A 557,311-nucleotide genomic window follows, 5' to 3' on the forward strand; every position below is an offset into this window, starting at 1 on the left:
CGGGTCACGATGATTTTTTCTTGTTTTCGTCTAAAAGTTTTGTAATTTTATTTTATACATTTACATTTATAATCCAGTTTATTTTACCACCAAATTCTATTACATCATCCAATAACTACACAATTTTATTTTTATTGAGTTTAAATTCACATAACATAAAGGTAACCATTTATTTATTTATTTATTTATTTGTTTGTTTGTTTATTTATTGAGACAGAGTTTCACTCCTGTTGTCCAGGCTGGAGTGCAATGGCATCATCTTGGCTCACTGCAACCTCTGCCTCCCAGGTTCAAGCGATTCTCCTGCCTCAGCCTCCCAAGTAGCTGGAATTACAGGCAGGCGCCACCACTTCCGGCTAATGTTTTGTATTTTTAGTAGAGACTGAGTTTCAGCATTTGACCAGGCTGATCTTGAACTTCGGGCCTCAGGTCATCCACCCACCTCAGCCTCTCAAAGTGCTGGGATAACAGGTGTGAACCAGCGCCCCTGGCCAAGTTAGCCATTTTAAAGTGAACAATTCAGTGGCATTTAGTGCATTTACAATGTTGAGCAACCACCCCCTCTATTTCTAAAACATTTTCATCACTCCAGAGAACCCTGTACCCACTCAGTGATTACTCTCCATTCTCTCTTCCCCACAACCCCTGACAACCACCAATCTGATTTGTTTCTATAGATTTACCTATTCTGGACATTGCATATAAATGGAATCATACAATATGTGACCCTCTGTTCTTTTACTTAGCATGTTCTCAAGGTTCATCCATGTGTACCATGTATCAGTACTTCATTCCTTTTTCCTGCTGAATACCCCAGGGCGTGTGTGTCCCTCAATTTGTTTCTCCATTCATCCACGGAGGGACATTTGGGTGGTTTTCACCTTTTCGTTGTTGTGAATAATACTACTGTGAACACATGCGTACAAATATTTGTTTGAATACCTGTTTTCAGTTCTTTCCGGTAAATGCCCAGGAATGGAATTGCTGGGTCAAATGATCATTCTATGTTTAACTTTTTGAGGAACTGCCAAACTGCTTTCCACAGTGGCTGCACCATTTTACATTAATGCCAGCAATATGGAGGGATTCCAATTTAGGTTTTTAAATCAGAAAAAGTTTATCATCAACACTTGCTATTTTCTGGTGTTCAAAAATTATCGCCATACTAGTAAATATGCAGTGGTATCTCACTGTGGTTTTTGGTTTGCATTTTCCTAATGACTAATGATGTTGAGCATCTTTCGATGTGCTTATTGGCCATTTGTATCACTTCTTTGGAGAAATGCCTATCCAAGTCGTTTTGCTCATTTTTGAATTGGTTGTTTGTCTTTTTGCTTTTGAGTTGTAAGAGTTCTTTGTGATTTGCAAACACTTTCTACCATTCTGCAAGTTGTCTTTTTACTTTCCTCATAATGTCTTTTGATGCACAGAAACTTACAGTTTTCATAGTTTAATTTATCTATTTTTTCTTGTGTTGCTCATGCTTTTGTTGTCACATTTGAAAATCCATTGGCAAATCCAAGGTCATGAGATTTCCCATATCTTTACTTCTGAGAGTTTTATAGTGTTATCCCTTATAGTCAGGTTGTTGATCCATTTTGAGTTAATTTTTAAATTAAAAAAAAAAATTTTATTTTATTTTTGTCTCTCTCCAGCTCCCAGGCTGACGTGCAGTGGCACAATCTCCATTCCTTCCAACCTCAGCCTCCCAAGTAGCTGGGACCACAGGCTTGTGCCACCATGCCTGGCTAATTTTTGTATTTTTTATAGAGATGGGGTTTCGCCATGTTGCCCAGGCTGATCTCAAACTCGGGAGCTCTAGCAATCTGCCCGCCTCAGCCTCCCAAAGTGCTGGGATTACAAGCATGAGCCACCACACCCAGCCCAATTTAAAAATTTTTAAATTTGCATGGGTACAATAGAAGGTATATATATTCATGGGGTACATGAGATGTTTTGATTCAGGCATGCAATGCATAATAATCACATCATGGACAATGGGGTATCTATCCCCTCAAGTATTTGAGTTAATTTTTGTATATTGTGTGAGATAAGAATGAAAAAACTCATTCTTTTGTATGTGGATTCGTTGAGCAACATTTGTTAAGGAGACAGTCTTTCCTCAGTTGAATGGTCTTGTTACCCATGTTAAAAATCAATTGACCCGGCCGGGCGCGGTGGCTCAAGCCTGTAATCCCAGCACTTTGGGAGGCCGAGACGGGCGGATCACGAGGTCAGGAGATCGAGACCATCCTGGCTAACACAATGAAACCCCGTCTCCACTAAAAATACAAAAAAATTAGCCAGGCGTGGTGGCGGCGCCTGTAGTCCCAGCTACTCGGGAGGCTGAGGCAGGAGAATGGCGGGAACCCGGGAGGCGGAGCTTGCAGTGAGCCGAGATCGCGCCACTGCACTCCAGCCTGGGCAACAGAGCGAGACTCCGCCTCAAAAAAAAAAAAAAAAAAAAAAATCAATTGACCCTAAGTGAATGGGTTTATTTCTGCACTCTCAATTTTATTCCATTTTTCTACATGTTTATCCCAGTGGCAGTACTACACTGTTTCGATTACTGTAGCTTTTTTTTTTTTTTTTTTTTTTTTTGAGACAGTCACGCTCTGTCACCCAGGCTGGAGTGCAGTGGCGTGATCTTGGCTCACTGTAACCTCCGCCTCCCGGCTTCAAGCGATTCTCCTGCCTCAGCCTCCTGAGTAGCTGGGATTACAGGTGTGCACCACCACGCCCGGCTAATTTTTATATTTTTAGCAGAGACGGGGTTCCACCATGTTGGTTAGGCTAGTCTCAAACTCCTGACCTCATGATCCCCCTGCCTCAGCCTCTCAAAGTGCTGGGATTACAGGTGTAAGCCACAGCGCCCAACCGATTACTGCAGCTTTATAGTTAGTCTTTAAATCAGAAAATGTGAGTCCTCCAACTTTGTTCTTCATTTTCAGTATTGTTCTGGCTACTCAATGTTTCTTAAAATTTCATATGAATTTGAGAATTGGCTTTCCCATTTCTGCCAAAAAAAAAAAAAGGCAGAATTTTAATAGAGATTGCAGTGAATCTCTAGATAGCTTTGGGTAGTACTGCCATCTTAAGGGTAAGTCTTCCAATTTACGAACGTGGGTTGTCTTTCCATTTATTCAGGTCTTCCTTAAGGTCTTTCAGCAACGTTTTATGGTTTGCAATATACAAGTCTTCACTTCCTTGGTTAAATTTATTCCTAGATATTTTATTCTTTTAGATGCTATTATAAATTGAATTGTCCATTAATAGTGTGTAGAAACACAATTCATTTTCATGTGTTGATTTTGCACCCTGCAAGTTGCTAAAATTGTTTATTAGCAATAGTAGTTTTTGTGACTTATTTAGGATTTTCCAAATATAGGATCATGTCATCTGCAAATACAGATAGTTTTACTTCTTCGTTTTTCAATGTGGACGGTTTTCATTACCTTTTCTTGCCCAATTGCCTGGCTAGAACTTCTAGCACAATGTTGAATAGTCGTGGTGAAAATGGACATCATGTCTTGTTCTTGATCTTAGGGGCAAGCTTTCAGTCTTTCACCATTGACTATGAGGTTAGCTGTGGGTTTCTCAGAAATGCCTTTCATTAGATTGAGAAATTCCCTTCTATCCCTATTTTTCTGAGTGTTCTTACCATGAAAGGCGCTTAGATTTTGTGAAATGCTTTTTTGCAACATTGATCATGATCTCATGATTTTCTTCTTTTGCTCTATTAATGTGGTATATTACACTGATTGATTTTTTTTTTTTTTTTTTTTTTTTTTTTTTTTTTTTTTAGGTTGAACCACCCATTCATTCCTGGGATAAATCTCTGACTTGGCCATGGTGCTTTAATATGCCCTTGGGTTCAGTCTGCTAGTATTTTGTTGAGGATCTCTGCACCTATGTTCATAAGGGCCACCCTCTATAGTGTTCTTTTCTTGTGGTGTCCTTGACTTGCTTTGGTATCAGGATAGCACTGACCTCATAAGATGACTTAAAAAGTGTTCCCTCTTTTACATTTTGGAAGAGTTTGAGAGGTACTGGCATTAGTTTTTCTGTATTTGCAGAATTCACCAGTGAAGTTATCTGGCCCTAGACTTTTCTTTGTTTGGAAGTTTTTTTTTTTTTTTTTTTTTTTGAGACAGAGTCTGGCTCTGCCGCCCAGGCTGGAGTGCAGTGGCCGGATCTCAGCTCACTGCAAGCTCCGCCTCCCGGGTTCACGCCATTCTCCTGCCTCAGCCTCCCGAGTAGTTGGGACTACAGGCGCCCGCCACCGCGCCCGGCTAGTTTTTTGTATTTTTTAGCAGAGACGGGGTTTCACCGTGTTAGCCAGGATGGTCTCGATCTCCTGACCTCGTGATCCGCCCGTCTCGGCCTCCCAAAGTGCTGGGATTACAGGCTTGAGCCACCGCGCCCGGCCGGAAGTTTTTCATTATTAATTCAATCCCTTTCATTGTTATAGGTCTGTTCAGATGTCTTATGTCTTCTGAGTAAGTGTGGTGGCTTGTGTTTTTCAAAGAATTTGCCCATTTTACCAAGGTTATCTAACTTATTGGTGTACAATTATTCATAGTATTCTCTTATAATCCTTTTTAGTTTTGTAAAGTCAGTAGTAATACCCACACTTTTGTTCCTGATTTTAGTTATTTGCATCCTCTATCTTTTTTCTTTGTTGGTATAGCTAAAGGTTTGCCAGTTTTGTTGATCTTTTAAAGAACCAGTCTTGGTTTTAGTGATTCTCTCTATTGTTTTTCCATTCTCCATTTCATTTATCTCCATTTTTTAAAATTATTTATTTCTTATGCTAGCATTAGGTTTAGTTTTCTCTTCTTTTTCTTAGTTCTGTGAAAAGTTGGGCTAGGTTATTAATTTGAGATCTTTCTTCTTTTTTAATGAGGTCATTCACTATTATAAATTTCCCTCAAAACACTGCATTTCATAAGTTTTGATGTGTTGTTTATATTTTTTTTATTTTTTTTTATTTTTTATTTTTTTTTTTTTTGGAGTCAGGGTCTCATTCTGTTACCCAGGCTGGAGTGTAGTGACAAGATCTTGACTCACTGCAAACTCCCCCTCCCAGGCTCAAGCAGTCCTCCTACCTCAGTCTCCTCAGTAGCTGGGTCTACAGGCACGTGCCACCATGCCTGGCTGATTTTTTGTATTTTTGGTAGAGACAGGGTTTCACTATGTTGCCCAGGCTGGTCTTGCACTCCTGAGCTCAAGCAATCCACCACCTCGGCCTCCCAAAGTGCTGGGATTACAGGTGTGAGCCACTGCACCCAGCCTGTTTTTATGTTTTTCATTCATCTCTAAGTATTTTTAAATTTCCTTTGTGATTTCTTCTTTTTTTTCTGGGCACACCCTGAACCAGAACAGGTTCAGAGCATCTCCCAAGTGATTTCTTCTTAAATAACCATTGGTTAAGAGTAAGATGCCGGGTGCGGTGACTCACGCCTGTAATCGCAGCACTTTGGGAGGCCGAGGCGGGCGGATCACCTGAGGTCGAGAGCTTGAGACCAGCCTGACCAACGTGGAGAAACCCCATCTCTACTGAAAATACAAAATTAGCTGGGCGTGGTGGTGCATGCTTGTAATCCCAGCTACTCAGGAGGCTGAGGCAGGAGAATTGCTTGAACCCAGGAGGCGGAGGTTGCCGTGAGCGGAGATCACGCCATTGCATTCCAACCTGGGCAACAAGAGGGCAACTCCATCTCAAAAAAAAAAAAAAAAAAAGAGTAAGTTTAATTTCCACATAGTTGTGACTTTTTCAGTTTTCTTTCTGTGATTCATTCTTTTATTCCATTGTATTCATAAAAGATACGTTGTATGATAATTCAGTCTTTTAAAATGTATTAAGACTTCTTTTGTGGCCTAACAGATGGTCTACCCTGGAGAATGATCTACATGCACTTGAGAAAAATGTGTATATGCATACACATATGTTTCTATACATAACATAAAATTGACCATTTTAACCATTTATTTATTTTTATTTTTTTTGAGACAGAGTTTCACTCTTGTTGCCCAGGCTGGAGTGCAGTGGTACAATCTCTGCTCACTGCAAGCTCTGTCTCCCGAGTTCAAGCTATTCTCCTATCTCAACCTCTCAAGTAGCGGGGATTATAGGGGTGCACCACCACACTCGGCTAATGTTCTGTATTTAGTAGAGACGGGGTTTCACCGTGTTGGTCAGGCTGGTCTTGAACTCCCAACCTCATGTGAGCCACCTGCCTTGGCCTCCCAAAGTGCTGAGATTACAGGTGTGAGCCACTGCGCCCGACAATTTTAACCATTTTTAAGTGTACAATTTAGTGGCATTACAATGTTATCCAACCATCACTATCCATTTCCAGAACTTTTTCATCATCTCAAACAGAAACTCTGTACCCATTAAAAAATAACTCCCTGTTATCCCCTCCCCTTAGTCCCTGGTAATCTGTATTATACTTTCTGTCTTTATGAATTTGCTTTTTAGTGGTACCCCAAGCTATGCCCTGGTGCCTCCTGGGGAGGGGGACAGGGCTGTTCCACACAGACAGAACAGCCCGCCACAGCACTGTTGTGAGCTCCAGGTATAAACCAGGCTTGTGGAACCTATTATCACTGCTCCCATCTCAGGCTTAGGGTTTCTTTAAGTTGTGATCAAAAAAGGGAGAACATAGAATTTGGGAGTAGAGAACTTCTTGGGGAATTAATGTCATGAGAAGATAGCTGCCATCATCGCCAGGCCCACCTCATGCCTCCTGTCACTTTGTGATCTGGCCTGCAATGCCTCACTCATAGTCAGTCTCTTATTCTAGGACCCACCTCCCAAGACAGACCTTGATAATAACCGTCAAGAAGGCTTTTCAGCATTTTTATTTATTTATTTGTTTGTTTATTACAGACAGGGTCTCACTATGTTGCCCAGGCTGGTCTCAAACTCCTGGTCTCAAGCAATTCTCCCACCTGTGCTCCCAAAATGCTGGGATTACAGGCGTGAGTCACCAAGTCCAGCCCCAGCATTCATGTTTAAGATTTATCATGCCAGGCAATGTACTAAACACTTTGCAGTCACCACAACAATATCTCATGGGATCTTCCTGACACGTCTTAGAGAAAGGCATTATCATCCCATCCTACACAAAAGGTCAGAGAGGTTGATCACTGCCCCACTTGTTAAGCAGATGCTCCTTTTGGAAACCATCTCTAGAACAGCCCTGATGCTCAGGCAGAAAGCATCACAAGGAAGTACTCTATCTAGCTAGCAGTCTTCTCTCTCTTGGCTGTCTTGTTGCCAAACTCTGGCCCTCACGTGACCCCAGCCCTGCCTCTTCTTCCATGAGGAAGACCCCTTACCATTACACATCCCCTTTTGCTGCCCCTGGCTCTGCCCGCAGTCCCCCTCCCTGGTCATACCAGAAAGCAGTCTTTGCACAGCCTGAGCCCAGCCTGATTCTTCACTAGTGACAACTGAATCCTCAAGTATCTTCAAGTTTGTCTCTGTCCCAAGAGAAGCAGGGCAGGGCTGAGAAAGGATGATGACAGAGTTTGGATCCTTGGGAGGGAACCGCAGACTTCACCGGCAGGGAGAGGACTTTGCACCCAGAGAGGGAAGCCTGGGACTTGGTCCTAGACCATGGCTCATGGCAAGGGGTCAGCACAGCTGGTGGAGCTACAGGCCTGCGTGGTGCTGTTGGAGGACCAGGTAGTCTGCAGTCAGGGTCCTAGGGCCTTAAGGTGGCCCAGGGAAGGATTCAGTAACACTGGGAAGTCAGATGGGAGGGCAGGTGGGGTGTGCATGGCCTGTCCACAGGCTCTGCTGGTCCTCAGGATGGAGCTTACAGGTAGAGGACACAGGTGACTGAAAGTGCACAGGACCTGCCAGGAGCCTTGGAGTTGGGCAGTGTCCTGGGCCAACAGCTTGGAGTAGAAACTGAAACCAGCACAAATTCTCACGTCTGGACCCTGAGGTCGGAAATATGGGTAGGAAGAGATGGAGGTAGGGGCTGAGATGGGAGCCGCTGGACCTTACGACTCACCGGCCTCCTTTCCCAGGCAGCTGAGTTTTAAATTTTATTTAACAAATATTTATTTAAGATTTACTCTGCATTGGCCAGGCATGGTGGCTCACGCCTATAATCCCAGCACTTTGGGAGGCCAAGGCGGGCAGATCACAAGGTCAGGAGACCAACCTGGCCAATATGGTGACACCCCGTCTCTACTAAAAATACAAAAATTAGCCGGGCATGGTGGTGCATGCCTGTAATCCCAGCTACTTGGGAGGCTGAGGCAGGAGAATCACTTGAACTCAGGAGATGGAGGTTGCAGTGAGCCAAGATCGTGCCACTGCACTCCAGCCTGGGCGACAAAGCAAGACTCCATCTCAAAAAAAAAAAAAAAAAGATGTGCTATGTATCAGTAAGCATTTTATACATACTACTTAATTCTCACAACCCTCTGAGGAAGGAATTGTTAACTCCATTTTACACATGGGAACGCTAAGGCCCAGAGAGGTTAAGTGACTTGCCCAAGGCCACCCAGGATAAGGATTCAAACACAATCAGCCTGGTTGCAGGGCCCTTGCTCTTTACCACCAGGAGGGGAAGTAACGGGCTTTTTCCCCTTCTAAAAGGAAATATCTCTTGTTTCTCCTGATTTCGAAAGGAACCAAAAAGACACAAAAATATTTAAACAAGATAAAAGGGTATAAACAGAAAAGCAGTCTCTCCAGTAGCCCTTATTAGACACAGACACGTTTGCTTCTGCTTTATAATGCTGCGTATTATAACTAGCTCTCGGGAGATTAAACTCGCAAATCAGAATGACAGGCAGGCCCAGTGTGTTGCAAGACTGGGAAATGATGGAAAGCAAGGACTTGGACAGCGGGGAGGAAGTGTTGGGAGTGGTGCATAGTAACTTGTGGTGTCTCTAGAACGAAAGGCCATGAAGGGCATGTTCCAGGGGTTCTAAGGAGGCCCACAGGCCCAGGGGTGGGAGGCTCTAGCACTTATGAATATTCCAGGCTGGCTGTTGGGCCTTCAGGAGCAGAGGCTGGCCCTCGGCAGTGGGCACAGCTGGGGCCTCAAGCTGGCAGGCTGCAGAGGACATCCAGCTTCGCTGCTCTGACACCTTCTCCTGCCCTCTCCCAGCTTATCTCCTGGGTCTGAGACTGGCAGGGGAAAGTGAGCTCCCCTAGGCCCCACCCAGTTTCACTTAATGAGCCCCTCTAGGAGCTCCAGCTGTCAATCACCCTGGCTCCTGGCACAGCCCAAATGTGCCTTCATCCTTCATATTAGGATGAGGCTGGTGAGAAAAGATGCTGGGCATAGCAGCAGCAGGTCTGGTCAGGAGGGCAGTGACTAAGGACTAGCATTTCCTAGCGGATGAGGGTCCCCAGCTCCAATGGGAAGTGGAGCTCCTAAATGATTGGATTGTTTTCCTTTCCTGGCACTTCCAAGAAGCCCAAGGCTACCTTTCTTTCCAGGGTCCCCACAGAGTGTGAGGTGTCTGGGGGAGAGAGTAGAGCTTGCAGGCTAAGCACAGATCAGGTCACGCCCTCACAGGATGAGTGGAGAGCCTGGAAGATGGCGAGCGGCCAAGAAGCCAAAATCAGAAAGCCTGGAGGGGAAACAGAGCAGAGCAGGTGCTCAGGAGCCACCTGGAGATGTCACGCTCTGCTCTGCCATCCGCCCTTCTCAGGTAACCTGCAGCTACAGGGCCATGCATTGAACCACAGGACTCAGGTCTGGAGGGCCTCCGGTCTGTGCCCTTGGTTTCAGAAAGGCTCATTAAGTCCAGCAGCTCAAGGAAAGGGAATTACATCACACTTATGAACACTCAGAGGTGGGGACATTGAGGGCCCTCTCAAAAGCTGCCTACCTACCACAGTCCACTCTCTCTGGCCCCCAAAGACTCAGAACCCCCTCACATGCAAAATGCATTAACTCCTTCCCAAAGTGCCCTAAATTCTCCTTCCATTTCAGCATCAGCTCAAAGTCTAGTTCCGCATCATCATCTCAATCAGGTCCAGGTGTGATGGAGGCTCCTGGGGTGTAGCTCCAACTTTCAAGTGTGTTTCCTCTCCATCTGTGGATTCATGAAACCAAAGACACCAGATGTGTGCCCTGCATCAATCCACCTGACATGCAGTGGTGGGACAGACATGGATCACTGTGGTAGAGATTCCTGATCAAAAATTGGGAAAATGAGAGGCAAGAAAACCACTGGTTCACAGAAATTCTCAAATCCAGCTGATTAAAATGTTGGGAGTTCCTTGATGAGGTTTCAAGACCTAGCAATAATTCTCCATGACTTTTGCCTGCATCTTTTAGGCTCTTGGCTGGGCCTCTGAGCCATCCCTCCTTTATCATGAAAGGTAAAAATCCTTTGCACCTGAATGGTTTTCTCAGCCTGTTTCCTCCCAGTAAAATGTTGGAGGTCCAAAAGACTTCTTTCATTTTGTACATCTTAGTCCCTTTCAGCCCAAGCTGGCAGTATTTCTGCTTATATAATTTTCTCAAAAACTTTGTGCATCTTCTGTGAATCTCACCAGAGTTCACTCTATTTGTCAAAAGTCTTGGGCTTCTGCTGGTGGCCGATGCTCTTAAACTTCCTGGAGGACCTATTGTTTTACTGGAAAGGAGCGGGGAGGGACACCCTAATTCTCCTGAAAGAGCCCCGTGTGTGACTAATACTCTGATTCTTTGGTCTTTCTGAAGTCTTAATGAAAGGTGGTAGGTCACACCTTTGCCTTTATTTTATTGCCAGACCATGTTTTCCTGACAGTGCTCAGAAGTAATATTTTTCTTCTTTTTAGACATGGGGTCTCACTCTGTTGCCTAGGCTGGAATGCAGTGGCACAATCTTGGCTCACTGCAGCCTCAACCTCTCAGGCTCAAGTGGTCCTCCCACCTTAGCCTCCGTAGTAGCTGGGACTACAGGTGTGCACCATCATATCCAGCTAATTTTTTAAAATTTTTGTAGAGATAGGGGTCTCACTATGTTGCCAAGGCTGGTCTTGAACCTCTGGACTCAATCAACCCTCGTGCCTCAGCCTCCCAAATTGTAGGGATTATAGGCGTGAGTCACTGCATGCAGCCAAGAAGCCATTTCTTAACTTTCATATAGTTTGCCATCTACAGAGACTGCAAACTTTCAAAATCATAAAGTCCTGGCTCCTTTTTTTGTTTAATAGTTTTAATAGTCCTTCCTTTGATTTATCTTTCTCCTCTTGCAATTTACTATAGGCAGCAAGAAGAAACCAGGAGGCATCTTCAATACCTCACTTGAAAATCTTCTTAACTAGATCACCTAGTTCATTAGCCACATATTCTGGCTTCCACGTGATTTCAAATTGACATGTCACTAAGCTTTCTATCACTATACAATAAGCACACACCCATCCTTCCTCTAGTTTCTAATAATATTTTCCTCATTTCCTTTTTAGCCCCCATTGGCAGCCTCCTCAAAGTCATGATGTTTACTAACAATGTGTTCAAGGCAATTTAGGCTTTTTCTAATATGCTTCTCAAAATCTTCCCAGCCTCTGCACACCAAGGATTCCAAAGCTGCTCCCACACTTTTAGGTGTTAGTTAGCAGCAGTTTCCAGTTACCAAATTCCAGTTACCAAAATCTGTATTTGTTATCAATGGAGGCACAACAAATTACCCCAAAACGTAGTAACTTATAACAACAATACTTATTACCTCATAGTTTCTGTAGTTTCATAGTTTCTGTGGCATGCAGATTGCATGGATTGCTACAATCAAGGTGTTGGCTGGGGCTGTGGTCTCATCTGAAAGCTTGACTAAGGAATGCTCCAGTTCCATGCTTACTTACATTAGTGTTGACAGGATTCAGTCCCTCAAGTGTTGTTGGATCAAAGACCTCAGTTCATTGCTTGTTGTAGGCTAGCAGCCACCCTCAGTTTATTGTCATGTGGGTCTCTCCATCAGACAACTCACAGCATGGCAGCTTGCTTCATCACAGCAAGCCAGTAAGATGAGCCAGAAAAAGAGAGTTTGGGCACCACAGAATTCACACTCTTTTGTAACCTAAGCTAGGAAAGGGCATCCCATCAATTTACCATATTCTATTTGTTAGAATCAAGTGATTGGGTCTATCCTATGTTCAATGGGAGGGGATTACATGAGAATGTGAATACCAGGAGGTGGAGATTGTTTGGAGCCAGTTCAGAAGCTGCCTACTACATAAGCCTTTTTGAAACTCTCCCCTCCTATGGATTTGAAAGCACCACACTTGCCAAGTCTTACCCCTTCTCAGCCTTCAGAGATATTGGTGGACCTCAGCTGTCTTCTCATACCACACCTTCTTCCTAGCTGAACTTAATTCCATCGCTACTAGTGACTCTGGGATTCACACCATTAGAAGTACTCAGAGGTATTAAGCTGGCTAGAAGACAAGGCAAGACCTCCTAAAAGGTACAAGGAGTAATATAGTGAATAACCATGTCCTCATCACCAGTTTAAGAAATAAAACAAACAATACCAGTTCAGTCCCTGCACCTGCCTTTCTATTTATATTTTATATTTTCAGCTTTCTCTTCAGAGGCAACTGCTGTCCTGAGTTTGGTGTTTCTTGCTATTATGCATTTCTTCATATTCTTACTACATGTATATGCATTCTTAAGTCATATTTATTATTGTTTTGCATGGTTTAAACTTTCTGCAAACATAGTCATATTATATGCATTTCTCTGCTTTGTGTTTACTCTTATTATGTATGTGAGACTTACCCATATTAATACTTGTGGGTCTGGTTTATTCCTTTCCATTGCTGCATAGTATTCCATTGCATAAACATACCACAATTATGCTCTTAATGAACATTTAGTCTGCTCTTATAAACAATGCACAATGAATATTCCATGTCTCTATTAGCCATATGTGGAAGAGTTTCTGTAGAGTATGGGCTAGAAATAAAATGTAGGATATGTGCATTTGCAAATTTTCTAGATAATAATAACTAGTGCTCCAAAGTTATTGTCTTGAATTTATTCTCCTACCAGCAATGTGTAAGGGTTCAATTTACTCCCTGTTCTTAACATTTGAAGTGTCAGGCATTGAAGTATTTGTTATATGGTGGATGTACAATAGAATGTCATTCCACTACCAGCAGTGTGGTAGACAAGATATTCTTAGGGCATCTCCTATGAAAATGAAAAGAAATAAGAAAGAGAGAGGAGGAAAGGAAGGAAAAAAGGAAGGAAGGAAGGAAGGAAGGAAGGAAGGAAGGAAGGAAGGAAGGAAGGAAGGAAGGAAGGAAGGAGGGAGGGAGGGAGGGAGGGAGGGAGGCAGGGAGGGAGGGAGGGAAGGAAATCCTAGATCTTGCCTAAACCATTATTTGTATTGCTTTGCTGGGTTTGTGAGAAATGGAGAGAAATTTTCAAGAGGGAAAAGTCTTGAGAGGCAGAGGTGCCCGGACAGTAAATGCTACCTGCAGTCTTGTAGTCAAGAGATTGATCCTTGGGCCAGTAGCAAAGGGCTGGAATGGGAACTTGGCCTGAGACCTGATGAGAGGAGATAGGAACAAAGAGGGTTAAAGTGACCCTAGGAGAGTGGCTCTCTGGCATGCAACAAAAGAAAATGCAAATTATATTTGGAGGAAACCATCCCCAAAGTAAGCTCTAGGGATTCCTCCCAGATTTAGATAAACCAAATATGAACTCACAATTCATTATCACCAAAGAAGCAAAGCTAGAAACACAAAAATATGAAAGCGACATGGGACTGTCAGTAGCAAGACAGATTTTAAAACAAACTAAGGGTTTAGAAATTAAAAATATAATTGTTGAAATAAAAACTCAATAGACCAATCTCCCTCATGAATATAGATGTGCAAAACCTTAACAAGTATTAGCAAATAAAATTTGGCAATATATAAAAAGAATTATACCTCATGACTAAGCAGGGTTCCAGGGATGGAAGGCCGGTTCAATATTTGAACATCAATCAATATAATTTACCATATTAATAGGCTAAAGAAAAATACCTACGAGATTATATCAATTGATGCAAAAATAAGTATTAGACAAAATTCAACACCTTAAATGATTCATGTTCATTATTAAACAAATGACTCCAGAAAAATAGGAGTAGAGGGGATGAATCTCCACAGAATGATGCTGAGGAAAAAAAGTCAATCCAAAAGGTTACATACTGTATGATTCCATTTATATAACATTCTTAAAATGACAGAATTATAGAAATGGGGAATGGCGAATAGATTAATGGTTGCCAGAAATGGGTGGGGTGGGAGAAAAGTAGGGGTGGGTATAAAAGGGCAGCATGAGGGATTCTTGGGTGAGCAAATGTTCCATGAGATTCCATAAGCGTGATGGAAATATTCTGTATCTGGGTAGCATAATTGTCAACGTCCTGGTTATGATACTGTTCTGTAGTTTTGCAAAATGTTACCATTGGCAGAAACTGGATAGAGTACGTGGGATTTTTCTATGTTATTTCTCAAAACCGCATGTGAATCTACAATTCTCTCAGAATTAAAAGTGAAAAAAAAAACTACTCCATGGAAGAGTTAAAGAGAAGAGTATATAAAGATGACGAGAGAATTTATCCAAAATGGAAAGAGAGAGACCAAGGAGATAGAAAATAAGAGTAAGAAAATAAGAGACCGGGCGCGGTGGCTCACGCCGGTAATCCCAGCACTTTGGGAGGCCGAGGCAGGCGGATCACGAGGTCAGGAGATAGAGACCATCCTGGCTAACACGATGAAACTCCGTCTCTACTAAAAATACAAAAAATTAGCCGGGCGCAGTGGTGGGCGCCTGTAGTCCCAGCTACTCGGGAGGCTGAGGCAGGAGAATGGCGTGAACCCGGGAGGCGGAGCTTGCAGTGAGCCGAGATCGCGCCATTGCACTCCAGCCTGGGCGACACAGCGAGACTCCGAGACTCCGTCTCAAAAAAAAAAAAAAAAAAAAGAAAAGAAAAAGAAAAGAAAAAAAAGAAAATCAGAAGAGTAGGATGGGAAGGTTCAACATATCCCGATCAGAACTTCACAAGGATGGAATACAGAAAATGGAAGAGAGGCATCTTTGAAGTGATAATGGCTGAGAAATGTCTAGTACTGAGGATAGACTAGAACCCATAGCTACAGGAAACAGGATAAATAAACATGAGTCAACACCTAAACACACTGCAGTGGAAATGCAGAACACTTAAGACAGAAATATTTTAAAAGACCACAGGACATCCTGGCTAACACGGTGAAACCCCATCTCTACTAGAAATACAAAAAATCAGCCGGTCGTGGTGGCGGGCGCCTGTAGTCCCAGCTACTCGGGAGGCTGAGGCAGGAGAATGGCGTGAATCCCGGAGGCAGAGCTTGCAGTGAGCAGAGATCGCGCCACAGCACTCCAGTCTGGGCGACAGAGCGAGACTCCGCCTCAAAAAAATAAATAAATAAATAAATAAAGACCACAGGAAAAACTCACATCACCTGTAAAGAAGCTACAATTAGATCTGCAGTCAATTTCTCATAGCAATTATACAAGCTAGATCACAGTGAAATTATATATGCATACACACCCACATAAAATAGGAAGATTGCTGCTATCTTTTTAAAATAGACTTTATTTTTCAGAAGAGTTTTAGCTTCACAGCAAAATTGAATGGCAAGTACAGAGACTTCTCATATAATCCCTGTCCCTGCCAACCTTCCCAAGTACGAATATCCTACACTGGAGTGCATTTATTAAAACTGATGAACCTATATGGATACACAGTTATCACTCAAAGTTTATAGTTGAGCCATTATAGTCATTAGGGTTCACCCGTGGTGTTGCACGTTCTATGAGTTTTGAAAAACGAATAATGAACTGTATCTGTCACTATAGGATCATGCAGAATAATTCTATTGCCCTACAAATCCTCGTGATCTACCCACTCATCCCTTTCTCCCCTCAACCCCTAGCAACCACTGATCTTTTTACTATCTTTTTTTCTTTGTTTTTTACTGTTTCACTTTTTCCAGAATATCATATAGTTTGAATCATACTGTATGCATCCTTTTCAAATTGGCTTCTTTCACTTAGTAATATGCATTTAAGTTTCTTCCATATCTTTTCATGACTTGATTTCTTTTTAGCTCTGAATAATAATCCATTGTCTGAATGTACCAGGGTTTGTTTATCCATTCACCTACTGAAGGGCATCTTGGTTGCTTCCAGGTTTTGTCACTCACTAATAATGTTGCTCTGTGCATCCATGTGCAGGTTTTCTGTGCACATAAGTTTTCCATTCATTTGGATAAATATCAAGAAGCATGATTGCTAGGTTGATATGTTTTTTAAATTGTTTTAAATATTTAATTTACATACCATGTGATTCTCCCATTTAGAGTGTACAGTTGAGTGTTTGTAATGTATTAACTATCACCATAATCAATTTTAGGACATTTTCATCCACCCTTAAAGGCACCCCGTATCCATTACTGTCACTCCCCTATTCTCCCGCTCCTCTCACCCCAGCCCCTGGCAACCACTAATCTGCTTTCTGTCTCTATAGATTTGCCTATTCTGAACATTTCATATAAATAGAATCATACAATACACAGTCTTTCCTGACTGTAATCCCGGCTACCCGAGAGGCTGAGGCAGGAAACTCACTTGAACCCAGGGGGCAGATGTTGCAGTGAGCCGAGATCGTGCCACTACAGTCCAGCCTGGGTAAAAGAGCGAAACTCTATCTCAGAAAAACAAAAAACACACATTGTCAGCTGGGTGCACAGGCATGTACCTGTAATCTCAGCTACTAGGGAGGCTGAGGCAGGAAGATTGAGTCCAGAAGTTTGAGGCCAGCCTGAGCAATATAGGGAGACCACATCTCAAAAAACAAAAATAAGTCTGGGCATGGTGGGCCATGCCTACAATCCCAACACTTTAGGAGGCTGAGGTGGGAGGATCTCTTCAGCTCAGGAGTTTGAGAACAGCCTGGGCAACATAGTGAGACCCCCATCTCTACAAAAAAAAAACAAAAAAAAAACAGCCAGATATGGTGGCACATACCTGGGGTCCCAGCTACTCAGGAGGCTGAGGTGGGAGGATTGCTTTTGCACAGGAGTTCAAGGCCACAGTAAGCCATGATCATGCCACTGCACTCCAGTCTGGGCAACAGAGCAAGACTGTCTCAAAAAAAACAAACCAAAACAAAAAATCCCCCCAAAATAAAAATAAGCATTGGCACTCAGAATTTTGTCAACGTATCTCCGTTGCCTTTTATTTTTCAGTGTCGCCATTTCTTTTAAAAATTAAATACCATCCTATGCTAGCTTAGTGAATATAGTATCTTATGTCTCTGAGAATATGAACTATAGTTTCTTTGAGATATTCTTTTTTTTTTTTTTTTTGAGACAGAGTCTTGCTCTGTTGCCCAGACTGGAGTACAGTGGCACAATCTCGGCTCACTGCAGGCTCTGCCTCCCGGGTTCACGTCATTCTCCTGCCTCAGCCTCCCGAGTAACTGGGACTACAGGCGCCCACCACCACACCCGGCTAATTTTTTTTTTTTTTTTTTAGTAGAGACGGGGTTTTACCATGTTAGCCAGGATGGTCTCGATTTCCTGACCTCGTGATCCACCTGCCTCGGCCTTCCAAAGTGCTGGAATTACAGGCATGAGCCACCGTGCCCGGCCTTCTTTGAGATTTTCTTCTGCTCAGCCTCCCATGAATAAAATTCAGTTAGAAATTGGAATATACTGTTGTTGTGTAGCCGCATGCCCCCACAGTGGAGGCACTTGAAATGATCTTCAAATTGTAGTGTCCACTATAGCCCCTTGAGGAGTTTCTAAAAACTACACATACACCTTCCCACACCCAGATGTGCTGGTGCAGCGGCTCTGGAAGAGGGCTCAAGAACGCACTTCTCAGCCAGCCCGCAAAGGCATTTCCACCTTAGTGGCTCCCTGGGAAGGGGCCCTGCCTCTGGATGTCTTGGGAATTAAGTCACATTGTCGTTCTGCTTCCATCTCGAACTTGCAATTCACGTCACCCTCCTGAGCCTCAGTTTTCTGACCCATGGAACAGAGAAAATATCCACCTGCCTTCCTCACCCCGTGTTATGTGGACTAATTGAGATGACTGGAAAAAAATCTCTGCAAACCACTCAGTCTTCTCACGTTGTAAGGGAGAACTATGATGATTTGTGCTGTTTTACCAGCTGAGGACTCCACTGGAGTCCTACCATGTGTCCTACCATGTGATGCTACGAGAGGTGCTCAGCTTCTCTGATTATGAAAGGAAAAATTTGGATGCAGTGGTTTTTTACCCTGTCTGCTCATTAGAATCACCTGCCAATACCTGGGCCCACCTCTGGAAATCCTGCTCCAAAAGGTCTGGAGTGGAACACAGGCATCGGCTTGTTTGAAGATGCTTCCTGAATGATTCTCACATGCAGCCGAGGCTGTACCACAGGCTAGGTGATCAGGAAGGCCTCTGTCAGCTCTAAAAATATTCCAAATCCTGCGGGGATTGCCAGGCCAGAGACACAGATGGTAGTACCGGATGGGCTGGGGCTATCACAGCAGTTCTCGGCTTCCCCAGCTCTGCTCAGCTCCAGCCAGATCCTCTTCCCAGCCAGCAGGGCCCCCAGTTCACTGTGGCATGAGCAGCTCAGACTGTAAGAGGTCACAGCTGTGCACCTGGCAGACGGCCCCAACACACTGATCCGTGCAGCCTTCTGAGACATCAGCTGCGGGTGGGCTGGGGGGTCAGCTGTCTGGGGGCCAGCTTAGTGCTGAAGCATTTGCAAGCATTGGGGAGTAGGGACTTCCAGCCAGGAGGTGCTGCATTTGAAAAAAAAAAATGTTTAAAAAAGTTTCCTGGCTTCATTAAAAAACACATGATAATTATTAAAAACTTCAACAACGGCCAGGTGCAGTGGCTCATGCCTGGAATCCCAAAACTTTGGGAGGCCGGGGCGGGTGGATCATGAGATCAGGAGATTGAGACCATCCTGGCCAACATGGTGAAACCCTGTCTCTACTAAAAATACAAAAATTAGCTAGGTGTGGTGGTGCGTGCCTCCAGATACTCAGGAGGCTGAGGAAGGAGAATCACTTGAACCCAGGAGGCGGAGGTTGCAGTGAGCTGAGATCACACCACCGCACTCCAGCCTCGCCGACAGAGGGAGACTCCATCTCAAAAAAAACAACCAAAAACACAGAGAAATCTTCAACAGCACAGAACAAGGTAAAAAAGGAACAACAAAAATATCACATGGTACACCACCATTTAGCAATAATCTCTGTTTACACTTGATAATACTTCCAAATGTCCGTGTATGTCATGGCCCTGACAGTTACCTTGTTGAGTGTTTACTCCAGGGCAGGAAAAAGCTAAGACCTGACTTCATGAAACTGCCGCAGGACGCAGGATGGCGGGGACTCCTATGACTCCCTTCCCACGGGTTGAAGAAATAGGGTGAGGAACCTGCCCAAGGTTACATCTGGAAGGTGCTGGACCTCAAGCCCAAATCTGTCCAGCTCCAGTGTTCTAATACTAATTCCTACCAAGTGCTAAAGTAGTGGCAGGTTATATTATAGAAATTGTCTTTCAAAAGAGTGAGTTCTGGGTCCTTTTTCACTTAAGGTCTCCTGACCTTTCACCAAAATCATCAAAATGCTTTTGTTTGTTTGTTTGTTTCACCAGTGATCAAAGAAAAGCAAATCAGCCAGCTGCAGTGGCCCATGCCTGTAATCCCAGCACTTTGGGAGGCTGAGGAGGGAGAATCGCTTGAGCGCAGGAGTTAGAGACCAGCCTAGGCAATACAGTGAGACCCCCATCTCTACAAAAAATAAAACATTAGCCAGGTATGGTGGTGTGTGCCTATAGTCCCCGCTACTTGGGAGGCTAAGGCGGGAGGACTGCTTGAGCCCAGGAGATCAACGCTGCAGTAAGCTATGATTGCATCACTGAATCCCAGCCTGGGTGACAGAGAAACCTGCTGTCTCAAAAAATAGGGAAAATATCATTTTTTTACATATCACATTGGCAACATTTTAACATAAAACAAGATACATATGAAGAGTTTTAAATGAATGTTCAAATACCTTGATTCAGTAATTTCATATCAAGGAACCTATTCTAAGAAGACAGAGAGGTAGGGGAAGATTTATTCATAAAAATATTCATCGTGACATTATTCAGAGCTGTGAAAATTGCTGTGGAAAATAATTTGAATGTATAACACGCAACTTCAGAAAATTATGCCAGCACAAAATATCATACTAGAAAGTATATTTAAGGCTGGACATGGTGGCTCACACCTGTAATCCCAGCACTTCGGGAGGCCAAGGCAGGCAGATCACCAGAGGTCAGGAGTCTGAGACCAGTCTGGCCAACATGGTGAAACCCCGTCTCTACTAAAAATACGAAAATCAGCCAGGTGTGGTGGCAGGCGCCTGTAATCCCAGCTATACACGGGAGGCTGAGGCAGGAGAATCACTTGAACCCTGGAGGCAGAGATTGCAGTGAGCTGAGGTCGTGCCATTGCACTCCAGCCTAGGTGACAAGAGCAAAACTCCATCTCAAAAAAAAAAAAGTATATTTAATAGCACACAAAAATATTTCCAGTATATGTAAAGTGGAAAAAGTAGGATATGGTTCTGATTTGCTGACATTTGTAAAATAAATCCATATAAATTAAACAACATTTCAGTCTTCTTATTACCTAGTAATGTGAAAAGGAAAGGGAAGCTTAGCGTATGGTCAGGACAGGTTGCATTCAAATATCGGCTTGCGGCATACTCACAATTCCTTCTGTAGGTGTGGGGGCCTGCCCAGAAATAGGCAGCTAAATAGATTTCAGAAGAGATCTCTATACGGGCCAGAAGGCATCTGCCTCCCAAAGTGTTAAGATCCTGAGTCAGGGCATAACAAAACAAACAAACAAACGAACAAAAAATCCACAAAACAAAAAATGGTTTCAGACATGGACCCCAAAGCAACAGTGCCAAGGCCATAGGATCCAAATTACAGATATCAATGTACAAGCAAGTTGCTTCTCCTACCAGTAACAATGAGGCATAGCTCCCTGGTGCGTAGCAGAAGGCTGTCTTTACTTAATGATTGCTATGGCTTGAATGTATGTGTTGGAAATGTAATCCCCAGTGTAGCAGTATTGGGAGATGGGGTTCAATGGGAGTGGTTTAGATCATAAGGGCTCCACCCTTATGAATAGATTAATGCCAATTTTAAAAGAGCTAGACATTGCAAATTCAAGCTCTTGCCTTGTCTCACCATGTGATGCCTTCAGTCATGTTATGATGCAGCAAGAAACCCTCACCAGATGCATCCCTCAATCTTGGACTTCTCAGCCTCCAGAATCATGAACCAAATAAATTTCTGTTTGTTACAATTTAGCCAGTGTGTGGTATTCTGTTATAGCAGCACAAAACAGACTAAGACAACAATGGCTAGTGACACTCTGAGCAAGGCTGGGAGGCCAGGGTTTGCAAATATGAATAGGAACAGCCTAGAAGGACAGTCCAATGTTACCAACACTTATCTCTGAGTGGTGGGATTAACCAATTATTTTTCACTTTTTACATTTCTGTTTTTTCTAAATTTTTTTTGTCCTAAATACATATTACTTTTTGAAAATTCTTATCAAGAAAAATGTTAAACATACCAAAAGTAAAGAGACTAAAAAAAATTAATCTTCCTCTGTCCATCACTAAGCTTTGGCTATTCTCAACATTCTGTCAAACCTGTTTTATCTCTCCACACCCCAATTTTGTTTTTTCCTCAGTATTTTGTTTTATTTTATTGGGACAGGGTCTCATTCTGCCACCCAGGCCAGCGTGCAGTGGCACAATCATGGCTCACTTGACGCCTCAACCCCTCTGGCTCAAGCAATCCTCCCACCTCAGCCTCCCAAGTAGCTGGGACTACAGGCACATGTCATCATGCTCGTTTAATTATTTATTTATTTTTAGAGACAAGGTCTCACTACGTTGCCCAGTTTGGTCTTGAACTCCTGGCTTCAAGTGATCATCCCTTGCCTCAGCCTCCCAAAGCTGTGGGATTATAGGCATGAGCCACTGTGCCTGGACTTTTCCTGGATTTAAAAACAAATCCTAATTTTTTCATGTGAGGCCAGCAAAGCCCCCTCAAGTTGTCTCCTATGTCCTTTTCAAATGACTTCATTGGTCTTTGACAGTTTCTGTGCTTCCTGGCACAACAAGATATTCCTGCTAGTGCTAGATATTTTTATTTTTATTTTTTTTTTTTGAGACGGAGTCTTGCTCTGTCACCCAGGCTGGAGTGCAGTGGCCGGATCTCAGCTCACTGCAAGCTCTGCCTCCCGGGTTTACGCCATTCTCCTGCCTCAGCCTCCCGAGTAGCTGGGACTACAGGCGCCCGCCACCTCGCCCGGCTATTTTTTTGTATTTTTTAGTAGAGACGGGGTTTCACGTGTTAGCCGGGATCGTCTCTCGATCTCCTGACCTCGTGATCCGCCCGTCTCGGCCTCCCGAAGTGCTGGGATTACAGGCTTGAGCCACCGCGCCTGTATTTAAATGGTCACAAATTCCTCTCATTCCTGTATGCAGGCTCCTTTTCAATATGACTTTGCAACTTAGAGTTGAATGGACTCTCGAACAATATGCAGCAGGAGAAATGGGAGGATTTTGCTCCCCCAAAGTACAACAAGGCCCTCTGTTAAAATGACATGTTACCTAATTCCTGTTAAAATGACATGTTACCTAATGCCAAAGAGGTTTTATGTAATACAGTAAAATTAACAACATCTTTATCCAGCCTCTCCCATCAAGACATATGGTTTATTTCTCCTACCTTTGAATCTGGACTTGGCCATGTACCTTGCTTTGGTCAATGGAACATTACTGATAGTGTAGAGTAGCACTGCGTTCATTTGGCTGAGGCCATTCTCAGTTTCGACACAAGACGGGGAGGCTGCTCATAGAGGATGAGCTCTGTATTGTGTGGAGGAGGATGGCAAGCTGATGATGTAAGCCCCAATCCGTATTAGTTATCTGTTGCTGAATAACAAAACACTCCAAAATTTACAACCAACAATTATCATCTCATAATATGGTTTCTGTGGGACAGGAATTTGGTAGTTTAGGTAGGTGACTCTAGCTCAGGCTCCCATGAGGTTGCAAGCAGGATGCCATCTGGGGATTCAGTCACCTGAAGGCTTGACAGGGTCTGGTGGGGGTCTACCTCCAAGATGGCTCCCTTACTGGACTATTGGCAGGAGGTTTCAGTTCCTCACCATGTGGGACTAGTGTCCCGACATCTTGGTTTCTGGTTTTTCCCCAGGAGAGTGATCCGAGAGAGCTCATGGAGAAAGCCACAATGCTTTTCTTTTCTTAGAGACAGGGTATTGCTCTGTTGCACAGACTGGAATGCAGTGGTGCAATCATTACTCACTGTAATCTCTAACTCCTGAGTTCCAGCGATTCTCCTGCCTCAGCCTCCCACCTCACTGGGACTACACGCACGTGCCACCATGCCTGGCTAATTTTTAAAGTTTTTTGTATAGACAGGGTCTTGCTATATTTTCCAGGCTAGTCTCAAACTCCTGTCCAAAAGCAACCCTCCCGCCTTGGCCTCCCAAAGTGCTGGGATTACAGGTGTGAGCCACCATGCACAGCTGCACATGCTCTGTATGTCCTGATCTTGAATATCACACACTGTCACTTCTGCCACATGCCATTTACTAAGCAAATGACTAGGGATAGCTCATGCTTAAGGAGATGGGAGAGGGGAAATAGGCTCCACATTTTTTTTTTTTTTTTGAGACAGAGTCTGGTTCTGTCACCCAGGCTGGAGTGCAGTGTCACGATCTCAGCTCACTGCAACCTCTGCATCCCGAATTCAAGTGATTCTCCTGCCTCAGCCTCCTGAATAGCTGGGATTACAGGTGTGCGCCACCATGCCTGGCTAATTTTTTTGCATTTTTAGTAGAAACGGGGTTTCACCATGGCCAGTCTGGTCTCGAACTCCTGGCCTCAGGTGATCCACTCACCTTGGCCTCCCAAAGTGCTGGGATTACAGGTGTGAGCCAGCTCCACCTTTTGAAAGGAAAAATATTCAAAACTTTGTGGACATATTTTAGAACACCAAACTCTCTCACTCAAATTTCCTTTCCCAACTTCCTTACACATTGCCATTTTATTCACAAGGCAAACACACCTTACCAGTTTAGTAGAAAATAAGAGGTAAAGTTTCATGCTAAAAACGGAGTTTTTAGTGCTGCAGCTTAACTGTCTATCCTTCTCATTTTGCAGTTACTGTAAACATTGCAAAATGTGAATTGCATGTATTAGAAGTGATGTGTATTGTGACACATTCATCATTTTTTCAATTTTCTCATGTAGATATTTACCATACTCTTCCAGTTATATCCTCTTAGAACTAGCATTTGTGTCTTACCAACATGTTTGATAGTCCAATATGCTGATTTTTGAAGATAGATGTAGTATAAAAAAGAAAAGGGGGATTCAAAGCCTAAGCTTACAGAACTTCCCTTTTTTCCTTTTTTTCTTCTTTTTCTTCTTTTTCTTTTTCTTTTTTGAGATGGAGTCTCACTCTGTCACCCAGGCTGGAGTGCAATGGCACGATCTCGGCTCACTGCAAACTCCACATCCCAGGTTCAAGTGATTCTCCCGCCTCAGCCTCCCAAACAGCCAGGATTACAGGCGTCTGCCACCATGCCTGGCTAATTTTTGTGTTTTTAGTAGAGACGGGGTTCCACCATGTTGGCCAGGCTCGTCTAGATCTCCTGACCTCAAGTGATCCACCCACCTTGGCCTCCCAAAATGCTGGGATTACAGGCATAAGTCACTGCACCAGCTTTTTATTTATTTATTTATTTTTAAGAGACAAGGTCTTGCTATGTTGACCCCAGGCTGGTCTCTGGTCTGGAACTCCTAAGCTTAAGGTGTCTCAGCTTCCCAAGTAGCTGGGATTATAGGCACTCATCCCTGTACCTGACTACAGACACTTATCAAATTAGCGATGAGAAATTTCAGTTTTCTGAGTCATTTCAATGCACTAGAGAACAAACGACACAAAAAAGTTCATCTACATAATTAAAGATATTTGTAAATGGACTTTACATGGGCTTTGTGTTTTCTATTCCTTTGTGTGTCATCTGTGGTGAACAACCTACTCATTCAGCAATGGCTCCCACAAAAGTAAAAAGATACTTGACTACAAATCACAGTCATTTGACAAGTAAAGGGGCTGATTATTGTAAGTAGTTACTAGAATCTTCAAACAGGCTAAAGTTTTTAAAAGTCACAAGTAGCAAAAAGAGTCAGGAAAAAAATTAGTAGCAGAATTATTGCCTAGGACAGGAAAAGTCATATAGTTAATGAGACACTAACAATACCAGATGGAAACTTAGAGTTGAGTGGACTGTAGAACAATAAGCAGCATGAGAAATGGGACGATTTTGCTCCCCCAAAGTGCAACAAGGCCCTCTGTTAATGACATGTTACCTAATGCCAAAGACATTTTTATGTAATACTGTAAAATTAACAACATCTTTATCCAGACTGAGTCAAGAGATGTCACCAATAAATGTAATACCTTAACATTTGTAATATTTGTAAATTGCAATAAAATTCAACGTCATTTTTCCGCTGTAAAGAGCTGCCACAAAATCCATCAAGAAAAATGTAGGAATTACACATATATATGCAGCTAACAACAGAAATGCAAAATATGTGAAGCCAAAAAATGAAAGAATTGAAGAGAGAAATAGACAATTCGACAATAATAGTTTAAGATTTATATGTTTCATTTTCAATAATGAGTAGAACAACTAGACAGAAGGTCGACAAGGAAATAGAAGACTTGAACAGCATTAGAAACCAACTAGACTTAACAGACATCTACAGAACACTCCACCCAGCAAAAGTGGAATCGAAATTTCTGTTAAGTGCACATGGAACATTCTAAAGATAGACCATATGATGCTCATAAAACAAACCTCAATAAATTTAAAAGGATAGAAATAATACAAATTATGTTCTCCAATTACAATTAAATGGAATTAGAAATCAACAGAGAGAAATTTGGTATATCCACAAATAGGTGGAATTTGTTTTTAAATTATTGACTTGAAGCTCATACAGGTGGAAGTTAAACAACATACTTCTAAATAGCAGAAAGAATTTTTTTATTTTTTATTTTTTTAGACAGAGTCTCACTTTGTTGCCCAAGGCTGGAGTGCAATGGTATGATTTCAGCTCACTGCAACCTCTGCCTCCCGGGTTCAAGCTATTCTCCTGTCTCAGCCTCCCAAGTAGCTGGGACTACAGGTGGCCACCACCATGCCCGGTTAATTTTTGTATTTTCAGTAGAGATGGGGTTTCACCATATTGGTCAGGCTGGTCTCAAACTTTTGACCTCAGGTGATCCACCTGCCTCGGTCTCCCAAAGTGCTGGGATTACAGGCATGAGCCACTGCGCCTGGCTAAGAAAGAAATTTTTAAGGCCGGGAGCAGTGGTTCATGCCTGTAATCCCAGCACTTTGGGAGGCCGAGACAGGTGAATCATGAAGTCAGGAGTTCGAGACCAGTCTGGCCAACATAGTGAAACCCCATCTCTACTGAAAATACAAAAAAATGAGAGGGGCATGGTGATGTGCACCTGTAATCCAGCTACTCAGGAGGCTGAGGCAGGAGAATCACTTGAACCCGGGAGGCAGAGGTTGCAGTGAGCCGAGATCGCACCACTGTACTCCAGCCTGGGCGAGAGAACGTGACTCCGTCTCAAATGAAAAAAAAGAAAGAAAGAAATGTTTAAAAATCAGAAAATACTTTGAGGCAAATGAAAATGAAGGCATACATACCAAAATTTATGGGATACAGCACTAGCAGTGCTTAGAGGGACATTTATAGCTGTAAATGCCTACATTAAAGAAGAAGAAAGGTCTCAAATAAATAACTTAATCTTCTACGTTAAAAAAATAGGAAAGGGTCGGGCATGGTGGCTCATACCAGTAATACCAGCGCTTTGGGAGGCTGAGGCAGGAGGATTGCTTGAGTCCAGGAGTTTGAAAGCAGTCTGGGCAACATGGCAAAACTCCATCTCTACAAAAAATACAAAAATTAGCTGAGTGAGGTGGCACAAACCTGTAGTCTCAGTTACTCAGGAGGCTGAGGTGAGAGGATCACCTGAGCCCAGGGAGGTTGAGGCTGCAGTGAGCCATGATTGCACTACTGCACTCTAGCCTGGGAGACAGAGTGAGACTCTGTCTCAAAAGAAAAAGAAAAAGAAATTAGAAAGAGAAGAGCAAACTAAATCCAAAGCAAATGGAAAAAAGAAATTAACAAAGATTAGAACAGAGATACATGTAATACAGAATAGAGAAACAACAGAGAAAATCAACAAAACCAAAAGTTGGTTTTTTGAAAAGATCAATGAAATTGACAATATTTAGCTAGAATAATCAAGGGGGAAAGAAAAGAGAGAAGACTCAAGTGACTGAAATCAGAAACTGAAATCAGTAAAGAGGAAATTTACTACCAACCTTACATAAATAAAAAGGATTATAAGAGGCCAGGTGCAGTGGCTCACACCTGTAATCCCAGCACTTTGGGAGGCTGAGGTTGGTGGATCACGAGGTCAAGAGATCGAGACCATCCTGGTCAACATGGTGAAACCCTGTCTCTACTAAAAATACAAAAATTAGCTGGGCGTGGTGGTGTGCGCCTGTAGTCCCAGCTACTTGGGAGGCTGAGGCAGGAGAATCTCTTGAACCTCGGAGGTGGAGCTGGCAGTGAGCCAAGATCATGCCACTGCACTCCAGCCTGGCAACAGAGCGAGACTCCATCTCAAAAAAAAAAAAGAAAAGAAAAAGGATTAATCTCAATGAATTGCTTGAGGCCAGGAGTTTGAGACCAACCTGAGCAACATATAGGGACTCCACCTTTTTAAAAAAAAAAAAGTTATTTAATTAGCTGGACATAGTAGGATGCCCATAGTCCTAGCTATTTGGGAGACTGAAGTGGGAGGATTGCTTGAGCCTAAGAGTTCAAGATTGCAGTGAGCTATGATCATGCCACTGCACTCCAGCTTGGGTGAGAGAGTGAGACCTTGTCTCTAAAAAAAAAAAAGAAAGAAAGAAAGAAAGAAAGGAAAGGAAAGGAAAGGAAGAAAAAAGTATGTCAACAAACTGGATAACTTAGATGAACAAATTCCTAGATAGACAAAAACTGCAAAAATTACCTGGAAAGAAATAGAAAATCTGAATATATTTATAACAAGCAAAGAAATTGAGTCATTAATCTAAAAGCATTCAGCAAAGAAAAGCTACCAGATGCTTTCATTGATGAATCCCCTCAAATGTTTGAAATGTTCGACCCTTCTCAAACTCTTCCAAAAAATAGAAGAGGATGGAATACTTCCTAACCCATTCTATGAAGTCAGTAGTACCCTGATACCGAAGCCAGACACAAAGACATCACGAGAAAAGAAAACTATGAACCAATATCCCTATGCATATAGACACAAAGATCCATAACAAAACACTAGTAAACAAAAGTTTGCAACGTATAAAAAGTTTTATACACCATGACCAGGTGATATTTATCTCAAGGATGCAAGGTAGGTTCAATATATGAAAATTGATTAATATACTACATCACATTAATAAAATAAAGGACAAAAACTATGCGATCATCTCAATACAATTAGGAAAAGCACTGGACAACATCTAACACCCTTTCATGACAAAACACACTTAACAAATTAGAAATGGAAAGAAATTCTCTTTTTTTTTTTTTTTTTTTTTTTTGAGACGGAGTCTCACCCTGTTGCCCAGGCTGGAGTGCAGTGGCGCGATCTCGGCTCACTGCAAGCTCCGCCTCCCGGGTTCCCGCCATTCTCCTGCCTCAGCCTCCTGAGTAGCTGGGACTACAGGCGCCCGCCACCGCGCCCAGCTAATTTTTTGTATTTTTAGTAGAGACGGGGTTTCACTGTGGTCTCGATCTCCTGACTTTGTGATCCGCCCGCCTCGGCCTCCCAAAGTGCTGGGATTACAGGCTTGAGCCACCGCGCCCGGCAGGAAAGAAATTCTCAACCTGATAAAGGGCATTCTGAAAAACCCATAGTTAATAGCATAATTAATGGTGAAAGACTAGATGCCTTCACCCTAAGATCAGGAGCAAGACAAGGGTGTTCACCAATTGTAATCCACATAGTACTGGAGGATCCAGCCAGGGCAATTAGGCTACAATATGTAATAAAAGCCATCAGGATGAAAAGGTAGAGGTAAAGCTATCTTGATTTGCAAATCTTATATATAGAAAATCCTAAGGAATCTAATAAAAAATTATTAGAACTAATAAATTTAGCAAGATTGCAAGATATAAGATCAATACATAAAAATTAATTATATTTCTACATATTTGCAATGAACAATCTGAAAATGAAATTAGGAAAACTGTTTCATCTACAATACCATCAAAAAGAATAAAATCCTGGGAATATATTTAACTAAAGAAGCATAAAATTTATACTCTGGAAACTATGAAAATATTCATGAAACAAATGCAAAAGTCCTAAATAAAAAGAAAAATATTACATGTTCATGGATCAAAAGACATAATTTTTTTATCTTGGTGGTCATATTTATTGGAAGAGCTTGAGAGAAATGAAAATACCGTTTAGCGTAGTTGTGAGTTATCTGCAAATCAACTAATTTCAGGAGTGGAAGAATCCCGAGAATTATTTCTTAATATCAGAATGTATGCAGGTTTCTCTTTTGAATGTCTTGTACATTTAGAGAGGCCACTGTGCAAAGTCTCCTGTTTTCCATACAGGACAAATTCTTTGTTTCAGCCAACTCTCAGTGGAGGGGCAACCAGGACAATGACATCTCCCTGGACAAAGAGCACTGGAATATTCTATTTCATTGATTTATATATCTCTTCATATGTTTCTTCATCAATGTCTACAGTAGTCACAGTTTCTTCCACATCTCCCAAGGTCATGTTTAAATGTTGATCATAAGCATGGTAATCTGCCTCAAAACTCTTGGTCATTTCTCATTTTCACATAAATTAGTTCATCTAGGCTGAGCCTGATAAAATCCAGGGGCTCCTCTACAGTGTTGGTAGTTTGTTGCTGGTCTACATCGTCCGCCATGTTTACAGAAGACGTAAATATTTTAAAATGTATGTATGTATTTATTTTATTTATTTATTTATTGAGATGAAGTTTCGCTCTTGTCACCCAGGCTGGACTGCAATGGCGCAATCTCAGCTCACTCCAACCTCTCTCTCCTGGATGCAAGCCATTCTCCTGCCTCAGCCTACGGAGTATCTGGGATTATAAGCATCCAGAACCACACTGGCCAATTTTTGTATTTTTAGTAGAGACGAGGTTTCACCATGTTGCCCAGGCCTGTCTTGAACTCCTGACCTTAAGTAATCCACCCACCTTGGCCTCCCAAAGTGCTGGGATTACAGGCATGAGCCACCACGTCCAGTCTATTTATTTATTTTTACCATAAGACTTTTTTGTGAATACTTAATATTGTTAAGATGGCAATACTCCCCAGATTGATTTACAGATTCCATGCAATTCCTATCAAAATCCTAGCTGACTTCTTTGAAGAAATTGACAGACTGATTCTAAAGTTTATTTGGAATTGAAAGGAACTCCGAATAGCCAAAATAATCTTGAAAACGAAGAACAAAGTTAGAGGACTCACGTTTCCTGATTTCAAAACTTAATACAAAGCAACAGTATTCAAGATAATGTGGTACTAGCATAAGGACAGATATATTGATCAATGAACTAGAATTGAGAGTCCAAAAATAAAACCATGTGTCTACAGTCAACTAATTTTTGACAAAGATGTCAAGATCATTCAATGGAGAAAAAATTGTCTTTTCAGCAAATGATGCTGAGACAACTGGTAGCCATATGCAAAAGAATGAAGTTGGCTTCTTACCATATACAAAAATTAATTAAAAATGAATCTAACACCTAAGTGTAAGAGCTAAAACTATAAAAGTCTTGGAAGAAAACATGAAAGTATTGCAAGAAAAATATTGATTACCTTATATTTGGCAATGGATATTTAGATATGATACCAGTAGCGCAAGCAATCGAAGAAAAAAAGATAAATTGGTCTTGATCAATATTAGAAACCTTTGTGCTTCAAAGGACATTATCAAGAAAGTGATAAGACAGTCCACAGAATGGGAGAAAATTTTATAAATCATATTGCTAATAAGGGATTTATAACTAAACATATAAAAGACATAAAAAACTCTTACAACTCACACTCAATAAAATACAAATAATTAAATTTTAACATGGGAAAACCACAACAAGGTGAAGGGACTTAGCACTATTGAACTGTATATGTAAAAGGACTAAGATGGTAAATTTTATGTTGTGTATGTTTTCACAATTTTTAAAAGTTTTTTAGGCCAGATGGGGTGGCTCACGCCCATAATTCCAGCATTTGGGGAGGCCAAGACCGAAGCCCAGGAGTTTGAGACCAGTCTGGGGAAAATAGCAGGACTTCATCTCTACAAAAAATTTAAAAATTAGCCAGGCATGGTGGTACATGACTGTAGTCCTAGCTATTCAGGAGGCTGAGGCAGGAGGACTGCTTGAGCCCAGGAGTTCGAGGCTGCAGCGAGCTACAATTGCACCACTGCACTCCAGCCTGGGTGACACAGCAAGACCTCATCTCTGAAACAACGACAACAACAACAACAACAAATTTTTTTAATGGGCAAAGGTTCTAAACAGACATTTCTCCAAAGAAGAAATAGAAATGGCTAATGAGCACATGAAAAGATACTCAACATTATGAGTTATCAGGGAAATGCAAATCAAAAGTGAGATACCACTTCACACCCACTAGTATGGTTATAATGAAAAAGATAGTAACAAGTGTTATTGAGAATGTGGAGAAATCAGAACCCTCATATACCACTGGTGGTAATGCAAAATGGTGCAGCTGCTTTGGAAAACAGTTTAGCACTTCCTCAAATGATTAATTATAAAGTTAACATATGACCTAGCCAATCTACTCCTAGGTGTACTCCCCGAAGAATTTAAAACGTATGTCCACATAATAACTTTTACACAAATGTTTATAGCTTCAGTATTTATAATAACCAAAAAGTAGAAACAACTCAAATGTCTGTCAACTCACAAATCTATAAAGAAAATGTAGAAAGATACATCCAAACAATGAAATGTTATTTGGCCATAAGAAGGAATGAAGTAACGGCACAGGCTACAACGTGAATGAACCTGAAAACATTATATTTTTCATAATGATATTATAATCATTTTATATGATTCTATTTAAGAGATTAGTGGTTTTCCTGGGCTGGGATGCATGGGGGAGAGAGGAGGTCACAGCTGAAGGGTATGGGGTTCATTTTTGAGGTGATGAAAATGTTCTAAAATTGACTCTGGTGGGCTGGGCGCAGTGGCTCACGCCTGTAATCCCAGCACTTTGGGAGGCCGAGGTAGGAGGATCACGAGGCCAAGGGTTCGAGACCATCCTGGCCAACATGGTGAAACCCCGTCTCTACTAAAAATACAAAAATTAGCCAGACGTGGTGGCATGTGCCTGTAGTCTCAGCTACTCGGGAGCTGAGGCAGGAGAATCGATTGAACCCACCAGGTGGAGTTTGTAGCGAGCCGAAATCAAGCCACTGCACTCCAGCCTGGTGGCAGAGCAAGACTCTATCTCAAAAAATAAAAATAAAAATAAAAATTGACACTGGTGATGGTTGCACATTTCTGTGAATATACTAAAAACCACTGAATTTTATACTTTCAATCAGTGGATTGTACAGTATGTGAATTATATACTGATAAAGCTGTTTAAAATTGTTATGAAAAGGAAAGAAATAGATTAATTACAATAAAGGTTGAACTAAGCTTAATATTTTTCAAGAAAGTTTGGTTAAAAAGTCATTTTTAGTTTTCAGTGGGGATGAAACATGCACTATATATCACAGTTGATCAGCATCTTGTGTAGTAACAAGGCTTTGGATTTTTCTGGATAAAGTAAAATAAGGAAGACATTTTTAAAATGAAAAGGTTTCTTTACCTATACTATGGATTTGCATGGGAGTTGACATCCTTTGTGGATTGGAGGGACCACACAAAAAGTGTGTGCTAATCAGTTCAGCAAAATGCACAACTCACAGGAAAAAAAAAAAAATATTGGCCGGGTGCAGTGGCTCATGCCTGTAATCCTAGCACTTTGGGAGGCCAAGGTGAGCGGATCACCTGAGGTCGGGAGTTCAAAACCAACCAGGAGAAATGCCGTCTTTACTAAAAATACAAAATTAGCTGTGCGTGGTGGCGCTTGGCTGTAATCTCAGCTACTTGGGAGGCTGAGGCAGGAGAAGCACTTGAATCAGGGAGGTGGAGGTTGGGGTGAGCCGAGATCGTGCCACTGCACTCCAGTCTGGGTGACAGAGCAAAAGTCTGTCTCAAAAAAAAAAAAAAAAATTCTCTACTCAAAATGGCATTACTGATTTATTACTGAATGATTATATCTACATCTTATTAATCACGCTAATGTACCATGAGCTATAGGTATAATTTTTATGCAGGGATTCTCTGAGACCTAAAAATCATTTCAAGAGTTGTTCTAAGCAGTATGGTGGCTCATACTTGTAATCCCAGCACTTTGGGGGGCCAAAGTGGGAGGACCACTTGAGCCCAAGCATTTGAGAGCAGCCTATGCAGTTTAGTGAGACCTCATCTCTACAAAAAATACAAAAATTAGCTGGGCATAGTGGTGCGTGCCAGCAGTCACATCTACTCAGGAGGCTGAGGTGGGAGGATTTCTGAAGTCCAGGAGGTCCAGGCTGCAGTGAGTTAAACTGCAGTGCCACATTGAACGCCAGCCCGGGTGGCAGTGAGTCCCTGTCTAAGAAAAAAAAAAAGGAGTTCCTCTGGAGTGAAAAGATTGGGAAAGACTGCTCTATAGGCAACGGTTTCTGCTTTCATTATTTATGAAAATATACTTTTAATATATAATTTATATATTCATATTTCCACACTTTTCTTACCCAAAGAATGGCACACCACGCACTGTTCTGTGTCTTGCTTTTTTCCATTTAGCCATATTTTCTGGGATCCCTGGAGGTAGATAGGGGGTCTTCTCATGGCTTTTTACATCTATATAGGACTTCACTGTATAGATGCAACATTCAACTAGTCCCCAAATACCATTTTTATTATTTCCAGTCTTTTATTGACACAAATAGTGTTGCAATGAATTGTCTTGTTTCTATGACATTTACTGGTTTTGCTAGTGCGTCTTGGGATAGATTCCTAGAAGTAGGATTGCTAAATCAAAGGGTAAATGCATATTCCTTTTCATTAGATATTGCCAAGTTGCCTTCCACAAAGATTATATCATCTTGCATTCCATGAGCAATGTATAAGACACCCTGACTCCCTACATCTCATCATCAGAGTATGTTGTCAAAGTTTTGGAGTTTTGCCAATCTGATAGGGGAGAAATGTTATCTGGGGGTGATTTTAATTTGCACTTCCGGTCAGGCGCAGTGGCTCGTGCCTGTAATCCCCGGACTTTGGGAGGCCGAGGCAGGCGGATCACTTGAGGTCGGGAGTTGGAGACCAGCCTGGCCAACATGGTGAAACTCTGTCTCTACTAAAAATACAAAAATAAAATAAAATAAAATAAAATAAGCCGGGCATGGTGGCACACGCCTGTAATCCAGCTACTTGGGTGGCTGAGGCAGGAGAATCGCTTGAACCTGGGAGGCGGAGGTTGCAGTGAGCTGAAATCACGCCACTTCTCTCCAGTCCGGGTGACAGAGCCAGACTCCCTCTCAAAAAAAAAAAAAAAAAAAAAAGAGAAAGAAAACAAATTGCACTTTCCTCATTATGTAAAAGGCTGAGCATCTTTGCTATTTGCCTTTCTTTTAGAGACAGGATCTCGCCCGTCACCTAGGCTGGAGTGCAGTGAAGTGATCCACTGCAGCCTGGACCTTCTGGGCTCAAGCAATCCTCCCATCTTAGCCGCCCGAGTAACTGGGACTACAGGCATGTGCCACTGCATCTGGCTAATTTTTTTATTTTTATTTTTGGTAGACAGTGGGTTTCGCTATGTTGCCCAGACTGATCTTAAACTCCTGTCCTCAAGCGATCCTCCCATCTCAGCCCTCTCAAAGGACTGAGATTACACGCATGAGCCACTGATCCCGGCCTCTTTTTTTTACTATCTATGTTCATATCTTTTGCCCTTTCTCCTTCATGATTCTAAAAATCATGAACTCTTTGTATGTTAGGAGTGTTAGTGTGTTATGACTTGTCAATACCTTTTGACAGTTTGTTAATGTCTTTTAAATATTTTAGTTCTTCCTCTCTCTCTCTCTCTCTCTCCTTCTCTCTCATGTTTGCAAATAATATTTACATTTATATAATAACAGTTATCAGTCTTTTCTTCTATAGCTTCTGATTTTAAAGTTATAAATGTTTTCCCACTCCCAGTTTAAAAAGACACACTCAGTTTTTCTTCTAGTACTTGTTTACATTTTTCATATTTAGATCTCTTACCCATTTGCCATATATTCTGGTATATGAGAAGAATGAAGCTGATGTTATATTTTTCCATATAGGTACACGGTTGCAGTTGTCTCAATACCGTTTGTTTAAAAGTTTGGCTCTTCCCCACTGCTCTGAGATGCATCCTTTCATTGATCTGTCTATTCATATACCGACACTATACTCTTTTAATTACAGAAACTTTATGACATTTTAATGTCCTGGAGGGCTAGCCTCCCTATGTATCTCTTTCTTAAAGAATTTTACTATCGTTGCTTGTTTATTATTACTATTATTATTATTATTTTGGACACAGGGTCTCGCTTTGTCACCCAGGCTGGAGTACAGTGGCATGAACTTGCCTTGCTGCAAACACTGCCTCCCAGGTTCAAACAGTCCTCCCACTTCAGCCTCTCAAGTAGCTGGGACTACAGTCTTGTGCCGCCCTGCCCAGCTAATTTTTGTATTTTTGTAGAGATGGGGTCTCACTGTGTTGCCCAGGCTAGTGTTTATTCTTTTTAAAAAAATCTTTATATAAAAAACTTGTAAGACTACAAAACTATCAAAATCTCATGGTAATTTCCACTGGGATTATGATTAATATATCATTTAATTTAGGGAGAACTGACATCTTTATGACAGAATCTTCCTATCCAAGATCACAGTATGTCTTTCCATTTGTTTAAGTCCATGTTTGTGTCTTCCATGTGTGTTTCATAGTTTTTACTTATATAGGTTTTGCACATTTCTTCTGGTCTACATCAAATATTTTACTTTATTGTTGCTATTTTAAGTGGATCTTCTCTCTCATCTCTCATTATATTTTCTGTTCTTTTAATTTTTTTTTATTTTGAGACACAGTTTCACTCTGTCGCCCAGGCTGGAGTACAGTGGTGTGATCTCGGCTCACTGCAACCTCCACATCCTGCATTCAAGCGATTCTTGTGCCTCAGCCTCCTGAGTAGCTGGGATTACAGGTGCCTGCCACCACAGCCAGCTAATTTTGTATTTTTAGTAGAGATAGGGTTTCACCATGTTGGCCAGGCTGGTCTCCAACTCCTGACCTCAAGTGATCCACCCATCTCGGCCTTCTCTCATTATATTTCCTAATTTACTTACTGTTTGTATATAGGCAGATGTTTTTTACGTGTTGATTTTTTTTTCTTTTTTCTTTTTAGATGAAGTTTTGCTCTTATTGCCAGACTGAAGTGCAGTGGCACAGTCTCGGCTCACTGCAAACTCCGCCTCCTGGGTTCAAGCAATTCTCCTCCCTCAGCCTCCCGAGTAGCTGGGATAATAGGCATGCACCACCATGCCTGGCTAATTTTGTATTTTAAGTAGAGAGAGGGTTTCTCCATATCGGTCAGGTTGGTCTCAAACTCCTGACCTCAGGTGATCTGCCTACCTCGGCCTCCCAAAGTGCTGGCCGAGCCCCCACGCCCATCCCATGTTGATTTTTTTTTTTGAGACTGAGTCTCGCTCTGTCGCCCAGGCTGGAGTGCAGTGGCCGGATCTCAGCTCACTGCAAGCTCCGCCTCCCGAGTTCACGCCATTCTCCTTTCTCAGCCTCCTGAGTAGCTGGGACTACAGGCGCCCGCCACCTTGCCCGGCTAGTTTTTTGTATTTTTTAGTAGAGGCGGGGTTTCACCGTGTTAGCCAGGATGGTCTCGATCTCCTGACCTCGTGATCCGCCCGTCTCGGCCTCCCAAAGTGCTGGGATTACAGGCTTAAGCCACCACGCCCGGCCTCCCATGTTGATTTTTATATCCAGTTACTTTACTTAGTTGGCTTATTGTTTGTGAGAGTTTTTCTTTCCATCCTTTTGGGTGTTCCAACTAAACAATTATGTTATCTATAAATAGAGATTGCTTTATCTCTTTCTTTTCAATTACTGTGTTTCTTGTCTGATATGATTTCCCTTGTATGATTTGTTTTAACTAATACTTCCAACATAATGTTCATAGAGGAGATAGTAGACATTATTCCTCACTTCAGCTTTTTATTTTTTGTTTTTTATTTTTTTGAGACAGAGTCTCACTCTATCACCAGGCTGGAGTGCAGTGGCACAATCTTGGCTCACTGCAGCCTCTGCCTCGTGCGTTCAAGCAATTCTCCTTCCTCAGCCTCCTGAGCAGCTGGGACTACAGGCACATGCCACCACGCCGAGCTTATTTTTATATTTTTATTAGAGACGGAGTTTCACCATGTTGGCCAGGCTGGTCTTGAACTCCTGACCTCAGGAGATCTGCCCACCTGAGCCTCCCAAAATGCTGGGATTACAGGTGTGAGCCACCGTGCCTAGCCAGCATTTTAAAATTAAGATAAGAGGCTAACCCTTGAGGAGTTTTATATAGATACAATCAGATTTGAATTGTGTCATGTGCCTTTTCACATTATTGTTGTGAGTTCCCCTGAAAACAGATGAAGAATTGTCTGCATATTGTTTATGTGGGAAGGTGAGCCCAGAGAACAAGCGTGAGAAATAAGGAGGAATGAAACAGGGAAAGCCAATGCAAGATGCACTGACCAGTTGGCTGGCATTATAGGTAACCAGTGCTTGATTCTGTGGAGCCATCTGAGGAGCCTTATGAAATGTGCTTCAGAACTGTTTGCCAAGTAATGAAAAGCTAGCTTTGATCAAGATACCTCACATATAAGGGTTGACCATATATGAATGCTGAGAGGGTTTCTGCCGGCATCTATGGCACTGTGTCAGAGAAGCCTTGGAGCAGGAAATAAGCATTATCTTACAGCTTCTGTCGGTCAGGAATGCAGGAATGTCTTAGCTTGATGGTTCTGGCTCAGGATTTCTAATGTGGTTGCAGTTAGGACATCTATAGGCCCTGCAGTTATCTGAAGGCTTAATTGGGGCTAGAGAATTCACTTCCAACTGACTCATTCATATGCTTGTTGGCAGGAAGCCTCAGTTCTTCATCAGGCGGACCTCCCCATTGGTTGCTGGAGTGTCCTCACAATATGGCAGCCAACTTTCCCCAGAGCCAGTGATCTACAAGGGGAGGGGAATTAGACTCCACCTCTTGAAGGGAGGAACATCAAAGAATTTGTGGACATATTTTAAATCCAGCAAACTGTCATAATATAATTCAAATAGATCCTGACTATCTGAACATCCTGAAGAATATCACATTGATCCATTTTGTCAATAACATGATGTTAATCAGACCACATGAGTAAGAAGTGGCAAGTTAGTTGAAGCCTTGGTAAGATACACATTTTCCAAAGAATGAGCGATAAATGATAAATCTTAGGAAGATTCTGGGTCTTACCACATCAGTGACATGTATAGGGATCCACTGAGATGGAAGTACAATACTTGTTAGCCTCTTTGGGTTCTGGAGATGATATGTTTTATACGGGGGAAAACTACTCTGACTCATTTACTGAATCACATGGAAGGCTGACAACTTTGGATGGGGTCCAGAGTAATGAAAGGCTCTACAGCTGGTTCATGCTGCATTACAAGCAACCCTGCCACTTAGGCCAGGTGACCCAGGAGACTTTGTGATATTAGAGCTTTCTGGGGTGTAAAAACACCTGTAGGAATGTGTGGAAAACCCCAGACAGCTATATGCCACTCAATAAATTGTTCCCGGCATACTCCTGGGTCATGGTAGAGATGAAACAGCTGCCTATGAGACATCAAGTGGCCTGTGGTTAGAGCTGCCCATCCTGAGCTGGTTTCTGTCAGACCCATCAAGTCATAATGTTGAGTGGGTCCAGCAGCAGTCCATTATAAAACTGCAGTAGCATATCAGAATTGGGTATCAAGTAGAGCCAGAGGCTAAAAGTAAGCCACTAGCCACTTGTCATCCTGTCAACCAGTACTGTTGCATGGATGTCTTTCCCCGTGTTCCATTTATGTCCACATAGAAGGTCTTATGACAAACTGATGGAGGAAGCAAAGGCCAAGCTTGATACTGGGACGCACTAGGTTGATTTGTGGGTATAAACCAAAAGCAGACTGGTGATACAGTGCTGTCTCACTCAGAGTGGCCCTGAAAGCATGTTGACATGAAATCCTCCCATGGTCGGAGCTTTAGGAAGTACGTCTGGTCTTCTACTTTATGTGGAAAGAGAATTGGCCCAAGATGAAAATATACCCAGACGTGAAGGCAGTGGCAAATGGCTTAATTGAACAGGGACCTGAAAGGAACAAGATTGGAATACTGGGGACAATATTGGAAAGAAGCATGTAAATCAAGAGTCTGCAAACTTTTTCTACAAAGGATCAGAGTAACTGTTTCAGACTCATGGGCCATGTGGTTTTTGTTGCAACTGCACAGCTCTGCTGTTGTAGTATAAAAGCAGCCATATTCAACACATAAATAAGTGGCATGGCTGTGTTCCCATAAAACAGGCAGTGGGTGAATTTGGCCTGAGCTTTAGTTGCCAACCCTTGGTATAGATGGACCCAAAGAAGTGGGCAAAAGAAAAATGTGAATATCTTTTTCTGCATTTCATTGACCACATGACAACATCCACCAACAGAAGACTGACTGGACAACCAAATAGACAGGATGACTCAACTAGTTGACATTAACTACCCTCTGTTATCACTCACCCCAGTTCTGGCCAGATCAGCTCACGAATGGGGTAGTCATATGGCAAGGTTGGAGGCTATGAATGGCACAAAAGTATGAGTTCCTACTTACTAAAGCTGGTATCGTTACTTTTGCAAAGCAATGCCCAACCTGCCAGCAGCAGAGGCCAATGCTGAGTCCCCAGCACGGTATCATTCTTCCAAGAGACCAACCACTCACTTTCTGCCAAGATGATTACTAGGCCCTTTCCACTCTAGAAGGAGCATTACTTCATCTTGACTGGAATTAACACATGTTCTAGATATAGTCTTACCTTTTCTGCCTGCAGGGCCTTGGACAACACTCTGAGAACTCACAGAGTGATATACCAGTATGGAATTCTGCATAGCATTGCCTCTGACCAAGAAACCTAACTTACAGCAAGAGAGTGTGGCAATGGCCACATGACAATGGGAGCCACCAGTCCCGTCATATACCACATCACTCAGAAGCTTCTGGACTCAATAAAGTGAGGGAATAGCCTTTGGAAGCCGTAGACAAAATACCAGGATAGAAATGATACTCAACCCGGCGCAGCAGCTCAGGCTGGGCACAGTGGCTCATGCCTGTAATCCCAACACATTGGAAGGCCAAAGCAGGCGGATCACAAGGTCAGGAGTTCGAGACCAGCCCGGTCAATATGGTGAAACCTTGTCTCTACTAAAAATACAAAAATTAGCCGGGCATGGTGGCAGGTGCCTGTAGTCCCAGCTACTCAGGAGGCTGAGGCAGGAGAATCATGTGAACCCAGGAGGTGGAGGTTGCAGTGAGCTGAGATCATGTCACTGTACTCCAACCTGGGTGACAGAGCGAGATTCCATCTCAAAAAAAAAAAAAAAGGAAAGGAAAGGAAAAAAGAATTGATACTCAATAAAAATAGGACATCATCTTCCAGGATGCAATATACACCCTAAATCAATGACTATTACATGATATTTTATCCCCAGGAGACATAGTACATGAGTTTGGAAACCAAAGAATGTCAATAGAAATGGCCCCACTTACCATCAATCCCACTGGCCCAGTTGGGAAGTTTGTGCTTCCCATCCCCTCAATTTTAAGGCCTAGAGATCCTGGTTCCCAGAGGGGAATGCTTCCACCAGGAGACATGGTAAGAATCTCCTGTAGCTATTGCCTAGTCACTTTAGGATCCTTGTGCCAAGAGACAACAAGAAAGGAAAGTAGTAACCATACTGTCATAGGTAATTGATCCTCATCATCAGAAGAAGATAGGGCTGCCATTACTCAATAGGGATAGGGAAGAATGTATTTTGCACCCAAGTGGTTTACTGAGAAATCTCTTGGTACTCCCTGCCCAATATTTATGGTAAATGGACAAGGACAGCAGCCACAGTCTAAGAAGAGCATGATGACCATGGCTTTAGGCCACTCAATAATGAGGGTCTGGGCCACCCATCAGATAAGCCATCTAGACCAGCAAAGGTGCTAGCTGAGGATGAAAGAAATCTAGACTCCTAGAGTGTATATTAAAGGAAGGAGACTGTGGCTCAAGACCAGCTGAAGCAGTGAGGGCGATAGTTTGTCCCAATAACCTTCTTCTCAAAATTTTTCCAGGAAAGAAACTTATTCAGAATCCTGGACCTGTTCCCAGAATTGAATGCACAAAGTAAGCAGATCCAAGTGGTGCAAGGGATAAGCTGTAGTGGATGCTGTGGTATACCACACAGAACTCCCCCTTTAGGATTGAGCTACTCATTTCCCCAGCTGCCGGGAGCATTGTCTGCAAATGGCTCACAGCCGAATCCTTCTCTAGAAATTTCTCTGGGCAAAAGAGAGCTGCCTTGCCCAAGGTTTTGCCCCTACTCTGGCGGCAGTCCATATCCAACAACTAATCAATATAGGAATACAAAGGTCTGGCCCCCTTGCCTCAATTTGGAGCAAATCTAAAGGAATATTCCAGCACTAAAGCTTCCTGTGAGATCCAGTAAGTCCTCTCTTGCAATTGTTGTGAATTCAACTTTTCCATCTGCCCAGCCCTGACACACACACACACACACACACACACCCCACACACACACACACCCCCGCCACAATGTTGAAGGTCTTCCCTATGAGCTCTTCTCCAGAAAGCAGGGCTGCTCACTGCTTGGTGGATATTGCTTCAGATTTCTTTTCTATATGGCCAATATATCTTTCATAATTTGGAGAAATAATAATAAATTAACAATATTTTAAGGACAAAAAGATGATAAGAAATGGGATTAGAAAATACCAGAATTTGTTAATCTTAGGGCTCTCAGCAGTAAAAGCTAACTCACTTTATTAAAATTGTGTGTGTGTGTGTGTGTGTAGAGTATGTCCAACTTTAAGATACTAAAAACTTTTTAAGCTATGATTAGAGAAAAGTGCTTGGGTGTCATCTCCTCTTTCAAATCAGAGAGAAAAATAACATAAAGCATGAGAACAATAAAAATAACACAAAATGGCTAGAGGCCACACTGTCCATAATAAACTGAGAAAGGAAAATTGACTTGTTGGAGGAAAATACTAAATAATAAGCCGTTTCTATAAATTGTCATCTTCTCTTTCTTTTTTTTGGAGATGAAGTCCTGCTCTGTCACCCAGGCTGGAGTGCATGTCGTGATCTCTGCTCACTGCAACCTCCGCCTCCTGGGTTCAAGTGATTCTCCTGCCTCAGCCTCCTGAGTAGCTGGGATTACAGGCGCACACCACTACGCTTGGCTAATTTTTGTATTTATAGTAGACACGGGGTTTCACCATGTTGGGCAGGCTGGTCTCGAACTCCTGACCTCATGATCCGCCCACCTCGGACTCCCAAAGTGCTGATATTACAGGTGTGAGCCACTGCACCTGGCCGTCATCTTCTCTTTCTATACATAGACCATGTTGAGATTTCCCCCGTTGGACCACAAGTGTCCTTAGCAGCTGATTTGTCTGTATAATCAGGACCAGACAAGACATTTCATGGTTCTGTTTTCCAGTTTCATAGATGAGAAAACCAAGGCTTCAGAATACTAAGCTGACTTGTTCAGAGTCACATAGTAACGATTAGAACCCAGATGCAAACTCAAATCCTCACGGCTTTCAGTTTGCCATGTTCTTTCTGGCGACAACAGGAAAGACAGGTTGATGGCACAATCTATTTTTTAAATTCAAAGAATACTTAATAATCATTTATTGAGGTGATTCAGTGCAATTTTTGGTAGATGGGAAAATCCTTCAACTCATGGAATAAGTAGGCTATGCACTCTTGTTCAAATCTTAACTTACCCATAAAATGATTTAATTCCATATCTGCAAAAAGACATAATGATGTAACTAAAAAAAATTCATTGTGACCACAGCAGATTTATCATGAACAGGCATGCAGTAATATGAAAACACTTCAAATATACACTTTATATTAAACTGGTGTTGCATGCCAGGAACATTTTGAGCCACCTGGAAGGAATATTTATTTCTTTAGAAATGATTACCCTCCCAAAAAAAACTGCAATTAGGAAACAATTTCTCCAGGTAATTAATGCTCTGTGAAAGAAATCTAGAACAAAAAAAGTAAATAGCTTTGGACTTTGCAGTCAAGATAAGAACAAAACAAATCCTCACCCCCTCTCCACCCCCTCAGCCTCCATTCCTGGTGTATCAGAACAACCACCAGTGATTGCTGCAAGAAATTATCCCAGATTAGAACAAAAACCATTTGTTATGCTTTATACTTTATTTGCCAGTTTGCAGATGATGCTAAAATATGTTGGTCAAATCGACAAAAAGAAATGCAGACTTCTACATATATTCTATTTACTAGAAAATAGCACTAGCTTTAAAATTAGCAGCACAAAATTGGACTTGGGAGCAGTTTACAAATTGGCATTCCTCTATGTTCATACTCTGTCAAATCTTTGTGTGACTTTTATGTATTGCTAGAGTAGCATGAAGAAAATAATGAAGGATGTTTGAAAAAAGGGGGAAAATCACCCACTTCATCCACCACATGAACACATTTTCATTTTCCTTAAAGACCTTGTCCATATGTGTAATGTAATGATCTGGTACCTATAGTTTTCCATTGTGCTATGTATTGTTTAGCATTGTCTGTGTTGCTACATAGTTCTCTTCAACCTCTATTCAATGTAAAGGAGATGACAGAATCTTAGAGTTTATGTGTATACACACACACACATATTTATCAATTTCTAATTTGATTACAGTTTACAAACTCAGAACAGGAATATTATTGCATTGACTTACTTCTCAAAGAGCATAGCAGCAAAAGTTCAGCTGTTGAAGAACTTGATGTTACTGACCATTTAATCAACCTTTCAAAAAACATGATTGCAGCAAGACTTTGAGGTGAAAAGTCCAGATTTTATAAACTTTTTTTTTTTTTTTGAGATGGAGTCTCGCTCTATTGCCCAGGCTGGAGTGCAGTGGCACGATCTCGGCTCACTGCAAGCTCCACCTGGGTTCACGCCATTCTCCTGCCTCAGCCTCCTGAGCAGCTGGGGCTACAGGCGCCCGCCACCACGCCCGGCTAATTTTTTTTTTTTTTTGTATTTTTAGTAGAGACAGGGTTTCACCGTGTTAGCCAGGATGGTCTCGATCTCCTGACTTCGTGATCTGCCCACCTCGGCCTCCCAAAGTGCTGGGATTACAGGCATGAGCCACTGCACCTGGCCAAACCTTTCCATTTTTGTGCTTTTGTCTTTTAAGCATTTTTGTCATCGCTTTACCTCAATTTCCTAACAAAAGATATTTTAAGGAAATTCCCATCTGGTCTCAACTGAAGAAAGAAGTACAGGAAGTTGCCCTCTTCCAGGCCATGAAAGTCAGTGAGATCCATGGGCCCAAGAGGTCAGGTGTAAAGGGTAGCTGGGCCAGCAGGGGTGGAGACAGTGAGATCTTCCTAGGTCTGCAGTTGCACAGATGGGAGCAGAGGAAGGTAAGAATGAGGGGCAGCTGGTGCTGTCCCAGGGCATTGCATGGCTCTCTCTGTTTTACCTCCCTGAGAGACTGCAAATTCCCCAGGGCACAAACCATATCCTGGGCAAACTTACCACTAGGTCAGTAGCTGCTGAATTCATGAACAGATGGGTTAATGAACTTACATCTTGGAGAAAGTTTTGAGGCATTATAGAAGAGTGGAAATCGGCCGGGCGCTATGGTACACGCCTATAATCCCAGCACTTTCGGAGGCCAAGGCGGGCAGACCACAAGGTCAAGAGTTCGAGACCAGCCTGACCAACATGGTAAAACCCTTCTCTACTAAAAATACAAGAATTAGCCGGGTGTGGTGGCATGTGCCTGTAATCCCAGCTCCTCAGGAGGCTGAGGCAGGAGAATCACTTGAACCCAGAAGGTGAAGGTTACAGTGAGCCGAGATCACACCACTGTACTCCAGCCCAGGTGACAAAGCAAGACTCCATCTCAAAGAAAAAAAAAAAAAGAAGAGGGGAAATAATACTAATGGCCACAAAGTTGTTAGTTTACTTATGCAACAAGTATTTATTGTGCATATACTATTTGTCAGGCATTAATTATGTTGACTACGTTTTCATATGCTTCTTGTTTATTTGGATATACTTTTTGATGAAGTATCCAGTCAAGTATCTTGTCTATTTTCTTCTTGGGTTGTCTGGATTTTTCCTTATGGGTTTATGTAAGTTCTTCATACATTCCAAATGAGTCTCTGGTCAGATATGCGTAAAGCAAATATTATCATCTTGTCTGTGGCTTGCCATTTTACTTTAATAATGATGTTATTTAAGAAATCAAAATTTTTTACTTTGGGAGGCTGAGGCGGGCAGATCGCAAGGTCAGTAGATCAAGACCTTCCTGGCTAACACTGTGAAACCCCATCTCTACTAAAAAAAAAAAAAAAAATTTAGCAGGACGTGGTGGCACACGCCTGTAATCCCAGCTACTCGGGAGGCCGAGGCAGGAGAATTGCTTGAACCCAGGAGGCAGAAGTTGCAGTGAGCTGACATCGCACCACTGCACTCCAGCCTTGGTGATAGAGCAAGATTCCATCTCAAAAAAAAAAAAAATCAAAATTCTTAACTTTTCTTTTTGAGGCAGGGTCTCAATCGCAGCTCACTGCACCCTCAACCTCCTGGGCTCAAGCGATCCTCTCACTTCAGCCTGCTAAGCAGCTGGGACTACAGGCAAGTGCCACCACACCCAGCTAATTTTGTATCTTTAGTAGAAATGGGGTCTTGCCATATTGGCCAGGCCCGTCTTGAATTCCTGGGCTCAAGTGATCTGACTGCTTCAGCCTTCCAGAGTGCTGGGATTACAGGCAGGTGTGTGCAACCACGCCTGGCTCAAAAGTCTTAAGTTTAATATAGACCAGTTTTCACTTTACATTTATAGTTAGTACTTGTGGGTCCTATTGAAGAAATCTTCGCTGACATCAAGGTTATGAAGATATTATCCATATTGTGTCCTAGGAGCTTTGTTGTTTTACTTTAAGTGTAGATCTACAATCCATCTGAAATGTATTTTTGGGTATGCCTTGAATTAGAGATCAAGGTTCTTCCCTCCATATGGATGGTTGCTAATGCCACCCTTTCTCTCTTTCACTGACATGACAACTTTATCATAAATCAAGTACCATATAAGTGTGCATCTGTGTCTAGATTCTTCCCTTAGTCTAATTGTCTAGACTAGCACCAAGAAGGGGTATTGCACATTTCTTTTTTTTCTTTTTTCTTTTTCTTTTTTTTTTTTTTGAGAACAAGTTTCGCTCTTGTTGCCCAGTCTGGAGTACGGTAGTGCAATCTCAACTCACCGAAACCTCCGCCTCCTAGGTTCAAGCAATTCTGCCTCAGCCTTCCTGAGTAGCTGGGATTACAGGCATGCACCACCATGCCTGGCTAATTTTGTTTTTTGTTTGTTTGTTTCTTTCTTTCTTTCTTTTTTATTCTTTTATTTTTATTTATTTATTTTTAATTATACTTTGAGTTCTAGGGTACATGTGCACAATGTGCAGGTTTGTTACATATGTATACATGTGCCATATTGGTGTGCTGCACCCATCAACTCATCATTTACGTTAGGTATATCTCCTAATGCTATCCCTCTCCCCTCCCCCCATTCCATGACAGGCCCCGGTGTGTAATGTTCCCCACCCTGTGTCCAAGTGTTCTCATTGTTCAATTCTCACCTATGATTGAGAACATGTGGTGTTTGGTTTTCTGTTCTTGCGATAGTTTGCTCAAAATGATGGTTTCCAGCTTCATCTATGTCCCTACAAAGGACATGAACTATCCTTTTTTATGGCTGCATAGTATGCCATGGTGTATATGTGCCACATTTTCTTAATCCAGTCTATCATTGATGGACATTTGGGTTGGTTCCAAGTCTTTGCTATTGTGAATAGTGCCACAATAAACATATGTGTGCATGTGTCTTTATAGCAGCATGATTTATAATCCTTTGGGTATATACCCAGTAATGGGATGGCTGGGTCAAATGGTATTTCTAGTTCTAGATCCTTGAGGAATCACCACACTGTCTTCCACAATGGCTGCGAATCTGTCTGGTCCTGGACTTTTGTTTGGTAGGCTATTAATTATTGCCTCAATTTCAGAGCCCGTTATTGGTCTATTCAGGGATTCAACTTCTTCCTGGTTTAGTCTTGGGAGGGAGTATATGTCCAGGAATTTATCCATTTCTTCTAGATTTTCTGATTTATTTGTGTAGAGGTGTTTACAATATTCTTTGACAGTAGTTTGTATTTCGGTGGGATTGGTGGTGATACCCCCTTTATCATTTTTTATTGCATCTATTTTATTCTTCTCTCCTTTCTTCTTTATTAGTCTTGCTAGTGGTCTATCAATTTTGTTGATCTTTTCAAAAAACCAACTCCTGGATTCATTGATTTTTTGAAGGTTTTTTTGTGTCTCGATCTCCTTCAGTTCTGCTCTGATCTTTGTTATTTCTTACCTTCTGCTAGCTTTTGAATGTGTTTGCTCTTGCTTCTCAGGTTCTTTTAATTGTGATGTCAGGGTGTCAATTTTAGATCTTTCCTGCTTTCTCTTGTGGGCATTTAGTGCTATAAATTTCCCTCTACACACTGCTTTAAATGTGTCCCAGAGATTCTGGTATGTTGTGTCTTTGTTCTCATTGGTTTCAAAGAACATCTTTATTTCTGCCTTCATTTTGTTATGTACCCAGTAGTCATCCAGGAACAGGTTGTTCAGTTTCCATGTAGTTGAGCAGTTTTGAGTGAGTTTCTTAAACTTGAGTTCTAGTTTGATTGCACTGTGGTCTGAGAGACAGTTTGTTAGCATTTCTCTTCTTTTACATTTGCTGAGGAGAGCTTTACTTCCAACTATGTGGTCAATTTTGAAATAAGTGCAATGTGGTGCTGAGAAGAATGTATATTCTGTTGATTTGGGGTGGAGAGTTCTGTAGATGTCTATTAGGTCCGCTTGGTACAGAGCTGAGTTCAATTCCTGGATATCCTTGTTAACTTTCTGTCTCGTTGATCTGTCTAATGTTGACAGTGGGGGTGTTAAAGTCTCCCATTATTGTGTGGGAGTCTAAGTCTCTTTGTAGGTCTCTAAGGACTTGTTTTATGAATCTGGGTGCTCCTGTATTGGGTGCATATATATTTAGGATAGTTAGCTCTTCTTGTTGAATTGATCCCTTTACCATTATGTAATGGCCTTGTCTCTTTTGATCTTTGTTGGTTGAAAGTCTGTTTTATCAGAGACTAGGATGGCAACCCCTGCTTTTTTTTGTTTTCCATTTGCTTGGTAGATCTTCCTCCATCCCTTTATTTTGAGCCTATGTGTGTCTCTGCATGTGAGATGGGTCTCCTGAATACAGCACACTGATGGGTCTTGACTCTATCCAATTTGCCAGTCTGTGTCTTTTAATTGGAGTATTTAGCCCATTTACATTTAAGGTTAATATTGTTATGTGTGAATTTGATCCTGTCATTATGATGTTAGCTGGTTATTTTGCTTGTTAGTTCATGCAGTTTCTTCCTATCATAGATGGTCTTTAAAATTTGGCATGTTATTGCAGTGGCTGGTACCAGTTTTTCCTTTCCATGTTTAATGCTTCCTTCAGGAGCTCTTGTAAGGCAGGCCTGGAGGTGACAAACTCTCTCAGCATTTGTTTGTCTGTAAAGGATTTTATTTCTCCTTCACTTATGAAGCTTAGTTTGGCTGGATATAAAATTCGGAGTTGAAAATTATTTTCTTTAAGAATGTTGAATATTGGCCCCCACTCTCTTCTGGCTTGTAGAGTTTCTGCTGAGAGATCCGCTGTTAGTCTGATGGGCTTCCCTTTGTGGGTAACCCAACCTTTCTCTCTGGCTGCCCTTAATACTTTTTCCTTCATTTCAACTTTGGTGAATCTGACAATTATGTGACTTGGAGTGACAATTATGTGTCTTGGAGTTGCTCTTCTCAAGGAGTATCTTTATGGCATTCTCTGTATTTCCTGAATTTGAATGTTGGCCTGCCTTGCTAGGTTGGGGAAGTTCTGCTGGATAATACCTGAAGAGTGTTTTCCAACTTGGTTCCATTCTCCTCATCACTTTCAGATACACCAATCAGACACAGATTTGGTCTCTTCACATAGTCCCACATTTTTGGAGGGCTTGTTCATTTCTTTTTACTCTTTTTTCTCTAAACTTCTCTTCTTGCTTCAGTTCATTCATTTGATCTTCAATCACTGATACCCTTTCTTCCACTTGATCGAATCAGCTGCTGAAGCTTGTGCATGCATCACGTAGTTCTCGTGCCATGGTTTTCAGCGCCATCAGGTCATTTAAGGTTTCTCTATGCTGCTTATTCTAGTTAGCCACTCATCTAATCCTTTTTCAAGGTTTTTAGCTTCTTTGCAATGGGTTTGAACATTGGAGACGTTTGTTATTATCGATCATCTGAAGCCTTCTCTCAACTCATCAAAGTCATTCTCCATCCAGCTTTGTTCCATTGCTGGTGAGGAGCTGCATTCCTTTGGAGGAGAAGAGGTGCTCTGATTTTTAGAATTTTCCGCTTTTCTGCTCTGGCTTCTCCCCATCTTTATGGTTTTATCTATCTTTGGTCTTCAATGATGTTAAGGTACAGATGGGGTTTTGGTGTGGATGTCCTTTGTTTATTAGCTTTCCTTCTAACAATCAGGACCCTCAGCTGCAGTTCTGTTGGAGTTTGCTGGAGGTCCACTCCAGACCCTGTTTGCCTGGGTATCACCAGCAGAGGCTGTAGAACAGCAAATATTGCAGAACGGCAAATGTTGCTGCCTGATCCTTCCTCTGGAAGCTTCGTCTCAGAGGGGCACCCAGCTGTATGAGGTGTCGGTCAGCCCCTACTGGGAGGTGTCTCCCGGTTAGGCTACTCGGGGGTCAGGGACTCACTTGAGTAGGCAGTCTGTCCGTTCTCAGATCTCAAACTCGGTGCTGGCAGAACCACTACTCTCTTCAAAGCTGTCAGACAGGGACGTTTAAGTCTGCAGAAGTTTCTGCTGCCTTTTGTTCAGTTATGCCCTGCCCCCAGAGGTGGAGTCTACAGAGGCAGGTAGGCCTCTTGAGCTGTGGTGGGCTCCACCCAGTTCGAGCTACCCAGCCACTTTGTAATTTTGTATTTTCAGTAGAGACGGGGTTTCTCCATGTTGGTCAGGATTGTCTCAAACTCCCAACCTCAGACGATCCACCCACTTTGGCCTCTGTGCCCAGCCAGGGCATTGCACATTTCTAACAAGTCTTAAAATCTTTTAGTGCAGGCTGGGTGTGGTGGCTCATGCTTATAATGCTAGCACTTTGGGAGACTGAGGTGGGTGGATCACTCAAGGTCAGGAGTTTGAGACCAGCCTGGCCAATATGGTGAAACCCTGTCTCTACTAAAACTACAAAAATTAGCCAGGTATGGTGGCAGACACCTGTAGTCCCAGCTACTTGGGAGGTTGAGGCAGGAGAATCAGTTGAACCCAGGAGGAGGTTGTGGTGAGCTGAGATGGCATCACTGCACTCCAGCCTGGGTGATGGATTAAGATGTCTCAAAAAAAAAAAAAAAAAAGAAAAGAAAAGAAAAAAAAAAAGAGAAGAAATAAATAAATAAATAAATAAATAAATAAATAAATAAATCTGTTAGTGTAAGTGTTTGGGTTTTGTTCTTCAAGGTCATCTATGCTATTTTTAGCCTTCTACATGCCATATTGTTTTAAAATGTAGGTTTTATTAGTATTCAGGTTTGGTGAGACTGACAGATTAGGTCACAACTGCCATTGAAAAGATAATTTGTTATTCATAGTACCCAAGAAGACAGGGCATGCAGCACCACACAGGGCCACGTGGGGAAGTACCATGGCCAGTTAGGAGGCAGAAGTGAGGAGAAAGCATGGGTAAGAGCCTTTTTTTGTGGTTTTCACAGGTACTATGGGAGAAGCGGTTACAGGCTAAGAAGGACTGGCATTGGCTAGTTTGAATAAATTCAGTAGGCTCCAGGGAGCAGGGGCGGTCCTGAGCTGTCTGGTACCTGGCCCTGGGGTGATTAGGGAAGGGGAATATTGAGGAGTAAGAGCCCTGTGAGAGTGCAACAAAGGAGGAGGTTGGAGGGTATGGGCTCTGGATTGGTTGTTTTGCATCTGAAAGGCTCCCTCACAGGAGAGCCATTTGCTATTTCTAGGAATTAGCTAGCTCTGAGAGGGGCAGTCTTTCCCAGGTCAGCAAGGCCTCCAGGATCTAAAAGATTAATAAAATACAGAAAATAAAAAACATGACTAATACACATATCTATTGTAGAATCAGCTTGTCAATTTATACACACACACACACACACACACACACACGGTTTTGTTATTGGGTTTATATTGAATATATTCATCAATTTGAGTAGAATTAACATTTTTATAATATTAAATATTCCAGTTGATGAAAACAGAATATTCCTACCTTTTCTTTCTGTTGAAGTCTTCTTTAATTCCCATGAGTAATATTTTTAGTTTTCTATGTAGATGATTTGCATATCTTTTGTTGAACTTATTTCTGGGATTTGGTGAATTTTGATGCTATCTAAATGATATCATTTATTTGATTTTCTCATTGTTGATTGCTAGTATGTAGAAATGGAATTGACATTTGTTATATTGATCTATAGAGAGATTTTGCTAAATTCACTTAATTCTAATAGTTGATGAATTCTTTTACATTTTCTTACATACAAATCACGTTGTCTGAAAATAATGAGTTTTATTTCTTCCCTTCCAACTAATATAATATACCTTTTCATTCTTTTGAGACAGAATTTCTTTCACTCTTGTCACCCAGGCTGGAGTGGAATGGTGAAATCTCCACTCCCTGCAACCTCATCCTCCCAGGTTCGAGCTATTCTCTCACCTCAGCCTCCTGAGTAGCTGGGATTACAGGCACATGTCACCATGCCCAGCTAATTTTTGTATTTTTAGTAGAGATGGAGTTTCATCATGTTAGCCAGGCTGGTCTCGAACTCCTGACCTCAGGTATTCTGTCCCCCTCGGCCTCCCAAAGTGCTGGGATTACAAGCGTGAGGCACCACACCCAGCCTTTTTTTTTTTTTTTTTTTTTGAGATTGAGTCACTCTGTTGCCCAGGCTGGAATGCAGTGGCACAATCTTAGTTAATTACAACCTCCAGCTCCCAGGTTCAAGCAATACTCCTGCCTCAGCCTTCCGAGTTGCTGGGATTACAGGTGTGCACCACCACACCCAGCTAATTTTAGTATTTTTAGTAGAAATGGAGTTTCACCATGTTGGTCAGGCTGGTCTCAGACTCCTGACTTCAAGTTATCAGCCCATCTCACCCTCCCAAAGTGCTAGGATCACAGGCATAAGCCACCGTGCTCGGCCCTTTTTCATTATTTCGCTTGCCTTATTATATTGTCTAAAATTTCCTATTGTAAATCTGAATAGAAGTGATGTTAGCAAGCATCCTTTCCTTATTCCCAATCTGAAAGGAAAAGTTTTAGATATTTCATCAAGCATGATATTTACTGTATTTTTTGATTGACAACCTTTACCATATTACAGAAGTTCCTGATATTTCTAGTTTGCCAAGAGCTTTTATTTTTAAAAAAACTATACATAGACACTGAATTATATAAAATAATAGTATCTATTGAAGTGATCATATGGTTTTTCTCCTTTATTCTGTAATTGTGGTAAATTACATTGATTAAATTTTTGAATGATAAATCAATTGTCAGTCTTGGAATAAATCCAATTTATCATGACTTACTATTCTTTTAATTTATATTTAAAATTTTTATTTAATTAGTTTATTTAGAGCTGGGATCTCCCTATGTCACCCAAGCTGGTCTTGAACACCTGGCCTCAAGTCTTGACCTTCTGAGTAACTGGGATGATAGGCCTGAGACACTGCACTCAGCTCTATTCGTTTTTTATATATAGCTGAATCCAGTATAATAATATATTATTTTGGCCAGGCACAGTGCCTCATATCTATGATCTTAGCACTTTGAGGGGCCGAGGCAATCAGATCACAACCTGGCCAACATGGTGAAAATCCATCTCTACTAAAAATACAAAAAAATTAGCTGAGTGTGGTGGCGAGTCTCTGTCTCGCAAAAAAATTTGTTTTTTATTTTGGATATTTGCATATATGGTAATGAGAAAGATTGGTTGTAATTTTCTTTTCTTATAATATCTTTGTTAGTTGTAGTATCAAGATTATGCTGAACTTATAAAATGAGTATTTCTGCTTTTTCTGTTCTCTGGAAGAGTTTATATAAAATTGTGTATTAGTATCCCTAGGCTGTTGTAACAAAGTACCTCAAATTGGACTGCTTAAAACAACAGAAATATATTCCCTCATAGCTGTGGAGGTTAGAAGTCCAAAATCAAGGAGCAGCAGCGTTGTTGGTTCCTTCTGAGTAGGCTCTGAGGGAGAATCTGCTCCATGCCTCTCTTGTGGCTTCCAGTGAAGCCGAACCTCAGTGTTTCTTGGCTCACAGATACATGGCCTCCATCTTCACCTGGCATTCTCTCTGCCTTCTTATAAGGACTCAAGTCATATTGGTTTAGGGGCTCCAGCATGACCTCATTTTAATGAACAGCATCTGCAATGCCTTATTTCCAAATATACTCACATTTGGAATTCCGAGATACTGGGGGTTAAGACTTCAACATATCCATTTTTGGAAGGGACACAATTCAACCCATAGCAGATTGTGTTATTTGTTTCTTTGAAAGTTTAGAATAATTAATCAATGAAAGCCATCTGGGTGTACAATTATATCGTAGGAACATTTTAAATTATGGATTTCTTTTTTTTTTTTCCCATACAGGGTCTCTCTGTTGCCTAGGCTGGAGTACGGTGGCACAATCACAGCTCACTGAAGCCTCAATCGCCTAGGCTCAAGTGATGCTCCCCCTCAGCCCCCAACAAGTAGCTGGGAGTTACAGGTGCTCACCAACGCATCTGGCTAATTTTTAAATTTTCTGTAGAGATGGGGTCTCCCAATCTGCACAGGCTGCTTTCAAACTTCTGACCTCAAGCAATCTTCCCACCTCAGCCTCTGAATCTTTTAGGATTACAGGTGCAAGCCACGGCACCTGGCCAGATTCCACTTATTTAACAGTAATAGACCTATTCAGATTTTTCAATTCTTCTTATGTGAGTTGAGGTCAAGTTTTTTTTTTTTTTTTTTTTTGAGACGGAGTCTCGCTGTGCCGCCCAGGCTGGAGTGCAGTGGCCGGAGCTCAGCTCACTGCAAGCTCCGCCTCCTGGGTTCACGCCATTCTCCTGCCTCAGCCTCCTGGGTTCACGCCATTCTCCTGCCTCAGCCTCCCGAGTAGCTGGGACTACAGGCGCCCGCCACCTCGCCCGGCTAGTTTTTTGTATTTTTTAGTAGAGACGGGGTTTCACCGTGTTAGCCAGGATGGTCTCGATCTCCTGACCTCGTGATCCGCCCGTCTCGGCCTCCCAAAGTGCTGGGATTACAGGCTTGAGCCACCGCGCCCGGCGAGGTCAAGTTTTTTAAGGAATTTGTTCATTCATATAAATTTTCAAATTTATTAGCACAGTTGTTCATAATATCCTTTTACTACTTAAGTATTGATACGTTTTGCGTTTTATGGTTCCCTTTCATTACTGTACTATACTTTTTCTCTTTAAAAATATATTTTATTTTTAAATAAATAAAATGGAATATATTTGCATAATTTCCAAAATTGTAGGGATATTCAAATTTCTTGTTTTCTTTTAAAATTGCTTTTTAGCTTATCTCCATTGTGGTCAAAAAACATACTCTGTATGGCAATTCTTTGAAATTTGCATGTGCACTTAATAAGCATATAGAGGTCACAGGTGGTGGCTCACACCTGTAATCCCAACACTTTGGGAGGCTGAAGTGGGCGGATCACTTGAGGCCAGGAGTTCCAGACCAGCCCGACCAACATGGCCAAACCCCATCTCTACTAAAAAAATATATATACAAAAATTAGCCAGGTGTGGTGGCACGTGCCTGTAATCCCAGCTACTCTGGAGGCTGAGGCAGGAGAATCGCTTTAACCCGGGAAGTGGAGGTTGTAGTGAGCCGAGATCGTGCCACTGCACTCCTGCCTGGGCAATAGACAGTCTGTCTCAAAAAATTAAATTAAATTAAATTAAAAAATAGGGCCGGGTGCGGTCGCTCATGCCTGTAATCCCAGCACTTTGGGAGGCCGAGTCTGGTGGATCATGAGGTCAGGAGACTGAGACCATCCTGGCCAACACGGTGAAACCCGTCTCTACTAAAAATACAAAAATTAGCCGGGCGTGGTGGCACACGCCTGTAGTCCTAGCTACTTGGGAGGCTGAGACAGGAGAATTGCTTGAACCCAGGAGGTGGAGGTTGCAATGTGCCAAGATTGTGCCACTGCACTCCAGCCTGGCGACAGAGCGAGATTCTGTCTCAAAAAATAAAAAAAATATATATTTTTAATTTTTAAATAAATAAAATGGAATATATTTGCATAATTTCCAAAATTTTCGGATATTCAAATTTCCTATTTTCTTTTAAAATTGCTTTTTTTTTTTTTTGAGACGGAGTCTTTTCTTCGTCACCCAGGCTGGAGTGCAGTGGCACGATCTCAGCTCACTGCACGCTCCGCCTCCCGGGTTCACACCATTCTCCTGCCTCAGCCTCCTGAGTAGCTGGGACTACAGGCGTCTGCCACCACGCCTGGCTAGTTTTTTGTATTTTTCAGAAGAGACAGGGTTTCACCATGTTAGGCCAGGATGGTCTTGATCTCCTGACCTCCTGATCTGCCCACCAGCAGCCTCCCAAAGCACGGGGATTACAGGCGTGAGCCACAGTGCCTGGCCTTAAAATTGCTTTTTAGCTTATCTCCACTGTGGTCAAAAAACATACTCTGCATGGCCATTCTTTGAAATGTGCACGTGCACTTAAAAAGCATATAGAGGTTGGGCGCAGTGGCTCACACCTGTAATCCCAGCACTTTGGGAGGCCTAGGCGAGCAGATCACTTGAGGGCAGGAGTTCGAGACCAGCCTGGCAAACATGGTGAAACCTTGTCTCTACTAAAAATACAAAAATTAGCTGGGCGTGGTGGCACACACCTGTAATCCCAGCTACTCAGGAGGCTAAGGAATTGCTTGAACCAGGGCAGCGGAGGTTGCAGTGAGCTGAGATCATACCACTGCACTCCAGCCTGGGTGACAGAGTGAGACCCCATCTCAATTAAAAAACCAAAACAAACAAACAAAAAAAACCCCCATATAGATTCTGCAGTTGTTGTTGCAATGTTTTCCATATATGTCAAGTTTATTAATTGCATTGTTCAAGTTTTCTATATTTTTGTTGATTTTCTGTGGTTTGTTCAGTCAGTTACAGAAAGAGGTATATTAAAATTGCCAGCTATGATTGTAGTTTTGTCTATTTCTCCTTTCCATTCTGCTTTTACGCATATTTTCGAAACTATGTTATTAGGTAAATGCAAATTTTGAGTTATTTTATCTTCCCCTTTTATCATTACAAAACGTCCCATTTATCTCTACTAATATTTTTGTTTTAAAGCCTACTTCATCTAATATTAGTATAGATAAATCAGCTTTCTTCCCCGCACCTCCCCCCCACCCCCCAGCCACTGGAGACAAGAGTCTTGCTCTGTGGCCCAGGCTGAAATCTGGAATTTAATGGCAGAATCTTGCTGCCTCCTGGTTTCAAGCAAGTCTCCTGCCTCAGCCTCCCAAGTAGCTGGGATTGCAGGCATGTACCACCATGCCCATCTAATTTTAATTTTTTAAGTTGAGATGAGGTTTCACCTCATCTTGGCTAGGCTGGTCTTGAACTCCTGGGATCAAGTGATCTGCCTGCCTCAGCCTCCTAAAATGCTGGGATTACAGGCATGAGCCAATGCACTTGGCCTAATCAGCGTTTTATTATTATTTATTTTTTTTGAGATGATGTCTCACTCTGTCGCCAGGCTGGAGCGCAGTGGCACAATCTTGGCTCACTGCAACCTCTGCCTCCTGAGTTCAAGTGATTCTCCTGCCTGAGCCTCCCAAGTAGCTGGGACTACAGGCGCATGCTAACACATCCAGCTAATTTTTGTATTTTTAGTAGAGACGGGGTTTCACCATGTTGGCCAGGATGGTCTCAATCTCTTCACCTCGTGATCCACCCGCCTCAGCCTCCCAAAGTGCTGGGATTACAGGCATGAGCCACCCCGCCCGGCTAATCAGCTTTCTTTAGGTTAGCATTTTTATGTTTATCCTTCTCCCTCTTTTTACTTTCAACCTACTTTGTCATCACCCCAAGGGTGTAGCTTTTGTAAGCAGCAGATAGTTGCTTTTTAAAAATATACTCTAAAAATCTTGTCTTTAAGTTTGGAGTGTTTAGATCATATACATTTAAAATAATTTCTGAAATTTTGACTTTATTATTTTAATATATTTTTATTTGTCCCATTTGTTAATTTTTGTCTCCTTTCTCCTTTCTTGCTCATTAGTTAGTAATATTCTTTTTTTTTTTTTTGAGATGAAGCCTCCCTCTGTCACCCAGGCTGGAGTGCAGTGGCACAATCTCGGCTCACTGCAACCTCTGCCTCCTGGGTTCGAGTGATTCTCCTACCTCAGCCTCCCGAATAGCTGGGACTATGGGCATGTGCCGCCATGCTCGGCTAATTTTTGTATTTTTAATAGAGAAGGGGTTTCACCGTGTTGATCAAGCTGGTCTCGAACTCCTGACCTCAGGTGATCCACCTGCCTAGGGCATCCAAAGTGCTGGGATTACACGTGTGAGCCATCACACCCAGCCAGTAATACATTCTTTTTTTTTTTTTTTTTTTTTTTTTTTTGAGGCGGAGTCTCGCTCTGTTGCCCAGGCTGGAGTGCAGTGGCCGGATCTCAGTTCACTGCAAGCTCCGCCTCCCAGGTTCCGGCCATTCTCCTGCCTCAGCCTCCCGCGTAGCTGGGACTACAGGCACCGCCACCACGCCCGGCTAATTTTTTGTATTTTTAGTAGAGATGGGGTTTCACTGTGTTAGCCAGGATGGTCTCGATCTCCTGACCTCGTGATCCGCCCGTCTCGGCCTCCCAAAGTGCTGGGATTACAGGCTTGAGCCACCGCGCCCGGCCCAGTAATACATTCTTTAATGATTCAGTGAGTGTTATTCTAGGGATGACCACATGCATTCTTGACTTACTAGAGTGTACCTTATTTATTTATTTATTTTTCCAGACAGAGTCTTGCTGTCTCTCCCAGGCTGGGGTACAGTGATGCAATCTCAGCTCACTGCAACCTCTGCCTTCCGGGTTCAAGCAATTATCCTGCCCCAGCCTTCCTAGTAGCTGAGATTACAGGTGTGCACTACCATGCCCAGTTAATTTTTGTATTTTTAGTAGATACAGGGTTTCGACATGTTGGCCAGGCTGGTCTCGAACTCCTGACCTCAAGTGACCCACCTCCCCTCAGCCTTCCAAAGCGCTGGGATTACAGGTATGGGCCACCAGGCCTGGCCTGCTAGAGCGTACTTTAAATTCCTACTTTCACCACTTCTCAGACAACCCTAGTTTGGTTCAATGCCATATCCCCCCTCTGCCTTTTGTGCTATTGTTGTCATGTGTTTTATTTTATTTTATTTTATTTTATTTTATTTTATTTGAGATGGAGTCTCACTCTGTCACCCAGGCTGCAGTGCAGTGTCACAATCTCAGCTCACTGCAACCTCCACCTCCCGGGTTCAAGCAATTATCCTGCCTCAGCCTCCTGAGTAGCTGGGATTGCAAGGGTGCGCCACCACATCCAGCTAATTTTTGTATTTTTAGTAGAGACAAAGTTTTGCCATGTTGGCCAGGCTGGTCTCAAACTCCTGACCTCAGGTGATCTGCCTGCCTCAGCCTCCCAAAGTGCTGGGATTACAGGTAAGCCACTGCTCCCAGTCCCCATTGACTACTGATGTTATTTTCAATGTCCTAAACTCTTTTGGCAATGGTGAAAGGCAAGTTTATTTTCTCTGGACATAATTCTTCTTCTTTTTTTTTTCTTTTTGAGATGGAGTCTTGCTCTGTCGCCCAGGCTGGAGTGCAGTGGCCGGATCTCAGCTCACTGCAAGCTCCGCCTCCCGGGTTTACGCCATTCTCCTGCCTCAGTCTCCCGAGTAGCTGGGACTACAGGCGCCCGCCACTGCGCCCGGCTAGTTTTTTGTATTTTTTAGTAGAGACGGGGTTTCACCATGTTAGCCAGGATGGTCTCGATCTCTTGACCTCGTGATCCGCCCGTCTCGGCCTCCCAAAGTGCCGGGATTACAGGCTTGAGCCGCCGCGACCGGCCTTCTCTGGACATATTTCTGTGGCAACCGCTCTTGAGTACAATTTAACTCACCATCAGTAAACGGCTCTCCTTGCTTTACTAACAAATAAGCCTCTAGGACACTTACTTTGTGAAGAAATTTTGCTGTGATGAGATATTCTGATTTCAATTTTTTTTTGAGATGTTGTTTCGCTCTTGTTGCCTAGGATGGAGTGCAATGGTGCGATCTCGGCTCACTGCAACCTCCGCCTCCCAGGTTACAGGCATCCACTACCACGCCGGCTAATTTTTGTATATTTAGTAGAGACGGGGTTTCGCCTTGTTGACCAGGCTGGTCTTGAATTTCTGACCTCAGGCGATCCACCCTCCTCGGCCTCCCCAAGTGCTGGGATTACAGGCGTGAGCCACCGTGCCTGGCCCTTATAATCTTTTCCAACCAGTTAAAAACGTAAAAAAAGTGGCCAGGCAACATGGCTCACACCTGAAAAACCAGCACTTTGGGAGGCCGAGGCGGGCAGATCACCTGAGGTCGGGAATTAGAGACCAGCCTGGCTAACACGGAGAAACCCCATCTCTACTAAAAATACAAATTAGCCGGGCGTGGTGGTGCTTGTCTGTAATCCCAGCTACTCAGGAGGCTGAGGTAGGAGAATTGCTTGAACCCACAACAAGAGTGAAACTCTATCTCAAAAAAAAAAAAAAAAAAAAAAAAAAGTCTTAGCTGAGACCATACAAAAACAGGCAGCAAGCTGTAGTGTGCATGCTCTAGATGGTTGTTTTTGGTTTGGTCTCTATGCCTGCTGCTGCAAATCACCACATTTTCTGAGGGGATGAAACAGCAGTAAATATAAACTCACTTGAATGAATTTCCCTTCTGGTGTTTTGACTCCTCACGTCCTGGCTGACTTGGTTGACAGTGATGCCTTCAACTCACCTGGGTTTTGTTTTATTTTGGTATTTTATCCAGAGTTTATAGTTGTTCTTGAAGAAAGTCAATCTGACATCAATACCCCATTAGAATGGGAAGTGGAAGTCTACATGTTAATTTTAATTTGCTACTTTTGCTTACCATTATGAGCTTCCTTCTACATTGACAAACATATTTCCACAATGTCATAACATTCCATTAGATAAATGCACATAACTTCATAATTCCCTATAGGAGACATTGAGATTGTTTCTAGATTTTTTTTACTGTGATGAACACACGTCTACAGGTTTATTTGTGTATCTGGTTGTTTCCTTCAGATAAAATCCTAGAAGTACGTGGGTAAGTCAAAGGTTCACATTTTTAAAGGTATTTCACAGGTATTGCTAAACTCCTCTTTAGAACTGTTACACAATGGTCCAGCATCTATGTGCTTCTTAGCACAGTGGCCAATGCTGGGCGTTACCATTCTTTTCTTCCTTTGCCAATCTGACAGATGAAAACTGGTGGTTATCTCAATGCTGTTTCCATTTGCATTTCTGGTTTATAGGTGTGGTAGGCTGATAATGGCTCACTCCCAAAGCTACATCTATAACCTAATCCCTGGAAACTGTGAATGTTTAAGGAAAAGAGGTCTTTGCAGATGTGAAGTTAAGGATTTTGACAAGGGCAGGTTATCCAGGTGGTCCTTAAATGCCATCACAAGTATCCTTTTTCTTTCTTTCTCTCTCTCTCTCTCTCTCGAGATGGAGTCTCACTCTGTCGCCAAGACTGGAGTGCAGAGGCGCGATCTCGGCTCACCACAAGCCCTGCCCTCCGAATTCAAGCGATTCTCCTGCCTCAGCCTCCTGAGTAGCTGGGATCAGAGGAGCCTGCCACTGTGCCTGGCCAATTTTTATTTTTAGTAGAGACGGGGTTTCACCATGTTGGCCAGGCTGGTCTTGAACTCCTGACCTCGTAATCCACCCGCCTCGGCCTCCCAAAGTGCTGGGATTACAGGCGTGAGCCACCGTGACCAGCCACAAGTATCGTTTCTTATAAGAAGGGGACAGAGGGAGATTTGTCACAGACAAAAAAAGGAGAAGGCAATGTGATTACAGAAGCAAGGGTGGGAATGATGTGGTCACAAGCCCCCAGAAGCTGCAAGAGACAAGGGTAGATTCTCTTCAGAGCCTCCAGAGGGAGCATGGCCCTGTCAACACCTCGATTTCTACTCAGTGAAACTGACAGTGGACTTCTGTCTTCCACAACTGTGAGAGGATAAATTTCTGTTGTTTTAAGTCACCAATTTTTCGTGATTTCTGACAGTAGCAGCAGGAAACTAATACAATAGGCTTTTCATATATTTATGGACCACAGACATGAAAAATCGTCTTTTCAATCTTATAAAAATAAAATAACACGCAATAATACAGAGCGTGTGATTCTATTTATGTAAATCAGAGTATCTGTAAAAATGTTTACATATGTTCATAACTGCCTAGGAAAGTGTCTGGAAGGATATATACCAAACTAGTAACAGTGGTTAACCAGAGGGAGTTAACTGAAAGTGGTTAACCAGAAGGGTACTCTATCCTGGGGGGAAAGAGGAACTTTTATTTGTTACTCCATACTGCTCAAGATACATCTGTTATTTGAAAACGTTTTATGAGACTTTGTAAATGGCTTCGGAGATCACTGGACAGGCAATTTTCCCTCGCAATGAACCAAATCCAAAAAGGCATATCTGCTTGTTGTAAAGTTCATAGAAAGCAGAAAACTATCTCTTTTCACTTATCCTTTCCCAGAAATAGTCACTGATAATAATTTGCATCTTCTCAGATTTCTTTCTACGCAGAAATAAATGTGTATAATTCTTTTAAAAACAAAAATAAAATAGTGAATGTCATATACAGTGCTTCATTTAAAGATGTTCCTCCAAAATCAATCCAGGTCCATGTGCCTGTGTGTGTGTATGGGTTGGGGGGGGGTGGGGACACTGCATAGAACTGGCCAGCTGCATGGACTGTGGCTGTAAAGAAAGATGAAGAATGCATGTCACCAAGCTCTCTGATGCTTTGAACCTAGCATATGTGGCTTTGTCCATATGGGTGGGCACCTCTGTAGAAACTCTTCTGCCAGTTGTGCTGAAAATAGTTTTACATAGTTCCATACTGTCTTCCAAACTGTTTTCAAAGTTTATGCTCTAATAGTTCCCCACGGTGGATAACACAAGATACTATTCATTTTCCTCAAACTTTCCCGCACAGGTTGGAGAGAAATGACACCTTAATGTCATTGAAACAGGCATTTCTTTACTAAAAGAAAAAAAATTTTTTTTTTTGGAGACGATGTCTCACTATGTTGCCCAGGCTGGTCTCAAACTCCCGGGCTCCAGAGATCCTCCTGCCTCGGCCTCGTGAGTAGAGGGAACTACAGGCACTGGCCGTGGTACTCGCACCACAGGCATTACTTAGGCATGAGGCTGGTTGAGCATTTTTCTCGTGTTCATTGGCTACTCACGCAGCTTTGTGAATGGCTTCGGAGATCACTGGACAGGCAATTTTCTCTCGTAATGAAACAAATCCAAATTCTTTTCGAACCCAAGATCGCGATTTTTCGATTTAGGACCTAGCCCCAAAACAATGAAGAAAAGGTGATTTTCAAAATTTCAGCGTGGGAATCTGTATACCTGGACAAGGTCGAAAACCTGGGCTGGGGGTCGCGTTGGAACTCCACAGTAAAGAGGCGCGGAAAGCCGCCGGGCATTTTGCGGGGTCCCATAAATGTCCCCAGTCTCCTGGTCTGTGCATCGAGCTCGCGCGCGCTCGGAGGGACTCCAGGCAGGGGGAGGGCCCTGCGGCCAGTCTGTGCGTCTGAGGCTTTCCCGCAGGGGGCAGTGCCGCCTGTCCGCCAGCGCCATACGGTGGGAGGGGGTGTGAACCTGCGCGGAGTTCTGGGGGTTCTTTGGGAGAAAGTTAGGGGATGCGGAGGGGTGGGGGCAAGACTTCCAGGACTCGAGGGAGGCCGTGGGGAGGGCCGCCGAGGGTGCAGGGTGGGGCGCAGGAAGGAGGTCCGGGCGAGTTTGGGGTTGGGGGCGGTGCACGCTGCAGGGACACGCAGCCCCCGGAAGGTGCGAGTGTGAACGTGAGTGTGAGTGCGTGTGTGTGTGTGTGCGCGCGCGCCGCAGCTCTCCGGGTTCCGCGAGGCGCGCGGGTGTCAGCTTGCAGCCGGGGCTCCTCCCTCCGGCCCCCCTGCCCAGCCCGGCGGTCCCTCCCTCCCTCCCCGCTCGCCCCTCCCCGGCGGGCCAGGGGCTGGGACGCCCCGGCGGAGCAGGCGGCGGCGGCGGCGGCGAGTTGGGGAGCCCTAGGCTCGGCGCTGCTGGAGGGGCCCGAGCCGAGCCGCCTGTGCCCCGGCCGGGCCGCGCCAGGCCCGCTTCCCGCGGGGCCACGCCCTGTCAAACTTTGTTGCGGCGGCGAGCGCAGCGGGCCGGCGAGCGGGCGGGAGGGGCGCCGGGCCGGGCCGGGCAGGGCGCGGGCGGCTAGGGGCTCCGAGAGCTGCGGCCCCGGCCCGCGGCCCCACCATGCCCCAGCTCGGCGGCGGGGGCGGCGGGGGCGGCGGCGGCGGCAGCGGGGGAGGCAGTGGCTCCAGCGCCGGGGCAGCAGGCGGAGGGGACGACCTCGGGGCGAACGACGAGCTGATCCCCTTCCAGGACGAGGGGGGCGAGGAGCAGGAGCCGAGCAGCGACAGCGCCTCGGCGCAGCGGGACCTAGACGAGGTCAAGTCGTCCCTGGTCAACGAGTCGGAGAACCAGAGCAGCAGCTCGGACTCGGAGGTAAGGAGGCTCCGCGGCCGGCCCCGGGGGATCCCGGCCCTGCGTCCGCTCACCCGCTCTCGCCTTTGTGTCTCCTCCGCAGGCTGAGAGGCGCCCGCAGCCCGCCCGGGACACTTTCCAGAAGCCGCGGGACTATTTCGCCGAAGGTACGTGCCCGCCGGGACAGCCCCCCACTCTCGATCCCCGCTGCGCTCCGCTGCTCAGCCCAGGCGGCCCACGGTCCCCCTTGCTCGGGTGTACGCACTCTTGCCCTCCGCCTCGGCAGCCCCCGTGGGGCGCGCGTTGGGGGCGCTCGGGTCCCCGGCTCCCGCCCCGAGCCCCCTGCTGCGGCGCTGTCCCGGGGGCCCGGGCCTCACCTCAACCTTGGTCTTGTTCGCAGTGAGAAGGCCCCAGGACAGCGCGTTCTTTAAAGGACCCCCATACCCTGGGTACCCCTTCCTGATGATCCCGGACCTGAGCAGCCCGTACCTCTCCAACGGACCCCTGTCTCCCGGAGGAGCGCGCACCGTGAGTGCGCGTCTAGCGCGCCCGGGAGGGTGGGAGGCCGCGGCCCGCAGGATGCGCCCCCGGGCTGGGCCATGGAGTGGGGGATGGGGCCTCCTGCGCCGATCCCAAGCAGAACTTGTTTGCGGAGTTGAACTACTCTCTGGCGGCCCAGCGCGAGGCGCGAGGCTGCGCTGGCCAGTGCCTGGATGAAAGTAAAGTTCCTTTAACTTCTCCCCTCTTGCGGGTTGAGGTTTTGGAGTCCACCTCTGGGATCTTTCTCGGTCTCCAGAATTCTTCGCCTGCACCGAAGGAAACTTGGATTTGTGCCCGCTTTGGGGGGGGTCTCGCTTTCCTTCTTGGAAATCGGTCAACTTTCTCTGGCAGTGGGGCAAGGGGCCTGGGGAGCTGGGTTGGCGACGTTGTCCTCCGACTGCGGGTTCACTGGGCTGCTGCAAGCTGGTTCCTAAGAAACCCAGTTTTCGTGGCGGGTTATTCACAGCCCCCGTTCCCACTCCCAACCCTCGCACCAGGGCCTCAGCTTTTCTGCGGAACTAGTTCTGAATTTTATACTCGCTTAGATGATTTCGAGGCGACCCGAGGCATTCTTCAAGTTGAGGAACTTGGCTTTTTCCCCCTTTTGTCGCCTGCTTTTCTCATTTAAAGCGAGCGCTGCGACACTTTAAACCTGTTAATGGGTGCGTATTGTGTGCTGCGCGCTGGCATTTAGAGCGGTGATTAAGCAAATTGACCGGGCCCCAGACGACGTGCAAATGAGGGCGGATTCCTTCGCCCCCTCTCTCTGGCTCTAAACTCCCGCCCCCCGCGTTGCGCGGGGCGCAGCTGGGGGCTGGCGAGGCCTTTGTGTCCCCCAAGCCGCCACTCCACCCCTAGGCTCCCTGCCCATGTACTGGGTCTGATGACAGATCTTGGGTGAACGCCTGTCTACTGTGTGCCAGGCCCCCTCGTGCTGCTGCTTGGGCGCGATGTGCATCGTAGTTCTTTGCTTCCCGCCTAGCTACCCAGTGCCCGCCACTTCGTTGTCGACGGTGGGTAAGGGGGCAGGCAGTGTTGGCCTCTTAGGAGCAGGGTCCCAGCAACCCACTTTATGCTAAGGCTGCCCTGAGGTAACGATGATAATTAAAGTGTGCTGGAGAAAGGCTAAGTGCCGAATGGCCATTCCTGCTGTCACTGTACAGCGGTCGGTGGAGAGCCAAGGCCTCCACATTTGGTTCAGCAGGGGCGCTACCATTACCAGATGGGTTGGAGGGGGGTTAACGGGGGCGGTGGGAGAGACTCTGACTGAGGGAGAGGGGAATGGGGAGTGGGACCACACAGACCTCACAGTTTTGCCCCGAGAGGTAGGGAGGCCTTGCTGCTTTGGCCCTGCTGGCCTGGAGCACCCCAGGAAGTCCTGAATGTAAGTGTCACTTTTGCAGTGAAAACTGAATGTGAGTCTGGCTGTTGCTTTTTCTCATTAGTGTTAAAAGAGGTGCGTGCCAATCAAAGGCGGGGGATCCACAACCTACTGTAGTCTTCTTTAGGTTTTCAATGATTCCCACCAGTGCCCACACATGTAGCTTAGTTCTGTAAGTTTTGGTGGGATTCCTGTAACTTTGCGTATGGGGGAGAGTTAATGCCTCTAAAGTCCCATGTTTCCATTTACCATTAGGGTATCTAGAGAAAGGGGTCTGGGAGGCACTAGCATCTGTGCATCAGCCCTCAGCCAAGTCCTGGTGCAGTTGAAGTCACCAGAAATGACTATTTCACCATCAAATACGACTATGGCTCCCTCAAGGCTATTTCTCCATGCACCCATTTCTCTTTAGGGCATTTTGATTCATCCAGGCTCTTCTGTCTCCTCTCCCTAAGAGCCCAAGTGAAACAGATTTTTGTTAGTGTCCCCTCCTTCCTTCCTTCTATCATATTATGTGTTCTTATGCCTAAGAACTTCCAAAGGCTGATTCTTGCTGATCCTGGAGATTTCTGATTACTAAATCCAGGCCTGTGTGGGATTTTGGAGCCCTCCTGAGGCAGCCGACCTTTCGTCTCTGCGTGCCTCTCTGACTGTCCTTGTTCATCTCTGCAGCTGTTCCCTGCCCTGGCCCAGACACCATCCTCCTTTCAAGCCTCCTAGGACTTGTACTTTCTTGGGGACTTAGTATGTCCCATCCCACTCCCATACCTACGTCTTGTCTTCCTGGTGACTTGCCCTTACAGAAGTTAGTTCATTTCCCAGTGTTTCTGTGTCTCTGTGTGCCTTTCGCTGTGTTAGTTCACTGATAAACTGGGGAAGTGTCCTGCCATTAGGTCAGCACAGTTAAACCTAATTTGACCCTGTTCTTTTGCTGCCAATAAGTAAAGCAAATGAGGAAATATTTAAGCACTTGGTTTTCTGGACTATAGGGTGGAGATAATGGTTTTCCTCTGGATGATTCTATTAATATAATTAAGGTAATTGTCACTGTAGGCAAATGGTAGGTACAGACAAAGTGGCCTTCTGTTGGTTTCCCAGCCTGGTAAAATGAATGTGGATAGATATGGGTGGGGAGTGAGAAGGGAGGAAAGTGCCCAGGATACATGATCCGATCTCTCTGACATCTTAGGTCTTTTTTATTGTTTGGCCTCTAAATTGTACCACTTTAGGCTTTGCTGCTCTAAGGCCAAGAGGTAGTATAAAATTAGGTGACCCCAGTTATCTGCTGCTCTAACACTTCCTCTGGAAATACCAAGCCAGATGCATAAGTGGGAATTGGCTGGAGTATTTTCAGGGTGTTAATGAACCCTAGGAATAGCAGGCAGGAGGCTTCAACAGCCTTACTCACTGGCATAATCCTGCTGAGACCACTGGGGCTGGCCCATCCTACAGTCTGGCCATCTCTCCCCATGAGCCATCACCCTTGCCCTCCACTCTGGTTTGGCTGGGATGCTAGGAAGTAGCCTTTTCCTGAGGCTCTTTAGAGAAGAGGTCCCCTCAGCATGGGATGTGGGCCAAGTCTCTGTGAGCTGCAATTGCTTCTTGTCTGGAGGCCCAGGGACCCTGTGAAGAGAGGAATAACTGCCACAAACCATTTTTCAAATAATCACATTGAAATTACACATTCATTTCTGAAAAGGCTTCACGGTTTACTAAACCACTTTGGGGCTGTTGCTTAGAACTTTGTTAGGAAAATGTAAGTTGGCTAGGTGCGGTGGCTCACACCTGTGATCCCAGCATTTTGGGAGGCCAAGGCGGGCAGATCACCTGAGGTCAGGAGTTCGAGACCAGCCTGGCCAACATGGTGAAACCCCATCTGTACTAAAAATACAAAAATTAGCCAAGCTTGGTGGCGGGCGCCTGTAATTCCAGCTACATCAGAGACTGAGGCATGAGAATCGCTTGAACCCAGGAGGCAGAGGTTGCAGTGAACTGAGATCATGCTACTTCACTCCAGCCTGGGCAACAGAGTGAGACTCTGCCTCAAAAAAAAAAAAAAAAAGAAAGAAAGAAAGAAAATGTAAGTCAACACATTAGAAAGTGAATGCCAAAAATAGTTTAAGACAAAAAAGAGCCAAAAAGAAAATGTTGAATGTGGTTCAGCAAGCCAGCTACAACATGATAGAAAGTAGTTTGACTGTGACCATGAAGTGAGTGCTGATGACATTTTGGAAAGAAACACTTCTAAGTAGTATTGCTCAGGAAGTCTGTGGTTTTTGTGTCCATCTTATAAATTTCAGAACCTTTCCTTTTTTTTTTTTTTTTTTTTTTTTTGAGACGGTGTCTCGCTCTGTCACCCAGGCTGGAGTGCAGTGGCTGGATCTCAGCTCACTGCAAGCTCCGCCTCCCAGGTTTATGCCATTCTCCTACCACAGCCTCCTAAGTAGCTGGGACTACAGGCACCCGCCACCTTGCCCGGCTAGGTTTTTTTTTTTTTGTATTTTTTAGTAGAGACGGGGTTTCACCGTGTTAGCCAGGATGGTCTCGATCTCCTGACCTCGTGATCCGCCCGTCTCGGCCTCCCTAAGTGCTGGGATTACAGGCTTGAGCCACCGCGCCCGGCTTCAGAACCTTTTTGTGCAGCACAAGCCCACAAAAGGCTTTGCTTCATTATTTCTCAGACCATCTCAAGTCAGGTTTTTGTATGAAATTATCCTGGTCCTCAAACGCGTGCTCATTTTTAAGTCCTTTATATCCCACTGCTTCCCTTGGGCAGTGTTTCTTATATCCTGGGAGCTCCTGTTCTTCCAGACCCAGAGGAACCCAAGCAGAAATCTGTGTATACGTATGAAGAGGTTGTCTGTTTTTAGGAGTTGTATGTAAAAGCTAAGGAAATCTTTTCTTTTGGAAGATCAGTATAAACATGCTGCTTTTGGTAAAATTCTTTTGAGCCATTTCATCTAAATATAACTTCTGTTTCATTTTTTTTTTTCTAAATATAACTCAGAGTTTAATGAGGGCTTTTCACATGGAACAAGCTTTTGAGAGGGCCTGTGTTGCTGAAGTTTTTGTCCTTGGATTGCTGAGGTGATATTGGTGACAAACTCTGTAGGGAAGGACTGGGAACCTGTCAATCTTTTTTCTTTGGTTGGGTGGATTGGGCAGGGAATAGCTGACTTGATTTGTTATAAGTTTGGAAAGTTATAGTTTGGTTACATTCTTCACTGATCACACTTTTAGGGATTCTTGAAGAAAAGGGAGGCAACACACACACACACACACACACACAATCCGTCAATCTAACAGCATATTCTAGCCTTTACAGTGATGTGCAGTGTTACTAAAATAATTGGGAAATAAAGAATGTAAATGATTAACTCACTGGAAAATCTTTTAAATCTTCTATAATAGGAAGGCCCTACTTACATTCTAATTTAGAGATACCTTTTACTTGCCAATCTAGGGAAATTTAGATTTGCACCCCCCCTTTTTTTTTTTTTTTTTTTTTGAGATGGAGTCTTGCTTTGTTGCCCAGGCTGGAGTGCAGAGGCGTGATCTTGGCTCACTGCAAGCTCCGCCTCCCAGGTTCACACCGTTCTCCTACCTCAGCCATCTGAGTAGCTGGGACTACAGGCGCCCGCCACCATGCCTGGCTAATTTTTTGTTTCTTAGTAGAGACAGGGTTTCACTGTGTTAGCCAGGATGGTCTCCATCTCCTGATCCACCCGCCTCGGCCTCCCAAAGTGCTGGGATTACAAGCGTGAGCCACCGCACCCGGCATAGATTTGCACTCTTAAATTTGCACTCTTAAAATGAATTCCTAACTCCTCAACTTGTTCAACTAAAGTCTGTTGGATACCTATTATGGGCGATGGCTAAGGGACCATGGGAAACAAGATAAGACCCAGACTTTGCCCTAAAGGATTTAAAAATTAAGTAGGAAAGAAGTCATAGTAGCACTGTAATAAGAAGTTAAGAGGCAGTAAAGCCTGGAGGAGCATTTTCATAATAGAAATTGAGAAAAATTGCTTCCTGGGTGATCCAGGAAGGCAGGTCGAAGAAGTAGGTTTAAACTAGTCCTTAAAACTCAGTCATTCTTTAATCCAGGTAATTCTTGTTAATTTAGAAGAATGTAAATAGTAAGAGGAGGCATTTAGAGTGAAAAAGTGGAATTCCTCCTTCACTCTCACGGTGGGAGCCAGCACCAGGAGAGCAAAGACATGGAGGAAGGAAAAGTTCAGGGCAATTTGGGATAATGCAGCTTATTTCAGTTCCATTTGCCTGGAAGGATAAGGGGCCAGGACATGGGCTAAGGAACCTAGAATGCCAGGGAAGGAATCTGATCTTATTCAAGAGGCAGCAGAGAACCATCAAAAGTTAGGCTGGGAAGTGGCATGACTCGTACATGTGGCTAGAAAGATAATGGTGGATTGGAGGAGGAGGACCTGGAAGGGGATAGAGCAATTAGACTCACAGGAGCCAGGAGTGAGGTGAAAAGGGCTTCAGAGTAGCAGAGTGGAAAGGAAAGGTGGGATGCGAGGAAGGGGGCTTCTTTTCTGCACCTCTGTGGGGAGGGGAGGTACCAGATCCCGAAAGTGGCTGATGTCACAATTAATTCCTGGTGTGCAGGCTCGGGCACCTGGGGACTGACTTCTGCAGGTGGGGAGGCCTCCCCAGTCTCTGCCTCCCCAGTGGTGGACAGATGCTTACTGAATATTTTGGCAATAACAGAGCCCACACAGTCTATGAGAGGCTCTCGTTGGAAGGAACCCCTTGGTTTCATTGCAGACACGTTAGGTGTGAGGGGATGTTGAGGGGATGATTGAAACTGGGTGATGTAAGAGAGCTAGAGAAGAAGGGGAAGGGATGCTTAGAGCAAGGACAGAAGTCATTGAAGGAGGATGGAAGGGAGCACTGGGTAAGGTAGGAGGAACGCTTAGGAACTCCCCTCCCCCTTTCTTTTCCCTCCGGCTTCCATAATGTTGCATGAAACATGAAAGAAAGGGGGAGGCCAGGTGCGGTGGCTCATACCTGTAATCCCAGCACTTTGAGAGGTCAAGGCGGGTGAATCACCTGAGGTCAGGAGTTTGAGACCAGCCTGGCCAACATGGTGAAACCCTGTCTCTACTAAAAATACAGGAATTAGCTGGGCGTGGTGGCAGGTACCTGTAATCCCAGATACTCAGGAGGCTGAGGCAGGAGAATCACTTGAATCCAGGAGGCGGTGCCTGTATCCCAGCTACTTGGGAGGCTGAGGCAGGAGAATTGCTTTAACCTGGGAGGCAGAGGTTGCAGGGAGCCGAGATTGCGCCATTGCACTCCAGCCTGGGCAATAAGCATGAAACTCCATCCGAAAGGAAGAAAGAATCCAGCCTGGGCAACAAGAGTGAAAGAGAGAGAGAGAGAGAGAGAGAGAGAGAAAGAAAGAGAAGAAGGGAGGGAGGGAAGGAGGGAGGAAGGAAAGAAGGAAGGAGAAAGAAAGGGAGTGTCCTTGGTGCTAGATGCCACAGAGAGAGAGGGGACAAGAAGAATGAGGAGTCAAGAGGAGCTTTTGAGCCAGATGCTGTGGCTTGTGCCTGTAATCCCAGCTACTCAGGAGGCTGTGGCAAAAGGATATTTTGAGGCCAGAAGTTCAAGACCAGCCTGAGCAACATTACAAGACCCCAACTCTAACAAAATTTTAAAAATTAACCGGGCATGGTGGTAGCTCAGGAGTTCAAGGCTACAGTGAGCTATGATTGTGCCACTGTACCCCAGCCTGGGTGACAGACAGAGTGAGACCCTGTCTCTAAGAAATAAATAAAAATAAAAAGTAAGAGGAGCTTTTGGAATTCAGCTATTAGGAAGTTACTGGTGCCCACGGAGAGAAGTGTTCCAGACAAGTGGTGGTGGTAAAGGTAGAGAGAAGAGGCATTAGCTTAGTGCTTCCCAAATAGAATAGCCAAGGTGCCAAGTTGCAGCCTGGTCTCAGGTGTGGGCCAGTGCCTCCCCCTCAGCTGGAACCCCAGACCAGACTCCCACAGTTTCAAGCAGCCTCCTCCTTCTATCCTGGTGTACTTTCCACATCTCAGTACCACCACGGGGAACCCCGAAGACTCTAGACAACCCATTTCAAAACCCTGACTATGGAAAGAAGAGGGAAAGGAGGAGCTGCAAGTTTGGGAGAAAGTATAGTAGTATATTTGGGATGCTGGAGTGGGAGCCTGTTTGTAGGAGCCATAGAGCAGGCTTGAAGATGAATGGGCAAGAAGATGAGAGTAAGAGGAGGTGAGACTGAGAGCTTCAAAAGCAGTCAGGCTTCTTCCTTCGTCCATGGAGGCTGCTGTATAGTAGGTGTCCTCCCAGTTTTAAAGACGAGCCCAAGACTTGAAGATGAGGTTTTAGGGGAATGCAGAGGTGAGTTGGCAGAAATGGAGAGTGTGCATTGGAGGACCAGATGGCTTCTTGGTATCTCAGGAAAACCAAGGGCAAGTTGGCTAGAGTGGGGGCCCTGGAATTTTGTTGGCAGCAGGGAGACTGCAGGCCCTTCCTCTCTATCCTCTTATAAAGCCCAAATTGGGAACCTTTTAGCTACATGTTAGATAATGAAATGTTCATGTATTGATTGAAAGGCATGGCACACCTGGGAATTTTTTCCTCCTTTTATTTTCTGGAGCTGGCTGATTTTGAAGAGGGATAGAGAATCAAAATACACTTTGTGCCCTGTGTGGTGGCTCATGCCCATAATCCCAACACTTTGGGTGATCAAGGTGGGCAGATTGCTTGAGCTCACGAGTTCGAGACCAGCCTGGGCAATATGGCAAAACCCCATCACTACAAAATATACAAAAGCTTAGCTGGGCATGGTGGTGGGCACCAGCTTCTTGGGAGGCTGAGGATCACTTGAGCTTGGGCATGGAGGTTGTAGTGAGCCATGATCACACCACTGCACTCCAGCCTGAATGACAGAGTGAGACCCTGTTTCCAAAAACGAAAACAAAAAATGTGTGTTTGTGTTATGTGTGTATATGTACACACAACACAGACACAATTTGTGTGCAGCTAGGGGCAGATATTGAGATATCGAAGTGATAAGTAACTGGGGATAGGGAAGGACTGGGCACTTAAGAGCATATAGAAAACTGCCCCAGATTGTCTATTTTAATCTATTTTTGGAGGAGGTTTTTATATATCCCATGTTTTATATTATTTCTCCCAAACTGGATTAGATTTAGTGAACAATAAAACAAATGCAGTTTCCAAAACCTTGGTGTTCAGAAATGAAGGGAACCTTGAGGGCAATGAAGGGGACTTGCCCTTTTCCTCTATGCTGTATGTGCTGCCCAGGGAACAGCCCCAGGACACTCTACAGTTTCTTTCTGAGACTCACAAGGTGTTAGCAATGCTCTGAGTTCACTCTATTGATAGATACGTTTAAGGTTCTCAAATAAATTTCAAACTTCTAAATCTTTCCTTTTTATTGTGTGCATAATCTACAGATTAGGAAAATGATCATCTAATTGGGAAGTATACTTCAAAGTTTGAAAATAAAATCATAAAAATGTTTTCCTAAACATAGCCTTTTTCAGAGTTTTTGTGGATATGGTCAAGGGTGATGACTCTAATTACCTGGGGTCCTCAGGACAGGAAATGAGCTCACACTCATGCTCTCAAACTGTGTCACAGCATTTTTGGAAATCTATTTTCATTTTTATTCAAGAGGAGGAACAAGGCCTCAAGTGTTCACCCTAATTGTAGAAAATAAACATAAACATGCAATTCACAAAAGAACTACTATAAATGGCTGCAAATATGTGAAACTATGTTCAACTTCCCAGGGAGTCAAAAAATACTAATTAATACAAGAATCATCTTTGGCCCATCACATTATGGTTTTGTCTGAATAAGCCTCTTCAATGCTGGCAAATGTGTGGTAAAATGGCTGCTCTGGCTGCTCTTTTTGGCTGTTCTTAAAGGGCGTAAATAGCTCCACCCCATTTGGAAAGCACTTGGCAATGGCTGCTAAGACTTTAGTATTTTTCATAGCTTCTAACCTGCTAAGAAGTAGATACTTGTTCGCATTTTGCTGCTGTGCAAACAGACTTGTAGAGGTCAAGTATCTTGTACAAGGTTACATTGCTGGTAATTGATGGCGCCAAGATTTGAACGTGGTTGTGAGTCCGAAGTCTAGGTCTCCCATTCTGCCCATGTGACTTTACACACATGCCTGATGTAACTAGCTCCTCCTCCTCTCCAGAGAAGGGCACTGACCTTTGTTTCCCAGTTCAGAAATCCTGGTGTGAGTTATCAGCTGGGGTTGAGGGTGGATAGATTTGTTCCAACTTTACACATTGGACCTGAGAATGTACTTTCCTGTTGTTGAAGCGAGTGACAGTTGTGGTTGAAGTTGCTTCCCCAGTGCAGTGCCCCAGAGGAGTTAATGACCTTTAGTGGGCTGCCTCAGGAACTTCATCCAAGGAAAAGGTGCTTACCTGCTAACATTTGACCTGTTTGGAAATTGGGGATTATTTTTCCTCATTGAAATTGGTGAGGGTTGGAAGAATACACAAACGAGTCTTTGGTGTGGAAGAACACCAGAGGAGTAAACTTAACTATTCTCGCAATTTGGATTACAACATAGTTTGGTTAACAAACCCAGCTCTGGTGAACCAAGTGTGCAAATATTATTTCATTATGGTTCATCTTATAAAATATTTTATAAATTGGTTGCTTTCTTTAAGCTCTTCGCAAATGAAAACTCAGTCCCAAAAATCTATAAAAGACTATTTCAGCGATAATTGACCATTAAGGATATACATACTAGGCTGTGTGCGGTAGCTCACGCCTGTAATCCCCACGCTTTGGGAGGCCGAGGCGGACAGATAGCCTGAGCTCAGGAGTTCGAGACCAGCTTGGGTAACGTGGCAAAACCCTGTCTCTATAAAAAAAAAAAAAAATAGCCAGGAGTGGTACCATGTGCCTGTAATTCCAGCTACTCAGGAAGCTGAGGTGGGAGGATTGCTTGAGCCCAGGCTGTTGAGGCTGCAGTAAGCCAAGATCACGCCACTATACTCCAGCCTGGGTGACAGAGTAAGATCCTGTCTCAAAAAAAAAATTTTTTTTAAACAATAAAGAAATACATACTAAACATTTACACAGTTATTTTGGGAATTGCAGAGGAGGTATATGTCTTCTTTCCCATCCCCCTTTCTCTCTCTCTCTCTCTGTGTGTGTGTGTGTGTGTGTGTGTGTGTGTGTGTGTGTGTGTGTTTAAGATGGTTAGAAATCATGAAATTCCACCGGGCACAGTGGCTTCCTCCTGTAATCCCAGCACTTTGGGAGGCTAAGGCAGGAGGATCACTTGAGGTCATGATTTCAAGACCAGCTTGGCCAACATGGTGAAAACCCATCTCTACTAAAAATACAAAAAATTAGCTGGGTGTGGTAGCACACACCTATAATCCCAGCTACTCGGGAGGCTGAGGCAGGAGAATCACTTGAACTCAGGAGGCAGAGGCTGCAGTGGGCCGAGACCATCCCACTGCACTCCAGCCTGGGTGAAAAAGCGAGACTTCTTCTCAAAAAAAAAGAAATCATGACATTCCATACTTTTTCCTTTACTTCCCAAATGACTTTCCAATAATAACATGGTGGAAAGATTAACAGAGGGGGCTTATGATATGATTGATAGAAGGTGGGGAGGCTTTTGGGGTTCTACCTAAGCCATCCTAGAGACCTGGGTATTGCAAAGCACTAAATCTTAGATAAATATCTTAGACCTCATTAAAGTGAATGGGGCTATTATACGTAGGAATGTCTATAGAGAATGTGTGGAGAAAGCAGAAAGGTGTAAGTTTGAGAGATGGCAACTGTGATTAAGGAACAGATGGATCTCATTGATAATGAGGAAGAAAAACAAAAGAAGTAGGAATGAGTGGTATGAAAAGCAGATCAATTTACAAGTCCAGATTTGTTGGCAGTAGTGCTTTCTGATGTTTGGGACTACACTCCCCTCCGTAAATTCCAAAAAAGGATATGTCAGGGTCATTAAACTGAGCTGGATTTGCAAGACATACCTTCTAGAGGTGGTTGGGTGTTAGACCCTGAGATTCTTATCAAGGACCCTGCGGGAGTGTCCTCTAGCCCTCTGAGCTTGGTGGAACCATCCTGCCCATCCAACAGGTGAGGAGCACAAGCTCAGGGCAGTTGTTGACCTGCCCAAGGGCAAACAATTAGGAGTGATGGAAACAGGACTAGGGTCCGTCTGCACTCCACAGTGGTAAGGCTTTATCTTCCACCACTCAGGGAAGTACACAGCCAGCAGTGCTCCAGAGATGATGTACCTCTTTCTGTTATGTTTTTATTTTATTTTATTTTTTGTTTATTAAAAAAAAAATAGAGACAGGGTCTCACTATGTTGCCCAGGTTGGTCTCGAATGCCTGTGCTCAAGGGATCCTTCCACCTCGACCTCCCAAAGTGCTGGGATTACAGGCTCGAGCCACCGAGCCCAGCCGAGATAATGCACCTTGAAATACTTCTTTATCTAAAACATAACACCTGACTCATAATAAGTGATTGAGTTGTTGATTGTTGACAACATGAATATTTAAACATCAATATTAAAAAACAGCCCCATAAGCACCGTTAATGTTCCAGGGCACTATATCACGCTGTTCTAACTGTTCCTACACTGAATTCTTGTGCATCTGATATTATCATCTCTATTTTATGCTTGAGGAAGCCAAGACTTTCACAGTAAACCAGGGGCCCAGAGTCACCTCCCCAGAAGGTGACAGAGCCAGCATTCCAGCTGTGGGGGGTTCTAGTTTCACCAGGCTGCAGTTTCCCTCCACTGAAAATTGAGCACCAAATTGACATGACAATGCATGAAAATGCCATTTGGGGCAAGATTCAAAGAAATGGTGTGTAGAAGTAAAAGATGAGTAACATCCCTCGGCATATATTCTTTTCGGTGGCCCTTCCTCCCTTCTTTCCTTCCTTCCTTCCTTCCCTTCCTTCCCTTCCTTCCCTTCCTTCCCTTTCTTTCCTTTCTTTTTTTGATGGAGTTTCTCTCTTGTTGCCCAGGCTGGAGTGCAGTGGCGCCATCTTGGCTCACTGCAACCTCCATCTCCTGAGTTCAAGCAATTCTCCTGCCTCAGTCTCCCGAGTAGCTGGGATTACAGGCACCTGCCACCACACCCAGCTAATTTTTTGTATTTTTAGTAGAGACAGGGTTTCACTGTGTTAGCCAGGATGGTCTTGATGTTCCAACCTCAGGTGATCTGCCTGCGTCGGCCTCCCAGAGTGCTGGGATTATAGGCGTGAGCCACTGTGCCCGGCTTCAGTGGCATTTCCACTCAGGAGGCATTTTTAGTGCCTGACATAGAATCAAAGCCTTAATAGCTGGTTCATTTACAGTCTCAGGGGTGGTGTTAATTGCTATCTTAATCTTTCTTTGCTTTTCTGCACTCTGCAGCTCCATTGATTCTGTTTTTCCCAATGTCCAAATTCCCTTGTGTTTTTCTTCTGATACTTTGAGGTGGTACACTTGGTTCCTTAAATATCATATGTGAGATGTTAACAGTTCTAGGTGGAGGTACACTGGCAATCAATCCATTCATCCAACTTCTCTGTATGTTTGAAAAAATTTGGAATTAAAAACCCAGGATAAATAAACTAAGTCCTATTTCTTCAGCCACATTCAAAGTCCCTGAGGTCTCACATCTGGAAACCCTGGGGTCTGCCTGGGCGGTGTCCTCCACCTCAGGCCAAGGTTGCAGCAGGTCCTTATTCTATTGTCCATGATGAAGCTTTTAGTGGGGGATCCGGGTTGCAGAATACCCTCACCCTGTCCTCACTCTGTGGAATCTTCCCTATAACCCGAATTGGGGATTGCTTGTGTGTCCCCCTCCCACCTGTCACTCTTCCCCTGCCCCTCCTCACATGATGCTGTGGGAACCCAAACCCCAGCACCTCCTAGATGAGGGCAGTGGTAGAGCGCCAGCTGGAGATGGGGAGAGGAGGAAAGACAGGGAGGGGACACCTGGCTCTTGGGGTCCAAGGGGATCCCAGAGAAGGTGAGGGAGAGGAGCCCCAGTCCCAGAGATTGGGGAGGACAGGATCTTGGGGGTCTCAGGTGGGACAGGGGCCCCAGGACCCTAGCATTAACGTGTAGTCCCCGTGCTGCTTGTGGATGAAGCTGCCCTTGCGGATCCACTCAGTGGCAGACGTGGTGGTGCCTGGGTGTTAAATCTGTACACCATATGTAATAATGGTGGGCATCTGTTTGGTCCCTTAGTTTGTTGCCTCGCTGATACTCCTGACCAGCCCCACATCCTCGTGCATGTGTGGGTGTAACTGTACATTGGATATACAGATGTGCCTGGACTTAGAATGGGCTTACGTCCAGATAAACCCATCATAAAGTCAAAAAAATGTTAAGTTGGACCATCATAGGTTAGGGACTGTCTGTAGTTTTTACTTATTAGTTATGTTATTGACTTAAACTGTGTTCCAGGTGGGATGCATAGAGGAGAGGTGCCATGGGAGGGTAAGAGTCTAGTAGGAGTATTAAGAGTGCATGAGCTGAAAATACTTTGCTTTCTACTTTACAACATAAACTTTTTTGTGTTATAAAATCCTTGTTAGGGAGACTGAGACACTGGTGCTGAAGCTTTGGAGTGGAAAATGGGTCATCTTCACAAGGGTGTTTGCAGTCGATGCAAAGGAGAGTTCATGCAGGAAGGGGCTGGGATGGGGAGAGTCTGTGGAGTCTGGGACAGCCCTTTAACAAGCAGTTCCTTGGACCTTGCATGGAAAGAGAGGAGAGGAACTTGTCTGGAGAGAAAGTAGCCCAAGGCTCCATCCAACGGGGATGGAGAATATTCTATTAACAGGCCAGCCCTTGTCCCTCCAGGTGGCAGTGCATCTAGGGGGGTCTGGAACTTGGTCTTGGCCATGGTCTGCGGAGCACTGGGTCCCAGCCGGGTCAGGAGTTGGCTGTGTCGCTGTGCCCCAGGCCCCTCAGGGAGAATGGGGATAATGACAGTCATAATGATAAATGGGGGCGGACAGTGCTTTGAGAAGCACTGAATTAACACTTTGTCTGAATGGACTGCGTTTTAAAATCAGGATCTGTCCGAGGCTGAAATGAAATATCAGCATCAGAGAATCTCCAGGATGTAAAAAGAAATTAGAAATGTTACCAAAATAATGTACAGTATTATCACAACTGTATTAAGATGTTTAGTAGCCAAATATTTTAACCAACATCTTAACAAGTGGTTACAGTATTTAACAAGTTCTTACAGTATTTAAATTTTTTTTCTTTTTTTTTGAGATGGAGTTTCGCTCTTTCGTCTGGGCTGGAGTGAAGTGGCACGATCTTGGCTCACTGCAACCTCTGCCCCCGCAGATTCAAGCGATTCTCTCTCCTGCCGCAGCCTCCCAAGTAGCTGGGATTATAGGCACCCACCACCACACCCAGCTAATTTTTGTATTTTTAGTGGAGATGGGGTTTCACCATGTTGGCCAGGCTGGTCTTGAACTCCTGACCTCAGGTGATCCACCCGCCTCGGCCTCCCAAAGTGCTAGGATCACAGGTGTGAGTCACTGCGCCCAGCCCTTAAAATTTTTTTTTTATAGGAAATGACTAAATGTAGTCAGGGGAGAAGCCAGAAATGCATAAACAAAAGTAATTAGTACATCAACATCAGTATTTAGTGCAGGTTTTGAATTTACATGGTTGTCAGTTCCCTTTGCAAAAACTTAACATATAACTTTAACATAATCACCAGTTTGTGTGAGTTCTTGATCAAATAGCTATCAACAAGGTGATACGCATATATATATGTGTGTGTATATGCACACACTAACTTTATAAATAAGTTAAAATTTATATGTAGGATATATATAAGCAACATAATATATAAATATATATTATATTTTAACTTTTAATTTTAGAATAATTTCAGTCACAGAAAATATACAAAAATAGCACAAATAATTCCCTTGTACTTTCCCCTAGATTTGCCTTCTTTCTGTAACTTTTCTTTTTTTGAGAAGGAAGTCTGGCTGCAATGCCCAGGCTGGAGTCAGTGGTGCCATCTCAGCTCACTGCAGCCTCCGCCTCCCAGGTTCAAGCAATTCTCCTACCTCAGCCTCCCAAGTAGCTGGGATTACAGGCACCAGCCATTACGCCCGGCTAATTTTTGTGTTTTTAATAGAGACAGGTTTCACTATGTTGGCCAGGCTGGTCTCAAACTCCTGACCTCAAGTGTTCTACCTGCCTTGGCCTCCCAAAGTGCTGGGATTACAGGCGTGAGCCACTGCGCCTGGCTCTGTAACTTTTTTCCGAGTCATTTGCAAGTAAGTTGCAGGCGTAATGTCCCTTTACTTAAGGGGGCATTATTTGCTAGATTGCATCTCTGATACATATAGAGCATATTTGTGAATCTAAATAAGAAGGAGGAACAAGATACATTCTACAAACAAGGACATTTGCCAAAGTGCAATTACTGAAATCAGGAAATTAACATAGAGACAGTGCAATTGTCTCATCTATGGAACTTACTCAGATTTTGCCAGTTGTCTTACTGATAGATGTCTTTTGTAGCAAAGGAAAACATTTTTATTTTTATTTACTTTTATTTTTTAAAACATATTTACTTTTATTTATTTATTTATTTTTGGCTTTAGGATGAGTCCAAGATCATGTCTTATGCTTAATTGTCTCTTAGTCTCCTTTAGTCTAGAAGTTCTGTGGTCTCTGTCTCATGTTCTTGACTCTTTAAAGATTACAGGCCATTTATTTTGCAGAAGGACCTTGACTTTTCTTTTTTTTTCCCTGGTGTTTCTTCATGCATAGCTTTAGGTTGTACATTTTGGGTGTGAAAGGTATGGTGGTGTTCTTATTGTATCTTCTCAGGAACATTATCTATTTTTCCCATTACAGGTGACACTAATTTTGTTTTCTTGGTTAAAAATCATGTGTTCCAGGTTTCTCCAAGAAAGTTACTACTTTTCTTCTTTGTAATTAGTCAGTACTTTATGGGAGATACTTTGAGACTATGTAAATATCCCATTTCTCATTAAACCTTTACCCAATGATTTTAGTGGCCATGGATGATTCTTGCCAGAAACAATTTCCACTGTGACAGTTGCCAAATTGATGATCAGTTTTTAAAAATTGACAGGGCAGGAGCAATAATTTTTTCAGTTGCTAGATTGTTTCTGTGACACTTAGAACATATTTGTGAATACTAAATAAGGTGAAGGTATAAGATATCTTGGGGTCTCTCCTTTTTAAAAAATAACAGGTTTTATTTTCTCTGAAGCTTTTATAGTCTTTATTATGTCTGGATCAAAGATGATTTATCAAGAAACTATACTGCAAGATTTTGGAGTTTTTTCCATATGAAATGTTGAGATAGCAAAGTTGACATTCTGCTCAGCATTTTTCATAGGATGTGAGGAACTTCCTAATTAGGTTTTTATCTTGATGACTCCTGTGGAGTTTTTCACAGTCTAGATTTTGCTAAATGCAACCTCATGATATCTTTTAATATGTTTCTCTGTCCCCTGAAGTTCTTGAAAATTGTTAGATTTAGATTTTTGGTCAAGATTCAGAGTGTTTCTCTCTTGCTCTCCCCCATTCCTTCTCTCCTTTTTAACTTATTTTTGCAAGATTGCTTCATATAATAGATGTTGTTTTCCATCAGAGACACTGATTGTCTCTCTGTGATGTCAGCAGCTACTAATTATCAGCACACACATCCTTTACCTCATTCGCAGTTTCAAAATGGTGATAGTCTATTTGTATCATTCCCTTGTCTATCAGTTATAATATTTTTTAAAAGAGAAACTACCCCTCACCAACTCTTCAGTTACCTCAGATCAGAGGTCAGCAAACTAAAGTCTACAGGCTAAGACCAGTTTGCCACTTTGTTTTATAAATAAAGTTTTATTAGAACACAGCTATATTCATGCATTTGCATCTTGTTTAGGGCAGCTTTGGGGTACTACAAGGTGCCCAATTAATTAGCTGTGATTGAAGCCATATGTGGCTCACAGAGCTGGAAAGATTTTCTATCAGGCCCTTTGCAGTAAAAATTTGCTGACCCTTGTTTTAGATCATATGGGGAAAGCAATTTAAATGCTTTATTCTTTCCCTTTATATACCAGTTTCCTCCTGGTTTCGTGGCACCCTGTAAAGGTGACCAGTGAAGCTTGAGGATAAATATTATTATGAAATAGATTTAAACCTGCTTAATGTCTTTCAATCCATTTGCAATTATTATCCTATTGATACCCAAACTGTCCCACCTTTAGTCTGCTGGAGCCTCTTCAGGCTGGCTTCTGAGTCCTTGTGACTAAATCCTGATGGTCTTGGATGCTTCTCTGCTTACTGGTCTGGTAGGATAGTCCAGGCACACCTTGTACATTTGTTGTCCCAGACCAGGAGATGGCCATTTCTAGAAGGAGCTCTGTCTTCTTTTAATGAAAAATGTTACTTACAGACCACTGTCTGAACCCTAGGGTTGCATATATAGCTACTAAAGGTTATTGTGTTTAATGTCATGAGTGCACTAAGCAGTTCTGTAGAGACTAGAGGTAGAATATAATATGCCTATTGTAATTTTAAAACAATAAGCATTTATTTGCTCTAAAAGGATATACCGTTCTCTTTCCCTCTCTTTTTTTTTTTTTTTTTTTTTTTGAGACAGAGTTTCACTCTGTCGCAGAGGCTGGAGTGCAGTGGCACGATCTTGGCTCACAGCAACCTCTGCCTCCCAAGTTCAAGCAATTCTTCTGCCTCAGCCTCCCAAGTAGCTGGGATTACAGGCGCACACACCTCACCCGGCTAGTTTTAGTAGAGATGGGGTTTCACCATGTTGTTCAGGCTAGAGTTTAAGACTCTAGACCTCGGGTGAACTGCCCACCTCGGCCTCCCAAAATGCTGGGATTACAGGTGTAAGCCACCACGCCCAGCCTATTCTCTTTTTTTAAATGTACTCTTAATATTGGTGATTCTGTTCATCAGTCCCACTACTTAGTAATTGTATAATTTTACATGATAATTGCTTTCTACATAAAATTAATATTTTTCATGCTTATATTTTACTCTTTCAACAAAAAATAAGCAAACATATTTCTACCAACTTATACATTTCAACAAGTAAGGGTCACAAGGAGATTTTCACTCGAGTTGCACGTGGAATGTTTACCAATTTTTGAAAGGGCATGCTAAGATAATGACAGCAGGTTCGAACAACATGCTTCATTTCCTTAGTTCTCACATTGCTACACGGATGAGATATGTTGGTCATCTATGTGATCACATCATCATCGATCAGGCAGAAGTTCAGGCCTTCTGAAGATTCATGCTAAACCTGGATAACAGATTTCCATTGACTAGTGTAGGCTGAAGCCATATTTTGATGTATTCCCAGGATCTACCTCATAGTTGCAAAGATTAAATAAGGTTCCATATAAGCATGTAGAACAGTGCCTGGCACACACAGCAAGGGCTTTGTTAAGATAAACTCATTATCTGTTTTAGCGGTCCTAGCTTTCAGGATCTTGCTAGCCTCTATAATTTTTTTTTTTTTTTTTTTTTGGAGACGGAGTCTTATTCTGTCACCCAGGCTGGCGTGCAGTGGCGCGATCTGGGCTCACGCAAGCTCCGCCTCCCAAGTTCACGCCATTCTCCTGCCTTAGCCTCCCAAGCAGCTGGGACTATAGGCGCCTGCCACCATGCCTGGCTAATTTTTTGTATTTTTAGTAGAGACGGGGTTTCACCATGTTAGCCAGATGGTCTCCATCTCCTGACCTCGTGATCCGCCCACCTCGGCCTCCCATAGTGCTGGGATTACAGGCATGAGCCTCCGTGCCCAGCTAGCCTCTATAAAATTTAATCTCTACACTGCACTATTCCTAGGACATTTACTTATGTTTAATTTTGGATTGCTAGTTTTCTAGAATTCATATTCTTAAAGATCCTGGCTGTCCTATTTCTCTTTTGATGATCATTGTCCCTAACACCATTCTTTGCACACAAAGTCTGCCTTCTTTCTGCGTATGTGTGAATATCTGTTATGTTTATTTACATTTCCCTCTTTTTTATGCACAGTATGTAATAAACAGCAAAAAACTGTCTTTCTCTTAGACATTTTAGGTTAACAAGAGACATCATTGTTCACTTCGGGTATTTTTCCATGTGTAATTTTTGATAAGTTGATTGCTAGTGGTTGTTCATTTTTATTTTGCTTTTTATGGAAGTTTTCTCAATTCATCCCAGAATTGAGGCTGTACATCCTTTTAAAAATAAATAAAGCCGAGATCTGTGCTAGAGTTAGAACATTGAATCTGGCTCACTGGTTTGTGTCTGGACTTCCCTTCATCTATGTTACTGGGAGTATGTGAGCAGTTGTAGAGGCCATATCGTTTTATAGGCCTGTGCCAAGGAAAATACTTGAGAATTACATTAGCAACTCCAAGGTATTTTGGCTGCTCTGAGAGGACACATGATAGTTTTCCAGTTATATGAACAAGAGCTTTTGTTTTAAAGTTTCTTATAGGCTGTGAGAACAATAGTGCCTCTTTCAGTACTTCCCAGAGTAACATCCTTGGGATGTTAATAGGTAGAACATGCTGGGCTTCATTTCTGCAGGACTTCTCAGGCCTTTAACATGCCAGTGAATCTCATAGAAGGGACTGTATTGTGCAGGATTCCTTGGGTTTATTTGACCAAGGCTTTCCTTGTGTTTGGAATACTACCCCTCCGCCTACTCCCCGTCACGCCATGCGTAAGTCTCACCTCATACTTCCCTGCCTGCCAGCCTTAGATGTGGTTCCCTGCTGTAAGTTCTCGGCTCTCTGTACTTGAGCACATTTCACTGTTGGTAGATATGTGGCCTAATAATGATCTGATCCTCTGGATCCTAAACTCACTGAAGAAGGCAGGCAGTGGGTCTGTTTTGTTCCTTCCCTCCTGCGTTCTCAGCACCAGACATAAAGAAGACCATCAAACAAGTGTTTGCCGCCCAGATGAGTGAAGCACCCATAGAACTTTTTTTTTTTTTTGAGACAGAGTTTTGCTCTGTCACTTAGACCAGAGTGCAGTAGCACAATTTCAGCTCACTGCAACCTCTGCCTCCTGGGTTCAAGTGACTCTCCTGCCTCAGCCTCCTGAGTAGCTGGGACTACAGGCATGTGCCATGACACCAGCTAATTTTTGTACTTTTAATAGAGATGGGGTTTTACCATGTTGGCCAGGCTAGTCTCAAACTCCTGACCTTGTGAGCCTCCCGCCTTGGCCTCCCAAAGTACTGGGATTACAGGCATGAGGCACCACACCCAGCAGAACATTTTTTCTCCAAGTAGCATCTCATGGTGAGAGGTGAAGCCAGCTGGACTTCCTGGGTCAAATGGGGACTTGGAGAACTTTTCTGTCTTACAAGAGGTTTGTAAAATGCACCAATCAGTGCTCTGTAAAAAGGCACCAATCGGTGCTCTGTAGCTAGTTAGAGGTATGTAAAATGGACCAATCAGCACTCTGTAAAATGGACCAATCAGTACTCTGTAAAATGGACCAATCAGCAGGACATGGGTGGGACAAATAAGGGAATAAAAGTTGGCCAGCCCAGGCAGCAGCGTCAACCTTCTCCGGTCCCCTTGTGGAAGCTTTGTTCTTTCGCTCTTTGCAATAAATCTTGTTGCTGCTCACTCTTTGGGTCCGTGCCACCTTTAAGAGATGTAACACTCACTGCGAAGGTCCGCAGCTTCATTCTTGAAGTCAGCGGAGACCACGAACCCACCAGAAGGAACTAACTCTGGACACAATGGGACTTGTGTTCCACAGAACCCACTTTGAGAACCATAGATTGGTCTATGGAACTGCTCTAGTCTTGGTACTTCATTTTCAAGTACAAATAGCTAGAATACTGTAGATCTTCATAACTCTAGTTAATTTACTTCATGTTTTCAGCTAACAGGGAAATGTTAACTAATTTAAAGATGAGGCTCAGCACTTGAAATAGTTTGTCTTAGTGGCACACGGAGAATCAGCCAGGATTAGAATGTTAATTTCCTGATACCTGTCCTAGGGCCAGTTACCCACCAGGCCCTTCTGCACCCCAGTCTAACGTTGTTAGTTACATAAATGGGAACCAGTGTTTCAGACTGTTGGGGGAGGGGGAGATCAGATGCCCCTTTGTACAGTAATTAACGCAGGCAGAACAAAAGGCCCAGCTTGGTTTTCAAGTTCAAGTTTGGCTCATATGTGGTCCTCAGTGAAGATTATGATCTTGAATAAATTAAAAACAAATGTTAAAGAAGTCATAATGAGGTAAAAAAAAAAAAAAAAAAAGGAGTTCAGGATTCTGGTCTTTAAAGACTTGGTAAACAGACTTCTCTTTAAGCTGATATTCACCTCCCCCCCCCTCCACATTACCAGTCCCTCTTTGGAACTCCTGTGTTCCGTCTTCGTGATTATTGTTCATTTTTACTTCAATGAGCCAAGTGGGTAGGTATGTATGTCTGTGGTCTCATGTCGGTGAGCACAAGCCTCATTCACCAAGCTCTGCTGAACTAGGAAAATAGTACATTGAGAAGTCTGGTCAAATCCACTAAGTCAAAGGGATTTGCACATCTGGCAAAATGCCCTCTTCCTCAGGAATGACCACCGCAGCCTGCTGCCCCAGCCCAGCTTCAGCTTCCTTTTCCTCCAGGGTGCTCAAGGCGAGTGTTCGGGGAGGGAGCACACAGAATCCCCCTGTGTTCTTCTCCCCCAGGCCGAGTTCCCAGTACATTCTTGACCAGGGCAGACCAGATGTGGGGAGCTCTGGGGCCCAGTGCGTTTATGCATTAAATGGGACTCTGTATGTATATGCCAAATTAGGTCTGCAGGCAGTCTTTACAAGCACAGTAACCATTTTACAGATGTAAAGAAGCTCAAAAGTCCTGTGTATGTTTGTAGTCTCATTCCTTGTAAAGTTTCCATGAGCACATTTCAAGGCCTCTGTACACAGAAATTGAGTTTCTCTGCTCTCACCAGCTTACCTCTTCACTGTATCAAAGTTCGCGTCGTATTATTCTGTGTGTGTATGTGTGTATGCGCATGCATGCACATGTGTGCATGACGAGTAAGTTCTCAACTTGGGGCGGCATTGCCATCCAGGAGACATTTGGCAATGCCTGGAGATATTTTGGTTAGAAATATTTTGGTTAGACTCGGGTGGGGCTGGGGGCACATTCTGCTAGTATCTAGAGGGTAGAGGTCAGGGATGTTGCTAACCATCTTACAATGCATAGGATGATTCCTCACAACCAAGAATTGTCTGGCCCCAAATGTCCATAGCCGAGGCTGGGAATCCCCGGGGTACATAGACACATACATAAAAATATATTCAGTATATATTTATTTACTGGAAGAGGCCTTAGAGATACCATTTGAATTTTAGTTATAGTTGAGGAAACTGAGGCTCAGAGAGGTGAACAGAGTTCCTAATATCACAAAGCTCTGGAGAAGCATAGCAGGCCCGGAACCTGGGCTTCTGGCTTCTCTGAACAGTACTTTTTGCAGGGATAATAGTTCTTTCTGAACTACTGCTAGATTAAGAACCCTCATTCTTTGGGTGTTCTCTGTGTCCCAGAGGAATATTGCATACATTACTTTGTTTAGTCCTCAGAATGACCCTGCAAGTAGGAACTGGTTATTCTTCCTTTAGTCAAGAGGAAATCAAGACCCAGAGAGGTCAAGATCCTTGCCTGAGGCCATTCAGCAGCCTGGGGCAGGCACTGGCTTGGAAATCAGATTTACCCAGCCCCTACCATGTGGCACCGCCTCCCCCAGGGCCATGCTGACAGCTTCTGTAAGCCTGAGGGACAAGGCAGTGAAGATGCGGAACTGGGGACCCACGGGGTTCCTTCCAGTAGTTGCATTCGGAAGCTCCAGTTGGGAAATGGTTAATAATACCTGATCCTTGTCCCTAAGAGGCCCTGAGCTATTGAACCCATAGGGTTTTCGGGTCTGCAGCCCTTGCTTAGGAGGCCTCTGGGTGAAGAGCAGGAATGATGGTGGCCAGTCTACCTGCAAGGACCAGGGGAACTGGGTAGGGGCATGACGGAGGGGCCCTGACTGGCTCTCCTGCCTTCCCCTCCCCTCCTCTCCCTCCTTCCCTCCTTAAGGAAGGTCTCGGGTTAGTGGGAGGTGAGGGGCAATTAGTGGTAATTGTTCATCATTTGTGCAGATGGGGCATGGCTTTTAGAGGTGCCTTCTGGGATGGAGAGAGCCTGGGAACTCAGAATGCTACATGGTGGACAGAGGAAAGCAGGCATTTCCAGGGAAGGAGGAAGGTGTGGGGTTGCTCCTGGGAAGGTCAGCTTTACCTATTCCCAGCCATAGTAGTGTAAGGTGCTGGCTGAGTGGGCAGAAGGTGGGGCAGGGGCTAGGAGAGCTGACGGCAAGTGTGGTGCATGGCCCTCAACGTCCACCCCACTCTAGTCCAGGACTCCTGCTCTGGCTTCTGCAGCCAAACCCGAACAACAGACTGGTAAATGACTTCGTTTAGCTTCCTGTGCCCACCAGCATGGCACTTTAGAACACAGGAGACCCAGTGCCCTCTGGGAGTCCCCTCTCTCCCCTCTCCTTTTGGGTCTGGTGTCCGGGAGACCACGCACATGACTCCTTGTGAAGCTGAAGCCAGTCCAGAACTCCAAGGCCCAAATCCCCGCGGGCTGTTTTAGTGCTTATTCAGTGTATTTTGTCTTGGGGTGATATGAGCCTGTTTAAAAATAATGTCTGCCCAAACTCTTGCCTGAGAGAGGTTTGGGGGCAGAAAGAAAGCTCACTTTTGAGTCCTAAGAAAAATCATCGTGTCTCGATTGCCAAAATCACTATAGCTCAGGCCAGCTTACTTTTGGGGGTGTGATAAAGTTTTTATCTCTTTTGGAAAAAAACTCCTGAGATTTTCTATCACGGATATATCTTTCGTCTACATGTCCAGCTTTAAGAAAATGTGATTATGCCTCTCTGTAAGTGGATAATTGAGCAGAACAGCATGCTCATTTCTCTCTGTCAGGCCTTGGGTGAAGCCCGGCCCTTTGGAGGTGGTCCAGGCCCTGTGGCCACAGCTCACCTACTGAAGGGCCTCCTGGTACCGCCACAAGCTGAGACCCAGCCACACTTTCTGTTTGTCCTCAGAAGGTTTGCTCCACCCTAACATAGATCTCTGCTACTGAAAAATGTGTCTTTAAATCTACCTGTATTTCCATCTCTGGTTACAAATTGTCTTGACCCCAGGCAAGCTGCTGTCTCAGAGTTGGCTGCAAGGATGTTGAAGCATAATCCAGCTTTGCGGTAGAGGAGGGCTTCGCAGCACCCTGGATGGTGGGGTTCAGCCTTGAATCAATAAATAGCAGCAGGCTCCGGCTTCAGGAAAAGGGGAGTCCTGGACCGAGAGAGATTGGCGTTTGAGACAGGAAACACTTCCTGGTGTTCTTGCAGTGTCTGCGACTTCTTCCCAGCCTTTTAGGCCTTTCCTAGGGTTTACAGGCTGCCCCCTCGAGCCTGCGTTCTCCTCCTGTTGGTGCCCGTGCTCTCTGGGCTCCCTGGGCAGACCATTCACCTCGGGAACCTGGTCTCCTGCTTAGCCTGCAGCTTCTGTAGGTTTAGCTGTCTGTTGGTTGCTCTGGGCTACTCAGGGACCAGTTGTGCAGGCACTGTCCTCTTTTGGCCTTTCTCCCGGCCTTACCAAGTTGTGGTGGTTGTCTGCATGCCCAGTGAAACCTTCTGCAGAAAGGACCAGGAAGGGCACACATTGGCTGCCTGCACTTGGGAAAATCTGAGGGAATGTGAAGGGAAACAGGTTGGCAGTTCCTGGTGCCTTCCAGACCAGTGCCTGCCCTCTCCTCTGCTTGTGGTACAGGCCCTTTGACCTATTGGAGATGGGAGAAGCCCCAAAGAAATTCAAGATCACTTTCAGGCTTCCTTGACCCAAGGCCTGTGGGAAGCCTTGCGCCCTGGGATGCTTGGGGTAAAGTGTAACATCTGGCCTTCTCTGAGTCCCTCTCACTGCAGACCTGGCCTGACATCCTGCTGGCCTTGCTGGTTTCCTTCTGCCCCTCACGAAGTCCCTCCTTGCTGGCTTTCTCCTGTGCCAAGGGGGCCCAGCTTCCTCCTTAAGCATCTCTGTTGCTTCCCCCTTTGGCTGGCTCCCTCCTCTCCCCAGGCTCCCTGACCACTGGCTCTGTAGGTTTCATAGGCACCTGGGACACTGTCACATGGTGGGGGAGTTTGTGCCACGTCCCATCTCCAGCCAATGCTTTTCTCCCTCTACCTAAAGGCTTTTTTCCTTTCAAAAATTTTAAATTGGCATGCAGAAACATTGAGTCTTTGGGTATACAGTTTACCAGTTTTTAACACATGTACAGATTCACGTAACCACCACTATACTTCCAAATTCCTAAAATCTCCTGTGCCACTCCTTTGTACTCATGCCCCCTTCCCCCTGGCAGCCACTGCTCTGTTCTCCAACATTCCAACAAAGATTTTTTGGCCACATTGTGTGCATCTTCTGAGAAATGTTTTTGGTACCTTCGGACGTAGAATAAAAGACATGCAAATCACCTCCATTCTCCTGAAGCCTCCCATCTTCCTTGGGATCACAGGCATGTGTCACCACGCCCAGCTAATTTTTGTATTTTTGGTAGAGATGGGGTTTCACCCTATTGGCCAGGTTGGTCTTGAACTCCTGACCTCAGGTGATCAGCCCACCTCAGCCTCCCAAAGTGCTGGCATTGCAGGTGTGAGCCACTGCTCCTGGCCTTATTTTTTGAAGTCTTGGTACACCTTTTTAAAAAAAGAAGCAGCAGGCTGGGTGCAGTGGCTCACACCTGTAATCCTAGCACTTTCGGAGGCCGAGGTGGGAGTCTCCTTGCTTGAGCCCAGGAGTTCCAGACCAGTCTGAGCAACGTGACGAAACCCCATCTCTACAAAAAGTACAAAAATTAGCCGGGTGTGGTAGCAAGCCCCTGTAGTCCCAACTACTCAGAGGCCGAGGTGGGAGGATCACTTTGACTTAGGTAAGCAGGCGTTGCAGTGAGCCTAGATGTGCCCCTGCACTCCAGCCTGGAGGACAGAGCAGGACTCTGTCTCAAAAGGAAAAAAAAAGCAGCAGCTTAGTTTTGTTCCAGAAGATTATTTGCAAACGTCAGTAAGAATCCACGCATCACTCTTGTTTAATCGGTGTAAAACAAGGGTGGCTGTCGGGGTCTGTCCGCGTGGAGGAATGAGGACCACTGTCCATTGGCCCACAGATACATGCATGCCCTTAGTGGGTCGGCTTCCGGGAATACACCAGTGTCTGTAGAGCTAAGGATTTACCATATGCCTTGTCCTCAGAAAAATCCACTTCCCCTGCCCGTGTCGCCCTGATTACTGTAACAGCTTCAATGCATGAACCAGATTGTTCTCATTTAATGAAGTGTTAACTCTGGGGTCTCCAGGATAACTTGCAGTTGCCCAATTTCCTGGTGAATTTTCAGGTTCTCTAGTGGTTTGGAGACATGAATGAACTCAGGATATTTTTTAAGGTAAATAAAGTCTGTGAAGTTTGATTTACTTTCTTGGTTTTTGGCGCCAGAACTTGAAGTGATGGGCCCTAGCTCGAGGGGCACGGATGTCAGTGTGAAGGCTGCAGTTATCTTTGCAGGAGGAAGAAGCTGGGCTCTGAGCTGTGAGCAAGGGAGGTGCTTCGGGGCCAGCGGGGCTGCTTCACTGAGCTGGGAGCTCTCCTGCCCGCCCGGGGCTTGCTTCCCCTGCCTCCTGGGGTGGGGATGGCTGGCCTCAGAGGAAGGGAAAGATTGCTGTTGGCAGAGGATGAACTCACCTCTGCGGTGTTGGTCTCTGGTCTGGGGAGCCAGGTTAACACGTGAAGCTCGAGGAGCACAGAAGTCCCTGTATCTTTCTTTGTGCAGATTTGGTCCAGGGTAAAAGGATGAGAGTGCCTTTCCACACTGTGGCCTGCGGGTTTGTGGTGATTAACTTGCGGTGGGGCCTGCACTCTAGGGTCGTCCACTTGGTCAGGTTGGTGCCAGGATGCTGGCCTGAGAGCAGGAGCCGGGGCTGGAAGCAGGCCTGGGCGTGGCTGGGTCTTTCGAGGGAGAGCTCAGAGGCTTGTGATCAAACAGAGCTGGAGGGGGAGCCAGGGGAACAGTCCCACATGGGAAACAGAGGCTAAGGGTCTAGCGAGGCAGGCCCAGCAAGGCAAGCCAGGTGTTGGGCCACAGGCCTGGTGGTCCGCCCTCAAAAAAGAGGCTTGGAGAGCAGCCCCCTGAAGTTCCCCCAAAAGTTGAGATTAAAAAAAAAAAAATCAGAATGCACATGCCTAGCTGGGCGTGGTGATGCGCGCCTATAGTCCCAGCTACTCTGCAGGCTGAGGCAGGAGGGTTCCTCGAGCCCAGGAGTTTGAGGCCGCAGTGAGCTATGATTATGCCACCGCACCCCACCCTGAGCAACAGAGGGAGACCCTCTCTCAAAAAAAATAAAAAATAAATAAATAAAAGAAAGTCTGCATGCCTGACTTCTGTGCCGACAATCTCTGGACATGGGGCCCTGGAACATATATTTATTCAAAGCTCCCTTTTAAAAGTTGGTACACAGGAGGGTGGCCGCAGTGGGGTCCCAGGCTGCTCTGTGGATCCAGGCAGAAGGCAGCCCCTGCTGGAAGGTCAGGCACTACTTTACCCAAGCCAGGCCACCCCTTATTAAACACCAGCTTCACTCGAACAATGGTTCTTAAATTTTCTTGGTCTCTGAAGACGTATTTTCCCTATTTTTAGCCAAATGGAATGATTTTAGTCCATCATGGGTGAAACCTTCTGATATTCTTTAGTCCCCATGGAAGACTTTCTTGTTTCTCCTTTAAGACCATCTCTGGGGTCACGTTTGGTTGCCTTGGGGGTGTTTGAGTCTCTGCCACAGGGACACTGATACATAAGGACCTGAGTTGCGGTATGCTCCGTTTTGTGTAGCAGCTGTCAGTTTATTTCTGGAGTTGAGACTGAGCTTCTGGAAGTCTGGGCATTTGGTTCTGGTTCACCTTTGAGCTCCTGGCATGGAGGAGCTTTGTAACACAAGCTTCCTGAATTGATGTTTTAGTGAAAGGGAGAAAAGTCCTTTTCAGCTCCCTTTTTCCCACCATTCCCTGCTCTTCATCAGAATTACTCATCCACATGTAGCCAGTAAAGGGCGCCGTAGACTGAACCTGTAGGAAACCAGACTCCAGGCAGCCCCAGAGCACGCTCCCCAGAACCACTAAAATAAACACAAAATGCACTCTCGCCGGATTCTGAGAAGGAAAGGCCCTCCAAGGTCGTAGGGTCCAGTGGCTCTCAACCCTGGCTGCACATTTGAATCATCTGGGGAGCTTTTTAGAAATGGTCATGCCCAGCCTCCACCCACAAAGATTTTGATTCAACTGGTCTGGGGTGGGGCTCAGGCTTTGCTGGAATTTTCTGAAAGCTCCCCAGGGGCTTCTAATATGCAGCCAAGTTTGTAAACCACTGCTCTAGTTGAAAGCTCCTCACTGAATATCTGAATGAAAGGATTAAATAGATCCCTGCCTGGTGAGGTATTGGCCCCTTCCCCCATAAGACCATGGGCTGGTGGTAGAATTGCCAGCAGTTCATTCCTGGATTCCCTATGCCCCTCCATCACCCAGTCCCATCATCCGACAGACCTACCTCGGACCATCCCTCCTGCCCGACCAGAAGCAGACTCCGAACAGAATCTAATTTCACATCCATCAGTGGGCAAACATAAAGGATGTGATGAGCTCCAAAGTAAGATCTCCTTGTTTCAGGCCATACGTTTGATTTTGAATATTGTATTTTTGTATTAATTTGTTAGGGCTGCCATAACAAAGTACCCCACGCTAGGTGGCTTAAACAACAGAAAGAGTCATTGTCTCACAGTTCTGGAGGCTGGAAGTCCAAGATCAAGGTATCAGCAGGATTGGTTCCCTCTGAGGCTGTGCGGGAGGGATCTGCTCCAGGCCTCTCTCCTTGGCTTGTAGGGGGCTGCCTTCTCCCTGTGTATTCATACAGTCTTCCCTCTGTGGGTGTCTGTCTCTGTTCCTGCTTTTTATAAGGACAGCAGTCCTATTGGATTAGGGCTTACTCTAATGACCTCATTTAACTTGATTATCTCCTTCTGTGGATACAGGGTCTCCACATAGAATAGGTACATAGTACACCCTGTCTCCACATAAGGTCACCATCTGAGGTGTCCTGGGGGTTAGGACTCCAACATAACTTTTTTTGCTGGGGGTCTGTGAGGGAGATTCAATTCAACCCATAACAAATATCTTCCAAGCTGGCCACTTTGACTGCAGCCTTTAACGGGTAGCTGCATCTTTTTTTTTCCTTACACCCACTCTCACCCTCGAGTTGCTCAAAACACAGAGCCCAGGGCTGGTTGCCTATCAGCGTTCAGTGTGAACCTGCCCACTGGCTGGCGTCTGCTCCCTGGCTTCTGGGTACACTCAGAGGATGATTGTTTGTATTCGGGCTCCTCCAGAGATGAATATAATTCAGAATCCCTAATTTCCTCATAGTGGCAACAGTGGCTGAAGGGAGAGGTGAACTGTGAGGGGTGGGCCCCCCTTGCCTAAGATGAAGGCTGGGATCAGGGGCTGGTGTTAAACATCAGCTGGAGCGGATTGTGAAAATCCTTTGGACAAGAGGGATTTGTTTTAAAGAGAGGCTACTTTGGAATGGATATGGATTCTCGCTAGTGAACAGGTGAGGGAGTGGCAGGGATGTGGAGAGGAGGCAGCTTTCCGTTCCCGTGGCTATTCTGTATCAACCGCTGGGGTCCGAGGCTCTCAGCCGGAGTCCACCCACAGACAGAATTCAGGGAAGCTCCAAAAACCTGAATGGAAAGAAATTACATTTTATTTTTACTAACTGAAAATTTGCATTTTCTTCAATTATGAATGTAGGCTATAAACCACAGGGACATTAACAGTACCCATGACTGTCACCAATAGCAATTGCTATTTTAAAAATGTTTGTGGGTACATAGTACAGCTATGTATTTATGGGTACATGAAAGCAAAGTTAATTTTTTACAGCATGGTAGAGTCGTTGTAGATGTCTTGATATACTGTTATCCTTAGCAATTCTTAATACTTCAGAATTAAGGTTGTTATGAGATTTGCTGCTAGGTCTTATTTAATATGTTAATTAAATATTACCATGGTGGAATATTTAAAATATTTTGATAACTGCATCTTACTGTAATTGGTTTCCTTTGCAATACTGTGTATTTAATTTGTGCATTAAGCATCATTCTGAGGAGGCCTCTATGGGGTTCCCTACCCTACTGAGGAGGGGTCTGTGGCACTGACAAGGATAGGGATCCTTGGTTTGCATTTATAGTAACTGTTTCCTGTTCCCAGTCAGTGAATAAATCCTGTAAATGGAGATAACTCTAGATTACAGTCTTGACCATTGCTTGATTTATTAATAAATTTACAGCTCTTCTTTTTGGCTCCTTGAGGCTAAGCCATATGTGTGCATGTGTGTGTGCCAGTGTAGACTAGGGCTTGCCTTCTTTTCAAAGACATCAGAGATTAGGTAGAAGCTTTTGAACAAGCCCAGCCTTAAATCTGCCCTCCAGTCCTGTTGGATCCTTTTTGGGAAAGCTGGTTCCTGTCTCTGGCCAGTCAGTCTCAAGTGAGTGGGGCTGAGAGGAGCTGTGGGCAAAATAACCGCCCACTCCCTCCAGAGTTACATGCCCTGAGACATGACCTTCTGGGTCACTCTGGAAATGTGCAAACCCTGTTCCAGTGCCCAAGTGGCCTGTGTTGGAGACGCTGAGGCTGGTTGGCTGACAACGCTAAAGCTGGGATTGGAAGACCTGTTTGGGGCAGCCTGGAAAAACATGTATGGTGCCAGATCATGGGCCCTGGTTGATGTGAAAATAAAATCTGATATAGATCTAGGTTTATGAAACTTGGTTTGTTTTTTGTTTTAATTCTTATTTTTAAATAATGATAGACTTAGGTAGTTGCAAAAATAGGACATAAGATTCGGGAGAACTCCTTCCTCCAGCTTCCCCAGTGGTGTCATCTTATGTAGCTGAAGTTCAATATCAAAACTAGAACATCGCCACTGGCACATTACTGTTAACTAGACTGCAGACCTTCAGTCCTCACCATTCTTCATGTTTTCTGTGTGTGTGTGTGTGTGTGTGTGTGTGTGTGTGTGTGTGTGTGTAGTTTGCATGGACAGGTCTATGCAGTTTTATCCCATGTATATACATTTGTGTGACTAACACCACAATCAGATACGGAGCTGTTTTATGGAACATATTTTAAAACCTGATCGGGAATGATCGGGAACCAAATGGCAATGAGTTTGCATCAGTTCTGTTTAGCCTCAGGTCACAGTGGTGGTTGTAACATCTGTCTCCTGAGTCACCTGTCTGGTCAGCCTTGGGGCTGGAGGTAGTGATTTGACAGTAGGGCTGAGCCCCAGAGCATTTAGAGTCCAGTGCTAGGTGGGCTATTTACAGGGCTCAGCCTGGATCTGGAGCACTGCAGCAGGAGTCTTGGGTGCCAGTGGCCTCTTGCTTCACAGGCACAAGCACTCTGGGGTTAGACCTTGGGAGCAGAGTCTGTTTCTCTGGGCTGGAGAGCAGGAATAATGTGAGTGAGGGACAGGGCACAAGGGTACCAGCTGGGTTCTCAAGGATTCAGAGAAGAGCTCTAGGCCTCATAGGCAATGAGGGGACAGGTCGGGAATAAATAGAGATGCCCTGACTAGACATGGGAGGCGTGGTAAGGGTTGTAGGGTAAAGTCGTAGCCTGGTGGGCATGAGAGTATCCAGGAGCCCTGCCCCATCCTTCCCATGCACACTGGAACTGACTCTGCTGAGTACAGTCAGATCAGACACCACTGCTGGGCATGGCTTCCTGCAGCCTATAATGTGAGATCCGATTACCACAGTAGATGGGAAGGCATTTGATACAAATCCCAGAGCACACTCAAAACTAAGGTGGTGGTTTTGTCCCAAAGCCGCTCATGTGTCGATTGTCTCTTTAGCACCTCTCAGTTAACCAGGACATCTGATTAAGTGGAAAGCTACATTCTCCAACCACAAAGGATAACAGTGTTCATACTGTGTCTGGGTTTTATGGTTTTAGATATCTGGCAGTGCTAGTGTATGTATTTCTATTTTTATTTTTTGTCGTTTTTTCCAGTTTCCTTGGTTAAAGTTTTCAGCTAGGTACTTACCTTCATAGTCTGAGATAATGCCTGTTCTACACCTGCAAGTGTCATTCTCCTGCCCCACCTTTTCTCCTGGCCGATTCCAGCAATGTGGGACTGCCAGGGGGTTAAGGGGCTAGCACATGGCACAAAACCAGCTCCCAAGAGCAAGTAGTTGGGTACAACCACTATGGAAAACAGTATGGAGGTTCCTCAAAAAACAAAAAATTAATTAAAATTTAAAGAATTATATGATTGTACAATCTCATTACTGGGTATATATCCAAAAAAATTGTGAAATCACTGTGAAAGAGACCATCTGTACCCCCACGTTCACTGCAGCACTATTCTCAATAGCCAAGTTACAGAAACAACCTGAGTGTCCATCGACAGATGGATGGCTAAAGGAAATGTGGGCTCTGCACACAATGGAATATCATTCAGCTTTTTAAAATAAGGAGCCGGGCACGGTGGTTCATGCCTGTATTCCCCAGCACTTTGGGAGGCCGAGGCAGGCAGATCACTTGAACCCAGAAGTTCGTGACCAGCCTGGCCAACACAGTGAGACCCTGTGTCTAAGAAAAATACAAAAATAAGCTGAGCATGGTGGCACGCATCCGTAGTTCCAGCTACTCGGGAGACTGAGGTGGGAGGATCACTTGAGCCCAGGAGTTCAAGGCTGCAGTGAGCTGAGATCCTGCCACTGTACTCCAGGTTGGGTGACAGAACAAGACCCTGTTTCAAAAAAATAAATAAGGAGAAGGAAATCCTGCTGTTTGTGACAACAAATGGATGGACCTGGAGGACATTATGCTAAGTGAAATAAACTAGTCACAGGACAAATACTATATGATTCTACTTATATGTGGAATTGAAAATAGTCAAACTTAATAGAACGTTGGTTGCCAGGGAATGGGGGAAGAAGGAAATGTGTTGTTCAATGGGTATAAAGTTACAGATATGAGATGAGTCAGGTCTACAGCTTCGCTGTACAACATAGTGCCTCTAGTTTAGAGTTAGGCACTTACAATTTTATTAAGAAGGTAGATCTCATGTTAAGTGTTCTTACCAAACACACACACACACACACAAACACACACACACGCAAAGGGACACATGGAAGCTTTTGGAGGTGATGATGTGTTTATTAACCCTGACGTGGTGATGGTATCATGGCTGTATGCACAAGTTCAAACTCATGAAATTATCTATATTAAATATGTGCAGTTTTTTGGTATACTAATCATATCTCAACAAAACCGTAAAAAAAAAAACAAAAAAAACAAAGAGTAAGTGTGGGAACAGTGAAGATGGAGAAGGAGGGGTAGGGGTGGTTTAACCAGGCAGGCCCCACACTGTCCCTGAGGGGGACATCCCAGGTGGTGTGGGGGTGTCGGAGAGCTGGGGAGCTGGGTGCTGCCGAGTCTGAGCACCATCCACTGCCTGGTAGAGCTGCGTGGACCGAACCTGGGAGCTGCAACCCCAGGCAGGCTCTCAGAGGAGGGCCACAGGTCCATCTCCCATCTGTAAATACAATACAACTTTTTTTTTTTTTTTTTTTTTTTGAGACAGAGCCTCACTCTGTCATCCAGGCTGGCGTGCAGTGGCGCGATCTTGGCTCACTGTAACCTCTGCCTCCCGGGTTCAAGTGATTCTCCTGCCTCAGCCTGCTGCGTAGCTGGGACTACAGGCGTCCACTACCACACCCGGCTAATTTTTGTATTTTTAGTAGAGACAGAGTTTCACCATGTTGGTCAGGCTGGTCTCAAACTAATGACCTCAAGTGATCCACCCACCTCGGCCTTCCAAAGTGCAGGGATTACAGGTGTGAGCCATTGCACCCAGGCTAAATATGATTTTTGAAACTAAACTTGTGTCAGGAGGACAGGGTTGCTGCAATCCCAGGACAGAATAAATCTGATTGAGAACCTCCTGCCTCTATTTCCTCCATTCAACTTCCCTTGCCCATTAGTATCAGTTTCATCTTCCAAAAACACCATCATTTCATAACTTCATTTCTAGGAAAGCCACAATTGCTGCTTTTCACTTCACACACCAAGTCTAAACTTCCCTGTGTAACTCTCAAAGCTTTCCCGGTCTGATCTCACTGTGTCAGGTCAGCCTTCCTTCTTAGCAGTCCTTCATTCAGCAGTCTTTGACCTTTCCCCACTGAATACACCTAGTGCGCTTCTACCTCCTTCCAGACTCTACCCCGCAGCATGCTGGCCTATCAATATTGGCTTTGATGACCTGACCTGAGCTCCAGATTAGCCTGCTGTCTGCAGTTTCTTTTGTTTGTTTGTTTGTTTGTTTTTTTAATGAGATGGAGTTTTGCTCTGTTGCCCAGGCTGGAGTACAGTGGTGCAATCATAGCTCACTGCAACCTCAAACTCCTGGGCTCAAGTGATCCTCCCATCTCAGCCTCCCAAAGTGCATATTTTCTCATATGTACCTCACAATCGAACACAATTGCCTTATTATAGGATGTATTGTCTTATAACTGCTACATGTCATTTATCTATGTGTGATTAGTGAACAAGATGAAGCATATTGTGTTGGTCCCTAATTGTTTCAGTGCAGAGGCCTTGTCTCCCTAGCCAAGGGGAGGGGAGGGACTTTTAACCAAGGCTGCATTTTTTGATCCGCCTTGGGCACCTGTGCTGCCATGTACCTGCATCTGTGCTGGCTGGGTGACAGTACAACCAGCTCCCATGATGCAGGGCCACACAGCCCTGGTCTGCGTTCTTCCTTAGCAGACTCTTCCAGCACAGACTGGAATTTATAGTTACGGTAGTCATTAGCCTGGAATGCAAGGGGCTGGCAATCAGGATTGTGTAAGCTAATGTTTAGGTTTTACTTGGGCACAAGATAGTTAAACTCATTTTGAGATAACTGTGAAAGATCCAAATTGAAAAAGAAGAGCCAACAATACTTTCTTGTTACTAAAAGTTGATATCGCATAAACCTGCTTTCTGCAAACTTGGATCTAGAGCATGACAAGATAGCCTTGAAAGATGAATATTTCAGAGAGAGGTGGATGAGATCCCAAGGGCCAGCAGTGTGCTCACTCTCTGGAATAGCTCCTGCAGCCCAGTGAGTAGAGTTGTGTACCCTGCCTTCCCTTCATTGTGGAGACTGGAGCTGACTTCGCTCTGCTGGGTCATCTTAGGGTTGGGGCAGAGACTGTATCTTCCATAGGTGGATTTCATTTTCAGAAGCATCAAGCCTGGCATTTTCAACAAAGTGAGCAATCTTTGACTGTAAAATCAAGTCAATTTTGGAGGAATAAAAGTCATACATATTCATCAAAAGAAAATTGAGCAATATAGAAAATTGAGATATAAAAAAATTTAAGGAGCAAATAGCTATGCTCAGGGTTTGGAGTGCCAAATCATGGGTTTGTTCCTGGTGCCATGCCACTGTGTTCTAAAACAAGCCAGAGCCTCCAATGATAATCAGTAGCTCTTCCTTGGTTCCTTTTGCCACTGCCTTCCTGCTGTTATCCAAAGACTTCTTCCCTTATTGTAAAGGGAGAGGGTTCTCTCTGATTCTTCTTCCTCTCTCTCTCTCTCTCTCTCGCTCTCTCTCGCTCTCTCTTTCTCTCTCTCTGCTAATTGGAGAAACTTCTGTTTCATAAAGATCTTAGTACCCAGACATCCCAGGAAAGAAAAATGGTGCCCAGGAAACCCACTCAGAGTGGAGTTTTGAAAGTGAGTTTTTCCTGTCTGCCCAGGAAGCCAGCACATAGTAGGTGTGATGTAGTCTCCCTTGCTGCAGCCACTCCCCGACTGGAACCACAACAGGAGGACAACAGGTGGGCTGTGGACAAAAGAATTTCCTTGGATTTTCATGCCTAGGTACATCTTGGAAAATGCACATCTTGAAATTAGTTCTGTAGCCACTTGTCAAAGGAATAATGAGGCTGTTGGTTTTTTAGACTGGGAAGGTGCCTGTTCTCATGCTGCTAATAAAGACATACCTGAGACTGGGTAATTTATAAAGAAAAAAGGGTTAATGAACTCACAGTTCCACGTGGCTGGGGAGGCCTCAAAGCCATAGCAGAAGGCAAAGGAGAAGCAGAGGCACGTCTTACATGGTGGCAGGCAAGAGGTCATGTGCAGGGAAACTCCACTTTATAAAACCGTCAGATCTCGTGAGACTTGCTCACTGTCACAAGGACAGCACAGGAAAGACCTGCCATCATGATTCAGTTACCTCCCACCAGCTCCCTTCCATGACTCGTGGGAATTATGCGAGCTACAATTCGAGATTTAGGTGGGGTCAGAGCCAAACCATATCAGAAGGATTATGTCAGAATGATTTGGGGGTGCCGTTTTAAAATGCACATCCTGGGCTTCACCCCTGTAATTTCTGCTCCAGATAGGACAGGACTGGGAATCCACAAGAACTTCTAGGGTAATTCTGACCACAGCCAGGCTTGAGAGCTTTGTGGTGTGTACTGCTAATCACACGACCGGGCAGTAGACATGAATGAGATGATCTGCCTTTGTCAGAGACCTTCAGAGCCTCTGTTGTGGGTAAATATTGGGAAGGCCAGGCCTCTTCATAGGGTTCATATGAAATAGCCATTTTTATGAGTCTGAAATAGTCGATGGTTAGCAATTCTATGCAGTTTGACTGATAGACCCTGGAAGTGAGGCTGGCTGGGCCTGGAGTTGACCATCTCCTGCCTGGTAGTTTTGCAGCCTTGGCCAAATAATTTGGACTCTCCAAGCCTCCATCTTGCATCTCCAGAATGGAGATTATGACATCTCCTTTGCCAGATTCTTGTAAAGTGTAGAGTTTACCATGTACATGTCAAGTGTCCCTGGTACCTCAGTAGCTACTGTTTTTATCCTATTGGGATAAGCATTCCCATCTCCCACCACCCCATGCTGCCCGAAACACATCCCAGGTTACTGCCTGAGTCCTCGTGGACCTTGGGGAGACCAGTTTCTCAGTCTTCACTGCTCCTCGGTGTTCTCCCACACCGCCCAATGAGATGGGCAGTGTCCTCCCCGAGGCCTGTTGGAAATGTCTCCTTGACATTGCCTCCAGAAGGCCCTGATTGCAGCCACGTGTCCACCAGGGGAGCCCCGCGGTGCTTCCCACCTCACATCACACTCAGCCATGTCCAGCTTGGTATATCAACAAGCATCAGACAATGATGTTAGGGCCATGTGGTGTCATTGAGGTTATGGTCGGTCCTCCTCTTCCTCGGAGAGAAGGCAGAGTTCTTCCCACTGAGCTGACCTCCCCGGGGCTCTTCTGGCTGCCACCCCCACACCAACTTTGTTTGATCCATACTTCTTATTCCCAGACCCACTTGGCACACTCTTGTCGTATGGCCTTTCACTTGTTCTGTGTGTCCTTCACCTAGAACATTCTTGTTTGTTTGAGACAAAGTCTTGTTCTGTTGCCCAGGCTGGAGTGCAGTGGCACGATCTCAGTTCACGGCAACCTCCACCTCCTGGGTTCAAGCGATTCTCCTGCCTTAGCCTCCTGAGTAGCCTCACAGCTAATTTTGTATTTTTAGTAGAGACGGCCTTTCACTATGTTGGTCATGCTGGTCTCTCCTGACCTCAGGTGATCTGCCTGCCTCGGCCTCCCAAAGTGCTGGATTATAGACATGAGCCACCGCACCTGGCCACCTAGAACGTTCTTTATCCTTCCCCATAACTGCAGGCTTGCTCCCCACTCCTTCCCTCCTTTAGTTTAACTGTCACCTCCTTGGTGAGGCTTCCCCTGACCACCCTATTTACAATTGCAGCGTCTGCCCCACCCCCAGCCCTCTTCACCCCTCTCCCAGATTGATTTGACTCCAGAGCACTCCCGCCATCATTGGTCATTGCCTGTCTCCACTCACTACCACGGCAGCGCCACAAGGGCTTGTTCACTGCTCTACCCCAGCACCCAGACAGTGCCAGCACACTGGAGGTGCCCAAGAAACATTTTAAAAAGAATGAATAAATGAGTGGTAGCAGTATTTTAAAATACCGAAATTTGCCTCCTTTGCTGCACACACCTTATTTCCTGAGAAAAGTTAAACTTGCCAAATAAATCTTCCTTTCAAAAGGAAAATGAAGATAACAAGCTTGTCTTCTCCCCACCTTTTTCTGCTCTGTCTCAGCAGAGGGGCCTCATGGTGTGACTGATTGAAACTATTCATTCTGAGCATTGGCACAAGCACAGACCTGCCCCTGCACAGTTGAGCCACAGGGGTGTTGGAGGAGCAGGGGAGTGGGTACGGCGGGGGCGGGGGGCTCCAAACAGCAGGTAAGTGTTGGCCCACAGCCTGACATGGAGCACTGGAGACAGGCAGGAGGCGGAGAAACAAAAACAGCACCATGGGGGGAGATACAGAAGCACTCTGCGGGGAGGAGGGGCACGAGATTTTGATCACAGCACAGGGTACCTATTGATTGAATTATTAATAAAGATTAAATTGAATCACACATATCCTATATATGAAGGCAGGGGAATCGCATATACATTCATGCCAGTTTTTGTTTTTCAAGAGACGGCGATCTCGAACTTCCTAAACTCAAGGGGTCCTCTGGCCTCAGCCTCCTGAGTAGTTGGAACTATACGCACGTACCACGGTGCCTGGTTTAAGCCAGTTTTTAAACAACTTTAGTGAGATTTGCATTCCATAGAATTCATTCTTTTTTTTCCTTTTTTCCTTTTTTTTTTTGAGATGGAGTCTCTCTCTTGTCGCCTAGGCTAGAGTGTAATGGCACAATCTCGGCTCACTGCAACCTCCGCCTCCTGGGTTCAAGTGATTCTCCTGCCTCAGCCTCCTGAGTAGCTGGGATTACACCACCATGCCTGGCTAATTTTTGTATTTTTAGTAGAGACAAGGTTTCACCATGTTGGTCAGGCTGGTCTCGAACTCCTGACCTCGTGATCCGCCCACCTCAGCCTCTCAAAGTGCTGGGATTATAGGCGTGAGCCACCACGCCTGACCAGAATTCATTCTTATAAAGTGTACAATTCAGCGTTTTTCAGTATATTCACAGGATTGTGCAACCATCACGGCTATCTAAATTTAAAATATTTTCATTACTGCATTAGCAGTCACTTTGTTCTCTTCTCCTCCAACCTTTGGCAGCCACCGGCCTTCTATTTCTGTGTTCTGGACCTGTCGCTTAAAGGGAATCATACAGTGTGTGGTCTTTGTGATTGGTGTCTTTCACTTAGCCTAGTGTTTTCAAGGTTCCTCTGTGTCATGGTGTGTATCAGCACTTCCTCCCTTTTTGTTCCCGAATACCGTACTGCATTATATGGATATACCACATTTTGTTTATCCATTCATCATTTTGGTTCGTTCTACTTCGTGGCTACCACTGAGTCATTGGAAATGTGACGCAAGGCTCAAGGCTGATGGGGTTTCCTCGCTTCCAAAAAAGAGGTGATGTTGCCCACCTGGCAGGTGGGTATGAGGCTCAGCAATGGTACATGCATCTCATTTAGCTGGTCACTGTCAACTCCAAAAATGGGCCTTCCCCATTTCTGTGGCTGTTCTGTGCTGGTGTGCAAAGTGTAAGATGGTTAGTGTTCCTGTGTCTGAACTCATTATCCTAGCACCTGAGACCCTCCTCATGGGATAGCATCCCCCTGACTCCACCCGACAACCATCATTTCTCTTCAGTTTTCATTCCTGCCCAACTGGTTTCTTCGCAATCTATGCCCAGGGCCTCCAGCTTTCTCACCCTTGGGCCCTGCTGGGGCATCCAGCCTCTGCTCTTACATCCTCGGGTCACTGCAGGTCTCTGCCTGACCCTACCTTTCTTCCTCCGGACCTCATATTAGACCAGCTCCTCAGGCCTTTTTGGACATGACTGTCTCAAAGTGTTACTATGTATGGTTTTTTGTTTATGTGTGTGATTTTGTGTCTTTGATATCGTTGATTCACCTTATGGCCTCAACCAAACCCTCACTGTAACATGGCACAGGCAGTGCCATGTGACATCCTCGTCCCCAGCCTGCCCGGCGCAGCTCCACAGTGGGCTCTCTGTGAGTGCTGGCTGGCTCAGTGTCTGGGAGTTGTGAGCCCTTTGCCATGTAACTGGAGAGGGTGGAAGTGTGAATGGAGACACCTGCTCAGTTGTACAATGTTCTTTGGACAGGGGATCAGGTTTAAATCAGTTTGAAGCCTGCTTTACCACCCCCTGCCCCCACAATTGTTATTTCCTGAAAGCATATGGATGGCTGAGCTAGCTGAAAAATTACCCGAATTTTGATAAAAATTTGAACCATGGATTTCCTTTCTGACCATGCCTAGCTGTGTAAATTCCACAGGATAGTAATAGGTGCCCAGCCACCATCCAGCAAGACCTCTGATAAGGTCCATGCGGTGGGGCACCGGGGCAAGTGCTTCCCCTCCCTCCTGGTCATAGGCTTGAGCATGGGTAGCCAGGATGGGGGGTGGGTGCAACTTGAGATAAGCAAATCGACAACAATGAGGTACGCCCTGCCCGGCTCTTTGTCCTCTTGTCAGCTTGTGATTTCCCGATGGATCAGGTAATCCCCAGTAGCAGATAACTCGGTTGAATTTTTTCACTGCCTCTCTGTTATCTGTATTCATTGTCTGCCTACATAGTAGTGAACAGAGAAAAAAAGAACATTAAAATAGGAAGCTGGGAATGGCAGGAAGAGGGACTGTAGGCCTGGTAAACAAAAGTTGGCTGTAACATGAGCCAGGATATGGAAGCGTGACCAATACTTTGGACTCTCTCAGTGCTGGCCCTCAGCGGTTCCTGGCTCTCTTCCCTCTTTCGCTGTCACCAGCCACGTTTAGGTCAGTCTTTGTTTTTGGCTGTTGTTCCTGAAGGCACATTTATCAGGTGGATCTCTTAAAATCAGGGTTAGGGATTGGAAGTCTAGCTGGGACAATTCCTGTGAAGACAGACTTCCCTCTGATGAAATATTTACTAGCTTTTGTAGGAAGCCATCTCCTTCTCTTTGCTGTGATAAGAGGTGCTCCCCACCTTTCTGCCTCATGGCAAGGGTTGAAAATGATGGTATTTGTAGGGCATACTGGAGTGAGCCAACAGGCTGGAGGCAGCCAACCCTGGGCATGCAAAGAAGCACCGGTTGGAAGCTCTGGTGTAGCTCTCCTGCAGCAGCAGTCCAGGCCCTGGGACATCTGAGTTTGAGGCGTCAATCCTCCGCTGACTGACCACATGTTTACCCCGCAGCCTGTTGTGGTATGAAATGAGATCTGGAGCACCTGAGCTCACCAGTATCTGCAGGTAGATGATTATTTAATACCTTCTTCCCATACATCTTCATGGTCAGGAGACTGGACCTTGGCAATTCTGTTGTTAGACAGCTCCACTTGTAGGAAATTTCTCCCTTATATTTAGCTGTTGTTTTCTCCTCCATTCCACTGTCTGGAGTCCCCATGGCAAGTTCACATCCTCTTTCATGTCCCTGGCTCCAAACGCTTTGGTGTCTCCAGGTAAGTAGTTCTCACTTGGGCTATGACCCTCTCATCCTTCATTATCCTAGAAAAATAATGCTTTTCTGAAAGTTGTATATTCCATGGGAAAATCAGTAGATTTTGGAAGCCTGCCATCTTAGTCCGTTCTGGCTGCTATAACAAAGTGCTGGCCAGGCGCAGTGGTTCACGCCTGTAATCCCAGGACTTTGGGAGGCCGAGGCAGGCAGATCAGTTGAAGTCAGGAGTTCAAAACCAGCCTGGCCAACATGGTGAAACCTCGTCTCTACTAAAAATACAAAAATTAGCCAGGTGTGGTGGCGGGCACCTGTAATCCAAGTTACTCAGGAGACTGAGGCAGGAGAATCGCTTAAACCCAGGTGGTGAAGGTTTCAGTGAGCTGAGGTCACACCACTGTACTCCAGCCTGGTTGACAGAGCGAGACTCTGTCTCAAAAAAAACAAAAGCAAAAACAAAAACAAAAAACCAACCACAAAGTGCCAGAGGGTGGGTGGACTATATAAATTGCAGACTTTTATTCTCATAGTTTGGGAGGATAGAGGGTGAGATCAGGGTGCTGGCATGGTCGGGGTTTGGTGAGGGCCCTCTTCCAAGTTGCAGACTGCTGACTTCTTGCTTTCCTCATACAGTGGAAAGAGAACAAGCCAGCTCTCTGGCCTCTTCTTATAACCTCTTCTTATAAGGGCACTAATCCCATTCATCACGGCTCCACCCTCATGACCTAATTACCCCCCAAAGGCCCCCCCTCCAAATACCATCACATTGGGGATTGAATTTCAACATAGGAATTTGGTGGCAGGGGTGTGGGGCACAAACCCCTTATATATTTGCCATATGTTTCTTTTAAATTTTTAAGTATAAAGGCAACATCCACCACATTATATAAAAAAGAGACCTGGTGTGGTGGCTCATGCCTGTATTCCCAGCACTTTGGGAGGTCGAGGAAGAAGGATCACTTATGCCCAGGAGTTTGAAAATGGCCTGGGCAAGAAAACAAGACCCCAGCTCTACAAAAAAATAATAAAAAACTAGCCAGGTGTGGTGGTGCATGTCTGCAGTCCCAGCTACTCGGGAGTCTGAGGCAGAAGGATTGCTTGAGCCCAGGAGTTTGAGGCAGCAGTGAGCCATGATTGCGCCACTGCACTCCAGCCTGGGCAACAGAGCAATACCCTGTCTCTAAAAAATAAAGAAATGAAAAAAGGGAAAAGACGATTATAACCCTACCATCTAACCTGTTTTCATTTGAGTCTTATCTTTGTCTTTATTCTGATGAATTCATATTATATATAGTTATAATCAGAGCATATGTATACCGTTTTGGTGGTTTATTCATTTCACTATATAATAATTACTCTCAATGTTCTAGGCATTGTAAGGTGAAGACAACAGAACACAGATATCATGTAGCTGCAGTAAGCATTGGGATGGCTGCACACCATTCTGTGGAACGGATATAGAGTCATTTGTTAACCAGTGATACTGACAGAGAGCAAGCACATCAGTGAAGACAGGAGCAGGGCCCCCAACCCCTAGAAAAAGCAGGGACCTTGCCAGGTGAGGAAAAAAATGGTGTGAGGTAGGGCTACACTGCGCTCTCAGAGATGTTTCCATGGACAGTAAGCTGTTTAGAGGAGAAAGGAATAAGCTTTTGAGCCATTTGAATTATTTAGAGGAAAAAAGCATAGTGCCTTTCTTACACGCTTTTCAGAATTTCCTGTGTTTTCACCTGTCATTTGCTGGTTACTGTTTGGGCTTCCTTTCTTGGTGGTAAACACAGTTTGTTTTGTTTAGCCATTTCCTTCCCCCTCGAATACCAACACTGATCGATTCAGTCTTCGCCTGAGTCATACATGGTTCATGTATCTCTTTCCTTTTATCTATCTCCCCTTAATTCACGCTATTTACTGAACTCCTCCTGTGCACCCAAGGCTCCAGAAGGAGCTGGAGAAGGGGCAGGGTGGCAGGGGTGGGAAGGGGACAACTGTGTGGAAAGTCAGCAGGGCTGGAATCCTGGCATCTAGGCCCTTTCACGCTCCTGCTCAGAGGGCTCACTCTCTCCAGGCCAGGAATGCTGATATTTAATGAGCACTTACTAGATGGTTATTTGTCCATTTTATAGACAGGGAAATTGAGGCCTGCCAGTGTTAACTGACCTTTCTAAGGCCTGGAATCTGAAGTTGGTGCAGCCTCACTGAAGCCGTGGCTTAGCCATGGTTGCCACCCATCCTATCTGAGCTTTGAGAACCATGGAGACAAGACAGGCAGGGCTGTGTTTTTAGACACTCTTGTCTTAGGTGTCTCAAGGTGGGGGTCACTTTGGAGCCTCAGCCAACCCTACTGTGATTGGATCTTCTGCCTATGGCCTGTTTCAAGGGGAAGTGGAGTTTGGGGAGACAGTCAAGAGGATGGATAGAAGAAAGGGGCTGGTTAACCTGAGAGGAGAGAAAGTACCCGCCCGTCAGAGCCTGGGGCTGATAAGGGAGGGCTCCTGGAAGACAGAGCTGATGCTTCTCTCCACCTCTGAGCTGCTTTCCCTCCAGAACCACTGGCTTCTGCAGGCGTTGTCGTCTTTTGCTCCTTAACAGCAAAAAGAGACTAATTGCCTTTATTGCCATGTTAAAATCAATAGAGCCACTCACCCTGAATTCAAAATAATACTGACCTAGGGAATTAAATTGGGACCACCTGTGGTTTGTTTCCTACTAGAACAGTTTCTTGTTTCCCTTGGAATGAAACACAGCCCGAGTCCTGGAGGAATAGTTCTCAAATGCACCCGGATCACCTGGAGAGCCTGTTAACACACAAGCTGGGCTCCACTCCGAGAGTGTTTGATTCGGCGATTCTGGGGTGGGGTCCTGAGAATTTGTATTTCTAAGTTCTCAGGTGATGCAGATGCTGCTGGTCCCAGATGGGACTCTGAGAACCTCTATACTAGGTCATCTCTCAGATTTGGGCCTTTGTTCTCATCTTCCCCCTCCAAAACCTAACATAATCCACTACATGTGGTAGAGAGCCATCTAAAAGAGAGTTTCAGTCAAGGGGCTCTGGCTGAGTCCTGGAGCTGAACTGCCCCCTCCCTTGCTCTGCTCACATCCTTTGCCCCTGAGGCTGAAACCCTCCATTACCTGCTGCTATGCAGGGATTAGGATTAGAACAGGGCTGAGTGGGCTGGTACGGGGAGGGCCCTGCTGTAGTGTTGGTTTAGCTCCTTTTAGCACAAGGAATTTGATGAGCTAAGCATTTTCCATGGCAAGTGCATAAAAAAGATTTCTTACCCTTTTTTGAAAGAGAGAAATATATCCTTTCTCTTGAGTCATCACTATTGTTAGTTGCTGAATGAAAAAAAAAAGGCTTAAAGCTCTGGTCTTTGAACACTTTTCTCTGGGTGCCTTTCTCAAGCTGTAGAAGATCTCTCGGGTTAATTTTTAATAATTGTTTTTTGTTTTTTGTTTTTTGTTTTGAGACGGAGTCTCGCTGTGTCTCCCAGGCTGGATTGCGGTGGCGTGATCTCAGCTCACTGCAAGCTCCGCCTCCCGGGTTCACGCCATTCTCCCGCCTCAGCCTCCCAAGTAGCTGACACTACAGGCGCCCGCCACCTCGCCCGGCTAGTTTTTTGTATTTTTAGTAGAGACGGGGTTTCACCATGTTAGCCAGGATAGTCTCGATCTCCTGACCTCGTGATCCACCCGCCTCGGCCTCCCAAAGTGCTGGGATTACAGGCTTGAGCCACCGCGCCCGGCCAATTTTTAATAATTGTTAATGGCTTCACACATAGGGGGCATCTTGCCCTCCTGTGTAGGGTGTCACTGCCCAGGACATGGCTTAGCCGGGTTCTGGGAACAGCTGCAAGGACTGATGGAGAAAGGGGCAGGAGGCACCAGCTGGGGCGAGGGCTGAGAAGATCTCCTTTGAGAGATGGGGAGGGAGATGTGAGGCTGAGAATCTGGTATTGAGTTTCTAAACTTCTGATCTGCAAAGCCGTTGTTTTTTGTTTTTTTTTTTTTAATTACTTTTTTTTTACCTTTTTTTTTTTTTGTAAAGACAAGATCTTGCTATGTTGTATGTTACCCAGGCTGGTCTTGAGCTCCTGGCCTCAAGCGATTGTCCCTCCTTGGCCTCCCATAATGTTGGGATTACAGATGTGAGCTACCACACCCCAAAGTGCTCTTTTTGTTGAACAGTGTGTGAGCCCAGCTACCTGGAGGGTGTGTCTACCTGCCTCATGACGGCTACATCCCACACATTATCATACCCCTCAAATGTGCCTTCCAACCCCACACAGATTTCTTGTGGTTCCCATCCTGGTGAATCTTCTCGGTTATCCACATTAAAGACCTCAGTGGAATCTTCCACACCACCTGGCTCACGATGGTCTCTGCTCCTTACCTTTCACATTCTTCAGAGGCTAGTGACCTCCTAAAGTGAAGATTGAGGAAATAACAACCATGATAAGAGTTACAGCTGACCCTGGAGTGTTTCCTATGCACCAGGAGCCTGTTCCAAGTAGCTGTATTTATTCACTCACGTCATCTGTAGCAGCCCCAATACGTAGGTTAGGGCCTATCACTAGCCCCATTTATAGGTGAGGTAGCTGAGGTGCTGGGAGGTTGCATGATGTGCCGAGCGTCTCACAGCCAGCAAATAGCAAGTAGCTAGACTGCTTCCTACCTGGCAGATCTGAAGCACATGATTCCTAGCCGCAGCCTTGCTAAGGGCCCCTAACAGATGGTGGCCTTCCCCTGGCATCCAGAGTGGCTCTGCTGACTGAAGTCAGTTGTTTCTCCTCTGCAGTTCCTGACGGAAAGAGAAAAGGGGGAGGCTGGTGGGTTCAGGTTTCATAGACCTAAGAGGCCAGCTGCCCTGTGGCCCCTGCTGAGTCAGGGCTTCTTTTGGGGGATTAGGGAGAAGAGTTGTGAGAGAAAGAGGTGCAGAGAGCAGGGAGCACCTGAGAGAGGGCTGGAAGAAATGGTAAACAGATGGACCCGCCCAACGAGAGTGGCCAGCATGTGCATGTAAGGGGCAGGCAGCGTGGAGGGAATGTATTCCTTGTCTAACTTGGCATATAGCCAAAAACTAGGTGTAAGTGAGTAAACCACAGCCTCCAAAACTGCCCCAGGGAAAGGCCCTGCTTTGGAAAGTAGAAGGAGGTATGAGAGGCTCCCAGAGGTACAGGTGTGCCTCCGTGCTGAGCCTGGGCCCACCTGCTGGGGACAGCAGGAAAAGGGAGCAAGTAACCCAGAGGAAAAAAGAACTATGTGTGTGACTGTGTGGTGGCCAGGAGAGGGTTCAGCACACAAGGGGAACCCCAGGCAGCTCCCAGAGCCAAGGGGAAGCATTCCTTTTTATAGTTGAATGATCCCAGGGGAGCAGAAGGCTGGCTGGAGGAGAGGAAGAGGAATTCTGCTTGGAGAAGAAAGTCTGGGACCAAACCGTGTCCCTAGCTAAGGTTACTGGTCCGTGTGTCTGCACCTTAAATCTAAGACCATTGGTTCCTTTGTGCCTGTGTATATCCTCAGGGAGGGTTTCCAGGGCGCTCATCTGGTGTTGCTCCTCTTCGGGGCACCTCACTCACTGACCATTAAGCAAGCATTGAGTGGGTGTCAATTTAACAAGTGTCTTGTGTTCGGTGCCAAGGCCAGGGGTATGTACAAGGCATGCTGAATGCAGTCCCTGCCACAAGATCCGTATTTCAATAGGGAGGGAGATGCAGAACTTTGTGTAAAACTGAAACCTTACCGGGCAGGCCCTGTGGTGTCTAAGGCCACACCAGGAGTCTCAGATCCTGCCAAAGGACAGGGGAAAAGGGAGCAGCTGGTGGACATGGTGAGGAGGCAGGATGGACGGGGTGCCTGAAGGAGTTAAGTGGGATTTCGGTTGGAGAGGAAAACCAAAGATGGCAGGGAGAGACGAGGCCCTCAAAACTGAACTTGCTGGTCAGATAGGAGATGGACATCCAAGCCTCTCCATGAGGTCTGGCACGTGGTCTGGGGCACGGTCTGTTCTGCAGCCATAGCCGCTGGCCTGCGGGACCTGCAGGAGAGTCTCTGATACTCACTCTTTGTGAGTTAAGGCCAGATGCAGGCTTCAGACACCTGTAACTGAGAAGCAGGTGGGTGCTGGCCTGGGGTGCCAGGGAGCTGAGGGTAGAAGGAATGTGTTAATGCCAGCAGCTGTTATCTGATCCTGGCCCTCTGTGACTTCCTCTTCACCCATTGTTAGCATACCAGCCAGACTGAAGGAATGAATGAAGTGGGTAGAGAGGTTCCCAGTCAGGCTGTTCCAGGCAGGATACGATAACCCGGGTTTTCTGCACTCCAGAGAGCTTGTGCTGCCAGCTTTTGATGCTAGAAAACCCCAGGTGGGAAATGACCCTTTGAGTAGACTGGATCTGAAGCTGGTGATGATGACTGCTTCAGTAGGGACAGAATAACCACTTTCAAAATAACACTCCAAATGGCTTAGCACAATACAAGATGATTTCTCTCTCCGTCACGGTCCAGTGCAAGTCTGCATCAGCGCTGCCTGTTCATTCAGGAACCCAGATCTTCCTGTCTAAGAGCTCTGCTGTCTTCCTGAGTGGTGGCTCCCACTTGGAGTGTCAGAAACACCTGAGGACTTGTGAAAATACCTTGCCGGGTCCCCACCTCCAGAGGAAAGGTCCTGAGAATCCGCATTGCCAACAAATTATCAGAGGATGCCAATGCTGCTGGTCCTTGGAGCACACTGAGAATCCCTGTTCTAGGGTTTCGTGGTTCCCCACTAGAGCATCTGCTTCAAGGGGTGAGAGAGAGCAGAAGTCGGACACAATGACCCCACTTCATTCCAAGGAAGCCTGAGAAATGTAGTCCTTTTGTGCGCCCAGGAGGAAAATCAAGTGGTATTGTCTGTGCCACAGTGAAAAGGGGCAGCACAGAGCCTGGTTTAACGTGGTCTCTGCCTGAAATACTAGATATCAAAATGCATTTCAAATGGATGGGCAAGTCAGCCAAGAGTGTCACTGACTCATAGGCATAAATGCCTTTCAAGAAGGAAGATCATGAATGGAGGTCATTACTAAATGTATAACTTGTCCTATTGTGCTGGCATCAAGGGGAGTCACCTAGGACTTGGGTTCCTAGGACGGATGGCCCGTGGTATCCCCAGTCCAAGCTTTATATCCTAGGCCTAGGGAAGAATGCGTCAGACAGTAGTCAGATCATTGTTGGACCTGATGGACTTTGCTTCTGACATTTCCATGATTTCGACATGGCTTTCTTGGTGTCTGTTGCCTGGTGTCTCTCAGAGCCCATAACCCTGCTGGCTTGAATAAGGCAGTAGGTGTTTTATATTCAGAATCTTAGCCATGGTGAATAAGCATGTCATATATAGTTCAGCCCTGATTTTGGGGAAAATCATCGGGTGAGTCAGCAGGTTTTATGCCTGTGCCCAGCATTCTGAAGGATGTAAGAGAACATGACTCCAGGATGTTTGGAGAGGCAAAAGCAACCCAAATAAAGTAAGCGAGGACTTAGTGCAGACTGCAAGTGTCTTGGCCAGAGGTGGCATTACAGAGCCCAGCTCATGATACAGAATGGCTCCAACAACTCCGTACTGCTCAACCCACTTCTGGAGCTTCAGGCTTAGTTATAGAAGCTGCAGTTTCACCAGCACTTAGACAAACAGATGACAGCAAGGGTCTGGGAGGCCTCCGCCTGGAGAAGAGGGAAGTCAAGGGGCATTTCAGCCTTTGAAATCTTTGTAAAGTTGGGTTGTGGTTGTGGGAAGAGAGGTGATATAAGGTGTAATTCCAGGAAGGAGAGCTAGGCCTAAGTTCTCCTCTCCTCAATGGAGTAAGGTTGATTTTTTTTTTTTTTTTTTTTTTTTTTTTTGAGACGGAGTCTCGCTCTGTCGCCCAGGCTGGAGTGCAGTGGCCGGATCTCAGCTCACTGCAAGCTCCGCCTCCCGGGTTCACGCCATTCTCCTGCCTCAGCCTCCCGAGTAGCTGGGACTACAGGCGCCCGCCACGTCGCCCGGTTAGTTTTTTTTTTTGTATTTTTTTTTTTTTAGTAGAGACGGGGTTTCACCGTGTTAGCCAGGATGCTCTCGATCTCCTGACCTCGTGATCTGCCCGTCTCGACCTCCCAAAGGAGGTTGATTTTTGTCTTGGGGTATGTGGGCACCAGAGCTGTTTAGACAGTTTGGCAGATTTCATGTTAAGGAAATGACTTTGGGAAGAAAAGCAGGTGTCCATGTGGGTTAGAAATCTAGAAGGGCATTTTCCATGGAGTGAGCCTTTAGCCAAGCTCTAAAGGCCAGGTAGGATCTGGGTGATCAGGAGGACGCTCCAGTCAGCAGATGGGCAGTGAGGCAGGGAAGAAGGGCGGGACCAGGCCTGGTATCAGAGCTGGGGCTGGCAGGGGAGAGGCAGCGTCCAGGAAAGTGGAATCCACCTGAAGACCGCGGAATCTTCCATGGGGAAGGTAACCCGGAAGCGGTTTCAGAAGTTTGGTTGTTAGTATTCAGATTGGGTATTGGAGGAGAATGAGGGGACAAGGGGCAAATGCAAGAGCCAGCTTTCAGGAAATAGGTCTATAGTCCTTGGTGGTTCTGGTGTCTAGACGATGATGGTGATTATGAAAAAGTCTCTTTGCAGTCCCAGCCCTCAGAGCATGCAGGTGGGAGGCCAGGTTCCTCACCTGGAGAGCCCCGCAGAAGATGATCTCATCAGCCTACCCCTTTCTTGGCCCGTCTTCATGGTGTATAAGGACAAGGCCGCAGCACTTGGACCCTCTCTCAGGGGGTGCTGCTGTGCTTAGACTGAGACGGTGGCCCTGCTGATGTTCCCTGCCCTTGCTATGGGGTGGGACAAGGCTAGGGAAACTAACGGCTGTGCTCCCCTCTCTTCTACCTGGGGTAGGTCTTCGCTGTTCAGTTTGGTCAGGCGGCCTGGGCAGTCCCATGAGTGATCCCTTCTCATCCTCACAGCACCCTTACAAGGCAAAGATTCTTAGCAGCCGATCTGTTTTGTTTCCGACTGAAGCGAGCTCAGAGAGTCAAGGGCCTGGCCCAGGGTGTCACAGCAAAGTTCAGTGACAGGTTCTGCCTGTGTCTCAGTTCTCTGACTCCACATCTAGAACTTGTTCTCTTCCCCCATTCAAGAGCTTTTATAGCCCCATATGAAGAATTTCATATTTCTTAGGAAAGTGACTACCTGGGCAAGGACTTAGCAACGCCTGAGAAATTAGCTTCAGGAGAGTGTGCCTTAGTAACATAAGTGTCATAATAACCAGCCTGTATTGAGGGTCTGCTCTGTGCCAGGCCAGCGTTTGAACTCATGAATCTGCATCACAGCATTTTTTTTAAAAGAGATGGTGTCTTGCTCTGTCACCCAGGCTGGAGTGCAGTGGTGCGATCATAGCTCACTGTAGCCTGAAACTCCTAGGCTAAAGCGATCCCCCCCGCCTCAGCCGCCCCATTAGCTGGGACTACAAGCAAGTGCCACCACACTCAGCAACATCACGTCTTACAGAAGAGGAAATGGGAGGCACAGAGAAGAGAGAGGTTAAATGAGCTGTCTGGGGTCACACAGGTGGAGCCAGTCTCAAGCAAGAGCCAGCCAGTAGAGTCTCACACTTAACCACAGGGCAGCCAGAGCTCCTCATGGAAGCTGGCTTGTTTACGTGGCCCGGCTCCAGAGAGGGTTGTCCTGTCTATCTCTGCTTGTGGGTTTTCTGGGTAGGCTGCATTAGAGAGAGAGGATATGTCTCAGCCTGACACACCACACACTGCTGAGGTTGTGGCAGCCCCTGGTTTGGGGTTAGGACGTCTTAGGAAGTGGCAGCTCACGCCTGTGGCGGGTTTTTGTGATGGGCTGATAGAGAGGAAAGTGGTCAGAACTGGGAGGGCCCTCACTGTGCGGGTAGCCCAATGTTGGTTGAGGCCTCCTAGTCTGTCTGTATGCACTGCTGCCTCATTTAACTTGAGGCTTATATCCTCGGAGCAGCCTGCCAGGAGATAGAAGTTTACCTCCCAGTCAGGAGACAATACAGGGAACTTTTTTTTTTTGAGAGGGAGTCTGGCTCTGTTGCCCAGGCTGGAGTGCAGTGGTGCCATCTCGGCTCATTCCAAGTTCCGCCTACCGGGTTCACGCCATTCTCCTGCCTCAGCCTCCTGAGTAGCTGGGACTATAGGTGCCTGCCACCATACCCGGCTAATTTTTTGTATGTTTTAGTAGAGAAGGGGTTTCATTGTGTTAGCCAGGATGGTCTCGATCTTCTGACCTTGTGATCTGCCCGCCTTGGCCTTCCAGACGTGAGCCACCGCCACAGGGGACTTTTTTTTTAGAGCTAGTTCAAAGTAACATGGAAAAGCTGAAGGTTCTCTGAGTCGCAGTGGCTCCTCCTTGCCATGAGGGGGCGCCATCCGGAGTCAGCGCTTCCTCTGAACACGTCCTGCTTGGATGGGACAGGCAGCCATGGTAGCCATAGAGCACATGGGCCTACACTGCTTGGATTTAAATTTTCACTCCTGTTGTTTCCATGATGAACATTCCCCAGTTTCTATGCCATAAATTTATAATTTGGGAAATATGATCACCACTACCATATGGCTCCCATTGTGTCTTCTAATTTAGCAAAGATGATAAATTTGTTTCTAGAAAGTTTTAGGGTTAAAAGCATTCAATTGGATTTGATTCGTTGGAAGTTGGTGATGTGCCTGATGTATCTGTAACAAGAATATCCCATTCTTCAACCATGCTGCACACAGAGTTAGAAGGAGTCCCAAAGAAGGCATTTGCCTGAATAATTCCATAAAACATCTATGTAAAAGAAGACATAAACGGAGGAAGGAAAATACTAGGTAGGTAATAAAGACATTTTTCATACTTTTATCCTGTTTGGAATATAAATTCTTTGTTCTCAGCTAGATTTGTACTATACTAATTGAGGAAAGATAACAACGAACCTCCACCCTTTGACATGTATATGCACTTCTTTTCTTTGCATGTAAATTGGTGGATACCGTGTATAAATGTCTGCAGGTGTTGGCTGAGTGTAGTTTGGTGAACATTCTCCATCCCCTGCCCCCAGCCCTGACTAAGATGCAGAACCAGATACACATTTTGGAAGAACTGACCTTAGTGTTGTCAAGTACGTGGAACTTGTCAGAACGTCATCTTTTTCCTCTTACCTCTCCCACCCTCATTCATTCTCCAAGTGCCCTTTTCATTTCACTTCCTTTTAGAGCTCCTCTCAGCTGTCGGCTAGAGAAGACCTGATACTCTGATTCACCCCAAGATTCAAAGCTCTCATTTTTATCTCTCACAAAAGAATTTTCTGGATGAACTGTTAAGCCAAAGGTATGACTATCTAATAGTGGAATTTCACTCATCTGGGACAGACTAGATGGGGAGATATTAAGGAAAGAGACTCTTCCTGGTGTACCCAGAATTATGGAACTCAGATGTCCCCATGTGCCCTATGTTTCTTGCTGAAAGTTTTTTGTTTTTTTTTTTTTTTTTGAGACGGAGTCTCGCTCTGTCGCCCAGGCTGGAGTGCAGTGGCCGGATCTCAGCTCACTGCAAGCTCCGCCTCCCGGGTTCACGCCATTCTCCTGCCTCAGCCTCCCGAGTAGCTGGGACTATAGGCGCCCGCCACCTCGCCCGGCTAGTTTTTTGTATGTTTTTAGTAGAGACGGGGTTTCACCGTGTTAGCCAGGATGGTCTCGATCTCCTGACCTCGTGATCCGCCCGTCTCGGCCTCCCAAAGTGCTGGGATTACAGGCGTGAGCCACCGCGCCCGGCCTGAAAGTTTTATAGTTTTGTGTTTTACATTTAAGTCTTAAGTCTTACGTTTAAGATCCATTTTGAATTACTTTTCGTATAAGGTGTAATGTTTAGGTTGAGGTTGATTTTCTTTTTCCCCCTCCTGTGGATGTCCGCTTGTTGTAGCACACTTTGTTGAAAGGACTATACCTCACCATTGAATTGTTTTTACACCTTTGTAAAAAAGCAGGTGGGCAGTTTGTGTTCCCTATCGTGTTCCGTTGATCTCCATGTGTAGCCCTCTACCAAGACCATGCTGTCAGTTACTGGAGCTATATAGTAAGCCTTAACACTGGGAAGAGAGATTCCTTTATTCTTTTTCAAAATAGTTTTGGCTCTTCTAGGGCCTTTCTCTTGTGTTCACAAAGAAACTTATACATGTGAATATTCATAGCACCTTCATTCAAAATAGCCTCAGTCTGGAAACTATCCAGATGTTCTTCAGTGGTGTATGGTTGACCAAACTGTGGTGTATCTACACCATGGAATACAGCAATAAAAAAGAACAAATTATTGATCACATACAACAATATAGGTGAGCCTCAAGGAAATGATGCTGAACGAAAAAGTCAATCTCCAAAGGTTATATACTATATTTGCCATTTATATAACATTCGTGAAATAACAAAATTATAGAGAGGGGGAACAGATGAGTGGTTGCCAGGGGCTAAGGATGGGGAGAATAAAGGAGAGGTATTGCTCAAAAGGGGTAGCGTGAGAGAATCTGGTGGTGATGGTACAGTTTAGTATTTTGATTGTGGTTGTTACACAAAGCTACACATGTGACAAAATTGCATAGGGCTACACACATGCACACACACACACACACACACACGAGTGTTTGTAAAACTGGTGAAATCTGAGTAAGTTCTGTGGAGTGTGCCAATGTCAATATCCTAGTTTTGATAGCATGCTAGTTAGCTATGCAAGATGTTAACATCGGGGGAGGCTAGGCTGGATGCTTGGAACCTCCCTGTACACTTTTTTTTCAACTCCCTATGAATCTATAATTATTTTGAAATAAAAAGTTAAAACAAAACAATACTACATTCTGTTTATGTCACATCAAGAATGACAAACCTGTAAAAATACGCATATATGGTTGCCTCTGCAAAAGGAGGCTTCATCTGATTTCTTAACATTTTATTTCTTTTAAAAACCTGGTCTTGAAGCAAACATAACAAATGTTAACATTTGTGAAGTTAGGATGATAGATTTTATTTGTTGTATTTTTACTTGTCCTTTTTAATGTATGTGAATCATTTCATTATTTAAAAAATAAATGTAAACAAAAGCAATAATTATGCCAGGGTATGTATCTCCCTGTTATCTTGATCCACTCAAAAAAGTGGTCTGAATGTTTAATATTTCCTTAGTAAACTGCTACTTGGTCACAGGCTTCTCTCCATGAATTACTAACTCGGGGTTGGGAAGCCTAAGAACATAATCCATCTTTTTTATTATGACAAGCTAATTTAATTTTAATTGGTCCTTATAGTATTGCATTATGAGGAGGAACTATCTTTAATTATGTTTTTGGGGGGATGTTTCTAACATAATGTGATCTCAGAAGCAGAGCATTGTCCCTCCCAAAGTAGCCACCTGACTGTGAATTTAAAATATTTGTGTGCAACAGTGTAAATAGACTTCTCTGCTCCTCCAACTGGTGGAGCCTGCCCTTCCCCCTGAAGCAATTAAAAGAATTCCAGGTGGGTGGTTCTCCCCTTCCAGGTCCTATTTAAAAATACAAATGTCGCTTCGAGGATTTTTTTTTTCCTGGAATATACCAAGTGAGTGACACAAGAATTGGGACTCTCCATTCCTGATTTAAATATTGGCCATGTCCTTTCGAGATCGTTTTTCTTGGTGACATGTTAAACAATCTCAGGTCAGTTTGCGTCCTTAAAGATCACTGTGGATGTCAGGAATGCTGCTAACAGATGTACACGATGGGCACACGGAGGCGCCCTTCAGCACCTTTGGCTCAGATCCCCATCCTGCTCTTAAAGAAAAGGGCATTCTGTTATTTGTTTGTTGGATTTTAATTTCTGCCTCTAGCCCTCTTAAGGCTTCTCCATTTAGTGCCATCCTCTGCTGCAGTTACCACCATCGGGGGTGGGAGTGGGGGTGGGGGTGCTGTACAGTTGGCGGCCAAGGATGCCGTTGAAAAGTGGAGAAGTCTTCACAGTGCTCTTTGTGGAAGGACGCCTCCCTTCCCGTGGACAAACCCCGGGGCTGGAGCCCTCCCGGCTGCCCAGTGGCTTTTGTGTGTGTGCAGCTTTCAGCTCCTGTCCATCAGGCTGAAAGGGCCCATTCAGGGGCATTCATGCGCCTCTGAGACCCCGGCCGCCTGGACACAATCAGCTGAGAGGGGCGCTGCGAGCCCTGCACATGAGAATGCGCCCACTCGGCCTGCCTCCAATTGTTTGGAGGAGCCCAGGGCCCGGGAGTGAGCCCAGAGGAATGACACTGGACAGCCACTTGGGGTTCATTCATTCCGTGCACTTGGAGCCTCTGGAAGGGAGGGGTGGGAATCCCTTGCAGTGAGCTGGGAATGAGCAAGTTCAGGGCTGCTAGGGCTAATCTTTGGTCCTGACCTTCAGCTTTTATCTCTGTGTACACCTCTTGAAGCCCCTGCTGAAGGGTAGAGACCTTGTCTTCTTTATCTTTATGGTTCCACATACCTGAGGCCCTCAGTAAGCCCTTGTTGAAGGAGTGAACTGAATGGCTGCTCCTTTCATGTAGCTCCAGGCACACTGATGTGTACTTCACTATCCTTCGAGTAGGCCACAGAATATTCTGCCTCTTGGGGTGTGATCAACCTACTGAAAAGACTGGAATCACCTCTTAGTTCAAAGAGAGTAGACTTTGAGATCTTGGAGGGAGGAAGGACATTTTCAGGGTGGGAAGTTGCCGTAGAACAGGGTGCTTGCTGATGGCCAGGGATCTGCATTTGGAATTTGAGAGGCTGAGTAAGGAGCACCATAGGCCTCTGCAGAGGCCAGCCTTGGGTGGCTGGTTTGCAGGAAGGGGCAGGACCTGGTGCTGACTTGGAACCAGTGATGGTAGATGTGGAGATGGGAGAATGGACTTCATGGTCACCCTGTAACTTGTACCATTTGGCAGCCAACACCCTCGGAACCTCTGGCACCTGATGACTGACCTAGGAATGTAGGGGAATGAAAAGCACAGGCCAAGATGCTAAGGAGCCTTTGTGTTCCTCAGTTTTAAAAAATTTTGTTTAAGGATCACAGCAGCAGCAATCGCAGTCGTAGCCAAAGAAATAGTAGAATCTTCTGTTTATTGGGAACTTACTGGACTAAGAGCTTTGTACATAGTACTTCACTGACTTAAGCTGTTCTGTTGTGATATACGCCCATGTATGAGTGGTAAGTGCTGTAGGCACTTTAAGGTAGGAAAGGTTATTATTCCCATTTATGGATGCAATACCTGAGGTTCAGAAATACTAAGTGGCTTCCCAAGGTGAGTGGCAGAGCTTCAGTGGAAACAGGGGCTTAGACTCTTAGCAACTCAGGTGAGGGCTGCTGCCAGCATTAATGACTCTGGTGCAGTGAACTGAGTTATCTTTGTAATTTCTCCTTCAGTTTTAAGTGTTAAGAAAGAAGGAAGAAAAGGAAACATACCTCTGCTAGTCTTTAAGAGCCTTATAACTTAGTTGGAGAAACGTAGCACACAATATAGAAACACCTTCCAGGCTGCCAGTGCTGAGTGGCGGTATCCATGCTGAGGACAGGTAGGGAAAAGCTTTCCTACTTGTCACATACCCTGGGGAGGTGATCACAAACCCACTGCATGACCTTCCTCCCAAGGAAGGAGTTAGGTTGCCCCATGGCTAAGGGAGGGATGTAGAACCACTTAACATGACATTGGTTTCAAACCATCTGGTCCCACCAGCTTCTTCTGTTAGGCACAGGTGTTATGTGACATCTCACAGACCCTGATCTGGTGCCAGCCTAGGCCAGATCACCAAATCCTGCCTGGCCTTAGCTTCCTGCACTATGCAATGGTACAGAAATGGGATGGCGCCTCTCATAGGGTTAGTTAGTATTTGCATACTGTGTGCTCTGTACTATTCTGTTTAGTGCATTTAGAAGTTGATTTCCTTGGCTGGGCACGGTGACTCATGCCTGTAACCCCAGCACTTTCGGAGGCTGAGGAGGGCAGATCATGAGGTCAGGAGTGTGAGACCAGCCTGGTCAACATGGTGAAACTCTGTCTCTACTAAAAATACAAAAATTAGCCAGGTGTGGTGACAGGCACCTGTAATCCCAGCTACTCAGAAGGCTGAGGCAGGAGAATCACTTGAAACTGGAAGGCGGAGATTGCAGTGCGCTGGGACTGCGGCACTGCACTTCAGCCTGGGCAACAAGTGAAACTGTCTCAAAAAAAAAAAAAAAAAAAGTTGATTTCCTCATTGGATGTGACCAACTTCCTACAGAGGGAAGAAACTTCATATTCAGGTCCCTAGGATAAAGCTTTTCATAGGGAGGGGATGAGAATTTAACTCCAGGTCACCAAGAGAAGTCATTTTGCAGCATGGAATTCGGTACACTTTTGTTTTCACTATGGTCCCAGAATCCTTTGTCCTCTGCCAAGGGGACACTGTGCTGCATAGGGCTGGGTGTTCCAGCTATGTAGCCCTGTGCCTGATGGCAGGTGCAGCCACAGTTAGCTGAGGGGCAGTGGTTTCCATTCAGAGGTCTGTTTCCTTCTACCCTATTTCACCCTAATGAAGATATGTCATCTTGCAAATGACTACATGTTTTCTATCCTCCTCATTTCTAATCCTGAATTTAAGCATTGGAAAGAGCTTGAGCAAATCAGTCAGCTACCGCTCCCCCACCAAACTCAAGTCTAGTCATCTGCAAAATGGGGCTAGCAGTGAAAACAGTATGAGTTAAATGAGTTGATACATGTCAAACATGTAGAGCTCTAATTTTTTTTTTTTTTTTTTTTTTTTGAGACAGAGTCTCCATCTGTTGCCCAGGCAATGGTGTGATCCTGACTCACTGCAGCCTCCGCCTCCTGGGTTCAAACGATTCTCATGCCTCAGCCTCCTGGGTAGTTGGGATTACAGGCATATATGCCCGACTGATTTCTGTATTTTTAGTAGAGATGGGGTTTCAGCATGTTGTCCAGGCTGGTCTTGAACTCCTGGCCTCAGGTGATCCACCTGCCTCGGCCTCCCAAAGTACTGGGATTACACGTGTGAGCTGCAGCACGTGGCCTGACTAATATTTTTTCTTTTTCTTTTTTTTTTTTTTTTTTTTTGAGACAGAGTCTTGCTCTTTCACCCAGGCTGGACTGCAGTGGCACTATCTCGGCTCACTGCAAGCTCCGCCTCCCGGGTTCATGCCATTCTCCTGCCTCAGCCTCCCAAGTAGCTAGGACTACAGGCACCCGCCACAAAGCCTGGCTAATTTTTTGTATTTTTAGTAGAGACGGGGTTTCACCATGTTAGGCAGGTGGTCTCGAACTCCTGACCTTGTGATCCGCCCGCCTCAGCCTCCCAAAGTGCTGGGATTACAGGCATGAGCCACCATGTCCGGCTTTTTTTTTTTTTTTTTTTTTTTTTTAAAGAAACAATGTCTACCTCTGTTGCCCAGGCTGAAGCGCAGTGGTGTGATCACAGCTCATTGCAACTTTGAACTCCTGGGCTCAAGCGATCCTCCTGCCTCAGCCTCCCGAGTAACTGGGACTACAGGCATGCACTATGATCCTTGACTAATTTTAAAATTTTTTTTGTAGAGAAATTTTTGTTTCTCAACCAAGTTTTTGTTGCCCAGGCTGGTCTTGAGCTCATGGCCTCAGGCAGTCCTCCCACCTCAGCCTCATAAAGCACCGGGATTACAGGCATAAGCCACTGTGCCCGGTCCGTCTGACTTACCTAATTGGGTAATCACTCAATAAAATGAAGTTCTTATTTTTTCATTTGAATTAATTGTATCGATACCTGGGAGAAGCCAAAGGTTGCTTTGGTAGTTGTGACTCCATTGACTAACCCCCTTTGCTGTCCTTAATATTTATGTAGAGCACTCAGGCTAAAATGCCCATGGCTTCCCTGTCCTTTTATCCTCATGGGTGATGGAGAGTAAAGCACAGAGGGCCAAGTGACTTGTCCAATTTGCGTAGACAGTAACAGTTCCCCATACAGGGCTGTTTCCACAGCTGAGGAGCCAAAGTCTCAGGCAGGTCTCAAAGCTGGCAAGTTTAGACTAAGTGATATTTTGTCTGGGTGGGATTCTGATTGTGCATTTTTCTTTTTTCTTGCTCTAAAGGACATTATTAGGGCCGGGTGCAGTGGCTCATGCCTGTAATCTTAGCACTTTCGGAGGCCAAGGTGGGAGAATTGCTTGACCCCAGGAGTTCAAGACCAGCCTAGGCAACAAAGCGAGGCAGGAGAATTGCTTGAAACTGGAAGGCGGAGATTGCAGTGCGCTGGGACTGCGGCACTGCACTTCAGCCTGGGCAACAAGGGTGAAACTGTCTCAAAAAAAAAAAAAAAAGTTGATTTCCTCATTGGATGTGACCAATGGCTGAGGCGGGAGGATCACTGGAGCCCGAGAGGTCAAGGCTGCAATGAGTTGTGATTGCGCCACTGCACTTCATCCTGGGTGACAGGGCAAGGAGACACTGTCTCAAAAAAATATAAATAAATAAATAAATAAATAAATAAATAAATAAAAATGAATAAGTGAATTAATAGAGGACATTATCAGTACAACTGGCAGCATTTGAATAAAGTCTGTGGATCGAGTGATAGTATTCTACCAGCAGTAATTTTCTGTTCTTTGTTCCTTCTCCTCTGCCACTACTCCACTTGACTAGCATTAAAAAAATAAAAAGCAATTAAAATAAATAAGATGGCAATTTTATGACTAGGTAAACTGGTAATGTAAGAGAATATCTTTTTTGGGAAATATACACAGAAGTATTTAGACAAAAGGGGGCATCATGTGTACATCTTGCTCTCAAATGGTTTGGGGGAAAATGCATATGGAGAGGGAGAGAAAGATAAAGTAAGTGTAGTTAAATGTTAACATTTGGGGTATTTAGGTGAGGGGTATGTGGAAGTTCATTTTACTATTCTTGCAAACTTTATGTAAGTCTGAAATTATTTTAGTATTTAAAAGTTAAAAAAAAAAAAAAAAGGCCTCCTCTGGCCAAGGTGGTAGGAGGGTTAATATGAAAAGATGGGAGAGGGGCTGTGTGATGGAGAGGGGTGGGGTAGAACCCTGGAAGGTGAACCCCTGGGAGTGGAGGGCTGAAGACATGTGAATGAAGAGAGGAGAAGAGGGGGAATAAACCATATAAGAAAAGTCCCTGAACAGGGCACCATCCCACCGAGACAGGAGGGATTGCCTTCAGGAAATGATGTGGGCAGACTCTAAGGCATTGCCAAGTTGGAATTACAGAATTCAGGAGTGGTGGCTCACACCTGTAATACCAGCACTTTGGGAGGCCAAGGCGTGTGGATCACTTGAGGCCAGGAGTTTGAGACCAGCTTGGTCAACATGACAAAACCCCATCTCTACTAAAAATACAAAAATTAGCCGGGCGTAGTGGTGCACACCTGTAATCCCAGCTACTTGGGAGGCTGAGGTAGGACAATCAGGCTGATAATGAGCCAAGAGAAGAGAAGAAACCAAGTCTGCAAAGAGAAATATCATGAATTTGGACCTTGGAGAATGAAAATTGTAGGAAAAGTAGGCAGGGTGGATGGGCAGGGAAACCCAAAGCATGGTCGGGGGTCCTCTGAGGATGATGGGGATCCTGCGACTAAGGCCAGCCAAACCTGAGTCTAGAATTGTGTGCCCCCAGGTGCCCTTGAGCCCAGGGTAAATAGCTGCTGTGATTACAGCAAGCGGCAGTGTGTGCCATCTCACAGTAAACACGCCAGGAGTGGGTTCTCACAGAAGAATCAGGAGGAAACCCCTGGCATGAGATTTGGAGCGGAATCCCCCTCAGGTTCTTGGGTGGTGGCAGCAGCTGCTGTGGAGTCTCTGTTGCAATCCTTTGGTTCGCAAGCACACTGGTTCAAGTTTAATCACCACAAAAATGCTGCTTTGTGTGAAAATAATACATGAGTAGTCCTTATTGCAAAAGGTTCAAAGCAAACAGAAGGAATACATCAGAGGCCTCTTTCAGCTCCACCCCCTAGTCCCACCACTGAGGTAACAGGTGTGGACAGTTCATCTCCCTACAGTCCTTTTTCACTACGCCCTGTGGCGTAGTGGCTAGGACTACGGGCTTTGGAGCAAGATCATCTGGGTTCACAAACTACCTCCACTACCTACAAACTTTGTAACCTTGAGCAAGTTACCTACCCTTTTTCTATGCCTACGTTTACTCATCTGTAAAGTCAGGATAATAACAAAATAATCCCAACTGTTATTATCCTGATAGGGTTGTCATGGAGACTGAATGAGTTGGTAGGTGAAAAGAACCAGCACCTGGCACAGTCAGTGCTCAAGAAATGTTAGTGTGCGCGGGATGCTCATGCCTGTAATTGCAACACTTTGGGAGGCTGTGGCGGGAGGATCACTGGAGCCTGAGAGGTCAAGGCTGCAATGAGTTGTGATTGCGCCACTGCATTTCATCCTGGGTGACAGGGCAAGGAGACACTGTCTCAAACAAATAAATAAGATCTCATTACATATGAAGACAGATTTTCTTGCTGGCTTGCTTGTTTGCTTGCTTTTTTGCTTTCCTTTCTTTCTTTTTTTCCTTCTTTCTTTTTTTGAGACAGGGTCTCACTCTGTTGCCCAAGCTGGAGTGCAGTGGGGGGATCATGGCTCACTGCAGCCTCAACCTCCCAGACTCAGGAGATCCTCTCACTATAACCCCCAGAGTAGCTGGGACTACAGGGGCACACCACCACCCTCGGCCAGTTTTTATATTTTTTTGTAAAGATGGGTTCTTGCCATGTTGCCCAGACTGGTCTTGTAATCCTGGGCTCAAGCCATCCTCCTGCCTTGGCCTCCCAAACTGCTGGGATTAGAGGTGTGAGCCACCATGCCTGGCACTATTTTCTTTCTTAAAATCCATAAAAAGAGTCCTACTCTAAATATTTTTATCAGTAGCATTCTTAGTTTTGAGCAGTAAGTATCAGCTGACTGAGCTCAGAAAAGGGATTTCTGTAAAGGACATTGGGGTGGTTCCCAGTCTTGCTGGGACGGCTGTGGACTCAAACCATGGAGACCAGGCAGCAGCCCAGTCTGTGGCCACAATAGTCACAAAACCAGAGTGGTGAGGACACTGTGCTGTTGATGTTGCTGGCATTTTTCAGCTTCCAGAGTGGGAGGTGAACCCTGCGTCCTGCCAGGACTCATACGAGAAGCAGGGATTCCTAAATTCAGGACAGGAGTTCAGATGCCAGGGGCAAGTGTATCCCTGAATAGTTTATGATTCATTTGAGCCTTTTATGCCCACATAAAAGATGTCATTCTTAATCTTCTCTTAAAGACAAACTTCACTATATTGCTTAGGCTGGAGTCAAACTCCTGGGCTCAAAGGATCCTCCTGCCTCAACATCCCGAGTAGCTAGGACTATAGGCGCAGGCCACTGCACCCAGCACATATTATTCTGAGCATTTAGAATATGCTCTGCAGCAGTGATTCTCAGCCCAGCGGCACATTGGAATTACCTGGGGAGCCTGGATGATTTGGAATGTCCAGGCCGGGCCTGGTGGTAGGTCCCAGCCATCAGGACTTCTTCTTCTTCTTCTTCTTCTTTTTTTTTTTTTATTTAAAGAGACAGGGTCTCACTGTTTTGCCCAGGCTGGTATTAAACTCTTGACCCCAAGTGATGCTCCCACCTTGACCTCCTAAAGTGCTGGGATTACAGGTGCAAGCCACCACGCCCAGCCGGAGTTGATAAGGTTCCAGGCGATTCCAGTGTGTAGTCAAGGTCAGTAACCACAGCTTCTAGAGGATAGTGCATTTAATAATCACCTCTATCTTGGGTAGGTGATATTATTCCGAATTTATACATGGGAAACCAAGCCTGAGAAAGCATTCCTGCCTTGCTTTATGTCACCTAGTAAGTGAGGCATTCCTACTGCCCAACCCCTTCCCCTGACTGCAGTGACTACTGCTGCCTGCCTGGGTGGGGAGGAGGAGCAAGCCTCTTCCTCACCTCCCGGCACTCCCCAGCCACACCAACCTACCGCAGGCCGTCCAAGGCCTCCACCATCTCAGGGCCTTGCCTGCAGGTTTCTCTGCCTGGGTTGGTGTTACCCTCACTTCTCACTTGGACAGTTTCCACTCACTGCCCCCAGCCTAAGTGAGGCCTCCTCTTCTTTTTCCTTTGTGATAGTAAAACAGTATGTGATTGTATATGTATTAATACATTAATCCCAGCACTTTGCAGGGCCGAGGAAGGTAGATCACCTGAGGTCAGGAGTTCGAGACCAGCCTGGCCAACACAGTGAAACCCCGTCTCTACTAAAAATGCAAAAATTAGCTGGGTGTGGTGGCAGGCTCCTGTAATCCCCGCTATTTGAGAGGCTGAGGCAGGAGAATCGCTTGAACCTGGGAGGCGGAGGTTGCAGTGAGCCGAAATTGCACCACTGCACTCCAGCCTGGGCAACAAGAGCGAAACTCTGTCTCAAAAAAAAAAAAAAAAAAGTAGAAGATTTTGGGAGCGGGGCAGCGTAAATAGGCAAAATGTCCGGTAAGGCTCCTTGTGGGACAGTGATGAAAAAAACACCAACAAACACTGATTTAACTAAAGGCTATCCTAAGATCAAAAGGCAGTCTACTAAAAGCCTGTTAGCATTTGCTACCACTTATCTGTGGAAATTAAGATTTTTTTTGGTTCTCTGAAATCAAAACAAAATTCAAAAATAAAATGCTAGCTGATGTGGCTGATATAAGATGATATAAGACAACTCTCAATCATCACCATGCCTTTTAGGATACGGCAAAACACCTTTGTTCTTCTCATGGATTCATCTGATTTTTGTATTGGAGATTTGCATGAGATTTTGCTCGTTACTGAAAATGTTTCCTCTGCTGAGAGTTTGAGCAAACTCCTGGTTGTGCGGAGTGGCCAGGGTTGGGCTCAGCTGGCCAGGTGGCAGGTGCAAAGCAGGATTCTAGAAGGGAGTCTGCCTGTGGCCTCATAGAGGCAACTTACGTCAGTGAGCAGTGTTGGGTGCCTGAATGAGGAAGTAGAGGTGGCAGAGGAGGGGTACAGTGAGGCTGTCAGGGCCGTGTGAGGCTGTCTGCAGGACTCCTCAGAAAGGTTCAGTACTCACGTTCAGTGCGAGGAAAGACAAAGACCTTTATTGCTACAAAGTCGGGTGGGGGACTGAAGTCCTCAGATAGTCTACAGGCTTGAAAACCAAATCAAGTTGACCAACAGCCTTCAGTTACAGTCATGTGGTATTGCTGCGACTTCTGAATTTCCCGTCTGGGGTTTTATTAGCTTTTAGTGAAAGGCGACATTGTGAAGAAACCCAGATTAGAATTCAGCTTATAAAACAGCTGAATGAGAAAGTGGGATAGGGGAGCCAGGAAACTATGTAGAAAATCATTGAGCAATTACTCAACACAATTAAAGCCCAAACACCACCGTCTCATGTGCACTTCTTGAGCTGGCAAGTAGGGAAGTGGGTGCGGTGCCAGAGCCCAGGGAGAGGTATCCGTGGCTCCCTTGCTTCTGGTTTCAGAGGCCTGGAGGGTCCTCTGTTCTGAGCATTTTCCATGGGCAGGGGCTGGTTTCAGGCCCAGACAGACTCCCAAAGCTAAACAAATGAGCAGCCCTTGCTGGCCATGACTTTGCCATTTAGAAATGGCTTTGGGGCTCAGAATGAATGGCGAGCCTAATGCGGACCCAACTGACAGACTTCAGCAGCTTTGGGGAAAGTAATAAAAATGAGCCCGGGAGTTTGAGGCAAGCCTGGGCAACAAAGTGAGATCCCATCTTTACAGAAAATTAGCTGGGTGTGGTGGCACACGCCTGTGGTCCTAGCTATTCTGGAGGCTGAGGCAGGAGGATCGCATGAGCCCAAGAGGTTGAGGCTGCAGTTAGCTCTGTTTGTGACACTACAGTCCAGTCTGGGTGGCAGAATGAGACCCTTTCTCAAAAATAAAAAGAAAAAAGAAAATGAGACCAGTAGTGGTCTAGATAAGTGAGCACTTTCGGATGGCTTCCCAGAAATAAGTAAGTGATGTAAACCTCAACTTCCCAGCCCTGTAAAGAAGAAAGGTTTTTTGCGGGGGTAGGAGGAGGTCGGGAGGAGGCTCCATTTCATCAAATCTGAAGGTAGACTTGAGAGTTTATAGTTTTCCCAGACTGTGAGACTCCACCCAGCCTTTCTGTCTCTGCCAGTGCCAGGATGCTACCTGTCCTACCACCTGTGCTGAGCGGGTGTCCCTAATGTCCGTGATGGTTCAGGCTGGAGTAACTAGAAAAAGAACTCAATTAGGTTCCCAAGGAAGAAACTGTAATTCAATCCCTGCCCAGCTCACAATGGTGACCTCAGTATGTGTCTTAGCCATTTTGCATTTAAGATTCTCTGTCTATAAAATGGCAGTCTGCTGATCTTAAAAAAAAATGTGGAAAAGACAATAAAATAAAATCCCAGTTCTACTGAGTTCTAACAGCCAGAAACCATGAGCCATTTAAAATTGTGTTTGTCTCATGTTTATGAGAAAGGATGAAATAACAGATATCTAAACCAACACCAGGGACTCTTTGAAAAGCTCAAATTCTAGGGCAGTGGTTCTCAACTCTGGCTGCACATTAGAATCAACTGGGGAGCTTTTGAAAAACACCAGTCCCCAAACTCCACCCCAGACCAATTAAATCATAATCTCTAGGAAGGAGGTCCAAGCATCTGTATGTTTTTAAAAGCTCCCCGAGTGATTCTAGTGGGCTGCCAGGGTTGGGAGTCATTGTTGGGGTATGCCAGTTGGATATAAAGATTCAGATCTATTTCTAAAATATTATACAAGATAATTTTTTTATTTCTCTAATAGCTGAAAAATATATCTTATTTATTTTTAATTGAGATATAAATCACATACCATGAAATTCATCTTATTAAAGTATGCAATTCAGTGGCTTTAGTATACTCACAGAGTTGCGCAACCACCACCACTCTCTAATTCCAGAAAAAACCCTTAGCTATTAGCAGTCACTCTCCTTTATCTCCTGACAACCACTCTTCTACTTTCTGTCTCCATGGAATTGCCCATACTAGGCATTTCATCTAATGGAATCGTACAACATGTGGCCTTTTATGTCTAGCTTTTTTCACGTAGCATAACGCTTTCAGGGTTCACCTGTATCATAGCATGTGTCTGTACTTCATTCCATTTTGTTTCTGGATAATATCCCATTGTGTGGATATCCCGCATTTTGTTTGTTCGTTCATCCATTGGTGGACGTTGGGGTTATTTCCAGTTTTTGGCTATTGTGGACAGTGCTGTTGTGAGCATTCACGTGCAGGTTTTTGTAAGGATGTATGGTTTCAGTTATATTGGGTATACAGTTGACCTTTAAACTATGCAGGGGTTAGGACGCCAACCCCTCCTGCAGTCGAAAATCCATGCATAACTTTCGGATCCACAAAACTGAACTGCTAGTAGCCTACTGTCAATTAACAACTTATTTTGTAAGCTATATGTATTATATACTGTATTCTTACAATAAAGTAAGCTAAAGAAAAGGAAATGTTATTATGAAAACCATAAGGAAGAGAAAATACTGTATTAATACCGTAAGTTCACGTTGTCTGTCTACAAGACGAATTGTCTATCTGAAATGACAGGCAACCACACAGCCGCAGACCTCAATTTCTGGTACACATCAAGCAATTCAACTTTTTCCTGTAATGTCGTGACCCTTCTCTTTCCTTGGGAGCACTTTCAGCATCACTAGTGGCACTTCATATGGGGTGCATGGTATTATTCAGGGTTTACAGTATTGCACTAAACACGATGAAAACTACATGAGAACCGCAAGAGATCACTTTTTACTGGAATAAGCAGTTTACTGGAGAGATGAACTGCTCACATAGAGATCACTAGCATCTAGCTGTTGGATACCTGTGACACTTGAGTTCACAGCAGTAGCAACAGGAGGTGGCTATGAAATTATTACAGTAGTGGCCAGGTGCGGTAGTTCACGCCTGTAATCCTAGTACTTTGGGAGGCCAAGACAGGTGCATTACCTGAAGTTGGGAGTTCAAGACCAGCCTGGCCAACATGGTGACACCCTGTCTCTACTAAAAAATACAAAAAATTAGCTGGTGCAGTGGTGCGTGCCTGTAATTCCAGCTACTCAGGAGGCTGAGGCACAAGAATTCACTTGAACCCAGGAGGCGGAGGTTGCAGTGAGCAGAGATCACACCACTGCACTCTAGCCTGGGCTACAGAGTCAGACTTCGTCTCAAAAAAAAAAAAAAAAAAAAAAAGGCAAAAACAAAAAAATTATTACAGTCATACAGTATGTACTGTATTTAATTTTATGCAGTGATTATTTAATATTGCATCTTTGTTTACATTTCTCTTGACTATAAATGGTGCCATGTACAGTCTGTTTTTGCAAAAGTTTTGATAAATTTTAATGTTTTATAATAGATTTATGGTAGTAAATGATAAAATAGACTAGTATGTACATATATTTTAAGCATTCATGACATGTCTTTTTCTTAATTTTTTCAACATTTCTAGGCTACATAGTTTACAAGTTTTTCCAAATTGTCACAAATCTCCAAAAAATGTTCCAACATATTTATTGAAATAAATTCACATATAAGTGGATCTACAAAGTTCAAACCTGTGTTGTTCAAGGGTCAACTGTATATCTAGGAGTGGAATTGCTGGGTTGCACGGTCACTTTATGTTTAACCATTTGAGGAGCTGCCAGCCTGTTTTCCAAAATGGCTACAGCGTTTTACATTGCCACCAGCAGTGTATGAGGGTTCCGGTTTCTCTGCATCCTCATCAACACTCGGCATTATTTTCTGTCCTTTTGACCATAGCTATCCTAATGGATGTGAAGTGGTATGTCATTGTGGTTTGGTTTACCTTTTCCTGATGCCTTATGATATTGGGTACCCTTTAATGTATTTATAGGCCATTGTTAAGTCTTTTCTAGATAAATGTCTATTCATGTCTTTTGACATTTTATTTATTTATTTATTTATTTATTTTATTTTATTTTTTTGAGATGGAGTCTTACTCTGTCACCCAGGCTGAAATGCCGTGGTGTGATCTCTGCTCACTGTAACTTCCACCTCCCAAATTCAAGTGGTTCTCCTGCTTTAGCCTCCTGAGTAGCTGGGACTACAGGCACATGCCACCACACCCGGTTAATGTTTTGTATTTTTAGTAGAGATGGGGTTTCACCATGTTGGCCAGGCTGGTCTCTAATCCTGACCTCAAGTGATCCTCCCGCTTTGGTCCCCCAAAGTGCTGTGCTGGGATTACAGGCATGAGCCACCATGCCCAGGCTCTTTTGACCTTTTAAAATTGAGTTATTTATTTTTTATTGTTGAGTTGCAAGAGCTCTTTCTTTATATATTCTGGGTACTAGATCCTTATTAAATACATTATTTGCAGATACTGTCTCTAATTCTGTGGATTGTCTTTTCACTTTCTTCATAGTATTCTTTGAAGCACAAAAGTTTTTAATTTTGATGAAGTCTAATTTAGCTATATTTTCTGTTATCATTTGTGCCTTAGGTGTCATATCTAAGCAACCACTGCCTAGTCCTGGGTCATAAAAAATATGTCTTTAATTTCTTCTAAGAGATTTATAATTTCAGCTCTTAGAGGTCTTTGATCAATTTTGAGTTAATTATTACATACAGTGTTAGGTAGATTTTATCACCCCGAAAAGGTAGGAGTCCTGCTTCATTCTGTGCGAGATAACTTGATCATACTAGAATATTGGAGCAGGCCATGGGGCTTGGGAGCTCCAGTCCCTTATTGTAATGGTGAGGCATGTTAGGTGCTGTGAGGTTCAATTGAACACTGACTCTAAGGGCCTATTTGAACCTAAAGTACCTCCTAACTCTTATGAAAGGTTAAAGTGTGTTCTCCATGGTTTCTATGTTCAGTCAATTTTAATAGCATTTCTAACATTGGGAAGCTAGAACTGATTTCTGAGGTATTATGTGTATCTTAACACCAGATTAATGAACATGACCAGAACATTGCATGACTCTATCACAGGTGGGCTGCCAACTCACTGTCATATTTTTAAAAATCTTAATTCTTTGGTAGATAACCAAGATTAGTTGAAATGCAAGTTCGGATTATGGATACATCAGACTCAGCTAAATGGAAAATGTATACCATAGAAGAAAGTAAATTCCAGCCAGGCATGGTAGCTCACGCCCATAATTCCAGCACTTTGGGAGGCCAAGGTGGAAGGATCACTTGAGGCCAGGAGTTCAAGACCAGCCTGAGCAACATAGCAAGACCCTGTCTCTACAAAAAAATTTAAAAATTAGCCAGGCATGGTGGTATGTGCCTGTAGTCACAGCTACTCAGGAGGCTGAAGTGGGAGGATCACTTGAGCCCAGGAGGTCGAGGCTGCAATGAGCCATGTTCACACCACTGCACTCCAGCCTGGGTGACTGAGACCCTGTCTCAAAAAAAGAAAAAAAAAAAAAACACAAAGAAGAAAGAAAAGGAAGGGAAGAAGGGAAGAAAGTAAGTTCTAAATAGATTAAAAAGAAGTTTTAAAAAATTAAAAGATACCTTTAAGAGTTTTGAAAACGATGTTGAAGCATCCTTTATTATAAAAGCCACCGCAAGTGATAATGATGTGATAATAGACCAAAAGAACGCAAGGGAAATCTTCTAAACAGACTCAAACTATACAGGGAGGGGCAGTTTGGAAGGGGAGTTAGATCCCTACCTCATGCCACACTCAAAATATATCAACTGAATGAAAGATTTATTTCATTATTCTTTTTACATTTAATAAAGAGGTGCTTGCTAATGGAAGTAAAAAATTCAAATAGTACAAGTAAAATGAAATTCTTCCTTGACTTTCTTTTCCCCTCTCTGCCTAGCTCCACTGTACTCTCACTGCTATTTGGTGTGTGTTCTTCCTGGCTGATTTGAATATATACATATACAACTACTATGTATTATTTTGTGTATTTTTTAACACAAAGAAGATTCTGTTCTTTCTATTTGGTAACTTGCTTTTCCCCCCACTTAATAGGGTATCTCAGAGACCTTTCCAGATCAGTACATATGGGCTTACCTCATTCTAATTAGCCACTGTGTTGTATTCCATAGTAGAGATGTACCTTGTAAGCATTCCCATATTGGTAGACATGTTAAGAAAAAAAGAACATACTTGAACACACCTTTGTATGCCCAAACTAGTCTTTCTCCAGTATAGATTCCTAGTAGCAGATTTACTGGGTCTGATGGTATGTGTGCATTTCATTTTATTGTATTTTTTAGAGGCAGGGTCTTACCTGGTTGCCCAGGCTGGACTTGAACTCCTGGGCTTAAGCAAACCTTCCAATTCAGCCTCCCAAGTAGTTGGAACTGTAGGCACATGTACCATGCCCAGCTAGCATTTTAAATTTTAATAAATTCTGCCGGCCGGGAGCGGTGGCTCAAGCCTGTAATCCCAGCACTTTGGGAGGCCGAGACGGGCGGATCACGAGGTCAGGAGATCGAGACCATCCTGGCTAACACGGTGAAACCCCGTCTCTACTAAAAATACAAGAAAATTAGCCGGGCGAGGTGGTGGGCGCCTGTAGTCCCAGCTACTCGGGAGGCTGAGGCAGGAGAATGGCGTGAACCCGGGAGGCGGAGCTTGCAGTGAGCCGAGATCGCGCCACTGCACTCCAGCCTGGGGCACAGAGCAAGACTCCGTCTCAAAAAAAAAAAAAAAAAAAAAATTCTGCCAAAATACCATCCAAAAAAAGGCTTGGTGAAATTACAATTTTATGAATAGTATGGGAGTGATACCCTTGCCAACTTTTTAAAAATTTAACTTAATCCAATGGGCATAAATTATACTTCATTTAAAATTTTTTTTAATAAGCAGAGAAAAAACTTGTAGAAGGTATTATTTAGTTTTTTTTCTTTAGTCTATACACAAAAAACTGCCTGGGGCTCTCTTTGACAGCACATATACTAAAATTGGAACAGTACAGAGATTAGCATGGCACCTGTGCAAGAATGATGCACAAATTTGTGAAGCATTTCATATTTTAAACAACGTACTTAGAGATAGAAAAGAGAAAATTACCTAGAAGTGGAATGAGATTAGGAGAATTAGGAGGATTAGTTAGAATTTTTTCTAGTTAGAATTTTTATTTTCTAAATTGAAATTCTAGTTTCAAGTTGTTTTAAAATAATACAGTTTTAATTTCAAGCTGTTTTAAAGTAATAAATGTATATTGCTTTTGGAACTTGAAAAAGAATAAAGATTTTTTTTTTTTTTTTTGTTGAGACGGAGTCTCGCTCTGTCGCCCGGGCTGGAGTGCAGTGGCCGGATCTCAGCTCACTGCAAGCTCCGCCTCCCGGGTTTACGCCATTCTCCTGCCTCAGCCTCCCGTGTAGCTGGGACTACAGGCGCCCGCCACCTCGCCCAGCTAATTTTTTGTATTTTTTTTAGTAGAGACGGGGTTTCACCGTGTTAGCCAGGATGGTCTCGATCTCCTGACCTCGTGATCCGCCCGTCTCGGCCTCCCAAAGTGCTAGGATTTCAGGTTTGAGCCACCGCGCCCGGCCATAAAGATATTTTTAAAAGAAAAATAAAGCCCTCTTGCAACGTAATTTGTGTTGCATTTTCTCTCAGTGCTGAGCAGGCCTAGAGTTGAAGGTGGCAGGTGAACTGTATATTAAAAGCCTTTGTCTTCCAGCAGTAGCAATACTGTACTTCTGTATGGCCAATTGTCAACAAAAGCCTGAGCATTTTGTGTCTTGAAACGATGGACTCATGTGCAGATAGATTGTTGTGTGCATCTGCACTCCCGGCCTGTTCATAGAAGACTTCCAGGGCAGCAAGCAGAAATGCTCGTCAGCCCACATTCTTATTTATTTATTTATTTATTATTATTTTTAATACAGAGTCTCACTCTATTACCCAGGCTGGAGTGCAGTGGTGCAATCTTGGTTCGCTGCAGCCTCCACCTCCCGGGTTCAAGCTATCCTCCCGCCTCAGCCTCCCAAATAGGTGGGATTACAAGCCTGCTAATTTTTGGATTTTTTTTAGTAGAGTAGGGGTTTCACCACGTAGGCCAGGCTTGTCTCGAACTTCTGACCTCAAGTGATCTACCTGCCTTGGCCTCCCAGAGTGTTGGGAGGCGTGAGCCATTGCACCCGGCCTCCACATTCTTGATTCTAGTTGCTCAAGCAGTTTTCTCCACTCCTGTGCTTCTTTAAAGCAGTGGACATGATGTAAAAATTGAATGTTACCACTTTAGTTGGATCCTGAAGATGGGTAATTCATTGATAAGGACTATCATCCACTTGGATGCTTTCTTCAGAGTTCTGTCACCAAGAACGGATTGGCAGTCCACTCTGTAATTCACAGCATGCCTTTATTACTGACAAAGTTCCAAGTGAAGGGAACTGTTAACTGGGACTATTAACTCCCTCTTGTTGGGCTCCTGTACCCTGTCTGCAGGGGCTAGGGCCAATAGCCATGATGAGAAATGAGCACACGTGGCTCAAGAACAGAGCCTGTGATTTGCCCATTGGTACTGAGTCCGCCTTGATGGGAAGTCAGTGGCAATTCTTCCACCTACACATCACTGACCTTGCCTTGTTGTTGGCCATCTTGTGTGTTGGCTCTTGACCAGAGAGGCTCTGCAGTCACTCTTTGGGGCTGTTTGACCGCAAAGTATGTCAATGGGTTAGTGGTTTTATGCCAAGGTAAGATTCTGATAGAAGGCAGTTAAGGTGGTAGTGTAAAAGCGAGGAACAATCATGGTTCTTCTTGAATACAAAACAGTGTTCTCTGCCACTAATTGATTGACTGCGAAGTCCCAGCCTCCAGGATGGGTACTCTTTGTAAGTCATGATTTCATTTAATTTTCCAAAAAGTCCATCCCACGACCTGTAGTCTCACAGCTAGCATGTGACCAACACTGTATTGAGAGTGGGGTTTATGTTAATCCAGACTCAGCAAAATCTTGACTAACTGGGACCCTTTCATCTCATCCAACATATTTTAGGGGTCTCCTATGGGCCAGGCACTGGTCCTGGTGCTGGAGGTCCAGAGATAATGCCTCCCTTCAAAGAGTTTCTAGTTCAATAAAGACAGCCTCATTTAATCAAAAGTGTTGAACGTACTATACTTTTAGGAGAAAATTAATCCCAGGAAACAAACGTCTTAGGAGATATTTTACTCTAGGGAAAAAAGATAATCCAGTCTTTTAAGGATTTGTTTTTAGGATGATACACATTAAATCATTCTCCTGAATGTGAATGTTGACACCACTCTCTGGTCAGAAATGTCATTCAGAACAACAGTGTGAAGGGACTTTCATGGTATTCTGTTGCCCAAAGTGTTTCAGCTATGTTTACTCCTCATACCAAGATTTTTCTCAGACACTCAAGAAGCATCTTCACATCTTTATTGATGCAGAACAAATAGGAATTTAAACCCACATTTTCATAGTTGATTTTAGTACTCTTTTATAATCAGTGTAGGAGCAAACATTTTAAGTTTGTTCATCCCTTCTATAAATCTTGTAAATAAAGTTGATACTTGCATGTCACTGATGAATTCACTTCCAAGTTACCACCTGCGACCTACCATGCACACAGAGCAGTGGTTGCTGGCAGGTGTGGTCTGACCCTTCTTGTCTTTCACACCACTTTGTCCCTTGTCACAACCAGCAAGCTCCGCCCACTGCACCTGCCCGCATCCTGTGTGCTCTGCACATCCCTGATTCCCTAATTGTACACAGGTTCCTCCTTTTTTCTTTCTCATGGCACCCTTGGGCACTTATCCAAAACATAGCTTTGTATTTTTTTGTACACACAGCTGCCTGCTAGCTGTCCCTCCAAGAGCAAATACTGTGTCTGTTCTCTTCACCCATGTATAAAATGGTCATCATGGTGCCTCACTCATCATTAGTTTTTACTAAAGGGTGGGTAGATGGAACGTGAAAGGGTAGGTGGGTGGCTGGATGGACAGATGGAATAGTTCTTTCACCAAATAGAGATGGCCCCTAACTTATGATGGTTTGACTGAACAATTTTTTGATTTTACGATAGTCCTGAGGTAAAACACATTCAGTAGAAACCATACTTCAGTGCCATATTCAACAGATTACATGAGATATTCAACATTATTATTAAAAAGGCTTTGTGTTAGGCATTTTTGCTCAACTGTAGGCTAATGTAAGTATTCTGAGCACGAGTAAGGTAGGCTAGGCTAAGCAATGATGTCTGGTAGGTTAGTTCTATTAAATGCATTTTTTTTTTTAGACAGAGTCTTTCTCTGTCGCCCAGGCTGGAGTGCAGTGGTGCCATCTTGGCTCACTGCAAACTCCGTCTGCCGGGTTCACGCCATTCTTCTGCTTCAGCCTCCTGAGTAGCTGAGACTACAGGCACTCGCCACCACGTCTAGCTAATTTTTTGTATTTTTAGTAGAGATGGGGTTTCATCATCTTAGCCAGGATGGTCTCCATCTGACTTCATGATCCACCCGCCTCGGCCTCCCAAAGTGTTGGGATTACAGGTGTGAGCCACCATGCCTGGCCTATTAAATGCATTTTTGACTTAGTATATTTTCAACCTACAATGGGTTTATCAGGATGTAACCCCATTGTAAGTGGAGGAACATCTGTACTTGAGTATGGGGTACTTTCTAGTACTGGCCTGTTGCAGTGAATCAGATGTCACCTCTCAAGTCACCTTCCGGCAGGGGGGAGAGATATATGTGTACAGCGTGTCAGGTGGGGATGGGCACCACGAGCAAATAGAGCAAGTAAAGCAGAGTAAGGCAGGTAGAGAGAAGAGGTGGGGATATTGTTGTGCATGTGTGTCAGGAAGGGCCTCATGGAGAAGGTGATATTTGAGCAGAGACCCGAAAGAAGTGAAGGGATGAGCCATATCTGATTCATGGCTAAATTCTCACTGTTCCGTGTTTTCAGAGTGAATTCTATCCGTGTGTCTATCTTGTCTCACGGTGCAGTTTTAGTTTTTGCCACACATCTAAAACTAAATACACCAAGTTTAGTGGAGGAGGGTCCCTGGGAGGATGGGAATGGGAGCTGCCTCTTTTTGTGTAAGGGACAATTCCAGAGTGGGAAAAAGATATTTATGGGCCACATTTTTTATATCTCCAATTTACTTTTTATTGTCTTGAGGAAGTAATAGATCTTTGAAAATGTACATTTTTTTTACTTCTCCTCTTCAGAGACAATATGAAATTAATAAGAACAAGATTACTTTACAAAACATTCTGGGCTTGGAAGGTTCAGCCTCATTTATATGTCATTGATTTCTTTACATTTTTCTCTGCATCTGTTGTAGGATTTTACAGGAGTCATAGAATAATGGGGTCAAATATTTCTCTTAATCTGAAAGGCGCCACATGAAAACAGGGTGGTCTGGTTGTAAGCGTTTCCTCCAAGTAGGACAGACGAATGTTACATATCCAATTCAGGTAGCAGGCAAGCTGTTTCCGATTGCCAGGAAGGCCCTTAGAACAAGCTGGCCTTCGTAAGTTAGGCTAGAGAGCGAATGAGGCAGTATATCTCTAAGCAGTAGCCCAAAGAGGAAAGTGATTGCTGTCTCCAATGGAGGAATCACAAAGGTGTGGAGGCCTGAGTGATATGTTCGCCTTCCTTTGCCTGCAACTGTGGACACAGTTATATGTGAGGCAGTGGCACTTGTCCTATTCGGGTACATGCTTGAGATGGAAAGGCTTAGCTGATCATTCTGTAGCCCTTTCCAAACTGGGTGTTTCAGTGGCAGTGCCAGTACTTGCTGGGAATCCTGCTGCTTTTCCTGTGGGCTGCCCATTGCTTATGCTCTGAAAAGGCAGTTTGAAACCTCAGTGTCCTAAGGAGCATCTTGGGTGAGAAGAGATTGGGAAACTACACAGAAGATGCTCAGAAACTTCAAACCTGGAAAATGCCAGGGCGGTAATTCTCAGAGTGTGGTCCCCAGACTCCTGATTCAGAATCATCACAGGTGCTTGTCGAAATGCGGACTCCTGGGCCCGTTCCAAGGCACAGAAGGTGCAGCATTGGAATTGAGGGGCTGTCTCCCAGGGCTGACACGCACATACATGCAGGCAATGGGGAGCGACATCTTTGCATAGAAACCCACTGAGGCAGCTGTTGCATTTCCTGATTATGAGGTGATTTATTTCCTCTAAAAATGTGTCCTATCACCCCTTCCCAGGGAGTCTAATTTAGCAGATCTGGGGTGGTTCCAGACAGGGAAATCAGATAGAATATTAATGAATTAGGAAACTGTTTTCATTTTTTAGCAGGGAGATCTATTTGAGACATGGGTGTCTCTTGGTAAAATATAAGGCAATTGGATCTCCATATTCTTAGAATCTTGGCAAAGAGAAGGATTCAAAGGGCCCCACTTAGGTTGTGCCCATGGGGAACTGGATATAGTCTTCACAGGTCAGTGCTGATTCAGCAGTATTTCTTGAGCCCCAGCTCTGGGTGAGGCCCCATGGGGAACACTTCTAGCCATGCTACCATTAACTGGTTCCTTGTAGTAACCCAGCTGTGCATTTCCCCTTGCCTGCTCTGAGAGGCCTCGCTCCTGCCTGGCCCCTTCCCCACACTCATGGGCATCCGCATCTCCATTCTACCTTCTGCCCTGCTGGGGAGGCTGAGGGCCCAGCACAGTTATGGCCCCTGGCTGGAGCCCTGTAGTTTCTCCCCTCGGCAGGCATCTCCACTAGAGCCATGGGGTTGGTGCTAGGTAGACAAGTGTGAAGGGCTAGGAGAGGGGGACAGGGGTTTTGCATTGGCACAGTAGCCAAGACGACAAAGGTTGGAAAAGAAAAGGTAAAACTATCACAGTTTGCAAATGTCTACCTGGAAAACCCAAGAGAGTCAAGTGAAAACCCATCATAGCCAAGACTCGTCCAGGGGAGGAAGAGGTTTCACCAGGCTGTTGAAGGGAAGTTTCAGAAAATAGTGTGGAGGGAGAGCTGGGTTCATCCAAGTTGTTCCCAGCCCTTTGTCCTTGTCTGTTAGGACCTCTTTCTTCCATGGGGAGTGGCAAAGGAGTGGCGACTTAGTGTTCTAAATAATAACACGGTCATTTCCAGAGTACTTGCCATGTGCCTGGCATCGTTCTAAACATGTGTATCAACTAGTTTAATCCTCACAACAGCCCTGTGAGGTGGCGATTTCGGTCAGCATCACCTCATTACCTCCACATACAGGGAGGGAAAATGAAGTATGGAGAATTGAGGCAACCTGCCCAAGGGTCACATAGCTAACAGGCGGCAGAGCCCAGGAACCTGCATGAGGCACCACCCACACTGCACTGCCTCCTGTCACACAGCAGGATGGGTCTGTCTCCCAGAGGCACCTTGACTTCTGCACTCATAAAACAGGCCACACAGTAGGGATTCAGTACACATTGTTGAATAGCTTTCATCTCTAGGGCAGTTTTCTGTCTTCAAGGCAAACAGTGGCCTGAGAGCTGTGAGAATTTAGGTATCCAGGGATCCAACTGCTTTCTTATTTACTGAGAGATAGGCATGTCTCTGGTGAGATCCTGCCAAACATAAACTCCTCCTTATTAATAAATTTAGGAATTGTCTGGAACCACCAACATGGAGACTATCAACAATATTTACATCAGTTCTCTGAGCTGAAAGATGTGTGCACAGCACTGCCCCGATGTCTGTGACTTTCAGTCAGAGACTTAACTTCTCTGATCTTCAGATCTTCACTGGTTTAAAAAGAAAGAGCTGGGTCAGTATTACCAACCTCAGCAGGTCATTATGAGGATTAAATGAGACAACACATGGGAAGGGTGTCATCCAGTGCTGGCTCGTAGTGGGGTCTCCATGAAGGTAAGTCTCTCCCTGTGCCTCCCAGGAGGGCCAACAGCTATGTGGGATTTCACAAAACATTGATGCATTATAGGACCTGCTCCCTGCTCTCACCTAGCTTATAATTTAGGCAAGAAGAGTTTCTGAAACCACAGACATAGAAATCATAATTCCAGGCCACAGCAGGGGAGACCCCACATGGCAGTGCCTGGTCTGGTCTTTCGAGCGGGCATGACCTTTGCCCATGGGCCCAAATCCCTTGTAGCTGTGATTTGGGGCAGGAACAGTGATTTTACAAAGTTAAAAAAAAAGTCATGTAAAAATCCAGACTTTCAGCCAGGCATGGTGGCTCATGCCTGTAATCCCAGCATTTTGGGAGGCCGAGGTGGGTGGGTCACCTGAGGTCAGGAGTTCAAGACCAGCCTGGCCAACATGATGAAACCCTGTGTCTAGTAAAAATACAAAAATCAGCTGGGTGTGGTGGTATGCGCCTGTAATCCCAGCAACTTGGGATGCTGAGGCGGGACAATCACTTGAACTTAGGAGGCAGACGTTGCAGTGAGTTTAGATCACGCCATTGCACTCTAGCCTGGGTGACAGAGCAAGACTTCATCTTAAAAAAAAAAAAAAAAAAAAAATCCAGACTTCTAGCCTGTCTTGAAAAATCAGGCGTTATGGCAAGAATGGGCTCAAATTCCTGCATGGTAACAGTCAGCAGCCCCCACATGGGCTGTTGCCACCCCTCCTGCAGAGCTCTGTGGTGTGTCTGGGCTAAGAGTGGGGCTAGGTTCAAACCCTGGACCCACCACTTACCAGGTGGCATGACCTCAAGCAGGTTACCTGACCTCTTCTGTGCGTCTGGGCAGCGGCAGTACCTATGTCCTGATCTTGTTGTGGGGATTTGCTGAGCTTCGGTCTGTGTAAAAGGCCAGAAGCACCTGATAATCATTATTGTGGCTGCTGTTATTATCTTGACTCCTCTCTGCCCAACCCTGGGAAGCATTCATGTGCTTGCTCTGTGGGTTGGAAGAAGGAAAGCTCATCGCAGCCTGGGGATTGATGGATTTTTTAGAGGAGCTGTCTTTTGAATTGGGCCTGAACTGCCTGAGGGAAGAGCCATGCTAGGCAGGGGGACAGCAAAAGTAAAAGCGCAGAGGTGGAAAGTGTGCACCATGTCAAGTGGCTGTCAGCAGAGTCCTTTTATGACTGTTAAGGGGTTTTCTTTTGTTTCTGTGTGAGTTGCAGATGGGTTTGGACCTTGGTGCATGTGAGTGTCTTGGACCCCTGAGGAAGGATGTCATCACCCCCAGGTTGGGCATGCACAGTCTTCTTTTTTTTTTTTTTTTTTTTTTTTTTTTGAGACGGAGTCTCGCTCTGCCGCCCAGGCTGGAGTGCAGTGGCCGGATCTCAGCTCACTGCAAGCTCCGCCTCCCGGGTTCACGCCATTCTCCTGCCTCAGCCTCCCGAGTAGTTGGGACTACAGGCGCCCGCCACCGCGCCCGGCTAGTTTTTTGTATTTTTTAGTAGAGACGGGGTTTCACCGTGTTAGCCAGGATGGTCTCGATCTCCTGACCTCGTGATCCGCCCGTCTCGGCCTCCCAAAGTGCTGGGATTACAGGCTTGAGCCACCGCGCCCGGCCCACAGTCTTCTTTAGGACAGCGAGATTAACCCGCTCAGCAGGCTGTGGGCAGGGTCATTGTGGGGTCCAGACAGAGACGTGGGGAGGGTCAGAGGACCCTTCTGTGTCATTACAGGAGTGGGAAGTGGAATGGCCCCAAGATGTCCCCTGGGACTCGACCATGACAAAACCTTGTCCCTCAGCAGAAGAGAATCTAGAAAATCTATCTGGTGGAGTCCTGGAAGTGGGTGAGGTGTGGGGTGGTGTAAGAAGGGGTTGTGCAAGACTGGACTGGTGACCCAAGGGAGGCCCAGAAGACGCCTTGAAGGGGAGCACAAAGATGGGGAGGAGAAGCCTCCAGTTTCCCTGTGGCTGGAGCAGGGGAGGGTTTGGGGGCCAGGTGCATGAATGGACCCCAGCTCCTTTTTGGGTGGGAGCAGCCATGACAAGGGACTGTATTAAACTTTGAAATGCAGAACTCTAGAGCAGCCTGTGTCTATGCTGATTTTAAGTTCTGAATTTTCTGGTGGTCCTTATTATAGGTAATGAGACATATTCCCCACAAATCGGTAATATCCTATAATTCTACAGTTTCCACATCCCAATGACACCTCTCTGATTGTCTCACACTTAGAAGTAATACCCAAAAATAGCCTTTGAGGAGTCCCATGCCCTGGGGTTTTATTTGGAAGGTAAGGTCACTGTATTTATGTATCAGCCACAAATACTTGAATGAGAATGAAAATTCCTAAGGATTTGCCATTTCCGGCTGATGGCACTAGATCCCTTGGAAATGTCCCATGTCATAATATGCCAGCACATTTAGAATTTTCAACAGTCATGGAAATAAACAGGTGCTTGGGGCAGCTAAAAATAACCACCCTGGGAAGTGAAACTGGGGCAGTGCCAAGGAGCTAAGGTGGGCAGTACTGCGCTTTCGGGAGAGGTCAAGACTGTGGAGAGAAGGCCAAGAAAAGAAAATTCTGCCCATGACCCTCCCAGCACCCAGGAGTGTGTTTTCTTTTCTCAGAATCGCTCTCCGATGTGCTAGCTCTTTTTGTGTCATCTCAACTGAAACATCTCACAGCTCCAACCCACTGCCCCCATATCTTGCATAGCTTTCTGTCCAGATTTCTGAATTAAAGACTGGATCCAGAGAGTGTCCCACTGTGCATGGATGGGGGGCTTCCTCTTGCCCCAGTGAGATGCTCCTGCTGCCATTCTCACCCCGGAACACCCCTGACTTAGCCACCGAGGACCTCTGGGGTGGTGAGAGGCGCAAGGGATGATCGGGGAGTGCTGTGCTCAGCAGCCTGAACTGTGTCAGGGAGCCCAGGCATTCCAGCCCGTGTCATCCTCCCCCTCCTGTGAAGAGCCCTAGCCACATCCTCCATGCCCTGCTGCACTTCCTGAGGAGTGAAAGATGGTGGCTGTCAGCATGTCAAGGATGACGGGTGGCAAGAGGGGTAAACACAGCTTGTTACTACCAGATTCGATTACCGGGTGATGCTCGAAGACAAATGGCCTGGGGCCTCTCTGCCCCTTGAGGGCAGGGGCAGTCTTAGTCACCAGGAGCAGGGTCCCGTGAGGAGGCGTTAGGGATGTTGTGGAATCATCTCCCAAAGCCAGTGCCAGTCGATAGGACTAGTTGTGTTATCTCGAGTTTTCATTGTTGGTAGTTTTGAATTGGGAGCCGTGATTTGACCCTGAGAATAACCAAAACTGTACAAAAGACATGTATATTCAAAACAAGACACAATAAGGCTCAAAAACAGAACTGTCTATGGTGATAAAGGTTAGAGTAGGAGTTACCTTGGGGGCAGAGGAATGTTGGCTGGGACAGTATATGCAAGAACCTTCTAGAATGGTTCTGGAATGTTCTGTATCTTGATCTGATGGTGGTGACACAAGTTTATACAGATGTATTAATTGAGCTGTACATTTAAGATGTGGGGAGTCGCTCTGAACCTATTCTAGTAGCGGGGGCTCCCCGAGTTTTAAAAAAGATGTGTACGTTTTACTGTATACATACTATATCTCAGTGAATAAGTAACAATAAAGAAAAAATACGCATAAAGGTGGACTGTGAACAGAGACACCTTGGCAGTATTTGAATAACTTAGCTTTTACCATATTTGGAGTTTGCTGTCCCCTGGTCCTAGGTGCTAAAAACCTGATTTGGTTCAGTCCGGACATTTAAAACACCAGCCAGCGATGGAGAGTAAAATAATGGCAAGTCTCTTCCTACTTTGACCATCAAGAGAGTAATTTGGAAACTCCAGCCCTGTGCCCTGAAACCAGAGTCTGTCCATCCCTCTACAATTAGATGAGCTTCCTGGGGCATCAAGGTCAAGCAGATCCAGCTCTGAATTGCTGTTCTGCCACTTTAACACCAGGATCTTCTAAAAAACAGTTGCCCTCTCTCAGGTTCCGTTTCTTTATGAATTGGGTGAACTCTTGAGTGTTCTTTAGCAAAGGAGTACCTGTAACATGCTCCGCCCAGTGGTGAGTCCGTAGCAAGTGATCAATAAATGCTAAAGATGCTGATTGTCATTGTCGCTACTATCACGAAATTGTGCAGCGTTCCAGGGAACTCCAGGGAGCCACATACCCTCGCCAGTGATGTACCTCTACAATGGCTTCAACAAACAGTTCCCACACGATGCAACTTTTCCTACAGTTGGGCGGGCTCCAGGGTGCACAGGCCCCCTCTGGCTTGGCAGGATGGCTTGGCTGGAGCCTGTGCTGGTTCTCAGAGCGGGAGCATGGTCGAGTTGGCCAACAGTGTACCCACGTTGAAGCAGCTGTGCCGAACATCTGGCTCTGATTAGAGCTGGGAATGGCCGGGGGTGGGAGCACTGTGATTTATAGATTGCTCCTTTGGCTGTAAATCCCATCTGTAATTGTGACTTCTCTGTCCCTAATTGTTTGCAGAGAAGAGCGGAGCTCAATGGCTTACAATCCCTGGCAGGGCCCAAGGCTGCTGAGGGGGAGGGATGGTGGTGGTGGTGAGGTTTGTTGCTAGGACACGGCTGTCTTTGTTTTGGTCCCTGCTCAGCAGTGTTTTTAAGGCCCTGTATACATTTCTCTGTATTGTTAATGTAATTTGTTCAGGCAGTGAACAGCCAAGTTCAGCCGAAGGAATCCGATACTCATAACAGAAACACCAGAGGCCAGGTTTTTGTGGTCAAATTAGGGTTTTGAGGCCTCTGAAGAGAATGAAATGTTGGCGCTGGGCGGGGGGACAATCTCCCTTTCTCCTCTTGTGCTGATGCTGGCCTGGGTTCAGCTTCCTTGAGGAGCTTGGCTTTGGGGCACCAAGTCCACTGCATTCAGGGCTGTGTTAGGTGGGGAGCCCGGCTGCCCTTCTTCGAAAAGGGAATGCAGATTTTATTCAAAAGGGAAGAAAGAGCGCTAACAAAGTATGAGCAAGTTTGGGCCCTGCCTGCCCAGCCTTTCCTTCCCCCTGGCTCTGGGCAGCATTTCCCCCCTCCCCCACCCCGCATCGCTTGACTGGTGAGGAAATAATAGCTGGGCTCTGTTGAGAAGGTATGTGACTGTGCAAAATGCAATTTGCCCATTTCCGCTGCCCATGAAGACCCGACAGCCCACTTGCCATCTGGGAACCTCGCGCCCTGCTGTGCTTGGAGTTTTCGGAAACGATGGATTCCAAACAACTTCCAGTGAGCGGTTGGTGATATTAAGTTAACTCAGTTCATCTTACCCTTTTTATTTTGCCTCAGAAAGTAAAATAAGGTAGAAACAAACATACCAGCCCACAAACATTTCCATGCTTCCTTTTGCTTCTAGAATGCATATGTTGGGAAATTAATCAGACCAACGTTAGCCCCTTCCTCCCAGCCCTGGAAGAATGCCTGGTGTGCATGCATCCCTCTCTCCAGTTAGCAATTACCAAACACCTTCTGTGGTTACCAAGGAGAGCGTGATAGGGTCCCAGCCCTCCAGAGCTTACAATGTAAGAGAACAAACAGGAACATGAGTCTTTACAATACCTGCGATGAGTGCCAACAAAGTGGAATAAAATGTCACCTGAAATACTTGAGAAAGGGGCTGCTCAAGCTTGGAGAAGGAGGCAGAGGCTTTGGGGAGATGTTTGATCTGAGCCTTGCAGGAGAGAGTCCAAGCATGGGTTCTAGTACTACCTGGATGCAAGCCTTCCTCTCCCTGTGTCCCAGCAAGGAAGAGTTGCCTTCTTAATGACCCCATTCATTGTCCCCAGAATGTGGTGATTTACCAGAAGTCTTCGGAGGCAAGCCATCTCCAATTCAGAAGGGGAATCCCATGTGTGTGTTGAATATGAGGCATTGTTTAAGACACCTCCAGCCCTCACCACATTGGCAAACTGGGAGTGTCAACTTGAAACAAGTGTATACATTATGGCCATTTTCTTTTTTTTTTTTTTTTTGAGACGGAGTCTCGCTGTGTCGCCCAGGCTGGAGTGCAGTGGCGCGATCTCGGCTCACTGCAAGCTCCGCCTCCCGGGTTCACGCCATTCTCCTGCCTCAGCCTCCAAGTAGCTGGGACTACAGGCGCCCGCCACCACGCCCAGCTAGTTTTTTGTATTTTTAGTAGAGACGGGGTTTCACCGTGTTAGCCAGGATGGTCTCGATCTCCTGACCTCGTGATCCACCCGCCTCGGCCTCCCAAAGTGCTGGGATTACAGGCTTGAGCCACCGCGCCCGGCCTATTATGGCCATTTTCACTCCACAACAAATGTTTGTAAGTGGCCACCTAAGCCTGTGAACTTCCTAACTTTGATAATTACAAATGCGAGGTAGATAAGATTGAAGCAAACCTGGCAAGTTATACTGACTTGCAGCTGAAGCACTCTGAGAAACAGAACAATTTGTTCACAGAAGAAGGAAATCAAGGTATTCTACACTCTTAATTTCCAAGGTCTTTGTTTAAAGTGAATGAGTTCAAAAGAGGGAAGACACATTCTGCTCACGTTTGATGTCACTCACTACTCATGTCGCAGTATTGGAGAGTCAGAGCCTGTGTCCCAGCTTCTTCCCATGGGCACCGTGCTCTTAAGCCGTAGAGACTCGGATGTTCCACTGCCGACCAGTATCCTCACCAGTGATCCCAAGATGCTGTTGAGGCACTTTTCTTTTTGAGAGTTTACTGACACCCTACCCACCACTGAGTAGCATGTTCCTTGCCCATGATTCCCTTCTGTACTCCCTCCCCCAATACCCTGTACAGGCCAAGTATCCCTTATCCAAAATGCTTGGGGCCAGAAGTGTTTCGTAGTTTTGGAACTCTTACTGGATTTGGGAATGTTTGCATTATACTGATCAACTGAGCATCTGTAACTGGAAAATCTGACATGCCCCAGTCAACATCTCATTTGAGTGTCATGTTGGTACTCAAGAAGTTTCAGATTTTGGAGCGTTTTAGGAGTTTGGATTTTGGGGTTAGGGATGCTCAACTTGTACTAGCACTAAATTAGGTCTAACCAGTTTTTATCAAAATAATTTTTTTCTTGTTTGTCTCCTTCTCTAGACCATGGAATTCCTTGGGATCAAAAATCATGCCCTCTTCTCCCATGCCTAGAAGAATGCCCAAGAGGTGTTCACTATGTATTTATAGGGTGAAATTTTCTTGTATATGTCTTATATCTCTTAAGAAATTGGTTTTCCAGACAATAAATGCTCCCTTTTCAAAGCACTATAATTAACTCTAGCTGTTTTTGGTTAAAAATGTTCTCAAATGCATCCCACACTTTTCTGACTTTATTTATTTTATTTATCTATTATTATTATTATTATTAAGACAAGATCTTGCTCTGTCACCCAGGCTGGAGTGCAGTGGCATGATCTTGGCTCACTGCAATTCCGCCTCCTGGGCTCAAGCAATCCTTCTGCCTCAGCCTCCCAAATAACTGGGACTATAGGCACATGCCACCACGCCTGGCTAATGTTTGTATTTTTTGAAGAGATGGGGTTTCACCACATTGCCCAGGTTGGTCTTGAACTCCTGAGTTGAAGGGATTTGCCCACCTTGGCCTCCCAAAGTTCTGGGATTACAGACTTGAGCTACCACGCCCAGCCTTATCTGACTTCTAGTAGTTCCAAACATCTGTATTAAAATCATGAACTAGGGGCCGGGCGCGGTGGCTCAAGCCTGTAATCCCAGCACTTTGGGAGGCCGAGACGGGCGGATCACGAGGTCGGGAGATCGAGACCATCCTGGCTAACACGGTGAAACCCCGTCTCTACTAAAAAAATACAAAAAACTAGCCGGGCGAGGTGGCGGGCGCCTGTAGTCCCAGCTACTCGGGAGGCTGAGGCAGGAGAATGGCGTGAACCCGGGAGGCGGAGCTTGCAGTGAGCTGAGATCCGGCCACTGCACTCCAGCCTGGGCGACAGAGCGAGACTCTGTCTCAAAAAAAAAAAAAAAAAAAAAATCATGAACTAGGAAATGTTTAGTTAAAATGTCTTTTTATTCCAATGGGGGGGGAGGGGGAACTGGTGATAGTGTTCTCTCCTAAAGCTTTTGCATTTTTACCTCTAGGAGAGGTCCTTGGATATTTACCCAGGCTTTTCCTGACTTGATAGAAGAACTGCTTGGTTATTGGATAGCGCAGTCATCTGCAGATTAGGTGGCAGCTGACCATCTAGGCAGGGGAAAATATGAGAAGTAATAAGACAAAAGGATACCCTGTGATGGACGGTCATAATGGTGACATAAGATGTTCAGAGCCAGGAGCAGTGGTTCACACCTGTAATCCCAACACTTTGGGATGCCGAAGCGGGAGGATCACTTGAGGCCAGGAGTTCAAGACCAGTCAGGTCAACATAGCCAGATCCTGTCTCTACAAAAAATAAAATAAAATAGGCACACAACTGTAGTCCCAGCTACTCGGGAGGCTGAGGTGAGAGGATGGCTTGAGCCCAAAAGTTAGAGCCTGCAGTGAGCCATGATTGTGCCCCTGTACTCCAGCTTGGGCAACAGAGTGAAACCCCATCTCAAAAAACAAATTTCTTTTTTTTTTTTTTCCAGAAAAGGCTGTTGTATGCTTTCCATTGAAAGAAAGAAGCAGGATCAGAGAAATGCAGACTAAAACAGTGAGATGGCAAAAGTTAAAGTCTAAGAATACTGGCGTTGGCGAGAATGTTTGTTAATAAATGACACATTTGCATATTATGTTGAGGAATGATTTGGCAATATCTAGTAAAACCAAAGATGCACATATCTTATGACCCAGCAAATCTACTACACATGAGCACAAGGGACATGAACAAGAATATTCCTTGCTGCAACGTTTACAGTAGCATAAACTAGAAACAACATATGTGGCCATCTATGTATTAAATAAATAAATATAGTCATATAGTAGAATATAATGAATTAACTCAGGTCTACATGTATTAACATGAATAAGTTCCAAAAGTCTAACACTCATTAGAAAAAGTAAATGGCTAGGCTGGGCACAGTTGCTCACACTATAATCCCAGCACTTTGGAAGGCCAAGGCAGTGGGATCACGTGAACCCAGGAGTTCCACAAGATCAGCATGGGCAGCATAGTGAGACCTCATCTCTTTGAAAAGAAAGAAAGAAACAATAAGGGGCTAAAAGATACCTAAAATATAGTGCCATGTATAAGAATGTTTGTAACTCCCAAGAGAATGAGAACTGCATTTGGTTATACAGGAGAATCCCCTGGTGTTTAGGAGATGGGGGCTGAGGTATTTGAGGGTAAGGTGTTACAGTATTGACAAATGACTTTCAAATGGTTCTGAAAAATAAAAATGTGTGTGTGTGAATACATACATAGGGGAGGGAGGTAAGCAAAGACAATGTGTGAACATGTTAATGATGATTAATCTGGAGGAAGGACAGATGGGTGTTTATTGTGCTTTTCCTATAACTTTCCTTTAAAATAGAGTTTTTCAAAATAAAAAATTGAAGACACTCATTGAGCCCATAAATTGTGGATAATACATGTGTAGTGAAATATATTTAATGAAAAACATGCAGAGGTATGACAAGCAGTACCTTTAGGACAACAGTTACTTCTGGGAGGGCAGATAAATGAATGACAGATCGGATACTTAAGCTGTATCAATAACACTTTATTCTTTAAGAAAAAAAAAGAGGTGGGGAGCTCCGAGATTAATATGGGAAAATGGTAAACTTTCAATCTGGGGTCCATTAGTGTCTCTACTTACTTTCTCTACTTTAAAATGTGTGTGTGTGTGTGTGTGTGTATATATATATATATATATTTTTTTTTTTTTTTTTTTTTGAGACGGAGTCTCACTGTCACCCAGGCTGGAGTATAGTGGCGCAATCTCAGCTTACTGCAACCTCCACCTCCCAGGTTCAAGCGATTCTCCTGCCTCAGCCTCCCGAGTAGCTTGGACTACAGGCATGTGCATCCATGCCCGGCTAATTTTTGTATTTTTGGTAGAGACGGGGTTTCACCATGTTGGCCAGGATGGTCTCGATCTCTTGACCTCATGATCTGCCTGCCTCTGCCTCCCAAAGTGCTGGGATTACAGGCATGAGCCACTGTGCCCAGCCTATAGTTTTATAACTAAGTGATAGTTTATTCCATAACTAAAAATAACATTTTTAAAACTTCAGAAAAGTGGGAATAAATAATTTAGTTTTCATTTTAAAATTAAAGTGTATTTTGAAAGTTATTATGATGCTTAAAAGAGAGAGAAGATATATTTTGTAGCTCTATCCACTGGAAAAGGTTAGAAACAATGATTATCTCAATAGCACTGACCGGCTCCAGTGCTCAGATTATATTCTCCAAATACCATTTCCCAGTTAAAATAAAACCAGGCTCCTGGTAGAAGGAGCTGATTTGATGTATCAGCCTAGATGTATTAACCTGGAATATATTGTTATACAAGAAAGCATGAAAACTATTGAAGACCATTAGAGACCCAAGTCTGCTGTTATGGACTCAGGTACTAGGACTGCTAGATCAGAAGGACTCAGCAGCCAACCTGAATAAGATGGAAAAAATGAAATAATTAGATCACCAAGAATATATTATATTTATTAAAATCCTTAAGTTCACAATGACACCAAAAAACACAACCAAATAAACAACACTGGTCTCCTTTGGAGGACAAGAGGGAGCTAAGTCATTATTTTCAATGTGTTAATAGAGAGACAGAATCACGCATTTATCCTGCCTGTGCTGTGTGCTGTTTGCCACTGGGCCACTAGTTGAGGAAAGTTTTTCTTTACAGAAATATTTCAGCTAATAAATGAAGAAGAAATAGTCTTGTTCCCTGTCTTAGTTCACTTTGTGTTGCTGTAACAGCACACCACAAACTGGGTAATTTATAAAGGAAAGATATTTACTTGGCTCGCAGTTAAGGAGGCTGGGAAGTCCAAGGGCATAGTGCCGGCATCTGCTCAGCATCTGGTGAGGGCCTTCTTGCCGCGTCGTCTTATAGGAGAAAGGCAAGAGAGTTTACACATGTGTGTGCACAAGATGGCAGGATGGAGGATGGGGGGCAAACTCATACTTTTATCAGGAACCCCCACAGTAAGGACATTAATACATTTATGAGGGCACAGCCCTCATAACCTAATCACCTCTTAAAGTTTCCACTTCTCAACACTGTTGCATTATGGATTAAGTTTGCAAAACATGAACTTTGGAGGACATATTCAAACCATGGCATTCCTTCTCCCCTAAATAAAGTAAAATGACATTGAACCCGAATTTGATCAAGCCTCTAGATCTAATTATTAGTTTACCAGAAATACAATTCAGAAGAACATGTTAGACTGACACCATGAGGATATGATTAGCAAAATCCAGACTTTAAAAAAAAAAAAAAAAAACTACAGGAACATCCACGAATAGTATGGGGGCGTGGGCAGGGTGGAAATAGGGAAAGAGAAAGACTCCTAAAGATTAAAAGGCTAAAAAAGACTAAAGGTGGCCAGATGCAGTGGCTCACACCTATAATCCCAGCACTTTTGGAGGCCGAGGAGGGCAGATCACCTGAGGTCAGGAGTTCAAGACCAGCCTGACCAACATGGTAAAACCTTGTCTCTACTAAAAATACAAAATTAACTAGGCATGGTGGCACATGCCTGTAATCCCAGCTACTCGGGAGGCTGAGGCAGGAGAATCAGTTGAAACCAGAGGGTGGAGGTTGCAGTGAGCCAAGATCGGCCATTGCACTCTAGCCTGGGCAACAAGAGTGAGACTGTCTCAAAAAAAAAAAAAAAAAAAGACTAAAGGCATGGTGGCTTATGCCTGAATCCCAGCATTTTGGAAGGCCATGGTGTGGATTGCTTGACCTCAGGAGTTCAAGGCCAGCCTGGGCAACATGGTGAAACCCCACTATGGTCTCCACCAAAAATACAAAACATTAGCCCGTGACAGTGGTATGCACCTGTCATCCCAGCTACTTGGGAGGCTTAGTTGTGAGGATTTCTTGAGACAGGGAGGCAGAGGCTGCAGTGAGCCTAGATTGCAGTGCTGCAGTCCAGCCTGGGTGACAGAATGAGACCCCATGTAAAAAAAAAAAAAAAAAAAAAAAAAAGATTAAAGGCTTTAAAAAAGAATAAAAGACATAAATTGACCAATAGCAAATGTATGGACCATGCATCGGATCCTGATTGAAATAAACCATAGGGAAAAATTATTTCTAGGTCATAATATTAGAAAATTATTGTTAACCCTTAAAAACATTTTTCAGGATTTTAAAAAATTTCCTGCTTTCTAGAGATAACACATAGGAATATTTACCAATGAAGTGATAGGCTATCTGGGCTGTGTTTCAAAATAGTCTTGGGCTTATGGGTGGATGAGCAAGGAGTGGGTGGGGGATGGATGAATGGAGATGGGCCATGAGCTAGTAACTGCGGAACCTGGTAGTGGCTTAACCAGATTCATTATATTGTTCTCTCTACTTTTGTGTACATTGGAAATTTTCCAAAAAGGTTTGTTTTTGAGGTGGAATCTCACTCAGTCATCTAGGGTAGAGTGCAGTGGTACAGTCATAGCTCACTGTAGCCTCAAACTCCTGGGCCAGAGCAATCCTCCCACCTCAACCTCCTGAGTAGCTGGGACTATAGGTGTGTGCCATCATGCCCTGCTAATTTTTACAAATTTTTTGTAGAGACAGGGTTTCGAACTCCTCGCCTCAAGCGATCCTCTTGCCTTAGCCTCCCAAAGTGCTGGGATTGCAAGCATGAGCCACCATGCCTGGCCACAAAATAAAAGGTTCTAAATATTTCATTTTTATTCACCTGTCAGAATCCCAGGTAGAAGTTAGAGTGTTCGGTGGATGGTTGAGTGTCTGAGCAGGACCCCACAGCCAAGGGGGGTTAGAGGGAGGGGCCGGCAAGGGTAGGGAATAAGTCCTGATTAGGTGAGCTGCTGGAGGTGGATGTATGGGGTGTCTGCTTCCCCAGGTAGAGCTGGATAGATATTGGTGTGCTGAGAATGAGAAGGGGGATGAAGAAAGATGCAAAATCCAGCAAGAAGTACCCAAAAGCAACCACCCACAGCAAAAAAATGGGAGAATGAGCGATTTAACCCCACAAGGCATACACTTTCTAAGACTTTACAAATAAGAATACCTTTAGGCCCTACAGCAACCCTCTCATGAGGTATGTGCTGTTCTTTGTCCCTATTTTACCTTATTTTTTCTTTTTTTATTATACTTTAAGTTCTAGGGTACATGTGTACAACGTGCAGGTTTGTTTCATAAGTATACATACGCCATGTTGGTTTGCTGCACCCATCAACTCGTCATTTACATTAGGTATTTCTCCTAACACTATCTCTCCCCCAGCCCCCACCCCCCAACAGGCCCCAGTGTGTGATGTTCCCCTCCCTGTGTCCATGTGTTCTCATTGTTCAACTCCCACCTATGAGTGAGGACATGCGGTGTATGGTTTTCTGTCCTTGTGATAGTTTGCTGAGAATGATGGTTTCCAGCTTCATCCATGTCCCTGCAAAGGACATGAACTCATCCTTTTTTATGACTGCATAGTATTCCATGGTGTATATGTGCCACATTTTCTTTATTCAGTCATTTATTGATGGACATTTGGGTTGGTTCCAAGTCTTTGCTATTGTGAATAGTGCTGCAGTAAACATACATGGGCATGTGTCTTTATAGTAGCATGATTTATAATCCTTTGAGTATATACCCAGTAATGGGATGGCTGGGTCAAATGGTATTTCTAGTTCTAGATCCTTGAGGAATCGCCACACTGTCTTCCACAATGGTTGAACTAGTTTACAATTCCACCAACAGTGTGAAAGTGTTCCTGTTTCTCCATATCCTCTCTAGCACCTGTTGTTTCCTGACTTTTTAATGATTGCCATTCTAACTGGTGTGAGATGGTATCTCATTGTGGTTTTGATTTGCATTTCTCTGATGGCCAGTGATGATGAGCATTTTTTCATGTGTCTGTTGGCTGCATAAATGTCTTCTTTTGAGAAGTGTCTATTCATATCCTTTGCCCACTTTTTGATGGGTTTATTTGTTTTTTTCTTGTAAATTTGTTTAAGTTCTTTGTAGATTCTGGATATTAGTCCTTTGTCAGATGGATAGATTGCAGAAATTTTCTCCCATTCTGTAGGTTGCCTGTTCACTCGGATGATAGTTTCTTTTGCTGTGCAGAAGCTCTTTAATTAGATCCCATTTGTCTATTTTGGCTTTTGTTTCCATTGCTTTTGGTGTTTTAGTCATGAAGTCTTTGCCCATGCCTATGTCCTGAATGGTATTGCCTAGGTTTTCTTCTAGGGTTTTTATGGTTTTAGGTCTTACATTTAAGTCTTTAATCCATCTTGAGTTAATTTTTGTGTAAGGTGTAAGGAAAGGATCCGGTTTTAGCTTTCTACATATGGCTAGCCAGTTTTCTGCTATTTATTAAATAGGGAATGCTTTCCCCATTTTTTGTCACGTTTGTCAAAGATCAGATGGTTGTAGATGTGCGGTGTTATTTCTGAGGGCTCTATTCTGTTCCATTGGTCTATATATCTGTTTTAGTACCAGTACCATGCTGTTTTGGTTACTGTAGGCTTGTAGTATAGTTTGAAGTCAGATAGTGTGATACCTCCAGCTTTGTTCTTTTTGCTTAGGATTTTCTTGCCTATGCAGGCTCTTTTTTGGTTCCATATCAAATTTAAAGTAGTTTTTTCCACCTCTGTGAAGAAAGTCATTGGTAGCTTGATGGGGATGGCATTGAATCTATAAATTACCTTGGGCAGTATGGCCATTTTCACGATATTGATTCTTCCTATCCATGGGCATGGAATGTTCTTCCATTTGTTTATGTCCTCTTTTATTTCATTGAGCAGTGGTTTGTAGTTCTCCTTGAAGAGGCCCTTCACATCTCTTGTAAGTTGGATTCCTAGGTATTTTACTCTCTTTGAAGCAATTGTGAATGGGAGTTCCCTCATGATTTGGCCCTCTGTTTGTCTGTTATTGGTGTATAGGAATGCTTGTGATCTTTGCACATTGATTTTGTATCCTGAGACATTGCTGAAGTTGCTTACTAGCTTAAGGAGATTTTGGGCTGAGACAATGGGGTTTTCTAAATATACAATCATGTCATCTGCAAACACAGACAATTTGACTTTCTCTTTTCCTAATTGAATACCCTTTATTCCTTTCTCTTGCCTGATTGCCCTGGCCAGAACTTCCAATACTGTGTTGAATAGGAGTGGTGAGAGAGGGCATCCCTGTCTTGTGCCAGTTTTCAAAGGGAATGCTTCTAGTTTTTGCTCATTCAGTATGATATTGGCTGTGGGTTTGTCATAAATAGCTCTTATTATTTTGAGATACGTCCCATCAGTACCTAGTTTATTGTGAGTTTTTAGCATGAAGGACTGTTGAATTTTGTCAAAGGCCTTTTCTGCATCTATTGAGATAATCATGTGATTTTTGTCATTGGTTTTGTTTATGTGATGGATTACGTTTATTGATTTGAGTACGTTGAACCAGCCTTGCATCCAGGGATGAAGCCAACTTGATCGTGGTGGATAAGCTTTCTGATGTGCTGCTGGATTTGGTTTCCTAGTATTTTATTGAGGATTTTTGCATCGATGTTCATCAGGGATATTAGCCTAAAATTCTTTTTTTGTTGTATCTCTGCCAGGCTTTGGTATCAAGATGATGCTGGCCTCATAAAATGAGTTAGGGAGGATTTCCTCTTTTTCTATTGATTGGAATAGTTTCAGAAGGAATGGTACCAGCTCCATTTTGTACCTCTCCCTATTTTACCATTAAGGAAGCTGACACACAGATAAATTACTTGCGTAAGACAGTGGCAAGTCCTTTAAGTCACTGGCAAAGCCAGGATTTGAACCTGGGCTAGCCTGGAACCTGGCTTCTTCGCTGCTGTGCCACACTGCGCTTCTCTATGTCAGTGCAACTTCCAAGTTTTTGTGGAAATCTGCGACCATAAAGTAGCTCCCTCTCCCAACTTCTCTATTCTCTTAGTTCCCATTCTCCTAATCACCCAAACTTGCTGACTTCAGCTCTTCTCTCCCTCCTGTCCCATAATAACCACTCACTCCTAGGTTCTGTGTATTCTCTAAAACTGTCCTCTGATCCCAGAGCCATCTCTCAGAAGACACAGTTTGTGGTTTTCCAGCCTGGATCACTGAGGTAGTGCCCCTGACTCCAGCTCTTCCCTTTCTGTTTATCTCCTTTTCTTTTTTTCTTTTTTTTAACCTCCCAGTGCACCACTTTCTCCATGTCATTCTTGTGCTTGCAAACCTTCAAGGCATCCTCATTGACCATAGATTGAACACAAGATCTTGCTTCTGAGGCAGCGAGAACAGTCAGGGCTTGGGTTCAAATAGTACCGCTGCTGCCGTTTTACCCTGTGACTCTGCAGGATGGGGATGGGACTCACTCAGAGAGGCTTTAAGATCAAATGTGCAAAAGCATACATGGAGTGCCTGAGACAATACAAGCACTTGATCCCCAGAGTGAGTTGGTGTTTAACAAATGTTCACCCCGATGCTGTTTTGCTGTTTTTCCAGCATCTACCTTGTACAACAACTCTACCAAATCCCTTCTACTGGATATCTTTGGACTTCTCCTCCTGCCTCCACCCCTTTGCACTTAGCTCTGCTCACTGCGTTGATCTCCTCTGCTTACACTGTCAAACCCCTGCTGGACTCAACTCAAGGAGCCTCTCTCCCCCTCAGGCCTTGGTGACCTGTTCTTCCCATGAACTACTAGAGTACTTGCCACTTGAACAACACTTGGGTTTTTTGGACCATTCGATTTTCAGAAAACTTGGTGAGGGAGAGGGACTGTCAGAGTAATATCCCCTCTTTTTATTTTTATTTTTTAACCAAGTAAGCATATTAAGAGAAACAACAATCCTAATTTCATTTGAAAAAGAATATTTTAATAATAAAAAGGGTGGATGGGGGACAAGCTCACCCTAGAGCAAAGGACAGTCTTTTAATTTTTTTTTTTTTTTTTTTTTTTTGAGACGGAGTCTCGCTCTGTCACCCAGGCTGGAGTGCAGTGGCCGGATCTCAGCTCACTGCAAGCTCCGCCTCCCGGGTTTACGCCATTCTCCTGCCTCAGCCTCCCGAGTAGCTGGGACTACAGGCGCCCGCCACCTCGCCCGGCTAAGTTTTTTGTATTTTTAGTAGAGACGGGGTTTCACTGTGTTAGCCAGGATGGTCTCGATCTCCTGACCTCGTGATCCGCCCGTCTCGGCCTCCCAAAGTGCTGGGATTACAGGCTTGAGCCACCGCGCCCGGCCCAGTCTTTTAAATTATATAAGCTTAGCTTTAGTTAAAAACTTGCCTCTTGGCCGGGCACAGTGGCTCATGCCTGTAATCCCAGCGCTTTGGGAGGCCGAGGCAGGTAGATCACGAGGTCAGGAGATCGAGATCATCCTGGTTAACATGGTGAAACACCATCTCTACTAAAAAATACAAAAAATGAGTCGGGCGAGGTGGCGGGCACCTGTAGTCCCAGCTACTCAGGAGGCTGAGGCAGGAGAATGGCATGAACCCGGGAAGCAGAGCTTGCAGTGAGCCGAGGTCGTGGCATTGCACTCCAGCCTGGGCGACGGAACCAGACTCTGTCTCCAAAAAAAAAAAAAAAACCTTGCCTCTTCGTTCTTGTTTCTACCATTCTAATAGAAACCAGTGATGCCTGCCACTTATTTGAGTGCATATGGCTCATTTCCCATCCTCCTTATAAGCTCTAGATTCTGGACTGGGCACAGTGGCTCACACCTATAATCCCAACACTTTGGGGCCCAAGATGGGAGGATCTCTTGAGACCAGGAGGTCAAGACCAGGCTGGGTAACATAGTGAGACCCTGTCTCTACAAAAATAAAAATTAGCCAAGCATGGTGCCTTGCACCTGTAGTCCCAGCTACTCAGGAGGCTGAGGTGGGAGGATTGCTTGAACCCAGGAGTTTGAGGCTGTGGTGAACTATGATATCCCTGCTGCACTCCAGCCTGAGTAACAGAGCAAGACCCTGTCTTGGAAAAAAAAAAAAAAAAAAAATCAGTCACAAACATTTTCATGTTGTTTGGGTATTTGTTTTTCCATTCAACATTTAATCCTTGAGTAACTCCTAGCAGTCTGGGCAGGGTCTTAGGGACTAAGGTATTAAACAGATAGGAGGCAGGGTATGGTGGCTCATGCCTATAATCCCAACACTTTGGGAGGCCAAGGCAGGAGGATCACTTGAGCCCATGGGTTCAAGATCAGCCTGTGCAACATAGCAAGACCCGGTCTTTACAAAAAATTTGAAAAATTAGCCATGAGTGGTGGTGCACGCCTGTAGTCTCAGCTACTCAGGAAGTTGAGGCGGGAGGATCACTTGAGACTAGGAGGTCAAGGCTGCAGTGAGCAGTGATTGCACCACTGTACTCCCGCCTGGGCAACAGAGTGAGACAAAATTTTGTTTAATAAAAATAAAATGATAGGGTTCCAGCCTTAGAGGGACTGCATTTCAAGTGAGAGAGAGGGATGAATGTCCAGTCACCAGTGGGGACATTGTGCTAAGGAAGGGCAGCCTCGACCTTGAAAGGGAGGGAAGAGGTGGGTTGGGGCTCCCTTCAAAGTATGCCACCTGACTTGGGGTTCCCAGGGAGTTCAGAATGGTTGCAATTTAGTCACAGGAAGCAAGGAAGGAGATGTTGAGAGATGACCTAGGGAGGTAAGAGACCAGCCCTCAAAGTCGTTCTTTATCATTCTTAGAAATTTGAACCTTAGGCCGGGCGCAGTGGCTTATGCCTGTAATCCCAGCACTTTGGGAGGACGAGGTGGGCAGATCACGAGGTTAGGAGATCGAGACCATCTTGGCTAACACAGTGAAACCCCGTCTCTGCTAAAAAAAAAAATACATAATAGTAGCCGGGCTTCGCGATGGGTACCTGTCGTCCCAGCTACTCAGGAGTCTGAGGCAGGAGAATTGCAGTGAGCCGAGATCGCACCATTGCACTCCAGCCTGAGTGACAGAGCGAGACTCTGTCTAAAAAAAAGAAAAGAAAAGAAAAGAAAAGAAATTAGAACCTTAGGCCGGGCGTGGTGGCTCACGCCTGTAATCCCAGCACTTTGGGAGGCCAAGGCATGCGGATCACAAGGTCAAGAGATTGAGACCATCCTGGCCAACATGGTGAAACCCCATCTCTACTCAAAATACAAAAAATTAGTCGGGCGTGTTGGCACGCACCTGTAGTCCCAGCTACTCTGGAGGCTGAAGCAGGAGAATCACTTGAACCTGGGAGGCAGAGCTTGCGGTGAGCTGAGATCATGCTACTGACTCCAGTCTGGTGACAGAGCGAGACTCCGTCTCAAAAAAAAAAAGGGGAAAAAGGGAAGGAAGGAGATTGGAACCTTATTTTGAAGGAAACAGGAGCTATTGAAAACGTGTCCTATAACCCCAATTGTGCTAAAGAGATGAAGAGAGAAAGGACTGAAATTATAGGAACATGTGTACATGTGTGGCTCTATTCTGACAGGACACTAGCTGCACACCAGACTAAGTCACATACAGAGAAGTGGGGAGCACATTCAAAGGGGACATTACTTCGTCTGTCTTGAGCTACTGGAGAGAGAGAAGGGAAGGGAAAAGCACGTTGATTAAAGAAAATTTGGAGATTGGGGGAAGATTGTTTTAAATGTTACTTAATCATCCAGCCACCAATATATATCAGTTTTAAAATGTTGGTCCGGGTTGGGTGCAGTGGCTCATACTTGTGATTCCAGCACTTTGGGAGACTGAGGTGGGTGGATCACTTGAGCTCAGGAGTTTTGAGACCAGCCTGGCCAACATGGGAAAACCTGTCTCTACTAAAAATACAAAAAAATAGCCAGGTGTGGTGGTGCAGCGGAGAGTCCCAGCTACGTGGGCAGCTGAGGCAGGAGGATCGCTTGAACCTGGGAGGTCAAGGCTGCAATGAGCTGAGATAGTGCCGCTACTACTCCAGTCTGGATGGCAAAGTGAGACCCTGTCTCAAATAAATAAATTAAATGTTGGTCCACTTTCTGCCAGACCTTTCTTCTGGTATATAAGTTTTCTGCTTCTCTTTTTCAAATATCATTGTCTTCATACTGAGGTACAACTTGGTGTCCAGCTTTTTTCACTTCATATTTTATCCTAAGCGCTTTCTTCAGTTGACTTCCCTGTTTCTCTGTTTTTAGAAACTCAGGTTTTTCTGGTGCTTTACTCTCATAAACAGTAGGGCAGTGCATGATTCTTATGGATTAAGCTTTTTCTGAATTTAGGATTAGTACCCTGGAGTACAATCCTAGACTGGAGCTCATTGAGTACAAGGCTAGAAACATCTTTTTTTCAGATAGAGTTTCACTTTTGTTGCCCAGGCTGGAGTGCAATGGTGTGTGATCTCGGCTCACTGCAAACTCCACCTCCCGGGTTCAAGTGATTTTCCTGCCTCAGCCTCCCAAGTAGCTGGGATTGTAACAGGCATCCGCCAACGGGCCCAGCTAATTTCTTGAATTTTTAGTAGAGACAGGGTTTCACCATGTTGACCAGGGTGGTCTCGAACTCCTGACCTCAGGTGATCCACTCACCTCAGCCTCCCAAAGTACTGGGATTACAGGCATAAGCCACTGATCTCTTGATCTGCCCACCATTGCCTCCCAAAGTGCTGAGATTACAGGCATGTGCCACCGCGCCTGGCTGACGCTGCTCTCTGTGAGGCAACTTTGTTATTGCGAAGAACCAGTACCACTAACATGCTTTTTTAAAAAGCAAAAATTTTAATAGCCTCAAGGCTGCATACACATTGCCAGAGGAAAAGCCTGAGGGGATGGCTTTTTAATTTGCTGTTAGTTTTCCATAAAGGAACAAATGTCTGAAACTTTCCAAAGCTTAGTCTAAGTTTGAACAGATCCCTGTGTCTTGAAATCTTGGTCCCCTCAGGATTAATGCTCTGTTTAGAGGGAGAGAACATATAAATGTTCCCAGAAACATTATAGGGTACTTGAAAATTCTTTGAAACATATGCAAGTATCTTGCAGATGAACAAGGTTACTAAGCTGGCCAGCAGGAACAGCCAGGTCTAATGTGTACCCCCAGGAAGCCAGGCCTGTTGAGGTGGGTCTGTTAGAGAGCCCTGGGCTGTAAGGTTGCCCACTTGACTCAGCCGTCCAAGCATCTCTCCTCTGTCTGGCATCTCACCCAAGCATCCTGGTTTGTATTCCTACTTTGAGTTGAAACTGGGCTTTTCCACTCGTGAGTAGCTCTAGAAGACCTAAGAACCACTTCACATCTGAGAATGATCAGTTGTTGGCTGAGATCACAGAGTTATCTGGTCCAACCGTTTGTTGCCTGGCTTCTGCCTGAATACCTGCAGTGAGGGAGGCAGCCCAGAGCAAACTGAATTCCTCCTGGTCCACGTGACAGCCTTTCACTTTTCCGAAGATCACCTTCCTCACACTGATGACCTCATACAACATCATTTTGAATGTCCTCAGCTCTCTGCACGACCCACCCAACTCCACTCTGGGCCACCTGGAAGGGCGTATCCAAGATCAGGACACGAGTCCCTGGGCACCAGGGAGTATGCTGGCCACTGAAGCAGCTTCTTTTTCCAGCACCCATGTTGTAAAATTGAGTCCCCCAAAGTATTTTTTTTTTTTTTTTTTTTTTTGAGACGGAGTCTCGCTCTGTCGCCCAGGCTGGAGTGCAGTGGCCAGATCTCAGCTCACTGCAAGCTCCGCCTCCCAGGTTTACGCCATTCTCCTGCCTCAGCCTCCTGAGTAGCTGGGACTACAGGCGCCCACCACCTCGTCTGGCTAGTTTTTTTGTATTTTTTAGTAGAGACGGGGTTTCACCATGTTAGCCAGGATGGTCTCGATCTCCTGACCTCATGATCCGCCCGCCTGGGCCTCCCAAAGTGCTGGGATTACAGGCTTGAGCCACCGCGCCCAGCCTAGTCCCCCAAAGTTAATGTCCACATGTGTAACTGTCCCTCCCACCATGTCCCCTCCCACACTTTCCCACCCCTGGCATGGATATAGGACGTCATTTCTGTTAACCTTGTGTTGGTGGGTTTATCCCATTTTTCTAACGTCGTGTAGGGGTTCTGGGTATAGACCCTCTGGTCAGGGTAGGTTCAGATCCCACCCTGGGTGAGTCAGAGAGCTTCCCTGTGCTTCCGTTTCCTCATCTGTAAAATGAGAGCCTCAACAGCCCCTACTTCAGATGGTGCTCATGAGGATTGAGTTAACGTTAGCAAAGGACTTCAGATGGTGCCTGGTATGCTGTAAGATGGGTGTCATTTCTCATTGTCACACCGTTGAGAGTCCAGATCTTCATCATGTTCCCTCCACATCTGACCAGTGAGCCTCCCAGATCAGCAGCCCACAAGGCGATCGGGTCAGGGCTGAGCATCTGCCAGCAGAGGCTGGAGACTTGAGGCTCTCGTGCAATCCATTCTCGCCTTTGTCTGCTTTGTTCAGGGGGATCATTTTGTTTTCTGCTCTGTGTGTGTTTGTTTTTGTGGTTGTTATTTTAAGTCTCTCTCAGGAACGCTTTGTGATGCTCAGCCCGGCCAAGCGATCTGTATACATCCTCCATTATTTCTTCTCCATTTCTTTTTAATCAAATTTCCTCCTCTGAACTTCTACCCTCAGATTTATTCATTATCCAACAAATACTGATGGTGCAGCTCCATGGCCCAAAGCTGTTCTGGGGGCCACAGCAATGATATGAGTGTCCTGGGGAAGCTGACGTTCCACAGAGACAAGCAACCATCCATCTGTCTCATTCCACCAAGACCTCTGTGAGGTCCTGTTGACCCCTTTGCTTGATGATCTTGTTTGTTCACCCCTGTGCAGCATCTGGGCATTAAACCCTACTTTTGCATCCTCCTTCCCACTGTTTTCTCCTACTAATTAAGGGGTATCTCCTCCACTGTTATTTTTCTTCCAGTGACATATTCAGGAAGAGCAAGATCTCAAAAAATATAAATGTTGATGTTCCCCACCCCATCCCAGTTGTCATTAGAGTGTTTATACTTATCCACGCAGTGTTTCAGTTCTGGAATACATTCATCTTTACCGTACCCTGGTTAGTGATAACAGCAACAGGAATTAAAACCAGTGGGCTACTGTTCAGCTTGGCAGGTGTAACTTCAGAGAACAAAGGGGATTCTTTTTTGTTTTTTTTGTTTGTGGTATTGTTTTTTATTTTTTTGAGACAGGGTCTCCCTCTGTCATCCAGGCTAGAGTGCGGCGAAATCACAGTTCACTGCAGCCTTGACCTCCTGGGCTCAAGAGATCCTCCCATCTCAGCCTTCTGAGTAGCTGGGACTACAGGTGTGTGCCACCATGCCTGGCTAACTTTTGGGGTTGTTTTGTAGAGACGAGGTCTCCCTGTGTTGCCCAGGCAGGTTTTGAACTCCTGGGCTCAAGGGGTCCTCCCGCTTCAGCCTCCCAAAGTGTTGGGATTACAGGTGTGAGCATCCACGCCCAGCCTGGGGATTCTTTGTCATTTTATCCTGACCTGAAGAGTCAGCACACTTTCTTTTTGTTCTCTAAAAAGGTTAAATTCAGAGGTGGTTTTTTTTGGTTTTTTTGGTTTTTTTTTGAGACAGAGTCTCACTCTGTCACCAGGCTGGAGTGCAGTGGCACGATCTTGGCTCACTGCAACCTCTGCCTCCCAGGTTCAAGTGATTCTCCTGCCTCAGCCTCCCGAGTAGCTGGGACTATAGGCGTATGCCACCACGCCCAGCTAATTTTTGTATTTTTAGTAGAGATGGGTTTTCACCATGTTGGCCAGGATGGTCTCAATCTCTTGACCTCGTGATCCACCCAACTCGGCCTCCCAAAGTGCTGGGATTACAGGTATGAGGCACCGCGCCCGGCCATTCCACTCTGATTTTAAAGGTTGTGGAAATTTTGGTAGAAACTCTGCCTGGTAAGTTACAGATGGCACTGCATCTTTTGAAGGAATGCCCCCATTCTTTCAAAAAAATTGATTTCACGAATTCCCAAACAAATGCCGAAGAATTTCTCACCTCTGAGAAGTCTTGGACCACATTCCCCATCCACTGGAATTTATGTTCTGCCTGAAGTGGATCGCCTACTTGACTTTTAATTTTTTGTCTGTGGGTTGATACCTTTCTAAATCACAAAAGCACCATGATGCCAAAGGTGGTGAAGATGCCAAAGGTGGTGAGGTCCAGGAAACTCAGAACAGGGCTTTGTCCTCTCATGGACACATGGAAAGAAAGGTGAGGTCAGCTTGAGTGTGCAGATGTTGGCATCATCGAAGGTGAAAGGGTGGCTTGGATTGCAGAGGCTCTGGGGGAGAGGGTTGCTGGGGATGGGCTGAGGTTTGGGGATTTAACTTGTTTCTCAAGGGTGTTCTCAAATCCTGCTCTGGATAATTCCCCAACTACCATTTAATCAGCTGCATTAAACCCTGCCCTGTCTAGTGCACTGTGCTCCAGACAGGGCTCTCCTGGGCTTCCAGTAATAGCTCAATTGTGTGTAAGTGGCTGTGAAGAGGCTCTGTGTGCTGGATGAATAGGCCCCGTCTCCATGGAAACCAGCGCTGACTGAGGGGCTGACCTCTGACCCACTTGTTGCCACCATACTTTAACCACTGGTACCTCTTTGGGTGGAGAAAGGAAGCAAGGAAATGGCTGTCAGAGTTGTTTTCATTTTCCCTTAGTTTAGGCCTGGGTCTACACTAAGTAGAAATAACATGCTCATATTAATCCAAAGCACTTGGATATGAGTTTGGCTTCATTAGGGACTCTGTCTATCCCTACCCTGTCTCCCTGAAGCCATTTATTTATCCTACAATCTAGGATGCAGCCGAGTGAGCAGGGTTGGTTTATCACCACCCTCTGGGGATGCCGGGAATGTGGCTCCTAAGGGGCAGTGTGGAAAAGAGGAAGACCCCGTCCTGGGAGCCTCACCCCCTAGGCTCAGGGCTGGCTCCCTTATGATGTGACCATGGGCACCTTTCCTCCTCTGTACCATGGAGCTAATCCCTACCTGCAGCCCAGAACCCTTGCGGAGCTCAACTAGGACGAGGCAGCCAAGGCGTTATACCTGTGACGTTCTCCACTAGCCAAGGCATTAGGATCTCAAGGCAAGGGCAAAACGTGTACCTTTTTGGCAATGACATAAATAAAAACTTGGCTACACCTTATAAGGGGCCAGGTGCGGTGGCTCATGCCTGCAATCCCAATATTTTGGGAGGCCAAGGTGGGAGCATTGCTTGAGCCCAGGCGTTCAAGGTCAGCCTAGGTAACATAGAGAGACTCTGTCTGTATCAAAAATAAAAACCCACCAGGCTGGGTACCGTGGCTCATGATTGTAATCCCAGCACTTTGAGAGGCGGAGGCAGGAGGATTGCTTGAGCCCAGGAGTTTCAAGACCAGCTAAGCAATATAGTGAGACCTCGCCTCTACAAAAAAAATCAAAAACTTAGCCAGGCATGGTGGCATGCACTCAGCTACTTGGGGAGCTGAGGTGAGACCATCGCCAGAGCCCTGGAGGTCAAGGCTGCAGTGAGCTGTGATTGCACCACTGCACTCCAGCCTGGGTGACAGAGCAAGACCTTGTCTCAAATCATGCCCCCAACACCCCCCACCCCTCCAAATAAAAAAAGCCCCAACCTTGAGAGTCAGGCCAAGATGGCTTTAACAACCCTGAAGTGAGTTATTTGCTCTGGCCCTGTCTGTATCAGCGAGTATTTCAGACCCTATGCCACTCTATCCATACAGGCAGATTTTTCTGGACTCTGTCCTTTGCTTTGAGATGACTTGGGTTGCCATGGTTGTCCTGGACTCCAGGAGACATCACAGGCAAAAATCAGGTCCATACTTCCCCGGTTTGTCTGCAGAGAGGCCTCTGGTGTGGGTCAGATCCAGGGGCTTTCCTTCTATGTTTGCAACTGGAGGCCTCTGGATGCAATTGTGTGAACCCCCTGGTGTGTCCCTGGAGCCCCAGAATGTAAGAACGAATTTTCAAGAGAAAGGTGAGAGACAGGTGCTGGGCTTTTCAGATTTCTGGCTGGGGGGCACCCGGTAAGATAAGTCAGGTAATTTCTTGAAAAGGAAAGAGAGCCTTGCAGGGGATCAGTTGTATGTATCTAACCATGTGTCATGCTCTGGGGGCTGTGTTGGGGGCAGGGGCAACATAAGGTAAACAGGGCCCCAAGTCTGAGCTCCTGGGAGAAAGTCAGAATGCAAAGTAACAACTTCATTTTAGAGGAGCTTCAAAAGTCTCATGGCTTTCTAGGAATTGCAGTGATAGGGACCAGGAGGAGAGGAGGAGGGACTGCAGGGTCATTTGCAGTGACTGAGATTTCCAAATGCTTTGTTCCCTAAACTTGTCTACCACTGGGGCTAGGGCATCAGCTCTTTGCATCCCTCAGACCTCAGGTCACTGTCGTAAGTTGTTTTCTTGGCACTGTGATCTCAGATAACCTGCATTAGTCTGAAATAGGATGCTGAGATGCCACCATAGGCTTAGGAGGGGTGCTTTCTAGACCTGTCTGGTTGGGTTTTCCCATCTGCCCTGGAGTATGGTCCAGGAGGTGGTAATCATTTGGAGCACCTCTTAGGACTGGAGAGGCCCAAAATACCTTCAGGCCTTTTGTTATAGTTCTAAGGTATTTGTTAGAACTCCTGGACAGTTTGTCTAGTGGTTTGTTGTATTTTTTAAAATTTCCAGCAACTTGCCCACACACTTGGCCACGCCTTGGATTGAGAAGGATGCAGTGGTGCAATCACAGCTCACAGTTACAACAGGGATCCAGTGAAGGATCCCTGTGGCCCCTGCTTGGAGCCCTAGTGACTCCGAGGTCTGCAGTGCAGCCCCCTCTCAGCCTGTCGCTTGCTGTCTGGGGCTTCCACAGTGTGGAGCAGCTGCTCCTTTTCTGGGCTACAGGAAGGCTATGTACAGCCTGCACAGGCATCCACAGGATAACTCACTCTAAGCGGTTCAACATGCTTTTCCATCCCCAGAAAGTGCTATTATCCGCATACCAACTATTTACAGGAGATTGGGTTGGGGGCAGCGTTCCCACTGCCCCAAGTTGTGGGGAGCCAGAAATACACATATATTAACCCTGGTCTTGGAGAGCAGAGAAGAGAGCATCTCTTCATTCTGCAGCTGTGTAAACAGTGGGGTCGGGGGGGTGTTGCAAAGCTAAGGATAATGGGGGAGGGAGGAGGGGCATGAAGAAGAAGGGAAGGGGGCTGGTGGGGGGGCTGCCAAATCAGGCAGGGTTGGGGAGGAGAGGGTAAGAGCAGGAGGCCTAAAGCGGGGTTCGCAGGCTCCCTGGCTCTTCACATATGGAGGACACGCCTCCACAGAAGCAGGAGGCATGCAAGCAAAGAGAAGTGCGAGCGGACAAAGAGGAAAGTGACGCGGGAGGGAAGGTGATGCGGGCAGGACCCGACAGGTGGTGGCATTCCAGGCGAGGGAGGCTTCCGCCCTGGGCCACTGGGGTCAGCAGGAGGAAAGGCTCTCCCTGCCTGGCTCAGTTGAAGCAGATGATTATTAGGTTCCTGCTGTATACCCAGAGCAGCTCTGGCGCAGTGGTAGTGAGCGAGGCGGGTGGAGATTCAGTTGTGTAAGACATGGGCACTATTCACTAAGAGTCCATAAGCGCATGGGGAAGAAAGGCCACACAGACGACTCCTGGCCTCAGCCCTTTGTGTCCTGTGAAGGGTTTTGGAGGAAGGGGAGGAGCCCCGAAGTCAGGGCAGGCAGCAGGAGGCGGGCTTAGGAGCTTCAGCTGGAGCAAGGAAGGCTGTTCTCCAGGTATAGGGGGAAGGGCACAAGCAGAGACACGGAGCCTTCAGCTGCCTCCTCTGCAAGGAAGATGACTACTCTCCTGGGGCTATTCAGAGCAGCATCCTATCCAGCACATGGCACCTGTGGTAGGAACTGAGTCATCCCGCACAGCCAGGGCCGTGGTTCCTTCATTGATTCTTCCTTCAACACTTCCTTACGGATTGCCTTCTGCCTCCAGTCACTGTTCTAGGATCTGAGGATGGGGCAGAAAACCACACAGGCAAAGTCTGTGCCTTCATGGATATCACATTCTGCTGGGGGGAAACAGACAGTGAACAGATGGAAACACCCAGACAGTAATGATACACCATACAGAGGACTGTGCAGCACAGTGGGCTAGTATCTGAGGGGCTACTTTAGGCTGGGTGGACAGGGAACAATCTTTCGGAGCATTTTATTTATTTATTTATTTATTTATTTATTTTTCTTGAGACAGGGTCTCACTCTGTCGCCCAGGCTGGAGTGCTGTGGCGCAATCTCTGCTCACTGCTGCCTCCACCTCCTGAGTTCAAGCAGTTCTTCTGCCTGAGCCTCCTGAGTAGCTGGGACTATAGGCATCCACCACCACACTGATGAATTTTTGTATTTTTAGTAGAGATGGAGTTTCATCTTGTTGGCCAAGCTGGTATTGGAGCATTTTAAACAGGGGTCCAGGGGTATGACTTCATCTGATACAAAATTTAACATAATTCCCTAACTACTGTGTAGAAAAGAGATGGAAGGAAGGGATAGGAGTTGGGTCCCTGGGGGTCCCTTTTTGGAGTTGTATATACCCCACTTCCCTCACTGGACCAGGCTGCCAGGCTGAGGCTCCCCCTGCAGTCCCTGTATGTTCCTTCCTAGGCTGTCGGAGGCCTTCCCTGTTGTGGTCCTTTGCCCTTCTTCCCTGCTGCTGTGAGGGTTGCTCCCTGCCCTCCAGACCCCTCCCTGCCCTGCCATGGACACAGACCCCAGGCAGCATCCTTCCCCCTCATGCTGGGCACAGTGTGGACTGTTTCTTCTCTGTGTGCAAACTCTTCCCAACCCATCATGCCCTGGAAAATGCCATGCCCCCAAATGTAGTGTGAGCAGTGGATTTGGCCCAGGGCTGTCCCTGGCCGCTGGATGACTTTGCACCAGTCTCTCCAGGGTGGTACTGTCCAATAAAAATGCAATATAAGCTGAAGCAGTAATTTTAAATTTTCATGTAGCCACATTAAAAGAGAATGAAGATTGGGCGCAGTGGCTCACGCCTGTACTCCCAGCACTTTGGGAGGCTGAGACAGGGGAATCACTTGAGGTCAGGAGTTCGAGACCAGCCTGACCAACATGGTGAAACCTCTACTAAAAATACAAAAAATTTAGCCGGGCTGGGTGGCACACACCTGTTAATCCCACCTACTGGGAAGGCTGAGGCAGGAGAATCACTTGAACCTGGGAGGCAGAGGTTGCAATGAGCTAAGATCACACCACTACACTCCTACCTGGGCAACAGAGCAAGACTCCATCTCAAAAAAAAAAAAAAGAATGAAAAGGAAGCAAGTAAATTAATTTTAATAGTATATCTTATGTAAGCCAATTCATCAACAGTATTAGCATTTCAACATGTAATCAGTTTAAAGACTGATTACTGAGACATTGGTTCTTTTCTTGTACTGAGTGTTCCGTGTGTGTTGCCTGTGGAACACATTTCCAGGGCTCCATAGCCACATGTGGCAAGTGGCCACTGCGCTGCATGGAGCACGTTGCACAGAGCAGCTCTGGGAGCCTCCCTTTCCTCCTCTGCACAATGGAGATGATTGTGTCCCTGCACCTCCCTCTCTCACAAGGCTGTTGTGAACACAGAGGAAGCCGGGAGACTGCTGTGGAGATGAAGGATGTTTTAAACCTCAGGCTGTCGTCGCAGAGGGTGTGGATGGCAAATCGGAGAGGAGTCAAAGGGCTGATGTGGGAACTTCCCTCCTGATTCTAACAGTTCCCGTGTTAGAGGTGAAGGAGATAACTGAGAAACACACAGATGATAAAAACCCATTGACAGGGCATGGTGGCTCACGCCTGTAATCCCAGCACTTTGGGAGGCCAAGGCAGGTGGATCGCTTGAGGTCAGGAGTTTAAGACCAGGCTGGCCAACATGGCCAAACCCCATCTCTACTCAAAATACAAAAAAAAAAAAAAAAATTAGCTGCACATGGTGGCGGGTGCCTGTAATCCCAGCTACTCTGAGGCAGGAGAGTCGCTTGAACCCGGGTGGCAGAGGTTGCAGTGAGCCGAGATCACGCCAGTGCACTCCAGCCTGGGCCATAGAGTGAGACTCTGCCTCAAAAAAAAACAAAAACAAAAACAAAAAAAAACCAGTTGCCTGAAATAGTGCTTATACTTACAGATTAAGTCACCCAGGGGCAGAATTTTGTGCCTGCTGAAATTTGAAAAACTAATCTTGCAGCAAAAAGAGAGAAAAATATGTTTCTTTCCTAAACTATGGTAATAGTAAAAGTATGCGATGCTTTTTGTTAAGTTTTATTTTAATGGAAATATTAAATCTGTGCCTTTTGTTTTTGTTTTTAAGGAAATGGAGAAAGGAAGGAAGCTGGAGGGTTTAAATTCATTATGCTAGCTTTAGATTCTGCAAAATCAGGAAATCAGAAAGTACAAGTTCTCAGAGTAGTGACATTTAACTCGATTGGGAAGGGCCCGCCCAAGGTCACCCTTTTAAAGGGTTTGTCTTCCTTTTCAACATTTTTTACACAGCATGTCTTTTGGAGCTCAGCAGTTTTTGCTCTCTTTCTTTCTCAGTGTGGGAATAGAAGTTGGCACACGAGCGTTTCCTCATTTGACTCTTGAAGTGCCCTGTCCTCAGTGCCTTCTACGTGGTGGTGCACAGTAGAAGTTTGTTGACTGACTCACTGAGTCTAGAGGATAGGAGCAGAGGAGCAGCAGGGAGGAGCCTCTTCCCACTCTTTGGTCCAGAGTAGATGCACTTTTTTGTTGTTGTTGTTGTTTTGAGATGGAGTTTCATTCTTATTGCTTAGGCTGGAGTACAGTGGCGCCATCTTGGCTCACTGCAACCTCTGCCTCCCGGGTTCAAGTGATTCTCCTGCCTCAGCCTCCTAAGAGCTAGGATTACAGGCACCTGCCACCATACCCAGCTGTATTTTTAGTAGAGACGGGGTTTCACCATGTTGATCAGGCTAGTCTTGAACTCCTGACCTCAGGTGATCTGCCCGCCTCAGCCTCCTAAAGTGTTGGGATTACAGGCATGAGCCACTGCACCCGACCTGGATGCACTTTTAAGCAGTCCTTGTTCATGGATGATAATTCAGGCCCCAGATATATTTTTATTTTATTGACTTCCTTAGAAACTTAAAAAAAGAAATTAAATACAGCCACTGTTTATTTTTAGTATTTTAACTAAACTCTCTGTTGGACTCTATTTGTATTTCCTTAGGACCTGGATGACTCCATGAGTACAGGAATAGTTTGCTTTTTGGTAAATATTCCTTTCAGGTTTCTCTTTGCTTGCTTGCTCTTTTGCTGGGGGACGGTGGGGTGGGGGACAAGAAAAGATTTTTGAATCGCCAGAACCTAAGAACATCTGTAAGTCTAAGGGACCATCTTAAAGAAGCCAGTGAGAACTTCTTCCACTATCTGGATCACTTAAAATCAAACCAAGCATTTACCTACAAGGCCCCAGGGGCTCTGACATTTATGATCTCATAATTCCTCCATTGATACCATGAGGCTAGAAACCTTATGGTCGCTGGCTTCCCTGGGGCCCTTGGCTGCCTCTGGGCTGCCAACATAGAACCCACGTCACATCAAGCCCCGGCCCAAGTAAAATGCCAACATCCGGGCCAAATCCACACTTTTCCATTTGTGAACAGGTTGCACTTAAGAATTACTTCCCTTCTTTCTGGGATGTCTCAAAGAATAGAAGGAATTGTCCTCCATCCCCTTGAGGTTTTGTCAGCTTGACGTCCTCATCCAAGCCTGACCACAGCCGTTATGACAGCATGAATGCAAACACCACCTCTCCTGACCTAGACGCTGCACCCAGCTGTGCCCACTTCTGCTGTAGGGAGAGTCAGTGAGGTCCATCTACGGCCTTCCTCCTTTTCCTTGAATGGGGCTTGGCATTGAGGTTTGTGCACACCCTGTATAGAAGGCAAGTGTTAAGGCCCAGCCTTGTCCCCAGGCTCAGTCTTTCTGAAGACTTTGTCACTCCTGCTCACAGCACCCACTTTCTCCCCTTCCACATAGGATGTGTTGCTTCCGCCTGTTTCTTCTCTTTGCAGACCTCCAGTTTTCTGTCTCCTTCAAGAAATCTCACCAGGGCCTCTATCTCCCCTTTTCTCTGCCTCCCTATTGAGGCAGATGTTTTACCTCAGCCTTTCCTAGTACACTGTACTATTTTAAAAACTCTTGAATGAAAGGGCATGTTTTCCTTTCCTTTCCCCGTTTAGATTACACACCTCTGGCAGTGGGGCCTCCCACAAGTCTTAAAGATCTCAACGCACCAACATCTTGGCACACAGTAGTTAACAATAAGTAACTGTTCAATTGGCTTCTAGTTGAACCTCATATATCTTGGTTAACATGTGCAGGATTGGTATGCATTCAGCCCCAATTATTCCACCCTTAGCTCATTTTTGCAGTTTATTAATAATCAGTTGGCATGCAGTTTCGAAAGGACTAATTCTGTAACAACATGTTTTGGCTACTCCTCGGTGCCATTACATGCCTGAGGTCCCTTGCTGTCCCTTTGTGTTTTTGATGAAAGGTAACAGCCTAGTGTTTCCAGCCATCACCCAGAGGTGGGAGCAGATCCGGCTGCTGCAGCTTATTGCTAGGAATGGGTGAGGCTGAGTGGAAGCCTTAGTAACTCAGGTGCGACTCTTAAGCTTTGATTTCCGAAAGGGCCATTTTGTGCCTTACTCGTGAAGTGGCCTTTTGTGACATAGTGGCCCCCTCTGTGCAGGATTCGAGGGGAAGGGAAGGGGAACGAACATACCCAGCGACTCCACGTGGGGAAGTTGCATTTCCACATCATTCACAGGGGATCCTGTGTTTTCGGAATTGTCTGGGTGTGAACAACATAAGAGGTGCTAGAAACTCAGCAAGGGACGCAGGAGCTGGGCCAGGAGAAGACTGGGGATGGGCTGAGGAGAGAGAAGTACCTGGCCAGAGGCAGCCCCAGGCATGGGTCTTGGGTTCTCAGTAGGCAGGATTCTGGCTGGGGTGAGAGGTGAGGCTTCATTCAGGAGATACACGCTGAGCCACCCACTAAGTGCCAGGCACCCTAGAAAAGGCCGAATATTCATATTGTGACTTCACATGGGTCCTCTGCAGGGAGGAGCTGCCCTGCTGGCCACGGACCACGTTGTGAACATCACCCCCTGGGGTTGGAAGATGTGGTGGGCGGGGTCCAGGATCCAGCCGCAGGGAAAGAACCAGCAGGCAAATTGTGGGATCCTGGCCTGCCGAGAAGGGTTCAGGGTAAAGTCTTCAGTTTGCTTGTTCATTCATTTATTTAATATTTATGGAAGGCCTCACAGGGAGGTGACAAACTCTATAGTCACATACACGGAGGAAGAGCACGCCAGGCAGAGGGAACAGCAGGTACAAAGGGGATGGCACTTGGCAGGTTCCAGGAGCAGGCAGAACAGAGTGACTGGAGCAGAGTGGGCAAGGCTGGGGGGCAGCACTTAAGGAGGCACAGTCAGAAAGGGGACAGGGGGCCAGTCACAGGGGCATGCAGCCCATGGTGAAGCCTTTTGACTGTGAGATGGGGTCCTGAGCAGAGAGGTGACATGATCCAACCTTCGTTTTAACATAGTGCCGTGGCTGCCATGATATAGACCGGAGGGGTCAAGGGTAGAAAATGAGAGACAGGTTGTGGGGCCACTGGGGCCTGGATGGTGGCAGTAGAAATGGGGAAAGTTCTCAGATTTTGGCGCCGTTTTGAAGGAAGACTGACAGGATTTGCTGATGGACCAAATGTGGGGAGCAAGAGGAAGAAGAGTTAGGAATGAATGTCTCCTGGGCAATGGGAAAGAAGGAAGTGTCATTGACAGAAATGGAGAAGACTGTGGGAGGGGCAGGTTTGGGAGGAAATAATCAGGAGCTCTGTTTGGGACATGTTGTATTGGAGATACTTTTTAGACATCCATTGGGGAGGGTGATAGGCAGTGGGGTTGTTGGGTCTGGAAGTCAGAGATGAGCTCTAGATTAGAGACTGAGACTTCAGTCATCAGCATGTTGATTTTCTCAGATAAGCTGAGAAAAAAAGAGTTCAAGGGCTGAGCCGTGGGCACTACAGCTTGTGCACACTGGAGAAAAGAGCAGGAACTGGCAAAGGAGACTGAGAAGGAGCAGCCAGAGAGGTAGGAGGAGACCTGGTGAGCGCTGCTTTCCTGCAGCCAAGGAGGGGAGTGTAAGAAGGAAGAGGGGCTGCTGCTGAAGGTCGAGTGAGATGAGGGCTGAGAAACAACCATTAGGTGTAGCAAAGGCAGGTCTCTGCTGTCCTCAGAATATAGACTTGGCACTCTGCCGGGTTCCAGGACAGATTCCAGAATAGAATCTGGTATCAAGACAGATACCAGGGAGAGGAGGCTCCTCAAAATCCCAGGCATGTCTGGCCCCCTAGGAGACTCAGGAAAGTCTCCAGACTTGGAACCTGAACTGGACTCCCTTATCTGAGAAGATTGGTGTAATCAATAGTTTGGTGTCAGGCTCCCATAGAGAATGGGGTGAAGCTCACTATGGCTCAGCGCTGGCTTAGGATAGCGGGCCATAGGGGGTCCCCTTCTCGGATGGAAGGCTGAAGGCAAGCCTCTTCACCAGGTATCAGTCACCAGTCCCTCTTCCCTCTAAGATGGGCCAGGTCAGCAGATAAGGCTTCCCACTGGCACAGTGCAACCAGAAGCCCCAGATGGGGACCTGGAACCACATGGTTCATCTTTGAGCTACAAGATCAGGCCCGTGCCTATTTAAAACAGACCAGCAGCTGCCCATATACCAAAAGCAGTTTGTCAGATGGAAACAGTTAAAGGATGGCCATGTTCCTCTTGGGCAGTGCAGTGCCGGTTTTGGTCACCCAGTGACTGACCAGCTCTCCTTTGTCCAGAGAGATCTCCATGTGAATGGCAGTCAGGTGCCCCCCGTGAGTGTGGCTTAGGACAGGACTGTCCACAGTGCTGACTCAATGCAATGGTGTCACTGATTGCTGCTGCTAGTGGTGGTGGTTGGCTTGGTTCTGGCCTCCAGATGTAACAGTGCCATCCAGGCAAGTGAAAACATGCATTGGGAAAAATTGATGATGGACATCTCAACACAGTTGGGTAGAGTTTCCCCTTGCAATTACTCGTAAGCTTCACAGGCTTAGTGGAATCTTAAAGTGCCCTCAAAGGAAAACTCAATTAGATCAAAGTGTATTTAATTACGTAATGAATTCTAAATGTGTCAAAATTGACAGGCAAGCTTGTTTGGGGGCCTGGGAGAGGGAAGTACTATGAAGAGTGTCACATGCCTTTCATGACAGAGCAGAAGGGAGCTCACCTCCCACACAGCCCCACCCACATGTTGCCAGATTGACATACTTAGGACTCACATCCATTATCTCATTTCATCCTCAAAATAGTTCTAAGAATTAAGTGCAGCTGGTGTAATCACTCCTATTTAAATAGACAGTGAGCTTAGGCTTATTGAGGTGATGGATTTGCCCCTGGCAAGGCGAGGCTCTCCACGCAGGTCTCCTGACTTCTCCATCTGGCCATTGCTCAGTGGGGGACGAAGTAGCCCCTCTGACATGTGTACTCACAGATATTGCCATCAGCATTTATTAATAACAGATGAGCCAAGGACTCAGCAGAATTGCAATCCTAAGGACTCTCAAGCATTTCTCTCAAGATATTTGTTTCTTACCTCATGAAATCATGCAGTCTAGTCATTATCTGATACATGTACCCCCATGATGGTTTTGACCACCACCCTCCTTCCCTCTTGTCCACTTGTAGAACGGGAGAATTGCTCTGTGCCTGATGTCACCATAGGTCCTGGCTACCCACCATTCTCTGTAAAGAGTGAGTGCCAAGAGCTTTCAGTGAGGTACATTCCACTGGAGTGGGAGGTTTTAGCAGCTCTTTCCTTCATAACTGAAACAAGTGATTGATTGTGCTATTACCAGGCTCTGTTTGTTCTCCCCGCTGGGTTTGCATCCCTAGAAGAAGCCCCCTCTGTCTTTTTGCAGGTGCTTGAGCAAGTACACCTTGCTAGTGAGCAGTTCAGCAGACTCCATTTTCTTAGAGAAACTGGTGAAGTGAACAGAGCTCACCAGGATACAGTCTCCAAATTAGCACAGTACGTTTTATTGTTATTAATATTACCATGACCACTATTATTAATAGTCTCTCCCTCTTACACAAACACATTCACTCATATGCATCCTATTTCAGAAGGTTAATCTTGTTAAAGACTGACATAATTTTCACATTTTACTTTAAACACCGAATACAAGTGTAGGAGGCCAGAAAGCAACAGCTAAGTTAGACCCTAGTCCATAAATTCCAATCCCTCATAAGAAGAAATCTCTTCCAATGAGACCTTTTGTTTTTCCTGCCCCAAGGTGAATGTTTTGAGAAACTTTGCATCAAATCAGTTCAGATACTTGTCTTTAACTTGCAAAACTTAAACAAATGGACTTTTTTCTACTAGCACTATTTTAGGATTCACAGAAAATCCAGTCTCCTTCTTAAGCAGTTGAATTTAGGTTTTTGCCAAAATTGTGAGGGTTTGAAAATCGGCTTTAAATTTAGAGCATGCCTATGGTAAGGTTGTGCGGGTGTCCTATGGCTCTGTAGAATTAAGCATTTAACATTGCAGCTGGATTCTATTTCTTTGTGAACATGCAAATTAACATCTTCAGTGGCTTCCTCTGCCTGCATACTTATATCAGCCTCCAAATGTGTTATTTGTTATTAAAATCACCATATTTATGTGTGGAGGTTTGCGGTGACTTTCCCAGATGCAGTGATCCTAATTGTAACCATACAGGTTATTCAAACATAGCTTGGGTATTTAAAACAAAGTGAATCTAGGCCAGCATGCAGTTAGTTGAGTGTAATGTAGATGTGAAAGGAGTCCTTGTGGCCGGTAGTGTTCAGTTCTGTTAGCTCCAAGAATATATCTTCCTATGGCGATTAAATAATGTGCAACTGACCTGGGTCCTTCCAGGTACCTACTTTTAAACCAGGAGTCATAACAGATTTATAAATCTGTAGGCTTTACTGGTATTTGCTTTCTGTGAACAGGAAATCTAGGGAGGCTGCTAACTGCCCCACTGCAATGTGGAAGGCAGATGTTCCCCAAATGCGACTTTGGGGGCTCTCTGGGGTTTAATAACAAACACTTGCTTGGTTATTGGGACTGGTGCTTCTTCAACTCACACGTCCATGGGAACCACCTGAAGAGATTGTGTAAATGCAGATTCTGCTTCAGTAGGGCTGTGGCGGGGCCTGGAACTCTGCATTTCTAACACAATCCCACATAGTGCTGTTGCTACTGGTCCAGGGAGCACACTTGAAGTAGCAAGATCTGGAGCCAAATAAATACAACCCAGTCTCCAAACTAGAGCGGACAGGCCCCCAGGAGCTGTTTCCATGGGCCCTGGATGTTACCAGCCTTCCCGTCCCACTTATACACACTTACATTTGCAGAGGAGAAATGGTGAACACCTGACAACATTTGTTTAATTTTTATCGTCGTGGGGCCTTTTGGGAGGGAGGAAGAAGAGTATCTCAGCCAACCACCAATTCCCACCCCCAAAACCATCAAGATTGTTAGCATTGTGCTTGTAGTTTTCCAAAAATGTACATGAACATGGCTGATCCACCCACTTTGGCCTTGCCAATAACAGAGGCAGCTCAGCCAGGAGTGAGTGATTGGTCCAGAATAAACCCACCCAGGTGGCAGTCAGTTCTTTACTGCCCTGTTTAGACCTGGCCTGAGGATTGACATTTCCTTTAACTGTCTCAAATGAGAGCTATCCTGGGCTGCTTCCAGCAACCCGCGCCTCCTCCCAGACTCTGCAATCCTGTGGGTGCTCCATAAATACTTGTTGACTGACTTGACTCATTCCCTTGGGGAGGGAAAAAAAAACAAGAGGAAGTAGGGAAAGGGGGAGTGAACTTGGTTTTCTTTCTCTTGTAAGTATCATAAGGAAATACCGAGCCTGATGTCTGACTGTTGGCAGAATACGACTGTTTGCATTCTACAAAGTAGCATTTGAAATTTTAGGTTTTATTTTTCACTAGTTGCAGTTTTTCTTTTTGGGTAATGAATGCAAAAAGTGGTTCCCTTTGGAATTTCCAACTGGGAACCCAGCAGGAGAACCAGCCGCTGCCGCTGCCCCTACTGCTAAGGAAGAAGTGGTTCCTCGCTGGCCTGTGCTGGTGTGGGCCCCGATTCTTGTGCAGTTACCCTTGCATGGGTGAGCAGAGACCTTCTGGGTTTTTGCTCTGGCGACACCCAGTTTTTGATTGTTTACAGGCTGAGTTTTCCCTAGTTGTTCAGCTGGGAGAATCTGAGGATGTATTTGTTCTTTCCTAATTGCATCCTGGGCCTCTTTCCTTTTTTTCCCTCCAGAAGTGGAAGGCATTTTTCTGCCTTGACAAAGTGTACCAAGCCAAGGGGCCTGTTGTACTCCAGAACCCCCTTCTCAAGGGGACCTCAGTTGCCACTCACCTGCTTTTCTGGGGGTCTGTGGAACCTTCCTCACAGCCTGCACAACTGTCTCCCTTAAGAACCCTTCCTAGTACAAAGCCTCCATAAAACTCATTTGCTCTTGAGTCTTAGCTCTGGTGGAACATATCCCTGAGTTTTTTGCACACTGGGCCTCCATCCAGGCCTTTTCCTGGGAGAGTAGAAAACTCATGGGCTCTAGGGGGTGGGGAAAAGCCCTCAGTTCTGGATCTGGAAGCATCACTTACCAATTGCAGCCATGAGCAAGGTTTTGCTATTCTGTGCCTCAGTTTCCTCATCTGCGAGAAGGTGATAACACTATATCTTTATCCCACTGTGTTCTGAGTAGTGAGTGAGTTTGCAGTGTAAAGACATAGGCAGTGCTAGGGACAGAGAAAGGTAACATTTGTTATTGTTGTTTTTCTGTAGCATTTGTATCTAATGCAGTAGACTGTGTGCCCAGTAAATGAGTCCTTTAAATTAATGATAGAAAGAGAAGTGGGGAAATGGGTTATAAGCAGTGATGTACTGGTAAATATTTAACAGTCAGCTCCTGGTGAGGAGGATTGTGCCCTGATTAGTGTTTGCCAATTTCCATGATGTAAATACTCTCCCCGTGGCTGATTTCAAGCTACCAATGTGACATCCCTGAACACTGAGTTTGAAGGAGATGCCAGTACACCAGTGCCAGCTGCTCTGGTTACTACGGGAAGGCATCTGCAATAGATCAGAGCCATAAGGCGCCCACCACCCCTGGCCTTCTCACCTTGCCACACACAGGAATTGGTAAGTGGGCCTTTTAAAAAAGCACTTGGTAATATATTAAATATTAAACATAGACTAGTTCGAAAGTGAGATTTTTTTTTTTTTTTTTTTTTGAGACGGAGTCTCACTCTGTCGCCCAGGCTGTAGTGTGGTGGTGCAGTCTTGGCTCACTGAAACCTCCACCTCTTGGGTTCAAGCGATTGTCGTGCCTCAGCCTCCTGAGTAGCTGGGATTACAGGCGTGTGCCACCACGCCCGGCTAATTTTTGTATTTTTAGTAGAGACGGGGTTTCGCCATGTTGGCCAGGCTGGTCTCGAACTCCTGGCCTCAAATGATCGCCCACCTCAGCCTCCCAAAGTAGTAGGATTACAGGCGTGATCCACCATGCCCAGCTGAAAAATGAGATTTTTAATAAGCCTGGCTAGCTTTGTATTACACTATTTTGTGTTTTGTGTGTGTTAAAAGCTCCCAAGCTGTGCCGTCCCCTGCAAAGAAAGCCCTGAATGCACAGAATTAGGCAAATCTTGAGGATAGATAACCTTTGAGAGAGACCTTTTGGAGCCACTAAAGGAAGGCAAAGGAGAAACTGTAGTCTCGGAGAATACTTAGTGTTCAGACTCAGCAGCAAAAAAGTGTTAAAGAAGTAATTAACAGCTGGATTCTAAATAGCAGCTAAGAGGTAGGCAGGGGCCTGAGAACATGGCCTGAGGCCACCAGAAGGTGGGAGAGAGAGAAACCAGCCTATATTTAGGAGTAAAACAAATGGCAGGATCAGGGCCCTACTTTGTATTTAGGAGGTTTGTGTGGTTTGTTTACTTGGGTTTTGTTTTTTGCTGTAACTAATTTAACAATTTAGGAGTGGAAAGAAAAATTAACCGATTTATCTTGCTGTCTGAATAATGTTTTGCAATAACCAAGAATAGGTCAGTGGACCAAGTGGGTAGGTCACTGCCCTGCTTAATGACCCATGTCCGGATATTATTATGTCTAAATTATAATCAGCACTCATTTCCATTGCACACAAAGAGAAGCTTGTGAGGAAGAAATAAAAAGCCTTTGCCTTTTATCGTGTACAGTATATAGTGTAAACAGTAGGGGCCTAATACATGTTTGTTTCCATAAAGACTTTTTCTAGCAGCTGTGATCAGCAGAGGAAAGGACCTGCCTAAAGTCATCACACTACTAATTCGGGCCGAGTTAGAACCCAAGTCTCTGGGCCCGGCTTGAGGCTGTTTACTTCTTCAGAACAGAGGGGACCATCTGGATAAAAGAGCTGAAGGAGAGAGACCAGACCAGAGCGTCTATTCAGGTCGCCTTGTAAATCGCCGCTTTTTGATAGTTCCCTGTGACTGGCATCTGATTCGGAAAATGTCACAAGAAGTTACCTACTGCTTGCCCCTTAAACTAGCTGACAGTTTCCCATTCAAGTTCAGATTGCAATTCAGAGACACTCTAGGCTAGGCGCAGTGGCTCACGCCTATAATCCCAGTACTTTGGGAGGCGGAGGCAGGCAGATCACTTGAGTCTCAGGAGTTTGAGACCAGACTGGGCAACACAGCAAAAGCTATCACTACAAACGGTACAAAAAATTAGCCAGGCGTGGTGGCACATACCTGTAATCCTAGCCACTTGGGAATCTGAGGTAGGAGGATCACTTGAACCTAGGAGGTCAAGACTGCAGTGATCCGTGACTGTGCCACTGCACTCCAGCCCAGGAGACAGAGTGAGATCCTTTCTCAAAACACATACACATACACACACACACACACACACACACACACACTCTAGATGCTTCTCTGCTGCTGTGTGTGCATTGGGTGGTACAGTGACAAGAGGGCTGGGGGAGGCAGACGTCACAGAAAGGACTCTGAGGGAAGTGAGTGGTGCACCCAGGGAAACTGGGGCCATGGGTGGTCCTCCCACATCCTTCCCGCAGGCTAGCTGTGCCTCTGGACTCTCGGTTGTTTTCATCTAAGGAAACTTATTTTGAAGCCATATTCATGGCAGCTGCAGGTACCCACCCCTGAGCATTTGCAGGACTTGTAGATAATTCACCTACAAGGTCTCAGGCAGTTACACCCTGTGATAATTTATAGCCACCCGTTCAGGCAGACAATTCCACATGAGCGTTTGCTATCACCCTGCTACCCTGACCCAAGCCTCAGTGTGACCCATCGGCATGGCCTCTCCAAAAGAGGTCCGTTCCCTGGGAGTCTGGGGAGTCCCTGACTCCCGGGAGAGTAGCAGAGCCAAGAAGGGGGAAAGACCACAAAAGAAGCGATGTGTTTTTGAAGGAGTGAATGTTTTCTACAGCCCATTTCCAAAGAACAGTCTAGAAATGCTTGCACACAAACAGTGTCATCAGAGTAAGTGTGTGGTTTGCAAGCAACCCCCACCACAAGCTCCGTGAGGCCTGTCCTTGCCAGGGAGCCCAACCTCAGCCCCTAGTGTCTAGCTCCCCAGGGAGCTTTTCTGAGCACTAGTCCTCCCTTCTCTGGGCCCAGATCGGCAGGCTGCAACTTCTAGGGCTGAATGGATGGCAGCTGAAGGAAACAGAACGGCTTTCTGATTTTAAAACCTCAGAAAACCTAAAAACTTGATCTCTATTGCTTACTTTAGGAAACTTTAGGCCCTTTCTCAGAGGGCCTAAAATTAGACCTTCTCCACTGCCAACCAAACCATGTCATGACATGGAAGAATGTGGTCCCTGACCTAATGACCCATTTCTGTAAAAATGAGGTAGGATGTGTAGACAGTGCAGTAAGACTATGGAACAATAGACCATGAGCCAGTGTCACCTTCAATGTAAACATTAGGGATCCAGGCTTCTGAAGAAGTGTTGGAAACTCTATTAAACCACATAAGTTTGGGATTTTTCTTTCTGTAGCATGCATATGTGGCTTAGTGTTTGATTTTAAAAATAGGATGTTCATGGCCATTTTCATGAATAGTTTGACAGCCAGTCAGAAGTGTAAATGTCATTTTACCTAAATGCAACTGCTGTTGTTCCTAAGGACAGAAACCTGCTCACATGGGGGTGCGGGGAGGTCTGGTCAGTTGGCTGTTTGACCCACCTGGTTACAACCTCCATGCTTTGTCCTAAGTTGGCTGGTTCATGCTGGCAATTCAATGCAGAAATATTGGTCAGGTCCCTACTAATTGTAAGGATTGGGTTGAACATTGCAGGAGGTAAGTAAAAGATGAATGAGGTCATGACCTTATATAGGAACTGCCTGTTGCCTGGTCCACCAGAGCCACAACACAAGTAGTGGAACCGATCTCAAGGCAAGGAAAGGTTAGTGTCACAAGAGAAGAACAGTGAGCTTTGGAGCCTCAAAGAAAGAAGGGTGTTAGGCTATCTCCCTGACCTTAAAAGAAATCTTCCCCCTTTTTACTACCATTATAAGAGTTTACCTACTCCAGCCCCTGTGCATGCTAAGCGTTCACTCAGTTAAACCACCACACAATCTTCGGAACTAGATTATGCTAATACCTTTTCAACTTGTGGGAGCTGAGGCTCAGAAAGATTAACTTTAGATAAGGTAACGACTGGTAAAGGGTACAGTCGTGATTCAGTCCTAGCTCAGCCAGATCCCACTGTCATCTGTGACTTTGCAGGGAGGGAGTGGCAGCAGGAGACTGAGTGGGAGCCCTTGGGTCTTTGGGATGGTTTCACCTTTGGAAGATCCAGGACCCTCTTGCCATGAGAGTCCCACGAAGGGCTCATGGCCTGGAGCGGGTGGAAAGGCAGGAAGCCCAGCTGGGCATGGAGCAGCTGGAGGAGTGCCTTATTTGAGGCTGCTCTTGCATCATCTCATTAGGGATAATCATTTGTAGACTTGCTGCCACTGCAAACCATCAGCCCTGCTCAAATTTTCCCTGCAGCAGTGATGATGAAGTGATTCCTTAAAAGAACTAAGTACTAAGAAGTGATTCCTTAGCAGAACTGCTGAGTAACAGAGTTAATTCAGACTTGGGGTGGATATCAGTGTGAAATAGGGGGTGTTCTGAGTTATAAAACCTTTCAAAAGGAGCACAGGTTTATTGCTTCTGAACTTCACCAGGAATTGAAGCCAGATTGGCAAGGGGGTTCCCTGCACGAAGTCATCTGTGTGTCTCTTGTAGGTCAGTGATGCTTTTTCCTGCATCTGGGGGCTCGAAGGTTGTTTCGTGGCCATTTAGATATTCCCCTTGGAGTCTTGCTTGCAGTTCATCTGTACTGTCTGTAAAAAGGGTTTGCCTAGCAAAGGTAAACTCCAGCACCCCGACCCACATTAATGAGTTTTGCCTGTGTAAACCACGTTAATTGTGGTTGTTGCTTTTTAATTGTCCTGAAGTTTCTTGTATGTTAACTGCCCCAGGCTAGAACTCTGGTTTCTGTTTCCGTTGGGGGCTCTATTCTCACTCCTGCCCAAATAGCCTCACCAGTCTGCACTGAGATCTGCTCCTCTGCCCCCAGCCTGTCTGGCATTAGTACTAAGAGAATGAAGCTCAGAAAAACAGCCTCACTGGCCTAGACAAGGAGGCACAGGTATGTGGGGAAAACAGGAGTGGATGCCACAAGGTTTTCTTGTGAGAGTCTGAAACTACCAGGTCAAGAGAAGAAAGACTTCAGATTGTCACTGTTGGATGTCTTAATATGAGGAAGGACTCAAACAGAGCTGTCCGCTGCTGCAACTGGCTGTCTTGAGAGGTGGTGACCTTTCTCCAGAAGGGTGGAAACTGTAACCAGACAACTACTTGGTGAAGCATCATACAGAGAGGTGGCCCTTCTGATGATGTGCCCAGTCTGAGGCCTCACTAGGCCAAGAGTGCGTCACCTGGGAGCTTGTTAGAAACTTACCATCCTGGGCCCCACCACACACCTCTTGACCCAGGCTGCATCTTAACAGGATCCTTAGCTAATGCATGCAATTGTTCACTGCCAGGGCCTCCAGTTCAGGACCAGGGTGCATGAGCATCACCTGGAGGAGATTTTTAATACAAACGCAGAGGCTGAGCTGCTGGCCTAGGACATGGAAGGATCATTCCCATACCTCACAGTCCAGCTCTCTCCCCATTCCCTCCCCGCTACGTGCTGTTGCGTTTCCAAGTTCATGCCTGTGTGCACACCTGCACACAAGGGAATAGGAAAATGGCTTTGACGTATTGAATCATGTCTACAGGCTGCTTCAGTCAGGGTTCCTGCTTGCTGAGAGACCAGATAGCTTTCCCAGGGAGCCCCAGGGCAGGGGCCTGAGGCACCTGCTTCCTGTTATGTCCCCTGAGGACTCCGCTTTGCCAGGAGAAAGGAGAAGCCTAAACAGGGTGGGTCAAGTCTGCGAGGCCTGCCTAGGGCTGCCCTCTGCCTTCCCAGCGCTTCAGTCCCTGATCGTTCAGGCCCCTTGTAGGCCAGAATGTCCCAGATTAGATGGGATGGGAAGGGTGTCTTCTGGTTGCTGTAGGCCCACATTAGGGGAGTACCCTCTTCAGTCCCACCTGGGGCAGGTGCCCAGAGCCAGGAATGAGCCACCTGTGGTGATTCCTGTGTGTCTGGAGTCTGGGAGCCCCTTGCACTGTTGGCCAGTGGTCACTGTGCAGTGATTGACTGGGCTCAGCGTCTGTAGCCTTTGTCTCAGCCCCTGGCATCCCTCCCCCGGGATCATTGTCTGGGTTGGTGGGTGTTAATCTGCAGCTCCTGAGAAGCTGCCTGGCAAATGGGAGGTTAATGTGCAAACAGCGGGGAGCATTGTCCATGTGTGAGGCTGGACAGCAAGTGGGAGGGAAATAGTTAAAAATCCTATTCATGGCCCAGGAGGGGAGGAGGGGTGGGCGCAGGAGCAGGCCCGGCCTTGTGCTAATCTTGCTGGAATGTAACTAGTTTGGGCAGTTTCTGGCTTCGATGTGTTCTGGGGCCGGTTGGCGTCCCCCCAGTACATCGACGTTGCATCCGCGCGCCAAAGGCTGCTCTTTGTGTTCTCTGCAGCCACAACTTAGAGGCGACCGAGTCAGACTGCTTTAAGTTGTAAGGATGGGGAGGGAGGAAGCTCAGCCAGGCAGTTGTGCTATCCACGGTGGGAGAATCCACAGGCTCCTTCTCTGTTGGAGGATTTGGGTGGGGGAAGGGAGTGGGCAGAAGAGAATGTTCAAGGAGAAAGACCCCAAACCTGTTGGGTCAGGCTGCTCAGCTGCCTGGAGGCCTGGGAATGCCTAGGGGGAAGCCCCTGCTTCCGGACACACAATCAATTACATACAACAGTGGGGCCTTGTGTGTGTGGGCGGACACTGGGAGGAGTCGGCTCACAGCTCATGTTTTAATGCTTTACAAGGAGAGTGTGTTCATGCATTGCTTTTGCAACTTATAATCAATTTAAAACATTCTATATCTTGATCTAGGCTGGTGGTTACATTAATATTTACATATTGAACCAGGTGTGGTGGCTCATGCCTGTAATTTGGGAGGCTGAGGTGGATGGATCACCTGAGGTGTCAGGAGTTCGAGACCAGCCTGGCCAACATGGAAACCCTGTCTCTAATAAAAATACGAAAATTAGCTGGGTGTGGTGGCGGGTGGCTGTAATCCCAGCCACTTGGGAAGCTGAGGCAGGAGAATCCCTTGAACCTGGAAGGCAGAGGTTGCACTGAGCCGAGATCGCACCATTGCACTCCAGCCTGGGTGACAGAGTGAGACTCTGTCTGAAAAAAAAAAAGAAAAATACATATTAAAAATTTACTAGAGCCTGGGCAACATAGTGAGACCCCCACCTCTACAAAAAATTTTAAGAATTAACTGGGTGTAGTGGCACATGTCTGTGGTCTCAGCTACTCGAGAGGCTGAATCAGGAGGATCACTTGAGCCCAGGAGTTCGAGGCTACCGTGAGCTCTGGTTGAGTCATTGCACCCCAGCCTGGTCAACAGAGCAAAATCCTGTCTTAAAAATTCATTGAGCCACATATGAGATTTGTGTACTTGCTTGTATATACATATTATACCTTAGTTTTAAACATTTTAAATTAAAAAAAGAAAAATCCCTCCTTCCTGACCTTCCAAGGCCTTGGCTGGCCAGCACAGCGGCAGGAAGGAAGAACAGGGTCCCCGGCGTAGCTCCGGGGCATCCTCGGACTGCCTGGTGGAGTTTGCGCTGAACTCCCACACCGCTGTTTGGAAACAGAATGAAGTTGCACAGCAGCCAGATTCTGGGGCTTCCCCACCCAAGTTTGCCACTTTGCTCACGGGATTTGAAGAAAGCATCAAAGGCAGCAGCTTTAGAAAATAGCTCCAAGGGCCCCACTTGGTGTGAGGTCACCTTCTCAGCTCACAGAGGGCTGTGGTGCCAGCTGCTGGCCACACATGCCCATGGGGCAGCTCTGGCCCTGCCTGACCCTGACTGGCTTCCGCATGCACCCCATGGGGAGCCCACGCCCACTGCACGGCATACCCACCAGGTGCTGCTGCCCTCCTGAACTCTGTGGGACATGCTGCTGCCCACATGGGGACTGCCCCCGAAGCAGGACCCTGGATTGCTCCTCTGCTGCCTGCCCCCTCCTGCCACGTAGTGAGGGTTCCACATTATGAATGTCATGGTTCCTTCCGGCTCTTGATTTTCCATGATTCGGGATCAGGAAATGATTTTCCTCTGAGTATTTTTAGGCCATGAGACTCAGTATAACAGTCAAATCCTGGCTCCACAACCCCTAGCTGTGTGGCCTTGGATAAATTAAAATCTCTCTAATCTTAGTTTCCTCATATGTGAAATGGGAATAACAACAATACTAAACTCAGTAGGGCTGATGAGGATTAAGTGAAAACCAGACTAATGTTGTATTCATTATCTGGGATAAAGGTTAGCCTGTATCATCATCATAATCAAAACCACACGCCACAGTGTGCCTCACAGTCCAGTGAGCCGAATCGTTGCCTGTGCACACTGTACCCTTAGACCTGAGAGGGGGGCCCTGCTCTGACCACCCCAGCCACTTCCTTCCTGACCAGACCAGGAATCCACGGAGCTGAGGATCCAAAGAATGGGATCCTGAGGCTTGAGAGCCTGCCTGGCTCTTCCCTGGACATGCACCAAGCCACTGGTGTGCACACCTGTAGATTGAGGTGGGGGGTTCACATTTGCCTGGGGCTGAGCTTTATGGGGGGCTGAGATGTCTGGGGTGTTTCCATGTGTGGTCCCAAGACCTCGTAGGACAAGATGGAACGGAATGGTGGGGGTGCCAGATCGGGCTCTCTTACCACCACCGCATTCTGGTGCAGAACCCAGGAGTCTGGGAATTCTAAATTCGAGCCTGGCCTTTTCATAGCATTCATATTTGTCAAGGGAGGAGGACAGAATGTATTTAACAGTTTGTCAGCTTGAGTTACAACTTTTACATGTGTAAGCATATGGACTTAAATCTATGTTCTTGTCCCAAACCCTGCAGATATTGGGGTTGGGGGGCTGTCTGCATGCCCTTCCTTTCCCAGTGGGTGACCATCACTGACCTCTGAGACTTCAGACAAATTGTAGCCATGCCCACCTCTGAAGCTATCTTTAGGAAAACAGTGTCCTAGGTCCTTTCAGTTCAAAACCCTTGCTTATTTGTTAATAGGAATACATTGGTTCTAGAATAGAGCCTTGCCCTGTGGAAACTGCCATCTGTACTCTCCAAGGTCTAGTTCAGATCCCACCTCTTGGCTTCACTCTGTAATACCCCCACACTCTGTGACACCCCCACTCTATGACATTTACCATTTGGGACAGAAGCCCTGTCCTCCCTACCTATAGCTGAGGCCACCTCCCAAGACACATCGTCATTCTGTCCCCCACAGCACCACACACAGTGGCTGCACATGGTGGATGCACAGTGAGTATTTGTGGAATGAGCAGCCGAGCCGCTGCAGACTGATGAGTGTTCTAGGGCCTGTGTTGGTTTTCTAAAACTGCTCTGTCAGTAAGCGCGCCCCCCCCCCCCCCCCCCCCCCGCCCACCCCAATCCCCGTGTAAATGTATTCAGATCCTAAAGAAAATCAGGCAGCCACCCTTTAAAAAGCCCGATAAACCCCTTCATTTGTATTATCTTTGGGCAGAGTTTGCTCGGGAATTCGTATCTGTAGGAGATCTTAGTGCTCGCTGCTGGGAGGCAAATTGTTCGCATTCATTTGTTCTTTCAGTGGCTTGGCCCTATAAAGCAGAGGTCTGGCCTGAGGGAAAATTGTGAAAGAATCTGAGTTTGTCTTTGGGGTAGAAATTAAACAGCTTCTCTAGGCCTTGCCCTCAAACTTCAGCCCTGTTTACTATTGAAGACTGTATGTCTCAAGGGGTAAAGAGAGCCGTGGGATAATGGAGACTGAAAAAATGTTGAGATTTAGCCATTTTGTTTTCTTTTTTCCTTGGAGAATAATCTTTTGGGAAAAACTTGGATAGAGACCCTTTGAGCCATACAATTTTTTAAAGTTGAATTCAAGCCTCTAGTCATGGCTTGATTCGTTTTTTTCTGAACAATGAACAAAGAAATGCTGGTAGAGAGCCTTGAAATGCAGGGATGTTGAATGAGGAAAGGAAAAAGGAGGGCGGTGAATGTTCCTGAGCACTGGCTGGACCCTGCAGAAGCTTCCGATCATTCTGGAGGTCTCCAGAACTTGGTGGCTGGGACACCAGATATTGTGCATATATGAGGGGAGGGCCTCTGAGAACTCCCAAGAGGCCCCCAGCACCCTCCAGCTGACCTTTCACCGTTGGCACTAAACTGCAGGCGTCTCTCCTTTCTCCATTTCCAGGTGCAAATTGCAGCACCTGGAACTAAGACATCCCTGGAGGGCAGGACTTCCAAACTCACCCCCATTCATTAAGGCAAACACTGCTTCATCCACAATGTTACAGTAACATCAGCAAGAAGAAATGATGATCATGGGCCGGGCGCGGTGGCTCAAGCCTGTAATCCCAGCACTTTGGGAGGCCGAGACGGGCGGATCACGAGGTCAGGAGATCGAGACCATCCTGGCTAACACGGTGAAACCCCGTCTCTACTAAAAAATACAAAAAACTAGCTGGGCGAGGTGGCGGGCGCCTGTAGTCCCAGCTACTCCGGAGGCTGAGGCAGGAGAATGGTGTGAACCCAGGAGGCGGAGCTTGCAGTGAGCTGAGATCTGGCCACTGCACTCCAGTGGGCAAGAGAGCCAGACTCCGCCTCCAAAAAAAAAAAAAAGAAATGATGATCATGGTTGATAGCTGTCAAGTGCTTACAGCGAACCAGTTGCTTCCAGGGCCCTTCTCTATTTAATCTTGCTATGCGGTGTACGGTTGGCAGGGGACTGGAATTTAAGCAAAAGAAGAAATACTGATGTTTCCAATTCATCATTTAAAGAGACCTTCTACGTGGCCGGACACGGTGGCTCACATCTATAATCCCAATACTTTGGGAGGTTGAGACGGGTGGATTGCTTGAGCCCAGGAGTTCAAGACCAGCCTGGGCAACATAGTGAGCCTCGTCTCTACAGTACAGGAAAAAAAATAGCAGGGTATGGTGATGCGTGCATGTAGTCCCAGCTACCCGGCGGTAGGCGTTGAGGTAGGAGGATTACTTGAGCCCTGGGAGGTCAAGGCTGCAGTGAGCCAAGATCGTACCACTGCACTCCAACCCCAGGGACAGAGTGAGACCCCATCTCAAAAAATAAATAAACAAATAGACTTTGTACGCGAGGCCTGGCCATTTGTTAACCCGTGTGAAAGATGTTTCGGTGGCCATTTAATGAACATATGTTGAATAATGTGCTCTACTGTGTAAGATACAAAAGGAAAAAAGAAAACTCAGTATCACCTCAGCCCCTTCTGATAGAACTGGTGTGTCCAAGCGGCAACATCCTAAAATAGTTGTCCTCCACTCTGGGATGTAAAAGAAGTTCTTCTGGGATTTGGTTTTATTACAGTGACCAAGAATTTGCCCTCCCTCAGTTATCGCATCTACTGTGACAGGCCCTGCACCACGTCCTGTGAGATCCTACCTGCCAAGAACCCGTCTGCCATTTCTCATTAGTATCTTTGTGGTTTGCAGTCACCTATGGAGAATTTGTACATATACTCAAGTGTTATTAGTTTTCAGTTACTTCCTCAATTATTGCTGAGGTGTGTGTGTGCGCGCGCGCGTGTGTGTGTGTGTGTGTGGTATTTCGTAGCCAGAGCTACAAAATGTATCTCCAATAATATTAGTAGAATTTTTTCAGCCCCTAAAACCCACCGTAAAAGTTAACTATGATAACAAGGCCCGTAGGCCTGTACACAAGGGCATTTGGTTTCTATCGAAGTGTATTACACAGGCCAGACCTCTGGATTCTCCACCTCTGGAGAGCTGTTTAAAGCAGGCATTAAAAGGAAGATCATTTTCAGCGTGTTTGTGATAATGAAGCATGTGTGTGCTCACGAAGGATACCTCCCTGGACAATGCCTGGAAGAGGACTTTGTGAAGTGGAGGCTGTACATGATTCCACCAGCAAGCATGTATCTTGACAAAGGTTGTAAGGACAAGAAGTTGTGCCTTAGCTGTAACCAAAACCCAGCCTAAGCAATCAGGTGAGTTGAAGTAGATGTTGTCAAAGCTAAAAAGAAGCCAAGCATGGTGGCTTACACCTGTAATCCCAGCACTTTGGGAGGCCAAGTGAGGCAGTGGGATTATTGAAGCCAGGAGTTTGAGACCAGCCTGGGCAACATAGCAAGATCCCATCTGTTAAAAAAAAATCAGCTGAGTGTGGTGATGTGTGCCTATGGTCCCAGCTACTCAAGAGGCTAAGGTGGGAGGATCACTTGAGCCCAGGAGGCCACAGTGAGCCATGATCATACTTCTGCGCTCCGGCCTGGGCAACAAAGCAAGACAGCATCTCTTTTTTTTTTTTTTTTTTTTTTTAATACAAACAATCCCATAGCATTTATTGCCATCTTGTAATAATCAAAACAATATGAATAAATGTTCATATTGGATAAAGGACATCTAAAAACAAACTGTATCCTTCTCAACAATTTCTCACTTCATTGATCATTTCTGGTTTGAGACACTTTGTAGCAGAGTAATATCTCCTTTTAGTATGATCCAACCCAGTTTTCTTGACTTTGTTTTAGAATGAATCTCTTCCACATCATCTAATAACAAGGTTCATATACTCATTAAAACCAGTGATACAGCCTTCTATCCACATATTCCCTTGCCCATAGAGCCACACCTGAATCCACGATCTATTTTGTAAGTATCTGAAGATGAGGTTGATGGGCTGCACCATAACCTTCTGCACTTTCTGGCCCTGGCCATGGTACGCCATAGTGGAATTCCACAAAGAGCACACCTGCACGCTGCCTCTGAGAGCAACTTCCAGAATCAAGACACCGTCTCTTAAAAAAAAAAAAAAAAAAAAAAGCCTAAAAAGAGTAAGATGTAGGCTTAGGGCTGCCTCCCCTGAGGAATTCTTTTGGATCCCTCTAGCCTCTGACCAGCCAAGCAGAATATGGAGAAAGGAGTCTATAGAGGCTGCTGTCAAGTTCAGGGTGAAAATACGAGCATTTCCAAGCATTTCATCAAGGACTTGTTAAAGATCCAGGTTTGAAGTCTCCAAGGAAGACTTTTTTTGAAGATGTTGCCAAAAGGAAAAGAGATCAAACCAGCAGAATGAATTCCCCATCATATACATGGGGGATACCCAGGAACTCACAGGGTCTCTTGGGAACTCTGAAAGCAGTTAGAGAACAAGCATATGGGTTGTAGTCCCTGGAGTTGGAGCCCGATGCCATCCTCCAGTAAGTTCTCCAGCGGATTCCCTCTGGAAGGCTACTCACGGACCCGGGGAGAAATGACACCAAGAGTGGGGAACTAGAGGCTAACACTGGGTACCTGCTACTGCAGTGGCTTCAGATACTCTACCCCTACCCCAGATTTGGGCCAGGCCAGGGGCTATGGAACTCCAGAAAGAAGGGCCTCAGAGAGAGAGAGGGAGAAGGAGAGAGTGTCATCTACATTGTGACAGTTGCACACTTTCCACATGCAGCTGAGGAAAGCTCAGGTCCCTCAGCAGCCCTTTGCCTGCACTTGGGCCAATGATCAAAGGTACCCAGGGTGGTGGTCCAGTCACTGGCAAAAGCATGGCAGCCTTTTGGCAAAAGACTTGGGGGCATAAATAGTGAAATACTCAGAGAATGGAGTAATTGGCTGGCTAGAACATGAATGGAGGGTGTTGTTGGGAATAGGCAGTTGGAGATGGGAAGGGTAGGCCAGGGCCTTAATGCCCACTGAGCAGTTAGGTTTTTTACTGCAGGCATTGGGGAACCACTGGAGCTTTGGTGGGGGTGGGTGGGGGTGGGGGGGAAGTAGCGATCACAGGAAGGGTGGGCTGGCCTGGGGAGGTGCTGCAGGCAGGAGAACAGCTCAGAGTCTTTACAGAGGTCCAGGGCAGTGAGCAGCAGAGAGGAAGGGAAACAATTGGAGAGACAGTCCAAGTTAGAATAACAAGACTTGGTCCCCTGTCAGTTGTAGAGAGTGAGGGAAAGAGAAGAGGCCAGAATGATCCCCAAGGTTTGTACAATCCTCAGGGTGACCGCATGTCCTGGTTTACATCATCGGTCATAATTGTTAAAGGTGTTCCCTTTCACTTTCAAAGGAGCCCTGGTTGATAGGATAGAGGAAACAGGATCAGGGCTGGATTTCGATGAGTCTGTATGGGATTGAGCTGCCTGTAGCACGGTATCAAGGAAGCACTTGGAGATGAGGAGGAAGGCTGGAGCCAGCTGCAGAGATGAGCATGATCACCGAGTGGGTGCCAACCCGCAGGGGGAGGAGGAGACTATCCAGAGAACACCAGCTTTCGAGGCATAGGCCAAGGCCCTGAGGAGCGGCTGGAGGGGTAAGTGGAAAACCAGCCGAAAGGGTACCCCAGAAGCTGAGGGACCTCTTAGGGAAAAGACCTGGAAGATGACATTGGGTTTGGTAATTAGGAGGTCAGCAGTGGCCTTAGCGAGAACAGGGCCATTGACGTGGAAGGCAGGTGGCAGTGGACTGAATGATTGGAGGGAGTGGAGGGATTGGCAGTGGGGGTTTGAGGGTTTTGTAAAGAGCTTGTAAGGGAGAGACGGCCTCAGCACAGGGCCCATCCAACTGTGGGTCTCCAACCAATTGCACTGATTTTTCCTGCCCATTTTTCCTTCTTTGAAGGGAAAAATGGAAATTGAAGAGGAAGAAATCGATGGCCCATTTGAACCATGACTTTGAGTTTAATTCAGCATGTATTTGAGTGACTCTGAGTGAGTACTCCTGACCTCCAGGAATGGATAGAATGGAACATGGAAAATGAAGGTGAATCAAATGAGAATTTGGCCAATGGACTTACAAAAAAGTGTTCAAATGGGCCACACCTACCCAGTCTGGTGCTGTGCATGCATCACAAATCCTCGGACATGAGATGGAGTTGTCACCTGGTCAGTGATTGGGTTTCAGAGTCTGGATAGGAACTGGGGGCTCAGGAAGGAAGTGGCAAAGATGTGGAATTTTCGGGTCATCATCAGGCCTGAAGAAGACCTGATCACCACCCAGTCTCGGTCCCCAAACAGCTGCTTGTGAAAGTTCTGTAACCAACCTCACACACAGGATATGCCTAGAATTGGTGCTCTACTAGGTCACTCAGGAAATGACGGGGGATTTGAGAAATGTTTTTAGAGCTTTTGTGCTCTGAAATGTACCCTCCTTCCCAGCCCAACTAGCCTAGCCTGGATGCTTGAAATTCCATAAAGACCAAGCCCTAGATTTGATTGGAGAGTTGGGGGAATGCGTTGCAGCCCCTCTCCCAACCCAGAAAGAAGGCATGTAATGTGCTAACGCCGTTAGGAATGTTTATAGCATATGGGTTATGATAGTGAATTTGTCCAGGAAACCATCAGGAAACTTGTGTGGGCATTTCCTGTCTCACCTTCTGATGGCTAATTTATGAGGGCTGCTCTCAGATTAGAGATCCTCCATTTTTACCAGAAACTTCCACCTTGAGCCTTATAATGGATCCGCTGGAATGAAGATATTCTACGCAAGGATTTAGGTAGCGGAGAACCATGAACCTGGCACACCATGGCACTAAACAGTGTTTAATTGGTAAGTGGGTTTATGCTTGCTCTGGGCTGTGAAAGAAGAGTATAAAAGAGCCAGGACCATAGATCCAGGAAGGTCATCTTTGAGAGAGAAGCCCAAATAATGGGTAGAAACTGCAGAAAGTTATGGAGGGGTAGGTGTGAGCATTTGGGGACCACTCTGACCTCACATTAACATTACCTGGGAGCTATAAAAAAAAAAAAAAATAGATGCTTGAGCCCCACCCTGGAAGAGTTAAATCCTAATGGGGAAGGCGGACAGGAATCCGTGTTTTTAAAGCTCCTCCCAGCAACCCTGATGCCAGTGAGACTGAGAACTAGCAGACTGGGTTGTCTTCTCTGGTTGAATTGGTGTCCAGACCTTCCCCCAGAGGGGAATCCCTCTGGAAGGGAAAGAGTGGAGGAGAGTGTCCAGGGCGGGGCTGTAGAGTGGACCCTTCCTCAGCCACGGAAGGACTCATGCAGCTGGCAGTCACAGCACTTACTGGCCCCAGCTTATGTTGCCCAGGAACCATTGAAGGGTTCCAAATGGCTGAGGTCACATTTTTCCAGGCCGTAATGGGGACGACTGGGAAGGTTGTCAGGGGCAAGACCCCATTCAAAAGAAAACAGCACTCAGAAGTTCAGAAATGAGAGGCTGAATATTTGAATATAGACTTTACTATTTTTTTTTCTGAGTGTTTTTATATATTTAAATTTTTTTAATTAAAAAGTGATTCCCATTGCATATATTTGCATTTACCTTTTAAAATCAATGTATGTTTAGCCAAAAGAATAAAATAAAAACACCCGTAATCTTGTCGCCCAGAGAGATGTTCAACTCACCTCTTAATATATATTCTTCCAGATTTCTCAACACATACATAAAGATACCTGTTTTACAAAAGTAGGATTCAATACATGTTTTTTCTTTTTTTAAGCACTCCCCATTACACAGGTGGAAATACATGTTTTGTATCTTGCTTTTTCATTTGACAGCGTAAACACCTTTCTGTTTCTGTAAATAACCACCTGCTACATAAATTCAGATATCATAATTGTAGCATAAGGCATTGAATATCTTTCAGCTATTATAAACAGCTCTTCAGTGAACATCCTTGCATTCTATATTTTGCTTGCATCCTTAATTATTTCCTTAGGATGCACTCCTAGAGACAATAAGCCTTCAGAAGACTTGATACATACTTCCAAATTGCACAAGAAAGGATTTACTAATTTACTTTCCCACCAACAGGGTATTAAAAAGTGCCTGTGGTAATTAAAGGGGGAAAAGGCCACTGCCAACATGAGAGACTAAAAGTAGTTAACTCAATTACTGAGTTCATAACCTCTTTATCTCACATTCTGCAAACAAATGGGAGTAGAACCCAGAGATTTTCCTTGACGGCTTGGTGCCCAGCCCAGGATTTTTGTTGTCTGGCCCACCAGGTCCCCGGCTCTGGGGTTTTCACTGCAGCAGGTATCCTTGTCCAGGGCCTTTGTTTCCCGCTGGTCATTGGCCCAGCATGCTTCCGGTGGGCACTTGGGAACCACCAGGGGGCAGTGTGGAGCTGTTGAGCATGCTTGGCATGCCTTCTGGCTTATCCATATTGAAATTTTGAATAGTACAAGTATTATTTTGTTGTGTTTTATGACTTCTCAGATTGGTATTTATAATATTGATTTGCTTACACTAGTATTTCATCCCTTTCCAATTATTTTTATGTTTATGTGTTGTAAAAGAAATAACCTAATCCATCATAGCTCTTCTGTAGCTGGAGGCCAGGACACCTGGGTTGTTCTGATCCCAGCTCTGCCGGTGTCCTCCGTGACCTTGGTGGGACAGCTCACCCCATGGGCCTGACTGCCTTTATCTGAGGAGCGCCAGGATGGGCTGCAGGAGTGGTGTGTTTTCTTCTCTTCCAGCACTAGCATAATGAAAGGATTAAGAGTTGGCCTTGACCAGGTGTGGTGACTCATGCCTGTAATCCCACCACTTGGGAGGCCAAGGCGAGAGGATCACTTGATTTCAGGAGTTCAAGACCAGCCTGGCCAACATGGTGAAACCCTGTCTCTACAAAAATACAAAACTTAGCCGGGTGTGGTAGTATGCACCTGTAACCCAGCTACTTGGGAGGCTGAGGTGGAAGAATCACTTGAACCCAGGAGGCGGAGGTTGCAGTGAGCCAAGATTGTGCCATTGCATTCCAGCCTGGGTGACAGAGCGAGACTCCATCTCAAAAAAAAAAAAAAAAACAAAGAGGTGGCCTTTGGGGCTGCGCGTGGTGGCTCACACATGTAATCCCAGCACTTTGGGAGGCCAAGGCAGGTGGATCACTTGAGGTCAGGAGTTCAAGACCAACCTGGCCAACATGGTGAAACCCTGTCTCTACTAAAAATTCAAAAATTAGCTGGCATGGTGGTGCACACCTGTAATCCTAGTTACTCAGGAGGCAGAGGCAGGAAAATCACTTGAGCCCAGGAGGTAGAGGTTGTAGTGAGCCAGGATCGCACCACTGCACTCCAGCCTGGGTGACAGAGAAAGACTCTGTCTCAAAAATAAATAAATAAATAAATAAATAAATAAATAAAGAGTTGACTTTGAGATAGACTTGGGCAAGTTAGTTAACCTTTTTGTACTTTAATCCCTCCATCTGTTAAATGAGGATAATCATAGCATCAACTTACAAGGGGGTTAAACAAAATAACACATGGAGTATCTGGCACAAGGTAACTCATCGCTAAATGTTTTCTTTAAAGAAATCTGTTTATCCAAGATTTATGCAGACAGTTTCCTGTCCTTGGCTTTGGCACATACTTATTTACTTATCTGAAGTGATACTAATATCAAACAGAGTATGAATTTCAGAAGTGCTATATTCCACAGCAGGGTTGAACAGCAGAATCCCAGCATCAAGGCCCCCAGCTACAAAAGAGTTAGGATGTTTTTGCTTATTTTTTATAATATATTAACTATAGGGGAAAATATAAAAAAAAAATAGAGGCAGATATGATATCAGTAAATGTTTTTTATTTGATCGCTTTAGGTAAATGGAGTCTTACTCACCTGATAGGGTCTCCACTGGCAGCGGACCTTCCCATTCCCTCTATCCATCATTCTCCCAAAAGGTGATGGTTTCTCTGTTCTCACCCTAGGTCAACTAAATTAGGGTCTATGGCAACAACCCCAGGAGTGTGACCACTAATTGCCTTTGAATACAACATTTCCACTAGAGCTGCCTGGGAGGCAACACCTCCAGAGAGAAGGACTTGCACCTCTAATTTGGTTAATCCTAGAACACCCTGCAGTAGTCATCAAGCACCTCTCACAAATGTTATGCTGTGCTAAAGGCTGTGGGGACCCAAAGGGCAAATAAGATTGGATGAATTTTTTTTTTTTTTTTGAGACAGAGTCTTGCTCTTGTCGCCCAGGCTGGAGTGCAGTGGAGCGATTTTGGCTCACTGCAACCTCTGCCTCCTGAATTGCTGGGATTACAGGCGCCCGCCACCATGCCCTGCTAGTTTTTGTACTTTTCATAGAGACCAGGTTTCACCATGTTGGCCAGGCTGGTCTCGAACTCCTGACCTCAGGTGATCCACCCTCCTCGGCTTCCCAAAGTGCTGAGATTATAGGCATCAGCCACCATGCCCGGCCTGGATGCCTTTCTGAAGCAGCAGGTAAAAAAAAAAAAAAAAAAAAAAGACTGGATGCCTGTCCCCAAATTGCTTAGGAGAAGCTAAGCGAGGAAATGTGAGCCCGGCTGTGAGCTGGAAAGTCAGCGGGCAGCAGGGTGTGTGACCGACCTGGAGAAACAAGTGTGGGGCAAGGTAAATATAAGTGAATTGCAAGACAGTGGTAGTTGAGATGGAAAAAATACAGGACTTGATGGGCTAGATGATAAAGTGAGGAAGAAGGTGGAGGAATAGATGTCTGAGGTTTTGACCCTGCAGGTATGTAAGAAGAGAGAGATGATAGATCTTGGTGAGAAGCAATCTGGGGAGAAAATAGTGGTGTATCCTGGGAAGCTCTGACCTTTGAGTTTGTGTGCAGAACCTCTTTCTCCAGTTCCTAGGGGTGCCCTCATCCACAACTGGCAGTGGCCCCTGGATGGCCACAAACATGCAATCCTACAACAGTATTCCCCAGATGTCACTTACTCGCATAATCTTTGCCACATACCACCTATACTATTTACATAATTATTTTTCTTTGAATTGATTCACTTTTTTCCACTTTTTAAAAATGGAGCTTCACTGTAAGCAACAGTATCCAAGATATCAAACTTTGCCTGTAACATGTATATGTAATTGTATATATGTATATACATGTGCATACACATACATAAAAAATACACATACATATTTATGTATTTATAATTTTGTTTGACTATATATATACATTTTTGTTCTGTTTTGTTTTGTTTTGTAGAGATGGGGTTTCACCATGTTGCCCAGGCTGGTGTTGAATTCCTGGGCTCTGGTGAGCCTCCCAAAGTGCTGGGCTTACAGGCATGAGTCACCACACCCTGCCAAAAATACATACATATTTTAAGGCCTATTAATGTAAATATTTTAGGTACTAAAAAATAGGAGGCGTTGTTTAATAGAATTGAGATGGGAACTGGAAACAACACTCTTTTCATAAAGTGAGGAGGAAGAGGCATGATGAGTTTGGGTGTTGTGATAATGCATACAAGGTATCTGACACACATGCCCATAATCAGTGGAAAACTTCTCAGCCCTTCCACTGTCCATCATAACTTCCTGCACGCTCCCTTCAATATAGACAGAAAATCGTGTTGTTCCCTGAGATATGTAAGCCTCATGTGCACCCACATTTGCATACACACTAGGGTAGGGTGCAGGACCCGTTCTTCAGGCTCCTTTATCAGGAGCAATGGCCCTGTGTAGAGGTGGCTGGTGTGACCCTTATTCTCCTGTGTCCTTGTTCACCTGTGAGGTCAGAGATCTCTCCTGGAACTGTCCGTCTATGGAGGGGCTGCCTCAGACATTTCCCCTCTCCCAGTGCCCAGTTGTTGTTGACTTTGGCCAGCAGCTGGGTCTGCAGGAGCCGCGGGGAAAGGTTCTAGGCTGGAAGGCAGCTCCAGGCTGCCTGGCTGTTCTTTTGTGTTGAGTATTTCACTGGCCCCAGATAAGCGCTTCCTGTTCCCCATTGATTATACACAGATCCTGCTTCCTTTCCCCTCAATACCTGGGATGCTTTCCAGCTTCTCCTCCCATAGGGGAAAATCCATAAACTTTAGAATTCTCAGGCCTGCTTTTGGTCAATGGACTTTCTGCAAATTATGACTGTTTTTGCCATCCAGTCATATTCCTGGTGAAGCCTTCACCGCCGTCTAGGAGCTGAGTTCCACTTTGTGCCAGCCAACAGAGATGCTTCTATGACCTGGTTTCTGCCCCCTCCTTCTCACCCGACAGAACATCTGTATCTACCTCCTGGCATAAATCAGAGAGAATAAATAGACTGCACCTTACACGTCAGTTTTAATCAACTGTTAGCTGCCTGGTATATTGTGTTGAGGATTCTGAGGTCTTACCCAGCTTTAGTAAGAAAGGGCACCGTGGTCTACTAGCAGTGTCTGCCACAAGCACAGAGGGATGGGACCACTCCTGTGCCCCGTATTTGCTATCCCAAGATTCCAAGATCAGTTGGAAGTTTCTTATTTGTTTATTTATTTAGAGACAGTCTCAGTCTGTCACCCAGGCTGGAGTGCAGTGGCATGATCACAGCTCACTGCAGCCTCGAACTCCAGGGCTGAATTGATCCTCCCAGCTCAGCCTCTCGGGTAGCTGGGACTACAAGCGTGCACCACCACACCTGGCTAATCTTTTTTGTATTTTTGTAGAGACGGGGTCTCACTTTGTTTCCCAGGCTGATCTTGAACTCCTGGGCTCAAGTGATCCACCTGCCTCAGGCTCCCAAAATGCTGCGATTACAAATGTGAGTCCCATTCCCACCCACAAGTTTCTAGAAGGCAGAAATCATGTCCTTGTACCCTTAGAGTTACAACATAACCGCCCAGACCCTGTATTCTAAGGCCAGTGTCAAGTAAATCCAACAGCCTCCAGCAGGCTCAGTTTCCTTTTTTTTTTGGAGACGGAGTCTCCCTCTGTCACCCAGGCTGGAGTGCAGTGGTGCGATCTCAGCTCACTGTAGCTTCTGCCTCCCAGATTCAAGCAATTCTCCTGCCTCGGCCTCCTAAGTAGCTAGGATTACAGGCGCCCGCCACCACACCCGGCTAATTTTTGTATTTTTAGTAGAGACGGGGTTTCACCATATTGGCCATGCTGGTCTTGAACTCCTGACCTCGTGATCTGCCGGCCTCAGCCTCCCAAAGTGCTGGGATTACAGGCGTGAGCCACCACGCCCGGCCCAGTTTCCCATTTTTTAAATGAACGTCATAATATCTTCTTTGCCTATATCCAGGAGTCAGTAATAGCAAATCAGATAATTAATATGGAATGCTTTCAAAAGTAAAACAACTATGGAAGTATATCCTGCCTGCAGGACCCAGCACAGATGCCACCTCCTCTGTGAGGTTTTCAGTTGTTCCACGATAACTCTTGCCCATTGCAATCCCTGTCTTATCTGAACCTGTCATTTGTAGGCTTATAGTCTAGTTATTTATGTACTTTAAAAAATCTCTCCTGTGGTATATCATGCACATAAACAGACACCTTTTAGATGAGATACTCACTAAACATCGACGGAGGGCTCTGTACAGAGCTGTCACTGCATCGTGGTCATCTGGTAGGCAGTCCTGTAAGAACGGGTAGCTTCCTGCTAGCTTTAAACAGCATCGTTTTATATTTTAGAAAGATATTTCTAGAGGCAAGTGAAGGGTAGACAGGAAGAGATGAACTGAGACCAGGAGCACTGGTGGAGACCACTCAGTGGAAAGAGGATTTGGGACCCCTTCATTTCTGTCAACTACCCTATTCTTGGACAAGAGACATTTTGTCAGTGTGAGGCAAAGCAACCTGCCGATGTGGCTGGCAGCCCATCACCACCCCTTTCAAACTGGGTTGCGCGCACCCCTGCTGCCTTCCTCCTGGGTGAGAACCTGCAGGAGCTCAGGCAAACCCAGAAGGCTGCTGCGGGGGCCTCTCCATGGAATAGGGTTCCAAAGATGTCCAGAAGCCATGGAACTTGGTGGCCCAGAGCAGGTTAGGGGGGTCACTAAAGGCATTAAAGTGGATTCTGTGGTGTCTGGTTAGGTACACTGAAGGCACAGGATTGAAAATAATTCATCTGGCGTTACTCTTAATAGCTTTGCTTACTGTTACTATGATATAAGACATACTGATTGTAAAAATTTCAAGTGAAGAAGAAAAATACAAAAAAGGAACTAATAAAATTGCCTGAAATGTTAAAAATCCAGCGATAACATTTGGGTGACTATGCTTCCAGATTATTTAACTGGCTTTTCTCACTGAACAGTTTGTCCAGGACAGTTTATTCAAGTCAATAAATGTGGATGGCCGGGCTTGGTAGCTCAAAGCTATAATCCCAAGCACTTTGGGAGACTAAGGCGGGAGGATCACTTAAGGCCAAGAGTTTGAGACCAGCCTGAGCAACATAGTGAGACCCTGTCTCTACCAAAAAAAAAAAAAAAAATTAGCCGGGTGGTGTGGTGCTAGCCTGTAGTCCCAGCTATGCAGGAGGCTGATGTGGGAGGATTGCTTGATTCCATGAAGTTGAGGCTGCAGTGAGCTGCAATCGTGCCACCGTACTCCAGCCTGGCCGACAGGGCAAGACCCTATCAATCAATCCATTAACCAATATATCAATAAAAAATCACCCAGAAGGCATGCAGAACCTGCAGCCACAGGGCAGGAGGGAGGAGAGGCTTCCCCAGAGCTGCCCATGGCATGTGGCATTTCAAAAGCCAGTTGCCTTTATTTTCTTTCTGAAGTCATCCATGGCCTTGCAAAGACAGAGAGTGTCTGCAGAGACAGTGGAGGGAGTGGAACAGAAGCCAGCCTGCTGGGGGCTGAGAAGTACCTGGGAGGTGGGGAGGACATGTAAGCAGCCTGTGTACGTTCTGGGAAGGGAAAGGAGGAGAACCAGAAGGGGCAGCTGCCCACCAGCAGCTTCCTGGGCTCTCCTCCCGCCGCCTCCTCACTCACAGCAGCCCACAGACTCAGCCTCAGCTCCTCCTCTCTGGCCTCTTCCCCTGAGTGAAGATCAAGTGCAGGAGGGGTTGCACCGGCTGTGCCGGCTGCAGAGAGCCCACAGACCCCTCCTGTGTTTCACCTGCAGTGACTCCATACTCGTCCTCCCCCGTCCCTGCCACCCAGCAGATTGTGTGCCCACTTCCTCTGTGCCACACACATCTTTTTTCCCTCCTTCAAATCATCACCCATACAGAGGACAATTCGCAGCCTCGCTCATTACAAGAGTAATGGAAACTCCAGCAAGGGACTTTTTTTACCTGTCAGTTTGGCAAAGTTTAAACAGTTTAATAACCTTGTATGGGCAAGGAGGTGGGGAAATAAGCCCTCTCCCAGGTTGCTGTTAGCAGTGTCAACTGGGAGAAATTTAATAGCACTCTTCAGAACATAAATGTGCTTGTCTTTGACCTAGTGATTCCCCTTGCAGCTGGAAATGTGTCCTCCCACTATAGACATACATGGGTGACATGGTGAGTGTTCAAGGGTGTGCACTGCAGCAAAGCCTGGGAAACAGCTCCATGTCTGTGAGCATGGGCCCCTTGAGCGGGTTGTGGCACCACCCTATGGTGGCTGCTATGTAGCTGTAACCCAGGAGGCAGCTCTGTGGGGAGGGCTGTGGGACCAGCCCTACTATGCTGACAAATGGAGTGGGGGCACAGTGGCATGGGTGGGTATGTGCAGGCCGGAGAACAGGCTGCAGGCTGTGAAGGAGAAAGGCATTTGCTCTTTCAGCCCAGTCTGAGCTCCTGGTCAGGGGCCAGCAGGTGGACTCTGCCTCCCGTGGGGGCCAGAGCAGATGTTCTCACCTGAGGGCCTGAGGGGAGAGAAGCATGTCAGTAGATTCCCAGGCACGCAGCAACAGGGGAGAGACAGAGGGAGGGGCCCGGCAGGGTTCACCTCAGGGAAAGGAGGACCGGGCCTCCAAAGTCAGTTTCCCCAAAGACACTTCCTGCAGCGCGTTGGTGACTGGGCAGTGAGCACGGACACTGCCCAGGCCCAGCAAACCCAAGGTCACAGCCGATGGGAGAGGCAGCTTGCGACTCAGCAGGCCCAGCACTCCAGGCTGCAGAAATGCGGACCCGAAAACAAGTTGAACTTTGACATTGTTTGAAAACCTAGGGCTCTGTCCCAGGGGTCCCCCTGGTCAGGGCCACCACAGAATGGCTATGCCTAGTGCTCTGGGAGCAGAGTTTTCCCTCCTCCAGAGCACGCAGCTGTCAGGGGGACATACCTAGCCAAGTGTCCGGCTCTCCATCAAGACCTCAAGCAGGCAGGCGCACGTCAGCTGAGAACCATGTGTGTCTCAGCTTTCCAGCCATCCCAGCAAGTCAGGACACATCTGAGACCACCGCCCCCCCAACCCAGCTCCTGCCCACGTGCATTGGTGTGCCCGAGCCAGTTGGCACCCAGACAATTGGAAGCATCTCTTCCGCACTGCTCATCGTGGTACCTTGAAATCAGTGGGCGTATTTACACCATGAATACCAGCAAATGCTTTGGTTTTTCACTTTGTTTTTTGCTTAGAGAGCCAGTTGTTAGGTATTTACCAGCACACCACTGAACCAGACCTCTCTCCCCACGAAGCGCCATAGATCTATGAGTGGCCAAGCTCTGTGTTAATTGGCTCTTCCCCTCCCCCAGGTAAAGTGCAGGTCACAGGCTCATAGAATACCAATAACTTACACATTTAGTGACTGATCACAGAGTTCTTACAAGCTCCTCACATGCCCCACACTCTGCCTGGTCCTCTCCGGTGTGAGAGGACACTCACGCTTGAGTTTGACAGCCACACATGAGATAACCACTCTGCCAGGCAATAGGTGTTCTTATTCCTGTTTTACATGTGGAAACCAGAGGTTCTGAAAGGTGAGGTACACAGGCACACAGCTTGTAAGTGGGGTTCAGCTAGGACCCTTGATTCCATATTTGTTGAACACCTCAACACTGTCGGCACTCTCAGTGCCCTCCGTGTTTAGACAAATAGCTGCATTCGACTTTTCCTTCCAAAGGAGACCATCTAGTCCAGCCCCTGCTTCAGGCTGATGAAGTAAAATATTCCCATTTTAAAGGTGAGAAGACGGAGTCCAGAAAGGTTAGAAAGAGCCTGGAACCCAGATCTCTTGCCTCTTGTGCTCTAAAACAAAAGCTTGGCTTCTGAGGGGGAGCCAGTTTTTAAAAACAAACCTTGTGTCAAATCTGGGAGGCAAAATTGCCAGGTTCTTTGGAATGGGAGGGGAAAACAGCAGTTTGAGATCATCCAAAAAAGAAAGAATCATTTGGGGAAAGCCGGGGAAAGACGTGTTTATGGTGAAACTGACACCTGATTGACACACTCTTACTATTCAGTCATGAAATGCTTTTGGAGCCCCTCTGCTACCAGTGCATGGGCTTTAAAACCATTTGTTGACTAAATGCTGCGACAGGTGCTAGAGAGAGCAAAGTAACTTCATGGGTTTAAGACCAGTGCAGGCTGGGTGCGTTGGCTCACCCCTGTAATGCCAGCAGAATTGGAGGTGAAGGTGGGCAGATCACTTGAGCTCAGGAGTTTGAGACCAGCAAGGGCAACATGGTGAAACCCTGTCTCTACCAAAAGTACAAAAAATTAGGCAGGCGTGGTGGCGCATGCCTGTGGTCCCAGCTACTTGAGTGGCTGAGATTGGAGGATTCTGGAGCCCAGGAGGTGGAGGTTGCAGTGACCTATGATTGTGCCACTGCACTTACGACAGACAGAGCAAGACTCCATCTCAAAAAAAAAAAAAAAAAAATACCTCAAGAAAGAATCTAACCTACACTCAGGTAAAACAAAAAATGTCGTGTTTGGGATTTAGTGCCATCCACCAAGTTATGCAAAGGCGTAAACAACTCATTCTCAGGGATAAGAGTATAAAACTTCTTTTATACTTTTGCCCCTGGAACTTTGTCTAATCCATCTTGTTTGGGAACAAGTTCTTTACACTTTCATTTTCTCTTATTGACTGCTGAAAACTAAAAATGTTTTCCCAGTCGGGAAAGCTTTTCTGTCTCCCTATTCCCAAATTCATTGCTAGTGTTGATGTATTTTCAAACTTGGATCCATTTGTGAACTTTACTACAGAAGATAGAAACGGGTCTCCAGGAACTGGCCAAGTTGGGCATCCCAGCCTCCATGCTACGTTTACATATTCTCGGCAGAACTAAGCCAGTTACTGTGAGAAGCAGGCATTGCCCACGAGTGAAATGGGCTCCCGTGTGTGCTGCCTCCCTAAAGGCTTCAGGGAGAGGCTGTTCAACCCCACATTACAGATGTGGAAACTGGGCCTAAGCTCACTGCATTAATACAGCATGGGACAGGGTTTCAACACATCATGATTGCCAGGTTCTAGGTGAGGAATTGAGCTGCAGGCATGATCCTTGAGGAGCTTACAGTCCCAAGGGCAGGCAGAGTGTGTAAATGAGGAAGAGTAGCCTGGTGAGTGCTGTGGGAATACCGTGTGCTGCTCCTCGAGAGCGACGGACTCGTGGAGGACTCATGCCAGGGAGGGTGACCTTGGGAGAACTGGGTTTTGAAGAAGCGGTTAAAGTTTCCCACAAGTGAAGGACGGGGTAAAGGCCGTAGCAGGCCGGGGAGCAGCGGGGCCACGTGGTGCATTCAGAGTGCAGCGAGGACTGTGCAGCCGGGGTTGGGGGTGTGAGGGCGGAAGCCAGAAGGATAGGGTGGTGCGGGATTGCTGGTGAGTTTGGAGGCTTTATCTCTTGACCCCAGAAACCAACCAGGGAAGTGTTTTGAGCAGGGGAGAGATTGGCTGGTGTTTAGAAAGCTGACTCTAAGGCCGGGCGCGGTGGCTCAAGCCTGTAATCCCAGCACTTTGGGAGGCCGAGACGGGTGGATCACCAGGTCAGGAGATCGAGACCATCCTGGCTAACACGGTGAAACCCCGTCTCTACTAAAAAATACAAAAAAAACTAGCCGGGCGAAGTGGCGGGTGCCTGTAGTCCCAGCTACTAGGGAGGCTGAGGCAGGAGAATGGCGTGAACCCGAGAGGAGGAGCTTGCAGAGAGCTGAGATCCGGCCACTGCACTCCAGCCTGGGTGACAGAGCAAGACTCCGTCTCAAAAAAAAAAAAAAAAAAAGAAAGCTGACTCTAGTAGGATTTGCAGTAGAGTCCAGGTGAGAAACGACTGCAACTGTGGCAGAATGGAGAGGGGAGGCACAGATCACTTCTTCACATTTGTCATTTATAATATGGTTATAGTATAGGTTCCTGTTACATAGAGCCTCTAAGAGGACAAGGAGAGCATTTTGAATAATGTCATTGTCACTGTGGTGGGAAGCCGCCTGCACCCGGGGTTTGGGGGTAGCCTTGGGTTCTGGGTGGCAGTGGGACTTGAAATCTCCTGAAAAGCCTGGGAAACCCTTGCTTCTCTATCACAGGGGACCCTGGCTCTGGGTCCCCAAAGTCACTATTTACCATAGGGGTCCGGAGAGGCAGGAAGGACCGGTCACCAAAACTGGGACCCTTTGCGTCTGCTGATAGGCGGCTGGCCAAAAATGGGCGAGACTGTGGCTGGAGACAGGGGCGCTTTATCTGCCTACTGGGCCTGTCCTCTAGAAGCAGCGGAAGGCGTTCTCTGGGCTGGAGTTTTCTCACCTGCGCAGTTTTGGGAGCTGACTTGTTTTCCTTGTGTGCAACTGTGGGGAGCTGTGGATTCTGTAACGTGAAGCTTTGTTTCCTCTGTTGCCCAGGCCCTGCTTAAAGGCTTTTCTGTGAGAACGTGCGAACAGGGAGAATGTGGGCGTTCCCCCGAGCCCTGTAGAGTCCTGTCCACACTAAGCAAGTGTGGGACAGGGTGAGGACGGCTGGGGCGGGGCCCTCCCTACCTTCTGGGAGCCGGAGGGCGGGGCCCTCCCTACCTTCTGGGAGCCGGAGGGTTAATCTCCGTAGCTCATTGGCAGTCCTGCCTCTGTACAGGGCATGCTGGGATTTCCTCCCAGCTGTTTTACATCACGAAGATTTGTGTGTTGGGGAAATTCCAGGGCACAGCTGCAATTAATCTGCTCCATGGCTCCAATCAAAGCGAGGAGTCTGTAGGATGGATTCTCCGCCTCTCTGCAGGAAAGGGGGCTCTAGCTCTCTAGTGACAGCATCTTTCGGAGGGACCCTTCCGGAGATCCACATGGAGTAGAAACAGCCCTCCTGGCCAAATGCTCACCCCAAGGAGGCTCTAAGGAGGAGCCCAAGACATTGAGAAAGAGAGGAGAGGAGCCCCTCGAAATAATAAAGCCACAAGAACACTGATGGCAACACTCGATAAAGATGTTACCCAAAGAAAAGAAAACTTTGTTCACCTTTACTTAGGAATGTAAGTCAAAAATTTAGAACGTGATTAGCATTCCACAACATAGCATAAGAAGGAACAAACCACCATGACCAAATAGGGCTTACCTGGGAAACGCAAAAATGCCTTCATGTAAGAAAATCTATTGCTATATATACATCTCATAAATGAGTCAAATAAGAGAAACCACATGACCATTTTGGTAAATGCTGAGAGAAAAATGCAACAACTGCTCCAATGAAAACAATGTAAAAATAGGATTAGAATCATCCTTCCTTAACAAGGTAAAGACATGTTTTAAACCACAGCCTCAATCTACTTAACTGTGAACCATAGTAGCAGAACCCCAGTCCCCAGAAAAGAGTTTCTCAGATTCAGTGAGATTGGAAAACTGCATATCTGTCCTGTCTTAGGTAGTCATGACGCATGTAAATCGAAGACAGTAGTACCTGCCACTTGGGTTTGGTGTTTTCCTTTCTATTATTGAGTATCCAAAAGAGAGTATTTAAGCCATAGAAAGCACCCCAGAAGTGGGAGCGATAGCTGTTGCTTGGCCATCAGTTGTATTGATGCCGTACATCATTTCTTTTTTCTTTTTTTTTTTTTTTGACGGAATCTCACTCTGTCGCCCAGGCTGGAGTACAGTGGCACAATCTTGGCTCACTACAACCTCTGCTTCCCGGGGTTCAAGCGATTCTCCTGCCTCCTGAGTAGCTGGGATTACAGGCACGCACCATCGCGCCCAGCTAATTTTTTGTATTATTTTAGTAGAGATGCGGTTTCACCATGTTGGCCCAGTTGGTCTCGAACTCCTGACCTCGCCATCCGCCCGCCTCGGACTCCTAAAGTGCTGGGATTACAGACATGGGCCACCGCGCCCAGCCATCATCATTTCAATGTGTTATGTTCCAGTGGACATCCCCCAGGGGGGAGGTGGCGGAACCAGCCTGTGTACACATCTTTGCTATGTGCAGAAGCCCAGCCATGACACACTGGTCAGGAGCTGGGCCTTGCAGAGCCACTTAAATGTAGCCTAGACTGGGCATGGAGAATCCAGCAGTTTTAACCCGCCCACATACCATTACCATGAAAAGAATCTAAGCACAGTTGCCCATCACTTGCTTCCCCAAGGACGTGCTCCCACCCTGAGTGACTGCCCTCGGGTGATGGTGGGGTTGGCCTCACAGCTAAGAAGAGCTTTCTTGGCTGCACATGGTGGCTCACACCTGTAATCCCAGCACTTTGCAAGAGCAAGGCGGGAGGATTGCTTGAGCCTGGACATTGAAGACCAGCCTGGGCAACACAGCAAGACCCCCATCTCTAAAACTAAAAAATAAAAATAAATAAACAGAAGAACTTTATTTCCACTCTAGTTGGGCTGGGCCTGACCTAGGAATTCAGAACTACCTGGCCACCTTCAAATGTCTGGTACTGCAGTGGAAGAGGATTACAACGGGTGTCGTTGGCTCCTGCTGCCCCAGTTCATGGTTCTGGGAAGCTCAACTGTCCTTTCAGAATTGTGATGGAGAGGCTGTCCATGGCCAAGCTGTAGGGACTCCAAAGTCTTAGAGCTCTTCCTCCACCCCCATCAGTCATCTCCAAATCTTAAAAAGACGAATAGAAAAGAGTAAGTGACGATCCTCCGTACCCCTGCCTCCCAGAGTGAGTCCCTCCCTGCACAGCGCCCCCGCACCACCCCAGGCATGGCTGGAGCAGGGTGAGTCCCAGTGGGATGCTCACTGTTCCCAGGACCACCTCTCCTTTCTGCTCTTTTCCCTCACACTGCCTGACTTATCTGTAGGGGACCAAGTATCAATGGTAGGCACAGCCAGTGGTCTCCTCCCAGCAGAAGCCAAGACTTCTTGTTATGTAGATAAAACAAGTGCATGGTCAGACACCCAAAAGAGTGGCTATTACTGAACACCCTTGCTATGAATGTGTGTACAAAAGACAAGCATATATAAATGTACCTGTACCTTGATATCCCTAGCACCAAGGCAGACAAACCCTCATGGAGCACATGGTGTATTAGGTACCAGCTCCTTGGCCACTGGAGCAGTGATTCTCAGTTGGGGAAGGGAAGAGTCTCTCCCTCAGCCCCAGGAGACATTTGGCAAAGTCTGGAGACATTTTTGATTATTTATATGGGAGTGCATCAGCATTTAGTATTATAGTTAGAGGCCAAAGTCGTTGTTAAACTTTACAGGACAGCCCACCACCCCCAATAAAAAAAATTATCCAGCCCAAAATGTCATAGTGCCGAGATTGAGACACCCTGCACTACAGTCCTACAAGCCAACTCTGCCAGACAATCTGTAAGGTCACTTGAGAGTATTATTTAAGACCCAAAACTCTAGCACCGTCCCAAACCAGGGTTCACGTTTCTTTGGACCGCCCCCATATGATCTAAGGACATCCCGGTAAGCCAACAAGAATGAATGTGTGTCTTTGTGGCCCTAAATAGGCAGCAGATGCTGGTAGAGTTGATGGATTTTAGGAACCCATCTGTCCTGTTTAATGTTAGGGGCTATAGATTTGGGATACTTCTCTTCAGCACCTCATAGTTGCTATTGCAGTTCAATTTTTAAAACCAGAAATGTTCAAGTTGTTGCTTCTAGAAAAACTGGTGTTTAGGCTTCAAGTGCAAGCTCTGGGCACCCTCGGCATCCCTCCAGGAGAACACTGACATGCATGGACCGGTTTCTGGATGGCCAGCCCCGTGCAAGACAGAGAAGGAGAGAGAAAACACATCCGAGCAAAGAAAAAGCTGTGGGTGGGGAGTTGAGGAAGACAGTCTTAGGAAAAGCTTTATGACTCGGTGTTGTGAAAGATGTGGGATTTGAAGTCAAGAGACCTAGGCTCTGGCTTCAGCTCTCTTGTATGAAGTTGGGCAAGCCTTTTAGCCTTTGCTTATGTCCATTAGCTCCTTTTTTTTTTTTTTTTTTTTTTTTTTTTTTTTTTTTTTTTTGAGACAGGGTCTCACTCTGTCACTCGGGCTGGAGTACAGTGGTGTGATCTCGGTTCACTGCAACCTCTGCCTCCCGGGTTGAAGTGATTCTTCTGCCTCAGCCTCCCAAGTAGCTGGGTCTACAGGTGTGCACCACCACGCCCAGCTAATTTTTGTATTTTTAGTAAGAGACAGGGTTTCACCATATTGGCCAGGCTGGTCTTGAACTCTTAAGCTCAAATGATTTTCCCACCTCGGCCTCCCAAAGTGCTAGGATTACAGGCGTAGCCACTGCGCCCAGCCTAGCTTCTTTTAAAATTTGGGGTAGTCACCCCTACTTGTAATTGTGGGGTTGTTGTGAAGATTATACTGGGTTTTATGTGTGAAAATGCTTTGACAACTGCAAATGTAGCACAAATGTTATTCACAGTGGAAATGAGTTTTAACTAATACCAATATTTGCCCAGTGCTTTTAACTTGCCACAGGCATTGAAATCCCAGTTACTTCATGTAGTGTGTGTGGACTCTGGGTAGGGGAAGGGATGGGTGGTGGTGGGAAGGGAGGAAGAAGATAGGGTAGCAGAGGACAGGGACAGAGGTGAGACCCCATTTGAGGGGTGGGGGTACAGAGGTCACAAAGTGAAAAGACTGTCCTAATTCATAGGGCTTCGTTCCCACTTCGCACCAGGTCTCCCAAGCCAGGCCTGCTTGGCTCATCCCATGTGCTAGGCTGGTCTGTGACACATGTGGCCTTAAGTTGTTCCTGCCCATGGACACCTTTTTGAAAGCCCAGTCCCTGCTGTCTTGGTCAAGACTTATGGTGAATGAAGAGCAAAGGGGCCTTCGGGGGCTCTTCCCATCGCCCTCCTGCTCCTGTACACAGCAGAGCCAAATTGTGGTGGGTTTTTCCTGATATTACATGACCAGAGCGAGGGATGATTCAAAGGCTTCTTTTTTCTTTCTTTCTTGAGACAGAGTCTCACTCTGTTGTCCAGGCTGTAGTACAGTGGCACAATCTTGGCTCACTGCAACCTCCGCCCCCCAGATTCAAGTGATTCTCCTGCCTCAGCCTCCCGAGTAGCTGGGACTATAGGCCTGCGCCACCACATCCAGCTATTTTTTGTATTTTTAGTAGAGATGAAGTTTCACCATGTTGGCCAGGCTGATCTTGAACTCCTGACCTCAAGTGATCCATCCACCTCGGCCTCCCAAAGTGCTGGGATTACAGCGTGAGCCACTGCACCCAGCCAAAGACTTCTTTCTGTGAAACTTCCTGGAGCCACCACTTTCCATTACAGCTTTCATTCTTAAAGGAGTCTCAAGAATTCTGCAGAGGCTGCTTGCGGGTCTGCTGCCCAGAAGCAACCTGTCAGTGTTGACACTAACACAACATGTGTGCTTTTGCTCCTGGCAAAGACTAATGGTTTGCTTATGGAAATAATAGGCGTCATTTATCAAATGTCTCCCATGTGCGAGGCACTGTGTTCAATATGTGACACTGTCCCTAGTCCTCCGAGCAACCTGTACTGTGAGTGATAATAACCTTGCCTTACAAATGCTGAAACTGGGACTCAGAGTTGTTAGTCACTCGTTCGGGGTCACACAGCCTGTGTTGGCAGAGTAAGAGCCTGAACCCATGAATGCAGGGCTCCGGAGCCCAGAAGGGCCCTTCCCAGTGTTCCTGCCTGCTGCTCCACTCAGCTCATTCTTTCCAGGCTTTTGGCAAGGACTGTGCCATGCCAGAGAGAGAGAGAGAGTGTGTGTGTGTGTGTTGGAGAGATACTGTTTGGTTTGGGTTTTTTGCACTGATGTGGGAAAGAATGGGGTACTGAGTAATCTTTTCAAGGTTGAGAGACGCTATAATGAAGTAAAGCTCAGCATCCTTGAGTTGGGGTAGATGTTGCCCGTGACTCTGTGTCAGGCAGATGACTTTTATTCGTTCATTCCCAGATACTTCCGGACAGCTGTTTCATGGGGAGCATTGTGTGTGCATGTCGTAAGCGATGGAAATGGATGGGGCAGGATGGCCGTCTGGGAGCCTCTGCTTCCTTGATCAGCTCTGCCTGTCCATGACTACAGCATAGGGAGGGGACTTGAGCCTCACCAATAGGTTCTTTGACTATGTTGATTGGTTGTGCTGAAATGGATCAGTTCTCACCGCCACTTAAACTTCAGCTTAGTTGCCATTCGTGTCCCCACCAAAATGACAGAGGGCATGGTGAGGGTGGTGGTGATTGTAAATATATGCTTGCCCCTGTTATAATCATTTGGAAATCGATCCAGTACAGGGCATGTGGCGTGAAAATGCAGGCCACCCCAATGGCCTGCCCCGGTGCCCTAACAGCAGAGCCCAGCAAACTGTGGGTACTTGTGAGGCCTCATCTCACCAACAGCTTTTTCTTTTCTGTTCCCTGTACAGTACCTGCAGATGAAATGGCCCCTCCTCGATGTCCCCTCCAGCGCCACAGTCAAGGACACAAGGTCACCATCTCCAGCACACTTGGTAAGTCTGTTTCACCTCAAAGCACCAAAGGGCCACTATGCCTGGCCTCATCCCTTGCCACTGCCTTCTGCCATTGTGCTGAAGCAGATGGGGTCCAACAGTGTTTCCTCAAATGTGTGAGTACAGTGAGGAGGAGCTGAGTGCTTGGGGCTCCAATTGGGTTGTGACCTCAACACACACACCACACCGCCTTGGATGTTGTGTAATTGGAAGAGCTGTCCCCCAACCCCCACGGCCCTGGCTGCTCACCCTGGTTCATCATGGAAGCCTGCCTCCGATCCTTCCTGGCTGCCATCTGAACCTGCTGCCCACTTCACGTGGGTAAGGGTGGCCTCTCTCTCCTGTTGAGGCTCACCCAGAATTGCCTCCTCTTCTCCCTCATAGCTGCCAGGCAATGTTGAAGAGGCTCTTCTGTACAGGATGTTATAGGAAATAATTTAATAGGACATATGCAAACAAATGCTCCTCAGGGCATCCGAGCCTTTTCTGCCAGGCCCTGTGGCAATACCAGCTGGACAGGAGGGTCTGGACAATCCTGGGTGACTGGAGCAGTAGGTCCAAGCAGTTCCTTTGACCTCCTCAGGACATGCAAAGGACTGAAACCCATAGCTGATAAGAGATGCTCCTGGAACAGAGCCAGATATCCTACTTTCCTGGGCTTTTCCTGGGCGCTTGGGTCAACACTTGCCTTAAGACGCACTCACCCCACAAGCTAACTGGTGCTTGCCCACTGTACAGTGAGCCTCAGAATCAGGGGATGCGGTTAGAAGGGAACCCCCTCCTGCATGGCCTGTGCATTTTATAGACAAGCAGACCTAGGGCTTCACTGTTACTGCCCTGTACTAGGTATGAGGCATTGGGCTTCTATGATGTTTATTAAAGTTTAATTATAGAAAATTTTAAAGATGTGTAAAAGTAGAGAGAATTATATAATGAATCCCCATATTCCCTTTACCCAGAATTTCCCTCCTGCTGCATTGGGTTTTAAAGCAAATCCCAGACATTATTTCATCTCATAGGACATTTTAAGAGATGCTGATAATTCTTATTCATTAAAAGCTTAGAGTCTAGCAGAAGAGAAAGAAGATGTGCGCAGAAAGCTAAATAAATGCCGGGTGCGGTGGCTCAAGCCTGTAATCCCAGCACTTTGGGAGGCTGAGACGGGCGGATCACGAGGTCAGGAGATCGAGACCATCCCAGCTAACACGGTGAAACTCCGTCTCTACTAAAAATACAAAAAATTATCCGGGCGAGGTGGCGGGCGCCTGTAGTCCCAGCTTCTCAGGAGGCTGAGGCAGGAGAATGGCATAAACCCGGGAGGTGGAGCTTGCAGTGAGGTGAGATCCGGCCACTGCACTCCAGCCTGGGCGACAGAGCGAGACTCCGTCTCAAAAAAAAAAAAAAGAAAGCTAAATAAATAAGGGTGCAGGGAGCCTGTGTGAGTTCCAGTAATCAGGAGACACACTCCTGTGGAGCCCTTGGGATTTTACACTGGGATCTACAGTGGGATGCCACATGCAGCTCTCAGGTGATTGTCACAGCCATCACCAGGGAGTCAGGCAAGGATGACAGTGGAAGGAACCGTGAGTGGCGGGACCAGCCATCCAGGAAAGGCAGCAGGTTCTGTGGCCAGTTGCCAAGGCACAAGCTGCCCGTTGAACAAGCACCCCACACCTCAGGCATAAGCCAGGGTAGTGGTCAAGTATGAGGCGCAGGTGCCCTCTAGTGGTGCCAGTCAGTCCTGGTGGAGGATGTCCGGACCACATCTGCCCACCCTAGACCTGGCTGGTGCCCCGCACCTGCCCCCAGTGCAGCCATCTCTGTTTCAGATCTGTGCCTTCCTCTACCTCTCTGTGCCGTCCCCCAGCCCACTCCTGAAGACCTGAGATGACTGGGCCCTCTGTCTTAGTGTCTCTCTGAATATTGTTGCATCTCCATCTACTTTTCAAGAACGTTATTTCCGGCCGGGCGCGGTGGCTCAATCCTGTAATCCCAGCACTTTGGGAGGCCGAGACGGGCAGATCATGAGGTCAGGAGATCGAGACCATCCTGGCTAATGCGGTGAAACCCCGTCTCTACTAAAAATACAAAAAAACTAGCCGGGCGAGGTGGCGGGCGCCTGTAGTCCCAGCTACTCAGGAGGCTGAGGCAGGAGAATGGCGTAAACGCAGGAGGCGGAGCTTGCAGTGAGCTGAGATCCGGCCACTGCACTCCAGCCTAGGCAACAGAGTGAGACTCCGTCTCAAAAAAAAAAAAAAAAAAAAAAAAGAACGTTATTTCCCTTTAAAAACTAACACATGAGGCCGGGTGCAGTGGCTCATTCCTGTAATCCCAGCACTTTGGGAGGCTGAGGCGGGCAGATCCCCTGAGGTCAGGAGTTCGAGACCAGCCTGACCAATGTGGAGAAACCTTGTCTCTACTAAAAATACAAAATTAGCCAGGCGTGGTGGCGCATACCTGTAATTTCAACTACTCGGGAGGCTTAGGTAGGAGAATCGCCTGAGCCTGGGAGGCGGAGGTTGCAGTGATCCGAGATTGTGCCATTGAACTCCAGCTTGGGCAACAGAGCTAGACTCCGTCTCAAAAAAAAAAAAAAAAAAAAAAAAAGCATGGTGGCATGCACCTGTAATTGCCGCTGTTTGTGAGGCTGAAGCAGGAGAATTGCTTGAACCCGGAAGGTGGAAGTTGCAGTGAGCTGAGATTGTGCCATTGCACTCCAGCCTGGGCAACAGAGCAAGACTCTGTCTCAAAAAAAAAAAAAAAAACTAACACATGGGGGCCAGGTGTGGTGGCTCACACCTTTAATCTCAACACTTTGGGAGGCCAAGAGGAGAGGATTGCTTGAGGCCAGGAGTTTGAGACCAGTCTGGGCAACATGGCGAGATCTCTACACAAAAATTTTTTTTTTTTTTTTTTTGGAGACGGAGTTTCGCTCTTGTTGCCCAGGCTAGAGTGCAGTGATGTGATCTTGGCTCACCACAACCTCTGCCTCCTGGGTTCAAGCGATTCTCCTGCCTCAGCCTCCCAAGTAGCTGGGATTATCTGCCTTCCTCGGCCTCCCAAAGTGCTGGGATTACAGGCATGAGCCACTGCACCCGGCCAAAATTTTTTAAATTAGCCAAATGCGGTCATTCACACCTATAGTCCTGTCTACTCAGGAGGCTGAGGCAGGAGGCTCTCTTGAGCCTGGGAGTTCGAACCTTTAGTGAGCCATGATTGTGCCACTGCACTCTAGCCTGGATGACAGAGTGAGACCCTGTCGTGAACAAAAAACAAAACTAACACGTGTACTCTGAGTTTCCCATTTTTCCTTTTGCACAGAGCAATCATTCTCTGAGAAATGAAAAAAAAAACCCTGTGTTCAGACTTCCTGCCCCTGTGAGCACCGTCCTGTTTCTTTTTTAATGTTTACCACCTGACTTCCCTCACCTCTGTCACCTCCTTTATTCTGCCACTCCACTGTAGCCCAGCTCAGCGCTCCAGTCGCCATCTGATAACTAACTCCACTCATTTTCCTGTTTTTTTGCAACGCAGCTGACACCCAAGCCCTGACTACTCTCTGCTTCCTGTAAATCTTTTCATTGACTCTGAGATACTGTATTGATACACATAATCAGTTGTTTGTCCTTTCTAAGCTTCCATTTTCTTTCTAGACTTTTATTCAAATAAATCAGGTCTTCATGATCACTTATTACTCTCAATGTTTGTGACAGAAAAATATATAAAATCCCATCAAGAGAGTTGTAGGACTCTCAAGAAAGTTCTTCACCCACAGTTCCAACTGCCAAACAAACATCTAACCGTTGCAGATGTGTGCTCTGCAAATAATCACCCAGCATTGTGGTGGGGCAGGGGTCCCTTATTTTGTCTAAGGGCAGAGAAGCATGAACCATTGCCACACATGGCATTATAGATAGCAACATGGATAATTTTCTAGTATATGTTATATTATCATAGTCTGTATTCGAATATAGCAAAGCAGAAACAGGCCTCAAAAACTTAAGGAACATTCATGGGAGAAAATCTTAACATTAACTGGGAATTCAACAGATGGGGAGAAGACCATCATTCTGAATTTTTGAGGCAGAGCATCTCATTCCAACAAGAGGTGTGGATGTGCAGGAGCAAAACCTGAGCTACCCAGGGAGGAGGGTATATGAGTGGGAGGCTGTATAATACACTTGGTTGAAATCCCAGATCCACCTCTTTCTATTTATGCAGCTCCAAGCAAATTACCTCATCTCTCTTTGCCTTGGTTTCCTCATCTATTAAATGGGGATTAGAAGAGGACTGACTTCATAGAGTCGTTGTGCAAAAATGAGCCAGTGTATTGTAATTAGTCTAGAATTGTGCCTCTACTACAAAGTAAGTCCTCAATAACTATTAGCTTACTACTCCCAGCATCACCACCACTACTACCGCTACCTCTACTATTATTAAATGAGAAGGAAAGAACAATGAAAATACTGTTTAATTAGCAAAACTAAGAGGTAATGAGGGCCTGAATTAGGTGCCAGAATAAATGGACAGATTGCAGAGGTAACAGAGATAATGAGCCTATAGAATTTAGCATCTAATCCCCCAAGGATATGATTTAATTGGTCTGGGGTGCGGCTGGTATCTTAGTTTTTAAGCTCCCCAGGAGATTCCAAGGGGCAGCCAGAGTTGAGGATCATTGTTGTAATTGCAAATCACAGACCAGAGGCGGAGTGGAAGGAGGACCTAGAGACATCCCAGTTTACTCGGTGCGGCTCTCCAGGCTAGACGTGTGAACAGGACTTGAAGGTTTTTCGGAGGGAGTCACAGAGGTTTGGACACTGGCGTTTTTGTTAAAATACTTGAGCTTATGAAATGTATTTTAGAGTCAGGAGTAAAATATTTAAGATGAGGTTTGCCCTGGGAGTTGAGCAAGTGAAAGAAACAGCTTGCATACTTGCAGAGATTTAGTGAGTCATGTAGAAGCTGCCTAACGAGGAAGTATGTCTAAGCAAGTCACAACTGGGCCAGGGTGCAGGATGAAGTTAAGTATTAATAATTTGGATTTTACACCTTCAAAACAAGCTCTAAAGACTAACAGGAACATTATATAAGCAACTCTTTGTAAGATCCGATCAGTGTAATCTCATCACTTGCAGATTATTATCCAGACCCCTCACCATGGCCCCACATGCCAGGTGCCTGTCTTCCCTCCACTCTCCCGCAGGAGCACTGTGTCCAGCCACACAAAACACATATGCACATATGTGCCCCTCTAGAATATAAGCAACACGAAGACAGGAATCGCATCTGAGCGCCTGTTGTAATGCTCGGGAACATTTGTTGAATGAATGGAAGAATGAACGGTCTGGTAAAAAGTTAATAACCCTTCTCTACCCACATTTACCCAAGATCCAACCCCTTTTTTCTTTCAGAACTGTTTTTTAATTTTAAAAAATCTTTTTTGAAACCATAAAAGTAATGCATGTACTATGTAGAACTCTTGTGAAAATGCCAGAAAACACAGAAAAAGATGTGTAATCCCACAACCCACAAACATTTTGTTCAATAGTATTTCAGTCTGGGGGTGGGGGTTGTATGTGTGTGTACTTTTAACTTGCTTTCTATCTGGTGACCAAAATGCTACCTGTCCAGGTAGATGCCTAATAAATTCTACTGAGTTACAGGCAAATGGGGCCAGAGGCCAGAAGACAAATAATCTAGGTAATTTGGAAATGGTTGCAGTTCTCCAGAACTTTAGAGTGACTTAATCCAGCTTTTTGGAAAGTGGTCAGATATTCATGGTTTTTTTAAATGCAAATTTTTGCTGTTAGGCTGAGCATCCAGAATCAGAAAAGAGACCTAGGGAGTAAGGAGTCGAGGGATAGAGGAAGGTATAGAGAAAAATCTACATGAGGTTAGTGCAAAGGCAGAAATATCTACCAACTTTGAAACCTTGCCACCTCTCTCTTCCTGGTTGCCTTTTATTTAAACATTTTAAATATAGATATAGATGGTTTCCAGTTGTTTGTTTGTTTTGAGACAGTCTCACTCTTGCCCAGACTGGAGTACAGTGGTGCAAACTCAGCTTACTGCAAACCTCTGTCTTCTGGGTTCAAGAGATTCTCCTGCCTCAGCCTTTCGAGTAGTTGGGATTAAAGGTATTCACCGCCATGCGCAGCTAATTTTTTTGTATTTTTACTAGAGACAGGGTTTCACCATGTTGGCCAGACTGGTCTCGCACTCCTGGCCTCAAGTGATCCGCCCGCCTCAGCCTCCTAAAGTGCTGAGATTACAGGCACAAGCCACCATGCCTGGCCCAATTTTTTTTTTTTTTCCCTGAGACAGAGTCTCACTGTTTCGCCCAGGCTGGAGTGCAATGGCACGATTTCAACTCACTGCAACTTTCACCTCCCAGGTTCAAGCAATTCTCCCTGCCTTAGCCTCCCAAGTAGCTGGGATTACAGGCGCCTGCCACCGCGCCTGGCTAATTTTTGTATTTTTTAGTAGCGACGGGGTTTCGCGTGTTAACCAGGCTGGTCTTGAACTCCTGACCTCGGGTGATCTGCCCGCCTTGGCCTCCCAAAGTGTTAGGATTACAGGCATGAGCCACCACGCCTGGCCCCATTTTTTAAGCTAAAGTTAACATCCTGTGCATATATTTGTATACGTGTGCGCTTTTCCCCCATTTAAAAAAAATTAGAGATAGGGTTTCATTATGTTGTTCAGCCTGGCATTGTACTTCTGGCCTCAAGTGATCCTCCTACCTCAGTCTCCAAAAGTACTAGGATTACAGGCATGAGCCATCATGCCCAACCTCCTCATTTTTAAGATACAATTTACATATAGTGAAATTCACACAAGTATATAGTTCTGTGAGTTTTGACAAACTCCTACAGTCATACATGAGTTCACCACAATCAAGATATAGAACAGTTCTCCTAGTCAGCTTAGCATGATATGAAAAGTAAAATTAAAAAAGATATAGAACAGTTCTGTGTTAGGGTTCTCCAGGGAAACAGAACCAAGGTGATGTATGTGTATATAGTGAATGAGTGAGTGGGTGAGCGAGAATGTGTAGAGGGAGAAAGATTTAAGAGGGTAGGCTGGAGACTGGCAGGAAAGACTTACTGTCTTAAGTCTAAAGGCAGTCTGCTGGCAGAGTTCCATTCAATTTTAAGGTTCAATAATAATCCTCTTTGGCACCATTCATTCTCTGTCCTTCCAGCCCACCAGGATGGGAGCTGGGAGCTGTGCCCCTGAGGCCCTGGGCGGCAGCCACACCTTCTGAATCCCCTCTTGGGGTCATTCTTCCCTCTTCTTGAAGGATAACAAATGTTTGCAGCCGCATCACTATAGCCCATTCTATAGCAGTCTGACAGCCTTCTTTCCCTTCGTCCTGTCTTTGTCCACTTTAATCCAAAAGGGCAATATTTCTGCTGAGGTGATTGATTGAATCCATGAGTCATAACCCCAGTCTCCTTAGTATCTGATTGTCCAGCCACACCATTGGTGTTCTCTCAGGAACACACCTCATTTTTTTTGCAATGAGGCTAGGCTGAGAATTTTCTAAATTTTCAAGTTCTGGTTCCTTTTTGCTTAACAATAATTTACTTCTCACATTTTACTATGAGCAGTAAGGAGAAACCAAGCCGCATCTTCAGCACTTTGCTTAGAAATAACTTGTGCTGAATATCTAAATTCATCACCCACAAGTTCTACCTTTCACAAAACACTACAACATAACTCAGTCATGTTTCTTCGCACTTTGTAACAAGAATCACCTTTCCACTAGTTCCATTAACATGTTCCCCATTTCCATCTGAAGCCTCACCAGAAGCACCTTTAACATCCATATTTTTGGGGTTTTGTTTTTGTGTGTATGTGTTGGTTTTGGTTTTGGTTTTGTGGTTTCGTTTTTGTTTTTGAGACGGAGTTTCACTCTTGTCACCCAAGCAGGCAATGGCACGTGATCTCAGCTCACTGCAACCTGCACCTTCTAGGTTCAGCAATTCTCCTGCCTCAGCCTCCCGGATTTTGTTTTTTTGTGTTTGGTTGAGACGGGGTCTCACTCTGTCACCCAGGCTGTAGTGCAGTGGCATGATCATAGCTCACTGCAGCCTCAAACTCAAGCATTCCTCCCTACTCAGCCTCCCAAGTAGCTAGGACTATAGGTGTGCACCACCACATCCAGCTATTTTTTGTAGAGATGGGGTTCCACTATATGGCCCAAGCTGGTCTTGACCTCCCAGGCTCCAGCGATCCTCCTGCCTCAGCCTCCCAAAGTGCTGGGATTACTGGTCGTATATATTTTTAAGGGAGAATGGGAACATTTAAATGGTAGCTGCCTTTGGGAAGTGGGGAGGAGCATAAGACTGGTGGAGTGTTTAAGAAGATTTAACTTTCTGTGATGTTTTATTTAAGAAAAAAGAACAAAATTTAAAAGCTATAAAAACAATCCCACGTGGCAGGTTTTGGGTGTGGTATCATTCTTTATACTTTTCTGTGTTTCTCAAAAAATATTTTTGTAGACTTTATGTCTTAAGTCAGCTATTTGTCTTTTTTGTCACCCAGGCTGGAGTGCAGTGGCACAATCTCGACTCACTGCAACCTCCACCTCCCGGGCTCAAGTGATCCTCCCACCTCAGCCTCCCAAGTAGCTGGAACCACAGGCGTGTACCATCATGCCCAGCTACTTTTTTGTATTTCTCATAGAGATGGGGTTTTGGCATGTTCACCAGGTTGGTCTCAAACTCCTGGGCTCAAGCAATCTGGCCGCCTTAGCCTCCCAAAGTGCTGGGAATACAGGCATGGGCTACCACACCCAGCCCAAGTCAACTATTTCTTTGATAATGCTGTGTAACAAACAATTCAGTGGCTTACATTAGCTAACATTTCTTTTTCCACTGATAGACCTGTGGGTCACCTGGAGTGACTCTTTTAGCTTGTTAAGGGGAGGTTCAGGTCTTTTCCACATGGCTCTTATCCCAGGACCAGTGGCTGTCTAGGGCATGTCCTTCTCATGGCATGTGGCAGACACAAAAGAAGGGAAGCATATTGAAAGCTTCCTCTCACTTCATTTCATGTCTGCAAATTTTTTTTTTTTTTTTTTTTTTTGAGACGGAGTCTCACGCTGTCACCCAGGCTGGAGTGCAGTGGCCAGATCTCAGCTCACTGCAAGCTCCGCCTCCCGGGTTCACGCCATTCTCCTGCCTCCACCTCCCGAGTAGCTGGGACTACAGGCGTCCGCCACCTCGGCCGGCTAGTTTTTTGTATTTTTTAGTAGAGACGGGGTTTCACCGTGTTAACCAGGATGGTCTCGATCTCCTGACCTCGTGATCCGCCCGTCTCGGCCTCCCAAAGTGCTGGGATTACAGGCTTGAGCCACCGCGCCCGGCCGCAAATATTTCATCGGTCAGATCAAGTCATAAGGTGATATGGTATGGATCTGTGTCCCCACCCAAACCTCATGTCTAACTGTAATCCCCAGTGTTGGAGGTAGGGCCTGGTGGGAGGTGACTGAATCACGGGAGTGGTCCTTCATGAATGGTTTAGCACCATCTCCTGGTGCCATTCTTGTGATGGCGAGCAAGTTTTTGCAAGATCTGGTCATTTAAAAGTGTGCAGCACCTCCCCCCACTCTTTCTCTCTTATTCCTCCTCCACCATGTAAGATGCGCCTGCTCCCCTTCACCTTCCTCCATGATTAAAAGTTTCCTGAGGCCTCCCCAGGAGCCGAGCAGGTGCCAGCATCATGCTTTCTGTACAGCCTGTGTAACTGTGAGCCAATTAAACCTCTTTTCTTTATAAATTACCCAGCCTCAGGTATTTCTTTGTAGCAATGCAAGAACAGACTAATACATAGGGGCAAGTCTAATACTGATGGGGCAAGGGAAGGAAAGAGAATTATAAATAAATAATAAAAGCAAACACGTGGCTACATCCTGACCTGTTGATCTTGTTTAGTATTTGAGATTCAAGAATGTAGAACAGGCCGGGCGCGGTGGCTCACGCCTGTAATCCCAGCACTTTGGGAGGCCGAGGCGGGCGGATCACAAGGTCAGGAGATCAAGACCACGGTGAAACCCCGTCTCTACTAAAAATACAAAAAATTAGCCGGGCGCGGTTGTGGGCGCCTGTAGTCCCAGCTACTCGGGAGGCTGAGGCAGGAGAATGGCGTGAACCCGGGAGGCGGAGCTTGCAGTGAGCCGAGATCGCGCCACTGCACTCCAGCCTGGGCGACAGAGCGAGACTCCGTCTCAAAAAAAAAAAAAAAAAAAAAAAAAAAGAATGTAGAACAGGGCGGGGCGCGGTGGCTCACACCTATAATCCCAGCACTTTGGGAGGCTAAGGTGGGCGGATCATGAGATCAGGAGATCAAGACCATCCTGGCTAACACAATGAAACCCCGTCTCTACTTAAAATACAAAAAACTAGCCGGGCGTGGTGGCGGGCACCTGTAGTCCCAGCTACGCGGGAGGCTGAGGCAGGAGAATGGCGTGAACCCGGGAGGCAGAGCTTGCAGTGATCGGAGATGGCACCACCGCACTCCAGCCTGGGTGACAGAGCGAGACTCCGCCTCAAAAAAAAAAAAAAAAAATGTAGAATATACTCCAAACAGAAATGAATTATTACTGCAAGTGTTAGTCTCGTGTCCAATTACTTTCTGTCAGAGTTTAGCATCTTCAGCAGGATCAAAACTAGAATTTCTCTTGGTTGTCATCTTCTCAGTATTCGAAGGACCCCATCAAGACTGTTTAGACACTGGCAGCATCTTCCTAATCATCTCGTTGGTGGGTGTCTTGGGCAGGCATCGGAGTCATCTGGGGAACTTGTTAAAACAAAGATTGCTGAACCCCACCCCTAGAGTTTCTGATGGAATTTAGATGTGGCTTGAGCTTTTTTTTTTTTTTTTTTTTTTTTTTTTTTTTTTTGAGACCGAGTCTCGCTCTGTCGCCCAGGCTGCACAATCGAGATTGTGCAACCTCCGCCTCCTGGGTTCACGCCATTCTCCTGCCTCAGCCTCCTGAGTAGCTGAGACTACAGGCGCCCACCGCCACACCCGGCTAATTTTTTACGTTTTTTAGTAGAGACGGGGTCTCACCATGTTAGCCAGGATGGTCTCCTGACCTCATGATCCACCCGCCTCGGCCTCCCAAAGTTCCAGGATTACAGGCATGAGCCACCGCGCCCAGCTGAGCATTGGGAATTTTAAAAGCTCTCTGGATGATTTCAACTTTGCAGCCCTTGTGAGAACCATTTCTAGAACAGTGGTTCTCAAACCTAAGCAGGCACCAGAGTCATCTAGAGGACTTAGTGAAACACAAATCACTGGACTCCACTCCCAGAGTTGGATTCAGTGGTTCGCAGTAGGTCAAGCCTGAGAATTTGCATTCTAACAAGTTTCCAGGTGATGCTTAGGCTGCTGGTCTGGGCTTTGAGAACCACTGAGCTTTGAGAACCACTGGCATAGGGGCATTGTCTGCACTAATAATGGTAAACACTCAGTTTTAGCATTGCAAATTGGGTCACTCTTGGGAGCAAACTGGAGAGTTTCCTGTCGAAGTACTGATTGCTGAGCCAGTGCTGGATGTTCTCTTAAAGAGCATCAATAGCTCTGCCCCAGCTGTGAGCTGAGAAACCTGATGCTGCTTAACATGCCAATTCTCAAAAATATTCGTTGGAATTTCCCTTTTACAACTGTACATATAGCCAGGCTCGGTGACTCACACCTGTAATCCCAGCACTTTGGGAAGCTGAGGTGGGAGGATCACTTGAGCTCAGGAGTTTGAGACCAGCCTGGACAACATAGTGTGACCTCATGTTTACTAAAAATAAAACAAATTAGCCAGGCGTGGTGGCGCATACCTGCAGTCCCAGCTACTTGGGAGAGTGAGGTGGGAGGATTACTTGAGCCCAGAAAGTTGAGGCTGCAGTGAGCCATGATCAGGTCACTGCACTCCAGCTTGGGTGACCAAGTGAGGCCCTGTCTGAAAAAAAAAAAATTAATAAAATTGTACATAGCTTCTCCATCTTCTCACCAGTATACCTGTGTAGATGCAGAAATCTCCAAAACCCATAGCATATCCTGTTGGTGCTCTGTACTACCCTCAATACTGATTGTAATTCTTAGTACACAGTATTAACTTTTGGGTATTATTTAACTCCCAGAAAAGCTTCAAGAATAATACAAGGAACTCCCATATAACCTTTATCCATATTCACACATTTTTCCCCTGGGCTTTATGCTTTTCTGTCTCTCTTTCTCTCTTTTTTTCTTTTCTGAAAAGTTTGAGAGTAACTTGGAAACATTGTGACCCTTTACCCTTACATATTTTAGCTATATTACCTAAGAACAAAGGCATTCTCTTAAATAATCACAGTACAGTCCTCAAAATGAAGAAAGTGACATTTACTTTTTTTTTTTTTTTTTGGAGACAGATTCTCATTCTGTCACCCAGGCTGGAGTACAGCAGCACGATCTCGGCTCACTGCAGCCTCCGCCTCCTGGGTTCAAGTAATTCTCCTATCTCAACCTCCTGAGTAGCTGGGATTACAGGCACCTGCCACCACGCCCAGCTAATTTTTGTATTTTTAGTAGAAACGGGGTTTCACCATGTTGGCCAGGCTGGTCCCAAACTCCTGACCTCAAATGATCCACCTGCCTTGGCCTCCCAAAGTGCTGGAGTTATAGGTTTGAGCCATCACACCCACCCAGTAACATTAACTTTTCATATTATTATCTAACTCACAATATAGATTGAAATTTTGGCCTGTGTCCCAGTAATGTCCGTGATAGCCATGTGTTTCTTCGGGTCCCGGGTTCCACCCGGCATCATGGATTACATGTAGCTATCATGTCTCTTTCGTTTCCTTGAATCCAGCAGAGCTCCTTAGCCTTTCTTTGTCTTTCTTGACCTTCACATTTTTTGAGAAGTACAGGCCAGCTGTTTTGTAGAATGTCCCTTAGTTTGGGTTTGTCTGATGTTTCGTCGTGGTTAGATTCAGATTGTACATTTTTGGCCAGAATATCACTGCACTAAAGTTGCATCCTCGGTACATCATTTCAGGAGGCAGCCCTACAGTCTGCCTTTGTCCCAGTATTAGTGATGTTAGCGTCAACTGTTTGGATTAGGTGGTGTCTGACAAACGTTTCCACCGTAGGGTAACAATTTTTCCCTTTGTAATTAATAAGTGTTTTGTAGGGAGAGGCTCCAAGGCTAAGCCAATGCCCTATTTCTCATCAATTTTTCACCCACTAGTTTTAGCAGGTAGCGATGGTTTTCCACCTGCATCATTCCTTCCATGCATTTCTGCTATTGAGCTTTGGTGTCTTTGAAATTCTTACTCATGTCTCCCAGCTCCTTAATCTTTGTATAGACTGGAGTTGACATTGTGGCAAGTCACATTTGTGCCACTTGTAACAGTGATGAGAAAGTCACTGATAGATACAGAGAAAAAAAATAAAAAAGCCATTCTACAAATAGTGTTTCTAAAGAAGAGACCAAACCAAATGAAAAGAGGCAACTAAGAAAGTTAAAATGGGCTCTAAAAACAAAAACTTGAATTTATGGATCGAAAGAGCTCCTTTGAATTCTATAAAACTCAATGAAAATTGACATTCACCTAGACACATCCTAAAAACAATTCAAATTGCAAGGGTTTATAAATGTTTTCCTTCAAGCATCCATGCAGAAGAGAAAAAAAGGCCAATGCCAAAGGAACAAAAATAAAGGTAACCTTAGGACTGTCTTTTGCCACCCTTAATACCAGCAAACAGTGAGAAGACAAGAGTTTGGGTAAGGAAAGGCTTATTCAAAGAATGACAAATCGTGTCCTACTTGCAAAGACCTCAAAAACATACCATTGCTCAGAAGGACCTGAAAGCACATTCCAGTTCCCTGAGCATTTTCTGTCTCCTGTTGCCCTGCAGAGACTCTTGACTTCCCTTCACATTTTTCGTAGCCTGCAGCACGCTGCTTTCAGGAGCTGAGAAAGTATTTGTTGACACATCCATACAGACCCTCATTCTCTCTGCCGCAGTCCACTGGCCTGCTGCGGGTCCTCACACGTGCTATGGCGGGCATACTACACTAGTGTTGCTTCAGCCAAAGTGTCCTTTCCCACAATCAGCGTGTCCAGCTCCCCACTTCTTTCAGTCATTTTGAAAGTCATGTTCTCAGGCCAGGCGCAGTGCCTCACACCTGTAATCCCAGCATTTGTGGGGCCTAGGCAGGCAGATTGCTTAGTCCAGGAGTTCGAGACCAGCCTGGGCAACATGGCAAAACCCCATCTCTACAAAAAATACAAAAATTAGCCCAGCATGGTGGGAAGATCCCATGAGCCTAGGAGGCAGAAGTTGCAGTGAACTGAGATCACACCACTGCACTCCAGCCTCGGGGGACAGAGTGAGACTCTGTCTCCAAAAAGCAATCATTTTCTCATTGACATCTTCCCTGGTCATCCTGCGAAACATCCTGTTTAACCTACTCACCCCTCTATATTTCTTTTCTGCTTTCTCTTAGTTTTTCTTCTTAGCATTTTAACATTGTATTAAAATATTTTAGTAGACTTATTTATCGATCTAATATTTTTTATTTTATTTTATTTTTGTTTGGGACAGAGTCTTGCTCTGTTGCCCAGGCTGGAGTGCAGTGGCACGATCTCGGCTCACTGCAACCTCTGCCTCCCGGGTTCAAGCAGTTCTCCTGCCTCAGTCTCCCAAGTAGCTGGTATTACAGGCACGTGCCACCACACCCAACTAATTTTTGCATTTTTAGTAGAGATGGAGTTTCACCATGTTGACCAGGCTGGTCTTGAACTCCTGACCTCAAGTGATCCACCTGCCTCAGCCTCCCAAAGTGCTGGGATTACAGGCATGAGCCACTGCACCCGGCCTATTTTATTTTTAATATATGTTTTATTTATTGTCTTCCCAACTAGAATATAAGTAGTGTGTTTGTTTGTTTGCATTGCTATAAAGAAATACCTGAGGCTTGGTAATTTATAAAGCAAGAGGTTTATTTGGGCTCACGGTTCTGCAGGCTGTACAGGAAGTGTGGTGCCAGCGTCTGCTTCTGGGGAGGGCCTCAGGAAGCTTCAAGTCGTGGCGGAAAGCAAAGGGGGAGTAGGTGCATCTTGCAGCGAGGGAAAGAACAAGGGGCGGGGGGTAGGGGCCACACCCTTAAACAATCAGATCTCACATGAGAGAGTGAGAACTAACTTATTACCATGAGGACGGCACCAAGACATTCAAGAGGGATCCGCCCCCATGACCCAAACACCTCCCACCAGGCCCCACTTCCAACAACGGAGGTCACATTTCAGTATGAGATCTGGAGGGGACAGACATCCAAACCATATCAAGTACCATGAGAATAGGTATTTTTACCTAAATAGGTAAGATTCTCTATGGCTTCCACAAGACCTAGAACAGTGCCTGGCACATAGTAGATCCAAAAGTACATGTTCTTTTTTATTGTTATGATCCATATTTTCTGCAGGGCCAGGTAGTTCAGCAACGCAGCGACATCATCAGAGACCCAGGCCCTTTGTGTCTCTGTCAGCCTCCTCCCCTTTGGCTGCCCAACTCGGTGCCTGCCCTACAGATTCCCCACAAACATTTAACCAGTTAACGAAAGGGTGAAGGACCGGGTACAGTGGCTCATGCCTGTAATCCCACTACATTGGGAGGCCAAGGTGGGCAGATCACTTGAGGTCAGGAGTTCAAGACCAACCTGGCCAACATGGTGAAACCCCATCTCTACTAAAAATACAAAAATTCGCTGGGCATGGTGGCGCGCGGCTGTCGACCTAGATACTCGGGAGGCTGAGGCAGGAGAATTGCTTGAACTTGGGAGGCAGAGATTGCAGTGAGCCAATATCGCACCACCGCACTCCAGCCTGGCGACAGAGCGAGACTCCATCTCAAAGAAAAAAAAAAGTATGTGAGAGAGGGCAGATGGCTTCCTAGGGGAGACCAGAGTTTAAAGACATAGAGTTGGCTTGACCAACTCTACAAACAGACTGAAATAGACGGGAAACACCTGAGTTAAAAAGAGCTGGCCCGCAGGGCTTGCCTGAGGATTTAGGTCTGAGGGGCTCTTTGGATGCTTCTGGATTCAGCTGCCTGGCCATGCACACCCATGCCCAAGCTTGTGTATTTTGTCCCTGTTGGGGTTATCCACAGCGGAGTGTGGGTGGTGGTTCCCTGCATTCCTAGTCCTCGGTTTGGGTTTATGCTGTGAACATCCTGCCCCTGGAGGCAGCTGAGGAGAGAAAGGAACAGGAACTTTTACTGGGACAGAACCCTGCAAGAACCTTCCTTCTGGGAGGCGACATCTACTTCCCGCATTCGCTCCTGGTTCATTTTGTGGACAATGATGCCACCTAGTGGGAAACGGTAAGAACTCGCAGCATTTCGACAACTTTACATAGATTTTTAAATAAAAATTTCCCTACTTTGTATTAGGTTGGTGCAAAAGTAATTGTGGTTTTGCCATTAAAAGTATGGTCAAAACCACAATTACTTTTGCACCAACCTAATGCTTAATTCTGTTACCTATTGAGTGCTGTTTGCTGGTTTCTCCCCAGGCCAAACTACAGCACATAAGCAATCAGGATTTCCTAATGCTATCACCAGTTTTTAAGATGGCTATAAATGATGTAAATAAATGTAAATTTAAAACTGTTGCAGAGTCTGGGCGTGGTGGCTCACACCTGTAATCCCAGCACTTTGGGAGGCCAAGGCGGGGTGTCCAAGGCGGGGTGGCATCGCTTGATGTCAAGAGTTCGAAACCAGCCAGGCCAACATGGTGAAACCCCATCTCTACTAAAAATACAAAAAACATTAGCTGGGCATGGTGGTGGGCGCGTGTAATCCCAGCTACTTGGGAGGCTGAAGCAGGAGAATCATTTGAACCCAGGAGGCAGAGGTTGCAGTGAACCGAGATCACACCACTTGCATTCCAGCCTGGGTGACAGAGCGAGACTCCATCTCAAAATAAAATTAAATAAAACTAATGCAGAGGCCCGGCACAGTGGCTCACACCTGTAATCCCAGCATTTTAGGAGACCAAGGTGGGTGGATTGCTTGAGCCCAGGAGTTCGAGAACAGCCTGGGCAACATGGCAAAATTGAGTCTCAACAAAAAATTAGCAAGGCGTGGCAGTGCACACCTGTAGTCCCTGCTACTTGGGAGGCTGAGGTGGGAGGATTGCTTGAACCTGGGAGACAGAGGCTGCAGTGAACCAAGATTGCACCACTGCACTCCAGCCTGGGCAACAGAGCGAGACCCTGTCTCAAACACATACACACACACACACACACAAACACACAAAACTGATGCACAGAAAGTCTTAATGAAAGGAGATATGCCACAATGACCATAGTGACAGGGTTAGGATAGTGTGGTTAGTTGTCTAAATGCTTTGTGATACAATTATGATAGTTTGTATTTCTTTCTTAGGAAGTTTGTGTTATTCATAGTACATTTTTTTAAGTAGTAGATCATGGTGAAAGTAAAGTTGGAAAATATGGAAGGGACAATAAAAACAAAATTACTCATAGTTTCACCACTCAAACATAACTGTTGTTTACGTTTTTGGTGTACTTCTATTTAGCCTTTTTTTTTAATTACAGAGTTTATGTATTTTTTAATTGCGATTATTTATTTTCACTCTGGTAATAATTCTATTTCGTTTATAATACTAAAAGTCACGCTTTAGACAAAGCTGTTTCCAGAAACTCTATCATTAAGATGCATTGGCTTCCTGGCTATCTGATCTTAAAATAATTTTTAATACTTTTGTGTTATATGTTCATGTATATGGAGATATCTTCAAAAACGAATAATTGGACAGGTGAAAACAGTAAGAAGATGGTAATTTTTAAATTCACTGTGCAACATCCGGTGAGCCCACCAGCCGCCAGCAGGGTCCAGCTGTGTGCTGGCACCACCTGGTGGTCATGGTTATGAACGGTTTAATTCTCCGCCTCTCCTCTGCTTGGCACACTGAAAAGGAACAAGGCTGTGGTGAGCTCAAGGATACCCAGGAAATCTATGGATTGGAGTTTGCATTATGAGTACCAAATAGGCACCACATGAAAGGAAAGAAAGGGCTCATGGAATCTATGAAATGAAAAATTTAAACAGGAATATTTGGAGTTGTAGCCCTTGGGTCACCTCCAAATCATCATTTTTACAAATCTCTCTCTTTTTTTTTTTTTTTTTTTTTTTGAGATGGAGTCTTGCTCTGCCACCCAGGCTGGAGTGCAGTGGCACGATCTCGGCTCACCGCAGCCTCTGCCTCCCGGGTTCCAGTGATTCTCCTGCCTCAGCCTCCGGGGTAGCTGGGACTATAGGCGCACACCACCACGCCCAGCTAATTTTTGTATTTTTAGTAGAGACAGGGTTTCACCATGTTGGCCAGGCTGGTCTCGAACTCCTGACCTCAGGTGTTCCGCCCGCCTTGGCCTCCCAAAATGCTGGGATTACAGGCGTGAGTCATAGCGCCCGGCCACAATTCTCTTTTAAAAAGAAATCTCTTCTCCACTTGTAACTCATTTATCTTATTATCAAAAAACAATATCTGTCCTTTCTCTGTGATAGGTAAGTTTTACGTTTTGAGAAGGTTCTGGGAGAGGCAGGTTGTACAAGAGAAAACATTCTTGTTTATTAGAGCCATAAACAGCTGATATGAATCCCAGCTCTGCCACTTACTAACTGTGTCCCAGGCTAGGTCATGTAATCTTTCTGGGCTGTTCCCTCTTCTCTGGAATGGGGGCAATCACAACTTCTTTTCTAGGTTATAAGGACTAGACATTATGCCTAGTGCTGTGTTTGTAGTGCAGGGTTCAGTGACGTGTAGATGTTTTTAAAATAAAAAGCCTTATGGATAAGTCAGATTAGTTGAAACAATTAAAAAGTTAATTCAGTTTCCCAATTCTTGGACGCACAAGTTTTTCCCATGTTAACATCTCTAAAGATGTGTCTGTGGTGTGCCAGCGTTTTTCTTTCTCAATCGCTTTTTAAATAATGGTGCTCCTTCCGTTTGCTGGTGTTTTACACAGAATGTGGTAATGAGGTCAGCAGAATAAAGTGCTGCAGAGAGAAGTGTTTCAGTGCTTTGGGGTTGTGCCTGTAAAGCCTGAATATGAGACTTGGTGGTATGAGGTCTAATGGGGGCAACTCTCCCCCTGCCCTGTTCGCAGTCCCAGACTTGAACCTAACAACGACTGTTTCTATGAAGTTTATTTCGAAAATGTGTGTTAAACCTTTTCAGGGCCGGGCGCAGTGACTCACACCTGTAATCCCAGCACTTTGGGAGGCCAAGGCAGGTGGATCACCTGAGATCAGGAGTTCAAGACCAGCCTGGCCCACATGGTGAAACCCCATCTCTACTAAAAATATCAAAAATTAGCCGGGCATGGTGGCAGATGCTTGTAATCCCTGTTTCTCCAGAGGCTGAGACAGGAGAATTGCTTGAACCCAGGAGGTGGAGGTTGCCGTGAGCCGAGACTGTGCCACTGCGCTCCAGCCTGGGCAACAGAGCAAGACTCCATCTAAAAAAAAACAAAAAACAAAAAAAAAACCTTTTCAGATTCAGTAAGATGACACAGCGCAGATCATCCCCCAGCAGCTTGTAGTATTTTCCGCATACAGTGCACGTGAGGGGAGCAGGGGAGGGCTGTCTTGCGGGTGAAGCTGGAGGGTGGGTATGATCCCTTCTCAAGTCCTGCTACTTCCTTCTCTGCTGTGTCCACTGCTGTCAACTCTCAGGGACTGTTGTGAGGACTGAATGGGATGTTGCCTGGAGAATACCTGGCACTTAGTTGATTCCGTAAATAACAGCTGGTCGTACTCTCTATCTCCTTGGCAACTATTCCTGGTCTTTTTTTCTCTCTTTCAGTCCAATAAAGTTCCTGTCGTTCAGCACCCGCATCACATGCATCCACTGACTCCGCTCATCACCTACAGCAATGACCACTTCTCCCCCGGCTCCCCTCCCACCCACCTCTCCCCAGAGATTGATCCAAAGACAGGTAAGTGGTCTGCCACTCAGGCAGCGCTGCTGCAGGCCAGGCGGCTTCTCTTTTGTGGGAATATAACAGCCCCTATATCAGGTTGACCTGGGGTCAAATCATCGCTCTTTGTCTCGGGAGTCTTTGGACCTTGTGTGCTAACTTTAGCCTTTTTTTTTTTTTTTTTTTTTTGAGACGGAGTCTCACTGTGTCACCCAGGCTGGAGTGCAGGGGTGCGATCTCGGCTCACTGCAAGCTCTGCCTCCCGGGTTTACGCCATTCTCCTGCCTCAGCCTCCGAGTAGCTGGGACTACAGGCGCCCGCCACCACGCCCGGCTAGTTTTTTGTATTTTTAGTAGAGACGGGGTTTCACCATGTTAGCCAGGATGGTCTCGATCTCCTGATCTCGTGATCCACCCGCCTCGGCCTCCCAAAGTGCTGGGATTACAGGCTTGAGCCACCGCGCCCGGCCCGTTTTTTTCATCTGTACCTCCCCGTACCTTCCCCACCATAGGGTCATAAGGCCCAGAGGGAATTCAGCAGTGAAGCACAGGGCCTGGCTCCACAGGCAACGTTTGGGGTGACTGCCCAAGTCCAGCCCAGCTGTGGGCCGTGCTTCCCCACACCAAGACACCTTTGCCCTAAACTGAACATTTTTAAATAGATTCATCCGTCTAAGCAGACACAGAAGTGCAACCATAAAGCAGTGAGGCCAAACTGGCTTTTATTTATTTATTTATTTCAGACAGTCTTGCTGTGTCGCCCAAGCTGGAGTGCAGTAGTGTGATCTCAGCTCACTGCAGCCCGGGCTCAAGCAGTCCTCCTACTCAGCCTCCTGAGTTGCTGCTACCACAGGCACATGCCCCCATGCCCTTGCCCAGCTAATTTTTGTATTTTTAGTAGAGATGGGTTTTTGCCGTGTTGCCCAGGCTGGACTCAAACTCCTGGGCTCAAGCAATCAACTCACCTCAGTGTGGGGATTGCCGGTGTGTGCCACTGTGCCCAACCTGAGCTGGCTTTTTTTGTTGTTGTTGACAACAACTTGCCCACCAGACCTGTCCATTCCAGGGAGCCAACGTCTTTATAGCATTCACACAGAGTGGCCAGGGGAAGGCAAAGCGTTTCTGGGGCCCTTCTTTGGAGAAATAAGTCACTACAAGTGACAGATCATGAGGAAGACACATGTGGAGGAGGAATCCAAAGTTTATTTCTCCATGAATGAGGCGGGCTTTCTAGAGACTTAGTTCACCAGTGACTCTTGTCATTGATCTTGTGGGTCCTGTCCTCTCTTCCAGGATACTGGCTTCTATATCACAGCCAGCTGGAAGGTACTCTTCACAGAGATGGAATCCATGCAGCTAGAGAAGGGTGCATTAGTCCTGCCTTCCCTGAATATGTCCTTGACTGACTGGTGAGAGCTGCTAGGGAGGTGACAGAGGGCAAGGACGATGCCACAAGCGCCCGCTAGGCTGCAGAGCAGCAGGGACATAGGGCAGGACACTCCCATTTGATGTTCGTTGCGACGCTCTGGCAGGGCGAGGGGCAGTCTGACACATCTCTCTTTGGAAGCAGGAATCCCCCGGCCCCCTCACCCATCCGAGCTGTCACCGTATTACCCACTCTCTCCCGGAGCTGTCGGACAAATCCCCCACCCCCTCGGCTGGCTCGTCCCACAGTAAGGAACCCACAGCCTCTCTTCCCCCTGCTCCCTCCTTGCGCCGAGCCCTGCCTCTGTGCCCTGCGTGCCCTGCACTGTGGAGCCCCCTCAGAGGCAAGCCCAGGACTAGGCCTCCCTGCTCCCGCCCGGGCAGCTTGCTCCCAGCTCTGCCTTCCCACTTCCTTCCCTTATTTCTCATCCCCTCTTCCCAAGCGCCTCTCCTCCCCTGCCCTGAGCTTTCCCAATGTGCTGACCGGATTTCCTCACCCTCACAGGCAAGGCCAGCCCGTGTACTCCCTTCCTCCTGGTGGCTTCCGGCACCCTTACCCCGCCCTCGCCATGAACGCCTCGATGTCCAGGTGAGTTCCGGGGCTGGGGCTGTCCACATGTTTGTCTTAGCGACCACGCCATTTCTGACCACGAAACAGCTTTTCCTTGCCAGTTAATGAGCAGGCATAGGGCTCACCATTCCCCCAACCTCTCTTTGGTCAAGCACCTTCTTGTGCCCCACGCTTCCCACCCCCAGGTCAGAATGGAGACCACTGGATCACTGTCCCCATCTCTCCAACAAAAGGATTTCAAAGCCCCAGCGCTCTGCCTCCTGCCGTGGGCTCTGGCACAGAAGCATTTTGAGGACAGGTGCTCCCCGACTTAGGACAGAGCCACGTCCTGATAAACCCATCGTACATTGAAAACACAACTTTCACCTTAGAATATTTGCAACATATGATGGTTTTATCTAGACATAACCCCATCTAGGTCAAACAGAGTACTGAATTCATACCGTTTTTGCACCATCATAAAGTCAAAAATCCTAAGTTGCAGACTGTCTGTATGTTGCAGTGAAGCCAGGGACTGGGAGAAGATGGATTTTTCCTGAAATGATGTCAGGAGAGGAGACAGTGAAAGGGGATTTCTGTCTTAGGGACCAGCTCTACCTGACAGTGGAACCTCTGAGGACAGAGGAAAGCCGCCCACAGCCTAAGCCCTTCTTTTCCCCAGCGTGCCCGGGCCTGTGACCCTCCGCCCCTTTTGTGTGTTTCATCCCGCCTGCTTCCAGGACCAGATGGGCAGCCTGGGTGTTGGTGGGGAGAGGGAAGAGGCATTAGGCATCTCCCAAACCTGGTTCTCTAGAAGACGACAAATAGCCTTCTAGTCCTCAGACTCTGCCCCACGGACATACCTGTGCCCTCAAGGCAGAGAGCCACCGTGTCCTCTGCTGGGTGGCAGGTATCCAGCCTGAATCCCTCTGTTATCATTTGTTTCTATCCGGTGCACAGCCTGGTCTCCAGTCGGTTCTCTCCTCACATGGTGGCTCCTGCCCACCCTGGCCTGCCCACCTCAGGGATCCCCCACCCTGCCATCGTCTCCCCCATCGTCAAGCAGGAACCGGCACCCCCCAGCCTGAGCCCTGCAGTGAGCGCGTAAGTAAGCGGCAGCCTGGATTGCGGGTGAGAGGGTACAGGCTGTGAAGAGGGGTGTCCACACACTGAGCAGCAAATGCCATGTACTCTTCTCTCTTGGTGTCACTCAGCAGGCAGCACAGCCTCCCCAGCCAGGCTCTCCCTCTCTGTCGGGACTTACTCCCTCGGACCTTCTGGGTCCCTGTCCTTTCAGGGACGTGGTGCATCTTCTCTCCTATTAAGAAAAGATTTACTGTCAGGTCTCAGAGGCTGAAGAGAACCTGAGAAAGCTTTTAACTCCCCCTCCTCCCCACCATAAGATAGATGGAAGGGTGAGGCCCAGAAAGGAGACAGTGTTTTCTTAAGGACTCATGGTGGGCTGGTGGCCTAGCTGAGACGAGCACCAGGGTCCTTACCTTGGCCGTGTGCCATAAAGATGGCAGGAAGCCAAAGTCAGTGCTCCCTGGAGATCCCAGGAGACCCCACCCTTGGTTCTGCCCAGAGTGTCCCACACTGTGTCCTGTCGCCGTCGCCAGCACCTGCCAGCTCCAGTGAGAGCTCATCTCAGCACCCCCACCACACTCTGTTCCTCTGTCAGGAAATTAGAGAGTAGATTTTCAAAGAATCTGGCTTGGAGATCATTCAAAGGTGGGAAACTAGGGGAGGAAGGTGCTCAGGCGCTGAGCGCAGCCATGGGGCCACTTGAATTAACATCCAGGCAGCCCGCGCCCCTCCCCAGAGACAGTCAGCGGCGTCTCAGTGACAGGCAGGGATTGATGAGTGGTGTAACACCTGACACATACTAACCTACAATCACGTGCCTTCCCAGGAAATCACCAGTCACCGTGAAAAAGGAGGAAGAAAAGAAGCCCCACGTGAAGAAGCCTCTGAATGCCTTCATGTTGTATATGAAGGAGATGAGAGCCAAGGTGGTGGCTGAGTGCACCCTGAAGGAAAGTGCGGCCATTAACCAGATCCTGGGAAGAAAGGTAAGACCTGCCCTCACCCTCCAGGCCACGGGGGCAGCATCCCTGCATTGATGGCTCCCTGTCGTCTCTGACCCTCTCTCCCCCAGTGGCACAACCTGTCTCGAGAAGAACAGGCCAAGTACTACGAGCTGGCCCGGAAGGAGCGGCAGCTTCACTCGCAGCTCTACCCGACCTGGTCAGCCCGGGACAACTACGTAAGTGCACGCTCTGGGCAGAGGATGCTCAGACCCCAACAGCAGCTCTGCAAGAGGAGGAAGGGCAAAGGAAAGCGACTGCATTTGTAGAGGACTCTTAAGATGGGGGAGAAGCCCATACTTCTCTAGAAATAGGGAAGACGTTTTAATTCTCAGGAAGTCAACAAGTCCTGAGGACAGACTTCAGTTTATACATTTCCCTTTGAACTGGACTCTGCCCTCGATTTCATAACACAGGGCACATGTTTAGCTGTGGTGGGAAGAGTGTCTCTAGCCACTCCTAACCCATGGCTCAAAGACCAGTGTGTGATCCTCAGGGGGCGTGTCTCTGAGCTCCCGGAAACCAAGCCAATTTTTGCATGTGTGTTCTTCTTTGCTTTTTTTCTGGTAAGAGGACCTACAGTTGCATCAAACTTTCAAAGGGACCTGGGACCCCTCAGAAAAGATCAAGAAGCACTGTTCTAGGGACAGAAATGGAAAAACAGAGTCTGAAGGGCAGTGGAGGGAGGAGGCCTTCCAAGAAGGCGTTGGACACCCAACCTGGAGGGGAAATGCATTTGTAGGGGAGGAAGGGCTCCCTCTGCCTCCTCTCGGGTTCCCACGGGTGTGATCTGAATCGTTTCTCTCTCCACACCCTCCCTGAGGGATCAAGAGCAGTAAAGGGCAACGTCCTGTATTCTCTCTGATCTGGGAGCCCCTGAGAAGCCAGCATTCTTCTCTCCCGGCTTAACTCTTCCTTTTGCTATATTTTCCAGGGTAAGAAAAAGAAGAGGAAGAGAGAAAAGCAGCTGTCCCAGACACAGCCACAGCAGCAAGTCCAGGAGGCAGAGGGTGCGTCTGGGGGCACTGGCCTCTTCTCCTGCTTTTCCTTCCGTCACAGCCACACCTGCCCATGCCGTCTCTAGCTCCATGACGGGTCAGGGCTTCTGCCTCGGTGTTCGCGGGCAGGTGTTACTACCCCTTTCTCGAGGTGGCCACTTAAGAGGCTCTGAGGTGTGAAGGCATTTTCCCAGGTACTCTGCTTCAGTGGTGGTGGTAGGATTTGATCCCAGGACTTTGTCACTTCAAAGCCTAGGCACTTTTTAATTCCGTTGAAAAGTGAATCATCCTACCTGAGGGTTAATGGAATGAGGCTGAAATTGTCTTTGAAATGCCCTTAGGAAAGCAGCACATGAGCCCCTGACATCCCACCTGTCAGTGGATCGAGGACAGCCAGGGTTTCCTTGGATGTTTCTTTGGTTGAACACCGGAAAAAATAGTTTGCTTGGGTTTAGGAGGCACTTTGTGTCAAAACCGTGTATAAAATCTCTTTATACCAGAATCATGCCTAGCACAGAAAGATGCTTACACTGTGACGACTATTGTTAATATTTAGGTCACACCTCCATCTCATGCTTACTCCAGGACAAGTGTATCGCTGCTTGCATGATGTAAAGTGCTTTCAGTCTCTCTCCTTCCTTCGTCCCTTCCTCCCTCCCTGCCTCCCTCCCTTTCTCCCTCCCTCCCTTTCTCCTTCCCTCCCTCCCTATTTCCTTCCCTCCCTTTTTCCCTCCCTCCCTTTCTCCTTCCCTGCCTCCCTATTTCCTTCCCTCCCTTCCTCCCTCCCCTCTTCCCTTCCTTCCTTCCTTCCATTACACATAGGAGTGCACATGAGTGGGACCCGTGCGTGCTGCGGAACCCGCTGTCTGGCGCGCTGCTCAGCAGGCATGCGCTCCCTCTGACTGTGTTAATACCATAAGCCAGAGATTTCAAAGCAAACCGGAGCTTCATCCTAAAAGTTGCGAGCTTTAGAAAGGGAGGGTGGTCCTGTGAGACACTGAGCCGTCTTCTCTCCAATCCGATGCTGGGTGGATCTTCATCAGTTTGGGCGTTGCCTCTTCTCTGTGCGCTGGGTATTTGCGAATGCAGTTTCCTAGTCTCCAAAGCCTTGGAAGTAATGTCAGGTCCTCGCCAAAAGCATGCCTGTGTCTCCAAAGCACGTGTATCACCAGGGCTGTTCCTCAGCCTCCGCCTCTCCCAGAGCTATAGCTGCTCACTCTTTCTTGTATTTTTCCCCCTAGGTGCTCTGGCCTCCAAGAGCAAGAAGCCATGTGTTCAGTACCTGCCCCCCGAGAAGCCCTGTGACAGCCCTGCCTCCTCCCACGGGAGCATGCTGGACTCCCCGGCCACCCCCTCTGCAGCGTTGGCCTCACCAGCTGCCCCTGCTGCCACCCATTCGGAGCAAGCCCAGCCCCTCTCCCTCACCACCAAACCAGAAACCCGGGCCCAGCTGGCTCTCCACTCTGCTGCCTTCCTGTCAGCTAAGGCTGCAGCCTCCTCTTCTGGCCAGATGGGCAGCCAGCCTCCCCTCCTGTCCCGGCCCCTCCCCCTTGGGTCCATGCCCACAGCTCTGCTGGCCTCTCCCCCGTCCTTTCCCGCCACACTCCATGCCCACCAGGCCCTCCCGGTGCTACAGGCCCAGCCTCTTTCCCTGGTCACCAAGTCTGCCCACTAAGCTGCCCCCTGACCCCTGCAGGCTGTCACATGACTCATTGAGTAGTAATGATTCAGAAGAAAAAGAAAAAGGAGACTTTATTGGTCAATATTTGACCACTCTGGACTGTTCTGTAAAGTGGCTGGTAACAACAGCACTTTACAGTTTGTAGATGTAACCAGTAGCTGATCTTAAGGCTTTTTTAAAAAACAAAACAAAACAACAAAAAAAAATCTTTATAAGAAAAAGAACTGAAAAGTAGCGTGCTGTTCGTCCCGTAGGTGCTGTGGTGGACGGACCTGGGCAGAGGGTGCCTCTCTCTCTACCTCTCTCGCACTTTCTATCTCCTGTCTCTTCTCGCCCCCGCCGCCTGCCCCAGCTTCCCCCACTCCATCTGCAGCTCTGCCATTGTGGTATTTCCTGTTACCCAGTCCAAGTTTTCATCGTCTGCTCAATACCGTGGGTTCTTCTTCGTCCTCTGTCCTCTGCCCAGTGTGAGGCCATCACCATGTGAGAAGACATCATGGCCTGATTTGCTGCCACCAGCATCCTCCCTCAGTGGGCCCAAACTCGCCAACCCCAGCTTTCAGTGGAGCAAGCGGGTCCTCTGAAATGGTTTCCCCCCAACCCCCCCATTTAAAGGGACTCAAGGTGCCTGCCACTTCCTCAGCGAAGAAGTCTGTGTTCCTCCCCGTCCTTGCCAGTGGCGATCATCCCCTCACAGTCCCAGAGTGGCAGGCAGGGCCGGCCCCATGGTCTGGCTCCTGTCACCTGGGTCCGTGCCAGCACAATCTGCCAAAGTTCTAGAGACCTTGTTCCCTTCCCCATCACCTCACATGCTTCTTCTGTGTGTATTTCTTTTTGTTTTTATGGTTTTTGGAGCAATTTAAATTCCCAGTTGTTTATTTTCACAAAAGAAAATAAAATTGCAGTTGCAAGACCTTTTCTGAGTGTTTCTTTAGTGCTTTTGTTGAATCAAACCACCCGTTTCACTCCCAAACCCTGTGTTAGACTTTCGCATATATGCAAAGGAAGATCGCCACTTGCCACGGGACTGTAAGGCATGCCTGACACCCTCAGAAAACCTGAGCCCAGCTTCCTGTCTCCAATGTACACAGGCCAGTCAGTGTCTGTGACTGAGCTGCAAAGGGGGGAATCATGTTTACAGTTAATTTAAATGAATTTGCCACCTGGAAGACATTCAGCTTATGCTTCTATCACCCATTTGACTTGTAATTGCCAAGATGTGAGGAAGCATCTTTTGGACACTTTCCATAGTATCTAGCACCACAATTAATTTTTTTGTAACAGCTTTATGGAGACATACTTCAGCCATTTAAAGTTACACTTCACCCATTTAAAGTATACAGTTCAACTGGGCAGAGCCGCTCTTGCCTATAATCCCAATGCTTTGAGAGGCTGGGGCAGGAAGATGACTTGAGGCCAGGAGTTCAGGACCAGCCTGGGCAACATAGCAAGACCTGATCTCTTAAAAAAAAAAAAAAAATTAGCTGGGGATGGTGGCACACAAGCCTGTAGTCCCAGCTACTCAGGAGGCTGAGGCAGGAGGATCGCTTGAGCCCAGGAGTTCAAGGCTGCAGTGAGCTATGATTGTGCCACTGCATTCCAGCCTTGTCGACAGAGTAAGACTGCCTCAAATAAAAAATGTATACAATTCAGGCCAGGTGTGGTGGCTCACTCCTGTAATCCTAGCACTTTGGGAGGCCGAGGTGGGTGGATCACCTGAGGTCAGGAGTTTCAGACCAGCTTAGCCAACATGGCAAAATCCCGTCTCTACTAAAAATACAAAAATTAGCCAGGCATGATGGTGCGTGCCTGTTATCCCAGCTACTCAGGAGGCTGAGACAGGAGAATCACTTGAACCTGGGAGGCGGAGGTTGCAGTGAGCCGAGATGGCGCCACTGCACTCCAACCTGGGCAACAGAGCAAAACTTCATCTCAGAAAAGAAAAAAAAGTAGACAATTCATCGGCTGTATGTTCAGAGTTACGCACCTATCACCACAGTTGATTTTAGAAAGATTTTGTCCGCCCCAGAGGAAGCCCCATATCCTTTGAAAATCACTCCACATTTTGCCCATCTCCCCCAGCCCTAGGCAACCGCTAATCTACTTTCCGTCTCCGAACTTGTCTATTCTAGACATTTCATATACAGTCATGCATCGCTTAGCAACTGAGACAACGTTCTCACAAATGCGTCGTTGGGCAATTGCACTGTGCGAACATCATAGAATGTAGTTAGAAAAACCCAGATGGGGGGCCAGGCGCGGTGGCTCAAGCCTGTAATCCCAGCACTTTGGGAGGCTGAGACTGGCAGATCACGAGGTCAGGAGATCGAGACCATCCTGGCTAACACGGTGAAACCCTGTCTCTACTAAAAATACAAAAAAAAATTAGCCGGGCACGGTGGTGGGCGCCTGTAGTCCCAGCTACACGGGAGGCTGAGGCAGGAGAATGGCGTGAACCTAGGAAGCGGAGCTTGCAGTGAGTGGAGATCACGCCACTGCACTCCAGCCTGGGTGACAGAGCAAGACTTCGTCTCAAAAAAAAAAAAAAGAAAAGAAAAGAAAAAAATCCAGATGGTATACACACCTAGGCTATGTGGTCTAGCCTATTGCTCCTAGGGTACAAGCCTGTACAGCATGCTACTGTAGTGAATACTGTAGGTGACTGTGACACAGTGGTGAGCGTTTGTGTATCTAAACTTAGAAAAGGTGGCTAGGTGCGGTGGCTCACACCTGTAATCCCAGCACTTTGGGAGGCCAAGGCAGGCAGATCACCTCAGATGGGGAGTTCGAGACCAGCCTGGCCAACATGAAGAAACCCCGTCTCTACTAAAAATACAAGAATTAACGGCGTGGTGGCGGGCGCCTGTAATCCCAGCTACTTGGGAGGCTGAGGCAGGAGAATCGCTTGAACCCAGGAGGCAGAGGTTGCAGTGAGCCAAGATCGCACCATTGCTCTCCAGCCTGAGCAACAAGATCAAAACTCTGTCTTAGAAAAAAAAAGATAAAAGATGGCAGAGCTGTATAGGGCATTTCCCAGGCATGCAGCGTGCGGGACTGGGAGCTGCTCTGGGTGTGTCAGTGAGTGATGAGTGACCGTGATGCTGTACACTTAGGCAATACTAGGTTTATACAGAATTATTTTTCTTCAAGAATAAATTAACCTTAGTTTAACTTTTTTACTTTATCAACTTAAACACTTTTTGACTCTTGTAATAACACTTAGCTTAAAACACAAATACATTGTACAGCTGCACAAAAATATTTTCTTTATATCCTTATTCTGTGAGCTTTTTTCTAATTAAAGTCTTTTGGGGGCTGAGTGGAGTGGCTTACGCCTGTTAATCCCAGCATTTTGGGAGGCCGAGTTGCGCAGATCACTTGAGGTCAAGAGTTTGAGACCATGACCTTGAAACCCCAACTCTACTAAAAATATAAAAATTAGCCGGACATAGTGATGGGTGCCTGTAATCCCAGCTACTAGGGAGGCTGAGGCAGGAGACTCTCTTGAACCCGGGAGTGGAGGTTGCAGTGGGCTGAGATCACACCACTGGACACCACTCTGGGCAGCAGTGCGAGACTCTCTCTCAAAGAAAACAAAAACAAAAACTTTTTTTTTACTCCTTAAACTTTTTTGTTTAAAACAATAAAAGTATAGCAAATACATAAACCAGTAACATAGTCATTTCCTTCATTAAAAAGTACTATAGGCCGGCGCAGTGGCTCCCGCCTGTAATCCCAGCACACTGGGAGGCCGAGGCAGGCGGATCACCTGAGGATAGGAGTTCGAGACCAGCCTGGCCAACATGGTGAAACCTTCTCTACTAAAAATACAAAACTTGCCTGTAGCCCCAGCTACTCGGGAGGCTGAGGGCAGAGAATCACTTGAAGCTGGGAGATGGAGGTTACAGTGAGCGGAGATCGTGCCATTGCACTCCAGCCTGAGAGACAAGAGTGAGACTCTGTCTCAAAAAAAAAAAAAAAAAAAGTACTATTTACTGCACATAATTCTGTGTGATAGACTTCTTTATATCACTGGCAGTGCAGTGAGTTTGTTTTCACCAACATCACCACAAACATGTGTGACACTGTGCATTGCCTTAGGATGGCTGTAGTATCACTAGGCAGTAAGAATTTTTCAGCTCCATTATAATCTGAGGGGACCACCCTTGTATATGCAGTACATTGTTGAACATAAGCAGTTATTCAGCCCCTGACTGTTTCTTTGAAAAGGAACTCTGACAGCAGAGAAAGGCCTGGATTTCTATCAGATGGGCTTCAACCCTTGAAGTTTCTCCAGGGCTTTGGGTAAAGGAAAGACAGAGTCCATACACACACAGGAATGGATGCAGAGCCAGGGAAAGGAAGCCCAGAGCAGTTATAGGATAGTCTGAGAGCCCTTAAAGATATTCACTCACTTTGCATTTTCCCAGGGGCCTGCCCTGCCTGAGTCTAGGTAGCTGGACTCCAAGTTCTGAGCAATGGGCACAGTAAGAGAGAGATCCATGGGGGCCGTGGGCCTTCCTCTTTGTCCTGGAGCTCACAGACCCTCAGCCAAGCACTTGTGCCTGCAGATGTCAGTGTGAGGAAGGGGCATGAGCTGGTGAACATCTATTGCCCCGTCGTGGTCTCCAATGCAGGGCTGTTCAACACCTATGAGCACCTACTGCCGGGGAATGCCCGCTGTCTGCCAGGTAAAAGGCGGGTCTGCACTGCCCCTCTTGCAGGTTCCCCAACGTGTCCCCTTCTGGAGCCAACTTGCTCCATCTGGGTCATGCTTCCCCTCTTCTTGGCCGGCCCTCTGATTGTACTTAAGCAACAAGGTGAGAACGCTGCTTCTAACATCATCCTAACCCTAGCATTGAATGTTGGGGAAACTGAGGCCCATACAGATTAATTACAGTCCTGAGCCCACTCAGCTGAAAGGGGCAGGGCTGAGTGGAGTAGCTGGTCTGATTTGAAAGCTCCAGCTCCTCTCACCCTTCTGGGTTGAGGGGGCTTCCAGAGAAGAGGCCTCAGGAGGAGAAGCAGGAGAGCAGGCAGCCCACAGGGAGCAGAGCCGCTGAGCCACCGCGGCTGAGAGGTCCCGCCACTTCATGTAACTGGATGCATCTGGTGTGATCTGAGGAACGGAGGCCGCTGGGAAGGGCGAACTAGGAACCCAGCAGGGGTGAGAGAGAGGGGCCCAGATGAAGGGCTCAGGCTGGGGCGGGAGCTGGAGAGCACAGAGCAGCTCCGGATGTGTTGTGGCAGAAACCTTGGCTGGTGCAGGAGCCAGAGAGCAGGGGAAGGAGCCCTGACCCCAGAGGGTGGGCCCGGGAGCTGCTCCCTAAGGAACCGGGGAAGGGGACAGCAGAGCGGGCTGGGGGGTAAAGCGAGGTCCTGGCCTTCCTCATGGGGACTGGGTGGTATGTGAGTTGTGATTGTCTCCAGGGCATAGGGTGGCTCCACCAATGCCAGCCTCTCTTTCCCTTGCCCCACGTGGCTGGGCCTACAGCCTGCATGGCCTCCCCTCTCTCAGACCTGGGGAGCTGAGGGGGTGAGGCAGAGACAGCCCAGGGGCAAAGCAGGGGGGTTGGGCATGGTGCACAGACAGGCTCTGCCTTTGTTACTTCCTGCCTTTCTCTCTGTGACACTGATCTCCCTTCTCCCCTGTCCCAGGACCTCCGGGAACTGACACTGTCCTGGCCAGGCCCAGCATCTTACCCAGGCAGCCCAGCTAGAGCCATCTGTCCCTCTTGCCCTCCATCCCTGTTCCTGTGTCTCTTCCTCCTGAATACAACCTGAGGGCCTCACAAATATTTAGTTACACGAATGAAGCAGGCCGGGCGCAGTGACTCATGCCTTCCATCCCAGCACTTTGGGAGGCCAAGGCGGGCAGATCACTTGAGGTCAGGAGTTCGAGAATAGCCTGGCCAATGTGGTGAAACTCCATCTCTACTGAAAATACAAACATTAGTGGGTGTGGTGGTACGTGCCTGTAATCCCAGCTACTCGGGAGGCTGAGGCAGGAGAATCGCTTGAGCCTGGGAGGCGGAGGTTGCAGTGAGCAGGTATCACGCAATTGCACTCCAGCCTGGGCGACGAGCAAGACTCCATCTAAAAATAAATATTTTTTAAAAAAGGAAAAAGCAGAGGAGCCAGGGGCCCAGCATCCCTCAGGCAGGTGCCAGAGCTGGTCCCGGGAATGGGAAGACAGCAGAAGAATCTGTGGGGGCAGTTTCTGGAACACCGGTCTCGGGTCATCTGCTGAGGAGTGGGGAAGCCCAGCTGTTTAGGTCTGGGGGACATCAGGTGCCCCACAGTGGCTGCGGCCTCTGCCATAGTGCGGTTCTTCCCTCCTCCCTCCAGCTGAGTCCTGAGATGCCAAGTACCAGTCAGGCTGCCTGCCTTTGCTCACATGCATAGCATCCCTCTGGAGGCCTATGTGTTCTGACATCACACTAGGAATCATGCATGTTCACTCACTCCATGGCTGCATAAAAGTTAATCCTGAAATCAGGCTGGTAATGAGCTGCTGTTCACGTGTGTGGTCTTCATAGAGGGAGCCCAGTCACACGCTTCCCACTTCAAGACATGAAGGGGAAGATGGGAGGCAGTAAGCCTGACCCTCCTGCGGGTGCTGAGCCAGTTCATGGGGGCTGAGGACCAGGGCTGGGCGTCGCCTGCCTCTGAAGGGTCTTGGTGTAGAGGCGGGGGAGGTGGAAGAATAGGAACCCAGGGTAGTGTCCTTCCCAGGCAGGAGGAGATAGAAGAGCAGGCCCCTGCCAACGTCAAGTTGAAACAGCTGTAAAACTGGCCTGGGCACTGAGGATAAGGCTCAGGACACAGTGAGCGGGCACCCTGAAGCTCTCCTAGGAGCAGGGAGTGGCCGTCTCTGGTCATAGTTCATACAGGCACCAACCACTCCCCTTGGCAGGTGTGAAGCAGCAGCTGGGGATGGTTCGGCCTGGCTTAGGCATGATGTCTGTTTTCATCTGCCTGCAAGGCACCAAGGAGGACCTGCATCTGCCGTCCACCAACTACTATGTTTACCATGACACGGACATGGACCAGGCGTAAGACACACGTGTCTGTGTGTGGTGTGTATGCGTGTGGCCTGTGCCTCCCTGCTTGACTCAGAGAATGAGCAGAGGATATGGAATGGGAGGAAATGGGCAATTTCTAATTTGCTCCTGGAAGTTTGTCACCTCAAGGCTGTGGCTCAGCTTCACCCCTGTGGGGAGTCCCTAGGGCTGAGCAGTCCTTGCAGTGGTTCTGGGGTTTTGAGGACAAAAGCCTGGAGATCGTACCACACTCCTGTCACACGCAGGATGGAGCGCTACGTCTCCATGCCCAGGGAAGAGGCTGTGGAACACATCCCTCTTCTGTTCATCGCTTTCCCATCAGCCAAGGATCCGACCTGGGAGGACCGATTCCCAGGTGGGGCTGCGGGTCCCGGGAGAGGGGCTGGAGGGAGGGGCCGGGCAGTACTAATATCAGCTCTGACCCCCAGGCCGGTCCAGCATGACCATGCTCATACCCAGCGCCTACGAGTGGTTTGAGGAGTGGCAGGCGGAGCTGAAGGGAAAGCGGGGCAGTGACTATGAGACCTTCAAAAACTCCTTTGTGGAAGCCTCTATGTCAGTGGTCATGAAACTGTTCCCACAGCTGGAGGGGAAGGTAGGGGGTAAAATATTTGGGGTGGTGACGGACCTCATGGTGCCATTTCTGCCCTTTCCTTGCAAAAACAGGGGAATTGGGCCCCACGACATGAGCCCCAGGGAAGGACAGGGCACCCATACCCACAGTCAGCAAATGGGAGACAGTGGAAGAGGGAGGGGAGCCAGGATCTCACGTGCCCGCCTCACCCTTTGTGCCCTCAGGTGGAGAGTGTGACTGCAGGATCCCCACTCACCAACCAGTTCTATCTGGCTGCTCCCCGAGGTGCCCGCTACGGGGCTGACCACGACCTGGGCCGCCTGCACCCTCGTGTGATGGCCTCCTTGAGGGCCCAGAGCCCCATCCCCAACCTCTACCTGACAGGTATACTCACTGCCCCATGTTGTCAGGACCTGAGACCCTGGGCCCCTGTCGCCCAACGTCCTCTCTTCCTGTCCTCAGGCCCTGCTGTCCCCTGCAGCTTCTCATCCCCTGAGCAGGGCTGCTTGGGCAGGCTGTGGCCCTGGTCCTGATTGGAGCCAGCTCTGGGTGGCCCTCATGTGGAGGGAAGAGCACCAGGGCCCCACCCTCCCCTGGGCCTGCCTGGGTCACGCTCAGGGGCCTCTGCTCTTGCCTCCTAGGCCAGGATATCTTCACCTGTGGGCTGGTCGGGGCCCTGCAAGGTGCCCTGCTGTGCAGCAGTGCCATCCTGAAGCGGAACTTGTACTCAGACCTTAAGGATCTTGGCTCTAGGATCCAGGCACAGAAGAAGAAGAATTAGTTCCATCAGGGAGGAGTCAGAGGAATCTGCCCAATGGCTGGGGCATCTCCCTTGACTTAACCCATAATGTCTTTCTGCATTACTTCCTTGCACATATAAGGCACTCTAATTTGGTTCTGATTCCTGAAGAGAGGCCTAGTTTAAATCACAATTCCAAATCTGGGGCAATGGAATCATTGCTTCCAGCTGCGGCAGGTGAGATCATTATGCCTTTTATAACATCCCGTCCCTACTAACAGGATATTGACTTGGATAGCTTGATGTCTCATGACGAGCAGCGCTCTGCATCCCTCACCCACGCCTCCTCACTCAGTGATCACAGAAAATTCCATCGGTGGATAGAACCCCTGGCAGTGTTGTCAGCTCAAGCTGGTGGGTTCAGGTCTGTCCTGAGGCTTCTGCTCTCATTCACTTAGTGCTGTGCTGCACAGTTCTACACTGTTGAGGGAGAAGGGAGACCAATGAGGCTTAACTCAAAACCTGGGCATTGTTTTGGTTGCCATTCCATAGGTTTGGAGAGCTCTAGATCTCTTTTGTGCTGGGTTCAGTGGCTCTTCAGGGCACGGGAAATGCCTGTGTCTGGCCCGGTGTGGTCTGGAGCTTTGGAGTAACAGCGGGATCCATCAGTTATTAGGGGGCACGTCAGATGATCATATCCAATTCATATGGAAGTCCTGGGTCTGTCTTCCTTATGATCGGGGTGGCATCTGGTTCTCAATGTGCCAGCATCAAGGCACCTTCAGGGAGCTCAGTACCTGAGCCTCAATCAAGCCTCATCCTCCAAATATGCGGGGAAGGGTGACGCAGGGAAGGGTGACGTCAGGAGTCAGGTCATGGACTGGTTAGAAGATTACCTTATTGTGTTGAGGCAGGCTGCAAGGCATTCCAGACAACGGCACAGCAGAGGACAGCACAGGGAGGCAACAGAGTGTTCCCAGCAATGGCCCAGCTACTGAAAGCAACAGAGGCAGCCAGGCTGGGAGGAGTCAGGTGGTAGAAGAGTTGGTCAGGAGCAGAACATGGAAAGCCAGAGAAAGTGTGCAAAGCTCAGAAATGGCATCTGTAATTTACTGGTACCTGTGTGTGTTGGATGGAAGGTGAAGGAAGGCTCAAAAGGCATAAAAAGGACCTTTCACTTATGTTAAACTGACATGCCAAAGGTCTTATTGTAGTTCATCTTAATGTAATATTCATAAATTTATTGACCGGGTGCCGTGGCTCATGCCTGTAATCCCAGCACTTTGGGAGGCCGAGGTGGGCGGATAACGAGGAAGAGATTGAGACCAATCCTGGCCAACATGGTGAAACTGCGTCTTCACTAAAAATACAAAAATTACCTGGGCGTGGTGGCGCACACCTGTAGTCCCAGCTACTCAGGAGGCTGAGTTAGGAGAATCGCTTGAACCTGGGAGGTGGAAGTTGCAGTGAGCCAAGATCGCACCACTGCACTCCAGGCTGGTGACAGAGCAAGACTCTATCTCAAAAATAAAATAAAATAAAATAAAATAAAATAAAATAAATAAATGTATTAAATCCATTGCTTTAACATTTTGAAATTTATTTTGGTTTCTGTTCAACAAAACTACATTGGGATGGCATTAACAGAAGCTCGGAAAAACATTATGCACTGAAAAATACTTCTCATTAGACCGCAACAAGCTTTAAAAAAATAAAATTAAGTAATTAAGTTACAAAAAGCTGAAAATATAAAACATTGTGGAAACAGTAGCCATCTATTAACTGGGAAAATACAAAAGAAGAGAAACAATTTCAACTATTAATAATGTATCGAACATGAAGTCTGGTGAATTAAAGGGGTATCTATCAGAGGATGAAGGGCTGGGCTTACCCACTGACGTACTATACAGCTCAGACCCAAACCCTTCACAAAGGAGACTCTAAGTTTACATCTGACTTGCGGAACTAGCTGAATGGAGTCACTGTTAGCTCTGGAGATACTGTTAAATTAAACCTCAAAATCTCTCCCAAGGACTCTTGCTCAAGCAAGTCACACTAAACCCAACCTTTCTAACAGGGGTTTTCAGGAAATGGCCTGCAGAAGCACAGGGTCTGGTGCCTCACACAGCTTCCTCCACACTGCAGGTTCTCTAGTTCTCATCACGCCCACAGCATCTGGCATCAGGCCACCCTGTACAGTCAAGGGCCACAGAATTAACCAGCAGGGAAATTCCAGAGGTTTAGAATTCTATCAGCACATGTGTCACTGGAAGCCATCATGGGGGTACCATGTCAGAGCATATGTAACTAGCTGTCAAGTCTTTCCCCGTTGCCTCAGCCTTTCTACAGACTGGCCTTCGACCTCCCTTGAGTCTGGAACTAGACTGTTTCAGCAACTCTCTTCAGGGATCTGCAGCAGGAAAATTGCTTCCTCTATTAACATCTATGACTGAAGCACAGATTTGTCTAACAGAAATCACCCTTCACCCAAAAGCTGGGCGCAGAAAGGGAAGCCCTTAGCTGACTATAGGAGGTGCCTCTTGTGGCTGCATGTGCTTCTTACACCCCCCAGCCTGAACGACGCCAGCTCACCCTCATCCACACAATCTCCAGGAAACATGCTTCAAACATTCTATCTTTGAAAAGACACCTTGCAGAAAATAAGTTTTCCTTTGCTGTGTGATATTTTCTTCAGTGCTCTTTTTTTTTTTTTTTTTTTGAGCGGAGTCTCGCTCTATTGGCAGGCTGAAGTGCAGTGGCATGATCTCAGCTCAATGCAACCTCCGGCTCCCGGATTCAAGCAATTCTCCTGCTTCAGTCTCCCTAGTAGCTAGGACTACAGGTGCACGCCACCACACCCGGCTAATTTTTGTATTTTTATTAGAGACGGGGTTTCACCATGTTGGCCAGGATGGTCTCGATCTCTTGACCTCATGATCCGCCCACCTCGGCCTCCCAAAGTGCTGGGATTACAGGGGTGAGCCACCGCGCCCTGCCTTTCTTCAGTGCAATTTCTAAAGAGAAACTTAAATCCTGTTGTATTCTTTCAACACAAGCAATGATACTTCTCAGAGTCTGCTCAGCTCTGTGGACTCCGTGACAAAATGTACTCGTCCACTGCCATCCCTCTTGGTTTCTGAAACCAACCTTTCTTCCTGCTCTCCTCTTCAAGAGCAAAACCCAACATATGTATAAGGTCACAGCAAGTGGTAGCCAGGAAAAGCTGTGGGACCCCACATTTGAGTCACATCCATGTGGCATGGAGAAAGAAAACATATCTGCCAGAAGGAACTGAACTCTGGAAGTCCTAAGGAAGGTCACCATGCTCAGCAGACAGGAAAGCATTGCCAAGGGCTGTCCCTCAAGTGCTTAGTTTGCTTGGGGAGACCAGAAAGACTTCAGATCCTGACTGCCCTGGTTTGTTGAAGTTCTGAAAGGAGTGGCATGATGAAGAGCTAGTGGAGCTGAGGGAAGGAGTCGACAGCGTGGGGTGGGGTAGTGAGGAAGGCGTACGAGGAAACGAGCTGGGCCCTGAAGAAACAGGCAGATTGGGGAAGGCAGGAGAAAGAAGAGAAGGAAGAGAAACCTAACCAAAGAACCATGGGATGCTGGAAAGTCGAGGGCACAGCCAGAATAAAGGCACAGATGGGCACCCCACAGGAGGGACCTTGGCCAGGTTGGGATGCAGAGAAAGACAGGCAGGAGGGTGTCAATCTATAGCATGCTGAACCCCAAAAAGTCTGTAACTGGATTCTCTAAGCCTCGAGAAGTTCAGACCAAAGCTTCAGACCAGGGCAAATATTTTGGAAAGATCAGTCTTTCCAAGATTGAACTTCTTTCCAAGAAGCTGCACAGGAAACCCAGTAAATGTGGATCTGAAAACAGAAAATCCAAGAGAGAAGTAAAACGGGCTGGGGGTGGGCAACAAGAGAAGCAAGGAAAACGAAAAGACTGTAGCTAAGGATCTTTTATTTTTTAAAAAACGGATAGGACTTTGGTGATGAGAGAGAAAAAGGGCAAAAGTCTGCAGTTAGGAATTCAGGTGACTGAAGACTGACCTGGACAGCTGGAAGGGACAGGCTGATGGGCAGAAGAGAGAAATTCCTTTCTGTGACAACCAAGCTGAACTATTCTATACCAGCAGCACTGGGTTCTTTAGGTACTAAGCCAAGACAAAGACTTGGGAATCACTCACTCCAAGGATGAAGAATGGATGTGAATGGCTGAGGAGACAGTCAAAGGAATAGAGAGGCCTGCCTTTGAGGGCCTCTTTCCCACCAGCACAAGATAAGGCAAAGGACCATTTGTCAGAGACATCAAGAAAGGGGAATTTCCATTTGGATGGTCAACAGTGTCCAGTTCCATCAAGGACAAGACTAAGCTTTGAGAAAAAGCCATGGATTTGGTAATCTGATAACTGGTAACCTTTAGAAAAGCTTAGTTGACAGACAGAGACCGAAGTGAGTTGGTAAAAGTCATGAAGAGAATGAATGGCAACTTAAGGGAAGCAACATGCTGGAGAAGTTAAGTAGCAGGATGAATAACAAATAGGACAGCTGGGAACAGAAAAATCCAGGTGCATATGAAGGTGGAAGGAAAGGAGCTGGTATAGATGGGCACAATCAGAAAACACGAGGAGGGGAAAGGCAGGGATAAGGGAGGCAGGCAAGGAGAGAGAAGTGCAATAGCCACGGTCTTAGGGGATGCTAGAGGAGCCTAAAAGAAGATTCCTCAGGTTGGTGCAAAGTATCAGAAGACCGATGCATCAGTACAGAGAATGACCCAAGGGTAAGTCTTCATTCCTTACCTCCATAAAGTAGGCTACCTGCCAAGAATGAAAATGTCAACTCAAAGCTATGGGCTGTTTTAAGCAAGGTGGAAGATAATATAAGAAGCATGGTCCTTTCTTCAGACTTACTGCCTTGACAGCACAGAATCATCTTTTGTCCCTCATCTCCCAAGTTATTTGTACTTCCCTGAGATCAGCTCAAAAACAACTCTCTTTAGGCTGTCTACAATGTGGAAGAGCATGACTAGAAGAGATAAACCTTCAAACAATAGTGTGGTCTAAGACACTAACCTCACTTATCCCAGGGGAACCCACGGAATCTCTTTCATTTGCATTAACTCCTGACATGGCATGGAAGAATAATTTTTATCAAATGCCCTTGGCATCTTATATCAGATTAAAGGACCATTAAATACACTGAGGTAAAAATGGGCAGAGAGTATAGTTAGTTTCTATTAATAAATCTAAGTCTATTTTGTCTGTTTTAGGCAACAAAGGCCAAATGGACTTTGTGGGAAATGTATCTCATAAAAGCCCTTTGGAAAAACTGCAGACCAAAACCAAAACCCTCCTTCATGTTTTCTCGCATGAAACATGAAGTTGCCCTATTTCAAAAAGTTCCTACTGAGTATGATTGTGTGAAAGATCACACTATTTCAAATCATATTTATTTTAAAAATCTGTGATGGGACAGTGGCCTATTAGGAAGCCCAAGTTCTGTTTTATGCTCGGCACAACCAAGTGGAAGCTGATTCACTTTGTTTCAAGTTACACAAAATAATCAGAAAATCAAGAAGATCTCATGCTAGACAGGTTAGACTTGCACCCAGAAAAGCATTTTTTTTTTTAACCTGCTGTTTTGGTTTGCTGCTGAAGTCTTTGAAGAGAATTATGTATTCGAAGTAGCTCTTTGCCCATCGGCATTTCCCCATCTTCTATGTCTTCTGTAGGGCACATCCCCCCAAAAGTAAGAGGCCTTAGTAGAAAAGCACTTCTACCTGCAGTTTTCCCCTAGGTCTGCAGAGAGAAACCGTGAGAGTGCAATGCCACAATCAAGGGCCAACTTTCCTACAGAGCCCGGGCCCCAAGGGAGGGTGGTCAGCAGCGCAACCTGCCCAGACTGGGATATCCCTTTGGTCATAGCCGTGTTTCCACATGGCCCTCCACTCACACTCAGAGGAGGAATGGATGGAAGCCACCAGCATAAATAAAGGGAACACAGAAGAACGATGTCACCAAAGTGCAGGTGCAAAACCCCAAAGCAACCCCCTACCTCTGCCAGCCCAGACTTGCCACTAAATCCTAGAGGAGGGTGTCTCTTAGGTCACAGTACTTTTTTCTTCATTTCTTTTGATTTAGAAACAAATCAGCAGGGAGGACAAGGTTCTCAAGGACAAAAAATTCAAAGCTGAAACGAGAGCAGCACAATCCATTGGTGACGTTCATCTTTTTCCAGAGGAATATACCATTCTGTTATGACTTTGGGGAGGAAAAAAAAGATCTTTTAGGAGGTGCAGGGAACACATTCAGAATTAAGACATACTGACCCACCATCACAGAAACAGCAATTAATTAAAATAGCACACAAAATGATTTTTAAAGTTTGAAATGAAACATAACACTAGAAAGACATACACTTGGAGAGATAAGAATCCTGGCTTCTGCCTCATACTGTTCTGTATTGTTGTGAATCATTTACATGTGTTTTTTGTTTTGTTTTTGTTTTGTTTTTGAGACGGAGTCTTGCTCTGTCGCCCAAGCTGGAGTACAGTGGCACGATCTTGGCTCACTGCAACCTCTGCCTCTGAAGTTCAAGCGATTCCCGCACCTTGGCCTCCTCAGTAGTAGCTGGGATTACCATGCCCAGGTGATTTTTGTATTTTTAGTAGAGATGGAGTTTCACCATGTTGGCCAGACTGATCTCGAACTCCTGACCTCAGGTGATCTTCCTGCCTCAGCCTCCCAAACTGTTGGGATTACAGGCATGAACCACTGTGCCCAGCCACATGTGTATTTTTTTTAAAATCACAAGCTGGGCATGGTGGCTCACGCCTGTAATCCCAGCACTCTGGGAGGCTGAGGTGGGTGGATCACTTGAGGTCAGGAGTTCAAGACCAGCCTGGCCAAAAGGGTGAAACCCCGTCTCTACTAAAAATCTAAAAATTAGCTGGGCGTGGTGGTGGGCGCCCGTAATCCCAGCTACTTGGGAGGCTGAGGCGGGAGAATTGCTTGAACCTGGGTGGTGGAGGTTGCAGTAAGCCAAGATTGAGCCACTGCACTCCAGCCTGGATAACAGAGTAAGACTCTGTCTCAAAAACAAACAAATATCATAAAAAGGGGAAATCCTTAAAGTCAATTATCTGAAAAGGTAGTAGTCCAGAGCTAAATTGTAAAGCTGGCCTACTGGACTAGTTAGCAAAGATGTTGTGAGCTCAGTGGCTCGTTCTGTAGCTAATATTGAGTTGTACAAGAGAATCATGTTCCCTGCAGGAAGTTTGGGAACAATTCATATTTGGGCCACCAATGGTTCTTTGCCAATGTCCTGCTTGTTGCTATGTGAAACCAGAAGGAAGGGTGCACACTGGTAGCAATGCAGTAGAGTACACTCTTCCTACTTAGACAGGTTGTCTTTAGAGAGACCCTTGCTCAGCTCTGCTGCCATGGGGTGTGTTGACGGAAGTCAGGGACCCCAAATGGAGGGACCGGCTGGAGCCACAGCAGAGGAACATAAATTGTGAAGATTTCATGGACATTTATCACTTCCCTAGAAATACTCTTATAATTTCCTATGCCTGTCTTACTTTAATCTCTTAATCCTGTTATCTTAGGAAGCTGAGGATGTATGTCACCTCAGGACCCTGTGATGATTGCGTTAACTGTACAAACTGATTGTAAAACGTGTATATTTGAACAATATGAAATCTGATTGTAAAACATGGGTGTTTTAACAATATGAAATCAGTGCACCTTGAAAAAGAACAGAACAACAGCAATTTTCAGGAAACGAGGGAAGGCAACCATAAGGTCTGACTGTCTGTGGGGTTGGGCAGAATAGAGACATATTTTTCTTCTTGCAGAGAGCCTATAAACGGATGTGCAAGTAGGAGAGATATTGCTAAATTCTTCTCCTAGCAAGGAATATTAAATATTAAGACCCTAGGAAAAGAACTGCATTTCTGGAGGGAGGTCTATAAATGGCTGCTCTGGGAGTGTCTGCCTTATGCAGTTAAGATAAGGACTGAAATACGCCCTGGTCTCCTGCAGTACCCTCAGGCTTATTAGGGTAGGGAAAAAAATCCCACCCCGGTAAACTTGAGGTCAGACCTGTTCTCTGCTCTCGAACTCTGTTTTCTGTTAAGACGTTTATCAAGACAATATGTGCATAGCTGAATACAGAACCTTATCAGTAATTCTAATTTTGCCCTTTGCCTTGTGATTTTTGCTTTGCCCTTTGCCTTGTGATCTTTATTGCCCTTTGAGGCATGTGATCTTTGTGACCTACTCCCTGTTCATACACCCCCTGTTCATACACCCCCTCCCCTTCTGAAATCTCTAATAAAAACTTGCTGGTTTTGCAGCTCAGGGGGACATCACGGTCCTGCCAATATATGATGTCACCCCCAGAGGCCCAGCTGTAAAATTCCTCTCTTTGTATTCTTTCTCTTTATTTCTCAGACCAGCCGACACTTAGGAAAAATAGAAAGAACCTACGTTTAAATACTGGGAGTGGGGGTTCCCCCAATAGGGGTGGAAGGAGGGCTTATCTCTCTGACAGAGGAATCGATTGGCTGTACTCAGGAACTCCAGCCCACAGTGCTTAAGCCAGGCTGATGTAGGGAGTTAGAGGCCTATGTGCTTCTGGGCTTCTGTTTTCAGGGAGCGTAGTCTAGTGCTTTACCACATAAAGTGTGGATCCAGTGGCATTTGGTTTCACCTGAGAACTTCCACCATGCCTAGGCTGGGCATGGTGGTTCATGCCTGTAATCCCAGCACTTTGGGAGGTTGAGGCAGGTGGATCACCTGAGGTTGGGAGTTCAAGACCAGCCTGACCAACATGGAGAAACCCCATCTCTACCAAAAATACAAAATTAGCTGGGCATGGTGGTGGCACTTGTAATCCTAGCTACTTGGGAGGCTGAAGCAGGAGAATAGCTTGAACCCAGGAAGCAGAGGTTGCAGTGAGCCGAGATTGCACCACTGTACTCCAGCCTGGGCAACAAGAGCGAAACTCTGCCTCCAAAAAAAAAAAAGAATGTAGAAATATAGGCTCCACCCCACATCAAATGAATCAGACAATGCTTTTTATCAAAATTCCCCAAGGTGATTCAAATGCCTATTAAAGTTTATGGAGTGCTGGTAGAATGCAGAAAGCTCAAGACTGGGAGACCAGGGAGTTGCTATCAGGTCCTGATTTTGCCACTAACTTGCAGTAGAAACTTAGCGGAAAAAAAAAAATGAATGTTTCTGTGCGGGCCTATTTCCTCATCTGTCAAGGGAGGGAGCTGCTGTAGAGTATTCGAAGGTCTCTTCTAGCTCTAACGTCAGAGATATGTGTATCTAGATGTTTCTAGTTTGTTGTCTAAAAAGGGTGAATGCAACAGCAACAGCACCCCCAGAATCGGCCACTGCTGCCATGGCAAACGCAAGCCCACTACTGGGTCCATCTAACGTTAACTATCCCTCCCGTGGACCTGGCTCCTCCTTCCTTACCTTCTGGTCCAAACGTTGGTAGTCACTGGCCTTTGGCCGCCGGGTGACTTTAGATCTTTTTCCTTCCAGGACAAAAGCAATGATCTGAGGAAAAGAAAAAGAAAATGATTAACAGGTAATGACATAGTTCAGTCTCTGAAATCAGAGGCAGTCACCTGGTAGCATATTTGTTAATGACCCTGACTGTAGAAAGAGAAGTACACTCACAGAGGTCTATTTAAACTTTAACCAGTTTAAGAAAGACAGAGCCTAATTACATCAGAATCTTTTGTATCGCTTAATAGGAAATAACAAATAGAAGGCTGTCTGAGTTCTAGCGTGTGGGAGGAAGTCTGTATGATTCATTCAAAGGTACACAAGTCAAAGATCTATCAACTCCTTCCTAGAGATATCTACAATAGGACATTCCTTTAAAAATAATCATAATCAGAATTTCCTATCTACAAATGTACTCTTTCATCCCACGTTGCTACATCAACTATACTCTCTGTCACTCTCATTTCATGACCAAGGTTACCCTGCATAATGTACACCTGGACATAGAATAAGAAATGCACTTTTTTGGCTGGGCATGGTGGCTCAAGCCTGTAATCCCAGCACTTTGGGAGGCCGAGACGGGCGGATCACAAGGTCAGGAGATGGAGACCATCCTGGCTGATAAGGTGAAACCCCGTCTCTACTAAAAAATACAAAAAAAACTAGCCAGGCATGGTGGCGGGCGCCTGTAGTCCCAGCTACTCGGGAGGCTGAGGCAGGAGAATGGCGTAAACCCGGGAGGCGGAGCTTGCAGTGAGCTGAGATCCGGCCACTGCACTCCAGCCTGGGTGACAGAGTGAGACTCCGTCTCAAAAAAAAAAAAAAAAAAAGAAATGCACTTTTTTTTCTTTGAGGACAGGTCTCACTCCGTCACCCAGGCTGGAGTGCAGTGGCGTGACCATGGCTCACTGAAGCCTCGACCTCCCACAGTCAAGCCATCCTCCCACTTCAGCCTCCAGACTAGCTGGGCCCACACACGTCCACCACATCTGGCTAATTTTTTTTTTATTGTATGTAGAGACGAGGTCTCGCTTTGTTGGCCAGGCTGGTCTCGAACTCCTGGGCTCAAGCGATCCTCCCGCCTCAGCCTCCCAAAGTGCTGGGATTACAGGCATGAGCCACTGCACCCAGCCAGGAATGCACATTTTTACTAAAGGTCTTCCCCTCTATTCTTTCTAGCCACAGGCCTCATGGCCAGAAATGGCCTCTCCAATTTTAAGCAGGTTACAGAAACTAGCTTCTAAATTTTGGGGGCTCAATATGAAATGCAATCATTTTGTCATTAGAGTGGTTGCTAATAAACAGACCAAACCCTGCTGAAAAAGTCACAGGTGTACGTGTCTGTGCAATTTCTGGGCTTTCTTCTAATTATTATTAATTGCAGAAGTCCCTGGGCTCCTTGTTGCTGGTATTGAAGATGCAGTAATTGAAACTATTCTTTGTGCCACTGATGGAAGAGAGAATGTTGGGAAAGGAAACTAGAAATGATATGTCGTCTCAAGAATGGAAATAGGATGGAAGGTACGTGCTTTAACTGTCAAGTACTCAGGTCCTCTGAGGCTGTGAAGGGCCCAAGTGCAAAGTTATGGGAGGAGATTCCACGTCAGGTCAGATCCTAATAATGGCCTAACTTGGCTCCTAATGCAGTAGCAGAGGACACTCAAAGTAAATAGATGACAGGATGAAAACACGATTCACAAAACAAGAGTAAAAAGGCCTAATGGGGCCCGAGGAAAAAAACTGAAGTTTGTTTTAAAGTCCCCAGTGCTCACGGGCATCCAGTGATAGGATACCCACCCAAACCCAAGCTTCCAGGGTGCTGGAAACCCCACTCCCCTCCCGAAGGCCGCTCTAGACCTACCTTCCGCTTGTTGTGATGAGCGATATAGAGGACTGCCACAAGAATGGCTGCAGTCACCAGATATGCAAAGAAGTGGCTGCTCTCCGCGCTGGCATTTCCAGAACTCTCCTTATAACGGTCATCCTTCTCGCTACCCCTGGAATCCAAAAGTGTCCCTTCACGGTTTTCACTGGAGGCAGAACCGGACATCTTTTCTTTCTCTTCTTTGGGCGGTGAGCCCTCCTCCGGTCCTGTATCATCATCTTCAGCCTCTTTGGGCTCCACATCCTCAGTAGGCTCTGAAGACTTAACTTCCTCCTGCGGGGAAGAAATGAGGTCAGTGTCCTCCCCAGATTCGGTTTTGAAAGCATGAGGAGAAAGCTTCCCTTTGTCAGCTAACTGGTTTGTGTCAGCCTTGGGGAGCTCCTTGTTATCAGAAGGGTTGGAGACGGGCTTGGAATGGTCTTTCCTGGAAGGCTGCTCTGGAACCACCTTGCTAGGGCCGTCTTTTGGGGTCTGCTCCTCCGCATCTGACTTGCTAGACCCGTCTATTGGGCCCTGCTCCTCTGCACCGGACTTGTTAGCGGCGTCTTTGGGAGTCTGCTTCTCCGCACCTGACCTGTTAGGGACGTCTTTTGGGATCTGATCCTCCGCACCCGACCTGCTAGAGCCGTCGGCACCCGACTTATTAGGGACGTCTTTTGTGGTCGGCGCCTCCGCACCCGATTTGCTAGTGCTGTCTTTCGTGGTCTGCGCCTCCGAACCCGACTTGCTAGGGCTGTCTTTTTGGGTCTTTGCCTCCGCACCCGACTTGCTGGAGCTGTCTTTTGTGATCTGAGCCTCCGAACCTGACTTGCTAGAGCTGTCTTTTTGGGTCTTTGCCTCCGCACCCGACTTGCTGGAGCTGTCTTTTGTGATCTGAGCCTCCGAACCTGACTTGCTAGAGCTGTCTTTTTGGGTCTTTGCCTCCGCACCCGACTTGTTGGGGTTGTCTTCTGGGGTCTGCGCCTCCGCACCCGACTTGCTAGGACTGTCTTTTGAAGTCTGCGGCTCTGGATCCGACCTGCTAGGGCTGTCTACTGAAGTGTGCGGCTCCGGATCCGACTTGGTAGAGTCTCCAGGCCGTTGGCTCAAGGTGGGGTAAGTAGAGACGTTTTCTGTAGAAGGCCGAACTCCAGCTTCTTCTTTCTTGACACTTGTGGTGTTCGAGAGCGGCGCGGCTCCTAAAATAGAAAAACGAGTTAGCACCAGAGAAGGGCAGGCCGGAAGAAGGAACTCCTCAGAGCTGGAAGATATTGGGAGCAGCGGGGAAACAGGGATTGGGGGGTGGGGCGGGAGATGATGGCGAGCGGAGAGGTGGGTCCGGCAGGGAAGAAGCGAGCCTAGAAGTTACCTGCCCAGGTGAGAATGGGGGATCTGGGGGCAAGAGTGGGATGCGGGATAGAGGGTCTTACCAGCCGCTGCGACGCTCAGGAGGACTAACGCAACCACGAACCTCATCCTGCTCGAATAGCGCTTCCGCCCTCTAACGCTCTCGCGAGATCCGCGCGCGGGGCCCCTCTCCAGTCCCGCCCCTGCTGCGCGCGTCTTTCCGTCTCCGGCTTCCGCCAAGACAAAGGGCGAGATTTCCGGGGACCGCTGCTGCTGATGTCTACGCTCGCCTTCCGCTGCGGTGGTTACGGTCGCTGAGTGGAAGGTGAGCCTCTTCTTCCTGGTTTCTCGTCTCTACCACAGCCGCAACAGACTGGCCCTCCGTTTTTCGTCCTCTCCGCTGCGTACTTCCGAGACCTTACAGGCAGAGCTGGAGCTCCCTGGCCTCTCGCACTGGCCGCGGAAGTGAGGTCGCTAGGGGCAGGCGCCTCTTGGCCACCACCATCCTGTGCTTGCGTTTCTATGCTCTGCTTTTTTCGTGTTTCCCTCTTGGTAGTATACAAACATGCGGTGCTCTGGTCTCTCCCATGTGGGAACAAATCCATCCGATCACCTACAAAGCGTTGCCTTCGCATCCCGGCCCTCCTCCTTCCCGACTCCACAGAGACGGTGTTCTCCGAGGTCGCCAAACATGTTTTCCAAAAAGTGCAGCCTTTTTCTGGTCGTAAAAGTACAGAAGCAGAAAACAAAACCTGACTGCCACCCTTCCGGGATAATCACTATTAATGTTTTAGTGTATTGTCTGCCCTCTAAACATTTAATGTTTTTTGAATAGATAATACGGTATAATGTTTCAGAAATGATAACCAGATTTTAAAGTAAATAGACCTTTCTTAGAAGAGTCTTCCTACTCCTCCACAGGTTACCGCTTACATTAGTTTATTATGTTTCCATTTAGTTTTGTTAAAAAAAAAAAAAGGACACTTTCCCTTCTTAATTAGTGTATTTCTCTTTTCTTCTATGCAGATTTATTTTCTCAGCATATTGGGATAATCAGGTAAATGGTTTTGTATCCCACCGTTTACAGTTACTGTTATGTTTATACATTAAATGTTTGAAATCACTTTATGAACGATTGCCAGGCTTGGTGCTTAGGAGACAGTGATTTAAGAAATGATAGGTCTTAAATGAGATTACATCAAGTTAAAAAGCTTCTGCACAGCAAAGGAAACAGTGAAGAAACAACCTACATAATGGGAGAACTATTCGCAAGCTATCCATCCGACAAGGGATTAATAACTAGAATATATAAGAAACTCAAGGAAAAAAATATAATTAAAAAATGGGCACCAGCCAGGGCAACATGATGAAACCCTGTGTCTACCAAAAATACAAAAAATTAGCTGGGCATGGTGGCCTGTGCATGTAATCCCAGCTACTCAGAAGGCTGAGGATGGGAGGATTATTTGAGCCTGGGAGGCGGAGATTGCAGTGAGTGAGCCAAAATCTTATCACTGCATTCCAGCCTAGGCAACCATCTCAAAAAAAGAAAAAAAAAAAAATGGGCAAAAGACCTGCTGAATAGACGTATCTCTTTTTTTTTTTTTTTTTTTTTTTGTATTTTTTAGTAGAGACGGGGTTTCACCGTGTTAACCAGGATGGTCTCGATCTCCTGACCTCGTGATCCGCCCGTCTCGGCCTCCCAAAGTGCTGGGATTACAGGCTTGAGCCACCGCGCCCGGCCAGAATAGACGTATCTCAAAAGATGACATACAAATGGCCAACATAGAAATGGTATGTGAAAAGATGCTCACTATCACTAATCATCAGGGAAATCCAAATCCAGACCACAATGAGAGATCATCTTAGCCCAGTTAGAATGGCTGTTATCAAAAGAAAAAAAAATACATAATGTTGACAAGGATGAGAAGAAAAGGGAATGCTCATATCCTGTTGGTGGGAATGTAGATTAGTACAGCCATTATGGAAAATAGTATTGGCAGGGCATGCAGGCTCACACCTGTAGTCCCAGCACCTTGGGAGGCTGAGGCAGGCAGATGACTTGAGCCCAGGAGTTCGAAATCAGCCTGGGCAATGTAGCAAGACTCTCTCTCTATAAAAAAATAAAGGAAAACAGCACAGAGTTTCTCAGAAACTAAAAATAGAACTGCCATATGATCCAGTATTCCCACTGCTGGGTATGTATCCAAAAGAAAGGAAATAAGTATGTCAAAGAGATAGATAGTCTTGTAATCCCAGCACTTTGGGAGGCTGAGGCGGGAGGATCGTGTGAGCCCAGAAGTTCCAGACCAGACTGGGCAACATGGCAAGACCCCATCTCTTTTTTTTTTTTTTTTTTTGAGACAGTCTTACTGTGTCACCCAGGCTTGAGTGCAGTGGCACGACTTCAGCTCACTGCAGTCTCCATCTCCTGGGCTCTAGTGATCCCCCACCTCAGCCTTCCAAGTAGCTGAGACTAGTGGATCTCATGAAAGTAGAGGTGGCTACCAGAGGCTGGGAGGGGATGAGGAGAGGGAAGATGAAGAGAAGTTGGTTAATGGGTACAAAAATACAGATACATAAAAAGAGTAAGTGTTCTGTAGTCAATACAGTAGGAAAATTATGGTTAACAATAACATCGTATATTTCAAAAGAGAAGAATTGTAATGTTCCCGATACAAAGAATAGATAAATATTTGAGGTGATAGATATCCCAGTTACTCTGATTTGGTCATTAAATATTGTATACCTGTATAAAAATACCACATGTACCCCATAAATATGTACAACTATAAAAAAAAATTTTTTTTGAGACAGAGTTTTGCTCTTGTTGCCCAGGCTGGAGTGCAATGGCGCGTTCTTGGCTCAGCACAACCTCTGCCTCCCAGGTTCAAGTGATTCTCCTGCCTCAGCCTCCCGAGTAACTGGGACTACAGGCATGCACCAGCACACCCAGCTAATTTTGTATTTTTAGTAGAGACAGGATTTCTCCACGTTGGTCAGGCTGGTCTTGAACTCCTGACCTCAGGTGATCCACCCTCTTCAGCCTCCCAAAACGCTGGGATTACAGGCATGAGCCACTGCGCCCAGCCCTATATCAAGTTTTTAAGGTAGGTATTAACTTCATGGAGCATGCAATCTTTTGGGGTACATAAATATTAAATATCTGTGCGTGCATGCACATTCCAAGAACTGCCAGAAGGAAAAGTACAGAAACTATGAGATCATTTGAGGAAGGGACCCTTAAGCTGAGGACTGAAGGTTATAGCTGTGTCCCAGGTGAAGAGGAAAGGAAGAGGAGGATGAGCTTTCCTGGCTGAGTGTACAGCATGTATTAGGTTGGTGCAAAATCAATTGCGTTCTGGCCGTTTGACAAAAACAGCAATTACTTTTGCACCAACCTAATACAATGGTCTGCAGACAGGTGGGAACCTGGTATTTTGTGTAAGTCTAAAGACTACAGTTGTCAGATAATAGAGAAGAAGGAGAAAGGCAGGAAAGAGGCTGGAACAGAGCCAAATTGAACAAATGATCTGAGAATTGTCTAGAACATGAATCTACTAAGCACAAAAAGTACAACAGAAAATATGCCAGTTAACTTTGTGGGTTTTGTTTTGTTTTGAGATGGAGTCTCCCTCTGTTGCCCAGGCTGGAGTGCAGTGGTGTGATCTCAGCTCACGGCCGCCTCCGCCTCCCGGGTTCAAACGATTCTTCCACCTCAACCTACTGCTTAGCTGAGATTACAGGCACCCACCACCACGCCCGGCTAATTTTTGTATTTTTAGTAGAGACGGGGTTTCACCATGTTGGCCAGGCTGGTCTCAAACACCTGGCCTCAAGTGATCCACCCACCTCGGCCTCCCAAAGTGCTGAGATTACAGGCGTGAGCCACTGCGCCTGGCCATATGCCAGTTAACTTTGATTGAAATGTAAACTAGGCCAGGCGCGGTGGCTCAAGCCTGTAATCCCAGCACTTTGGGAGGCCGAGACGGGTGGATCACGAGGTCAGGAGATCGAGACCATCCTGGCTAATATGGTGAAACCCCGTCTCTACTAAAAAATACAAAAAACTAGCCGGGCGAGGTAGCGGGCGCCTGTAGTCCCAGCTACCCTGGAGGCTGAGGCGGGAGAATGGCGTGAACCCGGGAGTCAGAGCTTGCAGTGAGCTGAGATCCGGCCACTGCACTCCAGCCTGGGCGACAGAGCGAGACTCCGTCTCAAAAAAAAAAAAAAAAAAAAAAAAAAAAGAAATGTAAACTAGTCCCACACCTGCCAGAAAGAACTACAGCTGCCAGGGGAAATAACTCCTCTGTAGTCTACTGAGTACAATATTTGGCTTACATGATGTGCAGTTCTAGTCAATTAGAATTCTTCAGAATTTCAAGGAATAGTACATGTAGTGGCATATAATTTTCAGGAACAAGTGCTTTATTTTTATTTTATTATTATTTTTTGAGACAGGGTCTCATTCTGTCACCCAGGCTGGATATTTTTTAATTTAAAAAACAATATGTTCTCAGTATGTTTCTGTGTCGAAGAAAATGTCTGTCACACATACACTCATTACCGAAGAGAAAATAAGAATTACAGGAAGTGAGAAATCTTTTGCCAAACTATTTCAGAACCTTGACTCCACTTTGGCTGAAAGAAATGAACTGGTAAATCAATTTGTTTCTAAAAGAAAACTCTGGCCAGGTGCAGTGACTCTTGCCTGTAATCCCAGCACTTTGGTTGGGAGGCTGAGGCTGGCTGATTGAGCCCAGGAGTTCAAGACCACCCTGGGCAACGTGGTGAAACCTCGTCTCTACAAATAATTTTAAAAATTAGCTGGGCATGGTGTGCACCTACAGTCCCAGGAGCACTGAGATGGGAGAATTGCTTGAGCGTTGTAGGTGGAGGCTGTGGTGAGCTGTGATCAGGTCACTGCACTCCAGCCTTGGCAACAAAATGAGACTCTGTCCTAAAAAATGAAAAAAAAAAAAAAAAAAAAAGAAAGGAAAGATTAAATTCTGGCTGGGTGGGGTGGCTCAAGCCTGTAATTCCAGTACTTTGGGAGGCCGAGGCAGGCAGATCATTTGAGATCAGGAGTTCGAGACCAGCATGACCTACATGGTGAAACCCTGTCTGTACTAAAAATAAAAAAAAAGTTAGCTGGGCATGGTGGTGCATGCCTGTAATCTCAGCTACTTGGGAGGCTGAGGCAGGATAATCACTTGAACTTGGGAGGCAGAGGTTGCAGTGAGCTGAGACTGCACCACTGCACTCCAGCTTAGGCAACAGAGCAAGACTCTCTCAAAAAAAAAAGGAAAAGAAAATTATTTCTATCTCCCCTAAATAAATGTCTGACTAACATTTAAAGATACTGGCTTATCAAGGGTATGTGTGTCTGGTGAGGGAACAGTAAATTATTAAGCCTGACCTGGTGTCCAAATTACTAGACAATAGAGGAAAGGAGTCCAAATCATACAGAACTCATGGGCCATGTCCAGTGTTTTATATTTTATCTTAACAATAATGATATTGCTAGAGTTTTAAGTAGGGGAAAGATAGAATTGGGATTTTTTAAAGACAGTCAAATTTAGCAATGGGGTGTTATATATTAACACCAAGTGTAGTGATACTTATGTTAATAAGTTCTGATAACCCAATACCATCACACCAGCTAAGGGTGGGGAGTTTTTGTTGTTTCAATTTATTTTTTATTTTATTTTATTTTTGTTTTTGAGACAGAGTCTCACTCTGTCGCCCAAGCAAGAGTGCAATGGCACAATCTTGGCTCACTGCAACCTCCGCCTCCCGGGTTCAAGCAATTCTCCTGTTTCAGCCTCCCAAGTAGCTGGTATTACAGGCGCCCACCACTACACCCAGCTAATTTTTGTATTTTAGTAGAGGCAGGGTTTCACCATGTTGGCCAAACTGGTCTTAAACTCCTAACCTCAAGTGATCCACCCACCTTGGCCTCCCAGAGTGTTAGGATTACAGGTGTGAGCCACCGGGCCCAGCCAAATTTTTAAATATTACTCTGGTTGTATCGTGAAGAACTTGAGTGGGGAGGGAGGAGTGAATTTAAGAGTTAAGAGACTAATGCAATAGTTCAAGTAGGACTAGTGTAGGGACAGTGAGAATGGAGGGAAGTAATTGGACTCAAGATAAATCTGAAGGTAATACTAACAGGCCTTGAAGATGGGCTGGGTGTTGGGGAAAGGAGTGATGGTGAGGAAGGTGTGGAGGTGTCCTTTCCCTGAGGGAAGGAACACTAATGGAGAAGCAAGTCTGATGGGGGTGGGGCATAGAAAATGAATTTGCTTATGGTTAATTGCTGCTGTGTAGTTTGGACCATGAGACAGCCGGGTGAAAATATCTAGTTGGAAATGTGATCATGGAGTTCAAAGGTAAGTATAGGAACAATTTTTCTAACTAAATATTGTTCAAAACAGGATTGTTAATGGTTTCATAAAAAGTAATCTATTAGTTTATTGTAATTGTGACAGTTCTCTTACTATTGGACATCTGTATTATTTTTAGTTTTCTATTGTTAGTAACTATTGTTAAGTACTGGTTAGGTGCCTTTTAAGATAAGATAAACCCTCAGAAAGATTACGTAGGCCTGGTAGAGTGGCTCATGCCTGTAATCCCAGCACTTTGGGAGGCCAAGAGGATCCCTTGAAGCCAGGAGTTTGAGACCAGCCTGGTCAACAAATTGAGACCCTGTCTCTATAAAAAAATTTAAAAATTAGTCTGGCTTGAGACCAGGAGTTGGAGATTACAGTGAGCTATGATCTCTGCATCCCAGCCTGGGTGACTGAGTGAGAACCAATCTCTAAAAAACAGAAAGAAAGAAAGAAAGATAGAAAGAAAGAGAGAGAGAGAGAGAGAGAGAGGAGAGAGAGAGAGAGATTAAGCAATTCTATTATTTTGCCAAAGCTTTGATAGCAGTGAGTATTATTAATCTGCCAAATAGATAGGAAAAACATAGTCCTTAAGTGTTATTCTTTAATACTTATTGCACAAATAATTTACATGACCTTGGACGATTTAATTACTTTAAATATTTGTTTCTTTATTGTTACTATTACTATGTTGAGACAGGGTCTCGCTCTGATGCCCAGGCTGGAGTGCAATGGTGTGATCTTGGCACACTGCAACCTCTATGTCCTGGATTTGAGCAGTTCTTGTGCCTCAGCCTCCTGAGTAGCTGGGACTACAGGTGTATGCCACCACACCCAGCTAATTTTTATATTTTTAGTAGAGACAGGGTTTCACCATGTTGGCCAGGCTGGTCTTAAACTCCTGACCTCAAGTGATCCGCCCACCTTGGCCTCCCTAAGTACTGAGATTACAGATGTATGCCACCACACCCAGCCTATTTCTTCATTATGAAATGGAAATTAAAATGTTAAGAATTAGATGATTCATGTAAAATATAGTGTTTAACACTATATGTAGCATATAATGCTCTAAAATTATTATTGTAATATGTTCATTATAGAAAAATTATAAAACAAAGATAAAGCAAAGTAAGAAATTTTTTTTTTTTTTTCCTTTTTTTTGAGACCAACTATAGCTCACTGCAGCCTTGACCTCCCAGGCTCAAGTAATCCTCCCACCTCAGCCTCCCAAGTAGCTGGGACTACAGGTGCACGCCACCACACCTAGCTAATTTTTAAACTTTTTGTAGAGACAGGCTGTTCCCCAGGCTGGTCTTGAACTATATTGCCCAGGCTAGTCTTGAACTCCTGGGCTCAAGCAGTCCTCCCACCTCAGCCTCCCAAAGTGCTGCAATTACACATATGAGCCACCACACCTGGCCAGAAAAATATTCTTAATCGAGAGCTATTATCATTAATATTTTGTTGGTCCTCCTTTCCTATAGTAATATATGTGCATATAATTGTTAACCAAAAATAAAGCAAGTTATAAAGCCATATGTTGGCCGGGCACAGTGGCTCACACCTGTAATCCCAGCACTTTGGAAGGCCAAGGCAGGTGGATCACTTGAGGTCAGGAGTTCAAGACCTGCCTGGCCAACATGGCGTAACCCCATCTCTGCTAAAAATACAAAAATTAGCCGGGCATGGTGGCGGGTGCCTGTAATCCTAGCTACTCGGGAGGCTGAGACACAAGAATCACTTGAATCCAGGAGGCAAAGGCTGCAGTGAGCTGAGATCGTGCCACTGCACTCCAGCCTGGGCAACAGAGCGAGATTCTGTCTAAAAAAATTAAAACAGGCCAGGCATGGTGGTTCATGCCTGTAATCCCAGCACTTTGGGAGGCCGAGGCGGGAGGATCACGAGGTCAGGAGTTCAAGACCAGCCTGACCAAAATAGTGAAACCCCATCTCTACTAAAAATACAAAAATTAGCCGGGCATGGTGGTGTGTGCCTGTAGTCCCAGCTACTTGGAAGACTGAGGCAGGAGAATCACTTGAACCCAGGAGGTGGAGGTTGCAGTGAGCCGCGATCTTGCCACCGCACTCCAACTTGGGCAACAGAGTGAGACTTTGTCTCAAAAAAAAAAAAAACCTTATGTAAAATTTTTACCTTGCAGGCCTCTTTGTGGCCTTTAGTGCTATACCTAGTCAGGTCAATTGTCTTCTGGGACACTATCTCATTGTTTTCCATCGTTTCTTTTCTCCACATCCTTTGAGGTCAACATACAGAAATCAACTGTATTTCTATACCTTTGCAGTGGACAATCTGAAAATGAAATAAGAAACAATTGCATTTCTGAATAGTATTTAAAAAATCCATAGAAATAAATTTAACAAAAGAATTGCAAAATTTGTGTTGTGAAAACTACAAAACGTTGAAAGAAATTAAAGAAGACCTAAAGAAATGGAAAAATATCCTATATTCATGGATTGGAAGACAGAATTTTGTTAACATGGCTATGCTCCCCAAATTGGTCTACACACAGTTTCTATTAAACACAGTCTCTATTAAGATTCCTGCTGGCTTGGTGCAGAATCCACAAGCATATTCCACAATACATATGGAAATGCAAGAGACATAGAAAAGCAAAAATGGACTTGAAAAAGAATAAAGCTGAAGGACTCATACTTCCCAGTTTCAAAACTCACCAAAAAGCTGGAGTAATTAGGGCAGTGTGCTACTGGCAAAAAGACATGAAGAGAAACATCTTTGTTAACTACCTCAAGAGGTCAGCTTCACAATTTAGCCCTGGACTACTAGCTTCTCAGATAATTGGCCTTAAGGAGTTTCCCCTCTTCATTATAACTTTTCTTTCAATTGGGGGAAAGAAAACTACATGTAAATAATTCAAAATAATACAGAACAGTGTGAAGCAGAGTCAGGATTCCCATCTCTCCATCAAGTGTATTTCTTTCTAGTGTATGTCTGATTTCTAACTGACTTTAAAAATCATTTTGTGGGGCCAGGCATGATGGCTCACACTTGTAATCCCAGCACTTAGGGAGGGCTGTAGGTAGGAGGATTGCTTGAGCCCAGGAGTTTGAGATCAGCATGGGAAACATAGCAAGACCCTATCTCTACACACACACACACAAATTAGGCATGTGGCTCTTGGCCTGCTGTCCCAGGTATTTGGGAGGCTGAGGTGGGAGGATTGTTGGAGCCCAGGAGGTCAAGGCTGCAGTGACCTGTGATCGCACCAGTGCACTCCAGCCTGAGAGAAGAGTGAGACCCTGTCTCAAAATAATAATAATTTTGTGTGATTTTTTTTTTTTGAATCAGAGTCTCTCTCTGTTGCCCAGGCTGGAGTGCAGTGGTGGGATCTTGGCTCACTGTGTAGCTGTGATTACAAGTGCTCACCACCACACCCGGCTACATTTTATATTTTTAGTGGAGACAGGGTTTTGCCATGTTGGCCGGGCTGACCTCTAACTCCTGACCTCAGGTGATCGGCCACCTCGGCCTCCCAAAATGCTGAGGTTACAGGTGTGACCCACCACTCCTGGTTCACAAACTCCATTTTGCCTTTGGCAGAGGACATGTTTTCTTTTTTTTTTTTTTTGAGATGGAGTCTTGCTCTATCGCCCAGGCTGGAGTGCAGTGGCCGGATCTCAGCTCACTGCAAGCTCTGCCTCCCGGGTTCACGCCATTCTCCTGCCTCAGCCTCCCGAGTAGCTGGGACTACAGGCGCCCGCCACCTCGCCCGGCTAGTTTTTTGTATTTTTTAGTAGAGACGGGGTTTCACCGTGTTAGGCAGGATGGTCTCCATCTCCTGACGTTGCGATCCACCCGTCTCGGCCTCCCAAAGTGCTGGGATTACAGGCTTGAGCCACCGCGCCCGGCCAAGGACATGTTTTCTTTCTTCATGCCCTCTGGGTATGAAAGGGGTCCCCAAGCTTTTCCTGGCTACCACTTGCTCTGACCTTACACATGTTGGGTTTTGCTCTTAAAGAGGAGAGCAGGAAGAAAGGTTGGTTTCAGAAACCAAGAGGGTTGGCAGTGGATGTGCAGATTTTGTCATGGAGTCCACAGAGCTCAGCTTTTGAGCCTCTGAGAAGTTTCATTTCTTGTGCAGAAAGAGTACAACTGAATTCAAGTTTGCCTTTAGAATTGCACTGAATAAAATACTGCACACTAAAGGAAAGCTTATTTTCTGCACGGTTGTCTTTTCAAAGACAGAATATTTGAAGCATGTTTCCTAGAGATTGTGTGGATGAGGGTGCGCTGGCAGAGGCATCACTCAAGCTAGGGGTGGTGTGTAAGAAGCACATGGAGCCACAAGAGGCACCTCCTATAGTCAGCTAAAGGCTTCCCTTTCTGTGCCCAACTTCTAGACTCAAGGGTAGTCGAAGACCAGTCTATGTAGAAAGGCTGAGGCAACTTGGAAAGACCTGACAGCTAGTTACATATATTCTGACATAGTCCCCCCATAATGGCTTTTAGTGACACACGTGCTGATAGAATTCTAAACCTCTAGAATTCCCCTGCTGGTGATGCTGGTGTCTTCTCTTGTGCTTGTTTGTACAGGGTAACCTGATACAGAATGCTGCAAGTGTGCTGAGAGCTAGAAGGCTGTGAAAACTCTTGCTAGGAAGGTTGGGCTTGGCATGACTTGCTCCAGTAGGAATCCTGGGGAGAGATTTTCAGCTTTAATTAAACAGTACATCCAGAGCAAAGGGTGACTCTCAACTCAGGTAGTTCTACAGGTCAGATGTGAATTTACCAAATCTCCCAATTTGTTTGTTTGTTTTGTTTTTTTAGAGAGAGGGTCTTGCTCTGTCACTCTGGTTGGAGTGTAGTGGTGTGATCATAGCTCACTGCAGCCTCACACTCCTGGGTTCAAACAATCCTCCCACCTCAGCCTCCCAGAATACTGGGATTACAGACATGAGCCATTGTACTTGGCCAAATCTCCCAATTTAGAAACGCCTCTGTAAAGGGTTTGGGTCTATGTTTGGTTTTTTTGTTTGTTTGTTCTGTTTTGAAACAGGGTCCCACTCTCTTGCTCAGGCTGGAGTGCAGTGTCACAATCTTGGCTCACTGCAACCTCCACCTTCTGGGCTCAAGTGATCCTCCCACCTCAGCCTCCTGAATAGCTGGGACTACAGGGGCACACCACCATGCCCAGCTAATTTTTCTGGGCGGGGGTGGGTGAGGTGGGGACTTTATTTATACAGACAGGGTTTTGCCATGTTGCTCAGGCTGGTCTTGAACTCCCGAGCACAAGTAATCTACCTGCCTTGGCCTCCCAAAGTGCTGGGATTACAGGCGTGAGACAAAGCACTCAGCCCTGAGCTGTATGGTACTTCAAACTGCCAATACGCCAGCCCCCAACACTCTGATTGGTATTCCTTTAATTCATCAGACCCCATGTGCAATAAATGACTGAATGTTGAAATTGTTCGTTTGCCCCATCAGTAGATGGCCACTTTTTGTAACTTTATAATTACTTAATTTTATTTTTTTAAAGCTTATTTTGCTGTTTTTCAGTGTATAGTGTTTTACTGAGCTTCTGCAGATGCCATCACAATTTTGTTTTGTTGAAAAAAAAGCAAAAACTTCAAATGTTAAAGCAATGGAATCAATGAATTTATTGTTACATTAACACGAACTACAAAGCAGCCTTTCGTATGTCTGATACCAAAGACATACTGAAAAGTCATTTTTCCAAACCTTGACCTTGCATTCACATACCCGTCTAACTCTCACATGTGCTAATTAACGGCAAATGCCATTTCTGGGCTTCACACACATTCTGTCGCTTTCCCTTTTCTGAGGTGACTTCCCTTCCTTACCCCACACCTCCCAGAGCTGTCCCCAGGTATGCCCTTGCCTGGACAGCCCTGCAGCCTGCTTTACCCCAACAAAGTATTCATCTTACCAGTCCATGACCTGACTCCTGACGTTACCCTTCGCTGCATCACCCTTCCCTGTGTATTTGGAGGATGAGGCTTGATTGAGGCTCAGGTACTGAGCTCCCTGAAGGTGCCTTGATGCTGGCACATTGAGAACCAGATGCCACCCCGATCATAAGGAAGACAGACCCAGGACTTCCATATGAATTGGATATGATCATCTGACGTGCCCCCTAATAACTGATGGATCCCGCCGTTACCCAAAGCTCCAGACCACACTGGGCCAGACACAGGCATTTCCCGTGCCCTGAAGAGCCACTGAACCCAGCACAAAAGAGATCTAGAGCTCTCCAAACCTATGGAATGGCAACCAAAACCATGCCCAGGTTTTGAGTTAAGCCTCATTAGTCTCCCTTCTCCCTCAACAGTGTAGAACTGTGCAGCACAGCACTAAGTGAATGAGAGCAGAAGCCTCAGGACAGAACTGAACCCACCAGCTTGAGCTGACAACACTGCCAGGGGTTCTATCCACCGATGGAATTTTCTGTGATCACTGAGTGAGGAGGCGTGGGTGAGGGATGCAGAGCGCTGCTCGTCATGAGACATCAAGCTATCCAAGTCAGTATCTTTTTTTTTTTTTTTTTTTTTTTTTGAGACGGAGTCTCGCTCTGTCGCCCAGGCTGGAGTGCAGTGGCGCGATCTCGGCTCACTGCAAGCTCCGCCTCCCGGGTTCACGCCATTCTCCTGCCTCAGCCTCCCGAGTAGCTGGGACTACAGGCGCCCACAACCGCGCCCGGCTAATTTTTTGTATTTTTAGTAGAGACGGGGTTTCACCATGGTCTCGATCTCCTGACCTTGTGATCCGCCCGCCTCGGCCTCCCAAAGTGCTGGGATTACAGGCGTGAGCCACCTCGCCCGGCCCAAGTCAGTATCTTATTAGTAGGGACAGGATGTTATAAAAGGCATAATGATCTCACCTGCCCCAGCTGGAAGCAATGATTCCATTGCCCCAGATTCGGAATTGTGATTTAAACTAGGCCTCTCTTCAGGAATCAGAACCAAATTAGAGTGCCTTATATGTGCAAGGAACTAATGCAGAAAGACATTATGGGTAAGTCAAGGGAGATGCCCCAGCCATTGGGCAGATTCCTCTGACTCCTCCCTGATGGAACTAATTCTTCTTCTTCTGTGCCTGGATCCTAGAGCCAAGATCCTTAAGGTCTGAGTACAAGTTCCGCTTCAGGATGGCACTGCTGCACAGCAGGGCACCTTGCAGGGCCCCGACCAGCCCACAGGTGAAGATATCCTGGCCTAGGAGGCAAGAGCAGAGGCCCCTGAGCGTGACCCAGGCAGGCCCAGGGGAGGGTGGGGCCCTGGTGCTCTTCCCTCCACATGAGGGCCACCCAGAGCTGGCTCCAATCAGGACCGGGGCCACAGCCTGCCCAAGCAGCCCTGCTCAAGGGATGGGAAGCTGCAGGGGACAGTAGGGCCTGAGGACAGGAAGAGAGGACGTTGGGCGACAGGGGCCCAGGGTCTCAGGTCTTGACAACATGGGGCAGTGAGTATACCTGTCAGGTAGAGGTTGGGGATGGGGCTCTGGGCCCTCAAGGAGGCCATCACACGAGGGTGCAGGCGGCCCAGGTCGTGGTCAGCCCCGTAGCAGGCACCTCGGGGAGCAGCCAGATAGAACTGGTTGGTGAGTGGGGATCCTGCAGTCACACTCTCCACCTGAGGGCACAAAGGGTGGGGCGGGCACGTGAGATCCTGGCTCCCCTCCCTCTTCCACTGTCTCCCATTTGCTGACTGCGGGTATGGGTGCCCTGTCCTTCCCTGGGACTCATGTCGTGGGGCCCAATTCCCCTGTCTTTGCAAGGAAAGGGCAGAAATGGCACCATGAGGTCCGTCACCACCCCAAAGATTTTACCCCCTACCTTCCCCTCCAGCTGTGGGAACAGTTTCATGGCCACTGACATAGAGGCTTCCACAAAGGAGTTTTTGTAGGTCTCATAGTCACTGCCCCGCTTTCCCTTCAGCTCCGCCTGCCACTCCTCAAACCACTCGTAGGCGCTGGGTATGAGCATGATCATGCTGGACCGGCCTGGGGGTCAGAACTGACATTACTACTGCCTGGCCCCTCCCTCCAGCCCCTCACCCGGGACCCGCAGCCCCACCTGGGAATCGGTCCTCCCAGGTCGGATCCTTGGCTGATGGGAAAGCGATGAACAGAAGAGGGATGTGTTCCGCAGCCTTTTCCCTGGGCATGGAGACGTAGCGCTCCATCCTGCGTGTGACAGGAGTGTGGTACGATCTCCAGGCTTTTGTCCTCAAAACCCCAGAACCACTGCAAGGACTGCTCAGCCCTAGGGACTCCCCACAGGGGTGAAGCTGAGCCACAGCCTTGAGGTGACAAACTTCCAGGAGCAAATTAGAAATTGCCCATTTCCTCCCATTCCATATCCTCTGCTCATTCTCTGAGTCAAGCAGGGAGGCACAGGCCACACGCATACACACCACACACAGACACGTGTGTCTTACGCCTGGTCCATGTCCGTGTCATGGTAAACATAGTAGTTGGTGGACGGCAGATGCAGGTCCTCCTTGGTGCCTCGCAGGCAGATGAAAACAGACATCATGCCTAAGCCAGGCCGAACCATCCCCAGCTGCTGCTTCACACCTGCCAAGGGGAGTGGGTGGTGCCTGTGTGAACTATGACCAGAGACGGCCACTCCCTGCTCCTAGGAGAGCCTTGGGGTGCCAGCTCTGGCACCTGCCTGAGGCATGCCAGGTCCCTGGCCACTCTGCTTCCTTCATTTAACTAAATATTTTTGAGGCCTTCAGATCATGTTCAGGAGGAAAATTCACAGACAAGGGAAAATTGTAACCAGACGGTGAGAGGTGGGTAGGAGGGACAGGTGACTCTAGCAGGGCTGCCTGGCCAGGACAGTGTCTGTGCCCAGAGGTCCTGGGACAGGGAAGAAGGGAGGTCACGGTCACAAAGTAAGGTAGGAAGTAGCAAAGGCAGAGTCTGCCTGTGCACCATGCCTGACACCCCTGCTCTGCCCCTTGGCCACCTCTGCCTCACCCTTCAGCTCCTGAGAGTCTGAGAGAGGGGAGGCCGTGCAGGCTGCAGGCTCAGCTATAAGGGGCAAAGAAAGGAGAGGCTGGCACTGGTGAAACCACCCTATTCTCTGGAGACAATCACAACTCACGTATCACCCAGTCCCCATGAGGAAGGCCAGGACCTCGCTTTACCCCCCAGCCTGCTCTGCTGTCCCCTTCCCCGGTTCCTCAGGGAGCAGCTCCCGGGCCCACCCTCTGGGGTCAGGGCTCCTTCCCCTGCTCTCTGGCTCCTGCACCAGCCAAGGTTTCTGCCACAACACATCCGGAGCTGCTCTGTGCTCTCCAGCTCCCGCCCCAGCCTGAGCCCTTCATCTGGGCCCTTCTCTCTCACCCCTGCTGGGTTCCTGGTCCCCTCTTCCCAGCGGCCTCCCTTCCTCAGATCACACCAGATGCATCCAGTTACAAGAAGTGGCGGGACCTCTCAGCCGCGGTGGCTCTGTGGCTCTGCTCCCTGTGGGCTGCCTGCTCTCCTGCTTCTCTTCCTGAGGCCTCTTCTCTGGAAGCCCCCTCAACCCAGAAGGGTGAGAGGAGCTGGAGCTTTCAAATCAGACCAGCTACTCCACTCAGCCCTGCCCCTTTCAGCTGAGTGGGCTCAGGACTGTAATTAATCTGTATGGGCCTCAGTTTCCCCAACATTCAATGCTAGGGTTAGGATGATGTTAGAAGCAGCGTTCTCACCTTGTTGCTTAAGTACAATCAGAGGGCCGGCCAAGAAGAGGGGAAGCATGACCCAGACGGAGCAAGTTGGCTCCAGAAGGGGACACGTTGGGGAACCTGCAAGAGGGGCAGTGCAGACCCGCCTTTTACCTGGCAGACAGCGGGCATTCCCCGGCAGTAGGTGCTCATAGGTGTTGAACAGCCCTGCGTTGGAGACCACGACGGGGCAATAGATGTTCACCAGCTCATGCCCCTTCTTCACACTGACACCTGCAGGCACAAGTGCTTGGCTGAGGGTCTGTGAGCTCCAGGACAAAGAGGAAGGCCCACGGCCCCCATGGATCTCTCTCTGCCTGTGCCCATTTCTCAGACCTTGGAGTCCAGCTACCTAGACTCTGGTAGGGCAGGCCCCTGGGAAAATGCAGAGTGAGTGAATATTTTCAAGTGCTTTCAGCCTATCCTACAACTTGGGCTTGCTTTTCCTAGCTCTGTACCCACCTGCGTGTGTGCGTTTGTGTGTACTCTGTGTTTGAGCCAAATCCCAGACAAAGCTCAAGGGCTAAAGTGCTTCCAGTGGAAATCCAGGCCCTTTTCTCTGCTGCCAGAGTTGTTTCCAAATATTCTTTAACACCCTCCAATCGGGGCTGGGCACATTGGCTCATGCCTGTACTCTCAGCACTTTGGGAGTCCAAGGTAAGAGGACCGATTGCTGGTATACAGGTCAAGACTAGCCTGGGCAACATAGTGAGACCCTGTCTCTACCAAAAAAAGAAAAACAATTTAAATTAAGCTGTATGGGGTTGTGCACACCTGTAGTCCTATCCCCTCAGCCAGACGAATGGGTTCAGCCCAGGAATTAAACGCTACAGTGAGCTCTGATGACACTACCACACTCTAGCCTGGGCAACAGAGTGAGACTGTGTCTCTAAAAAAATGAATGGATGAATGAATGAATGAATGAATAAAATAAAAATCAAACCCTGCAATGATGCCTCATCCTGGATAAGAGAACCTCCGAAATCTTACAGCAGCCTGTGCAATGTGGTCCCTTCTGTGTGTCCAGCTCCATCTCTGCTCACTCTCACTAAACTCCCACTAAACTATTAGGCAGAACCAATATCAAACAGCTGAGAGTCAACCATTTCTCACCTACAAAAATGACAATTTCTCATTGTTCAACCTAATACTTCTGGATGCCTGAAAACACTCAGCTCTTTCATGTCTCCATGTCTTTGTGCATGCTGCTTCCCCTTCCCGGAATATTCTCCAACCTCATCTGTTTGCTAGGTTCATCTCACCCTTTATTACTCAGCTCCACACTGTGCCTCCAGGAGGTTTCCCCTGTTCCACCATGCTGTCTGTTACCCCCATCCTTAGCATACTCCTCCAGATGGCACGTAAATGAATGGTTTTTGTTTTTGTTTAAGACGAAGCCTCACTCCATTGCCCAGACTGGAGTGCAGTGGCGCGATTTCAGTTCACTGCAACCTCTGCCTCCCGGGTTCAAGCGATTCTCCTGCCTCAGCCTTCCAAGGAGCTGGGAGTACAGGCTCCCAGCACTGTGCCTGGCTGATTTTGGTATTTTCAATAAAGATAGGGTTTCACCATATTGGCCAGGCTGGTCTTGAACTCCTGACCTTGTGATCCACGCACCTCGGCCTCCCAAAGTGCTGGGATTACAGGCGTGAGCCACGGTGCCCGGCCCTGGCTAATGTTTGTATTTTTGGTAAAGACGGTTTCACCATGTTGGCCAGGCTGGTCTCAAACTCCCGACCTCAGGCGATGTGCCTGCCTTGGCCACCCAAAGTGCTGGGATTACAGGCATGAGCCACCGGCACCCCACCTCTTTTATCTCGATCTTTTATTACCTAGCACTTGAAAAACAAATATATCTGGATTGTATTTACCTCAAATGATAAACCTACCTTGCTTCCTGGACCCCTTTCAGTTAGGAGAACTTGTTCACGGACATCAGAGAAAACCTTGCACAACTGACAGCCACCTCTCTCTTACCACCCAGTAACTTATCAGTCTCTTCTACTAATGGATTCTCTCAGATCACTGATGGCCTTTTCTCCTTGATTTTTTATTTTGCACTGGGTCCCCCACTTATCACCTCCTTGAAAGGTTCCTCTGATAAATGCATGTCTATACCAGCCCAGTTTTTCCCAGGCCTCTTTTTGTCTGCTTCCCTGGCTTCTTTAAGCACCCATTAGTCATGGATGGTCTGTTCTGTTTAACAGACTCCTTCTTGCACAGACCCTCTATTCCAAGAGTCATTTATACTGGAATTCGGAGTCCCTATCCAGGTTAGAGCATCAATCTGAGCCAGTGTAATAAGGTTCTAGGCCTCACTTTACAGACAGAGGCAGGGAACCTTGCTGGCCTCCATACTGCCATGTGGAATCAAAGGTTATTTATTCATTCCATCGGTCACTGAGCAGCATTTATTGAGCCTCTAATATGTTCTAAGATTTATAGATACAAAGATAAAAGATAGTCTCTACACTCAAGAAGACAATTGGCTGGTCACGGTGGCTCACGCCTGTAATCCCAGCACTTTGGGAGGCCGAGGCGGGCGCATCACAAGTTCAGCAGATCGAGACTCCCTTGGCTAACACATGGTGAAACCCCGTCTCTACTAAAAATACAAAAAATTAACCGGGCGTGGTGGCGGGCACCTGTAGTCCCAGCTACTCGGGAGGCTGAGGCAGGAGAATGGCGTGAACCCAGGAGGCGGAGCTTGCAGCGAGCTGAGATCGTGCCACTGCACTCTAGTCTGGGCGACAGAGCAAGTCTCCATCTCAAAAAAAAAAAAAAAAAAAAAGTCATAGATTACTGGGTAAATAATTTTATCTATTAAATAAATAACTAAATACTGTTCTTTGGGGACCTTGCAATCCTTTATTTTTCTTTTTTTTTTAAGACGGTGTCTCGCTCTGTTGTCCAGGATGGGGTGCAGTGGTGCAATCTCGGCTCACTGCAATCTCTACCTCCCGGGTTTAAGCGATTCTTCCGCCTCAGCCTCCCAAGTAGCTGGGACTACAGGTGCGTGCCACCACACCCAGCTAATTTTTGTATTTTTAGTAGAGATGGGGTTTCACCATATTGGCCAGGCTGGTCTCAAACTCCTGACCTTGTGATCCACCTCAGCCTCCCAAAGTGCTGGGATTACAGGCATGAGCCACCATGCCCAGCCATATTTTTCTTTTTTACTTTTTTTTTTTTTTTTTTTTTTTAAAGAGACAGAGTTTAACCATGTTTCCTAGGCTGGTCTCAAATTCCTGAGCTCAAGCAATCCTCCCATCTCAGCTTCCCAAAGTGTTGGGATTACAGGCGCAGACCACCATGCCCGGCCGATCCTTTATCTTTCCTGCTTCTTTTTTATTTCTGGACTAATCACTATCCCTGGACCCTGCTCTGGGGCAGATTCTCACCTTTAGCCCCCATGAGGAGGTCAGTTCTCCTACTCCGTCTGGTCTTAGGGACACCCCAGGTCTCGTCCACACCAACCCAGGGACCCAGAAGGGCAGGGTAGGGCAGGGCTCTCACCACAGGCTTTCCCAGCTGAGTCCAGCAACACACTTTGCACAGTGGCCCTTGTAAGGACAGCGCCCCCAGCCCGCTGAATCACAGGGATGGTATGGAAGGCAATTTCACTGGAACCCCCTCGGGGATAAAAGGCTCCTTTCAGGTAGTGGTTAACCAGCAGAGCGTGCATGGAAAAGGCACTGTGACGGGGGGTGACACCTGCAGAAGGAAGGAAGGGTGGTGAGCAGGCAAAAGCAGGCACCAGCACCATTCAGAAACGAATGTGGAATTCTGTGAGATAACACATAGCCCAGTCTATCCAAGGATCCACACGTTCCTCAGGGTTCAAGGCAGTCAGAAGAGACTTTCCATCCAGTCATGGGGTACCTTAGAGATCTTGGCACCAGTAGGAATATCCTCCCTGCAAACTGCCATGCTGCCAAGACCAGGGAAGACAGTGTTGGTTGAACTGAAAAATCATCCAGGGCATGGATGAAGAGAATTTTGACCAAGGAGTCCAGCAGGTGGCCAGACTTCTCATCCACAAGCTCCAGAGGGCCTGGGGTTTACACTGCTCCATATCAGTCAGTCAGGCAGGGTCAAGAAGAAAGACTGAGAGACGAGAGGGTAGCCCTTCCTCCTCCAGAAGCTGCCCAGAGCCCATGGCCAGTACCCACCGTAAGTGGGGAAGATGTAGCTGAGCACTGCCTGGAGCTCAGAGGAGGCCCCCAGCTGCTGCAGGACCTCAGCCAGGCTCTGGGTGGATGCATGAAGGAATGGAGAGAAACGAGTCAGCAGCCCACACCTGTCGAGGAGCTGAATCACGGGCAATGGGAGGAACTTCAACAGGATGGCATGAGCGACTCCATTGGATACCACCTGGGGGAGTGAATGAGGAGAGCAGGCCTCACCTCTAGAACCGCTGTGACAGAACTGCTATCCCCATAGCCTGGACCAGCCCGAGGATCCAGCAACACTTACCCCTGACTGAACTTTGCTGAATTTGAATTTTTAAAAAAATCTATACTCTGTGAATTTTTCCTGTCCTACACTTGGATGAGTCCTCCTTTTACTTTTTATTTTCCTGCTCAAATTCCTTTTCAAAAATCCCAGTCTGGTCTCGGATGAGTAAAAAGGAGTAGTGATCTGATGTCACGGAAGCCAGCCTAGTCAGGGAGGAGAGCAGGGCATCCCTGGAGGCCAGGGGGACAGCAGCAGCCGTGGAGCCAAGGCTCCAGAGAGAGAGAGAGACAGAGAACTGGATGGACTCGGGTGGAGGCTGAGCTAAGAACAGATATGACTCTTCCTCCCTTCCTGCCTCTCCCCACTGCACTCTCCACCCCCAGTGCCTCCACTAATAATGAAGAAAGTCAGTCTTGTCGGGAATAAACTCTGGGTCCTCAGCATGTCCATGTTACCTTAACCAGCTTTATATACTTGTCAATGATAGCTTCCTCCTGTGGAAACTTCTCTTTGAGGCCCTGAATGTAGGCTTTCTCTCCACTGTACATGGGGTACTCCTTTCGGCCATTAGGCCCTTCCAGTACCATGATGTCAAAAGGAGAAGACATGGGAACCCAGTCCAGCTGCCCTTCAGTGATCTGGTCCAAGATAAAACGGCCAATGCTGCCCTCCTCCATACGCCCAATGTAATGGATTCCTGTTGGGAGATGGAAAAACAAGGCAGTAAAGGCATACGAGGATTGAGCCCTGGAAAGGTGGCTGAGGAAGTGAGGTGGAAGAGGTTATCTGGCCTGGCCAAGTTCATGCCCAGAGTGAGCTGCCCACCCTGTCTGTAGGGAGGTGTCACAGCAGAAACTACCAGATCCCTGCCCGGCTCAACTCCAGTAGCTATGCTGTCACATAAGAAAAGTGCCCAGAGGCTGGGCACGGTGGCTCACACCTGTAATCCCAGCACTTTGGGAGGCTGAGGGAGGTGGATCACTTGAGGTCAGGAGTTCGAGACCAGCCTGGCCAACATGGAGAAACCCCGTCTCTACTAAAATACAAAAAAATTAGCAGGGTGTAGTGGCCCACTTGGTGGGATTACTGAGTGTAATCCCAGCCACTGGGGAGACTGAGGCATGAGAACCACTCGAACTCAGGAAGTGGAGGTTACAGTAAGCTGGGATCACACCACTGCGCTCCAGCCTGGGTGACGAAGTGAGACTCTGAAACAAACAAAAAAAGTGCCCAGAGAGAAGACGGCACTTCCAAAACAACAGAAATGCTCAGTATCACCCCACAAGGGCTGCTCCAAGCCTCTTCAACATATAGCCATGCTCCCAACCCTTTTCCACACAAGCCTTACCTGTGTCAAATTCAAGGCCATTCTCTCCAAAGGTATGACAGGCACCCCCTGCCTTGGTATGTTGCTCCAGCACCAGGACTCGCTTGCCAGCTTTAGCTAGAATTGCAGCTGCAGCCAGACCCCCAAAGCCACTGCCAATTACCACCACATCCAGCTTCTCCGGCACTCGGCTGGCTGAAAAAGCTACAGCAGAAGGGCCAAAGGGTGGGTTTCTCAGGCAGGGGCAGGGAAATAGCAAAGATAGGGAAACCAAAGAAGACTTCTCTAGCTTGTACAGTGCAAGAAACCTCTCGAGCAGTTTGGCATGGAACTCTTGACTAACATGTTTCAAACATTTTACCTGGGAATACTCAGAACCAGCCAGGCAGATTTGGGGTTTTGTGTTTTTGTTTTTTGAGACAGGGTCTCGCTCTGGCCCAGGCTGAAGTGCAGTGATGTGATCACAGCTCACTGCAGCCTTGAACTCCTGGCCTCAAGCAATCCTCCTGCCTCTGGCTCCCGAGTAGCTAGGACTACGGGTGCATGTCACCATGCCTGGATAATTTATTTTTATTTTTATTTTTATTTATTTTTGAGACAAGAGTCTTGCCCTGTCACCCAGGCTGGAGTGCAGTGGCGCAATCTCCACTTACTGCAAGCTCTGCCACCCGGGTTCACGCCATTCTCCTGCCTCAGTCTCCCGAGTAGCTGGGACTACAGGCGCCTGCCACCACGCCCGGCTAATTTTTTTTTTAATATATATTTCTTAGTAGAGACGGGGTTTCACCGTGTTAGCCAGGATGGTCTCGATCTTCTGACCTCATGAGCCACCCGCCTTGGCCTCCCCAAGTGCTGGGATTACAGGCATGAGCCACCATGCCCGGCCTATTTTATTTTTTATAGAGACAAAGTCTTGCTATGTTGCCCAGGCTGGTCTTGAACTCCTGGCCTCAAGTGATCCACCCACCTCGGCCTCCCAAAGTGCTGGGATTACAGGCATGAGCCACCATGCCCAGCCCACAGGCTGGGTTTCTTTGGAAGATGCAGGGTCTGCAAGCAACAGTGGAGTAGCTAGGTCTAATGGTGGCTCTTCCAGGTCCTGATGGAAAGTCTTGGGCAGGACAGAACTGCTCAGAGGCTGCAGCTCTCAGAAATCACAGCACCAGCCCGTCCCATAGGGAAGGTCTCCGGGCATTGCTGAGGGAGGCAGCACCTTCTCACAAGACAAAACTGGATAGCAAGTGGTGCTATATGGGTACTTCCAACACAAGATCTGTTCTTTAAATCACTGGCAAAGAACTGAGATCTGGGATATTTCAAGATACAAGAGAACTTGGCAAACTGCTTATTTTTTGAATGTTTTTAGACAGATCAATAGTAAAAAAAAAAATTTCATATGTAAGTATATAAGATAAATATATGAAACAAGTTTCACAATGCAATACTTAGTGGAACTACATATAATGCACTCTGATATTTTCTATTCTACTGCATTCTAAAATGTTAGTTGTGGCCCAGCACGATGGTTCACGCCTGTAATCCCAACACTTTAGGAGGCCAAGGTGGGCGGATCGCTTGAGGCCAGGAGTTCAAGAGCCTAGACAACATGTTGAAACCTTGTCTCTACTAAAAATACAAAAATTAGCTGGGCAGGCACACCTCTCGGGAGGCTGAGGCATGATAATCACTTGAACCCAGGAAGCGGAAGTTGCAGTCAGCAGAGATCGCACCACGGCACCCTAGCATGGGCAACAGAGAGACTCTGTTTCAATAAATCAATAAATAATGCCAGTTGCAACTCACTAAATTGATTTCATAGCCCCCTAATAGATCACAACGCGGTTTGAAAAACAGTTAAACTAGTCATCTCATTTTTACACCAGCCCAGGTAGGTGCTAATGGTTATGCAGCAAATTAGTGACAGTTCAAGCTAAAACTCAGTTCTCGGAAGTCCAGATGATTAGTCTTTCCACTTAGAACAGTATTGTCTCCGATTGTGCAGCAAGATATGACACAGAATTCTAAAATTTACAAGTGAGAGGGACTCTGTAGATCAAACAGGTGATCCATTATTTTTTAAAGCAGCAGAACTCTTTAAACCCTAGAAGCAACCACAAAATATGTTTTAAAGATGAGAGTGGAGAGCAGGCTCTGAGCCTGAGGCACCCTGTTGAATCTCTGCCAAAGTTTCAGAACTAGGGTTCAATCCTTATGACTCGAGACCATGCAAAGCCTGTTAAATCACCGGACGGGCAAAATGCAATTTCCTATGCAAGTTGGGACACATTCCTGTGTTGTCCCCCACACCCCTGAGCTCTCATGGGAGGGTAGGTGAAAAAGTTAAGGTCCTGGAACCAAGTAGAGGAATGTCTCTTATCAGTTCCGTGAGCTGCCGGGATAACAAGTGGCAGGGCGGGTGCCAAGACCTTGCAAACCAAGGACAATCACCGCGCCCTTGGGACTACTATTCCCGGGGCCTGCTAGGGCGAAGGCTATGGGGCCTGTTAGGGCGAAGGCTATCGGGGCCTGCTAGGGCAAAGGCTATAGACAGTGTCGGACACTAAAGCAGGGCTCCTCCCCGTGCAAGGAAGCCCTCCCAGTACTTTATATATGGGGTAACTGAGGCCCGGGTCTGGTAGCGGCTGCCTTGGCAAAATGAGAACCCAAACCTGTGAGAATGCCTGAAGTGCAGCCCCGGATCCCAGGGTCCCTCCTACTACCTTGTTTGAGAACCTTCTTCCTGGCCTCCTTGTCAGTTACCAGGGGCGCTGGTGGCCGTTTGACATCTTCAGAGAAAGGATTTGGGGATTTGCCAGAGAACAGTCCCAAGTAAACTTTGCAGACGACGGCCAGCAGCAGCACGGCCAGGAACAGCACCAGCGGAAGCCACATCTCGCCGGCGTCGGGTCGGGTAAATGGGACAGCTCCGACTGCGCTCAGCCTCTAGGACTGTGGCTCCGCCCGGGCTAGTTGCTCTCCAGTCAGGAGGCGGAGGCAGCTCTGAGCAATGATTTACCTACCAGCCAGCCAGCCAGCCGGCCAGCGAGAAGCCAACAATCCGGTGACGATTGACCCTCCCGGCTCTCCGTACTCTTTTGCCCTGCATAGTTTCCATTGCCTACTGGGAAATGTAGTTCTCGGGGCCGGGGGAGACGGCACGGAAGAGGCCTGTGCGCAAGAGCAGATGAGGCCTAGCCGAGGCGGCGGGACCCCCAAGTTTGGAAAGCTGTGTTAAGGGTGAGAACGCGTTAACACCTGCCAAGGGGTTAACCCCTTTGAAAAGCTCCCTAACCCCTTTGATAAGCTGGTTGGTGCCTTTGTGGAGCTAGCAGCCGGCCTGAGGAGGGAGGGAGAATGTGATCCGGTGGAAACGATCACTGCAGGGCGAGACAAGGCCTAGAGTTCTAAGACTGAAAGAGAATCCCGACTGGGAGACAGGAGTCTTGAGTTCTGGTCCTGGCTCTGCCCTGGACTCGCTGCCCTGAGGTGTTAAATTGCTTTCCTCCTCTTATGCCTCCAGGCAATGCCAAAGTTCTGTCCAAAGTCCGCACACAACCCCTGTCTGACTGGGTATCTTGAATTGAAATCTCTGTTCTGCACATCACAGCCGGTGAGCCTGTGGCTCTGTGCCCCTCAACATGGCCCATAGTTTTGTCCTGGGAGCCTGCCTGGGACGGAGTCCTTTATGGCGGGTCCCTAATGACACCCCATCCGTGGGGAACCTGGGGGATGGGGAGCCGTCTACGGACGAGCACGGTGAAAGGATCAGCGAAGGACCGGTCCAATTTAAATTCCTATGCAGAGAGTCTAACCTCCAGCAAGCAGTTGAAGAATCATACCCCCTCCTTGCCTAAAGTGGATGCACAATGAATACTTGATTTGAGAAGGATCCATTTTTATAGGAAGGCCGTTAACTTAGGTCCAACTATCAGGAACTTGCCTTTGAGTACGTCCTTTTTTGACAGTTGTTGCTCTTTTCTTCTCTGATACAGACAGTGACTGTCCCTACTGAAGGCCCCAGCAGTACTCCAGCCAGGTGTGGAAAGCTGGTCACGATTCTACGCTACTTGGTTCATTTTCTACACAGCAACAGAAGAGCCTTCCTGAGACTGCTATTACCATACCCGCCTGTCATCTTGCCAAGGCTGGCCAATGTGTGTTTTGGCATAGGCTGTCATGGAGGCCATGGTGGAGGAAAAGGAAAGGGGGGGCAGATGTTGAGGCCCCAAAGGCCACAGTGAGAACAGTTCAGTTCCTGAGTTGCCAAGACTGAGGGGGCACTGTCCTGCCCCCAGGATTATAATGAGCCACATGTCCAGCCCAAGAGCCAGGAGGTATTCTTCCTCTCAGTGTTAATAATCAAAGCATCCTGACACCAGCAGCCAGTTCTTATGGAATCCTGATCATTATTACCACAGTGGAGAGCTGACCTGGTAGAGAGGCTACCCTCCTTCCTTAGTCACCCAAGCCTGTGAACTATGATTGTCAGTTGTATGTGGGCCGTCTGCCCACTTAGGATGCAATTTTTGATGTGACAGACATCCCAGATGTCCAATTCCCCCGTGATGAGGTATGAGCCTTGTCCAGCCCTTTTCCTCAGGGAAGCAATGTCAGATGAAAGACTTAGAGTTGCCCAAACTGGCTAGCCACGTGTACAGTATTGGTGATAACTGAGAAAGGTTAGAACATTGTGTGGCATTTTGAATTTCTACCATCATTGGAACCAGGTCTAGTATTATAAGCCCCAGACCCAACCTGTGTGTGAGGCCTAAACAAACCCTGAGCACTTCAGCTAAGACGACCCACCAAGGTGCCACCTTTAACCTAACCCCTTTGATAAGCTGGCCCAGGTCCCAGTAACTCCATTGTCAGAAACAGACCCCATCCCTTCTAGTGGTGCTGCTGCCTTTTGAGCACGGAATCCAGCCCACAGACCCCCTGCATGGTCCCCTTTTTGCCATCCTGTGGCATGGGTAATAAGAGGGAAGCATTTGGCTGAGGCAACTTGTTCATTCAGAATAAATTCACAGCTGCTTAAATTTTGTCAACAGGCCGGGCGCGTTGGCTCAAGCCTGTATTCCCAGCACTTTGGGAGGCCGAGGCGGGCGGATCACAAGGTCAGGAGTTTGAGACCAGCCTAACCAACATAGTCAAACCCCGTCTCTACTGAAAATACAAAAATTAGCCGGGTGTGCTGGTGCACGCCTGTAATTCCAGCTACTCGGGAGACTGGGACAGGAGAATCGCTTGAACCTGGGAGGCGGAGGTTGCAGTAAGCCGAGATCACACCACTGCACTCCAGCCTGGGCAACAGGCAAGACTCCATCTCAAAAAATAAATAAATAAATAAATAAAAATTGTCAACAGAGGCATAACTGAACGATGAAACCAGTTTTCTTTTTCAATTTCCTTTTTTTTCTTTTGGGCAGAGCTGAGGCTTCAAAGACCTCAGGGGACTTCTCTCAGTACTCACAGAAACCTCCTACACCCTCAGATGGCACAAAGGGACCATTTTCTTACTCTTAGTCTGAGTGACTGCCAAGAAGGAAGGCAAAGGTAGAGGAACTGGATCTCTGGCTCTCCACATAGCTTCTGATCTCAGAACTTATTAAAACCCTTTCTGGGCCCAAAGACAAAGCTCACATGAACAAATGATTTTGAGTCATGAATGAAAAATCTTGCTCTTTCCATAGTAAAGAAGAATTCAGAGATGGACAGGTAAGCATGCAGTCTTATTTGGGAAAGATGGTGTTGGTTTGAGATATATCATTAAGTATAGTAAGAATATATTAAGAGAATATGAAGCTTTAGAAAAATTTAGAAACTCTCATTATAGTTATCTTTGTTCTATAAGAAGGAGCTTCTATTCACCTCAGGGTCAATTGCTTTTCCTGACAGCTTGTTTTCTGACTGAGTTATGAGATTTTTGTTTTCTTTTTGCTTGGGTAGTGGGGAGAATTTCATTGAGAAATCACCCTCAATGAAATTGATTTGTATTTCATTGATTTGGATCATTTACCTTACTAGCCTCTTCCCTGTGAAATGCTTACTTTGGCCTGATCATCCTCAGGACTCAGTTCAATGTGATATGTCTTTGTATAAGCTGGGCACCTAACCCTACATGCCTTACCTTTCATGCTACCTTGCCCACCCAAAAATGCTCTTAAATGGTGGCTCTGGGATTCAGTGGCCAGACTGGGACAAAGCCTTTGCTTTGGGTCTCCAGAAAGATTTTCTTCACTGTAGTAAGATGCGAACTGTTCCAAAGAGGGAAGTCTTTGGACACTGGAGGGGACTGAATTGGAGAAGGAAAGGAAGGAAAAGGAAAAAGAAGGAAAGGAAGATGAAATAAATACCAGGTACACAGACCGCTGCAGGAAGTTGTTCAGCACAATGAATCACCAAAAATTTTAGAGATAAAATTTCAACAAAAATTTGAGACAAATATTTTTGTGCTTAGTACTGTGCCAATGGGTATGAAACATATAAAAGAAATATAAGAGCCTGGGCACAGTGGCTCACACCTGTAATCCCAGCACTTTGGGAGGCCGAGGCGGGTGGATCCCCTAGGCCGGGAGTTGGAGAGCAACCTGGCTAACTTGATGAAACCCTGTCTTTACTAAAAATATAAAATTAGCTGGGCATGGTGGTACATGCCTGTAATCCCAGCTACCCAGGAAGCTGAGGCAAAAGAATTCCTTGAACCCAGGAGGTGGAGGTTGCCGTGAGCTGGGATCACACCATTGCACTCCAGCCTTGGTGACAAAGTGAGACTCTGTCTCCAAAAAAAAAACCAAAAAAGAAATATAAGAGAAGGTCCTTCTACAGGCCTTTTGCAGAGGAACTTTTGCTGTATACAAGGGTTACTGGACTTACGGGCATGCGACAGCATTGTAGCCCCAGCTAGTAAGGTGGGTTGCCTTGAGTAGGTGGAATTGACCTTGATCAGAGAAGAGGGTGAAGGTGTATTCTGAAGGAAAACTACATGAATGAAGGAGTGGAAGTGAGGAGAGGATCTGTGGCAGGTGTGTTGATGGTATTACAGTGTGAAATCATAATGTTTAGCCATCATGAGCTCCGTTACCAGGGAGTTTGGTTAGCTGTGGGGTGTTTTGGCCTCCATCCTTGCTCTGGAACATGAAGAAATGGAAGGTATGCTTAATGAGCATTAGTTGGAAACGGAAAAAAAAAAAAAAGGCAGAAGGATTAGAGTAACAGGATGAGCTGGGATTCCAGGGCTTTGGCATAATACATTCACATGGTTCAAAATCCAAAAAGTACGGAAGGATATACGTATTTTGAAGAAACCGCCTTCCACCCTTGTCCCCCAGCCACTCAGTTTTTCTGCTGGAGGCAAAGCTACTGCTTCCTTGGGTATAACTCTGAAAATGGTCTCTGCAGAGACAAGCAAATGTGCTTATGTACTTCTAAAAAATAAAATGGTAAAATAGTGTATAGACTTGGTCCTTTGCTTTTTCACTTAATACATCATGAAGATTGTCCCATATTGCTTGTAAAGCACTTTCTCATTTGTCTTTATGGCTATATAGTATCTTACTGAGTGAATGTGCTTTTATTTATGTAATCAACCCATTAGTGAACATTTAGGTTTTTCCAGCCTTTTGCTATTATAAACAGTGTGACAAAGAATCACACTATAGGCCGGGCGCGGTGGCTCAAGCCTGTAATCCCAGCACTTTGGGAGGCCAAGGCGGGCGGATCACAAGGTCAGGAGATCGAGACCACAGTGAAACCCCGTCTCTACTAAAAATACAAAAAAATTAGCCGGGCGCGGTGGCGGGCGCCTGTAGTCCTAGCTACTCAGGAGGCTGAGGCAGGAGAATGGCGTGAACCCAGGAGGCGGAGCTTGCAGTGAGCCGAGATCGCGCCACTGCACTCCAGCCTGGGCAACAGCGTGAGACTCCGTCTCAAAAATAAAAAAAAAAGAATCACACTATAAATGTAAACATGTCATTTTGCACATGGATGACTATGTCTGTTAGATAAATTACTAGAATGCAGTATCAGGCCCCACATATACAAAACATGTATGATTTTGTTAGGTACTGTCAAGCTGTAGAGGTGGTAATAGTTTAATCTCCAGTGTGTTGTGCACTCTAGCCAATGTACATATTATCAGACTTTTCGATCTTTGATGATCTGACTAATAAAACAGTAGTTTTACATGACTTTTTTTTTTTTTGAGATGGAGTCTTTTTCTGTTGCCCGGGCTGGAGTGCAATGACACTGTCTCGGCTCACTGCACCCTCTGTCTCCAGGGTTCAAGTGATTCTCCTGCCTCAGTTTTTCAAGTAGCTGGGATTACAGGTGCGTGCCACCACGCCCAGCTACTTTTTTGTACTTTTAGTAGAGACGGGGTTTCACCACGTTGGCCAGCCTGGTCTTGAACTCCAGACCTGAGGTGATCCACCCACCTCAGCCTCCCAAAGTGCTGGGATTGTACAGGCGTGAGCCACCACACCCGGCGACGTGTTTTTTTGTTTGTTTGTCTGTTTTAATGAATGAGGTTGAACATTTGTTCATATGTTTAAAACCAATTTGTGATTGTGCAGGATGGCTCGTGTCTGTAATCCCAGCACTTTGGGATGCCAAGGTGGCTTGAGCCCAGAATTTGAGACCAGCCTGAGCAACCATATGTAGACCCCATGGCTACATGGGCATGGTGCTGTGCACCTGTGGTCCCCGCTACTTGAAAGGCTCAGGTGGGAGAATCCCTTGAGCCAAGAAGTGAGTGAGCCATGATCGTGCAGTCCCAGGTGGAGCAACAGAGCGAGGCTCTATCTCAAAAAAAAAAAAAAAAAAAAAATGGAGAAATCCCGTCTCTACTAAAAATACTCTACTAAAAATTAGCCGGGCATGGTGGTACATGCCTGTAATCCCAGCTACTCAGGAGGCTGAGGCAGAAGAATTGCTTGAACCCGGGAGGCATAGGTTGCGGTGAGCTGAGATTGCGACATTGCACTCTGGCCTGGGCAACGAGAGCAAAACTCCATCTCAAAAAAGAAAAAAAGAAAAACCACCATTTGGGTTACCTTTTGCGTAAACCATCTATCCGTCTATATCCTTCTTCTAATGTTTCCACTGGGTTGGTTTTTCTTTCCTTTTTTTTTTGAGACGGAGTCTCACTCTGTTGCCCAGGCTGGAGTGCAGTGGTATAATCTCAGCCTACTGCAACTTCCACCTCCCAGGTTGAAGCAATTCTCGTGCCTCAGCCACCTGAGTAGCTGGGATTACAGGCATGTGCCACTACATCCAGCTAATTTTTGTACTTTTTAGTAGACATTGGGTTTCACCATGTTGGCCAGGCTGGTCTTGAACTCCTGACCTCAAGAGATCCTCCTGCCTTGGTCTCCCAAAGTACTGGGATTACAGGCGTGGGCCACCATGCCCGGCTGGTTTTTCTTTTTTGCCTTAATGATTTTTTTTTTTCTCTGAGATTAAACTTTATTAAAGTTACTTTTCCAGAAAATTCAGTAAATATGGTAATGTAGGAAGAAACTTAGGCTCATAAGTCTTTTAAATTTTTACATAATCTTTAATGATGTTGATCAGGAAATTCTTTCATTGGTAGAATTACTTCTCCAGTCTGCAGAATTGTATCACCTGGGAATATTCTGGGCTTCTTTTCAACGATGCCATATGGTTTTTTTAGATACATGATACTTCGCGGTGCTCTATATGTTCAGAGAAACTTCTCTAGTAACGAACTGTAGAAATGATGTTTTTTTTTTTTTAAAAAAACACAGTAGAGACAGGGTCTCCCCATGTTGCCCAGGCTGCTCTTGAACTCCTGGACTCAACAATCCTCCTGCCTCAGCTTCCCAAAGTGCTGGGATTATAGCTGTGAACCACCACACCTGGTGATTTTTAGGATTTTAAAAGAACACATTGAAAAATTAGCTGTGTATCTGTGAAATGAGTTACAAACGATTGGCTGAGTATTTTGGTCAGTTTTTTGTTTTTAATCTGTAGCAGGGGATAGGTTTGGCTGAGCAGAAAGGCCATAGCAAACTGCTTCACTAAACTTCACTCACTCAGAACCCTCAGACTTTAAAGAGCCAGGAAATCGGCATAAAACTTTTGAGATAACATTAACTAAGCTTTTTGCAGTTTTTCTTAGGACCAGATTAAATAGAAGTTTTCCTTTACAATATTCATTATGGTTGATATCTCTGGAGTTCAACCTTTTTTTGTGGTACTGGGAAAAGGTGCGACATTTACCTTTGCAGGGACACAGATGGAGCTGGAGGCCATTATCTTTAACAAACTAACACAGAACAGAATCTATATACCACATATCCTCACTTATAAGTGGGAGCTAAATGATGAGAACACATGGACACACAGAAGGGAACAACGCACACTGGGGCCTATTGGAAAGTGGAGGGCGGGAGGAGGGAGAGGATCAGGAAAAATAACTAATGGGTACTAGGCCAAATACCTGGCTGATGAAATAACCTGTACAACAAACCCCTGTGACACAAGTTTACCTATGTAACAAACTTGCACATGTACCCCTGCACTTAAAAGTTAAAGAAAAAAAAGGTATGACATTTAAACTATTAACTTTGGGGGATTAATATGTGCCTGGGAGATTGACCCTTGTCTGTTTTACAGGGCGAAAGAATGTCTGCTGGATATTCTCCATCATATGACAACGACAAGAGTGTTCTGGCTTTCAGAGGAATCCCTGTACGTATCCCCCACACCTTGGTACCTTCTGCCAGGGCTTTTGTTGTGTGTTACCGTGTGGTGCCAGAACTCTGCTAGACACTGGGGACACAAGGGTGGCGTAGACCTTAGCTTCCAGGAGCTCACACTTGAGGGCACTGAGGGGAGGGTGTATGGAACACAAATATACAGAACAACTTCTATTTAATAAGATAATTGCTATAATGAAGCAGGCTATAAAATGCAGAGAAAATACCAAAGGCATACCACAGTCTGAAATGAGTATATGAATTTTTGTTTATTTACATTCAAGGTGGACATAGACTTGTCCCCAGCATCACCCAACTTCCACATCATAGTTGAAGTTTTCCAGGTACCTCAATTTAAAATTGACTTCAAGGCCAGGCACAGTGGCTCATGCCTATAATCCCAGCACTTTGGGAGGCTGAGGCAGGCGGATCACTTGAGGTCAGGAGTTCAAGACCAGCCTGGCCAACACAGTGAAACCCCATCTCTACTGAAAATACAAAAACTAGCTGGGTGTGGTGATCCACACCTGTATTCTCAGCTACTCGGGAGGCTGAGATGGGAGGAGCATTTGAGCCTAGGAGGTGGAGGTTGCAGTGAGCCAAGATCAGGCCACTGCACTCCAGCCTGGGCAACAGAGTGACACTCCATCACAGAAAGTAAATAAATAAAAAGTAAAAAAAATAAAATTGACTTCAGTCACCCCATCAGGGCACACTAGATCCTTTTGGCCTCCAGTGTCAAGGACATTCAGTACAGTGGATGGGAAGTGTTTGTGTATATGGGGGTATGTGGATTCTATCCTCACACTAAAGGTCAGCTGCCTCTACAGATCTCAGAGTTGAAGAACCATGGCATTCTCCAGGCTCTGACCACAGAAGCTAATGAATGGGAGCCACGTGGTAAGGTTCCCTTCAGGGCCCTTGGAGTCTGGGTAGGGCCCTTGGAGTCTGGGTGGGACCCAAGTCAGACCTTCCCATGGATCTGCTGTTCATCATTTGAATTTCTCTCACTCCTTGTCTTTCAGAATTTTGTAGATTTATCATTCGTTGGGGAAAAATAGAATCAACACTGAATTAGGAATCAAAAGACTTGAGTTCTGATCTTCCACTGCTAGTGGTTTACTCTGTACCTCTGGGCAAGCCATATGATCTCTCATATTAGTACCTCCCTTATCCTCAAAGGGATGTTATGAAAATGAGACACCATATGGGAAAATCCTTTGAAAAGTTGTTCTACTTTATCTGCTTTGCAAGGCGCTTCCCCATACTGTATTTAAAGTTCACTTCACTTGCCAAGTGATTACGGAGAAAGGTACAGTCCAACCTGGCCAACATGGTGAAACCCCATTGTATTAGTCTGTTTTCATGCTGTTGATAAAGACATACCCAAGACTGGGAGGAAAAAGAGGTTTAATGGACTTACAGTTCCACATACCTGGGGAGGTCTCACAAACATGGTGGAAGGCAAGGAGGAGCAAGTCACATCTTACATGGATGGTGGCAGGCAAAGAGAGAACTTGTGCAGGAAAACTCCTGTTTTTAAAACCATCAGATCAATTATGTCCCACTAGGTCCCTCCCACAACACATGGAAATTATGGGACTTACAAGGTGAGATTTGGGTGGGGACACAGAGCCAAACCACATCACCATCTCTTCTAAAAATATTTTAAAAATTAGCCAGGTGTAGTGGTATGCACCTGTAATTCCAGCTACTCTGGAGGCTAAGGCACAAGAATTGCATGAACCCAGAAGATAGAGGTTGCAGTGAACCAAGATTGTACCACTGCACCCATACCTGGCCACTAGAAATATGAACTTTTAAAAAATATATATATATTTTTTTAGAGACAGGGCCTTGCTCTGTCCCCCAGGCTGGAGTGCAGTGGTGCAATCATAGAACTTGTGGGTTCAAGCAGTCTTCCCACCTCAACCTCCTGAGTAACTGTGTATCACCAGGCCTAGCTAATTTTTTTTTTTTTAAGAGACAGGTTCGCCGGGCGCAGTGGCTCACACCTGTAACCCCAGTACTTTGGGAGGCCGAGGCAGGCAAATCACGAGGTCAGGAGTTCAAGACCAGCCTGACCAACATGGTTAAACCCTGTCTCTACTAAAAATACAAAAATTAGCTGGGCGTGGTGGCGCATGCCGGTAATCCCAGCTACTCAGCAGGCTGAGGCAGGAGAATCGCTTGAACCTGGGAGGCAGAGGTTGCAGTGAGCTGAGATCATGCCACTGTACTCCAGCCTGGCAGCAAAGCAAGACTCCATCTCAAAAAAAAAAAAAAGAAAAGAGACAGGTTCTTGCTGTGTTGCTCAGGCTGATCCTCACCTTAACCTCCCAAGTATCTGGGAATGTAAGTGTGAGCTTCTATGCATAGCTAAAAAACATTCTAATATAGGAACATCATTTGGACATCTGTGAAGTTTCTTTTTTTTTTTTTTTTTTTTGAGACGGAGTCTTGCTCTGTCACCCAGGCTGGAGTGCAGTGGCGCAATCTCGGCTCACTGCAAGCTCCGCCTCCCGGGTTCACGCCATTCTCCGGCCTCAGCCTCCCGAGTAGCTGGGACTACAGGCGCCCGCCACTGCGCCCGGCTAATTTTTTTCTATTTTTAGTAGAGACGGGGTTTCACCATGGTCTCGATCTCCTGACCTTGTGATCCGCCCGCCTCAGCCTTCCAAAGTGCTGGGATTACAGGCGTGAGCCACCGCGCCCGGCCTGAAGTTTCTTTTAAGGGAATTTTATCTTTATGGTGGCAAACCCAGCATTAATATATTAATAATTTTTAGTTTAAATGCATATATATATATATATTTCCCCCCTCCCAGGGACAGGGTCTCGCTCTGTTGTCCAGGCTGAAGTGTAGTTATGTGATTATAGCTCACTCCAGCCTTGAACTCCTGGGCTCCAGCAGGGACTACAGGTGTGCATTACCATGCCTAGCTAATTTTTAAAAAATTTTATGTAGAGACGGTCTCATTATGTTGCCCAGGCTGGTCTCAAACTCCTGGCTCAAATGATACTCCCACTTTGGCCTCTCAAAATTGCTGGGATTACAGGCATGGTGGCATGTGCCTATGTCTCTGGCTAACTAAAAAAAAAAAGTAAAAAGTAAATGTAGGCTGGGCACAGTGACCCACGCCTGTAATCCCAGCACTTTGGGTGGCTGAGGCGGGCGGATCACGAGGTCAGGAGTTCTCTACTAAAAATACAAAAATTAGCCAGGAGAATCGCTTGAACCCAGGAGGCAGAGGTTGCAGTGAACCGATATCGCACCACTGCATTCCAGCCTGGGCAACATAAAAAAATAATAATAATATAATAATAAATAAATAAAAATGTAAAAAAAGAATTAATAAGCTGACTCAATTGGCAGTGCTGTTGACTATATGAGTAAGTGGAAGAGAGCTGAAATAAAGGAGACAATTATAAAAAGGAAAAATGATAACCGAATTAATGTGAGCTGTGTTAATTATCCTGAACATTTGTCCTTTGCCCCCGTGTTCTTCTGTTGGTCGGGGAAAACAGTATTTATGTCACACGTAGGAAGCGTGTGCCTCGTTTCAAGAGAAAAGGAGAAGAAGCTCTTAACGTGGTTTGGGCATTTGTGTTTTTAAGCACCAGCTTGCTATTGCTGGTGGAAACCTTGAACTTTTGCTGACTAACCTGTTTTGACAGCATATTCCCACCCCCTTGCCACTGTGGTTCCTGCTCCTGGCTCACAGACTTTGATCAAGCTGTGTGTTGGCAAGGGCGTATGGGGTTGGGGAGGGATTGGTTAAGTTGCTGGTACATGAGGCTCTAACAGGTGAAGAATTAATAAATCAATAAAGCTGCATGAAGGTAAAAGGGTGAAGGATCCTGTTCAACTTCACAATAAGCATTGCGTCCTGCTGTTCTACTCATCCCCAACCCCCTTTTTTTTTTTGAAACAGAGTCTCACTCTTCCCGCCCAGGTTGGAGTGCAATGGCGCAATCTTGGTTCACTGCAGCCTCCGCCTCCCGGATTCAAGTGATTCTCCTGCCTCAGCCTCCCAACTAGCTGGGATTACAGGCACCCACCACTGTACCCAGCTAATTTTTTTGTTTGTTTGTTTTTTGTTTTTTGTTTTTTTAGTAGAGACAGGGTTTCACCATGTTGGCCAGGCTGGTCTCGAACTCCTGATCTCAGGTGATCCACCCACCTCAGTGTCCCACAGTGCTAGGATTACAGGCGTGAGCCACTGCATCCAGCCTTCTCTTCCCTTTGTGTTCAGCCACTTTGTCCTTCCTTTTTAGCTCTTATGCTGAAAGCAAGTTTTATTTTCTTGATCATCCAAGGTTGAATATTCTCTTAAAGCTGTCTTAGAAACTCCAAGGCTCAGTGTCTGCTACTCCGGAGTGGAGCGGGTGAGATGGAATTTCCTAGAGGTCCAGACATTTAGGACCCTGGACCCATCTCACCCGCTGCCTCTGGCCATTGCCGTGCTGGACCTGAGCCCACACCTGTGTTGATGATAGTGGCTTACCTTTGGGTCACATGCTATCCTAGGAAATAGAAGAATTACCCCATCCTCACAACAGCCCCATGAGGGGTTACAGTTGATAAGTAACTTGCTTGAAGACATACAGCTAGTAAGAGGCAGAGATGAAGCATTCGCATGTAGTTTGGCTCTCAAGTGTACTTTCAGTAACTATCCTCTACTGCTTCCCAGCCGCTTTCTCTTCCTTATTATCTATTAGTGTCTGGTAGCATTTCATTTAATCTGCAGATATATTCTCCCTACAATTTATTGCCATGTGATGTCCTCAGCCAAGATTGTGAGGCAGAGAGGAGCTGTCCTAACCTACTTTACCACTGAGGCTGGAGAGGTCATATTTTTGGTATTAAACTGGAGTCTCTCCATCCTTCACATTGTTGATGTCCTCTGTAGCAAACTGGAAAAGTCAGTGACAGAAGATGCCACTAGCAGTTTGAGCCAGAGAGTGACAGCTCTGGTTTGGAGAAAAGGGCTGGGTGGTGGCTCTAGAAAGCCCATCCTTCTGCTTTTTTTCTCCCCCTGTATTTTGCTTTCATTCATTCATTCATTCATCAAACATTTGTTGAGCACCTATTATGTGTCAAGCTCTGTGCTAGGCTCTGGAAAACCTGGCCCTATGTAGCTCACCATGGAGCAGGAGAAACAATGACTAGTCTATGATAAGCACGGGTTGTCAGGGTCTCACAGAGCAGTGGCCCCTCATCTGGACCCATGAGGTCAAAGAAGGCATCCAGGAGAGGATGGTGTCAGAGCTAACTGAAGAATGAGAAGGAGCTGCACCAGCAGGGGTTGGAACTGATGGTGGCAGTGCCTGGAGTCTTGATTCCAGCAGAGGGAGAGCAGTCTGTGAAAAGGCACCGAGGGTGGGAGAGGGCAGAGCACATGGAGGAACTTCAGGTAGTTCTGGATGGCCCTGGGGCACAGCTAGAGAGGTAAGAAGAATCTACAAATGTTCCTCGAGTTAAGGTGAACTTCCATCCCAATAAACCCATTTGGAAGCAAAAAATATAAGTCGAAAGTGCATTTAAGGCTGGTCCGAGTAGAATGATGTTTACAACGAATTGATCACAACCAGTTACAGATGTTTCTGTTCCTTCTCCACTCCCGCTGCTTCACCTGACTAGCCTTTAAAAAAACAAAAAATTTAAAAAGAAAAGAAAAGAAAAATGCATTTAATATCCTGATAAATCCATCTAAAAGTCAAACAATGGTAAGTGGAACTGTCACGAGTTAGGAACCATCTGTAGATCGTGAAGTTATGTGGATACTGTGCTGTAGAGTATGGGTTTTATCTTGAGGACTATGGAGAATCCCTGGAGGGTTTTGAGCAGTGATGTCTGATCTTACTTTTCTTTTTTTTTTTAAGGCGGAGTCTCGCTGTGTCGCCCAGGCTGTAGTGCAGTGCCACGATCTCTGCTCACTGCAAGCTCCGCCTCCCGGGTTCACGCGTTCTCCTGCCTCAGCCTCTAGAGTAGCTGGGACTACAGGCGCCTGCCACCATGCCCAGCTTATTTTTTGTATTTTTAGTAGAGACGGGGTTTCACTGTGTTAGCCAGGATGGTCTTGATCTCCTGACCTTGTGATCCGCCCGCCTCGGCCTCCCAAAGTGCTAGAATTACAGGCGTGAGCCACCGCGCCTGGCCCGATCTTACTTTTTGAAAGCTCACTCTAGCAAACCTGTGAGGAGAGGATCAGAGGTTGTTAAGACCCAAGGCAGCCGGATGTGGTAGTACATGCCTGTAGTCCCAGGTGCTCAGGAGGCTGAGGCAGGAGGATTGCTTGAGTCCAGGAGTTCTGGGCTGTAGTATGCTGTGCTAATCAGGTGGCCCCACTTAAGTTCAGCATCAATATGGGGACCACCCAGGAGTGGGGGACCATCAGGTGGCCTAAGGAAGGGTGAACTGGCCCAGGTCAGAAATGGAGCAGTTCAAAAATCCTGTGCTGATCAATAGTGGGATCATGCCTGTGAATAGCCACTGTACTCCAGTCTGGGCAACACAGGGAAACCCCATCTCTTAAAAAAAAAAAAATTAGGCCCAAGACAGGCAGACAAGGCTGGGGTCTGCAGTAGAGGCCCAGACATACCTAGATCTCAGAGGGTCTCCTTTTCTCCCACTATTGCAGTTGTGAGTACAGAGGTGGTCAGAGCCCAAGAAGAATGGGAAGCTGTGGACACCATCCAGCCAGAGACAGGTAACTGTAGGAATGCTGCTGTCTCCCATAGCCCCTCTGCCAGCAAAGGCAACATTCACACATATGGCAGATGTTTCTGTGAGTCTGGGACTAGGAGACAGAATTCCTAAGAGTGCTCATTTTAACTATATAACATAGATTACAATATCTTTTTCAAATCCGAGTATGATGACATCCTATCTGTGGAGGAAACCAGAGTGAAGGCCATGGAGAAAGGGCTGCCATCCCTGTCCATCTTCCACCCAGCCGTGAGAGAAGACAGGGTTGACCTTGGTTAGGGCAGCTTCTACAGAGTGGCGAGGTTGGGCAAGAGGATGGAGACAGGGCCCCTATGTGAGGCTGCTCAGGTTGTTTACTGCACAAGGAAATCCCTGGGGATGGGAGCTGAAGCAATCTGCTGGAAGGCTCTGAAGGCTGAATAAAAATTATCTCCTGTTTCTAAGAGGTTTGGATGAAGCAATAGAACTAGGACTTATATCTAGCCTGAGCCTCTATTGAGCTCCTGGGGCCAGTGAATAGTATCAGCCATCACCTATATTGCTAACTGATCAGTTAATTCCCTATTGGCTATAACAGAGGTGTGTGGTTGGGGGTTCCTATACAGGGTGTAAGAAGGGAAGAGTGGAAATTAGGAAAGGCCCCTAAACAAACTGGTTGCATGCTCTTATGTGGGTACCCACCCCAGGCAGTGACTTGCCCCCTCACAGATGAGAGAATTTAGGGATCGCCTTGTGGGGCAGATCTGCCCCATACTCACTGCAGAGGTTGGCCTAGCACGACTGAATAGCCTAGTCCAAAAAGAGAGTCATCTTCGCAGATAATGCCAGCCTCTTGAAAGAAGATTGGTTGTAGCTGTAGGTGTCTGATGTTCAACTGAAAGTCAGTGCTTGGCTTGGAGGTGACAAGTAGGAGGACCTCAGTAAATGTTTGCTGACAGACTGACTCCTATAAATCTTGACATGTCTTCCCTTTTGCCACAGGGAGCCAGGCTAACTCAGAGCAGCCTGGGCAGCTAATCTCCTTCAGTGAGGCCCTGCAGTACTTCCAGACTGTGGACCTTTCCTCCTTCAAGGTATGATGGTAGCAGGGTTTGGAGTCTCAGGCAAAGTGCCTTTTCCCTAGGAGCCAAGCTTCTGTCCCACCAGGATAGGGCACTGGGCAAGCAAATCTCCCCTAAGATCTTGGTGCCCAGGATCATGGGTGGCCTAGGACCCATGCTTCATTTGGGGCCTTGGTAGCTTTTGTGGGACTGTGCCCTTACAGCTCCTGTGGCCCTGTCATTCAGGGGCCTGTATAACTGTTTCTCTACTCTTCCCTTTTAGGGATGGGGACATCTAGAATCAAGTACTAGGCAAGGCAAACTGTTGAGGGAGCTGAGTAATTCCTGGCCAGTGGAGGAAAACCTTCCATTCCCTCAAGGAACCAGAAGCTATTTAGGAATTTAAGAAAGATATAAGTTGGAAAAAGAAGAAATATTTGGGGGAATAAATGCTAGGGGTGGGTTAGGTGCTGGGCATAGTGGCTCATACCTGTAATACTTTTGGAGGAGTTTGAGGTGAGGGGGTCACTTGAGCCCAGGAGTTCAAACCTACAGTAAGCTATGATCACACCTGGGCAACAGAGTAGGACCCTGTCTCTGTAAAAAATAAAAAAAACTGGGGAGCTTTCTGGGACATACTGAGTAACAATACATTTAGATAAATGTGATTTCAGGTCTTCTACCTAAATCCTGGTTCAGGGGAGAGAGGCTAAAAAGATAGGAACCAAGTTGTTTTATAGGACCCAGAGAGCCAAAAGCTACCGAAATCAGAATGTTCTAAGGCTTGCAGTAGTGACCCTGGGCCATGAGAAGCCAACATGACCTCACTTGGGAAGTGCTGGTTGTGACCAAAAGATCCCAGCTACCCCTCAGAGTCATCTAACTCCAGTGAGTCCCCACCTCCTGGGAAACCTGTCCTGGCATTTGTCTGACTGCCTGAGGGAGCTGGGCATGTGTAACCCCTGTGGGAGTTAGTGGAATAGCTAGTTCTGGAAAAGCCCAGAGGACTAAATGCAAATAATGGCTGATAATACCTACCCTTGGGGATGTCTCTTTCACCTTGCAAAAAATCTGGGAGCTGGAAGAACCCGGCTCTAGAGACAACAGGTGCCTTGCAACTTCTGCCTCCTTCCCCTGGCCCAAAGACCAGCCAGCTAGCTGGGGGAATTACTTTCTGCAAGCGCTGCCTCTGGTCTGAGCCTGATGGGAAGTTGGTTAAGGGACATGAAGCAGCACTCTGCCCATTGCCTGCAACTTCTTCCCCAGAAAAGAATCCAGCCAACTATTCGAAGGACTGGGCTCGCTGCCCTTCGACACTACCTCTTCGGGCCTCCAAAGCTCCACCAGGGCCTTCGGGAAGAAAGGGACTTGGTCCTGACCATTGCTCAATGTGAGTGCAATGTGAGCCCACAGGGCAGTTGCTGCATCTGCGGTGAGGCAAGACCCTGTGTGCTGACCCTGTTGCTGAGGCTAAGCCAGGAATATTGCATGTACCGTGGTTGGCGGGTGAGAGTGGGAGCTGAGAATTGGAAATCTTGAGCACAGTCCAGATCTCACATTCTCTGAGAAGCACCCAGTTCTCCCATGAGGGGCAATCTGGCAGACAGTGTGGGTGTGTTTTGGGGCAGGTGGCCTGGATAGCCAAGACCCAGTGCATGGCCGAGTCCTCCAGACCATCTATAAGAAGCTGACCGGCTCCAAGTTTGACTGTGCCCTTCATGGAGACCACTGGGAGGACCTGGGCTTTCAGGGTAAGAGGGAGGAGCAGCTCATCTTCTTTTTCATGCCTCTGATTCCAGGACTAGAGTGAGAGGCCAGGTCGTTCTCATCCAGCACTATGAGGGGGAAGATCTCAGCGGAGTATTCTGGGAGGAGGGTGTAGCAAATGCAAAAGCCGTGAGGGGGCGCCTGCTTTCTCTGCTTGAAAAATAGCCAGAGTAGGTCTGGCGTGGTGGCTCATTCCTGTAATCCCAGCACTTTGGGAGGCTGAGGAGGGTGGATCACTTGAGGTCTGGAGTTCGAGACCAGCCTGGCCAACATGGTGAAACCCCATCTCTACTAAAAATACAAAAATTAGGGCCGGGTGCGGTGACTTAGGCCTGTAATCCCAGCACTTTGGGAGGCTGAGGTAAGTGGATCATGAGGTCAAGAGTTTGAGACCAGCCTGGCCAACATAGTGTAACCCATCTCTACTAAAAATAGAAAATTTAGCCAGGCATGGTGGTGTGCACCTGTAATCCCAGCTACTCAGGAGGCTGAGGCAGGAGAATTGCTTGAACCTGGGAGGCGGAGGTTGCAGTGAGCTGAGATTGTACCATGGTACTCCAGCCTGGGCGACAGAGCAAGACTCTGTATCGGAAAAAAATAAAAAATAAAAATTAGCCAGGCATGGTGGCACGTGCCTGTAATCTCAGCTACTCAGGAGGCTGAGGCAGGAAAATCACTTGAACCAGGGAAGCAGAGGTTGCAGTGAATGGAGATCGCACCACTGCACTCCAGCCTAGGTGACAAAGGGAGACTCTGTCTCAGAAAAGAAAAATAGCGAGAGTGTGGCTGAGGTGGAGACGAAAGTGACAGGAGAAAAGATCACTTGGTGGTCTTTTAGGCTGTTGTATACATTTACTCTAAGTGCTATGTAAAACACTGGAGTGATGTGACTTAGAATCTGGCATTTTTGGGTTTTTTCCTCTCTAAAAAATATTTATGAAAATTTTATCATATATTATTTTACTTTCTGAGTGAAACAGAATCATTTCACCAGTTTTTAGGTTGTACTATTTTTTTTCAAAACCATATCAAATTGGCCGGGCATGATTGCTCACGCCTGTAATCCCAGCACTTTGGGAGGCCAAGGCAGGGGGATCACCTGAGGTCAGGAGTTTAAGACCAGCCTGGCCAACATGACAAAACACCATTTCTACTAAAAATACAAAAATTAGCCAGGTGTGGTGGCACGTGCCTGTAGTCCCAGCTACTCAGGAGGCTGAGGCAGGAGAATCGCTTGAACCCAGGAAAAAGAGGTTGCAGTGAGCTGGGATTGTACCACTGTACTCAGCCTGGGTGACAGAGTGAGACTCCATCTCAAAAAAAATAAAAATAAAAATAAACAAAACCATATCAAATTATATTTGTATAGAATAGGGAAATATCTTAATTTTGAAAGGAAACTTTAAGGCAGGGCACAGTGGCTTACTCCTGTAATCCCAGCACATTGAGAGGCTGAGGCAGGCAGATGACTTGAGGTCGAGTTCAAGACCAGCCTGGCCAACATGGTGAAACCCCATCTCTACTGAAAATGCATAAATTAGCCGGGTGTAGTGGCATGCACGTGTAATCCCAGCTACTCAGGAGGCTGAGGCAGGAGAATCACTTGAACCTGGGAGGTGGAGGTTGAACCCAAGATCACACCACTGCACTCCAGCCTGGGTGACAGAACAAGACTCTGTCTCAAAAAAATTTTTTTTAAATTTAAAAAAAAGATAAAAGGAAACGTTATGTACTCCTAATTAACTGGTGGTCTGTTGGTGTGGCAACATGGTTACGTCCCTGTTCCCTCTCTCATCTATCATGTAATCGTCTTAAATATATCCTCTCTATATATAGAGAATTGCACCAGCAATGTTAAGATTTTTGTTTCAATCAACAAACATAATTTTTTTGAGGAGGGGTTCTCGTGAAGAACCAGAAAACCTGCTAGACAAATTATAAAAGAGCTGTGACACTGCAATAAATGTAATTTCTAAATCTCTGGAGAAAAAGGAAAATCTGGGCCAGGCACGGTGGCTCATGCCTGTAATCCCAGCTTGGGCAACAGAGTGAGACTTGGTCTCAAAAAAAAAAGAAAAAGAAAAAGAAAAATGTTGTGTTTACTCTTTCCATTGTTTGTTCTTCCTTCCTAATATTCCAAAGTTCCCTCTTTTATGTTTTTTCTATTTCAAGGACTTCCTTTAGTTATTATCTTAGGATAGGTCTGCTGGCTATAAATTGTCTTTGTTTTCCTTCATCTGAGAATGTCTCAATTTCCTCTTCACTTCTGAATTCTGTGGATATAAAATTCCAGGTTGACACTTCTTTTTATTCAGCACTTGAAAATGTGCTGCTTCCTTCTGGCCTGCATAGTTTCTGATGAGAAATCCACTGTCATTTGAATGATCTCTCCCTTGTAAGTAAGGAGTTCATAGTCTCTTTCTGCTTTCAAAATCTTTTCTGTGCCAGGCATGGTGGCTCACACTTGTAATTCCAGCACTTTGGGAGGCCGAGACAGGAGGATTGCTTGAGACAAGGAGTTCAAGACCAGCCTGGGCAACATTGCAAGACCCTATCTCTAAAAAAAAAAATTTTTTTTTCTTGAGATGGAGTCTCACTCTGTTCCCCAGGCTGGAGTGCAGTGGCACGATCTCAGCTCACTGCAACCTCCACCTCCCGGGTTCAAGCAATTCTCCTGCCTCAGCCTTCTAAGTAGCTGGGACTACAGGCCTGTGCCACCACACCCAGCTTTTTTTTTTGTATTTTTTAGCAGAGATGGGGTTTCACCATGTTGGCCAGGCTGGTCTTGAACTCCTGACCTCAAGTGATCCACCTGCATGAGCCTCCCAAAGTGCTGGGATTACAGGCGTGAGCCGCCATGCCTGGCCAAAAAAAAAAAAATTTTTTTTAGTAACCAGGTGTGGTGACGCATGCCTGTAGTCCCACTACTGGGCAGGCTGAGGCAGAAGGATCGCTTGAGCCCAAGAAGTGGAAGCTGCAGTGAGCTGGGATCACACTACACCCCAGCCTGGGTGACAAAGTGAGACTCTGTCTCAAAAGAAAGATCTTTGCTGGCCAGGCGCAGTGGCTCACACCTGTAATCCCAGCATTTTGGGAGACCGAGGCAGGTGGATCATGAGGTCAGGAGTTCAAGACCAGCCTGGCCAATATGGCGAAACCCCGTCTCTACTAAAAAAATACAAAAATTAGCTGGGCGTGGTGGCACGTGCCTATAGTCCCAGCTACTTGGTAGGTGGAGGCGGAGGTTGCAGCGAACTGAGATCGCATCACTGCACTCCAGCCTGGGCAACAGAGCAAGACTCTGTCTCAAAAAAAAAAAAAAAAAATCTTTGCTTTGTCTTTGGTTTTCAGGAATTTGACTGTGATGTGTCATTGTGTGGATTTCTTTGGGCCTCTCTTGTTTGAGGTTAGCTCAGCATCTTGAGTCTGTAGGTTTGTGTCTTTTGCCAAATTTAGTCAATTTTCAGCCATGATTCCTTTGAATACTTTCTTCAACTCCACACTTTGTCCTCTCTTGTGGGATTCCAATGATACAAATGCTATCTTTGTTCATTTTTAAAAATCTTTGTTATAGCCTCAGATCTCTAAGGCTCTGTTCATTTTGGTTTTTGCTTTTCTGTCCCTCTGTTGTTCATATTATGTAATTCTATTGTTACTGTCCCATATTCAAGTTCACTGATTCTTTCCTCTGCTGTCTCTGTTCTCCTGTTGACCCCATCCAGAGAGTTTTTAGTTCTAGTTATGCTATTTTTCAGTTCTAAAGTTTCTATTTGGTTATTCTTTATATCTGCTGTTTCTTTACTGAAACTTTCTATTCTTTCATTTTTTCGAAGTGTATTTGTCCATAATTGCTTACCAAAGGCATTCTATGGTAGATACTATAGTCATTTTCTATCATTGCTGTAACAAATTACCGCAAACCTAGTGGCTTAAAACAACACAAATTATTATCTTACAGTTTTCTAGTTCCGAAGTCTGACTCAGGTCTCACTGAGAACCTGTGTTCAAGATCAAGGTGTTGGCAGCACAGTGTTCTTTTTGGAGGCTCTGGAGGAGAATCCATTTCCTTGCCTTTTGCAGCTTCTGGAGGCCACCTCCATTCCTCCATCTTCAAAGCCAGAAATAGCATCTCTCTGAGCCCGATTCTTCACAACTCTTTCTCTGGCTCTGGGCTTCTGCCTTTCTTTTACACTTTTAAGGACCTTTCCGATGACATGGGGCCCACCCAGACAGTCCAGGATCATCTCCCTTTCTGCTGATCAGCAACCTTAGTGCTACCTGCAATCTTAATCCCCTTTGCTATGTTACATAACATGGTCATAGCTTCTGGGGACATGGCCATCATGGGGCGGGGGGATTATTTTGCCTACCACGGCTGCTTTAAATTCCTTGTCAAATAATTCCAACAACTGTGTTATCTCAGTGTTGGTGTCTGTTGATCATCTTTTCTCATTCAAATTGAGAATTACCTAGTTATTGGTGTAACAAGTGATTTTTTATTGTATCTTAGACATTTTGGATAGTTTGTATGAGACTCTGGATCTTACTTAAATCTACTTTAGCAGGCCTCCTCTGTTACTGTGCCAGCAGGGGAAGGAGGGACGTCACCTTGTTACTGCCAGGTGGGGGTGGAAGTCCAGGTATCCCATTTGGCTTATACTAATACCAAGTTCGAGACCAGCCTGGCCAACATGGCTGGTGGGGCAGGGGTACCTCGTTACTCTTCCTATGTGACTTCCACATCGCACAGGAGGCAAGGGGGCTCCTTACCCCTGGGAAATATAAAGTCCCAGCTCCCCGCTGGTCCTTCTCTGACGCTACCCTTGTGGAGCTAAGGGTGCCTTGACAGTCAGGCCAGGATGGAAGTCTAGGGTCCCTACTCCGCCTTTTCTGGAGAAGAGTGGGGATAGGGCCACAGTTTTCTCTGTGGTGTTTTGCTGCAGTAGGGTGGGTGTTGGCTAAAGCTTTCTGTCTTGCTACACTGCCTCTTTCTCCACACTTTGGCTAGAGAGAGCAGCTTTCCTTGGGGCTTTTTAGTCTGCTCCCATTGGCATTTCTGGGTTGCTGTCTTCTCCAGCACCACTTGGGATATATTAGGCAAAAAGAAACCCAGGAATTCACCAGAGAGTCATTTCTCAGCTCTCAGGATTCTTAATAAGTCTGTCTTCCCTCCTTTCAGAGTCTTCTGTTTATTTTATATAGTAATGTCCAGGGCTTTTAGCTGTACTTAGTGGGAGGAATAGGCAGAAAGTGCATTATTCATCTAGTTCCAGAACTGTAAATGCAGCCTTTTTTGTAAAGGATCGCTCTGATTGTTTTGTGGAAGAGTAACTGTCAAGGGTCATAGACAGCAGCAAGAAAACTAATGTGGGAGGCTGCCCCAGGGCGCTGGGATCCCCATTTGGTACATAGCCCCTGCTTAGCTCATTAGAATGAGCCCCACAAGTGTGGCAGAAAGTGGACCTGTGCTGTCATGCTCTCCTAGCCTGGGAAGAGGCCAGTGTCAGGGCAGCTTCCCATGGCAAGCTCTTAAAGCATTGCTCGTTGCCACACCCTGTTTCCTCATGGCCTCTGTTACAGGAGCGAATCCAGCCACGGACCTGAGAGGCGCAGGCTTCCTTGCCCTCCTGCATCTGCTGTACCTGGTGATGGACTCAAAGACCTTGCTGATGGCACAGGAGATTTTCCGCCTGTCTCGTCACCACATCCAGGTGAGACTTTGGTGGGAAGCCAGAGGAAAGGAAGGGGCTGTGGAGCTAGGACCTGAGTGGCCCAGAGGGCTCCCAGGACAGCTGAGACAAACCAGGAATGGGCTTCCCCATCAGTCTGACCTGCATTGAAATATGAGCTCTACCGTTTATTAGCTGTGTAGCTCAAGCAAGTTCCTGAACTCCTCAGAGCCTTGATTCCCTCATCTGCAGAATGGAAATCATAGTGTTGTTAGAAATGCTTGTTCTTTGCTGCCGTAAAGAAACAGCACTTGAACGTTAATTTCTTCAGCAAGGCTATTTTTTAACTTTCTACAGAAAGGGTACGCTAGCTAGCAGTTTTGCCACAAGAGTACACTGAATAAAGGAGACAGGGTCATTTATAACTTGACCTGCCTACTTTACTGCTGTGTCCGGTTTCTATTGGCTGGAACGGGACTTCACATTCTGTATTTGTCCTGATTGGCTAGCAACTTAGAACTTTTTAAAAGAGGCAAAGGCAGAGGAGAACAAAGGAAGGGGGAAGTAACTTGTGGAATGCTGAGAAAGGTAAAAACACCTTCAAATAAGGATGAGGAACAGGCTATGACTTAATGCTTGCTTGGACTAGTATAAGCATGCCAGGGCAATATTTAGGCTACATTGTGGGAGCTAAGAACATAAAGTACATTGATTTCTTTATTACGGCTAGTAGATATTTAAGAATGTTAGCAGAGGTCTTTATTAAATTTTGCTTCTAAGAGAAGTTACTATTTAACTTAAGTAGATGGGGAGGAAAGTCTTTGAAGAGGAACCTCTACTCTACTTTTTACAGTGTGAGCCCCAAAAATCTGAGGTCTCAGTTAATTTAGAAAGTTTATTTTGCCAAGGTTGAGAACACAGGCCCACCCGTGACACAGCCTCAGGAGGTCCTGATGATATGTGCCCAAGATAGTAAGAGCACAGCTTGGTTTTATACATTTTAGGGAGACATGAGACATCAATTAACATATGTAAGAATGAACATTCTTTCTGTCCAGGCGGGATGACTAGCAGCAAAAGCAAGAGGACTCCGAAGCAGGGAGGGGGCTTCCAGGTCATAGGTAGATAAGAGATAAATGATTACATTTGAATTTCTGATTAGCCTCTCCAAAGGAGGCAATCAGATATGCATTTGTCTCAGTGAGCAGAGGGGCAACTTTGAATAGAATGGGAGGCAGATTTGCCCTAAGCAGTTCCTGGCTTGACATTTCGCTTTAGCTTAGTGATTTTGGGGGCCCAAGATATTTTCCTTTCACATTTTCCCCCTTTTCTTTTTTGAAATCTTTTGGAGAAAGCATTTTAGAAGAAAATGAATCTCTGGTCTTAGGTTTCATCTGATTTCTTATAGCTAGGATGGTTTATTCCTAGACGGATAGGTTCTAAGTTATTAGGAAAGTTCATTTTTGGAAGGTTGTGAAGTCTCATGTCCTATGAAGAGGAAGTACGGGGAGGAAGGGAGAAAACAACAAACAAAAGAACAATCCTGGAAAATCAATATAGGCCACATTACTCTGAAGTCTGTATATCAGTAGGCAGGTATGAACGTGGCTTATGTATGTAAATAGGTTGCTGTTATTTTCTTCTGAAGTTGCCTGGCTTCAGTTTGCAGGGCTGAAAGAAAGCACTGCTTAGTTTTCAGTAACTCCAAATTAGGAAAATGGAAAAAAAAAGGAGGAAAAGAAATTGAAAACATTGTTTTGTTTTGTTTTTCTGGAGACAGAGTCTCACTCTGTCCTGTCGCCCAGGGTGGAGTGCAGTGGCGCGATCACGCGCACTGCAACCTTTGCCTTCTGGGTTCAAACGATTCTCCTGCCTCAGCCTCCTGAGTAGCTGGGATTACAGGCACATGCCACCATACCCAGCTAATTTTTGTATTTTTAGTAGAGACAGGGTTTCACCATGTTGGTCAGGCTGGTCTCAAACTCCTGACCTCGTGATCCGCCCACCTCAGCCTCCCAGAGTGCTGGGATTACAGATGTGAGCCACCGTGCCTGGCCAAAAACATTATTTTGAAGACTTGTAGCCAAGAAAAATTAGAATTCAGCCCAAACTGTAGAAAATTATTACAATTGAAAAACATTAGGCAATACTAGGATCTCATGACAGGTGTACTATAGTTTTTAAAACATATTTTTTCTTTCTCCAGTTTCCTGTTTTTACTAAAGATAAATCATGGTAGGACCGATTTGCTTTATAATACTTGGCCAGATTATTTGTATAAAATACAGCAAGAATAATTATTTTTCACATAGGCTTTTTTAAAACATTGACTTTGATGGAACTTTGTTATTTAGAAGGAATCTCAGGCAAGACTTTTTTAAAGCCAAGCCTTGCCATGGATTTGTACCATCAAATATCTATGAGTTGGGTGAATTTCCTCTCCTCTTGAGGTTCCAAGATAAACCTGGGGCTCCTGGGCCTGTCGTAACATTCTTTACTTAACACAAGTCAGAAACCCTGTTCAGGGACTGTGTACACAAAATATGAGGCCACTTTCCCAAGGGCTTTATTGGCTCCATAAATCAAGTTTGATTCCTCAAAAGAAAGAACATAGTTCCAGTCAAAGCCTTGGTAAAATAATCAGTTTCTCCAGTTGTGTCCTGTTACCAGTGAAAACAGATTCTTATTGTACTTATGCAAATAACTATATTGCCATAAATTAAGAGTACTCACAAATAGTTTCCAAATCCTGGAGAAATCAGATAGAGAGAAACAAATGTGTTCCAAATTTTGGTCATAGGATTATACTAAATTGTTAAAAGCTGTCAATAGCTCAAAAGAAAAGTTTGAAGACTCTAAACAACAAAACAAAGGATCAGCAATGTTTTAAGCAAAAAGCCAAAAAAATTATTTCAGTCCATGCAGTTAATTCCTGTTCTGCTTTGATATTCATGAGCATTTGAGCTCTCCATGAGTCTGAAAGTTTTTCCTCTATTCTGATGTCACAATCTCCAAAGTTATCAGAAACCTGCATTCAAGAGCCCCTTTATAGATGATTATTATTATTCATTTATTTTTAGACTAGTCTTGCTCTGTTGCACAAGACGAAGTGCAGTGGTGCGATCTTGGCTCATGGCAACCTCCACCTACCAGGTTCAAGCGATTCTACTGCTCAGCCTCCCAAATAGCTAGGATTACAGGCACCTGCCACCACACCCAGTTAATTTTCGTATTATTAGTAGAGACAGGGTTTTGCCATGTTGGCCAGGCTGGTCTTGAACTCCTGACCTCAAGTGATGTGCTCGCCTCAGCCTCCCAAAGTGCTGAGATTACAGGCATGAGCCACCATGCCCGGCCTATTACAGCTGATTATAAAACCACCTTCTAAAGAGGACCAAACAACACAACAGTTGTCTGTGGATGACAAAGTTCTAGGGAAGCCATCCAAAGACACAGTTGATAAGGAAATTTGTTACCTCTGTGGCACACAATAATTTAGCATAACAGTTATAATTATTACTGATAATGTACACTAAGTTATATCAGAATTATAGGAGTTTCCCATAATTTTAGAACACATACCAATAACATATTTATACAAATACAGCCCAAAGAAAATAATACACCATTTCATATTTGACAATGCTTCCTGTATAATTTTTATACCAAATAAGCCAAATTATGTCATTTTTGGACATTATGGAGACTTATATCTTAAAGGATTAATCAGGTCAGAAAAAGACATAATTTATGATTTGATTTTGGAAAGTTTGTCAAATACCAAAGGTTTAAAACTTGATATCACAAAATAGGATCACAGGTCATTGTAAAATAAGTCATTGTTTTAACCAAAGTGATAACTCAAGGATTTCAAAAAGAAGGTGAAAATATCCATTCCTTGAGAGTAGAGACTTGATTTTCAATCAACAAGCCCTAATAAAAATAGCATGAAGCCAATAAAATTTGTTTTTCAAAATTTTATAAACAATCTATAAAATTTTAATCTTGACCATAACATATAACTTCCATAAGCCTTTTATAACGTTTATAACCTTTCTTAAGGAGTTGCTTAATGCTTCAAGAAAATCTTGTTAATTTGACACAGGGGGTCATGTGCTGCTTTTGCATCAGTGTACCTTTGACATTCATGATTAATTTATAAAGAAACCTTACCTATTTTATCTTTCAAAAATCAGCTCTTATAATCTCATACACCCACCTCTTCCACAAGAGTCCCTGGGCCTTGAGGAGTTGAGTAGCTTTAATTTCTGGCCCTGTGTCTTAGGGATGCAGTTTATCCTGATTGGCATCTTCTACCAGGCCTGAAGATGAGCCTTTAATTGCTGTCAATGTTTAAGATTTGGCAGGACATAGGGCCGGGTGCGGTGGCTCACACATGTAATCCCAGCACTTTGGGAGGCTGACGCGGGCAGATCACGAGGTTAGGAGATCGAGACCATACTGCCTAACATGGTGAAACCCTGTCTCTACTGAAACTACAAAAAATTAGCCGGGTGTGGTGGCGGGTGCCTGTAGTCCCAGCTACTTGGGTGGCTGAGGCAGGAGAATGGCATGAACCCAGGGGGCGGAGCTTGTAGTGGGCCAAGATCATGCCATTGCACTCCAGCCTGGGCGACAGAGCAAGACTCCATCTCAAAAAGAAAAGAAAAAAAAAAAGGATTTGGCCGGGCGTGGTGGCTCACGCCTGTAATCCCAGCACTTTGGGAGGCCGAGGTGGGCGGATCACAAGGTCAGGAGATCGAGACCATGGTGAAACCCCGTCTCTACTAAAAATAGAAAAAATTAGCCGGGCGCAGGGGCGGGCGCCTGTAGTCCCAGCTACTTGGGAGGCTGAGGCAGGAGAATGGCGTGAACCCGGGAGGCGGAGCTTGCAGTGAGCCGAGATCGCGCCACTGCACTCCAGCCTGGGCGACAGAGCGAGACTCTGTCTCAAAAAAAAAAAAAAAAAGGATTTGGCAGGACATGGTGTTCTTTTTTTTTTTTTTTTTTTTTTTTTTGAGATGGAGTTTCACTCTGTCACCCGGGCTGGAGTGCAGTGGCCGGATCTCAGCTCACTGCAAGCTCCGCCTCCCGGGTTCACGCCATTCTCCTGCCTCAGCCTCCCGAGTAGCTGGGACTACAGGTGCCCGCCACCTCGCCCGGCTAGCTTTTTGTATTTTTTAGTAGAGACGGGGTTTCACCGTGTTAGCCAGGATGGTCTCGATCTCCTGACCTTGTGATCCGCCCGTCTCAGCCTGGTGTTCTTTTTTAGACCCAGGAGTTAAAGCCCTGTAACTCAATGTCGCAAGGCCTTTTTTTTTTTTTTTTTTTTAAAACAGAGTGTCATTTTTGTCACCCAGGCTGGAGTGTAGTATGTGATCTTGGCTCACTGCAACCTCCACCTCCCCGGTTCAAATGATTCTGCTGCCTCAGCATCCCGAGTAGCTGGGACTACAGGTGCGCACCACTGTGTCCATCTAATTTTTGTATTTTTAGTAGAGATTGTTATACCCAGACCGTTTGTTCCCCAAAGAAGACCACCAGAGTCCAGAGTCAAAGCCAAGCGGCAAGGATCTTTTACTGCAAGTTCGAACTTGGTCCCTCCATTCTGCAGCATACAAGAGGGCCTCGAACAATGCGAGTGCTTGCTTTTTATAGCCCGATGTAAATAGGATACATAAAGTTACAGAGGAACAAGGGAATTCTTTTGGTTACAGCATTACAATTGGTTTACATTTTAAGTTATACATTAAGTAGTTTTTCTATTGGTTCCCACGCTTTCAGTAAAACCACAAACGGCTGTGTCCTTATCGGGGATTTTCCAGGTGGTGTTTGTACTGGGCTCAGGAAGTTGAGAGATATATGGTGGGATGTGTTTGTACTGGGCTCAGGAAGTTGAGAGATATATGGTGGGATGTGTTTGTACTGGGCTCAGGAAGTTGAGAGATATATGATGGGATGAGTTTGTACTGGGTCTGTTTGTGTTGAGCCCGGGGCTGAGGAATGTGCCTGATTTCTTTCAAGATGTGGTTTCACTATGTTGATCAGGCTGGTCTTGAACTCCTGACCTCAGGTGACCTACCCGCCTTGGCCTCCCAAAGTGCTGGGATTACAGGTGTGGGCCACCATATCCGGCCAGCACTTTAAAAGCACTTACAGAAAGATACATGGGTGTAATAACCTTAATTTAAAAACAAGATAATTCAGTTACTTATCTAGGGATGGGTCTCAGGCTGTAGACTGCTGTCTACCATCCTAGAAGCAGGAAAAAAACAAAAACAAAAACAAAAAACCAGCTCATGTTCCCTGTTAGAAGTGAGCTCAGACTCCAGAAAGGAGTTACCTGCCTTCCATTGTCATCGAAATAGGAAATCTTGCCTTCCTTGTTAAAAGCAAGTAAAATTCCAAATAAAAAGAGGAGTTGTACAACAAAATAAACTTTAGATCTTTGTTTGTTTTGAGATGGAGTTTCACTCTGTCACCCAGGCTGGAGTGCAGTGGCGCAATCTTGGTTCACTGCAACCTCCACCTCCCGGGTTCAAGCAAGTCTCCTGCCTCAGTCTCCTGAGTAGCTGGGGTTAAACAGGTGCCCGCCACCACACCCGGCTGATTCTTTGTATTTTTAGTAAAGACAGAGTTTCACCATATTATATTAGTCAGGCTGGTCTTGAACTCCTGACCTCAGGTGATCCACCTGCTTTGGCCTCCCAAAGTGTTGGGATTATAGGTGTGAGCCACCGTGCCCAGCCAAAGATCTTCACCAAATTTGGGGAAACCAGGGATTCTCTGAGGGGGTGCTCTCTGACCCTCCTCAGCAAATTGTCCTATTGGTTTGAGCCATAAAATTAGCTCATTCTGGTACCAAGCACTGATAGGAGATTTGTCAAAGGTCAGGGGCATCTCCACTCAGAATCCATCCATAGTTACCAAAATGTGAACCTTGAATATCTGAGACAGGTCTCAGTTAATTTAGAAAGTTTATTTTTCCAAGGTTGAGAATGCACCGCTATGACACAGCCTCAGGAGGTGCTGATGACATGTGCCTAAGGTCATCAGAGCACAGCTTGGTTTTACAGTTTTAGGAAGATGTGAGACATCAATTAACACTGTAAAATGAGCATTGGTTCCTCCGGAAAGGTGGGAGGACTGGAAGCAAAAGTGGGATGAACCGGAAGCAGGGAGGGGGTTTCCAGGTCATAGGTAGATAAGAGACAAATGTTGTGTTCTTTTGAGCATCTGATTAGCCTTTCCAAAGGAGGCAGTCGGATATGTATTTATCTCAGTGAGCAGAGAGGTGACTTTGAATAGAATGGGAGGCAGGTTTACCCTAAGCAGTTTCCAGCTTGACATTTCCCTTTAGCTTAGTGATTGGGGGAACCCAATATATTTTCTTTTCACAATAGAAACTTCAACTGGCTCACTGGGAAAATTAGAGACAATGTACAAAAGTAGTAAGCACAGCTGTGATGTTGCTGTTTCAACTCTTCGCCCTCCCTGAGGAAATCCCTTGCACAGGGGTAGCATCTCTTGGCCCTGAAAGAGAAGAGTTAGCCTTCACGTGTCCAAGAGGAGGAGATGGACCTCCATGAATCATGTGAGCCACATACTTACCAACAGGCCAGAGGTGCTTCGGTAGCTCCTCTGTCTCTGTCTGGACCTGCCCTCTGGGTTGAAATTATTTTGAAATTATCTGGGTTGAAATATAAAACCCCTTGGGTTTTATAGTTTTCTCAAGTAGCAAAAGGTGGCAATCCCTCCATCTTATTTTTATTTTTATTTTTTGAGACAGATTCTCACCCTGTCACCCAGGCTGGAATGCAGGGGCACAATCACAGCTCACTGCAACCTCGACCTCTCAGGCTCAAGCAGTCCTCCCACCTCAGCCGCCCAAGTAGCTGGGACTACAGGTGTGTGGTACCATGCCCAGCTAATTTTATTTTTTAATAGTCTCTCCATTTTAGAAAACAAATTTGACCTGTTTCCTGCCATCTGTCTATCCCATATTCATGGGACCTAAGATTCATTCATTCACTGAATGAAGATTTTTTCAACATCCCTTGGTGCTAGTTATTCTTCTTGGTGCTTGGGATACATTAGTAAATAAAACAAAGATTCTTCCAGCAGAGATGACCGTAAGCTCAGTATAGCAATACATTATAGAGTGCTCTAGAAGGTAATAAGTACTAAGGAAAAAATAAATCGGATAGAGCTGACAGAATGTGGAGAGGTGGTTATAGTATTTTTATAGAGTGGTCAGGGTAGCTGTCATGAGAGGGTGAGACTTAAACCAAACCTTGGAGGTGGGAATGTTAACCAAGCTGATATCTGGGAGAAGAAAACACCAGGCAGAGGGATTAGCTAGAACTAAGGACTCAAGAAAGGAATGTGTCTAGCATAGGTAATGAGTAGTAGGGAAGCCACCTGGAGTGGAAAGAACACAGGAAGGGCAGTAGGAGAGGCGGTCATAGAGGTGATGGGCCAGAGGGTGCAGGGCCTAGCAGGCTATGAAAAGGACTCTAGACTCTAGGTTTTATGCTGGGTAAAATGAGGAGCCACTGCAGGGCTTTGAGCAGCAGAGTGACACAATCCAACTTACTTTTTTTTTTTCAATGGATCCTACCAACTGCTAAGTTAAGAAGAATTTCCAGTAAGGGCTTTTGTAGTGTTAGAGATGATACTGGTTTGGACCAGCATTATTTTCAGAGGTGTTGGTGCAAAGTGGTCAGCTTCTGGATGTAGAAAGTCGAGTATATGGGCTTAAGAGAGTAGAGCCAGCAGGTTTTTCTAATGGACTGGATGTGAGTTTAAGGAAAAAAAAGGGCTGAGTGTGGTGGCCCACGCCTGTAATCCCAGCATTTGGGGCAGAGGCAGGAGGATCACTTGAACCCAGGAGTTTCAGGCCAACCTGGGCAACAGCGGGACAGAGGGAGACCCTGTATCAAAAAAAACACAAACAGGCCAGGCGCAGTGGCTCACGCCTGTAATCCCAGCACTTTGGGAGGCCAAGGCGGGTGGATCACAAGGTCAAGAGATCAAGACCATCCTGGCCAATATGGTGAAACCCTGTCTCAACTAAAAATACAAAAATTAGCCTGGCGTGGTGGCATGTGCCTGTAATCTCAGTTGCTCAGGAGGCTGAGGCAGGAGAATCGCTTGAACTCAGGAGGCAGAGATTGCAGTGAGCCGGTATTATGCCACTGCACTCCAACCTGGCAACAGAGCAAGACTCCGTCTCAAAAAAAAACCAAAAAACCACAAAGAAACACTTTAGCTTCCTCTCTTATAACATGTGAAAATAATTTCAACCTCAGAGAGGTGTCCCAAGTTGTAGATAAACAATGTAAAGTGCCAGGCACATTAGGCACTATCTTGTGTTTTTTAAATCAGTTGAATACATATCTGCTTACACACACACACACATTCACACACACACACACACACACACTCACAAGCATCAGTAAGGTGGATCCGTTCTTGAATCTGAAACTTTTTCTATGCAAAACAAATACTCATACAGTTCCTAAATCAGTTGAATACATATCTGCTTACACACACACACACATTCACACACACACACTCACAAGCATCAGTAAGGTGGATCCGTTCTTGAATCTGAAACTTTTTTATGCAAAACAAAAACTCATACAGTTCCTGCCACCCAAGCAGTTTTTCATTTCTAACTTGTACTGAATAGCTCTATCTTTTTAGAAGAAACACCCATTAAATCTCAAGGCTTCCCATATGCCGTCTATTCTGGGACACATTGAAGGGGACCAGAGTGGGCCTTCGTGAGTATCTGGTCTGGAGATATACTGGGACCTCACAAACTGAGGAAGTAGGCATATTCTCTGGTCTTCATGATTCAGGAAGGGAATATCTGGGTCAAGTTTGAGGACTGTGGTTATTAGCTTATGAAATGGTGTGGTCTCTTGCAGGGACATTGCTTTGTTATATCAGATGCCCAGAGATTGAGGAGTATCTTAGCTATCACTGGTCCAGCCCTCTCATTTTAGAGGTAAGAAAACAGAGACCAGACAGGGGAAATGGCTTCCCCAGAATCCTCCAGCTGAGATCAGTCTCGAAGTCTCAGAGATCAGTCATCTCTGACCTCAGTTCTCCTTCTTGTGGCTTATGAAGGCTCTCTTGTAAGACCTGCCTGCAGAAATATGGAAACCATGGTAGAAACCATGGTATATTGCCGGCTCAGAATCCCCCATTTGTTTTCAAAGAAGGGCTTGAATGAGGTGAGGGAGCAAGTCACTCAGATGTCAGGGAAGAGCGTCCAGGCAGAGGGAACAGCAAGATGAGAGAGGATATCCTGCGTACTTCAGTCTTCACACACCTAGACTGGCCACTCTCACCTGTCTGTTTCTTATCCCTTTGCCTGCTGGCCTTTGAGGAATTCATCAGAGACTTTTATTTACTCCACGTCAGACAATAAGAAACAATAGCAGGCCGGGTGCAGTGGCTCACGCCTGTTATCCCAGCACTTTGGGAGGCTGAGGCAGGTGGATCACGAGGTCAGGAGTTCAAGACCAACCTGACCAACATGGTGAAACCCCGTCTCTACTAAAAATACCAAAGTTAGCTGGGCGTGGAGGTGCATGCCTGTAATCCCAGCTACTTGGGAGGCTGGGGCAGGAGAATCGCTTGAACCCCGGAGGCAGAGGTTGCAGTGAGCAGAGATCACGCCACAGCACTGTGACCTGGGCGACAGGGCGAGACTCCGTCTCAAAAAAAAAAAAAAAGAAAAAGAAGCAATAGCAGTAAAGTCAACAATAATGTATCATATACTTAAAAATTTGTTAAGAGGGCTGGGCCCAGTGGCTCACGCCTGTAATCCCAGCACCTCGGGAGGCCAAGGTGGACAGATCATCTGAGGTCAGGAGTTAGAGACCAGCCTGGCCAACATGGTGAAACCCCATCTCTACTAAGAATACAAAAATTAGGCAGGTGTGGTGGCACATGCCCAAAATCCCAGCTACTCCAGGCTGAGGCAGGAGAATCATTTGAACCCAGGAGGCAGAGGTTGCAGTGAGCCAAGATCACTCCACTGCACTCCAGCCTAGGCAACAGAGCCAGACTCTGTCTTGAAAAAAAAATTTTGTTAAGAGGTTAGAGCTGGCTGAGTGCGGTGGCTCACGCCTGTAATCCCAGCACTTTGGGAGGCCGAGGCGGGTGGATCACCTGAGGTCAGGAATTCAAGACCAGCCTGACCAACATGGTGAAACCCTGTCTCTACTAAAAATATAAAAATTAGCTGGGCATGGTGGCAGGCACCTGTAATCCCAGTTACTCGGGAGGCTGAGGCAGAAGAATAGCTTGAACCCAGGAGGCAGAGGTTGCAGTGAGCTGAGATCATGCCACTGCGCTCCAGCCAGGGCAGCAGAGCAAGACTCTGTCTCATAAATAAATAAATAAATAAATAAATAAATAAATAAATAAATAAAATTTAACTTGACCAGCAACACTCATGAATCTTGAAAACAGAGTTTTCCAGGAGAGAATCTATAAGATCAGAATACCAGCTGGGGGATATAGCCCTGCCAGCAGCCAGTCTCGTGCTTTCCTAAGGAGAGAGTTGAAGTTTTAGGTAGCCATGGGACAACCTGTTAAAGGAGAATTGTCCAAAATTGCAAACGCTAGGGGGACTCCCAGACTCCCAGACTCCCATCCATCCCAGTGGTATGGAAGTGCTTCAGCCACGCTGTCCTAAGAGTAGCGCTACAGCACAGTTGCACTGAGAGAGGCACCATGCATCGGGTTCCTTGCTGGCAGGCCAGGAAGCACTTTATAATGATGCTTACTGGCTGGGCACGGTGGCTCACGCCTATAATCCTAGTACTTTGGGAGGCTAAGGTAGGCGGATCACTTGAGGTCAGGAGTTTGAGACCAGCCTGGGCAACATGGCGAAACCCTGTCTCTAATAAAAATACAAAAGTTTGGCTGGGTTGCTGGCGCATGCCTGTAATCCCAGCTACTCCGGAGGCTGAGGCATGAGAATCCCTTGAACCTGGGAAGCAGAAGTTGCAGTGAGCCGAGTTCACACCACTGCACTCCAGCCTAGGCGACAGAGTGGGACTCCGTCTCAAAAAACACACACACACACACAAAAATAATGCTTACTTACAGACAACAATTTGTATAGTTTTCCAAGCAGTTTCCATCACTCCATTCCATCAACACGCCCATCCTGTGAGAGAGGTAGGGCAGAGATGAGCCTCATCAATCTCCCCTTGCAGCAGAGGAATGTGCGGGTAAGAGAGTCCAAATGTTTCTGAACAAAGCCATAGCTCGTGAGTGGTGAAGCTGGGCCTAGCCCTGTCTCCTGGCCTGGCGGTGGCGGTGGGCTCTGTACAGCATTGATTCCCAGCCAGCAGCACACCCTGAAGGGTCACATAGCAGTGGGAGTGCAGATGCTTAGACTTTCCCCATCAGAACCACTCAATTGGAATCTTCAGGGTTGGGGCCAGGTCAGCAGTAGCCACAAAAGATGCTCTGGTCTTCCTGCTTCAGCAGACAAAGGTTTCTAAGCCCAAATGTGAGGCATGAGGATAAATGAAATTGTAAATGGAAGGACAAAAATGTCCAGGTCTGAGTTCCTCTGTTGTGTTTTAGTCAGTTTCCTAATCACAGCCTCAGTGCAGTATTTTAGCTCTAAACAATGCTTCTTAGGTCTGAGGGAACTTCTGAAGGAAAGGAGACATGTAGATCTGAAATCCAAATTTTTACTGTTTTTTGATAAGTAGGCTTTTTTTTTTTTTTGAGTTGGAGTCTCACTCTGTTACCAGGCTGGAGTGCAGTGGCATGATCTCAGCTCACTGCAACCTCCGCCTCCTGAGTTCAAGTGATTCTTCTGCCTCAGCCTCCCAAGTAGCTGGGATTACAAGTGCCCACCACTACACCTAGCTAACTTTTGTGTTTTTAGGAGAGATGGGGTTTCACCATGTTGGCCAGGTTAGTCTTGAACTCCTGACCTCAAGTGATGCGCCCACCTCAGCCTCCCAGATTGCTGGGATTACAGGCGTGAGCCACCACGCCTGGCCAATAAGTGGGCTTTTTAAGAATGTTCCCAGGCTGGGTGTGGTGGCTCACGCCTGTAATCCCAGCACTTTGGGAGGCCAAGGCAGGCAGATCACCTGAGGTCAGGAGTTTGAGACCAGCCTAATCAACAGATCAACATGGAGAAAACTCGTCTCTACTAAAAATACAAAATTAGCCAAGCATGGTGGCACATGCCTGTAATTCCAGCTACTCGGGAGGCTGAGGCAGGAGAATTGCTTGAATCTGGGAGGCAGAGGTTGTGGTGAACCGAGATCGCGCCATTGCACTCCAGCCTGAGTAACAAGAGCGAAACTCTGTCTTAAAAAAGAAAAAAAAAAAAAAAAGTTCCTGAGAATGGATGAACATTAAGTCCAGGTCCTCTGTTAATAATGTTGTTACTATACTGTTCTTCTCATATTTATTTTTAGATTGAAAAAAATCAAGGGAAGGGATGATATTATGCAAGTATATATGATCATTAAATAGGCAGTATGTGAAGGTACAGAGGTGTACATGAAGGTCAGCACCAATGCTGTTCTCAGCTACCCATGTTGAGGCAAGGATAATAATGATGAACATTTGTTAATACCTACTTGGGCCAGGTGCAGTGCCTAGTATTTTGCACATGTGATCTTAAGTAATGCTCACAGCAACTCTGTGAGGTGAGTAGTGGGATAATATGTTAACTGTTGACAAAATCGATCTCATAAGGCCAGGTGTGGTGGCTGATGCCTGTAGTCCCAGCACTTTGGGAGGCCGAGGCAGGCGGATCACTTGAGGTCAGGAGTTTGAGACCAGCTTGGCCAACATGGTGAAACCCTGTCTCTACTGAAAATACAAAAATTAGCCAGGTGTGGTGGCACGTGCCTATAGTCCCAGCTATTTGGGAGGCTGAGGTAGGAGAATCCCTTGAGCCCAGGAGACAGAGGTTGCAGTGAACCGAGATCACACCACTGCACTGCACTCCAGCCTGGGCAACAGAGCAAGACTCCATCTCAAAAAAAAAAAAAAAAAGAAAAAATCTGTCTCATGGAGTTGTTGTAATGATTAGTGACTTGACTCTACCCAGTGTGGCACTAAAGCTGGATTTCCAAGACCACCCACAGGTTCAATGATTCCTAAGAGACTCAAGGGACTCTACTTATAGTTATACTTAACAGTTCTGATTTAGTACAATGGAAGCAAAATCAGCAAAGGGAAGAAGTGCATGGGACAAAGTCTGTAGGAAACCAGATGCCAATGTCCAAGAGGCCTCTCCCAGTGGAATCACACAGAACGCACTTCATTCTTCCACTGCCAAATTGTGCAACACGTGTAAAATGTCACCAATCAGGGAAGCTCATTAGAGGTACCCTGTACTCAAGGTTTTCACCATGACATGCTGGTCATGTAGGCATCCTCTGCCTAGCACATACCAAAATTCTAGAATCATAGAGGGAAAGCTGGTGTTCTGCATAAAGTATCTTTTTTGTGTTTGCTTTTTTGAAAAAAAAATTTGTTTTTGTAGAGACAGGATCTCACCATGTTGCCCAGGCTGGTCTTGAACTCCTAGACTCAAGTGATCCTTCCGCCTGTAATCCCAAAGTGCTGGATTGTGAGCCCTGGGCCCAGCCAGCAAAAACTATCTTGTTTGCCTGAGCAGTTGAGGAACAATGTTAGGAAATGATGGGAACCATCTCAAAATCCAAGTTCTCAGCTGTCAGCCATGGCCTGATCTAAGAATTTTCTAAGGCTCAGGCTCTAAGGAGTCTCAGGCCTGCTGTGTTAACTTTTTTCTGCACAGCACTCAAAGTTTATTTCCTTTTTGATTTTGAGAGATGGGAAGGCTGAGTTTCACAGAGGTTGGGTGGCCTCCTCAAGGACACACAGCTACCAGGTAGCCAGGCCAAGATCTGGAATTCGGGTGTCATGGAAGACCCTGAGAAAAATCTCTGTGGAGCCAGAAGACCTTCTGCAGTTCAACACTGTCCAGAACTTTCCGCAGTGACAGAAATGGTCTAGATACTGGAAATGCACCATCCAGTACAGCAGCCACTAAGCACACATGACTACTGAGCACTAGAAATGTGGCTAGTACCACTAAGGAGCCGAGTTGGTATTTGTTTTTAATGTTTAATTCATTTAAATAGAATACATGCAGCTGGTCGCCACCATACTGGGCAGTACAGTTCTATACTATAATGAAATGGATTTTTCTTCAATTGGGAAGCAGGTGGGATAAATAGATCTTGGTTCTTGTTCTATACTAAGGAATGCACTGGTCTATGTGTTCCTCTCACTGGGCGCCCTTATGTATGTGCAACAAGGGAAAATAACATGTCATGTCTGCAAGTTCCCTGAAAAAAAAAAAAAGGCCCTTTCCATTCAGCGATTATGCGAGCTTGGTTTCATTGTTATTAAAGAAAGGAGCTTGCCTGACTAAACATAGAGCTTTAAAGCTGCCCCCATAGGGGATTCTGAGGCCCGTCCTGGTGAAGCTCCCTTGCTGGACTCAGGCTGCCTCCTCTCAGCTTCTGACCTGCACAGCCGGTTCTCAGGCCTCTGTGTTATCACGAAACGGGGTGTGCCGGCAAGTCAGGATGACCTTCTACCCATGTGCGTCTTCTCTGTCTGCCTTAGTATGAGGTGCTCATGAGCAGCCAGACAACCAGAAGCCCAGAGAAGGGGAGAAGAGACTTTAAGAACCTGTAGGGCTAGTTAGAGCACTGAACTTCTCTTCTGTCTTCATCCTGATGCCAGGAGGTGATGTGGGCCCAGGGGGTAGGTCTGCTGCAGGCCAAGGAGAGCTCATGGATGATGAAGAGGCTGAAGAGCTAGCACGGGGGTTATAAACACCAGCTCTGGAGCAAATAACCTCAGTTGGTATCCTGGTTCCCATGCCTTAGGAAAGTTACTTAAGGTCACTGAGCCTTAGTTCCTCATCTGTAAGATGGGAAGAAGATTATTGGGAAAATTAAGTGGGAGTAATAATAATATCAGCTGTTGCCTCTGGGGCTGTGCTTGCCTGCGAGCCACACCAGGCTGCAGATGACAGGAAACACAGTGAGAGCTGGAGTTGCTGCTGACTGGGCGCCCCCTCCATTCCAGCAATTCCCTTTCTGTTTGATGTCTGTGAACATCACCCACATCGCCATCCAGGCCTTGAGAGAGGAGTGTCTCTCCAGGTGAGTCCCCAAACACCAGCTGGTTAGAGTGACCCAGCAAAGCCTGGTTCATCCCCACTCTGGCTTCATTTTCCCCAGCTCTACTCCACCTGCTGGCTCCTGGAGGGCCTGGACAAAGTCCCCATGCACCAGTCTCCCCAGGACATCTCTCCTCCCACCCGTGGCTTTAGATGTCAGGCTCCTGGGGAATGGTGGGGGCATCCTGGGTTTGGGCTGGCTCCCCTGGGGAAATGGGGAGGGCGGGTGGGAGGGCACCCAGGTCTCAGCCTTCATCCACCGCTGAGCAGGTCACCCCCCCTTCTTCCTGCAGAGAGTGTAATCGGCAGCAGAAGGTCATCCCTGTGGTGAACAGCTTCTATGCCGCCACATTCCTCCACCTTGCACATGTCTGGAGGACACAGCGGAAGACCATCTCAGACTCCAGCTTTGTCCTCAAAGGTGTGCTCTTTCTTCTGGGGAGGCCTGGGCTCCTGAGTGCACAGTGTCCCAGGTTCAGAGAGTCCAAGGTGGTTGCTAGACTGGTTTTGGCTGCAGTCTTCCCCATCCACACTTTCTCAAATTCCAGCTTACCAAAATCTCCATCGCCCACGCCCTGGAGCCTGCTAGTTCTCCTTTCTCTGCCCTGACTGTTGCCCCTTTCTGGCCTTATACTTATGACGAGCATATATTCTGATCAAAAATTGGGAGTTGGGGTCCAATAGTTGGACTATTCAAAGTTGCAATTATCTGGACAAGGTAGAGTGTGTGGTCCCTGTGTCTGTATCTGGCTCCCTGGGCTACCTCTCTGGTGATCTCTCCATCTGAGGCTCCTTCACCTTTCTCTCCATGGGATAGGGGTTGGGGGTGCTCCCTAGAGCTGTTAGGCTTGAGGCCCTGACTATTATGTCACCGAGACCCCCTTCAAGCCTTCTGCTCCCCAATTCTCTCTGTTGCAGACTTGGAAGTATTGGCCAAGAAGAGCCCACGGCGGCTGCTGAAGACCCTGGAGCTGTACTTGGCCAGAGTGTCAAAGGGACAGGCCTCCTTGTTGGGGGCACAGAAGTGCTGTGGGCCAGAATCCCCTCCCTTCAAAGATCTCACCTTCACAGGCAGGAGTGACCTGCAGCCTCACTCATCCTAAGGCGTGTGGCTGATCTGAACTCCGAGATGGATGGAGGTTTAAAGGCTGAGCTGCAGGGGCTTTCACAGGGTCAGTGGAAACCATGTCAGGAGGCTGGCCGGGCCACACCCCTTGCTGTCTCAGCAGACGGGATATAGGAAGCTCCTGGGCTTAGCTGTGGAAAACCAAGTACCCTCACTGGGATGGGACATGAGGGGCAGCTAGACTTCACCCCCTCCCTGCAGACCTGCCTCCAAAGCAAGGAGAATTCTGCCTTAATCTGTTGGGCTCCAGTCTCCAAGGTTGAGTTCCAGTGTATCCCACTGGGAGTGAATGGATCATGAGGTGGGATGGCCCCATCTGGATGTTCTGCAGATCCACACATGGAAGGAGATTCCCAAGTAGAGGCAGCCAGAATTCTAACTCCCTGGCAGCGGCGGGGCTTCCAGGCGCTGGTGTCTGTGTTGTTAGAACTCAGAGGAAGAGGGCAGGGGCAGCACCCGATGGGGCAGCATGATCCAAGCAAGGGGCCTGAGTCCTCAGTGGGGCTGGGGCACGGAGGTACCTCACCAGGTGGGTGTCAGGCCCCCTCTAGAGTTTCTGGCCATTCACTTACCACTCTGTTCTCCCCCTGACCCCCGCTCCATTGTTTATAATGGGAAAATGGACATTTGGCTAGGTGTCTCTCATGGCTGCTCCATCCTAGCCCCCACAAGCTGGGGCTTTCTCGTGTAGAGGCTGTGCCCGCCCCATGATGGGTTTCTGGCCTAATTGAGGGAAGAAGGAAATTCATACCAGCAGTTTTCAAATAAAGGAATTGTTCCAATTAAGCATCTTAGGTGTTTTTTTCCAAGACAAGGCTTGCACCATCCTGTGGTCCTGTTGTTCCAGGACCTGGTTAGAGCCAGGCACACCCAAGGTGAAGGCATAGGTAGGTTCCAGCCTGGTCATGGGCTCCAGGAGACAAGGTTGCCATGCTACAGCCAAACCCTGCTGAGTTCATAGGATGTCCATCCTCTGCTATACTTAGAAGTCCAAAGACTCCTTGCAGGGTCTAGCCAGTGGACGAGGTAGCCCAGTTCTTGTTCAGGTTGACTGGTATAAGGCATCCGCACAGCATTTTTCCTGCATCTGCTTCTAGGAAAGGCCAGCACTGTTGGTTCCTTCCCGAAAGAGCCTCCAGGCCAGGGTACCTGAGCTGGGGAGTGGGGGGCAGGTGAGAGCCCCGCTATGCTGCCTTCTATCCTTTGGACTCCCTCAAGTGGAATGCTATGAAAGACCACTATCTAGCCCTGCAGGCCTCTTTAAGTCTGACCCACTGCAGGGGGGAACCATCACAGAGGTGGGGAAGAGAGGTGGCCACCCAGGCCTGGAGGGGAACTCCTGACTGCTGTCAGCAGAATGCCTCAAGGGTGGGGCTGGTAACAAACCAACCCCATAGTTTGCCTTGTGTTGTCTGCCGGACCTGAACTAACCCTTTCATTCACAATACTTCCAGTCTGGTCCTCAGCTAACCAGCAAAGATGGCAGGGAGACTGCTGGGCATGGCATGGCAGGAGCTGGAACGCAGGGGAGAAAAGCTGCAGCTCGGCCTCCACTTTGGAGCATCAGGTTGGGTGATTGTTCCCTCTGCAGGGTCCTTTCTTCCCACCTCCCACCTGTTTAGTGCCCCCCAGATGACAGAGTACTCACAGCTTCAGACCCTGGAACATTAGCAATGATGTAGTCTGATAATATTAAATTTACAGTTCTGTTAATGAACTGGTGGTGAGAGGTACCTGAACCCTCTGAAAGTAGATGCAAACATCTTTTTTTTTTTTTTTTAAACAGGATCTCACTCTGTCACCCAGGCTGGAGTGCAGTGGCATGATCTCGGCTCACTGCAACCTCCACCTCCCAGGCTCAAACCATCCTCCCACTTCAGCCTCCTGAGTAGCTGGGACTACAGGTGTGTGCCACCATGCCCAGCTAATTTTTGTATTTTTGGTAGAGATGGGGTTTCACCATGTTCCCCACGCTGGTCTCAAACCCCAGAGCTCAGGCATTGTGCCTGCCTCTGCCTCCCAAAATGCTGAGATTACAGGTATGAGCCACCGTGTCCAGCCACAAAAATCTTAATCTGTGTATATTTATAGGGAAAGGGCCTAGCCTTTCATAGGAGGATTAAAATACTCCCTACCGCTACAAAGGTTGTCGGAACCACTAATGTAGTGCAACCTTTATTCTCTCCCCTTTAAAAAACCATCCCTGGCACCTGCTCTTTATGTAGACTGTCAAGTAGGGCTGAGAAGTCTGCGGAGAAGATAGGGAGGCAGATGCACAGAGGAGCTCATTTCTTTTTTACTTTTATTTTTTGAGTCAGAGTCTCTGTCACCCAGGTTGGAGTGCACTTGTACAATCTCGGCTCACTGCAACCTCCACCTCCCGGGTTCAAGCGATTCTCCTGCCTCAGCCTCCCAAGTAGCTGAGATTACAGGCATACACAACCATGCCCGGCTAATTTTTTTGTATTTTTAGTAGAGACGGGGTTTCCATGTTGGCCAGACTGGTCTCAAACTCCTGATCACAAATGATCCGCCCGTCTCGCCCTCCCAAACTGTTGGTGTTATAGGCATGAGCCACCGCACCCGGCCGGGGTATCTATGGTTCTTGGCACAAAATCAGCAAGTTCAACTTGCCGATGGATCAGAATTTTTGTTTCGGGATGAAAGAATCCAATTTCTAGAGCTTGGAAGCCACATTGCCCAGAGGACCTGGGGGTGAGGGTGAGTCAGGGTGGTTGCAGCCTTGCCAAGCCTCATGGCCTCTGGTCCGAGCTGACACAGGCTCACTCACACCCTGCTCTTGGACCCCGCACATGCTTTCTCAAATGGGACCTCTTTTTGGCTACTGCATTCTCCCTGCTATTCAGCTCTCTAGCCTCTGACATCCAACCACCACTTCATTACACAAGAGAATGAACCAAGGTCTAGCAAAGGAAAGTAACTTGCCTAGGATCACAGAGGCAGGGTAAGAACCAGACTGAAGACTGTCCATGCTAGCCTGGTGCTTTTCGCACAGCCCTGCAGTGGCCCTGGGCTCACCAGCCAAACATGCAGTGCAATGTGCCTACGAAGTAATAAGCCAGGCTTGGTACAGTTGTGAAAAGCTGTCCTCTCTTGCTCAGCGAGCATATGTCACTTGAAGCTGCCTGGCAGTGCTTTATTAGGGCATCTGAGGAAATACTGGCTTAAATGGAGCTGCATCCCAAGCCCATCACCACAACCTTCTCCCTGTTGGGAATGTGAGACTGAACCGAAACCCCGGATGAAAGTGATCCTGAGGCCTGGCACTGTACCACCTCCTTATTGGGTTCACAGCAGTCCCTGCAGGCCTGGCTGGGACTCCTCAGTCATGCAAAGCAGCTCTGGTGCCTCCAAGGCTGTGCAATTGTCATCTGTGTGCTACTCCACCCCCAGCATGGGGATGAACCCAGGTGAATAGGTGGGTGACAGAATCAGCCCAGGTCAGGCGGTGCAGGAAAAGAGCTGGGAAAGCACTTGTCTCCTTTATTGAACACCTGCAGGGGGCACCTCTGCACTGACCAGGCAGCCAGAGAAGCAAGTAGGCAGGCGGTGGGGGGCAGAGAAGCATGGGGCAGGAAGACGCCCACCCTCATTTCCAGTCCTTGAAAAATTGCTTGAAGATGGGACTCTCACGGCCCTGGGGCAGAATCTCCACCTGCAGGGACAGCGGGGGAGAAGTCTGGTTCACAAAGTTGCACGTCTGCCTCAGCCCGGGAGGACAGGACGGGGCCAGAGCCAGGGAGGAGGGTGTGGGCGCCCGGCCTGAGTCCATGTGCAGTTCAGGCCAGGAAAGCTCCCCTGGATGAGCCACGAGATGAGAACCAAGGTTTCAGGGACGCAGACTGAAGCAACAGACTGCTTCAAGGACGTGGATGCACAGTTCAATAAACGCCACCAACTGTAGGTGAACCCTGTCAGCTCCCCGCGGGATGACTTGTGGACACTGTGCTGCGGCTGGAGGGGTGGCACCAGCCAGGGGCAATCGCCCAGAGGAGGAGCACCCAGTTCTCTGTGTGCCCAGGGGAGTGCTGCCCAACATCCTCTTTGAAAATAATAAGTATTTTGACCTTTTGAAGGATTGAGATGGGCTTTCCCACTGGATGGGTCTAAGAGGGAGGCCTGGTTGTTCCTGACAGTGCCCGAGGCGCTCTTGCCCTTCCTGGCCAATTTGAGGGGTCAGGGGCCACAGGAAGAGCCCTAGGAGGAGGGCTGGGGGCATGGGCATCTCCTCACCTGGGTGTTCAGGGCGTACTGCATGCGCGAGATGAAGCCCTCGGCCACTTGCAGGGCCGCCTGCCGCTCCTTCTCATTCGCTTTTCGCCCTGGATCATGGGAAGGAGATTTTAAAAAAGAGCAGGGACCCTCTTTAGCCCCCATCCCATTTTTCTTGAGGAAATTTAAGGGAGTCCACAGAAGAGCCAGCAATTTTTACAATAAATAGACCAGGGGTCTCAAGAATGCTGAGGGGCTCTTTGGAGATGTGGAGTCAGTCCCTTAAGAATTTTCCTACACTGGTAGCACCAAGGTAGAGGAAAACTCCTCTTCTGCCCGGGTCTGATCATGCAAACCTGTTCTGACCTGGGCCCCTTGAATATTTCAGGGAGAGGAACAGCTGTTCACCCTAACATCAGACTGTGAGGTTACGGGTCTCCTTTTCCCCCAGGACCCCTCATCTCTTGAGTTCATCAAGCCTTTTCTGAAAAACTAAATAAGACAAAGGGTACAATTTATTATAGAGGTGAACTTACTCCCATAATGCCGGCAGGGCTACACTGGCCTAACGGTTATGCTAACTAAGTGCTTACAAAAATGAAGACCCCACATAATCCAGTCATTTCTGCTGGCAGTCCTGAGAACTCAAACTGCTCATTCCAGGCTTTTTTATTTTTATTTTTTCTGAGACACAGTCTCGTTCTGTCGCCCAGGCTGGAGTGCAGCGGCACCATCACAGCTCACTACAGTCTCAACCTCCCAGGCTCAAGCAATCCGCCCACCACAGCCTCCCGTGTAGCTGGGACCACAGGTGCACGCCACCACACTCAGCTAATTTTTGCTTTTTTGTAGAGAAGTGATATTTTGCCACGTTGCCCAGGCTGCCACACATTTTTCCAAGGAAATGATGCCGAAACGATGCCATGATGTGGTTGTCTCTCTAGGCAGGCTATAAAATGCCATGAACTACAGTGTATCTGAAATTAATGTGCTGGATTCCTTCCTCTGTCAACTGACCAGCTGCCCCCCTACCCATGAGATCCTTCTCTTCCTGGCCTCCCAAGTCTCCTGTTTCTCCTCTGGTTTCTCTTTCCATAGTGGTTGGGTTCCTTGCTCCTGTTTATACATGCTTCTGTGGGCCTCTGGGAACCCCCCTCTGCTTATTGGTTCTATGGGATATGTGCTCTCTGGCAGTAGAGAAAAGGCAGCCCTGCAGCGCACGCACGCCTCTCTCTTCCCACTTTTGCTGCTCCCAGCTCCTTCCTTTCACCTCTATCTCTGCTGAGTTTCAGAAGCAATACTATGAAATGCCTGGTAGCAGCTATCTGTAGATACCCACCTACTTGTCTGCCTTCCTGACCAGGCTAGGGTCTCGCATTTTCTCTGCCTTGGTTGACCCCACAACTGGGTGTTGAGCAAATGCTATTGCTGAAAATTCTCAGACCCTAGACAGAGACTCAGAACAAGTTTGTTTCATTTTCAGTCAAACCAAGTAGAACAGGCTCTGCCCAACAGTGTTTCTATTTCCAGAAGATAGAATCTCTTGGGAAAACAAGTTCTACAGGTTCACCACTCACTGCATAAAATGATGTTTAATTTGTCTAAAATTCATTTCTGTCAAACCTTGAGGCAGAATCCCAGGATCAGGGATCCCAGAAGCTCCGAAAGTCTAGAGCTTGGCTAGGGCAGTGGTTCTCAAAGTGTGGTCCCTGGCGCCAGCGGCACAGACATAACCCGGAAACTTGTTAGAGATGCCCGTTCTGCCCCACTCCAGACCTAATGAGTCAGAATCCCTGGGGATGGAGCCCAGCCATCTAAACAGGCCCTGAGGTGATTCTGAGGCTTGCTGAAGTTTCAGAGTCATCGTCTAGAATTTAGGAGGTGGGAACAGCAAAGAGAAAATGGCGAGGCAGTGGCTCATGTCTGTAATCCCAGCACTTTGGGAGGCCGAGGCAGGCGGATTACTTGAGGTCAGAAGTTTGAGACCAGCCTGGTGGTGAAACCCCACCTCTACTAAAAATACAAAAATTAGCCAGGCGTGATGGCGGGCACCTGTAGTCCCAGCTACTCGGGAGGCTAAGGCAGGAGAATCGCTTGAACCCAGGAGGCGGAGATTGCAGTGAGCTGAGATCGCGCCACTGCACTCCAGCCTGGGTGACAGAGCGAGACTCCATCTCAAAAAAAAAAAAAAAGAAAGAAAACAGTGATGCCTGTGCCATGGCTCACGCCTGTAATCCCAGCACTTTGGGAGGCCAAGGTGAAGATCACTGGAGCCCGAGAGTTTGATACCATCCTGGGCAACACAGAGAGACCCCATCTCTATCTTTAAAAAACATTTTTTAAAGAGAGAGAAAATGGCCAGCCAGAAGCATGCAGGCTCCCTGAGGCTGTCTTTTACAAGCAGCTGGACAGGCTGAGCCCTGCAAAGGGAAGCCTGCCCAGGTCAGAGAAGCTACAGGCATCTCAGGCTGTTATAGAGGAGCCACGTACCCTTCCAGATATAGATCTTGCCACAGAGCCCGTTGTCCAGCACGAAGCAGTCATCAGATATCAGCAGTTCAAGGGCAAAGGGGCTGGAGTCGGCCACCTTGGTCAGGTTCATCTGTCCAGTGGCATCAGAGACCTGGGGAAGACGGACAGTGCCTGATCTCACCCCCCACACACCAGCCCTCACCTCAGCCTGAGGAGGGGGAGGCTGGCCCTCCCTTGCTCCCTCCCACTCTGCCCCGCTGCCCACCGCCCAGGTCCCAGGAGCAGACAGGAGAGTGAAGACCTGAAAAGCAAATTCCAGGCAGCCACACTCCCTTCCATCACCCCAATCCCTGCAGCACAGGGGCCCTGAACCCATTTGGAAATTAGGTGGATTCCAAATTACAAAGAAATGCACAGAATTCAAGAAAGAAAAGCTCAGCATTGGCTTCAAGCCTTCACCAAGCATGGGCTGGAAGTGAGGTGCACTCATCTCCTCAGCAGGGCGTGCCTTCCGCCCACTCCCCATCCTCCTCTCACTCCCAGTCCTGTATAACTCCCCACCTCCCACCCCGGTTCCAGCCCCACCTTCCCCCTGCCTTCTCCCCTCCACCCTGCTTGCACGCAGCTGTGCTGTGCAGGCTCCCACCCTCCCTGCTGCCGGGTCCCAGGGCAGGCTTGTGGGGCCCACCTTATACAGAGCTGCGGCCTGGGCGTTTGCCTTGTCAGCTGTGAGGTCTTCCTCGGGGTTGCCCTCCTTCAGAGCAGGTTTGGGGCCCAGGACCTGCAGGGGCCGGAGCAGGCCAGGTTTATAGGGACCCCTGCCCTGGAACTTCCCAGCCCATCATGCCCAGGGCCACAGCTTCTGGTGGGGCAAACTGCGCCCTGCACTAGGGCACCCAGCAGAGGTGAGGTGAGTGTCCAGCCCACCCCACCAGCGAGGCTGCTCAGCCTCGAGGATGAGCATCTACTCAGAGGGGCACCCTGTGAGCTGGCCACAGCCCAAGGCAGTACCCCAGATGCCCCCTGCCACCCTCCACCGGCCACCCTCAGGCCTCAGCTCATCACCACCTCTCTTGGCCACTTTCAAGCAGAGGCTCCTGGCTGCCCACTCCAGTGTCCCCCAACCTGGATCATCTCAGCAGGCTCCTCCCCATCAGTGACAATCTCCACCTGGGCCTTGCCCTGTCGCTCACTGTCCCGGATGGCCAGGGCCAGGTCCCTCGCCTTGTTGCGTTCCAGGATGTTGGACTTTCCACCACACCAGGCAAAGATGTTCTGCAGGGAAGCAGGAAAGCCCGGGTCAGAGCCAGGTGCCTGTATCCTGCTCCCCGGTTCAGAGAAGGACCCACAGCTCTCCCTCTTTCCTCTCTGAACTGTCCCTGAGGCAGGACAATCAGGAAGGCAGAGCAAAGCACAGAGGGCTCTCTGAGAAGGCCCACGACCACCCTCTGCAACTGTTTCTCTGCCCACCTGCCATCTGTCTTCCTTTCTTTTTTTTTCAAGACAGGGTCTCACTCTGTCATCTAGGCTGGAGTGCAAAGACATGATCATGGCTCACTGCAGCCTGGACATCACAGGCTCAAGCAATCCTTGCACGTTAGCTTCTAAGCAGCTGGGACTATAGGCACGTGCCACCATGCCTGGCTAATTTCTTAATTTTTTGTAGAAATGGGGTCCCACTATATTGCCCAGGCTGGTTACAAACTGCTGGGCTCAAGCCTCTTTCTTTTTCTTTTTTTTTTTGAGATGGAGTTTCACTCTTGTTGCCCAGGCTGGAGTGCAATGGTACAATCTCAGCTCACCGCAACCTCCGCCTCCTGGGTTCAAGAGATTCTCCTGTCTCAGCCTGCCGAGTAGCTGGGATTACAAGCATGTGCCACCATGCCCGGCTAATTTTGTATTTTTGGTAGAGATGCGGTTTCTCCATGTTGGTCAGGCTGGTCTCGAACTCCCGACCTCAGGTGATCTGCCCACCTCGGCCTCCCAAAGTGCTGGGATTACAGGCGTGAGCCACTGCGCCCGGCGCCTCTTTTTCTTCCCATCACATATCTCCTATGTTTAAACGTCTCTTACCACCTATCTCCACCTACTAGAAAGTGAGCTTCATTAGGACATGAAGGTTTTGTTTGGCTTTGCTCACTGCTGTGGGTCCACTGCTAAAACAGAGCCTGGCATGGATTTAGGTGCAAAATAAATATTGACTGACTGAGTGAAGGACTGGATGGGTGAATGGCTGAATGTCACACTCCTACCCACCGCCCCGCCTGGCAGAGCCCCTGTCACCTCTCCTCTTCTGGTAATGGCAAAGTCTGTTCACCCATCCCCTTCCTTGTCTCAGCACGTGTAGGCCTCCTCACCAAGAGCTCCTGAATTGATTTCTCTGCCCCAAATCTTCACCGCCACAAGATGCAGCCCATACTCCTCAGCCAGTCAATCTCCTCATGACCTGGGGCTCACCTTCCACCTTCCTTAGCAATTTCCCTCTCACTGCTCCTGTCCCCCAGCCCGGGTCCCAGTCTCATTAGACCCCTGGTGTGTGCATGTCTGCACCTTTCCCCACCTTGGTGGCTCAGCTCACCTCCCTTTGCCTGGAGTGGCATTTCCCCTCCTATAGGTCTAGTCCAATGTCACCTTCCTGGGACAACTGGCTTCGGCTCAGGCTAGAGGGCCCCTCCCTGCCTCAAGCCCCCCCAGCACATGGCAGCTGTCCCCCTTAAAGTCCTCATCACATCCTGCCTCAGGTTATGGCAAGTGACCGGCCCATTTTGGCTGCCTCCCCAGAGCGAGCTTTTGTGGTCCCTGTGCTGGCTCAGAGAGGGCATCATAGATTCACTGAATGAAGAGATCAGTGACTGAATTAATGAATGGTCTGGCAGGCAGTGAACTCAGAGGCTTCCAAGAGGAGGGAGAAAGCTCCAGAGCATCAGAGGCAATGTCTAGATGGCAGAAGGAGGCTGGCATCAGTCCTTACAAATATAGGGATGTTCTCCAATGGTCAGAGGGCTCTGACTTGGAATGGGCTTACAGCTTCTCAGCTTCTCTCCCTCTTTCCTGGCCTCCTGCCCCTCTGTCCTTGTAAAGGATGGTGCCAATACGGAGTGCTCAGTCTGGCCAGCCTACCCACCTGGCCCAGGTCCAGGATGAAGCAGTCCCCAGTGTTGAAGCTGTCCCAGTTCAGTGCCCGCTCGGTGGCACGGATGTTCTTCTTCCCCTTCACCTGGTAGAGTTTCTTGATGGCAGCTGGGGCTCCTGTGGAGGTCTTGTGAAATGCTGACTCCACACCACCTTCCTGCAGCCCAGACAGCCCATCTGAGTGGACTGACAGGAGACCCAGAGCCCTTTGCACCCCATCCCACTGGGAGACGGGCAGAAAGGTGGGGATCCAGCCCCAAAGGCACCCGGGTCTTCTGCAGGTTAAGAACCAGCCAGAAGCGGGGCTGGCTCTGAGAGAAGCTGCAGGGTGGGGGTGCCTGGAGGTGGGCTCTGACCTGGTACTTGAGGCCTTGTGGGAAGTAGCTCATGAAGAGGTCGGACTCATTGCCCTGCACCTCACGGTGCTGCACAGGCCGCTCTCCCAGCAGCGTGTTGAGGTGCACAGCCAGCACGGCACAGGCCCCCTGCTCATCCCGGGATGACTGCTGACCTGGGACAAGTGGGAGAGGGCAGGGCAAGGCCCTTGTGATCCATGCCAGACCCCTCCCTCCCCTGCCTGGGCCCAACCTTCCCCCATCCAGATCCCCGTACCTATCCACAGGTGCAGATGGGAAACCTCTTCTGGGCCATTGTGCAGCACTAGGTAGGAGTCCCCCGAGAAGAAGACGCCCTGGTTCTCTCGTGCCACGGGCACTGGCTTCAGCTTCTCCACCCGCCACACATGCAGGCCTGGATCCTGCACTGAGCCTGGGAATGGAGAGCCACTGCGAGAAGAGAGAGGGTTGACAGCAGCCAGGACCCACTGGCCCAAGCACAGCCCTGGGCAGGCCTGGCGACTGCAGTCTGGGGATGAGGAGAGCGGTGGGGAGGGGCAGCCCTTGGAGGTGAAGAATGGGAAGTTGTGAAAGGAGATGGGGCATGCAGCTTACCTCTGGGGAATGGCTGTGTACATGCTGTCTTCAGATCTGGAAAGAAAGAAGCAGCCATTATTATTACAAATGCCGCAAAAAGGACCTCTCACGTGGGGCTGGAGAGGTCCTTCCCAGTGGCCAAGTACTTTCATATTCATCAACTACTTCATCTCTAAGAGCCCTAGTTCCATTATGCAGACAAAGAAAATGAGTCTCAGAAATTCTAAGTCTAAGGCCACACACACACAGTTAGTGAGTGGTTCATGGAAATAAGGTCTCTGACCCCTGGGCCAGGGTCTTCCCTCTTCTGAGATCTCACAGAAATTAAAATAAGAGCAGAAATTAACAGAAAACAGAAACAAGAGAGAAGAGTAATGAATCTTTTTTTTTTTTTTTTTTTTTTTTTGAGACTGAGTTTCACTCTGTTGCCCAGGCTGGAGTGCAGTGGTGCAATCTCACCTCACTGCAACCTCCGCCTCCCGGGTTCAAGTAATCCGCCGGTCTCAGCCTCCCAAGTAGCTGGGGTTACAGGCACCACTATCACACCTGGCTAATTTTCGTATTTTTAGTAGAGACAGGGTTTTGCCATGTTGCCCAGGCTGGTGTTGAACTCCTGACCTCAAGTGATTTGCCCACCTCAGCCTCCCAAAGTGCTGAGATTATAGGCATGAGGCACCATGCCTGGCCTCAAGTTGGCTTTTTTTTTTGAAGACAGAGTCTCACTCTGTCACTCAGGCTGGAGTGCAGTGGTGTGATCTCGGCTCACTGCAACCTCTGCCTCCTGAGTTTGACTGATTCTTGTGCCTCAGCTTCCCAAGTAGCTGGGATTACACGCCCACACCACCACGCCTGGCTAATTTTTGTATTTTTAGTAGAGACAGTGTTTCACCATGTTGGCCAGGCTGGTCTTAAACTACTGACCTCAGATGATTCACCCGCCTCGGCCTCCCAAAGTGCTGGGATTACAGGCGTGAGCCACTGCGCCTGGCAAGTTTTTTTTTTAAACCAATAAAATTGATAAATCTTTAGACAAACTGATTAGCAGAAAGAGAAAACACAAGTCTCAATACAGAAATGAGAGATATGAGATCACCACAGATTTTACAGATATTAAAAGGATAAAGAGAATGTTATAAAAACTTTATACCAATATATTCAACCACTTACATAAAATGGGCAAATTCCTTCAAAGATACAAATTATGAAAGTTCACTCAAGAAGACACAGATTATCTGAACAGTGCCCATATCTATTAAGGAAAATAAATCTGTAGTAAAAAACTCATTCCCCCCAAAACCCAAGCCCAGATGGCTTCATTGGTAATTTCTACCAAAAATTTAAAAAGGATATAATATCAATTATACACAAAATCTTCAAAAAAATAGATGACAGAACACTTCTCAATTCATCCTATGCTGCCACCATTCTCCTGATAACAAAACCAGATAAATAAATTACACAAAAAGAAAATTACAGATCAATATTGCTCATGAACATACACATAAAACAATTTACAAAATTTGGCTGGGCACAGTGGCTCACGCCTGTAATCCCAGCACTTTGGGAGGCCAAGGTGGGTAGATCACGAGGTCAGGAGTTTGAGACCAGCCTGGCCAACATGGTGAAACCCTATCTCTACTAAAAATGCAAAAATTTGCTGGGTGTGGTGACACGTGCCTATAGTCCTAGCTACTCAGGAGACTGAGGCGTGAGAATCGCTTGAACCTGGGAGGCAGAGGCTGCAGTGAACTTAGACCATGCCATTGCACTCCAGCCTGGGTGACAGAGTGAGACTCCATCTCAAAAAAAAAAAAAAAAAGGCTGGGCGCGGTGGCTCACGCCTGTAATCCCAGCACTTTGGGAGGCCGAGACGGGCGGATCACGAGGTCAGGAGATCAAGACCATCCTGGCTAACACGGTGAAACCCCGTCTCTACTAAAAAATACAAAAAACTAGCCGGGCAAGGTGGCGGGCGCCTATAGTCCCAGCTACTCGGGAGGCTGAGGCAGGAGAATGGCCTGAACCCGGGAGGCGGAGCTTGCAGTGAGCTGAGATCCGGCCACCGCACTCCAGCCTGGGTGACAGAGCGAGACTCCGTCTCAAAAAAAAAAAATTAACAAAATTTTAGCAAATGAAATCAAATAATATATAAAAAATAAACCATGATGACCAAATGAGGTTTACCCCTGGAATGCAAGGTTGGTTTAATATCTGAAAATCAGGGTGACAATAGCTAATAATAATGCAGTGTATATTTCAAGATAGCCAAAAGAGAGGATTTGAATGTTATCATCACAAAGAAATGATACATGTTTAAAGTGATGGATACGCTAATTACCTTGATTTGATCATTATACAATGAAACATCACACTGCACCTGCTAAGTATGTACAACTATTATCTGTCAATTATAAATTTAAAATAAATAAATAAAGCAGCTCACAATGCAAAAAGAAAAAAAAAAACCACCAAAATTTGAGAATCAATGCTATCTACCCTATTAACAAACATCTATGTGTAATCATCTCAATAGATGCAGAAACAGCATTTAGCAAAATTTCTACATTCATTCCTAGTTTTAAATTTTTTCAAGCCTGGGCAATATAGGGAGACCCCAACCCTACAAAAAATTTTAAAAATCAGCCAAGGCCAGGTGCAGTGGCTCACACCTGTAATCCCAGCACTTTGGGAGGCTGAGGTGGGCGGATCATGAGGTCAGGAGTTCGAGATCAGCCTGGCCAACATGGTGAAACCCCATCTCTACTAAAATACAAAAATTAGCTGGGCGTGGTGGCATGCATCTGTAATCCCAGCTACTCGGGAGGCTGAGGCAGGAGAATTGCTTGAACCCAGAAGGCAGAGGTTGCAGTGAGCCAAGATCATGCCACTGCACTCCAGCCTGGGTGACAGAGTGAGACTCTGTCTCAATAAATAAATAAATAAATAAATAAATAAATAAATAAATAAATCAGACAAATGTGGTAGTGCAAGCCTGTAATCCCAGATCCCAGCTACTCAGGAGGCTGAGGAGGGAGTATTGCTTGAGCCCAGGAGGTAGAGGCTGCAGTAAGCCAAGATCATGCCACTGAACTGCAACCTGGATGACAGTGAGACCCTGTCTCAAAAAAAAAAAGAAAAAAAAATTTTGTTTTACCCACAAACTAGGAATAGAAGGAAACCTCCTTAACTTGATAAAAAGGCATCTATTAAAATACAACAAACAAACAAACCAACCCTTCGCCTAACATTATACTTAATGGCTGCTCTAATTCTAAACTCCCTCCCTGAGAAATTTCACCCACTCCCAGGGATCAGCTATCATTTCTGTACGCCCAGCTTCCCTCAAATGCCAGAATGATGAACATCATCCTTATTCTGTGGGCCAATGGGAGCAACTTCTTCTGGACAAAAGTCATTCAAAGGAAAAAGTGCTAAACACAAGCATTTTAAAAAAATATATTATCTTTTGAAAAAATTCAGAAAATGCAACAGCTACAGCTCCACTCACTGTCGCTTTCATAGGTTCCCATCACTAGAGGATTTCTTTTTTTGGCTCAAAATGCAGAGATCACAGAGCCAGCATGCACTTCATACATAATACAATTCATGCTGTGCATCCATTCGGACAGAGTTTGTGTAAGGTGAGCCCCAGTGGCATGGGGTAAGGGCTTGGGGAATTGGAGGGTAAAAATGCAAGTTGGCACCATCGGGAGATTCTTGGGGGCTGGGGCAGCAGGATCAGGAAGTGCAACATTTGGTGGGGGCCAGGGAAGTCGGGGGTCAGGGGAAGGTAGATAACAGAGCAGAAGGTATTAAGTCTGAGTAGGAAACAAAGAGGGACAGGTCAAGGGCAGTGATAATGGATGTGAAATGCTGTGTGAATTATGACTTTCTTTTTCCTTTCCCAACCTACAAAATAGTGGAAGGCATATTTTGGCACCACGATTCCGGAGGAGGAGCCACAGACAGCAGAGGTTTGCAGAGGGAAACTTTAAGGTTTCTCCATCCCACAGAAGATCACATGCTGTGCCCACATCCCCTGCAACAGGCAGCCCGGCCTGTGACCCAGGCCTGAGATGGTGAAGTGGCTGCCCCAAGCTGAAGCCATCAGGGAGAGCTCAGGAATGAGACATGGAGTGCGCCAATTGTCAGCTTTACTATTTTTCATTCTGTGTTTAACTCAAAATCAGGCAGCCAACATGCCAGAGAGCCACATCAGGGTTTGGATGAAAGGGGTTTGGCAGGCAGGGTGCAGTGGCTCAGGCCTGTAATCCTAGCACTTTGGGAGGCCGAGGTGGGTGGATTATTTGAGGTCAGGAGTTTGAGACCAGCCTGGCCAACATGGTGAAACCCCGTCTCTAATAAAATCACAAAAATTATCCGGAAATCACTTGAACCCGGGAGGTGGAGATTGCAGTGAGCCAAGATCTGTGCCACTGCACTCTAGCCTCGGCAATCAAGCAAGACTTGGTCTCAAAAAAACAGAAAAGAAAAAAGAAAAGAAAGGAGTTTGGCTGCCCGTTAGAATGACCATGGGACCTGATTAAAATGTTGGTACTGAAAAATATTCTTTGCTTGGCCAAACTTTAATCAGGCTTCTGATCCTCCCTGTAGGCCCATCTGTATGCTTGTAAAATCCAGTTTTAGCAAAAGAACCCTGCTAAGGCCATTTAGCCAGAACCCCCTACCCTTGATATCTGGTCAATCTGATAATCGTCAGTATCTGAATGGGTTCCTCATCCTGCCCCCGCCGCCCCTGTGATGTCTGATCACTCTGGCCTGTATTAAGCAAGAATCCTGTTAGGGGCCGGGCGCGGTGGCTCACACCTGTAATCCCAGTACTTTGGGAGGCCAAGGCGGGCAGATCACCTGAGGTCGGGAGTTCCAGACCAGCCTGACCAACATGGAGAAACCCCGTCTCTACTAAAAATACAAAATTAGCTGGGCATTGTGGCGCATGCCTGTAATCCCAGCTACTCAGGAGGCTGAGGTAGGAGAATCACTTGAACCTGGAAGGCAGAGGTTGTGGTGAGCCGAGATCACGCCATTGCACTCCAGCCTGGGCAACAAGAGCGAAAGTCCGTCTCAAAAAAAAAAAAAAAAAAAAAAAAAAAAAATCCTATTAGGTCAGTCTAGCCAGCATCTCTTTATCCTTGACATTTCCTCTTAGTAATTTTCTTTCTTTTTTTTTTAATTTTTGAGACAGAGTCTCACTCTGCTGCCCAGGCTGCAGTGCAGTGGCACTGTCTCAGCTCACTGCAACCTTTGCTTCCTCAGTTCAAGCAATTCTCCTGCCTCAGCCTCCTGTGCAGTGGGATTAGAGGCACACACCACCACGCCTGGCTAATTTTTTGTACTGTTAGTAGAGATGAGGTTTCACCATGTCGGCCAGGCTGGTCTTGAAGTGCCTGACCTCAGTTGATCACCCACCTTGGCCTCCCAAAGTGCTAGGATTACAGGCATGAGCCACTGTGCCCGGTCCATATTTTTTTTCTTTAACAGTGCCCAAGCCCCTGGTCTGAGGATCTGATTCCACAGGTCTGGAGTGAGGCTTGATCACCCATACTTTGAACATATGCTCAAATTGATGGTGGTACTTCCAGTGAATTCTGTCCAGAACAGTGTCAAATGCTCGCCTGCACATTAGAATCATTTGGGGGCTTTTGAAAAACCCCAGTGCCAGCCAGGGTGGGCTCACACCTATAATTCCAGCACTTTGGGAGGCCGAGGTGGGTGGAATGCTTGAGCTCAGGAGTTCAAGACCAGCCTGGGCAACATGGTGAAACCCTGTCTCTACAAAATATACAAAAATTAGCTGGGCGTGGTGGCACATGCCTGTAATCCTAGCTACTTGGGAGGTTGCAGCACAAGAATTGCTTGAACTTGGGAGGTGGAGGTTGTAGTAAGCCGAAATCACACCACTGCACTCCAGCCTGGGCAACAGAGTGAGACTCTGTCGCAAAAAAAAAAAAAAGTAATTTACAGAAAAATAAGAAAGAAAAACCCCAGTGTCTAGCTTCCGTATTGGACTCATTAAAACCAGACTCTCTGGGTGGAGCCTGGATGTCGGTGTATGAGAAGCTCCAGATGACTCTAATGCTTGGTCAGGGCTGAAACTCCTGCTGCCTCATCAGATCTCTGTCCCAAGACCTTTTGTTACAGTCTCTCCTGGGGAAGAGTCCACCCTGACCTCTGGCCTTTCATTCTTTCCCCTTTCCCAGCCCTCTGTCCAAGCCCACAGCTCCTCGAGCTTCCTCAGTGTCCACGTTCACCCTTATATCCATTAAAGCCCCGTCATCCTAGGCTGGGCGCAGTGGCTCACGCCTGTAATCCCAGCACTTTGGAAGGCTGAGGCGGGTGGATCACCTGAGGTCAGGAGTTCAAGACCAGCCTGGCCAACATGGTGAAACCCCATCTCTGCTAAAAATACAAAATTAGCCAGGCATGGTGGTACGTGCCTGTAGTTCCAGCTACTCAGGAGGCCGAGGCAGGAGAATCGCTGGAACCCGGGAGGCTGAGGTTGCAGTGTGCTGAGATGATGGCACCACTGCACTCTAGCCTGGGCAACAGACCAAGACTCCGTCTCAGAAAAAAAAAAAAAAAAAAAAAAAGGTTCCTCATCCTTCCAGGCCTGTATGAAGCCCCAGCTGTTCAAGGAAACTTCCAGGACATTCAGTGGCCTCCACCTTCTCTGGGAGTCCTCCCAGCCCTCTCCCCTGGGAGCACATACTTTAGCCTGTTTTATAGCATAACCTGGCTGCTTCATGTCTCAACTGAAGCATGGTGGCACATGATGGCACAGAGGCTGTTCCCCAAGCAGCCCAGGAATGAGTCTATTCAACTCCACTCAAGGTCTGTGCTGGGGGCTTGGCACTGGGGGAGAGGTGCACAGAGACAAAGAATAGCCCATGTTTCATGGTTTAGCTGCAGGGTGCAGTGAACAAGGGAGCCATCGTACCCAGTGAAACCGCAGACAAACTTCCTCTGGGTGGAGAATGTCACAGAATCACAGATGTCAGCATTAGAAAGTGCTAAAGTTCTTATCTAGTCCTGCTCTGCCTGCACCGCCCTACACACACCCACACACGCATAGTGCAGAAATCTCTTCTATAGCATCCCTTACCATCCTCTTCTTGAAGGCTTCCAGTGATGGGGAACTCACCACCTTACCAAACAGCCTCTTCTACACCTCTTAAGGACTTTACTTTTCCCCACTCTGCCATAGTGTGGTGAGTTACGGACCTGCCCATCTCCACTACCACACTGTAGGGTCCTGTAGGGCAGGAAGTGTATTTTGCCTCTGGATCTAGCTGGAACCTCATGCAGGTGCTCAAAGAATGCATTCGATTAACTGGACCTGCTGGGCTCCGATTATTAGACTGGGGTGGCACCTAAGGGATAGCCCAGGATTTCAAAAGGCTGGGACAGGCTGGAGCAGCCCCAGGAGGCAGACAGCAGGGGCTAGAGGTCCCATCAGACTGCCATGGGGCTGGGGGTGGGGAGGAGGCAAGCCCTGCTGGCTGTCCCATGGTCCTGACTCAGGCTGTCTTTGAGGACACACTGGGGGACCTGGGAGAGGGGGTTGCCGTTACACACACCTTTAAGGAAAGACTTGACAGCCGTCAGAGGGACAAAAATCCTGCCGGGGTCCAGTGGTACCTTTGCCTTCCTCAGATCCTGATTCCACTGACCCCCAATAGGTCTCTTCCCTTCACAGTCCCTGCTTGCCCCTAGGTGTGAAATGAAACAGCACCTCCCCTTCTCCTGGAGCAGGGGTGGAGAGGTAGGTGTCCACACTAGAAACCACACCGAATCTCCCAGCCTGGGACATGGCATTCTCAGAATCTGGGTCCAGAGGCCTCATTTGGGGATTCCAAATGGTTTTTCCCCTGATACCAAATAGGTCTCCTATCCTTCCCCAGGTTCCACCACTTCCTCCCTCCCCACATCCTACCTCAGACAGTCCACCTAGACCCTCAGCCAAGGTCTTCCAGAGTTTGCAAAATAATCAAATGTGCCACTTGCATTTGAATTCAAACGGCTAGGACTGCCCTGCCCCCTCCCCAAGCCACTCCCAACCAAATAGCCAGTCACACCACAGTCCTGTCTTGGGGACAGGCAGCTTCTAATCTGATTTCACCTCCAGTCTGGCTGAGGGCCTTCAGGAGCAGTGTGGTGGCCTCTTTCAAGAGGTCTGGCACAGCTGGGACAAGCCCTGACCCAAGAGTCCCTCCACGTGCAGCGTGGGCACAGCCCATCCATCCTCCCAGGCAGCTTCGCGGCTGCCATCAGATCAGGTGCCTGGAGCCTGGCATTAGGCTGGCAGGACAGTGGGCTGAGGGAACACCACCCCGGCACAAAGTGATATCCAGAAATGTGGGTCTCTGTTCCCAGACCACCACCGCCGGCCCTCGCCTGCCCACCCAGGAGGGTACCAGCTAGCCTCGCTGGCAGCCACCCTGCCACCTTCACCTTTCAACACTCCTACCTTCCTTTCTTGCTCCTACTTCTGCTTGGTAGGTTCGTCTTCCTTCCAGCCTGCCCCACCCGGCTTCTCACTTCCCTCTTACTTCTCTGCCTGCCCCACCCACCAGCCCCACCCCTGGGCTCTTTCCCCAGCCGGTGTGGAGGCCATGTCCCCCGACAGGGAGGGGCAGGCAGTGCTGGGAGGCCAGTAGGCCTGAAGCAGAAGAGCCCAAGCACTGGGGTGGGCAGTGGGTATGCCAGGCCGTCTCCTCAGAGGGGCCCACAGGGAGGCTGGAGGTCCACATAGCCCCATCACAATGGCCTCAGCCCACTGCAGGTCACAGCCAAGGCAGATCAGGGAGGGCATCTCTGAGTCTGAGACCAGCAAGGAAAGCCATGCTCTCCATTCAGGGCCTGGAGCAGGCGCTGCACAGCCCCCACCGCTGCTGGGTTAGTCACATTTCCTGGGCAGGGTCACTGGCCCCACATCCCTTTTTCCTCCTCCCTCAACTTGTCTTTCTCCTTGCCCCGAAAGCAAGTGTTTGATGTTTTTTAAGATCAGCTTTTTGGTTTTTATTTTTATTTTTTCTGAGACAGGGCTCACTCTGTCACACAAGCTGGAGTGCAGTGGCATGATCACAGCTAACTGCAGCCTTGATCTCCTGGGCTCAAGCGATCCTCCTGCCTCAGCCTCCTGAGCAGCTGAGACCACAAGCCTGCACCAACACGCCCGACTAATTTTTTTATTTTTTCTGGAGACAGTCTTGCTACCCAGGCTGGTCTAGAACTCCTGAGCTGAAGCAATCCTCCCACTTCGGCCTCCCAAAGTGCTGAGATTACAGGCACGGGCTACTGCGCCTGGTTAAGCTCAGTTCTCAGGGAGTGGCTGAGGCCATAAAACATTCTTTGCCATCTTCCGCATGCCACACTGATGCCTCTCAGGTCTCTACCCATTGGTCTGCTTCTCATTCACCAGATGTTTATCATCATGCCTTCTGGGCCTTGGGCCCTCTGAGAGACAGCCCATCCTGAGTTGACCCGGGGCAACTATCCTTCCTACATCACAGTCACCGGACCCGAGACCATACCCTCCAACTCAGGCTTTCCAGAGGACACTGAGGTCCTGAGAGCCCAAGAGACTGCCCACAAACACACAGGGAGCGGAAGCCCCTGCAAGGGAGGCTCCCATTCCCTTCTGAATCCCTGGAGGAAGGATGAGGGGACTCGGTATGAGGCTCCAGGAGAAAGTGAGCACCCAGTTATGCAGCCACACAAGCGTGGCTCCTCTGCCATGCTTGGAGCCAAGCTGGCCTGTCCTGGAAAGGTATTGGTCAGTAGGCTGGCTTGAGACAAGGCTCCAGGTTCAGGGTCAAGGCCTGGGGCACTGGAGCAACATCTGGAACAAGTCTTCCTAATTAGCAGACCTTCAAACCAAACCTCATTATTTGACTTCATGGGAAAAGTCTGGAGAAAATACAGTACTGGATGGGCTGGGCATGGTGGCTCACTCTGGTAATCCCAGCACTTTGGGAGACTGAGGCAGGCTGATTACCTGAGGTCAGGAGTTCAAGACCAGCCTGGCCAACACAGTGAAACCCGGTCTCTACTAAAAATACAAAAATTAGCCAGGCAGGGTCATGGGTGCCTGTAATCCCAGCTACTGCAGATGCTGAAGCAAAAGAATCGCTTGAACCCAGGAGGCGGAGGCTGCAGAGAGCGGAGATGGTGACACTGCACTCCAGCGTGGGAGACAAAGCAAGACTCCATCTCAAAAAAAAAAAAAACAACTGGACGAATGTTTCTTATTGAAATGAAGTTGATAAAATTTCACTAGAGCAAGACAGGAAGTTAAATGTTCTCCCCAAAGAACATGGCCTGTAGCTAGCATCCAAGTGTCTCCATGACCAAACTGCCAGCCTTAAAAATAGGGTAGTGTGGGCCAGGCACGGTGGCTCACACCTGCAATCCCAGCACTTTGGGAGGCCGAGGCAGGTGGGTCATGAGGTCAGGAGTTCGAGACCAGCCTGGCCAGCAAGATGAAACCCCCATCTCTACTAAAGATACAATAAATTAGCCGGGGGTGGCAGCGCACGCCTGTAATTCCAGCTATTCAGGAGGCCAAGGCAGGAGAATCACTTGAACCCAGGAGGCAGAGGTTGCAGTGAGCTGAGATCGTGCCATTGCACTCCAGCCTGGGTGACTGGGCAAGACTCTGTCTCAAAAAATAATAATAATAACAATAATAATAGGGTAGTTTGGTGGAGGGTGGGAGGAGGGAGAGATTCAGGAAAATAACTAATGGGTACTAGGCTTAATACCGGGGAGACAAAATAATCTGTACAACAAAGCCTCAAGACACGAGTTTACCTACATAACAAATCTGCACATGTACCCCTGAACTTTAAAGTTTAAAAAAGAGAAAAAAGGGTAGTTTGCATTGGAATCCCAGTAGGGCCTAGTTCCCACAAAACCAGAGGCTAGGCGGTTAACCTGGTAGAGTGATAAGAGCTAGACAATTTGGCTCCTTATTTGCTGTGCAAGTGACTTCACCTCCTGGAGCCTCTCTGTGCCCCAACCTGTACCACGCGCACACAGTTAAATGTGAAGAGGAAATGAGATCCTATGATTAATGAGCAAATAATACATGCTCAATAAACCCAAACTTCTTTCTCTTCCCTTTAGTTTGCACTGTGCCAGCAGCACCAGGGGGTAGCAATGTGCCTGGCCCCTCCCCTAGCTCCGAGTTTCTCCACAGGAGGAAAGTTAAACCACAGAGCACTCTCCTGTTTCCATTCCCAGCCCCAGCGCTGGAAAGGTTCATTGATTTTGGTCACACCAGCGCATACCTTGGGTAGCTCTTAAATTCTTTTTTTTTTTTTTTTTTTGAGACGGAGTCTCGCTCTGTCACCCAGGCTGGATTGCAGTGGCCGGATCTCAGCTCACTGCAAGCTCTGCCTCCCGGGTTCACGCCATTCTCCTGCCTCAGCCTCCCGAGTAGCTGGGACTACAGGCGCCTGCCACCTCGCCCGGCTAAGTTTTTGTATTTTTAGTAGAGACGGGGTTTCACTGTGTTACCCAGGATGGTCTCGATCTCCTGACCTCGTGATCCGCCCGTCTCGGCCTCCCAAAGTGCTGGGATTACAGGCTTGAGCCACCGCGCCCGGCCTCTTAAATTCTTGATTGTGTGACCCACGGAGGGGACAAGGATCAATGGGAATCACTGTTCCTCACACTCAGCCTCTCTAGACTAAAGCCTCTCCCATCACCACAGAAAAAAAAAAAAAAACGGGGGAGAGTTTTCCACATTAACAGCTAAACAATTGACTGGGCGCAGTGGCTCACACCTGTAATCTCAACACTCTGGGAGGCCATGGCGGGCGGATCACCTGAGGTCAGAAGTTCGAGACCAGCCTGACCAACGTGGCGAAACCCCGTCTCTATTAATAATACAAAAATTAGGCCGGGCGCGGTGGCTCAAGCCCGTAATCCCAGCACTTTGGGAGGCCGGGACAGGCGGATCACGAGGTCAGGAGATCGAGACTATCCTGGCTAACACGGTGAAACCCCGTCTCTACTAAAAAAAAAATACAAAAAACTAGCCGGGCGTGGTTGCGGGCGCCTGTAGTCCCAGCTACTCGGGAGGCTGAGGCAGGAGAACGGCGTGGACCCGGGAGGCGGAGCTTGCAGTGAGCTGAGATCCGGCCTCTGCACTCCAGCCTGGGCGACAGAATGAGACTACGTCTGAAAAAAAAAAAAAACATTAGCTAGCTGGGCGTGGTGGCGGGCGCCTATAATCTCAGCTCTCAGCTATTCGGGAGGCTAAGGCAGGAGAATCGCTTGAACCCGGGAGGCGGAAGGTGCAGTGAGCCGAGATCTCGCCATTGCACTCCAGCCTGGGCAACAAAAGCAAAACTCCGTCTCAAAAAACAAACAACAACAGAGAAACAAAAGGGCCGGTCGCTCAGCCTAGGACTCTTGGGAGAGGCTAGGAACTCAATGCACATGCTAATGAGTTATCTGGTAACGACGCTCTAGAACTAGTTTTTTACCAGACGCACAGTGTTCCTACCCTTGTGGTATCCCCTGAGCACTACTGCTTAGTTTGTCCCAAATGAAGTAAAATAAAGCATTTCTTTAGCACGGACCCAACCTCTCCCGCCTCTTCTTACAGGAAGCCAGGAAACGGCGCGCCCCTAAGAGCGGCCTCCGGCTGTGGGAGAAGAGGAGGGAGCGGGGCGCCCCCGAACCGGTTAAGCCCGTTCGACCCCTACAGAGGGAGCCCGGGTCCCCGGCGACCGGACCCCGAAGCGCGCTACTTGCCTGCCAACACCTTGCTCCGGGGCTCTGGGCGCTGTCTCAACCGCCCCCCGCCCCCTGGAGCTGCGCGGCCAGGAGCCGCCCGCAGTGAGTCAGAGGGAGGGGCCCGGCCGGTCTGAGCTGGCGGGGCGCCCCTATGGGAGACTGGGGCACCCGAAAGGGTCCTAGAATTGGGGGTGAGAAGGAAGATACAGGGGAAGCTTATTATGCTGTAAACTTTGCGAAAGAATTGCAGTGTTCACTTCCATTCAATCGTTAGGCCCCCCGCCTCAATCGCCCTGTGAATAGCTACTGTTCTGAGAGCCTACTATGTGCTTGGTGCGCCCTCACATCTACCATCATTATTCCTGCTGGAAACATGAAGTCTTGAGGAGGCTCAGAGAGGGTAAGTAACTTGTCCACCGTGTCACACTGCTAGTTCAGTAGCAGAACCAGATTTTTTTTTTTTTTTTTTTTTTTTTTTTTTTGAGACAGGGTCTCACCTGTCGCGGGACCTGGAATGCGGTGGTGTGATCATGGCTCACTACAGCCTCAACCTCCCAGGCTCAAGCAATCCTCCAGCCTCAGCCTCCTGAGTAGCTCGGACTGCAGGCATGTGTAACCAACGCCCAGCTAACTACTTCTTTTTTTTTTTTTGGAGAGACTGGGTCTCACTCTCTTGCCCAGGCTGGTCTCAAACTCCTGGGCTCAAGCGATCCTCCCGCTTTGGCCTCCCAAAGTGCTGGCATTACAGGCACGAGCCACTGCACTCAACTGCTGAACCAGGATTCTAACCCAGGCTGATCTGACCTGCAACACCCGATCCTTCTCTTCTTTATTCAGAGGAAAACAGGCCAACCAGTGTCTGCACCAGGAGGCCTGGCCTTCTGGAAATGTGTTGGACAGCGAAGGGTCTACACTTCTGCTTTGGCTCCTGAATGTGACATAGCCAACCCATGAGAGATGTCAGTTGACAAAGAGCATGAGGGTCAGGCCATGGCCTCGTGACACAGTGGTAAGATCATTTTCTGGGAGGCAGCTTCAAAAATCCCAACCAGAATGAGTTTTTCTGAAGCCCACGGGTGGGGCCTGGGGTAAGGAAACAATCTTGCTCTCTGGGTGTCCTCAGACAAGCACACTCCAGCAAGGAGTGCACAGAAACCATCTCCCTCCGCCTACTATCTGCCTTTCTTTGACCAATTCTGCTCACTCTGCAGACTCAGCTTAAATATCCCTCCTCTGAAACTCCCACCTCAGGCTCCCCAGGTATTCTGGACATCAAGCCACTGGGCCACCTGCATCTACACCCCCATGGAACACTTCTCAGGCATACCCGATAGCAAAAGTGGACTTGGATCCATGGGCAGCCTGGCCTGCTTCCAGACAACTGGGTCTCTCCAAGGTCGTTCAATAGTCCTCCCAGAGCATGCAGTTTTGTTTTGTTTAGGTCAAATTTATAGTGAAATGCACAAATCATGTGTAGATTTAAATGAGTTTTGACAGATGCAACACCTGTGTAACCCACATCCCTACCAAGATATAAAACACTTCTATCACACTGGCAAGTTCCCTCCCCACCATGTTTTATGGTGTACCACAGGTGCCTCCTCCACCACAATGTTAGCACCTCTAGCCGGGTACCATGTCAAGTCATCCCTGCAACCTCAGCACCCTGCATAGCACCCAGCAGGTAATAGGCACTCAAAAAAAATTTTACTGAATGTATTAACAGATCAGACAGCAAAACCCCCACATTCTAATACTGCCCAGATTCTGTTGCCTTGGGATAATCCCTTAAGACTTCCTAGCCACAGATTCCTTATCTGTGAAACAACAACAGAAGCCCCCATCCTCTTACCTTGGAAGGTTGTGAGGATTCAATGAGAGGCTGCTTTTTTTTTCCTTTCTTTCTTTTTTTTTTTTTTTTTTTTTTTTGAGAGGGAGTCTCACGCTGTTGCCCAGGCTGGAGTGCAGTGGCGCGATCTCGGCTCACTGCAAGCTCCGCCTCCCGGGTTCCCGCCATTCTCCTGCCTCAGCCTCCTGAGTAGCTGGGACTACAGGCGCCCGCCACCGCGCCCGGCTATTTTTTTGTATTTTTAGTAGAGACGGGGTTTCACTGTGGTCTCGATCTCCTGACCTTGTGATCCGCCCGCCTCGGCCTCCCAAAGTGCTGGGATTACAGGCTTGAGCCACCGCGCCTGGCCTCCTTTCTTTCTTTCTTTCTTTTTTTTTTTTTTTTTGGACAGGGTCTCACTCTGTCACCTAGGCTCTGGAGTGCAGTGGCATGATCATAGCTCACTGCAGCCTTGAACTCCTGAGCTCAAGTGATCCTTCTGCCTCGGCCTCCCAAAGTGCTGGCATTACAGGAGTGACCCATTGTGCCCAGCCGGGAGGATCTGCAAAAAGAATGAAGGCCTGGACAATGCAAGGTACCATTACCATTATTAATAAACTCCTACTTCTAGGATGAACATCTGGCTGAAGAAAACCAGGAGAGAGAAGCATTGGACACTGGCTTCCAGGCTTGGCTGCTTGGGCTCTGGCCAAGGTCTGGGGATGTCCAGGACAATCAGCTTTCTGCTTCTGTGTCCGTAATCTCGGGGTATGGACTCATTTCCAGTGCTGAGAAGTTCTGAAATTGCAAGATTCTTCCTAGCAAGTTCCTGACCTGTCTTCTAACTACCATGCCATGTGCCCCTCTCTGGGCCTCAGTTTCCCATCTGTGAATGAAAGCACTAGACTCGAAGGGTCCCTTCTGGCTCCTCTAATTCCAACCCAGAGGCACAGCTCAGGCTGAGCAGTTGCATTTCCTCATCACGGGGGACTGACAGGGGTCTTTTGCAATGCTTAATTCCAGCATCAAAATTCCCCCAAATATTCGTGTTTTTTTTTTCTTTTTTTGAGATGGAGTCTCACTCTCGTCGCCCAAGCTAGAGTGCAATGGCACAATCTCAGCTCACTGCAATGTTCCCCTCCCCAGTTCAAGTGATTCTCCTGCCTCAGCCTCCTGATTAGCTGGGACTACAGGCACACGCCACTATGCCCAGCTAATTTTTTTGTATTTTTAGTAGAGATGGGGTTTCATCATTTTGGCCAGGCTAGTCTTGAACTCCTGATCTCAGGTGATCCTCCTTCCTCGGCCTCCCAAAGTGTTGGGATTATAGGTGTGAGGCACCTCACCTGCCCCAAATATTCCTTTAAAGACATTGATTCGGGGCCGGGCGTGGTGGCTCACGCCTGTAATCCCAGCACTTTGGGAGGCCGAGACGGGCGGATCACAAGGTCAGGAGATCGAGACCATCCTGGCTAACACAGTGAAACCCCGTCTCTACTAAAAGTACAAAAAAAACTAGCCGGGCGAGGTGGCGGGCGCCTGTAGTCCCAGCTACTCGGGAGGCTGAGGTTGGAGAATGGCGTAAACCCAGGAGGCGGAGCTTGTAGTGAGCCGAGTTCGCGCCACTGCACCCCAGCCTGGGTGACAGAGCAAAGACTCCGTCTCAAAAAAAAAAAAAAAGACATTGATTCGGGATGCTTCTAGCCATTAAATTTGATTTGCAAATGAATTTTTCTGGATCACCTCACAGGCCCTGGGGAATGGCCAGGGGTCTGGGTGGCCATATTTTCCGAATAAAGCTCAAAACCAAAACTTTGGTTTTGCCTTTTCTTAAATCACTGGTAGGTACTCAGGGGCAACCAGAACAGTGACATGCTGGAATTCCTTGTGACTTCTTGGGAAAGTGGGACTGTCCAGTACAGCATGAGTGGTCTGGGGAGGGCACCAGGTGCCTGGGATGGGAGGACTAGTCCCCCCAGAAGACAGGTTTACCCCCGTACAGCCAGCGTCACACTGGGTACTCAACACCATAACAGCTAACACTACTGAGTGCTGCCACTATATGCCAGGAGCTATCCTCAATATGATTTTCTCATTTAATCCTCGCATTTACTCTCTAACATGGATCCTCTTATTATCCTCCTTTGACAGACGAGGAAACAGAGATAAAGTAGGTCAAAATCACTTGTTCTAGGTCCCACTTAGTAAGCGGTAGAGGATGGGTGGGAAGCCACGTTGTGGGAGTCCATGCCCTCCCCACTATCACTGCATGCTGGCGCCAGCTGTGAGTCCTTTCACATGCAAAGAGCAAAGAGCTAGCTCAGCTCTTTATTTATTTATTTATTTATTTGAGACACACTCTGGCTCTGTCGCCCAGGCTGGAGTGCAGTGGCACCATCTCGGCTCACTGCAAACTCAGCCTCCTGAGTTCAAGTAATTCTCCTGCCGCAGCCTTCCGAGCAGCTGGGATCACAGGCATGTGCCACCACGCCTGGGTAATTTTTTGTATTTTTAGTAGAGACAGGATTTCACGATGTTGGCCAGGCTGGTCTTAAACTCCTGACCTCAAGTGATCCAGGAGACCTCAGGAGACCTCAGTCTCCCAAAGTGCTGCGATTATAGGCCTGAGCCACCTCATCTGGTCTCAGCTCTTGCTCTAGATACCTTGCTTAAAAAAATATATTTCAAAATAATTATAGACTTACAAAAAGTTGCAGAAACAGTACTGAGTACTGGTAGATGCTGCAACCTAGATGAATTTTGAAAACATGTTGCTAAGTGAAAGAAGCCAGTTACAAAAGACCACATACCGTATGGTTCCATTTATATGAAATGTTCACAAAAGCCAAATCTATAGAAAGTAGATTAGTGGTTGCCTAGGGCTGAAGAGGATGGAGGGGGCTGGGGAAGGGACTGCTAATGGGTACAGGTTTATTTTGGGGATGATGAAGTGTTCCAAAATTAGATTATGATAATGGTTACACAACTCTGAACATACTAAAACACTGAATTGTACACTTTAAATGGGTGAATTATATGGTATATTATATCTCAATAAAATTGTCAACAAGCAAACAAAAAGTGAAAGGGCTCTGTAACCTTTGAGTTTCCTGACCCATCTGCACCCCACTTAAAAAAATTAAAAAGGTCTAGGGAAATCCGATCACCCAGCTTCTCCCAAAGGGGATTTCTTACATAACTATAGTAAGTGTACCTTCCCTTTTCCTTTTTTTTTTTTTCTTTTCTTTTTTCTTTTTTTTTTTTCTTTTTTTTTTTTTTTTTTTTTTTGAGACGGAGTCTCGCTGTGTCGCCCAGGCTGGAGTGCAGTGGCCGGATCTCAGCTCACTGCAAGCTCTGCCTCCCGGGTTTTTACGCCATTCTCCTGCCTCAGCCTCCCGAGTAGCTGGGATTATAGGCATGTGCCACCACTCCCGGATAGTTTTTGTATTTTTAGTAGAGATGGGGTTTCGACATGTTGGCTAGGCTGGTCTTGAACCCCTGATGTCAGGTGGTCTGCCCGTCTCGGCCTCCCAAAATGCTAGGATTACAGGCGTGAGCCACTGCGCCCGGCCATACCCTCCCTTTTAAGGCGAGGCTCTTGAAGGCCCAGACCTTTTCTCCAGTGCTTTGAGGTCTGATCCTGATGATAGTAACACCTCACTCATACTATGGACTTTACAGTTCACAAAACACCCTCCTCACCCCCTCCCAAACTCGGTTTATTTTTATCATTAAAGGAGAGTTGAAGGCCAGGGTGGACCATAGGTTTTCCTGGTCACAAGAGACTTCCTTCCTCCCTGGGCTCCCCTCTGTAGTGGTGCCAAATAAAAATTTGATCCGTCAAGCCTGTGGTAACCAGTGCTAATATGCACAGCCAGTCCTGGGCACACCTGTTCATTATTGTGAAACACTACTGATTGCACACTCTTACATCGAAAGGGCCCAGGACCTCGCCTGGCCCAGCCTTGCCTGCCAGGCCTGGGCTGGGTCTCTCAGTCCAAATTCTCACAAGAGGGCCGACTCAGGCCAGAGCGCGCCCCTCTTTGTGCCTCAGTTTGCCCACCTAGAGGTTAGTCCCGCAGGCGTGGCGGGTACATCTCAGGATCGGCAGAAAGTGCCACTGGGAGCCCAGCCGGAGTCGCGGGCCTTGCGCCGGGCCCACTGTCCAGATCCAGGGCTCACGAGAAAAACGAGGACTCAGGAGAGGGGCACGCCCGGCCAGGGCCCTAGAACCCTACGAACTACAAATCCCAGCAGACAGTGGGCCGCGGGGCGGGGTCTCGGAAGTTGCGGCCTGCGGTGCCTTTGCTGAGCCCAGGTCCGGAAGGCCTTCGGGGACTAGAGAACCACAACAGACCGGACACACACACACAGTCTCTCACACACACGGTCACACACACACGCTCGCGCGCGACGGGGAGCACAAAACACAACAGACCCCCCCCCCGGACACACACAGTCACACACACACACACACACACACACACACACACACACACACGCACGCGCGCACATATACACACACACACACACACACACACACTTGCGCGCGCCCGCGCGTTCTGGCCGTACCCCTACAAACTACAAATCCCGGCAGGCAGCGGGACGTGGGGCGGGGCCTTGGGTGCTGATCCGGACGCAAAGATTGTACCAGGCAGGGTGGGGTTCCGGTGGCTGGGTGGAGGCTCTCCTGCTGGGGAGGAGATGGCCTTCTCTTCTCACAAACCCAGCTCCCCACCCCTGCACGCGCCGCTCTGCTCTGGAGTCGCTGGTCCGAGCCCTCCTTCTCTGCGAACCTGAGCCCCGCCGTGTCCTCCCTACGAGGTTGGGGCCGTGGGAGAAGAAGATGGTGGGTAGGGGGTTGGGCCCACAAGCTAGTAGGGACGCAGAGTGGCCTCCTGAACCCTTCCTCCATCGCCTAGAGCAAACTCCCATTCCTGGAGGTAGGAGCAGCCCAGACCCTGAGACTGAACTAGGTCCGTTAGGGTCCCTGTGTGGCCTGCAGGACTCATGGAGAAGCCCCCGGAAGGCCTGGGTCCTCCAAGTCAGGGATGTAGGTTCCAGGGTGTTCAGGCCGCGGTATCTGACCATCGTCGGCGCCCTGCGCCCAGGCATCAATTTTGCATGGCAGAGTCAAGGTGAGGTTAGGAGGCTGCCCGGAGGTAATAACCAGGTCACTCGCATTCACCATGCTCTCTCTCAAAGCACTCTCCTCACACCTCAGGGTCAAAAGTCAGAACTCTTGTCCTAACTTCCCAGGTTGCCCAAGGAGCTTCTGAGGCGCTACAGAAGGGACTTACCCAGACCCTTCAGTGCAAGCCAGGAACTCAGGGTCCGGCCTGCTCGGTGGGATGAGCTGTGCTGAGGCCCTACTTCATCCACCCTCCTGGGCCAGGGCGGCCTCTTTCCAGAGGCCTCTTCTCAGCTGATTTCTGGCTCCCAAGTGGGAGACTCAGGTTACACCTGTATCGGGAGCAGTGACACCACAGTGGCCAGCAACTCATTGGACTTTCTGTCTCCAACTCCATTTTCAGCTTTTACACTTCCTGATCTCGGCATATACTGCTACATCCTGGATCATCAAGGAAGGAGGAAAATACTTAGTCAATGAAGGTTTAGCCATGACCTTGTGTGTCGGTGAGATGTCATTCTTGTGTGATTAGGTCTAGGCGACCTACTTCCTAGAAATACTTCATTTAATCTCTAAACAACCTAGAAACAGCTCCAGAAGGGATATTCAAAGTAGATTGCCCAGACTCTCTTGATAGCAGATGTGGGGTTCATATTAACTGGTCGAGTGGTCTCTAAGCATGCCCATTTCTGCTTGGGAAGTTCTCAAAGGTTCGGTTTTCTGAGTGTTTCTGTTACAACAATCAGCCTTTTGTTGAGTAGCTCTTCTGCCCCTAGAGACGAGAGATAGGTACCATAGAAACTTGGAGACAGCTATTGACTAAGCCCCTGGACTCTTTAATAAGAGTGCATTCTCTCTTTTTTTTGAGACGGAGTCTCGCTCTGTCGCCCAGGCTGAAGTGCAGTGGTGCAATCTCCGTCCACTGCAACCTCTGCTGCCTAGCTTAAGTGGTTTTCCTGCCTCAGCCTCCCAAATAGCTGAGATTATGGAATTACAGATGCACACCACCATGCCTGGCTAAATTTTGTATTTTTAGTAGAGATGGGGTTTCACCATGTTGGCCAGGCTGGTCTCGAACTCCTGACCTTAGGTGACCAGCCCACTTCAGCCTCCCAAAGTGCTGGGATTACAGGCATGAGCCACTGCACCTGGCCTGAGCCCATTCTCTTATTATTAGAAATCTTATTATCAGAATGTGAGCTTCTGCATTCCAAGGCTTAGCACCAGACCCCCAAGTCAGTAATGACCCTTGGGACACGCAGTGTGCCAAAAGCCGTTTAATGCCCATTCCTGCCCCCTAAAGATCCAATCAGCAAATCAGCAGGGTACAGTTAAAGTCACAGAGCAGTATTGTTAGGTCATTACAGGGAATGTGGCTAAGGAAGGGCAAAGCCCAGCAAAAGTTGGGTTCTTTCACTCCACGGGCCTTGCCTTTATTTACCTTCCTGATGACTAAAGCCTGGTCCTCCAGGCCTTGCCTCTTCCACCGTCAGCCTCTGGGCCCAGGAAATGAGCGACAGGCTGCCATGCCCCTCCTCGCCACCAGGGGTCGCCCTCTCCCATGGCATGACTGCTCAGGTCCCCACAGTGGCCCGGGAGGGGGTGAGGGGACTGTGGCTTTGGCTCTGTGTACATGGTATGGCCTTGGCCAACATCCATTCTTCTTTGGCCTCGGCTTTTCTGTTGGTAAAAGGGAGGGGGGGGTGATCTCAGGACCCTCCAGGACCATCAAGGAAGGAGGTGGGGTTGGAGATGTCGGGGAGACACCATGTCCAGTCTCTCCTAAAGGGGAGGGTAGAAGAGTGGCTGGGAACAGGAGAAGCTTGGCTCCCGGGCTCTGTGCTGAAGAAGGAAGCCTAAGCAGGGCCATGTTACATTTGGTGGAGGAGGGAGAGGGTAGGGGAGGAACAGGCGATGGCTGCTCCCGCTAAGGAAGGCAAATAGAGGAAAGGACCCAGTGGGGTGGGGAAGGTCGGCCAGAGGTATCCAGAGAACCAGAGAAGGTGAGTGTGAGGGAGTCCTTGGTGATCCGTCTGCACTGGGGAAAAGGGTTTTCAGGAGATAAACACAGCCGGGACCTCGGGGGATTGTGCCTCAGCCTAGGCCTGGTAGTCGATGACATATGGACAGGAAATGGGCAAGACACAGGCCTTTCAGAGAGGAGAGACCAAAGATGTTTGCAGAGAGGCAGGCTTTGCGCAACCTGTAAAGAATGAGTAAGATTTGAATAGCAGCTACAACAAATATTGATTGAGAGCCTGCTGTGTGCCAGGCTGTGGGCCCGGCACTTGGAATTTGGCCGTGAACTTGGCAGACACAGTGGCTGCCCATTTACATAGCGCGTAGTCAAGTGTGGGAGTTTATAGTCTAGCTGCGAAATAAACCTGTAGGTTTAATTATGGTGGGAGCTCAGAGAGTGGGGTAGGGGACTGCCCTGGTCTGGGACCCCTGCTGCTGAGGAAGGGTCACCTGAGCTAGGGCCTGCAGGAGGAGGGAGGAAAGGGGCCAGGATGTTTCAGAGGAGGAATAGCAAGTGTACACACCAGATAAGAAGGGCCTGGTGGAGATTAGAAAGGGTGGAAAGAAACCATGTCACACTGTGTTTGCAACCACTCTCCCCCACAACCAGCCTCACCCGGGTTTCCTGTGCACTTGGTCACCTCCTGGGCTCTCTTGGGGGCAGAAACTGGACAGCTAAAGAGACTGTGACTGAGTGCAGGATAAAGAGCCGAGGTGGAGGGGAGAGGGCTGGGCTCTGGGAGACGGGGACATCTGTGAAGAAGATATTGCCATTTTGGGGGCAACAGTTTTTGAAGTATGATATACGTATAGAAGAGTCCTTTCTTTCTTTTCTTTTCTTTTCTTTTCTTTTCTTTTCTTTTCTTTTCTTTTCTTTTCTTTTCTTTTCTTTTCTTTTTATTGTTTTGCTGCATATTAAGAATGCCCTCTTGGCCGAGTGCAGTGGTTTAAGCCTGTGATTCCAAGACTTTGGGAGGCTGAGGCGGGTGGATTGCTTGAGCCCAAAAGTTCAAGACGAGCCTGAAAAACATAGTGAGACCCCATATCTGTTTTTAAATTTAAAAAATAAAAAAGAATGCTCTCTCTCTTTGTCATATTCCGTAAGAATTGCGTAAATATCTAGAAATTTAACTAAAAGTTCCTTAAGTCAACAGGAAGCAGAATGGTCTGCCTGGGCCTCAGTCATGTTGGAAGAGCAGAGAGAGAAGGTGAATGTGAGGAAGTCCCTGGGAAACAATGGAGGGACTGGGACTGGGGAGGTATGAGGGGCCTGATCTTTCCAGGCATCAAGAAGCATTTGGTCTCTGTTCAAGGAGCCATGAGGAGTCACTCAAGGGTTTTAGGCAGAGCTGTGACACGACCAGAGCTACTATGAGCAAAAGTTCCGGAACAGGGCAGGGCAGGACAGGTGAGTGGGACAGAGGGAAAAGGGTGCTTCTGGCTCAGACACTGTACCCTAGAGGCTGGGGAAAGCCGACCTCAACTTTCAGCCCTGAGCCTAACCCTTGGAAAACCTGAGCAGAACTAGTGGAATGCCCTCCGGAAAAACAGACAAACTACACACCAGACTTTTGTTTGTTTGCTTGCTTGTTTTTTTTTTTTTTTTTTTTTTTTGAGACAGAGTCTTGCTCTGTCGCCCAGGCTGGGGTGCAGTGGCCGGATCTCAGCTCACTGCAAGCTCCGCCTCCTGGGTTTAGACCATTCTCCTGCCTCAGCCTCCCGAGTAGCTGGGACTACAGGCGCCCGCCACCTCGCCCGGCTAGTTTTTTGTATTTTTTAGTAGAGACGGGGTTTCACCGTGTTAGCCAGGATGGTCTCGATCTCCTGACCTCGTGATCCGCCCGTCTCGGCCTCCCAAAGTGCTGGGATTACAGGCTTGAGCCACCGCGCCCGGCCGTTTGTTTTGTTTTGAGACGGTGTTTCGCTCTTGTCACCCAGGCTGGAGTGCAATAGTTTGATCTCAGCTCACTGCAACCTCTGCCTCCCAGGTTCAAGCAGTTCTCCTGCCTTAGCCTCCCTAGTAGCTAAGATTACAGGCACGTGCCACCACAACTGGCTAATTTGTGTATTTTTAGTAGAGACAGGGTTTCACCATGTTGGCCAGGCGGGTCTCGAACTCCTGACCTCAGATGATCCGCTGGCCTTGGCCTCTCAAAGTGCTGGGATTACAGGCATGAGCCACTGCACCCGGCTGGTTTTTTTTTTTTTTTTTTTTTTTTGAGACGAGTCTCACTCTGTTGCCCAGGCTGGAGTGCAATGGCACAATGTTGGTTCACTGCAACCCCCACCTCCCAGGTTCAAGCGATTCTCCTGTCTAAGCCTCCTGTGTAACTGGGATTATAGGTGTGTGCTACCACGCCCGGTTAATTTTTTATATTTTTAGTAGAGACGGGGTTTTACCACGTTGGCCGGGCTGGTCTCGAACTCTTGACCTCAGTGGATCCACCTGCCTTGACCTCCCAAAGTGCTGGGGTTACAGGCGTGAGCCACTGTGCCTGGCCAACAAACTACACACCAGACTTTCTACCCACTGCCAGGGGAGACAGAGGGATAGTCTCTCACAAAGCTCTGAAACTGCGGCAAGAAATGATTGTGCACCAGGGAGGGATGGGGCAGAGGCCTCTTCTAGGGAGCCATCTGTCCCTCGCTCTGTCAGCCCTTCATTGCCCATCACAGCTGTCCCCAGAGTCAGCTGAGTCAGCAGGCCTGTGACAGCAGCAGGCGAGGGAGGAAGAGGGGCCTCTGCCAGCTTGTGCGAAGCCAGCCCCATCATCCATTGGCCCAGGACAGCCCCTTCCCTCCATACTGCAAACTGCTGTCCACCAGGATTGCCCCTGGCTTTAATGTGAACCCAACCACAGAGTTTAGTTGGCTGTAGGCCCTTCCACCAGGAACGTCTTGGGCCTCTAACCTGAGCACCTGCTCTGGCAAAAATGTCTTGAGGACTCAAGGCCCCTTGCCCTCATGGGGGCTCCTCCACATGCAGCTCCCTGCCCCACCACGTCCCCCTATTTCCTCAGGGACAGACCTCTCCCCACACACTTGGCCCTAACCTCATGTTCAGAAAGTTCTTTCCTTTCTACCCCACCTAAACTCCACTTGCCTTTGTGGGTTCCCACTCTGCTTGGAGAGGAATCCTTGTGTCATCAGTACCTCTCTTCCACTCCCCTCAAGAATGGAAACCTGGCTTTCCCGTACTGGCCCCCACATAACCTCCCATTGGCCTGGCCTCCTGCTCCCTGGCCCTACCTTCCCCTGGTGTCTGTGTCTTCCTGTGCTTCCTCATATTTGAAGTCCAGATCACATCTCCCTCCGTCTTTCCCTTCCTCCCTTCTTTTTCTTTCTCTCTATATTGATTTTTTTAAATTATAAAAATAATTAATGGTGTGGCACAGTAGGTCACACCTATAATCCCAACACTTTGGGAGGCTGAGGCAGGAGGATCACTTGAGGCCAGGAGTTTGAGACCATCCTGGGCCACATAGCAAGACTTCATGTCTACAAAAAATGTTTAAAAATTAGCTGGGCCTGGTGGTGTGAGCATGTAGTCCTAGCTGCTTGGGAGGCTGAGGCTGGAGGATCACTTGAGTCCTAACCTAAACTTGAGGCATGAGTTTGAGGCTGCAGTGGTCTATGGTGGTGCCACTGCACTCCAGCCTGGGTGACAGGGTGAGACCCTATCTCTAAAAATAAATAGTCCTGTCTGGGCACGGTGGCTTACACCTGTAATCCCAGCACTTTGGGAGGCCGAGGCAGGTGGATCACAAGGTCAGAAGTTTGAGACCAGCCTGGCCAACATAGTGAAACCCCGTCTCTACTAAACATACAAAAATTAGCCAGGCATGGTGACGCGTGCCTGTAGTCCCAGCTACTTGGGAGGCTGAAAAAGGAGAATCGCTTGAACCTGGGAGGTGGAGGTTGCAGTGAGCCGAGATCATGCCACTGCACTCCAGCCTGGGCAACAGAGCGAGACTCCATCTCAAAATAAATAAATAAATAGTCTCAAGACTATACAGGTATAATGCTATCACACTTAGTTTTTTCTGGTTCCACCTTCCCAGGAGATACCCATACCTGGGTTCACTGTTTGGATTTCTTGGCATCCATTTGGTGGTCCCACTGACTCTGAGGTTTCATCCCCAGATTAAAGTTCTTTTTTTTTTTTTTTTGAGATGGAGTTTCACTCTTACTGCCCAGGCTTGAGTGCAGTGGCACAATCTTGGCTTACTGCAACCTCTGCCTCCCAGGTTCAAGCTATTCTCCTGCCTCAACCTCCTGAGAGCTGGGATTACATGTGTCTGCCACAATGCCTGGCTAATTTTTTTGTATTTCTTTAGTAGAGACAGGGTTTCACCATGTTGGCCAGACTGGTTTCAAACTCCTGACCTCAGGTGATCCACCCGCTTCAGCCTCCCAAAGTGTTGGGATTACAAGCATGAGCCACCACGCCTGGCTGGATTAAAGTTCTTAACTGAAAGTAAGAGAAACAGACTCTAGCTAGTTTAGGCTGGAAAATAATTTATTAAAACTATTCTGTAGCTCATAGTATCTCCAGCAGGGCCAGAGAGTTAGCCAGGAATAATGTCCCAAAGGTCACAGCCAAGCCAGCCTGACAAAGCCATCCTGGGCACTGACACCACTGTTTGCCAATGCCACTGATTTGGGCCCTGGGTGGTGGCGCTAAGGGCTCACCCCCCTAAGCCTCTGGAAACAGGATTTGGCTGTCACCACCCTCCCAGGGTGTCTTCGTCTTGGTGCCTGCTACAGATTCAGAGTCTGGCATGGGGCCTCTGGCTGGCACAGCCTGCACCTCAGTGGCAAGGGGAGGTTGGGAAGGCCTCACCTGGCTTCTGCAATTGGAAATGAGGATTCATGAGGTGGAGAACTCCCCAAATGTAGGGTATGTTTAGCAGCCAAAAAGGATGGCAGCTGTCCCCTTCTGTTCTTGGTGAGCCCAGCCACCCACATCTCCGCGGCTCTTCCTCCACATGCTGTGTTCTCCCACCTCTGAGACCTCTGACCACAGCCTGCTTACCTGTCCCCCTGCAGGTCCTCAGAGCCACCTCCATCCTCCTCCTTGCAATGGATCCCACTCCACTCACACCAGGGGTCCCGGCTACACTTCGCCATCTGCTCTGTCTGCTGGCAAAAATGACCTTGAGTATTTCTTCCGTATGTAGGTTTTTGTCCACGGTTCCAGGCTCATAACTCCCACAGCTCTGTTTAGAGCCTTTGGTTATGATGTTGGCTGTGTTAGGCTTCAGGAGCAGGCCTCAGGAAACAGAATCTCTCTGGCCTTGTCCTGTCCTCCTTTCACCTGCCCAAGGCTGGGCTCTAATCTTCCTCCACCTTTGTGGTTGTGTGACCCTAATTCCAGAGAGGGTCCTGCCTCATACGCTGGGGGAAGGAATGCTGTAGGCATGAATCTTCCATAAAAACCCAAGAGGCCTGGTTCAGAGAGCTTCTGCATAGCCGACCATGTGGAGGCTCCTGGAGTGTGGTGTGCCCAGAGAGGGCACGGAGCCTCCACACCCGTTCCCACTATTTCTGCCCTACGCATCTCTTCATCTGCATCCTCTGCAATATCCTTCGTAATAAACCAGTAAACATAAGTAAGTGTTTCTCTGAATTCTGTGAGCTGCTGCTCCAGCAAATTAATCAAACCCAAAGAAGAGGTTGTGGGAACCCCAGCTTGAAGCCAGTTGGTCAGAAGTTCTGGAGGCCCAGACTTGTGCCTGGTGTCTGAGGTGGCAGGATGGACCTGTTGGGGACTGAGCCCTCAACCTGTGGGCTCTGACTCTGTCTCCAGGTAGGTAGTATTGGAAGTGGATTGGAGGACACCCCGCTGTGTCTGCTGCAGAGCTCATTGCTCACTGGGTGGTGGGGAGAACTGCCCACCCTGCCACCACGTTTGGTCACAGAAGTCTGCTCTGTGTTGATTGCTGTTGTGTGAGAGCAGGGGAGAAATCCATTTGAGTTTTTTCTAAACTAGGCTGTGTGTTTTCTGAGGGTGGATTTAGACTGCCTTGGGCCCATGGCCTGTTCTCAGTAGCTGAGACCTGAAAAATTTGGAGAATCACTTTGTGCTGTGGAAGGACCATAAAACAGGCACTCAGGTGCTGCCGGACAATGGGGCATTATACCTTCAAAATGTGAATTTCTAGCAAGTGTGCTTCCAGGAATTCATCCCAGGGAATATCTATGGTGTGTACAGAGCAATTCCATGCCAAAGATGGATAAAGAGGATATCCCAATCTGCCTGTGTGACGACATGAGGCCACAGAGGCAGGCCTCTTTCCTTTCCCTTCTCCCAGATCTGCCCAGGCCAGTGCCCCACCCAGATGGCATGGACTCTGCCCTCTGCCTGGGGCCCTTTCACTCACCCAAGCCCTGGCATTTGCCTATGCAAAGCCCTGAGCAGAGAAGGGAGGTGGCTAGAGGGAGGGCAGCATGCACTGGGAAACTCGCTCAGGCTGAGGTTTACAGTGAGGTGGTGTCCAGAACCTCCTACTGACCCTGATTCCAAATGAGGCCCCCTTGGGTGAGGGAAATTGCCCCCTGCCTTATGGTTTAAATGTGGAAGAAAGGTCAGCTGGGAGTGGAGGACAAAGAATAGACCCAGTAGAACCAATTCTGGGTGAGGATTTGTTCTTGTTTTTTCCGTTTTTCCCTTTGTACCAAATGGGCCCCCCGTGAAGCCACCCCAATGACTCTTCTTGGTTTCTTGGATGCCCTTTTGCCTGCAGGTCCCAGGAATTGTCTGGTCTTCCCCTCCATCCCTGGGTGTCTCTCCAGTGCCCCCAGCCTCCAAAGATGGCGGCCTCCAAAGATGCAAGTACATGGGCTTATTTCTCCTTTGCACCAACAACCAGGATGCCACCGAAATAATAAGCACCAGAAAGCTCCAGGGCCTTAGAAGTCCTCGTGTCATCATTCCTGATCGGGGTCTGTGTTTCCTCATTCCCTTACTTAAACAGTCAGACACCAGGCCCCGGCCCTCATTTTTATCGCGACCCTTCTCGGAAAGTCAGAGTTCCAAAGTTCACTCAGGTAACAGAGCCCCTGGCAGTCATAAGCTCCTTAAGGAAGGTCACAATTAGCACTGCTAATTCCATCGTAGGAAAGGAGCGTCCAGACCCAATCCTGGTGAGGTACAGGATGCTTAGCTTTTAGGGCACAGGCTCTGAGGCAGGCAGAGCTCAGGTTGAATCCCATTTCCAACACTTGCTAACTGCATGACCTCAGGAAAGCTATTCAACTTCTCAGAGCCTCAGTGTTATGACTGAATTGTGTTCCCTTAAAATTCATATGCTAAAATCCTAACCCCCCATGTGACTATTTAGAGATAGGGTCTTTAGGGAGGTCATTAAAAATAAATAAGGTCATGGGGGTGGGGCCCTAAACTGAGAGTGTGGGTGTCTTCATAAGAAGAAGAGTTACCAGAACCGCCTCTCTCGGCGCGTGCACAGACAAGAGGTCATGTGAGGACAGAGAGAAAGCAGCTGTTTACAAGCCAAGAAGAGAGGCCGCATCACAAACCAACCCTTATGGCACCTTGATCTTGGACTTCTAGCTCCAGAACAGTGAGAAAATGATATTTCTGTTGCTTAAGCCACATAGTTTGTGGGTTTTGGTTATGGCAGCCCGAGCTGACTAATACACTCAGTTTCCTCATTTGAAAAGCAGGGATAAAACCAGTACTTGCAGCATGACGTTACTGTGAGAATCCAATGAGGAAACACACGTAATGCCTGCCTGCTTCGTTTTCCTATGGCATCTTCAATGCCTGGAACAGTCTCTGGCAGACAGTGGATGTTCAATAAATACCCACTGAATGGATAAATACATCCATCAAAAAATGAAGCCGCCACACTAAATATGAGAGCCTCTTTCTAAGCGCCGCCCTCACCTTCATTTCCTTAATCATTGGTTACCACTCACCAGCAAATGACAACAGCAGTAAAGCGTTTAAGAAAAGTGTCTGCAAGGCCAGCCTGCTGTTTTTAATTGGATCTGCCAAATAACATAATGTTGTCTATGAGTTGAGAAAGGTGACACTGATCAGAAAGCTGAAGGAAGCCTGAGAACCCTGGTCCAGCTTAACTCTTCCTCTTGTTGGGCAGAGGGGCTGGAGACCACAGACGGGGGAGGCCCGCCTTGGGGAGGCTCAGAGACCTGGGGTTGGGCTTTGGGAGTGTCCTGGATGAAGCTGGTCTGGGGTTGGAGGCCACAGCAGATCTACCTTCCTGGTGTTTAGGAGATGCAAATGATGGGAACAATGGAGCCCTTGTCCCCAGGCCATTTGTGGCAGATCCTGGGCTCCAGGGAGGCAAAGCTTCTCTGCCTCTGCCATGGTAAGATGTGGTCCCAGGACGGGACAGCCCCAGGTACACAAACCTGCCCACCCAGGAGGCCCAGGACCCCGCCACGGAGAGGCATCCCGGCTGCACTGACCCCTCTACTCTCCACCCTGGCTCTTTCCAGGACAAGCGCAGTGGGAGCAGGCCCCGGTGAGTACTGGGGCTCCTCTCTCCCCTGCCTTCCCGTCTTGTCTCTCTCTACCCCTCCTCTCCTGGGCACAGCCATCCCAGGAGCTGTGCTGACTCTGCCTGGCTCCTCTCTGCCCAGGGAGACCATTCACACGCCTCCACTTCCTGTCAGCACTAGGGCTCCCTGACTCCCGGCTTTCCCAGGGCACCAACTCATGCAGTTATGCGCCCACTGGCACCAGCTCTGCCCCCAGCCTCCTCCTCTGCTGCCCTGCTCCCAGGGCCTCTGTCAGTCACATTGTCATGGATGTGAATGTTCCACAACACAGCGTCTGTCTCATACAAACTCAAGGGCCCCTTGGGCAGAGTTGACTAGAATGTGCTTACAGGCTGTGGCCACCGCTCCCACCCCCCAGATGTGTAGGTAAGTGACACAATGGGTCGGGGGTCCCAACAGACTGGGATCCCTTGCAAGTCAGGTCCCCCCAGAGTGACTCTGCACACCTCCAGCCTCCCAGAGCCCAGCACTGCTGAGTCACAGGGGCCTAGCTCTCCCATCTGTCTTGGCCAGAATCAAGGGTGCGGGGGACAGGGAATGGGCATTGGTGGAAGGGCCCCTTGTTTCCAAACTGCCTACCTCAGTGGCCCTGCGACAGCATTGGAAATACCTGTGATGAGTGGTTTCTTTGAGTTGAAGCACTGAAGCTGTCAAGGGTGGGTGGTTTACTATACTGGGGAAAGGTGGGCAGGGAGGAGGTGAGGCCAGCCTGTCTGTCCAGACTCCCCAGGTTGGAGAGAAGATGCTCCCAGCCCTTCCTTTCTGCCTGCCCCAGGGACTTGGAGACACAAGGTGAGTCTGGCTACTGAGGTTGGGGTGGGGGAGGCAGCTGCTAGAGCCTGCCCTGAACATCCTCTCCCCTCCATTCCTGCTGTGCTGAGCATCCCTTCCTCCAGGCCCAGGAGGAGGACGAGGAGGAGAATAAGTACGAGCTGCCGCCCTGTGAGGCTCTGCCCCTCAGTCTAGCCCCTGCCCACCTTCCTGGCACTGAGGAGGACTCCTTGTACCTGGGTGAGGGCTGGGAGGTGGGAGGCAGGGAGACCAGGTGCTTGGGCAGGGCAGGAGGGTCCCCACAAGACAAGAGGGCATAAGCCTTGCCTCTCCTCCCCTCCCCGCACTGAGGCAGCAAGGGAGGCCTCAGCTGGCAGTCACCAGGGCCTCTTGGTTAGGCAGGGAGAGAGAGAGATGAAGGAACTGAGGGAGGGAGGAGGGGAGGGAGGAAGAAGAGTGGGAAGGGAAGAGGAGGAGTGGTGTAACCAGGGCAACAGCGGGGGCCTGGCATTCCCCTTCTGAGATCCCAACACTTCTTCAGGCCAAGGGCGGGGGTGCTGGGAGAGCCCCGGCTGCCGCTGGCATCCCACTCCCACTGCTCAGCTCCTCGGCCAGGTGGGGGCAGGGAAATTGCCCGCCTCCAGTTGCCATGGAGACTGGGCTGTCAGGAAGCCAATGAACAAGGGGAGTGAGGGAAGGAGGAGGAAATGGAGGCTGGTGTTGGGGGGGGCGGGAGGAAAATGGGAACCTACCTGGGAGGAACCCACCAACTCACAACACATGCGGTCTTTTCCAGATCACTCTGGCCCCCTGGGTCCGTCAAAGCCATCGCCACCCCTGCCTCAGCCCAGCATGGTGAGAGGCCTCCCCAGAAGTCCCTCCTTCCCCACTCGCCCCACCCCAGGCTGCCATTTCCCAGTGAGTGAATCTTAGAGGCATCTCATTTGCAAGATTCCCCCACATTTGCATTCAAGAGGCCCCTGAAAAATCAGATGCCAGATGCATGAGAAGCCAGAGCCTTGCCGCTGTCAGTCACTCCTCCAGCTGGCCTGACCTGGTCCTTCCACCCTCCCCTTCAGCTTCCCCCACAGTGCCCTTCTCATCTGTCTGAGGGGGAGGGGAGGGGCTCAGCTGCCCTTCCCTTGGATTCTGGTACCTGAGGACCCCTCCCCATCTCTAGAGTGAAGAAATCCCTTCCTCAGCTGCCAGTCACTGCCAGCTCCCAGTCTCACCTTTATCCCAGTGGGACTTTATGGATTTTGAAAGCTACCACCTTTATCATACATTTCACTGGAATTTTTGTAAAAAGCAGGGAGCAATTCACAACAAAGAAAGAGCCACAGGGTAGAAGCAAAGAGAAGAGTCATCCCTTTTGTACATTTTTTAAAGCTACACAGATACAAGTGGTCCCATCCCATCCTATCCTGCCCCATCCTTGCCCTCCTGGAAGGAAACTGGTGCCTCAGTTTCCTTCCCTCATCCGCCCTCACGGGCCCCACAGTGCCCACAGCTGACGGCAGCAGTGAGCCTGCCGGTGGCCAGGAAGCAGAGACCTGTCTTCGGGAGGCGAGGTAATGGTGATGTCCTCTCTTCCTGTGGCTCCACCCTGGGACAGGGAGTCCTCCCACCACGGAGTAGAGCTGTGCTTGCTTGACATGGGTCTCATACCCTGCCCTTTCATGGCACTCCCTTGGCTGTGCCCCTTTATACCTACCAATCCTCTAAGGTAGGCAGGCAGGCGGCGGTGTCTCTAATGAAATGAATGAGGAGACTGCAGCCCAGAGATACGAAATGCTGTGCCTAAGATCCCACAGAAGCAGTCTGCTCTTTTTTTTTTTGGCTCAGCTGCTCTGATTTTTTTTTTTTTTTTTTTTTGAGTCGGAGTCTCGCTCTGTTACCCAGACTGCAGTGCAGTGGCATGATCTTGGCTCACTGCAATCTCTGCCTCCCGGGTTCAAGTGATTTCTGGCTAATTTTTGTATTTTTAGTAGAGATGGGATTTCACCATGTTGGCCAGGCTGGCGTCGAACTCCTGACCTCAAGTGATCTGCCTGCCTTGGCCTCCCAAAGTGCTGGGAATTACAGGCATGAACCACTGTGCCCGGCTGCTATGATTTTTTGAACAGTCCAAAGTCTTTGGAGCCAGGCCTGGCAAGTTTGCTGGGAGGTCAGGACAGGCGATACCATAGGGCTGTGCAGAGAACTACTAGGGGATGAGAAAAGCTTTCTCATGGGGTTTCAAAGCTGGCTCTGAGATGCCCTCCTCAGAGGCGCCCTAAGGAGTCTCTGTTCTTTCAGCCTCAGTCCCACTGAATTCCTTTCTGCTCCCTGCCCTGTGTGACAGGTGGTTCTCTCCTTTTCCTTCCAGAGCAGGGTGCATCGTCCAGAGTGGTGAGCAGCCCCTCCATCTCCGCCTCACTTTCCAGGGTTCTGGTTAGGAAACCGCAGGGGTGGGGTGGGGTGGGGGGCTAGAGAGGAGAAATATCCCCGAAACCAAGGGAAAAGGCCCAGAGCAGGGCCCCTGCCCCTGGCAGGCAATGAGCCATCTGTCCTGAGGGTGCTGCCCAGGGCTCCTCCTCACAGTCTCTGAGAGCTGGGGCCCATGGGCACCTCTGAAGGGGAAGGTGCTAGTGGGATGCCCCCTCTTGGACAGAGGAGAAATCGTAATCATTCAAGCTGGCTCCCAGAAAGGATCACCATGTGAGGAGGGAGTGAGGTGCCTGCCACCCCTCCAAATCGATGGCTCCTCCCCCAAAACCCCTACTCCTTAATGGAACCCCAGGACTGGTTAAACCCATGGTCCCACACACCCCTCCCTACCTTAGGTGCTAGGCCCTCCAAAGAAACCTGATGAGGACCTCTACTTGGAATGTGAGCCCGATGCAGGTGAGCCCCTCCCTCAGCTCCAGATCCCTCCTGCCGGAGTCCCTCAGCTGCCCACAGCACAACACTCTCTCCTGGCTCCATCTGCTTCCCTTGCCATGCGCACCTCATGCCCATGCACGCCTCCTTCTACCCCCTGCCCCCGCAGCTGTCCCCTAGAAGCCACCTTTGCCCACCCCCACCCCACCCCAGCTCAATAATCTCCTTCTTCTAGCAGGAAGGAAATCGTCTTTTCCCTCTGTAGCCCCTGTTGGGAGCGCCTCCACTGCTGAGGTGAGGAGGGGCTGGGAGCAGGCTGTAGGGAGGGGTTCCGGGAGCAGAGCCTGAGAGTCCTCCCCCAGGAACCCTCTTGGGCTGAAGGATGCACCACCGTGAGAACACATATTGAACACACATGTGCGGCACCCCGCCGTGCCCCAGACAGGGACACCTCTTTTTTCTGCCTGCGGGGGACTCAGTTGAACAAAGGCGATGGGAATGCAAATAACTGCACCCTGCGTCCTCGGCTCCCCATGCCGGATCGAGTGCCCTGGCACGTCTCTGAGTGGCTGTGTGTATGCACAGGACAGTGACCTGCTGGCTCAGCCTTGGTACTCAGGGAATTGTGACCGCCATGCTGTTGAGAGTGCCCTGCTTCGCTTACAAAAGGTGGGCAGCCATGGACCCTGGGTCTTCTCCGAAACCCCTTCCGCTCACAAGCTGTAGCTGGCAGAGCAGTGGGGAGCAGGAGAGCCGGAGGGTTCTGGCCTCATGATGGCTCAGGGCAGTGGGAGGCCCATTGGAAGATGAGGTTGATGGCTGGGGTCTCCTCCACAGGATGGGGCCTACACCGTGCGCCCCAGCTCAGGGCCTCATGGCTCCCAGCCCTTCACCCTGGCAGTACTGCTCTGCGGCCGGGTCTTCAACATTCCCATCCGGCGGCTGGATGGTGGACGCCACTATGCCCTGGGCCGGGAGGGCAGGAACCATGAGGAGGTGGGAGCTGGAGGAGGCAGGGGCCTAAGGAGGGACAGCAGAGCAGTATCCCGGGCCCAGCCAAGAGCATTTGTCTCGGGAAAAACCCTCATTTTGTATCTTTCTGGGGTAGGCAGAAATGACAGAGCCCAGAGCCCTGAACTCCTTCCCAGACGCCTGGCCCTCTGGTGGGGGAGGTGCCCCTCCTGCCATGACTCAGTCTGCATAGGGTCGAGGTAGGGGCCTTTGTGCCTTTAATGAACCCAGCTGGGAGGAGGGTGGAGTCCAGGATCTTCAGACTCTCGTCTACTTCCCCTGAGGACTCAACATTGCACCCAGCATTTGCCAGGATGCAAACTAGACACACCCATCACACCACTCCCCACGCTGGAGTACCAGGGCAGAGGCGTGCCCTAGGGTCAGTTTGATCTAGCCTTGGACATAGGAGTCTGGCCAGCGGCGTGCCCATGGGTGCAGCAGCAGGAAAGTTGTCTGAGGCCTGGAACGGGGCAGCAAAATGGCAGTGGGGCGGCATGGGGCAAACAGGAAGGAAGATATCTAGAAAAATGTCAAAAGTCCCTTTGCCAGAGTCCCATAGTTGCCTCAGGAAGTTGCTCCCAGCATGAGGCTCATGGGACTCACAGATGCTCTGCCTCCCTGGCCAGCTCTTTTCCTCCGTGGCCACCATGGTCCAGCACTTCATGCGGCACCCTCTGCCCCTTGTGGACAGACACAGCGGCAGCCGGGAACTCACCTGCCTGCTCTTCCCCACCAAGCCTTGAGGCCACAGTGAGGTACACACGGCCTTTGGCCCCAGTTTGCTTCTTGCCCCGCCCAATCTTGGGCTATCTTCCTCTCTCCTTTCCCACCCCTCCTCACCCTAGCCTTTCCCAGTGCCTGCAAGCAGCTTTAATGGGGAAAGGCTGCCTGGAAACCCAGGGACGGGTCCTGGAGTCCCCACCCCGTGCTCACCTAGAGCTTCACACTGCCTTCTCTGTTGCCTCTCCAAGACTGACACCCTCTTCCCAGCCTCCAGGAATGCAGGTGTCTGCCCAGTTCACTAAGTCCTGGATGAAGGAACCGTGGTGACCTCTCACATCTACTTGGGGGCCTAGGGCACCCTGAGAGGGACTGGCCTGCCTTGTACAAGTTTGCTTTCAATAAATAAGAAAAAATTGTTGAATAAATTATTGAATCTGCTAAAGGAAGCAGAGGTGGCCTGCACGAGGGAGGCCCCACGGTTCTCAAGTGTCACAGGGCAGACTAGCCTGGAGTTATGGAGATGCAGGAGCCAGGACCGGGCGGAAAAGGCCAGTCGTTTCTACCCCAGATTGAGGCTTTTACTTTCAGATGCTCTGTGTCGGTGGAGGCCAGGCCGAGTGGCTGATTTTTGTTTTGATTTGTGGGAGTTGGAGTGGGGAAGGGAGGGAGGCTCAGTGCTGTCTGACACCCTATTAAATGAGGAGAATGGAGTCCATTACCTACTCCTCCAACACCTACTTAGGTACAGTGCTCCCAGGGGAGTGATGAGCCTGATTTTGAGAGCTTGGTGTTGTCTAGAGGAGGGGAGACAGTGGGCCCCGATCTGATGCTCCAGTCTAGGGTCAAAGCTAGGGAAAGCTGAACAGTGACGCTCAGAGAAGACAGGACGGCAGGGCAGGCGAGAGCTTGGGGGACGGTGGGAGGTGGAGGGGCGCTCCAGGTCCCCAGGCGGTCAGGCGGAGCTTGGGACAGGGCGCGGACCCCGAGGCCCAGGGAGCTCCGGGTGGCCGGCGGCCTGCAGGCGGGCGAGGGCGTCGGGCGGCGCAGGGCAGGCCACGGGGCGGGGGCGTCTCGGGCCCTGGCGTGGCGCCCGGAACACCCCGTGCCGGAAGCTCCATGTGACCGTGACTCCGCAGAAGCCGCAAGCGCCGCGAAACAAAGGGCGGCTCTGCGGCTGCCTCGCGCTCAGGCTGGCACCGAGGGCCCGGACCCTCATCCCACTCCGCACCCCCGGGCCTGCTGGCCCTGCTTGCCCTGCGACCCTGGGCTCTGGCAGGGCCGGGAGGCGCGGGAATCCCGCTGGGGATGGGGCCGGCGGGCGGGCACTGAGGACACTGAGAGGCAAGCGCGAGGCTGGGGGCGGGGTGCGGGGCGGCAGGGCGTGGACGGTCTCCGTCACTGCCGGCTCCTGTGGATTACTGTCTTGGAACCTTCATTTCTTGCTTGTAATAAGGGGAAGATAATCGTCCCTACGTAATCGTCCTCCGGTTAGGAAGCTTAAGTGAGACATGCCACATAAAGGGATGCCTGCGTAAAGGGGTGCCCGATGGGGGGAAGGAAACACTCACCGAATTCGGGGCAATTAGCTGCCACTGTCAAAATCGCTGGGAAGGCACAGTTATCGGCCAGGGCACCAGGAAAGGGTACGGGCTGGGGCAGCAGGCATAGGGGTGGGGAGCGGGGGGCGGGGGGCGAGTGGACACCGCTGTGTGTATGTGAGGAAGAGACCAGCAGCGGGGGCCTCTAGCAGAAACAGGAGAATAGGAGACCCCAAGACACGCCCTCAGCCTCACTGGCCCCTCCCTGGCTCTCTCCAGACCCCGGCCTCCGTCCTCCACACCTTCCCCAGCCTCATCCCGCAGGCCCGCAGGGGCTGTGGAAGCTGGGGAGCTTGGCACCTTGGGCTGGGACTCAGAGTACAGTCAGCCCCCTAGTATCTCCACAACAGCTTTACAGGTTCCACTTTCCTAGGGGAGCTCTCCACTCTGTGGCCACAAAGGCCTGGGGGCTCAGGGGCCTGTTATTACTGAGCCCCACAGCCATGAGGCCTTAAGTCAGGGGAGTAGAAGTTACAGCCCAGAGCTCCTGAAGTTAATGGCCCAACAGGGACTCTGATTTTTCCCAGCTTAGGGACTAACTTCAAGGAACTAGCCTCCATTCCTCCCCTCCCTGGGGAGAAAGAGAGGAGGAACAGCCAGGCAGTGGGACAGTGTGTAACTGGGGCCCTTGAGGGCAAAAAGGAACATGTTGCCTGCCCAGTGCCTCCTAGGCTTGCAGGCCTGAGCAGATGGCTCCTTGTCCGCGGAGCCTTCACCACTCCCCCAGCCTGGGCCCAAGTACTTAGGCCATCATCTCTTCACTCCCAGGACAGACCGGCTACTACTACCCACTACTGTGTATTCAGGGCCTGGAATACAGTAGGTGGCGCATATTTATTGAAAGAGTCATCAAATAGGTCAAGTCTATTCTGGATTCCTCTAAAGCTGATAACATTCTTTTATCAGGGCCTCCTTTGTTAAGAGAAAAGTCCAATCCAGTGCTGTCCAATAGAACTTTCTGTGACGATAGAAATGTTCTGTATCTGCATTGTGGAGTACAGTAGCCACCAGCCACTGGGGGTCATCGAGCACTTGGAATGTGGCTAGTGTAACTGAGGAACTGAATTGTTCATTGACGATTTAATTACTTTTAAATAGCCACATATAGCCAGGGATTCCAAGTCTCGTGCCTTCCCAAGTGTGAGGGGCAGTGGGAAGGCTGGAGAGGTCGGCAGGGGCTAGGTCTGGAGGAGCCTGGGAGGCCTCCATAAGGCACTGGGGAGTCATGGAGGCTCTGAGCAGGGGTGGATGCAGGAGGGATGATGGTATCCTAGGAGCATCTCTCTGGTTGTGTAGTGCTGAATGGGCCAGAGGGGCCGCATAGAGGCCGGGGGAATATTTAAGGGCTGATATTTAAGAATGATATTCTTATCATTCAGGTGAGACATCACTCTCCTTGATTTTTCACCATGCCAGCATCCCTCCAAGTACCCCATCCCCATTTCCTCCCACCCAGCAGGCCAGATTCTAGAAAATTCTAGGCAGGGTCACCAACCAGGGGATTAAGTCTTTGAGAAGTGCCGTTTGGAGGCTGGGTGAGGTGGCTCACACCTGTAATCCCAGCCCGCTGAGGCGGGCAGATCACTTGAGGTCAGGAGTTTGAGACCAGCCTGGCCAACGTGATGAAACCCTGTCTCTACTAAAAATACAAAAATAGGCCGGGCGCGGTGGCTCAAGCCTGTAATCCCAGCACTTTGGGAGGCCGAGACGGGCGGATCACGAGGTCAGGAGATCGAGACCATCCTGGCGAACACAGTGAAACCCCATCTCTACTAAAAAAATACAAAAAACTAGCCGGGCGAGGTGGCGGGCGCCTGTAGTCCCAGCTACACAGGAGGCTGAGGCAGGAGAATGGCGTAAACCCGGGAGGCGGAGCTTGCAGTGAGCTGAGATCCGGCCACTGCGCTCCAGCCCCGGCGACAGAGCGAGACTCCGTCTCAAAAAAAAAAAAAAAAAAAAAAAAAATTACCTGGGCCTAGTGGCACATGCCTGTAATCCCAGCTACTTGGGAGGCTGAGGCAGGAGAATTGCTTGAACCCGGGGAGGTGGAGGTTGCAGTGAGCTGACATCGCGTCACTGCACTCCAGCCTGAGCAACAGAGCAGGACTCCGTCTCAAAAAAAAAAAAAAAAAAAAAAAAAGTGCCTTTTGGTGAAGAAGCCCGTGTATTATATACAGACAGTGGGTTACCTGTCTCCAGTGGCCGGGGAGGGTCTGTAGGACAGAGGAGCTGAGGGACTCTGCAGCTGAGAAGGGCATGAAAGCCTCAGCAAAACCACACCTGCCAGGGCTCAGAACATGGTCTAAGCAAACTTCTGCTAGGCTTTCAGCTTTTGGTTTCTGAAGAGGCAGCCTGATCTTTGGTGAAAACATGGACAGAAGGACCCAAGTTTCATTCTGGCTCAGCTACTCACTTCCTGCTTAACTTTAGCCTCAGTCTCGCCACTTTTATTTTATGTTTTTGAAACCTAGTATCACTCTGTCACCCAGGCTGGAGTGCAGTGGCACAATCTCTGCTCACTGCAACCTCCACCTCCTGGGTTCAAGCAGTACTCCTGCCTCAGCCTCCTGAGTAGCTGGGATTACAGGTGCCCGCCATCACACCCAGCTAATTTTTGTATTTTTTTAGTAGAGATGGGTTTCACCATGTTGGCCAGGCTGGTCTTGAATCTCAAGTGATCCACCCACCTTGGCCTCCCAAAGTGCTAGGATTACAGGTGTGACCCACCATGCCCGGCCAGTCTCTCCACTTTTAAAATGGGGTTAATAATACATATGTCTCAGGATTGTTGTGAGGATGAGAAATGATGTAAATAACATGTATAGGCTGGGCGCAGTGGCTCACACCTGTAATCCCAGCACTTCATGGGACCAGGGTGGAAGGATCACTTGAGCTCAGGAATTCGAGAATAATCTGGCCAATAAAAAAAAAAATCCATCACTATGAAAAAATTAAAAAATTAGCTGGGTGTGGTGGTGTGTGCTTTTAGTCTCAGCTACTTGAGTCTTCAAGGTTGAGGCTGCAGTGAGCCGTGATCACATCACTGCACCCTAGCCTGAGCAACAAAGCAAGACCCTGTCTCAAGAAACAAAACATGGATTTAATATATACTTTGCGGCCATAGAAAAAGAACGAGATCTTGCCCTTTGCAGAGACATGGATGGAGCTGGGGGCCATTATCCTTAGCAAACTAACACAGGACCAGAAGACCAAATACTGCATGTTCTCACCTGTAAGTGGGTGCTAAGTGATGAGAACACATGGATGTGTAGCAAGAAACAACACGCATTGGGGCCTATCAAAGAGAGGAGGGTGGGAGGAGGGAGAAGATCAGGAAAAATAACTAATGGGTACAAGGCTTAGTATCTGGGTGATGAAATAATCTGTACAACAAACTCCTATGACACAAGTTTACCTATGTAGCAAACATGCATATGTACCCCTGAACTTAAAAGTTAAAAAGATCCATATACTGACTGAGTGAGGTGGCTCACGCCTGTAATCCCAACACTTTGGGAAGCCAAGGTGGGACGAGCTCAGGAGATTGAGACCATTCTGGCCAACGTGGTGAAACCCCATCTCTACTAAAAAAAAAAAAAAAAAAAATTAGCTGGGCGTGGTGGTGGGCACCTGTAGTCCCAGCTACTTAGGAGGCTGAGGCAGGAGAATCGCTTGAACCCAGGAGGCAGAGGCTGCAGTGAGCCAAGATCATGCCACTGCACTCCAGCCTTGGAGACAGAGCGAGACTCCGTCTCAAAATAAACAAAAACAAAACAAAACAAAAAACCCTGTATACTTAGCCTAATACAGAGCTTGACATGTAATAGGAGCCATATGATTGGTACCTAATAATAATAATAACTGTGATTTGGCAAAGCTTGGTTCAGGTCACTTTTGTGCCGCATTTTTAAGGACTCAGTCTTTCCCAATATACACACATACTTACGATGCCTTTAGGCGCTGTAGGTACTGTAATAATTATTGTTGTTGTTTTTTAAATTTTTTTTTCAGGGAGCTTTCTGGTAAAAACTGGAAAGCCTGCTAGACGAATTCTGAAAGAGCTGTAACATTAATAATGATTGTTTTGTCTGCCCACCGGGCTTTCCTGTTCCCCTTCTGGTAACACAATCCACTTCCGCCACTATAGATCAGGCATGTGACCTAGGTCTGACTGGGACCAAACACGGCCGTGAAAACCTCTTCACGTTGAGAGAGAGAAGCCAGCCCTCTTTCCAAATCTGAGCTGCAAATGGCCACCTTTCCTGCCATGTGAAAAGAGCAGAAGTGAAGCAAAGACAAAGGAAAAGAGTCTTGGAGACTTTGGGTCCTGCCCCAAAGCCACAGTATTTGCCGTAGTGCCCCTCCCAGTTATGTGAGCTAGAAATGTCCTTTTTGGTTTAAGCTGGTGGGAATATGGCTTCTGATCTTTGTAAAGAAGACTCCAGGCCGGGTGCAGTGGCTCACACCTGTAATCCTAGTGCTTTGGGAGGCCAAGGAGGAAGGATCGCTTGAGCTCAGGAGTTTGAGACCATCTTGGGCAACATGGTGAGACCCCTGTCTCTACAAAAAAATAAAAAGAAAAATATTAGCAGGGGTAGTGATGTGTGCCTGTAGTCCTAATTACTTGGGAGGCTGAGACAAGAGGATTGTTTGAGCCTGGGAGTTCTGGGCTGTAGTGTGCTATGCCATTCTGGTGTCTGAACTTAGTGGCATCAATATGGTGACCTCCCAAGAGTGGGTGATCACCAGATTGCCTAAGCAGGGGTGAACCTGCCCAGGTAGGAAACAGAGCAGGTTAAAACTCTTGTGCTGATCAATAGTGGGATCCTACCTGTGAACAGCCACTTGCAGTACAGCCTGGGCAACACAGTAAGACCCCATCTCTTAAAAAGAGAAGAAGAGGAAGACTCCTGCCCAGTACAGGCACTCATGTCAGGGAGGTCAGGAGATTCATCTGAAGCACAGAGCAGTTAGCGGTAGAACTGTTAATAGAACTTAGACTTGTCTGGTCATCTCTGAATTTACCATAAACTATACCATACATTCCAGTGTTCACTCACAAATAGTAATTGAGTGCTTACTATGTGCCAGGCACCAAACCAGCATCTCACTTTTTCTCTACACCTGCTGAGGGATTCTCCCTCCCCAGCTTCACTCCCAGTCTCTAGGAACCCTTGAGTCAGGGGACATGAGAAACAGCCTTTCTCTACCAGGATAGGGCCCAGCACACTCACTGTCTTCCCAGAATCAATACTCCCAGAACTCTTAAGTGCTAAGGATGCAAGAGGAGTCAGTCAGCTACCCACCCACCTACCCTCGTACTTACCTGCCTACCTACATTCTGTGGTTCTGCCCAGCATGGAGTAAGCCCTAGCCCTGGCCCAGGGACCCCAGCTAGGCCCCTGCCTGCACACCTCTCTGAGCAACTGTGCTCCTGTTGCCCTCATGTCTACAGTGATCATTTTGGGGGATACTGAAGTTGTTTTCAAAGTGCTTTTGGGCTGGGCACAGTGGCTCATGCCTGTAATCCCAGCACTTTGGGAGGCTGAGGTGGGCAGATCACTCAAGCTTAGGAGTTCGGGATCTGCCTGGGCAACATAGTGAGACCCTGTCTCTGTAAGTAAATGAAAGTACTTTTGATCTAAATTCTCCTGAGTGTTCCCTTTCTTTACTTTGCAAAGCTGGTTGAAGAGAAAGAGAGGTGGCAGGAGCAGAAGGATGTCAGGACAGTAGTTTCCAAATCTGGTCCTCAGAACACCCATGGACCATGATGAAGATCGCCATGTCATCATTGGTGACCAAAAAAAAGAGAGAGAGAGAGAGAAAAACACAACCTGTGGCATGAGCATTTTTTTTTTTTAAACAGAGTCTTATTCTGTCACCCAGGCTGGAATGCAGTGGCGCAATCTCAGCTCACTGCAACCAGCATGAGCTTTTTCTGTGCAAAACTATTCCATTTAAGGGCCTTCTTTTAAATGGAAGTCAAGTTATTCCTCCTTTCTTGGTGTTAAATTACATTTTCTTGGCTGGGCGTGGTGGCTTACGACTGTGTTCCCAACACTTTGGAAGGCCAAGGCGGGTGGGTCACCTGAGGTCAGGAGTCCAAGACCAGCCTGGCCAACATGATGAAACCCCGTCTCTACTAAAAATACAAAAAATTAGCTGGGCGTGGTGGTGGACACCTGTAATCCCAGCCACTCGGGAGGCTGAGGCATGAGAATCGCTTGTACCTGGGAGGCGGAGGTTGCAATGAGCTGAGATTGCGCCACTGCACTCCAGCCTGGGCAACAAGAGCGAAACTCCATCTCAAAATATATATATGTGTGTGTGTGTGTGTGTGTGTGTGTGTGTGTATTCTTTTTTTTTTTTTTTTTGAGACGGAGTCTCGCTCTGTCGCCCAGGCTGGGGTGCAGTGGCCAGATCTCAGCTCACTACAAGCTCCGCCTCCCGGGTTCCCGCCATTCTCCTGCCTCAGCCTCCTGAGTAGCTGGGACTACAGGCGCCCACCACCTCGCCCGGCTAGTTTTTTGTACTTTTTAGTAGAGACGGGGTTTCACCGTGTTAGCCAGGATGGTCTTGATCTCCTGACCTCGTGATCCGCCCGTCTCGGCCTCCCAAAGTGCTGGGATTACAGGCTTGAGCCACCGCGCCCGGCCGTGTGTGTATTCTTTCAAGTCACTTGATTTTGCTGGGCCTCAGTTTCCTCATCTTTAAAATAGGGTGAGATGGGCAGGGTGGTTGGCCTCAAGGATCCCTAAGGGTCTTTCCAACTCCAGTATTCCTATTAGAGGCTGCCTGGGACTATGCCTCTCCCACAGCCTGGGCCGCCTCCCAACTCCCACCCCACTCACCCCAGCACCTGCTCCCCTGTGCCCCCCACCAGCCCTTCTACTTAGCTTCACAAGGTGTGCCCTCCTAAGTGTCCTCTGGGGAGAAGTGCCCCCTCCACCACTCACTCCGGATTCCCAGGAGATACAGTGGATAAAAGGCAAACGTGGGTTTCAGACGTTCTAATGTGGATTGACCCAGCTTCCATGCAGCTGGGAAGTTGGAGGGACAGAAGATGGGAGATGAGGAGCAAAAGCACAACAGGCACCAGGGTAGGGGCTGGGTGGGGAAAGAGCATTGAAAGGGAGGTTCTGGCCGAGTCATAATAGCATAGATTCCTTGGACATCTGAGCTGCTGGGCTCCAAGGCTTCCTTGTCCTGGCTCCTCACATTATAGATGAAGAAATTAAGGCCCACGGAGGGGAGAGGAGTTCGTGAATGGAGGGAAACGGGTAACTACATTTTTCCTCTAGCAGCTCCTCAGCTGAGGGAAAGTCCTGCCTGTGGGAAGGAATCAAGGAAGAGATATTGGGAAACTGAGGCCAGAGCACTGTTAGGACTCACCAGGACAAGGGCCCTGGGTTCCCGTGAGCCTGTGTTCCTGCTCCCCCGCCTACTTTCTGTTCCAGCTCTTTCTCCAATCTCCTTTCCTTTGCCTGTAGACCTCAGCTCTGCTCTCAGGACATCCCAGATAGCAGCCCTGATGCTCAGAACAGACTTTTCTCCCCAGCGCACATCCGCTTTTGCACCTCAAGAAGATCCAGGGATAAAGAAGGTACCAGGCAATCCCAAACACTGGGGCTGGGTCCCAGGGAGAACAACTGAGCCAGCCGTCTCACCTGCGAACCTCCCGTCACCTTCAGCCCTGAGATGCAATGGCAATAATCCATGGCCACTTTGGAAGCCTCCCTGATAACACTGTTGCCTTGCACCTGCGGCACCTGCAGCTGTTGGTGGGGGCTCATTTTTATATTTAATTTTTTGGAGACGAGGTTTCTCTCGCCCAGACTGGAGTGCAATAGTGCAATCATGACTCACTGCAGCCTTAAACTCCTGGGCTCAAGCAATCCCCCCCTCAGCTTCTTGAGTAGAGCTGAGACTACAGGGCACACTACCATTCTGGTCATTTTTTAAATTTTTTGTAGAGACAGAATCTCACTATGTTGTTCAGGTGGGTCTCGAACTTCTTGACCTCAAGTAATCCTCCTGCCTTGGCCTCCCAAGGTGTTGGGATTACAGGCATGAGCCACTGCTCCCAGCTGGAGGGTCATTTTTAAAGCGGTGATGTCATGACCAGAGAGAAACCAGCCCCCACAGTTCCCAGATTAGCCTGGGAGATGCCCACCAACTTAGGAAGGCTTCCAGCAAACAGGCCTTGGGCAGGCTGGGTGATCTCCCAGGCCCTAGGCTGTGTCTGCCCTTGATTGCACAGAATGTTCACTGCCTGGGAAGCTGGGAGCTGGGACAGCTGGGTGACCTGGAAATGGAGGGGCTGAGGAGCTCTAGGCTGGCCTGCTCCTCCTTGCCACCCTCTTCCTGATAACAACAGACAAGGCTGGGAGGCTTCTGGGAGCCTGCTGCCTAATTCCCAGGGCCTGGCAGCCAGCCCTGCAGCTGATGCAAGGCCAGGGGTGGGTGAGCTCAGCCTTTCCCCAGCACCCAGAGCCTCTCGCACCTGGCATGGCCTTGAAAATGCATCTATTCATGCCCCCTCTGCCTCAGCCTCTTACAGTCCAGCTCCATTCCTTCTGCAAGTATAGGGGGGCCACCTAAGGATCTGGAAGGAGGCCTTGCTTGTGGAATGGGGTGGGAATTAGGCAGCAGGTTCCCAGGAGCCTCCTGGCCTTGTCTGTTGCTATCAGGGAGAGGGTGACAAGGAGGAGCAGGGCAGCCTGAAGCTACTTAGCCCCTCCATTTCCAGGTCATTTCTGAGCATCTCTGAGTCAACCCCACACCTCTGCATGGGCAGCCTAACAGCAGTGTGGGGACTAGAGCCCCACCTCTAGGGACCTCTGCGGTGGAATAGAGGGGCTGGGCTCCCTGCGGGCTCTGCCCCTCAGGGTCTGTCCACACCAGCCCACTTCCTCTTCTGGGAGAGGTCAGACAGCCCGTGGGAAGTCTCCAGACCTTCTTACGCTGTGAGAAGATGGACTTTCCTCCTCTGGTTCTCCCCTTTTACTGGACATGCAGGCCCAATGTAGGAAGGCTGGGGCCTATCACTCTTCAACAGCCCTCAGGTGTCATCAACTCAGGACCAGGATTCATTCAGCGTCTATTTACTGAGAGCTCTGTAATAAGAATGTGACAAATAATAACTGGACACATATCAAATGCATGCCTCATCTTACAAAGTACTCTTGCAATTAGTGTTTTGAGGGATCCTAGTGACGATGCTGTAAAGTAGGGAGGCCTTAGGTGGAGAAGCTGAGGCCCAGGGAGCTGAAGTGGCAGAACCAGGAATCACACCACAGGGTCTTCCCATATCCTCCTGCTACTTTAGTCCTGCCCCATGCACATGCACTGAGCAGGAGGCGGGCTTCCAGCCACATGCTCGACTGTCACAGGACACCAGCAGGGAGGTATTTCCCATGGGACAGGGAGCAGAGAACAGTATTTCCCATGGGCAGTGGTGGATGTAGGAGGCTGGGAGACCAGGACTTGTGGATTTAGGGTAGTGGCATGCCAGAGCCACACCTGTCTGCAAGGGACTGGAGACAGGCTGAGGAGCAGGGAGGGTACGTGGAGCACTGGTGCTGTGCCTCCTTTTACCATAGCTGTTTGCTTAGACAATACTCAGCTGTCCTGCTGAGCTCAGGCTGGCACCAGCGGGATTGGGTCTGTTGCCTGGGGATTGAGGCTGGCTACAGGACCCGCTCCTCCAGTTCTGGCCAAGGACCAGTGGCCTTGGCCATTACTGGCCTCCTCGCTGATGCCAGGGTTGAACAAGGCCTTTCCAGTCTGCCCATTGTATCTGGGGCCTGCCCTTTCTCCTCAACCCCGTCTGACCGTCTCTGGGGGCCCCTGCACCCACCTTCATGACTCCTGGCCAACCCTCCCAGCAGCTCTTGCAGCATATGCAACTTCTGCTGCTGGTGAGCTCAGGCAGCTGGACTCATGGGCAGGCAAGAACACGGTGCCCTGCACTGGAGGGCAGGCACAGGCTGTGCCAACTGCACCCACCTCTCCCAGACGTAGGCCTGGCAGGGAGGCCTGTGGTGTAGGCAAGGACTCTCTGGAAAGAGTGATGAGGAGGCCCAGCCTGCTGAGCACTCCAAACCCTTCTTCTACTCTCCTGTCCTTTCACTGAGAGGAGATCTAAAGAATAAAGTTTGGTTGGGTGCCATGGCTCATGCTTGTAATCCCAGCACTTTAGGAGGCCAAGGCGGGCGGATCACCTGAGGTTGGGAGTTCAAGGCCAGTCTCATTAACATGGAGAAACCCCGTCTCTACTAAAAATACAAAATTAACCAGGCATGGTGGCACTTGCCTGTAATCCCAGCTACTCAGGAGGCTGAGGCAGGAGAATCACTTGAACCCAGGAGGCGGAGGTTGCAGTGAGCTGAGATCGCGCTATTGCCCTCCAGCCTAGGCAACAAGAGCGAAACTCCACCTCAAAAAAAAAAAAAAGGAATAAAGTTTAACTCCTTACTCTGCCCCAACCCGGAACCAATTCCTAGAACCACCTGAATCACTTTTTTCTTTTTCTTTTTTTTTTTTGAGACAGAGTTTCACTCTGTGCCCAAGCTGGAGTGCAGTGGCATGATCTCAGCTCACTACAGCCTCTGCCTCCCGAGTTCAAGCGATTCTCATGCCTCAGCCTCCCAAGTAGCTGGGATTATAGGCACCCACCACCACGCTAATTTTTGTATTTTTAGTAGAGACTGGGTTTCACCCTGTTGGCCAGGCTGGTCTAGAACTCCTGACCTCAGGTCATTGGCCCGCCTCGGCCACCCAAAATGCTGGGATTATAGGCATGAGCCACCACACCCGGCTCATTTGAATCACTTTTTTTTTTCTTTTTTTTTTTTTGAAATGGAGTTTCGCTCTAATTGCCCACGCTGGAGTGCAATGGCGCGATCTTGGCTCACCACAACCTCTGCCTCCCGAGTTAAAGCAATTATTCTGCCTCAGCCTCCTGAGTAGCTGGGATTACGGGCATGCACCACCATGCCCAGCAATTTTATATTTTTAGTAGAGACAAGGTTTCTCCATGTTGGTTAGGCTGGTCTCAAACTCCCAGCCTCAGGTGATCTGCCAGCCTCGGCCTCCCAAAGTGCTGGGATTACAGGCATGAGCCACCGCGTCTGACTGAATCACTTTTAAGTTTGAATTCTCTTTATTTGTTACTAGACATTACATTTACATGGTATTACATTTAAAAAGTGCAAAAGAGTATAATACACAAAAAATCAATTCTCCCCCCATGCACCTGTGGCTCAGCTGCCCCGTTCTCCACCCTCCAGGGGCAAGCAGTGCTACCAGTCTTTTGTATATCTTTCCAAAGATAAGGCTCCATTAACCACTGAATTTTTTTATTATCTGAACTCACATGGCAAGGTCACAACTCACTTAACTCTTATGCTTGGGATGAGGAAGGACAAACTCCTCTGCTTTGAACATTCCTTGAGAACCAAAAGGAAATGACCAGAGACAGGCTCTTCCCATCACAGGCCCCCGCTCCAGTGCTCTCTCCTCTCATATCCCTCCACCTGTTACCCCACTGGACTCCCAAGGCAGAAGCGAAGAACAGATGGTATTGGCCTCCTTTTTTCTTAGGAAAACTGAGGATCCAAGAATTAAGGAGACCCAAGGTCACAGCTAACAGGGGCACCCTCAGTTTTTCATATCATCACCCCACTTCCCTATTATCTTCTCTTGCCTTTGTACATGAGCTTGAGTTCTTAAATATCTCACCAAAACTTGTCTATGAAGATCTCAAGGACACGGTCAAGGACTTTTCTTCTTGGATCATCTCTTGTGAGCTGGACTCTGAGCTGGGCCCCAGAGCAGCCTCTCAGCAGTGGCTGAGGACGCTGGCTGAATGCAGTGAGAGAGGGAGGGGGTCTGCTGTTCTTCCAGGGGCACCCTGAGGCCCTGCGGTTTCTCCCAGGACACACACACATCCCTGGCCACCAAACCCACTGGCCCACGGACCCTGTGCCTCATGAGTTCCTTTTTGCGCAGCTGGCTCTGTTAATGCCCCTGCTCAGAAGACCAAGGCCGTGGGTTGACTCCCTAGGGGTGGGGCCTCCCATGGTGAGACATTCTGTTCCTTGGCCATGAACTGAACAGAGGGTTGCACATTATAACAGGATGACAAAAAGAGACTGTCCCTGCATGAAATGGAAAATGCACAGTTCTCTAGCGGAAAGGGTGACTCCTCCTGTGATCCCCTCCTCCTCCCAGTTCCTTCTCACCCCACCTCTACGATCTGTGGGGTTTTTCTGAGATGAGCCCTCATCTGTTATATCTTCACATTCTGTCTTTGACACAAAAGCTAACTTCAATAAAGCAGGGCTTGGCTGGGCGTAGTGGCTCACGCCTGTAATCCCAGCAATTTGGGTGACCAGGGAAGGTGGATCACCTGAGGTCAGGAGTTCGAGACCAGTCTGGCCAACAAGGTGAAACCCCATCTCTACTAAAAATACGATAACAAAAAAAATTAGCCGGGCATGGTGGTACATGCCTGTAATCCCAGCTACTTGGGAGGCTGAAGCAGGAGAAATGCTTGAACCTGGGAAGCAGAGGTTGCAATGAGCTGAGATCGCACCACTGCACTCCAGCCTGGGCAACAGCCAGACTCTGTCACAAAAAATAAATAAATAAAAATAAAGTAAAGCAGGTCTCTCTCTAAACATCACAGAGTGCCTAGAAGAATCAGGTTCTCAGGAAACAGGATAATAAGCAGGCTTCAGAGGGTATGAGCTGTGGCTGATTAGTAGTGCAACAGGGACAAGAGGAGAGTTTTATCTATTTCAGAGAACAGAAAGTAGCTGCCATGGCTGTTTTGTGAAACCAGGCTCAGTTCTAGGGTGGGTTTGAGGACATCACTGCAGTGAGAGACCCTGAGACGGGACCCATGAGCCAGAGGGGCTCTGACTTGAGAGGATCAGAAGGCCAGGCTGCTGGAGGGAGAAGAACAGGTCAAGTCACAGGGCTGGAATCAGAGAGGGGATTCCTGAGGATGGAGAAGGGTGAGGGGATGGCGAATCTATGGTGTGACAGGCCATGGGTCACAGAGAAGGGATCTGGAGGCTCCATTTGGGTGTTTCTACCACCTGAAAATTTGTGTGCTCACCAAAGAACTCGTCTGTTCTAACACCTGGGACCCCTTCCTGCTTCCTCATTCTGCCCAAGGTGTCACTGTACTGAAGGGCCAGGGTCTCACCTGACACTCACCAGGCTCCTGAGAGACCAAAGCTCTATTGTGGCTGTCAGGCCCCACCTGCCTACCTGGAATTTCATCCATGGTCTCCTGACAAGTGCTGCTCCCCACGGCACCCTCATCGCCTCTTCCCTCCTGATTTCCGCTGCGGTGTCTGTGTGAGGCGGAAGAAGATGACTGCTGCATTACATTGGATGGATTGGCTGTTCAACCATTGGCCACTAAAAATGGCAGCCTCTGTCAAGTGCGGTGGCTCACGCCTGTAATCCCAGCACTTTGGTACACTGAGGCAGGAAGATCGCTTGAGCCCAAGAGTTTGAAACCAGCCTGAGCAACATAGATACCCCATCTCAACAACAAAATTTTTAAAAAATATTAATGGCTGGAAGTGGTGGCTGACTCCTATAATCCCAGTACTTTGGAAGGCCTAGGAAGGCAGATCACTTGATCTCAGGAGTTCAAGACAAGCCTGGGAAACATAGCAAGACCCTACTTCATTTAAAAAAAAAGGTAAAAGTAAATTTTAAAAAACATAATCAGCTGTGCTGGTGTGTGCCTGTAATCCCAGCTACTCAGGAGGCTGAGGCAGAAGAATCACTTGAACCTGGGAAGTGGAGGCTGCAGTGAGTCATGATCATGCCACTGCACTCCAGCCTGGGCAACAGAGTGAGATCCTGTCTCTCAAAAAAAAAAAAAAAAAAAAAGGCAGCCTTTCTTTAATATAGCCGTAATGACACCAGGCCTCCAGGGTAACTATTGACAAAGAGCTAGCAGAATCACCCACCTATAGCATGAATTCAGTCTATGAACAACACTAATAACAGAAACACAAGGGTTCACATTCTACTTTTTTAGAGACAGATTCTTGCTTTGTAGCCCAGGTTGGCCTTGAGCTCCCAGGCTCCAGTGACCCTCCAGCCTAAGCCTCCCGAGTAGCTGGGATTACAGGTGTGCTCCACCACACCCGGCTGGGATCATGTTTATTAAACACATCCTTACTTGGCCTCTAAGACACCACCCTTTCTGGGATCTTCTTTAACATCACTGGCCCCTCCTTCCCCATTTATATTTCTGGTTTCTCTTCATTTTCCTGATGTCAAAATACTGCAGGGCCCCAGGAGTCAGTCCTTCTCTTCTCTGTCCTTGTTCACACTCCGGGTGACCTCATCCAGGCTCATAGCTTTAAGATCAATCTCTCTATGCTGACTTCTCCCAAATTTGTATCTCCAGCCCTGACCTGTTGGCTGAACTCCGGGTTTGAATATCCAACTGCCTAATCAACACCGTGACCTGGGTGTCTAATAGACACAGCTGGCAAAATATCCAAAATTAAAGTTTTATTTGTACCCCAGACCTGCTCCTTCTGCAGCCTTACCTAGCTCAGTAAACAATACCTTCATCTTCTCCATGCTCATACCAAAACCAGACAAAGGACTCTTCCTTGACCTGTTTCATCTACTCAAAATCGACATTAATATACCAGCAAGGCTAGACGTGGTGGCTCATGCCTATAATCCCAGCACTTTGGAAGGCCAAGGTGGGAGGATCACTTGAGTACAGGAGTTCAAGGCCAGCTTGGCCAACATGGCAAAACCCCATTTCTACAACAAATACAAAAATTAGCTGGGCATGGTGGTGCTTGTGTGTACACCCAGCTACTCAGGGGGCTGAGGTGGGATGATCACCTGAGCCCGGGAGGGCAAGGCTGTAGTGAGCTGAGATTACAATCACTGCACTCCAACCTGAGCGAGAGAGCAAGACTCTGTCTCACAAAATAAATAAATAAATAAATAAAATAAAATAAAAATAAATAAAAATAAATAAATCAGCAAACCCTGTTGACTCTACCTTCAAAATATACCCACCACTGGCCCTGCTGCCACTAATCCTAGCCACTGAAGTCTTGACCACAGCCTACCAGGCCTTGGCCCACTGCCACCTCCCTGGCTCCATCTCCTGCCACTGACTTTTCCCTTGACCCCTGCCGCACTGGCCTCAGACACGCAAGCCCACTCTTGCCTTGAGTGCATTGCTGTCTTCTCAGCCTGAAATTCTCTCCCCCAAACACTCACAAAGCTGGCTGTTTTGTTTCCTTTTAGTCTCTGCTCAGATGTCACCCCTCAGTGAGGCCTCCCCACACTACTCTAAGACAAGCAAATCTTCCCATACTCCACATTCTAGATTCCTCCTCTTTGCATTTTTTTCATATCATGTGTGTGTGTGTGCACGTGAGTGTACATTTATAGAAATAAAATATCACAGCTGGGTGCAGTGGCTCACACCTGTAATCCCAGCATTTTGGGAGGCTGAGGTAGGCAGATCACAAGGTCAGGAGATCGAGACCATCCTGGCTAACATGGTGAAACCTCATCTCTACTAAACAGAAAAATTAGCCAGGCGTGGTGGCAGGTGCCTGTAATCCCAGCTACTCAGGAGGCAGAGGCAGGAGAATGGTGTGAACCCAGGAGATGGAGCTTGCAGTGAGCAAGATCGCATCACTGCACTCCAGCCTGGGTGACAGAACCAGATTCTGTCTCAAAAAAAAAAAAAAAATCACTAATTTCCAAATTTCCTGAATTGGGCGATGACTGCTCTAGCTACTCCCTGCTCGACAGGGGCAAAGAAGTCTCACTCTGTCCCTCAGGCTGGAGTGCAGTGCCACGATCTCGGCTCACTGCAACTTCCGCCTCCTGGGTTCAAGTGTTTCTCCTGCCTCAGCCTCTCAAGTAACTGGGATTATAGGCGTCTGCCACAATGCCTGTCTAATTTTTGTATTTTTAGTAGAGATTGTGGTTTGCCGTATTGATTAATCTGGTCTCAAACTCCTGACCTCAAGTGATCCGCTCACCTTGGCCTCCCAAAGTTCTGGGATTACAGGTGTGAGCCACTGCGCCTGACTTTTTTTTTTTTTTGGAGACAGGGTCCTGTGCTCTGTTGCTCAGGCTGGAGTGCAGTGGTAGTATCATGGCTCACTGTAGTCTCAATCTCCCAGGCTCAAACCATCCTCCAGTCTCAGCCTCCTGAGTAAATGGAGCTACAGGTCTGTGCCACCATACCTGGGTAATATTTTAATTTTTTGTAGAGATGGGGGGGGGTCTCACTATCTCACTATATTGCCCAGACTGGTTTTGAACTCCTGGACTCAAGGGATTCTTCTGCCTTAGCCTCCCAAAGTGCTGGGATTACAGGCATGAGCCACTACGCTTCTGTTTTGTTTTTTTTTTTTTTTTTTTGAGACGGAGTCTCGCTCTGTCGCCCAGGCTGGAGTGCAGTGGCGCGATCTCGGCTCACTGCAAGCTCCGCCTCCCGGGTTCACGCCATTCTCCTGCCTCAGCCTCCCAAGTAGCTGGGACTACAGGCGCCCACAACCGCGCCCGGCTAATTTTTTGTATTTTTAGTAGAGACGGGGTTTCACCGTGGTCTCGATCTCCTGACCTTGTGATCCGCCCGCCTCGGCCTCCCAAAGCGCTGGGATTACAGGCGTGAGCCACCGCGCCCGGCCCACTACGCTTCTTCTAGGCTATTTATTATATCCCTCTCCTCTCTAAACTATAAAAACTCAATGAGGATGAAGAATTTGCCAGAATTGTTTCCTGCTAGAGCCTAGGGGGTAGAACAGTGTGTGGTACATAGTTTGTGTTAAAAGAAAAGCTTCAGCTGAATTAAATGTAAAAGCTGAGCAACGAATGATTCCCGAATCGGGCAGCCTCCTGAGCCAGAGTAGGCCCAGAGACTGCAGTGTAGCCACGTGGTGGAAGAAGATTTATGGACAGAAAAAGGAAAGTGACATACAGAAAACGGAAGCGAGGCTCAGAAACAGCTGGATTGGTTACAGCTTTGCATTTGCCTTATTTGAACACAGTTTGAAGAGTTGGCCACATTTGATTGGCCAAAACTCAGTGATTGGCACGAGAGTAGATCACAGTTTGTTTACACTTCCATTTAGGCTGTAGTTCACGATGTACAGAGAAACCTTTAGGCCAAACTTAAAATATGTAAGGAGGCCAGGTGCGGTAGCTCACACCTGTAATCTCAGCACTTTGGGAGACCAAGGCAGGCGATCACCTGAGGTCAGGAGATCAAGACCAGACTGCCCAACATGGTGACACCCTGTCTCTACTAAAAATACAAAATTTAGCTGGGTGTGGTGGCGTGCACTTGTAATCCCAGCTACTTGGGAGGCTGAGGCAGGAGAATTGCTTGAACCTGGGAGGCGGATGTTGCAGTGAGCCAAGATCATGCCATTGTACTCCAGCCTGGGCAATAGTGTGAGACTCTGTCAAAAACAGAGAGAGAAAGAAGGAAGGAAAGAAAGAGAGAGAGAGAAAGGGAGGGAGGGAGGGAGGGAGGGAGGAAGGAAGGAAGGGAGGGAGGGAGGGAGGGAGGGAGGGAGGGAGGGAGGGAGGGAAAGAAAGAAACAAAGAAACTCCAAAAAAAAAAAATTAGCCAGGCATGATAGTGGATGCCTGTGGTCCCAGCTACATGGGAGGCTGAAGCAGGAGGATCACTTGACCCCAGGAAGTCGAGGCTGCAGTGAGCCATGTTCATGCCACTGCACTCCAGCCTGGATGACAGAGCAAGACTCAGTTTAAAAAAAAAAATCAACTGGGTGCGGTGGCTCAAGCCTGTAATCCCAGCACTTTGGGAGGCTGAGACGGGCGAATCATGAGGTCAGGAGATCGAGACCATCCTGGCTAACACGATGAAACCCTGTCTCTACTAAAAAATACAAAAAAAAAAAAAAAAAAAAAAAACCAGCTGGGTGAGGTGGCGGGCGCCTGTAGTCCCAGCTACTCGGGAGGCTGAGGCAGGAGAATGGCGTAAACCCAGGAGGAGGAGCTTGCAGTGAGCTGAGATCCGGCCACTGCACTCCAGCCTGGGCGACAGAGCAAGACTCTGTCTAAAAAAAAAAAGAAATATTATAACCCATCCACTAGTCACAAATCCTGCATTCTAATCTTCTAATGCCAACAGGAAGGAAGTAAAGGCATGTATAATGATGTATAATGGGCATAGAAAGACAGTCAGGCTTTGGCCAGAGGAAACATAGAAAGGCGGTCTCTCCCAGTGTGTCCAGAGTTGGTTCCTTCCGATGGATTCGTGGTCTCACTGATTTCAAGAATGAAGTCACGGACCTTTGTGGTTAGTGTTACAGCTCTTAAAGGTGGCACGGACCCAAAGAGTGAGCAGCAGCAAGATTTATTGTGAAGAACGAAAGAACAAAGCTTCCACAGCGTGGAAGAGGACCCGAGTGGGTTGCCACTGCTGGCTGGGGGTGGCCAGCTTTTATTCCCTTACTTGTCCCTGCCCATGTCCTGCTGATTGGTCCATTTTACAAACCTCTAGCTAGCCACAGAGTGCTGATTGGTGCATTTTACAAACCTCTAGCTAGATACAGAGTGCTGATTGGTGCATTTTACAATCCTCTTGTAAGACAGAAAAGTTCTCCAAGTCTCTACTCAACCCAGGAAGTCCAGCTGGGTTCACCTGTCAATCCCCTCTCTAAACAGGACACCCCAACTGCTGTTGGGAATTGGACAATGACCGCTCTAGCTACTTCCTGCTGGATAGGGGCAAAGAAGGGGCCCTGCAGTGGTAGTGTCCCCCAGAGGGGAACTCTCTAGGTCAGCCAAAGGGTCAGTGGGTTGGTCCAGGGGTCCTTGGTAGAAGTTGTTAGTTGAGCTTATTTGGGGTTCCTCCTACCACTTGTAGCTTGATGGCATTGATCCTGGAGGAAACAAATTTGAAAAGGAGGTTAAAAATACAGGGCCCAAAGGCGAGTAATAGCAAGATGACTGTCACAGGACCTAGAAAGGGGAGAAGCCATGTCGCCCAACTCCAGAGGTTGGTATAAGAGTTTGAAAGGCGTTGTCTGTTTTCAGAAGCCTTTTCCTGTAAACTCTGAGCGGTGTCTCATACTATCCCTGACTGCTTCGTGTGAAAACAACACTCTTCCCCTAAGGTGCAGAGTCTTCCTTTCTCAGCAGTGAGGAGAGTCACTGCTGCCAAAGAGTCTATTTGGGATCACAGAATAAGGATAGATTTTTTTTATTTCTTGCAAACTGTCTGAGAAATCCTTGGAGAGTGTGTGGTAGTAGGATAGTGAAGTGGACGAACCTGCTATTCTGGTTCCTGCAGCAGTGGCCATTCCTAACCCTATACGTAGGGGTATTAGTTATATGGCCCGCACTGATGGACTTGAGCTTTGAGGAGCACTGATAGAGTCTGATTTCCTGGGGCAATGTTAATGCTGGGACTTGGGAGGTCTAAAGTGCAGATGCCTGTCCAGTTGGTAGGGAGCCAGATAAAGGTTGAAGTTCAACATAAGAAGAATATGCCTTGGCTGGATAGACAGAAATTTACCCTGGCTTTTAAAGGAATAGGATACAGTGTTTTTTCTTAACTACTTCTATCTCTCTCTTTGACTTTCTGTCTTTCCCCTCTGTCTCTCTTTCCCCTCTGCTGATCTTTCCCTGCCTCTGCCAGCTGCTTATGCTGCTGTTCTCCCCTCTCCTTCCCCTTTTTGATGACTTCAGCCATGTAAGACTGCCACCTCCTTGGGTTTTTGCACTGCATGCAATAACTCCATGATTTCCTTGTGGTATTTAATGGGGGTTGCTATCTGTATATACATTTATTCTTTTCCCCTTTCCCAGTTCTAAGGCTCGGGTAAGTGCCACTAGTTCTGCTAACTGGGCGCTGGTCCCTGGGGGAAGAGGCTTACTTTCAAGTACTGTTACATCACTAACTATGGCATAATCTGCCCTTCATATCCCATTATCCACAAATGAACTTCCATCGGTATATAGGTTAAGGTTAGGATTAGCTAAGGGGACTTCTAAGAGATCCTCTTGGGCAGCATAAGTCTGGGCTACAATTTGTTGGCAGTCATGCTCAATTGTTTCCCCATCCTCTGGGAGAAAAGTGGCAGGGTTGAGGGTCACACATGTGCATATTTGAAGCCCCGGTCCCTCAAAGAGTAGCACCTGGTATCTAAGCAGGCAGTTGTCTGATAGCCATAAACTTCCTTTGGCAACTAGTATGCCATTTACATCATGAGTAGTCCAGACAGTGAGATCCCTTCCTTGTATTATTTTGATAGCCTCTGATACTAAGATGGCCACCACCGCAACTACCCATAAACAGTGAGGCCAGCCTTTTGCTATTATATCAATTTTCTTTCTTAGGTATGCCACTGGTTGTGGGGTTGTCCCATGAGTCTGAGTAAGGACTCCAAGAGCTATTCTGGATCTCTCCATGACATATAAACAGAAATTTTGTCCTGTGGGAAGGCTTAAGGCTGGAGCTTGTACTAGGGCCTGCTTTAAGGTTTTGAAGGCTGTTTCTGCCTCTGGTTCTCATTCTACTAGATGAGTATTTGCCCTCTGGGTCTCTTTGATTAGAGTATAGAGGGGCCTGACTATCCTGCTGTATCGGGGATCCATAGTTGGCAAAGGCTGGTGATTCCAAGGAACCCCTGCAACTGTTTGGTGTCTTAGGGCAAGGATAAGCCAGTATAGGCTGTATTCATTCCTTGCTGAGGGCCCTAGTTCCTCTGGCTAAGATTAGGCCTAGATATTTGACTTGTTGTAGGCAGAGCTGGGCCTTCCATTTAGATGCCTTGTAGCCTTGATTAGCTAGAAAGTTCAAGAGATCTAGAGTAGCCTGCTGGCACGAGGCTTCTGAACTGGCAGCCAAAAGGAAATCATCCACATACTGGGAGTCAGAGTGCAGGGGAATAGAGAAGAAGGCATCCTTGAGGTCCAGAACCTTGAACCATTCTGCTTCCTCTGGTATTTGAGAGAGCAGGGTATAGGGGTTGGGTGCAACTGGATAGAGAGGAATTACTGCCTCATTGATGAGTCTAAGATCTTGCACTAGTCTCCAGTGACCATTCAATTTTTGAACTCCTAGAATTGGGGTGTTGCAGGGACTGCTGCATTTTCTTACCAAGCTTAGAGCTTTTAAATGTCTAACCATATCCTGTAATCCTTTATGAGCTTCAGGCCTTAAGGGATATTGCCTTTGATAAGGTAAAGCGGTGGGGTCTTTTAGCCTGATTTGGACTGGGCAAGCAGGGAACAACAAATGGGTAACTTGTTCCCCATATTCATGTAGATAATAGCTCCAGCTTTGGCTAATATGTCCCTCCCTAATAAGGGTATGGGACTTTCAGGCATAACAAGAAAGGCATGTGAAAAGAGCAAAGTCTCCCAATTACAACTGAGGAGGTGGGAGAAATACCTGGTTACAGGCTGTCCCAGGATTCCTCGGATGGTAACAGACCTTGAGGACAGTCATCCAGGACAGGAGATTAACACTGAGAAAGCCACAGCAGTGTCCAGGAGGAAGTCAATTTCCTTGTCTTCAATGGTTAAACGTACCTGGGGCTCAGTGAGGGTGATAACATGAGCTAGCATTTGCCCTGGGCACCCTCAGTCCTGTTGTTGGATCATCTGGTTGGGGGCTTCTGGCCCAGAGAACCTTTGTCCTCTGGGACAGTACACGTTCCAGTGATTGTCTCAGCATAGTGGACAAGAGCAAGGGGGTGACTTGTTTCTCATTTTACAATCTTTTTTAAAGTGTCCTTGCAAACCACACTGATAACAAGCCCTACCAGGTGATTGGCCTGCTCCATTTTCTGTCCTTTTGAACCACAAGGTTTGTTTGTCTGAGGGCCATGACAAAGGCTGCAGCCTTTCTCTGATCTCACTTTTACTTTTTGGCCTGTTCCTCTTGGTCCCCATTATAGAACACCGAGGTTGCCAGGTTTAATAATGCCTCCAGATTTTGTTCAGGGCCTGGGGCTCATTTTTGGAGCTTTCTTCTGATAGCTGCAGCTGACTGGGTAACAAACTTCTCTTTGAGGATCAACTGACCCTCGAGGGAGTTGGGAGGGAGTATATTTTCTTAAGGCCTCCCATAGCTGCTTGAGGAAGGCGGAAGGATTTTCTTCCTTTCCCTGAGTTACGGTGGACATCACTGAATAATTCATGGGCTTTTTCCTAATTTTCCTTAGTCCTTCTAGAACACAGGTCAACAGATGTTTATGACTCCAGTCCCCATGATCTGAGTCGAGGTCCCAGTGAGGATCCATACTGGGGATAACTTGCTGACCGGTAGGGAATTTGTCCCTTTCTTTAGCTGTCATTCTATCATTTAGTTGACTAAGATACCAGGTATCTCCAAACTCTTGGGCTGCAGCTAAAGCTGCATTCTTTTCATTAAAGACCAGGGTTTGATCTAACAATAGCATGACATCTCTCCAAATGAGGTCAAAGGTTTGCCCTAGACCCTATAGGACACCTGTATACCTAACAGGATCATCTGAAAACTTCCCCAGGTCTACCTTGATCTGCTTTAAATCAGAGAGGGCGAAGGGGACATGTACCCGGGTTGGGCCAAATTCCCCTCCCCCTACAGCTTCAAGGGGACATAACCAATAGCCAGGGGTTTTTTGTGGTCCTTTGGAGATTTCTTTTCTTGTTTCCTTCTGGGTGGGGGAGATTAGAGGAGGCTTATCTTTAATAGGAAGGGGAGCTATAGGGAGACTAGGATATGGAGGTAAGCTGAGAGGTCCTCCTGTGGGATGTAAACTGCAAGCTTTGCATAGTTGTGGATTCTCCTTCAGTGAAAAGAAAGCTTGGACATAAGGTATCTCACTGCATTTGCCTTCCCTCTTACAGAAAAGGTCAAACTGCAGGATAATATTATAATTTATACTCCCCTCAGGTGGCCATTTTTCCCCATCAGAGAGAGAATACTGGGGCCAGGCCAAAGTGCAGAAAAAAATGAGCCACCTCTTTTTCAGGGTTTGCAGGTCAAATTGGTCCCAATGGCTTAGGATGCATTTCAAGGTGAGCCTGTTGGTGCCTGAGTGTTTCCCATCTGAAAGAAAAAAAACGCCCATGGTTTTGGTTTGTTTGTTTTCCCCCCCTTGCTCAAGAGCCCGCAATGGTCCCTGGACCCTGCTGATAGGAATAGCTGCACTCACCAACACAGCAGCAGATCCCCCTCTTCCTCAAGAATCCACAGTGGTCACTGGACCCTGTTGATAGGAATAGTTGCGCTCACCGATGCAGCAGCAAAAACACTAGTTTTCCTCCTAGACCACAAGGAGGACCGAGGAAGGTCAGATTTAGTGGCCCTTACTAATGCATTCTTGAAAACCTATTAGTGTACTAAGCATTTTTTCCTGTTAGCGCTGGGACCTTACCCTTGTCCTATAAAGATTATATGCCCCAAAAATTGAGTGGAGGGCCATACCCTGAGGGAGGGAAGGGATTTCTAGGGTTGGAAGAGTGACGCCTTTTGTCCTCACTTCTCATCATATGAATAGGAAGGATATCATTTCTGAGGCTCCCCATATCCTAGCTTTGGGAATAGCCTTTGTTAGGCCTGCTAGTCTGAGGAGGGATCCTAAAATTCCAGATATTCCCCCTGACAAAATGGGGTTGGGCAAAAATTATGTCTTTCTGATTGGTGAACCTGGCTGCCTAAAGAAAGGAACAGAGTCCCAAAAATTATACTAGAAATCATTCTTATAGAAGAAACTGGAAAAGTACCACAAACAGGGAGTGGTTTTTAGAAGTGGGACTAGCCTCAGAGAAGAGAGGCGAGAGGAAGTTTGTCTGAGAGGTGTTAGGACCCAGGAGGCAAGAGTCAGGATACATAGAATAGATGGGCAAGTGTCGCTTGGGCGATGTGATTTTGAGAGTTCTGCTCATGGCTACAGGGCCAACCAACTTTTTGTTGGAATCCCGGAGCTGAGTGGCTTTCCTCTCTGTTGACCCTCGGCTCAGCCCAGAAGTACACGAAAAGCGGAAGCTGGTTCCAGGAAAACCAATGCTCCCAAAGCCAAAGAGTCGGGATTGTTAGAGAGCCCTTTCCCAGAAGGCCTGACACCCGTGTCTGTAGTCTGGCAGCTGCACTAGTCGCTTTTAACTGCTTGACAGGTGCCCTGTGTTTAGCCCCCAAATTCTAAGGAAAAGTAGGACAGAATAGTAAGCAAAAAAGGTCCGATGGTACTCACCACTTGGCAATAGTCCCCTCATGGTTGCGAAGATGTGTCGAGAGTTGGTTCTCTCTGGTGGGTTTGTGGTCCCGCTGACTTCAAGAATGAAGCCACGGACCTTCGTGGTGAGTGTTACAGCTCTTAAAGGTGGCACGGACCCAAAGAGTGAGCAGCAGCAAGATTTATTGTGAAGAGCGAAAGAACAAAGCTTCCACAGCATGGAAGGGGACCCAAGTGGGTTGCCATTGCTGGCTGAGGGTGGCTAGCTTTTATTCCCTTACTTGTCCTCACCCGTGCCCTGCTGATTGGTCCATTTTACAAACCTCCAGCTAGCCACAGAGTGCTGATTGGTGCGTTTTTACAGAGCACTGATTGGTGCATTTTACAAACCTCTAGCTAGCTACGGAGTGCTGATTGGTGCATTTTAAAATTCTCTTGTAAGACAGAAAAGTTCTCCAAGTCCCCACTCGACCCAGGAAGTCCAGCTGGCTTCACCACTCACCAGCAGGGGACAGACAAGTAGGAAGGGACAAGGAGATCAGAGGGCAGGAGTGGAAGCAGGGTGGGAAGGAGGGGGAATTGGGACCCTGGGAGCAGTGACAGGTAAGATAAGGTAGGAGGAAGGTATAGAGAGCTATGAAAAGTAGCTCAGGCTGAGGAATTTGGACCTAACAAAGGAAGCCTGAGAGTGGGTTGGAGACACTGCAGGTGGGGAGGCTGCTTAGGGATGATGAAGGATTTTTAGCAGAGATAACTCAAAGAGCAATGCAGTATGGAGGTTACAGGACCGGGGGGAGTCTGAGTTCACTCCCAAGGTGAGTGGCCAGTGACTGGGTGAAAAGTCAGGAAGGTGAAAAGGCTCAGGAAGAGGGAAAGGGCAGGATGGGCTCAATCCTGGTTGTTGAGACTTGGCTGGGAACAGGTCTACGAGCTATGATGTACCAGAGGAGACTGTCAAGATTATCAAGCAGATGTTTCCATGAGGAGACGCCAGTGAGGGAAACAGAGGGTGGAGGAAGAGGCACAGGACACCTCTCCAGCGTAGACTTTCCACTGCCCCTAGACCAAGCCTGCACTCCCCGGCCGGGTGTGCAGGGCCCTCCACATCCCAGGCCTACTCACCTCCTCCTGCCTTCTCTCTCACTCGGAGAGGCTCTCCACTCCCAGGGGACTGTGCCTCCTCCAGCACTAACTCTTCAGTCACACCACTTTGCTTGCCTCCATGGGCTGGGCTGCCATCTTCCCTGATGGTCTCATGCTTCCCAATCCTGCATTGTCAGTTCTGGAGCACCTGATGCCTGGAGCCACAGCAGTGGGCACACAGCATAATCCCCACAAACAACCCTTGACTTGACTTCCCTTTTCGGCTCTCCTCTCACCACCCAAACCTCAGCTCTGTCAGCCTCACTCCCCGCTGATGGCCGAGCTTGTCTCAGAGTTGTAGGTAACCTTGGCGTTTGTGCCACACGTTGCTGACCAGGGGCAGACTTAGCTGTGTAAGGCTGGTTCAGACTCCTCCAGCAGTCACATAGATCAGCTTTAATGTGCCCACGAATCCCTGGGCTTCTTGTTTAAATACGCATTCCAGTGGGTGAGCCTGGGATAAGCTGGAGATCTGTGTTTCTAACAAGCTCCCAGGTGATACTGATGACCACGCTTTGAGTAATGAAGACATGGAGGACTTTTGGCTTCAGTTTTCACATTCACCAAAGAGGGCTCTGACCACTTCACTGGGTTACCACGGAATCAAATGAATTAGTGTTTGTGAAAAGAAAACAAAAACCAAAGGTGCTGGGCAAATGTCAGATTCACCATCTATCCCATGTCTTGCTGCCAGGATGACGGTAATAAATACACAAAAGTCCTTGATTGCTTAGCAGATGCCCAACAAATGTTAGGTGCTCCTCCCCCAGAGCCTTCAAGTTTGAACTCAGCCGCTGAGTGGGCTCTCGGCTCATGACTTCATTCCTCTGCTCACTCCACTTATTAGATCTGCTGTCACTCTGGCTTGGCCTTGATCATATCTCCCCATCCCCTCCCATCAGCCCCACCATAACACCCCTTTTTTTTTTTTTTTTTTTTAGACAGGACCTCATTCAGTTGCCTAGGCTGGAGTGTGGTAGTATGATCATGGTTCACTGCAGCCTCAAATTCCCACCTCAACCTCCCGAATGTGTGGGACTATAGGTGCAAGCCACCACACCTGGCTAATTATTTGTGTAATAGAAATGGGGTCTTGGCCGGGCATGGTGGCTCACACCTGGAGTTCGAGACCAGCCTGACCATCATGGTGAAACCGTGTCTTTACTAAATACAAAAACTTAGTCGGGAATGGTGGTGCATGCCTGTAATCCCAGCTACTCTGGAGGTTGAGGCAGGAGAATCGCTTGAACCTGGGAGGCAGAGGTTGCAGTGAACCGAGATAGCACCACTGCACTACCGCCTGGGCAACAGTGAGAGATACTCTGTCTCAAAAACAAAATTTAAAAAAATGTTTTTAAATAAATAAATAAAAGAAATGGGGTCTCACTATGTTGCTCAGGCTGGTCTTGAGCTCCTTGGCTCAAGTGACTCTCCTGCCTTGGCTTCCCAAAGTGCTAGGATTACAGGCATGAGCCACTGCACCAAGCCCACAGACGGTTTTTGATGTTTGTAACAGAGTTCCATGCTGACGCCGGCCTTTTCTGGGTGGGGTTTTATTCTGCCTGATTTGTGTGTCAACTTGACAGCCACAGCCCTCTCACTGCCAGATACAATAGGATAAATGTCACAGTCATTACCAGCAGTGGATGATTAAAATGGTGACTAATTGGGTACCTGTGCCAAGGGAGAGGTAGGAGTTGAAAATAATTCCTAGGTTTCAAGCCTGGGAGGTGCAAGAATGATGAGGTCAATTTGGAGCATTGAACCCTGGGGCCAACGTGGGTGAGACAACAGAGTGGAAGAGTTCCTCAGGCGGGTGGAAGTGTGGGACTGAAGGTGAGGGAGAGGTCGTGGGGGTTTACAGATACCCAGAGAGATATAATCGCTGAATCTGCGTAGAGAGAAAAGAGCAGAATCTGCGTAGAGAGAAAAGAGCAGAAGACTGAGGATAAGACGTTTGGAAACATCTGTTTATTCATGTAGCCAAAATAAATTCCAGAAGAGGGTCATTTTGGCCAGGTTCTCAAGCAGGCCATGTTTCTCCCCAGGTCCCAAATGGCTCCTATCCTGGCCCTAGCCCGGAGGCGCATAGGGTGGCGGGCAGGAGGGCAGTGGGGTCTGGGCCTCACTTTCACAACAGGTCTCAAATTTAGACTCGTGATGTTATTTCCAAAGAGGATTATATCATACCTACAGTCACAGATAGAGAGGCCCTGTCAGCTCCCTCATCCCATCCAGGTGCAGCGAGCATCAGGTTTCCTGTGAACATCAGCTCCCACCAGGAGCTGGGGAGGGTCCCTTTTCTAGGGATTGTCCTTCTCCATCTCTGTGACTGTGTGAGCCACCATGTGTGTAATGTGTCTCCACTGTCCCTGCCACACTATCGGTCCCTCTTGGGACAGGGGCCTATTCCCACATACAATCATGGTGCTGTACTCCTCTTGCCAAAATTAATTGGTAGAGGGGAACACCTGACTCAAACTGGACCAACTTGTCACTTAAAGGGGGTCAATGTGTCACTCTCCAGGGGTTTTGTTGCCCTGTTTGAGAGTCAAATGTATTTCTCTATGTAAAATTTAAAATAACGACAACAAAAAGGTGGCAGAAATCAATGAATATTTCCCCTCTGGAATCCACTAACATGCTGGTGGAGGAATTTGTAAATAGACATAAATGAATAAGAACAAAGAGAACCTGTGAGGAGATAGAGCAACAGATTTTGGAAGCTAGATATCGGTGATTACTGAGAAGAACTGAGAATGTTGAATACTGTCAGCTGCAGGAAAAAACAAGTGGTAACAAAGTAGTAACCCAAGAATCCCCTAAAAGCCTCCAGGTACCACCTGAAGTAAGGTTAAAGATGAGCCTAAAAATGAAGACTCATTAAATGTCTATTTTAGAAACAGGGCTGGGCGCAGTGGCTCACGCCTGTAATCCCACCGCTTTTGGAGGCCAAGGCGGGTGGATCACCTGAAGTCAGAAGTTCGAGACCAGCCTGGCCAACATGGTGAAACCCAGTCTCTACTAAAAATACAAGAATTAGCTGGGCGCAGTGGCATGCACCTGTAATCCCAGTTACTCAGGAGGCTGAGGCAGGAGAATCGCTTGAACCCAGGAGGCGGAGGTTGCAGTGAGCTGAGATCGCGCCACTGCACTCCAGCCTGGGCGACAGAGCAAGACTCTGTCTCAAAAAAAAAAAAAAAAAAAAAAAGAAGAAGAAGAAGAAGAAGCAGTTAGACCTCAATCCCTCCCCCATTGCCCTCCAGTGAGTGACTGTCCCTCCTCCACCCCAGCAAAAGACACTTGTGGCTTCTACTAGGAAAGGATAAAACTGAGGTTTTCTGTGCTAAGAGTCATCAGTTACAGTTGAGGGCTCGGGTATCTTATTGGAGTAGGATCACCCTTCACACTAAATGAAGATACCGACATCTCTTGTCCCCCACTCAGTAACCAGAACTCTGGCAGTCACATTTTTTCCATCTGGGTAGGAGATTGGAAGAAACATTTCCAGGAAATCTGACCAAGCCAATTAAAAAAAAAAAAAGAAAGAAAGAAAAGAAAAGAAAGCCGTGCAGATACCGACATCAGAGGTTTCCCAAAGAACTGGCCCAGCAGGATCATCTACTGTGAAGTCCGCAGTGGACAATCCCCCATGTATCCATGGGGCTTCCAACTGGTTTTTCTGCACCCCACTCTTTTCTTTTTTCTAAGTTTTATTTTTTTTAAAGACTAGTCAAATGCAGCAATGAGAAGGGAAGAAAGAGTAGAACAAGGAGTATGATCTGCAACTGACAGTGAACCATCAATTCAGATAACTCACTACCTTCAGATCAGTCAATGTACCCCACTCTTTAAAAATGTATGCAGACAAGAAGTCCCTAGGATGGTGACCAATTGAGATCCCAAAATCCTCCTAAATGGAAGGCCTAGGCTAGGTTGTGGTGGCTCATGCCTGTAATCCCAACACTTTGGGAGGCTGAGGCAGGTGGACCGCTTGAGATCAGGAGTTTGAGATCAGCCTGGCCAACATGGTGAAACCCTGTCTCCACAAAAAAATACAAAAATTAGCTGGGCATGGTGGTAAGCCCAGCCCATGGCCCACCAGCCACTCTCTTGGGGCACAAACAATACTCTTAAGTCTTTATTAGTAAGGACATTTCTCCAGGCACCTGAGAAGAAGGTTCAGAGCTCATGTGGCCTAGAATAACACCTTGTGATAGTGAGGGCGTAGACAGACAAGAACTCTTCCCTGAACTGTCAGTAAGAATGTGCAACTAGATGGGCCTCTCTGGCAAGCAACTTGGTAATACACACAAAACACTTTCAGAATTTACATTCCCTTTGACACAGCAATTCTTCTAGAAATTTCTATGGAAGAAATAATTAAGGATGCTAGCAAAACTGTTTATACTAGCAAAAAAACTAGAAATGACCTAACTATCTAACAATAGAGAATTTGCCAACACATTTATATGATGGAATTACAGTCAGCTGGCAACATCCACTATAGTAGTTTTAAAACAAATTTTGAGTGGATGTGTCAATAAGTAAAATTTATTTTTATTATGGAGTAACCATTTTGGTTAAATTTTTTTTCAGGTTTTTTGTTTTTTTTTTTTTTTTCTTTTTTGAGACAGAGTTTTGCTCTGTCACCCAGACTTGAGTACAATAGCACAATCTCGGCTCACTGAAACCTCCGCCTCCTGAGTTCAAGCCATTCTTCTGCCTAGCCTCCCGAGTAGCTGGGACTATAGGCACGTGCCACCACGCCTGGCTAATTTTTGTATTTTTAGTAGAGATGTGGTTTCACCATGTTGGCCAGGCAGGCCTCGAACTCCTGGCCTCAGGTGATCTGCCTGCCTCAGCTTCCCAAAGTGCTGGGTGAGATTACAGGCATGAGCCACGGCGCCTGGCCCATTTTGGTTAAGTTTTAAGAGGTACAGAAATTTAAATTAAGTTATTATACATACTGTGAAAGTTCCTGATAATAAAAGAAAATTTCAGTTTGTCACAAATACAGTAGTTTTTCTAAATTGTATATAAATATATATCTTCAAAGATAGAGACTATGCTGCCCACAAATCTCCTGCAATGCATTTGTTTCACTTTTCAAATAAACTCCACACAGGTAGTGCATCTACTGTTATATACCAAATTATAATCTGCATTATACATTGCATTTTCAGGTATTGAATTACTAATGTGTCTTTACTACAGCCAATTATATTTACAATGTAATTCAACTAGAACATACTATTATAGTATAGATATTACTTAAATCATATTCATAAGGCTATGAACATATTAATAAAGTACATTACACATATATTTGTGAAATTCTGATACCTTCGAATAGCAATAGATTGATACAGAATAAACCAGAAAATCTAATAATCTGGCTTATTCTATACATAACCATGGTCTTGGTCTATGTGTCTGGTCTACACATAGTTATTGAACTTTCACTGTATTATAAAAATTTGAAGCATACCAAAATTTTTCAAGGAAAAAAGTAAAAAACAAAAATAAAATAAATTTGATCTAAATTCCTCCACTCAGAATAATTCACTGTTGACATTTAGTAACTATCATTCCAGATGTTTCTATGTAAATATACAGATAAAAATGAGAATGAAAGATTGTGTGTGTTTGTGTGTGTGCACATGTGTAGGTGACAAAGAGAAATAGTTTACAGAGAATGGAAATACCCATGGTAGCAGTACAAAAAAATGAGACCACATTTTCTTTTTTTTTTTTGAGACAGAGTCTCTCTCTGTTGTCCAGGCTGTAGTGCAGTGGCATGATCTTGGCTCACTGCAAGCTCCACCTCCCGGGTTCAAGTGATTTCCCTGCCTCAGCCTCCCAAGTAGCTGGAATTACAGGCGCTCGCTATCATGCCCAACTAATTTTTGTATTTTTAGTAGAGACAGGGTTTTGCCAAGTTGGCCAGGCTAATCTCGAACTTCTGACCTCAGGCGATCCGCCCGCCTCAGCCTTCCAACGTACTGGGATTAAAGGCGTGAGCCACTGCGCCCAGGCCCACTTTTTCTCTTTTTTCTTTTTTTTAGACGGAATCTCGCTCTGTCGCCCAGGCTGGACTGCAGTGGCTCAATCTCAGCTCACTGCAAGCTCCACCTCCCGGGATCAAGTGCTGGGATTATAGGCGTGAGCCATGGCACCCGGCCACATTTTCTTAAAAAACAAAAGCATGGCCGGGCGCGGTGGCTCAAGCCTGTAATCCCAGCACTTTGGGAGGCCGAGGCGGGCGGATCACGAGGTCAGGAGATCGAGACCATCCTGGCTAACACGGTGAAACCCCGTCTCTACTAAAAATACAAAAAGAAATTAGCCGGGCGTGGTGGCGGGCGACTGTAGTCCCAGCTACTCCGGAGGCTGAGGCAGGAGAATGGCGTGAACCCGGGAGGCGGAGCTTGCAGTGAGCCGAGATCGCGCCACTGCACTCCAGTCTGGGCGACAGAGCGAGACTCTGTCTCAAAAAAAAAAAAAAAAGCATGACTTTTTTTTTTTTGAGATGGAGTCTCACTTTGTTGCCCAGGCTGGAGTGCAGTGGTGCTATCTCAGCTCGCTGCAACCTCCACCTCCCACATTCAAGCAATTCTCTGCCTCAGCCTCCCAAGTAGCTCGGATTACAGGCATCTGACACCAAACCATGCTAATTTTTGTGTTTTTAGTAGAGACAGAGTTTTACCATTTTGGCCAGGCTGGTCTTGAACTCCTGACCTCGTGAATCACCCACCTCGGCCTCCCAAAGCACTGGGATTACAGGCGTGAGCCACCGCACCTGGCCCTTTTTAATTTTTAAAACCTTTTTGACTCTTCTCTGATAACACTTAGGTTAAAACACAAACACATTGTACAGCTTTACAAAAATATTTTCTTTCTTTTCTTTTTTCTCACTCTCTCTCTCTTTTTTTTTTTTTTTTTGACACAGAGTCTCCCTCTGTAGCCCAGGCTGAAATGCAACGGCACGATCTCGGCTCACTGCAACCTCCACCTCCCAGTTCAAGCAATTCTACTGCCTCAGTCTCCTGAGTAGCTGGGATTACAGGCATGCACCACCATGCCCGCTAACTTTGGTATTTTTAGTGGAGATGGGGTTTCACCATGTTGGTCAGGCTGGTCTTGAACTCCTGACCTTGTGATCCGCCCGCCTCAGCCTCCCAAAGTGCTGGGATTACAGGTGTGAACCACCACGCCTGGCCTTCTTTTTTCTTTTTTGAGACGGGGTCTCACTCTGTCATGCAGGCCAGAGTGCAGTTGCATTATCAGGGCTCACTGCAGCCTCAACCTCCTGGGCTCAGGTGATCCACCCACCTCAGCCCTCCACCTTCCACCCAGTGGCTGGGAGTACAGATGAGTACTGCCATGCTGGCCTAATTTTTAAAGTTTTCTTTGTAGAGACAAGACTTGCCTAGGCTAGTCTCGAACTCCCAGGCTCAAGCAATCCTCTCACCTCAGACTCCCAAAGTGCTGGGATTACAGGTATGAGCCACTACGCCTAGTCAAAAGTTTTTTTGTTGGCCGGGCGCGGTGGCTCAAGCCTGCAATCCCAGCACTTTGGGAGGCCGAGACGGGTGGATCACGAGGTCAGGAGATCGAGACCATCCTGGCTAACACGGTGAAACCCCATCTCTACTAAAAAATACAAAAAACTAGCCGGACGAGGTGGCGGGCGCCTGTAGTCCCAGCTACTTGGGAGGCTGAGGCCGGAGAATGGCGTGAACCTGGGAGGCGGAGCTTGCAGTGAGCTGAAATCCGGCCACTGCACTCTAGCCTGGGCTACAGAGCGAGACTCCGTCTCAAAAAAAAAAAAAAAAAAAGTTTTTTGTTTTGTTTGTTTTGTTTTTTGAGACAGGCTCTCCCTGTGTTGCTCAGGCTGGAGTGCAGTGGCTCAATATTGGCTCACTGCAACCTTGACCTCCTGAGCTCAAGGGATCCTCTCACTTTAGCCACCTAAGTAGTTTGGGACTATAGGCACACACCACCACACCTAGCTAAGTTTGCTTATTTTTTGTAGAGATGAAGTCTCACTATGTTGCCCAGACTAGTCTCAAACTCCCGAGCTCAAGTGTAATCCCAAAGTGTTGGGATTACAGGCTCACACCACTGTGCCTAGCCCAAAAATTTTTAAAAATAAAATTTTTTAAAATGGAAAAATGTGACCAGGCATAGTGGCTCACACCTGTAATCCCAGCACTTTGGGAGGCTGAGGTGGGAGCATCGTTTGAGATCCTGAATTTGAGGTTGCAGTGAGCACTCTAGCCTGGGTGGTGACAGAGTGAGAACTTGCATCAAACAAACAAACAAACAAAAACAACTAAGACACACACACTCACATTAGCCTAGGCCTACACAGAGTCAGGATCATTGATATCCCTGTCTCCCACCTCCACATCTTGTCCCAGGCAACAGGAATTTTTCAGGTCTATTATAATCTCACGGGATCATCATCATATATGCAGTCCATTTTTTATCAAAACACTGTTATGCAGTACATGACTGTATGTATTAGTCTGTTCTCACATTGCTATAAAGAAATGCCTGAGACTGGGTAATTTATAAAGAAAAGAGGTTTAACTGGCTCCTGGTTCTGCAGGCTGTACAAGAAGCATGGCAGCTTCTGCTTGCCTTCTGGGGAGGTCTCAGGGAGCTTTCAGTCATGGTGGAAGGCAAAAGGGAAGCAGGCATTTTACATTTTACATGGTGGGAACAAGAGGAAGAGACAGAAGGGGAAAGATGCCACAAACTTTTAAACAACCAGATCTCATGATAACTCACTCACTATCACAAGAAGAGCTCTGAGGGAATGGTTCCAAACCATTCATGAGAAATTTGCCCCTGTAATCCCATCACCTCCCTCCAGGCCCTACCTCCAACACTGGGAATTACAATTTGACATGAGATTTGTTGGAGACACAGATCCAAATCATATTACTGTACTTCTATCATTTTAGTCTTTCATCATCTATACAGTCTTTGAAATCATAAAGTATTTACTGGACTCTCTTTTCCACAAAGTAATCCTTATTCTGATGTCTCACTGCAATCTGCGCCTCCCAGGTTCAAGCAATACTTATGTCTCAGTCTTCTGAGCAGCTGGGATTACAGACACACACCACCACACCCAGCTAATTCTTGTATTTTTAGTAGAGATGGGGTTTTGCCATGTTGGCCAGGCTGGTCTCGAACTCCTGACCTCAAGCAATTCACCTGCCTCAGCGTCCCAAAGTGCTGGGATTACAGGTTTGAGCCACTGTGCCCGGCCTTACATGCTATTTTGTAATCTGTTTTCTTCATGTCATACATGCCAAGCATGTTTTTATGTCATCAAATATACTACTCTCACATTATTTAAGTAGCAGTCCATTGGCACGATATATCACATTTTGTTTAATCCAATCCCCTATTCATGGACATTTCTATTGTTTACAGTAATTTATTATTGGAGTCAAACTGATGCACAATTTTAATTTTAATTTTTTTGAGACAGAGTCTCACTCTGCTGCCCAGACCGGAGTGCAGTGGTGCGATCTTGGTTCACCACAACCTCTGCCTCCCAGGCTCAAGCCATTCTCCTGCCTCAACCTCCCAAGTAGCTGGGACCACCGGCATGTGGCACCACGCCCAGCTAATTTTTGTATTTTTAGTAGAGATGGGGTTGTACCATGTTGGTCAGGCTGGTCTCGAACTCCTGACCTCAAGTGATCTGCCCACCTCGGCCTCCCAAAGTGCTGGAATTACAGGCTTGAGCCACCGTGCCCAGCCAGATCTCCTCTTAATCCCTGTGTTTCTAATTCCACATAACTACTGGCGCCCTTAAGGTCTGTGTCCCCAAGTCCAGAGCATTTCAGATTTAGTTCCTTCAAGGCCAGAACCCCCAATTTCCTCCTTATGCTGGTGGTCACCCTGGTTTTAAGGAGTGGAGGAAGGGGCCTATGATCTAGCAATTCAATATTCAGCTGTTTCCACCCCCACCTTACACACAGTCTCTGGTGCCTTCATGGAGTCTGCAGATGTGTCAAACCATACCTTCCTGCACTTTGCTACCTTAGTTGCTTCTCTCATCTACCGATGTTTCCTGAGTCATGTGGGTGCGGGTGAGGATTGGCCCTTTTCTATTCCTTCACTGGCTTTTCAGTAGGGTTTTGGGTGGGGGAGGATATAAATACCACCTTGTTCAACTGGAAGCTGCATTAATTATACAAAAATCTTTGTGATCATTGCTCATCTTTGAAAGAGACCAGTTATTGGTTAAAAATTAATCTAGAGAAAGATGAGGTAAGTGACCTGGAACAGACCAGTTTTCAGCTGACTTTTTTTCTTCAAACGACTTATCACCAAATGTGTTTTCTCCTCTGTCTTGGGCCATATCCCCCATTTTCAGGATGTAGGAGGTCAGTGTAGCAACAGACCCTAAGATAGACTTTCTAATGATTGCTGTTCCCTTAGTCCCTCTCCTCTGACTCCCTCTCCAGCAGCAGTTTTCTCAGCTGGGAGGCTGAGACACAGATGGTTAACATGGATCTACACATAACTTCTCTGTTAGTTCCACCTCTCCCACTCCCTGCATCCTGCAGGGTAGAACTGACTTCTCTGGAGTCATTCCAGCTGCTTGCCTTTTGTGGGTTTTTTTTTTTTTTTTTTGAGACGGAGTCTTGCTCTGTGCCCCAGGCTGGAGTGCAGTGGCGCAATCTTGGCTTACTGCAAGCTCCGTCCCCCTGGGTTCACGCCATTCTCCTGCCTCAGCCTCCCAAGTAGCTGGGACTACAGGCGCCCGCCACCTTGCCTGGCTAATTTTCTTGTATTTTTAGTAGAGATGGGATTTCACCGTGTTAGCCAGGATGGTCTCGATCTCCTGGCCTCGTGATCCGCCCGCCTCGGCCTCCCAAAGTGCTGGGATTACAGGGTTGAGCCACCGCGCCTGGCCGCCTTTTGTGGTTCTAAACAATGGATCATTAAGTTCGACCTTCCAGAACAGTGCCCTTATCTGTACTTGTCAGTTTGGGATTGTGCAACCACCTAGCCTCTGAAGCTAAAGACAGGTACAGGAATGTTTAGCACTGTCTGTAATAGCAGAAAGTTGAAAACATACAAATGACTGTCACCAGGAGGATGAGTAAATACAACATCACATACTCATATCATCGAACACAATTCTTCAGTGAAAATGAAACTATCACTGTACACGGTAGTAGTTAGGGGTGTGTGTATGTGTGTGTGGTGGAGGGAGAGGGTGGTGGGCAGAGTCTCATTCTGTCCCCCAGGCTGGAGTGCAGTGGAGCAATCTCAGCTCACTGTAACAATCGATTCTCCTGCCTCAGCCTCCCGAGTAGCTGGGATAACAGGTGCACGCCACCATGCTTGGCTAATTTTTGTATTTTTGGTAGAGATGGGATTTCACTACGTTGGCCAGGCTTGTCTTGAACTCCTGATGTCAAGTGATCCACCTGCCTCAGCCTTTCAAAGTGCCGGGATTACAGGTGTGCCACCACACCCGGCTGCAGTTGAGTCTTAAAAGCACACAGCTAAGTGAAAAAAGTTAGTCGCAGAAGACTATATACTTGACTGAATGATTTCATTTATATAAAATGCAAAAGTTCCCTGGAACCGAAACATATTGTGTGGGAAAATATACAGGAAGAATAACACTCAGAAAAAGAAGGGAATTATTATTAAGTTACGTTCAGGATGGTAGTTATCACGGGCGGGAGAGGAAGAGGATGTGACTGAGGAGGGGCACACAGGAGTCTTCAAAGTCACCAGTTAAATTCCATTTTCTTTTGTTTTGAGATAGGGTGTTGCTATGTTGTTCAAGCTGGCCTTGAACTCCCAGACTCAAGGGATCCTCCCGCCTCAGCCTCCCAAGTAGCTGGGACTGCACGAATACACCACCAAGCCCAGCTTCTATTTTCTTAAAGCTGGTTAATAGGTACATGTTTTCATTTTTGTTATTAGTGAAACTACACACATGTTAAGTACATTCTTTGTTGGAACAATATTTCAAACTAATAACTGGAGTGATTACTCTCTTTCCTCGTCTTCTAAAAGATGGAATTGTTTCTCTTTTTCATTTTTGGAGGGTTTTAAGGTGGGGAGAGGAGTAAAAAATAAAATACTTTTTTTTTTGAGACAGGGTTTTGTTCTGTCGCCCAAGCTAGAGTGCAGTGGCGCCATCTCAGCTCACTGTAACCTCTGCCTCTCAGGTTCAAGTGATTCTCGTGCCTCAGCCTCTTGAGTAGCTGGGATTATAGGCTCCTGCCACCAAGCCCAGCTAATTTTTGTATTTTTAGTAGAAACGGGGTTTCACCATGTTGGCCAGGCTGGTCTCGAACTCCTGACTTCAAGTGGTCTGCCCGCCTCAGCCTCTCAGCCTCCCAAAGTTCTGGGATTACAGGTGTGAGCCCCTGCGGCCGGCGTTGTTTGTTTGTTTGTTTTTGAAACAGAGTTTTGCTCTTCTTGCCCAGGCTGGAGTTCAGTGGCATGATCTTGACTCACTGCAACCTCCGCCTCCTGGGTTCAAGCGATTCTCCTGTCTCAGACTCCCAAGGAGCTGGGATTACAGGTGTCTGCCACTATGCCTGGCTAATTTTCGTATTTTTAGTAGAGACGGGGTTTTGCCATGTTGGCCAGGCTGGTCTCGAACTGCTGATCTCAGGTGATCTGCCCACCCTGGCCTCCCAAAATGCTGGGATTACAGGTGTGAGTCACCATGCCTGGCCAAAAAATACTTTTATCACTCCCTCGCTCCAGCTGTCTATGACTTTCTCCAGGGGGTAAATAATTCACATACACAGCCTGTGAAGGCGCTGGCATTATGGACCTTGGATTTCCAAATAACACTGAAGAAAGCGAGTCCACAGAAAACTGATAATCAAGAAGCTTTATGACTTCCAGGATTGCTTATTATTAAAACCCCTGAAAGGAAAATGGCTTTAATTCAGAAACTGGCTTGTGGAGTGGTGGCGGGGCAGTGGCGAGGCAGGGTTGATGCAACGGGAACCGGAAGAAGCAGCTACTGTGAGGGGAGGCCTACCCACATCCGGCGCCCGAGTGGACTGGCGCCACCTCAGCTGGCATGACATCTGCTGGAGCTGTGGGTATTTCTCCCACTCAGGAGCTCTGGATCTGTTGATGCCCGCATATGTGAATTGGGCCCCAGGGCTCTATGCCATGGCCTAGAAAAGGCTTCATGTCAGAACTTGGTGGATGGGGGTCGGGGAGGGGTGGGAGGTGGGGCAGGCACCATGCCAAGAAAGGTCAACAGAGTCTTGTTGTGCCTGGGAGGGAATTTGGACTTTACCCTGAGAGAAATGAGAAACTGTTCAAGGGTTTCAGCCAGGAAAAGGCAGGATAATCTTTTTTTTTTTTTTTCCCCCGATAGGGTCTTGCTCTGTCACCCAGGCTGAAGTGCAGTGGTGCAATTGTAGCTCACTGCAGCCTCCGCCTCCTGGGCTCAAATGATCCTCCCGCCTCAGCTTCCTGAATAACTGGGACCACAGGTGCATGCCCTCACACCTGGTTTATTTTTTATTAATATTGTTTTGTAAAGATGGGGTCTCACTGTGTGCCCAGTCTAGTCTCAAACTCCTGGTCTCAAGCAAGCCTCCTGCCTCAACCTCCCACAGTGCTGGGATTACAGGTGTGAGCCACTGCACCCGGCCCAGGATAAGATTTGATTGAGAAAATACATAATGAAAAAATGCTACGCACAGTAAAACTTCAGTGACTCATTTAAAGGAAGCTATACTGTATTCATCACATCAGCAGCTACATAGATTATGAGAATGTCCATATGTAGGCAAAAGATATTTTCATTCTACAGACAATACTTAGGACATGTAAGGATTTAGGAACATTTGGCAAAGACCCTGTGCCCTAACCCCCTACTCCCCTAGGGCTGAAGACTCACAGGTTAGGCATTCCTGATCCAGTTAATGGCAATGTTAAACTGTTCTTTTCTTTTTCTTTTTTGAGATGGAGTTTCGCTCTTGCTACCCACCCAGGCTGGAGTTAAGTGGCACGATCTTGGCTCACTGCAACCTCCACCTCCCAGGTCCAAGCAATTCTCCTGCCTCAGTCTCCGGAGTAGCTGGGATTACAGATGCCTGCTACCATGCCCAGCTAATTTTTTGTATTTTCACCATGTTGGCCGGGCTGGTCTCGAACTCATGACCTCACATGATCCACCCTCCTCGGCATCCCAGAGTGCTGGGATTACAGGTGTGAGCCAGTACCCCCGGCCTGAACTGCTCTTTTTGACAGCAATGAACAAGTTCAGCTTCATCTTTCCTTACGTTCATAAGACCATGTCTCCAACATCAAAGGAAAGCATGCCTTCTTATTTGTTGTAAGGGACACACAACCAAGTTACCATTTAAATATATGTGAAAAATAAAAGAGGATCTAATACTCAACATGTACTTATACTATTTAGGACTGTCAGCAAGACTCTATTGCCCATGTGATTTTATAAATAGTATTATGACAACAGTTTAGAATTTGTCTGACTGCACATTGACTCATTTAATCCTCACAACGTCTGCTGGGGTAGGTGCTGTTATTGCAGTTGGCATAAAATACAATTGATTATGTAATTTCTTGTTGAATATTCATGTTCTATGATCAGTTCCATGAGAGCAGGAAGCTTGTCTTGTTTATCCTTGTATCCCTTTTGCCTACAACAGGGCCTGGTATGTGGTAAGCATTCAGAATGTATTTACTGAATAAATTTTGTATTCCCCTTTACAAGTGAGGACAGAAAGGCTTAGAGATGTTAAATAGCTTACCAACCGTTAGGTCACCAGCTAATCCAAACTCACATCTGTTGAACTTCATCTTCTTACCAGCTCTCAAGTAGTCTAAGGTTTTATAAAGATCACATAGCTTGGTCCAGTTCCTAGCTATTAAATAGAAAGCTATTGAGAGATTAACAAACACCTTTTTAAAGATTCTTCCTTTGTTTTTAACCATTCTGAAAACATAAAACAGAATTCAGAGGAGAGCGGTAGTGGAATGGTTGTGTTTAAACTTGCCATGTTTTATAAAGACATTACATTGAGAAATTCACAGCTGGCATTTGAGAACAAAAGCTGGCATAGAACTTGGAGGAAGTATTGTTAGGAATTCACCCAATTAAATCTTCCTAAGCTTATTATCTATAAAGCTCATGTTTTATTAAAATATAGCTCATATGGCTTTATAGCTCTTTCACCTCAACTGAAATCTTTGGTAGGGTTGTTGGGGGGCCTCCAGTTTTCATAGCCACCTGGTATTGATCATTCTTACCGCTGACACGGTGAAACTCCATCTCTACTAAAAAAAAAAAAAAAAATACAAAAAACTAGCCGGGTGAGGTGGCGGGCGCCTGTAGTCCCAGCTACTCGGGAGGCTGAGGCAGGAGAATGGCGTAAACCCAGGAGGCGGAGCTTGCAGTGAGCTGAGATCCGGCCACTGCACTCCAGCCTGGGCGACAGAGTGAGACTCCATCTCAAAAAAAAAAAAAAAATAGTTGGCCAAGGAAGCCTGGGTCCTTGCCAGCCCCTTCACCACACCCAGCCCTGCCCCGGAACAAATTTCCTTACAAAATACCCAATACTCCAAGGCCTCTGGAAGAAGCATGGAAAACTAAGATTACCGTTTTCCATAGGAAGGATATTGAAGTAACTTTCACAAGCTACCTATGTTAAAAGAGGGAATGTAAAGTCTTGGAGAAAGGGCTGTAGTGGGAGTAAGTGACAAGTCCTGGCCTATTCCCATTCCATCCCATTTCTAGGCAGGAGTCTAGCCAAGCTGCCAATTGGGCCCCAGCCAGACAAGACAAGAGCAACTGATATGTGAACATGCAGGTGTTACCCTGCCCAAGAGATGAGCCCAGACCTTGTCTTCTCTCTGGGTTCCATCACCCAGAGTGTGAAGAGAATGGGAACTCCAAAAAACCAGCCTGAGATTTTATACCTTCTCTCTCACTGCAATGTCGGCAGAGGCCCATGTGCAAAGGTCTCAGGAACTTGAATTCCCTATAGTTTTAGTAACTAATATTGGTATAGATTTTGACGGTACAACATTTTTTCACATGCATCTTTCCACTGAGGTTGATACACAAATATTACTGTCCCCAAATTAGAGATGAACAAAGAGATTTCATTACTTGTCTAAAGCTGTATCACTCCCTGCATATCCAGCCTCCTGGTGGACTATTGTTCAATCATGAGTTTGGCTTTCCTCCCTCTTCAAATCAATCATCTGTGACTTTTACATCACTAGCACTCAATCTTTGGTGGATGCTACGTAGAGAATCTAAAGAACACTTTGGGTTCTCTTTCCAGAAAAAAGCACATCTACACACACACACACACACACACACACACACACACACACACACATCTGTTAGCTCTCAGGACTCTTGGTGATCCCCTGATGACCATGGACACAGGGCTGAGAATTCTTCTTTTTTTTTTTTTTTTTTTTTTTTTGAGACGGAGTCTCGCTCTGTCGCCCAGGCTGGAGTGCAGTGGCGCGATCTCGGCTCACTGCAAGCTCCGCCTCCCGGGTTCACGCCATTCTCCTGCCTCAGCCTCCCGAGTAGCTGGGACTACAGGCGCCCACAACCGCGCCCGGCTAATTTTTTGTATTTTTAGTAGAGACGGGGTTTCACCGTGGTCTCGATCTCCTGACCTTGTGATCCGCCCGCCTCGGCCTCCCAAAGTGCTGGGATTACAGGCGTGAGCCACCGCGCCCGGCCGAGAATTCTTCTTTTATAAATAATGTATGTGAGACCAAAGGGACATAATAACCAAACACAATGTGTAAACCATGATTGAATCCTGGTTCAAAAATTCAGCTACGGAACACATTTCAGGAACCACCATAAAAATTTGAATACGGTATATATATTAGGTTTCATTATGGAATTTTCTCAGGTGACTCAAGGGTAATTTTCTATGAGGTGATAATAGTGTTTATTATTATCAGAGTATCCTGATATTTAGGAGATACCTAAATATTTTGGGGTGACATAATATGAAGTTCTCAACGTATTTTCAAATGGTTCAGAAAAAAATATAGAAAGATACAAGATTGAACCACATGAAATTTGCCTCTCTCTCTCTCTCTCTCTATATATCTATATATATATATATATATTTTTTTTTTTTTTTTGGCAGGGGATAGAGTTTCGCTCTTGTTGCCCAGGCTGCAGTACAATGGCAGGATCTCAGCTCACTGCAACCTCCATCTCCCAGGTTCAAGCGATTCTCCTGCCTCAGCATCTCGAGTAGCTGGGATTACAGGCATGTGTCACCATGCCCGAGGAATTTTGTATTTTTAGTAGAGACGGGGTTTCTCCATGTTGGTCAGGCTGGTCTCGAGCCCCCAACCTCAGGTGATCCACCCATCTCGGCCTCCCAAAGTGCTGGGATTACAAGCGTGAGCCAATTTACAAGCACCCGGCTGATTTAACCTAATTTATAAAGGAAATATTGTAAACTATTAAAAGTAGTTTAATCTGGGTGGTAGTATATGGATGTTAATTGAAAAGTTATTTTAACTTTCCTGTACATTAGAAAATTTTGCATGATACATAAATTTTCATAATAAAATGTTGGGGGGGGGAATAGTTTCTGTTTCTTTGTGATAGCTCTCAAATCTGCCACTATATTAGTTACCTATTACGGTGGAACATAACAAATTACCCCAAAATTTAGTGGTTTAAAACTACAAACATTTCTGCGTATAATCAAAAGAATTGAGAGCAGGGACTCAAAGAAACATCGCACACTCATATATTCATAGATCATTATTCACAATGTGCAAAAGAGGGAAGGAACCCAAGTGTCCCTCCACAGATGAGTGCATAAAGAAAATGTGGTATATACATACAATCGAATACTATTCGGCCATAAAAAGGAACATAAAAAGGAACAAAATTCTGACATGTGCTACAATCTGAATGAACCTTGTAGATAAGCCAAGTCACAAAAAGACTAATGCTATATGATTCTATTTATATGAGATAGCTAGAGTAGAATGGTGATTGTCAACAGATGGGGAAGGGGAGATGGGCAGCTATTTCTTAATGGGTAGAGTTTCAGTTGGTAAAAATGAAAAAGTTCTGGAGGTAGATGATGGTGGTGGTTGCACAACAATGTGAATATATTTAAACCACTGAACTGTACACTTAACTTGTTCAAATGGGCCAGGCACAGCTAGGTGTAGTAGCTCATGCCTGTAATTCCTGTACTTTTGGAGACCTAAGCAGGAGGATCACTGAGGCCAGGAGTTCAGCTTGGGAAACATAGTGAGACCCATGTTTACAAAAATTAAAATTAAAAAATTACCATCCTGGCTAACACGGTGAAACCCCGTCTCTACTAAAAAAAAAAAATACATAAAAAACCAGCCGGGCGAGGTGGCGGGCGCCTGTAGTCCCAGCTACTCGGGAGGCTGAGGCAGGAGAATGGCATGAACCCCGGAGGCGGAGCTTGCAGTGAGCTGAGATCCAGCCACTGCACTCCAGCCTGGGCGACAGAGCGAGACTCCGTCTCAAAAAAAAAAAAAAAAAAAAAAATTAGCTGGGCTTGCTGGCATGCACCTGTAGTCCTGGCTACTCAGGAGACTGAGATGAGAGGATCACTTGAGCCCAGGAGTTCCAGGCAGAAGTGAGCTATGATCATGCTACTGTATTCCAGCCTGGGAGCCTGGGCAACAGAGCAAGTGCATTCCAGCCTGGATGACAGAGCAAGACCTCAGCTCAAACAAACAAACAAAAACCAACAACAACAACAACAAAACCCCAAGAAACCTCAAAATTCCCATCTAGTTACTACATATAGGTCAAAGTTCAGTATCTTTGGGTGGCACAAAGGTCTTCTGAGCTGGTGACTTATAAACTAAAAGACAATCCATCCAAAATAGTGACTGAGAAGTATAGGTTAACATGATGACAGCTCTCATTCAGCAAAAGGAAGAGTGGGAAGCATGCAGTTATCACTGCACCAAGTCCAACTGGGGAGGAGTGGAGGCTTCTAGCCACTGGTGTCACTGGCACCTTGGGTTATTGTAATCTCCCAGGATAGAAATAAAGGGAGATCAGCCAGGCGCGGTGGCTCACGCTTGTAATCTCAGCACTTCGGGAGGCCAAGGCGGGCAGATCTCAAGGTCAGGAGATTGAGACCATCCTGGTTAACATGGTGAAACTCGTCTCTACTAAAAATACAAAAAAATTAGCCAGGCATGATGGTGGGCACCTGTAGTCCCAGCTACTCGGGAAGCTGAGGCAGGAGAATGGTGTGAACCCAAGAGGCGGAGCTTGCAGTGAGCCGACATCGCACCATTGCACTCCAGCCTGGGCAACAGAGCGAGACTCTGTCTCAAATAAATAAATAAATAAATAAATAAATAAATAAATAAAGGGAGATTACCAGACACAGCAGCAAAGAAAAAGTTCATTTTAGCTTGTGCATAAGGGAGCCAGCACCAAGAAAGGAGAAGGCACAGGCTCCTCCCCAAGATTAGTCTGTGGGTTAGTCTTTCTATAAGGAAGGGTCACATCAGGGCGTGTAGAGGAGGGATTTTTCTAGTGCTTATGCAGTGCTAAACATGCTTCTTCATACATTGTATGTAGTATTAGCATTTTAAATCTCTACCCCTGGGCATGATTTTTAGCATTAAAATAAGGGGTAACTATAGGTTGAAGTTTAAGTCTAACTGCACATGCAGGGCTCCAGAGAAATCCCTAGCCCCCTGAAATAGGAGCTTGTGGTTAATGGTTAATGGCTTCTTGAATCTTTTGTTAATGATTGGCTGAAAGTTAGATAAGCTAGAGCTTGAGTGAGGAACCGTTGTTTGTTTGTTTGTTTGTTTTGTAGGTACAGGGTCTCACTATGTTGCCCAGTCTGGCTTTGAACTCCAGCAATCCTCTGGCTAAGGCCTCCCAAAGTGCTGGGATTACAGGGACCAGCCACCACACCTGGCCTGTGAGACAAGGACTTTTACCCTCTTCCTCCAGACCATCTTAAAAGAGAGAACCAACCAGCCTGCCTGTCCACTGGCAGTGGGGTAAGCTGCCTGGTTAGCCCGTCTGGCAGCCCTAGGTTCTCCCATCTGGGAGAAGCAACCTAGTCTATTGTCCTTTGTGGCCATGGCTCTGCCTTCTCTGAAGTTCCTCCCTTTCCCTTGTGCCCCATGGCCACATCTGAGTGGGCATGGAAAGTACACTTCTTGGAGCTGCACAGCATTTACATTGTTTACTGCTGGTGCCGATTTAGGGCCTGGGGTATGCCTTAAGGAGTTGAACTGCCACAGATTGTGGCAGACCAGTCTTGAAATTTCTTTGGCAGTCTTGAGATTTATCAAGCTGTACTCTATGACTTGTAGGCTTTTATGTAAAGATGTTGTAATTCAATAATTTAAGAAAGGTGTGTCTTGGAAGCAATGGAATACAGTATGTCAAGGGAATGGCCGAGCATGGTGGCTCACGCTTATAATCCCAGCACTTTGTGAGGCCAACGCAGGTGGATCCCTTGAGGTCAGGAGTTCGAGATCAGCCTGGCCAACATGGTGAAACCCCGTTTCTACTAAAAAAATACAAAAATTAGCCAGGCATGGTGGTGGGCACCTGTAGTCCCAGCTACTCGGGAGGCTGAGGTGGGAGAATCACTTGAAACTGGGAGGCAGAGATTACAGCGAGCCAAAAGGGTGCCATTGCACTCCAGCCAGGCGGCAGAGCGAGACCCTCTCTCAAAACAAACAAAGAAACAAAGAAACAAACAGCATATGAAGAGGAGACAGATGGGCAGAGCAGAGATAGCAACTGCCAGATGAGGGTATCTAGGGTTAAAAGAAATAATCTTGGTTCCAAGTGGAAGCAAAAATTTGGGAGTCTAGTAAGTTTTCAAGGAAACTCTTGGTGTGTGTGGGTGTTGTGTGTGCTAAAAACTACATTATTTTAGAACCATCAAAACTAACCTATAATGTTAGAAGTCAGGAAAGTGATTACCCGTGAAGGGAGTAGTGACGGGAAGGCTTATGTTATGGCTGATGTTATGTTTCTGGATCACACAGGTGTGATCACTTGATGAAATTTTATCAACCTGTATTCTATGATTTGTGTGTTTTCATGTACCTATATCATCCATATTTTTGTGTGTGACTGTGATTTGTTTATTCTTATTGCTGTCTAGTATTGTATCATGTTGCTATTACCACAAATTATGTTGCCATTCCACTGTTTGATAGGTGTTCCGGGGTAGTCACCAGTTTAGTAAATAGCGCTGCTATGAATATTTTCAGGTTTGTTTGTTGATGAATTTACGTACATGTTTCCGTTGTGTATTGTTCCAGCTACCTATTACTGAATGACAAAGTGTCCCAAAATGTAATGGCACCAAACAACACTCATTTTATTACACTCATGGGCTCTGTGAGTGAGGAACTTGAACGGGGCATGGAAGGTATGGTTCGCTCTGCTCCACCCTGCCTGGGGCCTCAGTTGGGAAACCCAGATGGTTGGGGGTGACTTGAATGGCCAGGGCTGGAGTCTTGTGGAGACTTCTTGCTCACAAATCTGGTGTCTGGGCTGGAATAACTCAAAGCCTGCACTCACCTGGGACTAAACCTCAGGTTCCCTCTCCCTAGCCTGCCCCTGTGACTTAGGCATCCTCACAGCAGGGTGGCCTTGATGTGGTCAAACTTCCTACCTAGAGGGCCAGGAATCTAAGAGCAAGTATTCTAGAAAGAAAATGGGCCAGGTGCAGTGGCTCAGGCCTGTAATCCCAGCAGTATGGGAGGCCGAGGCGGGTGGATCACCTGAGGTCAGGAGTTTGAGACCAGCCTGGCCAACATGGTGAAAACCCGTCTCTACTAAAAATACAAAAATATTAGCTGGGCATGGCGATGGGCGCCTGTAAACAAAACTGCACATACCCAGCGCTGGAATTTCTGGGCCACAGAATTTCATATGCTCAGCTTTAGTGCTACCAGCCAATTTTACAAAGCAATTATATCGGCGTTACCACCGTGAGCAGTGTATGAGTGCTTTGGTTGGACTACATTCCTTCATTTTTCATTTTAGCTATTCTGGTGGCTGTGAAGTAGCAGCACACTGTGATCTTAATTTGCATTTCCTTTGGATTTTCCTGATGCGTAGTGATACAAGCTATAGTGGACTGAATGGTGGCTCTAAAAGATATCAGGTGCTCAAACTTCAGGAAGTAGTGAATGTTGCCTTACATGGTCAAGTTTTTGCAGCTGTGATTAAATTAAAGATTTTGAGATGAGATTATTCTGGATTATCTGGTGAGCCTTAAATGTCATCATAGGTGTTTTTATAAGACAGAGTCAGAGGGAGATTAGATATTCACATAGAAGCTGAGGACAAGGCCAGGTGTGGTGGTTCACACCTGTAAGCCCAGCTCTTTGAGAGGCTGAGGCAGGTGGATCACTTGAGGCCAGGAGTTCAAAGCCAGCCTGGCCAACATGACAAACCCCCATCTCTTCTAAAAATACAAAAATTAGCCAGGCACAGTAGTGTGCTCCTGTAGTCCCAGCTACTTGGGAGGCTAAGGCATGAGAACCACTTGAACCTGGGAGGTGGAGGTTACCTATTTTTTACTGGGCGGTCTGCCATTTGTTTATTGATTTTTAGGGTTTTAAAAATACATATTCTGGATATAAACTGAACTGGTTCAAGTTCTCTTGGAAGCAGAGATTGAGGTGGAGTTAGATGTGTCAAAGGAGCCAGGCGTGGTGGCATGGCTGTGTACTCCCAGCTACTCGGGAGGCTGAGGCAGGAGGACCACTTGAGCCCAGGAGGTGAAGGCTGCAGTGACCTATGATTGTGCCACTGCACTCCATGCTGGGCAACAGAGCAAGACTCTGTCTCTTTTAAAAAAATGTTTTTCAGGCCAGGCACGATAGCTCACGCCTGTATTTCCAGTACTTTGGGAGGCCAAGGCAAGTGGATCACCTGAGGTCAGGAGTTCGAAACCTGCCTGGCCAACATGGTGAAATCCCATCTCCACTATAAATACAAAAATTAGCCAGGTGTAGTGTGAGTGCCTGTAATCCCAGCTACTTGGGAGGCTGAGGCAGGAGAATCACTTGAACCTGGGAGGCGGAGGTTGCAGTGAGCTGAGATCATGCCACTGCTCTCCAGCCTGGACAATAGAGTGGGACTCAGTCTCAAAAAAAAAAAAAAAAAAAAATTAAACCTGGAAGCCAGGAACGGTGGTACATGCCTGTAGTCCCAGCTACTCAGGAGGCTGAGGCAGAAGGATCGCATGAGCCCAGGATTTCGAGTTCAATCTGAGCAACATAGCAAGACCCCACCACTAAAAAATAAAAAATTAGTAAAAAAGAAATTAAAGCAGAGAAATGTTAAAGAATATTTATTAATTCATTAAAAAAACAAACTCATTACATGTTAGCATCAGAGTGATGAGGCAAGGCATGGTGGCCCATGCCTGTAATCCCTGTACTCTGGGAGGCCGAGGCAGGCGGATCACTTGAGGTCAAGAGTTCAAGACCAGCCTGGCCAACATGGTGAAACCCCATCTCTACTAAAAATACAAAAAAATTATCCAGGAATGGTGGCAGGCACCTGTAATCTCAGCTACTTGGGAGGTTAAGGCAGAAAAATCACTTGAATCTGGGAGGCGGAGGTTGCATTGAGCCAAGATCATGCCACTGTACTCCAGCCTGGGCAACAGAGCAAGACTCCATCTCTAAATAAATAAATAAATAAATGGGCCAGGCACAGTGGCTCACACCTGTAATCCCAGCACTTTGGGAGGCCAAAATGGGCAGATCAACTGAGGTCAGGAGTTCGAGACCAGCCTGGCCAACGTGGTGAAACCCCATCTCTACTAAAAATACAAAAATTAGCCAGGCATGGTGGTGGGCCCCTGTAATCCCAGCTACTCAGGAGGCAGAGGCAGATGAGTCACTTGAACTCAAGAGGTGGAGGTTGCAGTGAGCTGACATTGCACCATTGTACTCCAGCCTGGGCAACAAGAATGAAACTCCATCTCGAAAAATAAATAATAAATAAATAAATAAATAAATTTACATAACAAGTCTTACCTTTCTTCATTGCCATCTTGTTTTAACTGGGTCTTCACATTCTTCTTCCTTGGTTTGGGCAAATGATGCTATAGTATTTAGATCTGAAGTCTCAGCTCCATGCTTTTTTTTTTGAGACGCAGTCTTGCTCTGTCACTCTCTCTGTAGTGCAGGGATGCAATCTCAGCTCACTGCAACCTCTGCCTCCTGGATTCATATGATTCTTGTGCCTCAGCCTTCCAAGTAGCTGGGATTACAAGCATCCATCACCATGTCCAGCTAAATATTTTGTATTTTTAGTAACGATGGGATTTGCCATGTTGGTTAGGCTGCTCTCAAACTTCTGGCTTCAGGTGATCTGCCAGCCTTGGCCTCCCAAAGTGCTGGGATTACAAGCATGAGCCACTGCCTCCAACCAGCTCTGTGCTTTTGAGATATAAATTTTCTACCTTGTTCCACCTAAGAAGCATCCCTTTAGAAATGCAAATTTAGGGTTACTTAGCTAACAATTGTTTAGGGCATTGAAATGGGTAATTGAAAGGCTGATAGTTTGAATGGGGAAAAGAAAAACTATTTGAAAGCTGGCAAATGAGAAATTGTTAAGGAAACTGTAAGTTAAGGAAGCTATAAGTTAAGGAAGCTCTAAGTTCTGCTTCTGTCTGTGTGTCTCTATGTCTATATGTGCTATGCATATGTGATGATATTTGGTAAATAAAGCTAGTTTTTAAATTATTAGTAAAATGTGCTGGGTGCAGTGGCTCACACCTGTAATCCCAGCACTTTGGGAGGCCGAGGCGGGCGGATCACGAGGTCAGGAAACTGAGACCATCCTGGGTAACATAGTGAAACCCCGTCTCTACTTAAAAAAAAAAAAAAAAATTACAAAAATTAGCTGGGTGTGGTGGCATGTGCCTGTAATCCCAGGTACTCGGGAGGCTGAGGCAGGAGAATCACTTGAACCTGGGAGGTGGAGGCTGCAGTGAGCTGAGATCATGTCACTGTACTCCAGCCCAGTGACAAAGCTAGACACCATCTCAAAAATAAATAAATACATAAATAAAATAAAATAAAATAAAATAATTAGTAAAAATGAAATTGGAAGGCCATATGTGGTGGCTCACACCTGTAATCTCAGCATTTTGGGAGGCCAAACTGGGCAGATTGCTTGAGCCCAGGAGTTCAAGATTAGCCTGGGCAACATGGCAAAACTCTGTCTCTATAAAAAATACAAAAATTAGCCAGGCGTGGTGGTGTGTGCCTATAGTCCCAGCTACTCAGGAGGCTGAGGTGGAAGGATCACCTGAGCCTGGGGAGGTTGAGGCTGCAGTGAGCCATAATCACTCCACTGCATGCCATCCTGGGCAACAGAGTGAGTCCCTATCTCCAGAAAAAAAAAGAAGAAGAAAGAAAGAAAGAAAAAAGAAAGAGAGAGAGAGAGAAAGAGAGAAAGAAAGAAAGAAAGAGAGAGAGAGAGAGGGAGGGAGAGAGGGAGGGAGGGAAATTGGAATGTTTTTGCCTGGGTCTACTGATCAGACAGGTTTACATTGTCTCTATTATATGTTTTTTTGTTTGTTTGTTTGTTTGTTTTTTGCTTTTGTTTTTGAGATGGAGTTTTGCTCTTGTTGCCCAGGCTGGAGTGCAAATGGTAAGATCTCAGCTCACCACAACCTCCATCTCCCAGGTTCAAGTGATCCTCCTGCCTCAGCCTTCCAAGCTGAACTACAGGTGTATGCCACCACATCCGGCTAATTTTTGTATTTGTAGTAGAGACAGGATTTCACCATGTTGGCCAGGCTGGTCTCGAACTCTGACCTCAAGTGATCTGCTCACCGTGGCCTCCCAAAGTGCTGGGATTACAGGCGTGAGCCACTGCACCCAGCCTATTATATGTTTTAAGGTCATAAAACTGCTGCTCCTGTAATATTTCTTAAACTTGCTTGATTTGTCTGTGAGCTAAAGCTGTAAGGTCTGGCTGCTGGGCTTCCTGAAACCTTGCACACATCTTACTGTATGATTGTATTTGGTTTTGAGTCTCTGGATTCTGGGGTCTGGACAGGTGACCATAGTGAGGCCTGCAGAAATATACATGTCCTCACTCTTTGGGCTACCAGCTGCAAGGCAGAGCCAAACCCAATATGGCCCCATCATCCCTGGCTCAGCTGTGCTACCTGGCCATGCTGGATGTGGTTTGATCCTCCAGGAATTTGCTTCACAGCTCTTTCCTCTGTCCCAAGCTCTATGCCTGATGTGTAAATTCAGGACCCAAAGGGCACAAAAAAACAAAAAACTACTAAATGTAAGCAAAGCAACTCTGTGTACAGCATGTATAAAGAAAAGCAAGATATATTTGGGGGGATAAAAGTTTTAAAGGCATTAAGATGTGTGTTTGTTGAGAAAAAATAATTTTGTGTATTTAAGAAGTTATTTAAAGGTTTTCTTTGTTTGTTTGTTTTTGACAGGATCTCTCACTCTGTCACTCAGGCTAGAGTGCAGTGGAGCAATCATGGCTGACTGCAGCCTTGACCTGCCAGGCTCAGGCAGTCCTCTCACCTCAGCCTCTTGCATAGCTGGACTATAGGTGTGTACTGCCACACACAGCTGATTTTCTTTTTTTTTTCTTTTTTCTTTTTTTTCTTTTTGAGACAGAGTTTCGCTCTTGCTGCCCAGGCTGGAGTGCAATGGCTCCATCTCGGCTCACCACAGCCTCTGCTTCCAGGGTTCAAGCAATTTTCCTGCCTCGGCCTCCCGAGTAGCTGGGATTACAGGCATGTGCCACCATGCCTGGCTAATTTTGTATTTTTAGTAGAGACAGAGTTTCTCCGTGTTGGTCAGGCTGGTCTTGAACTCCTGACCTCAGGTGATCCACCTGCCTCAGCCTCCCAAAGTGCTAGGATTACAGGCATGAGCCACCGCGCCTGGCTAACCCAGCTGATTTTGAAACTTTTTTTGTAAAGATGGGGTCTCACAGTGTTTCCCAGGCTGATCTCAAGTTCCTTGGGCTCAAGTGATCCTCCTACCTCAGCCTCCCAAAGTGCTGGGGTTACAGGCATGAGCCACTGTGCCCAGCCTTAAAGGTTGTTTTTAAATGAAGAAAAAAGATATCAATAACATTAAATGAATGTAGAAAGTTGGGAAGAGAAAGATAATAGAGAAAAAAGGTATAAGAGATTATAAAAGGTTTGTGAAAATCTTGTGGGTCAAAAGCTGACTGAAACTGGATGGATTTATAAGGTTTTAATTATTTATTTATTTTAGAAAACTGATGTTTATTTTCCATCAACCTTATTTCCACATTGCTTAAGAGACTATAGAAGAGTAGCTTAAGCCCACTCAGTGGTTGTTCCTACCCATTTAGTGGCCTGAGCAGTGGGCGCTGCAGACCAGTCTTCCGTGGCAGGCTGAGCACTCCACTCTTCAGTAGGAACCTGCTAAATAGGCACAGAGGGCACCTGCATGCTTTCAGACCAGTGTGCAACTTCAGGCTGAGTAGCAGTGAATTCAGGAGGGGGAGCAGTCTATTTACCCTGAAATTCCTTCTTGATCACAGCTTTTTCAGCAGCTCTTCCTTATCAACCTTCCTTCTCAATCGGTTCAGGATCTCTAAAAAAGTAGAGATCAGGTATAACCTCCCTTGGGTGTTCAATGGAGATGGTGTCATGCATGCTCAGAACTTCTCAGGCCAGCCTCCACATCAAACCCACTGAATGAGCTCTCTTGTTGTATTTAATGGCAATGTCCATACAGTACAGAGGAGAATCTGTGTTACACAGAGCTATGGTAGGCAGGTTAACATAAAAGGCCTATGTAGGAGGCCACTGGTCAGCTCTGGGACCAGTAACCACCAGAAGACATGGCCCCCAGAAGGTTGTCTGGATCTGGTTAGTGAAAGTTCCAAGAATGAAACAGCCAGCAATAGGAGTGGCTCCAATGGCAGCAACAACTTCAGCACAGCCAACCAGGTAGTATTCCTGGAGGATATGATGCTAACATCAGCGGGGTTTTCAATGGCACAAGCTGCCAGCAGAAGCTTCTCCAGATTTATGATGTCGATACCATCACTTTTCCTTTTATAGATGTGCTGTTCCATTTGGAAGTCAAGGTTGGTGCTACCTAAGTGGCTTTCTGCTGCAAGGAACTTGAGGACACCCTTCTCCTTAATTTCCAGAACAATCACTCTCCAAACATTGTAAAAGTTTCTCTTTAAGCTATGACAGGGCTGGACACAGTGTTTCATGCCTGTGATCCCAGCACTTTGAGAGGTTGAGGTATGAGGATTGCTCAAACCCAGGAGTTTGAGACCAGACCTGGCAGCATAGTGAGACCCCATCTCTATTTTAAATAAATAAATAAAAAGTTATGATGGGAATCCAGAACAATGGATCTATGGTCCCTCCTCTAAGTAGTGAGGAAAGGCAAGGTTTCATTAAAGTTAGCTTTAGTATTGATAATACACTATATGGAACTAAAATTTGATTTTATCTTTTGAGAAATAATTTTGTATAGTTTTGTTGTTTTTGTTTGTTTGTTTCAACGGTCTTACTCTGTTGCCAAGGCTGCAATGCCATGGCACGATCTCAGCTCACTGCAACCTGCACCCCCTGGGTTCAATCGATTCCCATGCCTCAGCCTCCCAAGTAGCTGGGATTACAGGCATGCACCACCATGCTCAGCTAATTTTTTTTTTGTATTTTTGGCAGAGATGGGGTTTCACCACATTGGCCAGGCTGGTCTTGAACTCCTGACTTCAAGTGATCTGCCTGCCTCGGCCTCCCAAAGTGCTGGGATTACAGGCGTGAGCCACCAAGCCCAGCCTGTGTAGGATTAATAAGAGATAGTAAAATATTTTTGTTCACCTTTGAGTAAACTGCAAAAAACAAAAAACAAACACAAACAGAAACGGAAGAGACAGATTATATCTCAGGCTGTCTTTATTAAGTCTTTCAATTGTTAGAAGAACAGACTATTTTCTATCCAAGAATAAAGGTTTTTGCTTTTTTTTTTTTTTTTTTGAGACGGAGTCTCACGCTGTTGCCCAGGCTGGAGTGCAGTGGCGCGATCTCGGCTCACTGCAAGCTCCGCCTCCCGGGTTCCCGCCATTCTCCTGCCTCAGCCTCCTGAGTAGCTGGGACTACAGGCGCCCGCCACCGCGCCCGGCTAAGTTTTTGTATTTTTAGTAGAGACGGGGTTTCACTGTGGTCTCGATCTCCTGACCTTGTGATCCGCCCGCCTCGGCCTCCCAAAGTGCTGGGATTACAGGCTTGAGCCACCGCGCCCGGCCAGGTTTTTGCTTTTTAAAACCTTTTAATTATCACTTTGGCTAAATAAATTTTATCCTATTTTTGTTGTTGTTTGTTTGTTTTTGAGATGGAGTCTCGCTCTGTTGCCCAGACTGATGTGCAGTGGTGCGATCTCGGCTCACTGTAACCTCTGCCTCCGGGGCTCAGCAATTCTCCCGCCTCAGCCTGCTGCGTAGCTGGGATGACAGGCACTCACCACTACACCCAGATAATTTTTATATTTTTAGTAGAGACGGGTTTTCACCATGCTGGCCAGGCTGGCCTCGAACTCTCCCTCAGCCTCCCAAAGTGCTGGGATTACAGGCGTAATCCACTGTGCCCAGCCTCCTATTTTGATTTTTAAAATTTTTGACAGGCTTCTCAAATCGAATTTTAAATTCAAAACAAAGTCTTTTAGGCCACAAACTAACTTTGCAATGCTACAGGGGGCCCCTCAGCATCCAAAAGAGAGATAATAAGCAGGCTTATTTAATATGTTCAGTGACATGGGAAGCATTGTCAAATAAGAAATGATGTTTGGCTGGGCGCGGTGGCTCACGCCTGTAATCCCAGCACTTTAGGAGGCCGAGATGGGCGGATCACGAGGTCAGGAGATCGAGACCATCCTGACTAACATGGTGAAACCCCATCTCTACTAAAAATACAAAAATTAGCCGAGTGCGGTGGCGGGCGCCTGTAGTCCCAGCCACACGGGAGGCTGAGGCAGGAGAATGGCGTGAACCCAGGAGGCGGAGCTTGCAGTGAGTGGAGATCGCGCCACTGCACTCCAGCCTGGGAGACAGAGCGAGACTCCGTCTCAAAAAAAAAAAAAAAAAAAAAAGAAATGATGTTTAACTTTCTTTCTTTTTTTTTTTTTTTGTTTTGCTTTATTGTTTTCTTGAGACAGGGTTTTGCTCTTGTTGCCCAGGTTGGAGTTCTATGGCGCAATCTCGGCTCACCGCAACCTCCACCTCCCGAGTTCAAGCGATTCTCCTGCCTCAGCCTCCCGAGTAGCTGGGATTACAGGCATGCGCCACCACACCCAGCTAATTTTGTATTTTGAGTAGAGATGGTGTTTCTCCATGTTGGTCAGGCTGGTCTCAAACTCCCGATGTCAGGTGATCCACCCTCCTCAGCCTCCCAAAGTGCTGGGATTACAGGCATGAGCCACCATGCCTGGCCTGATGTTTAACTTTCAAATTACATTTTGGATATGTTATTAATGTAGGTTCCAAAACTGGCTGGGCACAGTGGCTCATGCCTGTAATCCCAGCACTTTGGGAGGCTGAGGTGGGTGGATCGCCTGAGGTCAGGAGTTTGAGACCAGCTTGGCCAACATGGTGAAAACCCATCTCTACTAAAAATACAAAAAAAGTAGCTGAGCATGGTGGCAGTCACCTGTAATCCCAGCTACTCAGGAGGCTGAGGCAGGAGAATAGCTTGAACCTGGGAGATGGAGGTTGCAGTGAGCCAAGATCACACCATTGCACTCCAGCCGGGGCAACAAGAGAAAAACTTAGTCTCAAAAACAAACAAACAAAACAAAAACATAAAACTGTATGAGTTTCCTAAGATTCTAATATGTCTTGGTATAAGTCACAGTTACGGCTATTATGTTAAATTATTATAGTCCACAGAAATAACCAAATTTCCTTGTCAATTGGGTCTTTAACTATGACCATTTTAAATTGTTTCCACAGTTAATTACTTAATTCTGATGCATTTTCTGAAAGTTCTTTACAAGCAAGTAAAATCACAGAGTGTTGTGTCTTCAACGAGGTTCATGGAAAGAATATAAAGGACCTTGACAAGCACTTTTTTTTTTTTTAAGACAGAGTCTCATTCTGTCACCCAGGCTGGAGTGCAATAGCATGATCTCGGCTCATTGAAACCTCTGCTTCCTAAGTAGCTGGGACTACAGGCATGTGCCACCAAGCCCAGCTAATTTTTGTATTTTTTTGTAGAGACAGGATTTTACCATGTTGCCCATGCTGGTCTTGAACTCCTGAACTCAAGTGATCTGCCTGCCTCAGACTCCCAAAGTGATAGGATTACAGATATGACCTACCATGCCTGGCCATTGCGGGATTTTCATGCTAAATCGGCAAGTACCGAAATTGTTAGGATACGCAGTTTGAATGAACTCCATGGTCCAAGTCAGATTACCTGTGATAACCCAGTTTTTATTTATTTACTTATTTTGAGACAAGATCTGGCTCTATCACCCAGGCTGGAGTGCAGTGATGCAATTGCGGCTCACTGTAACCTCCTTCGTCACCCCTTCCCCACTCCCCACCTAAGCCCTGCAAGTAGCTGGGACTACAGACATGCACCACCACACCTGGCTGGTTTTTGTATTTTTTGTAGAGGTGGGGTTTCACCATGTTGCCCAGGCTGGTCTTGATCTTTGAGTTCAAAGGATCCATCTGTCTCGGCCTCCCAAAGTGGTGGGATTACAGGTGTGAGCCACCACACCAGGCCAACCCAGTTATTAAACAGTACTATTCACCTAAATTGGAAAAACAAAATTGGTATTGAAGAAGATATGTACCCAATGTTAAGCATAAACTCATGGAGAGCCTGGACAGCTGCCTTATCTTCCACTCTTAAAAGCTCTGTACTCCATGACACATTATGGTAGAGATTAAATGATCCAAATAGAAAATGTGTGCATGTGTGTGTGTGTATGTGTGTGTGTGTAGTGTGACTGTTTTAAATTGCTAAAACGGTTTTTGACCAATGTTTGGTTTGTGAAATCCATAATTCTGGGGAAACAATAAAAACTTCAGGTACACTTCTGCTACCTGATTGGCCATTTGAACATTTATAGAGGGAATTCATTCAATTGTCATTCAGAATGCTTATTTTCTGGTTGTATAGAAGCTTTCACATGAAAGAAGTCTGATGATCTAACAGTAGCTAAAAGTTTATTAGGAAATGTGTTTTTTTCAGGGGGCATTCCTGGAGAAATCTCCAGTGATAAAGGTATTTGTTTCATTGAACAAATTGTAAAACAGTTAAATAAGAAACTACAGATAAAATAGTACTAGGCAAAGCTAAGTAAATCAACTGGATTGCCTTGGTCAAAGGTATCGAAGATTGATGACAATTAGATCCACTTTCAGCAGAAAACATAAGTTGACCCTTTATAAAACAGTCACTGGAAAGCCCATGCCCCTAATAATAGAAACTCATGGCTGGGCGTGGTGGCTCATACCTGTAACCCCAGCAGTTTGGGAGGCCGAGGCGGGTGGATCACCTGAGGTGAGGAGTTCCAAGCCAGCCTGGCTAACATGGTGAAACCCCATCTCCACAAAAATACAAAAATTAGCCAGGCGTGGTGGTGCTTGTGTGTAATCCCAGGTGCTCTGGAGGCTGAGGCAGGAGAATCCCTTGAACCCAGGATGTGGAGACTGCAGTGAGCCGAGACTGAGCCACTGCACTTCAGCCTGGCTGACAGAGCGAGACTCTATCTCAAAACAAAAACAAAAACCAAAACAAAACAAAAACAAAAACAAAACAAAACAAAAACAAAACAAAACAAAACAAAACAAAAACTCATGTATCTTCTGCTCCTAAACTTTGATATGACTGACTGTGGCTTTAATGCATTGTGCCAAAGTGCATTTTCACCAGGTAAAGGAAGCTTTTCATGATCCACTGACTGAGGACAATTAAATCCTTCATGATCTAGAACACAGAGATTGGGTCTTCTAGAAACAACAGAGAAAGACTACCCTTGCCACTCACACTGCAGCAAAACTTTAGGACCTTGAACCTTGGGTCTGTAATCTCACAACTCAGAAGGGCCCCTCCAGACTCTTGGAGCTGTATACCTGTTGGAGACCTTAAGGTAAAGCTAACCAGGGAAGTTTCTCCCCAGAAGCAGATGGAATCCTAGATGTGGAAAGCTTTCTCAAGATCACAAGATCAAGACTTCTTTGCCATCATGAGACTCTTACCTCTCTTAATTTTTTTCCTTGCTTATGCCTCTATGAAGATTAGAACTAGAAAAAGTCTTGTGTGGACCCACGGGGTATACTTTTATTTGTGGAGGATTTCACAGCTAACCTTATGCATGAGCAATCTTATGCCTTGATGGATAGAAGATGAAGGGCCAAAGTGGGTGAGGAATTTTCACGGTACCTTTGTAGCTCCATAATCAGTCAGAAACAGAACATTGGTCTATTTCTTTTTTTTTTTTTTTTTTTTTTGAGACGGAGTCTCGCTCTGCCACCCAGGCTGGAGTGCAATGGCCGGATCTCAGCTCACTGCAAGCTCCGCCTCCCGGGTTCACGCCATTCTCCTGCCTCAGCCTCCCGAGTAGCTGGGACTACAGGCGCCCGCCCGGCTAGTTTTTTGTATTTTTAGTGGAGACGGGGTTTCACCGTGTTAGCCAGGATGGTCTCGATCTCCTGACCTCGTGATCCGCCCGTCTCGGCCTCCCAAAGTGTTGGGATTACAGGCTTGAGCCACCGCGCCCGGCCGGTCTATTTCTTTTAACCTACATTATAGGTTGAAGCAAACATTGCCAGGGGGCCCTCACCCTTCTGAATGGGCACAATTTGTTAGGTTGCTTTTTCCATGATTTGGGGTAAATGAGGCAATGATTAGAAATTTGTCCCTCATAATAGGCTCTATAGCAGATTGTACTATCAACACTACGCTAAAGACTTCTTTAAGTTTCTTGCTAAAGTTGTGCTACATAATAGAACTGCTCTAGGCTACTTACTGGCTGAACAGAGAAGAATCTGTGCAGTTGCTGACTCTCTCTCTATGTATATATTTATAGACAGGGTCTCACTATGTTGCCCAAGCTGGTTTCGAACTCCTGGGCTCAAGCAATCCTCTTGCCTGGGACTCCCAAAGTGCTGGGTTATAGGTGTGAGCCACCATACCCAGCCAGTTGCTGACACTTCTTGTTGCACATGGATGAATACATCAGGTACCACAGAGATTCATTAGCAGGGGATTAACAAACTGGCTGCTTGGTTGAAACTCACAGACCCTTTATCAAGCTTATTCTTTAATCTATTTAATTTTAGTTGGTTCAGTTCATGGGGACCCTGGCTAAGCAGCATACTCCAAACTCTCGGTATTGTCCTTCTGGTAGTCATAATAGTCGTCTCCCTGGTGAACTATATCCTCTCAAAAATTGTAAATATTTACATGCAGCCATCCATAGAATGTCAAATGGTCTCTCTTCAACTGGGATGACAAAAAATCAAAGAAATACATAATCATGAGGACACTGTAATCTATGAAAGACATGTTGAGGCTGGGCGCGGTGGCTCAAGCCTGTAATCCCAGCACTTTGGGAGGCCGAGACGGGCGGATCACGAGGTCAGGAGATCGAGACCATCCTGACTAACACGGTGAAACCCCGTCTCTACTAAAAAAAATACAAAAAACTAGCCGGGCGCGGTGGCGGGCGCCTGTAGTCCCAGCTACTTGGGAGGCTGAGGCAGGAGAATGGCGTGAACCCGGGAGACGGAGCTTGCAGTGAGCTGAGATCCGGCCACTGCACTCCAGCCTGGGCGGCAGAGCGAGACTCCGTCTCAAAAAAACAAAAAAAAACAAAAAAAAAGAAAGACATGTTGAGACCAGAAGCCCAAAATGATCATAACTGAGAGTAGCAATTAGTGATGTTTTGCTCACACTCTCACTTAAGTGACAACATGACCAAAAGGGGAGAATTGTTCAACAAAATTATGGGAGGCCACTGTTTTGGATTGAACTCATGCACTAGGCCCCAACAGGCTAGATTTGATCTAACCAAATGGAGTCCCTCATGCTAAATGCAAAACAATCAAACTAAAACTTTAAGGAAGCATATGGATCCCCAAAGAGACCAGGATTTTTTTCTCCAGAAAAGAAGGGATTATAGCATAATAAAGAAGTCCTCTCTGCTCTAACCTTTACAAAAAGGTAATCTAAATTCTTCATTCTCATCTTATAAAACACACTCTTCTGCTGTTTCTCAGTGGGATTTGAAACCAAGTAAGTCTACTTGCTATGGTGACAGAGTGACAGCAATATATAAAGTTTGGTCAACCTCTTCATTTTAGAAGGTTGAGGTTGACTAAAAGGAAGAAATTGTTCAATTAAGTTTAGCCTAAAGCTGCCTGCTTACATATTTTAAGTTTAGTCTGTATACATAATAAACTGTAACCTAACTGGATGTGTAAACAGACAGTACCAATCACTGAGTTTTAGCAAATCACAGGTGGTCAACTGTTCAAACCATGTTCAAATAAGACAAACACCGATCTGTAACCAACATGGCTATTTCTATACCTCACTTCCACTTTCTTTTTCAATTTTATTTATTTATTTATTTATTTAGAGACAGAGTCTTACTCTGTTGTACAGGCTGGAGTGCAGTGGTGCAATCTTGGCTCACTGCAACCTCCGCCTCCCAGGTTCAAGAGATTCTTCTGCCTTGGCCTCCTGAGTAGCTGGGCTTACAGATGTGCGCCACAACGCCCGGCTAATGTTTGTATTTTTTAGTAGAGAAGGAGTTTCACCATTTGGCTAACCTGTTCTCAAACTCCTGACCTCAAGTGATCCACCCGCCTTGGCCTCCCAAAGTGCTGGGATTACAGGCATGAGCCACCACGCCTGGTCTGATTTCCATTTTCTGTATGTCATTTTCCCTTTTTTGTTTTTGTTTTTGTTTTTGTTTTGTTTTGTTTTGAGACAGTCTTACTCTATCATCCTCCAGACTGGAGTGCAGTGGGATGATCGTGGCTCACTGCAACCACCACCTCCTGGCATCGAGCCATCCTCCCACTTCACCCTCCTGAGTAGCCAGAACTATAGGTGCACACCACCATGCCCAGCTAATTTTTGTATTTATTTATTTATTTATTTTTTGTAGAGACAGGGTTTCAACATATTGCCCAAGCTGGTCTTGAACTCCTGGGCTCAGATGATCCGCTCTCCTTGGCCTCCCAAAGTGCTGGGATTAGAGGCGTGAGTCACCACCCCTGGCCCATTTTCCTTTTCCTGTCCATAAATTCCTCTCTGACCACATGGCAGCACCAGAATCCCTCTGGTTCAGGGAGTTACCGGATTCATGAATCATTCTTTGCTCAGTTAAACTCTATTAACTTTAAAATGTCTAAACTTTTTCTGGCCAGGCATGGGGGCTCATGCCTGTAATCCCAGGTGGGTGGATCACCTGAGGTCAGGAGTTCAAGACCAGCCTGGCCAACATGATGAAACCCCATCTCTACCAAAAATACAAAAATTAGCTGGGCATGGTGGCAGGTGCCTGTAATTCCAGCTACTTAGGAGGCTGAGCCAACAGAATCGCTTGAACCCAGGAGGCAGAGGTTGCAGTGAGCTGAGATCGTGCCACTGCACTCCAGCCTGGGCGACAGAGGGAGACTTTGTCTCAAAAATAAATAAATAAAATTTTCTTTTAACATGTGTAAGATGCTGGGCGCGGTAGCTCATGCCTATAATCCCAGCACTTTGGGAGGCCAAGGCGGGTAGATCACCTGAGGTCAGGAGTTTGAGACCAGCCTGACCAGCATGGTGAAACTCTGTCTCTACTAAAAAATACAAAAATTAATCCCGGCTACTCAGGAGGGTGAAACAGGAGAATCACTTGAACCCGGGAGGAGGAGGTTGCAGTGAGCTGAGATCATGCCATTGCACTCCAGCCTGGGCAACAAAGCAAGACTCTGTCTCAAAAAAAAAAAACCAAAAAACAAAAAACGTGTAAGAGGAAAGGTCTTATACTTACTAATATAAACGAATTGAGAACCAAATGCTCCATTTGCCTGTCCTGCTGCTCTGGAGATGTCACCTCTCTCCTACTGCTTTTGAGGCCCAGGTTTTCAGTTATTCCCAGGCTCCTTTGTCATGTCGTCCTTGCCTTCCCTCAAGCACTCATGACCAAAGAATAAGTAGGCCAAGCAGATAACGTTCTTTAAAAAGAGTGCAGAGTTCCTGCCCTATTCATCTCCACTTTCCAAATACCTTTTGGCTTCAGCTTATCTCATTTTTGCAGCTTTAGGACCTAACGAAAACTGCCCATGAAGGAGCAGGCAGGTTCTCTCTTTGTGAAGAGGCTCCTTGTGCCTCCAGCTGGGGGAAGCGCTAGAACTGCAGTAACAAGAAGAGCACCCAAGAAATCAAGTCTGTTTCCTTCCCCATTTTCAGAGGACTGTGGAGATCTCAAACAAAGCCAGCTAGGCACAGATTTCTTTAGAGCTTTGGGTTCTTTCCTGTACCAAACATTTTAAATTGTTATGCAAATTATAAATTCATCAGCTTTATCCTTTATGGCTTTTGGCTTTTCAGTCTTGCTTGGAAAGAAGTTTCCTAATCCCAATATGTATTTTTTAAGTTATTCTTTACTTATTTCTGGTACTTTCATGTTGTTTAACTCCTCAATCCATTTGAGATTTATTCTGGGGCTCTCCCCCAAATTAATGGGTTAATTAATCCCTCTAACAGCATTTCTCCACTTTTTTGAAATGTCCCCTTTAAGAAGTAAAATATTCTTTTATTCCCATTGTTGTTTCTGAATTGGATTCTGTTCCATTGATTTATTCCACTGATTCAGGGTCAGCACCACATTGTTTTTATTCTTATAGCTTCAAGGTATCTTTTGATATCTAAAAGGACATCCTCTTGTTTTTCTTATTTTTCCAATTTTTCTTGGTTGCTTTATACTTTAGTTTTGCAACCTAGAGCAAGTTATATAAATCTGCATCTGTTTTCTCACCTGAAAAGGTTAAGATTGTGGGCTCTGCAGCCTTTATATTGTCTGGGTACCACTAAGGGTCCACCCAGGGAAACAGAGTCTTCTAGGGGGGCCATCTGGTGGGATCTGAAACCCCATAGAAGCTGCCTGATGGGAGCTGAGATCATGGAGGGAGGGCCTGCAGGGTAGATGTGAGAGCCACCTAGGGACATAACTGTTGCCAGAGACACTACAGGAAGAAGAGAAAGAGAGACAGATACCTTGGCTTCTCTCCACCTCCTCCCTCTCTCCCAGCTTTCCATTGGCTGAATCAACCTGGAAGCCAGAGAGCAAGGGAGCCTGGGAAACGCAGTTCTCTGTGATATAGCACAAAGGCTCAGAAAGGCAGAGAATTAATCGGAGAGGAAAAGGCAGTTGACCACAGCCGTTTGTTAGTTGTGTGACCTTGAGGAAGTTAGTTAACCTCAGTTTCCTTAGTTTCCTCCTTCAAAAAGTGGAGATGAATAATAGTAGTACTTTCCTCACAAGGCCATTGTGAGGATTAAATGCATTAATACATGTTACATATTTTGTATTAACTTAATAAGTGTTATTTATTATTATATAAAATGAAGATAGCAATACCTATCTTGCAGACAACTATAAAATGTCTACAGGCCAGACATGGTGGCTCATGCCTGTAGTCCCAACACTTCGTGAGGTCAAGACAGGAGGATCATTTGAGGCTAGGAGTTTAAGACTAGCCTGAGCAACACAGTGAGATCCAGTCCCTACAAAAAAATTTAAAATTGGGGTAAGGGGGAGGGTTTCAAATTTTAAAAAAATTAAAAATTAGCCTTGGCCAGGCATGGTGGCTCATGCCTCCCAGCTACTTGGGAGGCTGAGGTAGGCAGATCACCTGAGGTCAGGAGTTCAAGACCAGCCTGACCAACATGGAGAAACCTCATCTCTACTGAAAATACAAAATTAGCTGGGCATGGTGGTACATGCCTGTAATCCCAGCTACTTGGGAGGGTGAGGCAGGAGAATCGCTTGAACCTGGGAGGTGGAGGTTGCGGTGAGCTGAGATGGCGCCATTGCACTCTAGCCTGGGCAGCAAGGGCGAAACTCCACTTCAAAAAAAAAAAAAAAAAAAAATTAGCCATGTGTGGTGATGCATGCCTGTAGTCCTAATTACTCAGGAGGCTGAGGTGGGAAGATCACTTGGGCCTAGGAGTTCGAGGCTGCTGTGTGAGCCCTAATTGCACCACTGCACTCCATCCTGGGCGCCCCCAAAAAGAGGGTTTGCATCATGTTGTGCACATAATACTAGGTACTTCATAAATGTTAGTCCCCCTTGTAGCCCAGTGCCTTAGTGTGTGCTCACTAATGTCTGTAGCTGATAATAACAATGGCCTTGACCTAGGGAGGCAGATTCTTCTTGCACCGCCAGAGATCTAGGAGGACTCTGGAGGGCTGGGACTTCAGTAGTCCAGGCAATGCACACCCCTATATCAGCGTATATGAACACACACAGGGATGCATTTGGAGTCACATCTGCATTCTTTTCTGGAGCTTCTCTTCTTGATCCCATTGGTGCCCCTTCTTTGATTTTAGCCTGATTTTTTTTTTTTTTTTTTTTTTTTTGGCTCATGCTGATAATTGTCTGTTTTTGCACTCACATACATGCTGCCAACGTTCATGAGCATACAACTTCCTGTGTGCATTAAATACTTTACCACCTATTGCCCCAACTGATCCTCCCAACAAGCCCCGTGATGCAGCCAGGGAAGCTTCACTATCCCCATTGAATAGTAGCAGAAGCCAAGACTTTGAGAGGACAGGTGTCTGAACAAAGGCCCACAGGGAGTAGACTGAGTAGTCAGGACTTGGGACGAGGCCTTCTCACTCTAGCTCAGGACTCTTCCTGCTAATATCCCAGGCTGCCTCCACAAGCATGTGTGAGTTAATGCACACACACACTCACACTAATACACCCACCCCTAAACACACACATAATAGATTCAATATCTCTGAAGGAAGGGTTCATGCCTTATCCATTTCCTGCTACAGATAAAGTACCTGGCGGCTGAAATATAATAAGTGATTGTGGAATTGAGTTGACCTTGACTGCTACACTGGACCCCCTTGAGGGACTAACAAGAACACAGATGAGGACCACAGCCAGAGCCAGAGCCAGAGTCCAAGTCCATCTTGACAGAACTCAGACAAGACTTTGGCCCTCACTTCTGGCTCCATCCATGCCCCTCGTAGCACCCACAGAGCAGAGGGGCCTGGTCACAAGGAGGGGCTGAGATGCCCGGGGAAATGGATCTGACCATGTGAGCTGAGGCTTCTCTGAAGGTGAGTCTTAACCGACCCCGCCCTAGTAGTGGTGAATCGTGTGCCCTGCCCTGTTCTATGCTGCCGAGAGCAGTGTCTGAACCACGGGCGCCTTTTAACGCTGCAGGTTCTGCCGCAGGACGTGGAACACCTTCTTGTAGAGGGGCACGTGAGAACTCTGGCATGCTCCAAAACTACTGTGCTGGTCAACCAATTGCCTCAGCTGGCTACCCTGGCACCCACACTGGTCCCTGGCAAGCCGTTCTGCACAGAGGTTTTCACACACATGGGCATGGAGCACTGGCAGGAAGTACGGGACATTAGAAATTAGAAGCCCAAGCTAGTAACACAGATCACCATCAGGGCTTCACTTTTTGCCAGCCACTTCTACATAAATATATCTGGTTCTACCCTTCACTCAGCCAAGGCATGGGCGCTACTGGCCTCTGACTCAGCTCTCTTCACTGGCCTCAGCTGTTAAACCTGCTCCCTTCTGATATTCTGCAGATGCTAAGCACGCAACTGGTTTGGTATGGCTTTGCATCCGTGCTCTTTCTCATAATCCCTAGATGGGAGGCCACTGTGTCCTCTGGGTCTGCAGGACTTCTAGGGCAGGGGCACAGGGCAGGCCCAGCACAGGTGTCCAGGGAGCTGCTCACACTGCTGCTGTGTGCTCTTGGGAGTCCTGTTGGCTGTTCCATTCTCCTCTCTGCCCACAGAGGTCACAGTGCCCTTGCAAGTAAGCAGGAGAAAGCAGGGTCATGAATTAGCAACTGGAAAGGATACATGCCAAAGGCCTTGCTGTGAAATCCAGGACCCTGCACCAGCTGCCCCAAGGTCCCTCTGGTTCATTTCCTCCTGTTCTTTCCTCACGTCACTCCTTATTTTTCCTGGAACACGCGAGGCCCACTCCTGCCCCAGGGCCTTTACATCACATGTCATCCAGAGAACCTGGTGCTCCCTTCCGGATTCCTGCTTAGCTTTTGTTCTAATGTCTTTTTCCTTTTTATTTTTATTTTTATTTTTTTGAATCATGGTCTTGCTTTGTCACCCAGGCTAGGCTGCAGTGGTGTGATCAATGCTCACTGTAGCTTTGAATACCTGACCTCAAGTGATCCTCTCGCCTTGGCCTACCAAGAGCTGGGATTACAGGCATATGCCATGGTGCCCAACCCTAATGTTATTTACTCATTGAGGCCTTCCTTAGCTGATGTCTCTACAATTGCAAGCCCCCACCCCTCCCCATCCCCCACCATCTGCTTTTTCCTTGGTGCCTGTCACCATCTATCTTATCTCATTGATGGTTGCTCTCCCCACCTCAGTGTTTTCATCTGTTTGCCTGCTGCTGCATCACCAGCACTGCAATGGTGTCAGTGATATCTGTTAGATGCATGAATGAGGGGGGCTGGACTGTGAGCTGATGAGGTTCTTGCTATGGCTGACTCCAGGCAGCCATGTGGTTTGGCCCAGTTCCACTCCCTTCTGGGTCTGACTCAATTCATCTGGGTAATGAGGAGGGCACATGAGCTGCTATGTAAGCTGCCCTCCAGCAGTAATAATTGATGAGTTCAGGCAGTATCCACTTACCATGCCAAAGAGGTCCAAGCAGCAGGCAACAGGGGAAGGGAGGCAGGAAGCAGCTGCCAGGATGACTAACTGGGATCTCATGTCATTGGCCCCATGTGCCAATCCTTACAGACCTCAGCAAAGCTCAGGACTATTAGCTCCTGAGACTCACACAGTCTCCTTGCCTGACCTGTCCCTCAGTGACACTTGAAAAATAACTCAGTCAGGCATGATGGCACATGTCTGTATTTCCAGTTACTTGGGAGGCTGAGGCGGGAAGATCACTTGTGCCCAGGAGGTTGAGGCTGCAGTGAGCCCTGATCACTCCACTGCATTCCAGCCTGGGCAACAGAGCAAGATTCTGACTCAACAAACAAACAAACAAACAAACAAATAAAAAAGCAAAAGAAAAATAAAAAATAACTAATAACTTCATCTTCATCTTACAGCGGTGACACGGAGGCCTGGAGCAGGAATACAGGCTGACACCAGGCAGCCATGTGGTTGGGGCCAGTCCCGCTACCTTCTAGGCCTGATTCAGTTCATCTGGCTAATGAGGAGGGCACATGAGCCTTCTGTACCCGCTGGGCCTGCTGCCTCAGTGACCACCAACCCACTTGTGTGTTCCCCTTATTCAGCACCTTCACACCTTCATCCGGTTTTGCCCATCTGAGCTGAATCAATTCTTCCATCTTCACAGGGAGGTAGCCTTTTCTCAGTCCCCAAACCCTTGATAAGGGAACGCACCACCACCTCGCAAGCCTACCTGACTTGAGTGCATCACAGTTTTCCACCTAATTATTTGTTGTCCCGGATTGTTTCATGTATGTATGTCTGATCTCTCCATAACACTGTAAACTTACTGAGGGCAGAGACGACACTTACCTTTCCATATCCTACACAGATTTAGCCTGGTGCCTATTCACTGGGCGATCAGTGATGAGTTTACCTGGATTTACTAATTTGTGATATTTACAAAAAATACATTTGGGAAAATGTATATTTGTTTACAGATGTTAAAAGGAAAATGTAAAATACAAGGTTGTATGTACAGCCTGATAATCACAGTGTCAATTATGTGTTCATATGGGTAAAACTGGAAGGCAATTGGTAAAAATAAAAATAGTAGTGTGAGGGCTGTTAGATTACGAGTGATTTGTTTAAATAATCTGTGAATATTGTTACTGAATTGTTTATGCATTTCAAAAGTCTTTTTCTTTTTCTTTATCCTAACCAGTAGACCACCAGGGATAAAATGATTTTTAAAAATACATAGAGGGCTTTAAGAGTCATTGAAACATTCTACTCTTGGATGTAAGCTCATTAAGTCTCTCTTAGCGACTACTAGGGAATGGTAACAGGGTGGGTCGGGGGCTTGGCAGTCTTTTAGAGACTTTACTCACGGAATATTTATACAAAAATAGCTGAGCAAAGGAGGAAAAATATTCAAAGTTGATTTTTTTGCCTGCAAACGTTAATTCCGTGGGGAAAGGACAGAAAGATAAACAGTTTAAAATAACCAAATGAAATCATGTGAGCTTTTTTCTCTCTCTCAACAAGGATGGGATGTCCATGAAGTATCTTGGAGCTTCCCGTTTCTTTTGTGCTCTGAAGCTCCAGCAGTGGGGAGTGGGGCTGAAAGAGGGAGATAGTGGGTGGTACGCCCATCCCTCCAGGCAGGGACTGCCCTGGCACAGGTTTCCTCTTGATTCCCTAACTGCTCTTTACATGTTTATTTTGTCTCTATCAGACTGCAGGCTCTCACAGATGAAGACCATACTCTTCCTGCAAAATGCTCGGTCCCACAGCATATGTAATATCTAAGAGGAACCTGAGAGGTCACTGGTCTAATCCCCTCATCAGACAAGAGAGGACCAGACTCAGAGGCATGTGCCACAGCGACACAGCCAGGTTTCTTTGGGGGCCTGATCTCAGAGAGCTCTGGACTGCTCAAGCCTGTCCTTGACAGTGGCACTGCTCAGCCTGGACATTCAGAGTGTCCTTCTGATACGAGTGTATTCAGTCGTCACCCCGGGCTAGAAAGACGGCAAACCAAAGATGAGAAAAGGTCAAAAGACCAAGCTCCCTAACATTAAGGATATTATAATTGAGAGGGAAAGATAGGGCACGTCCACAGACAACCAGAATACAAAGCAGAAAGCAAGGATGAGTTGCAAGAGGCACATACCTAGTCGGGAAAGAGCCCGTTGGGGAGATGCACCGAAAAAGGCTCCAATGACATTAAGCCAGCCCTTGAATGGGGATCAAAATGATGCAAATGAGGTCAGAGGCACTGAATCAGTTCATTTATTTAATAAATATTTACTGACAATCATGTGCCAAACAAGGATCTAGGTTCTCCGGAAACACATCTCTACTAGCCTCATGGAGCTTACATTCAAACAAGGGTGGGGGACAGACGCTAAACAAAATATATAAGTAAAAGTAGGTTAGACGGGCTGGTGGGAATGTAAAATGATGCAGCCATTGTGGAAAACTGTATGGTGGTTCCTCAAAAAATTAAACATAAAATTACCATTTGATGCACCAATTCCACTTCTGGGCATACACACAAAAGAACTGGCCGGGCGCAGTGGCTCATACCTGTAATCCCAGCACTTTGGGAGGCCGAGGTGGGCGGATCACGAGGTCAGGAGTTCAAGACCAGCCTGACCAACATGGTGAAACCCCATCTCTACTAAAAATACAAAAATTAGCCAGGCGTGGTGGTGCATGCCTGTAGTCCCAACTCCTCGAGAGGCTGAGTCAGGAGAATCGTTTGAACCCGGGAGGTGGAGGTTGCAGTGAGCCGAGATCTCACCACTGCATTCCAGCCTGGGCAACAGAGCGAGATTCCATCTCAAAAAAAAAAAATTGAAAGCAGGGACTCGAAGAGATATTTGTACACTCATGTTCATAGCAGCATTATTCACAATAGCCAAAAAGTAGAAGCAACTCAAATGTCCTTTGACAGATGAATGGATAAACAAACTATGGCATATACAGACCATGCAATATTATTCAGTCTTTTTTTTTTTTTTTGAGATGGGGTTTTGCTCTTGCTGCCCAGGCTGGAGTGCAACAGCGCAAACTCCGGCTCCCGGGTTCAAGTGATTCTCCTGCCTCAGCATCCAAAGTAGCTGGGATTACAGGCGTGCACTACCACGCCCAGCTAATTTTGTATTTTTAGTAGAGGTGGGGTTTCACCATGTTAGTCAGGGTGGTCTCAAACTCCTGACCTCAGGTGATCCACCCGCCTCGGCCTCCCAAAGTGCTGGGATTACAGGCGTGAGCCACCGTGCCTGGCTAGTCAGTCTTAAAAAGGAACAGAATTCTGGCTGGACACGGTGGCTCATGCCTGTAATCCCCGCACTTTGGGAGGCTGAGGCAGGTGGATCACCTGAGGTCAGGAGTTCAAGACCAGTCTGATCAACATGGTGAAATTCTGTCTCTACTAAAAATATAAAAATTAGCCAGGTGTGGTGGCATGCACCTGTAGTCCCAGCTACTCAGGAGGCTGAGACAGGACAATTGCTTGAACCTGGGAGGCGGAGGTTGCAGTGAGCCGAGATTGCACTACTGCATTCCAGAATGGGCGACAGAGTGAGACTCTGCGTTAAAAAAAAAAAAAAAAAAAAGGAGGCTCGGCACGGTGGCTCACGCCTGTAATCCCAGCACTTTGGGAGGCCGAGGTGGGCGGATCACGAGGTCAGGAGATTGAGACCATCCTGGCTAACACAGTGAAACTCTGTCTCTACTAGAAAAGACAAAAAAATTAGCCGGGCGTGGTGGTGGGTGCCTGTAGTCCCAGCTACTCGGGAGGCTGAGGCAGGAGGATGGCGTGAACCCAGGAGGCGGAGCCTGCAGTGAGCGGAGATCGCGCCACTGCATTCCAGCCTGGGTGACAGAGCGAGACTCCATCTCAAAAAAAAAAAAAAAAAAAAGAGGAACAAAATTCTGACACAAGCTACCACAATCCTCAAAGACATTGTGCTAAGTGAAATAAACCAGACATAAAAGGACAAAGATTGGCCAGGCTCGGTAGCTGGCCGGGTGCGGCGGCTCATGCCTATAATCCCAGCACTTTGGGAGGCCGAGGCGGGTGGATCGCCAGAGGTCAGGAGTTTAAGACCAGCCTGGCCAACGTGGTGAACCCTCGTCAATACAAAAATTAGCAAGGCATGGTGGAGGGTGCCTGTAATCCTAGCTACTTGGGAGGCTGAGGCAGGAGAATCGCTTGAACCCAAGAGGTGGAGGTTGCAGTAAGCCGAGATCACGCCACTTCACTCCAACCTGGGCGATAGAGCAAGACTCCATCTCAAAAAAAAAAAAAAAAAAAGAGAAAGAGAGAAGGATTGTAGGATTACAGTTACATGAGGTACCTAGTGTAGTCAAATTCATAGAGACAGAAAGTAGAATGGAGGTTACCAAAGGCTGGGGGGAGTAGGGAACGGGGGGGGTAGTGTTCAAAGAGTACAGAGCTTCAACAGTTGAGGAAGATGCAAAAGGTCTGGAGATGGATAATGGTGATGGCTGCACAGCAACGTGAATCTAATTAATGCCACTGAATTGAACATTTACAAACTATTAAAATGGTAATTTTTGTGTGGTGTATTTTTACCACAGTGAAATAAGTAAATAAAATAATTGGAAAGGGAGTAGGTTAGATGGTTTAAGTGTCATGGGAAAAAAATGAATAAATCAGGGAAGAGGGATGGGGTACTGGAGTGAAGCATCAATTTTCAACAGGGCAGCCAGGGTGGCCAGGGAAAGTCTCACTGAGAAAGCAGCATATGAGTAAAGACCTGAAGGAGGTGAGGGAGTGAGCCATACGGCAATCTGGGGGAAGAGTGGTCCAAACAGAGGAATCAGCAAGTGCAAAGTTCCTGAAGCAGGAATGGCAATGGGGCCACTGTGCTAGAGCCATTTTCTTTATTTTATTTTATTTTATTTTATTTTATTTTACTTTCTTTTATTTTTTTAGATGGAGTCTTCCTCTATTGCCAGGCTAGAGTGCAGTGGCGTGATCTTGGTTCATTGCAACCTCTGCTTCCTGGGTTCAAGCGATTCTCCTGCCTCAGCCTCCCGACCAGCTGGGATTAAAAGCATGTGCCACCACGCCCCTCTAATTTTGTATTTTTAGTAGAGATGGAGTTTCTCTATGTTGGTCAGGCTGGTTTCGAACTCCTGACCTCAGATGATCCACCCGCCTCGGCCTCCCAAAGTGCTGGGATTACAGGCGTGAGCTACCATGCCCGGCCAACTCTGTGCCTCTTCGATCAGTTCCAGTGGTACCAGGGAAACTGCTTATGAGTGGAATTTAGAAAAATCTCCCCCAGCAGTGGGGGAAAATGCACAGTACATAGGGCCTTTTTTGGGTGGGGAGTTGGGGGAATGAATTTATTAATCTTCTAGTGAAGTCACCTTAGATCCTAGTAGTTATGCTTCTTTCAGGAATATGACCACTCAGACCATAAGAGTGGATGTGACCACAGTTTCATTTCTCTGGAAATGATTCTGCCAGAACAGGAACTGAGAATTTTTTCTCTGTGACCTCTGGGTGAGTTTGTGTTCCATGAGAACATTGGGCTTTGCATTTCTCATTACACTGCTCTCATAGCTCTTGGGTTTAGAAGAGGTCACTGTCATCAAACTTTTTATGACTTTAGCCCTCAGAGAACCAAGGACAAAGGTGAATAAAGAACATATCCAAGGTAGAAAGCTCCAACACCCCTGAGATGTTTACTTTCCGTAAAACCTGGAGTCTCACGCCAGAGGCATTACATAAAAATAAAGCCAGGGTAGCCAAGTGCAAACTGTAGAGTTATCAACAGTGATGTGAGATGAAGTCTTTTGTTCAAGATCCTTTACTTGCCAGATGCAAAAGATAGTAAAATGGATTCTTTTATTCTTGAAACTTTGCCAGCCTCGAGGCTAATGCCCACTACAGCTGCATTAAAGGCTCTGAGGATCTCTGCCAAGTTGTGTTGATGGCCAAGAACCAGCGATGATTTCAGGGGACCTTTCTCAATCTGCCAGCCCTGCCATCTTGGCCTAGCCCACAGGCCACTGCCTGACCCAGTCTGATTTATAGCTCCCATGGGATTGCTGTCAAAAAAGAATCCTGTGGGATCCTTCCATAGAGGCTAATACTCACAGAACGCTTTTAGAAAACGAGCTTAAAGTTTAATGTTGAGGGATGTTGTGGGCCTAAGGGTGGTCCTGGAGGGACCTTCTCTGAAATTCTGTGCTAGAAGCCAGGACTCAGTGTGTCTCAGCCACAGTGTTGTGGAAAGAGCATAGGATTGAGGGACAAGAAGTCCAAGACCAGTTTTTCTTCAACTTTATTTCAGTATAACTGGCAACTAACAACTGTACATATTTAAGGTGTACAACTTAATTTTTTTTGGAGGGGGTGGGGGTGTTTGTTTTTTTCTTTTGTTTTGTTTTGAGACGGAGTTTTGCTCTTGTCGCCCAGGCTGGAGTGCAATGGCATGATCTTGGCTCACTGCAACCTCTGCCTCCTGGATTCCAGCAATTCTCGTGCCTCAGCCTCCCGAATAGCTGGGATTACTGCCACCTACCATCATGCCCGGCTAATTTTTGTATTTTTAGTACAGATGGGGTTTCACACATTGGCCAGGCTGGTCTCGAACTCCTGAACTCAGGTGATCCACCCTCCTCGGCCTCCCAAAGTGCTGGGATTATAGGCATGAGCCACCATGCCCAGCCCGTTTTTTGTTTTTTTTTTTAGAGACAGGGCCTCTGTCTGCTGCCCAGGCTGACTACAGTGGTACAATCTCGGCTACACTGCAACCTCCACCTCCCAGGCTCAAGTGATCCTCCTGCCTCAGCCTCCCAAGTATCTGGGACTATAAGTGCATGCCCCACACCTGGCTACTTTTTTATTTTTTGTAGAGATGAGGTCTCTGTATGTTGCCCAGGCTGGTCTCGAACTCCTAGGCTCAAATGATCCTCCCACCTCAGCCCCGAAAAGTACTGGGATTACAGGCATCAGTCATCAAGCTGGTCCAACTTAATGTTTTGATATAGGTATACATTATGAAACAATCACCACAATCAAGACTATTAACATGTTCATCACCTCACATAATTATCTATTCATTATTATTATTACTATTTTGAGACCGAGTCTCCCTCTGTCACCCATGCTGGAGTGCAGTAGCACAATCTTGGCTCACTGCAGCCTCTACCCCCGGGTTCAAGTGATTCTTGTGCCTCAGCCTCCCAAGTAGCTGGGATTATGTGCCACCATGCCCGGCTAATTTTTGTATTTTTAGTAGAGTCAAGGTTTCGCTATGTTGGCCAGGCTGGTCTTGAACACCTGGCCCAAGTGATCTACAAGCCTTGGCCTCTCAAATTGTTGAGATTACAGGCATGAACCACCATGCCTGACCTATTATTTTTTCTTTTGCTTTGTTTTGTTTTGTTAGAGTCTCACTCTGTCACCCAGGATGGGGTACAGTGGCAGGATCTTGGCTCACTGTAACCTCTGCCTCCCGGGTTCAAGTGATTCTCCAGCCTCGGTTTCCCAAGTAGCTGGGACTACAGGCGTGCACCACCATGCCCAGCTAATTTTTGTATTTTTTGGTACAGACAGGGTTTCACTATATGTTGGCCAGGCTGGTCTCAAACTCCTGACCTCAGGTGATCCACCTGCCTTGGCCTCCCAAAGTGCTGGGATTACAGGTGTGAGCCACCACGCCCAGCCCTACTATTATTTTTTAAAAGGAAGTCTGAGGTTTACTCATGGATTCACCTCTGTGCTGGATATCTTCTGTTGCCTACTCCACCTGGGAGCCACTCCCTACTCTCTCTCTTCAGTGCCCAGGAGACTGACATGTGTAGAAACCTCAACAGGCTCCCTTGAACTCTGGCTTCCAGTAAGGCCAACGAGAGTCTCCGTTAGGGAATCAGAGGGGTTGGGTGTTAATTATCCTGAGTTCTTAGACCTAGGAGGTCTCTGTGCACTGACACTGGAGGCCTCTCCAGTTCTGGTGACCTAGCCCTCCTTCCTCCCTGCGTGGCAGGCCTATGTAGCTCCCCACAACAACACACTGTCCCTGTGGCTTCCCTGCACCCTGCCCCTACTTTTGTAAAGAGTTCCTTTATTAGGTTCTGCTGAAATTATCCAACTGGAGTGTGCCCTCTGTTTCTTGCCAAGACCCTGACCAATGCAGCCACCAATGAGTCCAGTGACCCTGGTCACACCACTTAGGCCCCGTGGCTTTGGTCTCTTCATCTTTATTTATTTATTTTTAATTTTTTTATTTTTAAAAAATTTATTTTTATTCTTATTATTTTTGGGTTTTTTTGAGATGGAGTCTCGCTCTGTGACCTAGGCTGGAGTGCAGTGGCAAGATTTCAGCTCACTGCAACCTCCACCCTCCGGGTTCAAGTGATTCTCCGGCCTCAGCCTCCAGAGTAGCTGGGATTACAGGTATCTGCCACCACGCCTGGCTAATTTTTGTATTTTTAGTAGAGACGGGGTTTCACCATGTAGGCCAGGCTGCTCTTGAACTCCTGACCTCAAGTGATGTGCCCACCTTGGCCTCCCAAAATGCTGGGATTACAGGCGTGAGCCACCGCGCCTAGCCTAAAATGCCAGTTCTTACACACTTGCTTCACAGCTCTTTCACAAGGATTATAATAGATACAAAGCACGAAACAAATATAATCTTTTTTTTTTTTAAAAAGATAATGTGCTTTCTAAGTTTCACAATTCCAGAATGCCTAAAAACAACAAGTTGTCTTTTATATCAAGATACTGCTGCCAATATTCAATGGCTCAAATATGAACTTTGAGCAGTTTTTCTAAAATTCACAATGGTTTTTACTGAGTACCCAAAAGGCTAAACTAGATTTCACTCTGATAAACATAATCATATTACGTGACCCAATAATATTAAGTCCTAAAATCTATCCCAACTCAGGCAGATAAGAGCTAAGATAAAAACATTTTTAATATTTTGTACCCAACAGGGTAGTAATGATTTGTATTTTATTAGAAAAACTCTAAATAAAGACATTTGCATATTTTTCATTTTAGAAAAATAAAAACAGATTTGTTATCACCATTGGCTACCAAGATATGGTGCTGGAAAAAATATATTGCTAGATTTGAAAGATAGGTCCCCACTTTAAGTGCAAGTTTTTTTGTTTGTTTGCTTTTTGTTTTTTTTTTCTGAGACGGAGTCTCGCTCTGTTGCCCAGGCTGGAGTGCTGTGGCCAGATCTCAGCTCACTGCAAGCTCCGCCTCCCGGGTTTACGCCATTCTCCTGTCTCAGCCTCCCAAGTAGCTGGGTCTACAGACGCCTGCCACCTCGCCCGGCTAGTTTTTTGTATTTTTTTTAGTAGAGACGGGTTTCACCATGTTAGCCAGGATGGTCTCGATCTCCTGACCTCGTGATCCGCCCGTCTCGGCCTCCCAAAGTGCTGGGATTACAGGCTTGAGCCACCGCACCCGGCCCTAAGTGCAAGTTTTGATGCATTCTGTGTGATCTTAAGCAAAGCATTTAATCCCTCTAATGTTTTTTTTTTTTTTTAATCAGGTCTGTATTCAGGTGAGAGTCCCTCACTTAAATATTAGATCAAAGTGAAAGTCCTTTGTAACTGAAATTGGGCTATTTGTAATTGATCCCCCAAGGCTTCTTTAAATACTGTCATCTCTGATTATTCTTATCTGATTAGGATATGCAGAGGAGGCACTGAGGGCTGCCCTGATTTGAGATTCACAGGGGAATGGCCCTAAGTCTTTGAGGAAGACAGTGAGGGGACCAGGCAGAAGGAGGGCCAGAAGTCCCAATTGAATTGACCTAGTAGTTTTTTTGTTTGTTTTTTTTTAAACCGAGTCTCACTCTGTCATCCAGACTGGAGTGCAGTGGCGAGATCTTGGCTCACTGCAACCTCCACCTCCTGGGTTCAAGCAATTCTCCTGCCTCATCCTCCTGAGTAGCTGAGACTACGGGTGTGTGCTACCACACCAGGTTAATTTTTGTATTTTTAGTAGAGATGAGGTTTCACCATGTTGGCCAGGCTGGTCTTGAACTCCTGACCTCAGGTGATCTGGCCGCCTCAGCCTCCCAAAGTGCTGGGATTATAGGCATGAGCCACCACACCCAGCCTGACCTAGCATTTAAGAGGTTTTAGCCATGCTATGTTGGCTACGGTTCAGACACAGAAGTGAGCTCAGGGGTGAATAAGACAAAGGCCTTGCCTTCAAGGACTTTACTCTAAAGCTAGGGAGCTCCATGTAACATGAGGAAATTTAGTGTGGTTCACGCAAAGAGCTTTTCAGGACGCAAGGGAGAGGCTGAGCCTCAAGTGGAGCCTGGGTCCGAGACGGGACATGGCACCTGCGCAGGGAGGAGGCTGGCTGTGGGGAGGGGCAAATGACTCTAGGAAGGTAGGACTGAGTGGGGCTGCCCAGGTCTTCAAAGTCAAGCTTGACAAAGTTTGCATTCAATGCATTAAGAAATAGAAGACTACTGTGCATTTTTTAGCAAAATAATACCAAGGTAAGGCCAGGCAAGGTTGCTCAGCCTGTAATCCCAGCACTTAGAGACTGAGGGGGGTGGATCACCTGAGGTCAGGAGTTCGAGACCAGACTTGCCAACATGGTGCAACCCCATCTCTACTAAAATTACAAAATAGCTGGGCCTGGTGGCGGGTGCCTGTATTCCCAGCTACTCGGGAGGCTGAAGCAGGACAATTGCTTGAACCCGGGAGGTGGAGGTTGCAGTGAGCTGAGATCACACCACTGCAGTCCAGCCTGGGTGACAGAGCAAGACTCCATTTCAAAAAAAAAAAAAATCCCAAGGTGAAAGTGAATTTTTAAGAAAATAGGTTTTGGCCCGGCATGGTGGCTCACGCCAATAATCCTAGCACTTTGGGAGGCCGACTCAGTGGATCATCTGAGGTCAGGAGTTTGAGATCAGCCTGGCCAACATGGTGAAACCCCATCTCCACTGAAAATACAAAAATTATCTGGGTGTGGTGGTGTGCGCCTGTAGTATCAGCTACTCAGGAGGCTGAGGCAGGAGAATCGTTCGAATCCAGGAAGCAGAGGTTGCAGTGGCCCGAAATAGTGCCACTGCACTCCAGCCTGGTCGACAGAGCCAGTCTCTGTCCCAAAAAAAAAACAAAAAACACAAAAAGGGGGTAGGGGTGGAGGCGGGGAATGGGTTTTGCAGCGATAGGCAGGATGAAGTGCAAGAACGCAGGGGAAAAAAAATAACACCAAGCAGATTTTTTTTCACTACTTTTATTTCTTATTTTATTTATTTATTTATTTTTGAGATGGAGTCTCACTCTGTCACCCAGGCTGGGGTGCAGTGGCGCAATCTCGGCTCACTGCAAGCTCCGCCTCCTGGGTTCACGCCACTCTCCTGCCTCAGCCTCCCGAGTAGCTGGGACTACAGGGGCCCGCCACCACACCCGGCTAATCTTTTGTATTTTTAGTAGAGATGGGGTTTCACTGTGTTAGCCAGGAGGGTCTCGACTCCTGACCTCGTGATCCGCCTGCCTCGGCCTCCCAAAGTGCTGGGATTACAGGCGTGAGCCACCGTGCCCGGCCTTTTTTTCACTCCTTTAAAGACAACTAGATACTTGCAGTGTAACCTATGAATTAGGATGGGTGATTTTACTCCTCTCACAGAAAAGTCCTTCCCAGAATAATGTATGTTCTCCCTTTATCATATTTTTTAAAAACCAAGGTGTAAAATCAAGCAATGCTCTCCCTTTAGACATTGTTTATCTACCCTTCAGAACAAGAAGCTTGTGCTATTGTGAGGTGACTGTCATGGCACTACAGGTCCCAAATCATATGGGGACTCTGCTCAGCACCCTGTGGATTCACAATCACAGATTTCCACTCCTCACACTCCAGCTACAAAAAAATATATTGTATAGACATTTATATGTGTATGTATGGGCATTTTTTAAAAAACATTCGTGCTTATGCAATATTAACCCATTGGTATTTCAGAGATGGTGACAGAGGTCTGATCTGGCACCCTTAGTTTCTTTGGCAATCGGCGTTCCTTTATCAACTCACCCTCCAGACTTGGTTTAGCAGCAGAAGCCTATCTGGCTCTCCCAGGCATAGGCTTTGGCCCTTCCTGCACAGCCTCAGAAGTGCCTGGATCACCTCCGTCAGCAGCTAATGACCTTCTGTCTCAAGTTCAAGTTGTTTGTTTACCTTTCCTAGGCTGAGTCATTAAAAGAAATGTCTTAGTTTACTTCTTCAACTTCTCTATTCTCTAGAATTTAGCTTCCTTATTTTACACACAACAGGATAAAGGAGCTATACTGGATATTTGTAGCAGATTGGGGGTGGGGGATGACGGTGGGGGGAGACAGAAGGAGGGCCTGATCTGCAATAGAAAAAGACAGAATGATTCTTGTATTAATGTTTGTTTTTCATTTTTTTTTTTCCCTGCATGATCATGTTCACCATCATGTCCTGAAAGGCAACACCTATGGGCAAAGAAGATGCGGAAGGGCCTGCCCCACCTGACTGCCATCACCCCTGCACTCTGGGGGTTGGCAATCCAGCTGGGCAGCATGCATAGAATGACCTGGATTTTCTGGGCCAGAATAGAAGTCAAGAGGAAGGGGAGATGCACAAAGGCCAAGGTAGTCAGAGAAGGTTTAGATGAGAAGAGGCCCTGAAAGGTGTGTGGGACCTGGAAACAGCAGAGTGGTGGGTTCTGGGCAGAGAGACATCCAAAGTGAAGCTGTGGCCGGGCACGATGGCTCACGCCTGTAATCCCAGCACTTTGAGAGGCTGAGGTGGGCAGATAACCTGAGGTCAGGAGTTCAAGACCCACCTGGCCAACATGGTAAAACTGTAAAAATATTTTCTAAAAATAGAAAAATTAACAGGGTGTGCGCGTCCCTGTAATCCCAGCTACTCAGGAGGCTTCGGCAGAAGAATTGCTTGAATCCGGGAGGCGGAGGTTGGAGTGACCCGAGATCCCGCGACTGCACTCCAGCCTGGGCAATAGAGTGAGAGATTCCATCTCAAAAAAAAAAAAAAAAAAAAAAAAAAAAGGTGGCTGGGCGCAGTGGCTCACACCTGTAATCGCAGCACTTTGGGAGGCCGAGGCGGGCAGATCACGAGGTCAGGAGATCAAGACCATCCTGGCTAACACAGTGAAACCCCATCTCTTCTAAAAATACAAAAAAAATTAGCTGGGCGTGGTGGCGGGCACCTGTAGTCCCAGCTACTCGGGAGGCTGAGGCAGGAGAATGGCGTGAACCTCGGAAGCGGAGCTTGCAGTGAGCTGAGATCCAGCCACTGCACTTCAGCCTGGGTGACAGAGCGAGACTCGGTCTCAAAAAAAAAAAAAAAAAAAAAGAAAGAAACAAAAGGAAATGAAGCTGCAGAGGCCAAGATGGGCTGGATGTATCTAAAGAATGTGGCATGTTGGGGGGCTGGGAATGCAGAGACGGGGTGATAACCTGGGAAAGCAGAGCCTTGTCACAGAGCAGGCACCTGGAACCCAGGGTCTCTGGCCAGCTTCAGGGGTCCTGAGCCCTGAAACTGTGCTTCAAATGGGGTGTGTTTGTGCAAGCTTCTGCAGAGATGGCCATAGGAGTCAAAGGAGTTTGGGGAGAGATTTACGTGCATTGGCTAAAGGTTCTGGTTTCTATGGAAACCATTGAGTTTGGGAGTGGAGAAGAAGCGAAGTATCATGGGAAAAACAGTTTTTAGATGTGGGTTTTGTTGTTGCTATTGTTTTAATTTTTATTTTTTATTTGTTTATTTTTTTCTGAGACGGAGTCTTGCTCTGTCAGCCAGGCTGGAGTGGAGTGGCGCAATCTCAGCTCACGCCAACCTCTGCTCCCAGGTTTAAGCAATTCTCCTGCCTCAGCCTCCGGAGTAGCTGAGAGGGACTACAGGTGCACACCATCACACCTGGCTAATTTTTGTATTTTTAGTAGAGACGGGGTTTCGGCATGTTGGCCAGGCTGGTCTCGAACTCCTGACCTCAGGTGATCCACTTGCCTCAGCCTCCCAAAGTGCTAGGATTACAGGCGTGAGCCACCCCGCCCGGCCTAGTTTTTTTTTTTAAGATTAATCCAGGAATGGTGAGTTAGAATGGAGAGGAACTCAGATGGGGAAACTTTAAGTTTCAGTCCCTTTTGGTATAGGCATGACGTGAAAAAAGGCCCCAAAACAATGAAGGAATGGGCAGGAGAAACATCAGAAAAGATGAATTGGCAAGATTTTATGACTGCATGTGATAGGAGAAAAAGAATGTCCCAGTGACCCACAGGTGACTAAGATTTTAGCCTAGGCAAGGTGTAACTAGGTTTCTGCATAATACTAGCTTATTTCTGTAAGTTACTGTTTTTTGGGTTTTTTGTTTTTGTTTTTGTTTTGAGACAGAGTCTTGCTCTGTCACCCAGGCTGGAGTACGGTGGTGTGATCTTGGCTCACTGCAACCTCCATATCCTGGATTCAAGCAGTTCTTGTGCCTCAGCCTCCTGAGTAGCTGGAATTACAGACATGGGCCACCACGCCCAGTTAATTTTTGTACTAGTAGAGATGGGGTTTTTTCATGTTGCCAGGCTGGTCTTGAACTCTTGGCCTCAAGTGTTCCATCTGCTTCGGCCTCCCAAAGTACTGGGATTACAGGCATGAGCCACCGCTCTCAGCCTAACTTACTGATTTTAACAAGAGGTTTTGCTTACAAATTGTACCAATCACAATTCTGGAGGATCATTTTCTTGAGGGATCAATGTGCCTTCTCAAAAGGATGTATGAGAGGTCAATAAATTTTGAACTCCTTCCTAGACAGGAAAGTTATGCCAGGACACCCTATCAAGCTGACAGTGTCAAAATAGGTCAGTTTACAGGAGAAAGTCATGAAAGGCCTTAGGGGTTCATTCATTGGTTTTCACTATCATATCCTTCTTTTAAATTATTATTATAAAGATAATGCGTAGAGTAGAAAAAACAGGAGAAAGGATTTCTACTTTTGGCTTTGGCAAATAGATCCCTGAACAATCCTACAGACTGAAGTAACAAAATGCTCAAAAAAGTTTAATATTTATTGAAAGTCTACTACAATCAAGATAATTTTGAATTTTAAAACAATGAGGTTTTTTTTGTTTTGTTTTGTTTTGTTTTTTTTGAGACGGAGTCTTGCTCTGTCTCCCAGTCTGCAGTGCAATGGCGCAATCTTGGCTCACTGCAACCTCCACCTCCCAGGTCCCAGCAATTTCTGCCTCAGCCTCCCAAGTAGCTAGGATTACAGGCACAAGCCACCATGCCCAGCTTAACAATGACTTTTTTAAAAAATTAAGATGAGGGTCTCACTATGTTGCCCAGGCCGGTCTCAAGTTCCTGGGTTCAAGTGATCCTCCCTTGGCCTTCCAAAGTGCTGAGATTACAGGCATGAGCCACTGTGCCCAGCCAAAACAATGATTTTTAAAGGCAAGCTGTAATAAGGAAATTAATTTAAATTCCAATTTCACTTAGTTGAGGAAATATTAAAATTTTTATTAGCTTGAAAAGAAAGTAAGTGGATTAGTCAAAAACACTGCTTGTTTCCAGATACCTGTTTGGTTTTCACTGGGATGTTTTGGCTTTGGGTCAACAGAGTTTGCTCTTGTCTGTATGGCTCTTGAGTGGTGCCTGTAAGATGGAGAGAACACTAAGATGAGATCCGCCGAATCATCTAGGCCAAGTTGTCACCTTTTGCTCCCACTGTGGTACAAGCTGACAAGCTTCTCCCTGGCCCTGCCTCAAAGTCCCTTTCCAACAGGTCTGATAGATCCCAAAGATGAATACAGCAGGGCCTGAGGCTTGGGACTACATGGGAAGATGGAGAACTCCCCCGGAAAAACAATCAAACATCATAAAGGTAAGTTGACAATGTGCAAACTTTAGGACCCAGAAATATCCCCAGAGAAACTCTTGACCATGGACCCCAGCAGTCACACACAAAAACGTTCATAGCAGCATCTGCGTGGCCAGGCGCGGTGGCTCACGCCTGTAATCCTAGCACTCTGGGAGACCGAGGCGGGTGGATCACGAGGTCAGGAGTTTGAGACCAGCCTGGCCAACATGGTGAAACGCCGTCTCTATTAAAAAATACAAAAATTAGCCGGGCATGGTGGCGGGTGCCTATAATCCCAGCTACTCAGGAGGCTGAGGCAGGAGAATCACTTGAACCCGGGGGGTGGAGGTTACAGTGAGCCAACATCGTGCCACTGCACTCCAGCCTGGGCGACAGAGCAAGACTCCATCTCAAACAAACAAATAAACAACAACAACAACAACAAAAACATAGCAGCACTTGCCAGTACTAGCAAAAAATCTCAAGGCCAAGTATAGTGGCTCACACCTCTAATCCCAGCACTTTGGGAGGCCAAGGTAGGTGGATCACTTGAGTCCAGGAGTTTGAGACCAGCCTGGGCAACATGGCGAAACCTGTGTCTAGAAAAAAAAAAAAAATTAGCCAGGCATGGTAGCACACGCCTGTGGTCCCAGCTACTTGGGAGGCTGAGGTGGGAGGATCACTTGAGCCTGGGAGGCAGAGGTTGCAGTGAGTCATGATCCTGCCACTGCACTCCAGCCTGAATGAGAGCGAGACCCCGTCTCAAAAAAAAAAAAAAAAAAAGGCAAACAACCCAAATGTCCATTGATAGGAGAATGGAGAAGAAAACAGCAGAAGGGTCACACGGCGGAATATGAGACAGCTACAGCTGCAGCAGAGATATCGCATACATCATGTGAAGAGGTGAGAATAGCAAACTGAAGAATATCTGCAGTTTGACTTATTTTATACACTGTTCAAAAGCATGCAAAAACAGCATATTGTTTACAGATGCATATTTTGGAGGTGAAATTATGAAGAAAAGCAAGATAATTATAAACAAAATTTAGGAGGGGGATGGGATGGAGAAGGGCAGGCAAAAGGGCTTTAATGGTGTTGGTTGTAATCTGTACCTTAAATTGGGTATGGGTAGTAGGGTGTCCATTTTTTACACTCTGCTCATGTGATCTATTCTTTTGCAAGCATTTAACATTTAATTAAATTTTGAAAAACTAGATGTAGCAGAGGTCTCCTGAAAAAATATAATTACAAAACGTTATCCTCCTAGTCCCAGAACTCAAAATTCATCAACTCTCTCTTTGTTTAACAGTCAAACAAACAAAAAAAAAGCCAAGTTAACATATAGAGCAAATATAGATGGAGAAAAATGACCCAAGTGCCTGAATTTCTCTGTCTTCTGGATCACGTTTGTCTCTTAGCAATTTTTTTTTTTTTTTTTTTTGAGACGGAGTCTCACTCTGTCGCCTAGGCTGGAGTGCAGTGGCGCGATCTCAGCTCACTGCAACCTCCGCCTTCCAGGTTCAAGCAATTCTCCTGCCTCAGTCTCCCAAGTAGCTGGAACTACAGGCACGCACCACTACGCCCAGCTAACTTTTGCATTTTCAGTAGAGATGGATTTTCACCATGTTGGCCAGGCTGGTCTCAAACTCCTGCCCTCAGGTGATCCACCCACTTTGGTCTCCCAAAGTGCTAGGATTACAGGCGTGAGCCACCATGCCCGGCCTAGCAATTTTTAAAAATATTTAGGCCAGGCACAGTGGCTCACCCCTGTAATCCCACCACTTTGGGAGGCCAAGGCAGGCAGATTGCCTGAGGTCAGGAGCACAAGACCAGCATGGCCAAAATGGTGAAACCCCATCTCTACAAAAAATGCAAAAATTAGCTGGGCATGGTGGCAGGCGTCTGTAATCCCAGCTACTTGGGAGGCGGAGACAGGAGAATCCCGTGAACCCAGGAGACTGAGGTTGCAGTGAGATCATGCCACTGGCACTCCAGCCAAACTCTGTCTCAAAAAAAAAAAAAAAAAAATTCATTCATTATTGTAGTCACAAATACTTCTTCAGCATCTCATAAACCAAGCAATAAAGATAAACAAGGACAGATGCTGCACAGCAAAAGCACTGGAAGCTGGAGGAACACAGGGCAGCCACAGGTAACTGGGCCTTAGGACATGTACTTCATTTATTTACTTCATTTTTTGTAGAGATGGGGTCTTGCTGTATTGCCCAGGCTGGTCTCAGACTCCTGGACTCAAGTGATCCCACCTCGGCCTCCCAAAGTGTTTGGATTACAGACATGAGCCACCACCCCCACTGGGATCCGTACTTTAGAGCAAGCAGTGGTCCCCTAAACTTTTTGGCACCAGGAACCAGTTTTGTGGAAGATAATTTCTCCATAGACAGGTTGGTAAGGGGGATGATTTGTGGATGATTCAAGCACATTACACTTATTGTACACTTTCTTTCTTTCTTTTTTGAGAGGAACTCTTGCTGTCGCCAGGCTGGAGTACAGTGCAGTGATCGCCGTGATCTTGGCTCACTGTAATCTCCACCTCTTGGGTACAAGTGATTCTCCTGCCTCAGTCTCCTGAGTAGCTAGGACTACAGGCGCAAGCCACCACACCCAGCTAATTTTTATATTTTTAGTAGAGATGGGGTTTTACCATGTTGGCCAGGCTGGTCTCGATCTCTTGACCTTGTGATCTGCCTGCCTTGGCCTCCCAAAGTGCTGGGATTACAGGCGTGAGGCATGAGCCACCACGCCCGGCCTATGCACTTTATTTCTATTATTACATTGTACCATGTAATGAAATAATATACAACTCACCATAATGTAGAATCAGTGGGAGCCCTGAGCTTATTTTCTTGCAACTGGATGGTCCCATCTGGGGAGGATGGGAGACAGTGATAGATCATCAGGCATTAGATTCTCATAAGGAGCACATAGCCTGGATCCCTCATGTGCTCAGTTCACAGTAGGGTTCCAGCTCCTATGAGCATCCAGTGCTGCTGCTGAGCTGACAAAAAGCAGAGTTCAGGTGGTAACGCAAACCATGGGGAGCGGCTGTAAATACAGATAAAGCTTTGCTTACTGGCCTGTGCTCGCCTCCTGCTGTGCAGCCTGGTTCCTAACAGGGCACAGACTGGTATTGGGGTGGGGGATTGGGGACCCCTTGCTTTAGAGAGTAATAAGAGCAGATGTCTGTTGCATGGCAGGCCATGTTCTAAGCATTTTACATATTCCATACAACACGTAGGAATTCACTGGGTCCTCACCTTGCAACAATCCTAATGAGGTAGGTGTTATCATGATCCCCATCTCACAGAAGAGGAAATTGATAGGCACAGAGGGGTCGAGTGACCATCCATAAGGTCACACAGCTTATAAGTGCTGAGCCAAGATTCAAAGTCTGACACACTGGTGTTCCTGACCACCACACTCTGCTGCCCCTCATGCTTCCCTGAGAAGGTGACACTCTGGCTGAGACCTGAGTGATGAACAGCAGTCAGGCAACAGTAGAGGAGGGAGATAGATGAAAGGCCAGGCAGAGGGGGATGGATGAAAGGTCACCTGAAGGTCATACAAGGAGTTAAAATAAATATTTAGTCACACAGAGTGTGAAAGATCCGTCCAGCTGAGAATAGTCCTCCTTCGTTTCTTTTCTTTTGGACCTTGGCTGAAAAGGGCAGTGCAGGGATGAGGCGAGGTCTGGGGGAGGTGGTTTGAGCTCTGTGGTCATTTTCTCTGGGTAAGAGGCAGACCTTGGTGCCAGGATGTGAGGGCTTCTAAAGGCCCTGGCAACAGCTACCAGGGCTCCTGGGAAAGTCCACAGGCATCCAGGACCCTGCAGCCTTGGCAGCCCCTCAATCCCCTCTTGGCCTTGTTTCCCAAAGGACCCAACATCAACCAGGCAGAAGAACCTAAAGCACGACCTAGCAAACAGCTGGCAAACTATTTTTAAAATCCAATTTAAAGTTGTATATGTATAAGCTCCAGTGGATTTCTCTGGGGAATTCTATCTTTCAAGTGGAAAATTTTTTTTTAAGTCAAATAAGGTAATCTCTATTTTGATTCCCATCAAACCCCAGTGTGGAGCCCTGCAGCAAACGGTTAAGTGCTAATCCACTTTAAGCACAAGCAAGTCAGAGCTTGGGAGTCAGCGAGCCTCCAGGATCCAGAGAGAAAGGTCAGGACTGCTGATATTTATCATGTTAACACTGTTAGTGTGCGTTTGACTCTGTCCAGCACAGGAAAAGAAAGAAAAGACATGAATTTTGGCTGCTGGAGTGGAGGAAAGCCAGGCTTCCGGGATCTGCCCATAAGCTGTGCAGCTCCTTAAACCTTAGATTCCCCCTAGCTCTCTTCCAAAAAAATAAATACATAAATAGAGGAACCAAAAGAGACAAGAGGGAGAGAGCAGGGTTCTGAGGCAGGAAATGGAGCAGAGACAGTGAGAGGCAGGGCAGAGGGATGGGGAGGCATCAGGCCCAGCACTCCACAGCCTGCTAGGCTAAGCTCAGCCATGGCCTTTTTTGTGATTCTGCAGCTGCCAAGCTTAGGCCTCAGGCGCCGATGGAGCGATAAAGCATCTTGTGCCAGGACCAGCAGCACAGTGTACCCTGCAAGGTCGGCAGCTCTTTGCTTCTCCCAACAAACACCTTTTTCTGCATTCAGCAACCCAGATTCATTTGTCTGGGCTTTTCATCTTTCTGAGATCTAAAGTTACAACTTGGACAGATAGATCTAGAGAAGGATTTCTCCTACATTTTCTCCCCTACAGTGCACTTTGCAAATGTCATTGCTCCTACCTCACAGTTTCTGTCTAAACACAAACAAAACACAAACTTTAGGATAATCTAAAAGGACCCTTGGCTACCTGGGGGGTCAGATCTGCTGTGGCTACCCTTTCCCCCACTAGTCATGTTCCAAGCAGGCAAGGTATTGAGACATTGGAAGGAGAGAGCAATGCTGGACAGACATCCTGGGGTGAAGAGGGGAGGGTCCCAGAGTGAAGAGAGAGAACTAGAAGGAAGCTCCTGACAGAAACGCTTTGTAATTTGCCTACCATGAAGGGGTCCACAGAGGTTACAGGTGGCTGCTTTCAGTAAAAAAGGCAGTTCCACTGGGAGGGGAGTAGGCCAGGGAGCCCTACCTGCCCCTTCTGTCTGCAGTCATGATGTATGTGATCATAGTTTCACCAGAAAGTTCATGTTCAAGTCTAACCATTTAAAAAGTCATTCTTGGCTGAGCGCGGTGGCTCATGCCTGTAATCCCAACAGTTTGGAAGGCTCAGGCAGGCGAATTGCTTGAGCCCAGGCGTTCAAGACCAGCCAAGGCAACATGGCGAGACCCCCGTCTCTACAGAAAAATACAAAAATTAGCTGGGCGTGGTGGCACACACCTGTAGTCTCAGCTACTTGGAAGACTGAAGTGGGAGGATCGCTTGAGCCCAGGTCAAGGCTGTGATTATGCCACTGCACTCCAGCCTGGGTGACAGAGTGAAACTCTGTCTCTAAATAAATAAATAAAAATTTAAAAATATATGGCAGTGGTCATAAACTGCTTATAACTGCATGCAACAATATGGATAAATCTAGCAGATACGATGTTGATAAAAAAGCCAGACACAAAAAAATATACTATTTTTGGTCCATTTTTTAAAATTATAAAAACAGCAAAAACTAATCTATTAATTAGATTAGTTTAACTAATCTGATCTTCCTGGAGAAGCAGATAAAAAGTGTAGGCTGGGCACAGTGGCTCACGCCTGTAATCCTAGCACTTTGGGAGGCTGAGGTGGGTGGATCACCTGCGGCCAAAACTAGCCTGGCCAATGTGGTAAAACCTCGTCTCTACTAAAAATACAAAAATTAGCCAGGCATGGTGGTGGGCGCCCGTGATCCCAGCTATGTGGGAGGCTGAAGCAGGAAAATTATTTGAACCCAGGAGGTGGAGGTTGTGGTGAGCCAAGGTCACACCACTGCACTCCAGCCTGGTTGACAGAGTGAGACTCCGTCTCAAAAAAAAAAAAGAAGGGGGGTGGTAAAAGAGTTCAAAGAGAGCTCTGGGGTGCTGCCATGCTTGGTTTCTTCTCCATCTGGATGCTAGTTGTATGAGGTGTGCTAGTTTGTGGAAATTCTGTGATCTATACACTTCCCAATATGTACCTTTTCCTGCATGGATGCTGTATATCAATAAGAAAAAATTAAGGATGAAAAAGCCATCATGCATGGTATCTAGCTTATTGAAGGAGACAGTGAGATAATTTTAGTTCAGCATGGCAAATGCTGTAACAGGGAAATACATGATGTGTGTTATTAGCAATACAGAAAAGGAGGAACAAGTATCTCAGGCTCAGAGATGCGATAGGGTCATGGGGGCCTCCTGAAGAGACACTAGAGCAAAACAGGAGCTGAACTTCATCCTCAGAGGCTGAATACACTGCTTGAAAAAGAAGATGAGTATGGTTTCAGGCACGTTGATGGGGGGAAAGATAAGATGTTAGAGGCACTCACCCCTGAGGGCCTTGTTTGGTCCTTGAAGTAGGAAGAGGAGATTGGCCACAAAGATCAGAGTGGCAGTGAGAGAGGAGAAGTGAAGCATCTAAATGATATTCTAATCATTTATAATAATTGATGAATGAGAGCCAGAGCCCACCAAGGAGAAGTTTAAGGAAAAAAACTGACGGTTGGCATGGAGGTGTAAATCGTGAATTTGGAGGAATTTGGAGTGGAGTTATTCTTATTGGCTGAGTGGCCTTTTTCAGGAACAGAAGCAGAAAATCCAGAGGTGGGGTTTTAGTGGGCAGATGTGGCAAGAGCAGGAGAATTGGCACTGGTGAGAAGTGGCCTAAAAAACCAGCCATGGTGTCCAGCCGGGAGCACAGAACAGTCATCTGTGACCCCACTCCCTCCTGGTTTTCCTCTCCCGGCTCTGATCACTCCTTCTCAGCCTTACTGCCGGGTTCCTCTTCTTCCACCCAACCCTTAAGGGTAAGGTGATCTCTAGGGTCCCACTCATTTGGTCTACACAATTTCCTTATATTGAGTTTCAACTGCCACTTTCTCTGATTTTGCTGTGTCTTCAAAAGCAAACTGCTCCACGTCTCATCTACGTCGTCCATCTTAAACCCAGAATTCTTGGAGCACTAGATCCATAGATCTGCTCAATGTGTTCACATGCAGCATGTTCCTCAACTCATCATTTTCTTTTTTCTTTTTATTTATTTTTTATTATTATTATTATTATTTTTTTTTTGAGACGGAGTCTCACTCTGTCGCCCAGGCTGAAGTGCAGTGGCGCTATCTGGGCTCACTGCAAGCTCCGCTCCTGGGTTCATGCCATTCTCCTGCCTCAGCCTCCTGAGTAGCTGGGACTATAGGCGCCCGCCACCATGCTCGGCTAATTTTTTTGTATTTTTAGTAGAGACGGAGTTTCACCGTGTTAGCCACGTTGATCTCGATCTCCTGACCTCGTGATCCGCCCACCTCGGCCTTCCAAAGTGCTGGGATTACAGGTGTGAGCCACCGCACCCAGCCAAAAATACGCTTTTTAAAATTAGACTTACATTCACCTAGTATAGAAAATTCAAATAATATAGAAAAGTGCCAAATAAAAAGCAAAATTTACCCTCTCCCTCCAGTCCCCAGTGCCACTCTCCAAATGCTACCACCACTTGTTTTGAATCCTTCCTGAAAAATCTACATATACCTGTATATCTCTTTTTTAATCTAACACAAATGAGATCATATTACCTTGCATATTGTTTTCTGGCATAACATATTTAGAAGAACTTTCCCTATCAGCATATATACTCCTACCTCCTATTTCAGTGATTGCATACTTTTCCATTACATGGATATATTTAACCAGTCTCCTGCTGATGGATGTCTAAGTGCTTTCCAGTTTTTTGTTATTACAATGTTTCAGTGAACATCCTTGCACATGATTTTGGCATAATTTTGCCAGCACAATTACCACTAGGCAAATTCCTAGTGGTAGAATTGCTGAGTCAACCAGTACCTGCACTCAAAATGTTGACAGACATTGCTAAATTACCCTCCAGAAGACCTGAATCTATTTGTACACTCCCAGCAACAATGTATGAGGGTGTCTATTCTCCATAATCTTGTAAATACTGGGCATTACACAATTTTTATTGTTTTCTAATATGATGAAAAATGGAAACTCATTCTGCTTTACATTTCTTTGACTATGAGCGAGGTTGAATATCTTTTCACATACTTATTGACTATTTGTATTTCTTGTAATCTGTTCACATCCTCTGCCTGTACGGTGGTTACTTTATGAGTCCAGGTGTCTGAACCATTGTCTATTGACCTAGGGAAGTTAATAGAGTGATAGAACTCCATGAATTTCATCTTTTCCCAAGTAGGAGCCTCAGTCAATCAAAGAAGATTGAACAGCCCTAAAATGTTCAAGTAAGGGACTGCTCGCTCCTGGTGCTTTCTGTCCATTGGTGCTTAGCTGACCACCTGACTGCTAGAAACTCCTTGATCATCCAGAGCTTTCAAGTCGGAGCAGTAGGCCGGGCGCGGTGGCTCACATCTGTAAAACCAGCACTTTGGGAGGCTGAAGCAGGCGGACCACGAGGTCCGGAGATCGAGATCATCCTGGCTAACACGGTGAAACCCCGTCTCTACTAAATATACAAAAAATTGGCCAGGCGTGATGGCACGTGCCTGTAGTCCCAGCTACGCAGGAGGCTGAGGCAGAAGAATGGCGTGAACCTTGAAGGCGGAGCTTGCAGTGAGCCGAGATCGCACCACTGCACTCCAGCCTGGGCGACAGAGCGAGACTCTGCTCAAAAAAAAAAAAAAAAAACTTAGAGCAGTCACCATCTTCTCCCTTCTCCCATTTGGTGCATAACATCAGGAACAGGTGGCAAGGGAACTGACCAGGCCCAGAGCCATTTGTCTCTTTGGGAAATAACTGCAGTGGCACAAATCAGTAAGCTTTGACCCAGTACTTCTACTCTGACCTATTATTCTACTTTGGGAAATCTTTCCTAAAGAAAGAATTCCAAATATAAAAAAAACTTCTATGCACAAGAAGTTCATTTACAGTGTTAAGTAATGGAAAACTAACTTCAAACAGCCTGTATGTACAACACTCAGGAATTGCTCAGAAAATCCTTTGAATTTATTATCATGGAGTGCTTAATGATTACAAATATAAAGACAGGGTGATGACAGAAAAATGCTAATAATACAATGATTTAACATTTGATGAAACTAATACATTTACACTATTTACATACAAATATATTTAAATTATACATTTTAAAAACCCAAAAGGGATGTTAACAGCAGTTTTGCTAAAGAACTGGCAGTATAGGTCTTTTTCTCTTATTTTTCCAAACATAAAAAGACAATTTTTGTAATTGAGATATAATTCACATACCATAAAACTCACCTTTTTGATGTATGTCAGTGATGTTTAGTATATTCATAGTGTTTTGTAACCATTACCACTATGTAATTCCAGAACATCTTTATCTCCCCAAAAAGAAACTCCATACTCATTAGCAGTTACTCTCCATTCCCTTCTTCCACCAGCCCCTGGCCACCACAAATCTACTTTTTGTTTCTATGGATTTGATTTTCCTATACTGGCTTTTTTTTTTTTTTTTTTTTTTGAAACAGGGTCTCACTCTGTCGACCAGGCTGGAGTGCTGTGGCACAATCACAGCTCACTGCAGCCTCAACCTCCCAGGCTCAGGTGATCCTCCCACCTCAGCCTCCCTAGTAGCTGGGACTACAGGCGTGTGCCAACCACGTCTGGCTAATTTGTGTATTTTTTGTAGAGATGGGGTTTCACCATGTTGCCCAGGCTGGACTCAAACTCCTGAGCTCAAGTGATCCTTCTATCTTGGCCTCCCAAAGTTCTGGGATGACAAGATGAGCTACTGCACCCAGCCCATACATTTCATATACGTGGAACTACACACTGTAAGGTTTTTGTCACTGATTTTTTTCACTTAGCATAATGTCTTCAAGATCCATCTATGTTGGCCGGGCATGGTGGCTCATGCCTATAATCCCAGCACTTTGGGAGGCAAGGCGGTCAGGAGTTCGAGACCGGTCTGGTGAAACTCCATATCTACTAAAAATATAAAAAACTAGCCAGGCATGATGGCAGGCACCTGTAATCCCAGCTACTTGGGAGGCTGAGGCAGGAGAATTGCTTGAACTCGGGAGGAGGAGTTTTGCAGTGAGCCAAGTTCATGCCACTGCACTCCAGCCTGGGTGACAGAGGGAGACTCTGTCTCAGAAAAAAAAGAAAAAGAAAAAGAAAAAAGATTCATCCATGTTGTGGCATGTATCAGTACTTTATTCCTTTTTATGGCCAAATAATATTCCATTATATGGATATACCACATCATATTTATCCACTCATCAGCTGATGTACATTTGGTTGCTTCTACCTTTTGACTACAATGAAAAGTTGCTATGAACATTTGTGTACAAGTTTTTGTGTAAACATGTGTTGCAGCTCTCTTGAGTATATACCTAGGAGTGGGCTTGCTGGGTCATATAGTAACTATGTTTAACTTTTTGAGAAACTACAGAACTGTTTTCCAATGTGGCTGCACCAGTTTACATTCCCACCACCAGTGTACATGTGTTCCAATTTCTCCACATCCTTGTTAACACTTGTTAGATTCAGGATTTGTCATCATTTTCTCTCATTCTGTGGGCTGTCTTTTCGCTTTCTTGATAGTGTCCGTTAACACCAAAGAAGTTTTTAATTTTGATGAGGTCCAATTTAGCTCATCTTTCTTTGGCTGCTTATGTTTTTGGTGTCATTTCTAAGAAACCAAGATCGTGGGCCGGGTGCAGTAGCTCACGCCTGTAATCTTAGCACTTTGGGAGGCCAAGGCGGGCCAATCACCTGAAGTTAGGAGTTCAAGACCTGTCTGGCCAACACGGCGAAATCCCATCTAAATTAGCCTGGCATAGTGGTAGGATCCAGCTACTCGGGAGGCTGAGGCAGGAGAATCACTTGAACCCAGGAGGCAGAGGTTGTAGTGAGCCAAGATTGCATCACTGCACTCTGGCCTAGGTGACAGAGTGAGACTCCATCTCAAAAAAAAAATCATGGCGCTGGGCGCGGTGGCTCATGCCTGTAATTCCAGCACTTTGGGAGGCTGAGGCAGGCGGATCACAAGGTCAGGAGATCGAGACCATCCTGGCTAACACAGTGAAAACCCATCTCTACTAAAAATACAAAAAATTAGCCGGGTGTGGTGGTGGGCTCCTGTAGTCCCAGCTGCTCGGGAGGCTGAGGCAGGAGAATGGCGTGAACCCGGGAGGCGGAACTTGCAGTGAGCCGAGATGGCGCCACTGCATTCTAGCCTGGGCAAGAGTGCGAGACTCTGTCTCAAAAAAAATAAATAAATAAATAGAAAGAAATCACTGGCCGGGCGTGGTGGCTCAGGCCTGTAATCCCAGCACTTTGGGAGGCCGAGACGGGTGGATCACGAGGTCTGGAGATCGAGACTATCCTGGCTAACACGGTGAAACCCCGTCTCTACTAAAAAATACAAAAAACTAGCCGGGCGAGGTGGCAGGCGCCTGTAGTCCCAGCTACTTGGGAGGCTGAGGCAGGAGAATGGCGGGAACCCGGGAAGCGGAGCTTGCAGTGAGCTGAGATCCGGCCACTGCACTTCAGCCTGGGCTACAGAGCGAGACTCCGTCTCAAAAAAAAAAAAAAAAAAGAAATCACGGCAGGAGGCCAAGGGGAGAGGGTTAGAGCCTGGCAGTGCCAGTGTTGGTGGCAGCAATAGGTCTGGCATGGGCAGGATTCCAGGGAGAGTGCAGAGTCTGTACACGCCAGGCCATGCCCACAAGGGCTACCCATCAGGTAACTTATGACAGGTAGTTCTCAAGGCCCAGCCAGACTGCAGACACCATGAGTGTAGTCCAATCTCCAAGTAAGATTCTCAAACTAAAGGAATGCCTAGGACAGTATTGCCCCTGGATATAGAGTATCTCAGGACACCGAAGCTTAGGCTGGGACTGTGACAGTATCCATGATATGTGTGGGGGTGGGGGTGTCCATTGTGTATATTTTGCTTATTTAAAAAACAAAAAGTTCAGTGGTCCATCAGGTGACAAATGACTTCAGAAGAATCAACACAATGAAGCATGGGTTGGCTGTCCTTCTTTTCACAGAGGGCTCTGCAGTGGTGATGGCACCTCTGAGGCAGGTTATCTGGTATTTGGGAGCTTCCCCATAGAAGGTGTGCCATGGAAAATGCTTGCTTTGGCCAGGCATGATGGCTCATGCCTGTAGTCCCAGCACTTTGGGAGGCTGACGTAGGCAGATCGCCTGAGCTCCGTTGTTCGAGACCAACCTGAGCAATATGGTGAAACCCTCTATCTACAAAAAAAGATATAAAAATTAGCCAGGTATGGTGGCATGTGCCTGTAGTTCTAGCTACCCGGGAAGCTGAGGTAGGAGGATTGCTTGAGCCCAGGAGGTTGCAGTGAGCCAAGATTACAACACTACATAGAGAGAGAGACCATGTCTAAAAAAAAAAAAAAAAAAGAAAAGCCTTCTTTCCTTGCACTGGGGGAGCTCACTAGGCTGAACCACTGCCGCCTGGCTGCTGTAGCCACTTTATTCACCACACTCCACACCCTAGAGATAACTCACATTTGCTGCTAATCTTTTTTGGTTAACTTGCAGAAATTATTCTTACAAATTTTTACAATTTCAAATAACATGAGTTAGTACAGGAAAAGTATAAATCCCACCCACAGAGATACTCTGTGGCATGCAGATTCCCAGAATTTATTCTATGAACCAAAAAAATATACACTTTTGGCCAGGCATGGTGGCTCATGCCTGTAATCCCAGCACTTTGTGAGGCTGAGGCGGGCAGATCACTTGAGATCAGAAGTTCGAGACCAGCCTGGCTAACACAGTGAAACCCCGTCTCTACTAAAAATCCAAAAAGGAGAGCAGATGACAGCATTCCCAAGTATCTTCTGCCCCTAGAGTAAAGGTGAAGATCCATACAGACACACAGTCATGGCACCACCTCCTCTTTAGGTCTGATTAATTTGCTAGAGTGGGCCAGGCACGGTGGCTCATGCCTGTAATCCCAGCACTTTGGGAGGTGGAGGTGGGCAGATCACCTGAGGTCAGGAATTTGAGACCAGCCTGGCCAACGTGGCAAAACCCGGTCTCTACTAAAAATATAAAAATTAGCTGGGCATGGTGGCAGGCGCCTATAATCCCAGCTACTCATAGGCTGAGGCAGCAGAATCACTTGAACTTGGGAGTGGAGGCTGCAGTGAGCTGAGATTGCACCACTTCACTCCAGCCTGGGTGGAAGAGCGAAACTCTGTCTCAAAAAAAAAAATTTTTTTTTTTTGCTAGAGTGGCTCACATTACTGTGGTTCACATCACTTTCCTGTCAGCCTCCAGCTGTTCAGCTCTCCAGAAGCTCTCTGAACCCAGTTCTCCTGGGTTTTTATGGAAGCTTCACGACCTTAGCATTCCTTGTCCCAGGGTATAGGGTAGGACCATCTCTGGAATGAGGGTGTTATGGCCCACCATCGGAAAGGCAGGGCAAGATTAAAGTCCTGCCTTGGGGCCGGTGAAAGAGAGGCAGGAAAGAGTCAGAGAGATTCTGTTTCCTGAGGCCTGTTCCTAACACTCCCAACATTGTAACAAAAGACTGTATAACAAGAGCTATGGGAGTTAGGAGCCAGGAACCATGGATAAAAACATATATAGATTCACACATATATTAACATCACATCTATCAACGAGGTTGAGCATTTTTTTCATATGTTTATTGCAATTTGCATTTTCTCCTTGGTGAGCTACCTACTTACTTTATGTTGTGTATATTTTCCCACAGTAAAAGAGAAGGAAATGATTTACAGCTCTACATAGTATCCTAGAGAGATGGTCATGAAAATTGTTAAGAAAAAAAAAAATCCATGTTTCTCTGAATAGTAAGATGCGTGCGTGTGTGTGTTCACAGAAAAAGGAATAGGAGGATATAAACCAAATTGTTAATACTAATGACCTCAGGGAGTATGCAGTATTTATTGTTTGGCTATAAGAAGGGGCATGAATTTAGAGGTCAGACCAGGCTCAAGTCCCTAGCTCCATTACTGATTTGATGTGTGACATGGACGAATAACCTGCCACTTTCTTCATCTGTAAAACAGGAAGAGAAATAGAGCTGTTGTGAGGAGTAGATATTAAACAGTGCCTGTCACAATAAAGTGTAGCTATTGTCATCATATTATAATTTCCTTCAGTGTCTTCTTCACTGTACCGTATCTATTCTTCCATTTAGGACTTCTTTATTGGGACTGTAAATTTAAGTATCAAAAGAGAAAAACATAGAAATAAAAACAAAATACAAAAAGCCTAATAATGAGGGGGTTCACATAGGACTTGTTTCTGATCCCACTAGAACTAGCTTGCCTCTGAGGCCATCTAAGCTTTGCCTCTAAAGGACTGGCACAAATTTGAAGACATGTGACCTACATTTCTTTCTTCTTGGCCTGTCTTCACACAGAAGGTGCTCTTAAGACACATAGCCTAGGAGCCTCCTTCTCAACATCTCCACAGCTTCCCTTGCTCTTTGCTATCCCTACTGTCACCTTCCTCTTTTCTTCTGCCACATGAACAGCTTCTTGCACTGCAAATGTTTTCTGGAACTCTCTCCCTGACTGACAGGCTGATAAGGAGTTATTTTATTTGCTGTTTGAGTTACAAATACCATTTTTATCCAGTCTCAACTTTGCCTTTTTTGTAGGGCTACTGTTACATTAATGTTCTCTGGCTTGAGAAATCTGAAGCCTTTAGGCAGTGATTAGATTTTTCCTATGTGCTTTACAACACTTCACATTCAACAAATTCATTAATGATAAACAGGAAATAAACCAATAATTTCTCCTGGTTTAGTTCACCCTTAGGACACTCATCTATGAAATCAGAAATCTTATTCCTGTCAGAACAGGATGGCCATGTGCTTTCCTCTTAACAAAGAAGTCTTAATTTTATTAATTACAATGCTTACAACTAAAACAAAGCAGGACCTCTTTCCATCGATTTCACATGATCGCCAGAGTCTCTTATTTCTCTGCTTCTTTCTGCCATCTTTTTTTTGTTTGTTTGGTTGGTTGGTTGTTTTTTAGACGAGTCTTGCTCTGTCACCCAGGCTGGAGTGCAGTGGAGCGATCTTGGCTCACTGCAAGCTCCGCCTCCCGGGTTCACATCATTCTCCTGCCTCAGCCTCCTGATTAGCTGGGACTACAGGTGCCCACCACCATGCCCGGCTAATTTTTTGTATTTTCAGTAGAGATGGGGTTTCACTGTGTTAGCCAGGATGGTCTCGATCTCCTGACCTCGTGATCTGCCCGCCTCGGCCTCCCAAAGTGCTGCGATTACAGGCATGAGCCACTGCACCCGATACCCTTCTGCCATCTTTATATTCATTCACCTTTCATTTCCTTCCCTTCCTTTCTTGTTTCTCCCTCTTGAACATTTCTAAGCACCTTGTGTGTGCCAGGCATTCAGTAACAAAGCTTGAGCAAAACAGCCTACCTTCTCATTATCATGGAACTTACAAGCCTAACTGGGAATTGGAGACATTCATCAAATAATCACCAAATCTATAATTTTAAACTGTACTTAGTGCCATGAAAGAAAACACTTTGTGACAAATCTGTGTAGACGAAGGCTTCATCCAGGAAGTGGTAGCTGAGCTCGAGTGAGAAGGGTGGGGAGTTAGCCAGGCATCTCCCAACATTTAGAGCGCCGAGTGGGCAGAGACCAGGATTGTCATAGCATTTGCTCCTGGGTCTGACTCACAGATGTGCTCGTAAATATTTGTGGAAGGGAGGAAGGGACAATATGAATAATATAAAATGAATGAAAATGTGTCCTGCTTTGTTTTGATAGTATGCAATTAATAAAATTAACTGCTACTAACTAAAAAAAAAAAAAATCTAAAGTAGAAGACAGAAAGGGGAGTGTGGCACAAGACCAGGTTGCAGAAGTAGCAGCCAAATCACACCGGGGCCTTGAGTCCGTAGAGATTTCAGTCTGTATCCCAACAACAATTGAAAGCCACTGAAAAGTAAATCACAGGAAATAGAGCTAATATTTTTACAGCTTACATTAAAACAAATTATGTACTAGATACTGTGCTAGACTCTACTTGCACTATTTCAATCCTTGAAACAATCCTATGATGTACTATTAATATTCCAATTTTACAGAATGAGGATACTGAGGCATAGAGAGGTCGTGACTCCAAACCCCTACTCTTACTGTATTACACCTACACACTATTCACAAGTGAGAGAAGTAGGTAAGCAACTATGTACAGCTGGTTCTCATCTCCTTGGCAGGCCTAGCCCCACTGTGGAGTTGGTAGCACAGGGGTATCAGGATTTATTGACTTTACACCCCTTGTTCTGACTCCCTAATAAAATAACCTTCTAATTATATTCTGGCTTCCCATATAGATTTTTCTGCTGGGAAATAATGCACTGACCAGCCTACACACGCATTTTGTTCCAGTTGACAATTTTATTGCTCATTGTAAGTTAACTGGCATTCTGCTTAAAAAAAGATAACAAACAAAAAAATTTAATAGTCTTACACAGTTGCTTTCCCATGAAGGGTTAGCTTGAAAAGTAAAAAGCAACGAATAAAAATATCATGATCTATTGTCTCTTTTGTGGTCGAACCTTTTCTTGCTGGCTGCTTTGAGCGACCGTGGATGTGGTCACTGAGGATGGTGATAAGCCCTTTCTTTACCTTCTTTGTCGGTGTTCCCAGCACAGCTCAAGTGCTTCCTTTGTTTCCCGCTGAGCCTTTAGCAAATCCCACCTTTCCTCCCTCACCGGCGGAGAGGATTGTTCTAGGGAATGCACCTCGTTCTACTGCCTCCAGCAGTAGGCAGCTGGAGACTGTTACTAGGGGTCTCCTTCACCTCCCCAGCGTAAAGTGCATCCCATGCTAGGCGCAGGCCGTTCTCTGAGAACCTCATTAAACCCGGCGTTCTTGTCACGCGCTGCGCTCAGGGCCACCTGGCCACCGGGCCACCAGCCCCTGACCAGACTTGCACTGAGGCCCAGCCCCAGAACAAGCTGCGGAGACCCCCGCCCCCAAGGCGGGCTCCCTCCAAACGGGACTCCCTACTCCTTGCTGGCTCAATTTTTGTTTCGCTCTTTTTCCCTGTCTATAATTCCTTTATTGGGCAAAACTGGGACAAACGCAGGTGGACATTTTAAAGTGAAAGCTTAATGAAACAGCCCATTCCACGGCGTCGAGAGTTGTACTTAAGCACATTCAAGGGAACTAATAGCCCCCACCCACCAAAAAAGAAATGTTCGTTCCATATTCTCCTGAACAGAGGATTGAAACATCGATTTTTTTCCCCCTTCAAAGGCACAGTTAGGCCACGGGGCAAGGACGGCCTTGGGAGCGGCCTCCTTTCTCTCTGGGGAGAAAGGCTGGAGCGCTGCCTCCACTTTAAGTCCACGAAGGGCGAGGGGCGAGGGTCCCTCAGAAAGTTGAGCGCAGGGGAGCGAGGAGGAGGGCGATTGTTTAAATCGATGGCAGCACCCTCATTAATCTGCTTTCTGGCCATCTTCAGCAGAGCCATTCACCAGGAAATGACTAGAAGGTGGGCCGGCGCTCCTCAGATTTCCCGGGGCCGGCAGCAAGCCGGGCGGGGACGCCGAAGGAAGACCGTGAGGAGCCCTCGCTGGCCAGCCAAGATGGCCACCTTCACATGGCCGACCGCCACCGGCTCCCTGCCACCCGGCATCTAGAGGCGGGGCGGCCAGAAAGACCCCAGCCGAAGCACAAAACCTCCGCGATTCCCGCCGCCTCCGCTGGGGGACGCGACCTCCGGGAAAGCTATCCCGGCCAACGGTCGGAAGGGAGGTGCCATGTCACAGCACAGGGGAGCGGGTCCGGCAAGCCCCAGTCGCTTTTTCTCCCACATCAAACAAGGAAGAGCAAAACCCCCCGTCTCCTCGCGTCTGCATTTTTCCCCTAGCTCTAGCGGCTCAATATAACTAAACGGTCTCTGGAGGGCCGGGTTGCGTCGGTCCCTCCCGCGGCCGCGCAGTGTGGTTCAGCCCGGGCTCCGCGGGGCGCGCTGCCCTTCCTCCCCCGACCCCCGCGCAAGTGGTGCATTGGCGCGCGGCGCCGAGAGGCGGGGCCCGAGCCGGGCGCGCGCGGGCGGTGCTCTATAAATACCGGGCCGCGCCGCCCGCCGCTTCGTTCGCTCCGCGCCGCCCGCCTGCTCCGAGTAGGACGCTGTCCGCAGCTTGCGCATTTCGCAGCCGCTGCCGCCTCGCCGCTGCTCCTTCGCAACGCCACTTCCACTCACCGACACCAACATGAACGGACAGCTCAACGGCTTCCATGAGGCGTTCATCGAGGAGGGCACGTTCCTCTTCACCTCAGAGTCGGTGGGGGAAGGCCACCCAGGTGAGGGGACGACCTGAAGCGAAGCGTGGGGCGGGGCGGAAGGCAGCGCCGATGTCCGGCCGGCGGCGGGTCCCGCGCGGGTTGTCCTCGTCCGCCCGGTGGTGGGAAGAGCGGCGACCGCGCGCTTTTCTCCTGGCGCCGCCAGGGCCTGGCGCGTGGCCGCCGCTCCTCTTCCCCCTCCCTTTCCTCTTTTCCCCTTCCCACTCCTCCCCTTCCATTCGGTCGCGCGCCTCGGCATGCGGAAGGTTCCAGAAAACGAGAAGGGCGGGGGCTGTGGTCGCTAACGTGTTCTAGCCGGGAAGGGAGGGCACTGTTAACCCCTCCAGGTCCTGCCGTCTGACAAACCTGGAGTGGGCGACCCGAGCCGCCCCGCGTGCTCGCGTCCGGCCCTCGGGAGCGCGCGCCCCGCATTGCAGCGGCGACCACGTGTTTGCCGCATGTGGTATCTGGGCGAGGGGGAGCCGTGGGCCTCCCCGGCTCTCCTGGCCCTCGGTTTGAGGGGTGGGGGGCCCATGCCTCGCGACGTCGTCTGGCTCCACTGCCTCGGTGGTTAGGTCTTGACCACACACTGGAGAATACGCACATGCCCTTCGGCGGATATGGCCTTGCCTTCAAGGTGATGGCCTCTGACTAAATATAGCGCATGTGGAAGAAGGCAGTCCTTATTTGGACCCCTTGTGAAAAGGATGGGAAGTATGAATTAGGAGCTGCCATTGCTTTGGGTTCCCTTTTAAATTCTTCGGTGCTGCCGTTAGGCAGGGTTTTACTTCAGACTTTGTCCGCTTAACCGCCATTATGGGGATCAATTGGCACGTGAAGGAGGAGTAACGCTATTTCCAGGAACTGAAAATCTAAGCCTGAGCACATCGGCTAGTAAAGATGTTTATTTGGCTACTAAATTAGGCTGTTTCTGCCCTTAGAATGACCGCAGTAGCTATCTGGTGGCTTTAGGGTCTGGTCAGTTTACTGTGCCCATGATGAAATCCCTTTAAGTAACTTAGTGATATGAGAGGACAAACCCAGGATCTAGATGAGTGCTGAAGGTTAGCTGTTACACCAGTTAGTAGTAGACTGAAGTCTTAAGCCTGCAGTCTGGCTTCCACATTATGTTTGGATTCTGTTTTGGGTGGTTATAGAAAATTGAGAAAAACGAACTTGAATTGGGGGATTTTTTTTTTCTTCCTCCTAAACAGTAGATGATAAAGCAGGGAGAAGTTGGACATGGATACGTTTGAGGATTTTCTACACGGTTGAGCTTTTGTTTCCTGCCTCCTAATAACAAAATCAGATAATTGCCATTTTAGTCACAAAATGCCTTTCCTTTAATTGTTTAATTGAATTCTCTTGTTGCTCATTATAATTGGTGCTCCTTAAGATTAGGGAAACTGGCCTGTGGCCTCAGTTCTACTAGAACCCCAGGTGCACAGGGGTTTGGTACAGTTTTGGAAGTGAATATGATATAGGGCAAATTCTGTTCTTTAAAGGAGATAAGACTAACAGTTCACTTTTCTGGTGGTTGGTTAGATTTATAATGCAAACTTTCAATTTTAGGGGTAAAGTGCATATACAATGAATTAAGATGTATTAAGCATGTTTCTTTAAAACCTCCAAAGATTTTACAGATAGTTACAGGGAGGGAGCTTGCATATATAGATAACTTTGTTTAAAGTTAAAGAAATTGAGCCAGGAATTTCTCTTTTCCAGATAAGATTTGTGACCAGATCAGTGATGCTGTCCTTGATGCCCACCTTCAACAGGATCCTGATGCCAAAGTAGCTTGTGGTAGGTTCAGAATGGGTTTATCAACTGGTGGAAAGATAGCATAAAAATTATTTTTATAGAAGTGATGCTTGAGTTGAATGTCTCTTTTTATTAGAAACTGTTGCTAAAACTGGAATGATCCTTCTTGCTGGGGAAATTACATCCAGAGCTGCTGTTGACTACCAGAAAGTGGTTCGTGAAGCTGTTAAACACATTGGATACGATGATTCTTCCAAAGGTGTGTTTTAATAATTTTGCTCATTTTTTTCTAGGTAATAGCTAGTGAGGTTTGAAGAAACTCCAGTTCTTGCTAATCCTAAACTCAAGTTGTATTTTACTATACACTAAGCCCTATTCTGTTCATTCTCTAAAAGGTCTAATGGTTTAGCTATCTGATTTCTTCAGCAGTGTTAAGAATTCCAGATAATTGCTGTAAACGGGAGGTATTTCTAGGACCTAAACAAGATGTGTTTTTTGCTTATAGGGTTCGACTACAAGACTTGTAATGTGCTGGTAGCCTTGGAGCAACAGTCACCAGATATTGCTCAAGGTGTTCATCTTGACAGAAATGAAGAAGATATTGGTGCTGGAGACCAGGTATCTTGGTGTAGAGGCTGTTTTAATCTCTTCTAACATTAAATTCTGGAGCTCGATCACATTGGTGACTTTTCCTTCTTTAGGGCTTAATGTTTGGCTATGCCACTGATGAAACTGAGGAGTGTATGCCTTTAACCATTGTCTTGGCACACAAGCTAAATGCCAAACTGGCAGAACTGCGCCGTAATGGCACTTTGCCTTGGTTACGCCCTGATTCTAAAACTCAAGTAAGTGATGATCATAAAGCTTGGTTGTCTTCATTACATCAGCATAGAAGATCCATAATTTTGATAATAGCTAACTGAAAAAGCATTTGTTTTGCTGTATTGTAACTTCAGGTAGAGAAACAAATGCAAAGCTATTGTTTGGTATACTGTTCTGATGACCTGTGTTGCCTTAAAGGTTACTGTGCAGTATATGCAGGATCGAGGTGCTGTGCTTCCCATCAGAGTCCACACAATTGTTATATCTGTTCAGCATGATGAAGAGGTTTGTCTTGATGAGATGAGGGATGCCCTAAAGGAGAAAGTCATCAAAGCAGTTGTGCCTGCAAAATACCTTGATGAGGATACAATCTACCACCTACAGCCAAGTGGCAGATTTGTTATTGGTGGGCCTCAGGTAATGTCATTTCGTTTCATTTTTCTAGATTTTTGATGGTTACTTAAAATTTTGGCCACTACATTTTTTTCAGGCTTTCTGAAACCTACATGTGAATCATCGGAGGATATTTGCTGAGTGAATTCAGAATAGGCAACCGTATCCACTTGGAAAGCACTAGGCATAAAGTAACTTAAATCCTGTAATTTCAGGGTGATGCTGGTTTGACTGGACGGAAAATCATTGTGGACACTTATGGCGGTTGGGGTGCTCATGGAGGAGGTGCCTTTTCAGGAAAGGATTATACCAAGGTCGACCGTTCAGCTGCTTATGCTGCTCGTTGGGTGGCAAAATCCCTTGTTAAAGGAGGTCTGTGCCGGAGGGTTCTTGTTCAGGTATATACTCTTTATATGACTGCAACGATTAAAAGTCATGTAAGTGGGCCGGGCGTGGTGGCTCAAGCCTGTAATCCCAGCACTTTGGGAGGCCGAGGCGGGCGGATCACAAGGTCAGGAGATCGAGACCACAGTGAAACCCCGTCTCTACTAAAAATACAAAAAAAATTAGCCGGGCGCGGTGGCGGGCGCCTGTAGTCCCAGCTACTCAGGAGGCTGAGGCAGGAGAATGGCGGGAACCCGGGAGGCGGAGCTTGCAGTGAGCCGAGATTGCGCCACTGCACTCCAGCCTGGGCAACAGCGTGAGACTCCGTCTCAAAAAAAAAAAAAAAAAAAAAAAAAGTCATGTAAGTGGCCGGGCGCGGTGGCTCAAGCCTGTAATCCCAGCACTTTGGGAGGCCGAGACGGGCGGATCACAAGGTCAGGAGATCGAGACCATCCTGGCTAACACAGTGAAACCCCGTCTCTACTAAAAAAAATACAAAAAACTAGCCGGGCGAGGTGGCAGGCACCTGTAGTCCCAGCTACTGGGGAGGCTGAGGCAGGAGAATGGCGTAAACCCAGGAGGCGGAGCTTGCAGTGAGCAGAGATCCGGCCACCGCACTCCAGCCTGGGTGACAGAGCAAAGACTCCGTCTCAAAAAAAAAAAAAAAAGTCATGTAAGTGGGAGGGTATTTGGTAGTAATCTACTTAAGTGCTTGTTTTATACCAATGTATTACACAAGTCTGTGGGTCTTTTCAATCACTGATTCTTACGACATTTGAATTCTTTTAGGTCTCTTATGCTATTGGAGTTTCTCATCCATTATCTATCTCCATTTTCCATTATGGTACCTCTCAGAAGAGTGAGAGAGAGCTATTAGAGATTGTGAAGAAGAATTTCGATCTCCGCCCTGGGGTCATTGTCAGGTAAAGATGGTAAAGCCTATTGCTAGTCAAGTATTGAGGGTGTGGGTGTGTGTATGTATACTTAAAGCTGAGGAGGTGAAGGTGTGAAGGAAGACTCCTCAAATGGAAATATATTTTAATTCCTACAACAGTTTTGAACTGCTGCCTTAGTGAAGACTTAGTTATTAGAGAAATTTAAAATTATGGTGCTCCATGGCTTAGGCTAACCACTCTAGAGAATCTTCCAGATTTGGTATTTGGGAGCTTTGTGCTCTTCTTACCTAAGAGTGTTAAGAAAATAGAGATAAAGTGGGATGCTCAAGGCTTGTTACACTGTAAAAACCATGGTAGGGTGTGGGCAGCGGGACCTTGGTAAGTATTCTTTGATCTCAGATGAGCTTTTTGACAATTGAAATTTCTCAGAATAATGACAAGTTTTCGTATTTGTTGAGCCAGGGACGGAAAAACAACTATAGTTACTAATAAGGACTGTGCAAGGAGTTTGGACACCAGGGAAGTAACACTTTTGCCACAAATTTTTTTCCTAGCATATCCCAGAGAACTCATTTGCCAGAGCTCTTGAAAATGAGTCTTGCTGATTGTTTTGCTTTATTTTAATTTATTGCTACATATTAAGTTACGGACTTGTATATTCCAGGGATCTGGATCTGAAGAAGCCAATTTATCAGAGGACTGCAGCCTATGGCCACTTTGGTAGGGACAGCTTCCCATGGGAAGTGCCCAAAAAGCTTAAATATTGAAAGTGTTAGCCTTTTTTCCCCAGACTTGTTGGCGTAGGCTACAGAGAAGCCTTCAAGCTCTGAGGGAAAGGGCCCTCCTTCCTAAATTTTCCTGTCCTCTTTCAGCTCCTGATCACTTGCAGTCACTCTAGTCAATGACATGAATTTTAGCTTTTGTGGGGGACTGTAAGTTGGGCTTGCTATTCTGTCCCTAGGTGTTTTGTTCACCATTATAATGAATTTAGTGAGCATAGGTGATCCATGTAACTGCCTAGAAACAACACTGTAGTAAATAATGCTTTGAAATTGAATCTTTGTGCCCTATCACCCAACGCTCCAAAGTCATAATTGCATTGACTTTCCCACCAGATGCTGAAAATGTCCTTGTAATGTGCACGTAAAGTACTTGTAGTTCCACTTATAGCCTGTCTGGCAATGCCACAGCCCTGTCAGCATGAATTTGTAATGTCTTGAGCTCTATTATGAATGTGAAGCCGTCCCCTTACCCTCCCTGTAACTTGATCCACTTCTAATTATGTAGCTCTTTTGTCAGGGAGTGTTCCCTATCCAATCAATCTTGCATGTAACGCAAGTTCCCAGTTGGAGCTCTAGCCTGACATCAAAAAAAGGCAGTTACCATTAAACCATCTCCCTGGTGCTTATGCTCTTAATTGCCACCTCTAACAGCACCAAATCAAAATCTCTCCACTTTCAGCTGTCTTTTGGAGGACGTACGTAATAAGGTTTTAATTTAGTAAACCAATCCTATGCATGGTTTCAGCACTAGCCAAACCTCACCAACTCCTAGTTCTAGAAAAACAGGCACTTGGCAGCCTTGTGATGTCATACAGAGAAGTCACAGGGCAGTACCTGAGGGTCTGTAGGTTGCACACTTTGGTACCAGATAACTTTTTTTTTTCTTTATAAGAAAGCCTGAGTACTCCACACTGCACAATAACTCCTCCCAGGGTTTTAACTTTGTTTTATTTTCAAAACCAGGTCCAATGAGCTTTCTGAACAGCTGGTGTAGCTACAGAGAAACCAGCTTCCTTCAGAGAGCAGTGCTTTTGGCGGGGAGGAGGAAATCCCTTCATACTTGAACGTTTTCTAATTGCTTATTTATTGTATTCTGGGGTATGGCGTAAGTACAGAGAAGCCATCACCTCAGATGGCAGCTTTTAAAAGATTTTTTTTTTTCTCTCAACACCATGATTCCTTTAACATGTTTCCAGCATTCCCAGGTAGGCCAAGGTGTCCTACAGAAAAACCTTGGGTTAGACCTACAGGGGGTCTGGCTGGTGTTAACAGAAGGGAGGGCAGAGCTGGTGCGGCTGGCCATGGAGAAAGCTGACTTGGCTGGTGTGGTACAGAGAAGCCAGCTTGTTTACATGCTTATTCCATGACTGCTTGCCCTAAGCAGAAAGTGCCTTTCAGGATCTATTTTTGGAGGTTTATTACGTATGTCTGGTTCTCAATTCCAACAGTTTAATGAAGATCTAAATAAAATGCTAGGTTCTACCTTAACTGTGTCTGTTACTCATTTCTGTTACAGTGCTTTGGGGCCAGGTATGGTAGTACATGCCTGTAATCCCAACACTTCGAAAGGCTGAGGTAGGAGGATCACTTGAACATAGAAGTTGGAAGCTGTAGCGAACCATTATCAAGCCACTGCGCTCTAGCCTGGGTGACAGACTTTGGCTCTTGAAAAATGCTATCATACGAATATGACCTGAGAATACTGTATGTGTATCTCTAACCCTCAATTGCAATCCATAATTAGCCATAATTGAGGAAAATAACCTCAATCCCTAGACCCACTGTAGGCATTTTAAAGGCCTAAGCAAGATTTGGTCCTAGTCTACTTAGGCCAAAATTTTTGTGTCCTTATTGCAGTAGCCATTCAATGTCATTTTTAAGTTTTCAACTAAGATCCAGAGCTTCAAACTACTGAAGGCATAAAACCCACTAAAAGTATTAATCTGGAAGTGGTAATGTCCAAGTCCTGGCAATTTAAGCCTATTAATCTGCATACATTTTTAAATTAGGAGCTGCTTTTTAAGGGTTGTAGTTTCATGTTCCCATTTGAGAAGTTCTAAAACACGATTTCTAGTTTATCTTGGAGAGATACATATGCAGATGAAATTAAAATGCTATAAATTTCCAAAGGCTTAAATTTCACTTACGGTGGGTTGTATAGAAAATCCATAGACCACACTGGCCTTGAACCTAGGAGCTACATGCTTGGAATACATTTCTAGCAGCATCTGAATGGTAGTCCAGCTTTTTACTCTGCAAATGTAGAGCCAAGGAATGCTTGCTTATGCCTGTTTGCATGGAGACTTGAAATCGAGTCTGCACTGTGGCTCACACCTGTAATCCCATCACTTTGGGAGGCTAAGGTGGGCAAATCACAAGACCATCCTGGCTAACAGTGAAACCCCATCTCTACTAAAAATACAAAAAATTAGCTGGGCGTGGTGGTGGCTACCTATAGTCCCAGCTACTCATAGGAGGCTAAGGTAGGAGAATGGCGTGAGCCTGAGAGGTGGGGCTTGCAGTGAGCTAAAATCGCACCACCACACTCCAGCCTGGGCAAGAGAGTGAGACTATTGGAAATCTGGGCATGGTAGCTCACGCCTGTAATCCCCGTGCTTTGGGAGGCTGATGGGGGTGGATCACCTGAGGTCAGACTGGCAAACTGAAACCCCGTCTCTACCAAAAATACAAAAATTAGCTGGGTGTGGTAGCAGGTGCGTTTAATCACAGCTACTCAGGAGACTGAGGCAGGAGAATCACTTGAACCCAGGAGACAGAGGTTGCAGTGAGCTGAGATGGCACCACTGCACTCCAGCCTAGGCCAGAGCAGGGCTTCTTCTCAAAAAACTTAGAAATCTGTTGGGAAGTAGGGGGAGGGCAAGGTTAAAACCTATGCAGGTATATCAATTAGACTTGTTCCAACTTGAGAACCTGAATTTTGCATGTAATTGAAATGTTCCAGAACAAGTCTGGCAGTTAAAGGAGTTTTTAGATACCAAATATACTGCAGATAACCATATTGGCTACATTTGGGGAATGAGCATGGATAGGTGCCTCTAAGTTGGTAGATAGCATAAGTTTTCAAAAGTAACCGCTTTAAGGTTATGTTCAGTATTTGCTAAGTAAACAAAGATTCCCCAACCTTCAAGGAGCTTGTGGACTAAGGGGATAGTGTCCTGTCCAGCCTAGGGGAAAAGTATCCTAAAGGTAGTTAAGGTGGTGGGTGAACATTAGGCCACAGATAACAGAAGCGAAGGAGGGAAAGCATAACAGCAGGGGATGATAAGGGTGATTATAAATAGTTAAGAATCAAAGCATGAAGTATGACTTAAGGGAATGTCTTTAGGTTGAAAATTCTGTATATAACCTGCCTTTCTAAAAAGTTTCAAAGGGGATGGATACCCATCAGGGGCAAAGATCCAAATCCTGAGGGTAGAATGAGGAGGATGTATACTAAAGTCTTTTGGCTAAAAGGACATTAATAGCCCATTTTTAGAATGGCTACAGTTGCAACCCAACTCTACCCCACTGAACAGACTTTGTTACCAGTATTTACATGACCACGTTTTCTTTCCACCTCACCCTACCCCCAACATTTCCCTTGGAAAAATCGGTCAGAGAGGTGGTATACTAACAGTCTGGGAAAGGCAGCATCCTTGCCCATATTCAGAAAAACACTTTTCCAAGTGTCTTCTGCCAAATAACTCTTGGGACTTTTGTTACCAGTCAAGTAGGTACACTGAGTTTGGCAAACAGAAGGAAAGAGCTAAACTTGCTGGCAAACGACATAGTGCCAAGGTATCTTCTATCGTGTTACTATGAGAAAAGATCTGCAAAAGGATTGAAAATCAGCGTCCCTCCCACACACTCTTACAAAGTAATCAGGGGACCCTGCACCACAGCCATTGCTTGCCTATACAATACCTTGAATGAATTAGGGATTTTCCACCAAACCCCACTTGGCCTCCTCAGTGGTGGGGGAGGGAGGCAATCTGCTTGACAACTAACATGTCGGCCTTATCCGGTCTATCCCTAACTAATGCTAATACAAAAGTTGAAAATACAGATATAGGTAGTGATGAAAACAGATCTGGCTGGGTGCGGTGGCTCATACCTGTAATCCCAGCACTTTGGGAGGCCACGGCAGGTGGATAGGTCAGGAGTTTGAGACCAGCCTGGCCAATGTGGGAAACTCCGTCTCTACTAAAAATACCAAAAATTAGTTGGGCGTGGTGGTGGGCACCTGTAGTCCCAGCTACGTGGGAGGCTGAAGTGGGAGAATCGCTTAAACCCAGAAGGTGGAGGCTGCAGTGAGCCAAGATCGTGCCACTGAACTCCAGCCTGAGTGATAGAGTGAAACCCTGTCTTTAAAAAAAATAGATTCAAGAGGTATCCAGGAGGTAAAATTGATGGGACTTGGCAATTATAAGAAATGCAAGGAAAAGGGAAGAGTCAAGGCTGATGACCTAGAGATAACAGCTTAGTTAACGTATAGAGCTGCCATTCAATAATTAAGCAAGTCTGAGTTGGGGGTGAATGTAAGTTCTGTTTAGGATGAACTGAGCTTGACAGCTCTGTGGGATATCCAGGTGGAACTTAGACCTGTATGTCTAGGGCACAGGAAAGAAACCTAGCATCACTGGAAATCCTGGAGTAGACACAATCATCTGAAGTATGTATAGTGAAAAGGCAGTGGCTTAGGAAAGAACCCTGGGAACACTGTCCAAGGAGGAGTAGGGGAGAGTATGAGAAGAGAAGCCTGCAAAAAGAGATGCAATTATTTACAGAAGTTACTGAGACTGCCAATTTACTACCAGTCCCTCTACAAGTCCATGAGCTCCCAAAGCAAGGATCCTTTCTTATAACCCTGCATTCTCGCTTCCTAGCTCAGTGCCAACCCTTTTAATTTTCACTGAACTGAAGAGCTTTCTGAGTTACCTTTGTACACCCAAATGTACAAAATGTCTAAGCATTCCCTAATCCCTTACTAAATTTGGTTAATTCTTACTTTACCTCCCCTTCTGCTCACTAAAGGCTAGAATACTACCAAATACTAAGCTTATTTTTAGAGAAAATCTAGCAATCATCTAGATTTCCTTATTTAACTTTGATGCTGCTATTCTGACTGCTCTCATAAGTCAGAGTTTTGCTAGTGATACACTTACTGGGTGTATATAGATAATAGGAACAAACAAGGAACCAAAATTGCAAGGAAGATAAATTTATGTGCATTTACAACCTGACCACCATCCAATTATACTTTTAATTAAGAAAACACATTTTAAGCTACATTATTTCAGATTATCAGTGATGCTGAAAATTGCAAGTGGCAGGGTGCGGGACCTTAAGTCAAATAGACGTTAAGTTCAAACCATCAGTCCATCCCTCACTAGTTGTATGTCTTTGGGCAAATTATTTTACTTCTCAGCCTAATGTGGTAAGGCAGGTAACACTGCTCACACGGTGTGTAGCACATAGCAAACACTTGGGAATGGTTAGCTACTCATCGTGGTATATTAAATTGCTTTTCCCCAAGGGCCACTTTATTTATTTATTTTGAGATGAAGTCTTGCTCTGTTGCCCAGGCTGGAGTGCAATGGCTTGATCTCAGCTCACTGCAACCTCCGCCTCCCAGGCCCAAGCGACTCTCATGCCTCAATCTCCTGGGTAGTTGGATTACAGGCACCTGCCACCACATCCGGGTAATTTTTGTATTTTTAGTAGAGACGGGGGTTTTGCCACGTTGGCCAGGCTGGTCTCGAACTCCTGGCCTTAAGTGATCTGCCCGCCTCAGCCTCCCAAAATGCTGGGATTATGGGCATCAGCCATGGCACCCAGGCCCCAAAAAGTCACTTTAAACCTTACTCTTACCATCTTATCCTAGGAAGACAGTTTCACATTGCTTCTAACCTCCTCCTGGCCTCTCAATCTTGGATTGTTAAATCTTATTTGCTTTATTTCCTTGGTTCCTCTAAGTTATAATCTTGGAGTTAAAAACAGCTTTAGACCAAAGAAAAAAAATGCAAAAAACTTTTGAGAACTTTTTTCAAATAAATGTCCATTGCATAGAATGGGTCTGTGACTGGCTGCTTCTACATCTGCACCCAACATCTGGCCCCCTTCAGAACTCTGAGTGGACAGGATCAGGATTTGACTCAGGAGGATTAGGATGTGAAGAATCCATGTTTGAAGGACTCGGTTCTCCAACTGGCTCAAAGGGTCTCAAGTTTGCATAAGTCACCTCCTGGGCCAGCTGCTCCAGGGAAGGGCGGCCTAATATCAGATTTCGAAGTGAGATACAAGTCATCAGGAAGCTGAAAAACAGGAAAAAGCAGACCAAGTTCAAACTCCTGTTTCACCAGAAGAATTTCAGCTAAAGCCCTTAGAAGGCACCTGGTCCTCGCTCTTCCCACACAGGCATATATGGGAATCTCGCCCCAAGTGACCCTCCATCTCCCAGCTGGAAGGGTACTCCACTCTTTATACAGTCTCGTAGAGGATTCCAGGATAGGGTAGGAACAGCCCACAGAGAGGCTAGAGATAAGCTAAGGCAGAACAAGAAAGGAGGCCATCAGATATAGGCCACTTATTCTTCCAGTAAATCAAGGAGAAGAATGGCAGAAAAAGATATCTAGCGCTAAACTGTCCTTTCCTGTATGAGTCTCTAGAGTTACCCTCCCCAGGGGAAAGTTACCAAGCTTGCCAACATATGATGGCAATGACAAATACTGTTGTCAACTTACCTGCGGCGAAAGACATAGAGCTTTCTCAACAAGAAGTGGAAGAATCGCTCGTGGAAAGGAGTATTTCGCCGGCGTTCAATTGCCTGGAGCTTTTGTTGGCGTCTGAGAAAGGTCTGAACCAGAGGTGTTGGCTCAGGGCCCCCTTTTACTTCCCCTTCCAACAGAGGCTGCAGCTCTGGGGGTAGAGGCCCTGTTTCTGCCCGGAAGACAGAAAAAAGGAATCACTGAGATGGATCACTCTTTCCCCTTAGAACTCCCCTTCTGCCAGCTAGAGACTTCAAGTTCACTCTTGAATGGCTAGAACATCATTCATAACCCTGACTTCTTGAAACCAGGGGCTATGGCTATCTCAGTCCAAATGTTCATACACTCACCACTTCCATTCTCCACCTTTTCCTTTAATTCTTGCAGATATGCCAGGTCTTGCTCCAGTGCAAGCTCTGTAGTGTTGACATAGATGTACATGTAGCAGGAAGGGCTAGGTGATGTCGTATACACCTTATGGTACTCACCAGCAGGCAACTGACAAGGGAGAAGAAATGGATAAATTTCATCAGCTTTTCTCTAGCCAGCCTATGGCCTCCCTACTCTGACTCTTGGCTTCTTTCTACTCAATTGTGTTTTGGAATTGAAAGTAACTGACTTCTAGAATCCTGGATGAGGCTATTCACAGTCCGAGGGGCCCTTGTTTTTTGAGATCCACTGCATTACTGCTATGGTAAAATATTTTCAGTCTATAATAAATGAACCTTGCTCATCTAAGCTTTCTGCCATTGTTTTTTAAATTGTTAGGGGTCTCACTATGTTGCTCAGGCTGACTGTGAATTCCTGGCTTCCCACTTCAGCCTCCTAAGAAGCTGGGATTACTGGTGTGAGCCACTGAGCTCAGCTCTTTCTGCTGTTGTTAATCCCAGCAAAATACCTGCATTTTTTCTCCCTCTCGAAGAGTCTGGTTCTTCTGTTCTGCCACAAGCTCCACAGTCACTTCCCCCTGCAGCAGCTGGATGCTAGTGTTGCCCAGGTCTTCACTCACAAAATTTTCCAGGTGCAGTCCTGCCAGACCAACAGAGTTCATCATCCCACCCTATGGTAGAGTGAACTCACTCCCAGCCAGAACAGAGACATCACACCTTTACCACCATCATCTCCTTAGGTTTCAAAAACATTCCCTCTCCCCTCCCACCACATGGAATGTCCCTAGCCAAGGAAGTCAGAAGGAAAGACAGAAAAGCCTCTCCTCACTTTCCTCCATACCAGGGAAATCTGCAATGAAGACCACCTCAGTGTGGTTGTCCAGGCTGCTCTTGATTTCCTGTAACTTGGCCCTCCAGGGAGACAGGTCCATCAAGAGTGGTTGCACCCAGGATGTGCGCTGAAAGGGGGACCAAGCGGCCTGCACGATGTCCACACGAGGGTCAAAAATCCTTAGAAAGAAAACCATGTTCTAAGGACATCACAGCCACCCACCCACCAGAACTTCCAGTTCTGTCCCTTTCATCATTCCCAAGGACAGGGAATAGAAGTAGAAGAAATGGCCTATGTCAGCATGTTATTGCCAGTCCAGGGCAGAGAGAGAAGGCAGAAGAGATCTGGAGCACTGGAATAATCGGGGTTAGCGGCTACCTGAGAAGGCATTGTGTTAACAGTGTTTAAAAGAACAAGTCAACTCACTTTTCTCCTGGATGATGGTGCCCCCTGCTGGAAGCAACCAGCTATGCCCACAACCAGATCAATGGGGACATGCACTAGAGGAAGGACAGCCTTTTAAGCAAGACAAATACCAGGAAGCAAGGGCTGTTCATCTTGGTAAAAAGAACTGTGCTTCATTTTTTTCCCACTCTCTGCTCCCCTTGCCCACCTCTGCTGGAAGCGGTCATTGATGGAGACCCAAATATCAAAGTAGATCTGGGGCTCAGTGACATTATACTTGGGAAGCAGGCGGCTCAGGCAAGTGGCATATTGCTTCAGCATGTCTGCATGATCCTTCCATCGCCGGCTCTGTGTAAATACCTGCCCCAAACCCCCATATTAGTCCCACCTCATCATTATCAACTTTCAAGACAGGTCATGCACTGCCAATGGCACAATGAGATCCCTGCCTGCTGCCCATTCTGGCTAGAAAAAAACGGAACTTGCCTTTGGGAATGAATTTTTCATTGCTGGGCTAGTGGTGCTTACTTTTCCTAAATCTAATCTCAGTTCAAGGAAATGAATGACATTGCCCTATCTCAACCCACACAAAAGATAGTTCAATCTGGCTCTTGAGAAAAGGCAAAGCAGACTCAAATTTGTTTTGCTTTATGGTGTGTGTAAGACAAAACCAGACCCCAAAGCACAAGCGGGCTCTGAAGAACAGTAAATTGTCAGCATCAGACATCTCACCCCAGGGTTAAGATAGCCCAGTTCGCCAGTGCGGCCATCACGGTAGGTGATCTTCACGTGCTGGTGGGAGCGGGAGTGCACCATCATGTCCCAGGAATAGCCGTACAGCCCATTTGTCCAGTTGTTATAGCCCTGGGAAGGCAGCGCAGAGGGGATTCAGCTCAATGCTTCTCACTGACCCCATCCCCTACCAAGAAGGGGCTGCAAAACCAGCCCTTCTTTCCCAACTGTTGTCATCCGTCCCTTTCTAAGCCCAGTGTACACTCCACAGCCCCTACAAACCTGGGTGAGAAAATGAGAATAGGGCAGGAATAGCTGCTCCAGGAGGTAGAGCAGAGTAAAGGCAGCTCCCAGCTGATGGCGCAGCCCTGGTTTCTGGCCACCTTTGCCCTGGCTCCTCTTATACACACAGGAAACGCTGGGCTGAGGGGCTGCCTTGAGGGGCAACAGTTCTTGCAACCTTTGGGGGCAGTGGGACACCAGCTTCCGAGGCCAATCAGGGGAACAGAAGACAGGGCTGCTGGCCAGCATGACGTAGGAGAACATACCTAGGAAAGCAGGGAGAAAATATAAATTTCAGGAGGAGTTTGGTTGGGCCTCTTCAACCCTGTTCCCTTAGGAGACTTCTCCCAGGTGTTTCACTGAAAAGGAAAGCAGTTCTTTTTTCTTTCTTTTTTTTTTTTGAGACAGATTCTTGCTCTGTTGCCCAGGCTGGAGTGCAGTGGCATGATCTCAGCTCACTGCAACCTCTGCCTCCTGGGTTCAAGCGATTCTCTTGCCTCAGCCTCCCAAGCAGCTGGGATTACAGGCATGTGCCACCATGCTCAGCTAAGTTTTGTACTTTTAGTAGAGACAGGGTCTCACCATGTTGGCCAGGCCGGTCTCGAACTCCTGACCTCAGGTGATCCACCCACCTCGGCGTCCCAAAGTGCTAGGATTACAAACGTGACCCACCACGCCCAGCCGGAAAGTAGTTCTTAACTGTAAGGTATTTGTTCTTCCTGGAGATTCCTTACTGTACAACATACTAAGCCCAGAAGTCCCAATCCTCTTATCCCCATTTATGCCTACTTCATAGTGACTGCCCTGGGTTTAATTTAGCTACTGCTCACACCACCCTTTCCCACTCCCAAACAATGCCTCTGGCTATTAGCATCCCTTCCTGCAGAACTATGGTTCCTGTTTCCTACCAGACTACAGGTACTGACCAATGCTGAAAAGCTGGGAATTCATGCAGTGGAAGTAGGACACAAAGAAGAGGCCAATGGATCTTGAGGCATCAAAAAAGAGCAGGAAACCAGCTGAGAGGTCAAGCAGCAGCCCACCCCAGTGCACGACCAGCAGGCTAGTCAGCTCCTCGGACAACAACAGTCTGCAAACACATGGAGAAAGTTCAAGCACCAGCCCACTGGAGAACACATCAGTCAAAGCACATTCACAGCACGAATGTGCCTTGGCTACTCCAGTGGCTGGGTAGATGCCTAAGGTACATAATCCACCCATGAAGACACTCCTCTAGGTTGTTTGTTGTTGTTGTTCAAACCAATTTTCACTCTGTCACCTAGCCTGGAAGGCAGTGGCATGATCATGGCACACTGTAGCTTCAAACTCCTGGGCTCAAGCAATCCTGCCTCAGCCTCCCAAGTAGCTGGGACCACAGGCACATGCCATCATGCCTGTTTTTTTAATTTTTTTTGTAGAGACAGGGTCTTATGTTGCTCAGGCTGGTCTTGAACTCCTGGGCTCAAGCAATCCTTCCACCCCAGCATCCCAAAGTGCCGGGATTACAGGAATGAGCTACCATGCCCAGCCCCCTCTACATTTTCACAGCTTTAGGTGTTCAATGTTTTCTAACATATCCTTTGTAATAAGCAAGGGCAGATCTCCTAGGACAAAATTTGACTGAGATGTGTGTGTGTTGTGGAAGGCAGGTTCCCCACGGAGGTCATGAGTGAGAGGAAACGTTAAAAGGTAAATGCTTGGCTAACAAAATAATGAAGTCAAACTCCAGGAACTGGAAAATAACAGGGAAGAAGAAAGAGAATAAAGTAAAACAAGAGGAAAGAAGAAATGGGAAGAAGATAGAAATTAGAGAGGTGACCCTTTGTTTTGTGGAAGTGGTAATAATGGTTTTGTCAGAGCCTACACAGTGAGTGCCCATCTTCTTAGTACATCAGCTGCAGGGCTCTGATGAGAGGCTACAGTGGCAAGGCAAGGACACAGACACCATCCAAGGCAGTTGCTGAGGGCACTGGCTCACTCACCAAGTCAGCCAGTTCTGGCTCTTTCCTTTCCTTTTTAAATTTCTTTTCCTTTTTGCCCATCTATACCATATATCTCCCAAGAGCAGCTAGGGCTTAGTCTTTTGATACCACTGACTCTGCTTCCGCTGAATAGGGAGATGAGTGGACAAAGGAAGGCATGTGGCAAATTCAGGCAAAGTAGGAACAGGTGCCATTACTGAGAGAGATGAGTCACCTGCTCTATCCCCATGCCTCCAAGAGGCCTCCACCCTGACTGCCACTCACTTGAAGGGACTGAAGAGCCAGTGCCGGGACAAATATTCCATGGAATAGCCTTCAACCCAGTCTGCATCCAGCTTTTTCACACCCGCAATGAAGTACACAATGAAAATCTGAAAATAAAATGTAACACAAAGTTCAAGCCAAAAGAGTCTTTTCTACAGATAGGCAAGAATAAAATAAGGAGCATATAGTTAGGACAACTTTAATCCATGCTCCTGAGTTACAGTCTTTGACCCAAATATTATAGTCCTTGACCCAAATAATCTACTTACATATTTTTTAAATGAATAAAACAAATACTGATCTGAGTCCAGGGCCCAAGGAAGAATAGACCCCGTCTTCTATTCATTCATCTCAGAAATTCACTCATCCAACCAGCATTTATTGACATCCAACCAATGCCAGCGACAGTATCAGGCACCAAGGAAGAAGTCATAAAGCACAGACTGAATCCTTTCTCTTTGTCATGAAGATTCCAATCTAGCAGGGACAAAGCTCTAGTCTTTCCTTGACAAATGAGAGAATTCAGAGATTAAGGGATTGGAAAAAATGAGAAGCCAGCCTAGTTTTCCAGCAAAGGGTAAAAACAGAAGATCCAGGGAGGCAGCGGAGACTGTAGTCTGGCAGTGGGATGGCCATGCTGACCACATGGCTGTCAAGGAGCTCCTCCCTCTGTCCTAAAATGCTGTACCTGGCCACGCAGCACTGCATAGTTCCAGAGGGGCACGTGGGCATTCCTCCTACGGGCATTCAACAGACCGTCCACGGACCTATACCGAAGGAGGTAAACATAGGGGGGTGCTGCTTAATCCAGCTACCATCCCATCTTTCCTTTTATACACGATAATCCTATCTATCCTGGGCACATCTCCCATATCCTCCCTGGTTATTCTGAGACCTTTTAGAATTATATGAGCAAATTCTAACGTGATTATACAAGTCATAGAAGAAATATTGCTACTAAGTTATAACAGCAAAAATTCAGTATTTCTTGTTAGCTCACAGTTGAGTTTGTTGTAATGGATCAAATCAGGAAAAAAGGACTACAATACTAGAAAATTACTGAAAAAGGGAAGGAATTCGGAGTGTTTGAAAAGCTATGTGTGTGTAAATAAATATGTATTGTATTATCTTTAAAAAAAAAAAATCAAGGCCGGGCGCGGTGGCTCAAGCCTGTAATCCCAGCACTTTGGGAGGCCGAGACGGACGGATCACGAGATCAGGAGATCGAGACCATCCTGGCTAACACGGTGAAACCCCGTCTCTACTAAAAAATACAAAAAGCTAGCCGGGCAAAGTGGCGGGCGCCTGTAGTCCCAGCTACTCGGGAGGCTGAGGCAGGAGAATGGTGTAAACCCGGGAGGCGGAGCTTGCAGTGAGCTGAGATCCGGCCACTGCACTCCAGCCTGGGCGAGAGAGCGAGACTCCGTCTAAAAAAAAAAAAAAAAATCAAAACACTCAACAGCAGAGTAACACACAATATAAACTAACGTTTCATAGACCTGGATGCCAGGATCCAGTATAAGAGGGTCCCTGCTAAAAGCTTGTATTCTGGAAGAGAACTGATAAACCCAGGCTACTAACACCAGATGTACTCTGGGGAAGCAGAAGCAAAGCATGTTTTCAAGAAGTAGAAGCTGGGAAAGAGGCAGCTTACACTGTGGTCAAGAGCACTGGACTCTGCAGTCAAGAACGCCTGTACTTACTGCCGTTTCTTAACCACTAGCTGACCTTAGGCAAATTCTTCACTGTCCAATACTCAGCTTCTTTATCTTTAAAATGGGAACAGGCCAGGCTCAGTAGCTCATGCCTATAATACCAACATTTTGGGAAGCTAAAGTGAGAGAATCGCTAGACCCCAGGAGTTTGAGGTTGCAGTGAACTATGACTGCACCACTGCACTCTGGCCTCGGGGACAGAGCAAGACCCTGACTCCAAAAAACAAAATGTGAATAGCACCATCGACCTTATAGGGTTTCAATGAGGAAAAATTCTAAATATTTAGTATAGTGCCTGCCATGTGGAAAACCCTGAATAAATGATATGTGATTTTTTCAAAATGCATAAAGTCATAAAAATGGAAATTCTGACTAGCCTGAGCAACACAGTGAGATCCTGTCTCTACGAAAAATTTTAAAAATTAGCTGAGTGTGGCCAGGCGCGGTGGCTCACGCCTGTAATCCCAGCACTTTGGGAGGCCGAGGCGGGCGGATCACGAGGTCAGGAGATCGAGACCATCCTGGCTAACACGGTGAAACCCCGTCTCCACTAAAAATACAAAAAATTAGCCGGGCATGGTGGTGCGTGCCTGTAGTCCCAGCTACTCGGAGGCTGAGGCAGGAGAATGGCGTGAACCCAGGAGGCGGAGCTTGCAGTGAGCCGAGATGGTGCCACTGCACTCCAGCCTGGGCGACAAAGTGAGACTCTGTCTCAAAAAAAATAAAATAAAATAAAATAAATTAGCTGAGTGTGGTGGCACACACCTGTTGTTCCAGCTACTCTGGAGGCTGAGATGGAAGGATCACCTGAACCCAAGAAGGTTGAGGCTGCAGTGAGCTATGAGCACGCCACTGCACTCTAGCCTGGGTGACACAGTGAGATGCCATTTCAACAAATACCCCCACAACAGAACTTTTCAGAGATATTCTATCAAAACTGCCTCAATTCTCTAAGATCAGAGCTGGCCATTCTGAATGAGTTTCAAATTTTACCAAAGGGGTATTTGTATGTGTGTATTAACAAATAGGCCGGGCGCAGTGGCTCATGCCTGTAATCCCAGCACTTTGGGAGGTCGAGGTGGGAGGATTGCTTGAGCCCAGAAGTTCAAGACCAGCCTGGGCAACAAAGCGAGACCCCATCTCTATTTAAAAATAAATAAATAAAAAGAAAAATAAATAAAACTTAATGACTGTTAATGAATTCAATGTTTGAGATTTTTTCCCCCAAACTCATTTTATTGACACCTATTTTATTGCTTCTCACTCAACATATAAAGAATCCTTAAGGTCATCTGCCCTGCCACCTCATCTCCAAATCCCTTCTCCAACTCCCCTGGGAGACAGTTACCTAAGCCAGAAATGGGGAAGGGTTACCTCCTCCCAGAACAGCAACGCTGAGCAGCCCTGGTGGGCCCTCTTCTCCTGACGTGAACTCTGCCTCACAGCAACTTCTACTTTTGGCTCTAACTCTGCCCTTCTGGGCTTACACAGAGAAAGTCTGCTCCCTCTTCTACATAACCACCCTTAAAGTATCTGAAAACAGCTATGTCTGGCTTTAGTATTCTCTTTTTCTCTCTAAGAGGGTTACAAGAGGTGAATAAATCAAGGCACCTGGGGAGATACGGAAAGAATGAAGGGGTGGGATGGAGACATTTTGCTTTTTGTCATCCCAAGTGCTCCAACTAGTTGGCCCTTTCCCCTCCCAAATCCACCCAGATCAAAGTGACCTTGGAACCATATTTTGCAAAGCATGACTGAAAATATCCTGACAGGGGCAAATTCTAGAACCTCACTGGGCCCCTATCTCTGATAACCATCCTGACCCAGCCAACCCCTCCCCTTTGTCCCCCCAGACTCATACCAGTAGTGGTTTGCATCCATGAACGTCAGCTGAAAGGCCAACAACCCATACAGATAGGAGTGGTTGTTCCATGATGTCTTGTCCAGGAGAAACACATACCAGTATGGCAGCAGGAATAACACACAGCTTATCCGGTAGCACAGGCCCAGCATCATGCCCAGTGCCCCTGGGATTTGTAGGGAGAGGATTAAGAGGTCAAGAGATCACCACAGGCCCAGTTTCCCTGGGCCAGGATATGGTTGGAATTAAGAAAAATCAAGCATTGTATAATCAGGTAAAACTAAATGAAAATTAGATGCTATTTTAATATTTTAAAAAGAATTATGGGACAACAGCTCAGGTGACACACAGGTCAACAGCATGAAATTGATCACAGCAGAAGTGAAATAAGGTGCCAAAGACTTTGACCATTCACCAGCATGCTTCTATTTCTGTGTTTCTGGCAGGCCAGTCAATATTTCCATCTCTCCCACAGTTCCCCTCACCCAGAAACATGATGGTGTAGACAAGATACATCCAGTCAAGTGGGAGTGGGCGTAGGGCATCCAGCAAGGGGAAGCGGCACACATCCAGCCCATCAAGGTATTTTCGGTCCAGGGAGCTAAGCCCCCGCTCCTGGGGAATGTCTAGCACCATCAAGAACCCTAAGAAGGCAATAGGAGAGTTGGTCATTGGGCCTCAGCTAAGGAAGCAGTAGAATACAGTGGAACACAGTTGAGAGTGTGCAGCTCCAGGGTCAGACTTCTTTTCTAACCTTGGCTTTGCCATTTATTCAGTATTAATTATTGAGTGCCTACTCTGCACAATACTGTATCAGTTGTGCCATCTAGAACAGCCCCTGCAGCTCAGTTAACCAATTCCCCATTTGTGAGAAGGGGAATATGTCACAGGACTACAGAGAGGATTAAATTAGGGAAATGCACAAAATGCTATAAAAACTGTTAGGGTCTTGACAGCTATGAAGATCCAACCTACTGAGCTTCAGAAAGTGCTCTGGGAGGCGGGGCATGGTGGCTCACGCCTGTAATCCCAGCACTTTAGGAGGCCGAGGTGGGCAGATCACTTGAGGTTGGGAATTTGAGACCAGCCTGACCAACATGGAGAAACCCCGTCTCTATTAAAAATACAAAAAAATCAGCCAGGCATGGTGCCACATGCCTGTAATACCAGCTACTCAGGAGGCTGAAGCAGGAGAATCACTTGAACCTGGGTGGCGGAGGTTACAGTGAGCCAAGATCACACCATTGCACTCCAGCCTGGGCAACAAGATTGAAACTCCATCTCAAAAAAAAAGAAAGAAAAGAAAAGAAAAGAAAAGAAAAGAGCTCTGGGAGTTCTTCTCGACCTTTTCTGCTTCCTGGCACACCCCGAAAACTGTTGCATTTCGTCAACACCCTGGGAATAAACAGAAGGGGCTACTCAGATCAGGAAGCCAGCTTGAGATAAGGCAGGGTTTCTCAACCTCAGGACTAGTCACATTTTGTGCTGGTTAATTATTTATTGAGAGGGATTGTCCAACGCACTACAGGACATTTAGGAGCATCCCTAACCTCTATACAGATGCCAGCAGTCACCTATTCTTCCTCCCCCAAGTTGTGACAACTAAAAATGTCTCTAAACATTGCCAAACGTCTCCCAAAGAGCAAAACTGCCTCCAGTTGAGAACTACTGGGCTAAGGGGACTAATATCTCCGCACATCTGTAAACCATTCCAAGCACACCACGCTGCCGCCTCAGTTAAGAAGCTCTCGATTAGAGAGTCACAGCCAAAATGTATGGCCCCGGTGACCCCCTGCTCTGTTTCTCTGAGTCCTCTGGGCAACCTCATGCCACAAGCAAAATGGGTCACTGCTGCCTGGCCTCTAAATATCATATAGCCTCAGATCAAAGCATTTCTAGCTGGGCTCGGTGGCTCATGCCTTTAATCCCAGCACTTTGGGAGGCTGATGCGGGTGGATCACCTGAGGTCAAGAGTTTGAGACCAGCCTGGCCAACATGGTGAAACCCTGTCTCTACTAAAAATACAAAAATAAAATAAAATAAAAAATTAGCCGGGTGTGGTGGGCGCCTGTAATCCCAGCTACTTGGGAGGCTGAGGCAGGAGAATCGCTTGAACCCGGGTGGCGGAGGTTACAGTGAGCCAAGATCGCACCATGGCACTCCAGAATGGGCAACAAGAACGAAAGTCCGTCTAAGAAAAAGAAATAAGAAAAAAAGCATTTCTGACCACCAAGTAAATCCTAACTGGAGGAGGCAAAGTAGGTTTAATCCTAAACTTCGAGAAGACCTCTTCTTTTATACCAATATCTTCAGCTCTGAGGAAAAGGGAGCTAAGTCTACTTGCAACCAAAAAAATTGACGATTGTCATTCTCCCACTCCCAACCAAACTGCTCCCACCCATAAACTAGACTCACCAAAAAGAAAACGAAAGACAGCCAGGCTTGCAGGGTCCGTTGGTCGATTCAGCAAGGTCACCAGCCTCCGCCAGCTGGACAAATCTGTCCACTCAAAACCCAAGAGTTTCCCCATTCGGCTGCCCTGCCTGGGCCCTGAGATCAGTTCAGCCTTGTCTTTCTGTACTTTATCTGCAACCAATAATTGGAGAAAATGTGTGCGCGGGGGTGGGCTCCACCTCAAATCACAGAAATCACAGCACCAACGGCCCAGAGCTTCCGCCCACCCGGGTTGGCTCAATAAGGTTGCCTCAATGATCTGACTATAGGAAACATCCCTGCAGTGCAGCCCCTTCTCCAAGATACCCCAGTGTCCCAAAACCCCTCAGACTACAGCCCCCTAACAGCAAAGTGTTCCCGAATATAATCATCGTCCAGAAGCCGCAGGCTGCAAATGTCTCACAGCACGCCACGCCCCCTTCCCCACGGAGGCCCCCCCCCTCACCAGGAGACACTGGGCGTCCTCCCTCCCCCGCCCCTCTGAGACCAGTGCTCCTCGGAACTCTCCGCCGGAGGCCGGGGTCCTAAGCCTACCTAAGCTGGGCGAAGTCCGCGCCGACCGGACAGACACCGCCATTGCTCCGTGGAGGAGGAAGGTGGGTCACAGCAGCCGCTTCTGAACAGAAGCCGCCAGGAAAATTTGCTGCCCTAGGCTCCGCCTCCCGACGCGTCAGCAGCTGTGCGGCTGGCCGCAAAGCGCCAGCACTGTCGTAAATACTACCCCCGACCGGCGGCGCCGGATTCCTTGCTTGGCGGCAGGGGGTGGAACGAGGAGCCTTGGGGCGGGGCAAAGATACCCCCTAGTGCAGTTGGGCTCCAGGCGCACTGCTAGACTGGCATCTTATGCCTTCCGAGAGGCGTCTTCTTTTTAAACACTGAAAAGAGTCTGAGTTCCCCAACCTCCTTGGGTCCTCCCGGACACCATTAGTCCTCTCCGTCGCTCCGTCCGTGCAGTGCTCTCTGGTGTGAGGGATCGGGCGCAAAGGGCAAACTTTTTGTCAGATATTGACGCCCAATTGAGGATGCACCTGGAAGGGCTGCCCCGGTTTTGAGCTATTGCAAGACCCCTTCACTTTATTTTCCAGGACCTGCAAAGAACCGAGGTTTCAAAGCAGTAGGTAATCCCAGCAGTTTGGAAGGCCAAGGCGGGAGGATCCATAAAGAACAACAACAACAAAAAGGCAACAACATAAACAGAAAAACCACTGAAAAAAAACTGTGTGTGTGTCGCGCGCTCCTGTGGTTTCAGCTACTCGGGAGGCTGAAGTGGGAGGTTCGCTTGAGCCCAGGAGTTCGAAGCTGCAGCGAGCTGTGATCGCACCACTGCACTCCAGCCTGGGCGACAAAGTGAGACCCTGTCTAAAAAAAAAAAAAAAAAAAAACACACACAGGTGCAGCAGCTCACGCCTGTAATCCCAGCAGTTTGAGAGGCCGAAGCGGGCAGATCATGAGGTCAGGAGTTCGAGACCAGCCTGGCCAACATGGTGAAACCCCCGTCTCTACTAAAAATATGAAAGTTATCCGGGCATGGTGGCGTGCGCCTGTAATCTCAGCTACTCGGGAGGCTGAAGCAGGAGAATCACTTGAACCCAGGAGGCGGAGGTTGCAGTGAGCCAAGATTGCACCACTGCATTCCAGCCTGGGCGACAGAGTGAGACTCCGTCTCAAAAAATAAACAAAAAGCGAAAAAGAAAGAGAAAGGAAAGAAAAGGCGGGAAGAAAAGAAAGAAGGAAAATAAAAAGCAGCCGGGGAAACAGGAACAACATAACCGAAGAGGGGATACAGAGCAAGGGCAGTAAGTAGAGTGTGGCCCATCAGAGAAGGTTCTCAGGCGAGTCTGGAACAGAATTGTAATACCTAAATCTCTCCACTGGGATTAGCCATCAGGAAAAGAATAAGGCATCCCAGGCCGGGCGCGGTGGCTCAAGCCTGTAATCCCAGCACTTTGGGAGGCCGAGACGGGTGGATCACGAGGTCAGAAGATCGAGACCATCCTGGCGAACACGGTGAAACCCCGTCTCTACTAAAAAATACAAAAACTAGCCGGGCGAGATGGCGGGCGCCTGTAGTCCCAGTTACTTGGGAGGCTGAGGCAGGAGAATGGCGTAAACCCGGGAGGCGGAGCTTGCAGTGAGCTGAGATCCAGCCACTGCACTCCAGCCCGGGCGACAGAGCGAGACTCCGTCTCAAAAAAAAAAAAAAAAAAAAAAGAATAAGGCATCCCAGAGAAGTAGTTCTCAAACTGTTGGGTCTTGGGAACCATTTACAGTGTTAGAAATTATAGAAGATCCTAAAAGCTTTGTTTACGTGGATTATATCTTTTAATATTTGCCATATTAGAAATTTTTTGGGAGGACGAGGCAGGTGGATCACGAGGTCGGGAGATCGAGACCATCCTGGGTAACACGGTGAAACCCCGTCTCTACTAAAAATACAAAAAATTAGCCGGGCATGGTGGCAGATGCCTGTAGTCCCAGCTACTCAGGAGGCTGAGGCAGGAGAATCGCTTGAACCCGGGAGACAGAGGTTGCAGTGAGCCCAGATTGCGCCACTATACTCCAGCCAGGGTGAAAGGGCAATACTCTGTCTCAAAAAAAAAAAAAAAAAAAAAAAAAAAAAGCTTTCTAGCTTGTACTACAAAGGGAAAAAAACGCCATGTTTCTGTAGTCTCAGCTATTCCCAGCTTTTCTAGAGGCTGAGGCAAGACAACCACTCAGTTCAGGAGTTTGAGACCAGCCGGGGCAACATAGCAGGATCCATCTCAAGGAAAAAAAAAAAAAAAGCTATCAAGCCATTAAAAAACATGGAGGAACCTTAAATTCATATTGCTAAGTGAAAGAAATCAATGTGGGGCCGGGCGCGGTGGCTCACGCCTGTAATCCCAGCACTTTGGGGGGCTGAGGCGGATGGATCACGAGGTCAGGAGATCGAGACCATCCTGGCTAATACGGTGAAACCCTGTCTCTACTGAAAATATAAAAAAATTAGCAGGGCGCGGTGGCAGGCGCCTGTAGTCCCAGCTACTCAGGAGCCTGAGGCAGGAGAATGGCGTGAACCCAGGAGGTGGAGCTTGCAGTGAGCTGAGATTGTGCCACTACGGTCCGGCCTGGGCAAAAGAGCGAGACTCCGTCTCAAAAAAAAAAAAAAAAGAAATCAATGTGGAAAGACTACAAACTATGATTCCATCTATATGACATACATACATATGTATATGACATATATATGTATATGTATGTATATGTATATATGTATGTATATGTATATATACATATATACATGTATATGTCATATACATATATAACATATATATGTATTTTTTTGAGTCAAGGTCTTGCTATGTTGCCCAAGATGGTCTTAAACTCCTGGTCTCAAGCAATCCTCGTGCTTCAGCCTTCCAAAGTGCTGGGATTACAGGCATGAGGCACTGCATTTGGCCCCAACTGTATGATATTCTGAAAAGGCTAAACTATGGAGACAATAAAAAGATCAGTGACTGCCAGGGAGGTGGAGTTGGGGGGAGGAAGGAATGGTAGGTGGAGCACAGGGGAGTTTTACAGAAGTGAAACTATTTTGTATGATGTTGTAATGGTGTCATGGTGGATACATGTCACATGTGTGGAAACCCATAGAATGTACAATGCAAAGAGTAAAGCCTAATGTAACTTATGGACTTTGTTAATTATAATGTATCAATATGGACTATTTTTTTTTTTTTTTTTTGAGACAGAGTTTCCCTCTTGTTGCCCAGGCTGGAGTGCAATGTCTCGGCTCACTGCAACCTCTGCCTCCCAGTTTAAAGCGATTCTCCTGCCTCAGCCTCCTGAGTAGCTGGGATTACAGGCACCCACCTTCACGCCCAGCTAATTTTTTGTATTTTTAGTGAAGACGGCTTTTCACTATGTTGGCCAGGCTGGTCTTGAACTCCTGACTTCAGGTGATCCACCCGCCTCGGCCTCCCAAAGTGCTGGGATTACAGGCATGAACCACTGCGCCTGGCTGGACTATGTTAGTAGTATACCAATACTGGCTCATCAGTTGTAACAAATATACCACACTAATGCAAAAGGTTAATAATAGGAGAAATGGGAGCCTGAAGGGGGATATGGGAACTCTCTGTACTTTCTTCTTCTTCTTCTTCTTTTTTTTTTTTTTTGTTTTGTTTTGAGACAGTCTCCCTCTGTTGCCTAGGCTGGAAGGGCAGTGTCGCAATCTTTTTTTTTTTTTTTTTTTTTTTTTTTTTTTTTTTTTTTTTTTTTTTTTTTTTTGAGACGGAGTCTCGCTGTGTCTCCCAGGCTGGAGTGCAGTGGCGTAATCTCGGCTCACTGCAAGCTCTGCCTCCCGGGTTCACGCCATTCTCCCGCCTCAGCCTCCCAAGTAGCTGAGACTACAGGCGCCCGCCACCACGCCCGGCTAGTTTTTTGTATTTTTAGTAGAGACGGGGTTTCACCATGTTAGCCAGGATAGTCTCGATCTCCTGACCTCGTGATCCACCCGCCTCGGCCTCCCAAAGTGCTGGGATTACAGGCTTGAGCCACCGCGCCCGGCCTAGTGTCGCAATCTTGACTCACTGCAGCCTTGACCTTCTGGGCTCAAGTGATCCTCCCACCTCAGCCTCCCAAGTAGATGGATTACAGGCGTGCATCACTGCGCCTGGTTAATTTTTTTTATTTTTTGTAGAGATGGGGTTTCACCATGTGGCCCAGCCTGGTCTCAAACTCCTGAGCTCAAGTGATCCTTCCTCTTTGGCCTCCAAAAGTGCTGGGATTAAAGGCGTGGGCCATTGCTCCCAGCCTGGAATTCTCTGTACTTTCTGCTCAATTTTTCTGTAAGCCTAAAATTGTCCCTCCAAAATAGTCTGTCAGTTGATTACTTAATTAATTAATTTATTTATTTATTTTGAGATGGAGTCTCGCTCTGTCACCAGGCTGGAGTGCAGTGGCACAATCTTGGCTCACTGCAACCTCTGCTTCCCACATTCAAGTGATTCTCCAGCTTCCTGAGTAGCTGGGACTACAGGTGCACACCACCACGCCTATCTAATTTTTGTATTTTTAGTAAAGACAGGGTTTCACCATGTTGGCCAGGACGGTCTTGAGCTCTTGACCTCGTGATCCACCCACCTCAGCCTCCCAAAGTGCTGGAATTACAGGTGTGAGCCACCTCGCCCTGATCCGCCCACCTCGGCCTCCCAAAGTGCTAGGATTACAGGTGTGAGCCACCTCACCCAGCCTAGTCTGTTAATTTAAAAACAACCATAGGCTAGGCACAGTGCCTCACACCTGTAATCCCAGCACTTTGGGAGGCTGAGGAGGGAGGATTACTTGAGCTCAGGAGTTCGAGACCAGCCTGTGCAACATGGTGACACCCCATCTCTACAAAAAATTACAAAAAATACAAAAAGTAGCCAGGTGCAGTGGTGCACGCCTGGAGTCCCAGCTACTTGGGAGGCTGAGGTGGGAGAACTGCTTGAGCTCGGGAGGTTGAGGCCACAGTGAGCTGCCACTGTGCCACTGCACTCCAGCCTGGACAATGGAGCAAGACCCTGTCTCAAAGAAAGAAAGAGAGAGAGAGGGAAAGAAAAAGAAAGAAAAGAAGAAAATAGGCTGTAATTGACTTACTGCTTGTATTCTTCTTCATCAAAGAATGCAATTGGACACTGTCTGCTTTTTTGGGTGTGTGCATCAAAGGGATACTTGAAAGTGAAAACAATGAGAGAAATATTTTAAAATCATGTCTAATGAGGGTCTAGTCTAGTATCCAGAATATGTAAAGAACTCCTGCAACTCAACAATGAAAAAGACAACCCAAATAAAAATAGGCAGAGGGGCTGGGCACAGTGGCTCACACCCATAATCCCAAAACTCTGGGAGGCCAAGGTGGGAGGATCGCTTGAGGTCAGGAGTTTGAGACCAGCCTGGATGACATGGTGAAACCCCATCTCTACAAAAAAGTACAAAAAACTGGCCGGGTGTGGTGTCCATCCCTAGTTAATTTTTTGTACAAATCTGGTTTCTCCATGTTGCCCAGGCTGGTCTCAAACGCCTGATCTCAAGCAATCCTCCTGCCCTGGCCTCCCAAAGTGTTTGGATTATGGGCATGAGCCACTGCACCAGGCCAAAGGTTAGTTCAATTGCACGAGTGCTTTTTCTTGACAAACCATGAGACAACTATTGTATGCAGAAGTGCTATATGCATATTTCCCATTTCTTCACACAAAATATTAAAAAGACATGTACTGTAGGGTCAAGATTTAATACAATTAATAATTTGTACTGCTTCATCAAGGATTTTCTTTTCTTTCTTTTTTTTTTTTTTTTTTGAGACTGAGTCTTACTATGTCACCAGGCTGGAGTGCAGTGGCATGATCTTGGCTCACTGCAACCTCCGACCCTGGTTCAAGCGATTCTCCTGCCTCAGCCTCCCAAGTAGCTGGGATTACAGGCACGCACCCACCACGCCCAGCTAATCTTTGTATTTTTAGTAGAGACAAGGTTTTACCATGTTGGCCAGGCTGGTCTTGAACTCCTGACCTCAGGCGATCCACCTGCCTCAGTCTCCCAAAGTGCTGGGATTACAGGTGTGAGCCACTATGCCTGGCTTCATCAAGGACATTCTTAATAGAAAGTGGCACTTTTAAAAATTGCAAGTGCATGGCATTGAGGAATACAATGGCTACTACTATAATTTGATGCCATCGTCTTCATTTCTGCTTAATTGCCAGCACTTTTACCCACCATTGCTTTTGCATCATCAGTACAAATGGCAGCCGTTAAAAAGGCAAATACCTCAGTAATTTTGTCTTCGAAGCTCCCAGGAGTTCCTAGACCACACACCGAGAACTATTGTCCTAAAGGAAAAGAATGGCAGAGGTAGACACATAAAAGGGGCTATTTATACCAGATGGATTTATAGCAGGAGGAATCACCAGGCAAACTGTGTTCCTGCTGTTGAGGATATAGCTCACTTGTAGGTTATCCTAACAGGCAAGGCAGCTCAAGTCACTGTTTTTTGTTTTTTGTTTTTTGTTTTTTTTTGAGACCAAGTCTCACTCTGTTGCCCAGGCTGGAGTGCAGCGGCACGATCTGAGCTCACTGCAACCTCTGCCTCCCGGGTTCAAGCAATTCTCCTGCCTCAGCCTCCTAAGTAGCTGGGATTACAGATGCCTGCCACCATGCCTGGCTAATTTTTGTATTTTTAGTAGAGAAGGGGTTTCACCATATTGACCAGGCTGGTCTCAAACTGCTGACTTCAAGTGATCCACCCGCCTTGGCTGCCCAAAGTGTTGGGATTACAGGCGTGAGCCACCATGCCTGGACCCATCTTTCTTTTTTTTTTTTTTTTTTTTTTTTGAGACGGAGTCTCGCTCTGTCACCCAGGCTGGAGTGCTGTGGCCGGATCTCAGCTCACTGCAAGCTCCGCCTCCCGGGTTCCCGCCATTCTCCTGCCTCAGCCTCCCGAGTAGCCGGGACTACAGGCGCCCGCCACCTCGCCCGGCTAGTTTTTTTTTGTATTTTTTAGTAGAGACGGGGTTTCACCGTGTTAGCCAGGATGGTCTCGATCTCCTGACCTCGTGATCCGCCCGTCTCGGCCTCCCAAAGTGCTGGGATTACAGGCTTGAGCCACCGCGCCCGGCAACCCATCTTTCTTTCTAGAGACAGGGTCTCACTATGTTGCCCAGGCTGGAGTACAGTGGCTATTCACAGGTGCAATCCCACTACTGATCATCATGGGAGTTTTGACCTGCTCTGTTTCCCACATGGGCCGGTTCACCCCTCCTTAGGCAACCTGGTGGTTCCTTGCTCCCGGGAAGTCACCATAATAATGTTGAGCTTAGTGCAGATACCCGATGGGCATAGCACACTATAGGCCAGAACTCCTGGGCTCTAGTGATCCTCCTGCCCCAACCTCCCAAGTAGCTGAGACTATAGGCACCTGCCACCACACCTGGCTTTTTTTTTTTTTTTTTTTGAGACAGGTTCTCACTCTGTCACCCAGGCTGAGTGGCATGATCACAGCTCACTGCACACGACATCATGGGTTCAAGTGATCGCCTTGCCTCAGCCTCCTGAGGAGCTGGGACTAGGCGTGCACCCCCATACCTGGCTAATTTCTTATATTTTGGAGAGACAATGTCTCACTATGTTGCCCAAGCTGGTCTCAAACTCTTGAACACAAGTGATCCTCCCACCTTGGCCTCCCAAAGTGCTGGGATTATAGGCATGAGCCGTTGCTCCCAGTCTGAGATGGATTTCTTAATCCACTATCAAATACTGGCCCAAACGAATTCAGTTTGGCTTAGGAAATTTGTATCAACTCTTCTAGGACTACTCAGTATTAATGCTTCCATTAAGTTCAGCATTTATGGTCTGCTATGTGCTAAGGACTGAACAAGTTACAGAGAGGGAAAAATGACTAAATTGTAGCCTCTGTCCTCTAGGAGTTAAAGGGTAAGGAAACAGATGATAATAATAAAAGAATTTTAAAATAATAGGATAGTAATAACAGTAATAGAATGTAGAAAGTCATAAATACTGTTAAATGAGTGCTATGGGAGCATTGAGGAAGAAATGAATTACACTAGAGAAATCAGGAAAGCTTTTTTTTGAGACAGGGTCTTCGGGTCTCACTTGGGCTTTGAAGGATGAGTGCAGTTTTGAAAGGAGAGAGGGAAATCACGTTCTTTTCAAAAATTTTTTTAATTTAAAAAATATTTTGGCCAGCCCCGGTGGCTCACACCTGTGATCCCAGCACTTCGGGAGGCCAAGGCAGGTGGATCATCTGAGGTCAGGAGTTCAAGACCAGCCTGGCCAAACATGGCAAAACCCCATCTCTACTAAAAATACAAAAATTAGCCAGGCATGGTTGTGCATGCCTGTAATTCCAGTTACTTGGGAGGCTGAGGCAGGAGAACTGCTTAAACCCAGGAGGTGGAGGTTGCATTGAGCTGAGATCGTGCCACTGCACTCGAGCCTGGATGACAGAGTGAGACTCCATTTCTAAAATAAGATAAAATAAAATAAAAATAAAATCGGCCGGGTGCGGTGGTTCATGCCTGCAATCCCAGCACTTTGGAAGGTCGAGGTGGACAGATTATGAGGTCAAGAGATCAAGACCATCCTGGCCAACATAATGAAACCCTGTCTCTGCTAAAAAAAATAAAAAATTTAGCTGGGCATGGTGGCAGGTGCCTGTAGTTCCAGCTACTCTGGAGGCTGAGGCCGAAGAATCGCTTAAACCCTGGAGGCAGAGTTTGCAGTGAGCTGAGATCACGCCACTGCAGTCCAGTCTGGCGACAGAACGAGACTCTGTCTCAAAAATAAAATCAAAAAATAAAATAAAATAAAATAAAATAATAAAATAAAAAATATTTTGTAGAGACGGGGTCTCATTATGTTGACCAGACTCATCTGGAACTCCTGCCCTCAAGACATCCTCCTGCCTTGGCCTCTCAAAGTGATGTGATTACAGGCATGAGCCACCTCACCCAGCTGGAAATCAAAAGTTCTTAATACTCTTGGGTGAACGAGAGTATTCTGTGTAGGAAACATACAGCTAATAGCCGGGCGCGGTGGCTCACACCTGTAATCCCAGCATTTAGGGAGGCCGAGGCGGGTGGATCACGAGGTCAGGAGTTCAAGATCAGCCTGGCCAAGGTGTTGAAACCCCGTCTCTACTAAAAATACAAAAACTAGCCAGGCGCGGCATCGGGCGCCTGTAATCCCAGCTACTTGGGAGGCTGAGGCAGAGAATTACTTGAACCTGGGAGGCAGAGGTTGCAGCGAGCTGAGATTGCACCACTGCACTCCAGCCTGGTGACAGAGTGAGACTCTATCTCAAAAAAAAAAAAAAGGTATAGAAAAAAGAAAAATACAGCTAATAAATGAGCTTGCTAACTCAGTACCTCCAGTTTTTCCTTTCAGGACCAATATACAAAGATTTGTGATATTTAGCATTCATTTATCCATAAAATAGGCCAAAGTTTAGGAAAGAAATTTCTCAATAAATGCTTTCCAACAAAAATCATCTTTCTCTGCACTGTGGAGAAAGAAGCTTTCTTTCAGACTTCTCAGTTCAATATCTGAAAACTTTAGTGAGTTGCCTACATGTATAGGACATATGTCATATACTACAAAGGGTACCAAAGTGAGGACTCAGTCCCTGCCTGCGTTTATAGGACTTAAAGTGTTGGAGGGGGTCAAATATGTATGACAAAGTGTGTGAAAGATTCTTTGAAAGAAATAAAATGTGATGGAGATCAGAACAGGAACAAGTTAGCTTCAGTGGGGAAATCTCTAAAGCTTCATGGAGGCTATGTCTTAAATGTGAATAGAATTGTCATAAGCAGTGATGAGTGAAGGCTTTAGGCAAAGATATAGAAGGGGGATGGTGTACGATGTTTGAGAAAGGACATGTAATTTGGTTGACTGGAGGGCTGGGAGGTGAATCCAATGGGAGAGAAGTTTAGAAAAGCAGGTTGAGAACAGTCTTGGAATGCCATTCTAAGAAGTCTGGGCTTTATCCTGGAGGCAGGATGGAGCATACAATATGTGTTTCTGGAAGATAGCAATCAACCACAGAGGAATAGATGGGAAAAGAAAGGTGAATTTAGAGGGGATTGGAATTGTCCAGGGAGGAGATCATGCTGCTGGCATTAACCAGGAGGCAGGAGCTGGTGGACCAAGGAGGTGGTGGATATGAGAGGCATGACCAAGAATGAACCAACTGCCTGATTTTTGTGCCCTTGTAAATAAATAAATAAATAAATAAATAAAGTATGAACTAAGGCTTGGTGATGACCTTGCATGTGGAGCATACTTTGCGGTTCCTAGCTTGAAAAACAGGTAGAATGGGATCCTACTCAGGAGGAGGAATGTGGAGAAAAGATAAAGGGTTTGGTTTGGGTGTTGGACATGTCTGTGAACTGTCCAGGGCATTGGAGAAGCAGCATTGGTAGTTGAGGGAGAGGCCCAGGCTAGACATAATGAATTTGGGGATTGTCCACAAATGGCTATTGAAGCCGTAGAGGCACTGCACTTCTCTATAGGGAGACCAGGGTTTTCTCCGCCTCAAAACAATTGCCATTTTGGTCCAGATTCTTTCTTGTGAGAGGGTGTCCTTTGCATTGTAGGATATTTTAGCAACATCCTTGGCCTCAACCCACCAGACACTAGTAGCACCCCTACCCGCAGCTGTGACAACCCAAAATGTCTCCAGACATTGTGAAATGACACCTGAAAGGCAAAATCACCCCACTGAGAAACACTGCTCTAAAACGGAGCTGGTTCTCTTCAGAAGTCGGAAGATGACCAAGGGGCCGGGCACAGTGGCTCGGGCCTGTAATCACAGCACTTTGGGAGGCCGAGGCGGGCGGATCATGGGGTCAGGAGATCAAGACCAACCTGGCTAACACGGTGAAACCCTGTCTCTACTAAAAATACAAAAAATTAGTCGGGTGTGGTAGCACGTGCCTGTAGTCCCAGCTATTCAGGAGGCTGAGGCAGGAGAATCACTTGAACCTGGGAGGCGGAGGTGGCAGTGAGCCGAGATAGTGCCACTGCACTCCAGCCTGGGTGACAGAGTGAGACTCCGTCGAAAGAAAGGAAGGAAGGAAGGAGAGGAAGGAAAGGAAAAGGAAAAAGGAAAAAAAGGAAGAAAGAAAGGAAGGAAGGAAGAAAGGAAGGAAGGAAGGAAGGAAGGAAAGAAAGAAAGAAAGAAAGAAAGATGGCCAAGGGCAGAATCTCTGGGTTCTAGGGGCACATTCAGAGAGTAAAAGGGCACATTAGGAGACAGGTGGGATGGCCAGCAGTGTAACAGGCTACAGAGAAAAGGTTTGGAAACAGAAATAAACCTTGGCAGTGGTGAGAACTTCATGATCCTTCAGGAAGCAGGTTCGGTTGAGTCTCTTGAATGTACCTTTTCCTTGTTCTCCAGCCTTTTTCCTCTGAGATATAGGAGTAAACTGCCCAACTGAGGCATAAATCAGAAGACTAGGATATAAGCCAAGGGTTATGTACCTGAAAGTTTGCTTGGTTCCCTTTTCAGGTGGTAATAGTCCCTTTCTCTTAGTTTCTCATTCAGTTTTCTCCATTAGTCTCCTTTTTCTTTTTCTTTCTTTTTCTTTTTTGTTTTTTTGAGACGGGGTTTTGCTCTTGTTGCCCAGGCTGGAGTGCAATGGCGCAATCTCGGCTCACTGCAACCTTCGCCTCCCCAGTTCAAGCAATTCTCCTGCCTCAGCCTCCTAAGTAGCTGGGACTAGAGGAATGTGCCACCACGTCCAGCTAATTTTTTGTATTAAGTAGAGACAAGGTTTCACCATGTTGGCTAGGCTGGTCTTGAACTCCTGACCTCAGATGATCCACCTGCCTTGGCCTCCCAAAGTGCTGGGATTACAGGTGTGGGCCACTGTGCCCCACCTTTTTTTTGTTTTTTGTTTTGTTTTGTTTTGAGATGGGGTCTGGCCCTGGCTCTGTGACCCAGATTGGAGTGCAGTAGGGCACGATCTCAGCTCACTGCAGCCTCCACCTCCAAGGCTCAAGCAATCCTCCCACCTCAGCCTCCCAAAGTAGCTGGGACTACAGGTGTGTGTCACCATGCCTAGCCAATCTTTACATTTTCAGTAGAGACGGGGTTTTGTAGTATTGGCCAGGCTGGTCTCTAACTCTCAGTCTCAAGAGATCTGCCAGCCTCAGCCTCCCAAAGTACTGGGATTACAGGCATGAACCACCGCACCCAGCCTATTCTTAATCCCATTTTGCAAATGAAATGACTTGCCTGAAACTGCACAGCCAGGGGTAGTAGTGTAGAAGAGTAGGAGGTCAGATGTCACCCTAGTCTTTTGATCACACAGGGAATTGCTAGGAAGTTGGGGCTTTATCCTGGAGGCAGGGTGGAGCATACTTAAATACCTGTTTTGGGAAGATAGCAATCAGTTACAGAGGAGTAGATGAGAAAAGAAAGGTGAGTTTAGAGGGAATTGGAACTGTCCAGGGAAGAGATCGTGCTGGCATTAACTGGGAGGAAGGGGCTGGCATGGAAAGGAGGAGGTATATATGAGAGGCACGACCGAGAATAAACCAGGATTTGGTCCATTGCTTCTTGGGCTACAACTCCTACGACCTAGCAGTTCAGCAGTTTTTCCTTACAAAGTCACTTTACAGAAAAAAAAAAAAATATATATATATATATATAAAAAAATATATAAATAATGTTTATATATATATTATATACATATAATATATATATAATGTTTGAGGCTGGGGTGGTGGCTTACGCCTGTAATCCCAGCACTTTGGAAGGCTGAGGTGGTCAGATCACTTGAGGTGAGGAGCTCGAGACCAGCCTGCCCAACATGGTGAAACCCTATCTCTACTGAAAATATAAAAATTAGCTGAGCGTAGTGGCACAGGCCTGTAATCCCAGCTACTTGGGAGGCTGAGGCAGAAGAATCACTTGAACCCAGGAGACAGAGGTTGCAGTGAGCTGAGACTGCATCACTACACTCCAGCTTGGGCAACAAGAGTGAAACTCCTTCTCAAAAAAAGAAAAAGCAACAAGAAAAAGACAGGGTCTCACTATGTTGCTCAGGCTGGTCCTGAAATCCCAGGCTCAAGCAATCCTCTCACCTCACCCTCCCAAAGTGCTGGGATTACAGGTGTGAGCCACCGCACCTGGTCTACTGAGTTTTTTGAGTGCTAAGCACAGATGATGAGGTAACTGAGGCTTACAGTTGTTATGCGAGTTTGTCCCAGGTCATGTAAATATTAAGGTATGGATCAGCCACCATGCCCAGCAATAAGCCACATTACAATATGTATTTTAACGTTTTTTACTAATCACACAATTTACATTTTTCTACTGGCCAAATTTTAAAAGTAAGAGAAACAGGGCTGGGTGCAGTGGCTCATGCCTAAAATGCCCACACTTTGGGAGGCTGAGGCAGGAGGATTGCTTGAAACCAGCTACAGTGAACTATGATTGTCACCCAGGTTGGAGTGCAGTGGTGCAATCTCGGCTCACTGCAACCTCCGCTTCCCGGGTTCAAGTGATTCTGTTGCCTCAGCCTCCCGAGTAGCTGGGATTATAGGCAATCACCATCACGTCCAGCTAATTTTTGTATTTTTAGTAGAGACGAGGTTTCACCATGTTGGCCAGGCTGGTCTTGATCTCCTGACCTCATGATCGGCCCACCTCAGCCTCCCAAAGTGCTGGGATTACAGGCGTGAGCCACCATCCCTGGCCGAAATTAATTGTATTAATCTTTATTTAACTCAATATAGCCAAACATTATTGCACTACATAATCAATATATAAAATTATTATTATTATCATTTTTAGTGACAGGGTCTAGCTCTGTCACCCAGGCTGGAGTGCAGTGGCACTATCATAGCTCACTGCTGTCTTACAACCCTGGGCTCAAGTGATCCGTCTGTGCTAGCTCTCCAAGCAGCTAGGACTGTGGACATGTACCACCATGCCTGGCTAATTTTATTTTATTATTTATTTATTTATTTATTTATTTATTTATTTTGAGACAGAGTCTCACTCTTGTTGCCCAGGCTGGAGTGCAATGGTGCGATCTTGGCTCACCGCAACCTCTGCCTCCTGGGTTCAAGCAATTCTCCTTCCTCAGCCTCCGAGTAGCTAGGATTACAGGCATGCGCCACCATGCCTGGCTAATTTTGTATTTTTAGTAGAGACAGGGTTTCTCCATGTTGGTCGGGCTGGTCTTGAACTCCCGACCTCAGGTGATCTGCCCGTCTTGGCCTCCCAAAGTGCTGGGATTACAGGTGAGAGCCACCACGCCCAGCCAATTTTATTTTTTTATTTTACTTTATTTTTATTTTTTACATCATCATTATTATTATTATTGTTTGAGACAGAGTCTCACTCTGTCACCCAGGCTGAATTGCAAGGGTGCAATCTCGGCTCACTGCAACCTCCGCTTCCAGGGTTCAAGCAATTCTCCTGCCTCAGCCTCCTGAGTAGCTGGGATTACAGGCATGCGCCACCATGCCCGGCAAATTTTGTATTTTTAGTAGAGATGGGGTTTCGACATGTTGATCAGGCTGGTCTCGAACTCCTGACCTCAGGTGATCCACTGCCTCAGCATCCCAATGTGCTGGGATTACAGGCGTGAGCCACTGCGTCCAGCAGTTTTATTTTTTTTATAGAGACAGGGTCTTGATATGTTGCCCGGGCTTATATATAATATTTGCTGAGCGTGGTGGTTTATGCCTATAATCCCAGCACTTTGGGAGGTTGAGGCGGGAGAATCGCTTGAGGTTTGGAGTTTGAGACCAGTTTGGGCAACACAACAAGACACTGTCTCCAAAAAAAAAAAAATTAGCTGGACATGGTGGCCCTTGCCTGTAGTCCCAGCTGACTGGGGAGGGTGAGGTGGGAAGATTGCTTGAGCCCACGAGTTCAAGACTGCAGTGAGCTTAAACACACTGTACTGCACTCTAACCTGGATGGCAGAGTGGGACTCTGCCTCTAAAAACAACAACAACAAAAAAGCTACAGGGGTCCGAAGTTTATTTAAAGCCTTTAAAAAGGTATTTGTGGCTGGGCGGGTGGCTCACGCCTGTAATCCCAGCACTTTGGGAGGCCGAGGCAGGTAGATCACCCGAGGTCAGGTGTTCGAGACCACCCTGGCTAACATGGTAAGACCCTGTCTCTACTAAAAATACAAAAAAAAAATTAGCCATGCCTGGTGGCATGCACTTGTGGTCCCAGCTACTAGGGAGGCTGAAGCAAGAGAATCACTTGAACCTGGGAGGCAGAGGCTGCAGTAAGCCGAGATAGCGCCATTGCACTCCAGCCTGGGTGACAAGAGAGAAGCGTCTCAAAAAAAAAAAAAAAAAGTTTTGTGTCTGGATGTGGTGGCTCACACCTATGATCCCATCACTTTGGGAAGCCGAGGAGGGAGGATTACTTGAGAACAGGAGTTTGAGACCAGCCTGGGCAACATGGTAAGACCCCCATGTCTACGAAAAGTTTTAAAATAAATTAGCCAGACATGGTGGTTTGCACCTGTAGTTTCAGTTACTGGGGAGGCTGAGGCAGGATGATCGCTGTAGCCCCAGAGTTCAAGGCTGCAGTGTGCTATGATCATGCCACTGGACTCTAGCCTGGGTGACAGAGGAGACCATCTCAAGAAAACAAAACAAAATAAACAAACAAAAAAAGTATTTGTTGGAAAAGTTGACATTTCCTCCTTGGAACTGATATCTTCTGGAATGGGTCAAGAATGTTCGTTCCCTTCTGAATGTCCCTGTTATTGTTCTTCTGTCTTGATAAACACCGTCAAGGAAGAACAGATTTTCTCCGGCCTGGAGCCAGGTTAGTGGAAAAGTCCTTTGCCTTGGGCCCCTGCTCTGGTACACCAGGGCAGTCTTCTGATCACTGATCACTGACTGGGATCAATTACCTCTGTGGTGGTCCCTGAAGGGAAATGCAGAATTGCTGAACTCTGGAAGGGAAGGAGGGGTTTGGTGAGCCATCATTACAGACACTGTGCTAGTGGCAGTGCACCGCACACGCTATCTTTTTTTTTTTTTTTGAGACAGAGTCTTGCTCTTGTTGCCCAGGCTGGAGTGCAATGGCATAGTCTTAGCTCACTGCAATCTCTGTCTCCCAGGTTCAAGCGATTCTCCCGCCTCAGCCTCCTGAGTAGCTGGGATTACAGGCACCTGCCACCATGCCTGGCTAATTATTTTGTATTTTTAGTAGAGACGGGGTTTTGCCATGTTGGCCAGGCTGGTCTCAAACTCCTGACCTCAAGTGATCTGCCTGCCTTGGCCTCCCAAAGTACTGGGATTACAGGCGTGAGCTACCATGCCCAGCCTCTTTTTGCTTCTTACCAGCACTGTCTGAGCTAAGAATCAGCACCTGCAAACTCCACAGAGGTGAAAAGGTTCACTCAGGGGCCTGTAACTAGTAACCCAGAGCTTTCTGAATCAGAGCCCAGGATCACAGTATTCCAGACTTCAGGGGTTTTAGTGCTTTCTGTCACTGAGGGACCTGAGAACAAGTGTTATCCAGCAAGAAATTTTCATAACTGCATTTTGTTTCCCTGTGAGCCAGGCCTGGCATGGTTGATCTCTGTCTCTAGAAACTGGAGTCAGATATTCAAGACATTAAAAGGAGATGGCTGGTGGGGCGTCATGGCTCCTAGGACTTTGGGAGGTTGAGGTGGGAGGATCGTCTGAGCCCAGGAGTTTGAGACCAGCCTGGGCAACATGGTGAGACCTCATCTCTATTAAAAAAAAAAAAAAGAGAGAGAGAGAGAGATGGCTGCCCTTTCTAGATCAGGAGGTCCAGCCACAGGAAACCTTGGAGGGCTGCTTGATCTTTCTTTTCTAATTCCTGAAAAGCTAGAAGACCTTTAACATCTGAGAGCCCTATTACTCTAAGCTTAAGCTCTTGTTTGGGAAGCCACTGGGTGGACAGTGAAGAGTGCCCGCCTACCTGGGGAAACCTGAGTTAGGTGTGGCTGGAGCGACTCGAGATGCAAGGTGGGCGGGGGCAGGCTGAAAGCTGGAGCAAGCAGGAAGTGAGCTGACGGCCACCCTGGGAGGAAGCCGACTAGGCGAATTCACCTGCTGATCGGCCTGGGCTGCTCTGAGACATGGTGAGCGAACTGGAAACTAGGAAAGGGCTGATTTAAAGAGGAGCCAGAAGGGGCTCGGGACTGGGGGTTGGCTGTGTGGGGGGAGGAGAGTTGGCGGCAAAGTTAGAGGGCTGGGCCAGTGCTGCCTGTGGCCTCTCCTCTTTGACAACTTGGCTGCAAATAGCTCTGAACCGTCCTAGCAGGTGTTTCTATTCCTTCTTCCTCCCTCCCCTGACCTCTGTGCTGGTGGGGAGCTGGGCTTCCGTGCCAGTGCCAATGGGGGCTCCGAATTCCAGGCAAAGTGTTGTTGTGCCTTCCTCCTCCAGGGAGCCCGAGGCGGGTGTTGTGACACCACCAGGCAGTGCCTGGGCAGTTTCCAGTTCAGATTCCAGCCCAGCGGCAGGAGCTCTCCTCTCTGGCCTTTCACTTTATCCCTACACAGAAACACAAAGGATTTGTGTGTCCACTGAGTCCTTTGGGTGTCCTTTCTCCATTAACATGAAGAAGAGAACTAAGGGTTTATAAGATAACCAGAAGTTGGTTCTCTGTGATAAGCTAGTTCTGACCCATGCCACTGGCCTGTTTTTGGAGGTCAAGGAGGGAGGAGCTTAATAATATTTTTCTCTCCTTGTTCAAAAACCTTGTCATGAAGCCTCTGAGATGAGACATCAGCCAGGGAGGACTAGTCCTCCATTTCCCCCAACACCCAGGCGGGTATTTTTATTTAATGTCTGCATAAGCAGGTGGTTGCTTGGTGCCTGCGCGTGGTGCCCAGTGGTAGGGAAAGCAGAAGTGTGTGGCTCAACGGCTGTGGGCGCCTTCTGGGGTACTTGGTTGCCTGTTGTTCTGGGTCACAGCAGCAATGGCATTGCGGCCAAGGCCATGCTCCAGCAGCTATTTAGAGGGGCAGATGGGTGAGGCTGGGTGAGGGTGTTTTGCTGGCCAGCACAGACACTTTCAATGAGGATCCCGAGAAATCAGGAAAGAGGGGTGGCTCCGGGAATTGTAAATAGTGGTGGGCTCTGCCCTGGAAAGGGAACATTGTGAGATGCCGGCTCTGCTGTATTCTACGGCCTTCTCTAGGGAGCAAGGAAGCAGTGGGGAGGGATTTAGTGATGCGCTGCTTTTCCTTGTCAGGGGTCCTAACAATCCCGAAAGAAGTTTGATCTAGTCTCTTTAGCATCACGTCTTACCTTCTGAGGCTTACAAATGCATTTATTTTTGATTACACAAGTAATACATGAAAACATTCTCTTTGTAAACATTTTAAGCATTTTACAAAAAGCTGAAGTCTGCCTGAGGCCTTACCCTCCCCAGGCCTCTGAGGCCAAGTCTCCAGTTCCCCCACCACTTGGTCTAATTAACACCGTGTTGCTGTGCAGGAGGAAGCCAGTGAAGGTGGAGGAAATGATCGCGTGCGGAACCTGCAGAGTGAGGTGGAGGGAGTTAAGAATATTATGACCCAGAATGTGGAGCGGATCCTGGCCCGAGGGGAAAACTTGGAACATCTCCGCAACAAGACAGAGGATCTGGAAGCCACAGTGAGACAGGGAGCCCACTGGGGGCTGGAGGAAAAGAGGAAGGGAGGGAATTTCTTTTTGGTGGGGCAAAATGAACAGGAGGGTCAGAAGTGTAACATTTCTGTTGCCTTTCACCTGGTTTGGGAGCTGATGTGAGCTGAGTCTCCACTTCTGAATCTGCTCTGCTCCACAGATTGTTATGGATCCCAGGGAATGGATCCCATGACTGGGGCTTGAGGTGGCAGCTCACCCATAGAGGCGTATTCTGAGACCAATAGCTCAGTCAGCCCATGCATTCTCAGGCTTCTCTCCCGGGAAACTTGTTTTCCCTTTGAAGCCTGCCCATGACAATCATTTGGATCTGACCTTCCCAGGGCAGAAGTATTGGCTTTGAGGAAACCCCCCCCACCGTGGCCTCTAGCCTTCTCTAGGAGCTATTAGACAAGGGGTGGGAAATTGCTGGCATCTTGCTGAGTTGGCTTTAAAAAGAAGGAGGAAAGAGCAGAGAAATGCTTTGATCCAGGGTCCCCTGCTAGATGAAGGCTAAAATAATATCTCCCACACATCTTGCTAGACCTCATTCTTCTCTCTCTCCAGCCAGGGGCTGCGGCCAGCTGTTTCAGGGAGGAAGTAACTCCAAAGTTGAGCAAAGTCTGGAGCCTCAGGTTTTGTGTCCAGCTGGGAAGCTGGCTCTGGCTTTCTTAGTCCTGTGTGAACTCTTGGCTCTTGGGTATTGCTCCCTTGTCTCCCTGGGGCTCATTGCCTGTTTCTGTAGCTTAATTTGGGGAGCACGGCCCCAGGATTTTTTTTTTTTTTTTTTTTTTAATAGAGCCTCACTCTGTTGCCCAGGCTAGAGTGGTGCAATCTCGGCTCACTTCAACCTTCGCCTCCTGGGTTCAAATGATTCTCTTGCCTCAGCCTCCTGAGTAGCTGGGATTACAGTGTGCACCACCACACCTGGCTAATTTTTGTATTTTCAGTAGAGACGAAGTTTTGCCATGTTGGCCAGGCTGGTCTTGAACTCCTGACCTCAGGTGATCCACCCACCTTGGCCTCTCAAAGTGCTGGGATTACAGACTTGAGTCACCATGCCTGGACAAGCACTAGGAAATTTAGTGTCTATAACTCGAATTGCTGGGCATGGGGAAGAGTGCATGGAGGAGGAGGAGTTCCCTTACTTCCAACCCTCTGTACTGTCCTGGTCCCTCCTCCAGCCTCAGCAGTCCCGATGGGGCAAGGAGTCCTGGAGCTGGGAGATGTGCCCACCTGGAGCCTGCATCCCTCAGTCCCAGGATCTGCCCTCCCAAGGGCAGATTGGGAGGGCAGATTGTGCTGCCAGTGTTGTACCCTTGGGTGTAAGCAGATGTCAAGGACCCCTCAGTGTGCATGACAGTGCAGGGGTAAGAAGAGAAAGGGGACCCCTAGTCATATCTAGGTGGAGACCTCCTAGGATCCTGAGAATTCTAAATTTCAACCTGGCCTTTCAGATTTTTAGGAAGGTACATTTGTCAAGGTAGGCAAGATAGAGCAATTTTTTTTTTTTTGAGATGGAGTCTTGCTCTGTTGCCCAGGCTGGAGTGCATTGGTGTGATCTTGGCTCACTGCAACCTCTGCCTCCCAGGTTCAAGTGATCCTCCTGCTTCAGCCTCCCAAGCGCCCACCACTATGCCTGGCTAATTTTTTTGTATTTTTAGTAGACAGGGGGTTTCACAATGTTGGCCAGGCTGGTCATGAACTCCTGACCTCAGGAGATCCATCTGCCTCAGCCTCCCAAAGTGCTGGGATTGTAGGTGTGAGCCACTGTGCCTGGCCAGAGCATATTTTATTTAGCAGTTTGCTACCTCAGCTTACAGTGTCACTATTAAGATGTATGGCTTGAGCTGGGCATGGTGGCATGTGCCTATAGTCCCAGCACTAGGGAGGCTGAAGTGGGAGGATTGCTTGAGCCCTGGAGATGGAGGCTACAGTAAGCCAAGATTGTGCCACTGCACTCCAGCCTGCACTGGGCAACAGAGCGAGACCCTGTCTCAAAAAACCAACAAACAAGGCCAGGCGCCGTGGCTCATGCCTGTAATCCCAGCACTTTGGGAGGCCAAAGCAGGTGGATCACCTGAGGTCAAGAGTTCAAGATCAGCCTGGCCAACATGGTGAAACCCCATCTCTACTAAAGATACAAAAATTAGCTGGACATGGTGGTGCACGCCTGTAATCCCAGCTACTCAGGAGGCTGAGGCAGGAGAATCGCTTGAACCCGGAAGGTGGAGGTTGCAGTGAACTGAGATTGCGCCACTGCATTCCAGCCTGGGCAGCAGAGTGAAACTCTGTCTCAAGAAAACAAACAAACAAACAAACAAACAGATGTCTGGCTTGTAGGCCGGGCACAGTGGCTCACACCTGTAATCCCACCCCAGGAGGGCGGATTACTTGAGGTCAGGAGTTCAAGACCAGCCTGGCCAACATGTGAAATCTCATCTCTACTAAAAATACAAAAGTTAGCTGGGTGTGGTGGTGGGCACCTGTAATCCCAGCTAGTCAGGAGGCTGAGGCAGGAGAATCACTTGAACCCAGGAGGTGGAGGCTGCACTGAGCCAAGATCGAACCACTGCCTGGGCAACAGAGCAAGACTCCATCTCAAAAAAACAAAAACAAGAAAGTTTGGCCTGTGGGTTGTACTTGTACTTATACTCTTGTTCCAGTGGGAGGAGCCACTGGGTCACTCACTCTGCCTTTTCCTCAACAGTCTGAGCACTTCAAGACGACATCGCAGAAGGTGGCTCGGAAATTCTGGTGGAAGAATGTGAAGATGATTGTCCTTATCTGCGTGATTGTTTTTATCATCATTCTCTTCATTGTGCTCTTTGCCACTGGTGCCTTCTCTTAAGTAATAGGGAACCTCTCCCACCTGCCCTTCTCTTCAGGGACAACCCTCTGTAAATGGGTGCCAAGAGGGTCTCCTTTCCTGTCCTCCTCTACAGAGAATGCTGCTCGGTCCTCCTACCCCTCTTCCCGAGGCCCTCCTGCTGTGTTGTATGCCCCAGAGGGTAACTTGGTCCCCCAGAAGGAGAGAAAAAAGAAAGCTGGACAGCGGATGCATTTCATGTGTCCTTAGAGTGGGCTGGAGAGACCTAGAGGGCCCAGCATGTGGCTGGGAAACTGCTGGTGGCCAGTGGGCAATAAAGACCTTTCAGTATCCCTATATGTGTGAGTCACTTTCTCTCTTCCCATTTTGCCTTTGGCTTTTCTATTTCTTTTCTTCCCAAGGATACCTTCTGGCTGAAATTCTCTCGTTTGAGGTCCAAGTGGTTTGAAGGGCAAAGAGTGTATGTTTGGAGAAGAAAGATGTCTTTCTTTATTCCTCCCGGTTCCATTCATTGTCACAGGTCTCAAGAACAAGAATTTTCTGGGAGTCTTGGCATATGGAAAATTCAAAACCTTCATAGCATTTTGGGGTGGTACGCAAGATTTTTAAGTGTTCCCATTGGGTCCTGCCATGGCCCTGTAGTACTGTTCTTCTGGAATTGTTAGCTGAGGCATGAAGCCTACCCGGACAGGGTGTTTAAGAGCTGCTTGAAGGCCTCCTGCCTCTTCCACCAGAGCCATCTCTCTTCAACGACCGTGTAGTCTAGAGCCGAGGGGTGGAGGAAATGGACTGCTGTTCCTTTCCTTGTGCTTTGTATGTTCATGTTCTATTTGTCTTTTCTCTGTCCTTGTCTTCTGGGACTTAGCAAGGCCTCTGGGTCTTAGTTATCCAAGGGGGCAAGCATCTCTCCTCGGCATCCCATGGCTGGGCATAGTCAGTCAGTGTCACAGGACAGGGCCAATGGCCCTCCTTCCCCTCCGTGCACAATGAGCCTTTCTGTCTTCAGGCCCCCCTCCTCCCTACCAGGTTCCACTATCACTGTTACTTTTTCCAGTGCCCAGTCTGCCTTGGTTTGCAGGGAGGGTTCTTGCTATCTCTGTTCCTGTTTCCTCTACAGGTTTTCCAGCATTGGAAACAACCTGTTGTCAGGAGGAAGGGGAAGGGTTGAGAGTCGGGATTTGGGACTAGATTGGCAAGTCAGGCTCTGGAAGAATCAGGCTCTGAAGCAGGGAGGAGGAAAGGTCAGAAAAGACCCTTATGAGATTTTTATTTTTATTTTTTCAGGGATAGGATCTTACTCTGTTGCCCAGGTTGGAGTGCAGTGGTGTGATCATGGCTTACCGTAACCTCCACCTCCTGGGCTTTAGAGCTCTTCCTGCTTCAGCCTCCCTTGTAGCTGGGACCACAGGTGTGTGCTACCACACCTGGCTAATTTTTGTATTTTTAGTAGAGACATGGTCTCACTATGTTGCCCAGGCTGGTCTCAAACTCCTGGGTTCAAGTAATCCTACCGCCTTGGCCTCCCAAAGTGCTGGAATTACAAGTGGGAGCCACCGTGCCCGGCCTTGGGGTAGTCTTTGCTACATATATTAATCCTTTCTCTCCTGGATTCAAGGTGTAAGGAACTGAAGTGAAGCTTCTGCCTTGGGACCCAGGCTGTCCAAGGTGGGGGTGAGGGTCTGTGAAACCCTCTTGGTCTGGGACTTCTGAATTCACAGAGGCTTAGCCCCAGAGAGGGAAACTTTCAACTCTGTTGGTCAAGAGAGACCTTATTTGAGGGACTAGGCCCAGTGGCTCACACTTGTAATCCCAACACTTTGGAAGCCTGAGGCAGAAGAACTGCTTGAGGCCAGGAGTTCGAGACCAGCCTGGTCAACATAGTGAGACCCTGTCTCTCTCTCTCTTAAAAAAAAAAAGAGGGACCTTATTTTAAGATGTCTGAGGCAGCTTGGAGTAGTGGAGAACAGGTAGCTGGTGGTTTCTCTGCAGCAGTGAGAGGAGAGGATGGGTAGATTCGGCTCAGGAAGGCTCTGAAGTGGTAGCAGACACACCACCCTCCCCCATCTTCTGACTGAGGAGCAGGTGCATGGCAGGTGCATGCCAGCACAGAGCTGCACTTGCCCTCATGGTGAGGAGAGACATACAGAAAGGCTAGAGCTAGTACTTTGCCCATGTGGGGCTGCTTTCTTTTTGAATAGAGGCGAAAGTCACATAACATACAGTTTATTATTTTAAAGTGTACAAATCAGAAACATGTATTCAGAATGTTGTGTAACCACCACTTGTCTTTAGTTTCAAAACTTTGGGGGGGCCTGTTTTTGATTCTGGGTGAGATGCACTCACCAAGGTGACAAAGACCCTACCTGGCTTGTTCATGGTGTCTCCAGGACCTAGCGTGGTGCCTGACCGTGACACTCATAGGGTGTTTGTTGAGTGAATGAATGATGCCTCTTCAGCTAAACCCGACCTAGGAGACTCCAGGGCTCACTCCACTGTGCCCATTCCACAGATCCGGCCCCGAGGTGTGCCCGTTCACCCGGCTGAGGTGTCACCCGAATTCAGGCTCCTGGGGCCCGGGAGGAGGCGACTCTACGGACCCGGGTCGCTGTGGCCCATCGCTTTCGATTTGACTCAGTTTCGGTCGCCACTCGCGGAAGGCGCGCCCCCCGCCCTCTCTCGGCGGCCCGCCCTGCCCCGCCCCTGCGCTTCCTCCGGGACCGCTGGCACTGCGGCCGCTCAGCCGGCAGAGAAGCCGGGAGCGGGCGAGGCGTCGGCGGCAGCGGCGATGGTGAGGGCCCGGGCGGGGCCGGCCAGCCCTGCGACGGGCAGAGGGCGAGTGGCGAGGGTGGGAGGAAGGAGTCCGAAGTCCACGGGCCGGGGCGTACCCTAGGGCCCATGCGGGTCAGACCCGAGGCGGTGACCACGGCCGGAGCAGGATGGGGCGGACCCTCCACTCCCCGCGGGCTGCCTGGGAGGGAAATGCTTGAGCCCCGTCCTGGCTGCACCGCGCAGAGCGAGCGGGGCCCGGGCTCCCCATTCTCCTGAAGCGAAGCGGTTAGGAGCACCGACTTTGGAGGACTCCGGGCTGGGATCCCAGCTCTGTGACCCGGGGCGAGTCACTTAACCTCCCTGAGCCTCCTTTTCCGTATCTGTGAAGTGGGGTCAGTAATACCTGCCTTGTTGGGTCCTTGCGAGGTTAAAGGAGACACAATGGCAGAGACCCGCCTGGCACTCAGAACCCACTGCTAAGAAGTGGTAGGAAATGTAATGACCTCGTCAGCCCTTTCCGCAGCTGTGAGGAGCCAAGCCTGGCTCAGGAGTTGGAAACTTGAGCAGATGGGGTGGCAGAGGCCATTCCAGCCCCATGGCAGGGTGTTGGAGGCCTAACTCCTCCCCTAGAGAAAGAGAAAGGGAGATGTTTACTCTGAAAGTTCCACTGAAGTTATCAGAGTGTGGCACAGGCCTGACTCCCTGCTAACCTCTACCTAGTGACACATTCCTGAGTTGAGTCACCCCCCACTCCTGCTGCATATCCTGGCCTCTGTCCTCACTTGCCATCTCCAAGGCGAAGATGTCAGGAACAGCTGGTGCCAGTTTCCCCCTTTCCCTAGGGCTCCTGGGAAGATGGACTGGGCAGGAAGTAGGCTTGGTGCTTTAAGATTTTGCCTTGGAGAAACTGACAGAGGTGTGATGGATGTGGCCTGGCTAGGGGTCAATGCCTGGATGGCTTCATCTCCAGGGAATTTGGAGGCAGGAAGAGGAAGTGGGGCAGGAAGGTAGCACTGAGCTCTGAGGCCATGCCGGGAAGCTGGGGAAGGCTCTGAGAATAGGGCAGAGCCCAGAGCCCACTTCAGGGTGTGCAGGGCAAGGGGTCAGGCAGGGGTAGGGGTGGGCTTCAGTCAGCCCTTAGCTCTTGGGGAGAAGCTCCTGAAGTGAAAGGTGAAGGCAGGATAATTTATTGGGGGACAAGGGTACTGGGAAACCTGGGGATTCTCACGGGTACATTTGAGGCAGTCTGTGGAGGAGAGCCTGGGGAGGTCGCTCCTATACCCATCCATCTCCTAGCCTCTTCCTGTTTCTTCTTTCACTATTGCCCCTTTCTCACCCTAGCTCTTTCCCTTCCTTCCACCCATCCCCTTTCCCTCCCTGGTCCTTCTTCCTTTTACTTTCTTTTATTCTCTATGACTCATTCAACCAACAAGGATTTCTTGGGCATGTCCTTCATGCCAGCATGGTGACAAGTATAGGGGACAGAGCAGGAACAAAGCAGGATAGGAAAGATGGAAATGGAATGAGTAATTACTTGAATTCATTAATCTTGTAGATGATCCTCTCTCCAAAGAATGTGTGTGTTGAGCCACGGGCCTCCCTCATATGCACACAAATTAAGTTGGTAGCATCAAAAGGTTTGGTGGTTCTTTAGCCAGTCAGCTAAAGTGTTTGACCTCCTTGTACCTGTATCTAATTTAGCACACCGGTTATGAATGTGATGCCTGGAGTCTGTGTTGGTTCAACTCCCAGATCTACTTACTGGCTCTGTGATCTTATACATGTGATTTAACACCTCTGAGCCAAAGTTTCCTATAAAACTGGGAAAAGGCCAGGCGCAGTGGCTCACATCTGTAATCCCAGCACTTTGGGAGGCCAAGGCGGGCAAATCACAAGGTCGAGAGTTCAAGACCAGCCTGGCAAGGATGGTGAAACCCTGTCTCTACTAAAAATATAAAAAAAATAGCCGGATGTGGTGGCACGTGCCTGTAGTCCCAACTACTCGGGAGGCTGAGGCAGGAGAATCACTTGAACCCGGGAGGTGGAGGTTGCAGTGAGCTGAGATCATGCCATTGCACTCCAGCCTGGGTGACAGAGTAAGACTGTGTCTCAAAACAAAAACAAACAAGCAAACAAAATAACTGGGTTAATAATATGGTCTTCAATGGGTTGTTGGGTGAAGATTAAATGAGGCAGAGCAAATGAACAGCAAGCAGCATAGTGCTTAGCTCAGAGTATGTGCCCATTGAATGGTGGCTGTTATTCTTGCTCAAGATGTAAAACCTCAACAGCCTGCAGTGCCAGATGAAAATAAACTAGATGCTGGTTACCAAAGGCCCATGTAAAGTTCTGAGCTACGGGTTAGAAACAATTATGTGTACTATGTGTACAAGTTTGCCATAGGGAAGAGCTTGCTTGGCTGTGCATTTTGTAAAACGAAGAGGTTTTATTGACCACATGTATTACACAATTCTTTGTTTTTTTTTTTTTTGAGATAGAGCCTCGCTCTGCATCCAGGCTGGAGTGCAGCGGCACAATCTAGCTCACTGCAACCTCCGCCTCCCAAGTTCAAGTGATTCTCCTGCCTCAGCCTCCCAAGTAGCTGGGATTACGGGTGCCTGCCACCACGCCTGGCTAATTTTTGTATTTTTAGTAGAGACGGGGTTTCACCATATTGGCCAGACTGGTCTCGGACTCCTGACCTTGTGATCTGCCCGCCTCGGCCTCCCAAAGTGCTGGGATTTCAGGCGTGAGCCACCACACCTGGCCATATTGTACAATTCTTGAGATCTGACTGCTAAAAAAAAAAAAAAAAAAAAAAAAAAAAAAAACCGGAGCTAGGGAAATGTGGGCCACATCAATAATAATAGCCCTTATTTATTGAGCATTTAGTATGTACCAGGCGTTGTGCTAAGCTTTTGATTTACATCACAAATGAATATGTCACATAATCCTTAGCTAACATTGTAAGAGAAGTCATTATTATCAACACTTTACAGGAGAGGAAATGGAGGTCAGAAAGGTCATATCCTCAGTCTCAGTCACTCAGCTAGTGAGTGGCAGAAGCAGGATTTCAACAGAGGGGTGCAAAGCAGAGCTCTACTCCTAGTCTCTGAGCTGAGTGCTGACTTAGGGAGGCGATGTTATACCAGTACTTGCGCCCATTTATCTGACGACAGTTAGAACAGAGTTTCTTGGATACTAGACAGGAGACAGGGAGACAAGGAGAGTTAGGATAGGGAGGTTTTTTTTGTTTTTGTTTCTTTGTTTTTTTTGAGACAGGGTCTCACTCCTTCGCCCAGGCTGGAGTGCAGTGGTGCAATCTTGGCTCACTGCAGCCTCTGCCTCCCAGGTTCAAGGAATTCTCCTGCCTCAGCCTCCCGAGTAGCTGGGACTACGGGCAGGCACCACTTTGCCTGGCTATTTTTTGTATTTTTTGGTAGAGGCGTGATCCGCCCACCTTGGCTTCCCAAAGTCCAGGGATTACAGGCATGAGCCACCGTGCCTGGCCCAGATGGTGTGGTTTTGAGAACTACATTTTCAAAGCAGGAATCAAAGAGATTGAGCCCAGAAAAACCTGAAAGGTTTGAGTGTCATAGAGGGGTTATTCTGTACAGGGGGCAACAGTCTGTCAAGAACATTTCCTGTGTAACTGCCACTCTCTGGCAATGACACAACTGCTCCCCGCTTGCTCTGGCTCAAAATTCCAAGCCCTGCAGGCTTCTGGCCTCAGGTCTCAGAAATGCCTCTATCACCCTTCTTCCTTTCTCCACGCTCTGCTCGTCACCTCTCTCTGTCCTGGTGGGCATCTCCTCACAGCCTTGCTGATGGTACTTCTCCACCCCTCTGGCTGGCCTCTCTGCCGTTTTCTTACTTCTATCCGTGCCTGTCTACCACCAATAGAGAAATTATCCTGAAGCACTTCTTGACTGTCACCCTTGACTCAAAAACCCACACTAGCTCTTAAGTTTTATCACTCACTTGGAGCCAGTCTTCTCTACCTGACCTTTTCTGCCTTCTGTAGCCCCACCCTGTCCCGCCCATCCTCTGCCTGGTCCTCACTGTCAGAGTGTATCCCTATCTCTCAGTGCCAGAATGTCCCAGCTCCATGCCATCCTTCAAGGGGTCAACCCCCGCAATGGCACCCTCTCTGTGGCAGCTCCGACACTTACTATCTGTATCACACAGTGTAACTCTTTCCTCTTCTCTAATTGTATTACATATGTATTTTCCCCAGGGCAAAGTGGTCTCTTTAAGAATAGGCACAGTTAGGCCAGGCATGATGGTTCATGCCTGTAATCCCAGCACTTTGGGAGGCTGAGGTGGGAGGACTGCTTGAGCCCAAGAGTTCAAGACCATCCTGGGCAACATAGGAAGACCCCATCTTTAAAAATATAGGCACAATTGACTGGGCGCGGTGGCTCACGCCTGTAATCCCAGCACTTTGGGAGGCCGAGGCAGGCGGATCACAAGGTCAGGAGATCGAGACCATCCTGGCTAACACCGTGAAACCCCGTCTCTACTAAAAATACAAAAAATTAGCCGGGCGCGGTGGCGGCGCCTGTAGTCCCAGCTACTTGGGAGGCTGAGGCAGGAGAATGGTGGGAACCCGGGAGGCGGAGCTTGCAGTGAGTTGAGATCTGGCCACTGCACTCCAGCCTGGGCGACAGAGCAAGACTCCGTCTCAAAAAAAAAAAAAATATAGGCACAATTCATTCAGGAACTGTTTATCACATATCTGCTGTCTGCGGACATTATGCTGAGTTACCGTGTGGCATAAGGCAGTGTGACCCTTGTCCTCTTGCTTACCTCCTTCCAGGGTCCCTGGATCCCTGGAGCTTTATTTCTCACCGTGCTAGCAGAGACCTGTGGATATAGGCAGGGTCCTTTTTCCTCTGGTTGAGTGGGGGCCAAAGAGGGCCCGAGACTTGAGTCTAAGGCCTCTGTGTTCCCTGGAGTGAATGTGTTCTTTTAGGCCTGGGTCCATCTTGGCTCCAGGCAGGCCTGGCTTTGCACTGGGGGAGACTGGTCCAGATTACAGCTGGAAGCACAGCCAGCCCTCTGGAGAATGTGACCCCAATATCACCCCTTGCTGAAGAATAAGGTAACAACAGCTGTAGCATTTAGAATATGTATATATAAAAAAAGATAATATCCAGTATTTTCCCTGTCTCTACCAGTGACTCTTATTTTCGAGTCTTTATCCATTCTCAAGTTTTTGCTTTGGACTCTTTATTTTTATTTTTTTATTTTTATTTTTTGAGATGGAGTCTCACCCTGATGCCCAGGCTAGAGTGCAGTGGCGCAATCTCAGCTCACTGCAAGCTCCGCTTCCCGGGTTCACGCCATTCTCCTGCCTCAGCCTCCTGAGTAGCTGGGACTACAGGCGCCCGCCACTACGCCCAGCTAATTTTTGTATTTTTTAGTAGAGATTGGGTTTTACCATGTTAGCCAGGATGGTCTCGATCTCCTGACCTCGTGATCTGCCTGCCTCGGCCTCCCAAAGTGCTGGGATTACAGGTGTGAGCCACCGCGCCTGACCTTGGACTATTTAATTTTATTTTTTGCTTTGTTTTGTTTTGTTTGCTGAGACGGAGTCTTGCTCTGTTGCCCAGGCTGGAATGCAGTGGTGTGATCTCGGCTCACTGCAACCTCCACCACCCAGGTTCAAGTGATTCTCCCACCTCAGCCTCCCAAGTAGCTGGGATTACAGGCACGCACCACCATGCCTGGCTAATTTTTGTATTTTTAGTAGAGACAGGGTTTCACCATGTTGGCTGGGCTGGTCTCGAACTCCTGGCCTCAAGTGATCTGCCTGCCTCAGGCTCCTAAAGTGCTGGGATTACAGGTGTGAGCCACCGTGCCCAGCCTGCCTTGGAGTATTTGAATGTGGGGAAGTTCAAAGGATTGAATGACAGAGACTTGTTGAATGCTATAGTAGTAATAATAGTGATGATGGTTGACTCAAGAAAAGGTGAGAGTGCAGTTTCCCTGCTCTCTTCGTTGTTCCTCTGTGTTTCCTGCTTACTGCTTCCTCCAGCCTATGAGTGCACCCTCCCCTACAGTGGTTTGCCTGACCTCTCTTGAAGCAGGTTGCTTTTCTAGCTCGTGGGTAAATATTGACCTATTTGGGTTTCAAATGCCTGCCCCTCGAAACTCATGCAGGGCTAGAAAAACATGCTGGGAGAACATCCCTTGAGAATAAGAGTTGCTTTTGGTTAGGCTGTATCGTAATTGGCCCACTCACTGAGTCCTTGCTTGCAATGGTCAGCACTGTGCTGGCCTCCTGGTGGGATGGTGGTGGACAAAGGCAGGGCACTGCTCCCTGCCCTCCCTCTGGGAGTTTGTGGTCCAGCTGGGGAGATAGGACTCATACACTGGGAATTCTTGGAGGCTGTGTACCAAGCAGCTGCAAGGAACCTAAAGGAGGATTCTTGCCTGAGTAGGAGGTGGCTCTCTGTGACCACCAGATCTCTTCTAACACTTAAGTTTTCTGGTTTTAAGTGGAATTCAGTCAAGTGCCAAAATGTCTGTTGTAGACAATGGGTAACGTGGGCTGGCAGAAAACGAAGCTTGCCCTTCTTGTAAGGAGGGGAAGGGAACAGGGATGGGCTGTGGGGAACTAGGCTAAGAGGAAGGAGTTTCTGTGGTTTGCTAATCCACTGGTATTCATCTCCCTGAAATGTCCCTGCTCCTAGGCTTCTGGCTTATACTAGGGCCTCCTGCTTGGGGTCTCTGTTACGTGCACCCAAAGCCCAGTGCCTTTCTTGCACATGACCCAGATTTTCTCTCTCCCCTGTCGTTTCAACCTTCCCCAGCTTGGATCCAAGACCTCCCTTCCCAGTCCTCTGAAATGAGCTGGGAAGGGAGGCAAAGCTGCCGCCCAAGCTGGGAAATCTAAGAGTTGGTCTCATCTCTGTAAGTTGGACCCCAGTGAGGACCCCAGCTGACTGGAAGGCTGGAGGCCAGGGGCTGGTACCACTGACGTTCCCAGGCAGAGAGGGAAGTTGGGGCAGTGATACAGGGAGCAGGGTCAGGCCAGGAGGCAGAACTGGCCTGACCAGTCAGAGGCCCAAGGAGGGAGATTTGAGCTTCTCAGTTTGGGGCGAGAGGGGTTAGGCAAAGACTATGATGTGTGCTGCTTCAAAATTACCTTTCTAGCCTGTAGGGTAGGTCTCCTCCCTGTGTATTCCAGCCAGGTAGCTTGGTTACCCATTCTTTGCTGCCTTCTTAGGCCAGTGGGAAACCTTAGGGCAGCTGTGCATTATTGGGTAGAGGCCATTCTGGAGCAGGTGAGAAAAGAATCGGCTTTGTGGGAGGATGGGGTCCTGGGAAGATCCCACCTTGGGACAGCTTAGAGGAAGCTGAGGTGCTGGAAGCCAGGGCTGACCTAGGTCCTAGGTCACCCTGCCTTGATGTGCAAGGGGAGGAGCCTGTGAGACCTAAGGTATGCTGCACTCACCCCGAAGGCCAGCCCTTCACTCCACACACATCACACCCTTACACGAAGGATGCTGTTACTCTTATGCTGTACCCACCTACAGGGGGAGAAGGAGGCTTCTAGATCTCAGGGGCAGATGAGGGTCAGGTGGGAGCCTCATGCATCCCTGACCTCGGGCTTGGTGCCCAGGCAGGAAAAGAGTTGGAGCGGTGCCAGCGGCAGGCAAACGAGGTGACGGAAATTATGCTTAACAACTTCGACAAGGTCCTGGAACGTGATGGGAAACTGGCCGAACTGGAGCAGCGTTCAGAGCAACTCCTGGATATGGTGTGAGGCCTGGGGGAGCATGGAGGGGAGGGGAGAGGATTGGGAAAGGCTCTTTTGGGCTGTATTCAGGATCTCCAGGTCATTGGTGGGGTTGAGGCCTTACTCAGGGCCAGTGTGGGGCCTCTGGGTTTCCTCAGGCACCCATAGCCTAGACATGCAACAGATAGACCCCACAAAATAAGGCGGCCTTGGTTTGAAGCTGTGGACCTTCCTAAAGGTAGAAGACTGTCGTTGTTTTTTGTTTCTTTTTTGAGACAGGGTCTCACTCTGTTGCCCAGGCTAGTACAGTGACTCAATCACATCTGCTGCAGCCTTTACCTCCCAGGCTCAAGCGATCCTCCTGCCTCAGCCTCCTGAGGAGCTAGGACTATAAGCATGCACCGCGGTGCCTGGCTGATTTTTGATTTTTTTGTAGAGATGAGGTCTCACCATGTTGCTCAGGCTGGTCTTGAAGTCCTAGATACAAGAGATCCTCCCACCTCGGCTTCCCAAAGTGCTGGGATTACAGGCATGAACCACTGTGTCCAGCCTGAGTACTGGCATTGTTAACAGAGGGTGAGACACTAGGGCTGAGAGTCAAGGGGCCACACTGGTGTTTGAGATGAGTCAGGTGGGGAGGGTTCCACGGCAGGTGGTACAGAAAGAGAGCAGACAAGGCCGGGCACGGTGGCTCATGCCTGTAATCCCAGCACTTTGGGAGGCCGAGGCGGGTGGATCACGAGGTCAGGAGTTCAAGACCAGCCTGGCCAACATGGTGAAACCCTGTCTCAACTAAAAATACAAAAATTAGCTGGGTGCAGTGGTATGTGCCTGTAGTCCCAGCTACTAGGGAGGCTGAGACAGGAGAATTTCTTGAATTCTCCTGTGAGCTGAGATTGTGCCACTGTACTCCAGCCTGGGTGACAGGGAGAGACTCCATCTCAAACAAAACAAAAAACAAAGAAAGAAAGAAAGAAAAAAAAAAAAACAAGAAAGAAAGCAGACAAGATGGGGAGGATGCAGGAGGAGACTAAGCCTTACTGAGATGGGACTGGGAGGAGCTGGCTCCCAGGCAAAGGGGGTGCCAGCTAACTCTCACTTTGTGTCTGGGGGTATCCGCAGAGCTCAACCTTCAGCAAGACTACAAAGACCCTGGCCCAGAAGAAGCGCTGGGAGAACATCCGTAGCCGGGTCTGCTTGGGGCTGGTGGTGGTCGGTGGCCTGCTCATCATCCTGATTGTGCTGCTGGCCGTCTTTCTCCCTCAGAGCAGTGACAGCAGTAGTGCCCCACGGACCCAGGATGCAGGCACTGCCTCAGGGCCTGGGGACTGACCCAGCTGGTCCTGAAGCAGAAGCCAAACGGCTGCACTGGCCAGTTCTGGTCTCCAGAGGACCTTGGTGTTTGCTCTCCCTTGACCCACCCCAGTGAGTGCCAAAGGGCAGCCCCAACATGTGCACCCCTGCATTTCCTGTCATGCCACAGACTGGCCTCGAGGGCAGCCTGCTGTACTGGCCCTGCTGGACCAGCCCTACCTGGAGCTCAGTAAAAGCTGCTGTTTGATTAAAAGCTGGTATCTGTGTGTGAAGGTCCCCAGTTTGGTTAATCCCATCTGTCTCTACCCCTTGGGCTCCTTAGAAAGCCCATCACCCAAAGGACTCCACCCCTGGGAGATGGCTCCTTCCTCTCCCTTCCCTACTTGATCCAACCCTACACAGACCGGGAGTGTGGGTGCAAGAATACAATGGCCCCCAAACCAGACCCTTGAACCAGTCTTCCCCATCTGAGCCTGTTTCTCTGAGAATGAAATCTATTATATTTCTGTCATCTTAATCTATTATTTTTCTGTCATCTTGGGGATGCTTAGAGGACCAATGAGACTGTAGATGGGATGACAAAGAAAAAAGCACTTCAACAATTTTTTTTTTTTTTTTTTTTTTTGAGATGGAGTTTTTGCTCTGTTGCCCAGGCTGGAGTGCAATGGCACGATCTCAACTCACTGCAACCTCTACCTCCTGGGTTCAACCTCTACCTCCTGGGTTCTCCTGCCTCAGCCTCCTAAGTAGCTGGGATTACAGGCGCCCGCCACCACGCCCGGCTAATTTTTTTATTTTTATTTTTGTATTTTTAGTAGAGACGGGGTTTGACCATGTTAGCCAGGATGGTCTCGATCTCCTGACCTCGTGATCCGCCCGTCTCAGCCTCCCAAAGTGCTGGGATTACAGGCTTGAGCCACCAAGCCCGGCCAAGAGTGCAGTGGTTCTTAAACCTGCTTCACCTGCAGAATTTATACAAGTGCCATTGCCCAGGCCCCACCACAGATCAGTTAAATCAGATTCTTGGAAGGTATCGTACACGGGTGTTTCTAAAGCTCCTCCGCGCCCATTCTCTCCTCTGGGAATTCATATGTAGCCAGGAATGAAAAGGTCTTAGTACAAGCCACTAGTTTTACAGAAGCTAGGGATAGCAATGGGCTGAAGGTAACAGTCCCATGAGCTGGTTGAGGCCCCAGGTTCTCTGGCAGAGAGACCTCTCTCTCTCGGTTGGGGAGGCTTGCCCCACCCTTTATTATTATGCCTAACACATAAGAAATGTGCAGGAATTTTTTTTTTCGGGGGTTGGGGAGGAATCAAACGCAAACTCTTGAACCAACTAGAGCGCCGCGGGGCAGAAGTGTCCGGCGGGGATCTGGACAGCGCATCGGGAAGCGCCATGGCCCAACGCTCGCAGGAACCTGAACTCCTAGGCCAGCGCCGCCTTTTCTCGCAGAGGCCTCTAGCATCTGCACAGTCGAAGCCCTCTGAGCCTCAGGGCAGACTGAGGACCCTAACAGACATTTGGACGCGACCGCGCCAGAAATTCCAGGGAATTCAGTGTTGGCTCCGATTCCAAAACAAAAGTTTCCTCACCAGCCGGATCTCCGTCATTGGCGTTGGTCTCTGGTCACCTGACTTATTCAAGCCAATGAGAGGGGGCCGAATTAGTACTTCCGCTTTCCGTGAGGTTTAACGAGCCACTATGCCCGTCCCTCGGATACTCTGATTGGCCAGCCTCTCTCAGCTCCTCAGTTTATTGGGCAGCGCCGCTAGACCACTATCGAGCCGGGTGCGAGGGCTGTGTCAGGAGGTTGGCCAGCCATGGCGTCCTATTTCGATGAACACGACTGCGAGCCGTCTGACCCCGAGCAGGAGACGCGAACCAACATGCTGCTGGAGCTCGCAAGGTGAGTGCGCGGGGCTTGGGGATGGGGTCCAGCCCGCAAGTTTCTGGGCTGGGGCTGGCTGGAGAAGACGGATTACCAGGGGCAGTGGATTCTGGGGAGGACAGATGAGTAATCTGGAGTTAGTCCGGGCGGCGAGACTGAGGGGTGTGGGAATGAGCATCTCGATAATTTGGGCCGTCCGTTGGGCTGGCCTGGGCAAGGGGATTGCGGGAAAGATTGGAGCTGGAGAGTGGTGGGCGTGGGAGCGGAAGTTGAGGCATGGGGGCGGGGTTGGGGCCGTGTGCTGTGAGTGGGTATATTCATCAGGAATAGTAGGTACTGCTGACTTGGAATCTGGCTCTACCAGGTTATTCAGCGTGGCCTGAGTAACTTCTCTGAGCCTGTTGCCTCATTTGTAAAATGGGAATAAACACTTTACGTGCTGGAGCGGTCTGATAGCAGCTGTAAACTTTCCCATAGTGCTTTTTATCTAGTGAGCATCTACTAACTACTAAGGGTAGCTATTATTCCTACTAGCTGGGCAGGGTGTTTATTAATGTCCAGTGGATTATGGGGGTCAAAGAAAAAGCATAGTTTTCCTTTGTTCTGACTTTACATTTGTACCTGACTTCCCCAGGTCACTTTTCAATAGGATGGACTTTGAAGACTTGGGGTTGGTAGTAGATTGGGACCACCACCTGCCTCCACCAGCTGCCAAGAATGTGGTTGAGAACCTCCCCAGGACAGTCATCAGAGGCTCTCAGGCTGGTGAGGACACTAATTCTTTCTGCTATTTGGGCCAGACCCACCCCTTCCCCAAGCCAGACTGTGGTCTGGGTCCTTCAGTTTTCCAGGTCAGGTGGGGGCAAGTATCCTTCAGGAGTGGGAGCTTGGGAGGCACAGCCTGTAGCAGCTCTCCTGACCAGCGCTCCTTCCTAAAGAGCTCAAGTGCCCCGTGTGTCTTTTGGAATTTGAGGAGGAGGAGACTGCCATTGAGATGCCTTGCCATCACCTTTTCCATTCCAGCTGCATTCTGCCCTGGCTAAGCAAGGTACTGCTTCTCTTCTTCCAGCTCTCACCCTGCCCTGGGCCCAGTACTCAAGCTGCTTTCTGTTCATGGACTGCTGGGGGACTGAAGAAGAGTGGCAGTTGGGAACAGGGGAGGGTGGTTATCAGCTTATGAAGATCAGACCAAGGCTAGAACACTGCTCTACTTTTCTCAGACAAATTCCTGTCCCTTGTGCCGCCATGAGCTGCCCACTGATGACGACACTTATGAGGAGCACAGACGAGATAAGGTAGGGGCTGATGGTTAAGTGGAGGGGTCGTAATGGACTCCCCCTCAGTCCTGTCCCCCCGCTGCCATCACTTCCCACCTCAGCAGGACTGGGTAGGCCTCAGAATCCCTGGCTCCGGCTGCCTTGTTAGTGACTTTGATTTGTGGTAAGAGCCTCAGCAGTGCAGATGCCAGAGAGAGTCAGCCCCATGATAGCTTCCCATCCCCTCACCCATAGGCCTTCAGTTTGGGCCCCTGCCCAGAGTGCCTTCTTTCCTTTAGGCTCGAAAACAGCAGCAGCAACACCGACTGGAGAACCTCCATGGAGCCATGTACACGTGAGGAGGCTGGGGCTGGGTGCTGGCCCTCTGCGTCTTCCTTACTAACCTTGAATCCTCATTAAAGGTTTCTTTACCCACCCTGAGGCTGTATTGATCACAGACCTGGCCAGGGGCTCTGCATCCTCCATCAGGTCTCTACTTCTGTTGGGGAAGGTGATCCTAAACCACAGAAAGCACCAGGCTGTGGTTTTCCTCCCTGCTGGCCCATCTGGACTCATGGCAGTGGTAAAGAACTGGATTACTGCATCAGCCAGGGCTTGGGCCTATGTGTTCATGGTTGGAAGGCAAAATGTGTCAGGGTCTGGTACCCAATTAATTACTTAAAGCTGATAAACTAGGCTGGGTGCAGTGGCTCACGCATATAATCTCAGCAGTTTGGGAGGCCAAGGCAGGCGGATCACGAGGTCAGGAGTTCAAGACCATCCTGGCTAACATGGTGAAACCCTGTTTCTACTAAAAATACAAAAATTAGTTGGGCGTGGTGGCACACACCTGTAATCCCAGCTACCTGGGAGGCTGAGGCAGGATAATTGCTTGAACCTGGGAGGCAGAGGGTGCAGTGAGCTGAGATCATGCCATTGCACTCCAGCCTGAGCAATAAGAGCAAAACTGTCTCTCAAAAAAAAAAAAAAAAAAAAAAGCTGATAAACTAGCCTGCACCCTCCTCCTACTGCAATGTCTAGTTAACTTTGTAATCCCAGAGGTTTTCTTTCTCTCCACTGAGAAAGCCACGTTTAATATTTTAAAGTTGCTCTCTGTACCACCCCCACCTTCCCCCCATGCCTCCTAAGGAATCAAAGTTCAAAGCAGACTCTGAGTGGGGGATGGGTGAGATGATCAGACCAAGGCAGTTCTTTAGATTGCTTAGAGGCCCAGAAGGGTTTCAAGCCCTTTGAAGGGGTATTTGGATGGCACCTGGCATCCTTTGTTTCTGGCAACAGAGTGCACTCAGCACTCTCCTGGGGGCAAGGGCTTGCCCTCCTTGGCTTATGGAAAGCCATACCAGATCAGGCCCCCCGACTCTCCAGAACAGACTACAAACATGCAAATTAGAATCCTTTTAATATAAAAAAAAAAGTACTAAAATACCCACGTGGTTCTGCTGTGTTATTTGCCCTAACGGAAGTGAGGGGCAGAGTGAAGAATCCCAGTGCAGCTCAGTGGGCCCAGAAATGGGCCTTTCCGTAGGCTAAGGCGTGCCCACTCCACCTCCACCAGACTTCTATCCCCTCTGCTGTTCCCAGCCCCCAATTCCTGCAGCAGGAAACCCCAGTGGTCTGGCTTTGGCACTGGGAGTAGAAGGCACCTGAAGGGCTGGCTGGGTGAGTGAGGACAGGTGACCTTTAAAAACAAAACAACACTGTGGGGTGGGGAAGCAGGTCATGCAGCTATGGCAGCTGGCAGGGCCCACTCCTCTATGGCACAGGTGGACATGGGATGGCCACTTCTCCAGAAGTGACGAAGCCCGTATCCCAACAGAATACTTTCTCAAAATTGTTTTTGGTACAAAATAAATGCAAAGAAGATATGGGGTGGGGTGCTGCAGAGGCCGGGCCAGCCACCCTCCCCAGACCTTAGATCATAGCGATGCTCTCGGGGGCACAGTTGAGGTGGGTGGAGGTGCTGCTGCTCCCGGAGGACTTGCAGGCCCGGCCAGGGGTAGGCTGCAATGCAGCCACCAGTGTGTCTGAGGAGACTGCCCCAAACTCATAGCTGAAGGTGCCATAGAAAATGAGGATATCGATGACACACACCCACTCACACAGGGCTGCCCCATGTTGCAGCTGAGAACTCTCATGGACAAAGAAGACTCCACCTGAAATGGGGCTAAGGAAATGTTCAGTAGGACGTATGGAAACCTGGCAACACCCCTTCTGCAGTCTCAGGCCTCACCTCTCCAAAGGGAGAGGTGTTAGGCCTCTCCCCCACATGGCAGTGTTAGGCCGCCATCCCCCATCCTCTTGGGAGGGAGAAAGGTTGAGCTAGAGGATGAGTTCCCGGCTGCCCCATCCTGAAAGGATACTGAGGACCAGGGTGATAAAGGCGATGACAGCCAGCACACTTCGCAGATAGGCCACAGCCAGGTCCAGTGGGGCGGTGGCCCCTTGGTAGGAGAGAGCACAGTGCAGGCAGACAAAGAGCAGCCCCGCAGGGAAGGCCACACCAGCTCCAACGTAGTGCAGAGACCTGGCATGATCCACCTGGGCCCAGAGAAGGGCCAGTTGGTGATGTGGCCATTGGCCCCGCCCCTCCACCCCTCCTTCAGTGAATCTCCTCTCTCCCTCTTCCTTCCTCCCCCTCCTTTCTCATTCCCTCCTTCCAGCCCCAACCTTGAGGTGCCACCCTACAGGCAGCCAGGTCTTGTTAGGTAAAGTTCAAGGTTTGCGGGGGAGAAGGGGAAGCACCTGAAAGTTGCCAACCACCAAGAGGCCCGCGGCGTTGGTGCAGCCTGAGATGAGCGCTGTGGTGTTAACCCAAGAGTGCCTACTCTGCTCCAGGAGCTGCCCGTAGCGCAGGAGGCAGATCAGGGCCACTGGGGGAGGAGAGCACAGTTGAGGCCTTCCTCCAGCCTTGGCCCTGCCCAGTGAGCCTGTCAGCTTCCTCCAGACCCTGTGGTGCTCCTGCCCCTCAGAATGGACAGGCGGGTGGTGAACTAGGTTTCCTTAGGCTCCAGCCAGCAGGGTGGCTGTGTGGGAGTTAGCTTTTGGCCTTCAAGGAAGGGGAGAGACGTTGCTTCTATTGCCTCAGCCTTTGGTGGGGAGGGCTGCACAGAGGAAGGGCTTCCTGGGCCTTTCTGTGTTGGGGGCACTGGGCTGGGCAGGCAGGGTCAGGGCTAAGGGTACAACTCACCCATGAAAGCACCCATGTTGCCAATGAGGCTGAAGAGGCAGCTTTCTGGGGGATAGGAGCCGCACTTGCTGCGAGGAGGGGGAAGGACAAAGTAAGAGGGCGGCAGGAGGCCCAGGGGGCCCCCATTCTGGCTCACTGGCTCTCCCCTCGTTTACCTGCACCTGCTCCTTAGCAGGCAGGCCACTGATTTATGTGAAAAGCCAGGGTCCCTCATGAACAACTGGTTCCAGGCTGGGCCCCCAAAGCAGAGCTCGTGTGTGAGAGAGAAGGGAGTGCCCAGGAGTGTTCAGGCAACCCTGACACTCTTTGCTGAGCCCTGCAGCTGGTTTGGCTATCCTTGAGCCAGAACACGGGCTGGGCAATCTGAGGGCTCGAGCTTAAATCCAGGTGGCTCCACTTATTAGCTGTGTAACCTGGATGAGTAAGACTGAGCCTGTTTTCTCACCTATAAAATGGTGAAAACCAGAGCTGCCTCACTCCTGGGAAGATGAAAAGAGACAATGCATATAAAGCGCTCAGCAGAGTGCCTGCCCCATAGTAACTGGCAAGTAGTGTTGTTATGAAGTGGCTCTTAGGATACTTATTATTCCTGAGACCCAAGGACAGCTCTTTGCTTGAGGGTCTGTCTGGGAGGACCTCGGATCTCCCCCTGCCCAATATCTAGGCCTTACCTGATGAGGGGGACATTGTCCAGGGTGCAGCAGGTCTTGGGGCCCCCTTGCTCAGCAGGGTCAGGAGGGCAGGACTCGTTGTAGGACCTGGCAGGCAGGACAGGGAGTAGACTGGGGGAAGGGACTGCCCCCAGTCCCTTGGCCTATAGCCTCAGGCCTCAAAGAGGACTCTCTCCCAGACCTCCCCCACAGGGACAGAAGATCACACTCCCCAGTGCTGGCCTGAAGCAGTAACCAGAGGGGCAAAGGGATGGTGGGAGGTGCGTAGGCATGAAGTCATGCCTGGGGACCAATTTCAGAGAAGAGCAGTGAGGCTCTGGGTTGCAGTCTGGCTCGTGGCACCCTCGGGCCCAAGAGGGGACAGAGATGAAGGAAACTTTAGAGCGAGGCTGTCTGCAGAGTCCTTCATACCAGTTCTCCACGGGACATACATGGTGGTTCATCACAGCCATGGCATACCTGTGGGAACAGAACTGTCACCCTGGCCAGCCTTCCTGAGCTCCCCATCAACCCACCCCACGACCCTTCTCTTCAACCTTGATTTCTGGCCTCATTCAGCCTCATTATTGTTCCTGGGGACTCAAGTTGGGGTCCCTGAGGCTTGATGCCATACCAGCACCTGCAGCATGTCCCCCAGCTAGAGGCCCCCTGGAGATTGCCCTGGCTAGAAGTATATTTGTCAGGGCCACCCTGCTGGACAGCAGTTTTGCCAGCTTGTCCCAAGGGGCTGTGTGCCCAGGCACCAGGCCAGGCTTTTGAGACGGCCAGAGTGACCCTGGGTACCACCCTGAAGCCTACAACAGGACAAGGGACTTTGTGTGCATCATCAAGCTCCTGTTGCCCCCGCACCCCACTTTACTCACACAGTCCATATGCCAGTAATGGAGAACGCTGACAGGCTGACAGGCAGGAGGATCCAGGCGGTCATGAGGGAGGGGAGCCAGGGTGGTGGTGGTGTGGGGGGGAGGACAAGAGGTAGATGGGGAAGTGGGGGCGGACCAGCTACCTTGAGATGTTTCTGCCACAACCATCAGCTGCCCTGGCCTGGTGGAGAGAGAGCAAAGTCCAGGAGTGGGTAACTGGCCGGGAAGGGGGAGGGGAAGGGGGTCAACACCTTATCCAGGGCTCCCGTTGGGTCTCTGAGCGTCCAAAGTTTGGGCTGAGCCCAAGGCATAACGTGGACACCCTCTGGCATTGGGGGCCTCCGCGGTCAACCCAAATGCCACCGGCGTGCTGAGAGACGCAGGCGGACCGTAACATCTGGAAGGGAGTTACCCTCCTTCTGAGGGACCAGGGCTGGGAGACGGGCTGGACAACCGAAGAGGCCACGCCAAGGAGAGGCTGGGTGCTGGCCCAGTGGAGCGGTGGCGAGTCAGCGGCGCGCAGGCAACCACCTGACCATCGGCGCCCTGGGCGAGGGGCAGGTTCACGCGAAAGCCCGGCCCGGCCCCCGCTCGCCTGGGCGCGGGGACCCCGACTGGGGCCGGAGCCTGCGGCCAGCTACTCCCCCGGACCCGGGACGCCAGACTCCCCAGGTGATTCCTGGAAGCCCGGAGGAAGGCAAAGGAGCCCACTACGCACCTCCCCGGAACGCCCCGCCGCCGCCGCACCCTGCTCGGCCCCCTCGTGGCGCCGACTCTAGCTGCGGCCCTCGGAGCAGCCCTGAAAGGTTTAAAGGGCCGAGCGGCCCCGCCCCTGGCGGCCCCAGGCCTCGCCGCGCCGCCCGCCGGGACGTGGAGTCCGCGCAGCCCCGGCCTCGGCGCCCGCGCCCTGCCCAAGACTACAACTCCCGAGCCCCCGCGCCCATGTCACGGGGGAAACGTGGGCGGTGTCCCAACTTCGGAGGATCTGGGCGCGGAGGGCTGTGGCGTTAAGACCGCTCTAAAACCGAGATGCCTAGAGGTTTGGTTTAACCGGTTCCTGCGGGGGAAGCGCCAGCAATTGGGGACCTCGGGGCAGCCTGCATTCCAGCTCTACCTGGGATTGTCGCCGTGCACCTGGCTGGAGGAGCGTCTCTCCGCCGCTGCGCATAGTTTGCAGCCTGCACCGGCCAACGGTGAGTCCTCTAGGAAGCTTTCTCAACTCGGCGCCCCATGCCTGCCTCTAGCCAGGGCTGCGGCGGGTCCAGAGAAGCAGACACAAAGCCTTGGCTGTTTCTTAAGAAATCCAAGCGCCTGGGATTTGGCTTATGGTTCCTGTGGCTCAGCAAACTCCGGAGGAGGGCTGCTTTCATTAGATACTTTTTGCTTTCCTGCGTGCAAGTACACAGCGTACTAGCCAGAAATCAGTGCCCAAGACGTGTTTCCCGACTGATCAACACGTATTTGAAATAAGGCGGCAGAGACCAGAGGACATCCACACATGTAGGTGTCAGTGTAGAGTAGGTAAGGATTAACATGGCCAGTGTTGGTAAGCAAAGAGGGGAAGGTGAGAGACCCGGAGGATTCTGGGAAAAGGAAACAGGATAGTGTGGGAAAAATTACTGACCAGCTTCACCAAAAACTTACAGGCTATGAGTGCATTCCTGGATGTTTCTTAAATTATTGCAAGGGTGGAAATACTTTCACATATCAGAATTGTACCTGGCATTCTGTCTCGAAGGCGGTCCCAGCATCTGTTGGAGCCCTTGTGAGATGACACTTGGGCAGATCATCACCTGAATGGTGCACGGGCTCAGGCTGCCAGGTGTGGGGAGCTGAAGTTTGGCAACACTGATGAGGCAAAAGCTATGTGCAACAACAGGACCCTGTGCTTTAGAAAGGTAGAGCAGAATAAACCGCACAATGACTTGAAGAGGGATAAACCTTCTTGGACCCAGTGGAGAGTAGAAATGAAAGCAGAAAACCTGTTGGAGAGCCCTTTTTCTTTTGAGACGGAGTTTCACTTGTTGCCCAGGCTGGAATGCAATGGCGCAATCTCGGCTCACTGCTACCTCTGCCTCCTGGGTTCAAGTGAGTCCTGTGCCTCAGCCTCCAGAGTAGCTGGGATTACAGGTGCCTGCCACCACGCCTGGCTAATAGTTTTGTATTTTTAGTAGAGATGGGGTTTCACCATGTTGGCCAGGCTGGTCTCGAACTCTTGACCTCAGGTGATCTGCTCGCTTGGACTCTCAAAGTGCTGGGATTACAGATGTGAACAACCGTGCCCAGCAGGAGAGCCCTTTCCTTAATCACATCAGGACAAGTAGTTAAAACAGGGCTAAGAAGTATGGCTGTGTAGTGATCACTGTACAAGCACACCTGGCTGAATGAACCAGTGGGGGATAAAATCCAGGCCACCTGCCGCTGGCTATGCTTTGTGCCTCAGGACCAAGGTGTGCTTCCTTGCTAATTGACAGGAACCATCTTCCTGCCCAACTGCATTCCCATTGACTAGGCACCTTATCTGCCCAATGGGGCTGTGAACCCTAATTGGAAGCTTTGCAATTCTTAACACTGTATCTTCTTGAGCTGGGTTTGAGTCCCTATCCAATCAAGATGAAGTCCTGAGAGGACTATTCAAGTTCTAACATGATGTGGGGGCAAGGCATAGTACTCCAGATCCGGGACATGAGGCAGCTTTTGGCTTAATATGACAATCTAATAGTTCCTAAAATAGAATTATCCCAGGATAGAGCTCCGTATGACAGAAGGGCTCTTCATAGGTAGTTGGTAGGGGGAATTGTGTATCATGTACGAAGTAGGACCAGATGTCTTTAAAAAGGCCTTCCAACTCTAATGCTACATGAGTCTGTCTAGTTGTTATGTTCCAACAAGGACAGCTCTTAAAATAGTGTGGCAAAGCAAGAGATGAGATTTCCAGTGCTGACTTGGTGGTGGAATGACTTTAGGGCAGGTATTTAACCTCCACTTCCCTGTGTACACAAGTGATTTCACAACTCTTGGCAAAAACAGTGCTGAAAAAATAGTAAGTTTATTTGTTGAAAAAAATACTGCATTTGAAAAGTACCTTCCTTCTGGGATTTTCAAATAATTTGCACTACATTTTATTCATCTACACATTGGAAATGAGTAAACTGGTGAACATATAGCTTTTTATACATTTAACACAACCAGTGCAAATTCTCCTGGCTCTGAGAAGGCAGACAAGCCCTTTACTCAGAAGGTCTTCAATTCTAGCATACTCCAACTCCTAGGGAAATTGCGGGTGGGTGCCTATGGCTGTATGACCATCTGATTCCTCATGGACAGGACAAGAATTCAGCAAGGGAGCTTAAAATATTTTAATTGTCAACATTCCATGGTGACTCTCCCCAAAAATCTAGTAGTAGGAAAGTAATCTGTACTTATTCCTCTTTGTGCACACAAAGGCTTCATTTAAATTTGTGAGCCTGCTGGGGATCCATTACCTAGCCATTCAGAGATCCTGTCAAATGCACAGCAGATTGGATACTCCCCATCCCAAAGTTCCTCTCACCTGGATGGGGCCAATCTCTAGTTGACAGTGACCCTCAGAGTGCATCATGGAGATGGAATGTCCCTTCCAGAGAGACTTTTACACAGGGAAAAGCATTTGTTGGCTGGGCTCCAACTCTCATTTGGTACAAAAAGCTTTACATTCTTTTCCCGTCTTACATTCTTCAAAGACTTCCGTGCTTGCCAGCTGGATACAACTCAAGCTCTAGTGTTTACTCTTGCACAGCCCAAAACCCTTGCAAACCCAGCTTCCTTCTATCAGTGACATCACACATTGTGGCCCAGGAACCACAAAACCTAAAATACAGGCTTAAATTCAGTGAATGAAGAACATTCCATATTGAATGGGCATGAGATACGCCTATCAGATTGTGTGGTTTTTTTTTTTTTTTTAAAGACAGCCAATTACATTGTATCTAGTCAAAGGAGCGGATTCTAAAGCAGCCTGCTGGGAAGTTCCACTTAGTCTCATCGGACACTGTTCTTTGGGACATCTGTGGGAAATGTTCTGGAACTTGTTCCTTCATGGGAAACACCAATTTTTGAAAGAAGTAGATATCTGGAGGCAGGTCTGGTGAATAAGCTGGATAGTACTGCCTTGGACTCCAGCTGAGGGGTGGCAGTAAGCAATGAGGATGGGCTATAAGGCTGTTAACTGGCTAAGGGCCATCCTTGGGCAGGCATTTCAGACACACCTGGAGAAAGGGCAGTAGCATCTCCGATAGGCCAGCTCTGAAGGAAGCTTAGTGCTTAATACAGTCACACTGCATAAATTAGCTTACAGTGCTCTCTTGGGTGGAAAATATTAATAGTGTATATGCACTTGATAAGCAAAATTCCTCAAGAAAAAAAAGTTTAATAGCAAGGAATTTCCATCAGTCCCCTACGTGAGAGGGGTCTTTGTGAGGATTACCACAACAAACACTTAAAAGGATACAATAGGTATTTATTAAATGCTGCCTTGCCTTTTACCTCTTCCTTTTTTTTTTTTTTTTTTTTTTTTTTGAGACGGAGTCTCGCTTTGCTGCCCAGGCTGAAGCGCAGTGGTGTGATCTCGGCTCACTGCAACCTCCGCCTTCCAGGTTCAGGCGATTCTCTTGCCTCGGCCTCCCGAGTAGCTGGGATGGACTATAGGCACATGTCACCATGCCTGGCTAATTTTTTGTACTTTTAGTAGAGACAGGGTTTCTCTGTGTTAGCCAGGATGGTCTGGATCTCCTGATTTCATGATCCGCCCACCTCGGCCTCCCTACCTCTTCCTTTACTTAACAAGAATGGGGTCTAAATTTTCAGGTGCCAAATCCCCAAACTGCTCTTCTAGCCTTCTGAATTGTGTAATAAAACCAGGAAACAGGTGATCCAGCTGAGCAGACCTCAAAAGTATTTCCAGACTAAAAAGCCAAAGACTTCCAGTGAAATCCTATGTTCTAAGTCATCAGATCAGTTTAAGGACTGGAAGACTAGAATGACTGACTGGTTCTCTGACCAGGAAGAACAGGGTGGACTTTGGGAGAGCCTCCTTGACCCAGGAGACTTTGGAGGGTAGTTAACATTAGAAGTCAAAAGGCACTTCTAGCCCAGTTGCCTAAGTAGAGGAAAAAGCCTTTCTGCTTTAAAAGGAGAACTGAGCCCAGGATTGGCAAGTTTAAGGCACTTAACCTTGACCAGTTCTGTAGGTCTGGAGCATTCTGGTCCCTGGCTGCTTTCACTACCAGGCCCTTCTCACTTATCCACCTGACTTACTGCCCCAGCATTCCTTTGGCATTGCGAGCTGTGACTTGCCACATTTTAATGACATGATTGAAGTAGCTACCTTGCAGGATAGATTTTCTGGGGTATAGGGAACAAACCAACAGTGCCATCAGGTGTCTTAACACCCGGATGTGGAGAAACCCCTGGAGCAAGGGGCTATGGTTTCAGGAAATCTCAGTTCTCAAAGGCTTAAAGCCACATTTCAGGGCACTGAGGTTAGGCTGATATGCTGGAAAACAAGTGCCTTGGAACTTCCGTACTGGAGAGGGAGGATGTCTTGTGGAATTCAGACGTAAGCCTAACCCTGCATTAGAAAAAATGTTCACCGGATGAGAGCAGTGGTATTCCTCGGGATCTTTATGCTAAGGATCTGAGTTATATACTCCTGGGAGGTAGGAAAGAAGGTCTCATTTCATTCCCTCTGGCGTGTTGTCAATCAGGCAATTATTGCTAATATTGACTTTCCCTTTGTAGGTATGTTCAGAACTGTTAAGTCACAACTTGAGAGTGAGTTCCCACTTGTTTTGATAATTCCCTTTTAGTCTGAGCAGAGGACAGTCTGTTCACAGCTAGGAATGAAGCTGAAAGTTGGAATTCTGTAGCCCTGGCCAAGGCAGGTTTTGCTGTAAGAAATCTTTGCAGTTTAGCACCAACATCTTCCTGGGTTTGCTATCTAGACAGTGCAAAGCAGTGGAACATGCGAGAAACGAAAAAGCCATGGAAAGGGAGGGAGACATGCTTGCAAATAGGCCTCAAAAATGGAGGTCTCCCACTTTATTGGTATCAGAATTACTTGCAGAGTTTTTTAGAAGGATAGATCCCTAGACCTCCCCACCTCCAAAGTCCTGAGCAGCTGGAGGTACACAGTCACGTTGGAGGGGGAGAACTGATGGATTCTACCTGAGGCAAAAAGATGAGGGAAAGGAACAAAGAAAAGGGGCTGAAAAAAGGTCTATGAGTACATGGGTGGAAATGAGCAAAAGCACAGAAGAACCATAAAATAACAAACATGGTTTATGGAGCTGAGTGGAACAGCAGCAGCCAGGCATATGACCTCGGTGAGAAAGCACCATGTTAGCACAAGGCTTCATAAATTCTGGTTCTCCCTGGAGTCTCTGCTTCTAGAACACCACATTAGCCACACAAAATTCTCAAAAAAAAAAAAAATTCCAGAATATCAGGCTGGGTAAATGGGTCAACATACAAGAAAGAATGACTGCGAGGCAGGCCAGGTATAGTCCTGCAACACCCTATGGATGCAGCAGCTCTGGGGGTCTCAAGATCAGACAAACTGGTCCTGGTACCCCCACACTAAATTTCCTGGACAGAATTCTTCCGAGTGCAGTGAATCCAGCCTGGAGAGAACGCCTTCAGCATGGTCAGTGTCGGCTCTGGCGCTTTGCAATCTCCTCCTGGATACGCAACTTGAGGGCTTCTCGCATGGGTGGATCCAGAGGCGTGTGTGCCGACACCTCCTCACTCACCTTTCCTGGGTCATCGCCCTACATGGAGGAAGAGTCAGGAGGCTCAGGGCCTGGCTTCTTCCAGAAAGGTGACCTGCCCTGTCCCTAAACACTCTCACAGAACTCCGTTTAGCTCAAGGCTTTTTGCCAGCACCTGTCATTTCCCAGGTGTCCCCTGTAATAGTGACTCTCCACTGGGGGCCAAGAGCCCTCCGTGTTCCCCTACTGAGAATCACTGTGAGATGGGAGTGAGTTGTGTTCAAAAGCACTGCCCGCCAGGCCTAGGCTCACACATGGAGCAGACACTTCCCACTGGGGGTCCTGAGGAAAACAGCGCTCAGGGTCTGACAGTGATTACTACCATGGCCCAGGACCTTCAGGCTGCAGCTGCTTCCACCAGGCGTACCTGATACACGATAACTGATGTGACCTCTCCACTGTCTGCCTCGTATTCTAAGCAGAAGAGCTGATGGCCAGAAGGCTCCAGCTCAGAGCCTCCACTACTGCTGCTTTCACCGGACTCCTCATAGTCTGGGTTGAGTGGGTGGGCAGAGACATCTGGAAGGATGAACCACAGTAAGAAAGAAGAAGGGGATGCTGCTGAAGGCCCTGCCCATAGAGATGCTGCAGGAAAATATACGGTTAAGAAAGCCCCAGTCTTCTTTTTTTGAGATGAAGTCTCACTCTGTCACCCAGGCTAGAGTGCAGTGGTGCGATCCCGGCCCACTGCAATCTCCGCTCCGGGGTTCAAGCGCTTCTCTTGACTCAGCCTCCCCAGTGGCTAGGGTTACAGGCAAGTGCTGCCACGTCCAGCTAATTTTTGTATTTTTAGTAGAGATGGGGTTTCACCATGTTGGCCAGGCTGGTCTCGACCTCAGGTGATCCGCCCACCTTGGCCTCCCAAAGTGCTGGGATTACAGGCATGCGCCACTGCGCCCAGCTGCCCCAATCTTCTTATGGGTCTAGTGTAAGTGGGTTTTTTTTTTTGAGATGAGTCTTGCCCTGTCGCCCAGGCTGGAGTACAGTGGCTAAATCGCGGCTCACTGCAACCTCTGCTTCCTAGGTTCAAGCGATTCTTCTTCCTCAGCCTCCTGAGTAGCTGGGATTACAGCTGCCTGCCACCATGCCTGGCCAATGTTTGTATTTTTAGTAGAGATGGGGTTTCACCATGTTGTCCAGGCTAATTTCAAACTCCTGGCCTCAAGGGATCCGCCCACCTCGGCATCCCAAACTGCTAGGATTACAGGCATGAACCACCGTGCCCGGCCCAATGTAAGTGTTTGGTGTGCTGCCAGTCAAGAACTTATTTACCTTTGCATCCCTGCCCTGAGGCCAGCACAGTCCTGTCACACAGTAGGTACACAATGCACATTTGTCTAGCAAAAAGTACTGGAAAGCAGAAGGGTGGATAGAGCTCTGCCTGGGTTCAAATCTAGGCTTTGCCATTTACTAGCTGAGATCTTGGGCAAGTTGTTTAACCTCTCTGTGCCTATTTCCTGACTGTGAAACAGATATAAGTGTTTTTATGAGGTTGTATAAAGACTCAATGAATTGGCCGGGCGCGGTGGCTCATGTGTAATCCCAGCACTTTGGGAGGCCGAGACTGGCAGATCACGAGGTCAGGAGATCAAGACCATCCTGACTAACACGGTGAAACCCTGTCTCTACTAAAAATACAAAAATTAGCCGGGCGCGGTGGCGGGCGCCTGTAGTCCCAGCTACACGGGAGGCTGAGGCAGGAGAATGGTGTGAACCCGGGAAGCAGAGCTTGCAGTGAGTGGAGATCGCACCACCGCACTCCAGCCTGGGCGACAGAGTGAGACTCCGTCTCAAAGAAAAAAAAAAACAACAGACTCAATGAATTAATATACGTAAGATCTGAAAGCACTTTAAAGCCTAACAAAGGTAGGGTGTGGTGGCACACACCTGTAATCCCACCACTTTGGGAGGCCGATGCAGGCAGGTCATCTGAGCTCAGGAGTTCGAGATCAGCCTGGGCAACGTGAGGGAAACCCCTTCTCTACAAAAAATACCAAAATTAACTGGGTGTGGCGGCACAGGCCTGGGGTCCCAGGTACTCGGGAGGCTAAGGCTGCAGTGAGCCGAGATCGCACCATTGCACTCCAGCCTGGGCGACAGAGACCTAGTCTCAAAAATAAAATAAAAACTTAAAAAAAGAAGTAATAATGCTTAGTAAAAATTGAGTGTCATATGTTAACCAGTGTGATCTCTAGGTAGCAGGGAAGCTGGGGAAAGGCCATTTACTGGGTTCATTCCACAATTATGTGCTGGTCGCTCATCGCTGTGCCAGACTTTCTCTTTGCTAGGTAGCGGAGCACCTTACTAAAATACAGCACGAAGGGGCAAACCGGCAGATAAACGTCTTGCTGGCTCCCGGATACTCTGTGACAGCGATGCTTTACTGGGGTCTTGTGAGTCTTCCCAGTTTTGGGGGAGAATCATTCAGCAGAGATTTGGGAGCGTTGAGGTGGAGGTTCCGGGAAGAGACGAGGTGAACTGAACCTTAGGAGTAAGAAGTGGTTTTTCCCTACAGAGAAGGGGAGTGCGTTGCAGGAAGAGCGCGCGGGCTGGAGACAGGCGGGGCGGGCGGCCTCACCTCGGTGTCGCGGCAGGTACACCTGCAGGTCTGGCTTGCGGGGCCGCGTCGGCGCGGGCGTGTGCCGCCTCCTCACCTCCTTGGCCGCCTGCTTCACCTTCTTGTCATAGTCGTCCCTGCGGGGAGCCGAGCGGGAGTCAGGGACTGTCGGGCCAGGCCAGGCCAGGCCAGGAGTGGCGGCGACAGCGCAGGGCGGGGCGGTACCGAGCGATCTGGTTCCGTCGGATATGGTGCACGAAGCCGTGGTTCATGTCCAGCCGCCCGCCAGGCTTGCAGCAGTGCCCCGGCCGGGGATGCGGCCCCGCCTCCATCCGGAGCCGGGGGGCGCAGAGTCGCCGCCGCCTCGACCGCCCCAACAACAGCCACCAGCCCACACAGGCCCGCGCCGCCCCTCGCTCAGCTTCCGGCCCCGCATCCTGACTTCCGGTCTGGGAGGCCCTGCCTGGCCAAGCGATGCGGCGCGCGGAGTTTTCGGGTCTAGTCGGGTCGAGTGGAGTAGAGTATGCTTGACTTCCACCGCCCGAACCTCTAGAGGGCTTTTGGTTTTGCTTCGTTTTTGTTTTTTCGTAACACATCAATAGGAAGCAAGGACTTCAGCTTACAGCTGATAGCAGAACATTCAGCAAAATGCAAATCATCTATTAACACAACTCGATGCTTACGGCGGTGCCTTCCCGACTTTCTTTCTGGTAATAGGATACTGTGCAATCCATCACCATCTGCGTGACTTTGGCTTACCATGTAACCCTACTACGCCTCAGTTTCCTCATTAGTAAATGGGAACACCTAGAGCACCTACCGCAAACAGATTGTGAGGCCTTGAAATGCTCAGGCAGGGCACACAGTGGCGCCCAGGCTGCAGGCTCCGCGAAGGCTCTCCTGGCCTGGCTTGCCTCGTACCCTCGGCGCCAACGGCTTAACTGTCCCCGCGGGATGACCCAGGGTTTTTGAGGGACCTACGGGTGTATTATTTTCTTGTTTACTTCTTTTTCTTTTTCTTTTTTTTTTTTTGAGAAGGAGTCTTCACTCTGTTGCTCAGGCTGGAGTGCATTGGCGCGATCTCAGCCCACTGCAACCTCCGCCTCCCGGATTCAAGCGATTCTCCTGCCTCAGCCTCCGGAGTAGCACGTGCCTCCAGGCCCGGCTAATTTTTGTATTTTTAGTAGAGATGAGGTTTCACCATGTTGGCCAGGCTGGTCTCGAACTCCGGACCTCAGGTGATCCGCCTGCCTCGGCCTCCCAAAGTGTTGGAATTGCAGGCATGAGCCACTGCGCCCAGCCCTTTTTTTTTTTCTATTTTTTTCTGACCACTGGGTTCATGTCACAGCGTGTAAAATTCTCAAGTCCTTTTACAAAAGTCAAAATCAGGAATTCATGATTAGGACAGGGACAAACGGCTGGGTGTGGTGGCTCATGCCTGTAATTCCAAAACTTTGGGATGCCAAAGTGGGAGTATCGCTGGAGCCAGAAATTTGAGACCAGCCTGGGCAATACAGTGAGACATCCTCTCTACGAGAAAAAAAATACATTTAAAAAGAAAGAAAGAAAGAGCCGGGTGCGGTGGCTCACGCCTGTAATCCCAGCACTTTCAGAGGCCCAGGCGGTCGGATCACGAGGTCAGGAGTTTGAGACTAGCCTGGCCAACATGACGAAACCCCGTCTCTACTAAAAATACAAAAAATTCGCTGGGCTTGATGGCCAGCGCCTGTAATCCCAACTACTTGGGAGGCTGAGGCAGGAGAATCGCTTAAACCTGGGAGGCGGAGGTTGCAGTGAGCTGAGATCGAGCCACTGCAGTCCAACCTCCATCTCAAACACACAGACACACAGACACACAGACACACAGACACACAGACACACACACACACACACACACACACACACACACCAAAAAACAGGGACCAATGGTGGTCCAGTCACATGATGGAGTGTTACTGAGCAATCCAAGGGAAGCTCTGTAGCTCACCAACATAGATGGATCATAAAGTAAATATGCCCAGTGAAAGAGGCCAGGGACTCTGTATGATTCCATTTATATAAGACTCTAAGAAGTGCAAACTAATCTATAGTGACTGAGAGATCAGTTGATTTTTGTGGGGGTTCTCTGGGAGGAAGAGGTTATCTTTGGGGCTGGGTAGATTCTTTAAAAAAAATTTTTTTTTTTTTTGAGGCAGGATCTCTGTCGCATAGGTTGGATTGTAGTGCGCAATCACTACTCCTCTCAAGCCCAAATAATCCTCCTGCCTCAGCCTCCTGAATAGCACACCACCATGCCCAGCTAATTTTAAATTTTTTTTGTGGAGATGTGGTCTCTCTATGTTGCCAAGGCTAGTCTTGAACTCCTGACCTCAAGTGATCCTCCTGCCTCAGGCCTCCCAAAGTGCTGGGATTATAGGTGTGAGCCACCATGCTGGGCCCAGATCTCTTCTCTTGATTGTGGTGATGGCTTCATGGGTGTATATATTACAGGAAAGGATCCGGATTCAGACCCTAACGGAGGGTTCTTGGATCTCGTGCAAGAAAGAATTCAGGGTGAATCCGCAGTGCAAAGTAAAAGCAAGTTTATTAAGAAAGTAAAGTAGCCAAGGCCGGGCGCGGTGGCTCAAGCCTGTAATCCCAGCACTTTGGGAGGCCGAGACTGGCGGATCACGAGGTCAGGAGATCGAGACCATCCTGGCTAATACGGTGAAACCCCGTCTCTACTAAAAAATACAAAAAAAAAACTAGCCGGGCGAGGTGGTGGGCGCCTGTAGTCCCAGCTACTCGGGAGGCTGAGGCAGGAGAATGGCGTAAATCCGGGAGGCGGAGCTTGCAGTGAGCTGAGATCCGGCCACTGCACTCCAGCCTGGGTGAGAGAGCGAGACTCCGTCTCAAAAAAAAAAAAAAAAAAAAAAAAAAACACACACACAAAATAAAGTAATGAAAGTACAGCTACTCCATAGAGTAGGGCGTTCCTGAAAGAGGAGGAACGTGTCCATCCTGGCTACAATGCTTGTTTACATATAGGATAAAAAGATTATGGGGAGATGTGCTCTGCTACAAGGGTTTGTGATAAAGGATTAATTTTATTAATTACTATATTTTGCAAGAAGCAATATTATCTTTAAAGCAAAATTAGGAATGCCTTTATTCTCCAGTTATTAGGATATTAGGACACTCCCAAGTCTGGATCTGTTTAGTAAACATTATCTCTCTGTTCCCTTAACCGGAGACATCTAAAGGCTAGGAATATCTAACTTCCTAGGAATGCAGCCTGTCAAGT

The 557,311-nt window shown here is 47.2% G+C and overlaps 14 protein-coding genes, 4 long non-coding RNA genes, 3 other non-coding genes and 2 pseudogenes across 64 annotated transcripts; 12 read left to right on the plus strand and 11 right to left on the minus strand.

Moving 5' to 3' along the window:
- Positions 1–29,760: 29,760 nt before the first annotated feature.
- LOC112423685 (U6 snRNA-associated Sm-like protein LSm3 pseudogene) lies at positions 29,761–30,152 on the minus strand (annotated as a pseudogene).
- A 33,958-nt stretch (positions 30,153–64,110) lies between these two features.
- LOC105465371 (transcription factor 7 like 1) lies at positions 64,111–245,162 on the plus strand. 2 transcript variants are annotated; one of them, XM_011713781.3, is made up of 13 exons: positions 64,393–64,659; positions 64,742–64,805; positions 65,039–65,166; positions 217,426–217,509; positions 237,395–237,527; positions 238,802–238,834; positions 239,079–239,181; positions 239,439–239,522; positions 240,444–240,587; positions 241,396–241,555; positions 241,642–241,749; positions 242,505–242,580; positions 243,810–245,162. In XM_011713781.3, exons 1-13 carry the CDS (start codon positions 64,408–64,410, stop codon positions 244,241–244,243), a joined length of 1,803 nt encoding a protein of 600 aa, XP_011712083.1. In that variant the 5' UTR covers positions 64,393–64,407; the 3' UTR covers positions 244,244–245,162. The 2 variants fall into 2 exon arrangements, with proteins under 2 accessions (XP_011712084.1, XP_011712083.1); XM_011713782.3 differs by lacking the exon at positions 238,802–238,834 and having other exon boundaries at positions 64,111–64,659.
- On the plus strand, positions 104,091–153,932 carry LOC139357917 (uncharacterized). Its single transcript, XR_011611956.1, has 3 exons — positions 104,091–146,627; positions 149,307–149,398; positions 152,735–153,932. It is a non-coding gene; the product is annotated as an uncharacterized lncRNA (long non-coding RNA).
- LOC112423776 (U6 spliceosomal RNA) lies at positions 137,204–137,307 on the plus strand. The gene has a single exon (XR_003014330.1). It is a non-coding gene; the product is annotated as a U6 spliceosomal RNA (small nuclear RNA).
- Positions 195,404–195,782, minus strand: LOC112423725 (small nuclear ribonucleoprotein E-like; annotated as a pseudogene).
- LOC139357918 (uncharacterized) lies at positions 240,500–241,486 on the minus strand. Its single transcript, XR_011611961.1, has 2 exons — positions 241,374–241,486; positions 240,500–240,801 (listed from the first exon to the last, which is right to left on the minus strand). It is a non-coding gene; the product is annotated as an uncharacterized lncRNA (long non-coding RNA).
- An 83-nt stretch (positions 245,163–245,245) lies between the features above and the next one.
- LOC105465455 (all-trans-retinol 13,14-reductase-like) lies at positions 245,246–254,163 on the plus strand. The gene is made up of 7 exons (XM_071076112.1): positions 245,246–245,278; positions 248,703–248,940; positions 251,166–251,304; positions 251,559–251,668; positions 251,742–251,908; positions 252,112–252,271; positions 252,529–254,163. Exons 1-7 carry the CDS (start codon positions 245,246–245,248, stop codon positions 252,666–252,668), a joined length of 987 nt encoding a protein of 328 aa, XP_070932213.1. The 3' UTR covers positions 252,669–254,163.
- Positions 254,164–258,064: 3,901 nt separating this feature from the next.
- LOC105465373 (trans-golgi network protein 2) lies at positions 258,065–265,565 on the minus strand. Of its 2 annotated transcripts, XM_011713784.2 has the most exons (4): positions 265,456–265,565; positions 264,023–265,224; positions 262,126–262,209; positions 258,065–258,894 (listed from the first exon to the last, which is right to left on the minus strand). In XM_011713784.2, the coding sequence occupies exons 1-4, from the start codon at positions 265,499–265,501 to the stop codon at positions 258,889–258,891; spliced, it is 1,338 nt and encodes a 445-aa protein (XP_011712086.2). In that variant the 5' UTR covers positions 265,502–265,565; the 3' UTR covers positions 258,065–258,888. The 2 variants fall into 2 exon arrangements, with proteins under 2 accessions (XP_011712086.2, XP_011712085.2); XM_011713783.3 differs by lacking the exon at positions 258,065–258,894 and having other exon boundaries at positions 260,944–262,209.
- LOC105465372 (uncharacterized) lies at positions 265,563–277,699 on the plus strand. 3 transcript variants are annotated; one of them, XR_011611960.1, is made up of 4 exons: positions 265,563–265,697; positions 266,399–266,429; positions 267,001–274,931; positions 276,673–277,699. It is a non-coding gene; the product is annotated as an uncharacterized lncRNA (long non-coding RNA). The 3 variants fall into 3 exon arrangements; XR_011611959.1 differs by having other exon boundaries at positions 267,001–267,166; positions 268,211–277,699; XR_011611958.1 differs by having other exon boundaries at positions 268,211–277,699.
- LOC105465376 (retinol saturase) lies at positions 277,371–290,148 on the minus strand. Its single transcript, XM_011713797.2, has 11 exons — positions 289,977–290,148; positions 287,278–287,460; positions 286,385–286,626; positions 285,644–285,845; positions 284,988–285,185; positions 281,586–281,705; positions 280,194–280,332; positions 279,830–279,939; positions 279,590–279,756; positions 279,227–279,386; positions 277,371–278,969 (listed from the first exon to the last, which is right to left on the minus strand). The coding sequence occupies exons 1-11, from the start codon at positions 290,146–290,148 to the stop codon at positions 278,830–278,832; spliced, it is 1,833 nt and encodes a 610-aa protein (XP_011712099.2). The 3' UTR covers positions 277,371–278,829.
- A 209-nt stretch (positions 290,149–290,357) lies between these two features.
- Positions 290,358–331,302, plus strand: LOC105465375 (ELMO domain containing 3). 14 transcript variants are annotated; one of them, XM_071076984.1, is made up of 14 exons: positions 290,358–290,493; positions 291,249–291,826; positions 292,308–292,570; positions 292,686–292,974; positions 297,895–297,969; positions 298,808–298,877; positions 304,622–304,690; positions 305,671–305,762; positions 306,996–307,119; positions 307,358–307,480; positions 313,077–313,207; positions 329,189–329,373; positions 329,684–329,811; positions 330,309–331,302. In XM_071076984.1, the coding sequence occupies exons 4-14, from the start codon at positions 292,921–292,923 to the stop codon at positions 330,491–330,493; spliced, it is 1,236 nt and encodes a 411-aa protein (XP_070933085.1). In that variant the 5' UTR covers positions 290,358–290,493; positions 291,249–291,826; positions 292,308–292,570; positions 292,686–292,920; the 3' UTR covers positions 330,494–331,302. The 14 variants fall into 14 exon arrangements, with proteins under 14 accessions (XP_070933085.1, XP_070933090.1, XP_011712089.1 ...); XM_071076989.1 differs by having other exon boundaries at positions 292,308–292,974; positions 329,297–329,373; XM_011713787.3 differs by lacking the exon at positions 292,308–292,570.
- LOC112423726 (U7 small nuclear RNA) lies at positions 309,393–309,453 on the minus strand. Its single transcript, XR_003014287.1, has one exon. It is a non-coding gene; the product is annotated as a U7 small nuclear RNA (small nuclear RNA).
- A 2,684-nt stretch (positions 331,303–333,986) lies between the features above and the next one.
- On the minus strand, positions 333,987–361,205 carry LOC105465380 (capping actin protein, gelsolin like). Of its 7 annotated transcripts, none has more exons than XM_011713807.2 (10): positions 361,182–361,205; positions 341,304–341,339; positions 340,966–341,138; positions 340,710–340,864; positions 340,346–340,510; positions 338,347–338,496; positions 337,910–338,002; positions 337,240–337,372; positions 334,771–334,859; positions 333,987–334,192 (listed from the first exon to the last, which is right to left on the minus strand). In XM_011713807.2, the coding sequence occupies exons 2-10, from the start codon at positions 341,324–341,326 to the stop codon at positions 334,127–334,129; spliced, it is 1,047 nt and encodes a 348-aa protein (XP_011712109.1). In that variant the 5' UTR covers positions 341,327–341,339; positions 361,182–361,205; the 3' UTR covers positions 333,987–334,126. The 7 variants fall into 7 exon arrangements, with proteins under 7 accessions (XP_011712109.1, XP_011712105.1, XP_011712104.1 ...); XM_011713803.3 differs by lacking the exon at positions 361,182–361,205 and adding an exon at positions 354,072–354,160; XM_011713802.3 differs by lacking the exon at positions 361,182–361,205 and adding an exon at positions 349,774–349,975.
- Positions 354,044–358,170, plus strand: LOC105465379 (uncharacterized). Of its 2 annotated transcripts, XR_977516.2 has the most exons (4): positions 354,044–354,155; positions 354,328–354,453; positions 354,891–355,062; positions 356,513–358,170. It is a non-coding gene; the product is annotated as an uncharacterized lncRNA (long non-coding RNA). The 2 variants fall into 2 exon arrangements; XR_977515.2 differs by lacking the exon at positions 354,044–354,155 and having other exon boundaries at positions 354,166–354,453.
- Positions 360,408–377,373, plus strand: LOC105465378 (SH2 domain containing 6). Of its 12 annotated transcripts, XM_071076992.1 has the most exons (18): positions 360,415–360,705; positions 361,416–361,518; positions 369,778–369,976; positions 370,501–370,614; positions 371,289–371,385; positions 371,516–371,541; positions 371,910–371,944; positions 372,300–372,370; positions 372,475–372,589; positions 373,146–373,204; positions 373,851–373,920; positions 374,694–374,740; positions 375,175–375,235; positions 375,447–375,505; positions 375,797–375,880; positions 376,049–376,207; positions 376,852–376,980; positions 377,216–377,373. In XM_071076992.1, the coding sequence occupies exons 5-17, from the start codon at positions 371,383–371,385 to the stop codon at positions 376,966–376,968; spliced, it is 906 nt and encodes a 301-aa protein (XP_070933093.1). In that variant the 5' UTR covers positions 360,415–360,705; positions 361,416–361,518; positions 369,778–369,976; positions 370,501–370,614; positions 371,289–371,382; the 3' UTR covers positions 376,969–376,980; positions 377,216–377,373. The 12 variants fall into 12 exon arrangements, with proteins under 12 accessions (XP_070933103.1, XP_070933101.1, XP_070933102.1 ...); XM_071076993.1 differs by having other exon boundaries at positions 360,413–360,705; positions 370,501–371,385; positions 377,197–377,373; XM_071076994.1 differs by having other exon boundaries at positions 360,414–360,730; positions 370,501–371,385.
- A 5,183-nt stretch (positions 377,374–382,556) lies between these two features.
- LOC112423795 (U7 small nuclear RNA) lies at positions 382,557–382,618 on the minus strand. Its single transcript, XR_003014346.1, has one exon. It is a non-coding gene; the product is annotated as a U7 small nuclear RNA (small nuclear RNA).
- Positions 382,619–480,038: 97,420 nt separating this feature from the next.
- On the plus strand, positions 480,039–486,761 carry LOC105465381 (methionine adenosyltransferase 2A). Its single transcript, XM_011713809.3, has 9 exons — positions 480,039–480,256; positions 481,961–482,038; positions 482,133–482,255; positions 482,502–482,614; positions 482,698–482,841; positions 483,017–483,235; positions 483,427–483,609; positions 484,385–484,518; positions 485,156–486,761. Exons 1-9 carry the CDS (start codon positions 480,166–480,168, stop codon positions 485,256–485,258), a joined length of 1,188 nt encoding a protein of 395 aa, XP_011712111.1. The 5' UTR covers positions 480,039–480,165; the 3' UTR covers positions 485,259–486,761.
- A 3,756-nt stretch (positions 486,762–490,517) lies between these two features.
- LOC105465382 (gamma-glutamyl carboxylase) lies at positions 490,518–503,636 on the minus strand. 4 transcript variants are annotated; one of them, XM_011713812.3, is made up of 15 exons: positions 503,491–503,636; positions 502,918–503,088; positions 500,988–501,146; positions 500,503–500,668; positions 497,615–497,693; positions 496,927–497,033; positions 495,607–495,770; positions 494,681–494,946; positions 494,399–494,530; positions 493,875–494,026; positions 493,271–493,440; positions 492,939–493,069; positions 492,391–492,538; positions 492,017–492,206; positions 490,518–491,587 (listed from the first exon to the last, which is right to left on the minus strand). In XM_011713812.3, the coding sequence occupies exons 1-15, from the start codon at positions 503,531–503,533 to the stop codon at positions 491,395–491,397; spliced, it is 2,271 nt and encodes a 756-aa protein (XP_011712114.2). In that variant the 5' UTR covers positions 503,534–503,636; the 3' UTR covers positions 490,518–491,394. The 4 variants fall into 4 exon arrangements, with proteins under 4 accessions (XP_011712114.2, XP_011712113.2, XP_011712116.2 ...); XM_011713811.3 differs by having other exon boundaries at positions 492,017–492,212; XM_011713814.3 differs by lacking the exon at positions 500,988–501,146 and having other exon boundaries at positions 492,017–492,212.
- A 16,845-nt stretch (positions 503,637–520,481) lies between these two features.
- Positions 520,482–525,284, plus strand: LOC105465383 (vesicle associated membrane protein 8). The gene is made up of 3 exons (XM_011713816.2): positions 520,482–520,589; positions 521,951–522,109; positions 524,829–525,284. Exons 1-3 carry the CDS (start codon positions 520,587–520,589, stop codon positions 524,967–524,969), a joined length of 303 nt encoding a protein of 100 aa, XP_011712118.1. The 5' UTR covers positions 520,482–520,586; the 3' UTR covers positions 524,970–525,284.
- Positions 525,285–527,642: 2,358 nt separating this feature from the next.
- Positions 527,643–537,054, plus strand: LOC105465384 (vesicle associated membrane protein 5). Its single transcript, XM_011713817.2, has 3 exons — positions 527,643–527,736; positions 535,348–535,485; positions 536,587–537,054. The coding sequence occupies exons 1-3, from the start codon at positions 527,734–527,736 to the stop codon at positions 536,794–536,796; spliced, it is 351 nt and encodes a 116-aa protein (XP_011712119.1). The 5' UTR covers positions 527,643–527,733; the 3' UTR covers positions 536,797–537,054.
- A 1,455-nt stretch (positions 537,055–538,509) lies between these two features.
- Positions 538,510–540,359, plus strand: LOC105465385 (ring finger protein 181). The gene is made up of 5 exons (XM_011713820.2): positions 538,510–538,685; positions 539,302–539,432; positions 539,606–539,715; positions 539,888–539,962; positions 540,223–540,359. Exons 1-5 carry the CDS (start codon positions 538,600–538,602, stop codon positions 540,280–540,282), a joined length of 462 nt encoding a protein of 153 aa, XP_011712122.2. The 5' UTR covers positions 538,510–538,599; the 3' UTR covers positions 540,283–540,359.
- A 965-nt stretch (positions 540,360–541,324) lies between these two features.
- LOC105465390 (transmembrane protein 150A) lies at positions 541,325–545,916 on the minus strand. 6 transcript variants are annotated; one of them, XM_011713833.3, is made up of 8 exons: positions 545,780–545,916; positions 544,666–544,846; positions 544,214–544,261; positions 543,803–543,889; positions 543,132–543,199; positions 542,687–542,814; positions 542,305–542,482; positions 541,325–542,097 (listed from the first exon to the last, which is right to left on the minus strand). In XM_011713833.3, the coding sequence occupies exons 2-8, from the start codon at positions 544,728–544,730 to the stop codon at positions 541,856–541,858; spliced, it is 816 nt and encodes a 271-aa protein (XP_011712135.1). In that variant the 5' UTR covers positions 544,731–544,846; positions 545,780–545,916; the 3' UTR covers positions 541,325–541,855. The 6 variants fall into 6 exon arrangements, with proteins under 6 accessions (XP_011712135.1, XP_011712133.1, XP_011712134.1 ...); XM_011713831.3 differs by lacking the exon at positions 545,780–545,916 and adding an exon at positions 545,384–545,513; XM_011713832.3 differs by lacking the exon at positions 545,780–545,916 and adding an exon at positions 545,078–545,200.
- Positions 545,917–550,708: 4,792 nt separating this feature from the next.
- Positions 550,709–554,444, minus strand: C13H2orf68 (chromosome 13 C2orf68 homolog). The gene is made up of 4 exons (XM_011713830.3): positions 554,254–554,444; positions 554,050–554,165; positions 551,839–551,990; positions 550,709–551,471 (listed from the first exon to the last, which is right to left on the minus strand). The coding sequence occupies exons 1-4, from the start codon at positions 554,358–554,360 to the stop codon at positions 551,349–551,351; spliced, it is 498 nt and encodes a 165-aa protein (XP_011712132.2). The 5' UTR covers positions 554,361–554,444; the 3' UTR covers positions 550,709–551,348.
- Between the last annotated feature and the right edge of the window lie 2,867 nt (positions 554,445–557,311).

Source organism: Macaca nemestrina, chromosome 13 (assembly GCF_043159975.1).
Source record: "Macaca nemestrina isolate mMacNem1 chromosome 13, mMacNem.hap1, whole genome shotgun sequence".
Taxonomy (NCBI): Eukaryota; Metazoa; Chordata; class Mammalia; order Primates; family Cercopithecidae; genus Macaca; species Macaca nemestrina.

What these genes read in the sequence shown, in the direction of transcription:
- LOC105465371 (XM_011713781.3), top strand. Translation starts at nt 64,408, where the DNA reads ATGCCCCAGCTCGGCGGCGGGGGCGGCGGGGGCGGCGGCGGCGGCAGC. An exon ending in GCAGCAGCTCGGACTCGGAG is followed by an intron (nt 64,660 to 64,741) that starts GTAAGGAGGCTC and finishes TCTCCTCCGCAG; the next exon opens with GCTGAGAGGCGCCCGCAGCC. An exon ending in GCGGGACTATTTCGCCGAAG is followed by an intron (nt 64,806 to 65,038) that starts GTACGTGCCCGC and finishes TCTTGTTCGCAG; the next exon opens with TGAGAAGGCCCCAGGACAGC.
- LOC105465455 (XM_071076112.1), top strand. Translation starts at nt 245,246, where the DNA reads ATGCAAAGGAAGATCGCCACTTGCCACGGGACT. An exon ending in TCGCCACTTGCCACGGGACT is followed by an intron (nt 245,279 to 248,702) that starts GTAAGGCATGCC and finishes GCCTGAGTCTAG; the next exon opens with GTAGCTGGACTCCAAGTTCT. An exon ending in TCCCACAGCTGGAGGGGAAG is followed by an intron (nt 251,909 to 252,111) that starts GTAGGGGGTAAA and finishes TTGTGCCCTCAG; the next exon opens with GTGGAGAGTGTGACTGCAGG.
- LOC105465373 (XM_011713783.3), bottom strand. Translation starts at nt 265,501, where the DNA reads ATGAGGTTCGTGGTTGCGTTAGTCCTCCTGAGCGTCGCAGCGGCTG. An exon ending in CCTGAGCGTCGCAGCGGCTG is followed by an intron (nt 265,225 to 265,455) that starts GTAAGACCCTCT and finishes TTTCTATTTTAG; the next exon opens with GAGCCGCGCCGCTCTCGAAC. An exon ending in CTCATCACAACAAGCGGAAG is followed by an intron (nt 262,210 to 264,022) that starts GTAGGTCTAGAG and finishes TCTTTTCCTCAG; the next exon opens with ATCATTGCTTTTGTCCTGGA.
- LOC105465376 (XM_011713797.2), bottom strand. Translation starts at nt 290,148, where the DNA reads ATGTGGCTTCCGCTGGTGCTGTTCCTGGCCGTGCTGCTGCTGGCCGTC. An exon ending in AGTATATAAAGCTGGTTAAG is followed by an intron (nt 285,846 to 286,384) that starts GTAACATGGACA and finishes TCACTCCCCCAG; the next exon opens with GTGGTATCCAATGGAGTCGC. An exon ending in GACACGGACATGGACCAGGC is followed by an intron (nt 279,940 to 280,193) that starts GTAAGACACACG and finishes TGTCACACGCAG; the next exon opens with GATGGAGCGCTACGTCTCCA.
- LOC105465375 (XM_011713786.2), top strand. Translation starts at nt 291,559, where the DNA reads ATGAGCCACATGTCCAGCCCAAGAGCCAGGAG. An exon ending in TGGACCTTTCCTCCTTCAAG is followed by an intron (nt 305,763 to 306,995) that starts GTATGATGGTAG and finishes CTTCTTCCCCAG; the next exon opens with AAAAGAATCCAGCCAACTAT. An exon ending in GGAGGACCTGGGCTTTCAGG is followed by an intron (nt 307,481 to 313,076) that starts GTAAGAGGGAGG and finishes CCTCTGTTACAG; the next exon opens with GAGCGAATCCAGCCACGGAC.
- LOC105465380 (XM_011713807.2), bottom strand. Translation starts at nt 341,326, where the DNA reads ATGTACACAGCCATTCCCCAGAG. An exon ending in TCATCCTGGACCTGGGCCAG is followed by an intron (nt 338,497 to 340,345) that starts GTGGGTAGGCTG and finishes GCTTCCCTGCAG; the next exon opens with AACATCTTTGCCTGGTGTGG. An exon ending in CAAGATCTATATCTGGAAGG is followed by an intron (nt 334,860 to 337,239) that starts GTACGTGGCTCC and finishes CCCATGATCCAG; the next exon opens with GGCGAAAAGCGAATGAGAAG.
- LOC105465378 (XM_071076993.1), top strand. An exon ending in CGCAGTGGGAGCAGGCCCCG is followed by an intron (nt 371,542 to 371,909) that starts GTGAGTACTGGG and finishes ATGTGCTTACAG; the next exon opens with GCTGTGGCCACCGCTCCCAC. An exon ending in CAGGGACTTGGAGACACAAG is followed by an intron (nt 372,371 to 372,474) that starts GTGAGTCTGGCT and finishes CCCTTCCTCCAG; the next exon opens with GCCCAGGAGGAGGACGAGGA.
- LOC105465381 (XM_011713809.3), top strand. Translation starts at nt 480,166, where the DNA reads ATGAACGGACAGCTCAACGGCTTCCATGAGGCGTTCATCGAGGAGGGC. An exon ending in TTGTTATTGGTGGGCCTCAG is followed by an intron (nt 483,236 to 483,426) that starts GTAATGTCATTT and finishes CTGTAATTTCAG; the next exon opens with GGTGATGCTGGTTTGACTGG. An exon ending in CGCCCTGGGGTCATTGTCAG is followed by an intron (nt 484,519 to 485,155) that starts GTAAAGATGGTA and finishes TGTATATTCCAG; the next exon opens with GGATCTGGATCTGAAGAAGC.
- LOC105465382 (XM_011713811.3), bottom strand. Translation starts at nt 503,533, where the DNA reads ATGGCGGTGTCTGTCCGGTCGGCGCGGACTTCGCCCAGCTTAG. An exon ending in AATGACCGCTTCCAGCAGAG is followed by an intron (nt 493,441 to 493,874) that starts GTGGGCAAGGGG and finishes TTTCTTTCTAAG; the next exon opens with GATTTTTGACCCTCGTGTGG. An exon ending in CTCTATGTCTTTCGCCGCAG is followed by an intron (nt 491,588 to 492,016) that starts GTAAGTTGACAA and finishes CCTGTTTTTCAG; the next exon opens with CTTCCTGATGACTTGTATCT.
- LOC105465383 (XM_011713816.2), top strand. An exon ending in CAGAGGATCTGGAAGCCACA is followed by an intron (nt 522,110 to 524,828) that starts GTGAGACAGGGA and finishes TTTCCTCAACAG; the next exon opens with TCTGAGCACTTCAAGACGAC.
- LOC105465384 (XM_011713817.2), top strand. An exon ending in CAGAGCAACTCCTGGATATG is followed by an intron (nt 535,486 to 536,586) that starts GTGTGAGGCCTG and finishes GGGTATCCGCAG; the next exon opens with AGCTCAACCTTCAGCAAGAC.
- LOC105465385 (XM_011713820.2), top strand. Translation starts at nt 538,600, where the DNA reads ATGGCGTCCTATTTCGATGAACACGACTGCGAGCCGTCTGACCCCGAG. An exon ending in ATGCTGCTGGAGCTCGCAAG is followed by an intron (nt 538,686 to 539,301) that starts GTGAGTGCGCGG and finishes TGACTTCCCCAG; the next exon opens with GTCACTTTTCAATAGGATGG. An exon ending in TTCTGCCCTGGCTAAGCAAG is followed by an intron (nt 539,716 to 539,887) that starts GTACTGCTTCTC and finishes TACTTTTCTCAG; the next exon opens with ACAAATTCCTGTCCCTTGTG.
- LOC105465390 (XM_011713833.3), bottom strand. Translation starts at nt 544,730, where the DNA reads ATGACCGCCTGGATCCTCCTGCCTGTCAGCCTGTCAGCGTTCTCCATT. An exon ending in GACAATGTCCCCCTCATCAG is followed by an intron (nt 543,200 to 543,802) that starts GTAAGGCCTAGA and finishes CCCTCCTCGCAG; the next exon opens with CAAGTGCGGCTCCTATCCCC. An exon ending in TGGTGGTTGGCAACTTTCAG is followed by an intron (nt 542,483 to 542,686) that starts GTGCTTCCCCTT and finishes CTCTGGGCCCAG; the next exon opens with GTGGATCATGCCAGGTCTCT.
- C13H2orf68 (XM_011713830.3), bottom strand. Translation starts at nt 554,360, where the DNA reads ATGGAGGCGGGGCCGCATCCCCGGCCGGGGCACTGCTGCAAGCCTGGC. An exon ending in GTACCTGCCGCGACACCGAG is followed by an intron (nt 551,991 to 554,049) that starts GTGAGGCCGCCC and finishes TCATCCTTCCAG; the next exon opens with ATGTCTCTGCCCACCCACTC. An exon ending in CATCAGTTATCGTGTATCAG is followed by an intron (nt 551,472 to 551,838) that starts GTACGCCTGGTG and finishes TCCTCCATGTAG; the next exon opens with GGCGATGACCCAGGAAAGGT.